At 40.8% G+C, this 576716-nt stretch overlaps 2 protein-coding genes and 1 non-coding gene across 3 annotated transcripts; 1 reads left to right on the top strand and 2 right to left on the bottom strand.

Annotated features, from left to right (window-relative positions):
* Positions 1-102935: 102935 nt before the first annotated feature.
* LOC101286627 (inositol monophosphatase 1-like) lies at positions 102936-104013 on the bottom strand. The gene has a single exon (XM_033436608.2). The coding sequence runs from the start codon at positions 103910-103912 to the stop codon at positions 103079-103081; it is 834 nt and encodes a 277-aa protein (XP_033292499.1). The 5' UTR covers positions 103913-104013; the 3' UTR covers positions 102936-103078.
* Positions 104014-139159: 35146 nt separating this feature from the next.
* ADCY2 (adenylate cyclase 2) lies at positions 139160-572958 on the top strand. Its single transcript, XM_004274498.4, has 25 exons — positions 139160-139502; positions 158605-158802; positions 247740-247901; positions 350319-350468; positions 432489-432637; positions 439941-440052; positions 444520-444647; positions 449932-450090; positions 450899-451031; positions 452564-452740; positions 456195-456238; positions 459953-460033; positions 468826-468895; positions 471483-471580; positions 487323-487407; positions 500779-500916; positions 508022-508141; positions 516321-516490; positions 534026-534110; positions 538584-538742; positions 548471-548617; positions 550340-550447; positions 564269-564383; positions 567590-567714; positions 572130-572958. The coding sequence occupies exons 1-25, from the start codon at positions 139272-139274 to the stop codon at positions 572280-572282; spliced, it is 3297 nt and encodes a 1098-aa protein (XP_004274546.1). The 5' UTR covers positions 139160-139271; the 3' UTR covers positions 572283-572958.
* LOC117203088 (U6 spliceosomal RNA) lies at positions 571756-571861 on the bottom strand. The gene has a single exon (XR_004485688.1). It is a non-coding gene; the product is annotated as a U6 spliceosomal RNA (small nuclear RNA).
* Positions 572959-576716: the final 3758 nt, after the last annotated feature.

The raw sequence follows: 576716 nt of genomic DNA, 5'->3' as shown, positions 1-576716 counted from the left end.
CCTATTATGCACATATCCAAACATTTGATATTTTTTCATAGCGTTGGATGCTCTTTTTATTTTTCAGTCTTTTCCTCTACGTCTTTCAGTTGGATAACTTTCATTGACATGTTGTCAAGTACACTGACTCTTGAGCTGTATCATGAGCCCATGGAAACCATTCTGCATCTCTGTTACTGTGTTTTTCATTTCTAACATTTTTATTTGATTTTTTTCTTACAGTTTCCATCTCTCTGCTAATTTTTCATCTGATCTTTCATGTTATATGCCTTTTCTACTAGACTCTTCAACATAAACGTATTAGTAATAGTTATTTTAAATTCCTAGTCAGATAGTTACAACATCTGCTTCATATCTGAGTTTGGTTTTATGTATTGTTCTGTTTCTTGGGAGTTTGTTGCTTTTTTATGCTTTGAAGTTTTTTTTGTTGAAAGATGCCCATAGTGCTGTAGAAACTGAATAAATAGTTTTATGTTTGGAAATAGGCACATCTTTTCTTACACTCATCCCTTCCCGGGGAGTTTTGTCTTAACTTAGTCAAAAGATCAGCAGAAGCTTTTGGAAAGGGTCAAGTAACAATTACTTTAGGACTTGTGAATCATAAGATCTCTACAAAATAACCTCTGACAATAGGTACACAGGTGGGTGTGGATGTGTCCCAATAAAACTGTGTTCACTAAGCAGGCAGTGGGCCAGATCTGGTTGCGGGCCATGGTTTGCTGACCCTCGATCTACTTAGGAGTGGGGCTGTTGTTATGATTATCTTCAATCACTACAGGCTTCAAATTCTTCTAGCAACACCTTGTTGTTTTATGGATGCTGGCTTTCTAGATGTTTCTCCTCTAAAAAGGAGAAACCTTAAAACTGCCCCACCTCAGCTTTAAGACTCCCCTTCCCCTGATCTTCAGAGAGAGTCTGTCTCTGGTTTATTTCCCAGAAGTATTCCACAATTACTTTTAATCGATGCTTGTTCCCTGGTTTGGGGTGGATGGACTTCTCTGATGTTCAGATTAACCCTCAGTCTTAGACGGGCTTGTGTCCTGGGCCTCAGGGGAAGGGACTCCATGAGTGGCTCCTGTCCATCTTCCAGCTGTAGTTATGGACCCCTTTGGTATTCCTGCCCCTACCCCCCGACCTTAGGATTAAAGGCCTTTCTTCTGTTCCCTTCCTGCAGCTGCAAGACAGTATTTTTTTGCCTAAATTACCCCCACAGATTAGACTTTTATTCCATGGGGAAGCAGGATCCAGGTGGACTTTTGTGCCCCTCCCACAGTAGGTTTCTTGGGATTCCTGTCTCCCCTTTAGCATCTGATGGGATGCATGATAAAAGGCCTTCAAGAATGGGCAACCCCTTCCCACCCCTGTTATCTGCTTCTCCCAGGGGCTGCACACCCTCCTTCCAGCCTGCACTTGGCCTTCACCAGTTCATTGACTGTTGCAGCAGAATTCTACTTACCAGGGGGTCCAGCCGCATGTGACCCAGGTCAATAAGTACTGTGGTCTCATCTTCCTCTAGGCACTGGCCTCTCCCCAGATTTGGAGTTATTTGGCTACTCTGTGACTGCAGCTCTCTGATGGGTACAACTTCATTGTCGTACTAGTGTAAGCCACACTTTTTCCACCTGTTTACATCCCCACGTAGACCCAGAACTCTCATTTTTTTAAGTTTCATATGCACTATTAGATCTTTTATGCCTCTAGAATATTTCTGTTGTTATTTTGTGGGCAGAGAACTGATTTTATTTTTTTCTCCCTATGACTAAATTTTTTAGCACAATACCTATCTTCTTTTTTTAATTGGGTTTTAAAAAAAGGCTTATACAACTTACCTTCATCTTCCTAATGATTTGAAACCTATTCACTGTAAAATTTTTCAGTTTGGTATTTTACAATTTCAGGTTCCTCTGATACACTAGTTGCTGTGTTTTCCTTAGGATTTTCAGAGAGGTCTTCTCCATGTGTTTTTAAACTTTGAAATGGTTCTTATTTTGTATGTCAATCCACAAAGCCTCAATGGGTGAAGTATCCCTCCATTTAATTTTGGCTTTCTACTTAATTCTTCCAGATGGCTCAGCAATATCACTGGCCTAGGACCAATTTTTATATTAATCCCTCTAATTAGATTTTCCTACACCTCATGTGTAGAATAATTTGGACTCCTGACTCAGGCAAAATTCAGGTCTGGAGTTTTAATTTCTCCTGGAAGATATTTTCCTGAGCTCCCCTATCCTGCTGGACAGAATGTCCCAGTCCCTCTTCATCCGCGTTTGCAGCCCTCTGACAGTCGCTGTTTTGGGCATGGACACTTGCTCCTTTCTTACCCAGACACAAACCCAGGAAACACGGCTGAGCCAGCTAGGGACTGCCCCTCTGCCTCTCGGACACTGCCCTCTGCACCTGAGTATCCACAGCTCTTTCTTGAAAACTCAGCTTTGTTAAAAAACAGAAATACGTGCATTACTCTGATAAAACTAAAAGGAAAAGAACATCTTTAACATACATCAGCCCAGATGGGGTGATGCTTGAACCACTCCATTCAAGATGCTGTTCAGCAGGTTTTCTCCTGCTGTGTCCTCAGCTACCTCCTCTCCCTCTGTTGTCTTCCCAGCCTTTTAAGGAGGAAAGAGAGTAGCCCCCAACTCTGCCCCTGGCAGAGTTGCCTTGGATACATATCTTTATATACATGTGGGGTCTTCCAAGTCCTACATTGGTTGGGGGAAGAGATTAGGAAGCAAGGATTGCATAGAGTGTGTACAAGATGTAACTTTCCTCCTCTTTCCTCGTCCCAACCATGTCCTGGCGTGGTTGCACCCCATCTGTCTGAGGTTGGCTGGACTTGGGCTGTGTGCAGGAATTACTGCAAAAAGCCCTTGAAAATGCAGACTAGACAGTTAGGAGATGGGGGTTCCAATCTTGCTTTCTCCGTAACTCACAGTAAAACCTTATGCAGCCCGAGGAAGGACTACATGATACAGAGTTGTATTAATTAGCTTGCAAACTTAAATCTTCTTTTCTTACCTTTTTCACAAATGTCAGCTTATTTTTAAGGCATCGCCATTTTCAATCTGTGTTTCCTAAACCATGGCTCACAGGAGAAAATTGTTTACTTTCTTCCACAGCTAGATATTTCTGTCTATTTTTCCCACTTAGAGATTAAGTGGATGGGGTTAAGGCATTGCTACCATGGTAGTAGCAATCTCCCCACATCTGAATAGGACCAAATTGAGAAGAGATGCTCCACAAACTCACCAGGACACTGTCACACTTCTCAGTGGTGTTGGCACCCACGGGAGAGGGCTGCTGTCACTGCAGAGGGGAGCTGCAGTAGCCACGCCACGACTTCATCCGTATGGTGTCATTCCTGTGCCCAGAAAGAATACGAAAGCTACAGAGGCTCAAGCTGTCCTCAGATGTCTCAAACCTGTCAAAATCCCTCACTCACAAACCCACACCGTTGCCCTTCATTCATGAGCCATCTTTGTACGTTGGAGGGAGAATCAGATGCTGTGTCTGGGTGGTGTCAGCTGAGGAGACAGGGAGTCGGGCAGGTCTCAGCAGGTGCTGACCCACTGGGACCCACGTGCTGCCTGTCAGGCACTCCGCAGCCCTCCGGAAAGCCAGGTCCAGGGAGCCTGAGACTAACAGCTGGATTTCATAGTGGGTGAGAGGCCATCCGTGGGGTGAGCTGTGGGCCTCCCCAGACAGGAGACACGTCCTGGCAGGCCTCGGGCATCAGGAGAAGCCGGAGCAGCCTGCATGGAACAAGAGGAGGAGGGGCGGCACCGGAGATGCGACGCTCAGGAAGGCGGGGTCTCGGTGGGTGGAGCCTCAGTGAGGTTGGCTGCGATCCGGTAGGGGACAACAGGGCAAACAGCACATCCAAAATCTGCCTGTGTCAGAAAGTTTCTAGGGAAGATTCTTAGATTCCAAGAACCCGAGTGGAGAGCTCAAAGAGAATGACAACAAAATATGTCTCCTCTACAAGGTGGGCATCTTTAGGGGGGCCCGGCGGGAATGGCTGTTAAGGGATTTACCTGTACCATTTTTACATCAAAAAAGTCAATGTTTTGTATCTGAACTGTAGAGCTGTTCCTGAGCTGACGTGATGTAGGAACTGAACATCTTACGTGAAGGGGACTTCGAACATTTGAAGGAATTCGAGGCAGCACAGAGTTGCTAGTTCCTGGGGTCTGAAGACTCCGCTTGATGCCAATTAAACATAACACTTAAGATTAGCGCTGTCAAATTTTACACACATCCAGACGGAAGCAGGAGGGGGCCAAGTTTCTGAAGCTGTGGCTTGTGTCTCATGGGTCCAGGAAATTCTCAGGTGTCAGAATTGCCCATCGAGGAGTGGCTGGGATGATGACAGAGGCAGAGGAGGGGCTGGGATGCAGAGGGAGAAAGCCCGCTGAACAGCATGTTGCTAGGGGTGTGGCCCTAGCATCACCCCGTGTACCTGAAACATCTTAGAGATGCTCCTTGTTCCGTGTTATTATTGACGTACTGTGGTATGCGTGCGCTTTTCCTATGCGTATTTTAGGAGGTCAGGGACGGCACCGGAGTCCTCCCTCCTCCTGTTTCTCTACACTGCTCAAAGGCCAACAGCTCACATGTCAGCTGTTTCTCCTGCTATTGACGTCACTGTTTCTAGATCTCATACTTATTGGAGAAACTTGATTTTTCTGTCTTAGGTTTTCTATGGAAAATGAGTTTACCCTTCACACTCTCCCCTTCCTCCCATCAAATTGGTATCACAGTTCTGCTTCAACCAATCTTGTTAGTTCTCCAGGGCTGTGTAACTAACTGCCACAAACTGGAAGGCTTAAACACAGAAATGTATTGTCTCCCAGTTTTGGAGGCTGGAAGTCTGCGATCAAGCTGCCGGCAGAGCGGGTTCCTTCTGAGGATGTGAGGGAGAGTCTGCTGCATGCCTCTCCCCTAGTGTCTGGTATTTGCTGGCCATCCTTGGGGCTCCTTTGCTTTGGAAGCATCACCCCATCTCTGCCTCTCCATCTTCCTGTGGCATTCTCCCTGAGAGTGTGTGTCTGTGTCCAAATCCCGTTTTTATAAGGACGCCTGTTATATTGTATTAGACCCCATCTTAATGACCTCATCTTCTCTTGAGTACCTCTGCAAAGACCCTATCTCCAGAGAACAGTTACATACTAGGGGTTAGGCCTTCGACATATCAATCCGGAGGGGGGGGGCACAAAATTCAACCCACAATACCACTATCAGCTGCTTATTATATAATCTTATAATTCATAGTGTAATCACACACCATAAAAGGGACACAAAAGCTGTCCCTTTTCCCCCCTAGAGTTTATAATTACTTGTCTTGATTCATTTACTTACTTTCCTGCATACTTAAATATGTATTTCCTAATTCTCTGACAGCATTGGCTCTCCATTCAGCCAAGCACATCAGGGAATGGTTCAGAGCCCTTTTTCTTCTTGGAGACTCAGATGTCTTTACTGCTCTCACCGGCACTGTTGAAGCCTACAGTTGCTGCACAATTTCCGCACCTGCCTGCCCTTCTCCAGCCTCCTGGGAATTCTCTCTACCTCTTTCCTATGTTGGATCACCTATTTCCTAGACGCCACATCTTACTGTTTCTTTTTCACTCTCTCTTCAGCGGAGCACATCATTCGCTAATCCACTAAAAGAGTGTTCAAGCATGCTAGCGATTTGGAGACCACAAATGGCCAACAGCTACTTTTCCGGCAACATCCATTTATGCTTTCTCTCTTTAATAACTGTGGCAGGCATCCGGCAGGCTCAGAATAAAGACTGCTTTCCCGGTTTCCCTGACGTGTTAATGTGGCCGCAAGAGCTCCCTGTAGCATGTAAGAGGGAGGAAGGTGCCCTGCTGCCTGCTGTCCCCATCCCCCGACTAGAGTGAAGACATGACTGTGTGTGTTAGAGCATCCATCTTGGACCCTCTGGTGGGAGTCACATGCTGAGGAAGACAGACAGTAGAAGAAGAGGAATTTGGGTTTCCTGATGGTCGCCTCGGCTTCCATACCTGTCCAGGACTACTAGACATCAACGTGAGAAAAGCAGACTGTGAGTTTGGGATGTTTGGTTCAGCAGCTGAGCTATAACAACCGCATTGACAACCAGGAAATAACAACCAAGCATGCCTGGAAATTCTGAAGCCATTTCTTCACTGAAATCTAGTTTCCAGGGTTGCTGTTGAAGTCTGATTCTCAATGCAGGCACCTCTCCCACCTGAAGATCTCAGCATCCCCTGTTTGAGAGATGAAGTGTTTATGAGCACGGTCTCTCGAACCACTCACTAGTCATATGATATGGACAGTTTTCTTAACACCTCTGTGCCTCAGTTTACCTCATCTGTAAAAAAAACAAAAACAAAAAAGAGGTGATTGTAAGGCTCTTAAAGCCTTTATACTGATTTTAAACCATCTTCCTCTTATTTTTTTAACCCCACCATCTCACATTGTGGCTCTACTGACTTTTGCCTGGAGCAAATGGTCCTTCTGGGCTCTCTTGTTTAGTCCGTTTGCTCCCCGCTGTCTTCTTCTTCCAGGCACTGAGGGTGAGCTTGCTCTGCTCTGCTAAGTCAAGGATTTCCATCTTTCAACATCAGGTTGGCCATTCACCCTTTGTTATCTCCTCCCCTGTTGTACTTGACCTTGTGTGTTGATATGACTGTGTACGTATGTGTGTATATATTATTTTACTATATATCATTATAGACAATTTTATATTTTTATTATATTGATTTAATATATTCTTTTATTATATATTATGCATAATATATATTTTTTATTGACAAAAGGAGAGTTTGAGGAAGAAACAGAAATAAATGTCCTCATTCAGCAGATCACATATGACTGGAAAAAAATTATCAAATATTTTAAAATATAATTTAATTCTGTGATGAAATGAAAGAATAATAGAGATTCTTAGGTAGATCTCTGTAAAATCTGTAAATTATGTAGAAAATTCAGTGTAACTGAATCATTCTGGAATGGGGTCTGCAGCTTCTCTCAGTATCTTAAAAGAAGGTCCTAATTTAAAAAAAAAAAAAAAAAGAAACTGCTGGGAACTTTGATTCCTTTGGAATGTAGTTGACTAGAATAGAGTCAAGTCAGATGACATGTCCTGCTTCTTAAATAAAAGAATTTATTTTTTATATTTTAGAAAAGCATTTGTAAGAACACATGTATATTTTACAAATTTTACCTTAAAAGTATACCTATAGTCTTAATATTCATGCAGTTTTACAGTTTTAAACCTCAGTCTGGGTAACATTACATAACAGTTCATGTGCCAGACCACAGGGAATTTGGGGCCATGGAGGTCTGCTGGAAAATAAGGAAAACAAAATAAAACAAAATCACTTAGATATTTTATAAGAATATTGCTTCATTTCTATGTCAAAACTCTATGGTTAAGAGAAGAGATATTTTTGAGAGAATACCCAGAATCCCATACGGTCATATTGTGAGAAATAATAACATTGATATAAGGTTTTTTCATGAGAAATATGTACTTTAGAACATTGTATCAGTTTTGTTTTTAAAATCTCTGAGTTACAAAGGAAACTTATTTTGCCTTCATAAAAATTTAGAACATCAATGAAAAAAAATAACCTAGGGCTTCCCTGGTGGCGCAGTGGTTGAGAATCCACCTGCCAATGCAGGGGACACAGGTTCAATATCTGGTCCGGGAAGATCCCACATGCCATAGAGCAACTAAGCCTGTGCCTCACAACTACTGAGCCTATGCTCTCTATCCCAAGAGACACAACTACTGAAGCCCGCGCACCTACAGCCCATGCTCCACAACAAGAGAAGCCACCGCAATGAGAAGCCACCGCAATGAGAAGCCCCCGCACCGCAACGAAGTGTAGCCCCCACTCACCACAACTAGAGAAAGCCCGTGCGCAGCAGCGAAGACCCAACACAGCCACAAATAAAATAATAAATTAATTAAAAAATAAAAATAACCTAAACTATATCAAAACATTGCGAAAATATCTGGAAAGATATGATGAAGAATCAACATGCTAAATATTTAAAAATTCATTCAGGACCCTTTTGAGGGGTGAGGAAAGGAAGGACTATAAAAGGAGCAGAGCAATGAAACTGTAATTACTAAGGAGAGTTTAAAATGTGTCTCCACACTCCTCAACAGAGACAAACAATTCAAGGTAATTGTATGGTCTACCACAGGACCCAGCAATCCCACTTCTGGGTATTTATCCAAAGGATAATACCCTACATGGGTACATGGAAATACCCTAAGTTTCTGTCAAAGGATGGATGGATAAAGATGTAATCTATCTATGATGTAACGGAATACTATCAGTCATGAGAAAGAAGGAAATTCTGCCATTTGTGACAACTTGGATGGACCTTGAGGGCCTTAGGCTAAGAGTAATAAGCTAGGCATGGAAAGAAAAATACTGCATGTTATCACCTATATGTGGAATCTAAAATTTTTTAAAAAAATCAAGCTCATAGAAACAAAGAGTAGAAAATTGGTTGCCAGGGGCTGAGGGAAATCGGGATAGGTTGGTGAAAGGGTACAAACTCTCAGATGAATAAAGTCTAAGGCTCTAATGTAAAACATGGTGATTACAGTTGATAACAGTGTGTTACTGTGTTGTATAATTGAAATTTGCTAAGAGAGTAGAACCAATGTCCTCTTACACACACATACAAAAGATAAATGTGTGAGGTGATGAATGTGCTAATTACCTAGATGAGAGGGATTCTTTATATATATATACATATATATATATATATATAAAATGTACTATCACGATGGACACTTTAAATATCTTACAATTTTATTTGTCAACTCTGTTTTTAACAAGATAATAGAATAAAAATTAGATAGCGTCTAACATAGATTAATATACTGATAACACTCAGTATCAGTGGGGTTATAGTGAGATGCGCACATTTTGGCAGTGGGAATTGGTACTTACTTTTTGTAAAATTACTTGGAAATGTGTGACAAGAAACTCTAAAATGTTTTTCTTTGAACCAGCAATTATAACTCCTGAAGATATAATATGTAAAATTGCAGTTGAGAAGATATCTCAATATCTTGGTACAGGTGGTCTTAGCAATATAACATATAAAGTTCAATATTACAAATAACCTATTCAGGGTCCACCATAGAATGTAGCGTAAAATAAAGCACATAGAAATTCAAATAACACTTGTAAACACTTAGAATCTAGGCAGTGGAACTGCTGTAGCTTTAAATGATGAAAAGGAACTTCAAAATGTGAGATGCATCCACTTTTTAAAAGAGCTTTTAGAAATTATTGGTTAGAAAAATATCAAAATGTTAGTAATAATTTCTTCTGGGTAATGAGATGACATGGACTTTTAATTTTACCCTTAAATTTTCTGTATCATTCTAACCTCTTCAAATGAAGTAGGATTCCCTTTTATAAACAGGAAAAAAGGAAACTTAAAAATTAGATGTCTGAGTGTTCCATAATAGCAGCTTTTATTTTAATTAGGGTTTTACAACTCCCCTACATTCTTAAAACTCACATGCTTTATTCACAGGCTGTCAAACACGCGTGATGACAGCCGTACTCTCCTGAATCAGTTTTGATTAGTGCTGGACACAGAGGACTTTGCTGCTTCCAGAGGCAGGATGACTCTGGTAGAACTATCTTGTCAAACTCTTAACAGTCCTATATTTTCAATATCAAGATAGTTTCCCCAAAGAAAAACATGAAAATGGAAATTTCCTTTAAAAAACTACTTGTGAGCGCGGAAATCAAACTGGAGTGCACGTACTGGGAAGGCAGAGTTTCTGTAGTGAGATTTCATTAACTGTCCAGACAGCAGGAAGCTTGGCAATTGTGCTGATAAAATAGCAGCTACAGCCCACTTTTTCTTTCTTTTTTTTCTATTTTTTTAACTTTTGATTTTACATTGGAGTATAGTTGACTAACAATGTTGTGTTAGTTTCAGGTGTACAGCAAAGTGATTCAGTTACACATATACATGTATCTACTCTTTTTCAAATTCTTTTCCCAATTAGGTTGTTACAGAATATTGAGCAGAATTCCCTGTGCTCTACAGTAGGTCCTTGTCGGTTATCCATTTTAAATATAGCAGTGAGTACATGTCAATCCCACTTCTAACATTCTTTTTACAAGACCATTTCATGGTTTCCTGTTAGGCTTGCTCACAGGCTTTCTTGTTTGTGCTTGTTTTTAACATCATGTATGTTTACATGATTTCTCCATTTTCTCCTAACATTTTCATTCTAAAAGGAGGCTTGAACAAGGGCAAAGTCAGCCGCTAAGTATTGATTCACCATTGCCTCCCAGGTGTTTAAGCAGAGAGATACCTTGGACATTGATATTTGGAAGTATCTGGCTACATATTTGTAGGAAGAGATGGAAAGAGAAAGTTCCAGGGTGGGTCATTCAGAATCCAGCTAGGAAATAGTTCTTTCAAATATGTCATAATATAGATATTTGGTTACACAAACGATTATGGAAGAAGAAAGTCACCAAAACAGGATGGTGAGAAAGCCCAGAGTCTGGTAATGATGGGTGACAGCTGCCATCCCTAATTTTGAAGAACAAAGATGCAAATAAATAGATACGCCTTGTTAGCAGATCAGAAAACTCAGTATTGCAGAAATGCCAATTCTCCCCTAAATAATTATAGATTCAAGGCAATCATAATCGTAATCGCCAGAGGATTTTCTTTGGAAAGTGACAAGCTGACTCTAATGTTATGGAAACACAACTAAGAACAGCTAAAATACTCTCGCAGGAGAACAAAGGTGGAAGATTTATAATCGCTGACTTTAAAAGCTACAAAAATCTGTAATAACCAAGAGAGTGTGGTGTCAGCAAAAAAAAAAAAAAAAAAAAGGATCAACAAAATGAATAAAAAGTCCAGGGCTTGACTTTCAATTACATGATTAATTGATTTCTCATAAAGGTGTCAAAGCAACTGATTGAGAAAAGCAATATCTTTTGAACACATGGTGCTAGGGTAACTGGGTGTCTGAATAGAGAAAAGAAAGAGAAGCAAGATCAAATACCTGGTGGGATTCAGTGAATGGGGACAGAATTTATGAGGAAGAGGTGGCACTGCCAAGGCTCTCCAGTGGGGCTGCGAGGGCAAAGGTGGGATGCTGAGGGTTGAGGTGGAGGGGAGCGGGGCCGGTGCAGGTGCCGTGAGAAATGAGAACTGCTGTGAGGAAGTGAGGTGCTGAAGCAAACACTAGGGATAGGAAGGAACCCAGGGCGGAGGGATGGGGTCTCTGTTTCCATGTGAGGTTTGAACCCATGTCAGATTCAGGGGGCACCTGGGGGCAGGAGGAAGATTGCTGACAGCTGTAAGTGAGCCCCAGGTGAAAGGAGAAGAAGGTGTCTAAGACAAAGGCTAGAACACTTGGCTGTGGATAAGGCCACACCTGCCTCAGAGTCAGCAGAGACTGAGGACCCTCAGGAGAAGAAAATGCAGACAGGTTTCCATGAGAAAGAGGGAGCGTGTTTGCCTGTCTGTCTTACTCCCTGCTGTGTGGTGTGTGGGGATGGACAGGATGAGGGTCCAGCCAGTGGGTGGAGTCCTGCTGTCATTGGCACCTGGGTTTGTCCTCGGCACGCGTGGATGTGCTCTCGTCCAGCACCGTTTACTGAAAAGGCTATCTTTCCTCCATTGGATTGCTTCGCACCTTTGTTAGAAGTCAAGCGGGCATATTTGTATGAGTCTATGTCTGGGTTCTGTGCAATGGGGTGGAGGTGGACAGGAATGGAAGGGGGCACCCAGGACGCTCGTAGCAACCCGGGCAAGATGGGAGAGAGCAGTGGAGAGGCGGCGTCATGGTGTACTGAAGACATATTTTGGAGACAATTGCAGATCTCAGTAATCCACATGAGAGGCTAGGGGTGGTTTGGGGGTGTGGGTATTAGCAGCTGGGGGTGCCATTTGCTGAGGGGGAGAAGTCTGGAAAAGGTGCCGTTTGAGACAGGACAACACGGGAAATGGCCAGTGTATCAGTTAAGACCTGCTGTCAGGGCTGTTCTAAGCACTGGACACGTGCCATCTTTCTCCAGCCTCACTGCCACCTCCACTTTACAAAAGAGAAACTGAGGCATTATGAGGAGGACAAGCTGTTTGCCTAAGATCACAGCCAAGGAGCAACAGACACCAGAGTTTGTCTTAGGAAATGATGACTTGGAGATGAACTTGGGACATGGAAGTGGGGAGGTTAACTCGACACACATATGAGTCAGGAGCTCAGAAACTGATCTTCATCAGAGACCAGTGACTGGAAATCTCTGAGATGTCAAAGGTATTTGCTAAGGAATGAGTGAAAGCTGTGTACATAGAGGCAGGTGTTGTTGAGTCCCTCAGTAAGAAAAGGAAATGAGAGATGAGATACATCTCCAGGGTTTAACGGAAGGTATTTAAGAACCGGGCAGATTAGAAGCAAGGACCCCCCCCCCCCCCGTCCCGAGAACCAGGTGAGAGAATTGAAGACGCTTGCGTACCAAGGGCTGCAGACAATAAAGGCCAGCCAGGCTCCCTAAGGTGTCAGGAGGGAGGTCTGGCCCTGCTGAGCATCCTTCAGTGCATTTAGAGGATGCAGAAGTGTCCTACCACAGATGCTCTATGGAGCATCTCAAAGATAGTGGCCATTCTGCAAACAGAAGCATAAGCAAGACTAGTAGCAAATACAAATGAGGAACATCTCACTGTAAGTGAGAGACATGAGGGCAGGCATCCTGCATGTTGCCATCACAGCTGTTTCCTATTTTCTGAGGATGGCTCATACACGGCCTTCCTCTCCCATTTCCATCACACATGCTGTCATCACCCACTGAAGCGGGACCTCGGGCTACGAAGTCACAAGCTCAATTTATCGGGTATTTCACTTTATCGAAATACTGATTTCATAATAGTATATTATGCCAAGATTCTTTGGCAGATTGCTTAGAAATGTCTGCCCACAGGTCAGGTAAAAACAAAGAATAAAGTGAGATACTGGAGACTGGCCCATTTCAGGGGTTTTTCTTCTTTATATAGATCCCCTTCAGGAGTCTGATGAAACTCCACGAATGGCCTCCATTGAGATGTGCATGTGCATGTGTACACACACACAACACACACACACACACACACACACACCTGGGCTCACAAACCCATTGGGAATCCACTCATGGATTTCCTAGGGGCCCGTGTACTCAGAGGAGGATCTTGTCTCCCATCAACACATAGATGGAGATGTTAGGCAGGGTTACAAAATTTTCATTATTCATTAAAATGTTATTTAGACAATTCCTACTTGGCATTTGTATTTGGTTACATGAGTATCATTTATAATACATTTAGAAATATACTCAAGAGAGTAATATAGGTTACAGAGGCTCAGTTTTAAAAGAACAGAGTTATTCACCTCCCAAATTGCTGAAGAAACATGAAAACTTGGTCAGTGTTGGAATTCAATGTATTTTAATGAAACAAGGTTTTTAGCTATCATTTTAAATACATCTGATAAAATAATAAAACACATACAGTATTATAACACAAAAGGAAGTCTATTGTTTTGTATAAAAATTGGTGTGGTTCAGTCATCTTAGAATGGAATTTTGTTATAAATTCTTTATTTCAAGTAGAAAATGTTTTCTAACATATTTAAGATTAAACGTATATGATTCTTGTTTGTTTCTGATCCTCATCAAGCAAGATCATATAAATTAAGCCAATCAGTGTGTATTTGTTCTTTTGGTTACAAGTGGTAGCAACCCAACTGACTTTGATCACAGCAAAGACCAAACCAACCCAAAACAAAACAAAACAAGAAGTTGAGTAGCTGGAAAACGGGGAGCCAGTCTGCACGGGGTGGGATCTTACACACCACCATCGGCACCTTGCCTCACTTCTTGATGTCTTAAGTGTAGGTCATCAGGTCTCCCAGGTGGGCACCTAGAAGCTACAAGTTTATACCTTTATGTCATTCTATCTGCTTGCAATCCCAGTGGAAAAAGAGAGTCTGTTTTCCTGTAAGTTCCACATGAGTCTAGAAGGGGTCTCTTTTCCACTACTTAGAGCTTCCTCGTTTGGTACAACTAGCTGAGGGAATCTGCTGCTTGGACTGGCTGACTCAAGTCCCATGTCCTCCTCCTTCCAGATCTGGGAGTAAGCTTGGCTCCATCCTGGCCTCATGGAATGAGCTCAAAGCTGGATACCTGGCAGGCACAAACAGCAGCGGCTGCTGTCTGACTCTAGAGCTAGCCCAAGTCACGGTTACTGCAGCCAGTGCACCCTATCAACAAGCATTTAATGATTGTCTCCCAGCCTCTGGGCTGCTCTCTGCCCTACCCAGGTGTCCAGTCTGCCAGAAGCAACAGATGCGAGCAACCATCCAACAGTTAAGTGCCACGGTAGGGGCACGCCGCTTGGAGATGTGTCCGAGTGGAAAGTCAGGGTGAGCAGGAGATGCTCTGCTCTCCACTGTGGTCCTCTCTCAGCTGCCAGCTTCTCAGCAGTCCGGACCACTGTGCTGTTTTCTGCTGTGAGGTGACCTTGCAGACTATTCAAGTTTTTAATGCATTGTGAGCCTATGTGTCTGATATATTTACACAAACATGTAACGTTTTATATCATCAAACTTAAGAGCATTCAAATTCAATCTGAGGTTCCATTTCAACTGTTTTTAAAAGCTACAATTATTCATGACAGATATTTCTACTGGGTCAAGACACAGATACTGATTTTGTCATGTCTTTACCCCCGCAGAAGTAGAAAAAAATCAATTCCTAATAAACTTAATTATGGCAGAGTGGAGGAGAAGGATGTTATTTGAAATATTGGCAATAAAAACTATCTAATGCAACTTAGGGTTATTAGTTTGTAGAGTTACTGCAGGGGCTTTGCGTAGTGGCCGTTGTGTCCTGGGGTAAGAATGGAATTGGGCTGCTTATTCGGTACCCCTGATACTGAGTTTCCAGGAGGAATAATGGCCTCCCCAATGTGATATGCTGGGAATGGATGCTGCATCAGCACGGGCCCTGGGGCATGCCTTGTGGAATTCCTCTAGGGTCTTGCTCTGTAGCACCCACCAGCATGCATAGGTGCTCTGGTCCGACACAGCAGAGTCTGGTGAAATCCTGTCTCCACTCCCGTTCCCTCCTCCCGGGCTGACAAGTGGAGCACATCCCAACTTCCCTGGCTGCTCCACTGGAGCTACCTGTAATTGTTTTCTGGCTACAGAATCTGGGTGGGACTAATTTAGAAGCCATAGACCATATTTCAGGTGTGACCATAGACCCATGCCTCAGCAATCCTCTTTCCCTTTCACCGTTTGCATGACTGGAAGTCAAGAAATTCACGATGACAAAGTTGCAGAACTAGTTGGATGGCTGAGTTGCTATTAGATGAGGCTGCCAAACCACAGCAGGAGCAAAACTGTGCTACTTTCAGGAGAGCTCTGATTTCATTACTGCAGTGTTGGCTGTCCTATCATAACCAATGCAACCGTACTTTGATCTTGCAGATTTTACCCTCTGCTATTACACTGCAGTATTCAAGGATGTTTCACTGCGATATTAGTTCTTAGTCTCACATGGAGTTATTATACTGAAATGTTCTTTTATGCCATGTACCACATGCAAATTATTGATTACACTGTGGTTTTATAAGCTATTGCAGTAGATATTGTGGAGCAATCTTCAATAGCTCTGCTTTGCTTCTTGGTAGACGATCGTGAAAATACTTGAAGTCCCTTTAACTAACTTTTACCACCAGAAAGTGTTGCAAGAAAGAATTCTGTAATGCTGCTGGCAGGTTCATTGATAATACAATTTCATTCATTCACCAAATATTTACTGACTTTTAATCATGTGTGTATCAAGACTCCAGGTGAAAGTAAGAAAACAATAGGCACATTTCCTGCCCTAAAGGAACCCATGTATCTGGTAGGGATGACAGCCACATCAAATTATCGTTACAGTGAAATAAAATAGCAGTGACAAGTATAAATAATTTAGGGAAATGCTGAGAAGGAGCATTGTAGCCAGCAGAGGCGGATGCTGGGAGAGTAGAAGAAAGATTGCTGGAGGATGTATCTTCTGAGCTGAGAGTCTTAAAGGCTGAGTAAGTTAACCAGGCAAATGAAGGGGTTCAGGAAAACGGGATATAAGTAGATGCACTGAGCTGACACAAACCTGGGACGCGTGGGGAACCATAAGCTGTTTGATGCCGCTGGATTTTAACATTCTTCTCGGGGAGAAATGCAGCTGGGAAGGAAACAGGGGCCTGATCAATAAGCTGATAGGTTAGGAGTTCGGTTCTCTTTATTTTGTAAGCAAAATTAAGTCACCAGAGGAAGCGTTTTATAAGATTTACAGCAACAGTAAGATACTACATTTTTTTTTTTAGTTAAGAAGAGGATTTATTTAGAGAGAAACATGCTCCACAGACAGAGTGTGGGCCATCTCAGAAGGTGAGAGGCCAAGATACTGCATTTTCAGTAAGTTTCTCTGCCAGTGATGAAGGCGAGGATGAAGGAGGTTGACCAGATGCAGGGAGACAGGCATGAGGCTGACCACTTAGAGCGTGGGGACTGGAGAATGGGCAGGTCTGAAAATCCCAGAGGAGGGAAAATTGTCAGGAATTGCAGCTTTCAGGATACAGGAAAGGTTGAGTGCCTCTCAGTATTCTTCCTAGGGAACATCGTTTTCTGGTTATAAAAGTAATACTGGGGCTTCTATGGTGGCGCAGTGGTTAAGAATCTGCCTGCCAATGCAGGGGACACGGGTTTGATCCCTGCTCCGGGAAGATCCCACATGCCGTGGAACAACTAAGCCTGCATGCCACAACTACTGAACCCACATGCCACAACTACTGAAGCCTGTGCGCCTAGAACCCATGCTCCTCAACAAGAAAAGCCACTGCAATGAGAAGTCCACGCACCTCAAAAAAGAGTAGCCCCCGCTAGATGCAACTAGAGAAAGCCCATGCACAGCAACGAAGACCCAACAGATCCAAAAATAATAAATAAAACATTAAAAAAAAGTAATACTAAACCATTGCACAGAATCTGGAAAACAATAAAGGTAAGAAGAAAATTAAAATCATTGATAGGAGTACAGCCAGTACAAGTATTTGGTAGCGTTTGCATCAAACATACATAAGCATGGAGGGTGGGGTCGGGTTCCCAGGGTGGTTTGTAGTAACCCAGGTTACAATCCTAAACAGTTACTGTCCGTTCCTAAGAGTGAGTTTTCTTAGCACGTGGTCCATGAGTCTTGATAACCTCCCAGCAGTTGGTGGGTCATAGCGTGAGTGATTTTAGAAGGACATGCTCTTTGGTAAATGATCTTTAATAATAAGCCAGGTAGAGGGGGTAGAGGGACATTCTACAAAGTATTTTACTTTATTGAGGTACACAGTTCAGACTCCTTGGCTGTGTAACTCTACCAGCTTGAGAATTATTGCTGACTGTTAATTATTCCCTTTATTATATCTAAGACACACAAAATTGTTGAAGTGACTTATTGTTCATAATTAGAAGCTATGACTAAAACTGCACTGACATTACCCTGGGGCTCTCTTTTCAATATGGAATTATTTCTATGAACATGTCAGTGGGTGGCTGTGTTGGCCTCCTCTCTAGAAACTACTTCTCCATTTACAGAACTGCTCAGATTTCATGGGAAGATTCCCTGAAGACCCAGCTCTGTTAATTAAATGAAATGAAACCATCTTACACTACAGCTGTTGGGGATTCACTCACAGAATAGTCAGAGGAGACACGAATGAGCAGAATCAGCAGCCAATTCCATTTTTAGGATCCAAAATTAAAGGAGTTTTTATATTCTGTATTTTTATTAATATAAATCTTGGGAATTTTTCTAAATTTTTATTTATCAAGTATAAAAATGAGTGTATAGTATTACCAACAATGGCTCCCCATATGTTACAAGATTTTGTATTTTTAATTTTAAAAAAAGTGAGCAGAGACCAGTGTTATCGATTGTTCAGTGCTTCAGTGGTTTCCCCAATTTTGTCATTTACAGCAACATGGATGAACCTGGAAGGTATTGTGCTTAGTGAAGTATGTCAGACAGAGACGGGCAAGTAATGTGTGTTTTCACTTATGTGTGGAATCTAAATATACAACAAATGAATGAATATAATGAAACAGAAACAGACTCATAGATACAGAGAACAAACTAGTGGTTACCAGTGGGGAGAGGGAAGGGGGGAGGGGCAAGATACGGGTACGGGATTAACAGGTACAAACTACTAGATATAAAATAAATAAGATACAAGGATATATTGTACAACACAGGGAATATAGTCAATATTTTGTAATAAATTTAAATGGAGCATAATCTATAAAAATATTGAATCACTATGTTATACACCTGAAGCTAATATAATGTTGTAAATCAACTATATTTCAAAAACAAGACACATTAATTTATTGGCTATTAAGGGTATGTTATTATTTGAAAATAAATGTGAGCATGCCATGTAAAAAAGAAAAGAAAAATGGCATCTCCCAAAGTAATGTTGTCTTGTGAAATCCCTCAAATGGGAAAGAAAGAATGGTTCACATGAAGGAATAAAAAGAAATGACAAGAGGCCACAGGCTAAGAGAAAAACCTGGCTAATTAGACTGGTATTGTGTTTGATCTGATACTTTGGTCCTAAGATATTTGACATTTTTATTTGAGAGAATTAAGAAAAACAAAAATCAATCAAAAGAGGGGAATTGTGGGGTCCTTACCTTCTGTGCACATCTAGGTGATTTTTCTTTCTTTCCACAACTAACTAGTCAGCAGTGAAAGACAACCGGCCTGGCAGTAGAATCAATGGTTTGAATCTCCCAGTGAGCTCAAGTGCTCCTATCAGTGGGACACTGGAGACGGAAAGAGATGGAATTGTTGTCGGGAGAATGATTAAAACTGAGATTGTGCTGTTTTTCCTCTTAAAGACCTTAGTCTCCTATTTGGCTTCTTAGTGACCCAGAAGCCTTCTCTCCCCAAAGCTAGGCAGTTTATTCTTCAGTCTGCACAAGAAAAGAGGGACTTATGTCTCAGCGAATTTTCAAATCCATGAAAAATTATTTGTACCAGAAAGAAAGAAACAAACAAAAATCCATCAAGATTGCTTTTAATCTGATGAAGCCACCACCGAGAGAAAATATTTATATGGGTGCTTATATTTTTATTACTTCCCTTTCTACAGCTTGGCAGACCCAAAATTATTTCTGCACCACAGTTTGTCCCTGACTAGAGACTCACCACACAGACAGCAGACTCCTGATGGAGACTGCGAAGCTGCCCTCTGACTGTGCTGAGTGAGCTCTGTGCAGTTTTGTGGGGTTACAGCTCCCGCCCTCCCTCTCTCCTCTCTGTCCCTTAGCCGCAGCCCTCTGAGTGAGGCCCCAATGGACAGAATGAACTTTGTGTGCACATGGTTTTAAACTATGGAATCGACCAGAGTCATTGGATTAGTCTTATCAAAGGGTAAGAGAAGAAAACATGATGGTCTAAGACCCTGAGGTCTAACAGAAAAAAAGTGGATGCTTGATCCACTTTCAGAGTTAAAGATATCAAGTTGAATATTGTTATCCATGGCAACCAATTCCAATAAAAAGCTTTAAGAGATGAAATATTGTAATTCTATGAGAGCTACATTAAAACTTTCTCAAATCCAGATATCCAAAATGGACTTTGACAAACAACCTCATGAAGTAATTATATGCAGAACAGTATTTCTGTGGTTATTAAATACAGAAAAGGATTGTGTTCTTGTAATTTTTTTCTGACTTCAGATTTTAAAATTAAGTCTCCTGAGATGGATTTGCTGCTTAGAATTTGATCTCGTTCTGCATCTGCACCAACAGACCTGCCCTTGCCTGTCTGGGGTTCCTCTCACCAAACAGGCACTATTAATTTTTTTTCCAAGACAGAGGATAGACTTCTAGCATAGGTTAGAACTATATCACAGTGTATGACCTAGTGAACATAGAATTTTAAACAATAATAGTAAAATTAAAGACAGGACTTTAATTGAGCACAGACTGGTCGGTACTTAATTTTTGTTTCACTACCTCTGTGAAGCACGCATGACTTCACTAGATGTCTACTCAGCTCCAATTTTCATAGACTAAATAGCAAAGATTAAAGAAGCTGTATAGATCCAAGAACATGGATAAATGATCATAATCCATCTTCCAGGAGGGTTAACTCTCAACATGATAAAAGGCTTTATGAAATATAGTGAAATAATAAGCCTCTTTTCTCTATATATTTGGGGTAAAATAAGAGGAAAATGAAGATGAAAGCATAGTTTGCGGTAGATGATTTAATTTGAACAGATGACAGAAAAGGAAGTATAACTCCTTAGCAGCTGATTCTACTGCTCCATCTCTTCCATCAAGGAGCACAACAGAACAGAGGAAATGCAGGTAAGAGGTGACATGTCCTGATGAGGGAGGTTGTTGGGTGAAGATCCCTCACTTTGCTACGTGAGTGCAAGATGCAGGCGTAGACTCATAAACTCCAATCCTTCAGAAATCACAGGAAATGTAAAGGGTCCTGGAGTGTTCAAAATGAGTAAATATGCTCCTGTGTTTTTAATGGAAGAAAAAGCAGATTCCTGCCAACTAGAAACCAGAAACTTAAAATTCTCCCCACAATAGATTCTAGAAGGTTTTATTAAATACATAAGTGGTTACCAAAAGTCAGTATGTCACTGAAAAATTGCTCATGGCAAAGAAATCTCATCTTTTCATTCAAGAGTTATCCAACTGATATATAAGAGAAATACAAGAGGCATCACTTATCTGGATTGTTTTTAAGCCTCTCATAGTATGGATAAAATTGAAAAATATATGCAGTTTGAAGCTCGTGGAAGGCTAGCTGAAATCGATAAGAGGAAACTGTTGACTAACGTATTGCAAATATAAAGACAGGCATTTGGATTCTGTGCTTCCCACACCCTCTCACCTCCCACACCCCCATAGCCCTCAAAAAAAAAGGAAAAGCACAAAACTAAGATGGAAACTTCCTTCCTCCTCCTGTCCGAGACTACAGTCACCACCAGCCACTTGAGTCTACTGAGCACTTGAAATGTGGGTGGTCCAGACTGAGAGGTATGGTATGTAAAACTCATACCAGATTTCAAAGTCTTGGTGTGAATAAAAGACAGTATCTTTAATTTTTTTGATTACATGTTAAAATATTTTAGATATATTAAGTTAAATAAAATACATTATTAATACCATTTTTATATGTTTCTTTTACATTTTCTAAGGTGGTTACTAGAAAATTTTGAATTATGTATGAGCCCATGTTTTCTTTCTAATGGCTGCACTGGTTGAAGAGTTTCTGAGAGTTTTAGGGAAGAGAGATCGGCTTCTAACCACTCCCCAGTGGCCTCTCCATTGTGTTAAAAATGTCAGATTGGCTACTGTTATAAACTGTATTTTAATTTAAAGATCTGATTTTCCTCAACAATTTTTTGTTGTTTTTACACAATTCTAGGTTAAAAAATATCCATTCATAAGTATTTTTAAAGTTTCCATGAGATATATATGGCTTATATATAATCCTGTAATTTTAAGTGTAAAGAAATAGATTTCCAACACTGAGTAAGATCTTCTTGTGCATCTTTCAATTTTAGATCCCTAAAAGTAACTTATTCTGACTCTATAAATGTCAGTTTATTCTGATTTTTTGTTTGCTTAGCCTGGATTTTTTTTAACTTCATATACATGGAATCATAGAGTGTGCAATTCTATACATCTGGTCTTTTTCACTCAACAAATATGTTTAAGAGCTTTTCACATTTTTGCATTTACCAATAGTTTAATTTTTATTGTTGCATTATATTCCATTATGTATTGATTATTATCCACTTACCTGTTGGTGAGTATCAGAGTTTTCTTCCTTTTTGACTGTTATGAATAAAGATGAACATTCCAGTAAATATATTTTAGTATCTATTTACATTCACGTATATGTATTTAAGAGTAGAATTCCTGAGTCAATTAATTTTAATATTATTTTTGATGGAAACTGCCACTCATGGTCTTCCAAAGAGCTCATGCGTTTCTTACTTCCAATAGCACTGGGAAAAGCATTGCTCCATATCCTTGCCAACACTTGTCTTTGTAATCATGACCTTCTGGTAGGTGCTGGGTGTGACTCCTTGTGCCCTTAGTCTGCATTTCCCTAATGAGTATTGAAGTAAAACACCTTCTCTTCTTCTTCATTGATTTATTCCATCATTTATTTAGGTCTCCTTTAGATTTCTCCAGTGATATTATGTAGTTTTCAGTAAAGAGATCTGGCACATTCTTGCTAAATTAGTTCCTGAAGATATAAATTTTTTGGATACTATTGAAAATGTTATTTGAAATTTTAAAATTTTTATTATTTTTTCAAATGTCTGTTGCTGAACCTCATAATATACATTATTTTTGTATATTGACCTTGTATCCATGGCCTTGCTAAATTTATTTGTTCATTCTAGTTTTGTCATAGATTATTTTGGATTTTAATGTGCAAAGTTATGTCATCTGAAAATAAAACAAGGCTCTTTCTTTCTAATGGTTATATATTTTATTAATATTTTTTTAATGTTTCAGTATACTGGCTAGGACTTCCCATACAATGGTGAAGAAACTCATTTATAGTGAACACCTTTGTCTTTTCCACAACTTAATGAGTAATTACTGAATATTTCATCATTAACTGTGTTGTTAGCTCTAGTTTTATTGAACATACCCTTTATCAGATTGAGTAATTTCCTTTCTTATTCCTATTTTTTCTGAGAAATTTTAATATGGTTGGATATTAAATTCTATCAACTTCCATTTCTCTATCTATTAAGATGAACAAATGGATCTTCTCTATTATCTGTACATGGGTGAATTACTTTGATTGAATTTCAGATGTGAAACCAACTTTCTGTTCATGGAATAAACCTCACTTGACCATGAAGTATTATCCTTTTAATTTATCCCTAAATTTGATTTGTCATCATGTTATTAAGGATTTTTACACCTGTCCATAGGATATTGATCTGTAATTTTCTTTACTTGTTAGTGTCCTTGTCAGATTTTGGTATTATGCATTATGAAAGAAGTTAAGAAATGGCTCATATTTTTCTATTATCTGAAAATTTTATTTAAAATTAGTATAATTTGTTCCTTAAATGTTTTTAGAATACATAGTGAAGTCACCTGTGCCTAAAGTTTTCTTTCTAAGCATTTTTTAATTATGGAAGCAAATAGATATAGGAATATATACATTTTTATTTTCTTCTTGTAATAATTTTGAACAACACTATGAACCAACTAGACCTAATTAATTTCTATAAAACAATAACATCAGCAGAATACATATTCTTCTCAATTGAACATGAGAATTTACAACGAGAGACCAAATTTTTTACTATAAATCAATAAATTTTAAAAGATCCAGGTCATACAGAATAAGTTCTCTGACCACAATAGAAATAAATTAGTAATTAATAACAGAAAAATGGAAGGAAAATTTTCCAAAATATTTGAAATCTAAATAACATAATTCAAGGTAGTTCAAAAAGTCAGAAGGGAAATTAGAAAGTATTTTAGTCTGAATGAAAAGAAAAACACAGCACACCAAAATTTGTGAGATGCTGCTAAAGCAGCACTACGAGGGAAGTGTAGAGCAATAACTACCTATATTAGAAAAGAAACAGGTGTCAAATCAATGATCTCCAAAAGACAGTTCTTTAATAAGATCAACAAAGATGTTAAGCTTCTAGCCAGACAGATAGGGGTGGGGGGATGCAGAGACGGAGACAGTAGACAGACAAATCAGGAATAACATTCAGGAACGACACTATCAGGAACATCTACAGATGCTAAAATGATAGAATGACCACTTTATGCTTATAAATTCATCAGCTTAGTTAAAATAAAAAAGTTCCCTGGAAGATGAAGGGTAGAAGTTTACTTGAAAAGAAATAAATCACCTAACCCTATATCTTTTGAAGAAATGGAATTTGTCCTTAAAAACATTTCCAAAAAGAAAATTCAAACCCAGATGGTTTTGCTACCTAACATTTAGAAAATGTGGAAAACCTTATGGGATCTACAGATGAAATTACTAGAAATATTATGTGAGTTCAGCAAAGTAGCAGGATGAAAAATACCCGAAAGCAATAGTATCCCTATAGGCTAGTAATAAAAAATATAAATTAAAATTTAAAATACCATTTCTGATAGTGTCAAAAATATGAAATATGTAGGCATAAATCTAACTAAAGTTGTTTAAGACTTGTGCAGTGAAAACTGGAAAATGTTGTTGAGAGAAGTTAAGGAAATCCTAAATAAGAGGAGAGATACTCCAAATGCACGTGTGGACGATTATGTAGATGCTGATCAAGAGAAAAGATACGACTAGGAAAGGCAGTGACACACAACAAGCTTCACAATGCAAGCTTGGAGAGGGTTGCACGAAGGGAAGTCCCTCCCGGCATGAAACCATTCACAAGGTTAAGGCCAGGGATCACCATCCAGAAAGGGGAAGGGCAAGGGAACTCTGGGAGAAGGGAGGGATCAGGCTTTCTTGTCTAGGTGAGGTCACCCAGCAGCAGAGCAGGGATTCTCTGTGTCAGAGAGCTCACAAGGGTACCTGTGGTTTAGAGTTTTATAACTACAGGCTCTATCTTATTAATGGCCAACAGATGTGAGGTGAGGTTTCATTGGATATGCAGAGCAGCCAGGCTCTAAATGGCTTGTTTGCTCTTTGGGGCTATTTTAAAATAATAGGTTGCAATTATACTCCAATAAAGATGTTAAAAAATTAATAATAATAGGTTGTGTAAAAATTTGAGTTTGGTGCTGGAGGGTTTATGAGTTAACAGGTCTCAGCCTGCAGTGAAGAAATAAACAAACTAGGGACTTGTTTGGGCTATTTTAAGAATAATAGGCCATGTAAAAATTTGAGATTGGTGCTGGAGGGTTTTTGAGCTAACAGGTCTCAGCCTGCAGTGAAGAAATAAACAAGCTAGCAGCCAAAACAAAGGAGGTCACTTTGGGCTCGTTTATATAACGACTCAATATGATGATGTCTGTTCTCCCAAATTATGCTATAGATTCATCACAATCCCTATAAAAATTCCAACAGGCTTATTGTAGAAATTGTCAACTTTTCACATGGAAATGCAATAGTCATAACAAATGTGAGCAAGAGAAAACAAAATTAGAGGACTTGAACTTCAAGTCTTATGATAAAGCTAAGGTAATCAGAATAACATGGTATTTTTTTTTAAATTTTATTTATTTTTGGCTGTGTTGGGTCTTCGTTTCTGTGCATGGGCTTTCTCTAGTTGCAGTGAGCGGGGCCACTCTTTATCGCAGTGCGCGGGCCTCTCACTGTCGTGGCCTCTCTTGTTGCAGAGCACAAGATCCAGATGAGCAGGCTCGGTAGTTGTGGCTCACGGGCCTAGTTGCTCCGTGGCATGTGGGATCTTTCCAGACCAGGGCTCGAACCCGTGTCCCCTGCATTGGCAGGCAGATTCTCAACCACTGCACCACAGGGAAACCCAATAACATGGTATTTGTGTAGATATTAAGGAACAGGAACAAATAAATTGTTTTTTATTCAATAAAACATAATAGTACAGAAATAGATCCCTATATATGCTTAATAAATACATAAAATTATAAACATAAAATATATTTTATGATATATATACACTTCATCTTTGAAAATTGTGCAAGAGTAATTGAGTAGGGAAAGAAAAAGGCTTTTTAACAAATGGTGGTGGGATAAATGGATATCTATATGCAAACAATTAACCTCAATCCATCCCTCACCACACACACACAAATTAACTCAACATAAATCATAGACCACCCTAAAGTGTAAAACCTTAAACTCTAAAACTTCTAGAAGAAGAGGTTGGAGAAAATTTCTGTGACTTTGGGTGAAACAAAGGTTTCTTGGATTCAAAAGCATCATCCTGAAAAGGAAAACATTGATAAATTGACAATTTCTGCCTTTGAAAAATGTTCTTAAAAGAAATAAAATACAAGAATCAGACTGGAAGAAAATATTTGTAAATCAAATATCTGAAAAAGATTTATAACCAGAATGTATAAAGAACTCTCAAAATGAAATAATAAAACAAATAACACAAATGGACCAAAGTATTGAAGAAACACTTCAGCAAAGATTACGTACAGATAGAAAATAAGCACATGATGAGATGCTCAACATCATTAGTCATTAGAGAAATGCCAAGTGTCAGGACTTACCATTAAAATTTATTAGAATGGCTACATACTGACCATTCGGAGTATAACTTAGGAGGTGGAGGAACTTGAACTCCCATGAGTTGTTATTTGGGCTGTAAGATAGTATAACCACTTTGGTAAACAGTCTGACAGTTCCTTAAAAAGTCAAACATACGCCTATATTATGGTTCAGAAGATCCACTCCTAGGTGTTTGTCCAAGGAAGGCCCATACCCATAAATGACTTATACATGAGTGCTTATAGCAGTGTTGTTGGTAATAGCCCTGAATTGCAAACAATCAAAATGTTTACCAACATGGGAGTGGATACACAGATTGTGCTATATCCATATAATGGAATACTACTCATCAAATTTTAAAAATCGACTGCTGATGCATGTAACAACATGGATGAATCTCACAATAATTATGTTGAGTGAAAAAAAGTTGGCAAAAGCATTACATGGTACATATATCATTCAACTTGTATAAAATTCTAGAAAATGCAAACCAGTTGCTATGGTCTGAATGTTGTGTGCTCCCCAAATTCATATGTGGTAAACTTAATGCCCAAGGTGTTGGAACTAGGAGGTGGGTCTTTCATAGACGATTGGGTCATGAGTGAGATTAGTGTCCTGTTGAAAGAGCCTGCAGGGAGACAGCCTGTACCCAGAGATACCCGTACCCTGATCTCAGACCTCCAGCTTCCAGAACTGTGAGGCATAAATTTCTGTTGTATAAGCTTCCCAGCCTCGGGTATTTTGTTATCGCAGCCCAAATAGACTGAGACTCCAGTGTATCCTGACAAAAGCAGGTCTGTGGTAGCCTGCAGATGGGGGCTAGAGAGGAAGATATGGGGGAGGAAAATTACAAAGGGGCATGAGGAAGCCTGGAGCAATGCATGTGTCCATTATACTGATTGCAGTGATGGTTTCATGGGTTTTATTGAAAAGATACATTTCAAATACTCGCAGTTTATTTGTATGTCAATTATGCCTCAATAAAGTTGTTTTTCAAAGTCCTCTATCTTTACTGATTTTTGTTTAGCTGTGTTATACACACCCACATATAAATATATCTGGAAGTACTGATAGTGTGTTAAACTCTTCAACTATGACTGCTACTTTCCTGTCCTTTCATTCTTCTACCATTGGCTTATATGTTTTGAAGCCATGCATTAGGTGCATGCATATGTAGGATTGCTATGTCTTCCAGGTGAACTGACTGTTTTCTCACTACAGAATGTTCTTGTTTTATACTCCTTGTCCTAAATATTGTCCTGATATTGATATGGACTCAGTAGTTATCCAACAGTGTGTACTTTTCATTTCTTTAACGTTCAGCCTGACTCTATTCTTACACATAGAGCATATCTCCCATGATCACCACATAGTTTTATATACATTTTTTTAATCCAGTCTAAAAAGTGTCTTATAATTGGACTGTTTAGTCCAGTTACATTAAACTTGATTCCTAATGCAGTTAAGTTTCAGTCTGCTATCTCGTTATTTGTCATCTTATTTTTTTTAACTTTTTATTTTATATTGGAGTATAGTTGAGTAACAATAGGGATAGTTACAGAGTTTGGGATTGACATGTATTCACTGCTATATCTAAAATGGGTAACCAACAAGAACCTACTGTATAGCACAGAGAACTCTGCTCAATATTTGTTTTCATAATGTCTCATTTCTTCTTTGTTCTTGCACGAATTTATGTTATCTCTTCTTTTGCTTTTTAGTTATAATTTTTGTATTGTTATTTTCATGGATAATTTAGAGGTGACAGTATTCACCCTTAACTCATCTTATCTTTCTTAAATTAGTACTTTATCTCTTAATGACAATGTAAAAACCTTACAGCAGTGTAAGTCAATTCACCTCTCCTGCACTTATTTGCAAATGGTGTCATATATTTTATTTCTATGTATATTTTAAACCTCAAATATATATTGTTATTGGTGTACCTGTAATAAATCTCTTTTTCTTTTGTGGAGACACATCTGTACATTTTCCAGTGCTCTTCATTCCTTTCTGAGATCCTGTACCTCCTTCAACTGGTAGGTAGGAGCTCCTTTATTATTTCTTAGAGTTTGGCCTGCTGGGACAATGGCTCTCAGCTTTGATTTATCTGATAATGCCTTTCTTTTGCCCTCATGTATAAGGATATTTTCTCAAAGTACAGAAGTGTAGATGCCTTTTTCTTAAACTTTAAAGATGCTTTCTGTTGGGAATACATCTACCATTCTGATTCTTTTTTCTCTGAGAAAGATATGGCTTTTTCTCTGGCTCCTTTTAAGGTTTTCCCTTTGGTTTGGTTTTGTATCTATGTGTCTAGGATGTGCCTTGGTGGGGTTTACTTTGTATTCATCTTCTCTGGGTTTTTCTGAGGTCTCTGAATATGTGGATTAATGTCTTTCAACGGTTTTGCATAATTCCCATCCTTCTCTCTTTAAATATTGCTTCTGCTTGATTCTGCCTATTCTCTTTTTCTGGGATTCCAATTACATCAATGTCTTTAAGTTACAGTTATATGATATTTGTAATATATATGTTTTCATTTAGTCATGGTGGGCAAAATTGTCAGCAACAATGTTCTACTCCCTAACCCAAAGTGAAAATCCTTTTCCTACAAAACTTAAGTAGGCTCTTATCTTATTTACTTCCTTAATATCACAGCTGAGCAGACCAGATAGGATAATCCCTTTCAAATGCCAGCCTTTAGAGATTTTTATCGTTACTTGAAGAAACTTTCTAAGGTCAGCAGAATGATACCAAGTGCCTCTCTATCTAGTCTAGAATGTACTGAAGGAAACCAAGAATAAACTTTGAACATACTATTAAGTTTGGCACAGTTCAAATCATTCTGAAATGAACTTCAAAATCCTGAGAAGGAAACAAAATTTTGTTAATTATAAATTGCATGGTCACTCAGGTTGGCATGTTAGTAATGTACTGTAATAGCATAGAGTCATTAAAGAATAGCATATATTTTTAATGCAACTCAGATGCTATAAAATGAGAATTGCCTGAAAATATTTCAAATAAACTCTGGTTATATTGATTTTGGAGATATTATTGCTTCTGTATTTTCCATTACTTAAGCAAATAGTCCATTATGTCATTGTTACTGAACTTCCTTAGACAAACCTCTTTTGTAAACAAAACATAAGCAGTACTATCAAAGTAGAAAAATAACATATATTGCAAAGTCTCACTTTCAGGAAATAGTACTGCTAAAACTTGTCCATTTCTCCTTATATTTTAATGTGTTTTTTCCTGTAATTATCTGTTGCTTTTATAGGCAGGCAACAATAGTAGGGTTTTTTCCTAGTTGATTTAGTAACTCTGTTCTTCCCCCTAATCACACACAAAACTGACAGTTCCATGATATGAAAGCTAAGAGTTCAAAAGTTCTCTTTACTTCAAATTATTATTTTTGAATTATTGGTGTGATTAGGTTGCTGCATGTCTTTACCACAATGAAAATCCTTTGAATTGTGTGCAGGTTGGATGTGATTTGTAGGCCTATAATGGTGATTTCAGTCATACGATTTCAAAAGTATTTATTGAATACAAAATACAAGAAGTTCTATAAATGGGACAATTTTAAAGAACAACATTTGTGGTTTGCTTTTTCCTCATTGCCAATGTAATGCATTGCTAATGTAAGAAAGTTGGAAAATAGAGAGGCACAAAGGAAATATAAGTGACAAAAATCATATGTAATGCCACCATCTCTTGATATTATAGTATATATCTTTGCAGAGTATATAAACATAGATACATATATATTTTTGATGTCATACTCTACTTATCACTTTATAGCTGCTCTTTCCTCACTTTGCAATTTATCAGGAGTATTTTCCCATGACAAGTCTTTTTCTTAAATTTGTCATGACTGTTTTGAAATTCATCATATTCACATAGCACATTTGTTTAACCAATTTCTTATTTTGGAACATTACATTTTGACTGTGATGGCATCAGACATTTCTCTATTTAAGTACCCAAACTAAGATTGTTGATTAGAGAGAGTTAATAGTATATTTTTTAATAATGAAACATAAAACTAACAGTCTCCTTTGTCAAAATTATCAACAATAACAAAGGCTAAGAAAAAACAACAAAAAGCTAATTAAAAAATCTAAACCAGTGGATCATCACCAGGGACAATTCTGATTCCCAGAGGCCATTTGGCAATAATTGGAGACATTTCTGATGGTCAGAACTGAAGGGGTGATACTGCATTAGGGAGTAGAAGACAAGGAAGCTGCTAAACATCAACAATACATAGGACAGGCTTTCACAAACAAGAAAGATTTTCTCCAGAATGTCAATAGGTTGTGAAATTAAACCTTGTCCCCATCTAGAGAGAGTTGTTCATGTGCTTCAATGGCATGGAGCATGATACAGGCTGTTCTTAGGCAGTTACAACTGCCAGAAATTCCCCACCAATTTAATTAACCTTGATCCATACCAGTGGGAGTGGAGGTAGTTAATAGTGGTGGTGAAAAGGGGTGGATTTCTACAAAAGACGATAAGCGCATAGAGGCAGCTTATCAAATTGGAGCTGATAGAGAATCACTTCTTGAAGGAATCTTCGCTGAGTAGATGCTTGAGGGTCCTGTGCCCCACCCAACACAACACTGGAAGGGAAGATGAGATAGAAAACCAAAGTTAACATTCTTACAATTTAACACTGATTTAGACTCACCCAGATTTTTTTTTTTTCTTGTGGTACATGGGCCTCTCACTGCTGTGGCCTCTCCCGTTGCGGAGCACAGGCTCTGGACGCGCAGGCTCAGCGGCCATGACTCACGGCCCCAGCCGCTCCGTGGCATGTGGGATCTTCCCGGACCGGGGCACGAACCCATGTCCCCTGCATCGGCAGGCGGACTCCCAACCACTGTGCCACCAGGGAAGCCCATCACCAAGATTTTATTTCTGTGGCTTTGAACTTAAGGTGAAATGTTTACAGTCTCCATGAGATATCACCATCACCATATTTTCTTAAAATAGTCTGGTTCCCGGAAGTGGAGGTGTTTTAACCCAGATTTTTAAAGATTTAAATTTTATACTAAATTTACTGTTTTTTCCCTGGCTTTTTTTCTATGCCACACTTCTCATTTTATTCTCAACGTCCAAAACATTTTCTCCATCTGCATGGGTTTTGTATCCTATAATCGCACAAACCCGGTTTAAACTATTCTTTCCTTGTCTTTTAGAGCAGTTAATAACTTACTATTATTGCTTCCCTTCCAATTTAATTCTCCACACAAAAACCAGAAAAAATCATTGTCAAATGCAAATAAGAAGATGTTATCTCTGTTTGAAACAGACAGATATTCTACCCGTTTCTCCCATGGAATAACCAAAAATCTCAGTGTGTGTCATATTTTAGATTCCACATGCAAGTGATATCATATGGAACTTGTCTTTCACTTTCTGACTTACTTCACTTAATATGATAATCTCTAGATCCATTCATGTTGCTGCAAATGGCATTATTTCAAACAGACACACAGGCATAGAGAACAGACTTGTGGTTGCCAAGGGGGAGGGGGTGGAGGAGGGGTGGACTGGGAGTTTAGGGTCAGCAGATGCAAACTATTATATATAGAATGGATGAACAACAAGGTCCTACTGTGAAGCACAGGGAACTATATTCAACATCCTGTGATAAACCTTAATGGAAAAGAATATTTAAAAGAATGTGTGTATATGTATAACGGAATCACTTTGCTGTACAGCAGAAATTAACACAAATTGTAAAGCCACCACACTTCAATAACAAAAAAAATCTCAATGTGGCCTGCAAGTCCCTGCTGATCTGCTCTCTGCATGCTTCTGCAGTATCATATCCTATTACCTTCCCTCTGGGCTTCTGCCAGACAGGTCCTGGCCCAGCTCCTAACAGAAAGTGTCACTCGTTTCTGCCACCAGACATTCACACACATTATTGGTCCCCATATGCTTAGTTTGTTGCTCACTTAAATCTTATATTTCATTCTTCAGACAAACCATCCCTGACATGCTGTCCCACCCAGTTATGGTACTTTGTTATGTACACTTATATAACAGACTTCATTTCTACACATCAGATAGCTATTTTGTAATATGCACTTATCAGAATGATGAGAAGCGTTTATGTAATTTATAAAGCTAATGCCTTTGACTGGTAACAGTTGACCATAAAGTTTCTAGAGAAAATTATCTCTCCATGCTGCAAAATCCTGGAGTGTCTACCAAAAATTTGTCTGCATTCTTAGTATGCTAAAGTGTTTTGTGTTGAACAAGCATTTTGTAGCTTTTTTTAAAAAATACTTTTCACAAAAGTGTAACTAAGCAACTAGGGACTATATAGGAGAATTCTGAAATATCCATACTCTTTGACTGTTAGTCTATATTGGTTAAGAGAATCAGAAAATAATATACCTGGAATTCATTAAAATACCACCTTAGTAACAACATTTAATGAGTAATACTTTAGTATTGCCCCTCTGCCTTTTTTGAGTTTAACGTCAAAGGGCTTTTGGGCTAACTGTTCCAGTCTGTTATGAAGGCCTAAACCAAAATATAAAGGCCTTCTTTAGCTCATTTATTTAAAAGGAAGCTCTATAAATAAGTCCTTCCCCTTTTTTTCCCTCTACCCTAAAAGACAGAAAATTATATATCAGTAATTATAATAATGTACAGTCAAGTTTATAATACCTATAAAAGTAATATACATATACAATAGTAATAGCACTTAAAATGAGGAAAGAACACTTATGTGTATAGATATATTTAATTCTTTAATGATTTTTTTTTACTATATTGTTTGAGTTAGTTTAGTGATTGCTTGAGTGTTTACTTATCAGAATATACCTCAGATTTTTACAAACTTAATTCCAGAAATATCTATATAGAATTAAGTTTGTAAATATCTGAAGTACATTCTGATAAGTAAACGTTCAAGCAATCACTAAGATAGCCCAAAGAATATAATTAAAATATCATTAAAGGGGGATTCCCTGGTGGCACAGTGGTTGAGAGTCCGCCTGGCGATGCAGGGGACACGGGCTCGTGCCCCGGTCTGGGAAAATCCCACATGCCACAGAGCGGCTGGGCCCGTGAGCCATGGCCGCTGAGCCTGCGTGTCCGAAGCCTGTGCTCCGCAACAGGAGAGCCCCACGTACCGCAAAAAAAAAAAAAAAAAATCATTAAAGGAATTAAATTATTGCCTTAAAAATAATCCACTTGACATATAGAAAACAAAAAGTAAAATGGCAAACATAATTTGAACTATATCAATAATGACATTAAATGTGAATGAATGAAAAAGTCAAATCAAAAAACAGGGATTTTACTATCATACTGGATTAGAATATAAGGTCCAAGTATATGCTATCTATAGGAGGTACACTTTAATTCAAAGATACAAGTAAGCTGAAAGCAAAAGTATAGAGGAAGGATATGCCATGCAAACAGATACCATAAGAAAGCTGAAGTGTCAGAGAAAATAGACATTAAAACAAACAAAAAATGTTGCTAGAGATAAAAGACTTTTTGTAATGATAAAAGAGTCAAATCCATCAGAAAGCTATAACCATGTTAATCGTATGTGCACATAACAGTGAGCTGCCAAAACACATGAAGCAAAAACTGATACAACTGAGGGGAGAAATAGGAAATCCCACAGTAGTAGCTGGAAACTTTACTATCTCACTTTTAATGATGGGTAGAAAAAAGCAGAAGGTCACAAGGAAATAGAAGAACCCTGTAAACCAAATAGATCCAACACACTCGCATAGAACATTCCACCTAAGCACGGCAAAATACACATTTTTTTCAAGATTGTATGGAAAATTCTCCAGGCTAGACCATTTTTAAGCCATAAAACAAGCTAAATAAATGTATAAGATCAAAGTCAGGCAGACTATAATATCCAACCACAATTAAATGATATTACAAATCAGTAACAGAAAAATATTTTGAAAATTCAGTTATGTGAAAATTTAAACAACACACAACTAAATAACCAATGGATCAGAAAAGAAATCACAAGATAAATTAGAAAATACTTTAACCTGAATGAAATTAAATAAAGACACAACATACCAAAATATATGAAGTGCGATAAAAGTGGTGTTTAGGGAGAAATTTCTTGCTGAAACCCCTATATTAAAAAAAAAAAAGAAAAATCTCAAATCAGTAACAAATATTCTACCCTATAACACTAGAAGAAGAGCAGAAACTGTACCTAGAGTCAGGGAGAGGAAGAAAATATTGAAGAGTACAGTGGAGGGACTTCCCTGGTGGCACAGTGGTTAAGAATCTGCCTGTCAATGCAGGGGTCACAGGTTTGAGCCCTGGTCCGGGAAGATCCCACATGCCATGGAGCAACTAAGCCCATGTGCCACCACTACTGAGCCTGCACTCTAGAGCCCGCCAGCCACAACTACTGAGCCCACATGCTGCAACCACAGAAGCCCGCCCGCCTAGAGCCCATGCTCCACAACAAGAGAAGCCACCACAATGAGAAGCCTGCACACCACAACGAAGAGTAGCCCCCGCTTGCCACAACTAGAGAAAGCCTGCGCACAGCAACAAAGACCTAACACAGCCAAAATAAATAAATTAATTAATTTTAAAAAAAGACTACAGTGGAAAGTAGTGAAATAGAGTATAAAAACAAAATTAATGAAAGAAAAATCTGGTTCCTTGAAAAACATCAGCAAATTGACAAGCCTTTAGTTAGCTTGACCAGGAAAAAAATAAGAGAAGATTCAAATACTAAAATCGGGGATGAAAGAGAAATCATTACCAACCTAACAGAAATAAAGGTTTCTAAGGGAAAACTATGATGAACTGAAGGCTAGCAAGTTAGATTAACTAGAAGAAATGAACCAATTACTAGAAAGGCACAAACTACTGAAACTGACTTAAGAAAGATTTTTAAATGTGAATAGACCTACAAAAAGATTTAATTAATAATTGTCTTGTACAGTATTGTCCAAAGCTAGGTCACTCTGGCTATGTCTCTTATTTACTTCACAGTCTTGTTTTTAAATCAACTTTCTGCTTTAATAAATGTATGTTCCAAAGAAATATTGTTGCTACCCCAAACAGGAAGCCAATATTATCTGTTATATCAATACAGTAAATGTAAAGATAAGTAAACCAGTGTGATTGAATTCTCTCCACTCGTTCCATCACAGCACAAAAGCAGCCAGACCAACCCGGTTCCCTGGACAATCCATTCCAGCCCATTGCTGGGGCCCACATGCCAGGGTCTGCAAAGCTCATGTGGCTGCTCCCTTCTTGACCACATGGCTTGAAGAAAAAGAAATCAGATCAGAAGGGGCTCTTCCCTGAAAAGTTAGGCATGATGAGAAGGCAAATCGGCTGACATCCACTGGGAAAACTAAATACTCTGCAGATAAAATCTGGAGCTGTGATAATTCCTCCTATGGCTGCCGCTTGGGTTCCCGGTGGTGCCTCCTCCCATGAACTCTGAACCCAGGGGTGGTTCGGTCCCCACAGCTGATGTTTGACTTGGCAGATTTAGAGACCAAGGCCGCCGTTGCTGGGGTAGCAGAGAAGAGAATTGAAAGGTCATGGCTGAATCAAAAGCTGAAGATCTTGTCTGTCTCCTAGTGATGTAGGAAGTGTAATGAAGGAAGAAGCAAGTTCCTAGGGGAAAAGAGATTGCACTTTGTATGTTCTCCCCATAAAATCACACTTATTGATAATGCAGACTAGTAAGTTAGTGAGACCCTAAAAGAATATTAGGCCAATCTGATGGCAAACTTGGAGATAAAACTAAGACAGCAGGTCCTATCAGACTAATGGGAGCAGAGCTCCTCTGGTGCGGCTTATTTTCCGTTCAGGTAATGGATTCTAAGTCACTAGCTGGTACCCATGCAAGGTGAAAGGTTTCAGGTACATTCCCTGCAGTGTAGCATGGTGAAAGCAGAGTTCCCTTTGTTGGTGCTCTGACACGGGTTAGACTCTATGTCCCCCAAGGATACGCTGAAGTCCTAATCTCCAGTACCTATGTAGATGACCTTATTTGAAAATAGGATCTTTGTAGATATAATCAAGTTAAGACGAGGCCATTAGGGTGGACTCCAAACCAGTATGACGGATGGTCTTATAAGAAGAGGGAAATTTGAACACACACACACACACACACACACACACACACACACACACACACACATACTCTCACAGGAGAATACCACATGGAGACACAGACACATGGGATGACAGCCATGTGAAGATGGCAGGAGAGGTCGTGTGATGCTCCCACAAGCCAAGGAATGCCTCGGCTTCCAGAACCAGAACAAGCAAGGAAGTATCCTCCCCTGGCGGCTCCAGAGCAAATCTTCCCCTTGCTATACCTCGATTTTGGATTTCTTGCTTCCAGAACTGTTGGAGAATACTTTTTTTTAGAGTAGATTTTTTAAATTGTATATTAGAGTATAGTTGATTTACAATGTTGTGTTAGTCTCAAGTGTACAGAAAAGCGATTCAGTTATACATATATCTATTCTTTTTAACATTCTTTTCTCATTTAGGTTTTTACAGAATATTGAGTAGAGTTCCCTGTGCTATACAGTAGGACTTTGTTGGTTATTAGAATAGATTTTTTAAAATGTTTAAGCCACCCAGTTTGTAGCATATTATTATGGCAACAATAGGAAACTAATACAGACTCCCATGTTCAGTTCCTCATTATCTTAGACTTGCCTGAGGTCCCAGTGACTTCAAGGAGAGAATTTCTTTGGCGAAATTGGCATAGCCTTAAAGGTGAGAGCCAACTTTATTTCCTCCTAGGTCCAATCATTTTCTTCTGCATGACACTGTTGTCTAACAAACTTCAGCTCATCCTTGAGGACAAACTTATTACATATTTCAAAGAATCCGTGCTGTTCTCTTTTCTGGAGTTACATCTCCCAGCAGTACCTGCTTTAGACCTCATGTGAGCAACAAATAAACTTATTGCGATTGAGCATTATACATGTTTGAGGCTATTTGTTAGAGCAACTGGCAGCACCCCAGCAAAGCAATAGTTGCTGTCTTGAAGTGGGATCCTGAAACAATGCAAATTTGAACTGTATGGCATCGGTTTAATGACTTGGCTGATGGTGGCAAGGGAACAAATGCAGGAGACGGGGGAGGTGCTAAAGGGCCCTACCATACAGCAAAAGATTTCTAGAACAGTAGAGAATGATAATTCGATAGGCAGACAGAACGGTCATTGGGCTTAATGCTCTGGAAGAAGAGGTTGGAAAAAGCCAGAATGTTAGTGTGTGTTGGTTGCTACTTGCTGTTTTAGCAAGTCATTTCAAGAACAAAGAAACAATCAGCAAAGAATTGGTTGGTTTGGAAGAAGAAACAAAAAGTCTTGGAGTCTAGAAATTTGAACCTTTATAGAGACTAAAGGGCCAATGGCTTCTCGACCCCAACTAATAGAAAATAAGTCTGAAAAAGGTTTTGAAAGACAGAGATGCAAATAATAAATTGAGTGTAATCTTCCCCCCAAGTTTAGTTGTTTCAGATGTTGTCAAAGGAACAGGCGTTGAGTGCAGAGAGACAGAAATTAAACACAATTTAGATTTTTTTTAAAAAATATGTCTTGGAAGGATTTTGGGAGTGTGTTTATTGACATATGACATGAACTGTAAGTTCAAAAATTTATTATTATTTAGAGAATTATGTTTCCTAAAAAATTCTCTAGCGTGTCTCGAAAGAGCCAAAGACTGACACACTGCTCAGGACCCCAAATTTGCACCAACAGGAAGCAGCCTGTGAAAGCTAGCATCTGCCAAGGAGGGATGCTCCCCTCACCCAGGTCAGAGTGTAATATAAAACAAAATCACATCCCAGCCTGGCGGAAAGGAATGAGCATAACCCAGAGTTCCCGTGGTTTGATATGAATTCAGTGACTACATGAAATTTGGGGTGTGCCCCACTAGGGAGATAAGAGAGTTCACATAAGAAGAAGGTACGGAGCGATATTTGGTAGCCTTCAGAGTAAACTCTGGTACAGAGAGCCAGCTGCTCATCACCATCCGGTCCCCCTCTTCATGTGAGCACACAGCTAGACCCTGTCATCTCTCAGCCTCCCTGGCATTCATTTAGATGTGACCGTGTGATTGAGTTCTGGATGATGGAACATGAGAGGTGCTGGGTAACCCATTCATCCCAGACCATTAGGACCCCTCACTCATGCTCCTGCATTATCGTTCCCCCTTCTGAAGGTCTGGGTGGAAATGACCATGACAGCCTTAGAGGCCATGAATTGAAAACTGCAGTGTTTGTCAGCCTACATTCTTGGTTAACAATGTTTAGATAGGTGGTCTCTGTAGCCCAGAAATAAGAGCTTTGGGCTATTATATGTGAAAAGAGAGAGGGAAAAAATTACCCTTCTCATACATTTAAGCCATTACACAGCTCACCCCCTATTTGTTACAGCTGAGTCAGCGTGCTATGCACATTTGGATATCGGGCGAATGTGTGCTGATGGACTGTCAGCTCAGATGTGGGAGGTGGAGCTGTTTTCTTCCTCACCATGTCACTGGTTCTTCTCTGGCAGCTGAAATTGTACTGTCCCTGAATATTCTTCTTGTCCTAAATGTTCTAATTATTTGAGATATCAAACCTTTAATCTTCTTTGGCCAATCTTAGGCTTTTCTTTTCACGTAAATAATATTTATGTCCCCATAGTCAAAATATCTAAATATAAATAAGGTCAAAGCATGCACTCCTCAAATTTCTCTTCTTTGTCCCTTTGCTCTTTTACTTGTTAAAGTTCCTTCCCTTTGAAAGACTCAAAGACAGGGGATTCTCCTCACCGAGGTGGAGATGCTCAGACTCCAAAGTTCTAAAAATTGTTGCAAATTTTTTAAAAATCTGAAACAATGCTGGAAAGCAAGAAAGCATCTATTGTCTCTAAATGCTCTGATAAATCCTTGAAAGGCATAAAAGCAGATATGAATTGTTTTGAAATAGAAAACCTCAACCCCAAACTCATGAAACTGTGAAAGAAAAACACCAGATATACGCTGATAAGAAGAGGTGGCTGTGAGGGCCCATGGAAGCAGGGAGGTGACTGAACACTGGGGGGGCAGGGCAATCCAGGTGGCCCTGCCCCTGCTCAAACAGCCTGACTCGTATCTTGGCCAGACAGCTAAAGGGACCATCTGGATAGTGTTGAAGCTTGGGTCCAAAAACTGGCAAGTGTCTTGCATGGTTAGTGGGACCGAGGATGATGGGGTAAAAGGCAGGCTGCCAAGATGGCACAGCAGGCTGCATCAGAGCCCTCTGTACCCTTACAGAAAATCTGGGATGACAGGAAACAGCAGGATCCTTCTCGTCCCCTCAGGAGCCCACAACTGGGAACAACAGGGCTTTTCAGATACAGAGGTGAGAGTGAAATTCTAAATTGATGGGCAAATGGGGAATTAACAAACCCAACTAAGGGAAAGATGTTTACCCAATGAAATGCCGTTAACTGAGCAGTTTGCGGCTTGTGAGAAGCTGATACGTTGAATCTTTAGAGATAAGAGGCTCTTGCAAGAATTAAGGGCATGAAAACTAAAAACTTGTTCATGCCAATAAAAATTTCAACACATTAGCTGAGTAACGTGATGCACACAATTAAAGAGCACCAGAAGATCAGGGCAAGGAATTCTTCCAGAAAGTAATGCAATAGGATAAAGAAAATTAAAATAAGAAAGAAAAGTTAAGAAATGTAGTGAATAGATACAGATATTCTAATAGATACAGAGATTCCAATCCATTATGACTTTCAGAAGGATAGGATAGAAGGAATATAAAGCAAGCAGAATCAGGAGAATCAGTAGGGAAGGATTGCCCAGCTGTGAAGATAAGAGAATTTTCAAAGGACTCCCAGAGTTTAATGAGAAGTACCTTAAAAGAAATTAACACCTAGACACATGTAATGAAATTTCAGAAAACAAAGTACAGAATCCAGATCCTTTCAACTACTAGACAAAAATGTTAAAATACAATAATATAAAAGGTATCAAATCAGCATTAGAGTTCTGATAGGATAAGAATTTTCCTACAATTAACAAATATCAGAAGATAATGAAAAATGTCCTGAAATCCCTGAGAAGAATAACTAGGATTAGAATTCTATGTCCAAAATGTAATTTAGTGTCAGGACAGAATATAGAATTTTTCAGATATCCGACCATTCAAAGCTTATAGTCACTGATATGATATGGGCATGTTTACTGACCATAATAAATTCCAGAGAAATGATATTGTAGTTGCTGTATTAACTGACCAAAGTACAATGAAATTAGAAATTAAAAACAAATATATATGTATACACATATAAATCTCCCACAAATTACCTAGGGAAAATAGACTTCTAAATAAGTTTTGGCTTAAAAAAGAAAATGGGCAAAATGGATGAAGGTGGTCAAAAGGTACAAATTTCCAGTTATAAAATAAATGTCATAGGGATATAATGGACAACGTGGTGACTATAGTTAATAACACTGTGTTGTATGTTTGAAAGTTGCTAAGAGAGCAGATCTTAAAAGTTCTTATCACAAGAAAAAAAATGGAATTATGTGAGTTGATGGAGGTTAACTAAACTTATTGTGGTGATCATTTCACTATGTATACATACAATATAGTAAATCATTATGTTGTACACCTAAAACTAATACAGTGTTATATGTCAATTATATCTCAAAAAAAAAAAAATAGAATAAAGAAGTGCCCCGACCCAGCTAAACCAAGACTCCTTTGCATCATTAATAACCATTCCCCACTCCCCCAGTGTCCGGTCATAATATTTATATCACTAAAGTATCTAACTTTCCATGGGTCACAGGACTGTTATTGTTTCAAACAGTTGCCAAAGTAATTTTCAAGACATTTTCTAGACTTTAAAGAACACTTCAAAATGCATGCAAGGCCCATTTTTTCACTAAATTTTTTTGTGTATAGAAGCACAAATCTGCTTAAAACATCAAACACATACATACACAGAAATAACAATGAAAACTGAAAACTATTTAGAACTGACAGTAACCTGCTGAAACGAGATGAAATTAAAGTGATATTCACAGGAAAATTCATAGCCGTGAACACATTTATAAAAAAATTAAGTATGAGAATATATTGAATGTTTTCAAACCAAGAAATTGAAAAAAAGCAATAAAATAATCACTAAGAAAGCTAACAGAAGGAATTACTGAAAACAAAAGCAGAAATTAATAAAATGAAAAACAATTAAAATAACAATATATTTCATCAATAAAGGAAAGCTCTTGTTTGAGACTAATAAAATAGAAAAACTCTGTTACATATGATCAAGGGGCAAGATAAAGAAGTAGGAATGTCAAGAAGTCTTAAATTTAATATGACTTTGACAGTTTTAATATTAGATCGGCTTTGTATTTTAAACACCATTATCAAAGAGGCCGTTTGTTAGTGCCTGAAATTTGTGACTCTGACTTGAAAGCTCTGTAAACCTGAAAGGGACCTTCCAGTATGAGAATGGAAAATAAGATGCACTAGAGACAGGTAAGAAAAACACTAGAGAAATAAAATGTGTTTTTTTGTTTGTTTGTTTGTTTACACTGCACTGATTCCACTTCATTCAATGAAATGGTTCTGTAGTTTATGGAGCATTACACACCAGTGAAAATATAATCAGAGTCTCCAATGGTGGAAACAGCTCAATATGCATCAGAATCCCTCAGTCCCTTTTCAATAGTAAATAGAGTTGTAGATTGGCCATGCTGCCCCGCATTCCCAAATTTCCCCTGCAGTGAGAAGTGACCATGGCCCTGAGCTCATTCAAGGGAAGATGATCATAAGGCATGCATGCCCCTCCTAGGACAGTCATGAAGCTCAGGCCATGCCTCCTCCATTCTTACCAGATGGAGGGCTATAACTGCAAAGTTTAAGCAAATTTGGAAAAGTCATGTTGAATGACAAGGTCTTCATCAGTGTGGATCCCTGAAAGACTCTGTGGAGCCAGCCCCCTGAAAACCTGGGGCTCCACCTTCGTGTGGTCTGTGAGACTGAAATAAAGTTCTTTCTCTTCAAGACTCTAGGGGGCCTATTTATTATAGCAACTTATCATATCTTAATTAATTCAAGAGTCATAAAAATATGGCATATTTAGGAACAGAAAAGAAAAGACTTGGTATTGTGATCATGGTGACCAAATAAATTAGAAGGGGTCTTTTGGTGATGTATTTATAGGTGATTATTTATTTTTGTATGATTAATTCTTCTTTGTATTTTTGGGTTTTTTTTCCCCCATAATATCTAAAATTAACATGAGCTACTCTTAATCAGAAAATAATTCCTTTTTTGAAGTATAGATATACAGCATACATAACATTAGGAGAAAACTGGACAGCTACATGTAAAAGAATGAAATTAGAACACTCCCTAACACCATACACAAAAATAAACTCAAAGTGGATTAAAGACCTAAATGTAAGGCCAGACATTATCAAACTCTTAGAGGAAAACATAAGCAGAACACTCTATGGCATACATCACAGCAAGATTCTTTTTGACCCACCTCCTAGAGAAATGGAAATAAAACCAAAAATAAGCAAATGGGACCTAATGAAACTTAAAAGCTTTTGCACAGCAAGGGAAACCATAAACAAGTCGAAAAGACAACCCTCAGAATGGGAGAAAATATTTGCAAATGAAGCAACTGACAAAGGATTAACCTCCAAAATTTACAAGCAGCTCATACAGCTCAACAACAAAAAAACAAACAACCAAATCCACAAATGGGCAGAAGACCTAAATAGACATTTCTCCAGAGAAGATATACAGACTGCCAACAAATGCATGAAAGAATGCTCAACATCATTAATCATTAGAGAAATGCAAATCAAAACTACAATGAGGTATCACCTCACACCAGTCAGAATGGTCATCATCAAAAAATCTAGAAACAATAAATGCTGGAGAGGGTGTGGAGAAAAGGGAGCCCTCTTGCACTGTTGGTGGGAATGTAAATTGCTACAGCCCCTATGGAGAACAGTATGGAGATTGCTTAAAAAACTAAAAATAGAACTACCATACAACACAGCAATCCCACTACTGGGCATATACCCTGAGAAAACCATAATTCAAAAAGAGTCATGTACCACAATGTTCATTGCAGTTCTATTTACAATAGTCAGGACACGGAAGCAACCTAAGTGTCCCTCAACAGATGAATGGATAAAGAAGATGTGGCACATATATATATACAATGGAATATTACTCAGCCATAAAAAGAACTGAAATTGAGTTATTTGTAGTGAGGTGGATGGACCCAGCATCTGTCATACGGAGTGAAGTCAGAAAGAGAAAACCAAATACCGTATGCTAACACATATATATGGAATCTAAAAAAAAAAAAAAAACAAAAAAGGTCATGAAGAACCTAGGGGCAGGATGGGAATAAAGATGCAGACCTAATAGAGAATGGACTTGAGGACACAGGGAGGGGGAAGGGTAAGCTGGGGTGAAGTGAAAGAGTGGCATGGACATATATACACTACCAAATGTAAAATAGATAGCTAGTGGGAAGCAGCCTCATAGCACAGGGAGATCAGTTCAGTGCTTTTAGTCTACCTAGAGGGGTGGGATAGGGAGGGTGGGAGGGAGATGCAAGAGAGAGGGGATATGGGAATATAGGTACACATATAGCTGATTCACTTTGTTATACAGCAGAAACTACCACACCATTGTAAAGCAATTATACTCCAATAAGGATGTTAAAAAAATCATAATAAAATAACATTAAGAATCTTAGCAAGGGAATTCCCTGATGGTTCAACACTTAGGACTCTGGACTTCCACTGCTGGGGACCTGGGTTCAATCCCTGGTCAGGGAACTAAGATCCCATAAGCCGCATGGCACAGCAAAAAAAACAAAAAATTAAAAGCTTTTTTTTTTTAGAATCTTAGCAAGAAGAACTACAGAAGAAATGGACAGTCTGAATGAAGTAGTGTATACAAGATGACCCCCAAATGTTAGCACATAGAGATGATGATATGATAGAACTTCTTAAATAAAAGTACTTCTTCCAAAATGTCATTAATATGATTAATGACTAATATAAGGATGTTTTATAATTTCCAAAGGATATATATATATATAGTATTATATGATAGAATATATGTTGTCGATACTTATACAGTTCCAATATATAAACATATGTGATTCTTCATGTTACTAAAAATTTTGCCAACTATGAATTGAACCATTCACCTTGGTTCTTGCCCAATAAGCTCTAAATTATTAAAATTCTCCTAAGTTATTAAAAGTTCTACATTTCTGAAGTGGAATAAGGTTTTATGGTTTCTGGAGATTATACTAGAATTTCCATTTAAATAAATTAGAAATTACAAACCTTAATTTTATCTATTGCTGGAAAATACACACTCGACGTGAAACACTGTGGTATATGGAGGAAAGTTCCCCAGGCTGAGAGCTTGAAAGGTCTGGGTCTAAATCCTGATTCTGCCTGTCCTGGGAGGTGACCTCAAGTATAAATCATGCTACATCTCAGATGTCTCATCTGTCAAGTGGGAGTAATAACACTCCCCTTCAGAAATGTTGTGAGGATTATCCATAAATAAAGAATGAATGTAAATGGTCTTAGTTGTCATGGGAGAAGAGTTACTGAAACATGATAGATTTTAAGTTATTTTAATAACACTTTCTTCAAACAAAGTCTATATCCTGGTTCTGTAGCCTCTGTTTTGCACTACCCCAGTGTTTTTCTCTTGAATAGAACCAGGACGGTTTGACTCTGCACTAACTGTAGATACTGGAGATTTTTCCTGCACCTTTGCGTCTACTATCTCACCAACACTCTACAGAAAGAAGTACTCAGTGTAACTTTCAACTTTCTCCCCTAAGGTTGGTCAGACGTTTTAAACTCATCCTTCATTGATGTCAACTTTCCTTATCTAAGAAACCAAGTTATTCTCTACATGTTACTGGATTCTGAGGCTGGCCTTTCACCAAGTAGGACGTAGGTGGACAGTACTGCTTTCTCTGTTGGGCACCAGACACAATAAGTCACATTATCTTGTCTCTCACCATCCACTGCTCGGAGACCCAGATGAAGGACAAACAACAGGCTTTAGCACGTTAGCAAACTCTAATGAGCATTCTCACCAGCTCCAGGGCAAAGTCGGCTCTTCCAGACTCTCAAATTTTTCAAAGCAATAAACAGGGTAGAGGAAATGTCTAAAGAGAAAAATTAAAACTCCAACCTTTAATGAAGAGAAAACAAAAATTATCTTCATTGCTTTCTCTGGTATTAATGATTTGGAAAAAAATCCTGTTTTATAGATAAGAATATTTCTTAATTGAACAAGAGTGTCTAATTGCTATTGATTTTATGAAGAGCTAAAACAAACAATTCATCACCTGACGTAAGGGGAAACCACAAAAAATAGAATCTTGGTAAGACCAAAATGCGACAATTAAAAGGTTCTCAGAAAAAAAATGAATTGTTTATATTCCTAACTTTATACTCCTGTAATTACATTTATGGTATACCCATAATTCATTGTTACCACAGAGATTTTTTTCCTCCTAGTGATGTGCATTTTCACTTTTATCTCAAGTGTTGATATACATTCTTTTTTCTTGGTTAGACAATTCTCAAAGAGGTGAAAATTGAAGCTTGAAATCTTCGCATCATTAGTAATTTCACATCCCATAGAATTGTTCTTTCAACCAATATACAGATAAGTGGTTCAACACATTTTAGTTGTAAGAAGGCTGCTAAAAGTTCCCAGTAAAATCAGGGAGTTTTCTGGACAAGATAGGATGGTAGATTTATCTGCGGTGGATAAACAGTTACCTGGCAATAACTTGGTGGGTGAACCAGGCTATAATAATGTACTGCAAAGCCTTAGGTGTCCTGCTTCATATGGAAAAATGGCAAAACAGCTGTCATAGGGCACCAGTGCTTTCCCCAGAGCATGATGTAATCACAGAGTAGTCATCAACCTGCCATATGTTTGTAGAACGCATGTGTAATTAATAGGCAGGGCAGATTTAGGCAGCAGTGGTATACAGAGTGTAAATTTTAGAGGCAGAAACATGTGTATGTCCCTATACACAATCTCATTCATTCTCTGTGCCTTAATCTCTCATGTTCTGATGAGAACACTCTCCTTGCACTGGCACAGGAAATAGACCTGTACATGCTTGATAAAGTCAAGGAACTGACTCCACTAATGAGAGTTTTATTTTCCTTCTCCCTCTGACCCTGGGAAAGTGATACCTGTGTGCCTCCATGTTGGGGGTAATGGGGAAAATGCAATTCTCTGTCACATACCAAACCATCAGGCCTTGAGGATGTTTCCAAATGCTTACATCAGAGAAGCTATTTTTCTCCTACAATTAGTTGAGGTGTTTTGCACTAGTCAAAAGACCATTCTTCTTGATATTGATTTTTTTTTTAATTTTGAAAAAGGAACTAAGAGGAATGTTGGGTTTGCTGTTATATTTCTCAATTTAGCCAAAGTAGGCAGGAGAAAGCTTGCTTTCGTTGATGGACAAATTTATTGACTTGTTTTAAAAAAAGAAATATATAACCAAAGAAGTATATGTTCAGAGAAAGAGAAAGAGTGTTAAAGGGTCATCCTTGCCATTCTGTAGTCTCAGAATATACAGGACAATAAATAAACGTCTGTATCAGACAAACAGGAATTTGTCCTATTTTTAAAGACAGATGGAAAGGAAGAGATTCTACCATTTCTCAGTTTAATGTATTAATATAGTAGCTGGTCATTCTCAAACTAGGAAGTTTTTGTCCCCCCCAACCTTGATATATGTAGATCTGTATATAATATAAATAAAATAAATATATAAATATGTATAGTGTATGATAGACTAATATAGATAGATAATTCATAGATACAGACAGAGACATAATGTACGAAGTGTACCTTACTATCTCCTCAGCCTATTTTTCTTAAGGCTAAATTATTTTCTCCTTCAGGAAATCTGCCCTTTTTTCCCTTGAATACATGACTAATTTTTAGATCTCTCCATCAAAATCTTTGAAGTTCTTCTTGTCATTCTTAAGCTGTGGAACCCTGATTCCTTCCCATATCTCAAAATCTAAGTACAGAGATCTGATCACATTAGCGGACAATAGTAATGCAAGAATAACACCATCATTTGAAATACATTCTCTATTATCACGAGGTTAGCTTCCTGTTACATGAGATACCAGTTTTCATATCCCAAGGCCCTATCAGTGGCTTGCCTGATCTTGACCTCTGTCTTTAAAAGCACTATCTCATTCCTAGGCACTTTTCTTTGCACAAAATCATTTCTTTCTGTGCTTAGGAGAGTCAATGCCTATGAAGTACTTGTGAGAGTGACAGGCTCATGAGAAGTGGATATGAATTCTATCACAGTTGTCACTGTGCTTGTATACAGTGATCCTTCCAAATTTTGACTTGTGGTTTTCATTCTTGTTTTATCCTTCAATTATTTACTCCTTGATCATCAGCCCCCTCTTTCTCCCCAACATACAAAGAAACTCACAAAATAGATAACTTATTTATATTATTTATATTCTATTTCAAGATGAATCCAAGTTAGAACCCTTAAGAATTCAAATTAAAGTCCTTCCACACCTCATCAGCCAACTATACATTTATCCGATTTGCTGCTGTTGTATTAGATTTTAGAAGATTCTGTATGGTGAGAATAGAGACATTGATTCCAAACTACAAATGATTCTTTTTAGATAACAGCATATATTATTCAAAAATATTTTTCTTGAAATTATAGACACCTAAAAGCAGATAAAATTAATATTGAATAATTTAGTTGATTTTCAAATAAACACTGTACATTTGTGACATTTTATTTGACAACTTTTCAAATTTTGGAGGAAGTTTTAGAGCTATTAATTGTAGGGGACTTAACTGCTAATGTTACTCTTGGTTACTCAATCACCTTTACATTATAATTGAGTATTTTTAATATCATTTATGCAAGAATGAGCACTTAATATACCTTTACTCACCAGGCAGCCTTTGAATGTACTATTGATATTTTGGAAGACTTTATTTTTCTTAGGAATAAAATATCCTTTTATAAATACTCAGTTTATAATGTTCCTAGAGTTCCAGACATGATTTTCTGAGGTATTTTTAGCTAATGAGCACCAGGTGTTTTAAGAGTCGTTAATACAATTTTGGTTGTTCCCGAAGACATTTGTCACTTCAATTTACATGTGGCTCATGCACTAACATGTTCAGTTCTACAGGTGGGGGAAACGTCTACCAAGATTAATATCATTCTGCAAGCCTTCTTTGGATTCACATCATAACACTGTACTGATTATAACAAGATCATTATGGCAAGTTGATGAAATTAAGGGTATTTTCCTAGCCACAGTAAGATCAAGGTAAGCCCTACTCTTCACTTATATTATAGCTCCCAAACGTGGGGTCTCCAAGGTCATGTAAGTGCAGCTCCCATGTATATAGCCTGGAAGAATCTGACAGTGCAGCAGCGTTTCTTGTAAATGGCTCAGAACAGTGAGGGACGTTCTTCTTAAAGATACTCAGACTCAGAATTTCTCTATTAGATCAAAATTGGCTAATTACGAAGTGACAATTCGAAACAGAGCGAGCTTGCACAGTTGGCATTAACTGCTTATTCTAAGTCTGAAAAGAGCATACATGTTAGACCTGACAGCTAAGAACGGACTTCAGTTACTATATTAGGCTTATCACAAGGGTATGACCATCCTGGCACAATATAGTATGGAACACTTGTTGGCAGAGAAGCTCAGATGGAGAAATGGTTAACCAGGATCCTGGAACAAGAGGAACACTGAGAACTTCAGGGAAGTCTGCTCTGTGATGGGTGACATATGCATAGCGTTGGCAGAGCACCTCAGCAAAGGCACAGGACCAAGGTCAAGCAAACTCAAAGGTTGGTCAGGGTTATCAGGTGGGAAGTAGCAGTCACAGTCCAAGGTCATCACAGTCCAAAGTATAGACAATGGCATCATAGGTGCTATTTATGAGTCACAACTTGTCAGATAGAAATCGGCCAACTGCCATTCATGGCACCAGGGCCAGCTTTGTGGAAGCTGAAACGCTAGCAGGGACTCCTATGTGGACCATCTGAGAAGCCTCCAGTTAGCAATTTTCCACCAACTGAAAGGCTGCTTCATGGTCCCAGAATGCTGTTGCCTTCTGAAAATCATGCTGAACAGGTTCTGTGGCCCCAACCATAACCCTGGATTAGCAAGAGTGAACATGGTCCCGAGTGGCCCCACGTGCAATATAACACATCTCTTCCTCACAATATATTTGTGAAACAGGAAACAGTATCACCCATAGTTCACAGGTGGAGAAACTGAGGCACCAGGGGCACAAAGAACTTACCTGAATTTATACACACAGCTGAACACAAGAGCCTATGAGTATTCAGAGGTCACCCTCATAACCAGTAAGAGCACTGGTTTTTCCAGCAAGTGAAGTGAGATTCAACAATTTGGCAACAGTTACTCAGCCCCTACTATCCGCCACGCAGAGACTCAGTGATGAGCAAGACCATCTCAGTCCTGCCCTCACTAAGCTTTCATTCTGATAGAACAATCAGGTAAATGCCACTCTGTTGTTATGGCTGGATATTTCTATATGCCCTTAAGGATACAGTCATTCAATTACTATTAGCTATCTATGTTATACATTCAGGTGCTCTAATGTAATTCTTTATGTTGTCCTTATTATGCATGCCCAAGAGCCGCTAAGGAGTTGTTAAGGAGAAGTTCTTGAACAAAACAGCTCAATTAGCTGCAGTTAAGACTGTGGTACTGAGACCTGGCAATGCAGGTAAGTAAGTAACAGTCAGTCCCCACCCAAATGCTGTACACTGTGGGGTAAAAATCAATCCACATGGCATGAGTTACATGTTACCGAAGCTTGCCCAAGGTGGGCGGATGCAAAGGAAGCCAAATATGGTAATACTGAAATCTATGCACGCTCAAGTGTTCAGATGCAAAAAAAAATTAGACACTGTAGATATGATGCAAATTAGAATGGGCTTTGTCAGCATGATACATTATGTAAGCAAGGGAGGGTGAATGATTGATGCGTTGCTAGCGAGACAGCAGCTAATGAGACAGAGAGGTCATCAGAATTTGAAAGGAGACGTTTCTGATGGTGTTCACATTCAGCTCCAAAAAGGTTGTCCCCGAGAAAATGCCATACATGCGCCTGGCACTGATCGAGCATCCTGCACATCAGAAAATATCTCTTTGTCCTAGTAGGTGGAAGCTGAGAGTAAATAATGCACCTGATAAACAAATTAACATTGTGTTTAGATGATTAGTGCTCTGGGGGAAAAATAGCAAATTCATAGCAGGAGACCTGGGAGTACACAGGATGGTCTCAGCTGCCCTTTCAAAGAGGGTGGGAGAGAGAGTATTTTGAGAAGGTGACATTTGAGCAAAGCCCTGAAGGAGGTGAGGGAGGGAGCCAGGTGGATAACTGTGGAAGAGAATTCAGGGCAAGGGGACGATCTGTGCCCAGGCCTTAGACAGGATGTGTGCCTGGTATGGGAGAAGATCAGTAAGGAGGCCAAGGAGGCTGGTGCAGAGGGAGGGGAGGTATAGGGGATGAAATCTGAGAAGTACAGGGTGTTCCATCCTGCGGGGCCCAGGGACCACCCTAGGGACTGTAGCTGTTGCTCCCTCGCATAGGAAAGCACAGCCATTGGAGGATTTGAGGGGGGAATGATGTCCGACTCATCTTTTACAAGGATCACAGGGCACTGTGTTGAAAGTTGAATGGAGTTAGGAAGGCTGGTTAGGAGAGAGTTTCGACTGGAAATTTCCCTATCACTGTAAAGCTTACCATTTTTATTAAATATTCTCATAGAATTTGGTGTTCCAAATGTATGTATTCAAATATGAAGCAAAACCTAATATTGCACTAATTAGAGTTACTTGGTGATGTCAGAACTGTGTGGACACAACCAGAGTCTACCCCCTACACAGAACCTTCCCTGACCTCCCTGGAATTGGTCCTTGAGTCCCAGCACAGGTGGGTTCCAATAGCATATCTCACCCATGGTGACCTCATGCTCTTGCTTTCCTCTTGGGTGTTTCCAGTCTCTCCCTCCCCACACCTTCTGGTTTGATACAAGTTCTTTCCCTTGTCTTTGATCCCTGTCCCCCTGTCAACCTGTTGCTTTGATACTGACCAGGGTTCTTGGCCTTCCCTAAACAACAGAAATTGACTAGAGGCCTGACAAGAAATTCAGGCAAGGCTTTACTGGGGTCCCTGCTGCAGCAGGGGCTAGTGAGAACAAGTAACAGGTTCCCTTGCTCGCTTGCTCCTCGGGGGGATGGGGGCGAGCTTGTTCCTTATATGAGGTGAGGGTAGGGGTGTGTCCAGGGGTCAGGCCGCTGGAGGGGTGGCTTAGGTGTTTTGCCCACCCCTTTGGTGGTGTTGTGTGCAGGGGGCATGCACAGTACCCTGCTTTTGCTCCCAGCACCCTGCTTTTGCTCCCAACACCCTGTTTTTACTCCCAGCTCTTCAGAAGTGGCAGTTCAGGTTTTTTTGGTCTTTTTGTATCTTTTGGTCCAGAATTTGCCCCAACTGTACATGCATGTAGTTATTTTTAGTCCCATATAGTTTCTTTGTATTTTGTTGCCCATGGAGAGACGTTTGTCCAGTTGCAAGAATTGCAGCACTGCAGCAAAGGATCCCAGGTCCCAGGTCCAGGCCTGTCTCAGCTTGTGATTCCACTGAGATCCCACCAAGAATTTGAAGAGGTTTTAGTAGAGGGAGGAAGGCTTCTCTCTAGTGTTTTGACTGTCATAGCATTTAACTCAGATGCTGTACAGGGGTGGATGGGGGCTGCAGTAATATTCCCTGAGAACTACAACAGCCAGTGAACTAGGACTGGTGGAGGTCAATAAAACCCACACTGGTCAATAAAACCCACATTGGTGCAAAGCACCAATTTTGAATGTGACTTTAGAAATCTAATCCATCTCCAAGGACTAAAGACTTAAAAGTAGGTTCTCATTGAAAAATTAATAAGGTATTTAAAAACCTACTAGTCTTGTTCAATCGTGCATTCATCTTTCTTTTCCTTCAAAGGAATTTACATCCTTGTGTTTCCTGTGCTCTATTGAATGTATACTAAAGTGATCTTAACCTCAAATCTCTTACAATCTGACTAAACTCTGATTTCTCTATTATGGATGATTATTCATCATTTTTCCCTACTCTTCTGAGATTGTAGGCATGGCACTTGTACACAATTCTCCTTTTTGCCATTAAGAAACATTTCAAATGCATTCAAATAATTCATCTGGTCAGAGACTTGGAAAGTCAATGGGATGAATAATTAAAACTCTCTAAGTCTTCCCTGGAAGTGAAAATACACTTTGTTTGGCATCAAACCTTCTCAGTGGCTGAGCTACTTCTGGAAAAAAGAACACTAAACTGAATTCAAGTGTTGGTCTGCTAATCTGAGTGATTCTCCATTGGGGGTGGTTCCCTCTCGCTGCAGGACATTTGGAAACATGCCAGGGCAGCGACAGTGATGGAAAACTCAATGAGTGGGTTTGTTGCTGGCTTTTGGTGCTCTGGAGCATAAGATGCTAATCTTCTTGCACCCCAAACCCTCTCCCTCAAAATGCACTGAATGCCTTCGTTATGTTGAGCCCTAGATTCTGCCGCAGGAGTCAGTCTGCTTTAGGGTGGGATATTGCATTTGTCCTATGATTACTAGGGGAAAAATGTCATTACTTGTCCAATTATGGACATTTTTCATGTGATTTTATCCTCATTATTGATTATGAGCAATCATTTAGGAACAAATTCCCAAACTCCAAAGAAAATGGCTATTATTCTATTTCAGTCTGATGTTGCTTTGTACCTTTATTGCTACAACATCTGTGTCCATTCTTATTCTCTCAATCCATCTGGTATATTTTCTAATGTTCTTTGAATTCTGTGATTTTTATAACACTCTCTAGCTCAAAGACCTTAATGGCTCCCTATGTCAGATCCAAATTTCTCTGCCTGGCTTTCAAAATAATCAGTTCTCCCCACCATCCTCACATTCATACTTTTCCCAAAGATGGCTCAGACACTCAGCCAGGGTAGTCTCCTCACTAGCTCATAAATTATCTCCTTCTTCCTGCTAACTTGCCTTGATGATGCCTCTTTCCCTAATATAGAAACATCCTGCATTTCTCTCTGCTTTTTCAAATTCTACCAATCTTTCGAGAACTAATTTTATTCTTCCTCTTCTTTAACACAGTACATGAAACACTTAAGAGCCTGAGCTTTGAAAGTAGACAATCTAAGATCAAATCTAAGCCTTACCTCTCACTGAAAAGTACTTAATCTTTTTCAAGTTCAGTTTTCTCATCTATAAAATGGGGCTAATAATTCTATCTCAAAGTATCATTAAAGTTTTTAAATAAAATACATATAAATTATTTAGTGTAGTACCTGGTACATAGTAAGTTCCTAAATAAGGAACTGAGATAGGTGAGCATCCATCAAGGATAATTAATATTTCACTGAATACACCTGCCCTCCCTGATTTTCTTGTCTGCTGGTCTCATTTAGAATTTAGAGTTTCAATCTAATAAATTAGTACCTAGTGTATACTACTGATAGCATTGTGTAATCTACCAGTGGGGTATCCCAATTAGACTAAAAACCCTTTGAGGGTAAAGAAAGTGCTTATACTCCTTCTGCATCTCCACAGTACCTGGTACAATGGTGAGCACATTTATTAGATGCTAAACAGAGATTCGTCCATTCATCATTCAGCCAGCCCAATGTACCAACCACTCTGCTACTACTGGGAATAGACTGGGGAGTAAATGGATACAGTACTTGCAAGAAGCTTACAGATGAATAGAGGAGACAGACACATAAGTGCACAGGTGTGAGGAGAATGGGAGGGTTTAGTGATAGAGATAGCCACTTCTCCAGTATTGCTCTACATAAGTTTGTCTTATATTTTATCCATATTAGAACCAGAGGAATGATTCCTTATCTAAGCGATGTACTGGTAAATGATTAACAGTTGGCTCTTAGGGGAAACCAGAAAGCCCTGGTTTGTAGTGTTGGCCAATTTCCATGGTGTAAATACTCCCAACATGGCCAGTTTCAAGCAACCAAAATGATATTGCTTAACATGGAGTTGCTTAACATGAAATGTACTACACTACACACCCTTATATAGCATTGCCACCATCCGCACATACAATAGATGTAAATAACCATAAGAGCATAGAAAATGGAAAGTACAGTCAAATAACTGAGTTAATGAGTTTTGAATATTTATTATATTCTAATATATGTAGAATTGATTAAATTGTAACTTTATATAAGTTAATTTTAATAATGGCTGTGTTTAACAACTAAAAAATGTAATAATTATCATAGCTTGTATGAGTTGGCTCCAAACAGCACTCTTTATATTCAATTTCCAACTCTTAAAGCTAGGTGGAATGTTAGCATTTTATTATTGGTTATCAAGTTGAATTTTTAAAAAGTAAGTCTGTTTTAGATTGCACTTAGATGCCAAAAAACTTCAATTTTCAGTTGCTTTTATACATACAGAACAGATTTGTGGATAGAATAATTTTTTCAATTACTGGTATTTATTTATTTTTAAACTATTTTTTGTGAAAAATTCCAAACATTTACACAAGAATAGTGTAATAAACCTCCCTGTTTCTGTTACCTATTATCAACTATTTCACCTTCTGGTCATTTTAGTTTAATTTATCCCCCTCACCCCACCGATTTTATTCCTCTGCCTACACATCAGACCATTTCTGCATCTACTTTACCCCTGTATTATCCTCCACATTATTTTGAATAAAATGTTTCATTTCATCTATAAATACATCAGTGTATCTAAAATATACAGGCTGCTTTTCCTTAACATAACTACAATATCATTACCACATTTTAAAAATATATAATTTCTTAACATCATCAAGTATCTCCAGTCAGTATTCAAAAGTCTAATTGTCTCATTAAAGCCACAAATGCTCTTCTTTGTGTTTTTTACAGCTTGTTCGAATTTGGGTACAATCCACACATTATGATGGATTGATCAATTTCTTCTGTCTCTTTTAATCAGTAGAATTTTCTCTCTGTATCATTTTTTCATTAGAATACATTTGCAGAATGAATAAGATCAATTTTTCTGTAGAGTCATCCACAGATTGGATTTTGCTGTTTGCCTCCACTCGTTGTTATATACGGGTTGCGTGTATAACAACTTATTTCCTTTACATAGATAATTGGATCTAGATGAGCTCGATCAGATTCAGGTTCAGTTTTCATGGCAAGACTGCTTCCTTGGTGGTGGTGTGGTTCTCTGTGGGAAGGCTGACAGGGTCTGACTGTCTCTCTTCTTATGATGTTGGCTTCTGTTAATCCTCAATGACTGTATCCACTAATCGTTGGGGTCCTACAATGGCCATATTCTAATTTCTATCATACTTTCTTCACATATTAGCTGAAACACATCTATAAATTAAAACGTCTCTTCAAAATAGAGCTAACATATGATAATCCCACTCTTGGGCATATATCTAGAGAAAACCATACTTCAAAAACATACATGCACACCAATGTTCATAGCAGCACTATGTACAATAGCCAAGACTTGGAAGCAACATAAATATCCATCAACAGAGGAATGGATAAAGAAGATGTGGTATATATATACAATGGAATATTACTCAGCCATAAAAAGAATGAAGTAATGCCATTTGCAGCAACATGGATGGATCTAGAGATTATCATACTAAGTGAAGTAAGTCAGACAGAGAAAGACAAATATCATATGATATTACTTATATGTGGAATCTGAAAAAATCTGATATAAATCAACTTATTTACAAAACAGAAACAGACTCACAGACTTAGGAAACAAACTTATGGTTACCAAAGAGGAAACGTGGCTGGGGGGAGGGATAAATTAGGAAGTTGGGATTAACATGTACACACTACTATATATAAAATAAATAATCAACAAGGACCTACTATATAGCATAGGGAACTCTACTCAATACTCTGTAATAACCTATATGGTGAAAGAATCTGAAATAGAATAGATATATGTATATGTATAACTAAAAAAAAAATGAATGAGGAAAAAAAACTTCTCTTCATTCACTGTTTGGTTAGCCAGTGGTACAATTCATTTAGGAAAAAGCAAATAAATGTTTGTTTCTTCTCCTTTACTTACCTGTTTTCAAAGTAAGTTGGTCACTAGCATTGTTCCACAGTTACTGATTTCTACTAAAGAAAGACTTTCTATAACTTTTGATTCAGATTTTCAGGGAGTGTCAAAAAACATACCACTCAATACATTTTTATATACCTGCCTCAGCAAATAAACTAGCAATACTTTCTAAATGATATAAAAAGTTATGGGTGTATTTTAGAAAAAAATTTGTTTTTGCTTTCTTGGATGGTTTTCCCCATGACATTAGTGTTTAAAACAAGATGAGTAACATAGAATTTTATCAGATGTGGCCTCAGAAATTACCCCATCCATATGCCTCATTGAATGTAAATTTAGGGAAATGAGGCCAGTCGAAATCAAGCCACCCATCCAGAATGGCTCCAACAATTGGTATGAGGCCTGGTTCCAGAATTCTTGTTTCCTATTCCAGGAATCTTTTCTGCACTCTGACTAAAAGGGTGGTTCTACCAGGAATTCTAGTTAAAGTCATTAGTAAGTATAAGGAAGCAAATCTCACTCTCACAGACTATGCTCAAATTAAAATAAGCTATTAAGCAAAAATAGGGACACAGATGTAGAGAACCAGTGCATGTACACGAATGGGGTAAGGGGAGGTGGGATGAATTGGGAGATTGGGTTTGACATATATACACTAGTATGTATAAAATAGATAACTAAGAACCTACTGTATAGCACAAGAAACACTACTCAGTGCTCTGTGGTGACCTAAATGGGAAGGAAATCCAAAAAGGAGGGGGTATATATAGATGTATAACTGATTCAGTTTGCGGCACAGCAGAAACTAACACAACATTGTAAAGCAACTATACTCCAATTAAAAAAAAAAAAAGAATCATTCAAAAGTTCATTCCAAGTCAGACATTTTGGAACTCAAAATATTTTCCCAAAGTAACTCAAATTTCACTGCTGGTTAAAACCCAGATGGCACTAATAAACTATTCTTAGTCATCATTTAACACAAATACAGAGCCCTACATGTGAAGCACTGTTAACAACTGCCCTCTTATAGAAGTTGATGAGCATATGAAAACTTTCATTGAAAATATTCTACCATGTCCAGGGAACTTTCTATGTGCTTCTTCATTTCATTTCCACAGCAATCCTGAGAGGTAGGTAGTACCAGGCCCACCCTACCAAGAGAAATTTGAGGTCAAAATAAGGAACTCAGAAAGGCACAGTACGAGGTGGAGCTTGGAGTGGAAACGGGAAGGCCAGTGGCAGGATGATTCAGGGGGTTCATTGGAAGAGTTGAGTGTGGGATGCTGATTCAACTGAGAAAAGGGTCCCACGTTATGGAATTGTATCAGGAAAGCAAAAGAGGACTCTGATCCTCACTTCACAAGGAAGCTGTGTTTATATGAAGGAGACTGTGGTAGGTACCCTCTCTGATGGCTCCCAAGGGTCTCTACTCCTGATAATCCCATCCAGTAAGGGAACATCATACTAATCCACTGCAAATCAAGAGAATATGGCAGGAGTGATGGGATATTACTCCTGAAATCAGATCACAAGTAGCACATGGCTTCCTTTGGCTCTCAGATCACCCATGCTGGAGGAAACCAGCTACCATGTTGACAGAGCAGCTTTGTGGAGAAGCCAACATGGTGAAGGGCTGAGGGCTCCGTCCACAGCCCTGGAGGAGTTTGCCCACACCCACGGGAGTGTTTTGGAAGAGAATCCTTGACCCAGTTGATCCTTGAGCTGACTGGATCCCTGGCTGATATCTTGACCTACAATCTCATGACAGACCTAAGGGCCAGAACTACCCATCCAGCTTGAATTCCTGATTCACAGAAACTGGGATAATGTTTGTTGTTTAAGTTGCTAAAAGTTTTAGGGTAATTTGTTAAACAACAGACAGCTAACTCAGCGTCATTCCTAAATCAAGGAATGTCTGTTCTTTATTAATGTACTTTTATATGTAAGTAGTCATTTATTTAGGAATGCTATTTTTTATGTTAAGATAACAGTCTTTTTTTTCCCCAGTTACAATCTTTTATCTCTAAAAAATAACAATAGTCAAATAAAGTATATATATATATATATAAAATATGTATGTATGTATGTATTATATATTAGTGGTTGTCAACTGGGGGAGATTCAATCCCCCAAGAAACATTTGGCAATGGCAATATCTGAGGACATTTTTGGAGCTTGCTACTGGAACCCAGTGGGTGGAAGCAGGGATGCTGTAAAACATCCTACAGTGCACAGGGCAGCCTCCCACAGCAAAGAATTATCCAGTCTAAAATGTCAATAGTTGTTGAGAAATCTTAATAAATAACCACTGAAATATATCTATCTGGAAAATCACTGTATTTACAAAGTTGAAGCTTTAAGATATTACACTGAAACCATAAGAGATAAATATGTATTTCTACACTATTTTTCATTTCTCTTCTTAATCGTAACATTTTTTTGCCAAATTGAAATGAAAATATTTTAATTATATAAAAGCAATTTTGTTTCCATTAATGCAAATAGCATTTGTTTTAATGTGTGAAACGGTGGGTAATACAGTGGTGTGTTCAAGTTGTTGATTGTTCTTGTTGTTATCAAGAACATGTAGATTGATATTTTGGAAAAGTAATTGTTTGACATTAAATGTGGTACATCATGTTTCACAAAATTCAACACTGACTGATGAAAATAACAGTATCCCAGTGTGTGGGTGACTCTAAATAAGTAAATTGAGAACAGATATTTATAGAGCGCCTACAAATGAGACACATTTATTACAGGCAAGTGGCTCCCGTCACCCTTTTCTAAACGATGGATTGCCGTCAAGGTTCAGAATGTAATGAAAATGGAGAAATCAAACATTTTCTCACAACTCTTACAAATATGAAACAGATCAATCACACATTTGGAATGAACGATGTTGTTTGGATGAGCCATGTAAAATCCGTGATATAGAGTTTACCCCCTTAGAAAGGCTTTCAGAGATCTAAGCAAAGAGTATGTAGAGAACAGATTATCTTAGAAAAATAAGTAAATATAGTAGAATTTACTTTATTTATTATCAGAATAAGTAGAGACATCTCAGATTCAGAAGGAGTTGAAAGTACAGTAATTAAAAACAATATTGCTCGCTGAGGTGTGATTACCTAGAAATCAGGCTGAATTTTTCCTTTGAAGTAATAGCCACATCACACAGTCTGTAAGGTTCCAAATTAGGACTTTGAAGAGAACTGTGGTGATTAGCAGTAAAGAAATGGTAGCACAGTGCAGTGGTTAAAACCTTGAGTTGACAAATCACAGATCTGAGCTCAAGTCTTGGCTCTGACACATCTAGCTGGCAAAAGTAGGTTTAAATGAAGATTAAGTTAGATACAGCATAAAAGGTTAGCACTCAAGCATAGAAAAGAGTTCAAAATCTTGTTAGCTATTAGCATTGTGAATAAAAGTCTGATATGTAATGTCACTGCTGTTCCTTATACGATATCTTTTTTCACTGAAACAGACACTACCCACCATGTAGCCCATGGCAACTCCGTGGTTCCCTTTCTGTCTGTGGACTGACGTCAGCCATGAGGCAGGTGGAAGCCATGACAAGCTTCCACCCAGTGATGGAACTTTTCTGAAAGCCCTGGGCCTATTCACTGAATGTAATGTGATAACTCCATCAGCATCCTTACATGCCCACACACAAAGTCATTCTCACTTCTTCCATAACAAGATTTTTACAAGATGAAGCTTTTTGAATTTATAAACTTGTACCTGTGACATCACACCTATACCTTTGGTATTTGTGATTGGATTTAAAAGGCATGTGTTTTACTCTAACGGTCTGGTACAGATCATTTATTTTACATTTCTCCGGATTCCCTACACTTTAATTTCTTAATCTAGTTGCTTTCACACTTACTGTTTAGGTACCAGATGGTCACATCAATGAGCTTGGATTATTTTGCCAAACAATGATAGGACACTTTCTGTAACAAAAAGTGTCTTGAAAATCTGAATTCAAATCTAAGTCATCTTCACATCAGTGCTCTAGATTTTCTCCAGAAATAAGATGGATTTAGCAAAGAAAGAAGAACTCTTAGATTTCAATTCTGCCCTCAGATATTTTACATGGTTTATTGGCGTTCTTTTCTTTTGAGGCATAGTTCTTTCATTTTAAAAACTTGCACAGAGACCAGTATTCTTGTACATGGCTTATTTTGTGTCATAAAACAAATCCGTGTTCTAGATGAATGAGGGACAAAACATTAGGGATGATGTCTCTGTTGCTATTTTCCTCTTTGAAGCTCTATCAGAATACTAGGAGAAATAATTGAATAATAAATCCTAAGGAAAGAGTAGAGATCTGTCCATGATAGGGTTCTAGCATTAGCAGGGTTGAGTGGAACATAACCTCCCACTACAGGAAGGAGTTACTTTTCTATACAAAAGGAAGACTGTTAAAAAAAAAAAAAAAAGGGTTAGGTTGGAAGTTTTTACAATACATCAAGATGCCTTAGAAGAAATTTATCATTCTTTCATGGATTAAGCATAAAATATTGTAGGCATTTAGTCAACCTTTATGGAGTAAATGCATTCCTCTTCTATGTCAAGATTGATAGGGCTGAATTTCGCAGGCATTTAATTTCAGGGACAGATTTAACTTCAACATTCTCTTTACCACACTTGTTGCAGGTAACCCAACGAAAAAAATGTAGTTAGGGTTAATGCATATTTACACAAGGATAGATCATGTAACTACACATAAATGAATCTGACATCATTCAGTTCTGGGACTGGAGAAACTGAGCTGGCTCTGCGGTGGGAACCACGGTGGCTGCGTATCCAAAGCACAAGTCATCATATTATCTCCGTCACTGAGCTGAGGTTGGCTGAGGGTTGTCCCGGACCGTGCCTCCCAAGTTTTCTGTTTTTCTCATTTTTTATTCTCTGTGGAATCCTTACTTTCTTGCCAACTCTGTGATTCACTCTAAAATACTTGTTGTAGACTGCCCAGGCCAATTTGGGAACAGATTGGAGAAGACTCATGTCTCAGCTTCCAGAGCCTGAGGGAGGGAGGGACTTTTGGAGTCCCCTTGATACTCAACATAGTGTTCAAGCTAAAATCATGGGGGACTAGTGCTGAAGAAACCTCAAAACTTCTTGGGTGACACAGTGCTGTGTAGGGATTGTTATATGCATTGGCCACATATGACCCCTCTATACTGGCTCTGCATTACTTCTTCACAGCAGGCTATGACCACTAGCTCAAAGCCTGCTGGCACCAAACTCAAATTTTTTACACATGAATTTCTTTCAATAGAACCCAAAATATGCAGATTTTAGACTTTTAGAGCTTCCTTGCTTTGCATATCAGTGAAATTGCACCCAACATCTACCAGCCATAGATAAGACAAACTCTGTGGCTATAAAAACCCAAACTTCTGCTGCTCTTCAGAGCAATCTGACCCAGAGACTCCCCACCTAGGTGCTGAACAGCATCATCTAGACACATAAACCCCCTCCATGTGTTGCTGCCCTCAGAACTCCTCTTGTCCTCTTTATTTTCTGGCCAGTGGCCTCATGCAGCTGTCTCTGAAAAGTTCTCTTGCTGGAGGGACTTCTCTCATGCAATCCTGTCCAAGTGCCACTCAGTAGAACTTGTTGTTCTCACCATCATCTCATGGTCCTGTCTTTTCCTTGGTCAGCTCTGAAATCCTCAAAGTTGCCACAGGGACCAATAAAACACGTAGCCAACAGAGGAACAGAGATTAATCTGGGAAGGCAGCACATGCAGCAGTACCTTGCCACTGGACCAAGGACTGACAACCAGGGAACAGGCAAGGAAGCAGATCCTTCCAAGGGATGCTGGGGTAGAAGGAGGGCAGTCCTTGAAGTGCATCCAGGGAAAGCTGGTGCTGAGAGTTGATGACTCATGACCAAGTGTCAGCACCTCCACCCAACCTTGGCTCTTTATTAACAGCCCCCCAACCATGCTGGGGTTTAGACAGAATCCTATGGAGAGCTGGAGAGGAAACTGCAATGCCGGCAATTGTGCACAATTAGCTAAGATTAAGTTGTGGCCATTATTGGTAGAGGAGGCTGGAGATAAAAATAAAGTCAGCTATAATAAAATTAAAGTATAGAAAAGTGTTACATTGTTCACTCAGCTGAGTTGGTGACCTGGTAAAATTTTACCTACTAGATCTGTTTTGTATTCTGATCCAACTAAAATTAGAACATTTTTGGCCTTCCCACATGCTGCAGATCAATTCATCAATTTCCAACTGACTTCAATCTGTTGGGTCTGATAGACCACTCCATACTGTTAACATTTTCTTGTTCAGAGAAAAGTGTTAAAAAAAATCAAAGCCATAATAAGAAAAAGTTGACTCTATTGAATTAATCTACTGAAGTTTTCTCAAAATATTTACTGGTGTTGTTCAAAGAAAAATAAGTACAAACAGCACAAGAGATGAATTTATTGTGAAGCTAATGAAACTTTAGTTACATAGCTGTTATTTACAAAGGCCTCTCCCAGGGGCCTTGAATGGGCCCTAGAAATTTCAATTAATAATTGCATGGTCTTTATCTCAAGGAAAAAACCCTTTATCCCCCAAACTTGAATATTCCCCCAAATAGCATATTCCAACCAAAGTTAAGATGTTATCAGGCAGAGTTGTGATTCTGTGTCATGTGAATTTGACTCCAGTGTAGCCACTTCTGTGTCCGGAGTCTGGAAGGCTCAGAAGAGTTGGATCCTGAGACCACGCTTGACTTTCAGGACCCAGAGACCAGATGACGTCCAGGATTCTTTCAAGCTCAGATAAAACAATGACTGGAAATCCATACCCTATTTGGTAAGTTAGTATACCTACATGGGTTCATTTGAGCTAACATATGAGTTGTATATGCTGTAGGATGGTCTTCCAAATCTACTCAAAATTTAAGTGAATGTGGGCAATCACTTAACTGTCCAGCTTCAATTTTTCATCTATGAAATGGAGGTGATAATGTCTACATCATAAGGAAGGAATGAGGACTAAAGGAGAGAACATGTGTATAGCCTAGGTCTGTCTTGAAATAAATGTTTCCAATTCACATGTCCCTGACTCTTAACTGTGCATTGGATGAAGGTCTAGATAGATGACAAAAAGTGAGAGCTTATTCCCTGACATTATATGCAAGTCCCCAGCTGAAGAAACGATGGTAGTTAACCTCTAACTGGCCAAAGATCCATTGCCAAATGCCCATCAAGTGGTGAATGGATAAGCAAACTGTGGTATTTCCATACAGTGGAATGTAACTCAACAATAAAAAGGAATAACCTACTAACACATGCAACCACATGGATGAATCTCAAATGCATTGTCTTAGTTGAAAGAAGCCACATTCAAAAGACTATGTACTATATGATTCCACCTGTACAACGTGCTGGAAAAGGCAAATCTATAGAGGGAGAAAATAGATCAGTTGCTGACCACAGAAGAGTTGGAGGTGTATCACCTTTAGGAGGTGATACAACTCTTCTATATCTTGACCATGGTGGTGGTTATATGATTGTAAGCTTTTATCAAAAATGTATAGAATTTCTTTTTTTTTCTTTTTTTTTTTTTTTAGTTGCAGCATGAAGGATCTTTTAGTTGTGGCATGGGGGATCTTTCTTTTAGTTGCAGCATGTCACAGCCAAATAAATAAATAAATATTTTTTAAATGTATAGAATTGTACACTTAAAAGAGTGAATTTTACTCTATGTTCACAATGGGTATAATGATGCAAACTATACCTCAGTGAACCTGACCCAAACAAAAAACACAAACAAAAAGAAACATTGTGATGAAGTGCAGAGAAGCCCATGCAGGTTGCACAGGGCTCTATTCCCAGTAGCACTCCTGGATCTTCCCACCTCCCTGCCTGGAAGACCCGCTTAGGGACCACAAACACCACTGAACGTGCTTCTGTTGGATGGGGTCTAAGAGAAGTTCATCCATGTATCATCATCTTCCCAATGGAAACATGGGGCTGGAGAGCAAAATCTTGTCTCATGTCCAGTTCATGCTGCCCTCCCGACCAAGAGTTTCAAGACTGCTCCCTACAATGTATACTCTCGAGGTGAGATCCCCTCACTCTACCATAAGCCACACTGGAAGGAGAGCATTTCTTGGGTCCTACTGTGCTATGTCTAGCTGGAGGCACAAAGTCTACATTCAAAAAATTGTTAAAGTAAAAGAGTATATGAGATCCATTGTCCTAAGGATCAACAGTGGTAAGGGGACCACAGGGGAGGGGGACCACTTAGTGTGAATGGGGTATCCCCCAACCAGCTGTTGATTTGGGATAAGTGCTAATGGGGTCTGACTCAGTGCATGAATCTCCAAATCACATTGTAAGGAGAGGGCTTTCAATTCTAAGAGATATTGAAATGAGGTCGTGCCCTTAGGAAAACTGTGAACTTGGGGGCATGACGATGTGTGAATATACGTTCATCCTTGGTAAAAAAAAATGTGCCCATCTGGTGAGTGATGCTGATGCTGAAGGAGGGCACGTGGGGGGTTAGGGGTGTATGGAAAAAAATCTCTGTATCTCCTTCTCAACCTTGTCGTAAACCTAAAATTGCTCTAAACAATTCTTAAGAAAAAGAAAGGAAGTAGTGATCCAAGTCTCTGAAAGAAGTTCGCTCTCATCTACTTCCTGTCCACTCACAGGTCAGATTTTAAGGGAAGGTCTTTCCTCATCCAAAACTAGCTGCAGGAACCCCTGTCTGGTCTGTATTTGTGTCTACAGCCTTGGAGTGTGTAGACCCTTGTAAAGAGCCTCAAACCTTGTATACTTAGGCAGCAATTCTCAAGGACTGATCTTACTGAAATGAAGTCATATGAATGGAGAGAAAATATACTTCAACAAAAGAGAGGGGAAGCCATTGGCAAAACTGAAATTCCCCTGTTTGGCAGAACTGTGGATGTGTCTGAAGCTGTCATGGCCATGGTGGGTGGCAATCATAGTAACATCAAACACCTGATATGGGGTGGGTGCTGTAAAGGCTACATGTGAATTTCCTTCTTTTGGACTCCAGGTGCAAGAATTGGATTAATCATAACTTTCGCCTCGTGACACACTCTCATCATTAGCCCATGCGTGGTTTGCTTTACTTTTTATTTATTTAGTTAGTTGTTTTAACGATGCCATAAGCATCTACAATTCCACCTCCCCCCAAAACCTCAGATCTTAACAATAACCTTTATCTAACATCCACAGGCCCCCAGTTCCCCCATCCAGAACAACCACACCCTGATTCCTATGTTTGATCTTCCCTTGATTATCTTTTAGTAGTTTTATTGCAATTTTATGTATTCTTAATGTTTATATATATATTTTTTTTCATTTTAGCTGTTTTTGCCTTATAAGAAAAGTATGTTTTATGTAAATTTTGGGTACTTACTTTTTTAACTTAGCTAACATCCTTTGATATTGTTGTGTGCAATTGTAGCTCATTCATTTTGACTGCTGTTTCACTGTGGATAGTTGATTTGCCCAGTCTTTGGTGAATGGGGCAGGCGTGAACATTTCTGTACATGCCTCTCTCATCCATGTGCCAGGTGTCCCGTGGACAACGGAATTACATGTGCTGGGATACTGGGTATGTGAATGATTCACTGTAGAGATAATGTCACGCTGTTTTCCAAAACACTTGCACCAGTGTAGACCTTACGCTCTCAGTGGGTAGGAAGTCCTATATTTCTACATTCCCTTCAGCACTTGGTATTTTCAGATTTTTAAAATTATTCCCATCCAAACGGATGCAAAATGATATCCCATCATGGTCTTGAATTGCATTTTCCTGGTCACTCATGATGTTTAACATCTCTCCATCTGTTTCTTCCTCAGTCAGTTGCTCTCTCTCACTCTCTCTGCTTTATATATTTTGGGCATGATTGCTTTGTCAGTTGTATTGTGCACATTTTCTCCCCCAGTGTGTAATTTGTATTTCCCCTTTCTTTAATGTGTTTTCTCACTAGTAAACTTTATTAATGTCAACACTGTCAATTCATGGTATATTTACTCAGCACAATGACTGCAGGAAACAGATAAAAGAATTATTACTTTTAAAAAGAGCCTTGAAGAATTCATTAAGCTGCCTAGGGTCACAAAACCAGGTCATTCATGAGCTAGTTTTACACTCAAGTTTTACTCCAGTGCCAATTCTCTTTTCACTACAAGATTAACTTTTCCATACTCGATGGGGTTATGTTTTTTCCACCCAAGGGATGAAAACTCTTAGAAGCATATTTAAAAAGCAAACACTTTTCAAATGGATACATGTAACAAATCTTAGAGCTTTACAGGTGAAAGGAGCCTTGTCACTTTAGTACATCATAAAGTTTACAAATAGAAAGGCTGAGACTTATAGAGGTGAATGGCTCTCCCAAGACCATATAGCTAATTAGATCATTCAGAACCACAGCTAGAAGTCTGGCGCCCTCACCCACAATGCAACTCCCCCTATTTCACAATGCATGAGGTAATTGGTGCAAGCCCTAGATACTCAACATTTCTGCATGCTTTGAAATTGATCTCCATGCAAGAAAATATATTAAACAATAATTTCTATAATACTGCTTCGTCTAGTTGCAATCACCATCATTAATGAGTCTCATGTGTGGAAAATTGGCCCCTACCATAAATACTCTGACTTTCTAAAAGTTAGAAAGTGCATTTTATCAAAAGAGCTCTCATGATCCCTGATTTGGGCAGCCCTTGAAGTGAGAAGAATTAAATTGACCATGACTTTATTTATGAAGCATATCTTACTAACTCCATATATAATTTCTAGCCAAAGACCCCAGCCTTGTTAAACCAGCCCCTTGTAATGTGCATGAGTCCCAAAGTCATGACATTGACAGGAATATTTCCTGTATGGAGCCCTGCTGGGTCTGCAGCAAACCTTCTGAAGAAAGGTCGGTGGCTTCGTCCCAACCAAGCTATTCATGGAGAAGCCTGGAGACCCCTATCCTCGCTCAGGTGTGACAATAACTACTTATGTCTCACCACGGTTGTATGAATCGATGTGCCCTAGTCCCTTTAAACCAGGTCTGTGCTTCTCATGATCTGCTTTCTTTGTACAAAGGAATATGTGTGTATACCTAGAAGGATGTAACTTTCAGTCTTTTGGAGTTCATTTCTGGCCAGCTCTTCACTTAGGCCCTGGTTAGGGTCTGGTTTCTGGCAACATCATCCACTCTAGTAGGTTTCAGTAAAAAGGAGCTTAATACAAGGAAGCATATGTTCACAAAATGTCAGCAAGGCTGGGGAAGCAGGCTCCAGTGACTTTTCCAGGAGCAATGCCCAGTTGTCAAACTGTTCTCTTCCATAGTAAATCAAGGAATTGTTTGCACTGCTGCTGAGTTCAGAACTGTACCACTTCTGCCAAAATCAGAGAAGTCCCACCACTGCTGCTGAAGCATCAGGCAGCCCTCAGAAGCTACCTACTGAATTCAGAAGCTGCAGCCATGTTTTCAGGTTACAGATTTGTGCCATTTCTGTCACCATCTGACACCAGCAAAGGGGACTGAGCACCTTGCCTTCCCTCAGGTAACTCAGTTCCAATTCAGAGTCTCCCAGGAGGGCATCAAGTGGCAGAACTGGGAACCAAGAAGCCAAGGAAACAGAGTTCTTGGTTGAGATTCCAACCTCTGGACTCTAGAAATGGGTTGAAAACCCATCCTGAGGGTCCACCATAGCTGTGAACCACATGTTTTGAAAACACCCTAATTTTCTACATGTGTATTTTACTTGCATATTGTCCATAAAAATGAAAACTATAAACATGTGACTTGTCTCTCTTCCAGTTTTCCCGAGTGGAAAATGTTTTCTACTCTTACGCTTCTTAAATGCTTTCTTTATTCTTTCTTCAACTGCCTTTCAAAAAACTTGAAAGATCCTTACCAGGCTAATTATTGTGATTCTAGGTCTTACCATACAAAAATTCTTGTTATTTTAATATAGAAAATATTTTTCAAACTTCCATGCTCCTGAAAGTTTAGCATTTAGTTTGAATCTCAGAATTGATAACCTTACATTTTGTCCCCTATAAAGCCAGAATACAGGCTCAGTGTTGACTTTTTTTAGTGAGAGAAACAAGAGGCAATTTGTTAAATACCTGAAGTCATTTTTCTTCATTTCCACAAAAGTCACAGTATAACGTGTCCTCTCTGTCTTTTTTGGGCTGAAGTGTTCCAAGAAGCTTTGCAGCGTTCTCTGTGGGCCCCCGCCTTGAACTCAGGCTGTCCTGGAATGAGTTACTGCTGGTGGAGAAAAAGCATCTTCAGATTACTGTTCTGATGAGTCCTGCTGGCCTTGTTATGAAGCATAATGTGGGCTCATCTTCAAAGTTATTATGCTTGGTTTCATGGGGGCTTTATCACAATGCTTATTCCAAAGATGGAGAGAGGACAGAGCCACGACACATGTATTGTGGGTGCTTATGTCAGAAGATATTCCCCACCTTAGGTGCTTAACCTAAAAGATTGGTTAAAGTAAGGCAACCCAGTGGGAAACAGGCCTGAGAAACTAGAACTTGGAGTTGCATAATTCTTGCTACCACTGATTGTGTAGGACTCAGCGTGAAGGGCTCTCAACTGAGGAAAACAAACAAACTTCTGATGTGTGTTCACAATAAGGCTAAATTTATAAAATATAACGTCCAAGCAAAGTTTTGTGAACCAATTTATATTTTATTAACTCTATGTTATCTCAAGTCTATTCCTTTCTTTCACCCCTGCCCTTCTTTCTCCTAACCGTATTTTGTGAGTCACATCATTTTTTTTTTTTTTTAATTTTCTTGGCCATGTCGTGCAGCATGTAGGATCTTAGTTCCCCTACCAGGGATCAAACCTGTGCCCCTTGCAGTGGAAGTGCAGAGTCTTAACCACTGGACTGCCAGGGAAGTCCCCATGTCATATTTAATCAGATACTGAGTTCATTTCCCTACATGCCTGGAAGAAAAAGGGGACTCATACAAGCATATTCCAAGCAGCCATAACCCTCTGGATTCAGCTTGATAAAATGCATTCTGCTGGACGAGCCATCCTATCTGATACATCTGTCATCGAAAATCTCTCTTGGCAAAGCTGAGTTTGTGTATTTCAACTTGTTTCTTTGGGCCAGTTTTTTTCTTACCTTTCTCGACCTACCTGCAAACATCTTCAAGGAAGTGGCATGTTTCCTTCCTTAATGAGAACTTTAGCAGGACCCAGTGCTTCGTAGACACGAGGCACTTAATGGAACGCTAGTGGGGTGAATCCCTGTGGAACTGGGAAAGGAGGAGTTATAAGTGCCAACCCCGGAGTGTGGTGGGCAGCAGCAGGATGGGGCGGGACATTGCTCGCCCTCATTGTTATATAAAAGGAAATCAGCTCTACCCCCAGGCTGGAGCTTTAGGGTCTCTCTAGAAAAATCATCGGATATGAGTTGCATCAGCTACAGATTCAGATTCCAGCTCCTGACTTAGCTAGCCTATTGCCAAAAAAGTCACTTCTCGCCCCCAACATTGATAAGTTACCCATGGAAGATTCTAACTGGCCCAGCTGGGTTCCTTTGCCCCTCTGGTTGATTCATCCTTGTCAAGGGGCTGTGTTGCAAAGACTGGCCTTCCTGCAGCCCCGGGATCAGAGCATGACAAACCATTCTTCAACTGGCCCCCCAGCAGCTGGGAGACAGGAGGTCCTCCAAAGAAACAGAGTTGGGGGCAAACAAACCTCAGAGACAATCACACTCCTCGTGCCAGAATTCCACTCTCTGTGGTCTGAAATCCCCTCTTCCCCAGAGCCCCTGACCTGAGCTGTCTGTTCCCATCAGAACAGCCTCTTCCAAGGGCTCCTTCCTCATTATAGCCCCTTGCTCACTTCAACACCCCCCAACACCATGCTTTTGCTTATTTGCCCCCCGCTCAGCTGTGATACCCTAGTATCCAACTCTTGCCTAGACCGAAGGCCCGAGTCAAAATTCATCCCTGCCAGGACACCTTGAGAAGAGTAAACTCTGCTTTAAATGATGGGTGTCACCAAATGACCTCTTATGTTACAACTTGCTTGGTCATAGTGGAATATGTGCTCCTGGAGCCTGTGCTATCCCAGTCAACTGAGCAACTGACTGTGTGCTTTGAGTCCACTTCCCAGGCCCCAAGACAATATTCATAACCACTTGTGTTGTCAGAAGTATCCAAATTATTCATTTTAATTTTCCTTCATTTTTTTTAAAGAATTTTTATTTGACAATTCATTCTTTTCTTCATTTACTTTTTTTCACTGCTTAGTAAGTGTCCACTGGGTAAGTAGCACTGAGACAGGGACTCTGGCTACAAATCAGAGAAGAGAAAGTCACTGCTTCAATCCTTGAAGCTTTAAATTAAGGAAGGGCTGATTAAAATAGCCTAAATAATTCTAAAATCATATTTTTTTAAGTTCTACTTTGTACTGAAGCTGAACAAAGCAAGAAACCAGTACCCTGGTATGTAAAATTATAAGTGGAAATAAGGAATGATGTAAGCAGAAAAAACGTCCTGCAAATCGACACTGGTTCAGTGGTCTGACCCCATGCAAAGGAGCCCCCTGCTCACTGAAGGCGGAGTTGTCCCTGGCCGTGAATTCAGGGCAGGGCACAGAAGGACCACCAATGGCCCTGGGCAACTTTGCTGCATCTGCAAAAAGCGAAAACACCTTTTATCTTAGCCTCTCACCTACAGGGCCCTTGTCATATTGAGAGTTCCTCACGATGAGTTACTGCTTTGGAGTAGGGATAATAAGCTTTGGATTCAACGATGCAAGTGTTTTTGGAACATCCCTTGTGTGTGACATACACTTGTCCTGAAGGTAAAATCCAAATGAGCTTCCCTGCCCTCCCTGAGCTCACAGGCCGGTACCGGCAAATGACCATAGGTCTTAAAAGACTGGGGGGTCTTAAAAGAGCTGGGGTGTGTGGCAGGATGCATGATGGCCCCCAAAGAGACCCAACTCCTAATTTCTGGATCCCATGACTGTTACTTTACGTGGCAAAGTGAACACTGCAGGTGTGATTAAGGATGTTGACATAAGAAGATTATCCCGGGCTCTCCAGGTGAGCCTGAAATGCCATCACAAGTGCCTTTGTAAAAGGAAGGTGTAAGGAGAGTTGACTACAGAACAGAAGAAAGTGAGGTGGTGACGTGGGAAGCAGGGGAAGAAAGGCATGTGACGCAGGGCCATAAGCCAAGGAATGAGCATGACCTTCTTAAGTTAGAAAACACCAAGGATGAACTCTCCCTTAGAGCCTCCAGAAGGAATCAGCCAACTGACATGCTCACTTTAGCCCCCATCAGATTCATTTTGGACTTCTGACCTCCAGAACTTTAAGAGGATAAATGTGTGCTGCTTTAAGTCACCAACTTTATGGTAATTTGTTACAGCAGCCGTAGGAAGCTATTATAATACAAGGTAGTTCACCTAAAAGGCAGCCCCTGCCCCCAGGGAGGAGGGGTCAGAAAATATTACTGGGGAATGAATTTCAATTCATAACAAGGTTGTGGTGGGCAGAGAAGTAATTTACATTTAAGAATCTGCCCTCAGAAGACCTAAATCAACATTTCTCCAAAGAAGATATACAGATTGCCATCAAACACATGAAAGGATGCTCAACATCACTAATCATTAGAGAAATGCAAATCAAATATACAGTGAGGGGCTTCCCTGGTGGCGCAGTGGTTGAGAGTCTACCTGCCGATGCAGGGGACACGGGTTCGTGCCCCGGTCCAGGAAGATCCCACATGCCGCGGAGCGGCTGGGCCCGTGAGCCATGGACGCTGAGCCTGCGCGTCCGGAGCCTGTGCTCCGCAACGGGAGAGGCCACAACAGTGAAAGGCCCGCATACCGAAAAAAAAAAAAAAAAAAAAAAAAAACTACAATGAGGTATATCCTCACACCAGTCAGAGTGGCCACCATCAAAAAAATCTACAAACAATAAATGTTGGAGAGGGTGTGGAGAAAAGGGAACCCTCTTGCGCTGTTGGTGGGAATGTAAATTGATACAGCCACTATGGAGAACAGTATGGAGGTTCCTTAAAAAACTACAAATAGAACTACCATATGACCTAGCAATCCCACTACTGGGCGTATACCCTGAAAAAACCATAATTCAAAAAGGGCCATGTACCACAATGTTCATTGCAGCTCCATTTACAATAGCCAGGACGTGGAAGCAACCTAAGTTTCCATCAACAGATGAATGGATAAAGAAGATGTGGCACGGATATACAATGGAATATTACTCAGCCATAAAAAGAAACAAAACTGAGTTATTTGTAGTGAGGTGGATGGACCTAGAGTCTGTCATACAGAGTGATGTGAGTCAGAAAGAGATAAACAAATACCATATGCTAAAACATATATAGGGAATCTAAAAAAAAAAAAAGGGTCTGAGGAACCTAAGGGCAGGACAGGAATAAAGATGCAGACGTAGAGAATGGGCTTGAGGACATGGGCAGGGGGAAGGGTAAGCTGGGACGAAGTGAGAGAGTGGCATGGACGTATATACACTACCAAACGTAAAATAGATAGCTAGTGGGAAGCAGCCGCATAGCACAGGGAGATCAGCTCAGTGCTTTGTGACCACCTAGAGGGGTGGGATAGGGAGGGTGGGAGGGAGATGCAAGAGGGAGGAGATATGGGGATATGTGTATACGTATAGCTGATTCACTTTGTTATACAGCAGAAACTAACACACCATTGTAAAGCAATTATACTCCAATAAAAATGTTAAAAAAAAAAAAAAAAAAAGAACCTGCCCTCATAAGGAGAGAGTTTGTAGGATCTACGCCGGGTTGGAGCCTTCTTTAAACCACGATATCTGCTCTTTCATTTTTCAAAGTCAATATTGAGGAAGAATTCTGTACCTACTGAGCTAAACATTTCATGAGTGTTCTGTCACTTAAGGTCCCCTTTTACCATTCTATGAGGTAAGTGTGTTATAATCATAAGTTGTATGATTCTATAAAGACACCGAGGCCATTAGTGGTCATTGAACTTCCCAATGCCACACGGTTTAGTGGATGCTGTCAAATGCCACCCAGACTCTCTTTGGCAACGAGGAGTCCCCAGGTCCTGGGCTTAGTGCCCAACAGGCAGCTCTCCATTGTCAGTCTTTTTGGGTGACTGCCTGGGCCAAAAATTTGCCTCCTTCCAAATGCAGCCACATCCCATGAGTGATCAACATGGGGGAATAAAGCCATGGCCCCCTCTCCCCAACTTGGGATACCTTGAAGAACCACCCTGTCTTTAGAGCATCCTAGAAGGTCTGCCAAGGACCTTGTCAGGCCTGTGTCCCAGGTCAGCTTCTCTCTCTGTCCAGTCCTTCCTCCTTCCCCTCCCTCCCGTAGGTGTCAATCCCCCAAACAGTCCCTAATAAAGGTCCCAATGCACGAATCTCCATCTCAGAGATTCGCAACACAGAGCCTGCAACACAGAGCCAATAAATGTTCAGCACGTGAATAAGGTATTTGGGATTCCGCTCCAACACTTGTACACTTCCTGTTCCATCTAGTACCCCCTGGTGCCACATACACTTATAAGATAGAATCTTTATCTTTTCCATGGACTGGGGAGAGAGGCGTTAGTGACAGAGCGCCTGTCCTAGAGGAGAAATCTGCAAATCAAAGGCTCTCTAGAAAATGGATAACACATCTTCCAACTCCCTTCTCTGCTGATGAATATTTGTTGCTTGGAGCCTGGCTCTATGGCTATATTAACATTATGCTGAATAGACAGCACATGGTGTCAGGAAAGGAATGCTCCTCTCTCCCAATAACTCCTCTATTTGCCGGCTGGTGAAGGAAGGGGAGAGGCTGCCACGGCTCACTTACTGTGGCAGCAAATTACCCCCAAGAATTATCCATCAGGAGAAAGTGGCTTCTTGGAGCTGACAGCACAGAGCCATTTGCATTTAAAGAAGTGTCATTCCTAATTCTGGGCTTCTTCATCAGTGTGACTCCGGTGCAGTGAAGGATTGGTTTCAAGGATATAAAACCTTCCCCCGGTACTTACCAGGCCTGATGGATGATTAGCAATTCATTACAACATTATTCCCCCAAAAGCTGTAGCGGGTCTTTCTTTTATCCCACTGAGGATGATTAGCTCTCAAAGCACCAGAAGGAACTCATTACAAAACTGTCTCAACGTGGGTGACTGTCCCATTGCATACACGACAGCTGTATGATCAAGGCACCTCCCCTTGGCTTGGCCATAGGAAACAAAATACGTTATACATTTTTCAAAACACTAGAGGGCCTATATCTTATCTTACTAGAATGCCGAGACATGCTTTATATTTTGAAATGGAGTTTGATATGTTTCTGCCTAGCAATCCTCTCTAAACTTTTTTTTCCCAAAACACCTTTAAAGACACCAGAAAACTAATAAGATGAAAAACCTCACAATACTGATAATGTAGATAGACAGTCTAATGGCTAAATCTTTGGGGATATCACATTCACTTGGAGGCCTCATGCCACTGCAGCCCCAGCTCCCGACCCCATGACACAGAGGATGTCTAGAAAATCTTAGAGCCAATTCCTGCCACCACCCCTGCACCCACCCACCTCACAGGACCCACTCTTTGCAAGGGACCAGAGTGGACAACCTGGCAGAGAGTGAGGAAGAATAGCCCAGAGTTAAGGGCGGTGGGCAGATGTGGTGACAAGAACGGCACTGGTGAGATGACCAGACACTCAGCCTAGGAGAGACACTGCCTTGGACACAGAGATCAGGAGGCAGGTGACAGCCCTGAGTTGGGAACTGTAGTGTCTCTCACGTAGACAAAAATCAGGGCCCTGTGTTTCCTGTCTGTTAGCAAATCACTAAATCTTGCCTGCAGAATTAAGTGAGGCCCATGAAAAAGTGCCCCATGGAAAAACCTCCTCCTGAAAATGGTGCAGTGCAGTGTCCAGAAGGAGATCTCAAGTAATATCACCATCCTAAGTACAAGATTGAGGTGCAGATAGCTAGTGGTCCCAAAGACAACAGCAGAACAAGTGAAATACAGGCAGTACTTTTAAAAAGATAATATGGATCACAAAAAAAGATAAATAGCTAAATTTTTAAAACAGGCAATGAACTTGAAGGGATATTTTATACACAAATGACCAATAAGCACACGGAAGGATTCTCAACATGTTTAGTCATTAGGGAAATGGAAATTAAAACCACTATGAGATACCACTACGTACCCATTAGGATGGTTGTACTCAAAAAAAAAACAAAAGATAATAACAAGTGTTGATGAGGATGTGGAAAAATCAGAACCCTCATGTATTTTTGCTGGTGGAAATTTTAAATGGTCCAGTTGCTGTGGAAAACAGTGTGGCAGTTCCTCAAAATGTTAAAAATAGAGTTAATACCTGACCCAGGATTTCACTCCTACCTATATATCCAGGAGAAATGAAAACATATGTCCACATGAAAACTGTACACAAATGTTCATAACAGTATTATTCATAATAGCTAAAACACAGAAACCATCCAATGTCCCTCAACTGATGAATGGATAAACAAAACAGTATATCTGTAAAATAAAATATTATTTGGCAATATAAAGGAATGAAGTGCTGATAAATGCTACAACATGGATGAACCTTGAAAACATTATGGTAATCAAAAGGACCAGACATAGAAGTAAAAAAAAAAACATACATACTATACAATTCCATTTATATGAAATGCAAATCTACAGAGACAGAAAGTAGATGAGTGATTGTCTAGGGCTGGGGGAAAGGGTGAGGTGCAATTGAGGGAAAGAATAGGTGTGATTGCTAATGGGTACAAGGTTTCTTTTGAGGTGATAAAATGTGTTAAAATTAGCTTGTGGTGGTGGTTACACAACTCTCTGAATATAATAAACCATGGAATTGTACACAACAAACAGGTGAATTGTGTAGGATGTGAGTTACATCTCAACATTTTGTTAAATGTGAGTGTGTGTGTGTGTGTGTGTGTGTGTGTGTGTGTGTGTGTGAATAGAGAAGAGATCCTTGAATGAAGAAAGATCTATGTTTGCATAGTTAGAGGGGATCACAGCAGTCCAGCCAAAAAATAAAGATACATGTCTAGACAGAGCTTGTGTTAATTTTTTTTAATTTTAAAGATGAAGGAAACATCTTAAAAGGAATTTTTCAGGGAAATGAACACCAGAATGACTGTAGAACTCAGGCCTTGCTTCTAAAAATTATAATATATAACTGTGTAATGTACAGTATGTAACTAGAGAAAGGGGATTATAAACACATATTTTACAACCTCCCTTTTTTTTTTACTAAAATTACATTTTTGAATGTTTTCAAGTCAAAAAGTATTTATCTATTAAGCATAAATCTTTGTAAATAAAAACAACTTCCTTTCGATTTAAGTTCATCAGAGATCAGAAAGCAAAGGTAAGCCCACAGGAGTGAGGCCATCTCTCAAGGATGGAATCATATCTGACCCTGAGGGACCCCAAGGCCAGCAGAGTACCTGACACCTGACCAGGACCTGCTTCATCATTTGCAAGGCCCAGTGCAGAATGAAAATGAAGGCCCCCTTATTCAAAATTACTAAGAATTTAAGACAGTGACAGTAGAGTATTAAATCAAGCATGGGGCCCTTCAAAGAACAGGGCCCTGTGGGCTGCACAGTTCACCAAGTAAGCACTTAGTAAATATTTGCATAATGAATTAATGATGGCTAAGTTCTAAGAAAGCTTAATTCACTCATTCTTTTTTCCTACTGAAGTTGAAAGTTAACAATCACTAAAATAAAAGTATGTTCTATTTCACCACTTCCTTCCAGTGTCCTCTGTTTAAAAACAAAACAAAACACTCATTTAATTAGAATGAATGATGTTCAAATTCATCTCCATTCAAATGTCTTTCCTAAATACAGTAAGTCCCCTACAGACGAACGAGTTCCATGCCGAGAGCACATTCATTAAGTCCAATTTGTTTGTAAGTCCAACAAAGTTAGCCTAGGTACTCAACTAACACAATCGGCTATATAGTACTGTACTGTAACAGGTTTATAATACTTTTCACACAAATAATACAGAAAAAACAAACAAAAAATAAAGAAAACATGTTTAATCTTACAGTACAGTACCTTGAAAAGTACAGTAGTACAACAGCTGGCATCCAGGGGCTGGCATTGAGTGAACAGGCAAGAAGAGTTACTGACTGGAGAAGGGAGAGGAGGTGGGAGATGGGAGAGCTGAAGTATCCTCAGCAATAAGAGATGGAGGGCAAGCTGCAATTTCACTCACGCCTGACGTTGATGACACAGGTTCTGGTTCCTTGCTGGATTCAATTCTATCTACCCTCTTGAAAATATGATCCAGTGATGTCTGGGTAGCAGCTCTTTTTTTCTCATCATAGATGACACAGTAGCACTGGATTGCATTCTGAACGGCTGCTGCAACCTTCGTGTACCGTTCTTGTTTGGGTCCTGTGCCTCAAAAACTAACAGTGCCTCCTCAAATAAAGAAGACTGCTTTGCCATTTTCTGTGTCGTGAATCTCTTCAGTTCTTCAGTTACTTCTTCCTCTTGTCTCTCTTTGTCCTTTCTCTGGGCCTCCAGTTCCTTCAGGTCTTCATTAGTAAGCTCCTCGTGTTGCACAAAAAGGAGTTCAATGAAGTCGTCCTCTTGCAGATGTAGCTGGAAATAAAGATACTGAACTACTGTACTCTATACAGTCCTGTACAGTAAAGTACACAAAAGCACAACCACTTGTAGAGGATGCGCGCACGTGACGATGTACGCCAGACACGTGAACTAACTTACGTGATTGGACATGCAAACACGTTCGCGTGGTTGAAAGTTCGCAACTTGAAGGTTCGTATGTAGGGGACTTACTGTATCCCTTTATGAGGATTTTGACACACCCAGGATGGCCCGGCAGACCTGAGGTGGGGGAATCACTGGGCTATATTGAACATTATGTGCATCGCATCCCTCCTAGAACTTAAACTACTTGTGGGAACACCCATCTCCATCTCTTACGTCGGGGTGTCTCAGGGACCAGTGGAGAGCCTGGCTTATGAAGAAGCTCAATAAGACTTAGTCAATGAAACAGAATTCATCAGGCAAAACATAAAAATAGTAAAGGTAAACTGTAATGTTTTATATCACCACCTGCCACTTGGAAAACACTAGTTGGGAGATGAGAATACAACATGAAAAGTGGGAATAGCCCTGGTGGAAAAAGGGTCTCAAATAATCATTCATTCATCGTTTATGCCATGTATATGATATATCTATAATCGCCAAATCTGTAGAGACAGAAAGCAATTGACCGGTTGCCTTGGACTGAGGGAAAGTGAGGTTGACGAAGGGTTTGGGGTTTTCAACTCTCAGGACTTGACTTCAGACCTATCTTCACTCAAGCTCTCTGATTGGACTTTAGTTTTCCTATGAGTAAACTGAATATTTGGGGTGATATTTGACCCAGCTGTGCTTCCAGGGGGAAAGAATCCCTCCCCGCCAGCAGCAGTGATCACTCTGATCTCACCCCTTCTTGTGGTTTTGCAGTAAAACCTGGAGGAGATGGCTGCCCACTCAAAACAGAATGGCTTGGAAGATGCAGCCCTGCCAAGAGGTGGCACTGGCCGTCTGTCAAGTATACAGAACTTGGTTCCATTATTTGCCTCCTAGATGTGAATAATAATGTTCCACAATACTGTCAACATAAAAAAGTAAGGGAGGAAAGGCTTTCAGCATTGAATTTTTTAAGCAATTGCTTTGGACTAATTATACAAATTCCAGTAAGGATCAAAATTGTTCAATGACTTAATTTTTCTCTCCTCTGCGGATGTAGATAGATACTGATGTTAATTGCATCCAGGTGTTCTAAACACCACAGTAAAGTGCTGCCTTGTAGGTAGGCAAAGAACAAATAGGAACACATCAAAACGTGAAGGTTGGTCGGGGTAGAATCAATCGAACATTTTCCATTGTTATTGGCTGAGTGTTCTTTAATGTTCATAAATGAACAATATTTTCTTTTCTCAATGTAATCTTGAGATTTCCAAAAATTACTTTGTGATTTTTCAGCTCTTGAGAAAGAACACCTTTGAATCAGAAAAAAAAATAAACTAAGCAAGAACTGGCATACAGTCACCCCAAACTGGTGTTTTCTTTCTACAGAGTTAATAGGAAATGGTTTCCTTTGTAGAGTTATATCCCCACCCTCATCAGTGACAGGTCTGTTAGCCAAATCTTCAGGGCACCTGCTAGGAGTTGAACTGTGTCCCTCAAAAAGATAAGTTCAAGTCTCAATCCCGGTTCCTGTGAATATCATACTATTAGAAGTAGGGACTTTGCAGAGTAATCAAATTAAGAAGAGGTCATTAGCGTGGCTCAAATCCATTCGTTTTAAGTGGTGGGGAAGAGCCACAGACACACACAGGAGGAGGCAGTGGTCCCCAACCTTTTTGGTGCCATGGACCAGGGTCGGGGGATGGTTCAGGCAGTAATGCAAGCAATGGGGAGAGGCAGATGAAGCTTCACTCGCTAGCCCGCTGCTCACCTCCTGCTGTGAGGCCTGGTCCCTAACAGGCCCAGGGGTTAGGGACTCCTGCTTTAGAGGGAGCATGGCCCTGCCAGCACCTTGATTTCAGACCTTCAGCCTCCAGAACTGTGAGATGATAAATTCCTGTTGTTACAAGCCACCCAGCTTGTGGTACTTGTTGGGGAGGCCCTAGGAGATTAATACAGTACCTGTTCCTGGTTTCATCATCAAAAGCTGCTCCGAGAAAAAAATCGGGCTTTAGGTAAAATTTAAATAACTATCTTAGCTGGATCACTTTTTAGAACATTCCAGATAATAACAATGCCTCTCAGGTATTGGCCACCTTGTGCCAGGAACTGTGAGCACAATCCCTGCGTTGTTTCCTGTAACCCACGCACAATCCCAGGGACTGTCAGCACTGCCCTTGGTGGGGGGCAGAAGGGGAAGCTGAGCATCAGAGGCTTGAGCTGGTTTGCCGATGGTCATCCTACTAGTCAATGGTGACATGCAGACCTACACCAAAGCCAAATGGCCACGAAGTGTTCTGCTTTGGGTAAAACGGGGATAACTTAGAACTCTGTACGATTACCAGATAATGATAAGATCGGGGTATGAAACAGGCCTCCTTCCTAGGTCCGCATTGAATGAGTTACTGCATGTAAGGGCAGACAAGAGGCTCCATGCAATGAACACCGTGTGAGGAGTGACTATTGATGTTATTTGTGTCACTTTATTTTTACCATAGCTGTCTTCTTATCGCTTCCCTATGCTCCTGAAATTACAGTTAAGTGGCTCCCAGAGTCTCTGCTTTAGCCCAAAGCCCACCCCTCTGGCTCTGCCTATGGGTGGTACCAGTGGAATGCTCTGTGGTTAGGCTTTTACAACCTAAGAGACAATTAACGAAAGTACTAGACTTTTCTTTGTGGCACAACATGATTAACGTCACTGGGATTTATCTGCCATTGAACAAATTGCTGAAAAATCATCACCACCGATAAAACTACCAGAAAGGTTATTTCACTTGAAACTAAAATCAACAAGGCTTCCTACACCTGAATTTCAAACGAAGTCAGTCATAACTGCTTATTCCAGTTATTTAATACCCTTCACCAACACTGAACAAACAAGCCTAAGGGTTTAAGCTTGGGATTAGGAAAGGGCTTTTCTCTGAGCAAGAAAATTGTACAAATGATCCATGGGATATCAATCAATGAAGCAAATTAACATTCAAGAGCCCAGACGCAGGAGCAGTTCTGCCTTCGATCTTGATCTTTGCCATTGGCTCTGGCATCTTGAATAATCCACTGACTCTCTCTTGGGTCCGAGTTTCCTCATCCCTAAAATGAGGATAATAACAGTACCTCCTTCGCTGAGTTGTCGGGCAGATGGTGTAAGTTAATACATAAAATGAGCCTAGAGAGAGTAGGGCCCGTCACGTAAATGTTGATGCTATTATTATTATGCAGATATTTTTCAAATTGCTAATTTTGTTTTTCAAATGCCTATTCTTATAAACACAATTTTGTCTGTATACTCTTTTTAATTTTTCTTTTTATTGAAGTATAATCGATTTACAAAGTTGTGTCAACTTCTTTTGTGCAGCAAAGTGATTCAGTTATACATATATACGCATTCTTTTTTATACTCTTTTCCAATATGGTTTATCATAGGATATTGAATATAGTTCTCTGTGCTACACAATAGGACCCTGTTGTTTATCCATTCTATATATAATAGCTTACATCTGCTGACCCCAGCCTCCCACTCCAGCCCTCCCCCAACCCCCTCCCCCTTGGCAACCACCAGTCTGTGAGTCTGTTTCTGCTTTGTAGATAGGTTCATTTGTGTCATATTTTAGATCCCACATATAAGGCATATCATATGGTATTTGTCTTTCTCTTTCTCAATGGAATACTACTCAGCCATAAAAAGAATGAAGTAATGCCATTTGCAGCAACAAGGATGCAACTAGAGATTATCATACTAAGTGAAGTAAGTCAGACAGAGAAAGACAAACACCATATGTACACTCCTGAATAGAGAGACTCCAGGTGTGAACTGGGTAAGTCTCCACAGGAAGCCCAGTTACATCATCAACTTTGTTCATGCCCCCCTGCTCATGACCCCAACTCCTGCTGGATGGAAGAGTGGAGAGGACAGGAGACGCATAGCCCTCCCCACTCCTGCTTTCTTAGCGAGCTGGCTCACCCAGGGCTGGAGCCATACGGCTCCTCTGAGCTCTGAGCTGAGTAATTAAACTGAGGGATCCAAGGACAGAAGCCCAGAACTGCACACCCCAAGATGAAAAAGGGGATTGGCTGGTGTGTTCGCTCCAATCAACTATCTAATGCAGAGTCTGTCAGGAAATCTAGGTTTACATATTCTTAAAGAGTGCTTACTCAGTTTACCAAAAAGAATATCAAATGTACACAAAGTTCTTTCTAAAATATGAAGTGTTTCTAGCATATTTGGTGTATGAGTTAACAAAGCATTGCTTTAGATGATGGGGGCTTTGCTAAGGAAACAGGTCTGGGGAAGGGGCTAATATTCATTGAGCATGACCACGTGCTGGGCATGTTATACAGTCCTTCTTATTTAAATTCCTCATCAACTTAGTGTAGTAGGTTCCATACCCATTTTGAGGAAAGGGTACAGATGCTCAGAATAGTCAACTAACTTGGCCCAAATTACACAGCCAAAGCAGGAGTCCTGCTTCCAGTTCTGAGTGTCCTTAGCCCCATCCTGGGCTCTCTGATCCCCGCAGCCCATCCCACTGAGCGGCTGGAGCCCGCCTTCAGGAGCAGCAGGCGCTCAGCGTGGGTCTTGTGTGTCACCTGTATGACCTCTCTTTAGATTGCATCGATGAACAGCCTTTGTGTCTCTCCAGTGCCTACGGGATCCCAAATAGATCCTTCCTCCCAGCAGCTCTGCTGTATTTGGGGCAGCTCCACGGATGTTAAAGCTAAGTTTCAACATCTTTCTCCTACTGTGCAATCAAAATTCTCTGCACACGTTGTAAGCATGTTAGTCTTCTCAGTGGAGCCGATAGAGATGGGAAACTAGTGGATAAAACCATGTGAGTTGAGTTGGCTTTTTTCTAAAGCAGTAGGAGGATTAACTCAACTCTTCCATTTACCCCCCATTTAAATTTTGTTTTGCTTTTTAAAATTTTAGACTACAAGCAGCTAACACCACATGCTTTCTTTTTTGGACCAGGAGTTTTTTACATCCACTCCCTCCCCCACTACAGTAGTCAGATTTCATTGCCCCCTGTGCTGTCTCCTTCTAAAGCTTGGAGGGCAAGGCAGGGCTGCTTTTTGTGGGATGCTGAAATCTGCCCAGCTGTATTGTGTTTGAAAGCTTCATTATTCCTTTTTGGCATAATAAGGGCCTTAGATTGAAACAGAATATTTAATTACATTGGAAGGGGAAATATCGACATTCATTTATAAAATATCTTCCTGGTAGCTTCATATACACACATTCTGTCTAATGAACTCTTAGAGAGTGCCCAGATTCAATCCCACCATTGCGGAAACTGTAAAGATAAGATATTAGGGCCAACAGAGTTAGGAAGCTGGGGCTAGGCAGCCTTTTTGTTCTAGTTTCCTAACATTCTTGGGTTATGTTAGAATGAAAAAGCCTTTGAAGGCTCACCCTGGCTACGGCAGAGGCCAGCTCCAGTGAACGCACGCTGGAAGTTTCATTAGAGAGCCAGTGAGGGCCAGAGCAGAACTTCGCTAAGTAATTGCAAGGCACTAAAGATATTGACAATTTTTTTTCTTTTCCTAAGTTTCAGCATCGAAGCAGAGGCATCAGGACTTCAGGAGAAGAGTCAAAGCAGGGCCCAGTTGAGGGAGAAAGAAGACGATCATCAGAGGCAAGAAAGGTCTGAGCAGTGAATTGTGGAGTTGCCTTAACCCTCTCCACTGGAGTTTGTGATAAATCAGGAGCTGTTGGCACCTCCTTTTGTGTAATCTTCAGCCTGCCCTATTGAGGACAGTTTGCTCAACACTATGTAACAGCAACTCTCAAAGGAAAGCTCTGCCTAGCTGCTGAACTAATAGATAACCTTGAAGCCCTGGAGGGACCTCTGCTCTAAAGGGGAAGGCTAGAACATTACTCAGGAGAATATTACTTTTCATCTTTCTTTATGAGTTAAGAGAAAAGAGAGAAATGTTGAGGGTTGTGGAATGGAAGAAATATGTGTAACTAAGCCCTTTACACAGTGCAGGCTTGATCTGCAGTTGTATTTACTAGTGCATGAAATTTTTTTCTATACATTTCAAAGCCTATATTGATAGGCTCAAAGAGAAGGAATTTTTATTATTATAATCATGAAGGTCTTGATAATATCCATGACCTTCTTGTGGTTATAAAAGTACAAAAGTGGGAATTCCCTGGCAGTCCAGTAGTTAGAACTCTGTGCTTCCACGGCAGGTGGCCTGGGTTCCATCCCTGGTCAGGGTACTATGATCCCACCAGCCTCATGGTGTAGGCAAAAATACGAAAGTACACTCGACCTCTGATTCTGGGTGAAATGAATGGACCTGTGCACTCATTGTGGGCTCTTGAAAAGACACTCAACCTTCCACATACTTAAAAAAAAAATTTGTTGATTCGGAGAATGCACCACTAGAACGCACCACGAGGCAATCAAACCAAAAGCGTGGGTTAGTGAGACACCCAGAGTTTGGGGCACGACCTCAGGTGAGAGAGAGAAGGTTCTTCATAGGATCTATCTTAAGAAAATGTAGCAGAAAAACAACTGTAAAAACATCTGGGGGCTTCCCTGGTGGCGCAGTGGTTGAGAGTCCGCCTGCCAATGCAGGGGACGCGGGTTCGTGCCCCGGTCCGGGAGGATCCCACGTGCCGCGGAGCGGCTGAGCCCGTGAGCCATGGCTGCTGAGCCTGCGCATCCGGAGTCTATGCTCTGCAACGGGAGAGGCCACAACAGTGAAAGGCCCGCGTGCCACACACACACACAAAAATGCTGTAAAACATCTGTATACTTCACATGAATGGTTAGCTTTGAGACTATGATGTCATCAAGGCTGGGTTTTGTTAAGTGGATAGGTTACAGTCCACACAAGGCCCACAGCCCGTGTAAAAACTGACCAAAGAATTAGAATCAGCCTTGACCAAGGGCAACCTTTGTCTTCTACAATGGTACGTCTCCAATAAATCAATGAAAAAAAAGCATTTTTTCCCCTTTAGTTGAAATATTTGTTAAGATAATTATGTATTCAGAGCGTTTGTAAGTAATAAAACAGAGATCCTGTGTACCCTTTACCCAGTTTCCCCTAATGGTAACATCTTAGAAAACTATAGTGCAATATCACAATCAGGATACTGGCACTGATACAATTCACCAGCCTTAGGGCGACTTCCTCAGTTTTACTCATTAGTCCTTGTGTGTGTTTAGTTCTTCACATGTTTATCACATGTGTATAGTTTTGTACCCCTCTTCTTTCTCTTTGGAAACCACTCCCACTTTTTGGCCAACCCCACCCAAACCCTCTCTCCTCCCAGCCCCTCTAACTGCTAATATATTCTGCATTTCTAAATTTTTGTTATTTCAAAAATGTGGTATAAATGGAATCATAAAGTATGTAACTTTGTTTGATTGGCTTTTTTCACTCAGTATAATTCCTTGAAGATTAATCCAAGTTGATGGGTGAATAGCAATAGTTTATTCCTTTCTGTTGCTGAGCGGCATTCCATGGCATGGATATACCAAAGTTTGTTCAACATTCATCTATGGAAGGACATCTGGGCTTTATCCAGCTTGGGCCTACTATGAATGAAGCTATGATGAACATTTGTGTATAGTTTTGGCATAAACATAAGTTTTTATTGTTTTGGAATTAATGCCCACAGACACAATTGCTGGATTGTATTGTATTTGTATGTTTAGCTTTATAAGAAGCTTCTAAAATGTCTTCCAGAATGGCTGTACCACTTACATCCCCACCAGCAACATGTGAGTGATCCAGTTTCTCCCCATCCTTGCCAACGTTTGATGTTGTCTCTAGTTTTACTTTAGCCATTCTAATAGGTGTGTAGGGATAACTCATTGTGGGTTTAATTTGCATTTCTTCAATGGCTAATGATGGTGAGCATCTTTCCAGGTGTCCATTTGCCATCTGTATATCCTCTTTGCCAGCATGCCTGTGAGTGTCTTACCCATTTTTATTTGGATTGTTTTTTTTTGTTGTTGTTTTGTTTTGTTTTACTGTTGAGTTTGAGAGTTCTTCATTATAGACATGAGACTTTGTTGAATATGTGGTTTGTATTTTCCCTGAGTCTGTTGCTTATCTTTCACCATCTTCATATGGTCCTTCCCAGAGAACAAGTTTTAAACTTTGATAAAGTCTAATTTAGCAATTTTTCTTTTTATGGATTGTGTTTTGGCAACAAGTCTATAAATTCTTTGCCTATATCCCAAAGTTTTTCCTCCTAGGATGTTTTTAAAGTTTTATAGATTTAGGGTTCACATTTAAATTTCATTTTGAGGTAATTCTTGCAAGAGGCATAAGGGTTAGTTGAGTTTCCATTTTTGGCCCATGGATGTTCAATTTCTCAAGCAACATTTGCTGAAAAACCTTTCCCTCATCCCCACTCCATTGAATGGTTTTGCATCTTTTATTTTTTTTTTAACATCTTTATTGGAGTGTAATTGCTCTACAATGTTGTGTTAGTTTCTGCTGTATAACAAAGTGAATCAGCTATACTATACTTATATCCCTATATCCCCTCCCTCTTGTATCTCCCTTCCATCCTCTATCCCACCCCTCTAGGTGGTCAAAAAGCACTGAGCTGACCTCCCTGTGCTATGTGACTGCTTCCCACTAGCTATCTATTTTACATTTAGTAATGTATATATGTCCATGCCACACTCTCACTTCATCCCAGCTTCCCCTTCCCCCTCCCCGTGTCCTCAAGTCCATTCTCTGCCTCCACATCTTTATTCTTGTCCTCCCCCTGGGTTCTTCAGAATCATTTCTTTTCATTCCATATATAAGTGTTAGCATACGTTATTTGTTTTTCTCTTTCTGACTCACTTCACTCTGTATGACAGACTCTAAGTCCATCCACCTCATTACAAATAACTCAATTTTGTTTCTTTTTATGGCTGAGTAATATTCCATTGTATATATGTGCCACATCTTTATCCATTAATCTCTCAATGGCCACGTAGGTTGCTTCCACATCCTGGCTATTGTAAAGAGTGTTGCAATGAACATTGTGGTACATGACTCTTTGAATTATGGTTTTCTCAGGGTATATGCCCAGTAGTGGGATTGCTGGGTCATATGGTAGTTCTATTTTAGTTTTTTAAGGAACTTCCATACTGTTCTCCATAGTGGCTGTATAAATTTACATTCCCACCAACAGTGTAAAAGGGTTCCCTTTTCTCCACACCCTCTCCAGCATTTATTGTTTCTACATTTTTTGATGATGGCCATTCTGACTGGTGTGAGGTGATACCTCATTGTAGTTTTGATTTGCATTTCTCTAATGATTAGTGATGATGAGCATCCTTTCATGTGTTTGTTGCCAATCTGTGTATCTTCTTTGGAGAAATGTCTATTTAGGTCTTCTGCCCATTTTTGGATTTGTTGTTTATTTTTTTTGATATTAAGCTGCATGAGCTTCTTGTATATTTTGGAGCTGAATCCTTGGTCAGTTGCTTTGTTTGCAGATATTTTCTGCCATTCTGAGGGTTGTCTCTTCATCTTGTTGATGGTTTCCTTTGCTCTGCAAAAGATTTTGTCTCATTAGGTCCCATTTGTTTATCTTTGTTTTTAGTTCCATTTCTCTAGGAGGTGGGTCAAAAAGGATCTTGCTGTGATTTATGTCATAAAGTGTTCAGCCTATGTTTTCCACTAACAGTTTTATAGTGTCTGGCCTTACATTTAGGTCAGTAGTCCGTTTTGAGTTTATTTTTGTGTATGGTGTTAGGGAGTGTTCTAATTTCATTCTTTTACATGTAGCTATCCAGTTTTCCCAGAACCACTTATTGAAGAGGCTGTCTTTTCTCCGTTGTCTATTCTTGCCTCATTTACCAAAGATAAGGTGAGAACATGTGCGTGGGTTTATCTCTGGGCTTTCTATCCTGTTCCATTGATCTATATTTCTGTTTTTGTGCCAGTACCATACTGTCTTGCTTACTGTAGCTTTGCAGTATAGTCTGAAGTCAGGGAGCCTGATTCCACCAGCATTCTTTTTCTTTCTCAAGATTGCTTACGCTATTTGGGGTCTTCTGTGTTTCCATACAAATTGTGAATTTTTTTTTATAGTTCTGTGAAAAATGCCATTGGTAATTTGATAGGGATTGCATTGAATCTGTAGATTGCTTTGGGTAGTAGAGTCATTTTCACAATATTGATTCTTCCAATCCAAGAACATGGTATATTTCTCCATCTGTTTATGTCATCTTTGATTTCTTTCACCAGTGTTTTATAGTTTTCTGAGTACAGGTCTTTCACTTCCTTAGGCAGGTTTATTCCTAGGTATTTTATTCTTTGTGTTACAATGGTAAATGGGAGTTTTTCCTAATTTCTCTTTCAGATTTTTCATCATTAGTGTATATGAATGCAAGAGATTTCTGTGCATTAATTTTGTATCCTGCTACTTTACCAAATGCATTGATTAGCTCCAGTAGTTTTCTGCTGGCATCTTTAGGATTCTCTGTGTAGATTATCATGTCATCTGCAAACAGTGACAGCTTTACTTCTTCTTTTCCGATTTGGATTCCTTTATATCTTTTTCTTCTCTGATTGCTGTGGCTAAAACTTCCAAAACTATGTTTAATAATAGCGATGAGAGTGGGCAAACTTGTCTTCTTCCTGATCTCGGGGAAATGGTTTCAATTTTTCATCATTGAGAACGATCTTGGCTGTGGGTTTTTCATATATGGCCTTTATTATGTTGAGGTAAATTCGCTCTATGCCTACTTTCTGGAGGGTTTTTATCATAAATGGGTGTTGAATTTTGTCAAAAGCTTTTTCTGCATCTATTGAGATGATCGTATGGTTTTTCTCCTTCAATTTGTTAAAATGGGTTATCATGTTGATTGATTTGCATATATTGAAGAATCCTTGCATTTCTGGGATAAACTCCACTTGATCATGTTGTATGATCCTTTGAGTGTGCTGATGGATTCTGTTTGCTAGTATTTTGTTGAGGATTTTTGTTTCTTTGTTCATCAGTGATATTGGTCTGTAGATTTCTCTTTCTGTGACGTCTTTGTCTGGTTTTGGTATCAGGTTGATGGTGACCTCCTAGAAAGAGTTTGAGAGTGTTCCTCCCTCTGCTATATTTTGGAAGAGTTTGAGAAGGATAGGTGTTAGTTCTCCTCTAAATGTTTGATAGAATTTGCCTGTGAAGCCATCTGGTCCTGGGCTTTTGTTTTGTTGGAAGATTTTTAATAACACTCTCCATTTCAGTGTTTGTGATTGGTCTGTTATAATTTCTATTTCTTCCTGGTTCAGTCTCGGAATGTTGTGCTTTTCTAAGAATTTATCCATTTCTTCCACTTGTCCATGTTATTGGTGTATAGTTGTTTATAGTAATCTCTCATTATCTTTTGTATTTCTGCAGTGTCAGTTGTTACTTCTCCTTTTTCATTTCTAATTCTATTGATTTGAGTCTTCTCCCTTTTTTTCCTGATGAGTGTGGCTAATGGTTTATCAATTTTGTTTATCTTCTCAAGGAACCAGCTTTTAGTTTTACTGATCTTTGTTATTGTGTCCTTCATTTCTTTTTCATTTAATTTTGATCTGATTTTTATGGTTTATTTCCTTCTGCTATCTTTGGCTTTTTTGTTCTTCTTTCTATAATTGCTTTAGGTGTAAGGTTAGGTTGTTTATTTGAGATGTTTCTTGTTTCTTAAGGTAGGATTTTGTTGCTCTAAACATCCCTCTTAGAACTGCTTTTGCTCCATCCCATAGGCTTTGGGTCATTGTGTTTTCATTGTCATTTGCTTCTAGGTATTTTCTGATTTCCTCTTTGATTTCTTCAGTGACCTCTTGGTTATTTAGTAGTGTGTTTTTCAGCCTCCATGTGTTTTTATTTTTTTACCGTTTTTTTCCTGTAATTGATATCTAGTCTCATCGCGTTGTGGTCGGAAAAGATACTTGATACAATTTCAATTTTCTTAAATTTACCAAGGCTTCATTTGTGACCCAGGATGTGATCTATCCTGGAGAGTGTTCCATGAGCACTTGAGAGGAAAGTGTATTCTGTTGCTTTTGGATGGAATGTCCTATAAATATCAGTGAAGTCCATCTTGTTTAATGTGTCATTTAAAGCTTGTGTTTCCTTATGTATTTTCATTTTGGATGATCTGTCCATTGGTGAATGTGGGGTGTTAAAGTCCCCTACTATGATTGTGCTACTGTTGATTTCCCCTTTTATGGCTGTTAGCATTTGCCTTATGTATTGAAGTGCTCCTATGTTGGGTGCATAAACATTTACAATTGTTATATCTTCTTGGTTTGATCCCTTTATCATTATGTAGTGTCCTTCTTTGTCTCTTGTAATAGTCTTTATTTTAAAGTCTATTTTGTCTGATATGAGAATTGCTACTCCAGCTTTCTTTAATTTCCATTTGCATGGACTATCTTTTTCCATCCCCCCACTTTCAGGCTGTGTGTGTCCCTAGGTCTGAAGTTGGTCTCTTATAGACAGCATATATACAGGTCTTCTTTTTGTATCCATTCAGCCAGTCTATGTCTTTTGGTTGGAGCATTGAAACCATTTACATTTAAGGTAATTACCAATATGTATGTTCCTATTCCCATTTTCTTAATTGTTTTGGGTTTGTGATTGTAGGTCTTTTCCTTGTCTTGTGTTTCCTGCCTAAAGAAGTTCCTTTAGCATTTGTTGTAAAGCTAATTTGGTGGTCCTGAATTCTAGCTTTTGCTTGTCTCTAAAGGTTTTAATTTCTCCATCAAATCTGAATGAGATCCCTGCTGGGTAGAATAATCTTGATTGTACGTTTTTCCTTTTCATCACTTTAAATATGTCCTGCAACTCCTTCTGGCTTGCAGAGTTTCTGCTGAAAGATCAGTTGGTAAACTTATGTGGATTCCCTTGTATGTTGTTTGCTGCTTTTCCCTTGCTGCTTTTAATATATTTTCTTTGTATTTAATTTTTGATAGTTTGATGAATATGTGTCTTTGTGTGTTTCTCCTTGGATTTATCCTATTTGGGACTCTCTGCACTTGCTGGATTTGACTGACTATTTCCTTTCCCATGTTAAGGAACTTTTCAACTATAATCTCTGCAAATATTTTCTCAGTCCCTTTCTTTTTCTCTTCTTCTTCTGGGATCCCTGTAATTCGAATGTTTGTGCATTTAATGTTGTCCCAGAGGTCTCTGAGACTGTCCTCAATTCTTTTCATTCTTTTTTCTTTATTCTTCTCTGCAGTAGTTATTTCCACTATTTTATCTTCCAGGTCATTTTCCATTCTTCTGCCTCAGTTATTCTATTGATTCCTTCTAGAGAATTTTTAACTTCATTTATTGTGCTGTTCATTATTGTTTGTTTGCTCATTAGTTCTCTCGGTCCTTGTTAATTATTTCTTGTATTTTCTCCATTCTATTTCCAAGATTTTGGATCATCTTTACTATCATTACTCTGAATTCTTTTTCATGTAGACTACCTATTTCCTCTTTATTTGTTTGGTCTGATGTGTTTTTACTTTCCTCCTTCATCTGCTGCATATTCCTCTGTCTTCTCATTTTACTTAACTTACTGTGTTTGGGGTCTCCTTTTCGCAGGCTGCATGTTTGTGGCTGCCGTTGCTTTGGGTGTCAGCCCATAGTGGGTAAGGTTTGTTTAGTGGGTTGTATAGGCTTCCTGGTGGAGGGGACTGATGCTTGTGTTCTGGGGGGTGGGGCTGGATCTTGTCTTTCTGGTGAGCAGGACCCCATCCGGTGATGTGTTTAGTGGTGTCTGTGAAGTAATTATTATTTTAGGCAGCCTCTCTGCTAATGGGTGGGGTTGTGTCTCTGTCTTGCTAGTTGTTTGGCATAGGGTTTCCAGCACTGGAGCTTGCTGGTCGTTGAGTGGAGCTGGGTCTTAGCATTGAGACAGAGATGTCTGGGAGAGTTCTCATCAACTGATACGTTGTCGGCCTGGCAGGTCTCTGGTGGTCCAATGTCCTGATCTGGCTCTCACACCTCAGACGCTCAGGTCTGACAGCCAGCTGGAGCACCAAGACCCTGTCTGCCACACAGCTTTTGGGAAGTCTGAAGTCTTCTGCCAACATTTAGTAGGTGTTCTGTAGGGGTTGTTCCACATGTAGATGTATTTTTTGTTTGTTTGTTTGTTTGTGGTATGCGGGCCTCTCACTGCCACAGCCTCTCCCGTTGTGGAGCACAGGCTCTGGACATGCAGGCTCAGCGGCCATGGCTCACGGGCCCAGCCACTCCGCGGCATGTGGGATCTTCCCGGACCGGGGCACGAACCCATGTCCCCTGCATCAGCAGGCGGACTCGCAACCACCGCGCCACCAGGGAAGCCCCCAGATGTATTTTTGATGTATTTGTGAGGAAGAAGGTGATCTTCACGTCTTACTCCTCCGCCACCTTGAAGGCCTTCTGGTTTTGCATCTTTATCAAAAGTCAGTTGAACATGTTTGTGTGTGTCTGTCTCTGGGTTCTGTACTCTGTTCCACTGATCTATGAAAGGAAAATTTAAAAAATTATTTTAAGATTCAAAAAGTCCATTCAGTTTTGGTGTCTGTGTAGGGCCTTTGAATAAGCATACTCTGCATTGTTAGTTTCACATATATATTAATTGTTGTATGAGTTTGGAAAATAAAGACACACATGCATACGTCTCTCTATATATAAACACATACATGTAAACACACATATATTCAGGCATGTGGTATATACATATAGACATACATTGTGTGTGTATATATATATTATAATAGAATAAAACTCTGTAGTATAGGTTAATTAGAGTAAAAACTTATTACATCATAAATTATTAATTAAAGGTTTATGATTTTCCATAGTTAGAAATAAATTTTCCTACATTATTTTTAGTGTAACAAAATCTAAGTTAGATATAATTTACACTGTGTGTATACAACCTCAGTGTTATAAATTTTCTCTGTTACTATTTCTTTATTTTTTATCATTCTAATATTAATGGTTAACCATTGGAATATGAGTTTTCTTAACTACATAATTACAATATATATAAAAACTAAAGCTGAGCACCTGTTAATCATATTTTATGTCACAAGAATGGAATTTCCCTTTCTGTTTTCAAAAGCAAGTTGAACTGTACAACATGAAAGCAAGTTGACTAAGAGCAGTGAGAAATAAAATGCATATTTTTTGCTGAAAATCATAATATCAATGTCATAGGACATAAGGGACTAGATACACATACAGATGCACGCATTCCTTTAAGGAAAAAATTTGGTGCATAATACCAACGCTTTTGAACCCTGTGAAGAGCTTGAGAACAATATTATCCTCTGAGAGTTGAATTAGTGAAATCTGTACTTACAGAGATTGTCTCATTGCACAATTCCCTTAAATGACAGAATATCTTTCAAGTCAACGTAGAATGCTTAGTAAATTCTTCACTAAATATGAAAATTGAGAGAGAGATTTAATTGCATCACATCCTTGATTACACTGGTCATTAATGTCATCCAAATAGCATTCTATTTCCTGATGTTCTAATATCACCCTCTTAAAATACCTTCCAATTTCTGTTAATTTCCCCTACAGTAGCTCCATCAGGGAGAACATGCATCCCCCTGCTGACATAAAAGTAGCAGTTTATTGGCCATTTCTGTTCCGACATTAGTTAAACACCTTGCCTTCTGGTCTACACATCAGTCCCTTCTGACTGCTGTCTAGGTGTTGGTTCCCTCCAACCCCAGCTACACTCACAAAAAAAGATTTTTGCACAGTAAAGCTGAGGGTCAGACCCTGGGCACCAACCACCCTCCAAGAGGGCTACCCTGGGAGACCTGCCCTGACTTCAACTCTTTCTGTCCCCTCGTTATCACCTTCTCTCCTGCCCCTCAGTCGCTGCTGCAGGGTGTGTGCTAAGAAGTGGAGAAGAAAAGGAAGGGCTGTTGAAAGTCAGATCCCAAACCATCCACTAGCCATCAAGGGAGTTTTAGAGTTATGCACTCGTACACCTGACTTCCTACCTCCCACTCACTGGTCAGTTACATCTGCTCTATGGATCTGTCCTCCGGCAAAACAACTTTTCCCCGGAAAAGTTGGCTGACTTTCCGGGACTTCCTGACCTGTTTCCTTTTGCATGGGTAACATGGACCAGAGTGAATTGAATCAGCTGCCTAGAACATTTTGCCTTGATTATTGCTAAGTAACTGTCCTTTACAGTGTCCCAACCAGTCCACTTTCAGCTACAAATACTTCTTTACCAAAGCTTTATTTTTACTGGATATAATCTTTTAAAGTATTCCTTTTTTCTACTTGTCAGAAAATATAACAGATCTCTTTCTGGTGTGATTCTTTTGCTCTAGTGAAGTCCATGCCTCTGTTATTCAAAGGGTGGTCCACCAGTTGCTGGCATCCATGAAGCATTTGTTACTCACCCACAAGATAAGTCCAGAAAGTGGAAGTAAGTATTTGGAAAGTTTTATAGCAATTTAACATGACTGTGGCATCCAATAACATGATTTTGTATTTTACAAAGACATCAGTCCATGATCAATGGGAAATAAAAATTTTGGTCTTTGCCCACAGTGAGTTGAGCCATGGCCATAAGATACTATCTTTAATTATTATGAGACTTTCTCAGGAGGTGTGTATTTCCTTTGTGCTAATGCCTAAAAACACAAACTAAATGTTATTTTAACTTTTACAGTTTTTTTTATCCAGTAAAATCCTCTTTGATTTGAACTCTCTACCAATATGTAGATGTTTGGATCAAAATAATAATTAAGATAACAGATGCTTAAAATAAAAAAGTCCTCCTTGTTCCAGTCATAGTTAAACATTTCTATTCAACACATTCTTTTTTTTTCCATCAGTACTGCTGAGTGATTATATTTAGGTAAGGATTTTCCTTTACCTTCTGGATACTGGTTCTCCCTACTGACTAACTGTAAGAGAGGGAAATGTATCTAGTATCTAATACTAGGTAGTTTCCTAGAAACTGTACGTTTTATGTCATCTTTATTATTTTGCTTACTTTCAGATTAGTATAAAAATTCAGTAGAAAGTGATGTTTGGGAGACTCTAAAGGGTTAATAAAACGTCATTCACTGGACAATATTTTTTCATTGTATAATGAAAATCAATTCAATGAGCGTGCAGTGAACTCCTAGTATACCAAGGATTCATACAAGGTGCTGTGAGAGATTCCGAAGAAATGGATGAGATTAACCTCCCCTGGAGAAAGAAGTGCACATGTCAAAGGAGCCAGATACAAATTAAGAAGCCAACTCAACAATGCAGAGGGAACAAACAGGCTACGCAGTGTGTGTATCAATGTTGAAAGAATTCAGAGCAAGGGAAAGGTTCTTCTGAAACAAGGTTAATTTAAGCAGTCTGCTTATATGGTCAGAGCATTCAGCCTGGCTTTGAAAGCACCTGCAGAATGTGAATCAGCAGAAGGAGAGCAGTTGACAGCCATCCAAAGTGAATTTCGGAAGCAGTAGATGAGCTGACACTGGGGTTTGGAGATGTGAAAGGCACCTAATGGAATGAGAGACTGGTTTGATTAGAACTAGAGGTGGGTTGAGGGACATCTACAGAGGAGATGGAATAGTTGTCAGATGTGTTTAATGATAACCTGGATGTCAGGACTGGAGGTTTTCAGCTTTGAACCAAAAAAGCAAATGGGAAACCCTTTTAGCAGGAGAGCTGCATAAGGCAGGTGGGAAGTAATATACATCCTGTGTGTGCTTCTCACTCAGATCTTCAGATGTAGATAGTGGTTACCGCAGACAAACTCTAAAGCTCTTGGGCATGAGTCAAGCATCACTGTCAAAGACCCATTTTTAAATTTAAATTACCCTGGGGCAGAGTATGAGAAAGATTGTCAGAACTCTTGAGAGGTATATTTGTTCGCTAGCAAAAGCAGTCAACTACATAATTATTGCCATGTTGCTTAATTTAGAGCTAGGGGTAGGTATAGTTGCCATTACTACTGAAAAAAAAAAAACTTTAAAAAGATAAAAGAAAGAAAAAAAGAGAAAATAGTAAATAATTTGGAAGTGAAAAGATATCTAATAGAGATGTCCCTGCCCCGTTCCGAACCTGAATGGCTTGCCAAAGAACATAAGCACAGGCCGATTGAAAACTACTCAGAATTCCACTGCTCAGGTAAGATACTGTCCAGTGCATGCATTACATCATTTTTTTAAATAAGAAATGATGGAAAAGCCTTTGCATTGCTCTAGGAAAGATATCTCAGCCATCTCTGTGATATTTTGTTGCATATGTTGCTATCATTAATTTCGTGTATGAAATTTTTCATCATGCTGGCTTTTTCTACCGTATAAATTTTATCATGAATAGAAGACTGGAATTAGTTCAACCTTATAGGAAATAGGAAATAAGTTAATGTGACAAATATGTGCAACTTTTAAAATAGACATTCTTAGACTCAGACATAAGTATTAAGGCATTCCGTCTTGGTTCTTAGCAGTATACTAAAATGTTGCCAGTATACACCCAATTCTCTAAAATTTTAGCAGATTTCCCAACACCCATGGAGAAACAGCAACTGTAGATGACTACGTTAGTTTATAGATGTAGAAGTTATTCTCAAGAGTAAGAGGTTATCCGTGCCATCTATACTGAAGCCAAAAGTTCTCAGGACTGAGATTCTCTGCTCACAAATAACCAGTTCTTTGAACGTTCAGGCTTAGGTATCTGGGGAAGAGTGGGAAATGGCAGAATTACTAGCTGCTGAATGACACAAGAGCTCAAGGTCTATCCACAATGCCAGCCACCCGTGCAGGAAGGGAGGGCTGTGGGTAGAGGGTGGGGCAGTCACCATCATATCTGAAACATTAAGAACCCCTGTTGCAACTGCTGATCCATTACAATGTTGCAATAAATAAATATTTGAGCCACCCCAGGTCAATTATTGCTTCTTAAACCATTTTCATCAGAATCAGCATGTGTCTATATTTTATTGCATCCTAAAATGTATCCTCCCTTAGAGGCAGAATTTTATGTCTCTTGTGCAAACCTTGGTCCTCTGCAGAGCTCCCTGAGTCTGGCCACAAACTTGCCCACATTAGAATACTGCTCTATAAATTCAGCTCCTCTGCAGAAACTCTCTTCTCTGTGCAACTAAAAAGGGGCTTTAATATCTCAAAGCATCTGTTGGGTGTTTTCTCAAAAAAAAAAAATGCAAATCTTTACACTTCCTCCTTAAATCACACAATTTGTCTGTAGAGTGCTACATAATCCTTGCTGACTCTCCTTATACCTGCTTTTAGCTGAAGCTATTTTTAATGCACCACTTTTGTGCTTGTAGATCACATTAACTAAGCAGTTTGGGAGGAATTTATAAAAACAGAGGTGGCAACGGTTACATGTGTTTATTTCTCTTTTAATGTTTTTCCTTCTGGTGCAAAGATGCTGTATGCTTCAGTTAAGGAAAATACTTTAAATAAGATAAATCACTGAAAGACAAACAAGTAGAAAGATAACACCGTAGAGAGTCTTGTAATTTCCAATCATGTTTTAAATATTGTTTACTATAGTTTAAAGCATGATAGCAGATTGCAAGACTTACCTAACTTGCTATACTATAGCAAGACTATATTTTCTATATATTATCTATATTTTACTATATTTTCTCACCAGATAGAGGCTCAAATAAATTATCCATTGATTAATTAAGTTACTGTTGGGCCAATTCTGCTCTTCTGCCTCACGGCAATTGCCATGCAATTCAAGATGACCTAGTTTATCATCTAGGTGTGCATTGGGCACAGTCTTTCTCATCTCTTCCTGAGCTCTTCTGACCTTGGAATCCATGGAAGCTTCAGCATTAGCATTTTCTAAGGCACTTGAAGATTTTCCACATAAAATAAAGAGGAAACAGTCATGTGTGTCTTTCATCTCTATAGAGGTAGGTAGTTTGCTTGGTTTTATTTTATAACACAGACATGTCACTCTTATTTTATTTGTAAATGTTCAAAAGGCATTGTACTAAGTAAGAAATCAAGGCTAAGCATCCAATCCAAACGAATTTCCTGAAAGAGATCCTAAAAAAGCTTCTAGAATCAAAAGCAAAAAAAGCATGAAAAGAAGCATCATTTGATAGATGTGACACATTAGTTATTGGGAAATAAACATGAGGAAACTTCAGCCTATCATTTCAAAGTCCAGGGTAAAATCTGTGTCTAATAAATCATATAAATCCATAACCAAGTTCTTTTTGGCAGCAAAATGTATTGTCAAGTGAGAGGGATAGATTTCAAGATGAAACAAAGGGGAAAGGCCATGGACCAAGGCACACAGGTGGCTTCTAGAAACTAGAATAGACAAGAGAATGGATTTTCCCCCAGAGACTCCAGGAGGAATGCAGGCTGCCCACACCTTGGTTTTAGCCCAGTGAGACCCACGTCAGATTTCTAACCTCTGAACTGTGGGATAATACATCTGTGTTGTTTAAAGCTACTAAGTTTGTGGCCATTTGTTACAGCAGCCATAGGAAAACCAAATTGCTGCTTGACTATCTTCATTGAAGAAATGTGCTTTTCATTGAACAGCTAGAGAAAGGAACTCCTTGAGAAATTCCTACATGCGATTATCTCTTGATCACAAGTCCCAAGCTTCATTTCAGATGGAGGGGAGAATGATGGAGCATCTTGGGATGAGGGCAAGAGAGCCACCATGGTGCCGCTGATAAGAATACACACAGGGCCTCAGTGGTCGTCAGCATCAGCCAGGTCATCAATGTGAAATGAGACAGCAGTGAACCTCAGGGATGTATGTTCTCAGAACTCTTCTGGTGATAGCACCCTGGCCTTCTTGAGACCTACTCAGGCTCCTCTTACTGTCCGTGTGACTCAGACGTGAGACAAGTGGCATGGCCCTAATCACAGTGCATGGTGGACCCAAGCCAGCAGACCGTCATCCAAGCCAGTGAGACATAATTGCCATGCTTTTATTTGTGCCCTCAGGAAGGAGACCTTTTTTGTTGTTGTTGGATAGCTGATAAAATAATACAATGGACTGAATGTTTGTGTCTCCCCAAAATTCAAGTCTTTTTTTTTTGGTTTAATTCTTTAATTGCAGTGTAGTCGATTTACAATATCATGTTAGTTTCAGGTATCCAGCACAGTGATTCAGTTATATATTCAGTCATATATATATATATATATTCCTCTTCAGATTCTTTTCCCTTGAGTTTATTACAAACCAAAATTCAAATCTTGAAACCCTAATTCCAATGTAATGGTATTAAGAGGCGGGGCCTCTGGGAGGTGATTAGGTCATGAGGGTGGAGCCCTATGATTGGGATTTGGCCTGTGTCATAAAAGAGCTCCAGAGAGCCAGCTAGCCCCTTCTGCCATGTGAGGACACAAGGAGACATTTGTGACCAGGAAGAGGGCTCTCACCCAATCATGCTGACACCTTGATCTTGGACTTCCAGCCTCCAGAACTATGAGAAATAAATTTCTGCTGTTTGTAAGTCACCCAGTCTGTGGTACTTTGTTATAGCAGCCTGAACTAAGATAGATGGATGGTAAACCTGGAGCTGGGAGCAGCCATCCTGAGACCGTTAGGGAACAGTCTGAGTTCTTCTGAGAATGAAGCCAATGCCAAAGAAAGCAGAGCTGAAAAAGGTAGAGAGAGAGACTGAGATGAACATGGTTACGTCATTGGAGCCCCGGGGTCGGTCACACAGACCCTTAGACTCTCAGCTTCCTGGACCAAGGCCTCTCCTCTTCAGGTTCACTTGTGACTAAGAGTCCTTGGTGAGAAGGAAATGATATATGTTTTCTCTTTTCCAATTATACCCATACAGATGCACACGCCATGCCTGCCATTCATACATACAAATGGGACATTCCAAAAGATGAAATAGAATAAAACTGCCTAAAAGAGCAAAGGTTCTTTCACTCTCTAAACAAATTCATAATGAGAAGACTCTGGTTTTTAAGACGATGAAAGAAAGCCAAGTGATGAGACCAAAAGAAATTCAGACTTATGACCAACCTCAAAGGAAGGTGCAGAAACAGTGGCAAATAGCCATGGCAACCACAACGTTAGGTGGACATAACTCTTCGAGCTTCAAAAAGTGTTTTCTGTTTATTTTTGAAATATCTGGAAGGTTCCCTGGACTATAGATAGGACAGGATATTATTGTCCACATTTTACAGTTGAGGAAGCTGATGTTTAGAGCTATGGGCCTGGGGCTGCTCAAAATTTCATGACCCCAAACCCTTTCCATGACCCAAATTTGTATTCTAAACTGGTGACAGTTTTTAGCACCACATATTTTTTCTTTTACATCTTTATTGGAGTATAATTGCTTTACAATAGTGTGTTAGTTTCTGCTTTATTACAAAGTGAATCAGTTATACATATACATATGTTCCTATATCTCTTCCCTCTTGCGTCTCCCTCCCTCCCACCCTCCCTATCCCACCCCTCCAGGTGGTCACAAAGCACTGAGCTGATCTCCCTGTAGCACCACATCTTGTACCATCTAAATGACTGCTTTTTTTCCTGGAATGTAGATGGGCACTACAGTCCTCTGAAAATATTTGGATACTAAAGTTACTCTGCATAGGAGACCTCTTTGTAATCATCTCTTAGAATGATGCAGTTCAGAATCAAATAAAATGTCTTCTGTGCAGGGTTTCCTTAACCCAAGAAGTCCTGGATTGCAAATCAATGGAAGAGGTGGCCTTTCTTGAAATGGGAAGAAAGGACATTCGGTTTGCTTTATACCTACCTCACCCTGGCACAGCACGTGGACTAGGCTATAAGCAGGACCCAACACATCATGTCCTGTATTCCCCCTGGGCTCTTCCACCTTGATCTCCCACCTGCCTCCTGCCCAGGATTCCTGTGATAGAAGGAGGATTTCAATTCAGAGAGTCCTCGCTGCCTCAAATACTGAGAATGTGGACTGTGAAAGTTTTGCGAGAAATAAGGAAAGCTCAATTTAGAAAAAGCTTCAGGAAAGAAGACAAATTTTAGTTGTATCTACAACACACCTAAAGAATGACCCACATTCATTAAAATGTAATGATGAATGAGCTTAAATGTCATACACTTCCATTTTTATTTCTCTATAGAATGGGGACAATGATGTCTTTCCTTTATATTCTTCCCAGACGTTCACTTTGAGTGCACAATATTTTATGAACTGATAAGAATTTTATAAAGTTAGTAGCATCAGTGGTGTTGATATTTTTATGAGAGGTTCTAAAGAAACATTGGAGAGAACCAGGTGAGTTTGCACCATCTTCCTTGGCATAGTTGACCCTCTTTGAACAGGAATGTCATCTGTCCTCTGCACTGCGGACATGGTCCTATTGATGGGAGCATTTAGTCAGGAGGACTGCCTCTTCCAGGGAGAGGGTCTGTCAGTTAAGCATGAATGTAAAGGAAACTTTCTAACAAGAAGAATAAAATGTGCAGAAGTTGATTAAACTCTTGGATTCTTTTCCTGGCAGGAGTAAGAATAATTTATGCAGTTTCCATCTGAAGTTTCCCGTCTGATTACACTGAGGAGAACAAAGTCATTAAAGGCAATTACCATGTTAATTGACAAGAGATTGAAAAGTGAAAACACTGAAGGATGGGCAAGTCCATCTTCCTGTCACACATGGTAGTGTTCACTTCTGCCTCTAAGTTTCCAGATGAATATGAATTGGTAATCAGCATGTTTCATATTCATAGTGCAATCAACATGCATCTTTGATTGAATACCTCATTTAATAAACTAAGAAAATATTCATAACAGTTGTGCTGATAATTAGCGTATGCATGTTTTACATTTCTATTGAGGTATAATGACATATAGTAAACTGTGCACATCTTAAGTGCACTTCCTGGCAAGTGTTACAAATATACGTACCCTCAGAACCAACATCCAATCAAGATGCAGGGCTCTGCCTTCACCTTTCATCTCTCTTAAGAGTACGGTTCCCTCCCCATACCCAGAGCAACCACCATATACAGTTATAGTCCCACAAATTAGTTACTGAACTTCATACAAATGGGAACATATAGAACATACCCATGTCTGGCTTTATTCACTCAACATAACACTTTTGATATTCATCCACATATGTGTGTCGATAGTGCATTTCTTTCTACTGCTGAGTAATATTGGATGAAGAGACTAGAATTTGTTTATTCATCCTCCTTTTGGCGGACATTTGAATTGTTTAAATTTCTTGCTATTATGAATAAAGCTGCACTAAACATTATTGAACAAATATTTGTGTGGGCATTTATTTTCATTTCTGCTGGAAATAATACCTTAGAGTAGAATTTCTGGATCATAGGTAGGTGTGAGTTTAATTTTATAAGAAAGTACCAGTTTTCCACACTGGTTGTACCATTTTACATCTTACCAGCATGAGATACCCAGGCACTCTGCATCCTCTCAAGCACTTGGTATTGAAGTCATTTAAATGTAAACCACTCCTTTGGCTGCATAGGTGTATCTCATTCTGGATTTAATTTGCATTTCTCTGCAAATTAGAAGACCCTTTACCTGCATTTTATTAGCAATTCTTACATCTTCCTTTATGAAGTATCTATCCAAGTCTTTTGACAATTTTTAATTGGATTGCTTGTCTTTTGTTTTTTTTTTTTTTTTTTTTATAGAACAAGTTGCAATTTTTAATCTGGACATCAACGACAATTTAAACCAATCATATTATTCAAGTGAAACAGATGTCCTGAACTTTGTAACACCATCAGCAAACCTGGAGAGATGCAACTGTGATTGAATGTGTGAAGCTGTTAGAATTAATCTTCATCATCTCTTTGAAGAGGTATTATCTGAATTTCTTTGGCTATCCTTTCTCCTAATGTCTTATTGTTTGAAGCAATTATTCTTCGTGACATCAAATCAAATGGTCCACCTGCTACATCCAAGAGTACTCCACCAGCTTCAGTCACAATAACACCAGCACCTGCTACATCCCAGCAGTGAATTCCCATTTCATAATATGCATCTGCAACTCCAGCTGCCACAAGGCACATATTAAGAGCTGCTGTTCCAACACCTCGGATCCCATGGATGGGAAGGCAAAGAAGCCTTTCCATATTAGAAAGAATAATTCTCACAGTCTCTGGTGTTCTGGAAGAGCCCAACTCTGTCACCAAGAGTGATTTGGTAACATCTTCTTGGCGTGAAACCTGTAGTTTTTGACCATTACAAAAGGCACCTTTTCCTTTCCGGCCAGTATACATCTTATCCTCCATGCAACTGTATACAATTCCAAATTCCATCTTTTTATTAACAACAAAGCCAACTGAAACAGCTACAAAAGGAAATCCATGTACAAAGTTAGTTGTTCCATCAATAGGGTCAATGATCCACGTAGGGCTGTTAGTTAAAATACTTTTTTCCCCAGCTGCCACAGATTCCTCACCAATGAAACTGTGAGATGGATACTTTTCCTTTATGGAAGAGATAAGCATTTTTTCAACTTTTTGGTCAGTAGCAGTTACCAAATCAACTGGAGAACTTTTGATCATAATATTCATTTCGTTTTTTAGGGCTTCACGAGCCATCTCTCCAGCTTGTCTTGCTAGGGTTACTGCATAATCCATGCATTCCTGCCAAGGATCAGCCATCTTCGGAACAGATTTAACAGGTACAAAGATACAGCAGTTACAAATCTCTCGGGGTGAAGGGCTTGAGGCTCGCTAGGATACCAGCCGCATCCAACGCTGGCCTCTTCCGGAGAGAGAGGAGGGTCCTGTCTTTTGTTTTTGATATGTAGAAATTCTTTATAAAATTTGGATTCAAGTCTTTTTCATATATATAAATAGATAGATTGTGTATATTTGTCCTAGACTGTGATTGGTTTTTTTATAATTTTTTTAAAGTTGTGAAGAATAGAAAATTTTTTTTTTCTGATAAAGTCCAATTTACCTTTTTTTCCTCTCCTGTTAACATTAAGTGCTTTTGCAATCTCTCTAAGAAACATTTGAGTACACAGGCCACAAAGACATTCCCTTATTTTATTTTATTTTTCTGTAGAAACTTTATAATTTTAACTTTTAAATTTTGCCTGGAATCATCAGTGTTTGTCGATTTTCATGTTATGTATTTATCAAGTTTCAATTTGTTTTTTGCATACAGATATCCAGTTGTTCTAGTATCATTTGTTAAAAAGACTTTCCTTTCCCCATTGTGTTGCACTGGCACATCTATCTAAATTAATTTTGCTGTGTGTATGCAGATCTATTTATGGTCTCTATTCAGTTTCCTAGATCTGTCTGTCCTTAGGCCTGAATCACACTGTCTTAATTATAGGGTAGCTTTATAGTAAGTCTTAAAATAAGGAGTGCATGTTTCCAAACTCTCTCCTCCTTTCTCAAGGCTGCCTTGGTGATTTTGAGTCCTTTACCTTTCCATGTCAATCCTGGCGTAAATTTTGGCATTTGTTATGATCTTCAAAAAAAGTCTGCTGGAATTGTTGACCTAGGTATGTTAAAAATTCCTCTTTGTTATACATACTTTTCAAGCAGCTACATCAAAATGGTAGGTTCAAACAACAGTTCTCAAGGGGTGGTATGGGGAAAACTGGTGTTCCCAAAAGCCTTCTGGGAGGTCTGCAAGGTCAAAACTTTTCCTAATCCAAAACTGGAGGGTGATGTCATCTAGATGGCCACATAGGATGTTCTGGGCTTCAGCCCCCTCACAAGAAGACCAACTGGTATCCATCCATAGATAAGAGATCATGAGAAAATTCCAGAACCCCGGGTGAGGTTGAAGCACCCTTGGGCCCCAGAGATGAGGAGGACCACTTGGGAAGGGTAAGAGGAGCACAGGCACTCGGACCACATTGTTCCCCACCCCCAGGCCAGCACAGCAAGGCACTAGGAGGGCCCTTCTAGGCCTATGGTTTCTCCAGAAAAACCAATACTGTATGATCTCATGTATATCTGGAATCTAAAATAACCAAACTCAGGGTCCTTGCATGTGGCTCACTGTGGTCGTAGACCCCGAGCTGCAATTCTCTGCTGATCCTCAATAAAACCATCTTTGCTGGAGAAATACCTGGCAGTCTATTTGTTTCAGGCCAACACATTCTAATTCTTAAAAAAAATATAAATAAATAAATAAACCTAACTCATAGCAAAAGAGAGTAAATTGATGGTTTCAGGAGCAGGGCGCCAGGGGAACAGGATAAGGTGAAGGTGGTCAAAAGTTACAAACTTCCAGACTTCCCTGGTGGCGCGGTGGTTGAGAGTCCGCCTGCCGATGCAGGAGACACGCGTTCGTGCCCCGGTCCGCGAGGATCCCGCGTGCCGTGGAGCGGCTGGGCCTGTGAGCCATGGAAATAAACCATTAACCTATTTTCAATGATAATGGACTCAGAATAGTCCTCTTTCTTTTGGAAGAGTAGAAATTTAATGTGTCCTTCTGAATTAGAGCCTCTGGTTTTCAACAGTGCTAATCGCTCACACCATCCTCACTTAGGTCCCTCTTTGGTTTGGTTGAGGGAGATTTTGGAATAAAATCAACAATTTAATCATGCCTAGATCAGGCATGTTACCAGCTGCCAATAGTTTGGCCTCAAAAGAAGCATTCCTCTGAAAAAGGATGGAGAGGGTGCTTGGGTGTCACTGGATTTCATTCTTGAGTAAAGATGTTCCCACTCATAGCCTTCCGTTCCCCTTACTTACTTATGTAATGTTTAGAGATTGCCAGACACATAAATAAATATATATTGGCCCAAACAGCCTTTAGCAATGTGGTGAAGCAGTAAGAATGAAAGATATACTGGTAGAAAAGCACCCCTAAAAATTCCTCTGGCACTTACCAGAAAGAAGTGCCAAATCCCCACAAGCCTTGTTCCCTCACTTAGACGTATATGTAAGACGGCTTATGTCACAGGTCCTTGCTGTTTATTCAGCTGATAATTGTTGAGATCTAGGGTGTGCTAGACACTATGATAGACACTGAAGATACACTAGTAAATGAAAATACATGACTATAGATAATGACAATGCTGTATAACACACATATATTGCTTCCAAGGACGCCAAGCATTCTTCCAAGAACTTACAAATATTAACTCATTTGATCCTCGCAGTTGCTCTGTAAGGAAGGTAAAGTGGCAGAGAGAGGCAAGGCCCATCCAATGAAATATGAAGTCTACAATGTAGTAGAGTGGCGTTCAAATTCATATGATCTCCACCCAGAGTCAAAAATAACTCTTTGATTTTTTTAACATCTTTATTGGAGTTTAATTGCTTTAGAAGGGTGTGTTAGTTTCAGCTGTATAACAAAGTGAATCAGATATAAATATATATATATCCCCATATTCCCTCCCTCTTATGTCTGCCTCCCACCCTCCCTATTCCACCCCTCTAGGTGGTCACAAAGCACGAATCTGATCTCCCTGTGCTATGCAGCTCCTTCCCAGTAGCTATCTATCTTACATTTGGTAGTGTATATATGTCCATGCCACTCTCTCACTTCATCCCAGCTTACCCTTCCCCCTCTCGTGTCCTCAATTCCATTCTCTACATCTGTGTCTTTACTCCTGTCCTGACCCTAGGTTCATTAAAAAAAATTTTTTTTTAGATTCCATAACTATGTGTTAGCATACGATATTTGTTTTTCTCTTTCTGACTTACTTCACTCTGTATGACAGATTCTAGGTCCATCCACCACACTACAAATAGTTCAATTTCATTTCTTTTTTATGGCTGAGTAATATTCCATTGTATGTACGTGCCACATCTTCCTTATCCATTCATCTGTTGATGGCCGTGTCCTGGCTATTGTAAATAGTGCTGCGATGAACACTGTGGTACATGTCTCTTTTTGAATTATGGTTTTCTCAGGGTATATGCCCAGTAGTTAGATCATTGGGTCATATGGTAGTTCTATCTTTAATTTTTTAGGGAACCTCCAGAGTGTTCTCCATAGTGGCTGTATCAATTTACATTCCAAGCAACAGTACAAGAGGGTTCCCTTTTCTCCACATCCTCTCCAGCATTTATTGTTTCTACATTTTTTGATGATGGCCATTCTGACTGGTGTGAGGTGATACCTCATTGTGGTTTTGATTTGCATTTCTCTAATGATTAGTGATGGTGAGCATCCTTTCAGGTGTTTGTTGGCAATCTGTATATCTTCTTTGGAGAGATGTCTATTTAGGTCTTCTGCCCATTTTTGGATTCATTGTTTGTTTTTTTGATATTGAGCTGCATGAACTGCTTGTATATTTTGGAGATTAATCCTTTGTCAGTTGTTTCATTTGCAAATATTTTCTCCCATTCTGAGGGTTGTCTTTTCATCTTGTGTATGGTTTCCTTTGCTGTGCAAAAGATTTTAAGTCTCATTAGGTCCCATTTGTTTATTTTGGTTTTTATTTCCATATCTCTAGGAGGTGGGTCAAAAAGGATCTTGCTGTGATTTATGTCATAAAGTGTTCAGCCCATGTTTTCCACTAAGAGTATTATAGTGTCTGGCCTTACATTTAGGTCTGTAGTCCATTTTGAGTGTATTTTTGTGTATGGTGTTAAGGAGTGTTCTAATTTCATTATTTTACATGTAGCTGTCTAGTTTTCCCAGCACCACTTATTGAAGAGGCTGTCTTTTTTCCACTGTATATTCTTGCCTCCTTTACCAAAGATGAGGTGAGAACATGTGCGTGGGTTTATCTCTTGGCTTTCTATCCTGTTCCATTGATCTATATTTCTGTTTTTGTGCCAGTACCATACTGTCTTGCTTACTGTAGCTTTGCAGTATAGTCTGAAGTCAGGGAGCCTGATTCCTCCAGCTCTGTTTTACTTTCTCAAGATTGCTTAGGCTATTTGGGGTCTTTTGTGTTTCCATACAAATTGTGAAATATTTTGTTCTCGTTCTGTGAAAAATGCCAGTGGTAGTTTGATAGGGATTGCATTGAATCTGTAGATTGCTTTGGGTAGTATAGTCATTTTCATAATGTTGATTCTTCCAATAAAAGAACATGGTATATCTCTCCATCTATTTGTATCATCTTTCATTTCTTTCATCAGTGTCTTATAATTTTCTGCATACAGGTCTTTTGTCTCCTTAGGTAGGTTTATTCCTAGATATTTTATTCTTTTTGTTGCAATGGTAAATGGGAGGGATTTCTTAATTTCACTTTCAGGTTTTTCATCATTAGTGTATAGGAATGAAAGAGATTTCTGTGCATTAATTTTGTATCCTGCTACTTTACTAAATTCATTGATTAGCTCCAGTAGTTTTCTGTCGGCATCTTTAGGATACTCTGTGTAGAGTATCATGTCATCTGCAAACAGTGACAGCTTTACTTCTTCTTTTCCAATTTGGATTCCTTTATATCTTTTTCTTCTCTGATTGCTGTGGCTAAAACTTCCAATGCTATGTTTAATAATAGTGATGAGAGTGGACAACCTTGTCTTCTTCTTGATCTTCAGGGAAATGGTTTCAGTTTTTCATCATTGAGAGCAATCTTGGCTGTGGGTTTGTCATATATGGCCTTTATTGTGTTGAGAGAAGTCCCACTATGCCTACTTTCTGGAGGGTTTTTATCATAAATGGGTGTTGAATTTTGTCAAAAGCTTTTTCTGCATCTATTGAGATGATCATATGCTTTTTCTCCTGCAATTTATTAATATGGCTTATCAAATTGATTGATTTGCATACATTGAAGAATCCTTGCATTCCTGGGATAAACTCCACTTGATCATGTTGTATGATCCTTTTAATGTGCTGTTGGATTCTGTTTGCTAGTATTTTGCTGAGGTTTTTTGCATCTATGTTCATCAGAGATATTGGCCTGTAGTTTATTTTCTGGTGACATCTTTGCCAGGTTTTCATATCAGGGTGATGGTGGCCTTGTAGAATAAGTTTGAGAGTGTTCCTCTCTCTGCTATAATTTGGAAGACTTTGAGATGGATAAGTGTTAGCTCTTCTCTAAATGTTTGATAGAATTCGCCTGTGAAGCCATCTGGGCCTGGGCTTTTGTTTGTTGGGAATTTTTAATCACAGTCTCCATTTCAGTGCTTGTGATTGATCTGTTTATATTTTCTCTTTCTTCCTGGTTCAGTCATGGAATGCTGTGCTTTTCTAAAAATTTGTCCATTTCTTCCAGGTTGTCCATTTTATTGGCATATACTTGCTTGTAGTGATCTCTCATGATCCTTTGTATTTCTTCAGTGTCAGTTGTTACTTCTCCTTTTTCATTTCTAATTCTATTGATTTGGGTCTTCTCCCTTTTTTTCTTGATGAGTCTGGCTAATGGTTTATCAATTTTGTTTATCTTCTGAAAGAACCAGCTTTTAGTTTTATTGATCTTTGCTGTTGTTTCCTTCATTTCCCTTTCTTTATTTCTGATCTGATCTTTATGATTTCTTTCCTTCTGCTAACTTTGTGGTTTTTTTGTTCTTCTTTCTGTAATAGCTTTAGGTGTAAGGTTAAGTTGTTTATTTGAGATGTTTCTTGTTTCTTGAGGTAGGATTGTATTGCTCTAAACATCCCTCTTAGAACTGCTTTTTCTGCATCCCATATGTTTTGGGTTGTTGTGTTTTCATTGTCATTTGTTTCTAGATAGTTTTTGATCTCCTCTTTGATTTCTTCAGTGATCTCTTGGTTATTAAGTAGTGTACTGTTTAGCCTCCATGTGTTTGTATTTTTTACCATTTTTTTCCTGTAGTTGATATCTAGTCTCAAAGCATTGTAGTTGGAAAAGATACTTCATATGATTTCAATTTTCTTAAATTTACCAAGCCTTGATTTGTGACCCATGATATGATCTATCCTGGAGAATTTTCCATGAGCACTTGAGAAGAAAATGTATTCTCTTGTTTTTGGATGGAATGTCCTATAAATATCAATTAAGTCTATCTTGTTTAATGTATCATTTTAAGTTGTGTTTCCTAATTTATTTCATTTTGAATGATCTGTCCATTGGTGATAGTGGGGAGTAAAAGTCCCCTACTATGATTGTGTTGCTGTTGATTTCTCCTTTTATGGCTGTTAACATTTGCCTTATGTATTGAGGTGCTCCTATGTTGGGTGCATAAATATTTACAATTGTTATATCTTCTTCTTGGACAGTTCCCTTGATCACTATATAGTGTCCTTCTTTGTCTCTTGTAATAGTCTTTATTTAAAATCTATTTTGTCTGATATGAGAATTACTACTGCAGATTTCTTCTGATATCCATTTGCATGGAATATCTTTTTCCATCCCCCCACTTTCAGTCTCTATGTGTCCTTAGGTCTGAAATGGGTCTCTTGTAGACAGCATATATGCAGGTTTTGCTTTTGTATTCATTCAGCCAGTCTATGTCTTTTGGTTGTAGCATTTAATCCATTTACATTTAAGGTAATTATCAATATGTATGTTCTTATTACCATTTTCTTAACTGTTATGCATTTGTTATTTTAGGTCTTTTCCCTCTCATTTGTTTCCTGACTAGAGAAGTTCTTTTAGCATTTGTTGTAGAGCTAGTTTGGTAGTGCTGAATTCTCTTACCTTTTGCTTGTCTGTAAAGGATTTAAAATCTCCTTCGAATCTGAATGAGATCCTTGCTGGATATAGTAATCCTTGTTGTAGGTTTTTCCCTTTCATCACTTTAAATATGTCCTGCCACTCTCTTCTGGCCTGTAGAGTTTCTGCTGAAAGATCACTGTTAACCTTTTTTTTCCCTTGCTGCTTTTAATATTTTTTCTTTGTATTTAATTTTTGGTAGTTTGATTAGTATGTGTCTTGGGGTGTTTCTCCTTGGATTTATCCTGTATGGGACTCTCTGCGCTTCCTGGACTTGATTGACTATGTCGTTTCACATATTAGGGAAATTTTCAACTATAATCTCTTCAAATATTTTTTCAGTCCCCTTCTTTTTTTCTTCTTCTTCTGGGACCCCGATAATTCGGATGTTGGTGAGTTTAATGTTGTCCCAGAGGTCTGAAACTCTCCTCAGTTCTTTTCATTCTTTTTTCTTTTTCTGCTCTGCAGTATTTATTTCCACTATTTTATCTTCCAGGTCACTTATCTATTCTTCTGCCTCAGTTATTCTGCTGTTGATTCCTTCTAGAGAATTTTTAATTTCATTTATTGTGTTGTTCATCATTGTTTATTTGGTCTATAGTGCTTCTAGGTCCTTGTTAAATGTTTCTTGTATTTTCTCCATTCTATTTCCAAGGTTTGGGGTCAGCTTTACTATCATTACTCTGAGTTCTTTTTCAGGTAAACTGCCTATTTCCTCTTCATTCGTTTGGTCTGGTGGGTTTTAACCTTGTTCCTTCATCTGCTGTGTTTCTGTGTTCTCATTTTGCTTAATTTACTGTGTTTGGTGTCTCCTTTTCGTAGGCTGCAGGTTCATGGTTCCTGTTGATTTTGGTGTCTGCACCCAGTGGCTAAGGTTGGTTCAGTGGGTTGTGTAGGCTTCCTGGTGGAGGGGACTGGTGTTTTTGTTCTGGTGGGTGGGGCTGGATCTTGTCTTTCTGCTGGACAGGACTGAGTCCATTGGTGTGTTTTGGGGTGTCTGTGAACTTATTATGTTTTTAGGCAGTCTCTCTGCTAATGGGTGGGTTTGTGTTCCTATCTTGCTAGTTAATTGGCATAGGGCATTCAACAATGGAGCTTACTGGTCGTTGACTAGAGCTGGGTATTAACATTGAGATGGCGATCTCTGGGTGACCTCTCACCTATATATGGGGCTGGGAGTTGTCTGGTGGTCCAATGTCCTGAACTCGGCTCTCCCACCTCAGAAGCTCAGGCCTGATAGCTGGCCACAGCACCAAGATTCTGTCAGCCACATGGCTCAAAAGAAAATGGAGAAAAAAAAGAAAGAAAAAAAATTTAATAAAAAAATAATTCAAATTTTAAAATTAAAAAAAAATAATAATAAAGAGAGAAACCAAATCAATATACAAATCCACCAATGATAACAAGAACTAAAAGCTATACTAAGATAAACATAAAAATCAGAAATAAATCAGTCACAGACAGCAAACCCCAAGTCTGTGGTTGTTCCCTAAGTTTACCACCTCAGTTTTGGGATGATTCATTGTCTATTCAGGTATTCCACAGATGCAGGGTACATCAGGTTGACTTGGGGATTTAATCTACTGCTCCTGAGAGAGTTCCCTTTCTCTTCTTTGCTCGCACAGCTCCTGGGGTTCAGCTTTGGATTTGGCCCCACCTCTGCGTGTAAGTCACCCTCGGGCATCTGTTCCCGCCCAGACAGGACGGGGTTAAAGCAGCGGCTGATTAAGGGGTTCTGGCTCACTCAGGCAGTGGGAGGGAGGGGTACGGTACTTATAATTGGAACATGGGGCAAGCCTGTGGCTGCAGAGGCCAGCATGACATTGCAACAGCCTGAGATGCACCGTGTGTTCTCCAGGGGAACTTGTCCCTGGATCACAGGACCCTGGCAGTGGCATATTGCACAGGCTCCCTGCGGGGTACGGATAGTGACTGGTGCTTGCACACGGGATTCTTGGTGGCTGCAGCAGCAGCATTAGCATTTCATTCCCATCTCTAGGGTCCGAGCTGAAAGCCGTGGCTTGCGCCCATCTCCAGAGCTTGTTTAGGTGGTGCTCTGCCCTCTGTGGGCACGTGGGGTAGGAATCCCCTCTCGTCGTGCACCCTGAAGCAATGGTCTCTTGCTTCTTCGGCAGTTCCAGACTTTTTTCCAGACTCTCTCCCAGCTAGCTGTGGTGCACTAGCCCCCTTCAGGCTGTGTTCATGCCACCAACCCCAGTCCTCTCCCTGGGATCTGACCTCTGAAGCCCTAGTGTCATCTCCCAGCCCCCACCCACCCCAGTGGGTGAGCAGACAAGCCTCTCAAGCTGGTGAGTGCTGGTTGGCACCGATCCTCTGTGCAGGAATCTGTCCACTTTGCCCTCCGCACCCCTGTGGCTGCACTCTCCTCCGTGGCTCTGAAGCTTCCCCTCTCTGCCACCTGCAGTGTCCATCCGTGAAGGGGCTTCTAGTGTGTGGGAACATTTCCTCCTTCACAGCTCCCTCCCACTGGTGCAGGTCCCGTCCCTATCCTTTTGTCTCTGTTTTTTTCTTTTTTCTTTTGCCTTACCCAGGTAGGTGGGGAGTTTCTTGCCTTTTGGGAAGTCTGAGGTCTTCTGCCAGTGTTCAGTAGGTGTTCTGTAGGAGTTGCTCCACATGTAGATGTATTTTTGATGTATTTGTGGGGAAGAAGGTGCTCTCCACATCTTACTCCTCCGCCATCTTCAAGTTCCCCCTAATTGTGTAATTCTCAACAAGGCCGATTTGAATCCTTCTCTGGGATGGATAAGGTTGCTGAAGAAGAGATGTTTGTTTTTATCTCTTTCTGTGAGATCATATTATTTGAGGACCAGCTAATTCTGCAGCCTCCAGGAGCCACTGACACCACACGGACACAGTCTTTTATTTTTTCCCTTTGTGCTTAGTCTAGTTTCACTTGCTCACAGGATGCTGTGTGCAGAAGCCTTGAACCCAGCACTTCAGAGCAGAGTTCCTTGTAGAAATCGGGACACCACAACACATCAACTCAAGATGGTGGCAGTGGACCATACACCCAGAAATACCTTTTACATCACAACTTGGCACATGCTTATGTGTGCACACACACTTACATATATCGAACTGGAATTACAGTTCTACCAAAAAATACCTGTTTTTACTAACTTTACTGCACTCTTATGCTTTCTATTCCCTTCCAGTGTATTATAATTGTGTTAAAAGTGTCCATCACCATTCACTAAACTGATTTAATGAGTCCCTCCTTAATGGGTCATATGCCTACAGTGCAAAAATCACTGGTTTTGTGGCAAGATATTAAAGGAGTTATTGCATAATAACTGTAAGATTTCCAGTGTGATTTGAAAGATCTAAGGGAAGGTGGAAGTAGGCACAGGAGAGACCCCCTTAGTACTGAGGACTACTAGGCAGGAGGTACCAACTTTCTAGGTAGTGAGCATAGCTGGGTCACAGGTTCTGGGGCAGGAAGGCGCTCAGCATAGTGAAGAAATAGAAGGCTTGTGTGACTGGGGAGCACAGAGAGTGGTGGTGGGTGTGGAATGAGGCAGGAGATGTTGGCATCCACTAGATCACAGGAGGTTTTGAGGCTACAGTAAGGATGAGGCTGATATGGAAGACACAGATAAATATGTTGCCATCAGTGCAGAGGTCACTGTAGTTCTGGTTCTGGCATGGCCTGCATGATGAACTGGTGAGATGTCATCTGGGTTGGTAAACACTTGAGAAGTGGGAAGGCAAGGGCATGATGGGCTGATTGGCTGAGGGAGGTATGGAAGGAAGTGGTATCTGAGACACTCCAAGATGTGGCCTGTGTCAAATAGAAGGACCATTTCTGGAGAAGATAAATCTGGAAGACAGCTACTTTTGGAAGAGAGATGAAGAGTTAGGTGGTGTGAGATACACATCTGAGACCACATTTAGGGCCATGAACTTATTGAAATTTCTAGGTAGATGTACCCAAGTGGGAAGAGAAAGGAACTCTGATTTTAGAGCTGGCTGTGAAAAATACATGATAAATATGTTAACAACACACATCCTTGGAGCTCAGTGAATTTCAGTTTTACCTTTTCCTTTTCTTTTGCCTTGGCTTTCTCCTCATCTGTCCTTCCTTCCATCAGAGAACACCACTACAAGGAGAAGCATAGATGGCCATCATTATTATTAAGCATGGGTTGGGTTATTGATTTTAGATAACCATAGTCTAAATATGTTTAGCACCAAGCCTCTTATATGGAAGTACCCATCAACTTTATAATTGCATGAATCAATTCACACAAGTAGCAGATTGTTTTGTCCTAAAGTGATTGCACCAATATATATATACAATCCTTCATGCTTTTCTTAAAATGCAGTGTCAACATGCTTCTATTGAGAATGGAACTCTGAATGCTCCCTTCTTTTGAACCCAGATGGCCCTTTGTAACAGTCTCAACGAATAGAATGTGGCAGAAGTAACACTGTGCAGCTTTCAAGTTCAGGTCATGAGAGGTAATATTGTGGACCAGAAAGAAGACATCTTATTGTCCACTGTCTAAACTCCTGACCCACAGAGACAATGAGAGATAATAAGTGGTCGTTGTTTTAAACCGCTTATGTTGGGGTAATTTGTTACCCATTCACAGTAACTTGAACAACATATTCTCTGGGGATGTACCTCTAATCTTCACCCATGAAGGTAAGAATTTGGATTGGTTCATTGAATTATTAGATTGATACAAAAATTGAGTCTGTGGCTAAAAAGGCATGGATGAGGGGACCAAGCTGAGATCAGTCCTCAGGGGTGATCTACAGAAGCCAATCACCAGATAAAGATGTACAGGAAGGTGAGGATTAGGAAATTGAAATAATCTAACTTGACATTGACTTTCATTTTGCGCTGCCTTAACCAAGTTTGGAAAGTCCTGCAGCCCTGAATGCTGCGGTGGATGCTGTTGGCACCCCTCCCCAGATGCTGAATTTGGCAGCCAACAGCACACAGCTGCCCCCTTCACTGATGTATTGCCTCTGTAGGACAGGAGCTGCCTTGCCCTGAGGTCACATGACCCCCCCCTCCTAGCAGGTAGGGGCTGTCAGCAGACAAGGGCGACTGCCAGGGTGTATCAAAGGCTGGTCTCCTTGCCTAATAGGGAATGTCTCTGTGGTGAAACTGATGAACCCAGTTGAATTGACTCTCCAATCTGGATCACTTCTTTGCCTACTCTTCTTTCCCTGTTTGATCCTGCTGCCCCTCACGCCCTCACGCCCTCACTCCCTCACCCAAGAGCTCTTTCATTAAATCATTCTTCCAAGAATCCTCCTCCTAGACTCTGCTTCTAGTAAACCTGGCTTAAACATGTATAATACCTTAATATGCAGACATGACTAGTAAAGCCAGACAGGAAATTGGCCTAATGTTATGGACAGATACCATTTTGAATTTAATTAGTATGCAATTATTTACCTGAATATAACATTGTGGCCAGTACTGACTTTTGAATTATTACAGACCTAGGAAATTATTACTGTTCTAGAGATACCAGAAATACCCTCCCTGCTTCCAAATGCCTTCTTAATGAACTCATTCCCCAGTCCCCACTCCAATCCCCAAATCAGCAATTCTCCACACCATAAGGTCTTCTCCAACACCAGCATCTCATTGAAATTGGTCTCATTTCAACCTGAGGCATGCTGAATTTCTCTCAAGACCTCACATTAAGAGACTCAGAGCCTGAACCATGACATGATATCATTCCAGGGCTGGGTGTTTAAGTCTGAACTAACTGCAAGTGGGTCAGAGAAGGTCAGGTTCTCGGCAGAAAAAGAAGTGGTCACATAGACACAGGGAGAGAAGCAGAGACTTGTGATGGCAATGACCCCAGCAAGAAGAAGGATGAGGTGGTTCTTGGCTCCTGACATCCTGGGGCTTTAGAGATACGTCTACTTCAAATATGCTTGTGCTATAACTGGCTGAAAGATGAGAGCCTTCTCTTTTCTTAACAAATTCTTGAATAAGAGTGACAATGGAGAATCAAAATAATCATAGCCCTTCATTACTAAATGCATTATAAAAATATATAGTCAAATATCAAATTTATTTACTATCTCAGTTCATGTAGAAACATTTACATGGACGTCAACATTGCTTCCTGTATCCAAACCGGAACATTCATGGAGTTGACAATCAAAATATATCACTTAAATCTCCACATATTCTCTTTGGATGAGGAATTAAGAAAGAATAATCCTATGACGCCCTCTATTAACTCACTCAGAGTATATTGAATGGTCAACACATTTGATTCTTGGGTCAATAAAGAATGAATGAGATCCAGCCATTTTATTAGTTACCCTAATCCTAAAATGAATAGTGTATTTATCATGATTCAGGTTGTTGATATAGTGCAAATACATTCAGTATGTCTTTACTGCGGCCAAAGCTAAATTTACTGGGAAGAAATTGTCAGTGATCACCGGCAAAATATTTCTTCCTGCCTAAAAAGAACAGAGAAAGGAGGAAAACTGTGAAAGCAGCAAGACCATAACCTTGCACTATCAAATCAAATTTCAAAGGCTCAGCCCCTGCTCCTGGGGAGCTCAGAATGAAGAAGTCATTTGCATCTTATTTCTCACTGGTTCTTTTTTCCTATATCAAGTGGAGATGTTTGCCCCAGGAGAGAGTCCAGTCATTCATCTTGATAGGTTTCAGATCACAGAGGGCTTCTCTGAATTTTTATTTAAAAAAGTTTTTGAGAACTAAAAGAGCATTATTCCTGTTTCTTTTATTCCCTCCTCACTGATAGAGAACAAGTTTAATTTCTGCTAGACAGCTGGGTATGGATTACATTTGGATTTTAGTGAGTTAAGCAGTAAAATCCCTTATCTTTCAGACCTAGAGATTTCCCCAACAGAATCTCAAAGATCTGCTTACAAGGCAATGTATATTTTGCAGTTAATTACTGAACTATATCTTGCAAAAGTGCTTATCAGGTGTTTTGTGAGCTATGTCAAAAAATGACCTATTTCTCATTAATTCACATTGAACACTTGAAGCAATACCTTAATGTGTTTAAATGGAATGGCTATCTTTTTGGAAGTAATGAGAATAATTCTTGTTACTGTTTCTAGTCCTTGGCTTAATTTCAGAATGCTGTCGTTATTTTTAGGATTTAAAAAATATATTATAAAAGGAAAACATAGTCTTTTTAGAAAATATGGAAAATAAAGAAATGTAAGAATAAGAGAATTAAAAGTCTATAATTCCACCATCCAGAGTTTATCACTGATAATGTATTTGCTTGTACTTTTACTTTAAAAATTGAAATAATAATGAGTAATATTCTGATTATTTATTCAAACTAATTTCCCAATGTTACATTTTTATTAAAAACATGATCATTAAGAGTAGTATATCTTTTGAGTACTTAATCTCATATTATCCTTATAGATATGGAGTAACCTCTAAATGTGTCTTGCCCTCTCTCATTCTACCTATCTATCTATCTATGTATCTATCTATGTATCTATGTATCTATCTATCTATGTATCTATGTATCTATGTATCTATGTATCTATCTATCTATCTATCTATCTATCTGTCTATCATCTATCTAAAGTGTATTGTCTTAGTCTATTTGGGCTGCTATAATAAAATAGCATAGACTCAGTGGCTTATAAACAACAGAAACCTATTTTTTACAGTTCTGGATGCTGGGACTTCCAAGGTCAAGGTGCCTGCAGATTCAGTGCCTGATGAGGGCCCAATTTCTAGTTCATAAACAGCTGTCTTTTTGCTGCGTCCTCACATGGTGGAGTGGGTGTGGGATCTCTGTGGGGCTTCTTTTATAAGGGCACTAATTCCATTCATGAGGCCTCCACCCTCATGATCTTTTTCCCCTTGTACTCCACTGCCCCAAGCTTCCAATACCCATTCTGCAAAACTAACTCTACTCAACAGTTTTCTCTGTATCCTCCTAAGATTTTCTTTGAATGTACAAACTTTCTAAATCAAATTTTTCATCCACTTTGGTTCAGGATGAGTTCTTTTCAAGCTTGGGACTACATTGATTTGTGTGGCTTATGTATTTGGGCAGGCACATCCAATTCTGTGTCTATATCAGGAAATACACAAAAAGTATACATTCCCCACCTTGTAGACATAGCTTGAATATTTTTCCTTCTGATTTTATTTTGTAGCATGTTTCCATTACCTTTTAGCAGGAAAGGACCATATACTTTTAAAATACCTTTTATGTGTTAAGAGGATTTGGGTTGTGTTATATGGCTAAGAGCATTTAAAATTAGAAAGGAATCAATACATTTTGCAAACATTATGTGCTAAATTCTATCTTTAGATTTTAGCCTAAAAGACCCCAGTCCTTATCATGGGCATTCACTTTTTCAATTCCAAGATGATGCCTTTCCATCTTGCTGGCTTTGGGATGCAGTTTCCATCAACTTTAGAGACAGGGTCCCATGTGGCAGTTGGTTCTAAATATTCATGCCAATGACCATTCAAGACCAGGAAGGACTGGCCTGGGTCCTCCTCACTTTGCAGAGCATGTGGCTGGGTGCATCAGAATGATGACTTCAAAGTTGTCTGCATGCCTCATTCATTCTCTATGTTCCTCTGATATAAAGGGCCAAGAGAGGAAGTCAAATAAACAAACAACCTACTGTTGCCATATTATCCACTTCTGTTGGATGGTTCTGGTGCACGTTCACCTATTTAATCATGGGGACCCTAAGAGATGTTGCTATCAATTACACCATTTACAAATGTGGTCCATTTTAATTAAGAGGTTAAGACACTGCTCAGGCTGCACAAAGAGTCAAGCAGTCACTATTGAGTCTATGTTTGCTTAACTCCAGAGCCCATGAGCTTCCATGACTCCATCCTTCCTCTCCAAGGTAACAGTACCCAACCTCTGCAGGCACACCCTGCTGTGTCCACAGCCTCCTTCAGATCCCCCGGGATACGGCATATAGATTCTTCTTCCCTTGAGCTGTTCGCTTCAGCTCTGCTGCTTGGACCACCTCTTCTTCAGAGGAACACACATTCTCAAAACATCTTCACCTTTACTTTTGTCACCTTCTCTTTCAGTCTTGCTCAGCCCTCTCAGAATATCTCATCTCCCTCTACCTCTTCCTTTCTATGTTCCATTCTTTCTTCACAGCACTACTTTTCTGAAAGAGCAATATCAGCCCCACCAGTGACAAAATGTAAGGATGGTGTTAATGAGAGCACTATTACGTTAAAAATAATTCCTAAGTCAGTTTGACATGTGACTCCCCCTCTAGATGTCCCTGGAGGGCTCTTGACCAGGCTTTGGGGTAGGGCACATGACAAGAATTTGGGGGCGGCAGAGAAACAAGGAAAGGAGGAAGGAGGGGAAAAAAACGCAGCTGTAAACTTCATTTCCCTTGGGCACTTTCTCTGCCACACTTCTGCTTTTTTCCTCACTATCTCCCCATCTTCTGCCATCTTTTGACTATGCTCATCCCCCACGGATACCAAAATCACAGATGCTCAAATCCTTTATGTAAAATGGCCTAATACAGTCAGCTTTCCTTATCCACAGTTTCCGTGTGCACAGATTCAGGAGGTCGACTGTACTGTCATCACCCTGCATTCTTGCAAAATTTCCTGCTTTCCCCAGTTGTCAATGGTTTTATGGAAGTCCTTTTCAGGAAATAATGGTTATATAACCTTCAGACACAAAAATGCTGGTGCAGTTGTAGTTAGACAAGAAGACCAGAGTTTAGCCCTGTTGGGAAGGGACGCTATTCAAATAGCTTGCAGAAAGTCTTGCTCACAAACTTCCCTTGATGGTCATTTTTTTTTTTAACATCTTTATTAGAGTCTGATTGCTTTACAATATTGTGTTAATGTCTGCTGTATAACAAAGTGAATCAGCTATACGTATACTTATATCCCCATATCCCCTCCCTCTTGTGTCTCCCTCCCACCCTCCCTATCCCACCCCTCTAGGTGGTCACAAAGCACTGAGCTGATCTCCCTGTGCTATGCAGCTGCTTCCCACTAGCTATCTATTTTACATTTGGTAGTGTATATATGTCCATGCCACTCTCTCACTTTGTACCAGCTTACCCTTCCCTCCCACTCCCATGTCCTCAAGTCCATTCTCTACCTCTGCATCTTTATTCCTGTCCTGCCACTAGGTTCATCAGAACCTTTTTTTTTTTTTTTTAGATTCCATATGTATGTGTGAGCATATGGTATTTGTTTTTCTCTTTCTGGCTTACTTCACTCTGTATGACAGACTCTAAGTCCATCCACCTCACTACAAGTAGTTCAATTTCATTTCTTTTTATGGCTAAGTAGTATTCCACTGTGTATATGTGCCACATCTTCTTTATCCATTCATCTGTTGATGGCCACTTCAGTTGCTTCCATGTCCTGGCTACTGTAAATAGAGCTGCAATGAACATTGTGGTACATGACTCTTCTTGAATTATGGTTTTCTCAGGGTATATGCCCAGTAGTGGGATTGCTGGGTCATATGGTAGTTCTATTTGTAGTTTTTTAAGGACCCTCCATACTGCTCTCCATAGTGGCTGTATCAATTTACCTTCCCACAAACAGTGCAAGAGGGTTCCCTTTCTCCACGCCCTCTCCAGCATTTATTGTTTGTAGATTTTTTTTTTTAAATTTATTTATTTATTTATTTTTGGCTGTTTTGGGTCTTCGTTTCTGTGCGAGGGCTTTCTCCAGATACGGCAAGCGGGGGCCACTCTTCATCACGGTGCGCGGGCCTCTCACTATCGCGGCCTCTCCAGACGCGCAGGCTCAGTAGTTGTGGCTCACGGGCCCAGTTGCTCCACAGCATGTGGGATCTTCCCAGACCAGGGCTCGAACCCGTGTCCCCCGCACTGGCAGGCAGATTCTCAACCACTGCACCACCATGGAAGCCCTGTTTGTAGATTTTTTGATGATAGATTAGATGTAGATTTCTGACTGGTGTGAGGTGATACTTCATTGTAGTTTTGATTTGCATTTCTCTAATGATTAGTGATGTTGAGCATCCTTTCATGTGTTTGTTAGCTATCTGTATATCTTCTTTGGTGACATGTCTATTTAGGTCTTCTGCCCATTTTTGGATTTGTTGTTTGTTTTTTTGCATTGAGCTGCATGAGCTGCTTGTATATTTTGGAGATTAATCCTTTGTCAGTTGCTTCATTTGCAAATAGATCCTCCCATTCTGAGGGTTGTCTTTTCATCTTCTTTATGGTTTCCTTTGTTGTGCAAAAGCTTTTAAGTTTCATTAGGTCGCATTTGTTTATTTTTGTTTCCATTTCTCTAGGAGGTGGGTCAAAAAGGATCTTGCTGTGATTTATGTCATAGAGTGTTCTGCCTGTTTTCCTCTAAGAGTTTTATAGTGTCTGACCTTACATTTAGGTCTTTAATCCATTTTGAGTTTATTTTTGTGTATGGTGTTATGGACTGGAATGACTGGTGAGCCGAAAGCCATATCTGCCTCGTTCACCTTTGTGTCTCACTCAATTACATGGTGTCTCCCTGTTCCTCATTGGCAACATTCAATAAGCATGTAATGAATCATTTTCTTTTCCATCATTCCAGGGCCGCTGTTAGTCAACAAATAATTAAGTGAAAGCAGAGCTCTACCATTGCAGTACCAACTTCACTAAAGTGGGGAGAGTTCATCATGACCCACAATTTGAATTATACCTGATGGGTGGCCCCTTTATTCAGAGCAAAGTGCTAATAAGGCAAGTCTAGTTTTGATTCATTCCATTTTCATGTCTTCATAGCTTTATAGCAAACTAACTTCACACAACTTTCTCAAATATGTATTATTTTGTCATAACAGGGACATTGAAAAGTGTTATTGAATTTGATATAGAAAGGATAAATTCAAGGAATTGCACAGTCAATGGTGGTTTAACTATAAAGAGAGACACTGTAATTTTCCAATATGCAGTGATTTTTATTGCCTTATTTGGACACTACCTAAGTTCATTGTATTTTTTCCAAGTCCATCCATTCAGGATGATGAATTAGGATCATTTTGCTGGTAGGGGAGTATACACTGAACTTGGAGTTCTCTAAATAACTTGAGGTGAACTGAGTGATTATATACTCAGGTGAGTTAGAATATGATGTTTAAGAACTCATACTACAGCTGTTATAAGATCGATTGCTTGGTTCTTCAGATATCAAACTTCTGTTAAATTAACAAATCATATTCTTTGAAGACAAAAGTCACAAATATTTTTCAGGTATGATTTCAGTTGGCATTATCAAATGCATGAGCACATAGGTCCAAGATATGTGGTGATGAGTACATAAACCCACAGAGTAATTAAACCTCTAGGTTCACACGTGCCTTTCTGGAGCAACCACTGTTTTCTTTTGTGTCATCAAGAGTTTACCTGTTCTTGAATTTTCATGCAAGGTGGACTCTTTTTTTGTGTCTGGTTTCTTTTTGCTTGCAGTTCTTGAGATTCATTCATGCTGTGGTTTGTATCAATAATTCATTTTTTTAATTGGTGAATACTATTCCATTCTATAAATACACCATGACTTTTTAATTATTTCTTCAGTTGATGGACAGTTGGGTCTTTTCCAGCTTTTGCGAGTTACAAGGAAGCTTATTAAAACAAGTATTTTTGGGGAGAGGGTATTACTTTTCTCATTGCTAAACACCTAAGAGTGGGATCTCTGGGCCACAGAGTTGGTATAAGTTTAAATTTATCTGAAACTCCAAACTTTTCCAAAGTAACATTTTACTCATATGAGAGTTTCAATTGCTTCATGACCACTCAATATTTCATGTTAGACACTTTGATTTTAGCCACTGGAGAGATGTGAAATGCTATTTTATTGCAGATATAATTTTGGTTTACCTCACGACTAACGATAATGAACATCTTTTCATGTGCTTATTGGCCATTCATATATCTTATTTGTGAAGCATCTGTTCAAGTCTTTTGCCCATTTTTCGTTGTTTTATTTTATTCTTTTTAATGAACTGTAAGAAGTCTTTATAAATTCTGGATACAAGACATTTTTCAAATATGCATATTCTGTATATTTTCTCCCATCCTGTAGTTTGCTTTATTATTTTTTTACTAGTGACTTTTGGAACAGAATTTGAAAAAATAACATCCAATTATCAATATTTTCCTTTTACACTGAGTACTTTTGTGGCCTAAAAGTTGTTGCCTACACTGAAGATATGCTCCAATATTTTCTTCTACCAGTTCTATAGTTTTAAGTTTTACATTTATGGCTGTAAAATCTTAAATGAATTTTAGTGTGACATTTATTATGTGTTCCTGTTTAATATTAAAAAATATCCTTTACTATCTCTAGTAATTACTCTTAATCTTGAATTGTACTTTGTCTGATATTAATATAAAAACACTGGCTTCCCTATTCTGACTATTGCATGGCATATGTTTTTTCTATCTTTGTATGTTTCTTCATTTGTGCCTATATGTAAAGTGATTTTTTTGTTCAGTGTATATCTGGATCTTGCTTCTTCAACTGACCTTCAAATCTCTAGTTTTTTTATCTGGTCTTCCAATCTCCACTTTTAGCCTATTTATATTTAAGGCAATCATTGATATAGTTAGCTATAATTCTACCACTTGTAATCTATTTTCTTTTTATCTCATCTGGTTTTCATTCCTGTGTTCCTCTCTTCCAGGCTTCTTTGGCTGTTAGAATTAGTCTATTGCTATAGGAATTCCCATTCAATACATCTATTGGCTTTTTAGTTATACCTTGTAATTTTTTTTAGTGGCTACTTTAGGAATCAAAATATGCATTTTTGATTCATCACTGTCTATTTAAACCTAATAGCATTTTTCACATAAAATTTAAAAGCTTGCAAAGTGTACTTTAATCTATCCATCTATCTTTTGCTACAGTCATAATTTAATTTACCCACCTATTTTTTACTATTGTTATACATTTTATAAAATATATGTTATAAACCACACATTGTAATATAATCACTTTTGCTTTAAATATTTAGTTTTCTTTTGGATAAATTAAGATCTGCATTTCCATCTGATATCATTTTTCTCCAGCTTCAAAAACTTCCATTAGCATTCCTCATAGTACAGGCCTGCTGGCATTTAATTTTTTCAGATTTTATCTATCTTAGAAGTCTTTATTTCAAATTAGTATTTTGCTTTATATAGAATTTTCAGTTCGTGTTTGTGTGTGTTCCTTCTGTCTAAAGATATCATCCTATTATCTTCTGATCTCTACTGTTTCTCATGAGAAGTCAGCCATAATTCATGATTCCCTGGGTTTAGCGTGTATGTGAGTGTGTGTGCGCATGTGTGTGTGCATATGTTCAGAGGTGTTCATTATTATCTGCAGAAGTTTGTCCAATATAGACTTTCTTCTTTTGCATAAATCGGAAATTTTAGACCATTATTTTAAAATATAATTCAAGACAGTGTCAAAGAACATTTACCATTTCCCAAATTCATGTACAAAGTATACTAAGTACATAGTAAAAGCAGATTTAAATATAATTTTAAAGTAAAAATACATTTTAAAAAATCATTAAATAGATTCAATTATAATCACAATAATTTCCTAAAAGATTGTGTTAATTACCCCTTACACTAAAATTGATATCCAGGTAATAATAATTTTTGTCAGTAATGATATTGGTTTAAATTATTTTTACCCTGGGAAAATAAAATTATAGAATTCTAAAAGCAATCTTTGCTTGGGTGGATTGGGAAGGCTGCCAATAGAGAAAATCTAATTCATAAATACAAACAGACTATTACTAAGCATCTCATAATATCATTGATTTGGTTAGAATTGAAGCAAATGATTTACCCCAAGTCTTTTGGTGTAAAAGAAAAATTTTAAATTATGATAATACAAAATATATAAGATCACTAATATTTATTCATTTTCTTTAGTACCATTTGTGTCTTGATTCTATTATCTAAACTCTAAGGTTAAAAGAGATGCTTCACACTCTCCCCCCCACAAAAAAATAAAAAAAGAAAAGAAAAAAAATTAAGGTTGAAAAGTACTTACTTTTAAAACAGTTCCATGATGTTATATACATTATGTTTGTATAAGGGAATGATCCCATGAAAATATGTCAAGTTTTGCTGGTAGGCTAAAATATATGGTGAGGTTTAGATTTTTACCAGTTTCTAAGAATAAATGGTAACAAAACTAGATCTGTTGACAGTTGACTGTTCTAGATTCTAAAGGCTAAGAACGCATTAAATTTTATACTATTATAGTCATAACTTTAACACAAATAGCACTTCCATAGAATAGCATGAATACTAATTAGTGCCTATTTGTGGCATTCATGCTTATTAGGGTTTGGTCTAAGTTTATTGATATATTGGAATCAGAGAATTAGAAGTCATCTTGTTCAATTCATAACAATCTGTCACAGATCATGTGCTTCAAAATTACCAACTCACTAGATAATCTGTTATATTTTAAGTAACTTTCATATGAGAAAAGTTCTGCTTTATACTGAGCCAAAATATATCTTAGGTTAATCTAAATTTATTTTTTTTAAATTGTATCTCATCAAAGTTTATCAGACCAGTTGCTTTTACATATTAGCCCAGAGTTCAGGTTCAGTTCCTAATATATATCTGTTATTTGAATAAATCACAAGCCTGAAAATATTTCAAAATAGCTCTTTAGTGTTACAAATAATAAACCAAGAAGTTTTTATTTTCCCCTAAACCATGTGCCATTGCAGCCCTGGATGAATGAGGACATATACTGCTAAGAACAAGAAGGACATTGATTGTGTTTTACTCTTAAGGTTGACTTTCCGGACTTCTTTAGCAAGGCTATGACTGTAAAAAGGCATTGTCAAGAGAGCAAAGAGCCTTGTGAGTTTCGCTACAGCCCCTGGCATGGGCACTGTAGCTTGCCAACCCCAACAATACTTTCCTCTTCTTCCTTGATAACTCAATCAACACTGATTTTTTTGGGGCATCTGGTTGGCACACACTCTGGGAAGGTAGGCTCCCGGCTGAATCACCATGGTCTCACTTCCCTTCCTGTGATTGTTTTTTTTGTTTTGTTTTGTTTTGTTTTGTTTGCGGTACGCGGGCCTCTCACTGTTGTGGCCTCTCCCGTTGTGGAGCACAGGCTCCGGACGCGCAGGCTCAGTGGCCATGGCTCACGGGCCCAGTCACTCGGCGGCATGTGGGATCTTCCCGGACCGGGGCACAAACCCGTGTCCCCTGCATCGGCAGGCGGACTCTCAACCACTGCGCCACCAGGGAAGCCCTGATTGGTTTTAAGATAAGCCTACTAGCCCGTTCTGGCTGAAGGATGTAGGGAGAATTCTACTGTATATGCAGGTGATAGATTTCCCAACTTAATGAAAGAGAAGATATTACAGGAGAAAATCCACTTATGCCCTTTCCCCTCCTACTCAGCATTCTGACCTGTGACAGTATGACATCTATAGCTGCAGTGGCTAACTTGTACCCAAGAGTTAACAAAGCAGGGAAAAATAGGATGCTGAGGATGGTACAGCAAAGAAAGATGGCTCTGGGAAGCCTGAGGGCTTCATGGAGCCACTGTCTGTCTCCGACTTCTTGTAAGGTGAGGTACATACCTTGATGTTTGAGTCATGGATGGTCAGGAATCCTCTTTCTTGCAGCCAAAAGCAATCCTAATTACTACTGCACTTTTTGCACCAAAAGATAGGCCTGGGGTGCTGGGGGTCCAGATCCGAGACTTCCATTTAATACCAAGGACAGAGAAAAGGAGCATATGAATCTAGGAAGTAGAAAAACCCAAACTGAATAGTAAGAAGGAAGAAAGAGAGAAAACCAGAGAGGACAAAGGAGGGAGGTATGTATTCTGACAACCCCTCCACAACAGGAAGCAGATGTTGAAAATGATTAGGACATGTGTGATAGTCAACTATTCAAGAATCAGTATGACATGGGTACCACCCATCAGAGTGTGTGCTCATTACCTTGTGCTCACCAAGGGTTGGCTGTATCAGAGTAATATCAATAGTTCCAGGCAGGTAGGCAAGGGGAGAGTAGATTCAGCTTGTAAACACCTCCCCATCCCCCAGGTGATGTGACATGGGAGTCACTTAGAATTCCATGCATGTGTCTGAATTTCAGGGGACCCAGAGGCAGCTGAGGTGAGAGCTACCCATCGTCAATGGGTCTACCAGGGTCCCAGGCACAGTCACCTAGTCAGGGGACATGGCAAAGACTCAGTGAGAGATGAGGAAAGTTCTGGTCAGTCTGGAGTACCACAGGACCCTGACCAGGCTGACCACAAGTCACACCCTCAATCAGAAAATGCCAGTGGAGTGCCCAGGGTTGGTATACTTCAGAAGTCACTGGTACAGCGATCAGGATAACATAAGCCTTGTCATGGATCCACCAACTTGGAGCTCAGGTTACATAAAGGAACTCTTCAGTTAAAAAATCTGACTAGTCTCTACGTCTGTGTCTGTATTCCTGTCCTGCCCCTAGATGTAGAGAATGGACTTAAGGACACGGGGAGGGGGAAGGGTACACTGGGATAAAGTGAGAGAGTGGCATGGACATATACATTACCAAATGTAAAATAGATAGCTAGTGGAAAGCAGCCGCATAGCACAGGGAGATCAGCTCAGTGCTTTGTGACCACCTAGAGGGGTGGGATAGGGAGGGTGGGAGGGAGACACAGGAGGGAGGGGATATGGGGATATAAGTATACGTATAGCTGATTCACTTTGTTATACAGCAGAAACTAACACAACAATGTAAAGCAATTATACTCCAATAAAGATGTTAAAAGAAAAAAAAAGTCCGACTGGTGACTGCATTGTACTTAGATGACTTTCTCTCCTCTCCGCCCAACAGGGATGAGACTTGTGGAAAAGCTCAAGGCACTTACAGGAAAACAACAAAGCGAGATTCTCTGCACATCTGAGTGTTACAGGAGAAACTGTTGATGATTCTGTGCCCCAGTGAAGCATGTGTTCTCCAGGTTAAGCTCTGCCTAGAAGGTTCTACACACAAACTGCGGCATGGGGACTCTGACTTCCAGGTTCTGCAATGGGTACCATCTTTGATATAATCTTATTTTCTCAATGTTATTTCTAAAATTCAGTTCAAAAACTAAATGTAGACTTTTCATAATCAAGTCTAGATTTCCTGTATGCTCATAAATAATTTAAAGTTAGCTGTATTATCTTGAGTTTCTGTCTCCTACTAACTAATATTTAATTGAATTTATATCCCACCTATTTCCAAAATAGTTGGAATTTTAAATTAAGCATTACTTAAAATAGAAGAATCAGAGGACTGCAACTAATCCAGTAATCCTTCTTGGGGAGGTGGGGCAGGGTTCAATCAATTATCAGTCAGTTAAGAAACAGAAAAGCTTCCAACTGGTTAAGAGAAACAGGGCAACTCAAGGGATTATACGATTACACATGTATTAGGGTAAAAATAATAATGATAAATAAAACAAGATTATGTGACTATGGATCATCCAGCTGTCTGAACAGCTTAAGCAGATGTGGTCCTTTCCCTAAAGGTCTTAGATTATAAAGTGTGATTGTATGAGAGTTTATTTATGAATCCTGAGCCAATGATCTAAAGAAGATAAACAAGCACAAGTAATCGTGCTTTAAATGCTTAATAAAAATCGTTAAACATCCTTACAGTTTATTCCTCCAACAATCAGTAGGTTAAAAGATTGGGTGGAGCCATTACCCACTTCTGTTTTTGGTTGTATCAATGTTTGATAAGAAATACACCCACACAGAGGTTCAGCGTTTCTTCATGCAAATTATGCCTATGTTTATTGTCTTTTTAGTACCCAGAGCCCATTCTTAAACTTGGGGCTCTGAAAGGATTCTAAGTACCAGCCTAAATACAAAACTCATTACATAAATTCCATGTTGCCCTTTTGTTTAGATGTAATTCACTGAAATACTGAATAGCCTGCAAAGAAGAAAAGAGCTGAATATTGTTTGGGTCAAGAATACTTTACTCACAGGAAGGAAAAACCTTCTGGAAGAATCCATTGTCCAGTAGACAATGTGGGAATCATTGGAATAATCTGATTTTGTTACTTGCTCACATTTGTGATTCCGAATACCACGCTTCGCGACTCCTTCAGCTCTTAAATTTTCCTACAATATACCATTGAAAGAATGTGAAGAAGGCTGGTGGATAGTTTTCTATACCACAAATATAGGGTTAGCAAAAAGCATCTATAACTTAGACTTGTAAAATTCTGTCCAGAACAGACTTAATTGCATTCAGTGTTTGCAAATTTAAAGACTAAATATAATTACATATTTTGGTCTCCATATAAGAAAAGCATATGTATCACTGTAACTGGATACCTAATTGCAAACTGTATGTCTTAAGAAGAGTAGATTCTTTGTGCTCTAATGAAATGTGATATAAATTTGAATCAACATTGAGCAAACTCCAAGCTTGATATCTATTCTCTATATTTTAGTACAGATAATTTAATATTAATTAATGCCTTTAAGATTTTTCGGCATTTTTTTAAGAGGAGCCCTCCACTTGTTGGCTCTTGGGAAAAATATGTTTAGAAGTGAAGAGCAACTCTACCACAGCAGGAAAGACAGATTTCTTTTTCATATATTAGTTATTAGACTGTAATGCAATGATGAGGGTCTAGGTTTAAGATTACCTTTATATTCCTGAGCCTGCTGAGCGTGAAAAAGTCTTCAATATTTCCCAGTAACCATGTAAATGCAGCCTGTCTAGATAGAGTAGCACATTCACCACATCTGTCCATTTAGCGGTTATTCAGTCTAAGGCAGTTGGCTCCATGAATCCAGTGACCGTCCCCCACCATTGCTCCAGACACCACCTGGTGCTGAAGTGGGAGCTGAGAAAAGTGCATCTCAGAGGCTCTTGCAAGAGAAAGTAGAATCTGACCACAAGGTCAATTGATTCTTCATTTGAAATATCATTTATTTTTAAATTTAACTCATGTTAAAATTTAGTCACTATTTATCTATGTATTTAACGTTCTGTTTTTTTTTCTTTTTTAAAGCCCAGCGTTTAGAAATCCTTGTCCATATTGTTATAAATTATCACGCTTTTATAATAATGAACTACAAAATAAGCCTGGATGCTAGTCATTCATTACAATGGATTATTAAAAAAAAAAAAAAAAATCTTTGAAAATGTCTTTTATTTAACCTCCTAATACCAAAAGTATTGTTTGATAATAATGCCTTTCTATTTTAGGAAAGTAATCAGGGTTGACCTAACCTTATAGCCATCCCATGGAGAATGGTTGGCCCAGACACATCGAGGAGATTCCCTGGTGAGATGATGAGTATCAGTTTTCCAGATAAGGGAATTGGAGGGTGGGTGGATGGGTGCGTATGTACGTGCTGTAAAAAAGTAAGCTGAGGCACATTAAATTGTTTTTAAACATTTAAACTTTTTATTTTATAGCCGATTAACAATGTTGTGATAGCTTCAGGTGCACAGCAAAGCGACTCAGCCTATATAAACATGTATCCATTCTCCCCCAAACTCGCCTCCCATTCAGGCTGCCACATAACACTGAGAAGAGTTCCCTGTGCTGCAGAGTAGGTCCCTGTTCGTTGTCCATTTTAAACACAGCAGCGAGGCCCATTAAAAATTTTGAGGAGTTCTTTTGAGCACACACGGATTCTAATCAGGCAGCGCCAAACAGGAGCTAGGGCTGAGGATTTTACAGGCAGGACACAGAAGCGAAGCAAAGCAATGATTTGATTGGCTAGAGCTTCAGCGGGTTTCTCATTTGGGAGAGTCTGATTGGCTGCGTGTGATTGGCTGTTCTCAAGTTTCACTCCCTCAGTTTCCAGTGCAACGGCTTAGGTTTTGGTTTGCTTAGGTAGGCAACTCAGGCATTAGAGCCACCTCCGTCCAATGGTCTCCCTGTTTAAATAGTGCATAGAGGAGGGGTGCCCTTCCAGGCAGGAAGAAGCAGGCGGGTAGGTTCAGAAAAGAGGATTGGGGTGGGGACCTCTAGGCTTCGTGCAGCTCACTTTATCTAGAGCCTAAATCAGGAGGTATGAAGGCATTACAGACTGAGCAGGGCTGCTTCAAGAGCCCTGGCCTTTCACAGCAGGATGTAGTTTTCTTGCGTAGGCAATGGGGCAGAGCAGGGCCAGATTTCTGTTTCATGTAGAACACTGAGGGTTGGCTTTGAGCAGTCAGCAAGGCAGGTGAGCAATTCTGAAGACTTGACTAAGGCAAAAGAGTGAGGCTATGGAGAATGGAGAGGCTTGAGAAGAGACGGGTGATAAAGTTGGAGGAACGATGGTTATTTGGATGTGGGCAGGTGATGGCACAAAAGGAGTGGAAGAGAAGTCCTTGTCCCTGGCTCAGTCATGTTATAGATGGTCACAGAGGGACAGGAAGGCTTGGTAGGCATGGTTCTGAGTTCAGTTTTGGACTTGTCACCTGTGATTGGGGGACTATTTAAAAGGAAAGTGCCGCATAACTTAGGTATGAAGATATTTATATCACACACAGCAACACTCAACATGCTATTCAAATATTTCACTTGGGGTTCTTTTGAAATCTTCCGTTTAAAAGCAAAGTTTCCTGAATTTGTAATAAGGAACTCAGTTCATGAGAATCATAGTATTTGGAATTAAATTTAGAAGTGTATTACTTTTGTCAAAAGTGCCAGCAATAACAAACAAAATCCAACAACCCAAACAAGCCTATTCCAAGCTGTTGCCTTCATCTTACATCCCTTAGTTTGGGTATTGATGCTTGGTCATTACAGTGACACCCATGCAGGTGACTCACTTCACTCCATCCTACCTCTGCTTCCTTGCTGTCAAGGTCTCAACCATGGTCAAGCTGCAGAAAGGATGAGATTTTAAGTGTACACTTCATAAACCCTGAGAGTCTTCCTTGCCTGGAATTGTTTTGCCTCTGATATGTTACTGGGAGCTACAGCATCCCATTTCATTTTCTCTTGAGAAAACCAACCCCAGTGGTACTTTCTCCACACATTTTTTTTTCCTGGACATATTTATTTTATGGTTATCTCTTTTGCTCTATTGGGTGAGTAGAACTAGTTCAATATTGTATGAAAATCTTGCCATTTTAGGATTTTAAAACATTGTGAAATTTTTAAAAAATATGAGGGTAGTGCCAATAGCAAACATTTATATACATATAACCTCTTCAGGACCTGGGCAACATTTCTATCAAATCAAGTTCTAAGTAAAGTAATCTAGTAGCATTATTTGCCTTTTTTTTTTAAAGAATAAAATCACTTTATGTCTTCATTCTTTCATTCAGTCATTCATTCATCAAGCACATACTTATTAAGCCCTTACTATGTGTTTTGCAAATGTAAAGTAATAGAGATATAACAGTGAACAAAAGAAACAAAATCTCCTGCCCTTAATTAATTGACCTTCTAGTGAGGGAAGAAAGGCCACATTAAGACAAAAATAAGATTTGCGTGTCTACTAACTGCCATGGCACACCACTGAAACATTCTCTTGCATTTACACCTAAGGAAACAGTACTTGTTGTCAAATGCCTACGTACAACCCAACAAATTTTTTTGTGTACAGTTCCCTTATTTGTATTGAATGTGATTTCCCCCACCCCCGATCTAAAAATGTTGATTAAAATCCATCCCTTTACCCAGCCCAGGGTAGTATAAACATGTTAGAAAAATCCTTAGAATATTTGGCTTATTCTTCTTACTTTACAGATAAACTGAAGCTCAGAGATGTTTATGATTTCTCTGAGGATCTACAGTTGGTATCAGAGTTGAGGCAAAAATCCAGCACTTTAAGAAAGTTATTACGAGAATATTAACTATTATAGCAGTGTGAATACAAGCAGTGAGTTTATTTTCAAATTCAAATATAAAACCATGACTCAAACATGGGAGAGTGGCTTATAATCTTATACTAAGTTACCTGAATTGAATGAATTCAGAATTGGGCAAAAATAGTCATGAACTATGTCACAGTATTGTTTATCATAGAGACCATTTCTTGTCCCTAAAAGTACATTATTGATCAATGTTAGAGTGTAATTAAATTATTCTCTTATTGACTCTTTTAAGGAACACCTAAAAGGATATAAAAATAAAAGTTGAAGGGTAAGCTGTGACAAAGTGAGAGAGCGGCCTGGACATATATACACTACCAAACGTAAAATAGCTAGTGGGAAGCAGCCACATAGCACAGGGAGATCAGCTCCGTGCTTTGTGACCACCTAGAGGGGTGGGATAGGGAGGGTGGGAGGGAGGGAGACGCACAGGGAAGAGATATGGGAACCTATGTATATGTATAACTGATTCACTTTGTTATAAAGCAGAAACTAACACACCATTGTAAAGCAATTAGACTCCAATAAAGATGTAAAAAAACAAAACACCACAATAAAAATGAGAATAAGAGCCTGACTGAATATATGTATACTAATAAGAATATAAACTTTAAAAGTAAAAAATAAGAAAAAAATAAAAGTCAAGGTATCTGAATCATTCACGCTTGGTAAACAAGCCCCCTCTTCCGGTACCTCCCTAGGAAACAAATCCTGAGCACACAGCTCCACTCTATGAGTCATTACTTTTTAGATCGCATTCTCTGAGCAGAAGCCGAGAAATCGATACCTCTCTCAAGGTTGTAGACATGCTGGTGCTGGGCCCGATTAGTCATTAACCTATTCTCACTCCTCCCAGCACTCACAGAAGGAATTCCAGTGTCTCGGTGGATCTTGAAACAAGTCCTAGTAACAAACTTTGGAATGGCGGCGGGATTTTGTGAAAGATCTGTTGCAAAATACTTGTACCATCTTCTCACATATTCAGGACCATAAATCCCAATAAGTCACCCAAAATCAGATATTCAAGATGAGTCTCTGAACTATTTCTTCCAATTTTGTCACTTGAGAAATCATTTATCAAATAAACCAAGCAAGTAAGATTTTTCAAAAGACGTGTCAGGATCATCCCACTCGGAAGGGGAAAGAAAATGAATATATTAATGGTCCATTCAGCAACTTTTTATCTGATGCTCTAAAAACTGAACTGCAGAAGAGTTCGTTAGTGAGCTCAAAGAGTTAATGAGGCTTCCCGGAGCTAGAAGCTGGCTTTGGTTGTGTGGTTTCTGTATCCACAGACTCTGGTTCAATCAAAATGTAAATGTTATCTGGGTACACAAGACATATTTCATGGTGATAATGAATCTGTTGACATATTGTTCATACTTTATTGTATAAATTTTAGTGATGTATTTGCCAGAGAGAAAAACGAATACACAGGGAAACGCTCCGCGCTCAGCTCTACAATATGCTCTGGGTTTGACACGTGTCTGTGTCTGTCCTTGCCTTTAATCAATCAGAGCACTGTGACATTGGGAAGAGCCCAACAGCGTCCTTATTGAGTGAGCTAATCTAACTGTATTTGGAATAGGAACTAGAAGATGGGTTATTTTTAAAGGAAAAGCCACTGATTCCAAAACCTGTCCTGCAGCATAGTTACTTAACAGATGTATAAGCACTCAGGTGTGTTATTGTGTGTGTGAAAGATGATCAGATTAGGAGGGGAGAGGTGGCCTGCAGTCACTGGGTGGACGTGTCTGTCTGCTTGAACTCAAGCTTGCACCCCCTAGGCTCTGCACGCAGGCAGAGATGCCAGGACTCTTTGGTGTCTCTAGCTGGCAGGACCAGCTCTCTAATTTTCAGGGCTCAGGGCAAAATAAAAATGGGTATCAAGAATTTCAACATGGTGACAGCAGGACCTTAAACCAAGCAAGGGGCCCTGTGCAACAGCACTAATCACGCTCCCAGGAGGCCTGCCCTGCCTTCTGGGTTCTGAGGATGGAGGGCTGCCCTCTAGCGTCGCAGGAAAAATGAATTCTCCTTTCTCATGCTTATTCTTCCTTTCCCCCCACCCCCAATCTCTCAGGCCCGTTAGAGCTTCCATAGTAAGTTTCTTTGTGCATTTTGTCGCAAGGACATTGATATGGAGTATATTTGTGGGAAAATCCCTTTGCTCATCGTGGCTTACCCTCGGCATAGCAGCCCTGCTACCCAAAGGCATGGAAATGGACTCCTTGGGATCCCTTTAATTGCATGAGTCTAGAGTTCATGCTCCTGGCTTTGTACTAAAGGGCATTTTTCATTCCACTTCATGCTGCTTGGGGGTTATTATTTCATTGTGGGGTTTTTTGCCTTCAAAATAGAAACTGCTGTGAACTTTTAAAAAGGTATATTTGGTGCAATTGATTATAAAATGCTGATAGTATAACTATAATGATTATATTGGTTCAGATTTTGTATTAAACATAAAGAGGTCCTCATAAAAATAAGCCCCCAAACTGAAACAAACGAGAAGCCCAATATAACCTCGGGAAGCCTGACATATCTTGATTACTCTACTATATTCATTCCACGACCTGTGTACACGATGGTGAAATTTAGATCATAAGGGGGACTTGGGGATGGAGGTTGATTTTTGTTCATGTTTTGTTTTTTGTAGCCCTACTTTTCAAAGTACATTGGAAATTCCTAGAAGGGTCCTAGGCTTGGTCCTTCTTTTCCCCCTTGAACATCTGGCACAGGATAGGCACAAAATAAATATTTATTGAACGAATTAATGAAAGAATGAGTGATAAAAAATGTCATAAGGGTCAAGGACAAAAATCCCTTCATGCAGAGTCTCTTTAAATTATGTCCTGCCATTGTGTTTAACAAAATCTCCTAGAAATCTTACAGCCACACCCCTTTACCATGTGGAGGATATATATAGGGTATAGCTACGGGTTGTTACTTCCCCACCGGAGAGAAGGAGAAAATACTTAAACATGTACTGTTCTCTTACGAGTCTCTCAATACTTTTAACCATAAACCTAAATTACAGATTATTTACTTTATCTTCCTTTTTGAGTGGATAAAGGCAGCCGTTTATCAATACAAAGGGTGAAGAAGCACCAAGAATTGGAGAGGAGAAGTTGCTCCAAAAGGAAAAGGCTGGAAATGCGCAGCTCTGCCCAACCTAGACAGACCATGGGCAGAGCGGGAGGAAGGGGAGAATCCTCACGACAGCAGCTGTGCAACTTCCCACTCACCCGGGCTTCCTTAGGAGACGCTGGTCTCCGGATATTTATAAAGCCGATTCATCAGCGCTGTCTTGCAGCTTGTTCTCAGAACCACAAAAACCCTAAAATCCCCCAGTCCAAAAGAAAGAACTGAGCCCGATGGGTGAGACTGGACCCGCGGGTAAAGCTGAGATTTGAATTACCCCGGGGGGGTGGGGGGCGGTTACGTCTACCGCCAGGGGTGGGCAGGCAAAGCGGGGTGAGGGCGCAGACCAGGAACTCCACAAAGAAGAGTTCCATCTCCTGCGAGGGCAGGAGGCCGTGGGACCCCCAGGACACGTTCGGGGTAGGGGGCTTCTCCCATCCGTTGCCTCCTTCCATTTCTTCTCTTCTGCAGGTCTAGGGCAGGAGGGAAGGCCCAGGACTTGGTGGAGTCTGGTGGGCAGGGTCCCTGGCCAAGGATCCAGTGTCCGGGACACGCTTCCTTTTTACTCCCCCATCCTTACCCACCGGCCAAGGTCTCGGGCAGCCGGTGGCAGAGCTGTGCCCTTCTCTGGTCTACACCCCCTGAGCAGAGCAGGCATTAACTCTGGCTAAAAATAAAGTCACTAGAAGGCTCCGGGCCGCTCTCCCCTCGTGGGCTGGGTCCTGCCGTCCCTGGGCACGCAGCTACCCAGCTCACATGCCTCTGTCCCGCAGGGGGACAGGAGGGCCAAAAGCGGGCAGTGGGACAGTTCGTGAAGGTTTCCCAAGTGTTAGGCAGTGCCAGGGCTCAGAGCCCCCTGCGCTGGTCTGGTTCTGGAACAGACAAGGGCATAGGAACAACCCCCGGCCGTGTGCTGGTGCCCGAGAGGGGAGGATCGCGGTGCCTCGGATTCCTTAGGCTTCGGGTGGAGGTGGGATTTGCGGGTCTTGGGTACAGCCAACTCTCGACTAGGAGGAACCCTCCAAAAGGGTAGGCTCCTTTGGAGAGCACCAAGGAGCTCCCCTACCGCCCAGGGAGAGGGCCAGCGGGCTCGACCCCAGGAGTGTCAGGAGGGGGACACTGCCCCTGCAGACATCGGCCCCCGCGCCCAGTCCCCCGAGGTGACGTGGAGGAAGCGAATCCCAGAACCAACCCTGCCCGCACCAGCGCCCAGCCACTCTCCCCGGTCGCGCCCTCGCTGCCATCCCTGCCGGACAGCAGGGGCTCGGCGGGGGCCGTGGACCGACCAGAGGGCTCCCTCTAAACTCCGATACGGAAAACCTTGCCCTATCGGGTACCTCCAAAGTGTGACTTAAGCTGAAACTGCAGGGCACAAGTAAGGCGGCCTATCCGAGGACGTGGCGGGGTGCAGCGCTCAATCACACGGGCGGGTGTCCGCCTCGCTTCTCCATTGCGCATTTGGAGCTGTTCTCGGCCAGGGGGTCTCCTCGCGTCCCAGCGTCTTCCCGCCCACCGCAGGGAAGCCCCCTGCTCTCTAAGAGAGTGGGGGGGACCGTGAGAGCCCCCAAGCCCGCTGTGCTGAGTTGAAGAAGAGGAGGGTGGGAACCCCCTACTCATTAAGGGATGCGGAGGGGAGGGGAATCCCTCCTGCGAGCGCACAGAGGGTGAAAAAGAGGAAGTTCCCGCGACCCTCCGAGTAGGGGATACCAAAGGATGGGAGGTCTCCTCCCGGCTACGCTCTGTGAAAGTGGGGAGGAGCGTGAAAACACCCTGTCCTACCCACCCCCCGCACACCACTCAGAGCCTGAGGGGACTGGAGGGTGGGAGGGTGGGACGGCCCCTCCCCGCCGCACTTGGAGCCGGTGGAGAGGAGTTAGGAGCCTCCGCAGTCTTCTGAGCGAGATCGGAGGTGAGGGCGGCAGGAAGCGGGAACCCCCAGGCCGCGCTCGGGGACCGCGCAGGGCACGGTGGGAGCCCCCGCCCGACCCCAGGCTGAGAGAGCGGAGGGGAGGTGGACCTTGCCCGCGCTGATCGTGGGTGGGTCTAAGAGAGGGACCCCCGGGGCTGGGGCGCGGCCCCCGCCTCTCCCCTCCCAGCACGCGGCTGGGCGCGCCGGCCCCCCGCCGTGCCCGGCGCGCGACACGGCCGTCGGGGGGCGGCGGTGGGTGGAGGCCTGGCTGCGCCGCGCGGGGTGCGGGCAGAGGCGGGTCGAGCGCCCCCTGTCGCACCCGCCCCTCCCGCGCGGTGGCGGCAGCGGCGCCGCCGGGAGCTGCCCCCGAGGCCGCCGCCCGGCCCCCGCCCGCGCGTCAGCGCGCCCAGCCCGGGGCGCCGAGCTCCGCCCGCGCCGGAGGCCCCTGCGCGCAGCTCGGAGCGCGGGCAGCGCGGCCGGCCGAGGCAGCGCGGGGCTGGGACGCGGGCGGCTGCGGGCTAGCGGGCGGCGCGGCCCCGGCCGGGCGCGCTCGGCGGGCGCCCCGTGAACCGCCCCGATGTGGCAGGAGGCGATGCGGCGGCGCCGCTACCTGCGGGACCGCGCCGAGGCGGCGGCGGCGGCGGCGGCAGGCGGCGGCGGCGACGGCGACAGGCTGCAGCGGTCCCGGGACTGGCTCTACGAGTCGTACTACCGCATGAGCCAGCAGCACCCGCTCATCGTCTTTCTGCTTCTCATCGTCATGGGCGCCTGCCTCGCCCTGCTCGCCGTCTTCTTCGCTCTCCGGCTGGTGAGTGGCCTCCCTGCGGGACCTGCCTGCGCGCCCCGGGGCCCAGAGAGGAGAGGGAGGTACCCGCCGAGCCGCGTCCCGCCCGGGGCTACCCCTCTGCCCGCGGCGCCCTGCCCCTCCTGCCTGCCCGCGGCCGACCTGGCTTGGGCGAGAACTGAGGGCGAGAGAAAAGTTTCCTCGGAAGGTTCTGCCCAAAATAAAGTTGCCGGGGTGTGCACTGGGTGGACGGCCCGGGTGTGCGTTTTCCACCTCTGCGCACCCGCTGGCAAACTCGCCGCGCTTTCCACTCGGCGCCGCTGGCCGCAACAGCCGCTCCACTAGGTCTGTGTCCCTCCGAATCAGCCTCGCGCCTCTTCGCGAGACAGCTGCCCAGCCTCTGAGCTGGCGTTTTAGTTATTTAACTCTCTGAAAAGCCTGCCTCGGGAAAGTGGTGAATGGAGAGGAGAAATGAAAAGAAGTATATTATTATACATATTTGCCTTTAAATCTGTATGGTTTAGTCCCATAGACAGGGCGAGATGGGGTGTTGACCTGTTGTGAGTCTTAAGCCTCCAAGTGTGTAAGTAACAAGCATCCGTGAACCGTTGATTTCCTATTTCTAGAGAGGTAGTTAGTCGTGTTTACTGTTTTGCACAGGTTTTTAAACTGGATTTCATCACTAGGAGCGTAATGCAACTCCACAGCTGATGTCAATTTTGCCAATTTATATTTTTCGAGTAGAAATCCTTGGCTCACTCCCGTGAGCGGTGAGGGGAAATCTGTAGATGGCGGTAAGCTTCCTGTTACTGATCTTTCTGTTGGTGTGGTTCAAACTTTTGCACCGCCTATGATATGTATGTGCAGATCGAGTGCCAGGCATTGATTAATCAGTGAGATATTTTTGGTCAGTGGTTGATCTGGGGATGTCTGCATCGAATGATGTCTTTTTAGCTTAGAATATAAACATACACCTATATTCATGTCCTTGGAGCAAAGGTGTGGGTGTTTGCTTTATTTCAACACGTGTGCAAAATAGCTGTCCTTGGTTTTTGGCAATTTATTCTTCATATCCTGAGCCAGATGGTGCTCAAATATTATGCATGGGAAAACTTATCATCTGGGTTCTTTAAAAAATGAAGTTTTCTTTTTCCCCACACTAGTCAAGAGGTGTTGTCTTCTGCTGGAATTCAATGAGATAAGAATAGAAATTAGAAAGTAAATAGAACATCACGATGCCACCGATCACAACTGGGTCTTTTATTATACAACGTAGAGCAGAGAGCACCTTAATTCTATATTCTGGGTGTGAGTTCACGGCAATCTTCACACCCTTGTTACCAGCCTGGAATGCTCCCTGGAATGGCATCTTTGTCTCTTCTCACCACTTTATAGGGCCAAAGAGGACCTGGTGAGAGACTTCTTCTCAGTCTCATTGGCAAGCAGGGTCTCTAAAAGCATCTCCTTCTCATTTCCATTCTTGCAGGGAAGAAAACACATCCCTTTTCCTCTGGAAAAAGCAGCCAGGACATTGCTACTTGTGATTCTGTTGAATCTGTAATTCAAACCCGTTCTGGCTGGTTCTCTTCCAAATGGAAAAGAAGGAGCAGGTGATGGCCTATTTATAGCACCATTAATATATTTAAAGACAAATGTGAAGTTCATGCTCCCCTACACACACCACTTTGTTTGCTATCATACAGATCTCTAACGTCTTAAACCTTGATCTACGTAGATGTTCTTGAATGGGTCGTCAGGGATTCAGCACAGTCAGCTGAAAGCTCCCTTCTCTAATTTGTCTTTGATCTTTATGTTTCTTTACCCAGTTCCTTTATGTTCCATTTCACGTGGTGCAAATGATGGAATGGTATCTTTTTAAAAAGCTTATTCGGGCATCTTTACTTTGCTTGATAAATCAATCATTCCCACACTCTCCTGGCATTCAGCTAAATCACTTTAAGTACAAAGCAGGCATTTCCCATGGCATGGCTGTAGCCCAGGGTGAGGTCCAGAGATGGTGGAATGGATCCTGTCCTTTGCTCTGCCTAAACCATGCTCTGACTACTTTGTAAATCCTTCTAGGTGATGAGCTGTGCAGAAATGTTCCAGAATCAGGAAGGGTGACGTGGTCTGGTGGAAAGGCTACCTTCAAGTGGGCACTGGGGCTACTTACTGGGCCTGGCATTGGGAAATGCATGGGAGGAATGGGCACTGTCCTCTGCAACTTGACCTTAGGAAGTACTGGCACAGTTCTGAGATCTGGACAGCTCATTTCTATTTTGCTTTTAGTAATAGCATAAACAGCAGTTCCACTTTACAAAAAATGTTCTCCATCCATGTAGTCAAAGATGGCTAGGTTAGGAGCATTGGAAGATGGGACAGAGTTAACATGGAGTCATGTGCACACAGAGTGGGGTGAATTCATTTTTCAGACTGACCAGAGCTTGGCTTCCCAGAAATCTACACTGGGAGACAGAAATAGCTGCCTGGGGCCTGCCCAGGTTTCCACCTTCCTGCGCTTTACTGGAATCACTAGGACAGATTCTTCTTTCCCTTGAATCTGCCTGATTTTGATTTCCACTAGACTTCCATCAGTTCTTGTAGTAGAAAAAGTCTGGTAACTTTCTTAATGCATATCCATAGTTTTCTGGAACATTTGAATCACAAGATGATCCTGATAGTATCCAAGTACATAGTGATTTTTTGGTATATGTAATTGCCTTTGTCTGAAGTGACTTGAAATATCTTTTAAAAAGAAAAAAAGTAAGCTTTGTCTTGACTTAGTATTTCCCTAATTGGCATTATTCACAATCTGCTTTCACTTAATTTCAGTCTATGGTCAATCTATGCGTCTGCATCATTGATCACGAAGATAAGGTATTCTGCAAAGTATTTTTATTATATTTTAAAAAGTAAATTCTGAATTGAAACTTTACTATCTTGCTTAACTATTTTCTACATAAAAAGTGATTAAATAGGTTTAATCCCATATTTGTTAAGAAATATCAAGACGAAACAAATAGCACATATGATAGCATGTCTTGAATTTTAATATCTTGTTTAATAATAGGAAAAATATTTTCTGTTGCTTATGATGGAAGTTTTTGATGATAGTACTGGGCATGGTGAACAAAATTAAATTACCCTCTGGCATGAGAAAACTTGGAACTAATAAGACCAAACTTTAAGTTCTAGGTCTTATGAGGTAGCTTCATTTTCCAGGACTGGTTCTTATTACTAAATGCATGAAAACCTCATCTTAGAATCAAATCCTCTCTCATTTATTATGTCCAAAATCAGCCAACTTTTCTCAAAATTTGCCCATCGTGGTTAGGAAAGGCTGACATAAATTTTTTAGTTTGTCAAATACCAGCTAGCTCCAGCCAGATTTGTTTTGGTTAAAATTTATGATTAGGGATGGTCAATATTTCAACTGGAATGGAAAAATTTCATTCCATAAATTTTAAATAGTCAGATATTGCAATAAAATAGTTATTTTTCTGTTTTTTTTACCGTTTTTTTTTTAGTTTGGTAATATCCAAATGAGTATATACTTTTATCAGTATTACATATGTAATATGTATGATTTTGACAGAATATGATCTACCTTCTTGCTTTTACTGTGATTCAGTGTTCTAGATATTTCAAACAATGACCGTAAGTACTTCATTACAAATCAGTTTTCCAGCATCAGGTGTTTTTTCTAGGGGCAGATATATGAGTGTTTCTTTTCTCTATACATGGAGAAAGAATCCTAATTTTTCCAAAACGAATAAGTGAATCCAATCATTGTAGAGGCAAATTGGCTTTATTATTCCAGACATTATTTCAGCGCCCCTAGCGGGTGGAAGGATCAATGGGGAGAAGTCTTTTCTTGGGGAGTGGAAGGCTGGAGAAGGCAGATAAATACATCTGACATCTCCTCTAAGGAGCAGGCAATTCTCTGCATACTTTCTCTAGTCTCTTAATTCTGGGGGTGGAGGGGTAGTGCATGCTTTTAGGAATTAGAGTGGAGGTAGCTAAAGATCTGTCTTTCTGCAAATTTCTCTGTATGTGCAGGAGAATCTTACTTGGCAGGTGTTTGTGATTTGCAACCAGTAATTCAATAAGTCACTTTAATTATGATTTAACTGTGGTATAAACAAACGACAATGAAAAACTGTAGTTTTCTGCAGAAAAGATGGTTGCAGTTTAGAGGCCTAGCAAGAAAGGATTTGGAAGCATCCTTTGGACATTAAAGTGCATAATTAAATATATGCACGGTACCTTGCCTTCTCCATTTAAAAAAGGCAGAGTGTAATGGTTAAGAGCATCTGTGTGTGTTGGCATTTTGACTTTGTCCCTTTCCATCTCTGTGAACTTGGGCAAATTGTTCAACTCCTCTATGCCCCAGTTTTCTTGTTTGTAAAATGAAATGGTACCTGCCTTCTAAGGTGATGGTCCCAGTCAGTACACGTGAAGCACTTAGAAGAATGCCTGGCACAGAGTATGCCCTCAGGAACTGTTGTCATTACTGGGTCTTCTGTAGTTGCATTTTCATTGTTGCTGTGAAAAACATGTAGTCACATAGTATTAGAGCTGGAAGGGCGCTCATGCTACAGAGGAGGAAACTGAAACCCAAAGGCGGTGGCTCTTGTCTTTAAGGGTGCAGTTGTGGTGCTGGGTGTCTTGACTCTGCCTGCGTGAACTAGGCTGGTGATCACTGCAGATCTAGAATCCCCAGCTCTGGTCCTAGCACAGCAGCAGTTTTCTTGTTTGAAATTTCATGCTGATAGGAAAGTCCTCAAGGTTCATTCTGTGGATGGGGTTACATTTCCATTTTTTTCTCTTTTAATGTTAAAGAACTGTAGGGATGCTTCCCCACGATTAATTCATTGAGGTAGACTTCATTTATTTCCTTTATGCTGAATGTTCCCAGGGTTTTCCCATTAAGCAGCAGGTGCATTTGCAACTTTGCTTTCGTTGGCCAAGTCCCCGGCATGAATACTGTGGCCTGTAAAATCCATTCCTGTGGAGCTCTGTGTGAAACTTACTGGTATTTTTTAACTTAAACTTTCTATTTAAAAAATAATAATGCTGTTAGAGCTGATCTGTTACTTTGGTAAAGGTGTCTTATGATTCTATTAATTACTTTGATCTGTTTGTTCAGGAATTGCTAGTGATGGGACAGTCAGGGCTAGGTGCTTGTGCATAATCCGCTGGTACCCCAGTTCCTTCTATAACTCGATGTTGACATCAGTACGATCCACTGGACTTCACTCATTCTTCCCTCACTGATATTCACGGAGTGCCTGCTGGGGCCCGCACTGGGATGGGCATCCCTCTGGGTGGCACTCCATCCAGAAGCAGCTCACCTTCGACACGCTGCCACTTACCTGTCCATACTAGGGTGGTCTGTTAGCCTGGACGCCGTGAGCTCAGAGTGTCTGCATCTGGTCCTTTTTAGCTTTGCTCTCTCCTCCACTGCTTCCCCTCTCCTCGAAGCCTCCCCCTCCCCGTGCTGCTTATCCAAGTTCAAGCTCTCCTTCCTGAGCTTAAACAGGTCAGCCTGTGCTGTGCATTCCTATCTGTATTGGTTGCTGCCTCTGATGCCTGCAAAGCTCATTTGTTACATGAAATAATTTACCCACTCCATGACTGTCATCTGATGTGCAGAATAGTTTTGTCAGTTCGTCTTGTCTCCTCAACTAATTGTTAGTTTTTTCAGGGAAGAAACTTAGCACCCCCATATTTAATACAGTGCTAACCAGATCGCAGGTGCTTAACTAACATGGATAATTTAGGGGGTAGATGCATTTTTCCTTAGCTGCTGTCATTCCCACTGTGTAGCCTCTTGTTAAGAGCATAAAACTGTCACTAGACCTGGATCTGGTCTCAATGTTGCCACTTAGTGTTCCTGACAAATTAATTTATCTGCTGTGGACTAAAATGAATAACACAACCAGGCTCAGGGAGATATTTTGGGAACTAAGTAAGATGGATCCTGTGGACATTTAGCACAGAGCTGGGCACATGTCGTACCCAAAACAAATGTAGGTCATTTTTATTATTATACTTGGAGCACACAGGGTTTTCCTTGTCAAGGTCCCCTGTAGGTGTATTTCAGGCTGACAACTAAATGAGTACTAGAATTTTTAAACCTGGGTATGAAAGAACAGGGGATGTTTTTCTATTTATGTGATAAGTGTGAATATAGCTTTGAGGTACTTAAAAAAAAAGATGGAGAAGCATAGATAGTTTAATTAAAGTCATATTGTGACACAAGTTACCGTTCTCTAGCACTAAAATTCTGCCAAATTGACACTGCTATTGGCCTTCATATTTTTTTCAATTTTGTTAGCTTTGGATAATGTTATATAATGTAAAATGAACAAGAGTGATAAGATAATATTTACCAGGCAATTCCCTGGTGTCAAACTAGGAAATAGATACACATCTGGCAATGCTGGTTTGCAGCCACCAGGTGCGTTTGGGGGGAGGGAAAAGGATTGTTGAGTCAGCTTGTGTGTTTGATCCATATGGCCAAATTAAGACTTTGCTAATGTTGCTTCAATGCCCTATTTGTATAAAGATACAATAAAGATCACAAAGAAGGGAACCGGGAGAGGTTTGGAGGAAGACTTCATTCGTTCATCTGTTGCTGGCAACGTTACAAATAATCATTTTTGCTCCCTCTTTTCACTTAGGCTTATGCTTCCATCCCCAGGTGCCACCTTCAGGTGAGAGAGAGTGATGGGCAGAGTTATGAGATACTCAGCCTAAAAAACTCCATGAGCAGCTCTGCCAACTAGTTTTCTGACTCTGCCCAGGGCTGTAGAACGACAGTGCCAAGACAGAAAGAACGAGAATACAGACCTGGGTCACCACCATTAGGAATGCATAAGGCCAATTGTATCTCAGAGTCGAACCAAGTCACTTTTTGCTTGAAATGGAAGATTTCAATATTCAATGTTTAATTGAATATTTTATTCAATTAAAATCTATTGAATGAATAATTTATTGCTTTTGAAACATACAAACATAAAGTACAATGGCTTCTTTTTAGAACGTTGAAATTCTTGAGAAGACTTCTCAAGATGATGCTTATTGTCTGAGAGAATCTTATGAATAAATCAAGTGTCTAGGGTAACCACCCTACAGCAGGTTCCTGGTGGAGACGATGGCGGACCAGCACCATGGTGATGGGAGCCCTGACTGCAGGGTTTTGGGATTAGAATTTCTACCCAATTTCCACCAGTGTCCTTTATCATCCCTCAGATGTAGTGATGCTGGGATATTACAGCCAGGACGGGCCAGAGCTCGTAGGTGCTGGCTTCCATTCCGTGCTTACCCCAAATGCTGAATTATTGCGTGTGTTTTAAATGTACTGTATGATTTTTTAAGCTCTATAAAAAAAGGGAAAATAATTAAGATTTCTATCTACTAGTGAGCTGTGCATATGTTGAAGGAAAGGAAGTTTTAGACTGGTGCATTAGTAGAACTAATAAAGATATGTGATGTTACAAATTCAGAGGATAAGGAGATCAGATGAATAAAAATGAAAGAAATAATGAAGAAATGTTAACATAGTTCACACACATGATTGATCTGACACCTAATCCTCTCCCATTATTGGCTTGCAGTTAATTCAAACACATAACATCCATATTCTTCGGAATTGGACTTTAGGTGCACAGAATGGGATTTATCATTTGATTAATTTGATTAATCTTTGATTCTTGAGCTCAATCCTCATTTATATCTATTTGGCTTGCTTGTTTATTTACACTAAAATTAAACATCCACGAACCCAGTCCAAACTAGAATATCCCCAATAATGTATTTCAGTCTACACTGCACCTCTCCCATTCCCCTACCTACCCTCAGAAGTAAACTTCATTTGCACTTTTTGTTTGTCATTCTCTTGCTTTTCTTTTTGTTCATTTTATCATACATACCCTATATATATCATGTGGTATATGTGTGGTATAAAGTGGTGATTGAGGTCCATTTACATATTTTTTTTCTTGTGGAGAATCAATTTTTACTGATTCATTTTAGTTACTTCTTTCCCCAAATCTGTTATAAATCAAAATTGCATATATGAGTCGTTTGTTATGGGCTATCTTTTCTCTTCCATTGGTTAAGTTTTGTTCTTTTTTTTTTTTTTTTTTGCGGTATGCGGGCCTCTCACTGTTGTGGCCTCTCCCATTGCGGAGCACAGGCTCCAGATGCGCAGGCTCAGCGGCCATGGCTCACGGGCCTAGCCGCTCCGCGGCATGTGGGATCTTCCCGGACTGGGGCACGAACCCGTGTCCCCTGCATCGGCAGGCGGACTCTCAACCACTGCGCCACCAGGGAAGCCCTTTGTTCTTTCTTAATACGCACACACACAGAGTATAATTACTAAGCTTTATAATACGTATTTATATTGGGCAAGGGAAGTAACATTCAGCTCTTTGAAAAGTTTCTTGGTTATTATTGAATTTTTGTTCTTCCATATAAATTTTACAATCAACTTATTTTAACCTCAATATGAAAAAACTCAAGTGGGATTTTGTTAGTGTTATATTAATCTATTGATTCATTGCTGATAATTGATATTTTATGATATTAAATTTTTCTATCCATGAACATGGGCTATCTCTCCATTTATGTGCTTCAGTAATGTTTTACAGTTTTCTATAGGCTGTTCTTACTCCTGAGTACCAAAAGATATTTTGTATTTTATTGCTTACTGTAAATGATGTTTTAAAAATTATGAATTTCTACTCTTTTGTTGATGATGTAAAAGAATATAATTTTGGATATTATTTTATAGCTACACAACTTATCATATCCTTTTTATTACTGGTAACTGAAATGCAGATTCTTTCAGGTTCTCTACATAGACAATCATATCATCTACAAATAATTTACAAATAATTTACATATAATTTACATATAATCTACAAATAATTTACATATAATTTACATATAATCTACAAATAATTTCCTTTTGTCCAATCCTAAGGCATTTCATTTCTTTTTCTTGTATTATTGTACTGGCTAGAAACTCTAATGTGTTATTGACAGAACTTGTGATTGAGGGTATCCTTACCCTTTTTCCTAGTTTTAAATAGAATTCCTTCATAGTTTATCCACTTAGGATCATGTTGGTTACAGATTTTTATAGATATCCTTTGAGATTCCCTTTTGTTCTAATTTATAAAAAAAGTTTAAACGTGATTGGGTGTTGAGTTTTACCAAATTGAGATAATTATAGGATTTTTTGTTGTTTTTTAATGTCAAAGTAATGGATAATAATTTTCTATTATTGAACAATTTTTATATTCCTGATACAAACACAGTTTTTATGATATCTCTTATAAAATGTTGGATATGAAGTACTAACATTTTGTTTAAGATTTTTGCAAGCATATTCTTTGGTGAAATGAGTTTGGAATTTTTCTTTATCAAATTGTCATTTTTCTTTTATAAGTTTTTCTGGTCTTATAAAATAAATCACGGAATATGCCTTCATTTTTAGTTTTCTAAAAGTTTTCATTATGTTAGAGTTGATAGAATTTGCTTAGAAAACCACATGGGTTTGTTGCTTTCTTTGTAGAGAGATTTTTAAAATTTCTGCTTCAGTATCTTTGATAGTAATAGGATTATAGTATTTCTAACTTTACTTCTCAAGTCAGTTTCAATAAGACTTTTCTAGGAATCTTTGCATTTTGTCCCAGTTCTCAAGTTTAATGGCATGTATGTGATAATACTGTTCTCATTTTTACACTTTACATATACTATATCTTCAGGTTTTATTTATAGTGTTATTTTTAGGTGCTTTCTTTTTTTACTTAATCTCATCAGATGTATGTTTTGTCTTAACATACATTAAGACAAAACATTTGCATTTTTGCTTTCTATCTTTGTTACCTCTTGTGTCAATCAGAACATATTAGAATATGCTATGGAAACAAACAACTCCAAAATCTTAATAGCTTAACACAGTAAAGGTTTATATTTTGTTCAGGCTGCACAGTAAATTTGAGTCAGCAGAGGAATTCTCTCACACCAGTCACTCAGAGATTTAGAATGAAGGAAGTTGCATCCCACAGTATCCTTCTTTCCTTGATTGCTACACTAGGGAGGAAAAGAGTGCTTCACTCTCTGGCAATTGACATCTTCCACATGGAAGTGACACATCACTTTTATTCATTTTTCATTGACCAAGTAAGTATCCTAGTTATCTTTTGCTGCATAAAACCCCCCAGAAAACTTAGCGGTTGAAAACATCAACATCATTTATTTTCCTCCTGAAGCAGCAACTTGGGCAGGTTTGGCAATGGCAGCTCATCCCTGCTCCATGTGTCAATTGGGATGGCTTAAAGGCTGAGAACTGGAGTCCTTAGAGGCTTACTCACTTACATGTGTAGTGGTCATTGCTGGCTGGTAGCTGAAACTCAACTGGGACTGTTGGCTGGAACACCTTCACATGCCTCTCCACATGGTTACTTGACTTCTTCACAGTATAGTTGCTGGGTTCTAAGAATGACCATCCTCTAAGAATCAAGTAGAAGTGCATGGCATCCTTATAATCCTGTCTCTGAAGTCAGATAACACCACTTCCATCATGGTCACAAAGAACTGCCCAGGTTCAGTTGAGGAGGGCATAGAACCTCACTCGATGAGAGGAGTGCCAGTCACATATGGGTTGGGATATATTATGGCCCCCATTCGTGGGAAATACAGTCTACCACAGTACCTTATATAGCACATCAAATTCCCATATGCCTACAAGGAGTATGCATCAGTTAGCTTGTTCTGCGTAACAAACCGCCTCCAGAATTAACAGATTGGAATAACTATTTTATTTAGCTCACAATTCTTTGGGTCATCTCTTCGTTCTAGCTATTCAATTGATCTCTGCTGGTCTATCTCTTGTTTGTGTGGTCAGCTGGCAGCTGGTGGGTCATTTGGTAGCTGGATCATCTAAGGCGTCCTCATTGACATATGAGGCCAGTTGGCAGGCTGTCAGCCAGGGATGTTGGGTAGGGTGACAGAGTCACTGGGCTCGTTTAGCAAACTAGCCTGAGCTACTTTGCATGTAGGGTTCTAAAGATCAATGAGGAAGAGGGCAAGCCCCAATACCTAAGTATTTTCACGTCTTTGTTTCATGCAACTGTTGTCAAATTGTCCAAAGAGAGTCACATGGCCAGGGCCAGAGTCAGTGTAGGAGAGAATTACATAAGGGCTTGGATATAGGGAAGGGAATTAGTGCAGCCAGTTTTGCTGACAAAACCATAACCATAACAGAGAGGTGAACTAGAATGTTTAACAGTGCTATTACTACCACGGTGCACCTACCTGGTCACCAGACATTTAGTTTACTCCTTCCTTAAGAAAATACGTACATCCCTTTCTCAAGAGAGACCACTCCAAAGTCCCATCCACTAACAGCAAGAAGCTCAGAGTCTAGGATCTGTGAATGAAGGGCACTCGTTTGTTCAAAGGGAATGCTGAGCAGTCATTTCACATGAAGCCTGAATGTGGCTTCTTTTTTTTTAAATTTTAATTTTGTTGGAGTATAGCTGATTTATAATGTTGTGTTAGTTTCAGGTATACAGCAAAGTAATTCAGATATATATATATATATATATATATATTCATTCTTTTTTAGATTCTTTTCTTATATAGGTTATTACAGAATAGTGAGTAGAGTTCCCTGTGCTATGCAGTAGGTCCTTGTTGGTTATCTATCTTATATATAGTGGTGTATGTGTATTCATCCCAAACTCCTGATTTATCCCTCCTGTGGCTTCTTTTGATCTGGAGACCTGTGGACTAAGAAGATGTTATCAACCATCCACTCAGCCACCCAGTGCACAAAGGATAGCCACAAAACTCTCCCATTATCCCAAGGGAAGAATGACACACGTTCATTAATCTCTGGTCATACCAATTATAAATTCCCCTGGGCAGACAGTCTGAGGGTCCCTGGCCCTGGGAATGGGGATTGCTTCTTCATTAGATCCAGACTCTTGTCCTGGAAATAGACCCCTGTCTATTATTTCCTGTGACATCTGAACCCTCCACTGGGGAGGTTCTTCCTTATTGGCCATCATTTTGGCCACAGCTGGATTGATTTTTGGGGAATATTTCCTTCTTGGGGACTGAGCAATTTTCTCCACCTCTTTCTTGCCATAGATAGAGAACCCCAAATTTCCTTTGTTTAGAACAGCAAAAGTTCACATTGGCATTTCTTTTGGAAACACAGATCTTTCAAAACTTCTTTGAATTCTTCTCTGTTTAATTTCACTCATCTCCCGGTGTCAAAGGTCATGTTCTTTTCAAGACATACTTCTGTGATTTGCTATATTTCTCTGCCTTTTTGCTCCATCTATCTCTCAGTCTTTCTCTCGCTCCCTCTCTCTATCAGTCTGTGCATGCTTTGAGCCCGTTTGGGAAACACAATTTCTGGTTCTCTTTTCCCTGTGCCTTTTTGTTCAGTTGAAAGAATTTGCTGGCACCATACTTTTAGTTGGGCTTTAGTCTGAAGCACCTTAATCCATTCCGTCTTCAATAGTAGGTTTTTTTTTTTTTTTTTTTTCCTGCACATGGCTGGGTTTTAATCACTCTAGGACCCAAGTTCTGTCATTTACAGGTTCAGACTGAGAAGCATTTTCCTCTTCCTCTGACAAATCCATAGAATTCTGCCTCCCTTTCATCCCTCCTTACAACCAATCAGTTATTTTCTGAGCTTGTATTTTTCTTGTACCTTAACAAGTGCAGTGAGCAGCAACACACCCACACTTGTAACATTGTGTTTGATGGCCCTTTCTAGAGTAGGGGTCAAACAAACTCTGGCCTGGGACCAAATCTGACCCACTGCCTATTTTTTCAAATAAAGTTTTATTGGAATATAGCCTGACCATTCATTTGCCTATGATCTATGACTGTGTTTAAGGTACAGCAGGCTGTGTTTAGTGTGACAGAGACCTTATAGCCAGTGAAGCCTAAAACATTTATGATCTGGCTCTTACAAAAGAAGCTCGCTGAGCCCTGCTGTAGACTTACAATTCTATTAGAGCATCTTTTGCCTTCCAGGACAGGAATATATTCTGACCAAATGTTGGACCGTTGCGTAGCTTGGGTTGCTACTTTTCAGTCTCTGATAATAGTTTCCTTGCTGCTTCTGCCACCTAGCAGCTATCAATGCTGTATGTTTTAGGTTTGGGGCAGCACTGTATTTCAGGTACCAATTTTTGTATCAGCAAAGATGTTATAGGTTGTGATGGGTTAATAAGCCTCCCACATCACGGGTTAATAAACCTCCCACACCAGAGGGTTACTTCTTGCATACACGTCCTGGCCAGTGTGGGCCAGGAGGGAGCTTCTGCTCATCTGGGCTGGGCTGTAGGTGTCCTCCTCATGACAGACGCTTCTGTAATCATTGTACCATGGAGAGAAAGTGCTGTGAGACCTCTCACTGGCATTTACATGCCTCTGCCCAGGAGAGAAACACTTCGCTTCTGTCCACATTATTTTGGCCAAAGCATGGCTACTTGGAACTTCAAAGGAGGTCAGAAAGTACACCCAGAAGGAACCCAGAAGAAGGAAATAGGGAATATTTTGGAAAGTCCCTGACCACCGCATCTTCTTTCTACTTTCTTTGGGTTTCATTCTTTTCCACATTTCTGAAGTGGGATCTTTAATTCACCAGTTTTCAGCTTCCTTTCTTATTATGGAGCTTGGCAGCAACAGGGAGCATTGAGATTAGCAGAGAGTCACTGGGTCAATCAGGACGTGCAGGGATGTGCACCCACCGAAGGGAGCCCTTTCAGGAAGGAATGTAGTGGGGAGCCTGGGCCGGCTGCTTTGGTCAGAGTGCTGCACGTGGAGCAGGGCAGAGCCGGGCAGGCTGGGCCCCTCCAGGCTTCTCCACACGTGTCTCATCCACATCTGACCCTGCACATCGCCCTTCCTGGGGCTGCTTGGCTTCCACCTCCCAACTCTTGTGCAGGCACCTGCGAGGGCCAGCTCTCACCTGGGAGCATTCCAGGAAGGGGATTCTGGTGGGGACTTGCTCCACTTTCCCCTCCCAATTCTGGCACAAATTCCTCTTCCGTTCAACTCTAACCAAGAGCCATGGAGGGAAAGGGGCTCTAAGAAATGTGACTCCCAGCAAAGCCAAATTGACAGTAGGACAATTCAGCTCAACTTGTAAGATGAACAGTTACCCTCTGAGCACCACTTTTACTGCACAACACAAGTTTGCTCTTGGGAAGACTTTCAAAATTTTTCACAATTATTTTGCGTTTTACGTTTAGATCTATGATCCATTTTGAGTTGATTTTTGTGAAAGGTGTAAAGTATGTATCTAGATTCATATTTTCGTGTGGGTATCTATTTAGTTGTTCTATCCTTTCTCCGTTTAATTGTCTTTGCGCCTTGGTCAACATCAGTTGACTACATTAATGTGGGTCTTTCCAGTCCGTTGATCTGTTTGTCTCTTCTGCATTACCACTCTGTCCTGATTACGGTTGCTTTGTACTAAGTCTTGAAATCAGGCAGTGTGGGTCCTCCAACTTTTTTCTTCTCCTTCAACATCGTGTTGGCTATCCTGGGGCTTTTGCCTCTTCGTTTAAACTTTAGAATTAGTGTGTTGATATCTAAAATTAACTTGCTGTGATTTCGATTGCCATTGCATTGAATCTATAGATTAATTTGGAAAGAACTGACATCTTGACAATACTGTCTTCCTATTTATGTACACGGAATATCTTCCTATTTATTTACATGGAATATTTATTGAGATCATCTTTGATTTATTTTATCATAGTTTTATAGAATATTTTTGTTAGAATTTTTATTTATTCCTTTCACACCTCATGGTAAAATGGAGTATGACTATGTATGTGGGAAAGAATGAAAAAATATATTTTCTATCACGTATCACACACACACAACACACACATATATATTATGTGACACATATACTTAAAAGCAAATGTGTATCATAGCTAAAGGCTGATTTCTTTTTGCCCAGTGACAACCCTTCAGATTAATTTGTGGTAATCAAATATATAATCATTTAGAATGGAAAATTGGCATCATTTCAATAAGGAATAGTCAGACTAGCATTGGTGGAAAGTATTCAGATATTCAGGAAAGAGGGAGTGATGGTCACCATGATAATAATCTCATTTATGGTGCATCAGTGATGTACTCAACCCCGCCAGCCATGCAGTGTCTGTAATTCTGTTCATGTGAGGGAACAGGGACTTAGGGAGGCCCCGTGCTCACTCCGAGTTACAGTTAGTGATGGAAATTGGTTTCTACCTTCAGTCTGTCGGACTTCAAAGCACTTCACTAAAATATCCTTTTTATAGAAAAGTATTTTACATTAGACTGTCCTTTACCATCTAAAAGAAGAACAGTACTGTTTGACAAAAAATGAAAAATACACGTGGAAAAGAATGAACATACAGATAATCTGTTGCTCCATGGAAAAGCCTCCAAGAAGCAAAGCAGTTGTCACATGATAAATAAAAACGATGGGTGTTTAGGAGGCTTGGCAATTAGAAGCGATCCCAAATTACCCCCAAACGCACTGAACAGGAAAGGATGAAATGGTCCAGGAGAGATAGGAGCCCATTATCATGATAGTAGGTAATACCATGCTCAAGGTCTCTTTTAAAGGCATTTTAGCCCATTTTATTTAGTTTGCATTGTATGGTAAATTTAAAAAGTCTTTTTAAAGATATGTCTTAAAGGCATTTTCACACATTTTAGTACTAATAAAAACATTTTAGTACATTTCATTTAGTTTACATAACATGGTAAATTTTTTTTTCCACGAAGGGAGGAGGGGTGAGGATATATAAACATATTTAATTTAGATTGACAATGTTTTCACTGTTTTTGTTCACTTTATTTTGAGCTACTCTATTTGTTTTATACTGAATTTTGAAAACTCAACTAGCTCCTAAGGAAGCAGCCATGGGGGAGCTGTAGTGGCTTCATTCATCTTCCTGTCCACTGGGGCCAGAATAAAGGACGGGGGAGGCCCGTGTAATTCAAGGTCTGAGGGCGTTCCGCTGTTTCATTTATTTATTAGCCTTAAGAAAAATGCATGATTCAGATGCGGGGTTAGGAAAGAATGTGGTTTATAAGCTTATACATTCTTAATGAATACTGTTCTGTTTTCTTTCCTTGACAACCTTATAAAAGATTCTGTTTAGTGGAGAAGTCCGTATTAAGGTGTTTGGAGTTAGACTTCAAAAGGCAAATGCAGAATAAATTGGTGGCTGTTCTCTTTCTGGAAGAGCCCAGATTCTTCAGTGGGCTCAGGTTCTGCAATGGTCAGGGCCACTGGCCTCATGAGCAGTGGCTGACCGTCTTAAGCCGTTGGCCATCTGGGAATCTGGTCCCCCCAACCGAGGCTGGGGACTCTGCTTGAAGCTGAGATTCCTTCTCCGGTGTGTGGGATGGACCAGGGAATGCCACGCATCTGGTGAGCAGGGGTGCCAGCCCCTCAGATCAGATTACGATGGAGAGACTTAGGGCCTTTGTCCGCCCCCTCCTCCCTAAAAGTATATTCACAATCGTAGTTTATGCTGGGTTAGCATGGAGATGTATGTAATCTTTGAGCTTAGAATCTTGGGTTTTTTGGTTGTTATTGTTCTGATTTTGAACGAAATTAAAACATTTCTGTGGGCCCGTAAAAATATTAGGGGACCCAGGCTCTGTGTCCTCTGTGCCCAGTGAAGAGGTCACCTGAGGCCCACACTAGTCACTTCTCAGTGATCAAGACGCTGATAGTTAAAAAAAAAAAAGAAAAAGTATGACATAGAGACTCCAATATTTAAAACCAAAACCCGTGTATCAAGTCTTATTACATAATGTACCCAGCTCAGTAAGGCATGGGGTCTTCAACTGATTACCGTTGGATCTTTTAAAAAGAGAAGCACAGGAAAAGCTCCTACAGGTAGAGTACTTTGTCCCCCTCTTCCTGGAAGGACTCACAATCACAGACTTTCTGTTCCTTTAGCTACTAATTTTCACTAGACAGTCACGCATATTTTCACACCATTTTCAGTCTTTCTGGAGAAATCAGAGCCAATAAAGTCACTGATTGTTTCTCCCTTACTGGGTTAATGAAGTAAGTGAAAAGCCACACCAGGAAAACAGCTGTCCTGGTTGTTTACTGGTTAGCTTTCTGTCCACAGCTCAGTTAACTTCATTTGGGAAGGTTTAAAATAAAATCGGTTTTCATGGCTCCATGTGTGTAGCAGTTGTGGTCTCAAATTTGATGTCTTCAGAAGACAGGCTGTCGGGTCCCTGTGTACCTTGGCCCATGGTGCCTACGTGCTGGGGAGCACTGGTGGTTACCTGACACCTTTTTGCAACGATTGGAACATGTGTGTGAGGGTAAGAGTACAATTAGGCACTTAATTGTGGCCAAAAATAGCAATGGCGGGAGATTATAAGCACATCCCTTTGGATCCTTCTGTTTCCTGGCTGTTGTGGAAACAGATTCCTTTGGCCCCTCAAGGACTGGCCGCACCTGGTCTAGTGGATCATCTCTGCACAAGCAGGGTGTGGAGCTCTGCTGCAGGGGTCTGCAGGAAAAGACTGCCCCCAGCTCCCTGGGCTGGAGCCCTGGCTCTCTCCCCATCAGCTCCACAACCCTGGCACCTTCTTTCCGTTCAGGGCCGTGCATTTCCTCAGCTGTAGAGCAGTGCAGGCACCAGCGCCCACCACCCCCATAGGGCTGTTGTGTTAAAGGGCTTAATGTACCTGAGTGTTTAGCACAAAATTATAGACATGAGTATTTGCTGTGATGGCCTTTTTTCCGGGTATCACTTGACGCAAATATTTGGGAGAGAGAGGAAGGGGAAATGAAGGCATGGAGGGTGGGCCTGGGTCCCTTTTCTTTCTGCTGGGTGTCAGCCTGGGCCCCATATGGTGGTTTCGCTGATCTGCTTTGCTTCCCGCTCTCCCTGTGGTTATGGCCTGATATCTGAAGGGGGCATGGGGGGGCATCTCCAGGGTGAAGTTAGAGATGCTCATGGCACGGAGTGAACCCTGTACCAACCAGAAAAGGTGAAGGCTTCCCCAGGCTCTGGTATTTGAAAGACCCACCCCGTACTTGCCAGATTGTACTGTAACTTTTAATATGCTAAAACCTCAGTGGAAGTTCTTAGGGACGCGGCCATATGGGTTTTTGATTGAAACTCCTTTGAGTATTTCACCAACTAAATATATTGGGTGAGGATTAAATATCTTAAACTGTGTTCCATCCCATAGCATGTGCTGTTCAGAGCAAGGTTCCAGCATAATGTTTGGAGAAGCTAAAGCCTAAATCCAGGCTTGGATAATCAAAGGAAGTATGATGTCTATTACATTGTGTGAAATTGTATAGAATTGTAATGGTGTGCCTTTTAGGGGGTGTGTGACTAGAAAGAGATAAATAGAAAATAAGTATTAGTGTGCAAATGTGGATTTTTAAAAAATGCATTAGTAAGAGGCCAATAATAAATGTCCATTTTCTTTTTGCTACTGGAGCCCAAGAGAGGTGGTGAAGGAAACTAGCAAACTGACACCTTCTTCTAAGTATTTCCCGCTCTCTCATCTTCTAGACCCTTTTCTATTAACCTATGTTCCTGTTAAAACATTAATTGCATAATTAACATAAAAGAAAAACTTCTCCCTTGAGAGCCTGAGATAGTTTTTAGGTTTTATTTAAATAAAACATTTCAAATCCATTTGGAGGCCTTAATTTCCTACAGTTGGGGTATTTCTGATCCTCTGGTGCAGGCAGTGAAGTTGGTTGTCTTATTTTATCCGTACCTTCTGTGTTCTTGCATTCACTTTTGAATGAAATCCATTTCTCCATTTACCAGGGAAAATTTGAATTTGATGGCATGGCTGTTTTGCATTATTTAAATATCCAATACTGGGTTATTTATATAGAAAAAATATGGTTATTTAATAAGAAGCTTAAATTTTCAAAAGTTCCAACTGTTTTACTTCTGAAATCACTTTTAAAACCTGATATATTTCGACACTGATTAACATTGATAACATTTTGATAACCAGTCATGGGTACCACGGGTTTTCTAAATTGTACCTTTGCAATATTTTTTTCTCTCCTTAGGAAGTTGAAGACCACGTGGCATTTTTAATAACAGTTCCAACTGCCCTGGCGATTTTCTTTGCTATCTTCATCCTCGTGTGCATCGAGTCCGTGTTTAAGAAGCTGCTCCGCCTTTTCTCTTTGGTGATATGGATTTGTCTCGTGGCCATGGGCTACTTGTTCATGTGTTTTGGAGGCACCGTCTCTCCCTGGGACCAGGTAAGGTGTTGAAATACTCTTTGTGTTTGTTTTTCTGTGCTTTGATCTGTAACATACCAAGTTCTGTCAACTTGGCCCTAAACTGTAAACAGGAGACCAATAGCTGAGAAGGAAGCCTTCTGAAACAGCTGTCTCAGGCATGTCCCCATAATGAAGTCACTCAGCACCCGTTTGAACTCCTCAGACCTGCTGGCCATTGGGGTGCTGCCTGGGCTCACCTGGTCACGTGTTTCTTCTGATGGCTAAGTCTGCGTTTACACCTCTCACCACTTGGTCTTGGTAGCTCCATTCTCCTCTAACCCCTGAGTTTCCCATTATTCTGGAATCCCTCTGGGACTGGAGCCTCACTTTGTGCCTCTAAGTCTTCAAAGACTGGTCATTGCCCTTGAACTCTTTCTCAGTGACTGGATCTCCCTTCTTACAGACAGATGGCTGTGATACTGACTTTGTATCAACGTGATAATGTCATAGCAATAGGGAGACCCATAGTTCTTCATGTTGAAACTGGGGAGGCTCTTGACTTAGAAAATGGCTATGTCTGGAGGATGTTAGATCTTTAGGAGAATGCAGTCTAATGGGCTTTTCCCCGTGTACTGCTGCCACAAGGCTGTAGCCTGCTGACTGCTTGGTCAAGTGCTGGGTCGTCCACAGATGTGGGCCGCAGATGGGAGTGTGCTAGTTACTAGCTTCAAGTTTGTGATGGAAGTCAAGGGGTTCTGTCACCCTCCAGGGAGAGATGAAACTGAGCACCAAGGGCTGTCCCTGAGTTGGTGGCGACTCAAGAGCCTGGGGTAGGAGAGGAACAGGAACCACAGATGGATAGAGGAGAGGTCATTAGGACATGAGGCCCAGGGAGGGTGAATTGCTGTGGAGGCCAACGGAGAAGAGAGATTCAAGATGGGAACACACAAAAGGGTTGACGTGCCTGAGCTGAGAGAGCGCTGGGTGAGCCCAAGGATGAGGTTTCCAGAGAATTCTGTCCCGTGACCTCAGCCAAACCATCATCCTCTTTGGGCCTCGGTTTCTTCTGCAAAGGAAGAGGCTGGACGAAGTGAACTCAGGTTGGTCCCTCTGGCTCTAAAGGATGCTGTGATGGTGAGCACAGGTGGAAACAGTGCCTTTCCTCTCCTGCAGCTCCCCGAAGAGGCCCCAGCGCTCAGGGAAGCTCCCCTGGCCGTCTCCTCATGCCCCCGTTCAAGCCTCTTGCAGGGCTGGGCACCCCCCCACCCCGTCTCCACGCTCCGGCCAGCTCCTTCCCCGCCTCTGCTCCCCTCTTTGTCCTTCACACGCCCTCACCCAGCTGCCATCGACGGCACGCGTGGCCCGAGGTCCCTCCGCCTTCACACCAGTGCACATGGACAGAAACAGAAAACCGGTTAAGAGCGTCATTTGCTTTCTGTGGCGTGGACCCAGTGGCCTCTCCTAGCACCAGTGCCACCTTGTTTTAACAAAATAGTTTTAGAAGAAGCCTTACTATCTGGAACGGCAGTTTCCTTTTGTTCAGAATTCTCTGAGCTTACTTTTCCATGTGAATTACGGAATCAGTTTGTCATGTTCAGTGAAAGCTCTACGTTACTTTCATTAACCTCATCGGGCCCCTGCCCAGAGCAGCCTCCCCAGATGTCCAGCTGACACCCCACCGGGCCACCCCCCATCTTCCTTGTTTTTCTGTAGCACTCGTGATGATCTACAGCACCTCAGAGCTCGTGACGTACCCCTCTCTTTGTTAATCAACTGTCTCCCCTGCAAGAATATAAACTCCTTCCAGGGTCCGGGGGTGGATTTGACCATCATCGGCTGTTGTGTCTTCGCACCTCTGAGCATCCTCTGCCAGTAGGAGCACCCAGAGCTGCTTGTGCAGTGCTTTCCTTAGTGGATGACTGTAGTTTTTCACTTTCAGATTTGTTGTTGTTGGATTTGTGTGTGCGTGTGTATCCACTTGTTCCGTTTTCACTTATCTGTTGGTTTTATAACGTACACTTTGGTTTTATTGCTGCTCTCTGCCCGCCTGTACGCGATCTCTCTAAGCATCTTAAACATACCTATCTCACAGTCATTTTACTTCCATTTTTCCCAGATTGATTCCCCAGGTGTTGAGTTGGTTGGCTCAGTTTCTTGGCATCAGCTTTGACGTTGTTGTTTCCGACTTTAAGTTGAGCTGGGGGTCTTCACCCCCCAATCCGTGATCCCGCCCTAACCCTGATGCCGCCGAGGCCCTGGGCAGAGAGAGCTCCTGCGTGGAGCCTCAGCCCCGTTGAGGTGGCAGGTGGCCTGGGCAGGCTTGTAGGAGCACAGCTGTGTGTGCCTGGTGCCCAGAAAACGCCACAGCCGGTCTCGGCGGTTGCGGCTATTTCTGGCCACTGTTTCTAAGCCGGGGGCTTGGCCAGGGTGCACGCCTCATGCTGGAGGGCTGCTCACACCTCTTGCCGGAAGAGGGGCACTTTGGGCCCTGTGCCTCCACTGGAACTTGAAATCCTGCCCAGAACTCCCGGCTACCCCTGCCCCTTCAGCAGGGGACTTGAAATGTAGTTATTCTGCCAGATTGACCCCAGGTTTACTCTCTGGCATCTTTTGGTATCAGCACCACAGATGCAGACCCCTCACTGAACACTGACCTCCCAGAAGTGTTAGAATAGGCTCAGTGCGCTTGAGGAAGTGAGCTCAAGGAATGGTTCCCACTAGAAGGTGTTTCCGTGAACAGTATTATTATGAGGGGATGCAGGAGACCACCTGCTGCACTGACGGGGACAGTCCACACAGGGCCCCTCACCGCTGACGCCAAGGGCAAGTTCAGGGGTCCCAAGGCCACCCTGAGGCTTAATCGCTTGCTAGAAGGACTCACAGAACTCACTGAAAGCTGTAATACTCCTGGTTATGGTCTCTTACAAAGAAAGAAGGCAGATTAGTGTCAGCCACGGGAAGTATTCAGGAGAACTGCCAGTTCTAAAGCCTCCATGGTTCCCTCCATGGGGAGTCACACGACAGCCCTGCCCTCCCGGCTACAACATGTAGCGCTGTGCATGGGGAATACCGCCTGCCTGCGAGGGTCAGCAGAGCCTTGTGTGTCCGGGGTTTTGACGGGGACTCCTCACGTGCTGCCTGCGTGGCTGACTGTCGGTCTCAGCTTCTCTGTAGACAGAGCTGACACTGCGTGGCCCTGAGCATCCTTCGTGAATCGCATTTGGACAGTCTGCTGGCCAAAGCCCCCAGGCAAACAGAGTCCTATCAGGTGGGGCATTCCTGGGGCCTGGAGCTCCCCTCCCAGGAGCCCAGGGCAAAGGCAGAGCTGTCTCTGGGTGAGGCTGGTTCTTCCCTGCGCAGGTGGGTCGAGTGTAGATCTCGGCCGTCAACAGCTCCAGTGCAGAACCCAGAATAGAAACAGCCGGTGCGGGCGTCGTCTGGACGGTGCCACCCCTGTTCTGGGTGCTTCCCTCACACAAACCCATCCAATACTCGCGTAGCTCCGTGGGGTGGGCGCCATCGTACCCAGGCTCCCCAAGGGCCCAGGCTTCCACACCACGGGTACCTTGCTCCCGGCCGGGCTGCAGGTGAGCAGGACAGGAGATTTGAACTTGGGGGTCTGATTCCAGAGGCCACTCTGATCCGTGATACCATGGTTCTCAAGAGGGAGCGATTTCACCCCCAGGGGACGTTCGTCCCTGTCTGGAAACGTCTTTGATTGTCACAGCCTGGTTGGGGGTCATCTAGTGAGTAGAAGCCATAGATGCTGCTCAACGTGCTACAGACACCCTACAATGCACAGGTCAGCAGCGTCACCAAGGATTATCCATCCTCAGATGTCTGGAGTGCTGAGTCTGAGAAACTCTGTATTTTAAGATGCTGCCCCTCAATGTTGTCTTTTAAATTTAGACCCAGTTCTCAGAGCCTCAGTAAGTGGAACTGTAGAGTTGCCAGGGCACGACTTAAGAGTGATGGTTCCGTTTTGATCAGGCAAAGATGAGTGATTTCACAGCGTGTATCTTGGAGAAAGTACCCTCAGGTGAAAGGGTGGCAGCTTTGAGATGGGTCACCTGTGTGGTTAGGAAGGGGTCACTGGGGAAATAAGGAAAACACGGAAGACGAAACTTCAGTGCCTTTGCCCTCACAGCCCTGACTGCGTGTGGAGGCCTCTCATCTTAATTCAGCTCAAGACGCCCCCAGCTTGGAGTCCCCTCCTACCCTGTGCTGCCAGCATCCCAACCCAGCTGACATTTGTTCCACACAGCTGCCTCCTGGACAAAAAGTATTTAAAAATGATATTTTGTTGATGGTTCCAAACATTCAGAGGGAAGCCGGGTGATAAATTGCAGAGTCTGGGTCTCCAGCTGTTACGGTGGCAGCGTCTGCATTTTGCAGGGAAATTCTCTGCCTGCTTCTGGCTCCGGCTGACTTGCTGAAATGCCCGCCCTGTGCTGTGACGAGCTCCCCATTGATCAACGGTAGAGGGGCTGTTGATGCACCTTATCTTCTTTTTCTGAATGTTTGAAAATACTTGAACGATTTTGAACTCAGCAGAGGAGGATTCAAGGTGTCTGTTTCCTCTGTTCTGTTAGGTAAAGGAAATGGGATAATTTTTATTTTTTTAAGACACCAGCGGCACTGTGTCTGGGGCCCATAGTCCCCTCTTCTGCACGTGCCCGGGCCACCACACGACATGACAGTGCTTCCTGTCTGAGGGCCTCTGGAACGCAGGGCCTTCCTGATAGGTAAGTCCTGTTGAAAGAGGCTTAATGGAGGTTGACAAATAGTGTCTCCCAGCTCTGGAGCCCGACATCTGAAATCAAGATGTGGGCAGGGCCACGCTCCCCCTGAAGGCTCCAGGGCAGGACCCTTCCCTGCATCTTCCAGCCTCGTGTGGCTGCCGGTAACCTTGTGTTCCGTGGATTGTAGACACACCTCTGCAACGTCCGTCATCACGTGGCACTTTTCTCCCTGTGTCTCTTCGCTTCTTATAAGGACACCCATCAGACTGGACTTAGGGAACCCCAGTGATTTCTTCTTAACTTGACCATGTTTGCAAAGGCCCTGATTTTAAATAAGGTCACATCACAGGTACTGGGAGTTAGGATTTGAACACATCTTTGTGCGGGGGGGACACTATTCACCTCATGACAGATGTTATTTCACGGGAAGACAGTGTTGCCTAAGAGGATGCTGTCCTGTTTCAGGAAGCCAGTCCCATCTCAGGGCCTCTGTGATTCTGATATTTCCTTCCCCCTCTTAGATATCTGACAGCTGCTCTTGATGTCGACCTTCACTTAAACCACAAATCCACTTGGGGATTAAATGTATGCTGTGGAGGTTTTTGACCCATTTTCAAACCAGTGTCTGGGAATTAGAAACATTCTTGTGTGTGAATAGCCTGCTGAAATCAACAGAACAGAAGGAGAAAATAACCTGGTGATTGATCCCATTGCCTTGTGAACAAGCAGAGCATCATAAACGAACGTTTGCACATTAGGTTGGTTTACTCTGCCAGTCCGAATAATGAAGGTGCTTCTTTGGGGTTTCTACCTGAGTGACATGATGACACTTTTCTTGCCTGATACATTTCTGTAATGTCTTTGGTTCACTTAGTGCAGCCTAAACATTTAGGTGATGTTTTAATTTATGACTTTCTATCAAGACAAATCCATTCCGTCTCAGCTGAAAACCCCTGACTTAGGTCCTTCCCTCTGAGATGAGAAGACGTTGAGAAGGTGGCAGGGCAGGAAGGCAGTCGCCTACGATGGCTGATGTTAGCCTGTAGCCACTGGGTTGGCCAAGTGAGGACCAGAGAGTGAGTTGTATTTGCATTTGATTCCAGAGTTCTGCTTCCCTTGTATTAAGAGCCCACCGACTAGAGTTAAATAAAAACTTCCATGTCTGACAACCCCATTTCCGCCTTGGCAGGGAGACCAGGCTGCAGTTACTGTATAGATCTGTTAAATTACCAATGTGAAAGGCTAACATTTTGCTCCAGGAAGAAGAGACTTTCTGTGCCCTATTACCTGAAAGGATGCCAGACATTCACCACGTACCTGTGTGTTTTCCTACAAAAATAGGACGTCAGTGTTCAAACATCTTTTTTTTAATTGAAAATGGGTGAGAATGAAAGAAAAGCAAGGCCTCTCATAGGTTTTGAAATGGCACAGAGTCAGTTTTCAAGTGCAGTCACTTGGAGAGCTGTTAAAGAATGTATTTACCCCTGGAAGAACCTAGTAGCCTATGAATGAGAGGAGAAATCCAGCCTGTTCCTAAGTATCCAAGAAAGCCATCTCTGTGTGCTTTTGTGTGCCAAGGTTGATTTCTTAGGGGACATTTTGGACTTAATATGAAGAAGAACGTATCTGAGAAAAGTTAAAAGTAATATAAAAATTATTTCATTTAACAACAAAGGTGTAGGGGTTTTTTAACCCCCCCCTTTTTTTAATAATGGCAAGGAATGTACTGATGAAATGTGAATTTTAAGGAAGTGAAGCACAGCTGGACACAGCCCCAAGTGAAGTTATTTTGAGATCCCCACATATTTCTGGCTGTTGAGCTCGGAGGTGGCATTGCTGTATTCTCTCTACTGTTCCTTCCCAGCTGGAGTGTTGTGAAAACCACACAGGCTGTGCAGTGGACTGGGGATTTATCACCACCCTCACTGGGGCTTCCCAGCCCTGACCTTGCTTGAAGAGACAAGTCTGCTGTTGTTTCTGGAACAATCTCCATGTTTCCTCTTCTTTTCTCTCCTCCCGTGCTTTTCTTTAGAGGAGCATGAGCCCTGGTACTTAACATTGGCATCTTCATTAAACTGTTATCTGGCAATGGAAGGGATGCTGCTGTTCTCACCTCTGAGCTTTTGCGGTCCTCCCTCCACCCCATGCCCACATCAACATACATTTTAAAGGCTGGGTGGCCGCGGCCATGGCTCACGGGCCCAGCCTCTCCGCGGCATGTGGGATCTTCCCGGACTGGGGCACGAACCCGTGTCCCCTGCATCGGCAGGCGGACCCTCAACCACTGTGCCATCAGGGAAGCCCTTGGAGGCATTTTTGTTTGCTGCTCTGTTCCCAGTGTGCAGCACAGTGTCACATACATGGGGATCACAACGCAAATACTTGAGGAACTAATTGAACGAGTGCACGCATGACATATCTGTCTGCTCGTTCCCTCATCCTGTAAGGAGAGAAGACACTTCCGCGGTCCTGGTTCTTCCCTGCTCCAGGCACCGTTCAATTACTTTACATACATGCCTTCCTGATCTGTACAACCCTGCGACGTCACTACTATTATTATGTGCAATTTGAAGATGAGAAAACTGAAACCCAGAGAGGTTAAGCAACTTTCCCAAAGTCACACAATTAGGAAGAGAGCCGGAATTTGAACATGACATTCTGGCACTCTGCGTGATCATCACACCCCATCTTCCTCTGCGCCTCGTCATTGGTGACTGTGGGGTGTTTCCTGTGGTGCCTCAGCAAATGACAGATTATTATGTGATGAGGACGGGGGCACCCTGGAGAATTCTGTATTGTTCTGTTACATGTTATTTGGAAAAACTTCATGGGGTGGGAGCTGTTGCTTCAGAGATGCCAAAAAATTGATCGCATCACTGTTCTGAATTGCTAGTGATATTCCCAGTTGGAGGTATTTTCATTCATCAGACGAGTCAGTAAGAGAAACGGGACATTTCGGCCCAAGGAAAAAATGTCTGTGTGTCCATATTAGTCAGCATAATTGTTTGGAAGTCAATGACTGCTTTCATACTGAAATGAACATAACTCCCTTATTAACAGATTCCCTGTAATTACACTTCTTTCTGCTGGTTTTCTCATCTGGGTCTGTCTTAGCATCTGTGTGTGCACCAGTAATCAGTCCCTTTCTTCCCTGTAGGAAAAACCCCTCAGGCTCAAAGGACCATTTGCTGGGATACTGGCTCTTCCAGTAAGGCACTCGTGTCCTAGGGGGTGGCCACCATCATAAGGAAGCTGGTCCTGTGTGTGCAGCAGTCAGGGCCTCTGGGGAAGTCAGTGTGTGGTCAGAAGAAGGAATCATGACCGTAGTCTGGAGTTTGTAGTGTTTTCCTGAAAGAGCTGGAACTTTACAAGGGAGGAAAAATGTTCTGTAGGCTTCCAAAACATCTGTTACTGACTCTGTTTAAATGGAGACATTTTTGATGGTGATTATCTTAGGGCTTCCTGCATCATGTCCCTTGTATTTGCCAAATGATTTTATAAAACGCTGCTTGTCATAGAATTCCAGCTACTTTGGCCTTGAATCTTGGATGCTGTTGTTATATCCAAAGAAACATACTTACGAGAACTGGTGAATAATATAACCTGTGATTGTCCTGTTTGGACTGTGTGTGTGAGTGCAGGGGAGCTGCTGACGTGAAGGGGAGTGAATTCTAGACTCCAGGCTGGAGCAGCAAGTTCTCGGGAAAAAAATACATCCCGAGTTTAAATTATTTCCTATTAAGAGTTGCTAAGCAACGCCTCACTTAGCTTCCCCAGTATTTGGTATTTCAGATTTCCTTTTCTCAGCAGCCACTAACATCATCCTCGCCCAGCAATTTCACAGAGTTGAAAACCCAGAAACTAGAGTTTGGAAAGGCAAAGATGCTGAAATTCTCGAGACAGAAAACCTAGGAAGAGAGAGGAGAGAACTAGAGAGAGAGAGGGAGCTCCGGAGGTTTGTAGAAAGTACCTTGAGTTTCCGCCTGAGCACCAATTCACACACACAGGGGAGAAACCTACCACAGGCCCGAGGAAGGACCTCTGGGAAAGAGCAGAATGGATTAGTTCCTGGCACAAGGTCTGGAGAGCAAGGACCAGTGAAAAAGAGTTCCTAATGCAAAGGGAATCAGTTCATCAAGAAGACCTAACAGTTCCAAATCGTTATACGCCTAATAAGAGAGATGCAAAATAGATGATGCAAAAACCCATATCTAACTCAGAGATTGAAACACCCTATCTCAAAAGCAGGTGGGACAATAAGAAAGAAAATCAATAAGGATATAGGAGATTCACAAAGTGTTACTAAACAAATTGATCTAATTGATGTTTATAGAACTCTCCAGCCAGCAATGCAGAATATGTGTTCTTTTAAACACACGTGGAACATTTACCAAGAGGGACCATATTCTTTCATTGTTTTTTTTTTTTTTTAATATCTGTTTTGGAGTATAATTGCTTTACAAAGTTGTGTTAGTTTCTGTTGTACAACAAAGTGAATCAGCCAAATGCATATATATATATCCCTCTCCCCTCCCACCTACCCTATCCCACCCCTCTACGTGGGCACAAAGCATCGAGCTGATCTCCCTGTGCTATGCAGCAGCTTCCCACTAGCCATCCATTTTACATTTGGTAGTGTATATATCAGTGCTACTCTCTCACTTCGTCCCAGCTTCCCCTTCCCCCTCCCCGTGTCCTCAAGTCCATTCTCTACGTCTGCGTCTTTATTCCTGTCCTGCCCCTAGGTTCTTCAGAACCATTTTCTTTTTTTTTTTTTAGATTCCATATATATGTGTTAGCATACGGTATTTGTTTTTCTCTTTCTGACTTACTTCACTCTGCATGACAGACTCTAGGTCCATCCACTTCATTACAAATAACTCACTTTCGTTCCTTTTTATGGCTGAGTAATATTCCATTGTATATATGTGCCACATCTTCTTTATCCATTCATCTGTTGATGGACATTTAGGTTGGGTCCATGTCCTGGCTATTGTAAATAGAACTGCAATGAACATTGTGGTACATGACTCTTTTTGAATTATGGTTTTCTCAAGGAGATTGCTGGGTCATATGGTAGTTCTATTTTTAGTTTTTTAGGGAACCTTCATACTGTTTTCCATAGTGGCTGTATCAATTTACATTTCCACCAACAGTGCAGGAGGGTAGGGACCATATTCTTGATCCTAAAAGTCTCGCTAAGTTTAAAAAGATTACTTCATACAAAGTGCTCTCTCTGGCCATAACGGACTTAAACTTGAAATCAATAATGTAAAGAAGTTTGGAATATCAATCAATATCTGGAAACTAAACAACCCATTTCTAAATAACTCTGAAGGCCAAGAAGAAATTACAAGAGGAATTGGAAAGTATGTTGAACTGAATGAAATGAAAACATGATGGATCACAGTTTGCAGGGTGCACCTAAAATGGCACTTAGAAATTTGTAACCTCAAATGTATATAGTACAAAAGAGGAAAGGGCTCAAATCAACAACATAAGCTTCCAAGTTAAGAAACTAGAAAAAGGAGTACAAATTAGAAGAAAGGAAATAAAAAGGAGCAAAAAACAATGAAATTGTAAACAGAAAAACAATAAAGATAATCAGTGAACCCAAAACTGTTCCTTTGAGAAGATCCATAAAATTGGTAAATCTCTAGCCAGAAATAAAGATAGAAGACAAAATTACCGGTATTAGAAATGTGAGAGGGGTTGTCCCTATAGATCCTACAGACTTTAAAAGGATAAGGAAATATTATGAACAGCTTTATGCCAATAAATTCCACAATCTAGATGAAATGGACAAATTCCTTGGAAAGCAAACTAGCAAAGATCATTCAAGAAGAAATAGATAACTTGAATTGCCCTATATGTATGAAATAATCTGAATACGTTGTTAAATATCTTCCTACAAAGAAAATTCCAGGCCCAAACGCCTTCTCTGGTGAGTTCTACCAAAATTTAAGGAGGAAATAATCCCAGTACTATTCAAGTTTTGCAAAATAGAAGACGGAACATACTTCCCAATTTATGTCATGAGGCCAGGATTGCTCTGATACCAAAGCCAGATACGTTACAAGGAAAGAAAACTACAGATCAATCTCTCTCGAACATAGATGCAAAAATTCTTTAAAAAATTTTAGTAAATTTAATCCAGCAAAACAATGGAATTTATATCGAGAATGCAAAGTTGGTTTAACATTCAAAAATCAATTCATGTGATTTACCACATTAACAGATCATTTCAGGAATTGCGGTGCCTGCCATCGTTTTGGTAGATAAAGGGGAGACGTTTGACAAAATTCAACATCTACTCATGATAGCATCTCTCAGCAATCTGGGAATAGAAAGGAACTTCCTCAAACCAATAAAGGGCAATTGAATAAAAAGTATAGCATTGGGACTTCCCTGGTGGTGCAGTGGTTAAGAATCCGCCTGCCAATGCAGGGGTCACGGGTTCAAGCCCCAGTCCGGGAAGATCCCACATGCCATGGAACAACTAAGCCTGTGCGCCACAACTACTGAGCCTGCACTCTAGAGCCCACGAGCCACAACTACTGAAGCCCGCGTGCCTAGACCCCATGCTTCGCAACAAGAGAAGCCACCGCAATGAGAAGCCCCTGCACCACAACGAAGAGTAGCCCCTGCTCACTGCAGCTAGAGAAAGCACACGTGCAGCAATGCAGCCAAAAATAAATAAATAAATTTATGAAAAAAAAAAGAAACCAGTGTAGCATCATACTTAATTGGGAAGGACTGAATGATGTTACCTGTGATCTGGATAAGGTAAGGAGAAGAATCAAAAGACATAGAGACTAGAACATAAGAAGTTAGGCTGGCTTTATCTGTCTGTGTGTGCACTGTCCATTGTATTAAAAATCCTATGGAACCTAAAAAATGCTGCTAGGACTAGTAAGTGGGTTTAGTGAGGTTGCAGTTTACAAGGTTGAGATAAAATAAACTGTATTCCTATATATTAGAATCTTCCAACCATAAATTGAAAAAAAATCACTTAATATAGCATCAAAATGTAAAATACTTAGGAGTATATTTGAATAAACATGTATAATTCTTCTACACAGAAAACTATAAGACATTGTTGACAGAAATTAATGAAATGAGTAACTGGAGAGATAGACTCTGTTCATGGATCCAAAGACTCAATGTTGTTAAGCTGTCAGTTCTCCCCCAGTTCATTCTGTACAGGCAATGCACTCTCAACAAGCTGTTTACAGAGAGTAGAAAGCAGATTCTAAGGTATGTATGGACATGCAAAATACCTAGAAGAGCTAAAACAAATTTGAAAAACCAGAACATAGAGATTTTACTCTACTGGATTTCAGGATTTATTATAAAACTCCGTAATCAACTTAGTATAGTATTGGTGTAAAAGTAGACATTTAGGCCAATGGAATACAGTAGATTGTCCAGAAATAGTCCCACATATATATGGTCAATTTAGTTTTGACTATGTCCCAAGCCAGTTTAATGGGGGAAAGTATAAGCTTTTCAACAATAGCTGCTGAAAAATTTAGTCTTGTGCAAAAAATAAACTTCCATTCATATATATGTGTATATATATATATATATATAATATATACAAAAATGAACTCAAAATGGATCATAGATTTAAAAGTTAGTCCTCAAACTATTAAACTTCCAGAAGAAAGCATGAGAACCATGGGAAAAGATCTTGGTACCCTTGGCTTAGAAAGCTGTTTCTTAAATAGAGTATGCCACAAATTGTCAACTATTAAAGAAAAAGCCGTGCTCCATAGGATTTAATCAAAATGTAAAAACTCTTCCTACTCAAAAGCACTTTTATGAAAGTGAAAATGTAAGCCACGGACTGGGAACAATAGTTAAAAAATATATATCTGGCAAAGCACTTGTACTTAGGATGTAGAACTGACTCTTACAACTGAATTATACCTCAGTACAGGTGTATAATTAGTGAATGAGGTTTTGTAGTGCACAAAGAATTTTCATGCTCCATTCCAAATTATTGATACAATATCCTCAAATGGGAGGTAGGATTCCCATTTTAAACATGACCCCCCCCCCAAAAAAAAAACCCTGAGATACAAAAAGAGGCTTTGTGACTCTCCAAAAACATGCAGCAGGTGGAAGGCTGGAACCCACTATGTCTTTCTTCTTTCCATTCAGGTGAGCTGACTCACCTACTCTTGGCTGTGTCCCCCTGATGGCTTTATAGTGGCTGAAAGAAAGGAGGGATCTTTAAGGAGAACAAAGATACCGAGATGTTCTAAGAGAAAGGCAAGATTTCCATTTTTATCACGTCTAAAAAGGAAATGATTCCTTGAGCAAAGATTTCTTACCTATTCAATTTTTTTAAAGATTGGGAAATCAGTTGCTGAGTCGTGTGAAATTCAATCTCTTCTCAGCCTGTTTTTTAAAAGAATTTTTTTTCATTGAACATGGTACACACACAAAATGTGTAAGTCACCAATCTGTATTCTCTTTAATGCTCTTAATATGAAAAAAATACTTTTATTACCTCCTGCTGGGGGATGTAACTAAAGAACCAAATATTCTAAGATGTGTAACACAGATGCATTAGGCTAAAAATTGTGAAGCAAAGAAATAACTTTTTTTGGTAGACAGATGAACCAAAGTTCTTAAAGAAGGGAAATAAATAGGGAGTTATTAAAATAAAATAAAAAATTAACTTTATCATATTGGCCCAGATACAGGTAAATACACCAAGGGAAAGGAAGGGAGAACTCAGAAAGAGACCTGTCTTTTATGGCAGAGATGGAATTAAAACTAGTAGGGGTGGGAAGGACTATTCAGTAAGTGAAAAAAGGAATACATGAAATAAATGAACAAAAGAAAGAAATAGATTTTTCTTATGGAAAGAATTAAATTCCTACTTTATTCCATATAAAAATACGAATTCTAGCTGGAGTAAAATCTAAATGAGGAAAGCAAACCATTAAGGTTTTCACAGAAATGTAGCGGGAAATCTCTTTATAACATCAGTATAGGGAAGGGTTTCTTAAATAAGGCATGAAGAGAAAAAACTTTTTTTTAATTATGAAAGAAAATTGATGGAGAAATATAAAAGGAAAGACCCATCCCAATTATTTTTATTTCTTTGTAGATACTCAAGAAACAGCCTTACATGTGTGACCAAGGAGGCATGTAGACGAATTGGTTGGGAACTGGATAAATCAATTACAGTACTTTATTCAATAAAATACTAAATAAGACTCAAATGAATACGTTGATCTACATGTATCAATACTGAGAAATCTTGGAAGCATAGTGCTGAGTAGAAAAGTTGCAGAATGATGCTGATTTTATATATAGTTATACTTTGAATACTTACAGATGCAAGAATGAGAAGAATAATGTACTGATTTCCCCCTCTTGGTTTTTTGTGGGGAAGCAGAGAAGATAATGTGAAGAGGAGACTTTAGCTGTAACTTCCTCTGTGTGTGTGTGTGTGTGTGTGTGTGTTAAATATACATATACATATATATGAAAACATAGGATTGAAGCCTACTATGGCATAATGTTCAGTGTATGAGGTGTGTTTACGGGAGGCTGTCATATGACTTGTATTTTTAAGAATTCTGGTTTTAGTGTTTCACATTTTAGAGTAAAATTAAAAAGACAAAAAGAACATCCGTTGTACTGAATATGACTTTGCCTTTGACCTGCATTTGCCATTCTGGATCGTGGGTCCCAGCCAAGCTTTTAGAATTGACTCCGTTCGTTATCAGCCTGTGAGCCACTGCTGAGGGCGGCTGTCTGTCCTGCTGCCTCCTGTCCCTCAGCCTCTGGGGTGTGATTGTTGTTCACCATGGTGAAAAAAAAATAACCCTCCTTTTTTACCTAAATGTGTGTTATTACTAGTTTTAATAAAGCATGTTCTATTTTTCAAACTTTAAAAATATTGTTTAGCACTCTACCAATGACAGGGAATGTAATACTGAATGGTGGTAAGATATGGTCACTGGGATCTGTATTTAACAATTAATGAAAATCCAATCAAAATGTCCAAAGAACATAACCACTTAAAAGAAATAGCTAAATGGTGATATCATCACATTTTCATGGAATAAATACTTGGGGGATTAATTAATGGCCATAATCCTTAAATCCTATAAAGTAATTGTTTTTACAATTAAATGTTAATTGTTTTCTTTGGTTTCCAACTATTCCAAAAAAAAAAAAAAGAAAGAAAAATCCCCAAACTATTGACAAAATATTTGAGAATGAACGACTGAAATTAAGGCATCTTTGTCTTTGAACTTTACATATGTGTGCTGTTGAGTATGACACGGTTATATTTTTGACACTTTTTTCAGTTGACCCATTATGATAACAATTAACACATTAGCATGGAAGAATCGAATGAAATATTGTACTAGATTGATTCAAATCCTGCCACTCTCTTCCTTCAGTTACCTTCTGCATGTCTTCTTTTTTTTATGATGTGAAACTGTGTATTTAAGGAAAAACACTAATTTTCCAACAAAATGCTAATACTTGTAAGCTATGGCACTTAAATTTATTCATAGTCATCAGAAAACTTTAGAATTTCTAGAGATATAAAACAAAAACCTGGCAGCTTCATTAAATATACTAGGAAAAACATGTACCCAAGTCATCCAATGGACACTTCTTTCTCAAGTTCTGGGGGTCAGTGCATATAGATTTTGGATTCGTGTTTCCTACTACTTTGTAGATGGTACTAGCTTATTTTTAAACATAAACACTGGACAGAACAGAGAAGAGGGGAACATGAAAGAGGTAAGGAACCAGCAGCATTAGCAATCCATAAAGAAAAAGGAATGGACAATTCTTGTAACACATACGGATTAAATAGGTAGTGGCAGGAGGTTAAGGAATGGTGCTGGGGATTGACAGAGCCTTACGATAAAGGGAAGAATACATTCTATAAATTATCAGCACAGTATGCAGTATATTTTATCAAGCTCTGAATTTGAGATATTTTAAAGTTCTGATTTTTCTTTATCAAAGTTCCATTTAGCAGGATACGTTTTCCCCTCTCAAAAACTAGTTTTCTCATTTGCTAAATGCTATAGTCCTTTAGAACTCTGTACAGAGACTTGTTTCATGCAACAAGGGAGGGAGATGCCTCTATTCTTTAGTGGTTGCTGCTTTTCCCAACACTACCTTTTTCTCTATCTTTGACTTTTTTTTTTTTTTTTTTTTTGCATCTCTTCTTTTGAGGTATGTGCTGGGGCTTAACTGCAGACACACTCAGTGTGCTGATCACAAAAACTCGGTCAACGTCTAATTCTTTGCATTCTAAGTCAACTTCTTGCTCCATACGTCTTTGAAGAAGGTGAAACTCAGCATCTAGATACTTCATTTTTATTGGAAATGCAAAGACACCAAGGCTAAGTAGGCGACATATGGATGCTCCGTACTCTTAGGATGTGGGCACAAACCCCAAGAGCTGTCTTAGAAACCGAAAGCAGAAACAGGCCTTTACAGTTTGGAGGGCATCTTTCTGTTGGCCTCTGGTGCGGCCTCTATCTAAGCCGTCGTCTGGGTATTTGTGAGTGTCACAGGGCGGAGGGCACAGAGACTCTAGACCTCGCGGGATGGAGGTTAGGGGTCCTACAAAGCTGTGTCCCACATACTGTGATTATAGACAGCCACCTGTTTCAGCCAAGATTTCTTTGGTGTCTGTCCTGTTCAAGGACTGCTTGGGGCCAGGATCTCTTCTGTAGATCCTTTATAGGGTGCTCCTATAAAGCATGCATCCTATAGCTTCACAGGATGATCTGATTGTGGGGGATTAATCCACACTCACCCAGAATGCCAACTTATGGTTTTATTGCTGTTTAGAGAGTACTCCTGTCTGCTAACCAAAAATACCTTCTTTCTGGTGTTAGGTTACCTGGGAAACCTCTTCAGTTGTGTGTGTGTTGAAGATCAGATCAGAACAAAGTGGGTCATGAGCTTTCCTTGGGTATTTTATTCAGGCTGAGACAGTCTGAGTAGGAGCACGGTTGCACAATGAGGTCATTGTTTTTGGCAGGTGACGTTGGGCAAAAGTCTTGGGCTGTGTTGCATGGAGCTCCTCCAGGATCAGTTTCAACGTCCTGCCAATACTCTCAAGTGAACCAACTTAAGGTCTCCTATAGACAGAAAGTGTGGCCCAGGGAAGAGGATGAATATTTTTGGAATATGAGCATTATTTTCCTCCACTGGAGGAAAACCTAGGTTTGGTTTTGGCTGATGGCTTCTCTTCTGGATTCTGCTTCACTCATCATTTAACTAACATCCTAATGTGTGAACCTGTCCTTTTGCCATCTGACATCATGGGAATCTCCAGCAGGACCTGGAGTCTGTGTCCATCAGGGCATAAGACCAGCCATTTCCAAGATCTGGAAACACTATTATTGCATATAAGCTGTTACTTAACTAAATAAATACACTTCTCCTTAAGAGTTCAGAAAGATTTCTAATTAATTCCAATTGAAAAAAAGGGGCCCTAGGAGTAGCTAGAGGCTGTGTTGACAGCTGAGGGAACAGCTATGGCCTCTGTCTCACTTTGGGTATTGGCTGTTGTGCCTGTGTGGTCAGCAGTGGGGCCCCTGATGGGCCCCAAAATGTGGCTCTGGCCTCACTGATAACCCTGAGATGTTTCTACCCAACAGCACCCAATAGCAGAGACTCCAGTACTTATCACTGTTAGAAATGGATACTCTCCTCAGGTTGGCAGGTATTTTTTCCCCCAGCAATAATGAAGTGGCTTAGTAATGATGGATTTCTATAGATAAAGGCCAATGTTAAAATTTTAGAAGCCCTTGGAAATCTCAACATTCTTACCTTGGTTTCTGAGCAGAGTCAGCGTGGAATAGAAATGCAGATGATCCCCATTATTTGCAGCATCCAGTTTTGCAAATTTGCCTACTTGCTAAAATGTATTTATAACCCCAGAGTCGATAGTTGAGGCCATTTGTGGACATGCGCAGAGCAGCAAACAATCTGAGTTGCCCCATGTGAATGTTCTCAGCTGAGCTGGAACAAGGCATCACTCTGCCTTGTGGTTTCAGCTCACACCGTAGGCAAGCGTCCTTTTCGTGATTTACTTAGTGCCATATGTATATATATATATAGTTTGTATTTTTGTGCTTTGTGTTGATGATTTCACTGCTTAAAATGGTCTCCAAGCGTCTTGCTGAAGTTTTGTCTGGTGTTCCTGAACGCGAGAAGGTTGTGATGTGCCTTCTGGAGAAAATATGTGTTAGATAAGCCAGAGATGCTGGCTGTGAGTTAAGTGTTAACAAATCAACAATGTGTAGAAAATAAGGTGCCTTTAGCAAAAACACAGTAAAACAAGGTTGTGCATTGATTGGTTAAGGAACATGCTGTGACCAGGGGCCCACAGGAGCCTCGCCCCATATTTAATGGTTCAGTACTCACTAATTCAGTGTTCATGGTGATGGTATAGCCATAACTACGGAGATTAAGGAGAATGGACCACCTTACCTTGGGAGGGCGAATCACAACATTGTCAGTGTAATAGCCCACGGAGATGGCAATGGAACTACTGGTTTCAAATTTCTGTCCTTCCCATCACCTTTTCCATTTTCATATGTGATGTATTGAAATCACGTGCCTTGGCGTTGATATTTCTGTGAGTTGTATTTTGGCCTCACTCAGTTTCAGCTCATTGTTGAAATATCGTGAAGTGATGATAGCTTTAGAAAACCAGAAAAACAGGTTCATGTGAAGGGTGGAGGGGTTCCAGGATTAACATGTGGAAACAAAGGTCCTTCGGTCAGAGTGTCCTCGATGAGTGATCCCTGCTATTGGCGGTGACACCTTCAGCAGCTGGAGTGTTTGGCAACCGATTTGACTTCAGGTACTTGATGGGGTGAGGTTCCAGCCCAGAGCTCTCCTGGGCTCCTGAGAGACAGCCGTGTGACGGAGCATAAGGGTGGTGTGCTGGGCATGCTCCTGTGATGGGGAGGGCTCTGCATCCAGATCAAACATTGCCACTTCCTCAGCAAGTGTCCTGGGACATCCTTTGGCGTCAGGCTGTTTGTTATTTCAGAGCCTCTCTGCCCTCGAGAGGGGCTGTTCCTGCCCCTTGAGTGGCATTTAGGCAGGAAAGAGACACTCTAAAGGCCATTAGGATCAGGTACAGCCCCACTTCGTAGGTACCAGCAGTGGGACTGGTGCTCACTTCCACCCCACAGACGGCTGCAAGGACTCAGGCCAAGAGCATCAGAACAATGTGTTAGGACAGGATTTTTAAGGAACGGTGATGTTCCGTAGCAGCCCGTGGCAGGCCCTGCGGGACTGGCTTAGGGGTGCTCAGACGTTCCCAGAATCTCCGTCAACCCCCTCAAGCCACCATGGCACTTAGTAAAGGGATGCAGTTGCTGTGGAAACCCAGCTTCAAGACTCGTCCTCCAGCCTCCCTTCTGCGGAGGACAGATGGGGTTCCACAGACCCAGGTGTTAATGCACGCTGCAGTGAGGGCTGTGGAGTGGTGGGCAGGAGCCTGAGCCTGCCAATCACGTGATAGAGTTACTTTCAGTGTCATTTTGTACAAGTTATGAGCTCTTGATCAAGGGGATTAACTTGTCCAGGCCTCGGTTTCTCCATCTGTAAAATCACAGTCATATTAGCAGCAGCTCAGAGGACTATGGGAAAGGGTAGCAAGGATAATTCTTAGCACGGTGCCTGACATGTAGTGATAGGTGCTCAGTAAATGCTAGTTAGTGTGATAAGCCTTCCCATACTCTGGGGTATCTTTTAAGGACTCTGCATGTGATGTAGCCCCTTTATTCAACTGGCAAGTAATAGAAATGCTGACACCATATGGGAGTTTGGAGCCCAAGAGAAAGGTTAGTTTCAAAGTAGAGGTGAGAACTTAGTTTCTAAAAAAACTAAAAGTAGAACGACCATATAATCCAGCAAAGCCACTCCCGGGTATATATCTGAGAAAAACAAAAACGCTAATTTAAAAAGATACTTGCACCCCGATGTTCATAGCAGCATTATTTACAGTTGCCAGTTATGGAAGCAACCTGTGTGTCCACCAACAGATGAATGGATAAAGAAGACATGGTACCTGTATACAATGGAATACTACTAAACCATAAAAAAGAACAAAAGTTTGCCATTTGTACCAACATGGATGGACGTGGAGGGCATTATGCTAAGTGGAATAAGTCATACAGAGACATACGAATACTGTATGATATCACTTATATGTGGAATCTAAAACATACAATAAACTAGTGAATATAACAAAAAAGAAGCAGACCCACAGATGTAGAGAACAAACTAGTGGTTACCAGTGGGGGGGGAGGGGCAATATAGGGGTTATATTTTATAGCTATAGAATTGTAGTTAAATCTAGGGGTTGGGAGGCATAAACTATTAGGGGTAAGACAGGCTCAAGGATGTATTATACAATACAGGGAATATAGTCAATATTTTGTAGTAACTGTAGATGGACCTTTAAAAATTGTATAGAAGTAAAAAATTAAAAACAAAGTAGAGATGAGAGAGTGAGTGTGGCAGAACTCAGAGCTGTGTGACAGGACAGGTGAGAGGTAAAAAGAGCAGCTCAGAAGGTGACCACATCACAGGACTGACCAGAGAAGTGAGAGAAATCTCAGACCACCATGAGGTTGTAGTGCCCTGCAGGTCACAGATGGAGAGGCTGTGGACAGATATCAACAAGTGTAGGGACTGAAACTTTGCTGAACAATCCCCCAGTAACGCAGGATGGTTAAGTTCCTGACACCCGCTATACAATACGGTGCCTACAAATAACAACACTGTATGATGCACTTCAAAGTGTGTAAAGAGGGTGGATCTGGGGTTAAGTGTTCTGACCACAGAAGGAGGGGTGCAGGAGGAAACGCTTGGAGGTGAGGAAGATGTGTATTACCTTGATCGTGGTGATGGTTTCATGGGTGTATGCATCTCCCCAAACTCATGAAATTGTATACCTTAAATATTTATATCCAGCAGTGTGCTGGCAAACCAGCTCTCAGGAACTGTTTGTTCATAGTTTCACCCATTTCAATATTAGAATGTTCTCTATTTTGAGAAGTCCTTTGCTTATTGGGGATATTAGTGATTTGCCTTTGATATAAGATGCAAATGTTTTCCCCGTTTTGTCCTCTATCTTGAGTTTTCTTGTGATGGTTTGCATGCAGAAGTTTTATTTCAAATTCTGTGTAGTTGGATTAGTCAATCTTTTAGTTTATTCTTCTCAATTCTGAGGCATGTTTAGGAAGTTCCCCCTCAAAACTCCTAGGTTATGAGGGAGCAAGCCTTTTTGAGCTAATCTCTGCATTTAGATTACTGATCAATGAATGGGACATCTATCTCCATGAAGGTGAGACATGCTTTATCTTTTTCTGAGAGACTCTGCAGTTGGCCCAATGCTATTTATTGAAAGGATGCTGCTGTTTTCCTAGGTTAAATCTCCCTTCATGTGGGTCTAGTTTTCCACTCTCTTCTCTTCCATTAGGCTGTTTGTGTGCCGGGACCACTTTTTTAATTTTGGAGGTTTTATAGTAAGTTTTAATATCTGGTGGATCTTTTATAATTCTATGTACTTTATAATTCATTTTTCCAGCTCCAGGGAAAAAAAAACAAACAAACATGTAGATATGGTTATTGGGATTGCATTAAAATTGTGGCTACATCTAGAGATAATTGATGGCTTTGTGATTCAAGAACATGGCATGGTTTCCATTCATCAATGTCTACATTTCTGTGTTTTTTTTTTTCTTCCAGGAGTATATAAAGTTTCTTATATAGGTTTGGCCCCTATGTCATTTCCATACCTCGGTACTATGTATATATTTTTGTCATCCATTTAATTATTTTCCCTTATAAATGGGATATTTTTTCCATTGTGTGTTTTTTTTAGATATTTGTGTTATAAATGAGATTTATTGACTTTTCTCCATTTAATTTATATCTTAAAATTTGACTAAATTCTTTTCTTTATAAAAGTCTTTAATGCACTTTTGAATTTTCAGATAGGCAGTTTTATCTACATAGAAAGATTGTTTTATGTCTTTTTCCCCTGGATTCTTATGCCTCTAATTGCTTTCTCTTGTCTCATTGCATTGTCTACATCCATTACCGTATTTATTAGTGGCGGTGACAGTTGGCCTGTGTCATTTTTCTCACTTTAGTAGAAATATCTCCAGTGTTTCCTCATTAAGTAGGATCCTGGCATTTGGACTAAGATTCTTATGTATATAATCACATTCAATGTTCAGTAAGCACCTAAGAGTTCCATTTTATTGGGTGCTTTGATAAAGAACTGTTGTTGAATTTTGTTAAGTGCCTTTTTAACATCTTTAGAAATGAATTCTATTGATCTTTAATATAATCACTTATATATAAGGATTTTGATTGTTCTTTGTAGTCTCTAGCATTATGAAGTACCTGCTTTTAAATATTTTTTGCCCTGAATTCCACCATGTCTGATACCAAATTGTAACCCCAGATTGCATTCTACTGCTTTGTCTGTCTTTCCGTATATCCTTTCATCCTTTTATTTTTAATATTTCTGGGCTAATTTAAGAGTCTCTTCTTGTTTATAGAAACAGTTATTGTTTTGTAGCATGAAAATATTTTTTGATAGGTTAGGGCCATTTGCATTTATTGACATATTCCATGTTCTTGGTCTCAGCTCTGCCATATGTAATCACACGTGTGGACACATCTCCCAGGGAGAGCCTGGAGAGGGAGACGTGTCAGTAGTAGGACCTCCTGGGACTTCAGATGCTTTTCCAGGGGTGCCTGGGGCTTCCCACAGAAGGGAGGTGGGAGAGCTATACTGAGACTCTGCAGACGTGAAGATCAGAGGGGACCTCTCAGCCCCGCCGTGGGCACAGACACCCTCCGGAAGCCGCCTGCTCACACCGCCCTGTCTCCCGTAAACCCTGAGTCCTGCCTAGGAATATCTGGAACTGTGGTTTCCACTGAGGCCTCGTGACCCTCAGGTAGGGATGAGGGCTTTCTGATCATTGTTTCCAACAGCTGCAGATCTTACTTTCCATAAGATTTAAACTCTGTCCCACCTCCTCAAAGGCATTGTCAGGAGAATAAACTAAAGATGCAGAAGAATGCCACCCACAAGGCCAGGATCAGGTGATGGTGTCTGTCCTCTTCCTCCGTCAGGGTTACTAGTGCAAGAAGACCATCGGCCCAGTGGCTCCTGGGCTGGACTTTCTCCTGCTTTTACCAGATGTCTCCACCTGAGTGTCATCCCAGGCCTCTGACAGTCAAAGGTCTTGGTGTTGAGCAGATTCATTCATTGATTGTCAGCTTCTCAAGGTCAGAAATTCATGGAAACAAATCCACTAATTCACACTTTCTATCCCAAAACAGCTGAACCTGCTTTCATTTTAAAACGTTGACCCTCAAAATAGGCTGAAAAACAAAACCATCTTTCTTTTTAAACACAGTACTTCAAATGTGTTTTCAGTGTATTTGATACCTGTTTTAATACGTGGGTAACAAAAAGAGCCCGCTGTCCTAGCTTTCTACATTCGGGACTTGATCGGTATGTTGTTAAAAAACGAAACAAAACAAGAACAATCAGCAGATGCCAGCTCCACTCTCAGGCTGTGCTGCTGAACACAAATAGCAAAAAAAGCAAATAAAAATAAAATGGGAAATCTTTACTCCCCTGTTGAGATACATAATAACTGACTACAGAAACTGGGAGGAATAGGTAATTGACTTTCCACTTTGAAAATAGCCAACTTGATGTAGAAGATTTAGTTCTCAATTCCTGATAAGGAAAACAATTTTCAGATATTTCAGAATTGCGGTATGAATTTCCCCTCGAGTCCTACTTTGCTGCCTTGTCCCTGAAGGTTTTCATTTACCATTTCCGGACATTGGGCAATGTTTCTGTTCTTACACAATCCGGCAGAAGACTTAGAAAGGAGAGGGACTTGGTCATGCTACCTTGTAAAATAACGTTTTGTTACAAAAATGTTATAAAATAAAAGAAATATGTATAATAAAAGGTCATTCACATGCAAAGAACATGAAATCAACAGATAAATCCAACTTGCAGAGCTGACACTGCCCGTTTTAGAAGGTCTTATGGGTTGTTTTCCTCTGCATTGACATGTCCTTGATGTACATATTCTGTCGTCAGTTTACTAGCTTGCCTTTTCCACAGGTGTTTAAACTTCCTCATAGGCATTCATTTAATTTCCGGCACAATTTACCTAAACTCTTGTTGTCAGATATTTAGCTTATTCTAAATGTTCTCATCATTGTAATCGAGCTGTGACGAGCTCCCCTGACCCATAGAGCATTTTTTGTGCTTTTTATAGTCATTTCTTAGTATAGACTACAGAAAGTGAAATTCCTGGTCCCAAAGAGTATCTGTAAGGTTCCAGAGAATACTTCCAAACAGCTTTGCAAGGAAGTTTTAACATTTTTATACCCCACCGGTGAAAGAGGGTTTCATTCTTTTTTTTTAACCATTAGGAATTTCATCACACTTGCCACCTCTCCTAGGCTCTGCTTGTGCGATGATAATGTAATGAATATTCATTTGAGAGTAATACAGAACATGATTGGTTGTTACAGGTATGTTTACATTGTTGTCAGGTTGATATTCTGCCCCTGAAGAGAGGCTAAACTTACTCTGCGGTGTGTAAGAGATGGATTCAGATCTAAACGTCTGTCTGAAATGAGAGAACCATGATTATATGTTGTCCCACTAAAGTTTGTATCGCAGCTGATGAAAAGGTTCTTAAAACTATGGACATTTTAGTGAAAAGTCTCCAGTAAATGTGATGATAGCACTCATTACATAGGATTGAAATAATATAAATACCTATTCAATTAAAAATATAGTCACAAATTTATATAATACGTATGTTTTATAAATTACTATATGTTATCTGTGATATTATATGCAATATATATAGAACTTATAAAACATATTTATATAGTATATATTTTATATAACATATATATTATATTTAAAACAATATTATTTATAATGTTTATAATAACATTGTAATTAATTATATACTAGTATATAATTATAGAATGTAATAATAATATATAAATATCACACTTATATAATATATATTACATAAGTGATTAGGTAGTAGAAACAAAATTTAAGATAAATAACAATTCTATCTGCTGTTCCCATCTTGAACAAATGAGGGCTTGAGATAAAATACTTTATAGTTTCTCTGAAAGGGAGAGGAATCCCAGTATACAAACATAGCATTTGCTCTGAACTTATTCTTTTTTTTTTTTTTTTTTTTTTGTGGTACGCGGGCCTCTCACTGCTGTGGCCTCTCCCGTTGTGGAGCACAGGCTCCCGACGCACAGGCTCACGGGCCCAGCCGCTCCCTGGCATGTGGGATCTTCCCAGACCGGGGCACGAACCCGTGTCCCCTTGCATCGGCAGGCGGACCCTCAACCACTGTGCCACCAGGGAAGCCCTCTGAACTTATTCTTTAGATACGTTTATAGTGTGTACAATAATGAAGTTTATACTTGCCTTAAATAAAGCAGATGTAGTATAGATATACAATGGAATACTACTCAGCCATAAAAGGAATGAAATTTTGCCATTTAGAGCAACATGGATGGATTTGGAAGACATCATGCTAAGTGAAATTAGTCAGATAGAGGAAGATAAATATTGTATGATATTGCTTATATGTGAAATCTAAAAAATACAACAAACTAGTGAATATAACATAAAAGACACACAGATATAGGGAACAAACTAGAGGTTCCCAGTAGGGACGGGGAGGGGCAGCACAGGGGTTGGGGAGGGCGGGGTACAGACTACTGGGTGTAAGACAGGCTCAAGGATGTATTGTGCAACATGGAGAATCGAGCCAATATTTTGTAATAACTGTAAGTGGAAAGTAACCTTTAAAAACTGTATAAAAATAAAAACATTTTTAAAAATGGAAAAAAAGAGAAATGCAAAAAAAAAAACCCTTCCCTTAAATTGGAGTATTAATCATTAGTTTGAAATGAAAACAGAACTCAAAAAAGGTTTATTTTTAAGTCAGTCCGTTTTCTAAATTATAAATTGTGTTATTGATTGAACAAAATGAATTTTCCTTGAAGAGTTGTTATGTCTTTAGGAATTCAGTATACACTAATGATCTTTAAAATGCAGAGATTAAAGGAGACTGGATGGAAGTAGTTTTATGTGCCCGAAAAAAAAGTCAGAAATTTCTGCTAATAAAGCTCAGAGCTTCAGAGAATGCAAACACATTCAACTTACTGAAGTAAGACATCCAAAATGAAAGTGTGTACACTCCATAAACCATGCGTGGCCTCGGCAACGTGAATAATATCTGAAATATTATTGTGATCACACGCAAAGAAATAAATCCTCTGCTTGCTGTGATTTTCAGGTTTTAAATATTAATAGTATATAGAAACACTGTTTCTTCCTGCTGTAATTTTAAATATGACTCATAGTCTTTACACTATAAAAGGAAAAACCCTTCGTTTTAAGTATAGCCATAAATTGTTGCGTTGGGTGTAATTCATGAAGTACTGGTGACCCTAGGTGATTTTTGTCCAGCAGGTCTGAATAGTAAGTATAATTCCTTTTTCTTTATGTTGGAATCTGATTGGATTCCCTAGTTTAATTGGATTTTTAAAGAGATATTTTCATTCTGTTAATTTAGTAAGATGTGTACTCTGTAAGGGAATCTTTTATTTGCAGTATGCTTGGTCATGTTGAGGAAGGATCTCAGTGTGTGGTACCCATGCCAATAACATTAGTGAAAGCTGGGAACCAGCTGGAAATGCATATTCTCAGGCCCCAGCCCAGAACAACTGAATCAGGAATCCTAAGTGTGGCCCCAGCAATCTGTGTTTAACAGTCTCTCCAGGTGATTCCATTGCTGCTATGGATGTTAATTTTTTTTTTTCAAAGAATATTCCCACTTGAATGTCACCTTCCTTATCTTCTGCACTGATGCTTCAGGATGTTAAGAAATAGACTATGTTTGAGGTTTTGGATGAAGACCTCACATATCAGTAAGCTTTGGTAGACAAACCACTCAGAATTGAGTGGCTTAAAACGACCCTATGGGCTCAACTGGTCAGTTCTTCTGGTCTTGGCTGGGCACCCTTGTGTGTCTGTGGTCAGCTGTGGGTCCACTGGGGGCTGGATGGTTTGGGATGCCCTCAGCTATTGGGCCTTGTCTGTCCCCTTCATGCTCATCCTTCCTCCACAGGCTGCTCCAGGTGCATTCACAGGATTCCTCGAAAACAGGCAGGAGCAATACCTCAGAATCAGCCCAGCTCCCCTTCTGCATTTTCTCTTGACCAACTCAAGACTCAAGGCTAGCCCAGCTTCATGGGCTGGGGGGAAGGACTCCACCCCTTCATGGGAGGGGATGTAAAATCAAACCCTCAGGGAGATATGGTACAGGGAGAAGATAACAATCTGAAAATGGTCTGCCCCCAACCCCGGGGCACAAGATCCAGAAGGGCCACTTCTTGGCTTCGGAATTCTGTCCCTCCTTTCTGTAGTTCATTCACATGAAAAGCTTCCTAGTTTCTCTCTGAAGCTGGGAAGTACGACACAACTGATAAAAGAGAACACTGTTTGTTCATGGTCTCTGAGTCATCACTGTACCAGCGAGAAGACCATGTTTGCAAAAGTCAAATGAACCTGAACATTTGACTAATAAAAACATATAAAACAAGCTAAGTAGAAACAAGTAAAAATATTTTATTCCAAAAGTTGCATCCTCACTTTCAGCCCTGGATTTCCTATGCAGTGTCTAGAATGTGCTCTTCTATGTGATGACCTGCATGAAGGCTCTGGTTTTCACACACAGCTGATTGTGTCCTCAGGGATGCTAGTGTGACAGTAATTGTAGTATGGATAGACTTCATTACTATAGACTACTCTGGTACTGTTTTGCTGCTGCTTACGTTATTAGAGTGTTTGTGATAAATAAGTGTAGAAAAAGAGCAGGAAAAAAGGAGTATGTTCTTGATTAATGAGTTTTGGAACAAAAAAATAATATGGTCCTTAATCTTATTTATAATAAGCATAGTGGTTTTGAATAGTTCATGTTAGACTTTAAATTATTAATGGTGGTAATAAACTGTTTTGTACAGTAATATTATACAAAGAGGAAGAAATACTTGCATTTTCAGATAATTTGCTAATGTGGAAGAGTTGGATCAGATGTGTTCACCTAACACATCTCTATTTTTAGAGATACCCTTTTGGTTTTTTTCCCACATGTTTAGAAAAAATAAGACATATATTCTGTGACATTCAATCTTTTGGAGGCTTTCGCTCTCTGGATCACAAGGTCTTATTTTCCAGCCAGCATGTGTTAAAAGACTTTTCTGTCTCAAATTCTTGCTCTCTAAAGAAATACAGGGAAAATTCTTGATACTCCCTGAAGAGTATAAATAATTCCATTATAAAACAATCATAAAACAATCACAGAAGGCTAGATAATACGGCAAAAACTTTTACCTAAGACTTGCTGGTACACAAAGCAAAGAAAGTATAGGTCACTTGGGAAAGACTTTGGTGGGATTGACTTTGAGGTAGCCTGAAAGCAAGTGTTCAGATTGAAGAAATTAGACTTAATGCCAGAACTGCTGATTGAAGGCAGGGCCACGGTGAAGCTGGTGTGGTTGGACATGGACAGTCACTCCAGAGGCTGACCAAAATGGCTTTGAGCCATGTGTCAGTCAGCCATGGCCACAATGATGCTGAAAAACAAATCACCCCAAACGCAATGGCTTAAATCATAAAGAATATGTTTCTGATGGAACTAGAGATGATCATACTGAGTGGATTAAGTCAGAAAGAGAAAAACAGATATTATATCACTTATATGTGGAATCTAAAATATGACACAGGTGAACTTATCTATGAAACAGAAACAGACTCACAGACATAGAGAACAGACTTGTGGTTGTCAGGGTTGTGGGGAGGGGAGGGATGGAGTGGGAGTTTGGGGTTTAAAAATAACAGAATATGTTTCTCACTGAGCCCTGTGGGTTGGCTAGTGTTGACTTATCTTGGCCGTCCCTAACTCCAGGCTGCAAGTGGGTTGAGACCTGCCTCATATATGTCTGCATTCTTCATTGATCAGGAGCTGCTGGAGACATTTTCTTGTGATGGATGGTCAGAGCACAAGGACCAAGCCGAATGAGCAAGCACACTTAATGCCACTGCTCGCATCATGTTCTTTTGCAGTTCATTGGCCAAAGCAAGTCATAGGGCCAAGTCCAACAGCAATGAGGTGGGAAGTATCTTCTGCCCCCGGGGGTGATGGCGCACAATGAACATTTGCTGAGCCCTACCTAGTCCAAGCTATTCCCAGTAAGACAGGAAAAGTGGGCTGGTATGAGGCTGATGTTTATTTTCGTAGATGTATATATGGTAAAGCAAAATGTTATTTCTCACTCCAGTTGTTCACTTTAATCCCCTCACTTATATTTTGGAGAGACCTTGAGATTTATCTTTTCTAATATAATTAACATCCAAGCAGGTGACCTTTTTATTGGCAGTAATTTTGAAATGGCTACATTTTTTTCTAAGAATAGAATTGGCAACTTCCTAGTTGAGATCAGCATATGTTGTTGATTTGACCTCAAAATAGGATGGGCTGTAGTTATTATTGTGTTATTTTGAGAATATAAATGAAAAATAAATCTAAAACTGTAGACATGACATATAACAATAACAGCATGTAACATTAACAAACTAAATAACTTGAATGCACTGTCCATAGCAATTTAAGAGGTAATTTTTCTTTGCAGAAATGAAGGTATAATTCCAATCCATCTAGAGGGCTATCTTTGAAAATTATAATTAGCACAGTTGATAAGCAAGGACCCTTTACATACAGTACGAAGAACGTTATAAACATTTTCTTGGCTCTTTTGCTCTAAAATACAAAGTATATTAAACATAAAACTATAAATGTTTTGTTCTCCTTTTAGCTTAAAATATAAACACAAATATTCAGCATTTTCAAAATTAGAACTCTTGAGTTGTGATCTTACAAGCTTATACTTAATACTGTCCCAGGAGCATGATGTTTAATTAGTTATAATGATTAACCTGTTTCTTAAGAGCATCTTCAAAATGAAGGTGTCAAGGACAGCAATCTAAATTCAGGTTCACTTGGGGATGTTTTTTTCCTTTATGTACATTAAATGTCTTACTCTTACTCGGGACGTGCACACGTACACATGAGTATGTATTTCTTGTGAGATGATGTAGCGCTTACTATAAGTGCTTTTTCTTTGGAAGAGGGCGGGGAGGAGACACCAGCTTGATAGAAGGAGTGGGGCATGATGAGGGGAGGGGTCTAGAAAGGCAATGGGCATTTTAAGTTCTTTCCTTATGCACTGCCTCAATCATTTAAAATTAGGTTCCACTGCATTTAAGAGAAGAAATGACCTCAAACCACAGGTGCTATACAGGAGGGAAGTTTGTCTCTATTACACTGCAGAGAAGTCCAGAGTTAGGAATCCAGAGTAGGAAAGGATGTTTCATGACACTGCTGAGACCTGACTCATTGCAGCAAAATTCTCCCTATCTCAGGCCACAGCTCCACCTCAGGCCACCACAATACATCCCAGGCTGGGAGGAAGGTCCTCTCCCTCCTTTGCAAAGAGTCTTACTGGGAGATAAGGAGTTTATATTGAAAATATATTTTAAAAAAAACTCATACAACTCAGTAGCAAAAAAAACCCAAAACAGTCCCATTAGAAAATGAGCAGATGGTCTGAATAGACGTGTTACCAAAGAAGACATACAGATGGCCAACAGGTATGTGAAATAGTGCTCAGCATCACTAATTGTCAGAGAAATGCACATCAAAACCACAATGAGATATCACTCCACACCTGTTAGAATGGTTATTATCAGAAAGACAAGAGATACCAAGTCTTGGCAAGGACGTGGACAAAAGGGAACCCTTGTGCACTGTTGGTAGGAATGTAAGTTAGTACAGACACTATGAAAAACAATATGGAGGTTCCTCAAAAAATTAAAAATAGGGCTTCCCTGGTGGCGCAGTGGTTGAGAGTCCGCCTGCCGATGCAGGGGACACGGGTTCGTGCCCCGGTCCGGGAAGATCCCACATGCCGCGGAGCGGCTGGGCCCATGAGCCATGGCTGCTGAGCCTGTGCGTCCGGAGCCTGTGCTCCGCAATGGGAGAGGCCACAACAGTGAGAGGCCCGCGTACCGCCAAAAAAAAAAATTAAAAATAGAACCACCAGACAATCCAGTAATTCCACTTCTGGGTGTTTACTTGAAGAAAACAGGAACACTAATTTGAAAAGATATATGCACTCCTATGTTCATTGCAGCATTATTTGCAATAGCCAAGATAGAAGGCAACCTAAATGTCTACTGATAGATGAATGGATAAATAAGATATGAGTTTTCTATATATGCGTGCACACACACACACACACACACACAATGGAATATTATCAGCCATGAGAAAGAAGGAAATCCTTCCATTTGCAACATGGATGGACCTTGAGGGTATTATGCTGAGTGAGATAAGCCAGACAGAGAAAGACAAATACTGCATGGTAACATATGTGGAGTCTAAAAAAAAAGTCAAACTCATAGAAACAGTAGAAAAGTGGTTGTCAGGGGCTGAGGGGGATACAGAAATAGGGAGAGGTTTGTAAAAGAGTACAGACTTTCAGCTATAAAATAAATAAGGTCTGGGCATCTAATGTAAACATGCTGATAACACTGTATTATATAATTGAAATTTGCTAAAGAATAGACCTTAATTTTTCTCCTAAAAAAGATAAATTTGTGAGGTGATGGAAGTGTTAATTACATGTGGGGAATCCTTTTACAATGTATACGTATATCAAATCACCATGACGTACACTTTCAATATCTTTCAATTTTATGTCAATTATACCTCAATAAACCTGGGGGGGGGAAACAAATCAGTCAAAGACGCTTATTGGGAGAAACCTTAACAGTACTTCCGCCTGCCTCTCATTGGCCAAATGACCACATTTACGTGGAAGGGAAGTGGACTATGTAGTTCTTTTGGTTTAGCAAAGAACTGACGTTCTTCTCCCTTTCCTAGAAATTGAAGGATTTATCCTGGGGGCAATCAGCAAGCTCTGCCTTAATGCACATCGCCCAGTTTGTCTTTGGAGGACATTCTGAATGTTTTTAGGGATATTCATTGTGACATATCAAATACCAACCTTTCGGTTACATTCGTAGCATAATAATTCAGTATACTATTTTGCCTTCCATAGCTTTTATTTATTTTATCAGCTGCCTTGACGCTGTGATTATGTTTCCACATATGTGCCTTTGGCACATCTTAGAATTAGATGTAGCTTCCAAGCTAATCAAACCACGTTTTTAAAAAGAGCTGGGAATTTAACTGAGCTATTCCTTTGTGTGTGGCTCTTGATGGAAAAATTAAACTTGCAGTTTTAGAAAACTATCCTCCCAGTTTTGGAGTGGGGATTTATTAGGTAAATCTTTGAGTGTATCTTTGTAGTGAATTTATTTATATAATGAATGCGGGTCACCCTGCCCAGGCAATTTAAAGAATGTTTCAGTGTTATTTCTAAATTCACATTTGAAACGTTAGTTGATTGCTAATAAGAGAAATGATTTCTATTAAGGTCTCATACTTTAGTATCTGCTTCACGGAGATCCTCATTCTTGAATATTTGGAACGTCGTCAGAATCTCCCAGAGAAGGAAATGCAGTGGACGACAAGGTCGCTTTCTTGTGTATGATTTGAACTATTAATGAGAAGGAAGGATGGATAGTTTCGGTAAAGATGCTTTTCCCAGTCAGTTGGTTTATGGCATGCGCCTATTTTGATGGCAGTTTGTTGACATTAGCTGTTTCTCCTTTCAATAGAGTAAGTTGACTAATAGATAGAGCAGCAGGATTGTCTATACAATGCTGCCCGAGGATTCGATTAGGCCTAGGGTGTTTTAATTAACAGCAGCATAAGGACTTAAACGCTGCCTCTTAGTCTGCCTAACCTTATTATTTTCAAGTAGCAGTTGAATAACACTTAGAAGAGAGTCATAAATCTCTCAGACTAATTAATGAAAATGTTTAAAAAATACTGGCAGATGAAAGTAACAAACATGTCAGCCCCCAAATTCTGTTTTTCAGCTACTGATTGATAATACTAGGTCAGTCGCCAAATTTTAATTTCTTGATTAAATGGCTTTCTCAATATTGCCATTTTATTCACACTTACTGAAGTTAATAACTAATGTATTTGACACTTCCTATCTCTCCTAGGAAATATTTTCCCTCATTATTAAAAAAAATGCAGATTGTCAAACGTAGCTACAAAAAAATCAAATTATTTGATATTTTATTAGCGAGAGTTTAAAACTATAGTAGTAGATGGTGGCAGTTCTTACCGAAAATACCTAAAAATTCTGAAGTGCCTTTTGAATCATTGGTGAAATTATATTCAGCATATTTTGAATATTTGCTTCGCTTCATTCTAGTTCTTTTCAGCATCAGCTGGGCATTCGTGGTGTAAATGGCATTCTCTATTAAGTGGGATTCTCTATGTGATCCTGTGTGGGGGTTGGATTAGAAGATGGACATTAAATATTTTCTTGTACCTGTGGCTCATTTCATTTGCAGAGTGGCTGTCAGCTGAGAGGCTGCTACAGGTGGTCCAGGTGATGGAGGGGATAGTGAACAGGTGGGGACCTGCCCAGCAGTATGCAGTGAATCTGGGAGAAGACGGGATGGATTCCAGAGATAAGTCAGAGGGGAACAGAGCAGAAGGCTCTGTGATACCGGATGCGGCTGGGCTGTCCATGAATTTGAGCTCTAACTCAGTCTTCTTTTGAGTTGGCTTCTATTTCCCTAAGAGTCAATAAAAAGAGGGTTTTTTAACCACAAATTATTTGAATAAACACACTTTTGAAACAAAGTACAGTACTTACATTTATACCTATTCTGTGACATTTTTTGGCTTCCCCCATTGTATGGACTGCCAACATCCTTTTTTAGTCTTGATGCTATCACCACATCCTTTCCAGTACTGCCCCTCAGTTTTGTGAGGATTTGTTCAGTGTCCACAGCATTGTAATGAAGACAGTGAACAGGGTGATCCTCCCGTGATGCATATGCTGGGGTGGGCACCATTCTGTGTGTCTTTGCCCTTTGAAGTGAGTATTACCACACCACCCATTTTACTGTTGAGGGGAGTATGGCCCAAAGAGGTGTGTAACGTTCCCAAGGACACAAAGCTCTTTGTTGGTGGCATCTGTATATAGACCCAGAGCTGTAACTGAGTCCAGTTCCAGGGCTCAGGCATTGCAACTCGGAGCCGTCCTGTCGCACCCCATCCATCACGTGGGTGGCCTTCTGCTGGGAGCACGAGTGGATAGGCACAAAAAGGAGACGTGGCCTGTGAAAGGTATGAGCTGAGTGTGTACGTAGCTCTGTTTTAACACAGTAGAGGAAATTCTTTACCCGACCCGCACCCACCACCAAAAAAATCCAAAGGAGGAAGGAATTGTATTAGGTTGAGGGACTAAGAATGTTTCATGGAGACAGTGCTTCAAAGGCAGGACAGGTTTACAAGGAAGAAGGGCCCATCGTGGAGGAAGGAACAGCAGCAGTGGCAAAGCTATGCATACAGGCAAGCTTAGCGAACACGGGAGGAGTGAACACGGGGGGTGGGGGTGGGTCCTAAATTCTCCATTTTGGCTGCTATATTTTGGTGTGTCTAAGGTAACACCAAAATTAATTTGCGGTTCATGTAGTAGACACAGGAAAGCCACTGGAGATTTGGGGTAGAGAAATGACATGCTTAGTCATTTAGGAAGCTTATTCTATAAACTGTCCCCTGATTCTGTTTTATTTTCCTACCTGCTACTGATTACTTCCTGGAAACACCCTATGTATTTTGTTGTCCTGTTCTGTCTTCCCTCCCATAATGTAAGCTGTTTGAGGGCTGAGGCTGGGTTACAGCAGGCATGCAGCTTCCTTTGCTCTTCAGAACTTTCTCTCTGGGAACCATGAGCTGCTATGTCACTTGTCTGGCTACCCCGAGACCACACTGCTGAAGAGCCACGTGTAGGCGCTGTGGTCCAGGGTTCCAGCTGAGCCCCTCCTTCCTGCCATCCCTGTAAGGTGTCAAATGTGTGCAAAGCTGTCTTGGACCCTGAGTGTTGTTGCCTGACCTCCAGCAATGCCACATGGAGCAGAAGAACCTCCCAGCTGGTCCCTGCCCAAATTCCTCACCCACAAAACTGAGCTAAAATAAGCCACTGCTGTTTGGAATTCAGGGCTGGTTTGTTAAGCAGTGGTAGTAACTGGAACGGATCAGATTGGGTCAGCTCACTTCAGAGGGGTGTGAGGGAGGGAGGTGGAGTGAGGAGCTCTCTGTCACACCTGATATGCTGTAATTGAAGTCCCTAGTTTTACATTTCCCCCCGTGACTGAGTCCCAGTGACCATATCAAATGATGAGAGTGCTTGGTGTGAGGTGTTGGGTGCAAGAAGTGGATGGAATATTGAGTTGACAGCACCAATTAGATCTAGCATCCTGGATCTCCCTTTGGACATCCAAGAAATAACCCCAAATTGAATCTCTACTTTTTCTTCCAAATGACACCTTCCTTTAGACTTTTCATCTCATATAGTGTTGCTCAGGTGAGGCACCTTGGAGTCCTATGTGGCAGGTCTTTGTTCTCATACCCCACATGGATGCTTCTTCAAGTCCAGTGAGCTCCACCTGAAAGCATATTCAGAATCCAACTACTTTCTTGTCCAAAAACAGTCACCTTCTTCCAGCCATCAGCTTCACTTTCTCTAGCCCTAGAGGTCCTCCCTGAGGTCATTCTCTAAGTGTCTATGCTTCCTTGTCTAACGGTCAGTGCACAGGCAGCCCAAGGTAGAGGCACTGCAGACACCACCAAAACTGTATTGAGGACAAAGTCTATGAGACACCTGTGGGTTTTCGTATGGAAGCTACACTGATCCTTTTTTTATTAACATATTTTTCTTTTTATTGAGGTGCATCTTACATGGGCAAAGTGCATGAATGTTAGGATAACAGCTTAATGAAATTTTACAGTTGTGTATATGTAGATAGATGTAGAATACACCAATTCTAAATTATTTTAGGAAAAGTCCTCTTCCTTTTAGCTTGAAACATGTATGATAAGACTGGCTGACTTCTGGCCTCAATTGAGGAGTTTCCTTAAGGAAAGGATGTTATGTCTGCATGGTTTTTATCTCATGTTTATTGAAAGGACTGCCTGATTTTAAGTAAGAAAGTCCTGGATACCTAGACTTTCTTACTGTACCTCATTGGAGAAAATCCTAGCAAATAAAAATCTATCTTCTAGGCTTGCAAATCACCCCAAATATATGAGTCCCTGCCTTTTAAAAAATAGCCTTTCCTCCCCTGAGAACTGAGAACCCCTATTATGTACAATGAATAAAAGTAAAACATTTTCAGATGAAATTCTTTATTATTAATAAATTATTAGAAATATTCAACAACTGAATATCTGTGACTACTTTGAATGTTCATTTGGGTCTGATTATATTTTTTCTGAGTAAAGTCATTAACATATGATTCCAAGTTTTCCTTCAGATGTAACCTCAGGCAGTGGCCAATGTGAGGTCATTTTAATATTTCTTAATATAGTCCTAGACTTGTTTGTACTTAGCAACAATATCTATGGAGCATTTTCTACATGCCCCACTGCCTCCTGAATCCCTTATGAGCATTAACTATTCACTCGATTCCACAGACCTAAAAGAAAGGCTAGGTCATCATCCTCTTTTTACAGGTGAAACTGAGGCACAGAGCATTAAATTACTTGCCAAGGTCACACGGCCAGCACGTGGCAGAGGCTGCATTTCAACCCTGTCCGGCAGGTGCCAGAGCCTATGCCCCTAACCACTGTAATCTACTACCTCTGGATGCCCAGGGAAAACACCAAATTTGGGGAAAGTCACCGACTGGCTGCTAGAGCACATCAATTAAGGAGGGTGATGGAGTTTCTCTTAACCGTGTTTCCTTGGGAAAGATGTACAGAATAGACTTGACATCATTGGAGTTGAATCGGCCACCATGTTTGAGGAATGGAAAGTAATAATAACAGGCCCAGCCGAGCATCTTTATTCCCTCACTCCCTTTAACCACCCCATGGGGCAGGGACTGGTTTGGACGTGAGGACACTCAGGCAGAGAGAGATTAAGTTGACCAAAGGCAGCTAGTTAGTGGTAGAACCAGGTTGCTAACCCAAATAGTGGCTTCGAGCTTGTTCTCTTAACCACTGAGGTATGTGACCTCAGAAGAGAACAAAACACAGCAACACACAGGTTTCTAAGTTTCAGGGAAGCAGAATTCTTGGGTCCAAATAACCCTTGAAATGTCAGCCAACCTATATTTTGTCCTAGCTCCCTTTTCTTCTACATGTCCAGGCAATCACCCTCTCCCTACATCACAAATTTAACCTGAGAACTGTTGAGTGTCCAGGAGACCTTGGTTGTTATACCCGCTATTGATTGCCATGGAGAAGGGTCATCACGTTGCCATGGCCTGGCGAGCCATTTTGTGTGTAAGTGAAACACATGCTAATTTGCCTTCATAAGACTGGTTATGTGGGTTTTTTCAGCCTTGAATCCTCAGATCTGTGCCCTCAGGAAAGAATTCTATGATTTGACAGCGTCTCCTGAAAAATGAGTTTTGTTTCCACTGGAGAAGAAAAAAATCATTTATGGGATCTTTCTAACAAAAATATGCTGAATTTCCAAAAGAACAGTTTTATTTTTATATCCCATTAGATTAAAAACTCCTCAAGACAACTGGTCTCATTCATCTTTCTCTATAATCACTCAGGGAGCTTATGATTAAATAAATCATTACATTTCAGTTTCTTATGCCTTCTTTATAAATTGACTCCATTATCATTATGTAATGTCCTTCTCTATTCTTGGTAATATTCCTTATTCTGAAGTATACTTTGCCTGATAAAATATAGCCACTGTAGTTTATTTTAGTTAGAGTCATATGGTATATCATTTTCCATTTTTTTTTCTCTTTTATTCTATCTGTATCTTTATATTTAAATTGGGTGTCTTGTAGACAAAACAATGTCGGGTATTACCTTTTTATCCAAGATGACCATCTCTGTGTTTCAATTGGTATGCTTATGTGCTTACCTTTGATATAATTATGGATAAGGTTGGATTGTCATTTAAAATCTTTATCTGCCTGCTTTTTGCCATGGTATTCTTTATGCTTCTGTTTTGATCTCTGACATTGGTTTATTATTTATACCTCTTAAAAAATTTTAGTGGATACCTTTAATTGCAGTCTACTTTCAAATAATATACCACTTCACAAGTATTGAAGGTGACTGTAACAGTATACCCCCAAAATCCCTCCCATTTTTTCCTCTCTATTGGTTTCATTTATCTTATTTTTCCATATGCTACAAATACACAGTATATTGCTACTATTTTTCCTTGATAATAAATTGTATTTTAGAGTGATTTTTTTAACAAAGGAAAAATATGTTTGACATTTAGCTTCGTTTTCATCATTCCTGGAGATTTTCATTTGTTTGTGTAGACCCAAGTTTCTATAGTATAGCCCTGCTGGTAATAAATCGTCTAAGTTCTCATTTGTCTGAAGAAAAGATGTCTTTATTTTTTCTTCACTTTGAGAGACATTTTCTCTGGATATAGTTGCTGGTTTGACCGTTTTTCTTTCTTTTTTACTTTTTTCTTTGAACAGTTTGAATATGCCTATCTATTGCTTCCTATCTTGCATAGTGTCTAACGAGGAGTTGGCTGTAATTCTTCACGCTGCCCTTCTATATGTGATGTGTTTTCACTTTCCCTGAAGAGCTTCAGGATTATCTCTGTTTTTAGATTTCAGCAGTTTGAAAGTGATGTGTCTAGATTTTGGTTTTTGCATTCATGTTGAAGTCCTTGGATCTATTGTTTGATATATTTCATTATTTGTGGAAAAATTCTCAGCTATGATTTCTTCTGTCTCAGTCTCTCTTCTCTTTGTAGGATTCTGATCATACATATGTTAGAGGTTGTGTGCTATTATTTCACAATGCTGAGATGCACTATTCTTTTTTTCTCTTCTCTTTTTGTTCACATTTGGTTAATTTCTACCAAACCAGCTTCAATTTCACTGATTCCTGCCTAAGCTTTGTTGAGTCTGCTGATGAATTTGTCAAAGGCTTCCTTCATTTCTACTCCCATATTTTTATTTCTAGCATTTCCATTTTACACCTCCTTATGAAATTCTATATATGATCGTGCATGTTGCTACCTTCTCCACTGGAGTATTTTAATATATTAGTTACAGATATTTTCAGTTCCCTTTCTGGGTCATATATGTATCTGGATTTCTAGCTTGCCTTGTGTATTGTTGGTGCATTTTCCCTTGCATTTTTGTTGTATAACTATAATCTTTTATTAAATGTTGCACTTTATAAGTAGAACAGTAGAGACTGAGATAGATAGAATTTATGCTTAGAAAAGGGCATGCCTCTCCTTCAGCAAGACCAGTAGTGAGGGGGGTTGAGTTGGGCTTGTCAGAAGCTGTGCTGGGCTTGGGTTTTGTCTTGTATTTAGTTTCACGGTACCACTCATTTCTAGTTCTTTAGCTTGTCCTTAGGGTGTGTTCTGATTTTTTGATGTTTTTTCCCCAAAGTTTTTGCTCCACCTTTGGCTTTGGGTCTTTCTTTTGTGCCCTGTCCACCAGAGAGGGTCACTGTTTTCACTCCCACCCCTCCCTGAGTAGTATACTTGTCTTACTTATTACTCATTCTTACAAGCCTGATAATGGGGATATGAAGAGGGGGGTTCTCTGCTGCACCAGAGCTGCCTCAGTACTAGGCAGGCTCTGCATCCATGGCTGTCAGGGATGGGCTTTCTCAGTGGTCCTTCACCTCCCCAGCGTGAGGAGAGTTCTTATGATCTGGACCCAGTTGGTTTCCTGCCCACACTTCCCAGAGATAGAGGACCCTTTTTTTTTTTTTTTTTTTTTTTTTTTTTGCGGTATGTGGACCTCTCACCACTGTGGTCTCCCGTTGCGGAGCACAGGCTCCGGACATGCAGGCTCAGCAGCCATGGCTCATGGGCCCAGCCGCTCCGTGGCATGTGGGATCTTCCTGGACCGGGACACGAACCTGTGTCCCCTGCATTGGCAGGCGGACTCTCAACTGCTGCGCCACCAGGGAAGCCCCGAGGACCCTTTTTAAAAAAGTTATTTACCCTACCCCCAGATGCAGTGGATCTTCACTTGTGCTCTGTGGATGGCCAGGTATGCTGTCTTTTCTCAGAGCCTTGAGACTTTGGATCTCAGTGGGGAAAAGGTTGGGCTGGGCTTTTTGCCCTTTCTGCAGTGGTGGCCACTCTCTCCTTCTAAGCATGGACCATCGAATAAGACTCCTCCCAGTCTTCCGCCTTGCTCCCAATCTTTTAAAAGAGCACTTGGTGGAGGCGTGTGGAGAAGAGCCTGGGGAGGTATAGATAGTCTTTTTGTATCTCAGCCCCCAGCGTCTGTCTTCTCACACTAGCCCACACTCAGCCTTAGCAATTCATTCAAAGTTTCAGCTGACAGCTTCTTACCTGCCCAGGTAGGGGTCCTGTCTTCCATCTGTTCTACCACAGGGGAGTTAGAGCTCACATCCATCCACCCCTCAGGGGCACCCATCTTTCCCGAGATTTCAGGCTAGTTCATTATTCTGTGACATCAGCTCTCTAATGAGTTCAAGAAAAGTTATAAGTTTTAGGTTATCCTGCTTTTTTATAGTGATAGGCTGGAAACAATATCCTTTACAGGTTACTGCATTCTAGGCAGAAGCCAGAAGCTCTTATTTACTTGTGTTTACAGTCTGTGAATTCATTCATTCATTAACCGAAGCTTTATCGAGTGTGCACTGGGCCAGGCACAGAGCTACGTGGTGAAGATAATACAGACGACCAGGATAGACTCAGTTGTGCCACCGTTGTCCTCACAACCTGGTAAGAGGGCAGACCACACATATAAGAAATAGAGAAATAATGAGGTGAAGGAAAACACTGGTGGCACTTGCTGTGGAGGAGATTAGCAGGGTGCTGTAGTAGGGGCCACAGACAAGTGTCTGATATGGCGGGTGGGTGGGGGGGGTGGCCTCCTTGAAGAGGTAAAATGGAAGCTGAAACCCAAAGGCTGAAAATAAGCCAGACTCATTAAGAGCTGTTGTTGGGGCAGTTTGGGGCAGGGATTTGGGGAAAACGTTCTGGGCAGAGATAATGTCCAAGGAACAAGGTGAGGGCTGCTACAGAGACTGACAGAAGGGCGTTAAACCTGGAGAGGGAGACCTCCTGAGTCAGGCGGGAGGCGTGGGCAGTGCCAGGTCCTGCAGGCTGCCAGGGAAAGAAGCTTGGCTTGTCTTCTAAGTGCATTGGGAGGTGGCTGGTGGTGAAAAGTATCAGACAAGGTCCTAGCCGAAAACAGATGGCACGCTCGGAGGGGGTGACTGAGAGGCAATTAAGGAAGCTGGTGTTCACAAGGTCTAGACAAGTTTAAAAGAAACCAAGCTGGGATGGTGAAGGCCCAAGGCCAGACACTGCAGGGAGCTGTTACCACCTGAGCCTGAAGTGGGAAGGAGGGGCCAATGGTCCCTGACTCACGAAAGGTGGGTTCCAGGAGAGTCTCCTAAGGAGCCGTGGCTCTTGCTGGAGGGAGGCTGGCTTGTGGTGCGTCGGTAGGGGAAGCCCTCCCATCTCTTGCCTGAGCATCCAACTGGTACACCTCGCTGGAAGCCCAAATGCAAAGGAGCCTGTTAACCCAGTTCTCAGATGTCAGCCTCTCAGTCACATGGCAGAGTGGAGGATAGACAGGACACGGAAGAGGAAACAAAGTCTGCAGCACTGAGAGGAAGAGGGACTGAATTCCCCTTTGGAGAGGTCATTCCACCTGTGGTATGGGCAGTGGACGGAAGGGATGAACGTGGCGATGGGTACAATGAGAGGCTTCTCCCAGCAGCTGGGAGGAGAGGAGAGATGTTGGGTGGCTGGGCAGTGACCGTGGGAAAAAGTGGTGGACATGGGATGCATTTTTAACCTAGAACAGGCAGAACTTGTTGGGTAGGATTTGAGGGGGGAGGCAAAGTCAAGGATAACTCACAGGCTTTTGTAACTGGATGAAGCCAGCACTCTTTTCTGAAAGAGGAGGATACTTTGGCAGGACCAAGCTGGAGGGAGGCATTGGAGTCGAGAGTGATGTTTGGAGATCTTAAGTCTGAGGCACCTTTGGGGCTGCCAAGAGGAGAGGTCAAGCAGGAAGTCATACATCTTCTTCTAATATATCCATCCTTCTCATTGAAAAAGTCTGCAGATATATAAATAATGTGTCTAATGAGAACATGTTTTTGAAGTTCACTGTCTTTAGTTTTTATAACCAAGTAGTAACATCAGAGAGGAATAGAAAGACTGTGGATCAGCATGCAAATATTTGCAAGTCATATATCTGATAAGGGGTTAACATCCAAGACATACAAGGAACTCATACAACTCAATAGCGAAAGAGAAGTTCAATTTAAAAAATAAGTGAAAGAACTGAATAGACATTTTTCCAAAGACATACAAATAGCCAATAGGTACATTAAAAGATGTTCAACATTACTGATCAGACAAATGCAAATCAAAGCCACAGTGAGATATCTCCTCACACCTGTTAGAATGGCTATTTCCATCTGTTCTACCACAGGGGAGTTAGAGCTCCCCTTTTTTTATCTCTCTGGGCAGTGATAAAAGAGATAAAAAAGCCTTTTGAGAAGGATGTGGAGAGAAGAGAACCCTGGTGCACTGTTGGTGGGAATGTACAATAAGTTGGTATAGCTGCTATGGGAAACAGTATGGTGGTTTCTCAAAATATTAAAAGTAGAACTACCATATGGTCCAGCAATCCTGCTTCTGGGTATTTATCCAAAGGAAATGAATTCAGGATCTCAAAGAGATTTCTGCACTCTCATATTCATTGTAACATTATTCACTATTGCCAAGATGTGGAAACAACCTAAATGTCTGACTACAGATGAATGGATATGGTTTATATAATGGAATATTATCAGCTATGAGAAAGAAGGAAATACCGTCATTTATGACCGCATGAATGGATCTTGAGGGCATTATGCTGAGTGAGATAAGTCAGACCAAAAAAGATGAACACTGTGATATCACTGACATGTGGAATCTGAAAAAGCCAAACTCCTAGAAACAGATGGTAAAATGATGGTTGCCAGGGGTTGGGGGAGGATGGGAAAATGGGGAGAAGTTAGTCAAAGGATATTAACTCCCAGTTATAAGATGAGTGAGTTCTGAGGATCTAATGTACAGCATGGTGACTATGGTTAACAATCCTGGAAAGTTGCTAAAAGAGTAGATCTTAATATTCTTACCCCAAAAAAGAAATGGTAATTTTGTGAGTGATGGGGGTGTTAACTAACACTCTCGTGGTCATCATTCTACAAATTTAAGTGATAAATACATTGTACACCTTACAATTATGCAATGTTATATGTCAGTTATATCTCAATAAAGCTATATTAAAAAAAAACATGTCTTTCTTTTCTCCAATACTTATAGTCTCACTGTCAGACCAGGAAATTTAAAAAAAATACTTCTTGAAAACCATAAAATTTTAGCTCTGCTAATATTTCTCCAGATTCAGTTTATGTGGTAAAGCTTGTTCCACATTTAACAGGAGAGTTCTGGTTGGGGATAAAAATGTATAAATGTTTGGCCAGAAGAACTGGCCCACAGCCAAGCCATATGGATCCCTCACGTCTAGACGTTGGGAAAGGAGCAGGCAGTGACTGGGTGAGAAACGGAGGGACAGTGCGAGGGGAGAGCAGAGTGCCAGGATGCAGGATTCTCAACAGGGTCAGAGGCTCCTCGGGTACCCAGGATAAACAGGACGAAAATGTCATCCTATTTTGTTCCCTAAAAGCCAGAGACTGGCTTTTTCTAGGCCCCCTTTCCTTTGGTGCCAGCAGGAACTTTCTCAGCCTGAAGTTACCAGTGTGCTGGTGGATTGAGTTACTCAGTGACCTACAGATCACGCAGACCCCTGCAGAAGATCCCAGACCCCCTGCAACTCTTTCCCAGCGCCGGTTCTCTGGCTTGTCCGAGTCCAGATAAGGAATGTACCAGATGGACATCCAATGAGCCAGCTCCAGAAATCTCTCATTCCAAAATTTTATTCAAGTAAATCTCTTTATTCCAAAATTTTGGAAATTCCCTTGGCTCACGTTGATCTCTTAATGTCTTGTCTTCTAATATGTAAACTATGTGTCCAGTGAGAACCGATTTTGAAGTTTTTGAAGTTTACTTCTTCCCAAGCCAGCGATAATATCACAGAGGAGGAGACAAACTGCAGAGTAGCATGAAAAGAAACATCACGTCTTTCTTTCTTTTCTTCAACACCTAGAGCGTCACCTGAGTCCAGGAAATTGAAAAGTACTTCTTGAAAACCATAAAATTTCAGCTCTGCAAATCCTTCTGCTGACTTTATCTGCCAAAGCTTGTTTCTCATTGAACATATCCTCTCCCATTCTTATATTTATCCTCCCTTCCTTCTCTGTCCCCTTTAGTAGGGTAATGGGGAGTAAAAACAATAGGGTCTTTTCACGTCAAGACTTGTGTTTCCTCCACAGAAGACCCCATGAAAAGACACAGGTCAAGTCAAGAGGCATTGGATGTTGAATTTTTTTTTTAATACAGAAAAGTGATTTAATCTCTTTAATCCCAGCCTAATTTCTCATATGACTTCACCATATGTGTGAGGATATTTTCTGTGTGATTCTGGAACTTTCAGTTTTAACGACTATATAAATATATGTAATGGTGCATTTGTTTATATTCTACTTGCCGAATTTTTGACATTGAGTCAGGGTAATCTAGATTTAGAGGCTCTTTTGGGTGGTTCTCTGTCAGTTACTCTATGCGGATGGTGGAAAGCTCTGTACCTGATGGCAATCTGTCACCTTTGCGTCACTCTTGTGTCAGAGACAGCGCAGGCTGCTTGTAAAGGCATTGGCAATTTTTTTTATAGAGAGCTTCTAAAGATCTACTCTTATCTGATCTTCAGTTTATATGAATTTCTGTATTTTAGATTGAATACCTTTGCCTAAACCATGGTTTGCAGCCTAATCAGAGCTATGGACACAGTCTGCAAACCTCAAACCTGTCTCTGTGTGAAATTCACTGACCTGTTCAGGGACTAAACTCTTCATCTTCACCATGTTATTGATCTACTCTGAACATCCAGGGATTTAAATAAAGCACCAAAAATATTTATATAGTTACATCAATTATTTGCATCTACTCTAGCAGAGAGCAATTACTTTTTGTGAATAGACACAGCTGTTAATTTTAAGGGCATTTAGTTTGCTTTTTTCAGTCTTTTACTCTACATGGTGCCTGAGAGATTAGAGACAATGAGAAAGAACTTTGTGACTAACTGAATGAATGAATGAATGAATATAAAGTGTTGGCTCGTGTCAATGATGGTGGCGTGGTGTTTCTGTAACTTTATGCATTTGCTTTATCAGTATCACAGGCCCAGGACCTGTTAATCTTCTCCTGGTGCAGTGACAACCTACTAAGTAGTAACCTCTAAACCAGCAGTCCCCAACCTCTTTGGCACCAGAGACAGGTTTCGTGGAAGACAATTTTTCCACAGACCAGGGTGGAGGGAATGGTTTTGGGATGATTCAAGCGCATTACATTTATTGTGCACTTTGTTTCTATTATTATTACATGGTAATATATAATGAAATAATCATACAACTCACCATAATGCTGACGGGAGGCGGAGCTCAGGCAGTTATGTGAGCGATGGGGAACGGCTGTAAATGCAGATGAAGCTTCGCTCGCTCGCCGCTCACCTCCTGCTGTGCGGCCCGGTTCCTAACAGGCCACAGACCGGTACCAGTCCGTGGCCTGGGGGTTGGGGACCCCTGCTCTCAACAGTTATAACCTCTCACTTCCGGGTGAGCAAGATTGTCTGGATGATGGATTCACCATCTGAGCAGTTGGGCTTGGTACAGGGTTAATTTACTGTCAATAAAATGATTAACAAAATTCCTATTTCTACCAAAGTAGAAGGCTTTCAACAAACATATAAGCTAATATTAGCATGGCCATTAACCAGCATATACAATCGGAGTAGATCATGGAAATATGAATCCACATAAAAATATTGCTATTCTTTCCATTAGTTTCTTACATATGTACTTATTTGCACATGTGTTTATGCGTATATGAATGTGTCTATATAATCTTTATTTTTGCCCATTTTTCAAATTACTTATTATTAAATTTTGAGAGTTCTTTATATATTCTGATACAAGTACTTAATAAAATATATGGCAAAGACACACACACACACACACACACAGTATCTTATTCCAGTCTGCTTCTCTTTTTGTTTTCTTAACTTTTTAAAAATACATCTTTATTGGAGTATAATTGCTTCACAATGCTGTGTTAATTTCTGTTGTACAACAAAGTGAATCAGCCATACGCATACACATGTCCCCATATCCCCTCTCTCTTAAGCCTCCCTCCCACCCTCCCTATCCCACCCCTCTAGGTCCTCGCAAAGCACTGAGCTGATCTCCCTGTGCTATGCGGCTGCTTCCCACTAGCTATCTATTTTACATTTGGTAGTGTATGTATGTTGATGCTACTCTCACTACACCCCAGCTTCCCCCTCCCCACTCCGTGTCCTCAAGTCCATTCTGTATGTCTACGTCTTTATTCCTGCCCTGCCACTAGGTTTACCAGTACCATTTTTTTTTTTTAGATTCCATATATATACATTAACATACGATATTTGTTTTTCTCTTTCTGACTTACTTCACTCTATATGACAGACTCTAGGTCCATTCACCTTGCTACAAATAACTCAATTTCCTTTCTTTTTATGGCTGAGTACTATTCCATTGTATATATGTGCCACATCTTCTTTATCCATTCATCTGTTAATGGACATTTGGGTGGCTTCCATGTCCTGGCTATTGTAAGTAGTGCTGCAATAATCATAGAATGTATTTGAACATATTAAATGCTCAAATATATGTGGAATGAATGGTGTGCCTTTGCTGTTCCATGAATGTCTGTTTGAACAGTTTGGAAGAAAATGGGAGCACATTTGATAGGGTGCAATTATCCTGTCATCTAATATTTCACGTAAGGCCAATCTCTGAGGCAAACAAAAGCACCTCTATTTGTACAGGATGATTAGGCACCACACACTCTGATGTTTTTATTAAAGCGAGAGTCCCTGGCCTGAAACAAATTTCACTGCAAAAGTATGTTTATTTTTCACTGATGACACATTAAATGAAAGGGATGACAGATATCATATTATGTATTAGGAGTTGTAGGAAAACACTGAGCCTGCTCTACGACCACAGCTGCACGCGAGGCATTCGGTAACCGTTTGCCATCTACCAAGAGTGCCGATGTTTTACACTGTAACTTGATATTTTAGGGTGTTATTTATACTAGTAAAATGCTTGCCCCGATTTATAATGAAAAAGGTCTTATGGAGTCCAATATTTATCTTTTATTTTGTAAATTTACTTTTTTTGCGTATTACATAATTTTCAGGGTTTGGATGGTTAAACTTCGCAGAAACCGTGATTAAATTTATGAGGTATCATGGGTGACATCCTTGGAATCTCAAATAGGTTAATACATTATACATTTGATTTATGAATGTGTTTCATGCATTGGTGCTCTTAGGGCCCAAATTCAGCATGAGGACATGCAGAACAAAAGTATCACTCTTTAAAAAGGGACACATTTGAGAGGGTGATGAGATTTATCAATAAAGCCTGATGTCTCAGATATATTGTATTGGCCCATTCTTTTTAGTTTATGTGCTGGGGTCAGGAGGTCATTTACTCATGCAATAAGAAAGGTCCAACTTCGACCACAAGAGGTGTCTGATTTTAGCTACAATCTCACAACTTAAGAATCTGCCCGATCAGTAAGATTCGGCTTGTTTATTTCTCAGGTGTTCGCTCATTCTAGGAAGCTAGTTTTAAGTCACGTTTTTAAGAGTCATGATTTAAGGTGAATGGTTATGACTCTCAGCCTGCCGCTATGTGTATTTTTCCCCTTCTGATTCAGAAGTGGTCCAAGACTCGAACTTTCAAAAAGGACTAATGTATTGGAGGGCTGTGATTGAAGAATGTACAGGTTTGTCTAGCTTCTCCGCGATTGAAAACTGCAATACATTTCAATACATCTTAGAAAGACCAGTTGCATTTTGTTTTAAGTTATTATTAACCAGAATGCTGAAAGCATGCAAAATGTAATAGGGTCTCCCACTCCTTAAGGTAATGGGGTTGGTTTGAAAGCGCCTTTACCTGACTACATGGAGCCCAGAGAGGCGACACGGCATGAGGTGCCTTTGTTGGCCGCACCTGCTGCCTTCTGCACCTCCGCCCAGGACCCACCCTCTCCTGGTTCCTTCTCCCCCTCCTCCTGCTTCATCTCTTCCACTCCAAATCCGGATCCACGTGCAAGGTGCATTTCAGTTGATTTTTTTTTTTTTTTTTTGCGGTATGCAGGCCTCTCACTGTTGTGGCCTCTCCCGTTGCAGAGCACAGGCTCCAGACGCGCAGGCTCAGCGGCCATAGCTCACGGACCCAGCCGCTCCGCGGCATGTGGGATCTTCCCAGACTGGGGCACGAACCCGCGTCCCCTGCATCGGCAGGCGGACTCTCAACCACTGCGCCACCAGGGAAGCCCTCAGTTGATTTTTATTCTATGGAGCCTTGCTGATGTGCAGTGTTCTTTCTCTTTTTTTGTAATAACACTTGCCATTTGTATATAACTGGATAGTTTACAAATATTTTTACACAAACTCATATCGTTGACATCAAAACATTGATAGAAGAGATTTTATCCTTTATAGGTGAGGAAACCCAGGTTCTAACAAGTTAAATGATATTCCTGTAGCGCACTGATGTCCACCTTTCACCCATCTGTTCATGAAATATTCTTCCTCTTGACAAATTATCATATTAAATCAATTACAGTTTCCCCAATTTTTATTCCATGCTTATGCTACTGAACTGAAAACATGACAGTTAATGCTTTGAGAAGCCTTCTAAGTGACCAGTTAAAAAAAATAAATAACAGCTTTCAAGGTTTCTTTCTAACCTAATAACACCCAATTAAAAAAGATCCTGGGGAGAAGTAATCCAGTTTATGAGATCTGCAAAATCACAGAGGTTTTACGAATTAACTCTGTAACAGATGGGCACAGGCTTTATGAAGAAAGTGGTGAAGTTGTTTTGGGGAATGGACGGAAGCTGGAATAAATGAGGCGCTGCAGCATCCTGCGCAGGGAGACCCCAGCCTGGCCCACCTCCCTTCAACTTCCTGGAAAGTAACTGCTCTCAGATGCCTACTCCAAGCCTCTCTCCTCTCCCACCCACCCTCACTCTCAGATGATAACCTTGCATCCTCTCCTGTTTCACTGGAAAGTTTTGAGCAATCTGACTCCCCCTCCCACCATGTCACCCCTCTACACATCTAGCCTGAGCCTTTCTGCCTGTCATGGCCTTGGACTGCCTGTGGATCCCCTTATTTTGGGCTGACTCTTCCTCTTGGCCAGTTTTCAGGTATCTCCAGTTACCCAAGGGTATGATCTTCTCCTTTCTCTCTTCATCCTAAAATTCTCCCTCTCCACTAGATCTTCTCCTTCAGTACACTAGCATGCTATTCTTTTTATTTTTTTGGCTTTAAAAAAATTTTATTGAAGTATAGTTGATTTACAATGTTGTGTTAATTTCTGCTGTACAGCAAAGTGACTCAGTTATACATATATATATTCTTTTTCATATTAGTTTCCATTTTGGTTTATCACAGGATATTGAGTATAGTGCCCTGTGCTATGCAGTAGGACCTTGCTTTTTATCCATCCTGTATATAATAGGTTGAGCCTGCTAATCCCAACTCCCAATCTTTCCTTCCCCCACTCCCCTTCTCCTTGGAAACCACAGTCTCTTCTCTGTGTCTGTGAGTCTGTTTCTGTTTCATAGACATGTTCATTTGTGTTGTATCTTAGATTCCACATATAAGTGATATCATATGATATTTGTCTTTCTCTGTCTGACTTACTTTGCTTTGTATGATAATCTCTAGGTCCATCCATGTTGCTGCAAATGGCATTATTTCACTCTTTTTAATGGCTGAGTAATATTCCATTGAATATATGTACCACATCTTCTTTATCCATTCATCTGTTGATGGACATTGAGGTTGTTTCCATCTTTTGGCTATTGTAAATATTGCTGCAGTGAACATTGGGGTACATAGCATGCTATTCTTACCTCTTACAAAACGACACTCTTGACCCATTCCCCATGAACTACCATCCCATTCTTCTCTTTCCATTTGTAACAAAACTCCTTGAAAGAGTTCAGTCTGTGCATTCTGATCACAATTGTCCCTAGATCCCAACACAATTCTGGAGTGGATGAGATCAATAAAGACGGAAGAGATCAGTAAAGCCTATTTGGAGGAAACTGCTCTTACTAAGGTCACCTCATCAAGGTCTCCAGTAATTTCCATGTTGCTAAATCCAGTGGTCAGTTCTCAGCCTGACTTTTACCTGTTCCACACAATGCATTTCTTTCTCCCTCTGGAACTTGGATAGACATGGCTACACACAGATTTAAAACTTTTTTAAGTCTAAAAAGAAAGCACAGACACACAATAAACAATTCTAAAAATAAACTGTCAGTTGGGGAAAATACTCAAATGCTCAAAATATAGAGAGCTTTTCAGATTAATAAAAAAAGATCAAAATCCCCCAAAAGGAGTAGATAAAGATGTGAGAGCATGGTCTTCCCTGGTGGCGCAGTTGTTGAGAGTCTGCCTGCCGATGCAGGAGACATGGGTTCATGCCCCTGTCTGGGAAGATCCCACATGCCGCAGAGCGGCTGGGCCCGTGAGCCATGGCCGCTGAGCCTGTGCGTCTGGAGCCTGTACTCTGCAACGGGAGAGGCCACAACAGTGAGAGGCCCGCATACCGCAAAAAAAAAAAAAAAAAAAAGACATGAGTGCAAAACTTACAGAATGAATATAAATGAAAAAGATGTAAGTTCAGTCTCACCAATAATAAATAAATTTGAACTAACATGTCAAGGATATGACATTTTCAAAACAGTTAGAATAATAATGCAAAACAAAATAAGCATGCTTACATCCTGCCCTGGAGTGTAGATTGCTACACAGCCATGGGAGGGGTTTTGGCAGATTTTCCTTAATTCTTAAAATGTGTCTCTCTTTCAACATATTAGTTCCACATCTGGTAAGCTATCCTAAGAACGTAATTACTCAGATATGCAAAAGAGGTTACTGAATCTTCATAGGAGTGTAGAGAAATGCTATGTTACAGAATATCTATAGGTACACTAGTAAAAATTATAATATGAAGGTTTATTAGTGTTCCAATTGTGATATGTCACTACAAAGTACAGTGTACCATACACTCCCAATTTTGTTTTTGAATTTATCTTAGGAAAAAAGGTAAAAGGATAAATATCCAGATAATAAAATGAGTGATCTTGGGTATTAGAGATATTGATTTACCCTCTCATTTGAATTTTCTGTGTTTTCTTTAATGAATATTGCAATGAATATAAAAGAATAACACTGAAGAAATACAGAATTTTTACTTATGAAAGGAATTATATAATTAAAGTTCTAAATTCAAATCCAAGGTGATTTTATTCATTAAGAACACACAAGACTGAGAGAGACCTAATGAATTCCTAGGGACACGTTGTCTCTAGGGGCAGCTGAGAGCGTTCAAAGTGTACATCACTAGTCTCTATTCCTTCATAATGGTGCTTTTATAAATTTTAAAGGTTATTAAATTTAAAAAATTGGCTATTACAATATATATAGATGCAAATACACACATGCACACATATGGCCACACACACCTTTGCATATCCCCTGGCTCCGCAACCTCAACTTGGAGTGGGACATTTGGGTTTTAAATAACTCAGGATTCTCCCAGGATGGAAAACTTGGGGTATCTTAAATATGGTGCTCTCTTGACTTGCCTTTGCGTTTTCTCTCTGCCCAAGTGTGTGTGGGGAGAACATTCATTCTTTGAGACCCAGGTCAATAGGCATGCGTGGTTGCTGATGACTTAGGGTGAGCAGGTGACCGATGTGGAGATGAGCCGCCTGTGGCTGGAGAGTGAGATTGCGCCTCTCTTAGTCTTGATTTCTGTGGTCTTTGATTGAATACTGGAGGCAAATTTAACACTTTACTTAACGCAAAAGTAAAGACTTTGAGGACTGGAGTGGTAAAATTTATCATTCTGAGTGGGAAGGGATATTACTTCCGAAAGAAGGAAATTCAATATGTGATTGGAGGTTCATTATTACTGTGAGAGTAAGTAGTTATTTTCATAGACTAAAATATATATAATTGATGTTCACCTTTTTTCCTTACAACTGGTAGGAGTCATATAATATAAATAGTTTCCGTAAGAGTTTATTCTGTTAATATCATTGTTTAGACCTTTCAGAAGTTCTTTTCTCCATTATTAAATGGTATTATTTTCAAATGGAAATATTAAACTGTCCACAATTCACTTCAAGCTGACTTCAGTCTGCTCCATTCACACCCCACCTGCAGGGTGAATAGGAACAAGTGCATGTGCAGAGCTCTGCCTCTTGCTCAGAGGTAAAGTGGCCTTGATTAGGGGAATTTAGGATTAGACTACAGAAGCAGTGGGGCATATATATATATATATATATATATATATACACACACACACACACACACACACACACACACAAAAATTCTTCTCTGCTGACTTTATTGCCTTGATCTGAAAAAAAAAATGGAATAGAAATGTACCTTGTAGGGAGTTATCACATACCATTGAAAGGCTCTAGCCAGCCTTTTTAAGTGATGCTTAAAACTAAACAGAAACAGATTCAAGGACTTAGAAAACAAACTTATGGATACCAAAGGGGAAAGGTAGGAGGAGGGGGAGGGATAAATTAGGAGGTTGGAATTAACATATATACACACTACTATATATAAAATAGATAACCAACAAGGGCCTACTGTATAGCACAGGGCACTCTTCTCAGTACTCTACAATAACCTATATGGGAAAAGAATCTGAAAAAGAACAGTTATACATATATGTAAAACTGAATCACTTTGCTGTATACCTGAAACTAACCCAACATTGTAAATCAACTATATTCCAATGTAAAATAATTTATATATGTATATGTGTATGTATATATATATATATATATATATATTTAAGCATTACTTTGAGGATGGAATTGCTTGACAAATGCCTAAGTATCTTAAATCTGTGGGGTCTAAGGTACATCAAGTAACCTTTCTAAAGGCTGACCTGAACAGATATGTCACCTCAGCAGGGGTTTGAGAAGGCACATTAATAATGCTGTAAATCATAATCACCACAAGTCAGATGTCTGTGAGATAATAGGACCATTAAATATGATGCAAGTAAGAACTAGAAACTTTTTAAATGAGATATGTGTAATTGAGGACATGAACTTGAAATGCTATTGCATTTAAAAAATAAATATGCCCTTTACATTTGAAAAGCTAGTAATAAAATCACAAAATGAGATTAAAGATGTTAAGCGGAAGCCCAATTAAATAAAGAGAAATGCCTTAATATGGATTGACAAAGGGCAGCTGGAGGTTTTACTTGATTCATCAACAAATTATAATTCTATCTCTCTAATAAAAAGGACTGTAAAGTAGTCAAGATATAGTCTCACATATCTGTGCTTGGCTACAGAGAATTCAATTTGAAATGATATTTTGTGGCACATTACTTACTTTCTTTCATTTACCATTCTGCTTGTAAGAGGCCCTAGAAACTAATAAAAATGATAATTACATAAAACTGATTTTTGGTGACTCTCATAAGGAAGCAAGTTAACTCAATATTATTTTTATCATTTTGCTTCTTTTGCATTTTGTGCATTAAATGCAGAAGAATGTTTTCCAATAATTTTGGTACACATAGTTTAAAATAGGCCATTGATATCTAGATCCAAAATAGATATGAAAATCAGTACTTTATATAACAAAGTAGCTGTAGCCCCTAACTGTGCTATTGTCATCATACTTTTTTTTTTTTTTTTTTTTGCGGTACGCGGGCCTCTCACTGTAGTGGCCTCTCGCGTTGCGGAGCACAGGCTCCGGACGCGCAGGCTCAGCGGCCATGGCTCACGGGCCCAGCCGCTCCGCGGCATGTGGGACCGGGACCAGGGCACGAAACCACATCCCCTGCATCGGCAGGAGGACTCCCAACCACTGCACCACCAGGGAAGCCCGTCATCATACTTTTAATTAAAACTAACTTTCTATATTATTCATTTATATCTATCTTTAATGGTTACTAATTTCCATTTGGGGTAATTATAATGTGCTTTTTATAAGCACAAGCATAACTGAGTAAGTCTTTCTGTTTTCTTCGTCCATCCATTTAGCACATCCTGTTTCCATGCACCACACTGCATTCATTTATCAAATTTCAGAAAGGACTAATGGGGCTTCTTGAGTGCACCAGGGTTTCTGCTAGACGCAGGGTACACACTCTGAGGAGGAAGCGGGCTCTGCCTTGAAGGAGCATAGGTGTCACGGGGGAGGTGACACATCACACAGAGTGGCAGGTCCTGTGGAGGGGAAGGTGGAAGGTGGGAAAGTCCCCAGTTCAAGGAGCTGTCTGCTCCTCGGCAGCCCTGTTCAAGTTCTGACGCTGGACCTGGGCTTTCGGACCAGTAGGAAATCTTAGACCAGGGTGAAAAGGCATAAATAAGGGACATAGGGAGGGACAGTTCCAAGCCTGGGGATGAGAAAAACACAGAGCAACATGTGTTGTGGGAATTCTATCAAACATTTAATGAAGAAACAATGCTAAACTTCTTAAAACTTTGTTCAGAAAATAGATGAAGATGGAACAACAGCAGACATTTTTTGAGGCTAGCATAACTGACACCGAAACCTGACAATACATTAAAAAAATAGAGAGGGACCAGTACCTCTTCAGGTATGTAGATGCCGATGTAGGGACATAGGTGCAGAAATCTTTAAGAAAAGAAAAGGATGATATGCCAGAGGAGTTTAAAACTTCCTAGTGAGGCTTCCCTGGTGGCGCAGTGATTGAGAGTCCGCCTGCCGATGCAGGGGACACGGATTTGTGCCCCGGTCCGGGAAGATCCCACAAGCCGCGGAGCGGCTGGGCCCATGAGCCATGGCTGCTGAGCCTGCGCGTCCGGAGCCTGTGCTCTGCAATGGGAGAGGCCACAGCAGTGAGAGGCCCGCGTACCGCAAAAACAAAACAAAAACAAAACAAAACAAAACAAAACTTCCTAGTGGTCGTTTGAGTGAGATGTCCCCTGCCAACCTGGCTGATTACGAAGGCAGAGAAGCCTCTGCTGAGTTTCAGCACTGAGCACTGTGTTTCTCTAGGGAGGACTGCCAGAGAGAGACCCCGTTTTTCTATCAGACACAAGGCTGTTTCCCCCTGGTTCTCTGAGACGTTCTCAGATCTCTGTGTGTGGAATTTATTCAAGGGCTCTGTCAATTACACAGTCTCCAAACCAATTCCTCTAATGTCAGGTTCTGCAAATTCGAGAGACAGAAGTTCAGTGCCATCTCCTGGTTCCCCGGTCTTATCCTGATGACAGTCACGACACGTTTCCTTTTTGCTGAGGGGTGGGCTTTGTGGGAGAGTCAGAGAAGCAGGTGGATTGCTCCTTAGCTTATTCTCCACAATAGCATACATTTTGTTGCTTGAAATGGAAGGCTGTGGAGGACAGTCCTAGAGGCCAGCACTGAGGAGGCAGAAAGAATGGGATGGTTTCACCATCTGTTTCTCCCAGCATTGTTCAGACCCCAGTAAGACGTGTCTCAGCATCCTTCTAGAACATGAAGTATCCTATTCCTTTTACTTGTTTAGATGCATCCCATCCTATCAAATGGATGTATACATGTAATCACTCTTTCCTGAATGGCTAAACCTTTCCTTTTGTTTCTGTTTCTTGTATGTTTCTTTTGTTTTTTTTTCCCATAAAATTCCTATTTTTCTAATATGCATTTTGTGCATATCAGTGGAATTGTGCCTTAATTATTGAATGCCACCTTGTCTCTTGATAAAGTTTTCCAATTTGTTTCTCATGCTGTATTAATTATATTACCTATAATATATTTGACATCATATTAATATAACTCCAAAGAGATACTGATTTTTCAGAAGTAAACGTTTGTTTCTGGTTACCTGTCAAGAACTGTTACCGTCCCCTGAAACTGGCTTCCAGGCCATACTGTGATTGTCTAGTGCTCAGAGGTGTCCTTGTACAAGCAGTGTCCTCCGTTTTCACTGATGCTGTGCAGGTTGGCCTCTGGGGGTCAAGGTGAACATGTGGGAAGTTTAGTGGGTGGGATCCTGAGATCGACACCGGTGGGGGAGGGAGGGGAGCAGGCTGGGCTGAGGGAGAAGTGGGACTGTGCTGCGGTCCCAGCATGGACTCAGCGCACCCTGCAGGGAGCTCAGAAGCTTGAGAGTCGCCCTCCGGAGGAGCTGGGGTGGGAGGGCTGGGCCTTCTACCCAGTGACCACTAGTCATTGAGCTGATCCGCTGCACCAGGGCAGGGCAAGCCCTGGGCAGGGAGGTCTGTTCAGGTGACGCAGGTGCAGGAGGGGTGATGTGCCCTCAGTCCTTAAGGGGATTCGGTTTGCCACACAGAAACCCCCAGGATTGGGAATCCGCCCTGTGCTCACAAATCATGGTGTTTTCTGCAATCCTGCCCGCTTGCCCGAGATGGATGCCAAGGGTCAAGTCTGTACTTTCGTCCCTCTCTGTTCTGTGACTGCCTTATAGTGCGGGTCCTTTTTATTTCTCACTCTGAAATATCAGTACTCTCAGACTCCCAGCTGCCTTCCTCTCAGGCGCCCGCAGTTCAGTCTTTCCAGGGCAGGGTGACTTTTCTAAAGTCAACGTGTGACCAAGTCCCCCCACTGCTGGGAACCATCTGCAGCTCCCCGTGCCCCCCCCGATCACGTCTAGACCTCCTGCGCCTTGTGAATCTGTACGTGCTTTGACTTGTCCTTATCTCTCTGCCTCAACTCCACGCTGTCCATCCTCCACACTCGCCTCTGTGACTCGGCTCTTCTTGTAATGTTTTCCCGGCTGTTCAGAACAGAGAGCAGAGCCCCTCACCTGAGCTCAGACTGCACCATCATCACCCCGTCCTGTGGAGCAGGGCTGATCCCGTGTCCAAGGAACCCTCCAGGCCCCCCAGATGGCATGACTCGGAGGACAAAGGGGGTCGGACAGTCTTAATATCGGATCAGTAATAATAAGCATTTGGGAGCCTCTCCTATGTTTCCAGCAAAGTGTGAATTACGTGGAGAGCTAGCAAGGTGTCAGTAACAGGACTCCACGGTGTTAAAAACAACAAGAAAGAAACACTTCATTTCGATTAGTTGTCCTGGTAGCTTTGGCTAAATTTCAGATGGTGAGAAAAGGTAATGGGTGGAAATGTGGACTCTGTCCTTCTAAAGCTGGGTGTTCTGAGAGAACACTGGCCCCAAGGCTGTACTGCTGTGCACAAGGAGCCCGTGCTAAGAACCCACTGTGCCATACTCGCCCCTGGGCCAGCAGTCCCATCTGCCACCCACCGGCACTCCCTTTGGGGAAATGTCCAGCTGTTTCTCATCTCTGCTGTCACTTCTTTTCACTCTTTATCACTCAGCCCTTCCCTACCCCCGAGATAGAGCAAAACTCAGGCAAACCCCTGTTTTATTTCCTGGTGGCCATTTTTAGTTTGGTCTAGTCTGTGAGCCATATTTAGGCACATACACGTATATGATAGTCCCAGTTGCTCCTGGCATCTCACCTGCATCGTGTGAAATGATTATGCTCTAAGTAAAAGGAGTTACCTTGACTTGGTGGGAACTTGTACCTCTCGTTCATTATGTGCCAGGAAGCTCATGTATCTGTGTGTCAAGAATCTCAAATTCATTTGTTTAGAAGAATCTAGTGTATTCCCATGAACTCTTAAGATAGGGTGCATTAATTATTTTTGGAAATTAATACTACAACAGCTTGAAATACTTTCTTGTTCCCAGGAATTTAACTAAATACCGAAAGAGGATAGTTACTTTTAAGTGAAATGACCTAAATTGAATATATTGATATTTATGAATTATTTTCATCTTGAGAGGGATATTGTACTTCATCTGTTGGTAATAAAAAGGTTCTTGAATAGTATTTTGTTTCCAGTGCAGTTAGTTCCATTTTATGTAAACCTGGAAAAGGTCATCCTGTACCCTTTCAGTTTCTCTGGAACTTTACGTGAGTGTTCTAAATCTGAAGATTTTGTCATCCTTTTCTAAAAATACTTCATTAAATAGTTATCATTTATTCAATTTAGGAATAGATTTGGAGGCTGTTTCAATGAATTATTTAGCCAATCAGTGGAAAGTTTTAATTCATTTCAGCAAAAGGAGTTATAATGTAAAAGATGACTGAATTTATCAAAATGATTTTCTCTCATGACCACCGAAATATGTGTCCATTCTCTGTAGAGTAACCCGTGGTAAACGCTGGATGTCCTGTGAAAACAGTACAGGATTGTTATTCTTGTTGCTCAAAGGCAGAGTCCAAGGTTAAAACACGGATGAGATGTTTAAAATTTTTACATGAAAAATTAGAACTACCAGGTTTGTCTCACTAGACGTTTCTGATTTTTCATTAAATTTATGATTTTGAGCACAAAAAATGCAGAAAAACATGCTCTTAAAGGAGAAGAAACAAACTCACTAATACATAGATGATGACTTAACCTAAAAGTTATTTTTTCAGTGCATTCTCACATTGATGCACTGAAACATCAATACATAGATGCGATAGATAGATGATAGATTATAGATAGATAGGTGATAGATAGATAGATAGGTTAGTTAATCTGTTCAGTTGATTGCTATTACAACACTGCAGGTGGCACACAAATATAATTTCCACCCCATATCATCAGAGCACATGAGGAGGCCGAGGAGTGACTATAGAGACCATGTAGTCACACCCTTTTTACTTCATTGGTTTTCTTTCCATATTTGTGTTTCATCCATATAATTTGACTTAAATTGAAATAGTCTGTTTAAAATGGTGTGTGCTATCTGCATACTTCTGATGATTCATTTATATTTACTCAGTTTCAAAATTCGCCTTGGAGAAGATGGGGGAGGAGATAGAAAGGCTCTTTATTTTCCCTACTTGTCCTCTCTATGGCCCTTTTAAATATCTCCTTCACTGCTTAGCAATACGCAAATATTAGGAAATTGCAGAGTAGAACCATGTACCAGTCTGTGCTGGCAAATACTAAAATCTAATGACGTAGATGGATTTTAAATAAAATATATATTACCTAAATAGAATTAAGGCAACTTCAGAAAGAACTTATTTTTTATAAAGGCTCTAGTATCAGAAAGGTTTATTCTAGGAGTTGATGGATCCTGTAATGTTTAACCTGTTGCAAAATAGGAAAAGGAAAGTTTTCCAATTCATTTTTATGACTCTGGCATCATCCTAATATTCTAACCTGATAAAAATAACACTGTTGGAAAATTTTATGGCTGTAGATGCAAATTCTTAAGAAAAGTATTGGCAAATTTAGCCCAATAGTGTATTAAAACTATAATATTAATAGTGGCTAATAGCTACATGTATGATATTGATACTATGTTCCAGGAACTATTCTAAGTTCATATTATTCACTTATTAACTAGAATGTAAGCTCAAAAAGTCTTCTTCTGTTTTTCTCATAGGTATAATAACAGAACCCAGAATTGTGCATGGCACAAAACAGAAAGTCAATAAATTTATCGAATAAATGAATTAATAATTTTCATAACAACATTAGATTGATACTATTAATATTGCCATTCTCTATAAAAATGGTATAACAGATCCGTAGAGATGAAGGAGTTTGCCCAAGGGCACACATACCTTGCTCAACTATGTAGTTTTTTGGGGGGAGTGCAAGGAAGGTTTGACTTTAGAAAATATAATAATATTGCTTAATATTTTAATCTATCAAAAGGAAAAATCACAAGGTCATTTTGATATATACTCAAAAACAGTTAAGATAATTCAATTCCGATTCTTAGGTGGGGAAAAATCTCAGTAAAATAAAAATCAAAAGGAAATTTTCTTGATATTTTATAAAGATAACTCAAGCTCAGCCTCCAAATTCTTACAGATATAACATCAGAGGAATTCCCATTAGATTGAAGACTAAAGAAGGATGTATGCTATCAATTCTGTTGGATAACATTGTACTGAAAAGAATCTTTAGTTCAACAGGGGGAAAAATTAGAGTATACATATAGGAAAGGATAAGGCAACTTATCATTAATGTGGCTATTATACATTGACCTCGATACATAACAGCTGGGTGATTATGGCAAAGGTTATTTAACTTCTCTAAGCTTTAATATTTAATATCACCACTGAAACTATTAAGATGACATACTTCACAAATTTGTTGTTTAAATAAATTGGATAATGCATGTAAGGTGCCTCTCTTATGGTAGTTGGAAGATAGTAAGTACACTCAGTAAATGTTATTCGTTTTTATTATTACCTCCTGAGAAGTCAAAGGTACATAATTGAAAACCATTAGCATTAATGGAGAGATTCCGTAAGTCATTGTGTTATTAAGTTCATGTATAAAGCTTAAGTGCTTTTTAATATATGAGTTTAAAAAGTTAGCAAATATGATGGGACAATAACCCAATTTACCTTAACACTAGTATATCTAGGAATATGTTATCATTTTAACATATTAACAATAATATGTCTAGAGATAAACATAGAGTCAAAAGTCCTGAAATAAAACTTTAAGGAGTGCTATAAGAAAAGATATTAATTAATCCAGAGGTAGCATAGGCTTACATATGAAGATTCAGTGTTCTAAAAACAACAACAACAAAGTTTTTAACCCAGTCTTTAATCTCAGCCAAAATGCACATATAAGTATGGGGAAATTAATCACATGTCACTAATTTTAATATGGAAGAGTAATACACAAACAAGAATAACCAGGGAAGCTGTCTAAAGAAGATCCAAGAGATGGTTACTTGTATTTTTGTGATATTAGAACATGTGAAAGTTATGATAATTAAAAGACTAGGCTACTGAAATAAAAATAGACATATGGAACAGAAATAGTCACAAGTACATATGTGTCATTTCAAATCAGTGGGAAAGGAATTGAGCCTTCAAAAAAAGTGTTAGCTAACCATTTGGGGATAAAAGCAGGAAATTACAATTTCTGGTGTGAGTATTCCTATTTAGATGGCCACATAATCTAAATTTCTCCAAAAACATTCACATCAATCAGGAGAGCAAATGAGGTCATTGATAACCCATCTCAAAAGCATAACTTGGAGGCAAAAATTAGCAAATACTTATGTGATTTGTCTGATGGGAAATACACTTTCCTTTACCAGCTACCAGCAGAGCCACATACGGAGACTGTGCCTGATCAGAGCCAGGAAGAAATTGCGCTGAAAACAAGAGTGGAAGGTGGCAGCCCGGGGGTAGAAAAAATTAAAATTAAAATAAAATAAAATCATTTCCAGAGATAAAAAGACCCTCATACCTGGTCTGAACCTTGGTGGATCAAAACACTGACTAATGCAGAAAGTAAAGAAACAAATTGAGGGCTTCCCTGGTGGCACAGTGGTTGGGAGTCTGCCTGCCGATGCAGGGGACACAGGTTCGTGCCCTGGTCTGGGAAGATCCCACATGCCGCGGAGCTGCTAGGCCCATGAGCCATGGCTACTGAGCCTGTGCGTCCGGAGCCTGTGCTCTGCAACGGGAGAATCCACAACAGTGAGAGGCCTGTGTACCGCAAAAAAAAAAAAAAAAAAAGGAAAAATATTGAAAGTGCACCGGAGCAGGGGTGGCAGTCTTGGAAAGGCACTGCTTTTTTGGGGAGAAGGAATTCCTGGGATGCATAGTGATGGAAAGAAAGAAAATTGAAAGTGGAAATTAAAGTCCAGGTCTGCTCTCTTAGCAACTTTCAAGTATACAATACAGTGTTGTTAGCCATAGTCATCATGCTGTGCATTAGATCCCTACAACTTGTCTTCTGAATGGAAGTTTTTACCCTTTGGCCAACATCTCCCCAGTTACCCTGTCCCCTTCCCTCCCCAGCCCTGGTAACCACCATTCTACTCTCTGTTTCTATGAATTCGGCTTTGGCTTTTTCAGCTTCCACATATAAGTGACATCATGCAGTGTTTGTCTTCTCTGTCTGACTTATTTCACTTAGCCTAATGCCTTATGTCGAAAATTGCAGGATTTTCTTGTTTCTCCTGGCTGAATATATGCACGTCTTTCCATTGTGTGTGTGTGTGTGTGTGTGTGTGTGTGTACACATATATATGGCAACTTCTTTATCCATTCATCTACTGACAGACACTTAGGTTGTTTCCACATTGTGGCTACTGTGAGTAATACTGCAATGAACGTGGGAATGCAGATATCTCTTTGAGATCCTGATTTCATTTCCTTTGGATATATACCCAGAAGTAGAATTGCTGGATGACACGGTAGTTCTGTTTTTAATTTTCTTGATGAACCTTAATTCTGTTTTCCATACTGGCTGCACCAATTTACATTCCTATTCACAGTGCACAAGGGTTGGAAGTGTCAGCTAAAACTATGGTGGTAACATTTTACAATATATAAGTACACCAAATCAATTCCTTGTGCATTTTAACCTTATAAAATATTGTATGTCAATTACATCTCAATAAAGCAAGAAAAAATAAAATATTTTTTGAATTAAGAAAAAATCAGAACATATTCTGATCCCTTCCAAGGAGCCATTGATTGAAGAAAACATATTTCATTATATCGAAATAAGATGGAACCCTTCATTCAAATATATGTATGTGTGTGTGTGTATATAAAACATATATAATATTGTTTGTTCAGGAAAATAACAGACATTTCTAATGAACAGAACATGGAAGACAACATCTATACCAAGTTTCTCTAAGAAAAAATCAGAAAATGAGAATGGAAAACCCCAAAAAACAAACCCCAAAATCAAAAAAGGAAAACGTAACACACAACTCCAAGCTAATTTATATTCTTAAAGTGCTGTCAAATAAGTTTTAAAACTGCACATTAGAAATTCAAAAATTCAGAGCAAAAATGGATAAAAAACGGGAGATACAGAAGAAGAATTGGCCAATCTTAGGAAAAAAATATTAAAGAAAAAGGCACAAAGGACAGAATAGATTTAATGAAAATATAATAAAGGATTTTGAGGAGTGACGTTAGCCAAGAGAACCAAGATGAAATAAAAAAGTAAAAAGGTTAGTGGGAAAGGGATAGGTATAAAAGATAGGCAAAAAAAAAAAAAAGTTTTAACATTCATTTAACTGCAGTCGCTGGAGACAAAAGCAATGTAATGAAACAGACCTAATGTTTGAAAACTAAAATAGAAGAATTTGGGGGGAAATTAATGAAGACCTGAACTTATACATTGGAGAGTCCACTATGTACCTAAGAAAACTGACCTAAAATGGTCAATGCTGCCATGTTTCTGAGAAGTCTGCTAGATTTTACAGAGAAGAACACATCTGCAGGGTGTCCATACAAAAAGATGCATCACTTAGAGAAAAGAAAATCAGAAGTACATCAGCATTCTCTATGTTGACAGAGCAAGCAAGACAGCAATGAAGCAATAATTTAAGAAACCCAAGGATATATTGTGTGTGAGCTAGTAATTTTATATCCAGCCAAACTGCCTTTCAAGAATCAAAAACCCAAGTAATACTGTACTCATGAATCCTTCCTGAGCAATCTAGGAGAGCAGTTCCCCTCAAACTGTTGTTTCACGAGGAAGAGAAAAGGAGCTTGTTCCAGAAAGTTACTCAATGTATCACTTGCTTTTGTGAATTAAACATGCAAAAAAAAAAAAACAAAAAAAACACAAAACAGCTGAACTGAACAATGTCCTTGGTGAAATAATTCATTTAATTCCAGCATGAGTTTCTTAACTTCTGTTGCCAGTTTGTAGACCATACTTTGAGTGGTGCCATAAAAAAGGACAAGGTGTATCCAAGAAAAGATGACTGGAACACTTAGACAATAGGACTGATGATGTGCATTGAATATACTGAACTTTACAAGGTATTTAGGAAGCCTGGAAGCATAGGTGAACATTCACAGTGTCTTCTAGGACATCTGCATTCTGTAAAACAATAATAATAAAGATGACCATTAGGTGTTTCTAAACTTTACGGATACTATGTAGATCTAAGAGTAAAAGGAAAGTGGGGACAAATAGGAGAAAGCAGTACATGTAAATATTATATTTTCTGAAAAGACAGAAGTGACACAATTTTAAAATGGGAGGAGTATTGACAGAAATTGAGCAGGTGAAATTCTTATATGCTGCTTTTGGTGGTGTAAATTGGTTCGACTACTTAGAAAACTTTAAATTAGTGGGTACTACAGTTCAACACATGCATAGCCTACTACGGAGCAACTGCATTCAGTTTAACTTCAACCTAAGTGTATAAACATATTCATCAAAAGATATGTATAAGAACAGTCATAGCAGCACTTGGTAGTAATAGCATAAGTCTAGAAACTACCCACATGTCCATTAGGAGAAAAACAATTAAACAAATTGTGTTATATTCACACAATGGGATGGTAGACAACAAGGAGGAAGAAGGAACCACAATGATTATACTCAGTGACATGGATGAATCCCACAAATATAATGTTGATGAGAAAAATCCAAACATAACAGGCTATATGTGGTAGGATTCCATTCATATAAAAAAACAGACAAAATTAATCTCCAGTATTTGAAGTCAGGATAGTGGTTACCTTTTTGGTGCTCTTGCTGGTGGGTGGGGGCCCCCTAAGGACAGGTTTCTGGAATCCTTGAAATATTCTTTTTTTCTTTTTGGCCACGCTATGCAGCTTGTGGGATCTTAGTTCCCCGACCAGGGATCGAACCCAGGCCCTCGGCAGTGAAAGCACGGAATTCTGTTTTCTTGTTTTGGGTTCTGATTATACAACATTGTTTGCTTTGTGAAATCCATTGTGCTGTGTGCAGTTAAAAATTTTGCACTTTTTTTGTGGATGTCACACTTAAATGAAAGGTTCAGAACAGGGAGTAAAGAGAACAGAGGAAAAATAAAATGAGCTCCTTGATTGTTGCTTAGGTAGTAAATGAGAGTCAAAGGATAGAATTTAAAGCTGACAAAGCAAATAGCACACACCTGGTAGGGAAAAGAAGGCCTAAGGGTACTAACATGTATTGTGTAGTAGTTACCACTAAAACAAAAATGCAAACCTTTCTAAATATTAATACAAAGATACATAATGCAATAAATATTTTATATTTAAATATTTTATATTTATGTTTATATAGACAAAGAACCATAGTAAACATAATGTAATATACACAGTAAAATTAATATAAACTGTTTGACCAAGTTATAATGTTGCAGTCATATCAGTCTATACAAATGGACTTAACCTACTTAAAAGAAGAAAAAAAAATACTCATATTGGCTCACAAAATAAAACCTGACTCTGTGCTTTTTACAAGAGACTTACTTCCAGCAATTCAGAAAGGCTAAAAGTGTGGGAGCCCTTTCACTGTCTCCTGTGCTGTGTCCCTTTACGTACCCCATCACTGTGGCATTTTGTTGTTCGTATGCATTTGTTTGCACTACAAGAGGCTCAAAGCTGATTGTGTATGTTTCCTGCCCCAGTGCTAGAATCAGCCATTTCTCAAGGAACATCAAAGCTGGAACAATTTGAACACCAAAGTAAATAAAACACCAAAGTAGTATTGGATTATAATCCACAGTCTAAAGTGAATATTCATAAATCCACACCAGTATAAATAAATGATTCAATGCATAAATAAATGGGTAGAATAATCAGATCTCCCATGCAGAAGAATTCCACATGATTTATGTAGATATTCTGCCTTCAAGTAAGGAGAGTGTAGCTCCTCACCCTGCAAGTCTGGGCGGCACATAGTAAATTCTTGACAGAGGGCATTATGGATGGGTCAGGGGGTGGTAACTTTAGAGTGGAGAAGCCTGATGAACATGACCTTAGCCACGTGATCAAGATGAACATCAACAGTTATAAGTCGTGTGAATAGTACCTGCCCTTGATATGGTGTGATGAGAAAGGCACTTGATCTCTGTAGTCTTCCTCCCCTAAACACTTATTTCCAGGAAAATCATGAGAAAAACATCAGAAGTTCAGTCAAGGGACAGTCTATAAAATATCTTATTAATACTCCTCAAAATTGTCAAGGTCATCAAAAGCAAGAAAAACTCAGAGAAACTGTCAGTGTATGGGGGCATTAGAATGTAATGAGGTATTCTGGATGGTATCCCAGAACAAACAGAATAAGGGCATTAGGTGAAAACTAAGGAATTCTGAGTAAATGATGGCATACGAATGTAAGATGTTAATAATAATGTAAGATGTTAATAAAGAGAAGCTGCATGCAAAGTATATGGAGATGCTGTATTATCTTTGCAGTTTTTCAGTAAATATAAAACTGCCCTAAGAAAATAGTTGATTAATAATTTTAACAAGGGGAGGATTCAAAGTTACACCAGTTAAATGCAAACAGTGGAAAAAAGAGGAGATATAGTGATATTGGACCAGGTAGAGTAACAGTATAACCACCTTCATGAGTCAGAAGCTAGAGGAAATGCAAGGAGACATAGACAGATAAAGACTTAGAATAAGATCTAAACCAATAACCAGTGAAGTAGCTCTTAGTGTTCTAAATTAAATGTGAGTCCCAAGAATAGAAAACTTATCTTCATCTGAAGTGGGTCATCAATAGAAATTCCCTGGATATTTATCTGTTGTTTGATTATTGTTCCTAAAAGTACATATTCAAAAATAAGACTAATTGGAACTATCAGAAAGAGAAATTAACAAAACAGTCCCATTTACAGTTGCATCATAAAGAATAAAATACCTAGGAATAAATCTAAGGGGGTATAAGGCCTGTATTTGAAGAACTATAAGACACTGATGAAAGAAATTGAAGACAACAAAAACAGAAAGATATATTGTGTTCATGAAGTGGAAGAATTAGTACTGTTAAAATGACCATACTACGCAAGGCAATCTACAGATTCAGTGCAATCTCTATGAAAATATCAATGCATTTTTCATGGAACTAGAACAAATAATTCTAAAATTTGTATGGAAACACAGAAGACCCTGAATAGCCAAAACAATCTTGAGAAAGGACAAAGCTGGAAGTATTGTGTGCCCTGATTTCAAACTATACTACAAAGAGACAGTCATCAAAACAGTATGGTACTGGCACAAAAATAGACACATAGCTCAGTGGAACAGAATAGAGAGCCCAGAAATGAACCCACACTTATATGGGCAATTAATCTATGACAAAGGAGTCAAGAATATACAATGGAGAAAAGACAGCCTCTTTAAAAATGGTGTTGGGAAAACTGGACAGCTACATGCAACAGAATGAAACTAGACTACTCTCTCACACCATAAGCAAATACAAAATCAAAATGGATTAAGGACTTGAATGTAAGACCTGAAACCATAAAACTTCTAGAAGAAAACATAGGCTGTAAGCTGTTTGACATCAGTCTTAGTAGTATTATTTTGGATCTGTCTCCCAAGTCAAAGGAAACAAAAGCAAAAGTAAACAAATAGGACTACATTGAACCAAAAAGATTTGCATAGCAAAGGAAACTATTAACAAAAAATCCACCTACAAAATGGGAGAAGATATCTGCAAATGATATGTCTGATAATGGATTAATACCCAAAACATACAAAGAATTCATACAACTCAACATCAGATCAAACAAACAACCTGATTAAAAAAAATGGGCAGAGGACCTGAATAGACACTTTTCCATAGAAGACATAGAGATGGCCAAAAGACATAAGAAAGATGCTCAGCATCACTAACCATCAGGGAAATGCAAATGAAAATTGCAATGAGATAACACCTCACACCTGTGAGAATGACAAGTATCAAAAAGACACCAAATATCAAGTGTTGGCAAGGATGTGGAGAAAGGAGAAGCTTCGTGCACTGTTGGTGGGAATGTAAATTCATGCAGCCACTATGGCAAATAGTAGGGAGGTTCCTCAAAAATTTAAAAATAGAACTATCATATGATCCAGCAATTCCACTTCTGGGTATTTTTCTGAAACAAAAACACTAATTCAAAAAGATATATGCACCCCTGTGTTCGTTGCAGCATTATATGCGATAGCCAAAACATGAAAGCAACTTAAGTGTCCATTGATAGATGAACGGACAAAGAAGATGTGTGTATATATGTATATATGTGTATATACATATATATATATATATATATATATGAATTCTACTCAGCCATAAAAAAAATGAAATCTTGCCATTTGCAACAACATGGATGGATCTAGAGGGCATTATGCTAAGTGAAATAAGTCAGACAGAGAAAGACAAATACTGTGTGATCTCACTTATATGTGGAAGCTAAAAAAACAAAACAAATGAACAAACATAACAAAATGTAAAGAGTCATAGATACAAAGAACAGAGTTGGTGGCCAGAGAGGAGGAGTGTGGAGGGGATAAGTGAAATAGGTGAGGGAGATTAAAAGATACAAACTTAACAGTTGCAAAATAAATGAGTCATGGGTATGAAAGGTACAGTGAGGAGAATATAGTCAATAACTAGGTCATGTCTTTGTATAGTGACATATTGTAACTAGACTTATCCTGGTGATCATTTTGCAATGTATTAAAGTATCCAATCACTATGCTGTGTAACAGGAGCTGTCATAGTGTGGTAGGTCAGTTATACTTCAAAAGCAAACAAACAAACTCACTCATAGAAAAAGATCAAATTTGTGGTTACCAGAAGTGGAGCAGTTGGAGTGGGGTGCTGAATGAAGGCAGTCTGATAGAATTCGCCTGTGAAGCCATCAGGTCCTGGACTTCAGTTCATTGGGAGTTTTTTGTTTGTTTGTTTTGTTTTGTTTTTTGTTTTGCCGTACACGGGCCTCTCACTGTTTTGGCCTCTCCCACTGCGGAGCACAGGCTCTGGACGTGCAGGCTCAGCAGCCATGTTTCACGGGACCAGCCGCTCCGCGGCATGTGGGATCTTCCTGGACCGGGGCACGAAGCCGCATTCCCTGCATTGGCAGGCGGACCCTCAACCACTGCGCCACCAGGGAAGCCCCATTGGGAGTTTTTAAATCACGGTTTCAATTTTATTACTTGTAATTGGTCTGTTCATGTTTTCTGTTTCTTCCTGGTTCAGTCTTGGAAGGTCGTACCTTCTAAGAATTTGTCCATTTCTTCCAGGTTGTCCATTTTATTGGCATAGAGTTGCTTGTAGTAGTCTCTTACGTTCCTTTGTATTTCTGCGGTGAAAGTTGTAACTTCTCCTTTTTCATTTCTAATTTTACTGAACTAAGTCCTCTTCCTTTTTTTTTTTTTTGATGAGTCGGCTAAAGGTTTATCAATTTTGTTTACCTTCTCAAAGAACCAGCTTTTAGATTCCTTGATCTTTGCTATTGTTTTCTTTTTCTCTATTTCATTTGTTTCTGCTCTGATCTTTATGATTGCTTTCCTTCTACCAACTTTGGGTTTTGTTTGTTCATGTTTCTCTAGTTGATTTTGGTGTAAGGTTAGGTTGTTTATTTGAGATTTTTCTTGTTTCCTGAGGTAGGATTGTATTGCTATAAACTTCCCTCTTAGAACTGCTTTTGCTGCATCCCATAGGTTTTGGATTATTGTGTTTTCATTGTCATTTGTCTCCAGGTATTTTCTGATTTCCTCTTTGATTTCTTCAGTGATCCGTTGGTTGTCTAGTAACATATTGTTTAGCCTCATGTGTTTGTGTTTTTTCCAGTTTTATCCCTGTAATTGATTTCTAATCTCATAGCATTGTGGTTGGAATGAAGGCAGTCAAAAGATACAAACTTCCAGTTATAAGATAAAAAAGTATTGGGGTGTAATGTACAACATGATAAATATAATTAACACTGCTTTATGTTACACGTGAAAGTTAAGAGTAAATTCTAAGAGTTCTCATCACAAGAAAAGCATACTCTTTCTTTAATTTTGTATCTATATGCGATGAGGGATGTTCATTAAACTTATTGTGATAATCATTTCATGATGTATGTAAGTCATATCATTATGCTGTACCCCTTAAACTTATACAGTGCTTCATGTCAATTATGTCTCAATAAAACTGGAAGAAAAAAAGATAGAAATAAATAGGTAAATAGATAACTAACTAAACAAATAAATAAATTGGAAAGGCAGAAAAAAAAATCAAACCCTCAGATTAACCTAAACACATATCATACTGATAACTACACAGAAAGATAAATCGATACAGATAGCTTTTGAATGCAGTAGCCTGGCTGTATAATCTTTGTGGAAAATTTATAAGAACAGAAGGATCTGAAACACATTTTAGACTTTACTTGGCTTTTTTTGGCCATTGTATTGATACAGTAATTCTAAAGATGTCATTAAGAGTGGGTATTGAAAGATAGAATAAATATATTGATGATGTCAGGAACCAGGGTTATCACTGGAGAAGAGAAATATACATATGATTTGAACAAGATGAAGAAGAACAATGTAGTATGTGTTAGGTTTAAATTAGAAGCACTATGTACTCATGACACATATTTATGTATGTATTTCTTAGCTGTGCCCACAGAAAGTGACCAGAAAAAAGTGGTCACAGCTAGTGCCCAATTCCTGGTTTCTAAATAGTCTTCCTCTTAAAGAGATCAGGATCCTTGGAGAAATTCTTGATTCTAGGTCTGAGGTGGAAAAGTATTGTATGAAAATTATTGACGTGTGCTTAATTAATTAGTAGAGGTGTTTTTCTGAAGTGTATAGTCTAAGTTAGTTAAGAGATTTAAAAGTTGAAATGATGGTGCCAGGTTTAAGAAAATTTATGTTTATGTATGTTCTTACAGAAAACTTTCAACATCGTTTTTATGTTTGATTCATGAGTAATAGTTACATTTTAAATAAAATCTTTTTTAAATAAGTGTTTCCATTTTCTTCCCTCCTTGGACATCCTGCCTGGGATCTTGACATGATGTTTCATTTAGTGCTGGTTCTAGTATCTGTTCGCATGTGAAGAAGGAGGAATGTACAAGCTAATGTGAAACTTGGCTGGTTCCTTACAGGTCCTGTCTCTCCTTATAGGAAACAAACTCAACAGAAACACTTAAATGTGCCAAAGAATTTCAAAAAAATTAACAACCCTAAGACCTAAAACGATGTTACTATTCAACAGAAATTATTTTATGAAGATATTGATGCTTTTTGAACAGAATCACTGATCTTTTAAAATGTAAACTCAAGTTATATGCTTTTAAATAATATGATCTGGCTTGAGAAGAAATTAGGTAGCTTTGGGGTACAATAAAATTGAGAAATAACTTTTAGGAAATACCGTAGCTGGTGAGAGACTTAGAGAAACAGTCGTGATATAAGTGTAGATGTTTACACTCCTCCAACCCAGAGAATGTTTTTCTTCTTTCCAATAACAAAACAGCTTGAAATTCTCTTCCAAAGGAAAACCAGATGGTGCAGGGGAAGGCAGAGGTAGACTATTGGAGAGACTGGACCCACTCTGCTTTGAGCCCACTGTCAACCTTGCTTGTCCTGGCAGTACAGAGCCTGCGGGCCCCATGGCCTCTGGAATTGTAGTTCCAGCTCTCAGGTTGGGTCCCCTGGTGGGAATATTCATGGAGCAGGGGAGAGACACACGACCACCCAGTCACAGCACTGAGACACTTGCCTAATGCCACGTGGTATGAAGTCATTTAGACACACAGAGTCCCCTCCTATGCTGGGACTGATTCCGGTGGTGAAAAGAAGGACCTTGCTTCTTGTCTTCTTTGAAGAAAGAACTCAGCAAAGAGACCAAGATTGTGAAAAAGATAAAAGTGTTTATTAGAAGCAAAGTGCATGTGGGAAAAACAAAAGACGTGTGAGAGAGCACACAGGTGAGCTCTGAGTGAGTTGCGCACAATGGGAGCGGCTTAGGTCGCTTATATAAGAGCGGTTTTTTGTTTTTTTTTTCTGGCCAGTCAACTCCATATTTGGTCCTGGTATGGGTACTTATCTCTCAGCCAAGATGGATTCTAGCTGGCATCTTCTCCCTCCTTTTGTCCTTCCCCTAGACTGAGGTCTTCTCTGTGCATGTGTCGGGCCAGGAAATCCACAAGAATGCACCCAGTCAGGGCCCTATGCTCCCAACGGTATCCCACCTCGAAGCACCAGCAGGAGACCACCTGTAGCTGCTCAGCCTGGTGCCTGCCTATCTCCTACCTTAGGGGTACCCTCAAGAGATGGGGTATTGCTTCATTGTGGGGGGTGCACCCAGGGGAGGATGTCGGGGCCAGCCACACCGTGACTGTACCCTGGAGACGGGACCAGGCTGGAGGATGAATAAGGAGCTCCCCCCAGCCCCCTGCTCGCCCGGTTCCTGGTTCTGATGCCTACGTGTCATTGCAGAACAGAGTTTAAATCCACATTTCTGGAAAGCCAGCAACAATGATTAGAAGAAAAAACTGTCAGAAACTGTCATCCAGGGACTTCCCTGGTGGCGCAGTGGTTAAGAATCCGCCTGCTAATGCAGGGGACACGGGTTTGAGCCGTGGTCGGGGAAGATCCCACATGCCGCAGAGCAGCTAAGCCCGTGCGCCACCAACTACTGAACCTGCGCTCTAGAGCTTGCGAGCCACAACTACTGAGCCTGCGTGCCACAACTACTGAAGCCCACGTGGCCTAGAGCCCATGCTCTGCATCAAGAGAAGCCACTGCCATGAGAAGCCCGCGCACAGCAACGAAGAGTAGCCCCCACTCGCCTCAACTAGAGAAAGCCCGCATGCAGCAACGAAGACCCAACGCAGCCAAAAATAGATAAATAAAATAAATTTTAAAAATTATGGAAAAAAAGAAATTGTCATCCATGTTCAAGATCACCCATAGCACCTCGGAGTCGAACCCCTGCCCCCCTCGCAGGGCAGCATTAGAGCCAGTCTCCTGCCAGCGCCCCGAGTGGGAGGCCAGGCAGAAGACCCCGCTTTGAGCATTCTCATCCACTAGGAATGGTCAAGCCTCCCCCAGGACAGAGCAGAGGATGGACCTACTGTTTCAGGCTGCCTTTCCCACCTGGAAGTCACCTCTGTTCCCACAGTTTCCCAGCCAGTGGGGCAGGCTGGGAGCTGCCTGCTTTCCTAGCATCGCTCGCCTTCTGATTCCAGCCTGAGAGTGTGGTCTCCTTGGCCGATGGGTCCAGGAGAAAGAGGTAGGATGGCTAGGGACAGAGGAAACCGCGTCTGGAGACGATTCAGATGCAGACTTGTTAGGGACTGCTGAGCGGAATGCTCATGGTCTATGAAGCAGCTACGCTTCTGGTATGACCCACCCATTCATGTGCCTGGCAGCTTCGCAGAAGCCTTTTAGTACAAGAATAAATGACCCTGGTCTAAACGGGCTTTCACTGATACCAATAATGTATATTACACTTGGCACAATTAAAATGATCCAGTGCAGTGCTTGGAAGCCAGTAGAGCAAAATCATTTCCTGTGGCTAGACTGTGTCACCTCCAGGCTTTGCCCACATGGTCCCTTCACCCTGGAATGTTATTCTCTGAGATAAAGCTGTCCCCTGTCTGGGTTTTTTGTGGCACTCCCTGAGTCTACAAGTGCCTGTCCCCCATGTCAGAGCTGCCTGCTTCTCTGGTCCCTGAGGCGCACCAGTTCCATGAGAGCCAAATTAAGTGCCCTTTGCCCCCTGATGTATCTGTGTGGAGTGTGGAGCTGGGTACACAGTAGGTGCTTAATGAAGGAATAAAGGAAATGACATCTGACCTCATTGGACCCCATCTTTGCCCAGAGTAGTTGTTTCTTGATTTCCCCTGGATTCATGACATTGTCCTAGGTGCCTTCCCTTGCTCTTAAAAATCTCCTCCCGAGATATTAAAAGTGTCTGAGAAGTGTGCCATTAATTATGTAATATAATAAAATAGTAACTAAAGTGCACACAAAAAAGTTGGTAAGTAGGGAGACAGTAAGAAACCAATCGTATGTTTTCTTCTACCTCTAGTACTCTAAGATGGGCTTAGTCCTCAAGTCACATCAGTCAGTAGCCACGTGCTGGTTTGGGGCTGAGGTCAGAGGCAAGCGAGGGCAGTATTGGGGTGTAGACACTGGCACTAGACCCCCAGGGTTTCAACCCACGTGCTGCCTCCTGCTGTTAGAGTGGCCCTGGGCACGGTGCTTCCTGTCTCTGAGTCAGTTTCCTTATCCCATCAGATAACCCTTTCTCCTAGGCTTGTCACAAGGGTGTGTTGGCTGCATGATTGTTAGGAGGAGGGCAGCACCCAGGGAAGTCCAGGGCAGTCCCCACCCAGGGAAGCCTCTTGGAATTGAAGAGAGGGTGCAGTGTGCACATGGGCACCCTGATGGGACACATCAGCCTAACAGTGGAATAAAGACAGATCCTTAAGAACAAGATTTAACCCCCTTTTGTTTTTTAAGGACAGGGATGGTATTTCAAGAAGAGAGAAGAGCATGATGAAGATATGAGTTTATTAAGAGCAGAATGACCTCATATTTGCTTTCCCCAGGTTTGCCCTTCGTGGGTGTTCATGAACCATGAAAAAAAAATCAACAAGAGGCAAGTTTAGCAAAAGTCTTAGCTGTGCCCTTGATGTAGATATGCTTTCATGTGAAGCTCTGTCTCAGTTTCCTTGCCTTCCGGGATTGAGAGAACCACCTAGTAGGCTTCTGGAAACAGTATCAGCCTAGGCCATTATGACTCAGTGCCCTTTATCTGAGTCCATCTACCTGGTGTTCTCCCTCTTAGATCAAGGAACACACTTATTAAAGGACAGAGCCCAAGTCAGCTATGAACCAGAAAAAAAAAAAAACTGAAATAGACCCAAACACAGATCCAAATATCAAATTTTACGGACTCTAGAATGGAGTGTTCTTTTAAATAAAACCTATTGAGTCTATTTTAACGTAAGCATTTTCAAAGTAATAGAATTATGAAAATATCCAGAGTGTAAAACTTTCCCATTTCTGATTAGTTAGCATTGCTCTCAGGAACATAGTGCCTATGTAAACGGGGATTTACATGCAGTTACTAATGTTTAGGTAGTAATAGGGGAGTTATCACTTCAAAAAAATAAATATTGTTCAGCCAGAAATATGTGTGGTGCTTTTTCGTTTTTGCAGTGTCTTTAAAGTGAGGCCATGGGGCTTCCCCGGCGGTCCAGTGGTTAAGATTCCTTACTGCCACTGCAGGCTGTGCAGGTTCGATCCCTGGTTGAGGAACTAAGATCCCACATCCTGCGAGGTGCAGCCAATATTTTTTTTAAAAAGTGAGGCAAAGCCTGTTACAGCATACAGTTTACTACTGGTTTTCACGATACTGGTGATGGAATCACGTTTCTTTAAATACCATGACGCATGTCATAGAAGTGTGACATAAGCCCCAAACTTAATAATCCTGAGACTTTAAAATAATACTTAGAAAGACCAGATCCTGTGCAAACCGTGATGCCCCATGTAAACGTGAGAGGACTGCTGACGGGACAGGTGGTGACGGTTTGGACCCTTCTGTGAAAAAAATAGGTAAATAAAAAAGCCAAATAAAGCAGCTCTGGTGTTCCAGAATGAAATTATTGCTGTAGAACAGACCTGCTCTGAAGACCGTCCGATTTTCACTGACATATAGGAGGGAACATAAGGAATTATTAACAGGCAGCCGCCGTGAGACGGTTGGAGTCGAGAGCTGTTTCAGGAAGTTGTGTAATTCAAGAATTGAAAGCCTCACAGAGCCAACACGGACACAGAAATAATTCATCTTTACAGCTCAGGCATATGCATTCTCCCCTTCAATATTTTCCTCTTTCAGAATGAGAGAAGAAGCAAACAAAGGCATTTAGAGCTTGGTGGGTCTTTTTGTGGTAAGACCCCCCTTGTACAAACACACTGCTTCACCCGGATGCTGATTTATGTAGATGTTGAACACACAAGTAGAAAATGGAGTATTTGTTTTTAGATGAATAATTCACTCATTTTCCCCGCATGAGTTTTTCTCATCTGAAGCACTGGCCTTTCAAATTAAATAAATATAATGTTTCAAAAGAATATGGGCATGAATATTCATAAAGACCAAAACAGTGAATATAAATAAAAGCCCTTTTACATAACATTTTATTTTTTTCATGAGGACCTTACTGTTTTGTTTTTTTTGCTGTTGTTCTTCTAAAATTTTATTATTCAAAGTGATTTTCCAGGACACCATTTCTTCTACGAAACCTACCTGTTATTGAAGTAGTGATACTGCTTTTCCAAATTGTTTCATGCAACAGTATTTTCCTTTACTGAGTAGAATTGAGGTAGTACTTGCTCGTGGCACAGCCCTTTAGCCATAGAATCAGCCTAGCATGGTGCCAACTCCTCAGTAAGGTGCTTGTCTAAACAACTGGAGGAACGTAAAAAAAGAAAACAATTTTTAAAAAGATTATGTACCCTGAAAATGTGGCCAGTTCATACACATAAAGGATGGCAGATCAGGTTTTGGTGTTTCTATAGATAAGCCGATGATTTAAAGCTTCAAAATATGCATACATGCAAAATGTAGGTTATCATAAACTGGGAATACAAATAGTGAGGCTCTTATCCCAGTTCCTTAAAAGCTGGAGGTAAAGGTAGAATGAAACAGCTGACATTTGACTAGAAAGAGAAAGATAAACAAATTAAGACTGCGGTTATTTATACCCAAACAACTCGTTTAAAAGGAGCCAGTATATCATGATATTTGATTGATTAATTCTGTTAATGGAATTGTCTGGATAGTCTTACTATAAGTAATCCCTGAGATTACTTAGAGTAGAAGTGCATTGCTGTCTATTTTATAACATTAGCTACTCAAGGCTGTGAGTGTCTTTGAACACATGACCTTATAATCAATGCTGATTTAATGGCAGCGTACTGTATAATTTAAATCTGGACGTTAATGAAAGTGAAGTTGATATAACTGCAGCAGGAAAGGTTGAATTTGAGATATGTTGTTCTTCACTGTCTGATATCCACTTGCCAGACTGGAAGGATGGGAAATTCTTCACTTGAAGGGTGGGCTCCTGGTCCATTCTGTTACACACAAAAAGGGGGCCACAGAGAGATGAAAATGTTCAGAGTCACTTTTGTAAAAATATAAGCTCAGAAAGTAGAAATCTATTTACTACCTTCTGAAAAAAGAATGATTTAAAAAAATCATCAAAGAGCACATTATTATTTTTTTAACATCTTTATTAGAGTATAATTGCTTTACAATGGTATGATAATTTCTGCTGTATAAGAAAGTGGATCAGCTATACATAAACATATATCCCTATATCTCCTCCCTCTTGTGTCTGCCTCCCACCCTCCCTATCCCACTCCTCTAGGTGGTCACAAAGCACCGAGCTGATCTCCTTGTGCTATGTGGCTGCTACCAACTAGCTATCTATTTTACATTTGGTAGTGTATATATGTCCATGCCACTCTCTCACTTCGTCCCAGCTTACCCTTCCCCCTCCCCGTGTCCTCAAGTCCATCCTCTATGTCTGCATCTTTATTCCTGTCCTGCCCCTAGGTTCTTCAGAACCATTTTCTTTTTTTTTCTTAGATTCCCTATGTATGTGTTAGCATACGGTATTTGTTTTTCTCTTTATGACTTACTTCACTCTGTATGACAGACTCTAGGTCCATCCACCTCACTACAAATAGTTCAATTTTGTTTCTTTTTATGGCTGAGTAATATTCCATTGTATGTATGTGCCACATCTTCTTTATCCATTCATCTGTCGATGGACACTTAGGTTGCTTCCATGTCCTGGCTATTGTAAATAGAGCTGCAATGAACATTTTGGTACATGACTCTTTTTGAATTATGGTTTTCCCAGGGTATATGCCCAGTAGTGGGATTGCTGGGTCATATGGTCATTCTATTTTAGTTTTTTAAGGAACCTCCATACTGTTCTCCATAGTGGCTGTATCATTGTACATTCCCACCAACAGTGCAAGAGTGTTCCCTTTTCTCCACACCCTCTCCAGCATTTGTTGTTTGTAGATTTTTTGAGGATGGACATTCTGACCAGGGTGAGGTTATATCTCATTGTAGTTTTGATTTGCATTTCTCTAATGATTAGTGATGTTGAGCATTCTTTCATGTGTTTGTTGGCAGTCCGTATATCTTCTTTGGAGAAATGTCTATTTAGGTGCCCATTTTTGGATTGGGTTGTTTGTTTTTTGATATTGAGCTGCATGAACTGCTTGTAAATTTTGGGGATTAATCCTTTGTCAATTGCTTCATTTGCAAATATTTTCTCCCATTCTAAGGGTTGTCTTTTCGTCTTGTAGGCAAGAATATACAAGAAAAGACGGCCTCTTCAATAAGTGGTGCTGGGAAAACTGAACAGCTACATGTAAAAGAGTGAAATTAGAACACTCCCTAACACCATACACAAAAATAAACTCAAAATGGATTAAAGACCTAAATGTAAGGCCAGACACTATAAAACTCTTATAGGAAAACATAGGCAGAACACTCTTTGACATAAATCACAGCAAGATCCTTTTTGACCCACCTCCTAGAGATATGGAAATAAAAACAAAAATAAACAAATGGGACCTAATGAAACTTAAAAGCTTTTTCACAAAAAAGGAAAACATAAACAAGAGCACATTATTTTTTCCTAACCATGTACTAGAAAAAATATTAAGTAGACAATTTGTAATAGACATCATTTTACCTGATTGCTTCCAAATGAACTTGCTATTTTCTTTCTTTGCATTTGATGAGGAAAATAATTTTTAAGGAGAAGGACTTCCTGGTGTTGGAGCAAGCTGTTTGGTAGAGCAGATGGATTCTCAAGGTTCTTTTTATTTTGAATAACATGAATACCCTGGACAATGCTCACCTTATGTTGTCCTGTTAACCTTCAGGAATTATGGTGAAATAATGTTTTAGCTTCAGCAGAAGATCATGGCTTGTTTTTATGCTGCCTTATGACTCTGGACAAAATACTTAACCCTTCAGCACCTTGATCTTCCCAATTGTAAAATAAGAAAATACTTGTCAATAGATCCTGTTTGTAATGTATTTTGAGATCGTCACAATATCAGTTTTAGGTTGGATGATGTTCTTTCTACATACTAACAGCTGTTTCTGGGAACGTTCTACCTTTTCTCAGTTCTTTTTTCTGTTGTTTCCAAAGACTTTTTCATGCAATTCCAAGACCGTATGAAGCCTGGACATTTTGGTAAATGGCTTTCTTAGAAGCCATGCTTACCGATTATTTTGCCAATAGGTTAACATAATAATTCTTTGGAAGTTTCAAAGGCAATGACCTATATTTTAGGTTTTCATTAAAGTAGAACATCACTTCTGATACCAACTGCTGTTTTAGTCAGGTCTCTGATAATTCTGAATAATAAGCAACTCCCAAATCCAAGTGGCTTGTAGCAGTAATCATGTATTTTCTCTTTCATACTCACTAGTTTGCAGGTTGGCTAGATTTGTCTGATCTCTGTTGGCCCTACCCAGGCTCAGCAGGTAGGATATATTCCAGACTTTGTTTTGGGTTCGGATCTACTCCATTGTCTTTAATCCAGACCCAGTTTAAAGAGATGTGTCTTTCTGGGCCATGCCCTTCTCATTGTGGAAGACCAGACATCCAAGAGGGCAGGCAGAAACATGAATTGAAGCCCCTGAAAGCCTCAGTTCTGAACTGGTTGCTGTCACTTCAGCCCATATCCCATTACTGAAAGTAAGTCTCATGACCAAGTCCAAAGTCAATGCCGTAGAGATGAATACTGCATCTCCTGATCTCCATGGCAAGGGCAAGGTGAGAAGAAAGAACTGTGACCACATCTTCTACATTAGGAAACTGTGCGTAACTGAGCAAAGTTCAAGAATGCCTTGTGGAGCTTCCCTGGTGGCGCAGTGGTTGAGAGTCTGCCTGCCGATGCAGAGGACACGGGTTCGTTCCCTGGTCTGGGAGGATCCCACATCCCACGGAGCGGCTGGGCCCGTGAGCCATGGCTGCTGGGCCTGCATGTCTGGAGCCTGTGCTCCGCAACGGGAGAGTCCACAACAGTGAGAGGCCCGCGTACCGCAAAAAAAAAAAAAAAAAAAAGAATGCCTTGTGTTCTCATTTTTATCTTGACCAAATGACCACCATCCCAAAAAAATCTTTAAAAAACTGAAGAGGTACTCTGGGAAACAGGAGGATAATGTGGGAACACTATACTACTTTTCCAGACCCAAGAAACAGAGTTTACATGCTTTAACAATGAGGACGGTAGCTCATATTCAGACAAAGTAGTTTGCTAATTACTGGTGGAAAGTTTACATATTTTTAACTCTAAGCAAATCAGACTTGCAGACAGACCCTGCCATCTTTATGTGAGTATGAGGGGGGAAAGAAGGTACAGGAAACAAATGGACAAGTTTGGAAATTGGCCTTCACTCCAAGGAATTTCAAGTGTCTTATGAACAGGGACCCTGTATTATCCATGATAGGTAACAAAATGCTTCATATATTGTAGAGTTAAATACTGGTGAATAAATGAATGCATGAAAGATGAAGAAAGGAATATGAAACATATAAGTAGATGGATACCCAGGTCTAAACAAGGAAACAGGAGGAAGAGAAGTGACCGTGGAAAAGAAATCAGGAAACTGCATTAGTCATCACCGTCTCAAAGTAGGGGCTGAGGGTCTGGACAGACAGAACTGTCCAAATTCGCTGGCGAAGACAGCAGGCTGCCTTTGTGCTAGGATATTAGTTTTTTTTTTACCTCCTACTATTCTCTCTTTTTCAAGCTTTTTAAAATTTATGATATACCTCCCACCTATTTTAAATTAAAAAAAGGCACAGTGAAAGTTATTGTTTTACCTCTGATTCCAACATCAATCTCCCTTAACTCTGAGAAACATCTTCAGGAGAAGAATGAAAGCTACCCAGTGATTCATGGTTTCATCATTACTCTTTTGGAGCCCAGGCTTTCCATCAAAGAACATCATATGTATTCTTTCCCTTAATAATATAACATTTAAAGATATGTTTTCATATTCTGTAAAAATAGAGTCAATATTCAGAAAATATTCTTGTCCAAAAATATCTGCAGAAGAAAAATAGAATCTTTTCTATCATTGAGTCTTCAAGGTGTCCCTGCGTTTTATCCTGAATTACGGTCATTAAAGATGTTTTTGTATAGTATAGAGTTAATTTCCAAGAATTTCTAAGTATATCTTTCATAGTAAGAAAGATGGAGTTCTACTTAACTATTCAGAATCGAATGAGAGATACTATTTGATGACTCAAATGGACAGTTCATTTCCTTCCTCTGAAACGAGTGCTTCCGTCAGGAAAATGGAAGCAACAGGTTGGGGCAGTGGCAACATGGAGGAAGGTGTGTCGAATGACCCAGACATCACATGTCATTAGTAACTGTTGGTCTGGTCCCTTCTACTTATTTAGCAGAAATGAAGCTGGAAATAAATAATTATTTAGATTGGTCTCTATTTTAAAATCAAATTGGCCTGGAGACTTCAAGAAATAAGATCTAATAACAATTTCTTTCATCAGTATCTTATAGTTTTCTGAGCACAAGTCTTTTGCCTCCTTAGGTAGGTTTATTCCTAGGTATTTTATTCTTTTTGATGCAATCATAAATGGGATTGTCTTCTTAACTTCTCTTTCTGATCTTTCGTTGTAAGTGTATAGGAATGCAAGAGATTTCTGTGTATTAATTTCATATCCTGCAACTTTACCAAATTAACTGATAAGCTCTAGTAGTTTTCTGGTAGCATCTTTAGGATACTCTATGTACGGTGTCATGTCATATCGCTTATGTGGAATCTAAAAAAATGGTACAAATGAACTTATTCACAAAACAGAAATAGAGTTACAGATGTAGAAAATAATCTTATGGTTAATGGCTTGGGGGGGAGGGATAAATGGCAGTTGGGATTGACATATACACTCTATTATATATAGAATAGGTGACTAATAAGGACATGCTGTATAGCACAGGAAAATCTACTCAGTACTCTGTAATGGCCTATATGGGAAAAGACTCTAAAAAAGAGTGGATATATGTATGAGTATAACTGATTCACTTTGCTGTACACCTGAAACTAGCACAATATTTTACATCAACTATACTCCAAAATTTTTAAAAAAAAGAAAGAAAAAAAGATCTAATAACAAAGTCAAAGATGAATAATTTCTCATAGTTCACTGATTCATTGATTAACTCAGTGTCTGCTTTGGACCAGATTTTGATTAGAGCAGTGTGGCAGAGGTGAACACATCTCCCTTGTCCTGTGCGTCCATCTGGTTGGCATATTGGAAACTCTCTGCAGTCTTTGCCACAAGCAAGACTAACGCTGACCACTGAACCCACCCAGAGCCCATCAGATCCGTATGGGTCCCAGGCACCACCTGGGAACAGGGTTAGAATACAAAGTCGGATTCAGTAAACTTTGCATGGAGCCCAAGAGCACACATTTCTGACAAGCTCCCAGGTGAGGCTGAGATCGAGTGCAAGGCCCACAGTTGGTGTAACAAGGATCTGAGCTCCACAGAGCAAGAGACAATTCAGGGTTGTTACTGGTACGGAGCATAATGGATGTGCTGAGGAAGCTTGTACCTCCCATACCCTGAAGAACCATCAGCCAAGACCAGTAATGAACTGGGGAGAGGTGGGAAGACCACACATACACCCAGGCAGAAGTCATCAGACACTCATAGGTTAGCAGAGGCACCGAACACACTGCTGACACTAGGAGCTGGCTTAATTTTCATTACCAGGGTCTTTCAATGACGAATGTGTAGCTGTGACGCTCTACTGCTCTTAGTTATATCCTTGTTACTGATGAGAGGTTAAGATGAGCTGGGATAAAAATGAGTGTCATCCATCATGCTGCCTGGACTCGTGGGAATGAATGCAGGTCTGTAGAGCCAGGCTGACACCCCTGAGTTACACACCGTGGAGCACAAGCCTCTAATCAATCAGCTCCCTTTGCTTCCCTGCTCAGAACTTGCGTGTGCAATTACACCTGAAATGTTTCATCCCTTCTTTCCTTCAGCACGTATGTGTTGAGATCTTTATGTGCCAGGTACTATTCTCAGGTCCGTACAGGATCCTTGTCCCCATGGAGCCTACATTTGTATGGATAAAGACAGAAAATAAAAATGAGAAAGATATAAAAATAAGCATTCAGATTCCAATAATGACAGGAAGGCGTTCAGCAGGGTGATTAGCTAGAGGACGAATGGGGGTGATAATTTAGATACAGAGTTAGTGGGATTCTCTCTGGGAGGTGATATTTGAGCTTCTGTCCTGGATGACAGAAGCCAGCCAAGGGAGGATCCAAGGAAGAATATTTGAGACAGAAGAACAGAAAGTGCAAAGGCCCTGAGGTTGTCGGAGGAACATCAATAAGGCCAGTATGGAGGGACTATGAACGTGGGGTGATGGGAGTTGGTGAGATATGAGATTAGAGACATCAGCCAGACCAGATCATGAGGAACCCATATTGGCATACCGAGGACTTTGAACTTTTTCTTAGTGTTGTAGAAAGCCAGTGGTGGGGTATAAACAGAGGAGGAGTGACATGGTCAGTTTTAACATTTTAAACATTGTAACGTGATTACCATCATGTCCCATAATTGACATTCCTTTTTTGTGGTGAGAACTTTAAGATCTAATTTCTTAGCAACTTTGATGTATATAATAATGTTGTTAACTGTAAATGCAATGCTGTGCTTTAGATCCCCAGGACTTACTCGCCCTATAACTGCAAGTGTGTGCCCTTTGACAAGCATCTCCCCATTTCTCCACTCCCAGCCCCTGGTAACCGCCATTGTACTCTGTTTCTACAAGTTGAATTTTTTAGATTTCACATATAAGTGATATCATACATACAAACAAATCATCAGTGTCTTTCTCACTGTGATTTATCTCTCTTAGCATAATGCCTTCAAGGTCCATCCGTGTTGTTAAAAAGGGCAAGATATTCTTCTTTCTCATGGCTGAATAATATGACATTATGTATATACATATATATGTATGTGTGTGTGTGTGTGTGTGTGTGTGTGTGTGTGTGTGTGCGTCTCCTTCCCCTTGGTTAGTCCTCGTGGGTAAGCCTCCGTCTCTCAGCTGAGGAGAGGTGGAGTTAAATTCAAAGTTAAATTTGAAAAGCAGGGTGATCATAAAGAGACACCCAAAGAAGCCTTAACACACACGGATGCTTTAGCACTAAAAATTGGTGTGACAGGATTCCCCAATTAAAGAAAGTACTGTTTTACACAGTTGTGATATTTGCACTTAAAAATGTAAGAGTGACTTAAAGTAATCTTTATGTAAAGTATGATCAAGGAACAAGGTAATAAAATCCTAATCTACATGAAAAGGTAAATCTAGCTTGAGTGTTTTTTTTTTAAAAGTTAAAGCACATTTCTGACTTCATAGCTTTATAGTTATGTTTCCAGAAAGTTTTAAAGATGCCCCTAATTAGTAAATCATATAAATATTCTCAAAATCAACAATCCTTTGGGGTGGAAATAACATTCAAAGAGGAAATTTTTTTTTTGAATTTAGAACTTACCTTCCAGAATGCTCAATTAGATCAATATATTCAAAAATTCTATCTTTTCCTTGGGCAGTTTTTACTAAGACCTCGCATTTCTAGTTGTATGCTAAAACAATAAGATACATATTTTTTCCTAGGGCTCAAGGACTCCTGCAGGGTAAACTAGGAGGTGCCCTGAGAACAGGGGCCATTTCCTGTTCGATCCAGTGTCTGCTGTTTCCTGCCATAGACAGCTGATAGATGTCTGTTCACTTAAGTCTTTTGATCAGTAGAGAAATAATCATTCAAAATTTAATATGGCTGTAGTTAATGGCGAGGCCCATTGGATCAAGGAAGATGGTGAGATATTTTTAGAGATGCATTTAGTGAGAAAATGCTAATAACGTGGATGTAGTTTAGGTCATATTGGGACGTATGACGTATAATAGAGTTTTTCGTGCAGACAGCAAATATTTAAGGAGCACCTACCATGTGTTAACCATTGTGCGCCTTGGCGTTGGGGACTTGGCTATGAGTGAAACAGGTTCCTGCCCTTACAATGTCATTTCATCTTCACTGTGCAGAGGGAGAAGATTAACAAACCCAGAACTATAAATAAATGTTGTGAATAAGGTAAAGGAGGTGACAAGGACTAGGGTGTGGAAGGGAGGTTTGCTGTTTTGTGCAGGGCAGTCCGTTAAGTCTGGTAGGTAAAGTAATACTTGATCAGAGACCTGAGTGGAAAGAGGGAGCCTGGTAGGGGCACCACAGGGATGAGCACCTGGGCAGCAGCACCCCTGGCAGGCCCCAGAAACAGCCAGGAGGCCAAAGATACTGGATCACGGCAAGGGAAGGAGGGACCTGGCAGAGTGGAGGGCAGTGTGGCCACAGGAGACCACATCCTAGGACTGGTGGGATGTTGCCCGGTCTTGAGAGTTTACTCTGAGTGAGATGGGGGAAAGCTGGAGCGTGTTGGAGAAATGATAAGAATTTGTATATGAACTGGGTCTAGAAAGAGGTAAGATTTCAACAGGCCAAGAAAAGGAGGAAGGACATTCTGAGAACGAGCAATGGCAGACCTAGAGGCGAGCACCCCATGCCTACCACATGGGGATGACCAGGGTTGGCTGGAAGACAGGCTGCTTCCAGAGCAGAGTGGGGGTGAGGATGGAAAGGTCAGTTTGGGGACAGTCTGGACCTCCAGGCCATGTGGTTTCTGCTTTACTCTGTGATCACAAGAAGCCTTGGAGAAAAGTGTTCAGAGCACAGGGGTAAGCCAGAGAAAGTAGTCATCTAAGGAAAAACTAACTAGATCTTTGCACTCAAGATCAGAAATCCAGCAGTTGTATGTTGGCTGGATTAAAGGAAGGAGACTGCTGGAGAAAAGGAGATCAGTGAGAGTATTGCTGTATCAGTTGGATAAGGGCTTCCTATCATGCCACAGTGATCATCAGTGAGGAAATTCTGGAGTCATGTGGTGCATCCCTTTCTATGGGATATTTTGCAGCTGGTAAAAAGTAAATAACACCTTCACATCCATAGACTTGGAAAGATGGCTGTGGTGTACATATAGTTCAGTGATAAAAGCACATTGCAGAGTAATGCATAGAAAAGCATCCTCTTTAAGCCATCAATTAAACCTCCCAGGTGTGTGCATGTGTGTGTGTTTGTATGAGCTTGGTAACCCATCAATTAAACCTCCCAGGTGTGTGCATGTGTGTGTGTTTGTATGAGCTTGGTTTGTATGAGCTTGGTATCAGTTTAATGTTTTGGACCTTTTTACTCACACATTCTTTTAGATACGGCAAATCCATTTTGGTTTTACATATGGCCCTATTTGAAGTTGCTTTGGAAAGCAAGCTAAAAAAAATAGAGCCCTCTGGGAGTAATAAAAAGTGCAGACTGTCCCCCCCTGGGCCTTGAAACTGCACTAGACTCTCTTTCCATCCAGCCTGCCGAATGCAGCCCAGGCACCACTCGCTGAGCTCCCGAAGTGTTGCTCCTGGGATGCTGCCACTAAAATCCAAAACTTGATTGAATATGACTTGCTTAACTGACCTTTAACAGTTTCCTTTTGTCATCCAAAAGTGGGTAACAGGAGCCACCGTATTCAGAAAACCTGCCGCCTCTATTCTCCATTTGGTTACTGCAGATAAGCTTTCCACGTGCTTCCATTTCAAAGCTCAGAATGTTTGCAGAGCGTGTGTTAATTGAAATCGTGTTAGCGTTTTAAAGCTGTCCAAAAGTTTTGTTAATTTCAAAGAAATACTAAAGGATTTTGCATTAGAAGAAAAACATGTAGTTGGCAAAGAGGTTTTCTTTTGTAATTGATTGTCAATTCTGATACCTGAAAATATTCGTTTAATGCCTTTGCAGGATATAAGGGTTTGGCATAAATTCTACATGTAGCAATAATAATACCTTAATTGAAAGTGTTTCCTGTAAATTTGCTGGATATTAGGGATTCCAAAGTAAATTTAATTTTCTCAGTGAGCTGTGGCTACATTAACAATTGTTTTTCTCATTCTTAAAAGAGACTTTTCCTATAGCTTAATGGTTCTCCACCAGAGGTGGTATTACTCCCTGGAAGACATTTGACAATGGCTGGAGACATTTTCAGTTGTCACAGCTTTGAAGGGGGGATGCTGTTGGCATCCAGTGGGTGGAGGCCAGGGATGCTGCCACCCATCCTGCAGTGCACAGAAAGCATCCACCACAAAGAATTATCCAGCCTCAGCGGTCAATAGTACTGAGGCTGAGACAACCTGCTTAAGAGAATCTGCACCGTTACTTTTTGATGGTAATATGCGGTACAGATTCCTGTGACTATGCAGGAGGGGAAATGAGCCTGGCGTCCACCCAAGCTTCCCTCTCTTTAAATCCAGAGCAGAGCCTTTTGCCTGCATCCTTCCCGTGAATTTACACCCGGACACACACGAGCAGAACAGCTGGTGCCCTGTCTCTTGTGTCCTTCCTGCTATTCTGGGCTTTAGGATTCCTTAAAGTAACACGGGTCACCCTGTAAAAGTGGGGCAAGCTCTTTCCTTAGCCTCACTTATTTTTTGAGTGAAGAGCTGTGTGATGAATGAAGCTATCAAATCCCCACGTTCCCTATTTTTCTGACCTTGACCTGGTCTTTTTTCCATTTGATTTATCACCTTTTTATCCCTTTTGATGTTCTGTTTCTTTTATAATGACAATGGCCTGTTTTATTACCTACTAAACCATTTTCTTTTCCATTCCGAGCTTTTCTCTAAGCTGTTTCAAATTGATTTTTTTTATTGAGGTGACATTCACATAACATGGATTAGCCACTTTAGAGGGAAGAATTCAGTGGGTTTTAGTATAGTCACAGTGTGTGCCATATCCAGCTTTATCTAGTTCTGGAACATTCTCATCACCCCAAAGGAAACTCTCTCCCTATTGAGCAGTTACTTCACATTCTTCCTTGCCCCAGCCCCTAAAAACCACCAATCTGCTTTCTGTCTCTGTAAATTTACTTATTCTGGATATTTCATATCAATGGGATCATACAATATGGGGTCTTTTGCCCTAGCTGTGTTCACTTAGTATAATGTTTTAGAGGTTCACCCACATGGTAGCCTGGATCAGTATTCCCTTCCTTTTCAGGGCTGAATAGTATTCCATTGTATGGATGGACCACATGCAGTTTATCCATTCATCCATGGATGGACATTTGCGTTGTTTCCACCTTTTTAATATTGTGAATAGTGCTGTCATGAACATGTGTGTACATGTATTTGTTTGAGTACTTGTTTTCAATTCTCTAGGGTATATATTTAGGATCACATGGTAATTGTATGTTTAACCTTTGGGAAACTGTCAAACTGTTTTCACTACAAGGGAATCATCTCTAAGCTGCTTTATTTTGTTAATTCCATGCCCCTCCTCTTGGCATCTGCTTCTACCAACTCCCCGCAGGTGGCAGCCATCCATTCTCCCTGAGTTTCCCGAAACAGTTTGACAGAAAACTTAAAGAATCCAGATGTGCGTTCTAAAGCACAGATACAAAACTCTGAGAGTTTAGGACCAGCTTTGCATCCATACCCATGAAGTGCTCAGATTCACCTAATGTCTGCAATAGTTTGGATACCAAAACTGAAAATCCCCAAATTTTGAAAAAGAACCTTTTTTCCCCTCCATCACAATAGTTAGTCCTTTTGTGTAACGCAGTGGATTTGTTTGAACATGCCCTCTTTTTGTCATAATATTATTTCTTGAATGGCTGTGGTTCCTGGGGATCTGTGCAGCCTTTAATGGGAAGGAGAGGGGGAGCGTTTGGGAACAGGCATTCTCTGTGACTCTCACTGTCCTTCCTCCCCACCTGTAGGTGTCATTCTTCCTCTTCATCATCTTCGTGGTGTACACCATGCTGCCCTTCAACATGCGAGATGCCATCATCGCCAGTGTGCTTACCTCCTCTTCCCACACCGTCGTGCTGAGCATCTGCCTGTCTGCAATGCCGGGGGCCAAGGAGCACCTGGTCTGGCAGGTAGGTGCACCTCCACCTCTGCAGGGTGACCATACCTGTTCAAGGTGTGACTGTTGGCTGGTACCTGGCAGGTGCTCCAGGTCTGCTCTCTGATGTTGACCCTGAGTGTCGCTAATGGGTAGCCAGCCACTCCCCGCTCTCTGCAGTGGAATCAGCAGTCACTTAGCAATTAGCAACAGTGAAAATTGGAAATGGCAGTTCCATTTTGCTGATTGATGGTTAAAAGCTGTTATTATACATTGTAATTTAGTACTCTTAGTTTTAAGAGTTAGAGTGAAACAACTTATATAATTAAATTCATAATTCTCCCCCATCTCTCTCTGAGAGATTTCCAAAACCCCGTCTTTACAGCGGACAGAAGAGCTCTCTATTTCTTAATCCTCTGGCAAGTCCAAGGACATAAAAAATAGTTCTTTAAAATGCTTCAACAGCAAATTTAGCTTTACTGCTAAGTGGCATTCCAGCGAAGCCTTCCTATTTAATTAGTTAAAAGCATTTAAAAAACCATTTAATTTCCTGTTACATACATCCGTAGACATGAGGGGCACTGGTTTGCACTTATTCTTAACAGTCTCTTTTTTACCTGTAAAAAGTGTGCTTTATTTTGCTGGGTTGGAATCAAATGTAACAAATGCAGCCAGTGTGCAGAATGCAGCGGGGCTGAGAGGAGTAGTTATGAACACCACTGTCGTTGAAAAGGGGATTTTAGACGTGGGTCACTTGAGCCCTGAGGGTCTCAGAAACCAGTTTGTCCTTCACTGGAAGGAATGTTTTACTTGGAAACTTGAGATGGAACTGGAGGCTTACTCTTGGGTCTGTAGTAATTGCTCTTAGTTGGAAAGCGTTCTAGGGACCCCTTTTCTCAATACTCGTCTCTGAGCGCTCATAACAAACATTCATTAAGCGTAGCCTGAGCACTTGTGAAATGTCCTCTGTGGGCACTGAGTGAGGGTAAAGCTCCTGATCTGGCACAGTGGTGCCCGTTTCCCATTGACTTATTTGGACGTTACTAAGAAGCATCCCCTCCAGGAAGTGGAGGGAACTATGTCTTTCCTGTGACGGAGCAGAGTAGTCACATCAGTAACCTGCATCGCCAGAGACACACACGGTGGCTGGTCAGTAACTAATCAAATGAAAGAGAAGGTGGGTGTTTTATTAAAAGATGAAACAATCCAGCTGTGCCTGGGATGAGGTGGAAGAAGTGTTCCTTTTTACACGAGTCCTGCCCCAGCTTTTACTTGCTTTTTCTACCTTTCACAGTCTCCCATGAGGATATTCATGGGACATTTCTCCTTTCTCCCATAAATTCCATTCTTCCACCCTCCCTTTAGTGGGGCCATTAGGCTCAACCTTAGGTAGTCACATTCAGGTCAGGGTGATGGGTATGTTTTTCATAGGAATGAGTACATAATAATTTATGTAAGAATATTATGTAACAATAATAATTTGCTCTGCCAGTTTACACTATAGAAATCACTACAGGAAAGTCCTGGTCACACAGGCAACAGGGCACTCATACATATTTCACTGCTCATGGCATCTTGCTGGTCGTGGGTTACCGTGGAACACATACCTTGAACATTTTGTACCTATTTTTTCTGCCCCTTCATGAATAAAGAAAGTATCTGCTGGTGCAGATGCAATAGAAAAAACATCTGGGAAATGAGGATTATGATACCTGCCTGTGAAGATCAAATGGGGTTTAAAAAAAAAAAAAGGAAAAAAAGAAGTGATTTACAAAGAACCAGGCATATTTTAGATATCAAGTACTATACCGAGGTTTTTTTTTTTTTTTTTTTTTTTTTAGCACTGTTATTTTCTTGCATTGGTTAAAAAAAAAAAGTGGAAAGAATGTAATCTTAAATTTTTATTTACTCAAGTTCCAAAACCAACAAAGAAAAATACTTCTTATCAGTGGACAGGCAGAGATAGGATAATGATAGGATAATTCTAGAATAGCAAAAGAATAAACATTCTTTATTCCATAAGAATAATGTTGAAAGGAACAGAAGAATATAAAGTCAGGTTTCCATCACTTCAGAAGTAATTTCACAGTGATTTCAGGAATGAGAATTCATTCTCAGGCTATGACCTATCATCTACTTGAGGAAATTTATTTAATACCTGAAAATTGTGGATGATGTCTCCTAACACATTTAAACACAAAGTATAATTCCTAATACATTTATAGACCTACCAGTACATTGAAAATCCAGTATGGATAATTTTTTCCCCTAAGCCTTTCAAGGATAGGTTGCCCCCAGATGTGTTGCTCCGTTGCCTCCAGCTGCTTTGGTGTGGACTTCCTACAATACCATGCTCCTACATAACCATAATGCAGCTATCAAAACTGGAAATGTGCATTGTTTAATTCCTGACGTTCTGGTTCCTCCAGCTTTCCCAGTAATGTCCTTTACAGAACAAGAGCCCAAGCATTGCACTTTGTTCTTAAGTCTCTTTGGTCTCCTTCTGGATGGAACAGTTCCTTTGGCTTTTATTAACGCTTTTGAAGGTTGCAGGCCAGTTATTTTCTAAGATGTCCTTTAACATGGGGGGTCCAGTGTTTCCTCATGAATAGATTAAAGTTATGCATTTTGGCAGGAATCTCAGAAGGGATGGTGTGTCCTCATCACGTTCTATCAGGGGCGTGTACGTCTACTTTGTCCCATTATTGTCAGTGGTCATTACTATCAGTGTGCTGTCCACCAGCCTTTTCCACTTTGAAATTACTCTTTTCCTCTTTGTCATTTGTACATATTTTGTGGAGAGGTGCTTTGAAACTATGCAAATATTCTGTTTCTCATCAAATTTTTATATATTTATTTGCTTGTTTGTATCTATGTAGTCTGATGTTCAGTAGATTATAAACCACTGCTGTCACTGTTTATTTTGATGCCCATATGGTCTCAGATTTGTCCAGCAGGTGCCTCTCCAAGCTGTACCTTTGACTTGTCCCTGTGATTCTTTGAGCATTTCCTCAATTTCTGGCACAAGCTATTTTGGGTTCCTCTTGTGCCCTCCCTGACCTAACCCTAAAATCAGCCATCCCTCCAAGGAGCCCTAGTTCTTTTTGGTGAAGAATGACATTTAGTGGCAAGATCTGGGCTTTAGGCCTTTCCGTTGCCATTGGGGTGTCAGTACTCCAAGTGCTTTGCATCTCCATTTATTTTTATATCTGCCTACATCTTAAACAGCATGACTTCACACTGATATTTCCATTTCCACTCCAGCATAAGTTTTATGCCAGTTTTCTCTCTTTCCATTGTGGCTCCCTTGACCAACAGTGAAAAATATTTAGCTCTCATGATCCTAAATATATTTATTTATTTGATGAAACCCTGCATGTAACCAGTCTCCTGTTGCAACTGTCAGCCCCTCCCCCCTGCCCTCTCACTTGAGACAGCTTCCTTCCCCCATCCCCATGTCCCGTTCCCCCAGCTGGAGCTCTGAAACCCAGTCCACGAGAGGGTGTCCCCTCCGGCAGCTGGGGCTCTGACACCCAGTCCACGAGAGGGTATCCCCTCCCCCAGCTGGGGCTCTGACACCCAGTCCATGTGAGGGTGTCCCCTCCCCCAGCTCAGGCTCTGCACTTGACTTTGCCCAGTGTAGGAACTCCACACACCCAGCCCAGCTTTGTCATCTTGGGTGAGTTTCGCTTCCCCCGTCCCCTGTTGGTGCAGACGCTTCTCTTCTCTGCCTCACCTGAGGGCTGGGCACTCAGTTATTCAGGAGGGAAGGAAAAGGACAAGAAGAGAAGGGGTAGAGGATGGGCCCGGAAGAGGAAGACAGCAAACACATTTTGTACGGACTTTATTTGTAGAAAAGGAAGAGATTCTTTTCAGTTACTTTATGTGATTCCCTTTGTACTGTACTGGTCTTGGCACCTTTTCTTCTAACCCTTTTCTGTCTTTGTTTCCTAACTGGATTTCAAAGAAAAGCTTTTCTGGAATCTGAGATTATTAAGGGGATCTGGAATCCTTAATAACCAAGGGAATAAATTATTTTGATGTTAGGAAACTGAAAAGCAGTTTTGTACTGTCTATGTAAGAAGGATACTTTGTTTGCCTATCATGAATTTAGCAGAGGTACCAAAGCCCTTAACAATTTATGGTTAACAAGAAAATAAGAATTTTGCCTGTATCAGTAGGATAGCATGCGTTTGACGGAAAGTTCCACAGAAGCAGCAAGGAGTCTTTTTTGCCTATGATTATATCACGTCAGAGGGAGACTGAGGCTAGGAAAGCACGATGAAACTTCCCACCTCATGCCATGGTGCCTGCCTCCTGCTTGGGCCCTGGGAGGAAGGGTGGCAGCTATGCAGCCATTAGACAAGGTTAGGGATCTGGGTAGGTGTCCTGCCTCCCAGACTGGGGCAGCTGGTCCATCAGTCAGGAGCCCAGTCCATCCTGCAGCCTGTGTTTGTGTAGCACTTACTCCATTTTAAATATGCACCTTGTCTTCTTCATTTGTTAAACTTCTGTAGGTCAGGTACACTGTCAGCAGGGTACTGAACCATCATCAAGGGATTTCCAAATATTCCTATTCACATATTACAATTGCATTTTGTATTTGAAATTTACTTACTTTTTTTAATGTATTTATTTCCTTGGTATTCTTAGCATGGTCTGAATTTTCATTTTCTGTATGTTTTATTTTCCCGTGAGAGAGGGAGGAATTTGAATATAGATTTCTTTCACAAGCAGGTTATATGAGAATCCATATTTATTAAAGAAGATAAGCCAGGCAGTGCATATTGATTTTCTAACAGGATTACTCATATTTCAGAGAAATTTTATAGGATTCCTTTATGCGGTGGATACTTTAATATATTTAAGTTGTGATACAATTTGAAAAATTTTCATTTGGACCTAAAATAGAAAATATAGCCTGTCATCTATGGCAAGTGTGCAATCGTAGTAACGCAGATTTGTTACATAACTGATTCTTTTTCAGTATAATTCAGGAACTGTATATTGGAGTCTGGAATTAAATTGCATTTAGGATCTAATCTGAGAAGCTCAAAGGAGAAACAGCACGTTACCAGCTGCCCAGTTTCTGGTTGTGGAAGAGACGAATTGTTAGGAATTTGGATCTCTGTTCTTGCGGTTTTGTCTTTAGAGAAGCTCAGGATATTAATATTTTCCAAAGAGGGGAAAAGAGACTGTATCACTCTTCATTCTGTGTAGCATCCAGCTATTGATTATGATCTGTATCCTATTTGAACAAGGTATCATTTATCTGTTCTAAAGACATTATAATTTGGAAGGAGTGGGGTAAGCATAGAGAAGAGGTTAAAAACAGGAAAGTACCTAATGTGACTGTGTCCTGAAGCAAATCAAAACACACTTCACAGTTCTGTTCTCCTTTTGCCTTCCTTACCCTTCCCCCAGCTGGACAGATAAACCTCATTCTCCTCTAAATGACAGGAACTTCGCACCATCATCGCATCAGAGAGAGTTTTGTAGGGCAAGTGAACAACAAAACGAAAATTAGCACTTCCCTGCAGGATGCCAAATCATTTAAAAATGCTCTGGCAATTTTAAGAATGTTTGAGGGAACCCTCCTACACTCTTAGTGGGAATGTAAATTGGTGCAGTCACTATGGAGAACAGTATGGAGGTTCCTTTAAAAAACTAAAAATAGAACTACCATATGATCCTGCAGTCCCACTCCTGGGCATATATCCAGAGAAAACTATAACTCAAAAAGATACATGCACCCCAATGTTCATAGCAGCACTACTTACAATAGCCAGGACATGGAAGCAACCTAAATGTCCATCGACAGATGAATGGGTAAAGCAGATGTTGTGTATATATAATGGCATATTACTCAGCCATAAAAAAGAATGAAATAATACCATTTGCAGCAACATGGAAGGACCCAGAGATTATCATACTGAATGAAGTAAGTCAGAGAAAGACAAATATCATATGATGTCTCCGTATATGTGGAATCTGAAAAAATAATACAAGTGAACTTATTTACAAAAGAGAAATAGACCCACAGACATAGAAAATAAACTTATGGTTACCAAAGGGGAAAGGAGGAGAGGGAGGGATAAATTAAGAGTTTGGGATTAACAGAAACACACTCCTATATGTAAAATAGATAACTGATAACTGATAAAATACCTACTGTATAGCATAGGGAACCATATTCAATATCTTGCAATAACCCTATAATGAAAAATAATCTGAAAAAGAATAGGTATATGTATATTCATCTACATAAAACTGAATCCCTTTGCTGTATGCCTGAAACTAACCCAACATTGTAAATCAACTATACTTCAATAAAAAAAAAAAGTGTCTGAGACAGAGAAGCTTCACGTTGGTAGTTAACTATTTGACTCTAATGATGGAATGAGACCTAAGTTTATTTTCCAACATTTGTGAACCTGTTTTGGGGAGGAGATAGAAGGAAAAGAGGTAAAGGGAAGCCTTTTCAGACTATGAGTTTTGTCTTGGAGATTTGATCAAAGGAGCATGAAAAAGGATTTCTCTAAAAATGAAAAATGCCATCGATCCCCCAACAGCTGTCTCTATCCTCTTCTTGAACCTGTCATCTGAATTCTGTACTTTCTGTTCATTCAAAGCAATGGATTCATGTCAGATGACTTACATCATTACAGATTGATTAAATGTCAGCTGAATGGCATGTTCCACTGGCTGACATCTTGACAGGTGGTTTTCCTAGTACTTTCACCAATCCATGCATTTTTGTTACAGTATATACAAAGGTCTGAGGCTCTGTCCATTCCAAATGTTTATTTTTGAGGATAGTTTGTGAAAGATACTGATTTCTAGTCATTTATTAAACCATCAATGATGCTTTTTATTTTTTAATTATTATTTGAAGCAAACAGACCACTTTATTATTTTTTTAACATCTTTATTGGAGTATAATTGCTTTACAATGTTGTGCTAGTAATGATTCTTTTTAAAACCCTTAGTGGACAGTAAGAAAGTCAGCAACCCCTATGGGGAGTCACACGAGACAGACTCCTTCTAGGTACTTGCAGGTTAAATGATGAATCTGCTAAGTTGTGTGAACCTGAGAGAGTAATATATCTGCAGCTTGACTTTAGCGAGAACTTTGCTCTGGTCCTAAGGTATCTCTTTAAAGAGTAGAGAGAAACCCAACGAAACTCCATTGGTGCAATGGAGAGAGGATGTACAGATGGTCACTGGGAGACATTCTAAGGACAGACAGGGCTGGGGATGCTCCTAGTTACCTGTAAAGTGGAAATAATAATAATAATGCCTTCTTCCTAGGACAGCAGAGATGATTGGATGAGATGATAAATGAAAAGGACTTAACTGGGCCAGGTGCACAGTTAATGCATCAGTTAGTAAACATCAAGTGTTGATAACAATAACTGCATAGTGATAGAACTACAACATCCTCATTATGTTTGTGGAATGCAATGACCTGGACAGGCTAAGGGAGGGGACGTACTTTGTATCCATTTTTGTAGCAATAATCACAGCGTGCCCTCTTTGAGAATGATGTACATCAAATTTGCTTTCCCCGGGAGATGTGAGTTCCTCCGGCCAGACTCTGGGTTCATCACTTTTGCTGTCCTTCTCAGCAGCTCATGAATGGCATGTCAGAGAGTATGAGATGGTGGACACAGCAAGCACTTTGGTCTCAGATGGAATCTGGGCTTGGATTCAGTTTCTCCCACTTTATAGCTGTGCGTCATGGACATGAAGGTGGACCACCCGGAGCCCCCTCAAAGAAAGACTGATTGTCCAGCTCTTCGGGGTGTTGGTAACAGCTGGCTTTCCATCCTTAGTCCCTTCCAGGCTGCCTCAGCTGCACAGAGCTGCCAGCCCAAGGTCATGACTTTCCAAGGGCGGGCCACATCCATGACTGATCGAGGTGGGGGGCCCAATGCAAGACAATTCTGATTGGCCATTTCAGCGCCACAGCTTCGGTGAGTCTCTGAAGTTGTCAGGCCTGCATCCCAGCCCAACTTCTCCCTCTGCCAAGTCCTGAGTCCTTCCCTCCGCTTGGCCATTGATCCGAAGGGCACTCCGTACTAAACACCCAGCTCTGTTTCATATGTGCTTCCCGGAAAACCAAACTGCAGCATCGCATAAACTTGGCCTGTCTTTAGTTTACTCAGTTTTCTCATCTCTAAAATGGCAGCAGTAACACCAACCTCCCTAGAACGTTGCTGGCCTTGGTGCTGATTAGATGACCTGGTGTATAGGAAGAACCTGTTGTTAGGCTGGCCTCATCCTCAGTCCTCAGTAAACAGTAGACAGCAGCAGCAGCGGTAGTATAGTCCAAATGACTTTTATAGAAGCTGAGATAAATGGAACATGAAAATGCTTTGAGGATATATGTTAATAATCAAAGTCCAAATGACCTATGGAACTGAGTAGGGCAAAAGTTGCATCATACATACGTAAGACCCTCAGAGCCCAGGTCTGGACTGGTTGACCATCCTGTGGAATGTCCTCTGCAGACTCAAGGCAGTGAGATTCATCCTGGTGAGATGCTAGAAGCCCACACTACACTGATGAGTGAAGTTTGGAAGTTCAGCTAATACCTGGGGACCTGTGCTTCTGTAGGTTAGTAAGACACCAGCTTTTGGAGACCCAAGAGATGACTCAACCCTTGTCAGGAGTGAGAAGGAGGTGTTTATAGGATCACTTGCCAGTTGGACATCTTGAGCTCTTTCCCTGGAGTATTTGTTCCCTGGAGAAGCCCACTCCTGTTCCCCAGCCACCTTGGGGATTGCTCATTTGGACCAGCCAATGGTACTGTGATACACTGGATCAGACCATCCTGCATCTCAGCTTTGTGGTCCTGGACACCTGCATGTATACAGCTCCATCTCTTTGCATCACTCCTTCCACCCCTTCAGCTGAGATACTGTATTGGTTTCCTAATGCTGCTGAAAAAATTACCACAAACTTAGGTGCTTTAAACAACAGCAATTGCTAAATTCTGGAGTTTATCATTTCACAAAAATCAAAACCAAGCTGTGGCAGAGTTGGTCCCCTGGAGGCTCTGAGTGAGAAGGTTTTCATACCTCTTTCCTAGCTTCTGGTAGTTGCCAGAAATCCTCGGTGTACCTTGGCTTCTGGGGCTTCAAAACTCCCTTCTTTTCCTCCATCTTTACGTGGCCTTCTCTTCGTGTCTGTGCATCTTGTCCCATTCTTATAGGGACACTGGCCATTGTCTTTAGGGCCCACTCTGATGATCTCAAAGCAACATCCTTAATTTAATTACGTCTGCAAAGACCCTTATGCCAAAAAAAAAAAAAAAAGGTAGTATTCTGAGGTTCCTAGTGGACATAACTTGGGGGCTTGTATTCAACCCGCTCCCGACACCAACCTCCACAGATGGACAGCAGTTCCACTCCTCTCCTTCATGGCTTGCTACAGACCCTCCATGTATTCTCCAAGACCAGAGAGTGCATGGGGCTCCCCTTCACTTGACTACTCAGGTATTACTAAGCTCTATGGTGTGCAACATACGAAGATACCTCCTTGGAAGATATTTATGGTAACACATAGGAAAATAAAGCAAAACTAGAAGGATTTAGAGTGAGGAAACATATGGGAATTCCACTCTTGCTTAAACAAAACTCTCATCCATAAGGCAATCAACAAGGATTCCTGAGGAATGGTTGCAGACAGGTAGGGGAACTAAACATCTGCCATTGGCTTTTTGCCCCATTTTTAAAAATAGGTGATGGGGTCACTTTTTTTAAAAAAAGTTGAGATAAAGGTTTCAAAAGGTTTTCAGTGAATATGCTTCTTCCAACCACTCTAAAGTTTCTCATTGTTTGTAGTAATTTTGCATTTGACCCTTTTAGGATTTCGAGGTATATAATCACATCATTTTCAAGTAAATCTTTACTTTCTGATTTTTATAGCCACCTTTTCTTTCCAGTTGCTTTTCCTAGTACCTCTAGAAAAAGGTTGACAGTAATGTGGTGATAGTAGACACACTTGTCTGTTTTTTTATTTAGTAGAGTTGACGTTTGTCCTTTAAACAACATGCTGGCTTTTGGGTTAAGTTAAATAAATGTTATAATTTGAAGGAAGTAACCATGTATTCCTACTTACAGACATTTTCTTTTTCTTTTCTTTAAAGATTGATCTTGAACTTTATCAAAAGAGTTTCTGAAAAAAATTACCCGTGGGCAAGACTGTATGATTTCTTCCCTTTTATAATATTGAATGATTCTTGAATCTGGAATTAGCTCAGTAGGTCATGTTGTGTTTTTATCTAATTTTCTGCTTGATTCTTTTGACTAATAAATTATGAGGGGTTTGGGATCTGTTTTGACAATAATAAGAGCAAACACAGGCATCACTGGCCATGGGCCAGGGATGATTCTGAGTGCTTCACTCATGGGTGACCATCTTCCATCTCAAATGTTTATTTAGATTAAAGATCATCCCCTTTTTTTCTGTGCAGATTCTTCTGTTTAGATTTACTTTCTTTTCTGGGGTGTTTTTCTCAAAGATATACTCTTATAAATGCAGTCTCTTTCATCTAAGGTTGCAATTATATTTTATAGAGTAGAGTGATCTCTTTTCATAGTTTCAATTACTTCTGTTCTGATGTTTACTTTTCCCTGGTTAGTTTCTTATTCTTGGGATTTGTCCTTTCTCTATTAACTCCTGAGTCATCTAGCAAATTTTTAAATTTATTTTTCTTTATTTCTCCAAGGAATGAGTTTTGGATATATTTATTATTTTTATTGAATTTCTGTTTTTTTTTAATTTCAGATTTTTTCTTTCTTAATTCCTTACATTAATTTTCTTTGGTTTTTATTTTGAACTTCTTGTGTTAGATGCTTAATCAATTTATTTTTTCTCTCATATTTATGTAAATACTGAAGGCTATACATTTTCCTCTGGAGCCTGCTTTAGCTCTGTGCTTTATATGTGCTCATCATCATTATTGTCTAGATATTTTGCTGATTTGGTTTGAATTTCGTTTGTTACACAAGAAAAACGTTTGCTGTTGTTTTGATGATTGTGGATTTTTCTCTTCTGTTTTTGTTATTAATTTTAGCCTTTTTTTGCGTTAAGATTAGATAACTGTCTATGTTATTTCTACTTTTTAGAATTTATTAAGGTCGTTGTTTGGTAATCTAAGGCCAGCCTGAATTTCTTTTTTCCCTTACAAAATTGATCTTTCTACCTGGTTGCCCAATGGACTTCTTTATTTTTGAAGTCCAGCAACTTTACTGCTATTTGATGTTTTATTAATACTTTGCATTTGCTCTACTATTTTTCAGAGTGCCCCCTTTTTTTTTTTTTTTTTTTTTTTGTGGTACACGGGCCTCTCACTGCTGTGGCCTCTCCCATCGCAGAGCACGGGCTCCGGACACGCAGGCTCAGCAGCCACGGCTCACGGACCCAGCCGCTCCGCGGCACGTGGGATCCTCCCGGACCGGGGCATGAACCCGCGTCCCCTGCATCGGCAGGAGGACTCTCAACCACTGTGCCACCAGGGAAGCCCCAGAGTGCCCTTTTAACATGAACTAAATACTACTACTGCTACTGCCAGTCATTCTCATCATTAGCACTAGAACTCTCTGAGCACTTGTGGGGGTGAATCACTGTATTAAATGGCATTCAAGTCACTGTGTTCTTATAGCCACACAAACGCTAACTGACAGAATCTCCTACCTCAGAGTGGGACTGCTTCCTGCCATACTCCTAGTGATGCCATTCCTTCTGGAGCCTATAGCCTCCTGAACATCCTGAATCCAAGAGGGCTCCCCGCAATATTCCTACAATTGCAAAACAGGGACCTGGCTTTTACAGGCCCCTCACCTTAAGGTACATCTCTGCTTCCTTTCTGAATCTACAGCCTCCTTTATGGGGGTTCTCTTAGAGTGTCTTTTCTTGGTTTCCCACCTCTGGGTCCTGCTTACATTTAGTAGCCCTCACACCCACTTTGGAATCTGGAGTTTCTACCGATCTTCTAATTTTGTCAAAAATATAAATTACCTATGCATTTCCTGTGCTCTTTGGTGTTCTGGATAATTTTTAGGAAAAGAAGAAGAATTGTAATCTTTGTGGGTCAAACTGGAAATATTTAGTTTTTAACCTTTTCTTTAGTTTCTTAAAAATTCACCTTCTATGCCATACCTAAGCCTCAAACTCTAGATCAAGGCATTGACCAAAAATGGGAAGGCAAAGCAGAAAATAACAGATGAAGAGTTTAAACAGAGTTTTATTTATAATATAGAATATTTTCCTAAGATTCCTAGCCATGGCTTGGTGTATTAATTAGCTCAGGCTGCTGTAACGAAATGGCATAGACTGGGTGGCTTAAACAACAGAAATTTATTTTCTCACAGTTCTGGATGTTGGCAGTCTGAGATTAGGGTACCAGAATGGGTTCTAGTGATGGCTCTCTTCCTGACTGGCAGATAGCTACCTTCTCACTGTGCTCTTACATAGCAGGGAGAGAGGAAGAGGGAAAGAGAAAGAGGGAGAGGCAGACGGAGAGAGAAAGGGAGAGGAACAGGGAGGGAGCAAGCTCTGTTGTCTTTTCTTATAAGGACACTAAAATTAGACCAGATCAGGGCTCCACTCTTAGGTCTCCATTTAATCCGAATTCCCTCATCACTCTCAGTGCAGTCACACTGGGAGTTAGGGCCTCGACGTGTGAATTCATGTGGGGTGGGGGGACACAGTTCCAATAATTGGTTTGTCTGGTTTACTAAAAGTTTAGCAAGTCTGAGTCTCAGTGTTGTTCAAAGCACTCATGATGCTACCGAGCCTTCTGTTCTAATCCTGGACATTCCTGCTCTCCTTTCGTCCTTTGACCTGTTCTGCTGGGAGAGAGACCCGAGTAGACCAGAAGTAGAGTTGAGGTGGTGAAGGGACCCATGTCCTCGGCTCCTCACGGACCAGTGGGGAATCACTGATCTGGAGATGAAGGCTGAGGTGGTGGGAACCTTCCCCATGGTCCCATCCTCTCCTGCTCTGTGTTATTATTATGACTTTCCACAGGAATCCTCACATCGTATTTCATGATGCTTATTTGTCTGTATGTCCTTCTGTCACATGTTCCCTGGGCCTTGATATGAGCTTTTGAGACCTGTGGCAGGAACCAGAGCTTTTAAATATTTTTATTTGTCCCAGCACCGGGGGTACATAATGTTAAATGGATGCCTGCATGAATAGACACATGAGGGATGGAATGAATAGGCACACACACGCATGACCGGGTGTAGCAGCATTGTAAGCATCCGTGTGCCTTGGACAGCACCCATCGAGAGGGACAGTGGGCAGTCCTTTCTCTTTGCACTGTCTCTGAGCATGACTGCTGGGTCAGGTAGTGGTGCCCTTTAAAGAGAATCAGGAAGAGTGAAAACAGCCCCGACGTCCTCAAACTTTTATTTTATCCTTTTGTTTTCTTCAAGATAAGTCAGATCCTCACATGAATTTTAAATAAGTTTTAAATCAAGCTTACTGTATTATAGAGGAATCAGAGGAAAGATACAAAGATGACTGAAGAATTAGGAAACTGGATATACAAAGGGAAGTTCAAGATTGGGATTACTCATCACTGACAGAAAAATGAGGTGAACCTGAACTGGCTCCAGGGATATTGACATGATCCATAGGAACAGTAGGCTGGATGCTTGAGTCCAGCAGCCCCTGTGCACTTGGTTACTGAACCCATAGAGATCATCATATTTTAGCTAGTTAATGAGGCAGAGAAGGTCACTGATTTGGGTTCCTATTAATTGAGAAATAAAGACATTTTCAAAAATCCTGAAGACACTGAGGACGTTAATCTGAAGTAAACTGCCTTACACATACCTCTGGAAGTTTGGTCAAGGAAGTACTTAGTGCTTCAAGCTACAGGTTATACTGTGATCTAAACCTCTGGTTTAAGGTTTCTTTTGAAGTGGTCTTTTTTAAAAAAATATTTACTTATTTATTATTTATTTTGGCTGCATCGGGTCTTCGTTGCAGCACTCGGGATCTTCATTGCGGCGTGCAGACTCTTTAGTTGTGGCATGCCTGTGGGGATCTAGTTCCCCGACCTGGGATCGAACCCGGGCCCCCTGCATTGAGAGCATGGAGTCTTACCCACTGGACCACCAGGGGAGTCCCTAAGGTTTCTTAACAGGTCGATGACTGCTTCTCTTGACTGAGCACCAAGGAAGTTCTGTAGGCAGAGCTAGGCTTTCATTTGGAAGATCTTCTAGTCTTTCCCTGCCAAAGAGTATCTGGATTCTTAGCAAACTCTTCTTATTATGGGGTGAAAGTCTTGTGTCCCAGACACAGTGGTTCTCGAGTGGACCAGTCACTTGTGGACACATTTGGTGGTTGTGAGATTGGAGGTGACAGTTGTTGAGACAGAGGTGGGTGGATCCCAGCAGAGATTAGGAGGTGGTGAATTGAAGAACCTCACCTGTGCAGGTGGGATGCACTGTCATTACTATTGTCTCCTGGCAAATCCTGCAGAGTTGGTTCATTAGTATTTGGTTCACTTGATTATCATTTTAATTACCTCTCTTAGAGAACCTTCTCAGATGACTCTAGGAATTGGGATCTTCTGACTGTAAACATCAATATTTCATGGCAAATCAATTTCCCCACATTTTTAGTTCTTTTTGTTGCATGATCTTCTGTGTATCAAAACCCATTCTGGATATTTCCCTCTACTGTGGTTTACCTTTACTACTCATCTAACAGCTTTTTGGACTTTTGAGGAGTTTGGGTCTGTTTTTTCTTATAAATAAGTCTTCATGACCTAGAAAGAATGACACAGTTCTTTCCTTTCCTTAACTCTATCTCATATGGAATTTAAATATTTTTTTGGATTTGGATAAAAAGACAAGGAAGGTGTGTAGAAATTTTACCCTGGTGTTGCATTCTTATGGAAAATCTTAAGAACTGTTTTGAGCTTATCTTTTGGATCAGTTTAAGATTCTCATTTCTTATTTAACATGTTTTAAAATCTAATATTTATAACATCCACAAAGTAGAAAAGTATTTCCATTTCTTCCCGGCCTTTTGAGTTGCATATAATGTAAGAATCATTTTGATGATCTCTGGTTCCAGGTCTCAGTAAATGTTTGTCTTCGGTATTAGTCAAAAGTCACTTTCCTAAACTTTTCATCCTACTGCCTCTGCCCTGGATGCATCACTTACTCCTGGGGGTGCTGCAGGAGATGCTGGCTTGGCTCCGGGCCTGACCCACAGCTCTCCAAGGCATCATTCTAAAACTCAAGTCTGCCTTCATAATCCTTCAATGGTTCTCATTCCCTGCAGAACAAATAACCCAGATCTCTTGGGATAGTGCGCTAGGCCCTGTAGCACCCGCAGCCTCGCCCCACCCCTACCCACCAGCCTCAGCTCTGCAGAGGCTGAGCCACTTGCGGGTACCTGATTGTGCTTTGCCTCCTCTCCTGTCAGTGCTGTTACATCTGTTTTGTCTCTGTCTGGAGCATCCTCCTGTTATCACCTGTCCAGTGCCTGAGAACGAGCCAGGTGTCCCCTGCAGAAAGTCCTCCATGGCCCATGAACTTGTCCCAGGAGCCCAAGTTTGGGCTCTTGGAGCCCAGCCATCATGCACCTCTCATCTCAAGTTCACTGGATCTCTTTTCTGACTCCTGTACTTCCTGGATGCTCCTTGTAGAAGGGACTTTTTCTTTGCTCTCTCCAGGCATGCAGGTGTTTCCCAGATACATAGAATGCCTCTGTTCCCCATATCTGATCTTAAGAACCTCAAGCTTACTAGGAAAGCTTACTTGTATGCTGCACTAGCAAAAGCAGTTAAATTCTTTTGCTGAGTCCCCCAGAATGAAAAGATATGTTTCCCCTTTTCAAAGACAGCATGATGCATAATGGAAAAAGCTTTAATTTTGGAGCCAGAAAGACTTGAGCTCAAATCCCAGTTGTACATAAATTGGTTGTACAAATTTTAGCAAGTAACTTAGCTTCTCTGAGCATCTGTTTACTTATCTGTAAGTAAAGAGGGCCAAGGACAGAACTGGACCGAGGATTAGAGACCATGTGTCAATAATTCCTGGCGAGTGCTTGGCCTATGTTAAGTGTTCAATAAATGGCAGCCATCATGGCTATGATTATGGCTTTCTGCGTTTTCTCTCTCTCTCTGGCTTACTTTTTGTTGTTTTTCAGTAACGCACATATAATCAACCTTTAAAGTTAGCAGAGAACTTCTTCCTGAGGTATTTAAATGGGTGAAAACATTCAACATCCAGAAAGATATTCCAGGATGATATTTTAGAACAGTTAATGGAAGAATCATATAAACCTTAAGGGGAACCCATATAACCCTCTACCAATTAGATCAACAGTGAAATGTCCAAAACTGTAGAAAACCATTATGCAGTATGAGAGGTGATTTAAGAGGTAGCTTTCAAAACTAATTTCTTTAATAACAGTAACTTTAATTAACTTGTAGTATTACAATTGTAGTATTACAAATCAATTAAATTGTAGTATTTTTACTAATCAGATTATAATTTTAGTAAATCTGTTTCTTGTAAATTTAGAGAACTTATTAATGTCAATTGCAAGTTCATCAATCTATCCAGAAGATGTATTTTGTGTAACTGCTGCATTCCAGTCCTTTTCTAAGTGCTTCCAGGATAAGCATGATGTAAAACAAGAAAACCTCAGGCACCTTAACATCTACTAGGAGACCTGTAAGTAACATTGAGAAACAGAAATGCAGGTTCATAGCAGTTTACAAAGGGTGGTGATTGTGTCCTCTGTAATAGAATTCTTCACCAACAATTTACCATAGTCAAGACATCTGCAGTCCTGGATTCTGCATTTAGAACTTAGAAGGTGATTTAAAGTGATACCAAGTCTCTCCTGTCACTCAACTGTGAGATGGTCAGTTGGATTTACGAGTACGACCAAGAGCAACAAAGAAAGGCCTGTGTATGTTGTAGAACAGGGGTTCTCAGTCTTTCTATGGGAAGGACCACAGAGTAAATATTTTCGAATTTTCGGGCCATCTGGTCTCAGTGGCAACTGCTCAACTTTGCTCGCTGTAGCCTGCAAACACCTATGAATAACATGCAAGCAAATAGATGTGGCGGTGAGCCAATACAACTTTATTTACAAAATCAGACTCGGCATATTGACTCATTGTAGAATAATAACTAGAAATCTTATTTTCACTCTAACTATAATAATTTATCACCCCACAAAATACTTACATGCCTCTGCTGCTCCATTCACTTAAACATAGTTTGTTATTTTTCAGAAATTTGTAATATGCAACTTCCAAAGCCACCCTTTCTCAGAAATAGACCTCCATCTTGTTGTTCTGTGAACCTTGTAAGAGGCCTCACTTGTGTCACATCCCTGGTGAACATGAGGTTAATTTTTATTTCATTGGTCTCAACACCTCCACTACTGATGTAAGACTCAGGATTTTTCTCCTTTTCCCATCACTTATTTCTGTGGTGCCCTGGATGTGTCTCAACATCTTCTGCTGGATTTTGAGCAGATGCTTCAGAGTTCATGTAACACAGTTAATATTTTTCAACAATGTGTCACTGACTGGGAAATTCAGGCATACATGCCATACATTTTTCAGCTTGCAGGGTCCTGCTAAAAATTTCCCCCAAAGAGTCTTCCAAAAGAGTAAAATAAAAATGTCCCAGGGTATACCGATCAGCACTTCTTACAGCTCGTAGCCTGGCTGGATCTCTGTTTTACAAAGACAGCTGCTGCTGAAACAAGACTGCACATACTGCTGAAGGAATGTTGATTCTTAATGTTTCTGCACATTTCTACCTCTGCTTCTCTCTCTCTCTCTTTTTTTTTTTTTTTTTTTTATTAAGTCAAATTGAGGGAAGGCTCAAGGGAAGATAAGAACCTTCTTAGGAGAAAAGACGCTTAAGGATTTTCATTCCGTCCTTTGGGGTCTTCCCAGCAATCTGCTTATTTAGCTGTCAGGTTTCACTCTCTGGGCTGAGAATTTCCCCTAGTGCTGTGTTTCACTTGTTTATAGTCAAGTCTCCTGACTAGTGTGCAGGATACAGTTACATAAGCATCAGTTATTTGATCCCTTTCCACTTGCAGCTGTTTGCATTTCTCTTTTCTTGAAAGAACCACAAGTGATTCTCAGTGAGTTCGGCTTCTGACCCCATCCATTCTCACGGGGTCTTAAAAGATTGTTGAGACATTTTGTTTAGAACGTCTGAAAATTTAGCCTGCAGGATTTTCATGGTCTGCCCAAAGCTGGCATCTAAAAATAAAATTTAAGCTGACTGGCAGCATGAGAAGTGCCCACATCAGCAGATGGTATGAAATGCAAGGCTTGTAAAATGAAAATATATGCGGGAAAATACAAAACTCCTTCCCATTTATTAAAGGTCTGATGGGAACACAAGCTCTTCATAGACGCAGTGGGCTGTTAGATTGGGAGATATTGGAGACAGAAGAAGCCTGTATTTTAGCAAGGCGCTTAATGAGATCCTGCCTGAGGTCTTTAGGATGAGACAGAGAAACAGGGTCTGGGAACGCAGTGCCACCCAGAGGGTTCGTCCCTGACAGAGCAGGCAGACCCAGTGTGCCCAGCAGTGTGAAAGGAAGTATTCAGGTGTACTCTGCACGGTCATCCCTGCCTCTGCCTGTCCCACATTTTAAATCAAAGGCTTGTTTGGTGACAGAGGTGATGCCGAGAGCAGCCCTAGAGCAATGTTGATGACATGAGTCTGGAGGAGATACTGGATAGAATGCAAGTAGAATAAAGAGTCGAAAGCAATTTTGTCTAATTAGAACATGTGACAAATCACTTAAGATTAGATTGATTTTGAATGCATGAGGGTCAAAAGGTGATCTGCATAAGCAAAAAAGGGAAGAAGCATAAAGTAACAGAATTTCTCATGACGAAGAATGTTAAGGATCTTAGCTGTCTGCAAGTTGTATGTGATTGGTTTAAGCTGGGGCAGAACAGTGACTTCTCCCGAGCAAGAGCAAGTGATGTGTGTCCACATCAAACAAAAGAAAATAATAATATCAACAGAAATAGCTCTGTCTTCATGTCTTTTACTGAGAAATGCATTTCCAGAAAACGGGTTGATAATAACTAATGGATGAACATTTACTGTTTCATTGAGTTGAGTTAACTAACATCTGCTTTCCCAAGCATCTTGACTCAGTCAACCTCTCCCTACTACTGAGAGGAACCTGAGAATGGGAGTGGCAGCAGGGGGCTCAGAGTTGCCCAGCTTGCAAATGGCAAGTGTGGATGGGATTTAGGCCCAGGCCTCTAACCACTACAGAATTCTCTGAACATGTTCTCCCACCCCCATGGTTATGAACCATGAAATAGAAGACTCAGCTTTCCCAGAGATCACATGATGAAAGGAGAATTGTAGGCGATTTTCTTGACTTTCATGGCAGACTGAGGAGGAATTAAAATTTTGACACAGGGTCCATGATCATTTAAATGAAAGACAGTGAAAGCATCACCAAAAGAATGGGTCTTTTCAAAGCCTAAGGTTGAACCATCTCCTCTGTTGATGGTCGATTATATCTGGGAAGCAGGCATATGTGTACATAATCACCTTTTGTGACAGTGACAGTGAGAAGACACAGACAGGGACGGAGGAGAGAACGCTGACCCGGGAACATGGGAACGTGGGCTCCGGGCCCAGCTCCACCACTAAGGAAGCAGCCTTGTGACTCCAGCCCTTGGACCCACCCAAGGGCCCTAATCTGTGAAATGAGGGGCTTGGAGAAAATGATCCCGATTGCTCTTCCAGCTCTATTCTTTTATGATTATGTAAACAAAGTGCAAAGCATCTGTGTAAAATCTGTTCTGTAAAATAATGAAAGGGAAAAGAGCGGGCCTACTGAGAAGTAAAAGGTTTCTGGTGATGGTGTGGTTGTGAAATGGGGCTCAGGTGTTTGTTATGAGGCAGTGCGGAGAAAATTCAGTTAGAAGAAGTATTGACTGTGGGGTTCCGACCAGAAAGACTTCAATACACATTCTTTTTCCAGATGGCAGACACAAGTCACTTGGAGCTCTCTTTCTTCTTGCTTTCTGTATTTGTTTTTTAATGAAAAAGAAACAAAAAAAAAAAACTCAAAAAGAACAATCAGTTCTTGGAACTTGGAATCAGGTCTTGGAACGACCCTTGGAAACTCAGAAACCTGTATGTGAAACGAGTGTGGCTCGATAGATCAGAGAACAGATGTGCAGGCAGCAAAGTGATGCCACACAGGCTCCTAATCTTAAGGACCACTTCCTTGGTCCCTCCATGGAATTCTCCAGAGCTTTTCACCCAGTGGCAATTTCCAAAACTGTAGGCTTTTATCAATTTGTTTGCTATCAATTTGTTTGTTATCACCACGCTGGTTTAGACTCTGATTCAATAATCCAACTGGGAAGTAGAAACAGCATAATTCTTTTAAATGCAAAGATACTGCACCATATAAAACAAATACATTATAAATCCCTCCAGTTATTCTAAATTGTTGGTTAACCAGATAGAAGTCTATCAATTTTATTGATCTTTTCAAACAACCATATTTGATTTTTATGGATTTTCTCTATCATTACCTGATTTTAATTCCATTAATTTCTGCTCTAATTTTATCTCCTTCCTTCTACTTGCTTTGTGTCTAATTTTCTCTTCTTTCTCTAATTTCCCAGATGAAAGCTTATGTCATATATAATAGATCTTCTTTTCTAACATTCAAATTTAATACTATAAATTTCCCTCTAAGCACTGTGCTTGCTGCATCTCACAAATTTTGACAGGTGGAATTTTTGTTTTCATTTTGTTCAGGTTGGTTTTATCACCTGGGTTGTGGTCTATTGTGGTGAATTTTCCACGTGTTTCTGAGAACTTGTTTTCTGCTGTTGTACGATGGTGTGTTCTATAAGTGTCAACAAGGTCAAATCGATTGATCCTGTGGTTCAGGTCCTTTTTACCGTTAACGATTTTTCCGCTGACTTGGTGTATCCATTACTGAGAGAGGGATATGAAGTCACCAACTATGATAGTGGAGTTGTCTCTTCTTTCAGTCCTATCAGTTTTTGCCTCATATGTTTTGACTCTCTGTTGTTGTTGGATATGCATTTAGGATTATTATTTATTCTTGGAGAATTCACTCTTTTCCATTATGTGTGGTTCCTCTTTGTCCTTGATAATCTTCCTTACCCTGAAGTCTGTTTTATCGAAGTTGCTACGACTATGGCAGCTCTCTTTTGACTAGTGTCTGTGTTTCAGACAGTGTTCTCCATGAAAACAGAACCATTAGGAGATACACACACACACACACACACACACACACACACACACACACACACACACACACACACACACACACACACACACACACACACAGAGTTTATACCAAGACAGTTACTGATTCCCCTCACACACATGAAGCTGATTGAGGTTCAGGAGCACATATCATATTAGATTCCCCTTCTTTCAAAACCAGCTGAGAGATGCACTCAGGACTCAGAGAGACGGGGGTCCCTTAGGACCACAGATCAAGTGAGCTTGCTAGCACTTCACCTCATCCTTTTCCACTCCCCACCTGGGTCTGACCACTTCCCCTGGAGGAAGAGCCCACCCACCAGAACCTGTGCTCCCTTTCATAGGAAGATCCCACAGAGCCAGGGAGGATTGCTGAGGTGAGCAGACAGTATTTGTTTCCTAGAGCTGCTGTAAAAAGTAACCACAAATTTGATGGCTTAAAATACTTAATTTTATTCTCCCCCAGTGCCGGAGGTCTTAAAAGGATGCAATCCACTCCACTGGGGATGAAGTCAAGGTTTGGCAGGTCGGCTCCTTCTCAAGGCTCTAGAGGAGAATCGCCCCCTTGCCTTTTCCAGCTTCCGGAAGCTTCCCACATTCCTGCATCATTTCGACTTCTCGCTTCCATCACCACATCTCCTGTTTCCTCTCTGATCCTTCTACCCCTCCTCTTACAAAATTCCCTGTTTTCTTGGACCCACCTGGACAATCCAGGACACTCTCTTCCTCTCAAGACCCTTACCTTAATCGCATCTGCAAAGTCCCTCTTTCCCCGTAAGGTTGCATCCACGGGTTCTGAGGATTGGGACGTGGGCGTCTTGGGGGAAGGCATTGTTCAGCTCACCACACAGGTCGGTCCCGTCTCCAGTCTCACCCATCACAGCGCTCTCATCTGCAAGGAGGGTGAGTAAAACAAGGAAGAGTGATGGGGAGCATTTCCAGGAAACTCCCCCCGTATTGAATCACAAATAAACGAAAACCAGGTTAAATCTGGGAGTCCGAACTGAGACGGATTCCCAAGGAGAGAGCATGAGTAATCCCCGGTGTTTGATGGGGGTGCTCCTGGGGCCAGGCCTGGTCCTGTTTGGCCCAGCCCACCCCTTGTACTTCTCCTCTCTGCTCTGCATCGCAGGCGCTGACCCAGCAGAGGGTGCTTCAGGCTCTGCACCAGCACCAGCAGGAGTCTGGGGGACACAGGAAGGGAAAACCAACAATACTTCTTCCTTTCTTTCCTCAGACTTGCTTCTCCTCTGTGCTGCCAGCTCCTGATGGACTGGACCAGTTTGGTTCTGTCCAATAACTTCTAGGCTCTGCTAACATCATTTCCATCCCTTTCCGTCCAGCCTGGGGTCTGGGTTAGAGGCCTGTGGGCTTCCTCTGTCTCTAACCTTTGGGTTGCCTTACCCCTGCTCCTCTAACTTGGCCTCTCAGTTCCTTCATTTCTGGGTAACTATACTAAGTGTGTGTGTAGTAGTCATCTCGAGCTGCATAACAAATTCCCCCCACCCCAGGTTTAGTGGCTCAAAACAACATTTATTATCTGTCTCACAGTTTCTGTGGGTCAGTGATCCAGGCACAGTCTTGCTGGACCCTCTGACTCTGGGGTGTGTGTCAAGGCTGTTGTCTGGGACAGAGACATCCTAAGATCTGCTGGGGATGGACCCGAGCTCACTTAGTTGTCGGCAGGATTCAGTTTCTCGCGGACTGTTGGTCTGATGGCCTCAGTTTCTCATGAGCTATTGGCTGGTGGCCTTAGCTTCTTGTTCCTGAGCCCTCTCCATAGGGCAGCTCACAACACGGCCGCTAGCTTCTTCAGAGCAAGCAAGGGCTAGGGCAACAGCGTATCAGCAAGAGAGAAGTTAAGAGCAAGACAGAGTCACAGTCTTTGTCACCTCATTTTGGAAGTGACATCTGACCCATCACCTTTGCACGGTCTGGTCATTGGAGCAGGTCACTGGGTCCAGCCCACACCCAAGGGGAGGGGGTAACACAGGTGTGAACAGCAGCAGGAGTGGAATATTGGGGACTGTCTAGGCAGCTGGTGACCGCAGACACACACCTCACCCTTAGGTATCCTTCCTTATCCCATTATACAGTGCTTCTGTGAGCCATCCTGATTTAGCTACCAAGTTCAGTGTCCATGAACAGATGCCTTTCTGCCTTTCTCGTCTTTACATGGAAAAGAAAAGTAGCTTATTAGAGAGCTGGCTCCCTACTGGTGAATTGCGGTGCTGGCTACTTACAAATCAGGGGTAAGTTTCTCCTCCCTGTCAAAGAAAGAACCAGCTGTGGGAGGATGAGTGTGCCTGTGAAGCAGACAAATAAATGCCCGTTACATCCCGGAGGTACTCGCAGAAGTTTCTAGGGTAGGGAATAAACACCTGTCCAGATCCACCCTACCCACCCCTAACGGTCACAGAAGTCCGAGCTTAGAAAAGTGACACATTTCCACTGTATTTATTTTAAATGTGCCAAAGTTTTTGTACTTGGAGAACTTGGCCTGTCTGTTAGAAGGGCAGTTGCTTCTCCTGAAGGTGATTTTGAAGGTGACAGAGCATCATAATCCTTTAGGGCGCCATCAGTGGGTCCCACTCCTGCTGATAAGCAACCCTTTTGCACGTTTGTTCTTCTCTGCAATTGCAATTCCCTGGTAATCCCCACCTGACCCACAGCTCAGCCACAGTCCCTAAAGGCTTGGCAATTGGATGTGTTATCGGAGCCACCACAGCTGTTTCGAGTGAGGTCTGAGCGCCCGGTCTTTGCATAGGGATCATTGCAGAAGCAGGAGGAAATTTCTACCTCCAAATGATCATTTCCAGAACCATTGGCAACAATTCATTTCTTCTGTCTTTGGAAGCTATTCATCAAAGATGAGCTTCCTCCCTGCTCTCACTGTTCCCTTTCATCTGTACAATGCACCATAAAGCCCCCTGCATTAGTACGTGTGAAATGCCTTGAACATACACTAATGAAGCTTTTACATTTTCCTGTACTGATCCTCGTGCTCTCCCCCATACAAGACAGAACAGAAATCCAGTTCATGTAACATTTTCTCACAGTGCCCTGCCCAGAGCAGGCATTGAATGAACGATGATGCATAAGGAATACAACGACAATCATAGAATGATTGCCAACAGCATTTATTTGCGCTGACTGTGTTTAACATATTTCATTTTATTTAATCCCAAGTATTTAACATGTTTCATCTTACTTAACCCAGGTAATAAAATTCCTCCCACCCTTTTCTGGATGTGAAAACAGAGCCTTGGGGAGGCGAAGGGACTTGCCCACGGCTACGCAGCATGTAGGTGACGGAGCTGGGATTCCAATCCAGGCTCCTGTGCCTGCAGCCAGCGCTGCCCTTCCCTCAGCCCCCTGCAATCAGGCACCACTTCCAGATTACTCCAGAAAGTTCTGCCCTTGCTTCCTTCCCTCAGTCCCTTCTTCTTCCTCAGGTCTCAGCTTCAGTTGTCACCTCCTTAGAGAAACTGACTCTTCCAGACCCAAGTAGGACTCCATTCCTTCTCCTAAACCCTTACGCTTTCACCATAAAGGACTTTGCATCCTTTCTAGTGCCTGTTCAGTGTCTATTACTACTCAACCTCAAGTTCCACGAGCTTGTGGGGCTGGGGTCTGCTTTGAGAATGTGCTATTTCTGCACACCCCCAAAGAGTCAACACCCCACATTGCTGCTATCTGGCAAGAAGCTGCTCCTGTGTAGGGTGTCTCCTCAAGGGGAGGGCTGCCTGTGTCACCCCTGGAAGTGGGCGAATCCAGGACCCAGAGCTGGGGCCCCTGGCGTCCTCATCTTATTCATTCTCTCATCCCATGGCCCTTTGGTAGAGACTCAGGTTAGGAACTGTTCTGTGCCCTCCCTGAACTCGTAATCTAGTGGACAAGACAGATACTCAGAGAGTTAGGGTAGTGAGATTTCTGTGCTGCTGGAGTTGAGTATGGGGGCTGGGTGGCATGAGCGGGGAGCCCCTAACTCAGCCCGGGAGGTCCTGGAAGGTTTATTGGAGCAGATCCTGGTTCGGGTCTTGCGTGATGTCTCTTCTGGGTGAGGGCACACATGGGCAGGTGGACGTACCTGGGGAGCCAGAGCCAGCAGGCACCCTGGTTCTACAGCATAAGTACAAAGGGGTGCTTTCTCGGCATTTCTAACAAGCCTCCAAAAGTAGACACCTTCTGAGCTCACCAGCCTTCTTGTTCCTCATTATCAATGGCACACCTGGCGTCCTTCCTCCTGAGCAAGTGGATCTTAGGCTGTCTGCACTGAGAGCTGACACATGGCATTTTGCACTGAGCAGGGCTTTCAGGTGGTGCTGACCTGCTTTCTACTTTCACTTGCTTTAGTTTCTTCAAGTACAGAGGCTCCGCCTCTTCCCTCACCACTTCCAACCTCCCGCTGGGCACCATGGCAGCGGTTCTTCCGTGAAAAGCTTTTCTCGGGGCTCACTGCTTCACTGGTGAAGCTCAAGGGCAATGTCACACAATCTCCTGCTCCCCACAAGCTGCTCCATCTTCCTAAAGTCACACAATCTCCTGCTCCCCACAAGCTGCTCCATCTTCCTAAATTCAAGAAGTTTCTTTTCTTCTTCAATTTTTATTGGAGTACCATTGCTTTACATTGTTGTGTTAGTTTCTGCTGTACAGCAAAGTGAATCAGTTATATGTATACATATATCCACTCTTTTTTGCATTTCCTTCCCACTTAGGTCACCACAGAGCATTGAGTAGAGTTCCCTGTGCTATACAGTAGGTTCTCATTAGTTATCTATTTTATACATATTAGTGTATATACGTCAATCCCAACCTCCCAATTCGTCCCACCCCCTTCCCACCTTGGTGTCCATAAGTTTGTTTTCTACATCTGTGACTCTATTTTTGTTTTGCCAGCAAGTTCTTCTGTACCATTTTTCTAGATTCCACATATAAGCGATATTATATGATATTTGTTTTTCTCTTTCTGACTTACTTTACTCTGTATGACGATCTCTAGGTCTGTCCACGTCTCTGCAAAGGCACTATTTTGTTCCTTTTTTATGGTGAAGCAATATTCCATTGTATATATGTACCACATCTTCTTTATCCATTCCTCTGTTGATGGACATTTAGGTTGCTTCCATGTCCTGGCTATTGTAAATAGTGCTGCTATGAACATAGGGGTGCATGTGTCTTTTCGAATTATGGTTTTCTCTGTATATGTGCCCAGGAGTGGGATTGCTGGGTCATATGGTAGTTCTATTTTTAGTTTTTTAAGGACCCTCCATACTGTTCTCCATAGTGTCTGTACCAGTTTACATTCCCACCAGCAGTGTAGGAGGGTGCCTTTCATAGAAGGAAGTTTCTTAAAGTCTCGGATCCTCCTTCTGGGATCCACGCACAGCTGAAATGAAACCATCACTGGTTAGATTGACACATGCCCATCTCAAGGCTGAACCTGGCAGCAAGAAATAGCATTTGTGAAACTGCTTTTATTTTTTCATAGGGCCAAATTAAACACATTAGACCAAATAATATTTCTAAATTAGATAATTTTGCCCAGAAAATTCAAATATTAGCAACTCAAGTGTGTCTAAATCCATGATTTCTTTATAAAAAGAAATGATTTTTCTCTTCATTATAAAAAGAGAAAAAAATAGCATTACCTACTTAAAGTAATCATAATGAATCTACTACATAAAATATATTTATGTAATATATATACACACATATATATCTCAAAATATAAAAGTCAATAATTAAAAATGGGTGAGAAAATAAAATCCTGCAGAGAAAAAATTGTGCGTAAGAATGAACAGCTAGTAGAGTTTCAACGTCAGGAACCTATATGCCACTTGTGCTCTATGTCTCTTTGCTTAAACTGTTTCTATTTCAGTCCTGCACAGTGGCTCCCAATTATTCTATCCCTTTAGAGCAAGCTATTAGAGCCTCTGCTTTTGCCAGGAGCTTGAATACCTCTTCTTAATAACAGTGGATCTGAAATCTGTCTTCAGGCTCAAACACTTTAATCATTGAAATAAGCTGCAACTGCAGGCAAGTCAAGACTGTATGCCCAGACTTTAGGACCTAAAGAATCTTTCTGGCAACTTGCCTAGAACCCCAAAGCCATCTGTAACCTGCATATAAATGAACTTTATGAAATTAAAAATAAACATGCAGCCATAATATTTACTTGTCCGCCTTCATCGCTTGCCCTGTGAGGAGAGGTAGCAGGCTGAGCGCATTCATTTGAAGTCAGAGCCTATGGCTGAGCAGTTCCTGCTGCATCTGCAGTCAGCAGCACATAATTACAGGTGGTGTTCTGTAGGCGGGGACAACAGTGCTGAAAAAGAAAGTTAGAAAGGCATTCATAAAGTCAGTAGTGTTACATAACAGCTATGGGCTCTGTCCTGCTGGAATTATTTTATAATCCCTACCAAGGACCGTGGACACTATGAACGAGGCAGAGTAGTCAGGATAGGTGATGTTATGCTGCCATAACAAATGAGTCTCAGTGACTGCTCGCAGAGTTCTGTTTCTTGCTCACATTATGTTCTCATCACAGATAATTACTGTAGTCCTCACTACATCTTCTTTCCCCCAGATCCCAGGTGGAGGGACTGTTCCCATCTAGAACATTACTGGGCTCATGACAACAGGAAATGAGAGGGCAGAGTCATGTTTTGGCACTTCTGCTCAGAAGTGGCTCATGTCACTTTCCCTGATAAGTCTTTGTTCAAACCTCATGTTAGTTGAAAAGAGAAATACAGTTCCCTTGACAGGAAGGGCATCACAAGTCACATGACCAAGTTTGAAGATGATGGAACTGAATGAAATGGAGTTTTCCCACAGGATGGTGCAGAGACTGTCTGGACACAACACTAGAGTTTACCAAACTGGGGTCTCTTATACCCATAGGTTTCTGCGGTTTGCTTTCTAAAGACAAAGCATTTCATAAGCAAATGCTCATTTGCTGCTGGATGTTTCCTCCAGTGCTTCTGAAATCTAAATGGCTCTTTCCATGTGATTATGACTCTTTTGGCCAAATTGTGATGGTCTGATTTTTAAGTGACCAACATTCATTTTAGGGCCTTACAGTCACCTGGCTGTCTTGCTTTCAAATTTCTCATGGTGCGTTAGCTGTAGTCCCTGCGCAGGAGACTGGGGAGCATGCAAGCTGTGTTGGGAGCATGTAGGGTGCACGTACACATCTCTCTCCAGCTAATATCTACAGTGTCCTGGACAGACCCAAACTTTCAGTCAGTTCCTGCTTCACAAAATCTACCTGGAGCACCTCTACCTTCTCCTTTAATCCATGGCTTCCCTCTTGGGGAGTCAGAATGCCCTCATTGAGTGGCCGGACCATTGGCTGCTGTTCTCTTCTTTGTTTTCCTGGGACTCTAGAAATTCTTTGCAAATAGAGCTCTTGAAGTCCTGCCTTGACATTCCAGCATTCCAAAAGTGAGGACGCAGATTAAGCCCTACCTACAGTGGTAAATTCTAATTCTAAAATTCTCTCTATTGATCTAAGTGGATCACCTTTTCCTTAAATGACATTTAAGAACTTTCTGACAATTAACACTGTAACCCAAATCTTCTCGGTTTCTGTGAAGTTGACCAAGAAATGATTTTTCAAAGTTCAGAAGCAGTATATCCCAATTTTGTTATAACATATACTTACCATAGAGAAAGTTAACCATTAACAGTGTACTGGATCCAAAAATCTCTGTCCCCAGGAGTATCATTCAATAAGAAATGTGTTGCCAGTATGAGCATGGCTGGGAGAAATTAGGCTTTGACCCTTGTTCTGCAGAGGATCTCGATGGCAGTGATCCAATCCATGTTTGTGACACTGAATTGAAAATTGCATTTATATGAACTACTTGGAATTAACATTATTTCTTTAGACAACCTCTGACAACTCATTGATGACTAAGCCAGTTGATAAGACCCTATGATATGTCTATTTCACTCTTAGCCATGAACTCTGCTTCCTGATCCTCTACTATCCTGGAGGAATGCTCTCACCCCATACCTGGCATCCCTGTGCCTTGTCTCCCTGCATCCAGGCTCAATCCACTCCTCTACATCACACCTTCGTGGCCCCTTATCACCTACCTAAGACAGCACAGGCTCCTGGGTACCATCACAGGCCCACCGTCTTCACCCAGAATTCCATTCACACTCAACATCTCAGCCATACTAATCCTCTTCAAAATTCCCCAGATCTTGGGCTTCCCTGGTGGCACAGTGGTTGAGAGTCTGCCTGCCGATGCAGGGGACACGGGTTCGTGCCCCGGTCCGGGAAGATCCCACATGCCGCGGAGCGGCTGGGCCCATGGCCCAGCAGCCATGGCCGCTGAGCCTGAGCATCCGGAGCCTGTGCTGTGCAATGGGAGAGGTCACAACAGTGAGAGGCCCGCGTACCGAAAAAAAAAAAAATTCCCCAGATCTGCTGCTCCCTGAGGCCCCTGGAACTTTATACTCCATGGTTGATACTCCATGACATCCTCTCTTTTCTCTGCCCCATCTTTTCTCTCTGACCACAGAATTCCTATTCATCTTCTTAAAATCAGGTCTAGAGAAACCTACTTTGAGAAATATTTCCTGACCTCTCACAGACAGAATTAGGTGTTTCTTTATTCATTTCTTAACCTATACGTACTATCATATTCAAAACCTTCTGCAAAGTTTGTCTTCAAGGATAAGTCCTCATTGTATGACATTTCACTCTATCAGTGGCTCTAAAAATATTGTTCGAGAAAGGAGGAAACAAAGGAAGGAAAATTAGTCTGAGTTCATGATGGTTATGATTCAGGGACTTCGTAATGTACATTCACAGTTATTTTAACCCTCCTGAAAGTCATAAAAATAATATTATTATCCCGATTAAAAAAATGGCAATTTGAGACTCAGCGTTAAATGACTTGACCTAGTTTCCACTGACAGGACGTGTCCACGTTTGAGTTCTTATTTTGCTTCATACTTTCTCTCAGTAAGTCCAGGCTTCCATCTAGAGACCCACAAAACACGTGTTTAGAAATAATAGTGTCTGTGGTTTTCTTTTAGGGATACATGGATACTAGAATAGATGATATGTATATGTATAACTGAATCACTTTTCTGTACACCTGAAACTAACACAACCTCGTAAATCAACTATACTCCAATATAAAATAAAAATTTTTTAAAAAGACAACATGGATACTTATTCATCGTTATTCATGTATTCTTTTACTATTCAAAATATTTAAGAAAGCCCACTGTGTGCCAAACACTAGTAAACCCCCAAAGGTTCAGTGATCCATCAGTCGCCAGCACTGACACCTGGACACGAGTAGTGTCAGTCTGCTGGTCAACTCCGGAAAATCCTACTTTTGGAGGGAGCTTATTTCAAGAGTTGGCGACTATGTTTTCCATTGCATACTACTGTGTATCTACCTTTGAGTGTCCAGTATGTAATTATTAAGTAACTAGTTGAAAAAGAGTTGGAGAGTCCTACAGAGGTCCCAGATCCCTTTGAAAGATACTCCATGACTACACTTTGTCTAGAATTATGCCTGTTACCTTTTGTTATTTTTCTAGCTTACGTGTTTGAGAGGTTTGTTATATATGTTTCTGTATATACTTAATTTTATTGCCTAAACAGTATGTTAGCAGAAATAATGAAATCAGTACAAAGTTGTACCATTTAATTAAAATGTTACTATCCATTGCTTAATAAGAATCCTGTAATATGTGGAGGTAGAGTTGAACAGAATTAATGATTGGAAGGAACAATACATTTGTCATAATTTCTCCCATGAATACAGACTCCTGATAAACTTAGAAGAGGCTCTTTCTCATGAAACCAGCTGTAGAACTGGTATAAATCTCTTCAGATAAACTGACTTGTTAAGAAAGGGAAAAAGCAAAAAAACAAAAGAAAGGGAAAAAGCAAACTTTTCTTCTTGATCCACATTTTAACTGCATTGTTTTTAAGTATCCCTCTGGAAATGAGAGTCTGTATTCCAAATCTTTCATCAGTGAAAAGCAGTATTTTGATGGTTGACAGACTCTCATCCAGAGCTTTGGGTGCCAAGACTTAACGAGTGTGAACCTTTATTGCAAAACCTTGCTTTTTTCTTTCTAAGAGAATAAAATCACCCAAAAATCATTTTTAAGAATGTTAGCAGAAGTTGGACCTGCTGTGCCTCACATGCTTGAAGCCTTGGAATATAATATAATTTATTCTCCTAAGAAATATTTCTTGAACATCACACATTTTATAAACGTTCTGTGGTCTCTCCTTCCCACCCTTTTTGGTCTGGTCACTCAAAACAGATGGTAGAAAGATGTGTTCTTATATAAGTTCTCCTTTTTATAATATTTCAGCATTTATCATTTTCAACCATAAATGTGCCGGAATAGATTGTCCTTCTTATTAATTTTCAGGAGAGCTCAGAAGTTAAAAAAAATTTTAAAGGAAGTTATATATTTTTTCCTTTTAGTAGTCTACTCATACTAAAGGTTTAGAACTGTATAGTATTTTTAAATACTTAAAATACATTCTTTATTGCTATTCTTTTTTGATATGATGAAATTTTATGGCCCACCTTCATCTTACTCCTGAAGGAAAGGTCCAGTGCTGTGCTGGTCAGTTGTGAAGGTCGTTAATTGGTCACTCCTGGGGGTGGTTGTTTCTTGGGACCCAGTTAGAAGGCCAAGGAAGAACATTCCAAATGGGTCTTTGGAAATGGAGGCCCAATTCCAAATCATCCCCCATAACTTGTGCTCCCCTAAAGACTTCAGGTGAACTTTACTGAGATAAAACTTACATACAATAAGACGCAACATTTTAAGTATACATTTTCATGAGGTTGAACAAATCTACGATCCTATGTAGATACTAGAACAGTCAAGACATAGGACATTATCCCCTAATGAGTTTCAGAGATCATGGATCACCACTGAAATGCAATAGGGTTCTCTCATCATTTCTTTTAATGGCATGTTCCTTGGGCTTAGGCATCTTGTGTTGAGAAAGTTCTATATCTTACTGTTACACTTTTCAGAAAAGAAAAGGAAGGAAAAAGTGGTCCAACTGTAAAACAGGAGCACATCTTATCTCCATCTGTTCTTAAAGTACAATTTAACTCAGTTGGTCCTGGAGACATCATTTCAAGAAGCATTGTAAGGACAAGCAGTTCATCCCTTCACATAGCGGAGGGGAGTATGGTGAGCAAGACCCCAGCACCAGAGGGTGCAGAGCGGCCACAGACTGTGCGTGGAGCAGGGCTTGTCAGGCAGGACCCTCTACTGCATGAGAACGCGTCTGTTAGGAGGACTGACGGGTGCCCTTGGACTTCAGAGCACTGTTACCATAATATTCACCCTCAGTGCACAGACACAGGGGCACGAGTGTGACCCCCCCCCCTTGCTTTCTCAAAATATAAGAGAAAAATGTGGGGAAATAGTAAGCATGGCAAAGCATGACAAATGATAAGTCCTCGCTAGTGTTACTATGAAAATCCCACTATGGCATGAACTATTTAAGAAACATGGAGGGCTTAGAATTCAGCAAGTAAAAACAAGCCATTCAAGCATCCTTGTAACAGGGAAGAGCCAAATCTGACTCCATGTTGGATCTGTTTCTTTTACTTTAACCTTTGCTTCCGCTGCTTTTGTTCACTGAAAGGATACTGTCTATACAGAATGGCCTGCCTCGGGGAACCCTGCCCCTCTGCCTGAATGTTAAACCAAAGTGCCTTTGTTCAGGGAAGCATCCTGACCCTGTCCACCTGTGGATGGCTACAAGAAAGAAGAAAGTAACACACCCCCTCCGAGGCTGGCCATTCCAGGGGATATTTGCAAATCTTATGGCCTTTTTACTTTATTTCCTCATCTCCTCCCCCTCTCTGTGCTATAAATGAAACTGGCATCCAAACCCCAATGAGATGGCTTTTCCGAGACACTCGTCTGCCATCTTCTCGGTCTGCCGGCTTTCCGAATAGTTGTACTCCTTGCCTCAACTCCTCGTCTCCGATTCATTGGCCTGTCGTGCAGTGAGCAGAGCCAGCTTGGACTAGGTAACAGCCTGAGTCTGTAAAAAGAGCATTACATTAAAAGGTCAGGTTTAAATAAAGAAACAAATAAAGGTGAATTCATTAGTTACTTCAGTGCTGAAGCTAGCTATACCGAGGCCATCTATAGAAAAGAAAATGATGAGTCACATTTCGAATATGCTTAAACTTACATTTATCACCTTTTAAATTAAAAATAAACAAAAAATAAATGAAGGGATTTGCCTTGATTTTTCAGCAACAGCGTTAATTCATCTGAGCACTTTTGTCCTGCGTGAGAGAACTTGAGAGTCCCCATGGCGTTGTGGAGACTGAACATATTTTTGTATTTTGACTGTGATGAAGACAATATGCCATTCTTAATAAAGAAGTGGTTATTTGGGGACAGGAAGTACATACTTGATTATAATTACAGTCACCAAATGTTTACTTGCTGTAAATAAGGATCTGGGTGGGGTTTGATGAACACATGTGCATGTCCATCGTGTAGTTCTTTTGAGACAATATATGTATAAAGCTCTTAGTAAGCCCACAGAGACTTCAAATGTGATTCCTTAAGGCCTAAAAGTATGTCACTGGGTAGCCAGACCAACTTCTTTAATCACTGAGTGTCTACAAGTCCCAGCAAAGAGGGTCCTGGGTCAAACCCACCTTTGTTTTGTCATTCACAGCCTCCATCAGGTATCAGACTCTCGCTGGACATTCGAGCCCAGAGCAGGGGTTTACGACAGATTTCCTGGGTTTTCAGGCATCATCTTGAATTCTATGAAATATTTTTATATATACTGAGATGTTTCAACAGTTTTCACTAGATATTCAAAGGGGTCAGTGACTGTCCCCAAAATGTGAAGAGACGGGGACTATGGCTGAAAACCATCCTGCTGTTTCTTCCCAACCTGGTCCTCCCTCCGCTTCCCATGTGTCGTCCCAGTTACATCCCCCTCCAAGATTCGGTGATGGAAAAAAGTGGTGTTTTTATAATCAGTTCAGCCTCAGATGGCAAGGCAGGCTTCTTGGTAGGTACGTGGGTGTGCATTGTATTCACCTGTGTGACCTTCTGTACTTGACTGTTTGACAGATACCTCTTTGAAGTCATGTGTCCAAATCATTGTTATGTGATGGCCCTGTTGAGTCCTCCTGTAGCCTGGGGGTGTTCTTCCTTGAACATTTGTTGTACAGATGAGGGACCAGGCGAGGGAGTTGCCCTCACTAACAGCCATTCATCAATCAACAAATATTTGTTGAATGCCTGCTACATATTTTTCTTAACATCTTTACTGGAGTATAATTGCTTTACAATGGTGTGTTAGTTTCTGCTATATAACAAAGTGAATCAGCTATATGTATATACATATATCCCCATATCCCCTCCCTCTTGCATCTCCCTCCCACTCTCCCTATCCCACCCCTCTAGGTGGTTACAAAGCACTGAGCTGATCTCCCTGTGCTATGAGGCTGCTTCCCACTAGCTATCTATTTTACATTTGGTAGTGTATGTGTGTCCATGCCACTCTCTCACTTCGTCCCAGCTTACCCTTCCCCCTCCCCGTGTCCTCAAGTCCATTCTCTACGTCTGAGTCTTTATTCTTGTCCTGCCCCTAGGTTCATCAGAACCATTTTTTTTCTTTTTTAGATTCTATATATATATATGTGTTAGCATATGGTATTTGTTTTTCTCTTTCTGACTGACTTCACTCTGTATGACAGACTCTAGGTCCATCCACCTCACTACAAATAACTCAATTTCGTTTCTTTTTATGGCTGAGTAAGATTCCATTGTATATATGTGCCACATCTTCTTTATCCATTCATCTGTCGATGGACACTTAGGTTGCTTCCATGTCCTGGCTATTGTAAATAGTGCTGCAATGAATATTGTGGTACATGATTCTTTTTGAATTATGGTTTTCTCAAGGTATATGCCCAGTAGTGGGATTGCTGTGTTGTATGGTAGTTCTATTTGTAGTTTTTTAAGGAACCTCCATGCTGTTCTCCATAGTGGCTGTATCAATTTAGATTCCCACCAACAGTGCAAGACGGTTCCCTTTTCTCCACATCCTCTCCAGCATTTATTGTTTGTCCTGCTACATATTTGAATGGTTGCCTTCAAGTACCAATTCTATTAAAAGTTATGAAAATTTTGGAAGCACTTGATATTCAGTTTGTTTGAGTTTTGGGGTAGGAGTGCATTTTTGGCAAATTGTTCAGACCTTTTTGATTTAAAATTGGTAATGGTCAGTTATGTAGTTTCAATTGCTTAAATTCAAATAGGAAACATACACTTTATTGGGTACTTGGTTTGTTTGTTGTGGATATTTATTTAAATATAATTTTATATGTGCATGGACAAAAAGAATTACAAATTTAAATATATAGGAAGTTAATTTTAACAATGTTCTTAAAATAAGAGGGTTAGCTACTTTTCAAGCATGTGTAATTTATTTCAGGACTATTGCATTCCTATCATTTTGGCCAGCATTTGCATCATATACATATATATATGAGTGTGTGTGCACGCGTGTGTGGTTGTACAATTTTCATCTATCTTTTTATAGTGGGACTTGGTTTTAAATACTAATTCAATTCAGAAGAATAAAAGATCTCCATACTTTTACACACACGCACACGCACACGCACACACACACACACGTTTTTCGGATAATAAGATTGGCAACAAATTTCAAGTGAATGCACCCAGCCCTTTGGATTCTATTAGTCTCATGGTTTAGATCTGCACTGTCCAGTATTGTAGCCACAAACCATATGTGGCTATTCAAAATTAAATTTAAGTTAAATATGATAAAATTTCAGTTCCCTCGCTGCCACATTTCATGTGCTTACCAGTCATTTGTGGATAGTGGCTACCATCCTGGACATCTCAGATAAAGAACACCATTTACTTAACCAGCTTCCTAAAGCTGTGCATTTAGATAACTTTCAATGTTTCAGTGGTATACATAATGCTGTAGTGAGCAACTTTATCTATAAATTTTGCACACATCTCCCGTATCTCCTTAAAGTGCAGAAATTCATTCATCATTCAGCTAAACACTGTTTAGTAAATTGTTTTTCTTGCCTTCTCAATGACTTGTAACAGGCATATTAAAATATAAGATAAAATGTGAAATTTTAAAATGTGAAGGCAAATATTCAATTCATAGACAAGCTATTATGTTCCTAGAACTGTTCTATAGAAAGAAATAAAATATTTAAAAATTCCTAACATTGTGAAACTTTTGTTCTAGAAAATGAACAATTAACAAAAATAAAAATGAATGAATGAATGATTGAATAATAATATGATGATTGAATAAATTATTGAAAAATAACATTTTTTAAAATTAACTTCCTATATATTTAAATTTGTAATTCCTTTTGTCCATGCACATATAAAATTTTACTTAAATAAATATCCACAACAAACAAACCAATAATGATTGAATAAATAATAAATATGTGAATACATTTGCATCAAAATAGTCTTTAATGGGTGCACATTATCTGAGCCATTATTATGGTCATTACCATTTGTTCCAGTGTATCATAGACTTAATTTTAGCCTGTGATAACTTTTATGGTATAGAAGGTTTTAACATTCTGTGCTTCAGTTTTAAAGCTTTTCCTTTATGGCTCATGCTTTTTTGAGAACTTTAGACCCAAAAAGCACTAACTAAAAAGGGAAGATTGGTAATTTTAGAACATTAAAATTTTAAATTTCATTTGTGCAAAGACACCACTAAAAAAAGTGAAGAAACAGGACTGGGAGAAGATGTTTGCCACCAATACCTCTGATAAAAGTTTTCTCTCCTATAAATCATGATGCCAAAAATGCATATATATGGAAAGTATATGAAATACATTTTTCAGTGATAGTATCTAAATTACAAAAGAACAGAGGAATTGATATTCAACCTCCCTCATAGTCAGAGGAAAGCCAATTAGTAACAGGGAGTTTCAGTCACACAACCGTCAGACTGGTAACATTTGAAGAGCCTGACAATCCCTTGGTAGGATTGCATATGAAGGATTGAGAGCTGGTACATGGCTGTTGATAGTGAAAATTAAAATAATTACTTTAGAAGAATAAAATTAGGCATACCTTTGAACAGAAATGCTACTTGTTTGATATTCTGCGAGAGACTTCAGTGAGTGTCCCCAAGAAGACAGTTTCCAAAATATCCATTTCAGCATCATCTATCATAATACACAATGGAAAGCAAATGATGTGTCCATCAGTAGGAAAATGAAAAAAAATAGCTTATGGTATAGAGACAAGAATATTAATCAAATGTTAATAAAACAAACTGGGTTTATACGTTCTAGGAGAGATGGTCATCCAGAACATCAAAATGAGTGAACAATAGCAAATTGCTCAATACTGGGTATATATAGAATGCCATTTGGTACGATTAGAACATACAGAACAACACTGCGCTTTGTTTCTGGTGCTATTCAGATATGATAAAAGTCTAGGAAAAGACAGGATGCCAGTGGTCCCTGTGAAAAGAAAAAGGAAAGGGTGTTTCTCAGTAATTCTTTACATCGTTTTTATAGATGTGGATGGTAGCTTCACGGGTGTTTGTTATATTATTTTTTTTCTGTACTTTTCTGCCTTTTAAATGTTTTCATTTTTCAAAAGCAGTTACAAATAAGAAACAAAAATTTTCTAGTGTAAGCGGAAAAATGCCACTTTAAAAAATCTTCATGTCTCTTCCACCCCCAAGTCACTGCCTGAGTTTCTTTTTGTGGTGTTCATCCTCTTTGCACAAGTGGGACATCCAGATGTCATCTTGAGCATTATCTTCTGAAATTTATGGCCTTGAAACCTCTGAATGAGCCTGAATTGAAGGTATTCAAGCATGATTCTTATGGAGAACAGTGATGGGAAAAAGTCTGCCTGAATTCCACTAACAATTTTCTAATATTTAACTTTTATCCTTTGTTTCATTCTTTGTTTTAAAAAAATATAGGAGCATTTTGTGCCATTATTGATTTTCTTTTTGTTCCCATTGATTTTTAACAGTGCTTGGGGAAAGGTCAAGATTATGATTAAGTGTGGCCTAAAAACACATATTTGGCCTCCTTCTGCAGCTAGCCACTGTTTAATAAAAAAATTTTTTCTTGCCTTCTCAATGACTTGTAACAAGCAAATTAAAATATAAGATAAAATGTGAATTTTTAAAATGTGAAGGCAGATAATAAATCTCTTTTCGCAGAACTATTAGAATGTATAGACAATTTAATGCCTAGGTTTACACAGTCTTTAAACACAGTTATTGTAACATAATGGGGAATATCCATAGGTCAAAAGGTACATGTGCTCTGTACATTTGGCAGCCGGCAGAGCACCTGGTGCCCCTGGAGTGGGGTGCTTGGTCCCTTCTTGGGAGAAACTACATATTGTTGCCATGATCCCAATAACAGCCACCTTTGTGTCTTGCTAGCTTCCCCTAACCCCACTGAATTATTCAGTTTCTCCAAGGTACTAATTTCGGTTCTCTATAATACCAAGCCTTCACACCCAAGAATACTGTATTGCACATTTAGCAATGTATTTGTGTGGTATTTTCCCTGTACATCAGCAAAATCCTATCCTTTTGTTACATAGCCCTTGTACATTTTTTATTAATTTAGAGTATTTTACATCTTCTTTAACTCTGTGAATGGGTTTTTAATTTTTTTAATGATATCATAACTATTTGATACATAGGAAAAACTATCAATTTGAATATTTGTCGCTTCTAACAGACCAGCTAATTGAACACTCTTAATAATCCTATTTTTTGTTCTATTTTCTTTGCCACATGAATGATTATGTCTGTGAATAATAATTTATAATTATATTATAATTTATAATAATTTCAATATTTATATCTCTTATTTGTTTTCATTCGATCCTGGAAAGTCATTCAGTAAACTGGGGGGGAAATAGACATTCTTGTGTCATCTGATTTTAGTGGAAAGGCTTGTCTGGCTTACCTTCAGTGTGATCCTTGCAGAGTTTCATTTGCTGAGGTAATTCACTGTGCTTGATGCTGAACAGGAAATATGTCAGTCTTTTATATTTTACTTAGATAGTTTATAAAAGTAATTCCTTTGGATCATCCCTGTTCAGAACACACACACACACACACACACACACACACACACACAAGGAAGGAGAGAAGGAGGGGTCTTTAAATAGTAGATAAACCATCTGATGACACTGATGAAAACATGTTTCAAAAAGAAAAGCCTGTTAGTTAAAAATCTAAGAAACTCAAGGCTTTAAATTTTTTGTAAAACAGTTCCCTTTTCTTACAGTCTCAGTGTATTTATGAACTATTTTCTGTACTCATCCTAGGAATCCACTCATAAGTCATTAGGTCTTCTTTTTTGTGTTTTCCAAAACTGCCCTTATAGACCAATGTCAGATTTTCAGTCCAGCTGAGAAAAATGTTGAAGCATCCTCCTGCACGGCGGCATTTACTTGTATTTTTATTTTATCATTTTAAATTCTGGGTCTCAGATTTAATCAGCATATTTTGCTGTCCTGCAGACTGCTTTAAATGCATCGTATCGGTCTTGTTCTCTTTCCTGACATTTTGGGAGGCAGATTTAATCTTTGATCTCACCATATTTGGAATCTATTCACAAAATTTGCAATCTGTGACATTTGCTTTTTAAAAAGTAAAGTTAAAAGGAATTAGCAAATCACACCACTTAAACAGGAACCAATATAAACTAGCTAAATATGTATGAATGTCCTTCCATAAATGTCATCTGCATTTATGACTGACGGAAATCCTCCATTCTCCATAATTTTCCAGGGTCCAGTGACATAGACTTCATAAAAGGTAAATAAAAAATAAAACATTCAGGTGAGACATAGGATGAGTACACTCCATGGAAGAGAGCCCGGCTTTTACCCCGAGCATCCTTGAGCCCAGAGGAGAGGCTGCCTGTGTGCCCTTTAGGCTTGGGACATTTCCCCATGTACGCCTACTCCAAAGTTACAACCCACTTTTTTTATTTTATTTTATTTTTTTGCAGCACGCGGGCCTCTCATTGTTGCGGCCTCTCCCGTTGCGGAGCACAGGCTCTGGACGCGCAGGCCCAGCGGCCATGGCTCACAGGCGCAGCCGCTCTGCGGCATGTGGGATCTTCCCGGACCGGGGCATGAACCCGTGTCCCTTGCATCGGCAGGCGGACTCTCAACCACTGCACCACCAGGGAAGCCCACAACCCACTTTTTTGAAATCTCCTGTTTGATTCTTAAAATCAAAATCTGCAGACTGCCCTCTTGATGGTTGCAGTCCTCTTGATGGTATATTCATAGCTGGCTTAATATATGGAGGCTTTTAAAAGCCATACATATAAAATAGAATGACTCATATAATTTTATATAACCTAGACAAAAATAGGATCTTCCAGAGTTGATAAGAAGACCACACTACTTGTGTCTGGTAAGGATTCATCTCAGGTCAGCATGAAAAGCACAAGGCAAGGATGCTGTAAATGAGAGCCAGGAGCTTTACAGCTTTACAACCCAGTGCTGCCTTGGGTAGTGCCTGGTCTTCAGTTTTACATTATATCTTAAAATTCGTTGCACATGACCATCTCCATGTTCTAAGGTTTTGGGGAGCGAGGACCCTAGTGTTTTCAACTTTGTATCTCCACAGCACCCTCCATGTTGTTTATGGTCAATAAATGTTGGTTGGTTGAGTGAATAATCAGGTAGCCTGGGTGTTACAATTGAGTTAAGCAAAGACTCCTCCTGCTTTTATCCCAAGTACCATCCCAAGCACAGCCCATAGAGAAAGAAGGTTTTTTTTTTTCTAATTGCACATTCAGACATATCTTGAATACGTGTGATGCTTACGTCCATATTCCTATTTGATTTTTAAATGAATTTATTTAAATAGATTATTTTTAAAAGGTTAATTCTATAGAAGACAGTCTTTGTGACCATAGTTAAGATGTTCTTTCTCCCCCTGAACATGGTAGCTTTAATTACTCAACGCATTTTTCCACAAACAGCTTAGTAAGGTTATCTGTTGATCTGGTGCCATTGCTGAGTCAAGAACTATCCTTTCAATTCAGCATAAGGACACATTTACGGACTACGTTCAGAGGATAAAAGATTTAAGATTCACTTCTTATTATAACAAGAGAGGTATTGTAATATGAGTAACATACCTATAGAGAAAGTCAAGGAATTCATTGTACTTTAAGTGGAAAGAGTCGGATAGCACACCCACAGAGTTGCCAGCATGCTGTACATTAACCCATATGCTTCTCATAGCAGCCCTGGAGGCACAGAGAAGGTGGCTAATTTGCCCCAGGCCACCCAGCTGGGTGGTGGTAGAGCTAGGAGTCCACCCCGTGTGGGGTGTTCAGAACCTGTGGTCTTCATGGTGGCATCAGGGGAGCTGCCCTCTGATCTCGGTCACTGTTTCTCTGCAGTGATGGCCTGCTTTCCTGAACCTGAAACGGTCACCGAGTCTTGGTGCCTGCTAAGAGCCCTGGGCTTGGCAGGAAGGCACGTTATAAGTCACTTAGTTAGACTCCACACATTGCTGCCACCCAACAAAACTCAAATAAACCACAGTGAAGATCACCCCAAAGAAAATGAAAGGTTTCATTCTGTTCTTGAAGATGCACAAAAACAAAACCTAAAGCCCGAAATGCAGGACTCTTACCAAGAGACATTCAATAAGCATTAACTGATACTACAAATGATGGAGACTTCAAGAAAGTACAATATTGAATAAAGGTCTCTCTGTTTTCTACAGGGTGAATTTTCTAGTGGGAACATTTATGTGTGAAAATTGTCACTTCATTGATCTTTTTCCAAAGGGAAGTGCTGGAGCAGGTGGAGGTGAACTTGCTCTTAATAAGGCCAAACCCTCAGAGACCAGAATAGCACATGCACACGTGCAAACACACACACACACACGGCTGTATCAACCCACACGCCAGCAGGTGTGCTGACTCCTTGGCTCACTTGCTGGAGTAAGAGGAAAAGTTATGCCTTTCCTCCTGCCTCCTTCCCTTAGGGCTGGTCTATTGACATTCGCAAGTTAATTGTGAATTCACTTGGTATTATTCAAGAGTCTTTCAAAGCATACATAAATGAAATGCTGGGCAACTCATTAAGACATTCATCAGAAGTGCTTTCCATCTCTTTTCAAAGCTAGAGAAATAAATGCAGAATTGAGGAGTTTTCATCAGCTTATCTTTTTTTATGTGCTGAAATAACTTATGGACTGCCTTCGTTACAATCAATGCTTTATGACACCCACTTTAGTTCATATCAATAGGCAGATGAATAATGCCTATGTAAAATCTATTTTAAGCCATTATTTTCTCCAACATCAGTTTGCTTCACAAGTTTTGAAAAGAGAAACATCTTCTCTTCCAAAAATATATCATGCTCATATAGTTGATCGAACTACAAAGTAAATTTGATTTACAGGGGCCACCTGGATACATAACAAATAGGCTAGCATCTCCCAAATGTCTTCACACACCCAAGTCTCCACGATGATCCCCATAGAAGAAGGATCTTGTGTCCAAATGGATGGCTCTGTACTGTCTGCTCTCCTGTGAAATCCCATTACCAATTGAAGATTAACAGCTCTCTGAGCCAGTCTGTCCAGCTTTCCCGGATAATAATTTAACACTTATTAACACCCCCAGTTCTCAGAAAAAAAATGCTTTGAGAAAACCAACTTAGCTTTCTTCAACTAAGGTAAAAAATAAATCTAGAATGTTCTTATGTTTCTAATAATGTGCAAAAAATATTCTGCAAAGAGGATTTTTCTCCTGGAGTAAGGGAAGCACTGGTACAAGCGTACACGAGGGAAGGAGAATTTGGGTTCAGCAAGGATGTCAGCCGAGGTGGGTCAGAGCATCCTGAGGGCAGCTGTAAATAGTCATCTATAATGCAAGTCCCCAGCATCATAAGATACTGTAAGAGGAAAGGATACTGTTCTTAGGAGACACAGAACACCTCCAAATCTATTTTCTTCTTACACTATGATTCTGCAGACATGAACTCCACTTTGCAAACCAATCTGCAGCACCCCGGAGCCTCCGTGAGGCCTGGGAAGGTGCTGGATGGAGGGACCGTTCTCCCTCCTCAGGGGCTAGTGTCACACTGTGGACCTCAGATTCCTCAATGGCAGAATGAGGGAATTGGTCACTGCATGACCTTGTCTAGTATTCTAGGATTTTGCCAGTGAAGTTACAAAGTAACAATATTTGGAAGTTTCCAAGTATATAATATTTTTGGTCTTGGAAATAATAAAGTGGCTAAGTCTACGATAATTTTTCATTATAGTTTATTATTTCGATAATATGTTGATCAGTCTTACTAATTTTTGGTAAAATTTATTTTAAAATAATTTTAAATAGATTACAAGAACAACTCTATCACATAGCCAATATTTAAATTTGGGAGATTCTTTTCAGTCTAGATCCATCTGTTGCCATAGCGCTTTTTTAGGGCTAATCATGGTATACAGATAATTTTTTCTCTACTTTTTAGATGATAAGTTAGATAAAATTTTGCTCATGTGTAAAGGGTTTACACTCATCTTTTTTATTGCTGCAGCCTTTGATTCTTAAAAGTTTTGCTCTTGTACCGTCTTTGGACGGTTAGTCGTTCAGCAGTTAGTTTTGCTATTTGTGTTCCTCTGAATTATTGCCTTAGAACAAGTAGGATTGTCTCACAAAACTCTTTCTAGTGTCTGCTGTTTCAAGTACAACAAATTTGCTTGCAATCGATTTGGGCATTTCTTTAATTTTTTCCTAAGATGATAAGTAATAACTTGTATCTTAAGAATTTGTGTCTTTTTTACTTTAATTACTAATGAAACTGACATTTTTTCAAGGATCATTTACTTCTTTATAGTTCATGTTGTGTAAACCTGGAACTTCTTGCCTTTTAGGGATGTGGTTTTGTTAATGAGTCCAGTTCTTTATGCAGTTTAGATATTCAATCTCACCTGTCATATTTATCTCTGCTGTTTCCTAATTCTTCCTTTAATCTTAGTTTTGTTGGGTTCCATTGTACTGAAGTAGCTAATATTTATATAATTATTTCATCTCTGTATTTAGTCAATCCACATTTTCTTCTTTGGTGAATACCTATCTATATAATTCACTATATCAAACCACGGAAACAAAAATAAAAATCTGACCTGAACCCCCCTTTCAAAAAAGCTCGGATGTGTAAATCTGTCACAGGCAGAACTGCCTTCTCTCCCTTTTTCCACCTTTTCCATTATAATTAATTCTCTTCCTTTAAGAGAACAACATTCTAGATTTTGTTTTTAATATTTTGTGGTCTGATTTTTACAAATATTTCACTTCTTGTCCATTTGGCACTTAATGTAGTATGTGAAGAGAGCTCAAAATCCAAGTAAAGTCTTCCTTTTATTAATACATGTTCTCCCAGCACCGTTGATTTCGTAACTGATTCATCTGCACATCATCACGGCAATCTTACTTTATAAAATATAGCTGTTTTCTATAACTCAGGCTCTGAACTTTGACTCTTCAGCCTCTCCGTTTCATCACAGGCATAACTCTTTATTGAGTCTCTAGTAAGGTAATTTAAAAGAAAGTTAAATGACTGTAAGTGGTGTTATCCTTAGGGCTGTTACTGTAATTAGCATGTTGACAGCCCTTTGCTTTTTTAAGTCATTTTTCCTAGGTCATGGAAATTATGTCATCTGAGAGCCTGGTCTCACTTCCAGAGGTTACTATGGCTTTAAGGTGAATTTCTCATTGGGAATGAAAACAGATTCCAAGGTCGGTGGTGTTGATGCATGACCTTGGTTTTTGCTCCTACCACGGGTGAGAATTCCTCACCAGAAAGGCCTGTGTTTGATGCTGCTGCCAGAGCTGAAATGTCTTCCTCCTTGGAGATGAAATACGGGACTTTAGAGTTTTCTAATTACATCAGAAACTATTCACCAGCTCTCTTTACGGCCCAGTTCATGAGCTAGGTGAACTTTTACTTAATTCTATTCAACTGACAACTGTTCTAGAAAATGTCCTATTTTTTGTAGCTGCGTAGCTTCCTTTTGTGTGTGAGGAATATATTTTTCTTATTTCTTCAGCCATGATTTAATAGACCAGGTGTGACATTAAGTTAACATCTGTAGACTTCTCAATCTTTCAAGTTAAATTGGGGTAATAAAACCTGCAATGTCTATTCATTGGCTGATTGTCAAATAAACAGATGGTTACGATAGAGCTTTGACTGTAATGTGCTACTAAAACATAAGTTATTTTTCATTAAGAGGCTGTCCCCCCTTAATAGTTATAGACCAAAGTGCATTACACTGGGGCCATATGCTCTAGTGGAGGCGTGGACATGGGAACAGGCAATCCCAGTTCAATGTGGTAAGTGCCAGGTAGCAGCAGAGAGAGAGCTCCTCAAAGCCTAGGGTGGGTGGGGAAAGCTCCAGAGAAGAGAGCACCACAGAACTAAGTCTGGAAGGCCGAGGTTACTACACATACAAGCACTGAGATCTAAGAGTACAGATATGTTCCTTGAACCTACACCTGCTGTAAGTGGTTTGACCTGCCTTGGGGGTGTGGGTGAGATCTTACAGATAGATGATGCTTAAAAAAGTCTCAGGCCATATCATTAAAAACATATGTAGTCTATGACAAATAATTTGGCCTTCAAAAGATAGGCACTAAAGACACAATTAATTGAAACAATGCAAGGACATGACCCAAGAGTCCTGGAAAACATACATAAATGCCTACCATCCAAACACTCCACAGCTCCCGCCCAGGTGTGTAGCGAAGTTTCTTCAGTTACCGGTTGACTTTGCTTAGCTGACTCCCCACTATTCCTGCTTTTCTTCATCACCAAGTTACTTGGCATAAACAGTATTTGAAGCTTGGTTTTCATATCCCATTTGTCTATGTGACTTCTGTCCCAGTCGTTATTGAACTGCTGTCTCTAAGGTGGCTGTGGTTCCCCAGGTAACAAGCTCATAGTTGAAATGGTGAACTGTTCGGGTTTAAGAAGAAAAGAAAGATCGGTTGTTTGCCTTTGGAGAAACAAAGACGATTGATGCTAATGACCAAAGCAAGGCTATTGAGAATTAAATCTCAATCTAATTTAGCCTTGCTGATTTAGTCTTCCATTCACAGAAGTTCAGGAACGTTCATTCTGGTTTGAAGATGAAAATTTTTCAGTAGGCGAAGGTTAAAAGTACCATTAATAATCTTGGAAATGTAAGGAGCCCTGGATATCTTATGAAGCAATCTCATTGATTTTATAAAAGAAGAAACTAATTAAGTGACTTGCTTAAGGTCACACAACCTTTTCATTCCTGTAGATATAACCATCTGACTTCTGCTTAAATATTTCATTTAAGCTTTTCCCTAAAGGTCAGATTCCAAACCAGAGTGAATTAGTGATTCATCGAGAATCTGTGACCACAATGTCTGACAGTCATACACTTTTGGAGACAAAATGAAAGCACAGAGAAACATGGATCAAAACTGGTTGGTTCCTTGACTTTTTGACTAGAAGCACTGAACTGTGGGTTACACATCATAAGAAACTTAAATGGCCCAGCTAAAATATTTCAGTGTTCTGTAATATTGTTGTAATAAATATAGTTTAACATAACATGTCTTTGCTGTAGCATTTGATGTAGCCATCACAATAGAGACTTCTGTAAGACTAGGAAACATAGAGTGGACATTCCCTCCTAATTCAGTATGTCACGAGTGGGTGAACCAGTGCTTTGAAACATGAGTAGAAGCCATTAAATGGGGGCCAAAAATAAGGATGAGATGAAAAAGAAATGCAGAAGAAAAAGACAATAGATAATTAATAGCTATGTAAGATAAGGAGGACCCAAGGCATTAAAAAAGAACAAAAACAAAACCAAAAGCTTGTATTTAGGAGTAGAAAATAAAACCACACAGGAATAAATAAATATTTTAAGCCCCCATGCTACAGAATTTTACCCTTTCTCCTAGACTATGGCTTTTTGAAACTTTCTTTTAAATCTCAATATATCGGTAATAATTCAAATATTATATTATTTCAACTTAGTTTCATGGTAATAGGACTGTGGTGTTATTTATTTTGTGTTAAAAAAAATGGTGACACAGGGCAGCAGACATCTGTCTTTGACTGTTGTAAATGTTCTTTCATTATTAGGCCCTAAGCCTTCAGTCTTACAGGGTCCCAGAAACCCTCTTTTTGTTCATTCATTGATTATTGATTCTACCAGAAATATTCTTAGCTGATATGTCACTAGAGATTTATTGCAAAACTCAGAAGCAATAACTTGTACTTTGGAACATATGTACTATGTGAATCATTTTCTTTTATGGAATCTAAAGCTTAGGTTCCATCTATGGAAAGCAATGTTGCTCAGCATTTTCTTCACTACATTTAAAAAGATGACTCTTCTTATTGTTGGCTTTTTAAGCAAAAGACAGCAAGACCCCATTTTTTATTGATTTATAAATTTTCTGTGAAACACTGGTGCTGCAGGAGCTGTGTGAAATGGCCAATTTGACTTATGAACCGTTGGTTCCCAGCTCACTCAACAGCACAAGATCTGAAGTATTTTTCATAATTAGTAAAGGTGAACGTTACAACTTTTTTAGGTTTGTATCACTGCCAGTCTTTCCCTTTAAAAGTCCATCCACAGGGAGGGGATATGGGGATATATATACACATATAGCTGATTCACTTTGCTATACAGCAGAAACTAACACAACATTGTAAAGTAATTATACTCCAATAAAGATGTAAAAAAAAAAAAATGTCCATCCACAAAAGTTGTCCTGGAACTTCTCCTGGAAACTGTGGCCCAGTGCCAGTATCCATGACATCAGTGTCAGAGGTGAGCCCTGGGAGAAGATTCAAAGGAGATACCGCTTTCAGAGAAAAATTTAGGATGGCTCTCTTTTAAACAAGAAAACAAGCAAATTGAGATTACTTAGATGAAAAACAAAGCAAGATTTGGAGCATTTTTGACAGTTAAAAAAATACAAGTATATTAGCAATTAGAAAAATACCATTAACCTGAAATCATAAATGTAATTCTCAAATGAGATATTAGTAGTAGTTTAAACTTCAAATTAAAAAGTCATTGTATTATTCAGTTATAAAAGCTCCATTTCATTCTGCCATGTGTCATCTATTTCTTTCCTAAGACTTTCCATTATTGTATTGATTTCCAAAGTGTTTGCCCTTACTTCTTGGAAGTTGGTTATAATAGCTCTTTTAAAGTCTTTGATAATGTTAACATCTGTAATATATCAGGATTAGTATCTGTTGATTTTCCTTTTACTTGTGAGTTGAGATTTTCTTAGACCTTAGGAATTTGGCATTGATCCTTGGACATTTTGAGTATTATGTTACAGGATTTGGGGTCTTGTTTAATTCCTAAGGAGAATGTTGTTTGCTTGTTTTAACAATTGACCAGGTTAGTTACAGGCTGCAGGGTTTTTTTTTTTTTTTTTTTAAATTTTATTTAACTGATTCTTTTGTATTAAGAATTGTATTAATTAGTGTTATGGGCTGAATTGTGTTGCTCCCCGCCCCCAAATTCATATTTTAAGTCTTAACCCCCAGTGCCTCAGAAGGTGACTCTTTCTGGAGATAGGGTCTTTAAAGGGGTATTTAAGGTTAAGTGAGGTCATTAAGGTGGGCTCTAATCTAATATAACCGGTATCCTTATAAGAGGCTATTAGGGCACAGACACACAGAGGGGAAAAAACACCATGAAGACATCAGAAGAAGAAGTCCATGTACAAGCTAAGGAGAGAGGCCTCAAAAGAAACCAACCCTGCCCACACCTTGATCTCAGACTTCCAGCCTCAAGAACTGTGAGAAAACAAATTTCTGTTTTGTAAATCACCTGGTACATAGTCATTATTATGGAAGCCTGAGCCGAGTAATGTATTTAGATTTGATATTATTTGGTCATTAGTTGAAGAAATTTGAGGTTTGGTTTCTTTAAAATTCACCTTATTAAGCTAGTGACGTGACATTATGAAAACTCATGTTCACATAAGGTACAAGAAATTACTGAATGTATTTTCTGGAGAGGGTAACTGGGGGTGTGTGTGTCATGAGAGTCGTTCTTAGAATGGTGACAAATAATCACCCCTTTTCCATGTTGCAGGGGAAATGGATGTACGGTTCTAAAAAGAGTAACACGTGGGAAAAGACTTTCTTATTTGACTACATGGGTTTTTAATTTATTTGCATGGAAATTATTCTAAACAATAATATAATCATATAAAAAGCTGGGAAAACATTTGCAGCACCTGCAGTACAGAGTTGATTTCCTTAATGGATAAAGGAATGTTTTCAAATGAATTAAAAAAACAGTTACAGGCTGGGGGAGAGAAGACACACTGGATATGGAGCAATTTCTCTCTCTCTCTCTCTCTCTCTCTCTCTCTCTCACACACACACACACACACACACACAAACAGGTGTGAATATAATATTCACAATGTTTAAATTAAAGCATTTGCAAAGTGGCAAGGCTTTCAGATAAATGTAAAACCCAGGGTTGATGAGAATGTATGCAAATGGGCCTGTGACCTTTAAATTGGATCCCATATTTGTAGGGCAATCTGTTACCATATAACGATGACCTTCACAGTAGAATGCCCTTTGACCCACCAGTGACGCTTGTCATCCTGTATCCGAAGGAAATACCAATGAATTTGTGTAAAACTTTAGTTTCCAAGAATGTTTATCACAGTATATTTTATAATGGCAAAAAGTGGAAAGAATGAAATATCTGACTGTAGGGGTTGGGTTAAATAAAGTTTGTTACATTTGAATATAGTATAAAAACTTTGCAGATTAATAATAGGGGGAATATTTATTTACATTATTATGTGAAAAAACAAGATTCTGAATCATGGTACTATTACCATTCTTTTTTTTGAAAGAAAAATAGCTGGATATGAATACCAACTATTGGAGGGATATTCATGAAAATACTGAAATGGATTGTGTTGAATTACAGGTATTTGGATCATAAGTAACTTTTAATATTTTCTTTTGGATTATCTGTTTTCTATGCTTTAAAATAAGCATATAAGATATATAGTGCTATTTTTAAAAACTCATTATGGTTTATTTAATATAAAAATATGTTGCAGAAACAGTCGTGCTGTGGTTGCTTTGATTTCATAAAGGTAATGTAGAATTTCTGAAATGCAAAGTGTCTTTACAGTCACTTTTTGTAGTTCCTGCTCTTATTTTGTTGATTTAACTGAAGCGTAGCTCTTATCTTAAATATTCCTAAACCTTAGGACTTCCAGAGTCAGAATAATAGATATTTTGTTCCTGTGCATACCTTTGATAAAGCCATTCGTTTTATATTGACTCTTTTAGAATGGGACTAAGGTCTACATAGCCAATTGTGGGTCAGTTAAGAAAATTAAATTTCAATTGTATTTTTACAATCAAATATGTATCATGGACTATCTTTACCAAAATGTTCTATTTTCAAATCAAGGCTTAAGAAAAGTCTAATGTACTATAAATAATCAGATCTATTGAAAAACACAATTGATATTTTTAAAATGAATTACCTTTAACATGACATTGTTGTTTTTCAAGAAATAATGACCTGTTCCTGAGAGTGTGTGTGTGTGTGTGTGTGTGTGTGTGTGTCTGTCTGTCTGTCTGTCTGTCTGTTTTTGACAAGTGGGTCTATTCTTTTTCTATTTACTAAAGCAACAAGGAAGTATTATGTCGTGTAGAATATGCTAGAATGGATCCTCTGGGTATGGTGTTCTGGGTTGAGATTTCTGCACCAGAAGTCTGCGAGTCTGAGCACCTTCTGCTTCCCTCCTCCAGTCCCCATTGAAGTGGAGCCAAAAATGCTTTCTTTCTGGCTCATTCTGCTGCACACAGGCCCTCCCAGGAGGCGGGTGGCAGTAACAGAGCTGTCACAGGGCTGCCACAGGTGGTTCTGTGCTAAATCTGCAGCTCAGAGTGTGCCTCCTTGGGGGAGGGGTAAGGTGGCTGGAAACTGTGCTCATGTCACTCCAGAGACACTCCCTGTGGGTCAGTGGGCAGAGGCCACTCGTTAATTACAGCTGGTGGAGGCTCCCCGCGCCTCCTTCTTGCATCTGCATCTCCAGGTTTGCATTTGGAATCCACAGGACAGTGATGTGCTAGAGGGTTTGGGTGAAACAGGGTTACAAAACATCAGGAATCCTCTCATGATAGCTGGCATAAGAGCTTGTAATACCATCCAAGAATTCCAAGGTTTCTTGGGTAAATAAAAATCATAGCTACCATTTTATAATGCTTGCTGTGTGTAGACACTGTACAAAGCCATAGTACTTAACACATAATTTTGTTTTAAATGCACAAAATGGCAGTATTCCTACTATACAGGATATGAAACTGAGACTCAGGTAATTGAAGTAATTTGCTAGTTGTCACACAGCTTGTAAATGAAGACAGAAATTGAACCATTTTATTCACCGCGCCCCCCCCCCATAGACATCATTGTTAAGGGCTCTCTTAACTAGGGGATTTATTCTAAGCACATCCCCAAATATTAAACATATTTTGTCTAACAAGTAGAGCCAGCAAACCTATTTAAAGTTGTCACACTATTTGGGGGAAAAGTTCTGTGTGAGTGTGGTTTACCTGCATAGATTTATCTTTACTGAAGATGTAACTTTTTAACATCACGTCACCTTTCAGTGTGTATCTTCATTAAGAAGTTTCAGTATTTCAGGGTGCTCAATTCCTTTCTAGTTAATTTATATTGAAATTTATTCTTTTTTCCTTGAGTTCATGATAGAGATGCTGTTAATCTCTCAAGTTTTTAGAGTATCTCTTATTCCAAGCATTAGTTGGTCTCTGCTAGGCAGAGAAATGAGACCGTTGAAGTATGTCAGGGTGGCCAAGGAAAGCTAGTCTGAATAGGTCAAGTTTTAGGGCAGACCTGTGGGATGAGAATGATTATATTACATTAAAGTAAATAAGCATTTCAATTTTAATCGAATATCAGATATATGACTGAAGAAAGCAAGATAGTCTTTAAAGCATGTATGTGAAGCTGCTTTGTGTTCTGGAGAAGACATTAAAATAGATTCATCCTATATTTCGAATATTTCAGAAGAATTTTACCTTCCATCAAATTGGCAGTTAACACACATATATGTGATTTTGACATCCAGGTAGCTGGCATAGAGGCTCTTTCTAAAAGGAAAAAGGTGTCTATGATTTGCATTCCAGGAACAAAGTAAGATGCTGATGAATTTATGAATCTGGCACAGTGGGGATGGAGTCAACAGCCGTGAAAAGTATTAATTCTGGCCTCAGTCATGTCACAGAAGATACCTGGAGAAACTTCTCAGAAGACCATCTCCTTGTATTGTGAATACCCTCTAGGCGTGCTGTTTGCCCCTTGATTTATACTTTCTCATAACTACCAGTGTAAGATAATATTAAAGTGATAATAATAAATGAAAACCAAAGTTAGAAAATTTAAGGGACCTAGTTTGCCTCTGGAACAGGAGAAAAAGAGAAGCTTCTGACAATTTGCTACCGGACTCCAGTGGACCAGAGAAAAGAAAAGTTGTTTGAGTTAAAGCACTTAAGTGTTGATTGCTGACAAGAGTGAGAGGAAATTGAAGTTCTGGGGCCCATGCATAGAGGAAAAGGGCAGGAGAGAAGTAGCTGTTATGCCCGGGGCAGAGGGGCCACCAGAACACACTTGAAAGTGTCCTAATTGTTCTCAGAAAAGACATCATGCTCTCAGCAGTGCTCACTCCAGCTTTCTCAAAAACAAACAAACAGACAAACAAAAAACACTCCAGCGAGCTGAAGGCCCCTGGCTGTGTTATCTCCTGGAAAGTTTGTATCAACATAATATGCATTGATCAAAGATCTGTGAAGTGAGAAGGCGTCAACTGTGGATTATTGGTATTTTGCTTCTTGGCACTTAATTACCTGAGAGCACTTTGAGAATTTTCTGGAGAGGCGTCCTTCTGAAGCATTGACTTGTGCACTGAGATGGTGCCAGTGGTCAAATTGAAAGAGAAGTCTTGAAGGAGCTCCCAGTGCTTTTTTATTTAGAAAGTTATGTAAACACAGCACCGAGGTTTCCCCAGCATCAACACTTAGCTCTTTCTACTCGCCTTCCCATATGCTGAAATATCTTTCTCATGTTCCTACTTGCCGCCCAGATATTTTTAAAAGAGAAATCATTCTCTTTAGCAAGTTATTTTTTTTGGTTTTGTTGTTGTTGTTTTGGGGATTTTTGCAATAAATCTTGTTGTGTATTTATCTGATGTCTTTGTAGTAACTAAATGTTTTAGAATTGTGGTTATATTATTTTCAGAACTTGCCTTTTACCTGACTTACAGTGTGAGCTGTTGCAATGCCAGGGGACAGTGCTTCACTTGCAGGTTTTATATTTGAATAGGCAATGTGCCAGCCCTCCCCACCCTTCCCCACGCCTTGTGTTCCTCTCAGGGTGCTGCCAACAGGGTGGACCTCCTTGGAACTTAATGGTGGGAGGTGGGGAGGTACAAAGACACTCTGAGCCCACGTATGATCTTTGCTAGTGGGCTGATTTGCAGTGGTGGGAATAAAGGCAGACAGTTGCAACTAAGGGCTCTTCATAGTGGCCCAGACGTATATCCTGCCAACTGAGGAATTCATTGTCTTTTGCTATAACAATATCCTGCTGAAATGGTAAGCCTCAGGAAAGTTACTTAAACTCTGTGCCTCAGTCTTTCCCATCTTTACAATGGGGTAATAGAGTTTCACTTTCATTGATGGTAGAGTAGCGCCTATCAAACCAAACTGTAGATAAAATATAAAACAAAACTTCCTGCAGGCACTGGGAAGTGACTGAAAAGAAGCAGGATCAGGTAGGATTCAACACTTGGGAGTAAAGGAACAGTCCCTGGAGGGATTTTCTGTTTTTATGGATTTGGGGGGTTAGAGAAGACTCCAGGCAGCCCCAGGAGGAATGGGTAAAATGCAGGAAGAATGCTGCAGTTTCCCTGGATTGTACCATGAGTAAAGGAATTCATTGACAGGACAGTCACTAGAACAGGAGGAGGGGAAACGCTGGGAAGGACTGATCCACAGAGGGAGAGACCCTGGTCCCGAATATAAACTCCATACAAACCTCAGGCTGACTCTCGAAATAACCATGAACACGACAGAACTCTAGGATGCAGCTGAAGCTACAGGAGCTGAACAGAGACTGCACCTGCGGCCCACAGCAGGGGCACTGGGTTCTCATGTTACATTAGGTGGAAAAGTCAGGGCTGTATCTTGTCCTCACTACAGCAGTCTCCCAAATAGCAACACAAAGAGATAGAGCTCAGAAGCCAATAGACTAATTGAAGTGGAATCTAAAAAATTCAATTGACCAAAAGGAAAGAGGAGAGGAGGAAAAGAACATGAAACATATGGGACAAATAAAACCACAAGTAAAATAGTAGACCTATACCCAACTCTGTTAATAATTATGTTAAAATGAATGGACTAAGTACACTTGTAAGAGGTTGATACAATCAGAACAGGTAAAAAGCAAAACCCAGTTATACGCTGTTTACAAGAGAGGCACTTTAAATAGAAAGACATACAGGCTAAAGGATTTGACAGATACACCATAAAAGCAAGCACTGTAAGATTGGAGTAGTTATATTAGCATCATATGCAATACCCAGAGAATTGCCAGACATTTCACAATAAGGTGATTTACTGCCTTTATTAGGAAAACATGACAGTCACAAATATGTACGTGCTACAGATGGTTGAAATTAGAACTGATAGAATTTAAAAGAGCAAGAAACCCTCTTAGAATGAATTGGTGATAAGTAAGAGGGAAATAGCATCAATCTTACACAAACCATTACAAGGAATAGAAACGTAAGGAACATCTCTCAACTCATTTTATGAGGCCAGCATAATCCAGATATCAAAATCTAATAAAAATATTCAAAATAAGGAAAATAACTGACCCGTATTCTTAATGAATTTATATGCAAAATCCTTACTAAAACCTCAGCAGATCAAATCTATCAGTATATACAAAAGATATCTTGACCATGTTAGGTTTGTTCCAAGAATGTGGAGTAGGTTTAATGTGAAAATTCAATCAATTTAGTCCACCACATTTACAGAATAAAAGAGAACAACTATATGAAGATTGCAATAAATGGAAACGGCATTTGGCAAAATTCAGTATCTTCTATGATATAAACTCTCAGTAATTTAGAAAAGAAGGGAACACTTTCAAACTGATAAAGGGCATATGTGAAAAACACATACAGCTAACATCTTAATAGTCAAATATTAAACACTTTTCTTTTAAGATCTGGAACAAGGCACTTGTATTCAATGTTTTATGGCAGGTCATACAAGCGAAACAAGGCAAGAAAAAGAAGAGGAAACATGGAAGGTAACAAGTAAAGCGGTCTCTTTTCATAGGACAAATTAATTGCACAGAAAATCCTAAGGAATCTATTAAACAACCCGTAGAACTAATATATGAATATAGCAAAGTTGAGAGATACTGTACAAAGCCATTATACAAAACTCAATTGTATTTTTATATACTGGCATGAAAAATTGAAAAAGAAACATAAAAATATAATTCCCTTTACAGTTACGTAAAAAAGTATTTAATAGGAAATTTAAAAAAAGACAAGTGAGATCTCTACATTTAAAATTACACAGTTGCTGAAAGACATTTTTATTTATTTTTCTTTCTTTTCTTTAAATTGAAGTATAGTTGATTTACAATGTTGTGTTAGTTTCTGGTGTACAGTGGAGTGATCCAGTTATACCTATTCTTTTTCATATTCTTTTCCATTATGGTTCATTACAGGATATTATGACTATAGTTCCCTGTACTATACAGTAGGACCTTGTTGTTTATCCATTCTATATATAATAGTTTGCATCTGCTAACACCAAACTCCCAATATCTCCCTCACCCACCCTTTGGCAGCCACAAGTCTGTTCTCTATGTCTGTGACCCTGTTTCTGTTTCATAGATAAGTTCATTAGTGTCATATTTTAGATTCCACATATAAGTGATATCATATGGTATTTGTCTTCTTCTGAAAGACATTTTTAAAAGACCAAAGTAAGGGGAGCAATATGCTGTGTTTGTGGCTTGGAAGCCTCAAAATTTTTTAAATGTAAATGATCTGAAGATCATTGTATATAGTCAATCATTCCCAATTGTAAGTCCAACAGGGTTTTTATAGAAATTTATCAACTGATTATAAAATTTATGTTGAAATTTGGGACTTAGGAGAGTCAAAGTAATCTTGTAAAAGTGGAGCAGAGTTAAAGTACTTACCTTGGTTGGCTTTAGCCAACTGATCAACTGATAGGTCAGCACAGGAGTTCGTAAACAGACCAGCTTATACAGTCATCAGATTTTGGGCAGAGATGCTAAAGTCATCTCATGGTAAATGAAAGTCTTTTCAAAATGGTGCTGAATTGGGCTTCCCTGGTGGCGCAGTGGTTGAGAGTCCGCCTGCCGATGCAGGGGACACGGGTTCGTGCCCCAGTCCGGGAAGATCCCACATGCCGTGGAGCAGCTGCACCCGTGAGCCATGGACACTGAGCCTGTGCATCCAGAGCCTGTGCTCTGCAACGGGAGAGGCCACAACAGTGAGAGGCCTGCGTACCGTGAAAAAAAAAATCGTGCTGAATTAACTGGATATAAAAGCAAAAAACAAAAACAAAAAAACCCTCTATCTCTACCTGTCACCATAAAAAGAAATTAGATCAGGTGAATCATCTAATTGTAGCTAAATGTTAAAACTATAAAGCTTCTAAATGAAAACATTAAAGAACATCTTTGTTGGGGGTGAAATCGACACTGAGTTTCTTATGCAGGAAACAGAAAATAATAACCTTTAAAGAATAAAATTTTCTCATCAAAAACACCGTTTAGAACATGACTAGGTAAGCCAAAGATAAGAAAACATAATGAAAAATACAGGTCTGACAAAAAACTTTTTATCCAGAATATATAAAGAACTTCTGCAATTCAATAATATGAAGACAAACAACCTAATTAAAAATCAGACAAAAATCTGAACAGACATTGCACAAAGGATGACATATAAAAAGCCCCATGAGCACAGGAACAAGGCCTCAAACAGGGCTTCAGATTTATTAGTCAATGGGGAAATGCAAATTAAAATCACAATGAAAATAACACTAGCCACAAGCCAAAATGACTTAATGTAAAAGAATGACAACACCAATTACTGGCAAGTTTGTCATAGGTGTCTGGCACCAACTTACTGCTTACTATCATGAGGTCTTCCAACTCCGGTTCTTGTGGAGTGAAAATATACTATCCATCTTATTGTTTTCTAAACACCCACCTTCTATTCTTGTAGCTATAGGACAGAGAAATAAATATAAAGCCAGGCCTCATATGCTAAGTGAGGAAATGCAGACCTCATTATCAAAGAAAAATACTGGACTTGATTCTGTATTAGGCAAGAATGAGCTTGCCCCCAAATTCTCCCACCTTAGTTTTTTTTTTTTCCCTGTCTCAACTCTGATAGGATTATGACTATATTTGGGAGGAAAATAATGCACTGATTTTATTTACCTTATTTTCTTTTTTGTGGCAAAACAGCATTGTAAATTTGGACTAATCCATGACCAGTGGATGGAGGCAGCGTAGTGTTTGAGAAAATAATTCCACTTAATAATTGATGTGGAAATTCAACCTGGAAATGTACTTTAAAAAGCCACCAGTTTAAGGTCTCCAAGGAGTTTACAGGCCTACCCGTTTTATCAGCTTCTGTAACACTCATCCCTACTCACCCTCCCTGTCTTCCTTCCCAGGGTCTCCTCCACGCAGGCAAACGTCTGTACCATGTGATTCTGAGTCAACTCATGAATTCTGACAAATGTGGCAGAAAGGAAATGTACAGTTAATTAAATTTCATTATGTCTGCTACCAGGCTTCCTTTCAGCATAGGAGTCGAGCTAATCTAATAAGCAGCTGACCAGGACCTTGATTGTTGTGCTTCCCAGGGGACGTGTTCAGGTAGCTAACTGGCTGTCTCTGGTTTGCCAAGACATGTCTGTGATAATCTACAGACTGTTGGAGAGAGGCCTGCAGCCAGGTATCCTTGTAAGTCTGCTGACACTATGATAGGAGTAGGTGGTCTGTTATCACACCACACATGAGAATGAAGAGTCATCTTGAAATGATGACAGTGAGCAAGTGAAGACAAGATGAATTGAGCTTGTAATGTGGATGCATACGGAGAATCTACCTATGTCTGTGTCCATATCCATATCTACATCTATCTATCTACAGAGATAATTAGATAGATAGATAGATAGATATGTAGTTAGATAGAAATAGAAACAGAGATAGACAGAGAACACTTAATCTGCAGGTTTACAGGGGAAGAGTTGGAGGCCCAGATGTGAAGGAACTACCCGGAATTATATTATCAATGGCAGGTGGAGTCAGGATCCACACCCTTGCCTGCCAAGGCCTAGAGCCTTTGCTTTCAGTCACAATATGACATCATTCACATGACTAACCATCTCATCCCTTGGGACTCAACTCACCTGCTCCAGGAAGTCCCTGCTCACCCTTCTTCCTGCCCCAGCTTGGGGTGCCTGCTTCCCTGTGATTGTCTAGTAATTTGCTTGTAACTCATCTTTGAGCACTGGGCAGTATCGTGAAAACAGCATGTTATAAAGGAGGTATCACCACCCAGTGAGAAAGACGAAGGTTATTCAGCAAATAGTGTGAGAAACTGGCTACATAACTGAGGGGAAAAAGCTTGTCAAACTTTTACCATCCAGCAACAACCAAAATAAAGTCCAAGTGAAGAGATAGTGTAAACAAATAATTAAGGAAAACATAGTGAATATCTAATCTTGTAGTGAGGGAGTCCTTTCTGAGCCTAAAAGGGACTCCCTCTGGGCCCTAAATTCTGCACTGTTTTCTTTGGTGTTTCTTCTCATTTGTCCGCCGGAAGCTGGAGCACCTGAGAGAGGTTTCCATCTCACTTCTCCAGGGGGATTGTCGTATGATGCAGCACCACCTGCTCCAGGCACTTATTCCTTGCACCTGGAGGAAGCACCTTGGAAGCCTTTCTTCCCTCTAGTATGTTAAAACCATCAGAGGAAGTAAAGCAGGAGCCAAGCAAGGTTAAATGGGTCCTTTCACTACTGATTCCAATGGCCCCTTGGTCATAGAACTCTTCCCTCCTACCTGCATGTATGGGTGTCAGACACAGTTGGCTCATGGACTTTGTGGCTGACATTGATGGGCCTGGCTGCTTGGGATGGTAAAATCCCATGCCCAAGTGAATATTTAGACTCTACTAAAACCAACATCAAAGCTGACAAGAGCTGTTGGAAATGAGATGAAAGGAAATGAGTCATTTTGGGAGTCATTATACTTCAACTAAGTGCAAGGGACAAAAAAGGGTAATGATGTAAAAAGAGGTAGAAGAAAGCTAAATAGGGGGCACTTGCAAAAGGTGCTAGAATAGTAGAGATTATTAACTGATACTGGAAATCTTTTAGTTCCGCCATTTAATTTCCTTGACTCAGAAAATGCCAGAAGCTGTTCTTGACAGATGTACCAGAGAACAGTGTAAACTGAAGACATACTGCAGCAAAATTAGATTGTATTTAAACTTTGGCTATCTTTTAAAAACTCTATTTTTAAAAATAGTTGCATAGTCATTCTAGAATCCCTTATGTTCTGTTTATTCAAAGGCATATTTTAAAAATTGGGGTTTTTGTGTTTGGTTGCATTTGGGAAAAAATAAATTGTCCATTTGGGGCCACAGAGAGGAAGCAAGATTTTTCTCTCTGAAGGTAGTTTAATAGTTTAAGAAAGTGTTGCCTGCCTTTCATCATCAGAAAAGGTGAAATATTGTACAAAACATTTGAAAGGGCCATGGTATAGTTCAGTAATGATACCAAAAGTAATGAACATTATGGTGTGAATGAAATTGGCCCACAGAAACCTGCAGTATAAATGTCGTTATGTTTAACACATATGAAAAAGAGTTCAGTGTGTTTTTGCTTCTGGGCATTTAAAAGGTTGGTTATTTATAGCAACGATTTATGTATTATATAATATATGTATTTATATATTCAGTACTTTTATTAGGTTTATTTATTACTATAAACTGTATTTCAGCTTTTTACTATTTTACCATTGGTAACAAAAATAATATTCAAACTGAAGAAAAAAGTGGTTACCATTTGAATCTGTGGTCCTTTTTTAAAGGGAATTCAGTGTTAATGTAGTTTCATTACCATTTTCAAAATGAATGTAGGAGATAAACTTTGGAATGATCATCTTTTCATCTTTTGAAGATGCTTGTGCTTCCTGGCCATTTGAATTTCCTCGTCTTTGAAGTAGCTTTTTAAATCTTTTTGTCTACAGGGTTATTTGTCTTTTTTCTTTTCAATTTTAAAAGTTATATTTATAACAGCAGTATTAATCCATTTGATTTTTAATATGTGTTGCAAGTATATCCACCCAAGCCTTGTTTATAGTGGCTTTTACTATGCAATTTAAAATTTTAGGTCCTCCCTGGAAGGTATTTTGCTTAGTGAAATAAGTCAGACAGAGAAAGACAAACACTGTATATTATCACTTATATGTGGACTCTAAAAAGTAAAACAAACAAATGAATATAACAAAATAGAAACAGACTCACAGATACAAACTAGTGGTTACCAGCAGAGTGAGGGAAGGGGGACAGGGCAAGATAGGAGCAGGGGGTTAAGAGATACAAACTATTATTGTGTATAAAATAAACAATAAACAAGGACATATTGTACAACACAGGGAATATAGCCAATATTTTATAACTTTAAATGGAATATAATCTATAAAATTACTGAATCATTCTTTGTACACCTAAACTAATATAATATTGTAAATCAGCTATACTTCAATTTAATTTTTTAGTTAAATCCTCAAACATGACCATTTTCATTTATTGCCACTAGGTTTGTCCCCATTCCCAATATTAGGGCATCCTAAATATTTATTAATATATTTTTGTTTTTTCATTCAAATATAATCCATCTGGAAATCATTTTTAAATATTATGAGAAAAGACTCTGGAAATGTTTTCTTCTAAATGGAAGTTGATATCTTTGGATCAATTAAAAATAATATTCTAAAGTAAAAACTCTTTGTTTCTGTTAATTGGTAAAGTCATTGAAGAGTAGGGTCAAACAGAATATTTCAGCACCTGTATGAAAATAAAGCACAATGTTATTGCAAGACAGAAAATGAAACCTGAAGAAATGGCAGAGGATCCTGTGCTACCAATGGGAACACTCTGAGATCCAGCTGCATCCATCCTTCCCCCACTTAAAATGAAATTCCAGCCCCATATTCATCTTGTTCTGGAACTAGAAAAATAATGACAAAATTTAAAGAAAATTTTAAAATCTTAAGAACCTGTATAAAATGTATAAAATAAGTAAAAGAGTAAGGGAGAATTTGCTAACCTGTTTGTATAACTTTCTGTGAATTCAGAGTTGGAATTGCACAGAAACCAACAGATCAATAAACCGAATAGCGATACACACACACACACACACACACACACACACACACACACACAAAACACAAAATAAAGGAAGAGAGAGGAGCTTCAAGATGGTGGAAGAGTAAGATGCAGAGATCACCTTCTTCACTACAAATACATCAGAAATACATCTACATGTGGAACAACTCCTACAGAACACCTACTGAACGCTGGCAGAAGACCTCAGACTGCCCAAAAGAGCCGTGTGGAGGACAGGCTCTTGGTGCTCCAGCCAGGTGTCAGGGCTGTGCCACTGAGGTGGGAGAGCCAAGTTCAGGACACTGGTCCACAAGAGACCTCCCTGCTCCACATAATATCAAACAGTGAAAATCTCCCAGAGATCTCCATCTCAATGCCAAAACCCAGCTCCACTCAATGACCAGCAAGCTACAGTGCAGGACACCCTATGCCAAACAACTAGCTAGACAGGAACACAAACCCATCCATTAGCACACAGGCTGCCTAAACCCATAATAAGGCCACAGACACCCCAAAACACACCACCAGACTTGGACCTACCCACCAAAAAGACAAGATCCAGCCTCATCCACCAGAACACAGGCGCTAGTCCCCTCTACCAGGAAGCCTACACAACCCACTGAACCAACCTTAGCCACTGGGGACAGACACCAAAAACAACAGGAACTACAAACCTGCAGCTTGCGAGAAGGAGACCCCAAACACAGTAAGTTTAGCAAAATGAGAAGACAGAGAAACACACAGCAGATAAAGAAGCAAAGCAAAAACCCACCAGGCCGAACAAATGAAGAAATAGGCAGTCTACCTGAAAAAGAATTCAGAATAATGATAGTAAAGATGATCCAAAATCTTGGAAATAGAATAGACAAAATGCAAGAAACATTTAACAAGGACCTAGAAGAACTAAAGAGCAAACAAACAGTGATGAACAACACAATAAATGAAATTAAAAATTCTCTAGAAGGGATCAATAGCAGAATAACTGAGGCAGAAGAACGGATAAGTGAGCTGGAAGATAGAATAGTGGAAATAACTATTGCAGAGCCGAATAAAGCAAAAAGAATGAAAAGAACTGAGGACAGTCTCAGAGACCTCTGGGACAACATTAAACGCACCAACATTCGAATTATAGGGGTCCCAGATAAAGAAGAGAAAAAGAAAGGGACTGAGAAAATATTTGAAGAGATTATAGTTGAAAACTTCCCTAATATGGGAAAGGAAATAGTTAATCAGGAAGCACAGAGAGTCCCATACAGGATAAATCCAAGGAGAAACACGCCAAGACACATATTAATCAAACGATCAAAAATTAAATACAAAGAACAAAGATTAAAAGCAGCAAGGGAAAAACACCAAATAAAACACAAGGGAATCCCCATAAGGTTAACAGCTGATCTTTCAGCAGGAACTCTGCAAGCTAGAAGGGAGAGGCAGGACATATTTAAAGTGATAAAGGAGAAAAATCTACAACCAAGATTACTCTACACAACAAGAATCTCATTCAGATTTGATAGAGAAATTAAAAGCTTTACAGTCAAGCAAAAACTAAGAGACTTAATCACCAACAAACCAGCTTTACAACAAATGCTAAAGGAACTTCTCTAGGCAGGACACACAAGAGAAGGAAAAGACCTACAATAATAAACCCAAAACAATTGAGAAAATGGTAATAGGAACATACATATCAGTAATTACCTTAAATGTAAGTGGATTAAGTGCTCCCACCAAAAGACATAGACTGGATGAATGGATACAAAAACAAGACCCGTATATATGCTGTCTACAAGAGACCCACTTCAGACCTACGGACACATACAGACTGAAAATGAGGGGATGGAAAAAGATATTCCATGCAAATGGAAATCAAAAGAAAGCTGGAGTAGTAATTCTCATATCAGACAAAATAGACTTTAAAACAAAGACTATTACAAAAGACAAAGAAGAACACTACATAATGATCAAGGGATCAATCCAAGAAGAAGATATAACATATGTAAATATTTATGCACCCAACATAGGAGTACCTCAGTACATAAGGCAAATACTAACAGCCATAAAAGGGGAAATCAACAGTAACACAATCATAGTAGGGGACTTTAACACCCCATTTTCACCAATGGACACATCATCCAAAATGAAAATAAATAAGGAAACACAAGCTTTAAATGATACATTAAACAAGATGGACTTAATTGATATTTATAGGGCATTCCATCCAAAAACAACAGAATACACATTTTTCTCAAGTGATCATAGAACATTCTCCAAGATAGATCATATCTTGGGTCACAAATCAAGCCTTGGTAAATTTAAGAAAACTGAAATCATATCAAGTATCTTTTCAGACCACAACACTATGAGACTAGATGTCAATTACAGGAAAAAAATCTGTAAGAAATACAAACACAGGGAGGCTAAACAACACAGTTATTAATAGCCAAGAGATCACTGAAGAAATCAAACAGGAAATCAAAAAATACCTAGAAACAAATGACAATGAAAACACAACGACCCAAAACCTATGGGATGCAGCAAAAGCAGTTGTAAGAGGGAATTTTAGAGCTATACAAGCCTACCTTAAAAAACAAGAAACAGCTCAAATAAACAACCTAACCTTAAAACTAAAGCAATTAGAGAAAGAAGAACAAGAAAACCCTGAAATTAACAGAAAGAAATCATAAAGATCAGATCAGAAATAAATGAAAAAGAAATGAAGGAAATGATACCAAAGATCAATAAAACTAAAAGCTGGTTCTTTGAGAAGATAAACAAAATTGATAAACCATTAGCCAGATTTATCAAGAAAAAAAGGGAGAAGACTCGGCTTCCCTGGTGGCGCAGTGGTTGAGTCCACCTGCCGATGCAGGGGACACTGGTTCGTGCCCCGGTCTGGGAAGATCCCATGTGCCACGGAGCGGCTGGGCCCATGAGCCATGGCCGCTAAGCCTGTGCGTCCAGAGCCTGTGCTCCACAATGGGAGAGGCCACAACAGTGAGAGGCCTGCGTACCGCAAAAAAAAAAAAAAAAAAAGGGGGAGAAGACAATAGAATTAGAAATGAAAAAGGAGAAGTAACAACTGACACTGCAGAAATGCAAAGAATCATGAGAGATTACTACAAGCAACTCTATGCCAATAAAATGGAAAACCTGGAAGAAATGGACAAATTCTTACAAATGCACAACCTTCTGAGAGTGAACCAGGAGGAAATAGAAAATTTGAACAGACCAATCACAAGCACTGAAACTGAAACTGTGATTAAAAATCTTCCAACAAACAAAAGCCCAGGACAAGATGGCTTCACAGGCAAATTCTATCAGACATTTAGAGAAGATCTAACACCTATCCTTCTCAAACTCTTCCAAAATATAGCAGAGGGTGGAACACTCCCAAGCTCATTCTACAATGACACCATCACTCTGATACCAAAACCAGACAAAGATTTCACAAAGAAAGAAAACTACAGGCCAATATCACTGATGAACATAGATGCAAAAATCCTCAACAAAAATAGTAGCAAACAGAATCCAACAGCACATTAAAAGGATCATACACTATGATCAAGCAGAGTTTATTCCAGGAATGCAAGGATTCTTCAATATACGCAAGTCAATCAATGTGATACACCATATTAACAAATTGAAGGAGAAAAACAATATGATCATCTCAATACATGCAGAGAAAGCTTTTGACAAAATTCAACACCCATTTATGATAAAAACTCTTCAGCAAGTAGGCAAAGAGGGAACTTTCCTCAACATAATAAAGGCCATATATGACAAACCCACAGCCAACATCGTCCTCAATGGTGAAAAACTGAAACCATTTCCACTAAGTTCAGGAACAAGACAAGGTTGCCCACTCTCACCACTATTATTCACATAGTTTTGGAAGTTTTAGCCACAGCAATCAGAGAAGAAAAAGATATAAAAGGAATCCAAATCAGAAAAGAAGAAGTAAAGCTGTCATTGTTTGCAGATGACATGATACTATACATAGAGAATCCTAAAGATGCTACCAGAAAACTACTAGAGCTAATTAATGAATTTGGTAAAGTAGCAGGATACAAAATTAATGTACAGAAATCTCTTGCATTCCTACACACTAATGATGAAAAATCTGAAAGTGAAATTAAGAAAATACTACCATTTACCATTGCAACAAAAAGAATAAAATACCTAGGAATAAACCTATCTAAGGAGACAAAAGACCTGTATGCAGAAAATTATGACACTGATGAAAGAAATTAAAGATGATACAAATAGATGGAGAGATATACCATGTTCTTGGATTGGAAGAATCAACATTGTGAAAATGACTCTACTACCCAAAGCAATCTACAGATTCAATGCAACCCGTATCAAACTACCAATGGCATTTTTCACAGAACTAGAACAAAAAATTTCACAATTTGTATGGAAACACAAAAGATCCCGAATAGCAAAAGCAATCTTGAGAAAGAAAAACGGAGCTGGAGGGATCAGGCTCCCTGACTTCAGACTATACTACAAAGCTGCAGTAATCAAGACAGTATGGTACTGCAATAAAAACAGAAAGATAGATCAATGGAACAGGATAGAAAGCCCAGAGATAAACCCATGCACATATGGTCACGTTATCTTTGATAAAGGAGGCAAGAATATACAGTGGAGAAAAGACAGCCTCTTCAATAAGTGGTGATGGGAAAACTGGATAGCTACATGTAAAAGAAGAAAATTAGAACACTCCCTAACACCATATACAAAAATAAACACAAAATGGATTATAGACCTAAATGTAAGGCTAGACACCTTCAAACTCTTAGAGGAAAACATAGGCAGAACACTCTATGACCTAAATCACAGCAAGATCCTTTTTGACCCACCTCCTGGAGAAATGGAAATAAAAACAAAAATAAACAAATAGGACCTAATGAAACTTAAAAGCTTTTGCACAGCAAAGGAAACCATAAACGAGATGAGAAGACAACCCTCAGAATGGGAGAAAATATTTGCAAATGAAGCAACTGTCAGAGGAGTAATCTCCCAAACATACAAGCAACTCATGCAGCTCAATATCAAAAAAACAACCCAATCCAAAAATGGGCAGTGGACCTAAATAGACATTTCTCCAAAGAAGATATACAGATTGCCAACAAACACATGAAAGAATGCTCAACCTCATTAATCATTATAGCAATGGAAATCAAAACTATAATGAGGGCTTCCCTAGTGGCACAGTGGTTGAGAGTCCGCCTGCCAATGCAGGGGACGTGGGTTCATGCCCCGGTCTGGGAAGATCCCACATGCCACAGAGTGGCTAGGCCCGTGAGCCATGGCCGCTGAGCCTGTGCATCCGGAGCCTGTGCTCCACGACAGGAGAGGCCACAACCGTGTGAGGCCTGCGTACTGCAAGAAAAAACAAAACAAAAACTACAATGAGATATCATCTCACACCAGTCAGAATGGCCATCATCAAAAAATCTACAAAGAATAAATGCTGGAGAGGGTGTGGAGAAAAGGGAACCCTCTCGCACTGTTGGTGGGAATATAAATTGATACAGCCACTATGGAGAACATTATGGAGATTCCTTAAAAAACTAAAAGTAGAACTACCATATGACCCAGCAATCCCACTACTGGGCATATACCCTGAGAAAACCATAATTCAGAAAGAGTCATGTACCAAAATGTTCATTGCAGCTCTATTTACAATAGCCAGGACATGGAAGCAACCTATGTGTCCATCAACAGATGAATGGATAAAGAAGGTGTGGCACATATGTACAATGGAGTATTACTCAGCTGTAAAAAGGAATGAAACTGAGTTATTTGTAGTGAGGTGGATGGACCTAGAGACTGTCATACAGAGTGAAGTAAGTTAGAAAGAGAAAAACAAATACCGTTCTCTAACACATATATATGGAATCTAAACAAAAGAAAAAAAAGTGGTCAGAAGAACATAGGGGCAAGACAGGAATAAAGAGGCAGACCTATTAGAGAATGGGCTTGAGGATACGGTGAGGGGGAAGGGTAAGCTGGGACAAAGTGAGAGAGGGAAGCAGCTGCATAGCACAGGGAGATCAGCTCGGTGCTTTGTGACCACTTAGAGGGGTGGGATAGGGAACATGGGAGGGAGGGAGATGAAAGAGGGGAGAGATATGGGGACATATGTATATGTATAACTGATCCACTTTGTTATAAAGCAGAAACTAACACACCATTGTAAAGCAATTATACTCTAATAAAGATGTTAAAAAAAAAAAGAAAAGTGAGACCTAGAAATATAGATTTAAATGTATTCATTTTTAACTTAAGTAAGGAGAAAGTCAATGTTAAAAACTGTAGTCTGTATGTGGCTGTGTAAGAGAATATTCTTATCTTTACGCATATACAACTTATTCTTAAAAATTCAGAAAAATATGTATATGCATATATATGTATCTCCTTATATACGTATATGTATACATATATGAAAAGAGAGAGAGAGAGGGAAAGAGAGAGAATCTGGGTAAAGAGTATATGTGTGTTCCTTGTACTGTTCATGGAGCTTTTCTGTAATAAAATTATTTCCAAATAAAAAGTTCCAAAAGTAAAAAAAATAAATTAAGAAAAATAAACATCCTGAACCAGGGAAGTTTTGGAATGAAGTAAATTTGAATAAAAATTCTGGGCTTCATCTGGGAACAGGCAATTGCAAGAATATCTTGTTGTAATTATGTAGAATACTAAACACACCTTCACTCAATAAAGTAGTAGCAAAGTATAACTTATTTCCTTTAGAAAGTTGAACTTAATGGAAGGGAGAATTCCTCTTGGTAAGCTGTGATTTATCATGTTATGTGAGATAAAATACATAGCTTGAGGTTTTATCTTACTTATGTTTCATAGTTAGATATTACTAGCACTAAGCCTTTTTTCTATCTGTAAGATGAAGTGCAGGCTGATTAAGATTCGTTTGGGGTAGGTTTGGGGACCCGCAGCAGCTCCGCTTGAGGATAAGCATTCTTGTTCATTTATTACATTTGAGGGCAGCATTCGTCTTGACCCTGACTGTTACTCATAAAATCAAAGACTTGTTATTCATACACAAAAGAGAGTCGGTCTTATCAGCAGTGTCTACCTACTGTTAAAGTAAAGCCTTTCTTTCCATAAAGTGTGGGAATCATCTGACCACATGCTGAGGGTTGTAGGGCTGGGATTGAATTGCATGGACCATGAACCTAATAAATCCAGAAGGAGCACCAAGACCAAGAGGTGGTACTGGGAGCCTCAAGGCAGAGAGATGCTCTGGGACAGAATGGTTAAAAGCTTCCTGGTGTCCAGAAACCTGCCTGCTATCAGAGGAGGACTTCCTGATTTTTATTGCTCTGAAGAAGGTGCAAAATTTGCATTAAAACCCACGAGGTTCATCTGTGAAATATGTGCTTGAATGTCCAAAAGCACTCATTGAGAGGTATTAGGTCCATCCATAAGTTGATGTTTTGGATATAAAAATTCCAGTGTAAGAGTTATTTTCTCCAGTGATATACTGTGACAAATATTCCACAGATAATGCTTTCCCATCAACAGTGTTTTCCAGGCACTTTTGGAATCTTACCAAAAGTTACTTTTCATGTGTAAAATTTTCCAATATTGAACATTTAAGTATTCAACCCAAAGAAGTTCCTTGTCTCATGAGCTCAATGAAAATTATTTTATCATAACATGTGAAACTATCCAATGAATTGGGGCTGCTTCTCAAGAAAGTGAACTTGTCTTGCAGGGGGTTTAATAAAATAAGGTGTTGGGTTGACCTTGGCCAGGGTCACCTGCATACAGAGAAGGCATGCGTTAGCAGAGTGTGGCGTTGTGTCTTTCTCCGCTAACCCTGATGAGTATAGTCACTCCTCTCTTCCTCCCCAGGACTCTGTGTTGCCAAGGAGGAAGGAGTGGAGGAGAAAGAAAGAAGAGATTGGATGAGTAAAGTGAAAAAAAAAAAAAAAAAAGCTGTTAAAACTCACTTCAAAAGAGGAGAGTGGAATTGTTCTACTTTTGGGAAACCGACCCAAACAGATGCACATCTATTCAAGACATCCATTCAACATGGATTAATTAGTCACAGGCACCTTTCCTAGAAGCTGGGGAAAGCAGTGAACACAAATAATAAAAACACTTACTACGTGAAATTTGCATTCTAGTTAGGGGAAGGTGAGACAATAAGCAAACCTGTAAAAATATATACATATAATACGGCAGAGTGTGATAACTGAATGGATAAAAATAAAGCAGAAAAAGGCTTTCCAGTGCTGGGGGAGGGAGGTATTGTTACTTGGAATAAGCTGGTGAGAGAAGGCTTCACTGATGAAATGCCATTTGAGCGAGATCAAAGGATGTGGACGTGTGGGTTAAAAGAGTTCTAGATTCAGGGAAGCCAGCATGTGGAGCAAAGCACGAAAGCAGTGGGATTGGACAGGCAGTATGAGTGGACCACATAGGCTCGGGAGACAATGTCAAGGGCACTGACTTTGTTCTCAGGTGATTTGAGAAGACACAATAGCAACATGAGTAAATGAATGACTGATCTAACTTTCATTCAGAGTTAATGGCTGCTGTGCTGAGAGGCAACAGGTGGAGAGGAGGGCAGAGTCGTGAGATTGGTTTAGAGGCCCGTGCAGAGGTGAGAGGGGTGGAGACGTGGGGACCTGGGCACTAGCCATGGAAGTGGTATGAGGTGGCCAGTGTGGGATACTTGCCAGTGGTTGACCAGTCCAGATAACCCATCAATCAGATGTGGAGAATGAGACGATCTGCGGCAGCATGTTGGACTCCAAGGACTGGAGAATGTTGGGCCAGAGGAATGCCTGGTCAACCTTTGGAAGTGAAGCAAAAGCAAAAACTCAAATAACATAAGAGTGAGCCTTGTGGGGGGAGGAGCATGGTGAGGGAGGAGCCTCATGGGGAGGAGCCTCCTGAGGGTGGAGCCTCCTGGGGGAGGACTCTTGGGTGGAGCCTCTTGAGGGAGGAGCCTCATGGGGGAGGAGCCCCAGACCCTTTCTAGTTTTTAGAATGATAATCATTATTTTCCTCCAATGTCTCTTGCCTTTCTCTGTAAGCAGCCAGGAGCTCTTGTGTGGTCCTGTCACAGCACTTCCCTTCTTTGCACTCTGCAGCTTGTAATTAACTATTGACAATTAATGGCAGCATTAACCACAGGCAGAATGTAAGTGTACAGGAGGGCATTTGTCTGTCTTGTTTTCAGTAAAATGTTTGATGAATAAATGACCCGGTGAACAAAACTGCACCAAGAGGATGGATTTTCTATATTTGTGAAACCTTCACTTCAAAGAAACTACTTAAAGTTATTAAAGAAAACAATCCAAAACTCTTATAAAAAGAGAAGCCCCTTGACCCTCTGTGGTCAACATCACGAGCCTGATTTCACAGCAGGAAGGAAGACTGTCTAAGGAAGAGGGCGCCTCAAGGCCACTTTCTATGGACAGAACCCAGAGCCTGCTAAACGCTATCTGTTGGTGCCCTGACTGCTTCTCTTAACCAATTATTGGAGACATTGGTATATCATTCTAAATTGGTTTGCCTTTTTTCCCCTCCCTTTTAATCTATTTTCTTTGTCCTTCAAGGCAAAGTGGTTTACAAGGGTTAGTGGTTTTGTTCACTATCTAATTATAATCGTCTCCTTATAATGAGCACATTGCAGCAAGCACCCGAACCCCTGCTCATACCCCAGTGCAAGCTCTCAAAAAGAAAGTAGGAGTCAATTAAAAAACCACAGTGCTGTTATTAAAGAGTGGAGAATATTACCTTGACTTTTTTAGTGAGCAGCACATTCCTTATTGACCGTTGTCATTGCTAATTTTCAAGCATTTATTATTTTAATAATTGTATTTTATTATTTTAGAGAACCATTTCCCATAACTCTTTGTTTAAGTTCTTTATGTCAATCTCCTAAACCTCAGAAATATTTAGGAGCATTTAAATTGGCTTTTTCCAAACATGCATGAAATGTTTTCAGTTCCTGGCTTTGTAAATAACAGTGTGAACCCCAAGGAAAGAGCAGTCTGTTACTCTGTCCTCCCACATATCCTCTTGTTGGAGGTGAAGGTACCTGTCTAATGTTCACAAACAAAAGTGTAAGTGTTTGGCATCTCCCGAGGTCTGGGTGTCTCTAAGTTACAAATGACTTCATTTTTGTTTCAGAAATATTCTTTCTTTTAAATTGTTAATGAAGGACATTTGCCATGAGCAGTATCTGTGAAGACTATGCATATCCAAACAGTTAGGTGGGTTTTGTTTTGCTTTTTATTTAAAAATTTGTTTTAATTGAAGTATAGTTGATTTACAGTATTGTGTTAGTTTCAGGTGTCCAGAATCATGATTGAGTATTTTTGCAGATTATATTCATTATAGGCTATGACAAGATAGTGGGCATAATTCCCTGTGCTATACAGTCAATCCTGGTTGCTTATCTATTTTATATATAATAGTTTATATCTGTTAATCCTATACCCCTAATTTGCCCCTTACCCCTTCTCTCTTGTCTTTGGTAACCACAAGTTTATTTTCTATGTCTGAGAGTCTGGCGAATGACTTAATTTTTAAATACTAGCAAATTATGTAGACATACCAGAAATTTTATATGGTGATGTTTTAGAAATAGTCCTTTCTTAGTGTTCTCAGAGTCTGGGGACCACACTCTCTCCAGAGGCCTTCCCAGGAGGATGCCCCTGCGAGTGTCCCAGCCCTGCTTGGGGTGTCCCCTCCTTCTCAGGCTCAGGGAGTGGGGGAGTGAAAGGGTGACCCCTATGTCCACCAGCACTGTCAGACTTGGTAGACCCCCTTTGCTTTCTCCACATGGTGAAAAAAATTACATATATGATATATATCTGGAGATACGTATGTATCCAGAAAATTCTCAGTAGGTGTTATTCTGCAGCCATATATTCCTTTACTTACTTCTCAATATATTTATGTGTAAAATATATTTATATTACATATGTTTATATATTTTACATCACTCCTGTGCTTTCATGTTTGGTAACCTGTATCTCATAGTTCCTTTAGCAGGAAGTGGATTGTAATTTTTTAAATGTCTATTTCTCCGATAACCTGAGGCACACAACAGCAGCCTTGCCAGTGGATACATTTCCATGATAATCAAATGCCCTACCATTTGATTTAGCCCATGTGTGGGGCATAGGAACCCAAGTCAACACGGAGCTCCAAGTTCATGCTAATAAATAGTCCCTCGTTCCCTCACTAACAGCGTGATTGGTATTTATGACAGTGATCCACTTACCTGATGATTAGTTGACTGAAACTGACCAAAGGAACTGTCTTCTGGCTACTTGAGAGCATGTGAGCAACAACAACAAATCTAAAATGTTATCATAAAAATGAATTCTGTTAAATTGGTGCAGCCGCTATGGAGAACAATATGGAAGTTCCTCAAAAAACTAAAAACAGAGTTGCCGTATGATCCAGCAGCCTCACTCCTGGGCATATATCTGGACAAAACTATAATTCAAAAAGATACATGCACCCCAGTGTTCTAGCAGCACTATTCACAAGAGCCAAGACATGGAAACAACCTCAATGTCCATCGACAGATGAATGGGTAAAGGAGATGTGGTACATATACACAATGGAATATTGCTCAGCCGTCAGAAAGAATGAAATCATGCCATTGGTAGCAACATGGATGCACCTAGAGATGCTCATACTAAGCAAAGTAAGTCGGAAAGAGAAAAACAAATACCATATGATATCACTTAAATGTGAAATCTAAAATATGACACACATGAATTTATGTATGAAACAGAAACAGACTCACAGAAATAGAGAACAGACTTGTCGTTGCCAAGGGGGAGGGTTGTGGGAGGGATGGATTGGGAGTTTGGGATTAGCAGATGTAAACTATTATATATAGAATGGATAAACAACAAGGTCCTACTGGATAGCAGAGGGAACTACATTCATTATCCTGTAATAAACCATAATGGAAAAGAATATGAAAAAGAATATATATGTATATATATGTATGTGTGTGTGTATATATATATATATGTGTGTGTGTGTGTGTGTGTGTGTGTGTGTATAAAAAACTGTGTGTGTGTGTGTATATATATATAAAAAACTGAGTCACTTTGCTGTACACCAGAAACGGACACAAGTATAGTTGATTGCAAATCAACTATACTTCAACTAAAAATATAAATAAATAAAAATAAATAAATTCTGTGACTTGTGTATCTGAGGCAAATGAGTGCACTGGCTGGGCTGGCAGGCTCTGTGCTCAGGCCGCTGGGTTTTCAGGGGATCAGGGGTAGGTCTCCTCCCCTCTCTTATCCCTGCATCTCCATCTATTAAATGGGGAGTTAAAGCCATTAAATGAATTCATAACTAGGTTCTGCTTGAAACAGTGCCCAGCCCACAGTAGGTGCTGGGTATACCTCAGCTCATGTTGCAGCCACAGTTGTTGTTGTTATTATTATTATTATCATTAATTAGTACTCACAGAATTCAGTGTCAGAGACAATGTATCACTGATGTTATGGCCTCTACCAAGTCAGTGAATTGGAGTCATGCTTTTTTTTTAAAAAAAAAAAACAGTCCTCATTGTGTTTCAAAGACGCATTAAGATGGGCTACATAGAAATAATACACCAAGTTACACAAATTTCACATAAGCAAGGAAAGTGAAGTCAAGGAAAAACAAGTGAATGGAGAAAGCAGCTCTGTGAGCTAGTTTTTGAGCTCCTCTAAGAGCCAAGCCCAGAAGACATGTCTCAGGTCAGAGCTGTACAGAGAGCGAAATCCAGAATCTCTATTTATCTCGATCTTTTATTTAACTGTCTGAAGGGCAAGGAAACAATGTTAGGCTTTCTCTGGTTCCTCCCTCCCTCCGTCAATTGCTATTTCTGGTGTCTGCCTGAAGGCAAGGAGAAGGAGGCAGGGGCTGTGGGGAGGCTAGGGCTCTGGCTTGGGCCAGATTCAAAGCAAACATTCGGGCAGCTTCTGCGGCTCCTGCACAGAGCCCCCTTTGAGAAGCCCATGCCCTCGGGCTGCACACTGGAGGCCGCTTAGCAATCCAGAGGTTTCAAAGCCATGGTGAGCAGCGCACGAACCACCAGGGGTCCCAGTCCTGGCCTTTCTGCCTCCTGCCCTCAACCTTCCCAAGTCAAAACTTGTTTTCCCTTGGGAGCAATGGAACAGGAATGAAATGTGCAATAGAAACATGGCGCTGGAATAGACCATCCGTCCATCCATCTATTTGTTCTTTATCCTCATTGACACATTCAACCATCATGTGTGGAACACCCTGTCTGCCTTGCATTATACTGGGTGGTGGAATAGTCATTGCTCTTAGTTGCAAAGTCTAATGAAAGAATATCCTCAGAAGTAGGTAATCCTGCCCAAGTTGGTTCAGCACAAGATAAACACCACAGATGGGGTGGTCAAGTACCGGAGATGCCGCCTGACCCGGCTAGGGCTGGGACAGGAGCTGAAAAGCCTTCCTCTTCCAGTGCCAGCAGGACTGGGTCCTGGGGTCGCTGAGGAGTTGACCAGGCCAAACACTAGGAAGGAGAAGGTGAGCATGGAGCAGAGACAGTGAGCAAAGGCTAATGGCCAGAATCTTGGGGTGGGGTGGTCTCACCTCGAAAAGCAAGGTGGCTCCAAGGTGGGGCAGGAGTGTCAGTGGGCTTCCAGAGACAGCCTGAGTCCCAGCATCAAGGACATCCTATGCTATTTTAAGAAGCTTACACTTGATCTTGTAAGCCAGTGTTTAAAGTATTGCACATGGACCACAGCAAAATAATCACCTTGGAAGTCTGTTAAAATGTAGATTCCTGGGCCACATTCCAAACTGATCAGAATTTTCTGGAGGTGGGTCCTGGAATTTCGTATTTTAAATGTGCATACTTGATCTTCTTTATGCATAGTGAAGTTTGCAGACAAAGCTCTAGGTCATGGAGAGGTTTGGGCAGAGGCCTGCCCAGTGCTGGTGGTGGGGATTTGAGCTGTGCACCCCCAGAGGCACATGATAAGCTTGCACTTTCCTTCTCCTTGAGCTCAGGTGACTTGCTGAAGTGCGTAGCAGAGATTTGTGGCATCTCCCAAAGGAGCCTCTGTGCCACTGTCTTCTCTCTGCCGCGGTAATTGTGGATGCCCACGGTGAGATGAAGCCCATATTAGCCTGGGTCCTCACCCGTCTGCTGACCCCTGGTGGCCTTCAAGCTTGAGGCAGAAATGGACATTTAGGGTGTGAGCTGCTGAGACCTGGGAGGTGCCCATAGCCCCAGCATCACCCACCTGCGCTGGCTGGAGCAGGCAACTAGAATTCATCTGTATCACTTTTGAATGGCTTCTGCCAGCTACATTTGAATAGGGACAGCCCAACGGCAGAGAGGCCAACTGAAGTTTGTGGCAAGAGTCCAGACTTGATAGAGGAACAGAACAGAAGGGAGAATGGAAATGGGGAGGACACAGATTCAAGAGATATTTAACACATAATATTGTCAGAGATTCATGAATGTCAGATGTATGGGGAAAGTACACATCAAGGAATGGTGTCCTGTTGCTAGTCTGGGTGATCGGGTTGTGGGCAGTGACACCAAATGGATAGAGAAGGTGGAGGGTGGATGACTTTAGGGATGGAAGATGGGGAATTCCTTTTGGCCAGATCTTGGAATGTCCTTGAGGGTCCATCAGGTGGAGGCGTGTGCCAGGCAACTGGCTGTGACGGGCTGAATCCTGCAAGGGGAGTCGGACTGCAGACCCAGGTCCATCAGGGAGATGCTGCACTGCAGGGGATTGTGTCAACCCTGGGAGCCGACGTGTTCACTTAGTTTGAATCTTGTGAGAGTGAACTGAGACCGTGGAGAGCACCAAGGTGTACAGAATTTGGGGGGCAGAGGAGTCTTGAGGAATGGTCAGGGCCAGAGAGGATCATCAAAAAAGGACAGAATAGAAAGATATTTGCAAAAAGGTTCTTGAGGCATGCTCCTGAAGATTCTGATTCGCTGGTCTGTGTGGGATGGACCCAAGGGATCCATAAAAGCTTCTCAAGGAATCTTCAATGCCCACCCAAGTTTGGGACTCACTTATCTTCCAAGAAGCTTGGTAGAGCTAAAAAGAGAAAGGATGGGCAGGACCTAGAGAAATACAAGTGTTCCCTTTAGTGACAGTCAGTGGGAGGAGATGGAAGGTCTGGTAGCTGCAGTGAGGCCCCAGAGGAGAGTTTGGGGTCAAGATGGAGAGGTTGTCCTTGAACTGAAGGGACATCTCTTACTGGAGAAACCCATGTAAACATGGGTGTGGGTGTAAACTGGGGTCATACGACGGGGGAGTGAAGGAGGACCTCCGTTTTCTTTTGAAATAGAGAGCAGACTGGCTTTTAGAGCATGAAGGCAAGGGCTCAGTGGGAAGGATTCAGAGTGTCAAAGTTTGGAAATAGTCCTGGAGAAAGATGGAAGTAATAGCTAAGTGGTATCGAGGTGACCTTTTGGTAGTGCCCCAAGATTGGAGACCACAACTGTGTAGCTGTCTCAGTCTTACATCCATGGGGAATTCTCTGGATTTGTGTGCTTTGGCATCAGGGTGGGAAAGACAGATGGTGTCAATCCATGCTTCATGACTGGATAGGCACAGCAGATATGGTTACAAGGAGGCCGGCAAGGGGAAAGCTCAGATCATCTGTGGTAAGTTCCCAGCTCTCCAGAGAAGGAAGCAATGCCAGCAAGTAAACCAATGGATGAGCAGAAAAAGCAGGGCCAGGAGTGAGGGCCAACCGATGGTCAAGGTGAGGCTGTAGGAAGCTGGCAGGGAAGAAGGGATGGGCAGTGAGTTTGATATTTCTGGGATGCGATGGTTCATGTGATCAGAAAGTTCAAGGTTATGGGCACGGTGATTGGAGTGAAGGCCACTGGCCCAACGTCAAATGTCTAAGTATTGTCGGATAGGTTCTGTCCATGAGTATTGAAATATCAGAGTCACAAATCAAGTTGGTAGCATGGAATCCTCTAGGCCAGGTTCCAAACGCTTTAGTGAGTAATGAGGGAACTGAGATCCAGGACAGCCGGCACGACCCCACCTTTCCCAAGGTGAAGGACAGAGCCACGTGGTCAAAGCCTTTGCTCAGAACCTAAGATCAGAAGCCCCTTCACTGTCCTCTCTGCTCCTGATCCAGTTTATTTTTCTTTTTGTTTTTTTTCTTTTAATTCTGCTATAGTGTCTTTTTTTATATATACATCTTTATTGGAGTATAATTGCTTCACAATGCTGTTAGTTTCTGTTGTACAACAAATTGAATCACCTATACGTACACATATATCCCCATATTCACTTCCTCTTGAGCCTCCCTCCCACCCTCCCTGTCACACCCCTCTAGGTTGTCGCAAAGCGCCGAGCTGGTCTCCCTGTGCTATGCAGCTGCTTCCCACTAACTATCTATTTTACATTTGGTAGTGTATATATGTCCATGCTACTCTCTTACTTCGTCCCAGCTTCCCCCTCCCCTCCCCATGTTGTCAAGCCCATTCTCTATATCTGCGTCTTTATTCCTGCCCTGCCACTAGGTTCATCAGTACTGTTTTTTATTTTTTTAATTCCATATATATGCATTAGCATATGGTATTTGTTTTTCTCTTTCTGACTTACTTCACTCTGTATGACAGACTCTATGTCCAAACACGTCACTACAAATAACTCAATTTTATTTCTTTTTATATCTGAGTAATATTCCATTGTATATATGTGCCACATCTTCTTTATCCATTCATCTGTTAATGGACACTTAGGTTGCTTCCATGTCCTAGCTATTGTAAATAGTGCTGCAATGAACATTGTGGTACATGTCTCTTTTTGAATTATGGTTTTCTCTGGGTATATGCCCAGTAGTGGGATTCCTGGGTCATATGGTAGTTCTATTTTTAGTTTTTTAAGGAACCTCCATACTGTTTTCTATAGTGGTTGTATCAATTTACATTCGCGCCAGTAGTGCAGGAGGGTTCCCTTTTCACCACACCCTCTCCAGCATTTATTGTTTCTAGATTTTTTGATAGTGGCCATTCTGACTGGTGTGAGGTGATACCTCATTGTAGTTTTGATTTGCATATCTCTAATAACTAGTGATGTTGAGCACCTTTTCATGTGCCTCTTGGCCATCTGTATGTCTTCTTTGGTGAAATGTCTATTTACATCTTCCACCCATTTTTTAATTGGATTGTTTGTTTTTTTGATCTTGAGCTCCATGAGCTGTTTGTATATTTTGAAGATTAATCCTTTGTCCGTTGTTTCATTTGCAAATATTTTCTCCCTTTCTGAGTGTTGCCTTTTCGTTTTGTTTACGTTTCCTTTGCTGTGCAAAAGCTTTTTAAGTTTCATTAGGTCCCATTTGTTTGTTTTTATTTTCATTACTCTAGGAGGTGGGTCAAAAAAGGTCTTTCTGTGGTTTATGTCAAAGAGTGTTTTTCCTATTTTCCTCTGAAAGTTTTATAGTGTTCAGTCTTACATTTATGTCTTTAATCCATTTGGAGTTTATTTTTATGTATGGTGTTAGGGAGTGTTCTGATTTCATTCTTTTACATGCAGCTGTCCAGTTTTTCCAGCAACACTTATTGAAGAGGCTGTCTTCTCCATTGTATGTTCTTGCCTCCTTTGTCGTAAATTAGTTGACCATATGTGTGTGGGTTTATCTCTGGACTTTCTATCCTGTACCAATGATCTATATTTCTGTTTTTGTGCCATTACCATACTGTCTTGATTACTGTAGCTTTGTAGTATATTTTGAAGTCAGGGAGCCTGATTCCTCCAGCTCCATTTTTCTTTCTCGATTGCTTTGACTATTCAGGGTCTTTTGTGTTTCCATACGAATTGTAAATTTTTTTGTTCTAATTCTATGAAGAATGCCATTGGTAGTTTGATAGGGGTTGCATTGAATCTGTAGATTGCTTTGGGTAGTAGAGTCATTTTCACAATATTGATTCTTCCAATCCAAGAACATGATATATTTCTCCATGTGTTTATGTTATCTTTGATTTCTTTCATCAGTGTTTTATAGTTTTCTGAGTACAAGTCTTTCACCTCCTTAGGTAGGTTTATTCCTAAGTATTTTATTATTTTTGTTGGGATGGTAAATGAGATTGTTTCCTTAATTTCTCTTTCAGATTTTCCATCATTAGTGTTTAGGAATGCAAGAGATTTCTGTGCATTAATTTTGTATCCTGCAACCTTACCAAATTCATTGATTAGTTCTAGTAGTTTTCTGGGGACATCTTTAGGATTTTCTATGTGTAGTATCATGTCATCGGCAAACAGTTTTACTTCTTCTTTTCCAATTTGGATTCCTTTTATTTCTTTTTCTTCTCTGATTGCTATGGCTAGAACTTCCAAAACTGTGTTGGATAAGAATGGCAAGAGTGGACATCCTTATCTTGTTCCTGATCTTAGAGGAAATGCTTTCAGTGTTTCACCATTGAGTATGATGTTTGCTGTGGGTTTGTCATATGTGGCCTTTATTATGTTTAGGTAGTTTCCATCTATACCCACTTTCTGGAGACTTTTTATCATAAATGGGATGAATTGAGTGTTGTCAAAAGCTTTTCTGCATCTATTGAGATGATCATATAGTTTTTATTCCTTAATTTGTTAATATTGTGTATCACATTGATTGATTTGCGTATATTGAAGAATCCCTGCATTCCTGGGATAAATCCCACTTGATCATGGTGTATGATCCTTTTAATATGTTCTTGGATTCTGTTTGCTAGTATTTTGTTCAGGATTTTTGCCTCTATGTGCATCAGTGATGTTGGTATATAATTTTCTTTTTTTGTCATATATTTTTCTGTTTTGGTATCATGGTGGTGGTGGCTTCATAGAATGAATTTAGGAGTGTTCCTCCCTCTGCAATTTTTTGGAAGAGTTTGAGAAGGATAGGTGTTAGCTGTTCTCTAAATGTTTGATAGAATTCGCCTGTGAAGTCATCTGGTCCTGGACTTTGTTTGTTGGAAAATTTTTAATTACAGTTTCAATTTCACTGCTTCTGCTAGGTCTGTTTATATTTTCTAATTCTTCCAGGTTCAGTCTTGGAAAATTGTACCTTTCTAAGAATTTGTCCCTTTCTTCGTGGTTGTCCATTTTATTGGCATATACTTGTTTTTATTAGTCTCTTATAATCCTTTTTATTTCTGCAGTGTCAGTTGTGATTTCTTCTGTTTCATTTCTAATTTTATTGATTTGCATCCTCTCCCTTTTTTTCTTGATGAGTCTGGCTAAGCGTTTATCAATTTTGTTTATCTTCTCAAAGAACCAACTTTTAGTTTTATTGATCTTTGCTATTGTTTTCTTCATTTCTATTTCATGTATTTCTGCTCTGAGCTTTATGATTTCTTTCCTTCTACTGACTTTGGGTTTTCTTTGTTCTTCTTTCTCTAATTGCTTTAGGTGTAGGGTTACATTGTTTATTTGAGATTTTTCTTGTATCTTGAGGTGAGATTGCTATAATTGCTATAATTGCTATGAACTTCATTCTTAGAGCTGCTTTTGCTGCGTCCCATAGGTTTTGAGTCATTGTGTTTTCATTGTCATTTGTTTCTATGTATTTTTAAAATTTCTTCTTTGATTTCTTCAGTGATCTGTTGGTCATTTAGTAGCACACTGTTTAGCCTCCATGGTTTTGTGTTTTTTACACTTTTTTTCCTGTAATTGATTTCCAGTCTCCTAGCATTGTGGTCAAAAAACATGCTTGATATGATTTCAGTTTTCTTAATTTTTCAAGGCTTGATTTGTGACCCAAGATGTGATCTATCCTGGAGAATGTTCTGTGTGCACTTGAGAAGAAAGTGTATTCTCCCACTTTTGGGTGGAATCTTCTACAAATATCAATTAAATCTATCTGGTCTATTGTGTCATTTAAAGCTTCTGTTTCCTTATTTATTTTCTGTTTGGATGATCTGTCCATTGGTGTAAGTGGGGTGTTAAAGTCCCCTCCTGTTATTGTGTTACTGTCTATTTCCCCTTTCATGGTTGTTAGCATTTGCCTTATGTATTGAGGTGCTCCTATGTCGGGTGCATAAATATTTATAATTGTTATATCTTCTTCTTGGATTGATCCCTTGATCATTGTATAGCATCCTTCCTTATATCTCATAACAGTCTTTATTTTAAAGTCTATTTTATCTGGTATGCGTATTGCTACTCCAGCTTTCTTTTGATTTCCATTTGCATGGAATATCTTTTTCCATCCCCTCACTTTCAGTCTGTATGTGTCCCTAGGTCTGAAGTGGGTCTCTTGTCGACAGCATATATATGGGTCTTGTTATTTTATCCATTCAGCCAGTCTGTGTTTTTTGGTTGGGGCATTTAATCCATTTACATTCAAGGTTATTATCAATATGTATGTTCGCATTACCATTTTCTTAATTGTTTTGGGCTTGCTTTTGTGGGTCTTTATCTTCTCTTGCATTTCCCATCTAGAGAAGTTTCTTTAGCATTTATTGTAAAGCTGTTTTGGTGGTGCTGAATTCTCTTAGCTTTTACTTGTCTGAAAAGCTTTTGATTACTCCATCGAATCTGAATGAGATCCTTGCTGTGTAGAGTATTCTTGGTTGTAGGTTTTTCTCTTTCATCACTACGTATATCCTGACAATCCCTTCTGGCCTGCAGAGTTTCTGCTTCAAAATCAGCTGATAACCTATGGGGATTCCTTTGTATGTTATTTTTTGCTTTTCTCTTGCTGCTTTTAATATTTTTTTAATTGAATTTAATTTTTGTTAGTTTGATTAATATGTGTCTTGCTGTGTTTCTCCTAGGGTTTATCCTGTATGGGACTCTCTATGCTTCCTGGACTTGAGTGACTATTTCCTTTCCCATATTAGGGAAGTCTTCTATAGTCTCTTCAAAGATTTTTCTCACACCCTTTCTTTTTCTCTTCTTCTTCTGGGACCCCTATAATTCAAATGGTGCTGCACTTAGTGTTGTCCCAGAGGTCTCTGAGGTTGTCTTCAATTCTTTTCATTCTTTTTTCTTTATTCTGCTCCTTGGCAGTTATTTCCAATATTTTGGCTTCAAGCTCACTTATTCGTTCTTCTGCCTCAGTTATTCTGTTATTGATTCCTTCTAGTGTATTTTTTACTTCAGTTCTTGTGTTGTTCACCTCTGTTTGTTTGTTCTTTAGTTCTTCTAGATCTTTGTAAAACATTTCTTGTATTTTCTCAATCCATGCCTCCATTCTATTTCCAAGATTCTGGATCATCTTTACTATCATTACTCTGAATTCTTTTTCAGGTAGGTTGCCTATTTCCTCTTCATTTATTTCATCTTGTAGGTTTTTACCTTGCTCCTTCAACTGTGACATGTTTTTGCTGTCTCATTTCTTAAATTTTTTGATGGGTGGGATTGTGTTCCTGTCTTACTGGTTGTTTCGCCTGAGGCTTCCAACACTGGAGTTTCTAGGCTGTTGGATAGAGCTGGGTCTTAGTGCCAAGATGAGGACCTCTGGGAGACCTCACTCTGATGAATATTCCCTGGGGTCTGAGGTTCTCTGTGAGTCCAGTGGTTGGGACCTGGAGCTCCCACTGCAGGAGCTTCAGCCCGACCCCTGGCTCGTGAACCAAGATCCCGCAAGCAGCGTGGGGTGGCAAAAAAAAAAAGAAAAAGAAAAAAAGGAGAGCAATAACAAAGAGTAAAAAATAAAATTAGACTAGGAAACTACAGACATGTTAGAAAGAATATAAAAATAAGAATATAGATGAAACAACTGGAAGGTAAAACAGTACCATGATATTAAAAAAAAGGAGAAGAAAGAGAGAAAAGGCGGAAAAGGCCTTGGCTCTGGAGTGTGGGGCTTAGGCAGGGGTGGGGCTTAGGCAGTGAGTGAGGCCTATGCTTAGGCCTCACAGGGCTGGAAAAAGCCCTGTGGGAGTGGTGTGGGGTGGGACTTAGGCGCCACGGAATAGAAGGGGCCTAGACGTGCCTCTGCTCTCAGAGGGCGGGGGACCCGGCCTTGGAGCTCAGCAGGCTTCCCAGGCTCCAGTGGGTGGGCAGACGCCCTCTGCTCCTCTCCTGCTCCTCTGGTCCTGGAGAGCCCTTCCTGCCTATTTTTCTTTAGACAGTGTTTTTTAAGACCAGTATAATAGTAAGTTATTAATAGTTTAATTTTAAACTATTACCATGGTGAATTAAGAAATGGAAAAAGAATTGTGGAGGAAATTCACAAAGGCCAAATCCATCACCCTTACCTATATCTTAGGCCTCTGTACTGAGCAAAACTCCGTTAGAGGGACAGTCATAACGTCTGGGCTCTCAACTTTATGTAGGAAGATGACATGAGCACAGACTCTGAAGGCTCACCTGTCCCGAACCCTTACCTTCTGTCCCATAATGTTCAAAACAAAGTCCCATAAGATAGGCTCAGCTTTGGGTTTGAGAATAAAAATAACACAGCTTTCTGCTGAGGGAGAAGGATTCATCTAACAAGTGGACAATCTGCACCAGGACCCAAAGAGAAACCTCAGTTCTCCTCATTCCTCCCTTACCCTGTTCCAAGAATCCTGCTCTCTCTTTCTCTTCCTTCTTTAGGTTCTTTTTGCCTTAAGTGCACTTCCCTCATATTTTCTCGACAGTAAAGTATATAGTGTGCTTCAGAGTATGAGTTTCCTAGGGCTGTTGTAACAAATCACTACAAACTCAGTGACTTAAAACAAATACAATTTATTCTCTCAAAGTCTGGGAGAACAGAAGTCCAAACTCAAGGTGTCAGAAGAGCCACACTCCCTCCAGAAGCTGTGGAGGGGATCCTTCCTTTCCTCCTTCAGCTTCTGGTGGTCCATGTGTTCCTTGACCATGGCTGCATCCCTCCAATCTCTACTCCTGTCTTCACATGGCCATCTTCCCTCATCTTCCCTGTTTCTTCTGTTCTTGTAGGATACATGTCAATGGATTTACAGCTCAGTCGAATCCAGGATGAACTTATCTCTGATCCTAAACTTAGTTACATCTGCAAAGATTTCATTTTTTTCCAGGTAGTCATATTCACAGGTTCTACGTGAACATGGCTTTTTTTTTTTAAGTAGGGGGTTCCATTCAACCCACTGTAATAAAAAAATGGTACCTTAACAAAATCTGCTTTGATGTTTTCTTTTTGTGAGTTTATTCTGCCCTTATAACTCTACAGTCAGCTCCTCGAGGGAAAGGATGTGTCTTCTGTTTCCACTGCTCTTTCTTAGTCCCTCCAGCTGGTATATGCCAGGATGTCTTCCCAGTTTGTCCAGCTTTGCCTCCTTTCAACTTGCAGACCTTCAAAGTGGAGCAAACTCGTCCCTACCTTTTAGTACTTATCTCAAGGCCTACTTTCAAGAAGTCTCCTTTAGATCATCCCATATGTCACCGTGAAGAGGTTAATTTTCTCAGATCCATCTGAATTCCTTCTCTTACTGGTTTGTCATCCTGTTCACAGTACATTCCATACGTGGCTTTTATGTATGGTCTCAACTTACTCATTTGCTTTACACCAAACATACTCAGAAAACTACGTGTGACAGAAGCTTATGCTACAACACAGGAAAGGCTGTGTTTGCTGACTCAGTTGGCTGTCCCCACCAAATGAGTCAGCCTTACATTTGGCTGCAAGAAACAGAAAATCAGACTATAGAGGCTTAAACAAATGGGAATTTATTTGCCTCAAAAAAATAACACATCCAAAGGTAGTGGGCTACCGACCTTAGTCCAGCAGATTAAGGAAATCAGGACTGATGTCTTCAGGAGTGCATTGGCTTTTCTCTCACAATCATATGGAGGCTGCTGCAGATCCAGCCATTTCATCTACCTTCAAAGCAAGTAGATGGGATAGGAAAGTGGAAGTTTCCCATGAATTGCATCTGCTCCTTTTTATTAAGAAATTGAAAGCTGACACGGAGGCCCTTTCTCTTCTGAAGGCTACTTCACTCACATCTGGTTCCTCGGCCACTTCCAGTTACACGAGAACTGGGAGAAATAATTGTGTGGATTTCTAGCTTCTGTATTGGGAGGTACCTGGAGAAAAGGTGGTGGGAAAGGTCTTGACTAGCTGATCAGTAGAGTTTGCTGCTCCCTTAAAGTGCTTGTGTAACCCCGACTGTCTGGGTTCTGACACATCGTCACACACCATCTAATACTGTCATCTTGTCTGACGCCAGGACTGATGAGAACAGCTGTTAAGTCAGTAGGCAATAATTAACTCCAAAGTACATAAATTACCAGGCTGCAGGATTTTTTCCCTTTAAGTATACAGGTGAATGCTCTTTTGAACGTGGGGTTGCGGTCACGTCCACTGACAGAAAGCTCCAACGCAGTCATTGTGAGGCTGCTTTGAAACCTGGGCGAGACTGCTAGTTAGGTGGGGAATATGCCATGTTTATGCATGAACCCATGGATGTTTTATTACTGGTGTTAATAAAGCGTGTAAAAGAGAACTTCATAGGTTCTGGTGCAGCCTCTGCTTTTATTGAGGAAAATTCACTCAGAATCATATCCTCTTAGGCCACAGTGTTCTCCCGGGGGCCTGCATCCAGCCGTGATGTGGGGTTAAAATGAAGGAGAAACCTGGAGAAAAAAGGCTTATGCAGGTAATATGTATCTGTGTTAATTTATCATCCATTAAGGCAAAATTTAGTAAGATTTATTATCATTATTTACGAAGGAGACAATTTTACATTTAAATCTAAATTTGATCAGTGATCACTTAATACAACATTTTTTATTAGCAAAGGCTCCACCTGGGAGCATTTTTGTAGCTCTGAAGTTTGATCCCCTTGTTAAGCCAACTTTATCAGATTTGCTAATGCAAACGCTGTCGGACCTGGGATGCTGACTTGCTCTAAGAAAGGTACAAGAGAATGACATATAACTTTCAAATACTAATTTATTAACTGGTTCTAACTAGATGATTTCTGTTTTCCATTTCTCTTAGAAACTACTGAGTGTTTGCTATTTGCTTTCAGAACAAAACGTATATGCCCACGATAGTAGCAACTCTATAGTCTGGAAAGGGTGCATTTAAAAATATTTCTCTAGAAGTTACTGGGAAGCCTAACCTCGCTAAAATATTTCTTTGATGTCATGTTGTGTACATATTGTCTTCCATCCCTACCCCTGGTCCTCGTTCCCCTGTTACTGCGGGTCCTTTGAAATCCCACTGTCTGTTCAGATGTGAGTGTCTGAGGTTGGCCTGGGCCCATATCTTATTCAGCTGCTTCCTCTTCCCCCGCTCCCATACCCCACCACTCAACCTCAGCTTTATCCAAGTTAATTTTCTAGTCCTCTTACTGCAGTGTTCATCTCCCTCCTCTAATCAGTGTAGGAGCCCTCCTGAATGAGTGGAAGGGTGTCTTCGATTTGGTTTAAATAAGTACACCACACTTCCCATCTTTAGTTTGAATAGCAAAGCCCTCCTTCTTCTGGAGAAGCTCATCCTCATTAGCATTAGCCATTATTCAATCCATTATTAAATTCTCAGCTCTTCCCTCCACTTGAATTGTTTCTTTGTTCTGGCAATATTCAGGTTTAGCTATCTACTTTTTTATTGACATTAGTTTCTCCAGTGGTAGTGTAAAACATATGCACTTGGGGAGATTTATGTTAAAAAAAATAATAACCTACTGAGTCTCCAGGAGTGGGCTCTGGGCACTTAGGCATCGTTTTAAAGCACCAGGTGATTCTAATGCACAGCCTGTTTCAGAAGTTTGGTGCAGTGAGCTCTGGTGAGGTAAGGACCTTACTGAAGTTTATCTCGCTTTTCTGATTGCTAACAACAAAATCAGAAGACGTATTTGTATCGTACTTAGAATCGAAAGCATGCTTTAAAATATAAGTTTCTGGCTCTCTAAATAGAGCACAGTTTGTGCATGAAATTTGCATTTGTATGTTATGGTGATGTTTTTATTAGATTCACTATAGTTGTAAGAGATGGCAAAAGACCTGTACAGAATTGGGTGTAGTTTATGTACATTACCAATGGGAAAGATACAAAGGTTAAGAAGGGTGGATTTTAATCTGTGGCTGATGGGGTCATAAATGAGCTGGTCTTGCTTCAAAGAATGATGTAATCAGACAGATGTGTCTCCTGGGGAAGCCTGTCTACACAGGTAGCATCTGTCTGCCGGGGGCATTGGCTCCTCTACAGGGAGTGACCCGTGGTCTGGAGAGCTCTGAAGTGTTACCTTGTTAGTAATCTACCAAATGTGGGAGGCTGACTTGCTCTAACAAAAGTGGCAAAGAATGATATTTAAACCCAGGATGCCAATGTATTAATTTATCATGCGGAATATGCCTATCGGGTAGACCAGTTAGTTGTTCATATAAAATCATCTCTTATCTTCTCTCTCTATAGCAAGAAGCCACCTTGTCCAAAGGTCACTCATGAGCCTAGTTATAACACAGGTGGAGTGGGGATTTGTATGTTTAAGGCAATGTTTCTCGACCTTTCTCCATTACTACTCTCTTAAGAAGACTTTTTAAATTTTTTTTTTCTAACCAATCCCCCATGATATTTTAATACCACAGGTATATTGCATATCTATTTATATATGCATATCTGTGTATCATGCATTAAAAGATTAATTTTTTGGCTTTCCCCGAGAACCAGTGTTTGCCCTCTTGGAGCCCCTGCTGAGAATGTATGGCCTAAGAAATCCATTTCCTAAAGCCTAAACTATGAGGCTCCACTTAGAGGGATACACCAGCCAGGTGGGCCAGGTACTGGAATCCGCTGACAAGACGACTTCTCTTCCAGACAACATTGTTTTCCTCAGAGACTAGCCTCTTTCTCTGCTTCCAAAATTAAAATCTTTACCACCCACTCACCTCCCTCCTTTTTTGCACATATCTTTCTTCAGATGTTTTTGTTCGCCCAACAGATCAGAATCAAATCTGGCCAGAATTGCATTGTCTTTCAGGTGATGCAACATGTATCTGCATCCTTTTCAGGTTAAATCTGATGGGACAATTTTGGGTCCAAATTCTTCATGTCTGTCCCAGGTGTTATTTGCATGGAATTACTGAAGGGACATCAGGTATATGTCAAAGCATAACCCTTCTCTTAAGGATGACATCTGACAAAGCAATTACGAAGCTTTCTCCCCAAATATGAAAGGCAGAATAATGGAGTGGATTGATCCAAAGCCAAAAATCATAGTTAAATTTAAGCTCCACCAGGACAAGAATTTTTGTCTTTTTTGTTTACTTAAAATTATAGTCCCTGTACCATGAACAGCTTCTGTCACATAGTGGGCCCTCAATAATATTTGTTGAATGAAAAAAAAATATTTTTATTCAGTATATGAATTAGGATCTCTCCAATTGTGGTGTAGTGAATCATGTGGATATGAGCGATTATATTCATTCATTCAAAGAATATTTACCAAGGACTTCCCTGGTGGTGCAGTGGTTAAGAATCCACCTTCCAGGGGACAGGTTCAATCCCTGGTCCGGGAAGATCCCACATGCCACGGAGCAACTAAGCCTGTGCACCACAACTACTGAGCCTGCACTCTAGAGCCTGTGAGCCACAACTACCGAGCCCATGTGCTACAACTACTGAAGCCCGTGTGCCTAGAGCCCCTGCTCCGCAACAAGAGAAGCCACTGCTATGAGAAGCCTGTGCACCGCAACGAAGAGTAGCCTCCGCTTGCTGCAACTAGAGAAAGCCCACGTGCAGCAATGAAGACCCAATGGAGACAAAAATACAAAACAAAACAAACAGAAGCGAAAAAAGAAACAGAGACTATTTACCAAGAACACGTTATGACAGACCCTATACAAATTACCCAATGTATCCATAATGGAATAAAACAGATGGGATCCCTGCCCTCATGGACCATAGAGCAAAACAGGAGAGACAGGCAATAAGCTAATGGGTAAATACAAGCTATCACCTTTTGGGGAGCAAAGTGATATTGGGAGAAATAGCAAGGTGCAGCTGGTGGATTACCAGGAGGCCCTCATGGAGCATGCTCAGGGCAGGACTGTCAGGGAAGCCAGGTGTGAGTAGGCCCCACACAGGAAGAGGGGCAGGAAGGAGCTTCTCAGGCAGAGAGAACTGTGTGTGCAAAGGCCTTGAGCCTGGAGAGATGGGCAAGCTGGATGACCCCCAAGGAGGGCACGGTACCTTGAGTGGAACTGAGGGGTAGGGCATGAATAGAAACTAAAGATGCAGACTGGGGCAAGATGAGTGAAGAGTTCAGTGTAGACATTAAAGTGGGCAGGCCAACTCTTCTTGATCTAGACTTCAGAAGGAAGATCTGGGCTCAAGGTCCACCTTTGGGAGTTGGTGCTATTTAGATGGTGTTGAAGAAGGCGCCAGGTATATGGATGTCCCTGCAAGGGGAAAATGGGGGAATTGAAAGAGAAAGGGACCTAGACTGAGCCCCGGAGAGGGCAGTATTTGAGTCAGAGCATTGGAGTCAGCCGAATGGCCAGACCCCAGGGAGCATGGGGCCAAGGAAGCTGAGAGAGACCAGGATCCTTGGCAGGAGAAAGGGACCAGCTCTGCTGAGGACGCTGCTCGGGAATCACGGTAAGGGGAGCGTGGAAAGGAGTGGATGGGATTGACGAAGTTGTAGGTAACCAGTGAGCTTGACAAGAGTAGTTTTTGTGGCTTCTTGGGGTTGCTACATAGTTTGAAATGGGATATGGAGAATCAGAGACCAAAGAAGTAGGAAGAGCTTCAGTAGACAAGCCATTGAGGTTCGGCTGTTAAGGGAAATGAGAAATAAAGAAGAAGGCAGGGTTGTGTTGTATTTAGGGAAGGCACTGCTCGGTTGGGAGCAGACTTGCTTGCTGCTGGGAATGGTTCAAAGAGGGAGAGATTGATGACAGAAGTAGCGGGCATGAACTGGAGCCTGAAATCCCTGTTGCCTGGAGACAATTGATAATCAAGGTGATGGTCCAGGCTGTGTGGTTTTCTTCTGCATCAAGGTTAAAAGGTATTTTTCTTGCAAGTGGTGGAATTTGGTTGTCAAATTTCATCCCAACAAAGAAATTTCTAAATGCATATTCTAAAATCAAACCGTTTCCTCCATTCCAATTCTACTCCCATGTGGTTTTGATGCTAGGCACGGTTTTTTCTCATCAGCATCTTTCAGTGTGTGATTGCCTATAGAAATCCTTAAGGTGTGAAAACTATTTCCTGTAGCAAGCACAACATTTCCATTTCTCTGATGGGGGGAAAACAACCTTCAGGACCACCTGATCACGGGAAGCTCTGCATGTCCTGCCTCTTTCCAGTATAGAGATAATTTCTCAGTGTAGAGATAATTCCTCTTTGTCTTTTAAACCTATAGCAATAAACTTCTTTGCTGTTTCTATTTAATTTCATATTCCAAATATCCTTGCAAACTCATTCTAAAAAGGCATCAAACTGTTTCTCAAATAGTTAAATTGTGAGATAGTAAACATTACCCTAATTGGTTAATGACTGATTTCATATGATGCAAAATAAAGGGAATTTCATTAGCTGTGGACTAAGAATTCTACTCTTTATTATTGTCCTTAAAAAATTAGTACCCCTGGACTGCTCATCTAATAATTTTACTCTGGAATTTTAGTGGGCAGGTTTATTACGTAATATGTCCACTGGAAAATAGAAATGAGTATTTTTAACTTTTTATACTCATTCTTTGGAATTCTAGTAGCCTTGGATAGATTTCTGTTTCATTCCTGGCTTGAAATGCTTCTTCACACCATCAGGAAGCATGTTAGTTCATCACAGAAATGTATTTAGACTTGGAAAGCACTGGAGATTTTAAAAATATGATCATTATGGTCCCAAATGAGGGTTTGGGCTTTAACTCATTTTCTTGATAGGCTGAGACAGTGTATGTGAAACCCACCATCTGAAAACCTTTGTAAATTGTCATTTCATGAGACTTTGCCTCTTTTGCATACGCCATCTTTTTTGGGTGAGCCCTTGACTGAAACTGGACTCACGGGGTATATTTAATTGCGGCTTCTTGTCCCCAAGGAAGACTAGTTGGCTTGGGGAGGAAGTAGTTGCTATCACTAATGACACAGAGAAGACCTGAACCCAGAAGGTTAAACCCATTGCTACTCCGGGCTGCAGCTTCCGAGAATCTGCACAATAATACTTTCAGTTCGGGTTTACTTGGGAGAAACAGACACCTCTGTGTAAACTGCCAACAAGTCATATACATATATATATATATACACACATACATATACATACTCAATTTTATTGGAGTGTAGATGATTTGCAATGCTGTGTTAGTTTCAGGTGTACAGCAAAGTGACTCAGTTATGCATATACGTGTATTCATTCTTTTTCAGATTCTTTTCTCATATAGGTTATCACAGATTATCGAGTGGAGTTCCCTGTGCTATACAGTAGGTCTTTGCTGATTATCTGTCTCATATATAATAGTGTGTGTCTGTTAATCCCAAGCTCCTGATTTATCCCTTCCCCCCATGTTTCCCCTTTGGTAACCATAAGTTTGTTTTCGATATCTGTAAGTCTGTTTCTGTTTTGTAAATAAGTTCATTAGTATTATTTTTTTAAAAAATTAGATTCCCCATATGAAGTCTCATATATTTTTGGTCGAATCACGTGTGTCTTCTCAGAGTCGATTAAGGAGAAAATAGGTAGCAGACCCATCATGAGTTTAATAACCCTTTTTATTCTACCTAATTAGTTAATATATTTTTGTTATTGATGTTGAAATTGTATGTCATTAGTGATGTGCTTTCCAAACCATGTGTTAAGGCACCACCAGGGCATCCCAGGATATTTTAAAATTTCAAGGGGAACCTAGCAACACTGGACATCTGTCACTGTGGAAATCAACTCAAGGTAGTTGATGGTTTCAATATTAGGTGGCACTGCATTCCTTTTGTTGTCAAGCTGGGTTTTTGGCATATGTGACCGGGAAAAAGAACAGTGGCCTGGGGAAATCAAGACAGGATAGGAAATGTGGGTGGCGGTGTTGAATCCGAGGCTAGTGTTTGTGCAGATGCAATGCTCAACAGACACACTGACTACTGAGGGCCCATAGTAAGTCACATAGTAAGTGGCCACTTAAGAATGAAATAAAATTATAATATTTTATTTCAATATATATGTTGGATTTCTCTTCCAACAGCTCCTAAGCTGTTAGGGCATAATGCTTACGCAGTCCAGACCTTACTACTTAATAAACAAGACTGTTAGACGTCTCCTTTGGCCTAGGAATGCTATGAAAATATTAAGAAGACACCACGGGCATTGTGAAACAAGAACATTTGGGAACCTCTGCATTAGTGGTTTTACTTTTTGCAAGTAAAAGTTTATAGTAATGTTGGAGGACGTATGCGATGCATGCTCAGTTTATCAGCAGTTTTCCTTCAACCGCAGGCATCCGTAAGTCTCATAAAGACGGCCCGCTAATGGGGAACCCTAACGGTAGGACGATCACGGCCATCCCTCTGAAATCTCACCTGTGCAGCGCCTAGAAGCCTGCTTTGCATCACCTGCCTTTGTTTGCTTGCTTTGTTGACATTTATTACTGGTCTGTTTTATTACATTTTTGTCAGCGAGGTTGATTTCTTGGGCGGGGAGAATATAACATTTAGTTGATTATAAATAAATGCTCAATAAATGTTTTTTGAACAAATGAAGTGATGTAATGAATGTCTTAGTTTGTATTAAGCCATCAGCAGTATGTGGCATTTCTGCAAAAGAGCTACCAGCCCCAAATTTCTAAGGAATGCAGGGTTAACCTTTAAGGGAATTTTCTGGTAATTTATAAATAATCTGTCTTTAAAATTCAATAGTTTTAAAGACACAGGGAACTATATCCAATCTCCTGGGATAAACCATAATGGAAAAGAATATAAAAAAAGAATGTATATATGTGTATAACTGAGTCCTTTGTACAGCAGAAATTAGTACAACATCATAAATCTAGAATACTTCAATTAAAAAAATAGAAAAAATAACCTCAGTAGTATGTTGGAGGTGGGAGAATTGAGTGAGGGGCAGTCAAAAGGTACAAACTTCCAGTTATAAAGTAAATAAGTATTGGGGATGCAGTATATAACATGATAAATATAATTAGCACTGCTCTGTGTTCTATATGAAAGTTAAGAGAGTAATGTTGAAGCCCAACCTTGAGTACCACAGAATGTGTTTGTATTTAGAGACAGGGCATTTGGAGAGGTGACTGAGCTAAGATGAGGCCATTAGGGTGGAGTCCTTATAAGAAAAAGAGATTAGGACGCACAGAGAGACCCCAGGGGCACACAGGCTTGCATAGAGAAAAGGCCATGTGAGGAAACAGCTGGAAGGTGGTCATCTACAAGCCAGGTGAGAAGTCTTAGGGGAAAATAACCCTGCTGACACCTTGATCTTGGACGTCCAGCTTCCACAACTGTAAACAAAGAAACAAACAAAAATTTCTATTGTTTAAGCCACTGAGTCTGTGGTATTTTGTCCCTGCAGCCCAAGGAGATTAGCGCACACACGGGTTTAGCAAAACCCATTCCTTTTGATTAGGGTCCTGGAATGGTGCTGACTGGGAAGAGCTGCTTGGTCGTGGCCCTGTGAGAGAGCATGAGATGCCCCTTGGTGATTTGGGTGGAACTAATGTACTGCATTGGCCCAAAAGTTTGTTCTGGTTTTTCTGTAGCAGCGTACAAAAACCCGAACCAACTTTTTGGCCAGCCCAATATATTCTCTGGTTGAAATTGCTCAGAAGTCAGAGTCTGGTGTCAACGGTATAAATCTCTTTGCTTCCTCCAAGACCCACTCCTCAGGAAAACCCTCAGTAGGAGAGGAAAGAAGGTGGCAAGGAAACCCAGGAGCACCCTCCGGGGAGACACTACTTTTAAGTGCATTTCAACCTTTTATCCTGTTAAAAGGAAAGCTGCTGCCAGCCATCCCCTCCCCTAATTAGTATCATTAATGAAACATCTAGTTTAGTTTGTAATAGGAAATTTCTTTGTTTTCCAATTTGCAGAAGGTTTCAGTTATGCAGCCAAGCAGTTATTTATCTTTTTTAATCACAGCATGACTTTATGGAATATCTTTTGGTCTGATTAAAAAGGGCAATTCCAGGGTAGACCTTGAGGATCACAGCATTCATTGTTTTTTCTCCTGTATTTGGAGTCCGTGACTGCACAGGACTTTGCAATCTATCACTTCCGTGTGAATGCACTTGCTAATGTCATGTTTAAGTTCATACCCAGGATTGGCTGTGCTATCCCTGTGGTGTTATTGCCCTCAGCAAACTTGTCCCTCTGTTATCATGTTACATTTGATATCTACATTTAGTTCCATTCAACTTCATAAGGTGTCCTCTTCTTCAGTCATAATTGGCAGGGTATATTGTGCTTGGTTTGCTTAATTCTAATTTATCTCCTATTGTGTAGGTTATAAATGGGGTCACAAGTAGGTCATAATGCAAGTTGCCAATGGGGTAGCCATGCAAATGTACCCCGAGTACCCATAAAAGATGTGTGTCCCTTCTTGCGTGCTGTTGGTTGAAGAGACATATTTATCTCACATGAAGTGGTGTATCATTCCATCTTAAACTAAGCTGCACAGGTTGGAGTGTCTGATAGCCTTGGTCATGTTTGTTGACTGAATCTGAACACCTGTTGCCTCAACTTTTTAAATGTGGATCAAATGTGTCCCCTATAAAGCAGTGATAAGTGAAGATAATTGTGTATAGTGTTTAAACGAAGCTAAATTTCATTGATCCAGATTAATTAGAGAGATTATCTGTCTAAATTAAAGTCTAAAGTGTGCTCAAATATCTTTTTTTTTCACTTGTAAGTCCACTGAAATCACTAGAATTAGGCAAATTTTGTATTGCTTAGTGCAGATCCTTAGGTGAGCTGATTCAAGGTGAATAAAATTTGAGTTTTAATTAGTATATAATTATATGTTTCTAAAGTTTTTGAAACGCACTGAGACACAGCACTTAGAGGTGTTCTCCTATTGCGCATATGTCATTATATATGGGAGAGAAGGTTCAGGAATACCCAGAAACCAGCATTTATTAAGCCCATTGGACAATCCAGCACTGCTTCGTCCTCTGGGTTTCTGAAAGAGTGGAACCTCTTTGGAATAATTAACTTTCATTCAACTATGTGGACTCACAAAGACCAAGGAGACAGTGGCTTCTGTTGGGTACTAGTAAAGATGTAAAGTTCAGTTAATCATCGATTGGTTGACAGAATGTCAGATGTAATCATTCAGACGTCACTGTGCCAGCGGAAGGGCAGGAGACAGTTTGGACCAGATGGAGACTAACTCTAATAAAAGTCCTTTGTAATCACAGGTAAACTCCCAATTGGGCTTGGAGCTCTGTGAAACAAAGAGAGTGGGGAGAAGAGTGTCTGCTGGTGTTGTTTTACAGAAATGGCCTGCAGAGTAAGTTAACAACAAAAAGGAAATGACTGGTCCCATTTTGGCCACAGGAGAAGTGGGCTATGAGTTCTGGAGTTAGCAGCTCCCTCCTTTCCTTACAGCTTATTTGTTTGGTCTTCTCGCTCCTGTGGTGGAGGGGAACTAAACCCTGAAAGCTAAGATTCTTCCACATGCTTGAAATCAGAGAGTCTGGATGAGAGAACAAACGTGTGACGGTGCACTCCTCTGTGGAAAGCAGAGTGACCTATGGATCTCGGTGGAGGGAGGCTTGTGCATTCTTCTACCACTGAGTTCTGAATATTGGAAACTCTATGTTTTGTCTCCTTTTTGTTATTCTAAACTATTAATCAAGCCAGCTTTCTCCCCATCAGTTTCAAATTTGCAATCCCTGAGCTGAGATGTACAAGTCTGGGTTTCTGCAGGGTGAAGCCAGCTTTCCCTTCTAGGGAAGATGTGTTCTCAATGACTTAATTTGTGAGAGGAACTTTCTATCAAGATCTTGAGTATCTTCTAGGCCCATCTCTTTCCACTGGCCTGTAATGAGCTGGTGGAACACTCCTGAGAGAAGCAAATGACTCTCAAACTCCTCCCTGAAATTTTATCTAGCTGTGATACCAAACTTGAACCCTAAGTGTAAGATTCTTTAGCCCTTTAGCCCAAATATAGCTGGAAAAATAGCATAATGTATGCTATTCAAAAAGACCTACTAATAACAGCTCTAATATAAAAGAGAATCATGAAAATAATAATCACAACCAACAGTACTATTTCTAGTGGCCATTTCCATAGGAAATCAAATTGCATTTGACTCCCAATTTTCAATTCCAGTCTAACCAACCAAAACGCTAATAACACCCATTGTTGAGGTGGTTCGTTTTTCAATTTTCTTCATAACTTTCTGTCTTAGCTCACGCTGTCATAACAAAACACCCCAGGCTGGGTGGTGGTGCAAACAGGAGATACTTATTTCTCACATCCCTGGAGGCTGGGAAGGCTGAGATCAAGGTGCTGATGATTCTATTCTGGTGAGGGCCCTCTTCCTGGCAGACACCCCTTCTCACATGGCAGAGAGAGGAAGAGAGACAGACAGACAGATACAGAGAGACAGAGAGAGACAGAGAGAGTCTCTTCCTTTCCTTATAAGGACGCTAATTTCATCATGGGGACCGGACCTTCATGACCTTATCTAAACCTAATTATCTCCCAAGGGTCCCACCTCTAATACCATCATATTGGGAGTTAAGGCTTCAGTATATACATCTGGGAAGGACATGACATTCAGCCCATAATATTTTCTGACTCCACTCCTTATCTGGAGGGATTTTAAATTAGAAGAAGATTCCAGCATGTGACCTGAGGATCATTAGATGTTATAGCCAAAGCACAGTGTTTCTGGTCTATACTAAAAGGCTGATAAAAAATAGAAATCCTGAGGCCAGGGCGTATAGCAAACTTAATTCTTTGGGGGTTGCAGGAAATGCTGAGGAGATGGAATTGTGATTCTCTGTAGCCATGTTTGAGAGCTCAGTTAAGGAAAATTCTACCTTGATCATTTTCTCTCCCAAGCAAGAGCATTGTTTTATTTAAGCCAAATTTGATGCTTATGAGATGCAGTGAGCTTGCTGAATATTCATTTGCAGCTCGGTTCATCAAGTTCTTATAATCCCTTTTATCCTTTGACTTATAATTGGTGTTTTTGCATATTTATGATCTGCTTTGTTTTAAGCTGAGGACCTGTTTTAAATGCTGTACTGTCCTTTCTCCTCCAGCCCTGTGCAGTGAGCTCACAGGGAAATCATGGTATTGAGTGATGGGGCTTCATCTGTTACCAGGAGCCTCACCCCACCCTCAGCTTGCATGTGTGCTGCCTGCTGACCTCTGTAGACATTGTAATCGGCAACCCCTAACCTGAGGTTAAGAATGGGAGTATTGAACAATTTTAAAACTCTTTAAAAGAGTCACAGAGGACCTGAGTGGTCACCTAATCCTCGTGATAATTTCTCAACTGTTTGAAGACAGTGAGCTCACATCCTTAAATGTCCTTTTCCCAGGTGAAAGAACCCTGCTCGGGTCAGTTGCCCTTGGTCACGTGATCCCGTTAGGAACGGCCTCACGTCCTGTTACTTTCCTCTGAATGTACGTCGATGTACCAGCATCATAGTTAAATGCTCCATGGACGTGTGGTCTCCAAACTGCAGCCACTTAAAAGAACTTTAAATGATGAAGGCGCTTTATAGCATCAAATACAAATGCTTTGTAAAGGAAAATGATGTTAGCTGCTTCAAAGCTTATACATGTCTCTTTAGAAATTCTTCAGAAATACTTTCCCCACGCCCAAGTAGAGGGTGGGATTGTGCTAGACCAATGTGCCCTGGCCCATGTGAATCAGGGCCATGTGGGTGGGTATGGGGTAATCCTGAGAGCCTGGTGGAGCCCTGCCCTCCAGTCTCTTAATTTTGTAGACTTTTGTTTCTTTGCCTATAAAATGAAATAACAAAAATGTCCATCTTCCTGGCTGTTTTACTTTCTGGACTCTTGCAAGGATGAAACAAGGTGTGTTTGGAAAGGCAAGGTGATGGCTGTGAAAGAAGTAGACTCAGAGTTTGCTGGTGGGTACCGGCCTTCCCACCAGCACAGGACTGATTATTTATGCATCTCCTGAGAATCACTGACAAGTGTTGACCAATCTTCCCACCCTCACATCAAGTGAAGTTGGGGAAATGGAAAGTGGTGGAGACAACCAGGCTTCTGTGACAACTGGGCAGAGTCCGGTTTGCACAGATTCTGGATCGTGGGTCAAGCTTGATCTTAAGGCCTAATTTGAAACTTTGTGGTGAACCTTGGCTGCTGTTATTACCTTAAACAATTTATTTTCTTCCAAGACATCTCTTGGGAAGCTAAGTTCCTTCTCCTATTTTCTGACAGATGTGAGAGTAGCTAAACGAAGCAACGAGATAAAAGAAGACATCAAGACAGTATGATGTTATAAAATAAATCCAACATTGTGAAAATAGGATTTTTTATTGTGTGTTTTATTGTGTGTTAAACAGTCTTCTAGGAAGTAAAATGCTGTGATATTATTTTTGAAAAGAAAACCTTAACCGCATCACTTCCTTGTGCCCTAGGTTTTATAGAGTCATTATATGAATGCGCCCTTTTGACGGAAAAATGCTTTAGGATATCAATCACATATGTAAATATGTGTAGTTGTTAAAATACCAGGACTAATTCTATTAACCTTAGACTATGGTATTTTAGGATGAAAGCAGGGATCAGAAAAATGCTTGTAATTTGATTAAATTTTCCACCAGAAGAGAAAGACCATAACAACTTGGCATTAAAACTCTTAGCTGTTTATTTCTTAAGCATTTCCTTTACATATCCAAATAAAAACCTATAAATACATTCTTTCTAATTATCTATAGCCAGGGAGGGTTCGAATTACATGTTGTTGGAAGCAATGCAGCATCCATTGACCAAATGGATGAATGGATGAATGAGTAAGCGAAAGAAGGCTTTTCCTTCCATCCCATGACATTGCAGAGTTGCCAGGGCACTGGGTCAGGCAGGCAGTGTTGTAATAGAGATGCCCCTTTCGTACTCCCTGCTGAGGGAGGCCAGGGGACAGGGGATGGCTTGATTCAGTTCCCTTGCTTACATTTGGTTCTTATTTTGGAGGAACTGAGTTCCTAAAATGTTTGCGTCTTTGTTTGAAGGCATTTTTAAGGAGAAAAAGAAGAAGCTCTCATAGATAATCACAGTTATTTTTATTATTATTTCAGCTGCACCTAATAAGGAAAGAGTTGGTGCTTTCTAATTCCGGGCAGTGTGGTTTGTGTTGGCACTTCTGGTTCCTGCATTCTTTGGGTCACTGTTCTTCAAAGCAAACTCAGCAATGTCAAGGTCTGAAGAATCTTTAGCGAAGCAGATGGTCATTTTGCAGAAGCAAAGCATGACAGGACTAAATTAACAGTGTACCCCTGGGCCCGGCTCTGAAATGACCTGTGCTCAGGCAGGAAGCCAGGAAGTTTATGGGCTTTCCCACATCCTCAAAGGACTGACATCCACGGGGGTGATGTGGGAAAGGACGGCAGTGGGAAGGAACAGAGCCTGTGCAACTAGAGATGCTTGGGAGCAACACCGAAGACGAGCACACTGCTCCCCTGTTCTGTGCTGAGGCACACACAGAGCACATTGCATGTGTCACGTGTGCACATGATGTACACACACCACACACACTACCCCAAACCACACGTTTATCCCATATATAAATTACATATGACATGCACACATCCATTACACATATCATTCACATAACACATACCAGGTACACATGTGTACCACATACATACATCATGCATGAATAACTCAGAGAGAGACACGTGTCACATGGATATATCACATATACAAATCACACACACCATACACATCACAGAAATCTTACATGCATATTATGTACACACGTATCATGCATGTATCATGCAAATCACACAGATGCATGTCACACACACACACACACACACACTCACTCAGCAATGCACAGAGCTAATATTTTAATCATCGGGAGTACTACACTGTGCAGAGGGAGGATGGCATGGTTCTCTGTGAAGTCCTGTCATGGGAACCTTGAAGGCTTAGGAATAAAAATTCCCCCAAGAGTGTTTGAGTCCTGGCATGCATGCTGCCCGTGTCAGTTGACTGATGTGTTAAGCTGACCTGTGTCAGTGGGAGACCCTTAGCAAGGAGCACAGAGCTTTTGGACACAGACGCTCTGCCTTTGTTGTTGAAGGGATGAGTGCCCGTTTGGTGAGAGGTAGGGTCATGTGGAGGGGGGTGAGAGCAGAGGGACATTTTCTGCAGGTGTGACCGTGCATGCCCTGCCAGACCTGGGCAGGTCTAGCCCCGAACACATGATCCTCAATTTTATTTAGTTTTTACCACTTGCTCTGTGTTAATAGTGGGCCTTGAAAAGACCATGGTCATACACTGGTGGTGAGAGTATCAGTGGAACATTTTCTCGGAGCGATTTTGCCATAGGTATCAAGAACTTTAAAATATTCAAGGCTTTCAACTCAGTGTCTTTTACTAATTGAGCCTGAGAAATGATTAAATATGAGGCCAAAGCTTTAGACACGAGGTTGACCACTGTAGCTAAAGCAAATGCAGAGAATGTTAATAAATAATATTAATAAAGTAAGTAAAGTATTCTTTATTAATAAAGAATATTAATAAAGATAGCATAGACATAACTAAGTTATGATATAGTCATAGAACTGAATATTATCTAAGCATTCAAAATCCTGTTTCTACAGAATTTTCATGATCTGAAAAAAATCAGATTAAATGTTAACTTAAAAAAGCAAAGCAAAACTCTGCATTCAGAATGAACTTGGTTCCTTTGGAACAAGGTAACAGTCTTGACAGAAGAAAATATGGCACCAAGTTCTTCGTGGGCAGGACAATTATAGGTTCTTTGTAGTTTTTCTTTATATATTTTTCTCTCCCCTCCCACCACAAATTTTTGTGAACATGAACGGTTTTTATCATGAATAGAGCAACAAGTTACATGGTTTGAAAGGTTCCTCTATTCCTATATAAACAGTAAATAATGGGGAATATAACTTCTCCAGGCTCAGTGAATACAGCCTGTATCATCGAGTACCACAGTAATGCTGTATGACAACCATGAAATCCCAGTGTCCTCGATAGTGGACTATGGGTTGGCTGAGTGTCTCTGTTCCATGAGTTTCTCATCTTCCCGGGACCAGCGGGCTAGTCTTTTCCTGATGAGACACAAGAGTGTCACCCAGAACACACCAGGCCTTCTAAACCTGGGCTGGATCTGGCACTCGATTACTCCCACCCACATTGCATTAGCTGTAGCGAGTCACATGGCTGAGCCCAGAGACAAGGGAGGGGCAGCAAAGTGACCTGTCAGAGGGCACGGATCCAAGAAGGGGGTGGAATCCTTTTCTGTTAAGTAAATAAAAATGTGTGTTCGGGAACAGAAATAAAATTAACCTCAGGCAGAGTCATCTCTTTGAAGACTGCTGCTCACGTGCATTGTGGTGTTGTTCTGTTCTCGAATGATAAACGGTCGCCCTATTGAGTGGCTCTTTGTGTCCTCAGATCCTGGCCAACGTGATCATCTTCATCTGCGGGAACCTGGCCGGGGCGTACCATAAGCACCTCATGGAACTGGCTCTGCAGCAGACGTATCAGGACACTTGCAATTGCATCAAGTCCCGGATCAAGTTGGAATTTGAAAAGCGTCAGCAGGTAAAATGCATGTTCAATCTTACGTCCACGTTATTTGAGACACTGTTGAAATGATGTTGTCACTGCTAATGTCGAGTGTGCAGTTCATCTGCTCACGGGCATCAGAAGGAAACCAGAGTACCTATCTGGTTGCCCTGCCTGCCCAGCCTCAGGAGGTGTGCTGGGTAGATTGAATCATGAACCAACAAGCAGAGATGGCATCGTCAGACTCAGACCCAGCAACCCCAGGATGACCCACGTGCTGACAGCCACATCAACCACCATTCAAATAATAATGATAATGATTATTATTACAGTGACACTTTATTAAGACACTCATTTTGGGTGAAAGCATATTTCTCTGTGGCAAGAGTGTGCCCCACCTGAAATCTGCCTGTGTCGTCAATAGCACTTCGTATAGGGCCTGTTTTCCACCTGTGGTGGGATGGGACGAAATGATGAAGTGGGCTGGGGTGATTGAGCTCATCCTTGAGGGAGGTGATTGGAATTGGGAGGGAAGGTCTGGTAGGGAACTAGTTGTTATAGTGTCGAGGGCTGTCCTGCAGTGTTCGATGTGGGTGATGCATGGAAACATACATCAGGGAAACACATAGGCTCTGATGAAGCACTGCAAAAATAGGAAGTGGAGATAGTAGGAGATGTGGGAAGCAAAGCCAGCTAGGATCCATGTGGTCTCATCCAGGATGGTGGCAAGCTGGTGAAGCAGATACGCTTTGGAGGGGAAACCAGGAAGGGGTCCTGACATTGACATGCTTAACTTCAGGTCATGGTGGAATATCCGTATGAATAGTTTTGTTGTTGTTTTTTTTTTTACTTGGGTTTGTGTATTTCCACAGGAACCCAGTTTCCATCTATAAAGGTGATGGTTGGCATGACTCTCTGTGAACCCCTCTCTGAGCACATTCATCAGTATTTGGCACATAGAAGATGTGTTATTATTATTTGTTAAGTTGTATCGAGTTAGTCCATTTTATATAAGTTCATCAAAATGTATTATGGTGGTGAGCAAAAAAAATCCTTTAAATATTGACACTAGACTTTTATTTGTGTATGGACCTATGAATAGTAATTGGATTCCTTTTTGAAAACAGGGAGGTCTGTTTGTCATTCAACAAATATTGACTGAGCATCTAGTTTGTGGCAGGCATGATTCAAGGTACTGCGATGTGGCTGTAAATATTGCTTTCCCACTGGTATTAGCAAATCTCCCAGTTTGTTTTTTAAAAAAAAATTTGTGTTACAACATGTGTAGCAAAAGTATTCAGATATTAATGTTTAATTATTTGGTCCCTATGTATATCAAACTCTGTGTTCCACATTAAGAGAAATAGACAGTTGTTGACGTGGGTCTGTTAACTGGTATATCTTCATATACTGTACATTTATCCATGTTCAGTAATAGTTCAAATCTGGGTTCTAGAAAAGTCCATAGATTCAACACACAGCACTTAGTGTTCATGATTGTTCCCTCTACAGAGTTCAGATGTTTTGGGAGAGATGGTATCCTTTTTCAAACAGCAGTGACTGGATCAGGTTGGTCCTGGCAGTCATATTTAACTTTCTTTTCCATCACTTGCACCAAGGTCAGGAAGACTTGAAATTCCAAGTTGAGGGTTTATATAACCTAATGTTTATAGTACAGATTTGACAGAGTGGTAAGTCAGACTGCTGACCTGGTCTGCACTGCTTCCTGCGCTGAAGAGACCTTGGGAACCAGGACCAGGTGTCATCCAAGTGGTCAGGAAGGGCCATGCTTTGACCGTCCTTGGCTCCAGAACTAGACCAGTGAGGCACACCTCGTGCTACAGACTTTATGGGACCATCGTGGGAGGCATTATAAGGGCGTCCACTTACAAGTTGATGAAAAGGAGCCAATGATCCTTTTTAAAATAAGGAAAGAGAAAAGGGACACTTTGAAGACAAAGAACTTATACTAAAGATATTTAATAAAATATAATTGGACACCACACATGTATTTTGCTACCAAACTTGGGAGTCAGCTCTCAGGGTCTTGGGCCTGTAATGTAGTAGTTTTCTTGTTCGGATTTTGGAAAATATGTTTCTAGAATAGAATAAATGTTTATAGTTTTTTTTTCAGACCAGCGTGTAATTAAATGGGAATGAAAATTTTCCATAGTTAATAAAATCAGTAAGGTGTGATCGTACAGATTTAAGGAAAAAAATAAAAATTGGCCAGTGGCAATCTAGGTGTCCTTCACACAGAGGAGCAGTCTCAGAGACCATAAGGCCTGGTGTGGCCACAAACCAAATTAAGGTGCAAGGATTCCACATGCCACTTCCTCTCCACCCGTTACCACAAACCAGTTTTAAAAAAAAAATTAGTGAAGTATAGTTGATTTACAATGTTGTGTTAGTTTCTGATGTACAGAAAAGTGGTTCAGATATTTATAGCTATATTTATATATATCTATATATATACCTATATATGTTATATGTATGTTATATATTATATATATATTCTATGCATGTTCTCTATATATCCATATCTATATATATCTATATATATAGGTGTTTCAGATGTACAGATGTACAGCAAAGATTCAGATATATATATGTAATACTTTTTCAGATTCTTTTCCGTTGTAGGTTATTACGAGATATTGAATATACCACAAACCATTTTTGCTTTATCCACAGTCACTAGGACAAACAATAGTGTCCTTCAACGGGCTTCATTCAGGGTAGGGGTGTGTGCTGAGCAGCTACAAGATGATTTGTTTCAGCCACCATTTGGTTAAAATCTGTACCATCCATTTTAATGTTATATCTGCAGTTGCCGCAGAGTGAGTTGACACTCCCAGAGACTGAGGGCTGCCGTCTTGCATAGTTACTGGGCCTCTTTCACAGCTTCAGCCCCCTGTTATCCTTAATCCTTGGGGAGGAAGGCAAATGTCCTGTGAGCCCAGGAAGCTTCTGGCCCTTCTGCAACCGCCCTGGGGTCTACAAATAGTTGATATTACTGGGAAGTGGCTAGGGATTCTGAAATCTTTTCAAAATTGCTCAACTCTGTACTTTCTTTTCTTCAAATTTTGTGCTATTTTTCCTAGATGCAAATGAGATGAATTTCTTGAGATTAAAAATCATGTTTGAATAAAGTAGTATTTGTGCTATAAGATTTGGAGAGAGAAGGGAATGAAAAATGTTAGCAGAGATTTTCTCAGAGTTGTATTCTTGCCCTAAAAGTGCCCTCATGGATAAACACTAAAAATCATATATATTTTTTTTACTAACTGGGAAAACTAATGCATCGCATTAGCCTTGAGGCCACCTTTGGGGCCTGAAAATGGTGAGTTTTGACTTTTGTCTTAAGTTTCACATCGTGCAGTAAAAGCCATTTCTTGTGCACCATGTCAGTGCCATAGAGGCTCTTTATCAAGCAGGTGTTTCTCCTTGGAGTGTGTAATAGACTCTCAAGAATTGATGAGAGCTGGATTCAGAGCAAAACAGGAACCCTTTCTCTTAACTGCCTGGGCAGTTGAAATAAATGTTGCCTCTGTAGGACTGCAAACTGGATTTGCTTTTTTTATAGAAAGAAAATAAACACTCTTCAATTTATATGTTGTCTTTGTTTGAAAGTAATGTAATTCAAAGAACCTTTATATGGTCTACCTTCCTCTGGAGCCATCCTGTGGATTGAATATGACACAATATGTGTTTCAGTGGAGGGAGAATACTAGTCAAGTGAGGTGTGGACCCCATGTTATTCCTGGATCTGTAGCCCACCATGGGGACCGTTAGTGAACCAGTAGGCTTCTGGTCTCTCGGGCAAAAGTGCGTTTCTTCTCTTCAGATTTCAATGGAGCAAATAAGTGGTCCTTTTGTGTCCATGGTTGGGTAGATAATAAATGTATGCATGTTTATCCTAATATGATAGCAGGTAATATTAGGGCACTACCGAATGTATTGCATGAATCATTTATGATGCGAGGTAACGTGTAGATGGAGTTGCTGTAGATTTGGGATGCTAAAATTTGGTCCCTTTTCATGAGGGAAAAGGAGAAAGAAGGAACAGATATTTCTCTGAGTCCTCATAACGTGCCAGGTTGTCTATTCAGTTCTTTTACATATACTGTTTTATCAGTTTCCTGTTGCTGTTGTAGCAGATGACCACAAATGCAGTGGCTTAAAACAGAACAGATTCACTATGGTACAGTTCTGGAGACCAGAAGTCCAAAATCAGTCTCGTGAGTTTGGTCAGGGTATTGGCAGGGCGGGCTCCTTCTGTAGGCTTTGAGGGGAGAATCTGTTTAGTTCCCTTTTCAAGCTTCTAGAGCCTGCCTGCATTCCTTGGGTCCTAGCCCCTTCTTCCATCCTCAAATTCAGCAGCATAGTATTTTCCGATCTCTCTCTCTGTCTCTCTAACCCTCCTGTCTAATCTCTGATTCTACCCTTGCATCTTCTTGCTTCTCTCTCACTAACCCTCCTGCCTCCCATAAGGATAATCCAGGAAAATCTCCCCATCTCGAGGTCCTTAATTTAATTACATCTGCAGAGTTCTGGGTTTGCCATGTAAGGTAACATACAGGTTCCAGGGATTAGAACAGGGTCATCTTTGCAGGTTCATTATTCAGCCTACTACCCTGTCTTCTTAACTTATATATCAACTCTATGATTTAAGCCCTTTTTCCCACTTAAAACAAACAAAGTAATTGTCAAGTTACTTGTCCAAGGTCACTCAGCTAATAAGTGTTGTTATTTCTGCCTCTCATGTTGGTTCTGCCTAGGTTGTTTGGAGTGATCTCTGAGGATAGAGATTTTTCCCAGCCATAAAGGACTTTTTTTAGTTAACTGTGTTATTACTATTACTAGATACATGAGAAAGCATAAGACAATAGCAAACATTTGCCTGGCTTATCCTTAGGTAATGCATTGCCCTGATAAGAACATATTGTCCATGAGAATGTTAGGAAGTTACATGAAAGATCATTTCCTCAAGAAGCCGCAGTGTTAAATCTGTCTGTGGCTTGGTTTCCATTCTGTAGTGGACCCTGGAGGCCACCTGAGCTGAATCCTGGTTACGTACGTCATCTTTCAGTGTGACCTTGGTCAAATTTCCTAACTTCTTTTCCTCTGATGGAAGTTCTTCTACTTGATCTCTTGCCACATTTAAGAAACAGTCTTTCCAGCATCCAGAAGGGTATCCTGTTAAGAAAGTAATCAGTAGCTGGTCTTGCATTGAACTCTCATGACTTAACACACTAACTTAAGCAACAGAAATCAGCTGCCACCCTGGCCAAGCCGTGCTGAGGTGGAGCGAGGGGGGCGGGTAGTGATTGATGCCGGATATGCCATCTCCTGAATGCCCTCCATAATAAGTTCCCTTCTTCCTTGAAGCAAACAGATTGAACTGAGAAATGTTCTGCTTTGTCTGCTAGAACACATGGGGAGTCTTGCCAACACTCTTACCAGTCCCATCTCACCACGTTCGGAAGTCTACTTTTCACGAGCAGAATTGCTGCTCACACGGCATGACTCAGCACTTCCCCCAGTTGTCTGTCTGCATCTGAGTTGGTACATGGAGTCCAGAGTGAAGCATCTCACAGCAATGCCTCTTTTTTTTTTTAACATCTTTATTGGAGTATAATTACTTTACAATGGTGTGTTAGTTTCTGCTTTATAACATAGTGAATCAGTTATACATATACATATGTCCACATATCTCTTCCCTCTTGTATCTCCCTCCCTTCCACCCTCCCTATCCCACCACTCTAGGTGGTCACAAAGCACTGAGCTGATCTCCCTGTGTTATGTGGCTGCTTCCCACTAGCTATCTATTTTACGTTTGGTGGTGTATATATGTCCATGCCACTCTCTCACTTCGTCACAGCTTACCCTTCCCACTCCCCGTATCCTCAAGTCCATTCTCTAGTAGGTCTGCATCTTTATTCCTGTCTTGCCCCTAGGTTCTTCTGACCACCTTTTTCTTTTTTTTGATTCCATATATATGTGTTAGCACACGGTATTTGTTTTTCTCTTTCTGACTTACTTCACTCTGTATGACAGTCTCTAGGTCCATCCACCTCACTACAAATAACTCAGTTTCATTCCTTTAAATGGCTGAGTAATATTCCATTGTATATATGTGCCACATCTTCTTTATCCATTCATCTGTCAATGGACACTTAGGCTGCTTCCATGTCCTGGCTATTGTAAATAGAGCTACAATGAACATTTTGGTACATGACTCTTTTTGAATTATGGTTTTCTCAGTGTATATGCCCAGTAGTGGGATTGCTGGGTCATATGGTAGTTCTATTTGTAGTTTTTAAGGAACCTCCATACTGTTCTCCATAGTGGCTGTATCAATTTATATTCCCACCAACAGTGCAAGAGGGCTCCCTTTTCTCCACACCCTCTCCAGCATTTATTGTTTGTAGATTTTTTGATGATGGCCCATCTGACCAGTGTGAGATGATATCTCATTGTAGCTTTGATTTGCATTTCTCTAATGATCAGCACCCATTTATGATAAAAACCCTCCAGAAAGTAGGCATAGAGGGAACTTTCCTCAACATAATAAAGGCCATATATGACAAACCCACAGCCAACATCGTCCTGAATGCTGAAAAACTGAAACCATTTCCACTAAGATCAGGAACAAGACAAGGTTGCCCACTCTCACCACTCTTATTCAACATAGTTTTGGAAGTTTTAGCCACAACAATCAGAGAAGAAAAAGAAATAAAAGGAATCCAAATTGGAAAAGAAGAATTAAAGCTGTCACTGTTTGCAGATGACATGATCCTATACATAGAGAATCCTAAAGATGCTACCAGAAAACTACTAGAGCTAATCAATGAATTTGGTAAAGTAGCAGGATACAAAATTAATTCACAGAAATCTCTTGCATTCCTATACACTAATGATGAAAAATCTGAAATTAAGAAAACACTCCCATTTACCACTGCAACAAAAAGAATAAAATATCTAGGAAAAAACCTACCTAAGGAGACAAAAGACCTGTATGCAGAAAATTATAAGACACTGTTGAAAGAAATTAAAGATGATACAAATAGATGGAGAGATATACCATGTTCTTGGATTGGAAGAATCAACATTGTGAAAATGACTATACTACCCAAAGCAATCTACAGATTCAATGCAATCCTTATCAAACTACCACTGGTATTTTTCACAGAACTAGAAAAAAATTTTTCACAATTTGTTTGGAATCACAAAAGACCCCAAATACCCAAAGATATCTTGAGAAAGGAAAACAGAGATGGAGGAATCGGGCTCCATGACTTCAGACTGTACTACAAAGCTACAGTAGTCAAGACAGTATGGTACTGGCACAAAAACAGAAATATAGATCAATGGAACAGGATAGAAAGCCCAGAGATAAACCCATGCACATGTGGTCACCTTATCTTTGATAAAGGAGGCAAGATTATACAGTGGAGAAAAGACAGCCTCTTCAATAAGTGCTGCTGGGAAAACTGGACAGGTACATGTAAAAGAATGAAATTAGAACACTCCCTAACTCCATACACAAAAATAAACTCAAAACCGATTAAAGACCTAAATGTAAGGCCAGACACCTTCAAACTCTTAGAGGAAAACATAGGCAGAACACTCTATGACATAAATCACAGCAAGATCCTTTTTGACCCACCTCCTAGAGAAATGGAAATAAAAACAAAAATAAACAAATGGGACCTAATGAAACTTAAAATCTTTTGCACAGCGAAGGAAACCATAAACAAGACCCAAAGACAACCCTCAGAATGGGAGAAAATATTTGCAAATGAAGCAACTGACAAAGGATTAATCTCCAAAACATACAAGCAGCTCATGCAGCTCAATATCAAAAAACAAACAACCCAATCCAGAAATGGGCAGAAGACCTAAATAGACATTTCTCCAAAGAAGATATGCAGATTGCCAGCAAGCACATGAAAGAATGCTCAATATCATTAATCATTAGAGAAATGCAAATCAAGTAATGCCTCTTGATAAAAACCTAATTGGGCACTGAGAGCCCAAGAAGAGTTCAAGCGAGTGAGACTTTCGCACTGCAGTTCCTGAAGAATGAAAGCAGCAAGTTTCAGCATAAATGTTATTCCATGATCTTTGGGTAGGATTGTGCAGCCAGCAGAGACAGCAGAAGATGAGAAACACAAAACATCACACGGTACATACAGTTTGGTTCAGATAGGCTGACCCCAACTTGCAACCTCAAAGGTTATGAGTTAAACTTTTCTCCCACCCCATCCACTTTTTTTCTGTTTTATTTTATAATCACTTGTGTCGTTTTTTTTCTTTGGTATCTCTTCCTTGATGGAGTCATAACTTGTATCATTCTTGGTGGCCACTTGTTTCCATTTCATTAAGTGATGAATTACAATTTTTTCTCTTGGTATCAGTCCCTCGATGGAAAGGACATAGTTTATGTAAGTCACCACTTTTTCTCACCACTCACTAGTGAAAGATTGAATGATGTAGAAGATAACACTTACATTTTGCTTGGAAGTTGAAAAAATGAAGAGTTGAGATTTCATGCGAGTTCTCTTCCCAGTGTTTCCCATTCGAATGCATCAGAATGAAGTTAAAGAAGGCATGGACATATATACACTACCAAACGTAAGGTAGATAGCTAGTGGGAAGCAGCTGCATAGCACGGGGATATCAGCGGTGCTTTGTGACCGCCTGGAGGGGTGGGATAGGGAGGGTGGGAGGGAGGGAGACGCAAGAGGGAAGAGATATGGGAACATATGTATATGTATAACTGATTCACTTTGTTATAAAGCAGAAACTAACACACCATTGTAAAGCAATTACACTCCAATAAAGATGTTAAAATAAAAATAAAATAAAATTTTAAAAAAAGAGAATTGCTTTAAGAGTTTGCATGGCATTGTATACTATTGATTGCTTAAATTCTCTCAAAAATCAGATATTATGTATCATTGAGAAATACCAGAGCAAGATATTTTGGGATGTTACAGTTTATGCCATGATGCTTATAGGAGCTTATAAATGGGACATGAAAATCAATTCCAGAAAAAATATATGAGTAACCCTCAAATCATCAAGCCTGCAATATTTTCTGATGATTTCTTTAGTTAGAATGGATGAGAACACTACATATTTTCAAAGACTACAATGAAGGCCATGCTGTGAATGTGTACTCTGGCTTCTTTAAGGAGGAATCAACAGCTGTAGATCAAAGATCAAGGGGAAAAAGGAGGAAGACCATTGGAAACAAGGTCAAATCTTGATGCCTAATGAAGAGCATCACTTCAGGAGATTAGTAATAGGAGCTGAAAATAGCATCAGTGTTTATTCTTTAAAAAGTTAGACATCCTGTTCTAAAGGAAAAAAATAAAGTATGGTTACAATAATTAATCAAGCAAGGTATGCAAATGCCTATTTATATCATGACAGTAGAAAAGCTAAATGGTAAAATAAAACCTCCAGAAGTTTCCTCCCTGTAAGACCCTTGAGCAAAACCCCAATCTAATGTCCATTGTGAGGAAGCCACTCACCTGTCTTATTGGAGAAACACCTGGGGAACATTTATATTGCTGCAGTTTATCCCAAGCTAATGTTTGTTGATAATACTAGAGAAGCACACACACACACACAAAGAACAACAAAAATAAACAAACAAAAAAAAAACAGAAGATGCACCCTCAGGAGAGCATCCGGTTTTGATATTTTTGGCTTCTGAAAGTTTTCAGTTTTTCTTGGAGACAGCTTATTTTTTATAGCCTGTGACGCAGTAGTTTGTTGCTTGCAAGATTGTATAATAGGAAAAGGATAATGTAATGGAAAGACTCAAGTAAGTTCAACATCATTTGATATGAGTAAAACAAACCCAATAAAAAAGAGTTCCAGAATCAGTCCTTCTGGCTGCAGTAACCATTCTTCTGGTATTTGTCACACACAGGAGAAAATGTGTGCCCTACTCCAAAATCAAAGTCAAATGTCAGATCTTCTGTGATTGCAATCATAGTTTTCTTCCTGAAAACGTAGTCAGAGATAGTCCAGCATACCTGTTAATGGGGAAAAAAGGCATTTTGGGCTCACCAGCATGGGGCTGATTTCAAAATGTTAAAGTTATTGAATTTGTGTTTAAGAGTCTATCGCCATAAGCATAGTCACAGATAAAAACACCTCCCATCGCATTAGGGCTGTGCCTGCTGAATCAAGGCACTCCCCAATGTTTATAACAAATTGAAAACTATGAGTTAGGAGCTTTAGAATTTTGTTAATGCATATATATTTTCAGAAGGTGTTATTCTTTGGAGTTTTCCCTTTTTAAGTTGTCTGAGTATCCTCAGCGTTTTAGGAAATTTTGTTCTTGTGCTTCTCAAGAAGAATCCTTTGGTCTGTTATTGGCCATTTAATATATGTATGTTTTTGGATGTGAAAATTCCTCCCCCAAACCTGTGTTTTCCATAAATGTGAAAGAATGTAGGACTTTATGATACACTCAGGAATGAAATATGAGGAATATTAGAGGTAATGATGTGCATATAAACCTGTGCATAAACTACTAAATTAAAATAGGGTTTTTACATATATTCTTCTATTAAATACAGGATTATGAAGACTATGGAAGTCCCTCTTATGTATCTAAACTCCTATTTCACAGTTTTTTTCTTCGATTATCTGTTATGTGCCAGGGGATTAACCCAGGGAATAGAGTAGTATCTTAGTAGAAGACTAAAGGCCCCTGTTGTCTTTGGGCTTACCTTTGAATGGCAGGAGACAGACCATAACTGTCAGAAGGCAGAATTTTCATGAGAAGATACAAAAAGATAATGTGACAAAGCTTAGTGGGGTAGGTAGAGTGGTACATTGGAGAGGCCAGTCAGGGGGGCTTCTCTGGGGATGTGACAGTTGAGTTGCAACATGAATCACAGGAATATGCAGCCCTATGATGACGTGATGAGAAATGCTCTCAGCAGAAGGAGTGGGCCTACAAAGGTCTAGACTTAGGACCCTGATTGGCCTGTTTGAGGAGCATAAAGGTCAGTGGGATCATTGGGAATGAGAAGAGAAGAGGGAAGGAGACAGCAGTCAGATACCAGACCCCACACTGGGCCTCACAAGGTGTGTTAAGGACTTGGGAGTTTATTATACGTGGAGTGGGAAGTCACCGAAGGGTTTTAAATAAGACAGTGATGTGAACTGGCTAACATTCTTTTTATTTTTATTTTTTGAAATATAGTTGATTTACAATGTTGTGTTAATTTCTGCTGTACAGCAAAGTGATTCAGTTATACGTATATATACACTCTTTTTCTATATTCTTTCCCATGATGGTTTATCACAGGATATTGAACATAGTTCCCTGTGCTATACAGTAGGACCTTGTTTATCCATCCTATATATAATAGTTTGCATCTGCTAATCCCAAACTCCCAATCCATCCCTCACCCCCACCGCCTCCCCCTTGGCAACCACAGTCTGTTTGCTATGTCTGTGAGTCTGTTTCTGTTTTGTAAATAAGTTCATTTGTATCATCTTTTAGATTCCACATATAAGTGACAGCATATATTTGTCTTTCTCTGACTTATTTCACTTAGTTTGATAATCGCTAGGTCCATCTGTGTTGCTGAAAATGGCATTATTTCATTCTTTTTTATGGCTGAGTAGTATTCCACTGTATACATGTACCACATCTTCTTTATCTATTCACCTGTCTATGGGCATTTAGGTTGCTTCCATGCCTTAGCCATTGTGAATAGTGCTGCTGTGAACATAAGGGTGCATGTATCTTTTTGATGGATTGGAGGAGGAAGGAGGGTTAGCAGGGTGACCCATTACAAGCTATGGCAGTAGTCCAGACCTGAGCTAAGAGCAGCTTGCGTCAGAGTGGACAGATTCAGAACCTATTTTGAAATGAAACCAGTAGGGATTACTGTTGGATTAAATGTTGGGTGAGAAGAAAAGAAAATAATCAAGAGAGATGCCTAAGTTTGAATTCCAGCAACTGGATCATGGTTGGTGTGCCACTTTTTAGATATCAAAGTCTTTGGGAACAATACTTATCAGGGGGTGGAGTAGAAATCACGAGTTGAGTTTTGAACAGTTAAGTTTGAGATACCTATTGTGTGTCCCAGAGGAGATACCTAGCTGGCAGTTGTAAATGAAATCGGGAGCTGAAAATGTAAATTTGGAAGACATCAGCATATAGTTCGTATTCAAAGGATGAAATGAGAACCCCCAGGGAGAGATTAGGGTTAGAAAAGACAAAAATGACCCAGGCCAAACCCCCAAAGCGTACCAATATTTGAAAAGAGATAGAGGGTAAAGAGTTAGCCATTCACTGAGAAAGATCACCCATTACATGAGAGAAAAGCCAGAAAGTGTGGTTCAGTAGAAGCCAAAAAAGGAAGTTTAGGGGGATAGCAGTCAACTTAGTCAAATGCTGAGTAGCAGAGGGCAGAGCGTGAAGAAGTGACCAATGGTCTTGGCAGCATGGCGGTCGCCGGGCAGAGGGGTTAAATTGAACGGGAGGTGAGGAAGGGCATGCTATGAGTTTTGACGGCTCCTTTGACATGTGTAGCAGGAAAGGGGAGCCAAAAATGCGGAGCAGTTTGTTTGGTCAAGACTTTCTTTACTCAAGATGGAAACCGATGTTGTCTTACATGCTTACTGTGGCATCTCTGGCAGTACATTTTAAGCTATTAATAGTTTCTGCTGTATTATATTACATAGTTTCCCAACATGTCTTTCTTTATTCTGAATCATTGAATCATTCTCAGGAAGGGATGGGCAGAGGGATTGATTGATTTTTCTAGAAAGGCAACTCAGTTCCTGGATTACAGTTACAAATAATCACAGCTGGCTCATGTGTATGCTGGCTCGTGTTCTAATAGCTACTGGAAAGTTTTGAACCCAAATAGAAACAATGAAAAAGAGTTTTTTGTAAATAGGCAAATAGTAACAACATGGAAACCATGAAAGGGAACAAAAACGTTGGGAGGCCTATGGGTAAAGTAAAGAGGATGAATTAAGACAAAAACTCAAGCCTCAACTTGGGTTAACTATGTTTTAGAAACCCATTAAAATGAAACCATAAGCCTCAATGTTAAAGGAAAAATACTTCATCCTCTTTGCAAAAAAAAAAAGATTACATATCAATGAATGTGCCATTATAACCATATTCCTGGGAGGATCGCTACACAGAGCGTAGAAGTTTCAAGGTTTCACAGTTTTACTAAAAGCATTATTCTCGTTATGGAAAAGCAAGGCTAGGCATTTCACCTGAAGATAAAAATCCATCAACAAGCCACAGAATTATTTGAATTGAAAAGCACAAAGAGCAGTAGATGGCAGCTTCAGCCACCTCTTAAGATTCAGCATGAAAAGGCAGCAGCAGATACATTGAGATTTTCTTACTATTGTCCACGGACCCCTGCACATCTTGATTAGCCAGATTCCAAATGACCAGAGTCCAGGGAATAATGTTTGGCCTCAGAATGGAATTTTCTTTGTTGTTGTTTCCAGTCCTGTTTTAGGCTCCTTTCTGGCACCTTGTGTGCCAGATGACTTAATTTTCTAGAGGAGTAGTGTAGAATAAGAACAGGAATATTTTATCATTGACTCAGACCAATCTGATGGAATCTAAGGCCTGCAGGCCACGCAGGCATCTCAGCCCTGAAAGAAATGGCCATTCCTTGGACAAGCTTTGTCGTGTGAAATCTTTGTCGCTCAGGGACAAGATCCAATGGTTGGAGGAAGAAAAGTGCATTAAAACAAAACACAAAACCCACTCACATGATGCAAAAGGTGGCACGTGTGAAGGTGTCCTTGCCCAGGCTCCTGCTAATGGCCTTTCCCATCCACAGGTCACTGGGTCTCAAAATGTGGCCGCCATCTTGGCAGCTGCCCGGGAGTTTACCACCAGACGAAGTGACTCTGGGGTTCATTTCCAGAGGCCTACCTGGGGCCCGCTCCTGCCATCCTGAAACCTGACTGTGAATCCTTTGGTGGCAGGGCTGTCTATTATTTCATTATTTTTCTTTGTATTCTTAGAGCCTGGTACAGTTGCCTGCATGGAGTAGGCAAGGACAAGTACTATGACACTCCAGATGTGTCAAGACACATCTGTGTATCCTGTGCTGTCTCTCTCCCCCCGCCCTTCTCTTTCTACATTCAACCTTTATAATGCAATTTTTTTTTTTGCGGTATTTGCTGTATCTCACAAGATTACCAGCACCCTTCCTTTTTATTTATATTTTAATTAGAATTTTCTTTATTTTTCGCCTTTTATTTTTCTGCATAGACTGGGGGGTATCACTTTTTTCAGGTTCTTAAATATATTCCTATAACTTTCCCATTCGGAAATGTTGGATTTCTCTATTTACAAATTGTATCATTAACTCAGTCAGCAAAGCTTTTAATGTTTTCTCTGCAGAGATCCCACACAGTCTTAATAAGTTCATTCTGAAATTTTTATAGGTTCCTGTGAAGAGGTTATTTTCTTTTCAGCATGACTTTTGTCTGTCTATGAACAGTATGCTGTATATTGTAACAGTATATTGTTGGGATGTGTGTTTATCTTGTAACCAGACCCTCAGGAAATTCTCTATTTACTCTAATAGTGCTTTCTTCCTGATATGATAATCACTTTCAAACTGTTTAATTTTTTTACATTTTCTGGTATCAAGAGCTTCCAATACTACACTGAATGACATTGTTCTGTGGGGCAGTTTTCTTGGTGCCTGTGATTACAGGAAATGTCCATCATTTTGTCTTTCACAATTAAATACACAAATTTTTTAAAGTGTTTTTATTTTTTCTACCTCCTTAAACATTTCTTTTTTAAGCCATGGCATTTTGATTTTGCTTTTAAATCTAAACTTATGTTTGACTTTAGAGAGATAAATATAGACCATTTGCATTTGTCATCATAATGGTTACACCATATCTAGCTTCTCTCATTCTGTCTCCTGATACTGAGTGCTGTTTCCTAATCTTTTTTTATAGTAACGTCATCCTATTTCGTATGTCCTTTCCTTTTTATTATGATTTGTAAGGTGTCTGCTTTATTTCTAACGTATTTTGTGAACATTTTAGAATATGCACCAACATTTTAACATTGTAATTGCTTTTTATCGAAGTGGTCCCAATAACACATATCTATGTGTTTCTTTGCTAATAAATGTTCCGGTTTCTCTTATTTTGAAATTAATGCATAAACTAAGAAAAAGTTATATTTGCTTAGATATCTCACGAGTGACTTCATTCTTGTTCCGTTTCACTCACCACTAAACTTCTTGAGAAAGTAGGGACCGCTCTTTGTTTCTCTTTCCTTTTTACCGACTTCCTAAGTTCACTACCCAACTGCTATCAAAGCTCACTGTTCAGCTGAAAACACTTGCTAAATTTAAAGGTATTTGCATCCTAAGTTTCTGCAGTGTTGACTTTTGTTGCCAATATTTTTTTGGAAAAAAATATTTTTGGAGGGAGAAACAAAAACCTTCTCTCTTGGTTCCCGTTACCTGGTACCACTTGGGATCCCTAACTTTTTTCTCTCTCTCCACATTTTTGGTAGACACTCTTTCCCACCAAGCACACACACATGTTTGTAAGGACTCTGCACAGAGACATCTTTTCTCCATATTTGTCTTGGTCAGTTTTCAGCTCATCACACATTTTCAGTCATTCTGTCTGGATTGATGGCTCTCAATGCACTAATTCTGCCTCCATCTTTTCCTGGGTTCTAGATGCATTTTTCATTAATACCACATACTCAGAATGTCCGAACCCCATTTTAACCCAGACCACACACTTTGTCTGTGCTTTCTCCTTTGAATATCCCCAAACAACAATTGCTCTGCTGTGTCTTTTATATTTGACATCCCCACTGCCACCTCTTTTGGTTTTTCCTGCACCCTGCCCTCATCAGATTCATGTCATATTAATCCTTGAAAGGCACAGTTAGTATCAGGGCAAAGCTGAACATGTAAACACACTGACCTGGTTAAAAATACAGTGTCCTTAACAGCTGTTCTTTGAACTGTTTGCTGAGAGGCAGTATTGTGTAATTGTTGTAAGCATGGTTCTGTTTCCTTATTCTTGATTTTGAATCCTTTGACACCCCTTGATACCTGCATGACTCAGGGAAAGTTGTGTGTAACCTTTCTGGTCTTTGGTTGCCTCATCTGTAAAATGGGTGAGTTAGTTAGTCCAGTCAGGTTGCTGTAACAAAATACCATGAACTGAGTGGCTTGTAAACAGCAGAAATTTATTGCTCGTCGTTCTGGAGGCTGGAAGTCCAAGGTCAGGGAGCCAGCATGATGGGGTTGTGGTGAAGACCCTCTTGCAGTGGTTGCAGACAGCTGACTTCTCCTTGTTTCCTCACATGGAGGAAGGGAGCTTCCTGGAGTCTCTCCTATAAGGACACTCATCCCAACTGTGACGGCTCTGCTTTCATGACCTGATCACCCCCAATGAACCATCACACTGGAGGCTAGGATTTCAATGTGTGAATACCAGGGGGACACAGACATTCAGACCAAAGCAATGAAGTAATGACATTACCTACCTCAGTAGAACTGTGGGTGTCTTATACATTTTTATTATCACTGAGCCAGGGGCATGTTCCCAATACATATGCATGTGTGCACACACATGCTCCCCCCATGTGTACAAGTACACATATATAATATATATATTTACTATATATATTTATATAAATATATTCATATATGTGATCACTAAGTTTGTATATTTATACATATTTATAAATACATGTATTTTAAATGTATATATTTAGAGTATATTTATATGCATTCTGAATTCCAGACGGCCTAAAGAGAGTCCACAGAAGGTAGCTGACACTTTATATCAGGACTGAAGGACAACTGAGGCTCATGTGATAGGGTACTGGCTTCACTGGGGAGTTTTGAAGAGTGATAATAAAAACAGAACCAGCATATGCATCTTCAAAGCCCTGCGGGAAAAAAAAGAGCCAGGAGATATTTTTTCAGCTGACAAACTTATGAAGAAGGAAATGTTGAAAACTGGGGAGATTAAAGGATGTCCCCACCTTGTCACCAGTGAGAGAGTGTCCAGTTTGTACAAGAGCTTTGGGAGGGAAAATGACTCATGTATCAACAGGTTACCAGTGAACAAATTCCCAATCACATACATTACTTTCTTTCTAGTAATATCTTTATCCTCGTCTTCTTTTAAGCCATCATTTAAAGATATTTCTTTATACTGAAAATATATATATATACGGAAACTATAAGATACTTGAGTTTTGAGCCTGATTCTTTGTTTATTCAAGGACAGGCAGTCCAGATATCCATGTTAGACTCATTTCTATGCTGCTAACATGTCAGTACTAAGAAGAAGGAGAGAAATTCTAAAAGCTTCTGGAAAGAAGGAAACAAGGATAATTGCTGTGGGACAAGAGTCAGATTTGCATTTCTCATAAGCAACACCAGATGTTAAAAAATAGTAGAGCAAAATCTTAAAAATACTTAAAAGTATTTTGCACTTCCATTTGTTCACCAAGTCAAACTACCATTCATAAATGGGCAGTGTGATTTTCAGGCACACGTAGGCTCAGAAAATGCAACCCCCTACAGGTATAATGACATGGAAATTTGAGGATTTCCTCCAGTAAAACAAATAAAAATGAATTCAAACAAAAGAGGAGATAAGAGAAACTTCGTGAGCCAAGAAACTGGTAAAACTTGAGAATTCATACTAAGTAATAAAACTAAATAATTATAGCTGCCTAGTGTAAAAATAACACTATTAATTAGAACAGCAAGAGGAACAAAATTCAAACACTTTAGAAATCAGATTTCAGCTTGGGAGTTATTGGATTGAGGCTGTCTTATCTTGTCTAGAAAAACTGATTTCTTCTAGAATGTAACATTTAAAAATAAGAAGTGGTTTACCCCATTGCTTTCAGTCATAGTGATTTTTTTTTTTTTTTTTTTTTTTTGCTGTACGCAGGCCTCTCACTGCTGTGGCCTCTCCCGTTGCGGAGCACAGGCTCCGGACGCGCAGGCTCAGCGGCCATGGCTCACGGGCCCAGCCGCTCCGCGGCATGTGGGATCTTCCCGGACCGGGGCACGAACCCGTGTCCCCTGCATCGGCAGGCGGACACTCAACCACTGTGCCACCAGGAAAGCCCCATAGTGAATATTTTTAATTTCAAACAGCATTAAAGGGGAGAATTAGATTTTTATATTCATCAAAGCAGGTCCTGTGTTAAATTTGAAAAACTCTTTAAGTGGTAATTCAAATTTCATTGAAAAGGAAAAAGGCATTGCTTATGTAAGGAAAAGCCATCCTGAATTATGCAGTTTCAGGCTGAGGCTTTAATATCTTTCTTACATCCATGTGCAATAAAATCTCAGTTTAAGGACCAGGTGAAAAGACCTTATTACATTTAAGCTGTGAATGTCAGAATCTCCTGAAGCATGTTATTCACTTCAGCATTATTGGTACCTGCATTTACATAACATCTTTCATCTGAGGGAACCGAGTTCTTTATAAATATCATAAATATTGCATTACGTAGAATCATCTCGTGCTGTGGTGTTTTTGCCATACATACATATGGCAGGGAATTACTGAGGTTTTAGCAAAAGGTTATGCAGATGAGTGATTTCACCCAAATTCCTGAAGGCAAGACTCAGGCATAGGCTTCATTTGGGAATAATTTGCTCTTGGGAGCGTTTTTCTTTACTTCACGTGTCCCAGCGTCATCCTCCTGACGCGTTCAGCCTGAAGCTTGCCTCCTATAAAAAGCTACTGTAAGCAAGTTCGGTGCTCTCAGGAGAGGTTGAGGACCTCCATTCTAACCAGAATCTCCTCACTGAGCAGACCCTTCTGTCCTTCCTTGGAGTGTATGTGTGCCTTTCAACTTCTAACGTGAAGCCCTGCCTGATTATGTGACCGACCCTGGACACGTGTTTTTTGTTTGACTTGGTTGTTGGTTTTTAACCTCCCTGCGCCTGGATTTCCTGGTCTGTAGAATGCGAATAGTGGTAGTAATCTGCTCCACCCGATGGGGCTGTTCTAGGTATGAAGCATGTATGTCAGGGTTCTGGAGTATCACTGAATGGTAGCCAGCATGCAGTGCACCTGGGCCCTTAGTCACTAGGTGGAGGTTGTGTGGATCTTAAACCTCTCAGGCTTCTGGTCTCTGTGAGCTGTGAATGGACGGTTTTGCACAGGGATTCACCTACTGCATGAACACTGAGAAGTACCCCTGAATATTAGGCGGAAAAGTAGCCTCAATCTAAACTTTTGGAAATCTGCAATGCTTTTGACACTTCTTAAGAATTAAGAAAGTAACAACTATAAGAAGATACAGAGGGACCAAGAATGAAGGCTGTAAACCAGCTAGTATGTTGCTGGACTTTTGGCCTCTTAATTGTGCCTTCTATTCTCTCTCCACCAGCATTTGGCAACATTTTAGAAGTACATAAAGTTCTACAAAGAATCATCACTTCTAACTGCTGCAGATCAAAGTGTCCTTGACTTTTTTTCACATCTTTATTGGAATATAATTGCTTTGCAATGTTGTGTTAGTTTCTGCTGTATAACAAAGTGGATCAGCTATACATATACATGTATCCCCATATCCCCTCCCTCTTGTGCCTCCCTCCCACCCTCCCTATCCCACCCCTCTAGGTGGTCACAAAGCACTGAGCTGATCTCCCTGTGCTATGCGGCTGCTTCCCACTAGCTACCTATTTTACATTTAGAATGGACTTGAGTGGTGGGAAGCGGAAGCTGGGATGAAGTGAGAGAGTAGCATTGTCCTTGACTTTTGATGTTTCCTGATGTTGCTCTCTTTTTCTCTCTGCATCGAAATATTTCAAACTTAAAGTGCAAAGCAAAGGGACAAATAATCAGACCCTCTGCTTTACTCTCGCTTCCCCTTGGAGGGGCCCAGGGGAAAGGCGCACCTCTGAGTGATTTCAGTGCTCACTGGGCTTCATTTTCCTCGTGTGTAAAACGAGGGTTCTGAGCCTCAATAGACTTCCTACCTGCCTAGTGGCCCATGATTTTACACTTTACCAATCTTATTTTCAATATCTCAGAAACCTTCAAAGAAAATTCTATGATTGGTTTCCTTTCTTTCATTTTCACTGCATCTCAAGTTCTGGCTATGATTTTGAGTTGTTGCCACTAAGCTTTTAACTCCTTCCTATCTGTGGACATTCGTTTCTATCCCGTGGGCATGGCGTTCATTTCTCATGGCACATTACTCCTATTTTATTAGCTAATTACTTTCGGGAATTTTAGAAATTCACGTATGCTCATTACAAGAAGCTCTTCAGAGCAAAGCATCCACTTAAAATAGTTTCTTAAGTTCACAGTTATCTTTGCATTTACAAAGGTGAGTACTACTATGACATAATGGAAAAAATACTATTTAGACTAGAAGTATATTCTACCACAAATATCATCAATTGGTGACCCAAGAATGTCAGTATTCTTTATTCTAGTCATTTCAGATAATGGACACCCTCACCAAAGCACATTTCCTGACAATAGAAAAAGGCAGAGTTTCATAATAATTTAAGAAAATCTTTGTCAAGTAAAATGCCTAGGGACAGAAAGACTGGCTTATTGTGAGAACTGAAACATATAAAATAAACTAATCTTGAGTCATAAAACTTAGACATTTTTAAATATAGATAAAATGAATTAAAATCATTTTATGGGGCTTCCCTGGTGGTGCAGTGGTTGAGAGTCCGCCTGCCGATGCAGGGGACATGGGTTCGTGCCCCGGTCCGGGAAGATCCCACATGCCACGGAGCGGCTGGGCCCGTGAGCCATGGCCCTGAGCCTGCGCGTCCAGAGCCTGTGCTCCGCAACGGGAGAGGCCACAACAGTGAGAGGCCCGCGTACCGCAAAAAAAAAAAAAAAATCATTTTGTGTTATTTAATAGAATTTTCATGAGCAAGAAGGTATTATTTTAGATTCGTGAAGCAAGCCATTTCCACCATTGCAGAATAAATATGCTGTCAAGTTCTGATAAACAATAGAATTGGATAAATTATTTTGCTCTTAGCAATGGGTTACACAAACAATAATGGCTCAGAAGTTAAGCTACTAATGCTTACTGGACATAAAACCATCTAATAAATCACTCCTCTGGCTAAGAAAATGCTTATCATCTTTACATTCTCAGAGTCACACAAGTGCAATCTTCTTAATATTGAGAGATACACTCACTGAAGGAATTGCCTTGTTCTTTTCTCAAACAATATGGTAACTTTGAAAGCAGAAGTAATATTATTGTCCTGTTCTGCTCCTCACTTGGAATAACAACTGAGTAAAATGTTATTGAGCTAAAAATATTGTGTTGATTTGGAATGGAGAATTGATATCAAAATTATTTTTGTTTACATTCTGATATCATATAGGATTCAGCACAGAAATTTGAGTTCTCTGGACACTGTTTCTCTCCCGATGCATAGTCAGTTTTTAAGAAACACAGCTGAAATCTCAGTGTTCTTCATCAAGCACCATAAATGTAACAGGTTCTGAGAGTCTGGAATATCTAAATGTAACCTGCCCTAATCTGCATACCATTATATGCATTTGTAGGCAGAGAGTGACGGAAAGAGGAAGGAAACTACAGCTGACCGTTAAACAACTTGCGTTTGAACTGTGTAGGTCCACTTATACATGGATTTTTTCAATAAACACTAAAGTACTACACAGTCTGTGGTTGGTTGAACCCATTGATGTGGAACCATGGATATAGAGGGCCAACTATGGGACTTGAGCATCTGTGGATTTTGGTATCTGTTTTTGGACTGTGCTTTATTTCTCTTTGTCTGGGTGCATTTTGCAAAAGGACTCTTGACACTGTTCCCTTTGCTCTCTGCCTTCCTACCATTAAGTCTCTGCTCCAGTGGCAGCCCCTAGTGGTGACCCTGAGACTATGCTGATAATAGTACCACCATGATCCTTCAGTGACCCAACAGTATTGTTTAGTAGCACTTACCAATGTATTACATCATTTCCCTTTTTTCCTTTTTTATTCTTTTATTTTTCACTTTTATTTTTGCCTCTTGTATATATCAGAAGCTAGTAAACTTTTTCTGTAAAGGGCCAGATAATAAACATTTTAAGTTTTGTGGGCCAAGAGGTAAAATCAAACCACTGGTCTCATCAAAGGCATATTGTTACACATACACACACACACTTTACATTTTAAAATGTAAAAGCCATTCTTAGCTTATAAGCCATCGAGAAATGGGTGGGAAACAAGATTTAGCCAGTGAGCCATAGATTGATGACACCTGGTTTTATCACTCAGTTAAAAAGTAAACATCATTATAGAAGGAACTTTGAATATTTAGTTTATCACTATGTCCCTGGAACATAGAAGACAAAAATTCAAAGCAGCCACAATAAATATGCTCAATTTTTTAAAAAAAAATATGCTAAAAGTAGTAAAGGAAGGTGTGATGACAATGTCTCATCAAATAGAGAATAGTAATAGAGTGATAGAAATTCTAAAAGAGCCAAGTGGTAATTACAGAATTAAAGTACAATAAGTGAAATGAAAAATTCACTAAAAGGGGTCAACAGTAGTAGATTTGAATTGGCAAGAGAAAGAATTGGTAAACTTGAAAATAGATCAATAAATATTATGCAGACTGAACAACAGAGAGAAAAAGAATGGAGAAAGATGAACACAGTTTCAGAGAAATGTAGGAAACCATTAAGTGCACCAACATGAACATAGTGGGGGTTCAGAAGGAGAGCAGAGAGAAAGCAGAAAAAAGTATTCAAAGGAGTAATTGTGAGCATTTCCCCAAAACTGATATATCCAAGAATCTAAAAGTATGATAAATACAAAGAGATCCACACCCAGAGGCATCATACTGAAAATGCTAAAAGCCAACCACAGGGAGAAAATCCTGAAAGCCGCAAGAGAAGAGTGTCTCATCACTTACAAGGGAACTTGAATGAGGATAACAGCCGACTTATGAGAAACCATGGTGACCAGAAGGCAGTAGGATGGCATATTCAAAGCACTGACAGGGAGAAAATTACCCGTCAACCAAAAAATTCATGTTAAAAAGATAAATATAACAAACTCTATGAATATATACTTGTTTTTCTTTCTTCTCTCTCTTCTTTAAAAGACATAAAATTGTGTACAGTAATAATGATAGCAAGGTGTTTTTTGAGGTTGTGACTATATAGATGTAATATGTATACTATACCACACTATAATGGCAATGATCGTGTGCAATAATTATTGTTGTGTGCAACAGCAAGAGCACACAAATGGAGAAGAATAAATAGAAATTGAGAATGTGATCTTAAGTTTCATGTGGAAATGCAAGTGACCCAGAACAACCAGAATGATACTGAAAAAGAAAAACAAATACGAAGGACTCATTCTTGATGATTTCAAAACTCCTACAAAGCTATAGTAATCAACAAAGTATGATATTGGCATAAATACAGACCAGTGTAATAGAATGGAAAGTGCACAAATAAAGCATCACATTTGTAACCGATTATTTTTGACTAGGATGCCAAGATAATTCAATAAAGGAGGAATAATGTTTTCAACAAATGATGCTGTGATAATTGGATACTCACATGCAAAAGAATGCAGTCGGACCCCTTCCTCACACCATCTACAAAAAGTTCACTTAAAATAGTTCAAAGTCCTAAATGTAAGAACTGAAACTATAAAACACTTAGAAGAAAATATAGCCATAAATCTTCATGACGTAGGATTAAGCAAAGTTTCTTAGATGTGATACTAAAAGTACAATAGAAAAAAATCAGTAAATGGACTTCACCAAAATTTAAAACTTGCACTTCAAGGAACACCATCCAGAAAATGAAAAGACGGCTCATAGAATGGGAGAAAATATTTGCAAATCCCGTATCTGAGAAGGGACTTGTATTAAGAATATATATATAGAACTCTTGCAACTCAGTGACAAAAAAATTCCAAAATACTCCAGTTGAAAAGAGCTGAAGGATTTCAATATGCGTTTCTCCAAAGAAGATATACAAATGGCCAATATGCACATAAAAAGATTCTCATCATTAGCAAATCTGGAAAATGCAAATCAAAACCACTGAGATATCACTTTACACTCACTAAAATGACTACAATAAAAAAGACAGAAAGTAACAAGTTTGGGGGAGAATTTGGATAAGTTGGAATCCCTGTACACTGGTGATTGAATTGTAAAATGATGTCACTGCTTTGGAAAACATCCTGGCAGTTCCTCAAAAAGTTAAACATAGAGTTACCATAGGAACCAGCAATTATACTCCTAGGTACATACTCAAGAGAAATGGAAGCATATGTCCACACAAAAACTTGTACGTGAGTGTTTATTGGATCACTACGTATCATTCATAATAGCCCAAAAGTGGTAACAACCCAAATTTCCAAATTCATCCCCGAGGAATCTCCTATCTGCTTATTTCATCTCATTGGCAGTGATTTTCCCATCTGTGACAGGGAAGTTGACAGCACATGGTATCAGAGAAGTGAAACCTTGCTGACCTCACGTAGGAACTCCTCTTTATGGAGACTTATACGTTATTATTTATTGAAAGATGTCAATAAATATTAACATCATCAATAATCATCATCATCGTCATCACCGTCATTATCATCATCATTATCAAACCACTTCCCTCAGAAACCACTCTTCCATTGCAGGACTCTCTGCAGTACTTGGATACTGTATAATTGTCATTTTTCTTCTTTTGTCTCTACCTAAACAATGGCAGTTGCTGCTTTCTGAGAGTGTTGTTTCTGTGGCTGAGCCCCTGCTGTTTCACTGGCATCATTTGCAAGCAGTGTTTTCACTACTCCGTGGATGAGATGCAACCTTCCCCGGTCTGCGTGTGCACGGGCACACACACACTCCTCACAGACCTTCACTTCTCTGTCCCTGAGCGAGCACGCTCAGAAGTGATAAACACATGGCCTCTAGAATACTGGCCACCACACAGAGAGCCCTGTATGACACATGCCTTTTTATTTTCTGTATTTTCTCATGTTTTGATGTCTGGCCTGGCTCCTCCTGGAGACTGCCGCCTCAAGATAATCCATAGAGGGAGAAAAGGACTTGTCTGCTTGGACACCTTTCATATGTAAACCAACCAATCCAGGGCCAATACCCCAACCACCTTCTCTGTCAGGCTCTCACACTCCAGACCGTGGTCCGCCTGCCCTAATCACTCCAAGGCCAAGTACCAGACAACAAGCCACGGCCCCAGAGCCTACTGTGATTATGCAAACTAGCCAGTCTGTTTACCCTCCCTTGCCTCCCCTTTCCCATGGAAACCACAGAAAAACTCACCCACGTTTTCCCCCTCACTCCCTCTCCTCCAGTTGACCCCGTGGCCCTGCATGGCATGCCATGCTTCCTGTTCCAAGGGATCTGTAAGTCTAGAAACTTCTTCCATTACTGTCATTCCTGTGTATCCATGTCTTACCATCCCCGATTAAGACAAATCACAGGTACGTTACAAATCAGGCATCAGGTAAGAAAGAATGAAGTTACACAGAGCACCTCAAGATCAGGGATAGTAGCAATGCTGGAAAAAAAACGTTTCACAGCACTAACTATGTCAGTGAAAAAATAGGTGAGAGGAGCACAAGTGCACCTCCAGAAACGCAAATCCTGAAGATTTCCCTCAATTGTGAGGCCACTGGGTGCGGGCACCTTGTACACATTCCAGTATTGCTGCTGTTGCGCTAAGTGAAATGATGCTTAGGGACTGTGCAGAAGTTCTTTCTCAAAAAAATTCAGTGCTTTAGAGCCTTATGGAATAAGGAGCAATAAAAAAGAAAATAGGGCAGAAGAAAGAGATGTTTTCCCACATTTTAATAAAAAGGAATTGAGTGAGGCGTCTTGGTTCTGGGAACTCCTCCCTGGGAACAGAAATTATTCCTCTCTGTTTGTAGGACAGTTGCCCAGGGAGTACTGTTAGCATATCAAGATGCTGATGGGAAAAATTGCTGACGAGACCTTGCTCAGTGGTTAGTGTACCCTTCCTTGGAGACTTGGCAGAGAGGAGGCCTGCAAAGGTCTGCAGACGGTGCCTGGGGCTCGTCCAGCCGTTTAGCACCTTCCTCTTCATTCTGGGTCATGTAACTGCCGGCGTGAACAGCAGCTGTCTTGAGCCTAGGGTCCAGGGCTCCTGATTTGAAACCCAGCATCAAAGGATTCTTCTTTAAAGCCATTTGTTGGGCAAGACTATAGAGGGACTGATGTAAAAAGTGCAATTTGCTTAATGATTTTCTCTTCTAGTAAATAAATTTCATGTCTATTAATAACAATATCCTCCCACCTCCACCTCTTCAAATTTATTTCACCCTGCTGAGGTTTCCAGCCCTAAGCAGATTTATAAACATTTATCACAGACATAAAAACGGATCAATAGAACTATAAAAGATAAGAGTTTTAAATCATTCTCTGATTATAGCTATGGGCACTTCCATTACCTTTTCCTTTAAGCAGTAACATGTATAAAAATATTGAGCCATTTACATTACAGGAGAGGGGAAAGAACAGAAAGGGAGAGACTGATTAAAATTGCTATTTCTCTTTTTTTTTTTAAATAAATTTATTTATTTATTTTGGTTGTGTTGGGTCTTCGTTTTTCTGTGCGAGGGCTTTCTCTAGTTGCGGTGAGCGGGGGCCACTCTTCATCGTGATGCGCGGGGCTCTCACTATCGCAGCCTCTCTTGTTGCGGAGCACAGGCTCCAGACGTGCAGGATCAGTAGTTGTGGCTCACGGGCCCAGTTGCTCCGCGGCATGTGGGATCTTCCCAGACCAGGGCTCAAACCCATGTCCCCTGCATTGGCAGGTGGATTCTCAACCACTGCACCACCAGGGAAGCCCATAAAATTGCTATTTCTCTTGCTGAAGGAAAACCCAGCTTTCAAGTTTTAACCATAAAAATGTTTTGCCCTTGATCTTTTTTAGTGTGGAAATATTGTAAACATAACAACAACATAGACAAATATTTCTTTTATCTACCCCTGAAGGTAGGATACATTTTGGATATGCTATAAAAAAATTGTCATTACATTTTCTGTGTAATTGTTACCAGTGCTAATGATAAGAGGTGCTAACTGATAAGAGTTACCAGTGCTAATGATAAGTGCTAATGATAAGAGTTGTATACCACTCTGCAAATTTCATCCATCCTTTATAATTCCTTTTATCGGATGGAGCCCATTGTCCCTGTGAGGACCTCAAAGAGGTTGTGTGTCTGGATCTCAGTGTCTGATGTGAAAGTGGCTCTTTTGACACTGATTTTATTTTGTTAAACATGCACATATTAAATCAAGAGGGCAAGGCTTGGATTCTTTATGAATATCTTGGAATTACTGCTTCCCTCCATTTCTAGGAAAAGATCTTCTCTCCCCCTGGGACTTGCCCTAACCATGACACGCTAACTTTCGTCATTACATAAGTTCTGCAGTGCAGTTTGTAGAAAAAGCAATGAAATATTATCCAGAGGGAAAATATAATGTAAAAAAAACAAAAGTGGGGAAAAGGGAATGAGATTTTGGAATAGACCGAAAATGTAACTTCCACAATTCTGGGATTTTTCCATGTACATTCTGTTGGAACTGATAATGTTTCAATTCGCTTGACTCTACTGGGATTGCAGGTGTAGACAGGGAAGGGCTTGGATTTAAATGCAATGTACTAGTAGGTCTGTTTACAGTTTTTTTTTTTAGCACTAGGTACAATTACTAAGAAATTTGGATTTCAGAATATTTCCTTCTGTTCCTTTCCTTTTCCCAGAACAACTCCCATAACCCTCCCCTGGAGTGTGGACAGTGGATCCAGCCAGCCTGGGTTTGGGTTTGGCTCACTTGTGAAATGTCAGGCAAAACCCTCTCTTGAGATGTTCAAACTTCCAAGATGTAATAATGAGGATGGTAATCATCCCTATCCCATGTTGCAGCATTTAGTGAGGATTAAATGAATACAAGATGTAAAGAGTTTACTCTTTTCCTGGCACATATAGCTAAATAAATAGTAGGTAGCTTATTATTCTTTAGATTGTCTATAATTACCTTATTATTTAGAACACTGAACATGCCATCAGGAATATTTACTTATTGATTCAAGCTAAAATTACCTTAGATAATCTTCTGCAATTGAGACCATTTATTTTCATGTGTTTAATGAGGGTGAAATATTATCATGTGCTTTTCCCTCTCACGAGAAACATGAGGTTTCAAAAATTATACATTTTTACCATCACTCGGGATGAATAAATCTTGGCTCCTGGGAAATGAGGCAGTTTGTGGGGCAAATTAGGAGTTCAGTTTAGAAATCCAAGGAGAAGTGTTGAGAAGGCAATTAGAGCTGTAAGTCTGGAGTCCAGGGCCGTGGGCTGGGCTGTGAATGCACACTGAGGGTAGCCAGCAGATTGACTCAAGGCTCTGAGATTGAACTCATACACCAAGGGACCCTGACATCCAAAGACCCAGGAGAAAAGGAGATGTCAGCAAAGGTCACTAAGAAGAGTTGAATCCTGTAGCAGGTGGGGAGCTGGGCCAGGGTGGTGCTCAGAAACCCAAGTAAATAAAGAGTTTCAGAAGGAAGGCAATCCACTGTGTCCTCAAGGAGAGCAGTTCCAGCAGGTTCTAACAGGGCGGTGGGGGAGAAAGCCTCCTGGCTGCAGGTCCAGCAGAGAGAAGAGGAGAAGCATTAAAGAAACCTTTCTTTAATGTCTACTCTTTGCGGGAGTCTGGAAAACGTGATCACCCACATATTGACATCAGTAGTCTGGATAAGTAACCTATGACGTCCTGAAATACCAAAAAGTGAGGCCGAACCTTGAGACAAGGAAATGTTCATTTAGGAAAAAAAATACGTAAATGAGTATTGCTTCCTAGCCATGGTACCTTTCTGAAATATGTGCTTCGGAGATATTAGTGGCCAGAACATAAATGTTTCCATCAAGTTTTCGAATCACTTCTAGATCCCTGTTAGGTTTTAGACGCTAAGGTATCTAGAGACACGCGTCTGGGCTTGGGATTGACACCTCCCACAGAAGCCCTCTTGGTTGTTGTGTCAGTAGGATTCAGGGTGCCTGTTTCCTCTGCCTCAAGGCTGGAGCCAAGTGATCCCATGGTAGCTGCAAATTGATGGCCTCAGGGAGGAATTCTACTTTCTTGGCTTTTTATTGGGTTGTGTTTCTTTGTTGCTTTTATTGTTATTCCTGAATGTTTTCAGGACCCATTACTGGAGCTGTAAGAAAGCCCAAACTTTAGTTCTCTGAAGCATCTACATAATTTTTATAACCTTGTTTATTATGGCTTAGGAATTGTGGGAAAAGCGAGCAAAGCCCCCTCCCACTTGTGTCCGATCGCCACGTGGGAGACGCCCTTGGAGCTACACATTCTGGGTTCAGATGCTTCCTGGCTGCCCAGGAGCTGCGTCTTATAAAAGAAAGATGGAAGACACTTAGCACAGCTCTGACTCGTAGAACGCTCTCCACAGACATGAGCTACTGTTTTCTGAAACACTTCCTTAAATGGTTTGCATTGATTAGACACTGATGCTACACTTTAAAAATTTTCAGGATTCTTTAAAACAAGATGAACCAACGGATCCAGAGTAATCAGCACGCTGAGAGAACTAATTGGGGAATATAGATTCGTTCACTAAATAATGTTCAGCACTGTATGTGGTTACCAATATTTTTAGTATCTCATGGCAAAGTGAACCTGGGACCCTCACTGTCGAGGTAGCCCTGTGGCCAAACATCCTTTCCCACCTCACAGCGCCGGGAGGACTGGATGCTGACCTCCAGATGGCAGTGTCTTGTCACCTCAGGACAAAAGCAAGATGGCAAGACATAAGATGCAGCTCTGCCCGCTCAGGTAGATGTGAGACAGGAATCCTTCGGAAGGAGGAACAACAGAGCTCACCGAGTTCAGATATAGTGGGGAGGAGGAAACCCTGGGCATGCAGTCTTCTATGATGGAGCCGTCATATTCTGAACAGGTGATACTAACGTACACTGCCCAGCGAAGTGACGTGGAAAGCGCTAGCGCACAATGGGACTGGATGGGCGTGAGTGGTGGGTCGTTGAAAATCAGTGAGGCTAATTGAGTATCTGCCCCCCTCATCATGGGTACTTTGCTGTAGATGTGTAGGTGAGGGTGAAGTGTTCCAGGAAGACAGGACGAGAACCGCGTGCTGTGGGGCCGTCTGCCTCCGGCACAGGCAACCAGGAGGATTGAGCAGGGTTCCGTATGTCACAGGAGGCTGCCTGTCGTTCTCCAGCCCCAGGCCATCTATGCCTTCCATCTCTGTCTGTGCTCTGCCTCTACCCCCTCACACACACGTACACACAAGGGTGTCTTTCTGATTTTTAACCCATAAGCAAAGTGCTCAACAGAACTATTCTCTTTTATTCTTTCCTCCTAAGGGTTTAACTATTGTAGAGGGTTAATGACCTAAGTTTTTGAATCGAGGACCAACCAGTGCCCACCCCCATGCCTCTGAAATGACCCCTCACGTCAAAGCCTCTGGCAGGGGCCACAGTATCCCATCAGATGGACACAATCCAGACCTTTGCTTTTCTCTCTGCTGAAAATCAGATGCCGGAATTCCCAGCAAATAATTTTCCTTCAGTCATAAGACCCTGCAAGGGGACAGCTGTGACATGGTGTGACGCAGCTGTCCAGGCCGATAGAAGGAACCACATAATGGACATGAGTGTCCCTGGCCTCAGGGCTCCGACCTACAGGTGCAGTGACAACCCTGCCTTCTTCAGACTTTTCTGAATATGGGGATTTCCGGTCAAATGCACTGAACCGGGGATTGCTTGGCAACCCGGAAGCTGGGCGGAGGGTACCATTGCCTCTCCTGGACACAAGTTCCCATGCCATATGGGCCCTCTCTCTGTTCCCAGAGTTTTCTTGTGAACTGATGGATTCCCGTAACCCCTCTTCTTGAGATTTCTTTCACTCTTGGGCTATGCTGTTCTTTGATATGTTCACTGTATTTTTCGCAGCAAGTTTCTGTTTTCCCTTCTCATTAGTGAGGAAATTTGTATTCACTGCAGCACTTCTGTTGAGAACACGAAGCTAAGGAAACAGAATCATTAGTTTTTAATTAATCCTGAATCTATTAGTCAAGCTTCTCCAGAGAAACAGAACCAAAATGTTGTGTGTTTACATAGAAAGAGATTTGTTTTAAGAGATTGGCTTACAGAGTTATGGAGGCTGGCAAGTCCAAAATCTGCAGGGTGGGTGGCAGCTGGAGACCAGAGAACAACCAGTGCAGCTCAAGTCCAAGGGCCATCTGTGGCAGAATTCCTTCTTGCTTTGGGAGGACAGTCTTTTGTTCTATTCAGGCCTTCAACTGATTGGATGAGGCCCACCATGCTATGAAAAGTACTCTGCTTAACTCAAAGTCCACCAATTTGAATATAAATCTGATCCCAAAACACTCTCACAGAAACACCTAGAATCACGTTTGACCACATATCTGAGCACCGTGGCTCAGCCAACTTGACCCATAAAATTAGCCACCATACTGAGTTTTCTCAGTGCTTGCATTTAAAGCACGAAGATGTATTTCATGCCAAGAATCTTTTGAAAACCAGATATTTCAACAGGCTCATCACTCAGATTCTGAGATGAAAGAAACAAGAAATATCATCGGCTTTAACTTTGCAAGGGTTTGCTTTTCAGTATAGATACAGTTTTTCTTATTCTGCAGCTGTTCACTCTATTCAATGCAATACCAGTCAAACAATGTGTAAGTATGTAGCTCTTTCCAACGCGGTGTACTTTAAGATGAGGTTTGGCATAAACCAACGTGTCTCCTTTGTGTTCAGGAGTGTGTGTGTGCGTGTGTTTGTGTTCTATTCAAGAACTTCATAATACCCAGGTTACTGTACTGTGTAGGCTGTGGCATTGCTTGCCACCAGCTTTGGAATGAAAATGAAAGCAGTCTGGTAAAATCGATACCAAAATCTTTGTTGTTTGTCTGCAAACGTGCTGAAAACCTCTAGCATTTGGTGTTGAAATCCACAGCTCTGTGGTTTCTAAGAGTTACACTTGCCAGTGAGTCCTCAAATATCCATGGCTTGTAACAGGACACTTGTGGGACTGGGACATCCAGTTACTAAGGATAAATAATGCCTCTGCTATGAGCCGTCTCTACCAGAGTGGTACAACTTACAGGCAACAGTTTCATTCGTCTAATCAATTTGCACAGAAGTGGAACTCCCTAGGAGTACTTCGGAAGGTCACCTTTATAATTAGACTTGTGGCCCAGCTACACACAACTGTTCAGGTACCCATGGAAAGCCTTCATTTACAAACTACCAGCTTTCTAAGCTGATGTGTGAAATTAATTGCCTACGACGGGAGGATAAGCCAGGCCTAAGTAAACGCAGTGGTTAAATACGGAACTAGGCGTATAATTGCGGACACTTAACTTTCCTGTCTCTTCACGGTAATTCTTTGCTTTTGTGCTCCTAAATCTAGACTTTTCAACTGGGACTCAAGCAGCTATGGCAACACAGCAGCGGGTTACAGGGAGAATGGGCGTAGAATCAGGCCCTCTTCAGAAGGTCGACCTCAGCCGTTAGGATGCCACTACTGCCCACCGACCTGCAGCCCCCCAGACACGCAAAGCCCTCTCTCCCCTTCTGCCTGTCATCTCTTCCTCCTCCCCTCTACTCTCCCTGACTTCCCATCAGCCTGGCTGATGCCTCAGCTGAGCCCAGGGAGGCAATCCCAAGAGCGGCAGCCGTCAGCAGCTCTGCAGAGCTAGCTGCTTGCACTCTGCACTCACAGCCTTGCCCAGGTATCCCCACGCTGACCTGTAACACCCGACATCAACCGTTGGCTGGTAAGCTGTGCCCCGTGGCCTGTGTGCTCTGTGGGCTATGAGGCGCCCAATACACAGCCCCCTCATTGCCCAGCGTGAGAGCAGAGTGAACTGAAGGATAAACAGAAGTCAGACAGATGGAGACCAGGGGTCCACCTCTATTACTGACGAAGCTGCCTTGGAGAGCTGGGCTTGGATCTGGCCTCAAGTAGCATAGGTAGGTCACTTAGCCCCAGTCCCTGGTGGAGTGAAACAGCTGCAGGAGCCCGCGCTGGACACTTAACCTGGAAAATGGAAGGCGGCAAGGAGTAGATAAGGAAACCAGTGTGCTGCCAGAAAGGAAAAGAGGGCAGGAGCTGCCCTCAATCCTTCTCCTCCGAGGAGCGAGAGGCACGGCCGGGACAAGCTGGTTGACTCTAGCTTGGCTCCCTTCCTTGTGGACCAGTCAGGGTTCCCTTAGGAGATGTGCGGATACACACAGAGAAATCTGTTTAGAGGAATTATCTCATGCGTTGGTGGCTGCTTGAAAACCCGCGATTTGTAGGGCAGGCCCGCAGTCTGGAGGTTCAGGTAAGAGATGATGTTTCGGTCTCGAAGCTGATGGCTGGAAGCTCATCTACTTAAAATCAGCAGACTGTGAATGTTAATAACATCTAAAAAAAAACCTTTCTAGCAACACCTAGACTTGTTTGGCCAAACAACTAGTTACCATAATGACACATAAAGCTAACCATCACGGCACAGAAACAGGAGAGAGCGGCAGTGAGGCAAGGTGGGCTACATCCTTCCACATGCTCTTAGAGGCAGTCTCCCCAACACCAAGCCCCATGGATCCTCAATACGTTTGCCCTGCATGGGTGACTTTGCCCACGTGTTTATTTCTTTCCACTACTTTGGAGCCAGTGAAGGGTGATTTGGGCAGGGAGGCATAGCTCTAAGGCAGAGGGCATTAAACTGGTTTTTATGGTGCAGACAGGGTTAAAAAATATTAACCATGCACCTTGGTATGTATATTTGTTTATTCATAAGACATATATGTTCATATTTTAAGTACATTATAAAACAGGTTAGCATTAGGGGTAGACAACAATGAAAATAATCTTTTAATAATTTTTTATAGTTTGAAAATACACTAGATGCTTTTATTTAGTATTATTTTAATATTGAATACTTTTAGTAAGAGCATTATGATGGAATATGCTTCACTGCTTAAGAATTATTTCATTAACACTTTGCAGTAGAATGCTTTTCTGTACTTAAGTTCAGTTATTTCTGACACTCTGTTTAATGATCAAATGATCCAACCGAGGAAAGGCTTGGACACTGGGTCTTTAAATCATGATACTCATTTTCCAATCATGTCCGCACTTAGGCAGAGATTTTTTGATGAAATTCAGCTCTAAATGCTCCATTGTTTCCTGATGTCAGTCAGTCCTTGCAAATCAACCAGAAGGTATTGCATTTTTATTTTTTAGCAAATGTACTGAATTTGCTCAAGATGTCCTGAATGTTCATTTGGGAGATTTTTAACTGAATTTAAAAATTCTATTTGTAAGGAATATAAATGTACAACTATGAGAGTTTTTATATTGTTTTTGTCAAGAAAATCACATAAAGAAGTAGTATTTCTAAGTGCCTGCCTTTCACATGGTTTCTCCATAGCATGTGTTCTTATAGAAAGAGCAATTTGTCCCTCATGGTTAAAATGACAATCTTACTTTGAAAGAACAGGTTAATTGTACGTGTGTGTATGTGTGTGTGTGTCTAAAACTACTTCTGAGATAGTATAATATTAGAAGTTTTGTCATGACAGGAGAGATCAACAAATTTGGACTGCTGTAATTTTGGCCAAAAAAAAAAACAACCCACACACAAAAAAATAAGAGAAGTTAACACAACATTGTAAATCAACTATACGTCAATAAAAAAAATAAATTAAAAAAAACACATAATACCTATTTCAGTTTAATGTCTACGCACAAGGTAACCAGGAAGGTACTGTGTAGTATGAAAGTCCATCATATTAGGAGGTTTTATACAGATTTTACTTTCTATAGAATTAACCACACAGAACGTTCTAGAGCAGGTGCATCACCACACACTATGAGCTGATCCATCGGAGAGACGCCAGCTCCAGCACTCTGCCCGGGAAGTCCTGTCTTCCTGCTGGTGCCCCCTCTGTTGTACGTGACACCTGTATGTCTGGCCATCACCTAGAGAGGGTGCCACTGTCAATCAAGGTATTAAGTACCTGTATGTCTCTCACTTTTAATTTTAAAAGCTATGCATAAGTAGAAGTTCCAGTGTTTGCTTCACACACTCCATTAATCCCTGTTCTAGAGAAAGCCTTCTTTTCACACCAACCCATAAATCACCAGAGTACCCTCATCATGGGGAGCATAGTGCGTCCTTCTTTTATCTATTTTGGTCAATTTTATTAATTGATCATATTAAATAAGTGTTAGTGAAGGCAACAAGACTAGAAGATGTCAAGCTCAGAATATCCCTCGGAAACTTTCCCTGGGCCTCAAGTCCATGTCTGTAACACGAGTCATGTCTCAGTGCTGCAGCCCCGTGACAAAGCACTGCAGGCTGGACAAACCCACCCACGTGCTCACAGCTGCATGGTAAGCTGTGACCCAACTCTTCCCTCCAGCCCTGCCACCCAAACCCACCACAGTGCACAGTTCACATCTGCACCCACCCACCGGTTTCCTTTCCAGGACACCCTGGTCCACTGGTCTGGTAGCCACATCCTTATATGTAGGTAGTACTTTTTCCTATTTCTGCTGTGACAAATCACTACAAATCATGGCTCAAAATAACACAAATGTATTCTCTTCCCCTTTTGAGGGTCAGAAGTCTAAGATGGGTTGGTAGGGCTTGTTCCTTCTGGAAACTCTAAGGGAGAATTTGTTTCCTTGCCTTTCCTAGTGTTAAAAAACGATAGGGCTTCCCTGGTGGCTCAGTGGTTGAGAATCTGCCTGCCAATGCAGGGGACATGGGTTCGAGCCCTGGTCTGGGAAGATCCCACATGCCGCGGAGCAACTGGGCCCGTGAGCCACAACTACTGAGCCTGCACGTCTGGAGCCTGTGCTCCACCACAAGAGAGGCCGCGATAGTGAGAGGCCTGCGCACCGCGATGAAGAGTGTCCCCCACTCGCCGCAACTGGAGAAAGCCCTCGCACAGAAACGAAGACCCAACACAGCCAAAAATAAATTAATTAATTAATTTAAAAAATACACAAAAAGCAAAACAAAACAAAAAGATAAAAGAAGACAATTCAGGTGATACAAACAAACTTCATTTAATGCTTCATGAAGCAGTCTCCATTCGGAGAACTGCAAAATGGGGCAGAAGGCAGGAGACTTTTGCAGGATAAAGAATAAGAAAGAGAAAACCTAGAAAACATCTGATTGGCTGAGGTCACATAGTCAGCCTTTTTTGGGGTGAGAAGGAACAGAGAAGTACAGTAAGTCCCCTACCTACGAACCTTCAAGTTGCTAACTTTCACAGATGCGAATGTGCATTTGCCTGTCCAATCACTTAAGTTAGTTCACGTGTCTGGTGTACATCGTCACGTGCGTGCATCCTCTACAAGTTGTTGTGCTTTTGTGTACTTCACTGTACAGGACTGTATAGAGTACAGTGGTACGGTATCTTTATTTCAAGCCCAAGATGTCCGGAAGCAAGCGTAAAAGCAGTGGACTGTGTTAGCTGGGTACCTAGACTAACTTTGTTGGACTTATGAACACATTGGACTTACGAACAAATTGGACTTACGAACACTCTCTCAGAATGGAACTCGTTCATATGTAGGGGACACATTTCAAAACTAGCTTCCACAGCCTGCCCCCAACCTTGGCTCACGGCCCCTCCCCCGTCTTCAAAGCCACAGGGAACCATGTGCCATCTTCTGGTCTCTCCCTCTGCTTCTGTTCTTACATCACCTTTTCTCTGTCTACGACCTTCTGTCCCCCTCTTATAAGAGTCCTTGTGACTATACTGGGCCCGACTGGATAATCAAGAATAATCTCCTCATCCCAAATCTCTATCTGAATCACATCTGCTAAGTCCCTTTTGCCTTCTAAGGTAACCTGTCCACAGCTTCTGGGATTAGCATATGGATGTCTTAGGGAGGCCATTATTCAGTTGAATACACATAGCCTCGTCACTTTTATGAATAACCATCTCTCAAGTGGTAGTATAAAAGTTGCTGGTCCAGCACACACATACACCAAAAAAAAAAAAAAACACAAAGATTTCAGATTTTAGGGAGACGATGGGGTCAAAAGAATAATAGAACTCCTTAGGTTGGCATATAATCATTTTGCAATCAAGCAAATGTTCAAAATTTAGCATCAATTAGTATTCTGGAAGCAAGAGGCAAATATGTTTCTCCCATTCCAAGGGCAGAGGCAGAAACACAGCTGAGACTCCTTCCTCCAGCTGCTGCAAGTGCAGAAACAGCTGCCGCCCCCCCGCCCCCCAGGGCTGAGCTGCTGCCAGAAGAAGCAGCCCGGTTTCCCCTCCCCAGCCATCCCAGTCGATAGACGCCCTCCTGCCTCTTGGTGCCCAGAGACCGGCTGGCAGCACCACACCACAGCTATAGTGATTTCTGTTCTATTTTTAATTTACAGTGCTGGGACCATGGTTGTTTTACTAGCATTTCACATGGTCTGGAGCACATTTTGTGTTCGATCTAGAAGAGCTTTGCCCAGAAAGCTATTCCCTTCTCTCCCGAAGTCACTCGGGTTGGAACTTCTTCTGCGGCCCCCACTTGCCTGGATGGCATCACTCATGGATACCCTCATGGACGCTGTTTCCTGGGTGTCAGCTCTGAGTAAAGAGCCTCCAGGGAGAGAAGAGTTTTATTTCAGGGTTTCTTAGAAGACAACAAGAGCTCAGAAAAGTTCTGAGTACTCTTGCCGTACTCAGAAGCATGCGCAGAAAGTCAGGAAGAACCAGGACATCGGGAGAGCGAACAGAGTTTGCCCAAACCTGCCTCTGTTTGAAGAATAGTGTGAGGTCTTTATCTCTCTTGCTTCTTTAGGTCAGCAGTGGACTTCAGGGCAGCATCTTATCACATCCCCGCATTCAGTTTGAATGAGCAAAAGATAAGCAAACGTTCTTTAGTGTATTAATATATTAAACTGGGTTAGGTAGGTGTTAGAGCCCTAACCAGTAGTCCAGAAGAGTTAGAGTCTATGCATATGTCCATCGGTTAATCTCTTGTTTTTTTTTAATGTTGTTTTTTATTGTGGTAAAAGTCACATAATATAAAACATACTCTTGTAACCGTATTTAACTGTACGGTTCAGTGGCACTAAGTACATTCACACTGTTGTGCAGCTCTCACCGTCATCCATCTCCCCAATCTTTCACCTTCCTAAACTGAAACTCTGTCCCCATTAACCACTAACTCCCCATTCCCCCGTCCTCCACCCCCCATGCCCCAGCCCCTGGCATCGACCAATGTACTCTCTGACGCTATGAATTCGACTCTTCTAGGTACCTCGTATAAGTGGAATCAAACAGTATTTGCACCCCATGTATATTGGAATGGATTTTTAAGGTTAACTTAATATATGTCCCGCAAGCAGATTAAAAACAGAGAGAAAGTATAACGTCTTTTTTTTTTTTACATCACTGGCAGAATTATTAATCCTACTACTAATAGGCATGTATTAAATGGCTCCAGTGGACCGAGTTATGTACCTAACTTCTAGATTGATACATATTTAACCACACACAAAAAGACAGTAAATCCTAGACCAGCATCAGCTCATTGCCCGGGCATTTCACATGGTGGAAAACATAACCGGGCCTATGAAAAATGCATTCCCCAGAGGCCCCCGGCACTGTCACCATTCACTCTGATGTGAGCGTTAGCTCGTGTCCTTGGATGCTCCCCCTGTATTTGATATCCTGCCCTTGTAACACCTCACTTTTGGAGCCTCCGGCTTGGTACGCGGAACCCCAGGGCTCAGAACTGTGGCTTTTAACTGGGAGACCCTGAAGACATCATGCCTTCTTCATTGGTGAGCCAATGGAATCCCGTGTCAGGCGAACAAATTAAGGGTGTTTCTGCGGGATCCTTAAGAAAGGGCTGGGGCGGGGCTCATTGAGGTCTGGCCCTTTTAGGGATCCTGATCCTTGAACACTGCTTCTTCTAGAAGACCATTGGGAGCCCTCCACTACCTGAGGCTGGTGGAGGGAACACATTTGGGGCAGGCCAAATGCTCTGGGTGAAAATTCTGGCGCTAGGGACCCAGGAACACCCTCCATGGAGTTTTGCATGTCCCAGAACTCTCTGGGAAGGAGCTAGGTGGTCTGCGCTATCCAGGAATTCTTTCCTGAACTGGGAATTGCAGGGGTGGGAGAGACATCTGAAGAACTCAGCAACTTGGGCTGGAAGGTGGTTTCCAAAGAATGACTCTTTGGAGAGGTCTCTGTGTGGATCTCCAATGCCTAAAACAGCCCGTCCTTTCCATTAAGTGCAAGCTGGAAGCATCCAGGTTTAGTGCCCCAAAGCCTTGTCAAGTAGAAATGTTTTTTCAAGGTAACACTGACAGTTTCTGTTTATGGAAAACATCAAAACTGAGGTTATGTGAACATTTCAAAAGAATCTCTCCATAAAGCATCTAATAAAAAACATTTACTGGCAAAAGATGGGGCAAAACAGACTAAGGGACAGAACCACAAGTTGTTCAATCTGAAAAACATGTGAGTTTTTTTTTTTTTTCTCTCCCACTGCTGAATGGAAAACTCATTTTAAAAATTGGACTTTGGGCTTCCCTGGTGGCGCAGTGGTTGAGAATCTGCCTGCTAATGCAGGGGACATGGGTTCGAGCCCCAGTCTGGGAAGATCCCACATGCCGCAGAGCAACTAGGCCCGTGAGCCACAACTGCTGAGCCTGCGCATCTGGAGCCTGTGCTCCGCAACAAGAGAGGACGCGATAGTGGGAGGCCCGCACACTGCAATGAAGAGTGGCCCCCGCTCGCCACAACTAGAGAAAGCCCTCACACAGAAACGAAGACCCAACACAGCAAAAATAAATAAGTTAATTAATAAACTCCTACCCCTAACATCTTCTTAAAAAAAAAAAAAAAACAGAAAACATTAAAAATTGGACTTCAATTGTGAAGAACTGTTTCTGCTCTCCAGTAAGACTTCCAGTTTAAAGAGGGATGATAAGAAAGGCTCTCATTTTAGGCAATTGAAATGAGAAGATGGTGCTCAGGCTACCACTTGGCCATCTGTCCTGCTCTCTTCTTTTGTTGCATTGAAAGGTACTGTGTGATCACAGGTGTCCCCTACCTGTGCTGGGTATCCACCTAGGGGCTAGTGTTTCACTTTGGAAGCTCAGCACCCCAATCTGTCGGCATCCCAAGCACGTGCTGCCCTCTTGGGAGCAGTCTCACACACACCAGCATCACAAGGGGAAGGCAGACCATTTATGCATTGACACTGAGAAATCCCACTGCTGCCTAAACAAGATGCTCATGTTTGCAGGTCAGTCTATGCCGTGTGTATTGGAGGTGCAGTTATATTTGTAATTATGTCCCAGGAGCAGGAATCAGAATGAGTGGGCCTAGAGGGATTGTTGTAATGGCTGGACCACCGGTGTCCCCAGAATACCTCCATCTCCCCATAGAGGCCCACACAGGTCACACCCTGGACAGTGTGGTCCTGAGCCTGTCCGGCCTCTCCCTGGACCACATCATCCCTTGCCTCTCCTACAGCCTTTTTCTTGTGTGTCATCACTGCCCATTTCTATTGCTCTCTGTTGGGTTCTGACATGCCATTCTGCAGCGTATTACTCTTTAAGATGCCTGTTCTGGGTTTATTTATGTTTGGTTTTTGGTGTAATTCTTTTTTTTTTCCTTTTAATTAATTAATTTATTTATTTATTTATTTATGGCTGCATTGGGTCTTCGTTGCTGCATGCAGGCTTTCTCTAGTAGAGGAGAGCGGGAGCTACTCTTCGTTGTGGTGCGTGGGCTTCTCATTGCAGTGGCTTCTCTTGTTGTGGAGCATGGGCTCTAGGCGCACGGGCCTCAGTAGTTGTGGCTCGCAGGCTCAGTAGTTGTGTCTTGCGGGCTCTAGAGCACAGGCTCAGTAGTTGTGGTGCACGGGCTTAGTTGCTCCGCAGCTTGTGAGATCTTCCTGGACCAGGGCTCGAACCCGTTTCCCCTGCACTGGCAGGCAGATTCTTAAGCACAGCGCCACCAGGGATGCCCTTGGTATAATTCTTAGAGGAAAATTTTGTATGACTTTTTCCAAGTTCCAGGAAGGAGAGGAACCACCTCCCCGTGTGCCCACGTTCCGCCCACACGTTAAAGGTGTCTTTCGGCTTCCTGGGAGGTAGGGAACTAGAGTTTACTAGGTGCCCACATCACGCCGGAGACGTTCCATGTTATTATTAGGAACTTCGATGAAAACATGCAGGGTAGGTGGAACTTTCTTATACTGTCGACGACAAAGCTAAGATTCCAGTCTCCGAAGTCCAGAATCACACAGCAGTGGATAATGTCTGGACGGGGACCTTTGCCCTGGTGGTCTAGGTCTATATGCCCTGCCCTTTGCCCCACACCACGGACCTGAGAGCTGGGGCTCAGATGTGCCCTTCTGGCTTCCTGCTCCAACCACTCCCACTGTGGGTCCTGCTTACTGATTCCTTTCCCTGGACTGGTCTTCCATCCTGTCTCATCCATACCTCGAAATGTAGCTCTAGTAAAACAGCCAACAAAGTCCATTGCTGGGATCTGTTTCATAGCCGAGGTCCTCTATGCAGACTAAGAACTCCTGAGGGCAGGGTTTGTGTCATGGGTGTCCTAGCACAGTCCTGGCATTTGATGGGATAATGAGGTATCTATCAAGAGATATATGGAAGAAGGAGGAAAAGACTAAGGCTAGGATAAATAAAAGAACTGTTCAACACACATGGGCAAATAAACTGTCTCGTAAATTGTCAAAAGGGGAGGAGTTTACTTCTCTGACTCCTAGGTTTTTGTATTTCCCTAATGAGGAAAAGTGTAAATGTAAACAAAATACGGTATATTGGCAGGGATGATTGACATGGCTGGAAAGGAAGAACATTGTTCCTCTCCCTGAGGAACAGGTGTCCCACCTTCAGGTCCCTATATCTAGAAGATGTTTTGGCAAGGACTGTGTGATCCACTGTCATTGGGAAATATAAGTCCTAAGGAGATATCGGGGCAGGAGAACCAGTGTTTTTGATAACTGTTCATCTGCTTCCAAATTCCAAAAGATTCTTCTTTTTCTGAGTAACTCTTTCTCAATATTCACTATGGGCTTCACTCATTTTTCTTAACACTGTCAACATAATATTTTTTCTTCTAAAATAATAAAATAACATGCCAAAGTCTTGTTCAGGAGGGAAGAAACCATTCCCTTGATTGGAATGAATACATTCTGTACTGATGTGGGTAGAGCAATGAAATCACCATCTTAGATGTAGAATAATTTTGTGTATTATTACTTTCACTAAAGTTAACTAAAATTTTATTGCCTTTAACTAACCAAACTAATTAAAACTAAAGCATTTCATGAATGTAAAGGACATTAAAAGTGAAACCATTGCTTACCTAACCTCCCGCCCTCCACTGAAAATAAGATGTTCTAAAGTGTTGAACAGGTAGATGTGAGGTGAGTCAACTACAGATGGTACCAGGGATGCAGGATGACGCGCTGGTGATGGGTTTGAGCTCTCCAGATTGATGCTTATCTTACCTCTTCGCTGTTGCCCACCTGTGCCATTTCTCAGTGACTCTGCTACTCCTTTGGAGAAAAAGAGAGGAAAAATTAACATATAATCCTCCTAGATTTCTACACAAACAGCTCTCGTGAAAATCTCATGAGGATGAGATGAAATACTTTTCCTATCACATATGTATTTCATTACTGAAGCTATGGAAAACCACGGTGTGATAGTTAACTTTCTATGTAAACTTGACTAGGCCGTGGTACTCAGATGTTTGGTTAACCACCAGTCTAGATATTGCTGTGAAGGTATTTTTTAGATGAGATCAACATGTAAATCAGTAGGCTCTGAGTAAAGCAGATGACCCTCCATAATGTGGGTGAGTTTCATGCATCAGTTGAAGGTCTTAAGAAAAAACACTGAGGTTCCCTGAGAAAGAGGGTCTTTTGTCAGCAGGTTGCTTTTGGACTCAAGTCAGAAGAACATCAATTCCAGCCTGCTCGCCTGCCCTGCACAATTCAGACTTATCAGCCCCCAGAATCACGTGATCCAATTCTTTAAATTAAAGACGATAGATAGATACATACATACATAGATGATAGATAGATAGATAGATAGATGACAGATAGATAGATAATAGGTAGATAGATATACACACATTCTATGGGTTCTGTTTTCTCTGGACAAACTTGACTAAGATATGTGAGAAATCACTAGAAATCAAGAGAACACCATAGATAAATCAAAAACAATAAGCATACATTGGAAAATGATGATCTAGAAAACAAAGGTATTTTTTAATTGTAGAAAGAAAAGAATATGACATTGTGTTATCAATGGGAATTTCATCAATCAGAGCCTTTCTTGTCATTTTATTTCTTAGGCATCTGAGATCAGCTTGGCGCTGGATGAAGCCAAGTGCTCTGAGATTCTGACCCAAAGATGTGAACTGTGATGAGAGATGTGATGTTTATTCATGACTTGCTGAGTCTTTACTAATTTGGGAATAGCCCAGAATCTATCACGGCTCTACTCCTTTCCTAAAACATATGTTGAACTGTATCTGGATCTAACTGCAGCCTGGTTTAAGAGGCAGAGTAAGTAGACTTCGTGGGTCTGATGGTAGGAAATAGTGTGACTCATGATTTTTGTGAGAGTCACCCAAACTACTGGTATTTCTTAAAAGGAGGCAATGCAAAACAATCAGAGGGAATAAACACAGAAAGAGCCAAAGGAGTAAACGGTGTAGATGAGTGAAGCCCGAGCAGGATGAAAGCACTGCCACCTCCAGGCAGCGTGAGCGTGGGTCATTTTCCATAGTAACATTCCTAATGCACTGGCTTCCCGTCAGAGTTAATGGTTCGTGTATAGTGCCTGGCACAGAGCAACACCCAAGACAGATGAGCTGTTATTAATAATGTATTGTGTTTTTCATTAACTGAATGTTTGTTTTTAATGTATTTATTTTAATTCAGAGTCTAGTATGTGAAAAACACTGCACAGTTAACCTAAAGATAGACGGTGTAAACTGTGAGACGTGTAGTAAAGGAAGGTCCCACAGCACTGGGCTAGCCGTTGGCCTCCATCCCAGGGTTGCGAACATCTGAGTGATGGAAGGTCTGCCGGTTGTGAAGGATGTGGTCCTCTGTCCCACCCTCCCTGTGCATGCTGCTTCTTCCTAACTAATTTGTTCTATGTTTATCCAATTTAAGAGGCTGCTGTAACCCAATGGAACTCAGATGGTATCTCAAAATAGTGGTCGTTCAGCATTTACTGAGTGCATATTATATGCAAAACATTTGATAATATTTTAAAAGAATAATTGTTATATTAATTTCTGTGACAAAATGTTCACAGACTGAAAGGCTTTATTGAAGACCTATACTATTATACTGTTATGTAACTCCCAAATAGAAAACGCAAACCTGTTTTATATACCAAGAGTATATTTCTCTTCTAGGAGTTTTATGGTGTCATGTCTTATGTTTAAGTCTTTAAGCCATTTTGAGTTTATTTTTGTGCGTGGTGTGAGGGTGTGTTCTAACTTCATTGATTTACTTTCCAACTTTCCCAGCACCACTTGCTGAAGAGACTGTCTTTTCTCAATTTTATATTCTTGCCTCCTTTGTCGAAGATTAAGTGACCGTAGGTGTGTGGGCTCATTTCTGGGCTCTCTATTCTGTTGCATTAATATGGCACAAATAAATCTATCTACAAAACAGAAACAGACTCATACACATAGAGAACAGACTTGCAGTTGCCAAGGGAGGCAGGGAGGGAGGAAGATGGACTGGGAGTTTGGGGTTGGTAGATGCAAACTATTACATTTAGAATAGATATACAACAAAGTCCTACTGTATAGCACAGGGGACTATATTCAATATCCTGTGATAAACTATAATGGAAAAGACTATAAAAAAGGAATGTATACAGCACTATTTACAATAGCCAGGACATGGAACCAACCTCAATATCCATTGACAGATGAATGGATAAAGAAGATGTGGCACATACATACAATGGAATATTACTCAGCCATAAAAAGAAACGAAACTGAGTTATTTGCAGTGAGGTGGATGGACCTAGAGTCTGTCATACAGAGTGACGTGAGTCAGAAAGAGAAAAACAAATACCGTATGCTAACATACATATATGGAATCTAAAAGAAAAAAAAATGGTACTGATGAACCTAGTGGCAGGGCAGGAATAAAGACGTAGACATAGAGAATGGGCTTGAGGCCACAGGGAAGGAGGCAGAAGCTGGGGCGAAGTGAGAGTAGCATCTACATATATACACTACCAAATGTAAAATAGATAGCTAGTGGGAAGCAGCCGCATTGCACAGGGAGATCAGCTCTGTGCTTTGCAATGACCTAGGGGTTAACACTTTGATTCTTCAATTATCAACGTCATACCCATTCCTTATTTTAAACCCAGTCTTATATCTCCTTGGTTTCTAAATCAAACATGGGAAAACACTTTGAGTCATATGGTTTTTGATAGAATGAAATTAATTAAAAATTTGCTACATGTTAAGATATAGGTGAAAATGGGAGAAAAGTTGAGACATTTTTTGTTGGTGGTGGTTATTTTGCAAGTTTCACTGATATGTACTTATTCTGGCAATTTCCCAAAGGTTGAATGCTTGGAGCAAAACTCACTAAAAGTGAGCCTATCCTGTGGTTTTTCTCCTTAGTGTTCCACTCATAGGAGATGATGCTTCGGTGGGCACGGGATGTTCAAGAGGAAAATGGAGGAGGATTTATGTTTAGTATTAATTACACAACTGAGAAATAGTTCTCTCTGTCAAAGAGCTGCCTGAAAAACTTTGTATTGTTCACTGTGCGTGTGGTGGAGACATCCATGACAGCATATGAATCAAACTAATTGTAACTCATTTGGTTATGAGAAAAAATGACATTTGCATTCTTCTGAATTAAGTCTTTCTCACACAAATTACTGGTTGCCACTGTAAATCAAGCAACATGTGTTCTGAATTCTGACTGCTGGAGAATTAGCTATTGAGTGGGGAAATGAGATACTTTTGTTTGCAGCTAAACTCAAGTTGACTTTTTTCTTTTGCTTTATCTAAAAATAAGTGTTATAGAACTATTGCTTCACCAACTTCTATAGCAAGAAGGATTTGGGAATTGTTTCGTCCAGACTCTCCATTTTAGGGTGAGGAAAACGAGGCCCAGGGAGGTAAGAGGGTGGCCTGAAGTCTAACCCAAAGGAACGGTCAGCTCAGACACGAACTTGCATCGTCTGATTTTATGCAATGAACGACTCGCTGCCCCACCATCATCCCGGTGACGTGGTGAGATGGCCACCTCTAGGGCAACCAGCCACTTAAATCCAGGATGTGGATTTAAATCCAGATCCCTGCAGAAGTCAATACCATCAGAACACGAGGACATGGGGTAGCTGGGATTTGCTTCCAGACCTGAAAACACCCAAGCACGTGCTTGGAATCCCTGCCCTCTCCTTCTCAGCTGAGAGCTCAATGAGAACTTGGGCATTAAGAGTTTCCAAGATCTATTTTATGGATTTTACTGTTAAGTTGAGCAACATATGGGAGAGAGATTATGGAAATAATAGTGATAATGCCCTTTGGTTGAAGGATATACCCTTTATTCTCACTCGTCGGTGACAGTTCTGATGTGTTTGCCCTGCCATTAAGTGTGATTTTCAAGAGAACTTTCTCTACCTCAGGAGACATCAAGCCACAGCTCGAGGGTCAGATCTGGCCGCCACCTGCTTCTGTAATGGCCTCATGAGCTAAGAAAGTATTTTACATTGTTAGATGATTTTTTAAAAAATCAGGAAAAAGAAACATCAGAAGAACAATAAAGCTCCATGACACATGAAAATGACATGCAGTTAAGGTTTCCATTTCTATAAATAAAGTATTGGCTCACAGCACATTCATTCATTTTCTCCCTGTCTGTGGCTGCTTTCCTGCTACAGTGGCAGAACTGAGAAGTTGTGACAGAAGTGACTTGGCACATAAAGCCTGAACTATTCATTTCCTGGCCCTTTACAGAAAGTTCTCCAATCCCTGCTCTAGGCTGTATGGGTGGAAGCTCTGTGCCAGGCGCTGTTTCCTCCCAGTGTTAGAATTCCGCTTCTCTCCCGAGAGGCTATGAGACTCTAGTATCCCACCCCTCCAGAGAGGAAATGGCTCCTTGCCAAATGGCGAGCCTCGGAAGCTACCCAGCGGCCCGTCCTGCTGCTTAGGAGTGTAGGTGCAGCTGGGTGACAGGGGTCAAGAGAAGGCAGCGGTGTGAGGGCCAGGACAGGTAGAGAAGAGATTGGAGAACGTTTAAGGACACTTGAGAATATTTAAACAAGTAGCAGGTGAGGCATTGGAGATGAAAAGGCAGCGGGTAGCAAGACCGAGCAGGGAGTGTCTGTCTGCCCATGGATCCCAGCAGCCACTTGGGAACCCTGTGTCCTGACAACCTCCTTCTCTGTGCTGCTGATGAAGGACTCTGTTAGGGGCTGAATTGTGTCCTCCCCCAGATTCATACTTTGAAGCCATAAATCCTGGGACCTCAGAATGTGACTGTATATAGTCACAGGGTCTTTAAAGAGGGAATTACATTAAAATGAGGTCATTAGAGTGACCCTAATCCAATCTCACTGGTGTCTTTATAAGAAGAGGAGATCGGGACACAGGCACACACAGAGAAAAGACCGTGTGAACAAACAAGTGGAAGGCAGCCATCTGCAAAGCCAAGGAGAAAGGCCTTGGGAGAAACCAGCAAAAGTGCCGACACTTTGATCCTGGACTTCCAGCCCCCAGAACTGTCAGGAAGTACATCTCTGTGGTTTAAGCCCCCGGACTGTGGCACCGTCTTACGACAGCCCTAGAAAACTAATACAGTGGCGTGTAGCCACCTTGACACCCTCAACATGGAAGTAGGCACAGCCCTGTCTTGCTCAGCATAAAATAGCCCACATATGCTTGTAACAATAACATGGGGTGATTCTCCAGGGTCTGTGAGTTCCACTGCTTCTCAGAGGACAAGAATTATGATATGATTTTATTGACCCAATTATTTCATCACATTCTTAAGCAAAGCCAAATTTCAAGCACATGCAATGAACCCGACAGGCGATGAAACGGATGCCTAGAGCAGATATTCTCAACCTCAGCACTGTTGACACATGGAGCTGGATCCTGCTCTGTTGTGAGGCTGCCCTGTGCACTGTAGGATGTTAAGCAACGTCCCTTCCCTCTAGCCACTCTGTGCCAGTAGCATCCTCCAGGTGTGACAACGAACATCGTCTCCAGGAACTGCCTGATGCTCCCTAGGGAGGTACGGAATTGTCCCCAGTTGCAACCACTGGTGTAGACTGAGACCCCTACCACTCTTCTCTTCCTCCCCCCTTGTCAGTTGCGGTAGTGATGTTTTTTTTCCTAATTTATTTGGGGTCCAGCAGGAACACTTTTAAAGTAGCTGGGGCTCCAGAGTGTTTCCGCCGTGCAGTGGTCTCCATTCTCCCTCAGTCAGAAATGGAGAATGCCTTGTGGTTTGCCTCTCTCTGGGTTTGTAGGGATTAGTAAGAATTCTCTGGCCTTTGTTTGCTCAGGGAGACTGCTTGAGAGGGTGGGCGGTGTTAAGAGCCACGTATAGCCATAGCCCACCTCGTGCTCAGCTCTGGAATCTTCTCTTTCTCTTCTTGGCCCTTGGTTCCTGGAGTTTATGTTACTGGGTCGTGCCCTTTTGTGTTCTGTTGCTGCAGTTGGTGAATTTTCCTTGTTGCTTTTTATAAGCGTTGGCCTGTTCTCTTCGGTATCGTGAGCAGGATGTTCTGCCCTATAGTTTTAATATGACACCTACATTTGGCTGCCAATTTTATTTATATACTTATAGTCATCAACAAACACAACCATAATTACTGATCACTTAATAAGTGTAGAAAACATCTAGAATTGCAAAGGATGTGTAAATAAAATGCATTATCTCTGCACGCTTCTCCCTCCCCCCAATGTAATTTTGACTGTACCTGGGGAACCAATGTAAGTGAAAGAGTTAGAGAATAATTAAATGACAAGTGGGCATTCGGAGAACAGCACCATACATGTGGGCTTGAACTAGTCTAAGGAGATTTCTGATCATCCAGGCTAATGTACAGGACTTCCTGTGTGCCAGGCATGTTCTAAGCCCTTTCTGAACATTAATCCTTTTAACCCCACAGCAATCTCATTGCAGAGGGCTCTTCTCATCCCCTTTAAGATGAGGGGCAAGGAAAAGGAAGAATGAAACAAAATGCAAAATACAACAGGAGAGAGCGTTCAAGGAGAAATTAGCAGATGCAGCTCTGGATTGTTATGAATGAAATGGTGGAAAGTTGCATAGGTGAGACTGGGTCAGATGGTGACCGCTGTGGAAACGTTTAGACCAGAAGTTTTTATTCACTGTGGTGGAAGGGATTGGTGAGTTCACTAGACCAGTGATGTCACTGATATTGTTGTTGATAATGTATTGCTGTTGTAAGCAGATTACAGGCAGCAAGTGCATCGTTGTACTGACAAAAGCATTCAGCTACGGTAGAAGATTTGTAAATATAAGTATCTAAGGTCTTGCTTATTTTTGAAATAATTATTTTGGAAATTAATAGGTAATTGTATTTCACTTTTGAAATGTATGGTACTTTAAAACGTGATTTTTTATTCTGTAGCTTTGCAGTATTGAGTAAAGGATGACTGAGTCAGACATCTCATTTTATGTGAGTTTCATGATTTTGAATGCAAGTTGAGTAAGAAGTTTGAGGTCCGTCAATTGAATTAAAAGTTTTGGGTGCTTCTGCTCTATTAAGTTGCCTATTCCATATGCAAAGAGCATCTTGCTTTGGGTAGTACGGTATGGTATGCTTTTATCAGCTACCAGAAAAGCAGTTTAGTAAAACCACTCAACAAATAACAGAACATTCCCAGATCTTTCAATGGATCACATAAGTGAAACATATTAAGATATGTTTCACTTATGAAACATATCTTAATGCCATTACATTAATTTTCCCCTTCCCTTTCAAGATGGTTTATTTTAAGAAATCTCTTCAATCCTATCTAATTTTTATTAGGTTTATTTTCTTGACAAAAAAGTCAACATTAGTTTTTTAAAAAAAACATTTTTACTGAGCTAACTCATATGAATTTATGTCTAAAACAATCTTAAAATAAATTGAAAGTGACTCATAGCATTTGTAGACAGCTGCTTAATTTCCATTGTCGATCTTGTTTGCTTTAAGCCATTTCTAAGAATTAGTTGCCAAGTTTTAAGTTGAGGTAGAAGCCAAAATGTGAACATCATAGAGAGAATAAAGTAGCATTCTCCTCAGTTCCTCACCAAGAGCCTGTCCTCCTGCATCTCATCCTACGTAGTGTCAGCCCAGCCTGGAGCAAGTGTTTGGATGAGAAGGAGAAGAGAGAGAAGTTGTGTGCAGAGCTGGAGGCAAGGTAGATTCACAGAAAGTCAAGGCGAGACTTGACTTGAACTGGGCTCCTGGGGTCCCGCATGGAGAGGCCCTGGGCTTCCAGGGCCTGTAGAAATTATTTAACCCTTGGATCCACCATGCCTTTGGAACCAGGAATGTTGGAAACGTCTGTCATCCAGTCCGTGTCTGATGGAAAACACCGCCATTTTTCCCCATCCTTTGAATCTGGGTGTGCATGATTCTCGGTTTGCCTAATAGAATACGGGAAACTAATGCCATAGGAAGTCTGTGCCAAGGCCTTACGAGGCCCCGAGATCCCTTCTTGCTTTCTGGAATCACCACCAGGAAACCAGTCCAGCCTGATGGAGGATGAGTGGCCACACAGGGAGAAGAACCAAGGCCCAGCTGCCGGCCAGCAGCAACCGCCAAACCAACAAAAGGCCTGTGCTGGGCCTTCCAGCCAGGCCAGCCCTCCCCAGTTGAAAGCAGTCACGTGACTGGCCTGCAGCAAAACCAGCAAAGGAAGCACCCAGCTGATCCACAGAATCAGGAGGGGGAAAAAAAAGAAGCATCATTGTTCTAAGCCACTAGTCTCGGGGCAGTTTGTTTTGCAGCAGCGGATAACTGAAATACATCCCTAATCCAAAGCAGGCCTGAGCTCAGGTCAGTAGGGGCCCAGGAGCTGCTTAGAATAAGATGCTATTTTCCTTAGAAATCATTGCATAGGGTTCAGTCTTGTATCAGGCACCAGCCTTTCACACTTTCAAATAAGTGCTCCTAAAAATATGTTTACTGTTTGACAAATATTTTTATGGGCATGACAAAGTTGAGAATTCCCAAGTTTACATATGCTGATGTAGTTAATTTAAATTAATTGATAAATTAATTGATAAGTGTGTATATATATATATATATATATTTTTTTTTTTTTTTAAGTGTAACATAGTGTCTTCTCATGAGCCATAGCTTTCATTCCCATGCTGATCTCAGTTTTTGTTTCCTGGCAGAAAACTTGCCCCCTTTGCACTGTGGCAGGGCTGCAGTTCATAAGTTATTCATTCCTCTTCACCTCCTCCACACTGTGCTCTGGGTTGTGCGTCTTTCATCACTGAGTCAGAGACAGGAGGAGCCTTCCCAATGTAATATACATGAGCACTTGAATTTGTACCTGCAGAATAACAAAAAGGAGAGTGCCCGCTTCATCAGCTCTAGAAAGATGAAATATTAGAACAACTTTAAGAAAAATGCATGAAAGAATGTAAAGGCACACATGCCAACTAATATGTATGGTGACAAGATTAAAAGACATCTATAGATCTATAGGTATATAGATATGGATATATATGCACATGTATTACATACTTATATAATATATATACATATATTTGTTATATACATGCTCCCGTCATTTCTTCTAATGGAGAAAATCACAGGTTTTTCAAAATTACCCCCAAATTTTCAAAATATATTTCTTTTTTGCTGCTGCACTCGAGGATGTCTTCCCATTTCTTCCTGACACCTTACAGAGTGGGAGAAAGCTCAAAGTGGAAGAGACAGCAGAACCATACTCAAACACCTCTCAGGCTACTAGGAGGACACTGGTAACCAAAGAAGTCACACATCATCCACATTTGTTACACACCATCCACTTAATGAGAGCTGAGGCCAGAATGTTCTCCTGACTTCCATCATTGAAAAAGCAGACTATTTAATGAGCTGCCCACTTATACAAAGTGCGATGAGGCCTTAGTCACACACCCATGCCTTCCTTCCTGTGTCCATCTGACAAATGGAGTCTACTGTGTTCCCAGCTCTGTGTTCCATGCCAGGGACATAATATTGAAGAAGGCACAGTGCCATCTACGGCGTCGGGCAGGAAAGTAAACAGATGATTAGAGCTTGAGGGTAAACATTGGATGCCAAAACAGCACACAACACCTAACCAGACAGCTCTCAGAGAGGAGGTGATGGAAGAGGTGGCGGGTGTGGGATTAGAAGCTTGACTGAAGAGTTAGCCGGGCTGACCTTAGTGAATGCCGGTGGTGTGGATGGGAACGGAGTGATGGAGCCTGGGGTCCAGGTCCCAGGTCCCAGGGAAGAGGTGAGTGCAGCGCCAGGCTGGGGCTGCACGTGACTCAGAAGAGCTGGACCACAGGCTCGAGGCTGAGGAAGAAGAAATGAAGGAGGTGGGGTTCACCTCTGGTGAACACAAGATACAAGATACACTACACCAGAGGTGACATCCTGGAGGGCTTAGGATTTGTCAGTAGACATTTGGAGCTGGGACCGACCTGATTTGCCTGCTTCACATTTTAGAAAGACCTCTGCTGCAGGAGAGAAAGGGGGAGGGGAAGACAGGCGGTGGGAAGCCCAGTTAGGAGATGACCCACTCATCAGATGGGTGGCAGGGGTGACGGTGAACTGGGGAGTGGCTGTAGGGCAAGGGGAAGGGGCAAGTTCCACAGTGTGAAGGACAGGAATCGCTGCTCCACTGCATGCGGGGTGGTAAGAGGGAAGAGTAATCGAGGATGAGAGTGGTTTCTGCTTGGGCAGCTGAGCAGATGATCAACCTTTAACTTAACTAAAGTTACAAGGGGAGGAACAGCTCTGGAAAGGAAGGTGATAGTTTCCATCTTGGAAGTGCAGCATTGGAGTTCTCTGCATGTGACAGAGACCGCTGTTTTTTCTCTCAATATCCATTCTCTCCTTCTTCTATACTAAGAGGATCTTTTTACCTGGGCACATGCCATCCTGAACAAAGACATGTCCCATCATCCGTTAGAGGTGATTATAGCCTTATGATTACCTCTGGCCAATGGTGTGTGTGCAGAAGCCACGATATCTTCCAAGGGATGCCCTAGGGAGGTGTCCTCTTCCATTCTGGAAGGATGGAGGCAAGAAAGCGATTGGAGTGATGGACCTCGTAGTCCAGGGAGGAAAGGAATGAAGTGGGGAAATGGAAGGAGCAATAGGGGACAAGTAGTCGGGCTAGAGGTCCAAAGGAGGAGCCTCACGTTTAGAGCAATGGTTCTCAACCAGGGGAGACTTTGACTGCCACCACCCCACCAAGGAGCAGTTGGCAATGCTTGGAGGTGATTCCAGTTATCACGGCTGGGGATGGGATTTCTACTGGTGTCCAGTGGGTAGGAACTCTTGAAGTCAAGTTTAGGTTTAGGTCTGTGGGGTAGAAGCTGCTAAGCGTCCTGCAATGCACAGGACAGTCTCCCAGAACAAAAGACTCTCCAGCCCCAGATGCCCGTAGTGCTGAAGGCGAGAAGTCAGATGCAGAGGACTGGCCGACAAGGTGAATGTGCACAATGAAATTGCATGTCCTACGTAATAGCGTTCAGATTCTTTCCACACACAAACATGCATGTGTCCCTGCAAGCCAGTCAGAGCTCATCTGCCTGGCAAGGCTCAGCCCACGGGCTGCCAGTTTGCTTCCTCCAGGCTTAAAATTTTGATGAATTCTTAAGAATGTATATGTTTAGGAAAAACAAATGAGTTAGCAAACACACCAAGTCAAGGTTTCCTGCTACATTACCTGTATGATTTAAACTTGAGTTATCATCATATGTAACTAACAATTAACTCTCTTACGAGATGTTTTTCTTAAATTATAGAAGCTTCAAGCCACAATTTCTTTTTCTTTGTCAGGTAGCCAGGTGTTGGGGAGGAGGAAATTTCCCCCCTACCCTTCTTTAGTTCTTTTGGCTGGTCCCATAATGAAATTGACACAAGACAGATGAACAGGAGAAAAAATACAAATTTAGTTCATACCTTTGGAGATCTCATAGAAACAGAACATTAGAAGGGGCCAAAGCAGGCAGTTTTTATACTTTTAGACAAAGAAACAATACATTTGTGAGAAATTGACAAGACAAAGGAATTTAAGCTTGGGTGCTTAATTAGTGAATAATCAAAACTGAATTTGGGCTTGGGTAGTAAGTTAAAGGGGTAACGAGTTTTGTTTATAGGAGCTTCTTGGCCCTGAATTCCCTATCTCTGGCCATAAGGGTGTGTCTCCCTCCTGGCACTGGGAGCATACCTTTCACAGGGGAGATTTATGTGCTGCTTTCGGGGGGCAGAGAGGGTGGGTCAGAGTATCCCTTGAGCACTGGCTGTTTCTCAAGTAACTGTAATTCAGAATAACCAGGATGTCACTGTGGTTGTGTGTGGGGTAGGGGGCTGCCCTGAGGCCCAGCAGTTGCATCTGAGATCCTGAACCAGAGTCACTGTTTTTAGCTAATATTTGATGTCATTCTCTCCAAAGATAGAACTCTTAGTGAAATCTAGGTGGGAGAATCCTTGAAAGAAAATCTGCAGTCTGATTACAGAGAACGTATTTTTTAAAGACAAAGGTAAAGCTTAAAAATCATGTGCCAACAGTATTCATTCAGAGATCGGGTGTGTACCAAGTTAACAGTCCAGCAAACTGCAGCAGAAAGAGCACCTTCATTCCTGCGTTCGAACAACCGTCCTTTCATTTGAGTTACTTTAGTATAGTTCAGGAATGGGACTGCCCTTCTACTTTTTGCCATGGTGATTTTGCAGTCCAATTTGCTGATTGCATCTTTCATTTGTACCTGAGGAAGCTTAGGACATTGCTTAATGAGCAGAATGAGAATTAGTGCAATTCTGCTCTCTCTTTTTTCTTATTTATCGGTATCAACAGTATCAGTGCCCAAGGGGACCATTAGTGTTTAAGGGTAGGCACCATATTTAAAGGGTAGTATCTGCAAGGTTTTGCCTTTAGAGGCTTTCCTCTGGAGGCTTTAGTTTTCAGGACAAATAAGCAGAAATGTGAACATCTACCTCCCTGCTGGAGAGTCCTTGGATCACCCCTCCAAGCCAGCTCCTCAGCTTTGCATTCACAGTAGCGAAAAAGCAAATGCCCACTTCAGGATTCAGTCCTGTGTTCATGAGAGAAATGGCAAGCAGTTTCTTCCAGAAATCTCCTCATTTCCCTCCCTGCTCAAAGAAAGCCTTCTGATATTTGCTGGCATTTGCTCTGTGCCCCAGTGTGGCTGGGGGCACACCTCTGGCAGGGTCTGGATTGAGGGGTGGGAAGAGGTTGAGAGCTGTCAACACCATAGGAGACTGTGAGACTTACCCCAAGACCAAGTTTGCACTGGGGTTCAAGTCTCCAAGTTCAGCACAATTAGGAAAAAGGATTATTCTCCCCACCAAAAAAAAAGGGGGTGGGGAGGGGAATCAACCACACCCGGAGACATTACCATGTAGAACAATATCCATCCCCATCACTGGCTGAAGCCGTTATTTCTTCTTGTGCCTCTTTGTATGTTGCTTCTTTTTCTGGATGGTAAGAAGAGCTCTACCCACTGACTGCCTCCACCACCTGCTTGATGTGGGATACTTGGCAAGTCTCCAAACCTCTTTTCCTTCAGTTACCTCTTTGTAAAAATGAGGAAAGTAATAATACCTACTTTATTGGGTTGGGGAAGAATTAAGCAAGATAATGATTACAAATCACTTAGAACTGGAATTGGTACATGGAAAGTAGTCAACTAATATCTGTTGAATGGAAAAAAAATATATTGAATTAAGAGCATAGCAACTGCATGGAAACAACCTAAATGTCCATCGACAGATGAATGGATAAAGACAATGTGGTACATATATACAGTAGAATATTACTCAGCCATAAAAAAGAATGAAATAATGCCATTTGCAGCAGCATGGGTGGACCTAGAGATTATCATGCTAAGTGAAGTGAGTCAGACAGAGAAGACAAATATCATATATATGGAATCTAAAATATAACACAAATGAACTTATGTATGAAACAGAAATAGACTCACAGACATAGAGAACAGACTTGTGGTTTCCAAGGGGGAGGGGGTGGAGGAGGGAAGGATTGGGGGTTTGGGGTGAGCAGATGTAAACTGGTATATTTAATATATAGAATGCATAAACAATAAGGTCCTACTGTAGAGCACAGGGAACTATATTCAATATCCTGTGAGAAAGCATAATGAAAAAGAATATGAAAAAGAATGTACATACATGTATTGATATAACTGAGTCACTTTGCTGTACACCAAGAAACACATTATATATCAACTATACTTCAATAAAATAATTTTTTAAAACAGAGCACAGAAACTGCATTCAAGTAGAGTAGTTCTATAATTTCCCAGGAAGAATAGGAGAAAGTTCATTTCCATGTAAGATAGAGGTCTGTTCTTTGAGCAACAATTCTGAATGTTCCAAACATGAATTTATAGACCTTTTTTGAGGCCAAACTTAGTAGCAACATTGAAGGAACTGGTCTCCCCTCCAAAGCTGCATAGCCTCTGGCACCCACCCTCACCCCTCCCCACACCTCTTATACTCATCATGGTTTCATAACATGAAACACCCAAACATCCAGCCTTAGACTGAGCAGCCCAGTCCAGACTAGAATCCCAAGCCGCTGAGGGATCAAACAGTGAACCCGCAGTCTCCCCACCATAAAGGATCTGCCTGTGCAGACACACTCCCGGGCTCTTTCTCAGTACTTTTCATGGTTGATGGTACAAACATCACTGTGCGACACGGCACTGCCAACATTCTTAAGTATGAGAGCACTTGGCTAGCTGATGAAAGCCCGTTGCTTGGCAACCAATGAGAACAAACACTTTGATTGGAGAACAGAGACAACAGGAATTTGTACATAGGATGACAGCTACAGCCAAGCAGAATGGGTAAATTCTCAAGACTTCAGCCTTTCCTTAGAACAAATCTTTTAGAGAAGTGATCCCTGTTTTTTTATAGCACCCTGGGTGGGGAAATTCCTGCCCTGTATAATTCCTACACCCCTCAAAGTAACCCCAAGTGCCTGAGTGAGTAAGTGAAATTTCACCAAGTCAGAACGGCTGTGAAGATCACATGCACACAAGGATTGAGCACATGGGGTGGTGTACACACCCTTCACGGTGTTGCATCTGTCCGAATAGCTAAGGTGTGCAATGGCAAAAAGTACCCCCAAACTGAAGGGGCTGGCAACGATAATGGAAGGGAGAACTTGTATTTGTCCAGTATAGATGGGCTGCCACGTTGCATCCTACACTGGACTCAGGCTCAGAGTAGCTTCTACCTGGGACATTACTGGTCCCCAAAGCAGAGGGAAACGAAAGCTTGGTGAGCCTCACACTGCTCTTAAGGCTTCTGCTCAGAAGAAGCACACATCGTGCCCCTCACATTTCATTGGTCAGACCAGACCACGAGGCCAAGCTTATGATCAGTGGGGCAAGGAAAGGAAGGGCCAACACAGATTTCAGAACAACTATTCAGTTACAGTGTGGTGTGTATAACTACATTGTTATCTGCTCGTCTATGGCACACCGTTTCATTGAGGGATTGCGTTTGAATGTTAGAATATTCCATTTTACTCCTTGCAATATTTAGTACAACTGATCCCACATATTACGTCTATACCTTATCATTTCCTTCTGTCGACGGTACTGTCAGCATCTCCACCGTCTTCTCAGAAGAAATTACCTGGCCACCTGTACGTCATGAGTTTTTCTTTTCTCTGAAATCCAGCAGTGTGGTCAGTTTTCACACATTCTCTCTTTCATCTTCTTCAACTGGCTTTACCTATTGCAGGTTGGAGGGTGTTCCTTACATATAGGCAGATGACCTTTGAGAGGCAAATCAGACCAGAATCAGTGTTACTCTGGATTATTTTACTTTTATACTTTATAGCATGTGAGTGTGGAGGTCTGTTTGCATGGTGAGATCCCCTTTGGGTGATATAACAGAACTGGTGTTGAGCTGTGTTGTCTCAGAACACGTGGGAGCAGTGGCCAGGGAGATGCGTGTGATGCCCATGGACCCTCCCACCATCTTGCTCTGGGCACCTGTACAGCCATGTGCCCTGCTGCCCGGTCCAGGGAACAGAGCTGTGCCTCTTATCCTAGGACATCCATAGTCTCCCACCCAAGGATTGAATGCTTTTTACCTTATGAGTGATGTTTTTTCCACTAGAGGCTCTATTTTAAAGAAAGAGTTGGATTGATGGTAAACAGTTCAAGTTTAGAAGTATCAATTTTCTGTCACCTGTGACTAGAGACATAATTTATAATTTGACTTGCTTAGCTTTCTGTTCTCTAACTTCTCCGAACTGGAGAGTAATCACATGTAAATGACTGTTTCTTTTTTCCCACCTTCTGTTAATGATGTGCTCTCTAAAAGTGTCTCAGCCATCTCAATCCTCTCATTGAGCTTGCAAATCAGAGCAAGTGGGACGAGCAGTCAGTGGCTATAAAGTTGGAAGACACAAGTTTCCTCTGATCTTGACTCCCTAGTGAATACCACCTCCTTATACCCTCTCTGAGCCACACCTATACCTATTTTTCCCTTTTTTTGGTCAAAAATGTTTAAATTTAAATAAAATTGAATGTGACTCAGGTTTATAAAATGAGACAACAATACATGAATGCAACCAAAGGACTTACTGTTTTGTAAAAGGGAAAAATGATTTGTTGATATGCATATTGATTTTAATTTGCACAAAGCATTTCAGTTTTCCTAGAATGTGAAATAAACAACCTGACTTTCCCTCCACAAACAGTGGCCATTAACATGGCACACCTGAACTGTTGTTTGGGGTTTTTTTCCCCTGATTCTATTATTTGAGTCCTCTCTGTCTTTTTCTTGATGAGTCTGGCTAATAAAGGTTTATGAATTTTGTTTATCTTCTCAAAGAACCAACTTTTAGTTTTATTGATCTTTGCTTTTGTTTTCTTTGTTTCTATTTCATTTATTTCTGCTCTAATCTTTATGATTTCTTTCCTAATACTAACTTTGGATTTTGTTTGTTCTTCTTTCTCTAGTTCCTCTGGGTGTAAGGTTAGATTGTTTATTTGAGCTTTTTCTTGTTTCTTGAGGTGTGATTGTATTGCTATAAACTTCCTTCTTAGAACTGCTTTTGCTGCATCCCATAGGTTTTGGATCATCATGTTTTCATTGTCATTTGTCTCTAGGTATTTTTTTTTATTTCCTCTTTGATTTCCTCCGTGATCTCTTGGTTATTTAGTAAGGTTTTGGTTAGCCTCCATGTGTTTGTGTTTTTTACATTTTTTCCCTGTAATTTATTTCTAATCTCATAGCATTGTGGTCAGAAAAGACCACAATTGAAGTTGTGATGATATCAACTTTCTTAAATTTACTGAGGCTTGATTTGGGACACAAGATGGGATCTATCCTGGAGAATGTTCCGCATGCACTTGAGAAGAAAGTGTAATCTGCTGTTTTTGGATGGAATGTCCTATAAATATCAATTAAATCTATCTGGTCTATTGTGTCATTTAAAGCTTGTGTTTCCTTATTAATTTTCTGTCTGGATGATCTGTCCATTGGTGTAAGTGAGGTGTTAAAGTCCCCTACTATTATTGTGTTACTGTCAATTTCCTCTTTTATAGCTGTTAGAATTTGCCTTATGCATTGAGGTGCTCCTATGTTGGGTGCATATATATTTACAATTGTTATATCTTCTTCTTGGTTTGGTCCCTTGATCATTATGTAGTGACCTTCCTTGTCTCTTGTAACATTCTTTATTTTAAGGTCTATATTATCTGATATGAGTATTGCTACTCCAGCTTTCTTTTGATTTCCATTTTCATGGAATATCTTTTTCCATCCCCTCACTTTCAGTCTGTATGTTTCCCTAGATCTGAAGTGGGTCTCTTGTAGACAGCATATATATGGGTCTTGTTTTTGTATCCATTCAGCGAGCCTGTCTGTCATCACTTTCAATCTGTATGTGTCCCTAGATCTGGAGTGGGTCTCTTGTAGACAGCATATATATGGGTCTTGTTTTTGTATCCATTCAGTGAGCCTGTCTGTGTCTTTTGGTTGGAGCATTTAATCCATTTACATTTAAGGTAATTATCGATATGTACATTCCTGTTACCATTTTCTTAATTGTTTTGGGTTTGTTTTTTGTAGGTCTTTTTCTTCTCTTGTGTTTCCCACTTAGAGAAGTTCCTTTAGCATTTGTTGTAGAGCTGGTTTGGTGGTGCTGAATTCTCTTAGCTTTTGCTTGTCTGTAAAGCTTTTGATTTCTCTGTCAAATCTGAATGAGATCCTTGCCAGGTAGAGTAATCTTGGTGGTAGGTTCTTCCCTTTCATCACTTTAAATATATTGCTCCCTTTTGGCTTGTAGAGTTTCTGCTGAGAAATCAGCTGTTAACCTTATGGGAGTTCCCTTGTATGTTATTTCTCATTTTTCCCTTGTTGCTTTTAATAATTTTCCTTTGTCTTTAATTGTTGTCAGTCTGATTACTATGTGTCTTGGTGTGTTCCTCCTTGGGTTTATCCTGCCTGGGACTCTCTGTGCTTCCTGGACTTGGGTGGCTATTTCCTTTCCTGTGTTAGGGGAGTTTTCGACTATAATCTCTTCAAATATTTTTTTGGATCCATTCTCTCTCTCTTTTCCTTCTGGGAACCCTATAAGGAGAATGTTGGTGCATTTACCATTGTCCCAGAGGTCTCTTCGGCTGTCTTCCTTTCTTTTCATTCATTTTTCTTTATTCTGTTCTGCCACAGTGAATTCCACCATTCTGTCTTCCAGGTCACTTATCCATTCTTCTGCCTCAGTTATTCTGCTATTCATTCTTTCTAGTGTAGTTTTCATTTCAGTTATTGTATTGTTCATCTCTGTTTGTTCTTTAATTCTTCTGGGTGTTTGTTAAGCATTTCTTGCATCTTCTCGATTTTTGCCTCCATTCTTTTTCCAAGGTCCTGGATCATCTTCACTATCATTATTCTGAATTCTTTTTCTGGAAGGTTGCCTATCTCCGCTTCATTTTAGTTGTTTTTCTGGGGTTTTATCTTATTCCTTTATGTAGTACATAGTCCTCTGCCTTTTCATTTTGTCTGTCTTTCTGTGAATGTGGTTTTCGGTCCACGGGCTGCAGGATTGTAGTTCTTCTTGATTCTGCTTTCTGCCCTCTGGTGGATGAGGCTAACCCACACCCGAGCTCTTGACCCTTCTTCATCCTCCTCCAATTCATTGAAGTCTCTCTTCAAGAACCAGCACAGACCCAACTTCCTCCTTGTCTTCTTGGTCAAGATCTCAAGTGGCCTCTCCTTTCCCACAGTCCTTCTTATAGTCTTCGTCATGGTCTTGGGTTGTGAGCACTTGGGTCCTTTCCTCTGTGTCACTAATTGTTCAACTTTGAAACGATGAGAGGTAAATTCCAGAAAGAACCTCTTGTAGTTCCATAAAATTCTAGGAACTTACAGGGGCATGGAGACCTTCAACTCACTGAGTCCAACAGACATATTTTTTAGACAACCAAACTAGGCCTCAAAGGCTGGAGTGATTTTTTGTTGTTGTTATTGTTGTTGTTTTATGTCTTTATTGGAGTATAATTGCTTTACAATGGTGTGTTAGTTTCTGCTTTATAACAAAATGAATCAGTTATACATATACATATGTTCCCATATCTCTTCCCTCTTGCATCTCCCTCCCTCCCACCCTCCCTATCCCACCCCTCTAGGTGGTCACAAAAAAACGAGCTGATCTCCCTGTGCTATGTGGCTGCTTCCCACTAGCTATCTATTTTACGTTTGGTAGTGTATATATGTCCACGCCACTCTCTCGCTTTGTCACAGCTTACCCTTCCCCCTCCCCATATCCTCAAGTCCATTCTCTAGTAGGTCTGTGTCTTTATTCCTGTCTTACCCCTAGGTTCTTCATGACATTTATTTTCTTAAATTCCATATATATGTGTTAGCATACGGTATTTGTCTTTCTCTTTCTGACTTACTTCACTCTGTATGACAGACTCTAGGTCTATCCACCTCATTACAAATAGCTCTATTTCGTTTCTTTTTATGGCTGAGTAATATTTCATTGTATACATGTGCCACATCTTCTTTATCCATTCATCCGATGATGGACACTTAGGTTGTTTCCATCTCCGGGCTATTGTAAATGAACATTTTGCTACATGACTCTTTTTGAACTATGGTTTTCTCAGGGTATATGCCCAATAGTGGGATTGCTGGGTCATATGGTTGTTCTATTTGTAGTTTTGTAAGGAACCTCCATACTGTTCTCCATAGTGGCTGTACCAATTCACATTCCCACCAGCAGTGCAAGAGTGTTCCCTCTTCTCCACACCCTCTCCAGCATTTATTTTTTTTAGATTTTTTGATGATGGCCATTCTGACTGGTATGAGATGATATCTCATTGCAGTTTTGATTTGCATTTCTCTAATGATTAATGATGTTGAGCATTCTTTCATATGTTTGTTGGCAGTCTGTATATCTTCTTTGGAGAAATGTCTATTTAGGTCTTCTGCCCATTTTTGGATTGGGTTGTTTGTTTTTTTGTTATTGAGCTTCATGAGCTGCTTATAAATTTTGGAGATTAATCCTTTGTCTGTTGCTTCATTTGCAAATATTTTCTCACATTCTGAGGGTTGTCTTTTGGTCTTGTTTATGGTTTCCTTTGCTGTGCAAAACTATCAAGTTTCCTTAAGTCCCATTTGTTTATTTTTGCTTTTATTTCCATTTCTCTAGGAGGTGCATCAAAAAGGATCTTGCTGTGATTTATGTCATAGAGTGTTCTGCCTATGTTTTCCTCTAAGAGTTTGATAGTTTCTGGCCTTACATTTAGGTCTTTAATCCATTTTGAGCTTATGTTTGTGTATGGTGTTAGGGAGTGATCTAATCTCAGACTTTTACATGTACCTGTCCAGTTTTCCCAGCACCACTTATTGAAGAGCCTATCCTTTCTCCACTGTACATTCCTGCCCCCTTTATCAAAGATAAGGTGACCATATGTGTGTGGGTTTATCTCTGGGCTTTCTGTTCCTGTTCCATTGATCTATCTTTCTATTTCTGTGCCTGTACCATACTGTCTTGATTACTGTAGCTTTGTAGTACAGTCTGAGGTCAGGGAGCCTGATTCCTCCAGCTGTGTTTTTCATTCTGAAGATTACTTTGGCTATTCAGGGTCTTTTATGTTTCCATACAAATTGTGAAATTTTTTGTTCTAGTTCTGTGAAAAATGCCAGTGGTAGCTTTATAGGGATTGCATTGAATCTGTAGATTGCTTTGGGTAATATAGTCATTTTCACAATGTTGATTCTTCCAGTCCAAGAACATGGTGTATCTCTCCATCTATTTGTATCATCTTTAATTTCTTTCATCAGTGTCTTATAATTTTCTGCATACAGGTCTTTTGTCTCCTTAGGTAGGTTTATTCCTAGATATTTTATTCTTTTTTTTGCAATGGTAAATGGGAGTGTTTTCTTGATTTCACTTTCAGATTTTTCATCATTAGTGTATAGGAATGTCAGAGATTTCTGTGCATTAATTTTGTATCCTGCTACTTTACCAAATTCATTGATTAGCTCTAGTAGTTTTCTGGTAGCATCTTTAGGATTATCTATGTATAGTATCATCTCATCTGCAAACAGTGACAGCTTTACTTCTTTTCTGATTTGGATTCCTTTTATTTCCTTTTCTTCTCTCATTGCTGTGGCTAAAACTTCCAAAACTATGTTGAATAAGAGTGGTGAGAGTGGGCAACCTTGTCTTGTTCCTGATTTTAGTGGAAATGGTTTCAGTTTTTCACCATTGAGGACGATGTTGGCTGTGGGTTTGTCATATATGGCCTTTATTATGTTGAGGAAAGTTCCCTCTATGCTTACTTTCTGCAGGGTTTTTATCATAACTGGGTGTTGAATTTTGTCAAAAGCTTTCTCTGCATCTATTGAGATGATCATATGTTTTTTCTCCTTCAATTTGTTAATATGGTGTATCACGTTGATTGATTTGCGTATATTGAAGAATCCTTGCATTCCTGGAATAAACCCCACTTGATCATGGTGTATGATCCTTTTAACATGCTCTTGGATTCTGTTTGCTAGCATTTTGTTGAGGATTTTTGCATCTATGTTCATCAGTGATATTGGCCTCTAGTTTTCTTTCTTTGTGACATCCTTGTCTGGTTTTGGTATCAAGATGATGGTGGCCTCATAGAATGAGTTTGGGAGTGTTCCTCCCTCTGATATATTTTGTAAGAGTTTGAGGATAGGTGTTAGTTCTTCTCTAAATGTTTGATAGAATTCGGCTGTGAAGCCATATGGTCCTGGGCTTCTGTTTGTTGGAAGATTTTTAATTACAGTTTCAATTTCAGTGCTTATGATTGGTCTGTTCATATTTTCTATTTCTTCCTGATTCAGTCTTGGCAGATTGTGCATTTCTAAGAAAATGTCCATTTCTTCCAGGTTGTCCATTTTATTGGCATAGAGTTGCTTGTAGTAATCTCTCATGGTCTTTTGTATTTCTGCAGTGTCAGTTGCTGCTTCTCCTTTTTCATTTCTAATTCTATTGATTTGATTCTTCTCCCTTTTTTTCCTGATGAGTCTGGCTAATGGTTTATCAATTTTGTTTATCTTCTCAAAGAACCAGCTTTTAGTTTTATTGATCTTTGCTATTGTTTCCTTCATTTCTTTTTCATTTATTTCTGATCTGATTTTTGTGATTTCTTTCCTTCTGCTAACCTTGGGTTTTTTTTGTTCTTCTTTCTCTAATTGATTTTGGTGCAAGGTTAGGTTGTTTATTCGAGTTGTTTCCTGTTTCTTAAGGTAGGATTGTATTGCTATAAACTTCCCTCTTAGAACTGCTTTTGCTGCATCCCATAGGTTTTGGGTCATCGTGTCTCCATTGTCATTTGTTTCTAGGTATTTTATGTTTCCTCTTTGATTTCTTCACTGATCACGTCGTTATTAAGTAGTGTATTGTTTAGCCTCCCTGTGTTTGTATTTATTACAGATCTTTTCCTGCAATTGATATCTAGTCTCATAGCAATGTGTTCGGAAGAGATACTTGATACAATTTTAGTTTTCTTAATTTTACCAAGGCTTTATTTGTGACCCAAGATATGATCTATCCTGGAGAATGTTTCACGAGCACTTGAGAAAAATGTGTATTCTGTTGTTTGTGGATGGAATGTCCTATAAATATCAATTAAGTCCATCTCGTTTAATGTATCATTTAAAGCTTGTGTTTCCTTATTTATTTTCATTTTGGATGATCTGTCCATTGGTGAAAGTGGGGTGTTAAAGTCCCCTACTATGAATGTGTTACTGTCGATGTCCCCTTTTATGGCCGTTAGTACTTGCCTTATGTATTGAGGTGCTCCTGTGTTGGGTGTATAAATATTTACAATTGTTATATCTTTTTCATGGATCGATCCCTTGATCTTTATGTAGTGTCCTTCTTTTCTCTTGAATAGTCTTTATTTTAAAGTCTATTTTGTCTAATATGAGAATTGCTACTCCAGCTTTCTTTTGGTTTGCATTTGCATGGAATATGTTTTTCCATCCACTTACTTTCAGTTTGTATGTGTCTCTAGGTCTGAAGTGGGTCTCTTGTAGACAGCATATATATGGGTCTTGTTTTTTTTTTTTTTCTTTAGCGGTATGCGGGCCTCTCACTCTTGTGGTCTCTCCCATTGCGGAGCACAGGCTCCAGACGCACAGGCTCAGCGGCCATGGCTCACGGGCCCAGCTGTTCCACGGCACGTGGGATCTTCCCAGACTAGGGCACAAACCCGCGTCCCCTGCATCAGCAGGCGGACTCTCAACCACTGCACCACCAGGGAAGCCCTGGGTCTTGTTTTTGTATCCATTCAGCCAATCTGTGTCTTTTGGTGGGAGCATTTAGTCCATTTACATTCAAGGTAATTATGTATGTTCCTATTACCATTTTCTTAATTGTTTTGGGTTCGTTATTGTAGGTCTTTTCCTTCTCTTGTGTTTCTACCTAGAGAAGTTCCTTTAGCATTTGTTGTAAAGCTGGTTTGGTGGTGCTGAACTCTCTCAGCTTTTGCTTGTCTGTAAAGGTTTTAATTTCTCCATCAAATCTGAATGAGGTCTTTACTGGGTAGAGTGATCTTGGTTGCAGGTTTTTCTCCTTCATCACTTTCAATATGTCCTGCCAGTCCTTTCTGGCTTGCAGAGTTTCCGCTGAAAGATCAGCTGTTAAGCTTATGGGGATTCCCTTGTGTGTTATTTGTTGTTTTTCCCTTGCTGCTTTTAATATGTTTTCTCTGTATTTAATTTTTGACAGTTTGATTAATATGTGTCTTGGCATATTTCTCCTTGGATTTATCCTGTATTGGACTCTCTGTGCTTCCTGGACTTAATTAACTATTTTGTTTCCCATATTAGGGAAGTTTTCAACTATAATAATTTCTTCAAATATTTTCTCAGTCCCTTTCTTTTTCTCTTCTTTATCTGGAATCCCTATAATTCAAATGTTTGTGCGTTTAATGTTGTCCCAGAGGTCTCTGAGACTGTCCTCAGTTCTTTTCATTCTTTTTTCTTTATTCAGCTCTGCAGTAGTTATTTCCACTATTTTATCTTCCTGGTCACTTATCCATTCTTCTGCCTCAGTTATTCTGCTATTGATCCCATCTAGAGTATTTTTAATTTCATTTATTGTGTTGTTCATCGTTGTTTGTTTCATCTTTAGTTCTTCTAGGTCCTTGTTAAATGTTTCTTGCATTTTTTCCACTCTATTTCCAAGATTTTGGATCATCTTTACTATCATTATTCTGAATTCTTTTTCAGGTAGACTGCCTATTTCCTCTTCATTTGTTAGGTCTGGTGGGTTTTTATCTTGCTCCTTCATCTGCTGTGTGTTTGTCTGTCTCCTGATTTTGCTTATCTTACTGTGTTTGGGGTCTCCTTTTTGCTGGCTGCAGGTTCATAGTTCCCGTTGCTTTTGGTGTCTGTCCCCAGTGGCTAAGGTTGGTTCAGTGGGTTGTGTAGGCTTCCTGGTGGAGGGGACTAGTGCCTGTGTTCTGGTGGATGAGGCTGGATCTTGTCTTTCTGGTGGGCAGGTCCACATCTGGTGGTGTGTTTTGGGGTGTCTGTAGACTTATTATGATTTTAGGCAGCCTCTCTGCTAATGGGTGGCGTTGTGTTCCTGTCTTGCTAGTTGTTTGGCATAGGGTGTCCAGCACTGTAGCTTGCTGGTCTTTGAGTGAAGCTGGGTGCTGGTGTTGAGATGGAGATCTCTGGGAGATTTTCGCCATCTGTTATCTATAGAAATGATCCCTGAAAGTATAGTCTTAGGCTGGATTGATTTAATTGAGGTCTTCTATGTAGTGACAGAGAAAGGGAAGGACTCGCATATACTCTTACCTAGGTGCTGTTTCTACTCTAAAGTACTGCTACTTTCTATCATACATAAATATGACTACTGACTTTTTTGTAAAAGTCAAAGAAAGATAAAGCAAGGCCTCTCAAATAGTAAGAGTATTAAATGTGTTCTGATTTGATTGATGTAAAGCAAAGTTTCTAAAGATGGACCTAAGAGAAAGAAACTAAATTTTATAACAAGAAACAGTGGCAATAACAGTTGTTACTAGACCTTATCTTCAGAGATGTGCAAGTGATAGAGGTTGGTGCCAGTGGAGGATGCTTCTTCTCAGAGACCTGCAAGCATGAAGCTTGCTTCAAGAGAAGATACAGCTGAGGGAAGATACTGATATATATGCACATCCCTGACAGGTATTTTCCAAGTACAGAGTTTTCAGCATTTGACTTTTAGTGGATACCTGGTCCTTTTATACTGCAGGAAAATATTGAATAACATCATCTGTCTCCTCAGCACCACGTGTAACACAGTGGCTGCTTAGGGATCTGGTGTCTGTTTCTTCTGGTAGCTACTTTCTATTGGGAGAAGAAAAATACATAACAATATCCCTTCTGTTTATTGAATTTTTTTGGCATCCTGATGTAATTGAATTGCACTTAAAATAAGAACTAAATAGAAATAAGAATTTGGAAAGAGAAAAAAATTTTAATTCTTATAAAAAAAAAAACATGGCCCTGTCATCCTCCCTTTTGAAAAATACAGCAGGTTTAAATATTTATTACATGCATGGTTTAATGCAGGAACAAGATATAATGTACATCTCTATATCTTAGCTCATAATTTAAGTACAAATTATCTTTGCTTAAATTGGATTTTCCTATCAACCAAAATAATCTCAAAAGTAGCATAAATATAAAGTTAAATATCTGCTTTGTTTCATTATATGAGAAATGCTTTGGAGTGCAGAGTGTCCTGAATTTTGAGCAGTAGTACGTTGAAATTTACGAGCTCTGTAGCTTTTCTCAGAGGCACAATTTAAAAGAACAAGTTCTAGGAAACAAAGGGTTGTGTTAAAATGGAACTCTCAAACCAAGGTCAAGCTGTTCACTGGATAACCTTTGAATAGTCTGGAATTATCCAGATTCTCTGTATGTAGACAATCTTTTGTAGCAAGAGAAAGAAATAGCAATGGTGTATATCAATCAGTTTTGTGACAGCTTGATTTTCCAAAAGTCCCCTTAAGAAATTCCTCCAATGTATTTGGAGGTAATGTAGCTAAATCATATCCAGTATATTAAACACTGAAGTTTGTGTGTTGCTTTCAGATAATTTGGCAGGGTACACAGCTATATTAGCAAAAAGCTGAAATATTAATGGAAATATTAACCTTGTCAGATTATGAACTGAGTTGAAATTTATCATGTGTCCCATAATATTGGGCTTTTCTTTCAGAGCAAAGCATTTTATAATGGAAGAAAGACATATTTTAAAGTGACTTGATTTACCACATTTGAGTACAGGCTTTTATTTAAGGCTTACCCCAATACCCAATTCTGTGATCACCAAGAGGAGATGTGCAGACCCCAGAGCATGGATCCTGTCCATGGACTCTGATCACAGGTCTTGCCATCCACCAATGGTACCAGAATCACATGATAGTGGAGAAGCCATGGGTCCTTTCCTTAGGCTGGTTGGCTGTTACCAAAATCTTTATTCCATTCAACCTTCACACAAATTCTTAACACACACACAAAAAGAAAAATTTGGTTTGCACAGCATATGGAGTTGATTTCCTGTACTTTTCAAACTACCTATAAAAAACCAGTCATCTGTCTACATGTGGGGCTAAAATGAAGATCATGGTTTACATTTGGTTATTAAATGAAGTTATGGGCATGAAAGAGAATTACTATATTTGATTCATCTTTTTTGTTCATAAAATCTGTCTTTCAGGAAAAGCTGGCTCTGTGTGCTTTGGGGTTTAATGTATTCTTATTACAGAATGTAAGCAGAAGAGAGAAGATGTTTAGAAATGTCTCAGTTAGGTTTGCCCCAAGCAGCCCTAAGGCAAGTATGTGGGTGTGGACATTTAGTTGGGAAGTGGTCCCAGGTGGCAGCGTGAGTGGACCAGGGAGGGTCCTTCTCCAGCTCCTGAAAGGAGCAACTGGAAACAGGGGCTCAGTGCATCTGGAGACTCTCCAAGGGAAGTGTGGAAGATGCTCAGACCTGCCCACTGAGGGGTGTGGGTGCAGAAACTGGGGTATTTATCCATCATTTTATAAATGATTTTTTTTTTAATATCCACCAATTACTTTCTCATTGGTTGAGGCACAGGAAACTGTAGATTTAGAAAGGAACAGGCTTCAGATGACCTCCAAGGAAGGCAGAAGGAATATGGTTAGGACACCGACAACATCGGCTCCAGAAAGCATAACTAGAAATGAATATAAACATTGGGAGAGTCGACTGACTGCACCGAATCCACGTGGACACTCAGGTTATCATCACATGGTAATAATGCAGAACGATGTCAACTAAGCATTGTGACCTTATGCGTTTTGTTTTTTCTTAGCCCTTGACTCTTCCATCACCCATCAGAAGGTACAAAATTGGTTTTAATCTACTTAAGCTAATCATCAGACATCGCTGTAGACACAGATTCCATTGAGATTTCTAAACAGATAGCCTAGACCAGATTCATAATCTGTTATTCCTACGTGCCAACACTTCTTGTCACTCTTTTCGAAGTTAACAAATTTGTATTCAGTATCTACTTGCTTTATGACAGAGATTTGATGGCACTCCCAGTAACATGCCTCCTTTTGCTCCCATCTGCGACTGCTTTGATCATGTCTGAGAGGGTGACCAGACAGGTCTTCTGATTTTGTTGACAGCAGCTCATACTTTCCTCAACAGGTTTCCTCTCTTTGTTTAAATAGATTTTGAACATTATGAGCCCTTTATAATATTTTGACCTCACATCCAGTGATGCAATACACTGATCAATAAACAGAAAGAGAAACAGAGATCATCCCATACAGGGTTACTCAGTACGTACAGTGTGTTCAATAGCTACCAGAATAGAGTTAAGTGAATGCAACATTAGCATAATTCAGTTCCAAACTTTAAGGGACAAAGTCTGTTGTCTTGTTGTCTAAGTAGTTCCTTGGATGTATCACATGTTTTATGACCTTCAGACTTCCCAAATGTCTAACCATCTGGTTGGTCATGGAAGCCAAAACACAGAAAAATGACAATAAGTGGCAAATAGATGTATTTGTCAGGTGGGTAGCGAAAGATGAGTAGATGATGGAACAGCTCTTTGTATTAAGATTTACAAAAGGTAGTAAAGTGCCATTGATTTTAAAAATAAATTCCACTGTCTTTCCATGGGGGTTCTGAGATCAGAGAGGGAGCAGAATTGTATAGACACTAGATCATCAACCAAATGTATTGAATTCTCAATTTGTGTGTAACAAGGACACAGCCTGTCTTCTAAGTTTTAAGATATGGACGTCTATTTTTCACGTCATTAGTAATTTCTTGGTAATCTGAGTTCTAAGTGGCTCCATATTTCTGGGGTCACTTGTTCTGTTGACAAACCAAAACATTACTTGATTTCTTACTCTATTTTTGACTCAGTTATTTTCCATCCTCCTGCTTTTGCTTATCTTGGCCCCGTCCGCATGCAGAGAAGTCTCACACATTTTGCTCTAGTCCAAAATTTGAACTCACCTTGTCACCTTTGAGCTAACATGATGCTGCTATATTGTTAGATCATTAATGAAATTTGGAGAATAACAGAAGGGAATTCGAGCTCAGAATACAAATCAAATCAAATTTCTATTTCAAGTGGTTGCCAATGTTTACCAACCATTTTCCAACCAGGAGACACTTCGAATGTTCTCTTTTTCCTTGGATGCAGCCTGCTGATGTGAAGCTGGGGTCTCCCCTTCCCCTGAATGAGTCTTTCACACCTCTCCCATACCAACAGTATCATTGTCTGCCAGAGAGAAAAACCCAAAGTAATCACTGCGTTATTTTGCAGAGTAGTTAAATTTCCCTTTGTATGAAAATCACTGATCCAGATTTTGCCCAGGCCTGGTATTTATGACCAAGAAGGTCATTAGGGTGGAGCTTCTGATCTCAATTACAGAAGAGTAAGATGTGGTGATCACGTTCCTCCCCAGAAATGCACCTGCACGTGGAACAACTCCTACAGAACACCTACTGAACACTGGCAGAAGACCTCAGACCTCCCAAAAGGCAACAAACTCCCCACGTACCTGGGCATGGCAAAAGAAAAAAGAATAAACAGAGACAAAAGAATAGGGACGGGACCTGCACCAGTAGGAGGGAGCTTTGAAGGAGGAAAGGTTTCCACGCACTAGGAAGCCCCTTCGCGGGCAGAGACTGCGGGTGGCGGAGGGGGGAAGCTTCAGAGCCACAGAGGAGATCACAGCCACAGGGGTGCGGAGGGCAAAGCAGAGAGATTCCCTCACAGAGGATCGGTGCCGACTGGCACTCACCAGCCCGAGAGGCTTGTCTGCTCACCTGCCGGGACGGGCGGGTCTGGGAGCTGAGGCTCGGGCTTCGGTTGGATCCCAGGGTGAGGACTGGGGTTGGCGGCGTGAACACAGCCTGCAGGGGGCTAATGCACCACGGCTAGCCGGGAGGGAGTCCGGGGAAAAGTCTGGACCTGCCGAAGAGGCAAGAGACTTTTTCTTCCCTCTTTGTTTCCTGGTGCGCGAGGAGAGGGGATTAAGAGCGCTGCTTAAAGGAGCTCCAGAGACGGGCGCGAGCCGCGGCTAACAGCACAGACCTCAGAGACGGGCATGAGAAGCTAAGGCTGCTGCTGCCATCACCAAGAAGCCTGTGTGCGAGCACAGGTCACTCTCCACACCTCCCTTCCAGGGAGCCTGTGCAGCCTGCTACTGCCAGGGTCCCGGGATCCAGGGACAGCTTCCCCGGGAGAACGCATGCCGCGCCTCAGGCTGGTGCAATGTCATGCGGGCCTCTGCCACTGCAGGCTCACCCCGCACTCCGTACCCCTCCATCCCCCCGGCCTGAGTGAGGCAGAGCCCCCGAAGCAGCTGTTCCTTTAACCCTGTCCTGTCTGAGCAAAGAACAGACGCCCTTTGGGGACCTACACGCAGAGGCGGGTCCAAATCCAAATCTGAGCCCCAGAAGCTGTACGAACAAAGAAGAGAAAGGGAAATCCCTCCCCGCAGCCTCAGGAGCAGCAGATTAAAGCTCCACAATCAACTTGATGTACCCTGCATCTGTGGAAAACCTGAATAGACAACGAATCATCCCAAACTGAGGAGGTGGACTTTGAGAACAACGATATATATATATTTTCCCCTTTTCCTCTTTTTGTGTGTATGTGGATGCTTCTGTGTGTGATTCTATCTCTATAGCATTGCTTTTGTCATTTGCCCTAGGATTCTGTCTGTCCGTTTTTGGGGTATTTTTTTAGTACAGTTTTTCACACTTGTTATCATTGGTGGATTTGGTTTTCGGTTTGGCAGCTCTCTTCGTTCCTTCTTTCCTTTTTATAAAAGTTTTTTATTACTTAAATTTAAAAAAAATATTTTTTTATTTTAATAACTTTATTTTATTTTATTTTATCTTCTTCTTTCTTTCTTTCTTTCTTTTTCTCACTTTTATTCTGAGCCGTGTGAATGACAGGCTCTTGGTGCTCCAGTCAGGCATCAGGGCTGTGACTCTGAGGTGGGAGAGTCAAGTTCAGGACACTGGTCCACAAGAGACCTCCCAGCTCCACGTAATATCAAACAACGAAAATCTCCCAGAGAGCTTGATCTCAACGCCAAGACCCAGCTCCACTCAATGACCAGCAAGCTACAGTGCAGGATACCCTATGCCAAACAACTAGCAAGACAGGAACACAAACCCATACATAAGCACACAGGCTGCCTAAACCCATAATAAGGCCACAGACATGCCAAAACACACCACCAGACTTGGACCTACCCACCAAAAAGACAAGATCCAGCCTCATCCACCAGAACACAGGCACTAGACCCCTCCACCCGGAAGCCTACACAACCCATTGAACAAACCTTAGCCACTGGGGACAGACACCAAAAACAACAGGAACTACGAACCTGCAGCCTGCGAAAAGGAGACCCCAAACACAGTAAGTTAAGCAAAATGAGAAGACAGAGAAACACACAGCAGATGAAGGAGCAAGGCAAAAACCCACCAGACCTAACAAATGAAGAAGTAGGCAGTCTACCTGAAAAAGAATTCAGAATAATGATAGTAAAGATGATCCAAAATCTTGGAAACAGGATGGAGAAAATACAAGAAACATTTAACATGGACCTAGAAGAACTAAAGAGCAAACAAACAGCGATGAACAACACAATAAATGAAATTAAAAATTCTCTAGAAGGGATCAATAGCAGAAAAACTGAGGCAGAAGGACAGATAAGTGACCAGGAAGATAAAATAGTGGAAATAACTACTGCAGAGCCAAATAAAGAGAAAAGAATGAAAAGACTTGAGGACAATCTCAGAGACTTCTGGGACAACATTAAACGCACCAACATTCGAATTATAGGGGTCACAGTTAAAGAAGAGAAAAAGAAAGGGACTGAGAAAAATATTTGAAGAGATTATAGTTGAAAACTTCCGTAATATGGGAAAGGAAATAGTTAATCAAGTCGAGGAAGCACAGAGAGTCCAATACAGGATAAATCCAAGGAGAAGCACACCAAGACACATATTAATCAAACTTTCAAAAATTCAATACAAAGAAAACATATTAAAAGCAGCAAGGGAAAAACAACAAATAACACACAAGGGAATCCCGATAAGGTTAACAGCTATCGTTCGGCAGAAACTCTGCAAGCCAGAAGGGAGTGGCAGGACATATTTAAAGGGATGAAGGAGAAAAAGCTACACCCAAGATTACTCTACCCAGCAAGGATCTTATTCAGATTTGATGGAGAAGTTGAAACCTTTACAGGCAAGCAAAAGCTAAGAGAGTTCAGCACCACCAAACCAGCTTTACAACAAATGCTAAAGGAACTTCTCTAGGCAGGAAACACAAGAAAAGGAAAAGACCTACAATAACAAACCCAAGACAATTAAGAAAATGGTAATAGAAACATACATATCGATAATTACCTTAAATGTAAATGGATTACATGCTACAACCAAAAGACATAGACTGTCTGAATGGATACAAAAACAAGGCCTGTATATATGCTGTCTCCAAGAGACCCACTTCAGACCTAGGGACATATAAAGACTAAAAGTGAGAGTAGGGTAAAAGATATTCCATGAAAATAGAAATCAAAAGAAAGCTGAAGTAGCAATTCTCATATCAGACAAAATAGACTTTAAAACAAAGACTGTTCAAGACACAAAGAAGGACAGTACATAATGATCAAGGGATCAAGAAGAAGATATAACAACTGTAAATATCTATGCACCCAACATAGGAACACCTCAATACATAAGGCAAATACTAAGAGCCATAAAAGGGGAAATCGACAGTAACACCATCAAAGTAGGGGACTTTAACATTCCAGTTTCACCAATGGACAGTTCATCCAAAATGAAAATAAATAAGGAAAAACAAGCTTTAAATGGTACATTAAACAAGATGGACTTAATTGATATTTATAGGACATTCCATCCTAAAACAACAGAATACACATTCTTCTCAAATGCTCATGGAATATTTTCCAGGGTAGATCATATCTTGGGTCACAAATCAAGCCTTGGTAAATTTATGAAAATTGAAATCGTATCTAATATCTTTTCCGACCACAATGCTATGATACTAGATCTCAATTACAGGAATAAATCTGTAAAAAATAAAAACACATACAGCCTAAACAATACACTAATTAATAACCAACAGATCACTGAGAAATCAAGGGGGAAATCAAAAAATACCTAGAAACAAATGATAATAAAAACACGATGACCAAAAACCTATGGGATGCAGCAAAAGCAGTTCTAAGAGGGAAGTTTATAGCAATACAATCCTACCTTAAGAAACAAGAAACATCTCAAATAAACAATGTAAACTTACACCTAAAGCAATTAGAGAAAGAAGAACAAAAACCCCCAAAGTTAGCAGAAAGAAATCATAAAGATCAGATCAGAAATGAACGAAAAAGAAATGAAGGAAACAATAGCAAAGATCAGTAAAAATAAAAGTGGTTCTTTGAGAAGATAAACAAAACTGATAAACCATTAGCCAGACTCATCAAGAAAAAAAGGGAGAAGACTCAAATCAATAGAATTAGAAATGAAAAAGGAGAAGTAACAACTGACACTTCAGAAATACAGAAGACCATGAGAGATTACTACAAGCAACTCTATGCCAATAAAATGGACAACCTGGAAGAAATGGACAAATTCTTACAAATGCACAACCTTCTGGGAATGAACCAGGAAGATATAGAAAATATGAACAGACCAGTCACAAGCACTGAAATTGAAACTGTGATTAAAAATCTTCGAACAAACAAAAGCCCAGGACCAGATGGCTTCACAGGCGAATTCTATCAAACATTTTGAGAAGAGCTAACAACTAATCCTTCTCAAACTCTTCCATGCTATAGCAGAGGGAGGAACATTCCCAAACCCATTCTACGGGCCACCATACCCTGATACCAAAACCAGACAAAGATGTCACAAAGAAAGAAAACTAGAGGCCAATATCACTGATGAACATAGATGCAAAAATCCTCAGCAAAATACGAGCAAACAGAATCCAACAGCACATGAAAAAGGATCATACACCATGATCAAGTTGGATTTATCCCAGGAATGCAAGGGTTCTTCAATATATGCAAAGAAATCAATGTGATACACCATATTAACAAATTGAAGGAGAAAAACCACATGATCATCTCAATAGATGCAGAGAAAGCTTTTGACAAAATTCAACACCCATTTATGATAAAAACCCTGTAGAAAGTAGGCATAGAGGGAACTTTCCTCAACATAATAAAGGCCATATATGACAAACCCACAGCCAACATCATCCTCAGTGGTGAAAAACTGAAACCACTTCCACTAAGATCAGGAACAGGACAAGGTTGCCCAATCTCACCACTCTTATTCAACATAGTTTTGGAAGTTTTAGCCACAGAAATCAGAGAAGAAAAAGAAATAAAAGGAATCCAAATTGGAAAAGAAGAAGTAAAGCTGTCACTTTTTACAGATGACATGATACTATACATGGAGAATCCTAAAGATGCTACCAGAAAACTACTAGAGCTAATCAATGAATTTGGTAAATTAGCAGGATACAAAATTAATGCACAGAAATCTTTACATTCCTATACACTAATGATGAAAAATCTGAAAGTGAAATCAAGGAAACACTCCCATTTACCATTGCAAAAAAAAGAATAAAATATCTAGGAATAAACCTACCTAAGGAGACAAAAGACCTGTATGCAGAAAATTATAAGACACTGATGAAAGAAATTAAAGATGATACAAATAGATGGAGAGATATACCATGTTCTTGGATTGGAAGAATCAACATTGTGAAAATGACTATATTACCCAAAGCAATCTACAGATTCAATGCAATCCCTATCAAACTACCACTGGCATTTTTCACAGAACTAGAACAAAAAATTTCACAATTCGTTTGGAAACACAAAAGACCCCGAATAGCCAAAGCAATCTTCAGAATGAAAAACGGAGCTGGAGGAATCAGGCTCCCTGACTTCAGACTATACTACAAAGCTACAGTAATCAAGACAGTATGGTACTGGAACAAAAACAGAAAGACAGATCAATGGAACAGGATAGAAAACCCAGAGGTAAACCTACGCACATATGGTCACCTTATCTTTGATAAAGGAGTCAGGAATGTACACTGGAGAAAGGACAGCCTCTTCAATAAGTGGTGCTGGGAAACTGGACAGGTATATATAAAAGTCTGAGATTGGATCACTCCCTAACACCATACACAAAAATAAGCTCAAAATGGATTAAAGACCTAAATGTAAGGCCAGAAACTATCAAACTCTGAGAGGAAAAACATAGGCAGAATACTCTATGACATAAATCAGGCAAGTTCCTTTTTGATGCACCTCCTAGAGAAATGGAAATAAAAACAAAAATAAACAAATGGGACCTAAGGAAACTTAAAAGCTTTTGCACAGCAAAGGAAACCATGAAAGAGACCAAAAGACAACCCTCAGATGGGAGAAAATATTTGCAAATGAAGCAACTGACAAAGGATTAATCTCCAAAATTTACAAGCAGCTCATGCAGCTCAATATCAAAAAAACAAACAACCCAATCCAAAAATGGGCAGAAGACCTAAATAGACATTTCTCCAAAGAATGTATACAGATTGCTAACAAACACATGAAAGAATGGTCAACATCATTAATTATTAGAGAAATGCAAATCAAAACTACAATGAGATATCATCTCATACCAGTCAGAATGGCCATCATCAAAAAATCTACAAACGATAAATGCTGGAGAGAGTGTGGAGAATAGGGAACCCTCTTGCACTGTTGGTGGTAATGTACAGTGATACAGCCACTGTGGAGTACAGTATGGGGGTTCCTTAAAAAACTAAAATAGAACTACCATATGACCTAGCAATCCTACTACTGGGCATATACCCTGAGAAAACCATAGTTCAAAAAGAGTCATGTACCACAATGTTCCTTGCAGCACTATATACAATAGCCAGGACATGGAAGCAACCTAAGTGTCCATTGACAGATGAATGGATAAAGAAGTTGTGTCACATATATACAATGGAATATTACTCAGCCCTGAAAAGAAACGAAATTGAGTTATTTGTAGTGAGGTGGATGGACATAGAGTCTGTCATGCAGTGTGAAGTCAGAAAGAGAAAAACAAATACCGTATGCTAACACATATATATGGAATGTAAAAAACAGTCATGAAGAACCTAGGGGCAAGATGGGAATAAAGACACAGACCTACTAGAGAATGGACTTGAGCATACGGGGAGGGGGAAGGGTAAGCTGGGACAAAGTAAGAGAGTGGTGTGGACATATATACACTAGTAAACGTAAAATAGATAGCTAGGGGGAAGCAGCCACATAGCACAGGGAGAGGAGCTCGGTGCTTTGCGACCACCTAGAGGGATGAGATAGGGAGGGTGGGAGGGAGGGAGAAGCAAGAGGGAAGAGATATGGGAACATATGTATATGTATACCTGATTCAATTTGTTATAAAGCAGAAACTAACACATCATTTTAAAGAAATTATACTCCAATAAAGATGTTTAAAAAAAAAATAAGAAGGTCATTAATCTGATTTTAAATCAGGGTTTCCCTGGTGGCACTGTGGTTGAGAGTCCGCCTGCCGATGCAGAGGACACGGATTCGTGCCCCGGTCCGGGAAGGTCCCACATGCCGCGGAGTGGCTGGGCCCATAAGCCATGGCCGCTGAGCCTGCACGTCCGGAGCCTGTGCTCCGCATTGGAGAGGCCACAACAGTGAGAGGCCCGCGTACCGCAACGAAAAAGAAAAAAAAAAACCATAAGCACTGTCTACCCAGGTCTCCACTTTGAAATTAGATTTTTCTTTATTGTGCCCCAGATGAAATGCACAGCAGATCTTTCATTCATTGAACAAATAACTGCAGGGAAAATGCTACTTTCCAAGAACTCCTGCAGTAATTGAGAAATAAAGCAATAGACAAGCCCCCCACTTCACTGCCCTTCATACCACCAGTCTCTTTGAGTGGAAGGAACCACATAAGGGTTATATTGCCAATGTCCACAATAAAATCTAGTGGTATTTCCCCCACCAAAAAAAAAGTTCTAAAAAATTTGTGGACTTGTCAATATTTTCCCTTAAGGCTGGAATATCTACAGTACTTTTCTGATATTGGTATAGGTATACTGCTTTTTCTTTTATTATTAAGGTTTTTATAATTCATCTCTTTTTGGTGTATCTTTTTTAATTTCTGATAGTTCTGTATTCTTATATTTAAGATGTGTTTATTATGAGTAGTTTAGAGTTACATTTTGTCTTTTTTCAGTCCAATCTGACAGTATTAGTCAATTAATTGGAATATTTAGTCCATTAATTTCAATATAATTTCTGGCACAACAGGCTGATAACTGTCACTTTATGGTTTAGTTTCTATTTGCCCCACCTGTTTTTAGTTTTCTTTGACTCTTCTTTATTGACTTATTTTGGATTAATCAAGGATTTCTTTCCCATTTTCTCTGTTAGCCTGTTAGTCATACATTTTTTCAAACTTTTTGTTGCTGATGTGGAAATTGCATCCATTCTTGACTTACTACAGTCTAACATAAATTGCTTTATTTTGCCACTTCTCACACAATTCTAGGACCTCAGAACATTTTTATTCCATTGACTCCCATTTCATCTTTTGTGTTATTGTCATTGTGCATTTCATTCTGTTATATTTTAGACCACACCAGACATTAGCCTCATTATTTTGTACAGTTCATATTAATTTATATTTCCCCAGATGTATATATGGACATTTACCTTATTAAAAATTTTTGATTTCTGCATTTCATTTCTTAATTTAAATGGAAACATCAAGGGGAATTTAACAAAAAAGTGAAAAGATGATTATTAAATAAAAAGTGTTCTCTTACTTTCTTAAGTACCAGTAAAATTCCCTTTGGTGTGTGACAAGTGTTATGACAAGTGTCAGCTCCCTGCCCTTTATCTAACTGCTTCTTTTTGCCTCTGTTGCAAGGAGGTTGGTAACAATACCAGTCAGATGATGCTGTTGTTTTGATTCAATTGGTTCACGTGAAGATGGCTCCTGGGAGCATGTGGTGCATAGCAGGTCCTCCTCATCTATTAGCTCCCCCTCTTTTCCCAGATCCCAGGCACGTGGCTTCCTCCAAACACCAGCCTGTCTTTCTAGCCTCATCTAACAGCTATGCACTGTGGGTGGGCCCCTTCCTGGATCATGAACAACATGATATTAGGGACACTGTCCCCTTCGTCTTTGCATTTACCATTAGTGCTTATCAAGGGGTCTGGCATTTAATGGGCAGTGATGGATGTTTTCTGATTGGGTTAATGAAGGACGGAAGGAATGAACAAACAGTCGTCACTCAGTTATGCCAGTTCATAGAGAAATGCTCCCTACCATGCACTGAGACCTTACACAGGCACACGCTGAGTCTCCTGTTGACTTTGCACCCGTCTTCCTGGGTCAGGCTGGGGATGGGCTGTGGTGAGGGTCATTTCATCTTCATCAAGATGCACTCCTGGCCTACCCTCTGCTCCCTTGGTGGAAGTTCCCAACAGCCCCAAAGTGATGTGCACTGTGGGTGGGCCCAGGGGACAGACACCTGGACCAGTGAATCTGTGAGCAAAGCTCAGCTTCCCCACCCCTTCCTCTACTCTCTCACCACTTTGTCCACCAAAAAGAAATTTTTTTAAAGAAAAAAAGAGACAATGTGGAAGAAGGAGAAAACTTGGCATTCAACAAATGTTTGTTTATACACACTGAATACCACTAGCTAAATCCACAATGCCTGAAGAATATGGTGTTTTCTGTAATAGATTAATGTTTAAAACACTCAAGGATGAATATCAACTTGCAAAGATTGCCATCTATGATACTTTTTCTCAAAAAATTGCATAGTTTCCTTGAAGAGAATGGAAAAGTTGCCACTCTAACTATAATAAATACAGATTAAAGTATGTGTAATATTGCATGCTATTGTGTACAAGATATACTGAATTTAAAGACTAAAAATACAAGAAAATCTCATATGTTATCATTTCTTTGTGTCCCACCTATAGTTTCTCATAGGTGATGTCTTTTTCAGAAGCTAATATTCCTGACTCTGTCTTTATAAAAGTTTAGAAGCACTAAAGAGGATTGGATGGTCACCACAGAGGAAATGAAATATTTGAAAATATGTGACTCTTGCTTAGGAAATGTGGAATATGGGCTGACTTTCAAAAGTGCAATAAAGCTTGTACTTTATCTCTCAAATGAACAAGCAGGTGAAAATGAGTGTTTTGTATCTTAGATTGACCACTGGTTTCTGGCATTTTAATATTATTTCTGCTTCACTACTTTAAAATCAAAATAGATAAATAATACCCTCAGGGAAATAACTATGCCTTCCTTTATTCTCCATAGAAAAAGACATGCTTAGAACTCAATAAATAATATAACAACACACTCTGACCTTAGACAATTTAATATTTTTTTCAATATGTATTTCTAGAATCTGTATTTTAACTTGTAAAGAGTCCTCAAATTAGCCCCACTACAAATCAGAATTGATATCAGATGATACTTGGCTGTGACCTTGGTTGTGTAACATCTCTTGGTCTTCCTTCCACACCTGGTTTCAGGAGCGGCTTCTGCTGTCCCTGCTGCCAGCGCACATAGCCATGGAGATGAAAGCCGAGATCATCCAGAGGCTGCAGGGCCCCAAAGCCGGCCAAATGGAAAACACCAACAACTTTCACAACCTGTACGTCAAGCGGCACACCAACGTCAGGTACGCTGCTGCTCTGTTCTCCTTCCGCAGCAAGTCTGGGGAGCCTGTATGCCAGGTGGGGGACATATTTAACTGGGAGCCCATAATCTTACAGTTTCATGTGTCCTTTGGAACTGTTTATCTTTGCGTGTAGAGTAATTATCACTCCACCTACCCATGTGCTACCTCTTGGGCCTTCACATTAAGATAAGAAAACGGGTTCCTCTACTTATTGCATTTTGTGACCATCAATTACAAAAGGGAGAGAAGTGGACAATGGGGCCCTTATTCTGGGAACTCCTTGGTCAGAGCTCACTGTGTCCCTGAAACCCAGGACTCAGTATCAGTAAGATTAAAGAGTCATGGGCTCTAGGCACAAGGACTGGTTCCTCAAGGTGGACTTGGCAAGGGCAGAGCCTTGGGAAGCCAGCACTTTCCAGGGAAGCTGGATGTTCTGCTGTCAATCAGGAATGATGGGTTTCTAGGGTATGGCTGGTACCCAGCATCATAGGGGACCAACATGCACCTTAATTAAATTATAATGAAAGTTACTTCTTTTCCAAGAGTGGCACAGCCATCCATGCTTCCCAGGGAGCCATTCCTGGATTCCCAGTAACTGGAAAACTAACATGGGATTGTGGTCAGGAAGGAGGACGGTATAGGACCTCTTCTCCCCTGAGCTCTAGAGAGGAGCTGTGCAGGTCCTCACTTCAGTCTGGAGAGGGTGCTCCCTCCTGTGCTCCCCTCCATCTCTGGCTACAGTGGTGTGGGACCTCTCCACATGTGGGTGCCCTGGTCCTCACTGTTCTGCATGCCCACCCATTCCTGATACCACTTTTCTGGGGGCTGTCCTTTCATCCATTCGATTACATTGCAGTGGTGATTGCTATTCTGGCTGGGTTATCTCAATAAGTAACCTGTGCATGCCTCACTCATTATGTTATTCCTTTAGTCACCCCCCCCACCCCATTCAATAGTTTAATAACAACAACCACAAACACAAACTAAAGTGTGTTTAGAATAGTCTAGAATTGTAATAGGGCTTCAAGTCCAGACCTTTTCCATTGCGTGATGCAGCCTTCTGTCTGGTTACTTCAGGTCAAGGATTTTTGAAGTTTATTAAGAAACAAATTTAACTGTAGCTTAATTTATGCATTGCTAAGACAAATTGCATTTTAACACATGATTTTAGAAAAAGGTATGGCCCAAGCATGCAAAGAGCTAATATACAATAAGAAATGCACATTGAAAGGGAGACAAGAGAAAAAAAGTTGCATATCAAGTAAGAACTAAGGAAAAAACATTGAATAAATGAGGAATCAGGAGTAAACTTTTTTATAGTCCCCGCCTTTTTTTTCTTGGAATAATAGGAAAGAACTATGTGTGTATATATACATATATATGTATGTATGTATATATGCATATATTTATGTGTTTGTATATACATATACATATATATATGTATATATATACACACACAGAGACAGAGAACATTCATACATGTTAAAGAGTAAAGCTGGACTTCCTTGGTGGTGCAGTGGTTAAGAATCCTCCTGCCAATGCAGGGGACACAGGTTCGAGCCCTGGTCCGGGAAGATCCCACTTGCTCTGGAGCAACTAAGCCCGTGCACCACAACTACTGAGCCTGTGCTCTAGAGCCTGCAAGCCACAACTACTGAGCCCACACACCACAACTACTGAAGCCCATGCATCCTAGAGCCCGCATGCCACAATTACTGAGCCCATGTGCCGCAACTATTGAAGCCCATGCACTCTAGGGCCCACATGTGGCAACTACTGAGCCCACGTGCTGCAACTACCAAAGCCCGCATGCCTAGAGCCCATGCTCTACAACAAGAGAAGCCACCACAATGAGAAGCCCGCACACCACAGCAAAGAGTAGCCCCCACTCACTACAACTAGAGAAAGCCTGCACACAACAATGGAGACCCAGTGCAGCCAAAAAAAAGGCATAAAATTATTTAAAACACTAGACTGCATTTAGGTTTTTAAGCATTTTACCTACATAATTAAAGAAAAAACATTTATGATGTCTGACAAGATATACTGTAGTAGAAATTGCTCTTTCCAACCTTAACTATATGAAAATCAGCAATGCCCCTTTCATCTCCAGAAATATTTTTATGTCACTTATTGGTATTCAAACTGTGTAAGGATAAATGTGTCTATCTAAATAGGATCACAGACTATCTTTAAATAGCTGTGATATAATCTGGGAACAATAGACCTGTAAAAATGACTGAAGACACAACCAATCTCAAGCAGTTGATAATGGTCTGCATAATATCTGTATTAGTTATCAGTTTCTGTGTAACAAATTACCCCAAAACTCAGTGGGTAATTTAAAGAACAATAAACAATATTGTTCTTTAAAGAACAACAAACACACCAATCAGAATGGTCATCATCAAAAAGTCTATAAATAACAAATATTGGAGAGGATGTGGAGAAAAGGGAACCCTCTTACATTGTTGGTAGGAATGTAAATTGTTGAAGCCACTATGGAAAACAGTATGGAGGTTCCTCAAAAAACTAAAAATAGAGCTACCATATAATCCAGCAATCCAACTCCTGGGCATATATCTGGAAAAAAACACAATTCAAAAAGATACATGCACCCCAATGTTCACTGCAGCACCATTTACAATAGCCAAGACATGGAAGCAATCTAAATGTCCATTGACAGATGAATGGATAAAGAAGATGTGGTACATATATACAATGGAATATTACTTAGCCATAAAAAAATGAAATAATGCCATTTGCAGCAACATGGATGGACCTAGAGATTATCACTAAGTGAAGTAAGTCAGAAAAAGACAACTGTCATATGATGTCACTTACATGTAGAATCTAAAATACAATACAAATCAACATATCTATGAAACAAAAACAGACTCACAGACATAGAGAACAGACTTGTGATTGTTAAGGGGAAGGGGGTTGGAAGAGGGAAGGACTGGGAGTTTGAGATTAGCAGAGGCAAGCTATTATACATAGAATGGATAAACAACAAGGTCCTACAGTATAGCACAGGGAACTATATTCAATATCCTATGACAAACCATATGGAAAGAAATATGAAAAAGAATATATATATATAACTGAATCATTTTGCTTTATAGAAGAAATTAACATTGTAAATCAGCTATACTTCAAAAAAAAAAAAAAAAGAACCATTAAAAAAAAAAAAACAACCCATAGAATGGGAGAAAATATTTGCAATAATATATCTGATAAGGGACTTGAATCCAGAATATATAAAGAACTTTTACAGCTCAACAATAAAAATACAAATAACCTAATTTTTTAAAAAAAAGAACAATAAACATCTCACAACATCTGTGGGTTGGAGTTTGGGAGCAGCTTACCCAGGTGGTTTTGGCATAGACTTTCCCATGAGGCTGCAGGCTGCTGGGCAATCTGTTCCCAATGTGACTTCCCACCTGGTGGACAGGTTAACTTCCTGTTGGCTGGAGGCCTCAGTTCCTCATCATTGGGCCTCTTCACAGGTTGCTTGAGTATCCTCACAACATGGCCGCTTGCTTCCCCAGAGGGAGGGATCCAGGTGGAAGCTTCAATATCTTTTATGATCTAACCTTGGAAGGTCATTTCTGGTCATTTCTGCAGTATCCTATTGGTTACACAAGTCAGCCCTACCTGTTATGGGAAGGGACAGTACAAGAGTGTGAGTACTGGGAGGTGAGGATCACTGGGGCCATCTTGGAAGCTGATTAACACACTTATCTAAGGCAAAGGATTGGTGAAGCACCTTCAACTGTCTTCAGAGATTGTGTAGAATATGTTTGCAGTATTAAATTTAAATTCATAACACATATTTGGGATCCTAAAGTAACTTAAATTCTTAAAACTTAAAAATGGAAAAGCTTCAATGGCATGGAGTACCAATTAATTTTAAATGAAATATGAAAACATATGGCCTTTTCCTCCTGAAACGGGACAGGTATAATAAAAAAAGAAGCAGATAAAATACCTGGCTAATGCAGGTAGTTCAGTCAATAACTGAGGGTGTTTTTTAATGAGAATTATTAGGTTGATAGACCAAAAAGATCTGTTGATAACTTTTAGTTTTGCTTTGATGATTCATTCAATGAAATATTTATTCTCTGTTAATAACATTGACTAGCTCTTTACTAACTGATATAATAATAATAATAGTAATAAGTAGGATGAGGAGGAAGTGGAGAAGAAAAAGAATTTATAGATGTGAAGGTAGCAACTACCAGTTGCCTTCTGAATCATTGTCTTCCTCTGAATCCCTCCCACTAGTGCTGAAACATTCACAAACCCATCATGTCTTTGAAAACAAACATAAATCCCTGAATCCAGTGCCACCCTCCAACTCTGAAATTACGTCCATGAATTTCATAGCCCAAATTCTAGAACAATTTTCCACTCTCTAACTAGACTTCCTTATTTTCTCTCCCTCCTCAAATCACCACCCTCTGACATTAACCTCCCCCATGTCACAGAACTCATTCTTCCTACGTTCACCACCAGTTGTCTTGTTCCCAAATCTGAATATGACTTCCTCTGCAACCTATCTCATTGACCACATGGTTATGCTTGGTCCCATTCACCTTGTCTTTGCACTTAAATAATTCTACATCCTTGGGTTTCCATGCCATTGTTTCCCCTTTGTTTTCTCCCTGCAGTCTTCTTTATTGTTTTCTCGTCCCTACATCTAGGCTGTTCTGTAAATGAAAGCATTTCCAGGTCTCTCCTAACTCCTCTGTTCTCTCCAGCTCTCGCCCAGGACTTAATGACCATCTATATGATGCTAAGACACAGAACTCAACCGTAGTTTTCCATAAGCATCTACCTAATGGTCTTCTTCTTGGGTCTCCCACTGACACCACCCTCAGACTCAACCCAACCATAGTGGAGCTAGTCAACTTCTCCTGCAAGCTTGATTTGATTTGTACACTAGGTACAGCCCCAGTACTCAGCCAGAAACCGGTCTTTATCTCAGCACTTTCTTTTCCTAGACACTTCCCACAACATCTAATCCCTAACAAAGCCTGATTCATTCTCCTTCCTACAAGTCTCCCCTCTCTGTCCAGTTCTCCCCATTTCCCCCACTTATAGACCTTCCACAGGGCTCTCCGGGATGTACCGGATATGATTCTAACTGACCTGCCCACCTCCAGGTTGCTGCCGCCAGAGTGGTCTTTCTCAAGTGGTGATGTGATCCAAGTCTAGGTCGGGTTTCCTTCCTGTGTGACCCCCAAAGTGCTCTGCGTCTCCTCTTCCATAACCCTTTGTACATTGTGTCCCAGTTACTCATATACAGTCTGCATCTTCCTGCCCAGTAACCACAGGGCCAGCTTCAGACCTGTATATTCAGCCCATCTTGGGCTCCTTCACCCACTACATGTCTTGATACAGGAAACACTGTGGAGGTTGTCAACAAGAAGTAGAGTCAACCACTCGTTCTCACGTTCTCCCTCCCATGCTGCCTGGATCGGGCATCTTCCTCTGAGTGAGTAATGCCTCCTCTTGGACCATGGCTCAGCATCTGTGGGTCCCTGCCTCTGCAGGAGAGCACAGGAGAAGTAGGGATGGTTTTATGGCACCATCTGAATGGAGAGCACAAAAGCCCCAGCAGCCCTGATTTCCCTGGACCAGAGGTCTCCCCCTGCTTCTGTCCATCATCAGAGGAGCAAGTCTTTCCTCCAAGGTGAAGCCACAAGCCTTGTACTTTGCCTGAGGAGCAGAGTGTTGCCAGCAGCAGAGATCAAGCCATGTTCTGCCTGGGACCAGGCTGACGGCTGCCGCACATTTTTTTTTTAAATTGTGGTAAAATATACATAGCAGTTACAATTTTAACCATTTTAAATTGTACAGTGCAGTGTCACTAAATACATTCATGCTGTTCTGCAACCATCACCAACATCCATGTCCAGAACGTTTTCTTCATCCCAAACCGAAGCTCCATACCCACTAAACAACAACGCCCCATCCCCAGACTCTGGCAGTCACCATACTACTCTCTGTCTCTATGGTTGGGCTAGTCTAAGTACTTCATATAAGTGAAATCATATAATATTTGTCCTTTTGAGTCTGGCTTATTTCACTCAATTTAATGTCTTCAAGGTTCATCCAGGTTGTGTTATTTGTCAGAATTTCATTTCTTTTAAAGACTGAATAATATTCCACTGTATTATACACCACAGTTTCATCCATCCATTTCTTTAAATGTCAATAGACATTTGTTTCACTTTATGAATAATACTGCTGTGAACATGGGTATACGAATATCTGTTTGAGTTCCTGCTTCCAGCTCTTTTGGGTATATACCTAAGAGTGGAATTGCTGGATCCTATATATGGTAATTTTATATTTCATAAAATTTTGTGAATTGGCAGTTATTTTTGTTTCATGGCCCATCTTAAACCGTACCATATTCACTACCTGAACCCAGAATTTTAGGCTTCATTAGTCCTTTACACAAAACATAAACACGTTATTGTGTAGGTAAATTTGTAATGTACACAGTGGTGCTGTAGTTTCTCTATCCTGACCCATCAAGGTTAGCTAAACACATACACAACTCTAAGGAATCTCACATTTGCCCTCCCAGCCTGTACATCCCATGAAGGGAAGCTGTACTGTCATTTCCTAAGTGACTTTCTCTGACTCTTCACCACCTCCACTGTTCTGTCTTACAGCACTCTGCTGTTTTCTTTTATAGCACTTATTATCACTGTAATTGGACATTGGTTGGTGTCCTTATTTGTTTAATGCATCCCCAAACCAAACTCTGAGCTTTAGAAAGATGTTCTGTATCTGCTCTCCTGGCAGGTAGTAAGGAAGCCAGAATTTTTTTCTTTGAATCAATAAAAACAGGATTTGACTTTTATTATTTTGCTTCTTCTACATAGGAATCCTTATAATATAAAATCATGTAACGATGCAAATAGATGCATACTCCTTTGATATCAGAATTATGACACTGTAATGTACTGTCAGGATGAAGACCACATAAATGAGAGAGGCGGGGAGGGGCTGGCCCTGAGAGAAGAAAGGTGAGCAGTAAAAATGGACTAGAATAGAGAACGTACATCACATGACTTTTTCGTCAACGATTTTATTATAAAAATTTAACATCAAAAAAAAATTTAATGGGAAAGTTTAGCAAAATGTTTACATATTACATACCCAGGGAAATGACATTTTGCAAAAATGTAAAAACGTATACTCTTTCAATGGGAAAAACTACCATTACTTTCTTAACGGACATCAACTTGCCAATATGGCACCCACTGGTTTGTTCCCACAGTATCCTCTATGCGGACATTGTTGGGTTCACCCGTCTGGCCAGTGACTGCTCCCCAGGAGAACTGGTCCACATGCTGAATGAACTCTTTGGAAAATTTGATCAAATTGCAAAGGTGAGTATTAGTGATTGCCTTCTATTTTGAGGATATATAAAATTTGGGCTTACTTTTTCTCTGGTCCCTTATCAATTTTTTACCTCCTCATAAAAGCATCCTTTAGGAATGTTGTTTGTAGATTTGTTGGATTTATTTGCCATCGAGCCCTGATAAATCTCTAACCTACACTGGGAATGAGAGATGTCATAGCATATAATTAGCATATTTTTCATCTACTTTTAAAACTTCTGCATATATATAACTCAGCACACATATAATAAATACATTCAAGATGATGAGATTTGATTTGCACATCTCTCTCTCCTGTGCCGTTCTAAGATTCTCTTTTTAGGCATTTCGATGTCAAGGAGTTGGAAACATGATTTCCTCTCCAGTTGTAACTATTACATATTCACAGTGTTAAGCGGCATCCTGGGAAAATCCCTAAAATAGGATGCATCCCTTCTTCCTAAGCCCTTTATTGACTGTTGTCCCCTTTTTATCCACTGACCCTTGTGCCACTTGCAGAGATGTAAGTTCAGTATTTGTCATTCATATGCTCATTTGTGGGAAGTTTCACAGAGAAGAAATGATGACAACTGATCTAAAACCATACTAGACCTTATTCTAGACTTATTTATTGGAACTATTAAGGTTTCTGGTGGGAATATTGATAATTTTTTTTCTTTCCTGCTAGCCCTGTACTTCTGTCTCATAAAATGTTTCTGGTCAGCTTAATTTTGTCTCTGAATTGTTCCCAACAAAAATACATTATTATGCTTATTAAAATGCATTCTTTACATAAGGAAGAGTTGGTTCTAAGTTTAGTTCATGGTGAGATTTTGCTAACAATAGGTGAGATTTTGCTCACTTTTAAACAATAAAGAAAATTCCAGCCAGGCCTCCTAGGCATAAATCTGGCTTGCAGATGTTCACAGAGTCACTCTTGCGTCAAGCTTTCCATGAGGTGTCTTATGTTGCCCAACTGACCATGACAGATCTCATTGGGAATTCTAAAAAATCACTAAGAGTATAGCCCTGTTTCCTTCCTTTACCAAACCAAAGGAAGAGGTTGAGTTTGGGGTAGAGGGGGCCTCATCTTTAGAAAACGTCTTGAAAGTTTGAGTCAGTAAAAGGTCCTTTTTGTTGCACTACCTGGTCACAGTAGGAAGAAACATCCTAATCTTGGCTGACAACAACAAAGCTCCAGTGTTTACATGGCATTTTCCCCACACGCAAGGCTCTGTGTCCAAATTACTTCTCTCTCTATGGACACCAGTCAAACTGATTAGGGGCCCACCCTACTCCTGTATGACCTCATCTTAACTAATTACATCTACAGTGACCCTTTGGCCAAATAATGTCACGTTCACAGGTACCAGGTGTTAGGATTTCACATGTGAATCTGAGGAAGACACAATTTATAACTCATAAGGGAGGTACTCGGTGTGACTTCCTGCTCCTCTCTGATCATTGTAACAAAGGAACATCCAGGCAATATCAGAGACTGGCCTAGGATAGCTTGGGCCATCCATTGCTGGTCACAGGGGCAGCATGCTTTGGATATCAGTTCATGGCTCTTAGTTCAAAACATGGAGTTGGTGAGCATTATAAGCAAACAGATAGTTCAGTCCATTGAGGGAATACTACATAAAGCACATTAAGTTAAGGAACTCAACGTCACTGCTCATTCACTGTTAGTTTTTATCCACTTTAATGAGGTATAATTGGCATACAGAAAGCTATACATATTTCACATACATACAACTTACTGAGCTTAGGGATACACCCTTGAAACCATCACTACAATCTATGCCATAACCATCTCTCACCTACAAAAGTTTCCTCTTGCCCTTTTAATTTATCATTATCATCATCATTATTATTTTGTGATTAAAACACTTAACATAAGATCTACCTTCTTAGCCAATGTTTAGGTATACAATATAATATTATTAACTATAGACACTATGCTGTACAGTAGCTCTCACTATGCTGTACAGAGTTCTCTCTAGCTCTCATCATGCATTACTGAAACTTTGTGTCCTTTGACCAACATTTCCCCATTTTCCCCTCTCCCAGGCCTGGAAACCACCATTCTATACTCTGCTTCTGTGTTTGACCAATTTAGATTCCTCTTATAAGTGGTATCATGTAGTATTTGTCATTCTGTATCTGGCTTATTTCACTTAACAAGTCAAATTCAACAGCACTTTAAAATGATCATATACCATGACCAACTGGGATTTATCCCTGGGATGCAAGTTGGATAGCATCACAAATCAATTGATGGGATATACCACATTAACAGAATGAAGGGTAAAAATCATATGATCATCTCAATCAATTGATGCAGAAAAAGCATTTGACAAAATTAAACATGCTTTTATGATTAAAAACTCTCAACTAATAAGAAGGAACTTACCTCAACACAATAAACCCGTATATGAAAAACCCACAGTGAACATCATACTCAACAGTGACAAACTGAAAGCTTTTCTTCTAAGATTGGGCATAAGACAAGGATACCTACTCTCACCAGTTCTGTTCAACATAGTGCTGGAACTTCCTGACGCAGCAGTTAGGCAAGAAAAAGAAATAAAAGACATCCAACTCAAAAGAGAAGTAAAATTATCTCTGTTTGCAGATGATATGACCTTATATGTAGAAAACCCTAAAGAGTCCACAAAAATCTGTTAGAACTAATAAATAAACTCAGTAAAGTTGCAGGATAAAAAGTCAATGTACAATAATCACTTGTATACAATGAAGTATCTCAAAAGGAAATCAAGAAAACACATTTACATTATCATCAAAAATAATAAAATACTTAGGAAATAGACTTAACTAAGTAGGTGAATGACTTATACACCAAAACTATAAAATATTGATGAAAGAAATATAAAGAGACATGAATAAGTAGAAAGACATTCCATGTTCATGGGTTGAAAGAATTAATATTAAAATAGTACCCCAAACCATCTACAGATTCAATGCAATCCCTATCAAAATCCCAATGGTAGTTTTTACAGAAATAGAAAAAAAATCCTAAAATTCATATAGAACCACAAGAGACACCAAATATCCAAAGCGATTTTGAACAAGAAAAACAAAGCTGGAGGCATCGTGCTTCCTGCTTTCAAAATATATTGCAAAACTACAGCAATCAAAACAGTCTGATACTGGTATTAAAGACAGACATACAGACCAATGGAGCAGAATAGAGACTAGAAATAAACCCATGCATATACAGTCAGCTGATCATTGATAAGAGTGCCAAGAATTCACTGTTCTTAATCTTACTGTTTTCTAGACTCAGGATACATATTTAGGAAGTACAGGAGAGAAGCCTTATTAATAAACAATGTTTTGCCTTTTTATTATTTAAAATATTGTTATCAGGAATTACTAACACGTCATCTATAATGCTATAGATAAGCATGAAAGTACACAGCTCTCTATGAGACAGGGAAAGAAATCTGCAAAATCTTCAGTAAACCTAACACATACTTAAGAACAAAAAGATCTTATGTTCGTTTTATTATTTCAAATTTGTTCGTTTTATACATAAGCCTATGTGAGTGTTAAGAAGAAAAAAAGTCTGGGATTTCCCTGGTGGTCCAGTGGTTAAGACTCCAGGCTCCCAATGCACAGGTTTGATCCCTGATTGGGGAGCTAGCATCCCACATGCCATGCAGCATGGCCAAAAAAAAAAAAAATCTGTGTTTGGTACATCTTTGTTTATTTATGTATTTATTATAAATTTGAGTGAAGAGTCTATAAACTAGTTGAAAAGGTTAGAAATGGATGTAGGATTAATGCATATGAATGAAGTTAATCTCAATGTTATTATATAAATACAACCCAGCCAATAAAAATAATGAGTTTGTCTAACTTTATATTAAAACAGCTTAACCTCAGATCAGAATTAAGTTTCAAATTACTTGGCAATGTTGAATGGTGGCTTATTATGTTGTAGAGATGTTTATCGGAAGCTACATGTCTGCAGGTAAGAATCTGCTTCAGCTTTAAAAGAAATGAGGAAAATCGTGAGCACAGTAGGAAATGACAAAAATTCTAATTCTAGCTGAGTTCTGCTTACCATTTTCTATCCTGAAAGATTCTGTTTTGCATAGAATGTTTCATTTCACTGTCAATGTTTGGATTTGTTCAGACTAAAGAGAATGGTCCTATCTTTACCCTCCTCTGCTGTGTTAAGTGTAAATCATTCCAGAACTTTCTCTCAGCTTTCCCCTTCTACCCCTTACCCTGATTCTTCCTGCTTTGGTAAAGGAGCATGCAGGTGAGGGTGCCTCAATCTTGATGGGTAATTAAGGGAAACTCAACTAGTTCTCATTTCTTTCTTCCCACAAACCGTATTCACTGTGGCAATGCCAGTAGAACTAGCACTTGGTGATATTTGGTAGATCAAAATCATTATATATGTGCTTAACTCAACTGAAATTCTGTGATTTCTTCTTTCAGGAGAATGAATGCATGAGAATAAAAATTCTAGGAGACTGCTACTACTGTGTTTCCGGACTCCCTATCTCTCTCCCTAACCATGCCAAGAATTGTGTGAAAATGGGACTGGATATGTGTGAAGCCATAAAGTAAGTGTAATGCTTAGTAAGAGCTTTTTTAACTGTTTGGTAAGTTTTAGTTGTAGTTCTTACAACTATTCCTATTTTTCTGTCTACTGAAACTAAATACATGATTGTACATTTAAATATAAATGGGCAGAGACTCATTTATTGGCATGTGAGAACTAAGTCCAAAGTAAGCCTTCTGTGTTTTGTATTGCTATTATTAGTCTTAGATTACAGCAACACTGAGTTAGAATCTATGGGAAGGGACCTTTGTGTTTGTTTCAAAAGTGCTTTTTTTAAAAATGTAAAGGTCTCCTCCAATCTTCAGGAAAAAGGCTGTACTCTCAGCATCTCTTGATTTCTGACAAGTACATGTAAATTGTAAGAGGGAAAGTAGTTTTTACCACCAGACTGCAATGAATATAAAAATCCAGCCCAGAATTACTCCATCTAAGTCACGCTCAGCTCTGTGAATGTAGTTTCAGTTTATATCCATAATAGTTTTCTGCCTTTTATCTATAGGTTCTTTCATTGTAATTCTAGAGAAGATTTGCTTACATAGAATAATGTTATCGTTACAGTTGACAAGTACAGGGTAAAAATGTGAGGTAAAAAATGAATTTTCACTGCCCGCACCATAATGCATACTTCTTTATAAGTACCTTCATAGAAGCCACGGTATTCTTATAAATGATAAAAGCTCTTGTTTTCTGATTGTGTGATTGAAGGATTTCAGTTTGGGTTTTTTTTGGTGGGGGGTGGATTGCCTATTTTTGGTCAAGTGATTTTCCCCTATCCTCCACATATTTTTCGGCTAAACAGCATGGGAACTATGTGCTTGATGGTCTAATTCCTTGTCTCAGGGTCAGAGTAAATAGGACCTTAAGTGAGAAAGCAACAAGTCAAGTTATCACTGTGTTTAGCCCACCGTGGTGTTAGTTGTGGGCCGAAATGGACTGAGAGGTTTGTCGGTGGGTTTCCAGTGCTGGCCAGGGAAGAACAGTGAAGCCCTAGCCGCAGCAGAGTCTGCAGACCTAGGTGTCCAGATCCACTAGTTCAGCCTTTGTCAGGGGCCACTGTGGGGCAGTCAGGGATTGAGAGGCAAAGGAATCGAGAGGAATCGAAGGAAGATTCAAGATGGGAGGGGTGGGCAGTGTTGCCTCAGCTTCCCACTGAAATACATTGTGTGGGAAATAACTGTCCCCCTTCTTCTCCCCATAAGTATATCATTTGTCTTCTCGGAGACTTAAAAAAAAAAAAGTTTTTCAGCTTTATTTCAAGAGTCATTAACTATTCACGCCACTATGGGTCTAGATGGAAGTGAATTTAATCAATGTAGACCTAACAGATTTTCTCAAATGTATAACCCACCCCTGGAGGCCACATCAGTGTTGGTTTCAAACATGAGGGGAAATGGATTCTGTAAATGGGTTTTGTGAAGGATGATATTATGTGAATCAATAGCACATTGGATTCAACAATCCACCCTTTTACTAAAGCTTAATTTCTGCTTTGGAATCAACTGTTTTCCAGTTCTGTTAAGTTTATGTAATTCCAATATGTTGAAGAGCCTTTAGAAAAAAGATCCCCCCCCCCCAAAAAAAAAAAAGAAAAAAGATTCCCTACATTCTGTCCACTGGCATGTCATCAGGTCATCAGTAATACCTTCTTTTGTTGTTACATTTATTTATTGGGGTTAAATATACATACATAAATATTGCCCTTTGAACCATTTTTACATGTACAATTCAGTGGCATTAAATACATTCAAAATGTCATACAACCATCACCACTATCTACTTCCAGAACCTTTTCATTGTCCCAAACAGAAACTCTGTACCCACTAAGCAATAACTCCCCATTCCCTTCCTCCCAGCCCCCAGTAACCTCTGTTCTACTTTCTGCCTCCATATATTTGCCTGTTCTAGATATTTCATGCAACTGGAATTGTACAATACTTGTTCTTTTGTGTGTGACTTATTTCACTTTATATAATGTTTTCAAGGTTTATTCATATTGTGGTATGTATCAGTACTTCATTCCTTTTAATGATGGAATAACATTCCATTGCATGTATGTATTGCATTTTATCCATTCATCATAGATGCCTCAGTGATATCTTATGTGTCCAGCATCTCAGTAATGTCAACAGATTTGAGTGAACTTCCAGAGCTCTTCCTTATACCTAAAGTTAAGTTTCATATCTTAATGGCCATGTGTCCCCATGATCTGCTACTCCTTGACCAAGGGCTTCTGAATTCTTCCCCTGCTATGTATCAACAGTTCGGCTCATGTGCAGTTGACAGAGTGATCAGTAATAGGTTGTTTTAGCCCAATCGAAAAATGGGCAGAAGACCTAAACAGACATTTCTCCAAAGAAGACATACAGATGGCCAACAGGCACATGAAAAGATGCTCAACATCGCTAATTATTAGAGAAATGCAAACCAAAACTACCATGATGTATCACCTCACACCGGTCAGAATGACCACCATTAAAAAGTCAACAAATAACAAATGCTGGATAGTGTGTGGAGAAAAGGCAACCCTCCTACATTGTTGGTGGGAATGTAAATTGGTGCGGCCACTGTGTGAAACAGTATGGAATTTCCTCAAAAAACTAAAAATAGAATTGTCAGAAGATCCAGCAATCCCACTCCTGGGCATATATCCAGACAAAACAACAATTCAAAAAGATACATACACCCGTGTGTTTGTAGCAGCACTATTCACAATAGCCAAGACATGGAAACAACCTAAATGTTCTCTGACAAATGAACGGATAAAGAAGATGTGGTACATACATAAAATGGAATATTAGCGATAAAAATAAATGAAATAATGCCATTTGCAGCAAAATAGACAGACTTAGAGATTACCATACTAAGTGAAGTAAGCCAGAAAGAGAAATACAAATATCACATGATATCACTTACATGTGGAATCTAAAATGTGACACAAATGAACCTATCTATGAAACAGAAACAGACTCACAGACATAGAGAACAGACTTGTGGTTGCCAAGGGGGAGGGAGAGTGGGGGAGGGATGGATTGGGAGTTTGGGATTAGCAGATGCAAACTATTATATATAGGATGGATAAACAAGGTTCTACTGTATAGCACAGGGAACTATATTCAATATCCTGTGATAAACCATAAAGAAAAGAATATAAAAAAGAATATATATATATATATATATATATATGAATCATTTTGCTGTACAGCAGAAATTAACACTACATTGTAAATCAACCATACTGCAATAAAAAATAATAATAGTAGGTTGTCTTGCTACACCCCCAATATAAGCCAGGAAAAGAGCGAACACCTCAGCACATTTCAGAAATTCTTTGTTCTCTCTCACACACAAAGACAAGCATTTTCATTCCCATTTCTTAAGCCAAAAGTTGAGCGTGAATACAGGAATTTCAGTTTTTCAAGCTGCTGAGGAGAAAGCACACGCTTGGCACTTGGAATTTTGCCAGATTATCTCCAGTTTTGGTGGGAACCAGCAACATGGGTCCAGAAATGTTTGCCTGTGTTTTTCCTTCCAAGTTTGGACCTCCACATTTATCCTTGTTCCCCATTAGCTAAGTTCACCACTGCAGAAGCACTTCAGCTGCAGTTTGGGAATATTCCCAACGCTTAAAGAGGCTTTTTTTTTTCCTATCATGAAAATGTAAACTGTTCTTAATCAAGGCAGTGATATTCAGGACCCTGATTGTGTAAGTGATTAAGGCTCCTCTTAAATTAGAAAGATTGTCTATTATTGCAAGCTCTAAGGGATCATTTCAACATTTTTCTATAGATCACACAGATTTCATCTACATGCATTAAAACGTTAGGTCAATCAGGCCATCTGAACCCTTGATCAACTCATTTCTCTAAAAAAGACATGAAGCATGTGGAGATTGTTAAAGAGTCGAATCATTAACCAGTCACTTCTATCACGGACTGGCCTTGTGGCTCCCGGGCCCTGTCAGGAAGGGGACACTCAGGGGAGTGGGGAGCAGAGAGGAACCATAGTGAGAAGAGGCCTGGAGAGACGGGGACCAGATAGGGCCCGGGCAGCTGTCCACACTCAGTGCTGATGGGGACAGAGTGGTAGGACAAGGCTCCTATGTCATGTAGATGCTCCTCGTGGGAGCAGGAATGAAGGGTTTGGATGACTTGTAAAGTACCCCAAATAGGTTGTCTTTTTTATAAAAAAAAAAAAATGAGAACCGGTAAGGAAGGTAGAGAGGAAGGGAGGGGAAAGAGACAGCCTTCTATATTCTTTTTTCAGGACGTCATTTATTTTTACATCATGGACCCATTTCTTTTTATCGGTAGTATGCTCAGATGATGTCACTGCATCATTCAAGCATGCTTGTGTCATTTTGAGATGTTTCAGGTTCATTTTACTGCATCCCACACCTGGTAACCCTTCCGACTTGCTGTGTTGAAATCAGTGCCATTGCTTCCCTCCACGTTTCCCCTTGGGGTGATTCTTTCCATGTAACTAGGGATACCTTCCTGCATTCTTCTTTTACAATAAAATTTTAATTGGTAAATGTATCTAACTGGCAGAAACAAATAAGCATCGCCAAGCATTGCTATTTTTGCTTAAAGGAGGTTCTTCATTTGTCTCTTTCAATGAGTTGGCAACAGAGTCCTAAAGTATTTTTTAAATGATTTTTTTAAAATGATTTTCTTTTTAATGATACCTTATGCATTATTAAAGCTTCTTAAAGAGTATTCTTTTCTCTTTTCTGTTAAAGAATGTGCACAATTGAAAAGCTTTCATTTCGTGGTTATTTTTTTTTAATTCCTATTCAGGCTAAAGTCATTATTAAGCTCACAAATAAGCCGTATTGTCTCATCAGCAGAAAATATTCCTTGGGGACATACGTTATGCTAAGCACTAGAATTGCAAATGGCATCTAAGATTGTTTCTGACGGTACAAGGCAATGTCACACGAGTCTAGTATGAAAATTCTGAGGAGGTGTCTGCACATGTTATGTGCATGATACACATTGGTTGAAAAAGTAGAAACTACAACCAAAATGCTGCCTCACGACCCCTGCCATCCTGATGCTTTACCGGCCAGAGCATTGGCTTGGCGCTGGTGGTTTAGTCTGGTAGTAACCGAAGAAAAATCCCTTTCTCTTGCCTCAGAGCAGCAATCTTCTGCCACAGTAAGAATTCATGACAATATTTCCAACAATCTGACACATTCTGAATGATAAAATGCCCAGAAAATTGGCCCGCAATTAAAGGAAGAAGAGGCTGGTCCTGGAAGGTGATGTGACTTTCCTTCCCTTTAGGAAAGTGAGGGACGCCACTGGAGTGGACATCAACATGCGTGTGGGAGTGCATTCTGGGAACGTCCTCTGCGGCGTGATCGGGCTGCAGAAGTGGCAGTATGACGTATGGTCCCATGACGTTACCCTGGCCAACCACATGGAAGCTGGAGGGGTCCCCGGGTAAGGCGGCACATTGGCTTTCTCTCGTCCAGCAGGTTACAGGGCTGGGAATAATAGGTCGACAGGTTAATAACCGACTGCTCAGTGATTTCTGTTGCCTTGGTTAGTATCACGTTACTCACGCCCAGTGGCCTTTTCCATTAACCAGATGGACATGAACTCTCAAGCCCCAGTGCAACCACCCCTGGGACCCGTGGTCAAAGACTGTGGATGTCAGATTCTAAATTACAGACTTCTACTTATTTTCATATTTATGAATAGAAACCTAAGTTAAAGATGGTTTATAAGTCAGTGGAGATATATGACGTTTCTCTATTATTGGTAACTTCTGAAATCAGTACTATTGAAATAAGCAAACGGTACCATCTGGATAGATGACACGAGAATCTCGATGCAAGTGCTGTAATTTGGAGAAGCATGAGAACAAGCATTGAGAAAGAAAGCCCATACTTTTATACAGATCAGCACACTTCCTAAAATGACTTTGGCATGCATTTCAAAAAAAAAAAAATATCTTCATACCCCAAAATTCGATAAGATCGAGTTTTAATTGCTGTAATTCACCATGCAGGTTTCTGTGAGTGCAGAGAAGCTCCAAATATTAGTAGCTCATGACATCTGGGAGCATCTTTCCAAAGCAGTGGTTAACAGACTATGAACCTTAATTACAGTCAATTTTACTAAGAACATATAGCCTTTCCTTCACTTGGGGCAGAAGAAATTCTCTCTGAAATCCCAAATAAATAGAAAGTCTTCTTGCACGTTCCTCCTTATATATCCTGATTGTGGTTTTAAAATGGAATTTCAGACGTGTTCACATCTCTTCCGTCACACTGGAACACTTGAATGGGGCTTATAAAGTGGAGGAAGGAGACGGTGACATCAGAGACCCATATTTAAAGCAGCACTTGGTGAAGACCTACTTTGTAATCAACCCCAAGGTCAGTATTGTAAAGAGTCTATGATTAGCCTATGACTTCTATGATTAAAAGTGAAAAGGGCAAAGTACTCATATGGAAAGTGTTTTTAGTCAAGAACTAGTGTAATTCTTCGCTCATCTTTGCCTCTAAAACTACTTTAACTGCGTATGTGTTTTTAACAATGGATTCAAATATTTATTAAAGAAACACTTGAAATGAATCACTTGTTTATATGACAAGGGTATTATCTGCATCACGAGGTTGTATAGGTTAGTCAATGTTGATCAATGTGTGTGTTAGTCCACGATGGACCCCGCCTGGCAGTTAGAAAATTAAATAAAGATAAGGATTTTGCTCAAGGCTTTGGATGATAAAAATCTAATGAGACAAAGTAGGATGAAGATATAAGAAAAAGGGAAAGAAGAAACTTCTGGAATATTGGCAAGTAAATGTCATGTATACACTTGTGTGAGTACATTATGTGCAGATATGGTAACTTTGATACAGTGAACACCATTCATCGCATGCAGACAGCTGCTGGCTCTAACTCTTCACACCACGTGTCAGGCCAGAGCAGGGGCTTAGAGTTCTCATCTCTTTAAACCCTTCCCAAATTCCTGCCAAATGGGTACTACTGCTATTTACAGATTAAGAAACTGAAGCTCTGAGGGTTTCTGTAAACTCCCTCCAAATTGCAGGCTGGTAAATAGTGCAGAGAGCAGCAAGACACACCTCTGAATTGTCAAAACCAATATCATAGCATCAAGGAGATCAAGTTTATTAATGTTTACTCACAATAACCTCCCTAAAACCCCAGTTTCACCTTCAGAGACAAACTTCCAACTGACTAGAGGGTTGATCTGGAGACAAATGTATGACAAGCGGGACGAACTGTGCGGTGATGGGACAGGGACGGCACAGGGAAGAGGTTAAAAAAAATGTGTACAAAGAACACTGAGTTCAGCTCGGTGCTCTGTGGTGACCTAGATGGGCAGGATGGGGGTGGGTGGGAGGGAGGCCCGAGAGAGAGGGGATGGATGTATACTTATAGCTGATTCATTTTGTTGTACAGCAGAAACTAACACCAGGTTGTAAAGCAACTATACCCCCAATTAAAAAAGAAAAAAAAAAAAGAAAGAACATTGCGTTCAGGCAAAGAACACCAAAACACCGATATTCGGGGCCATTTAGCATCAGAAAACCCCCAATCGCTTTAGGAAAAAACACAACCATCAAGAACACATTGAAACAGATCAGCATATTCTGTCTAAGAATCAACTTTATAAAAACATCCCTTAAAATAGCTATTATTTTTCTCTAAGTTTCAAATACAGGTAAGTTTTGTTGTATGAAAAACAAATCGTTGGTCTCCAACAGCTCATGGCGCTGAATACAAGTCACTGAAGGAATGAGAGTAGGAACCAGGAAAGTGAAGGGCATGATGTTAGAGGAATCTGCTTACTCAAGGGAGGCTTCTTGGTGGGCAGAGCAGGAAGGCGGGAGGCTGTGCACCTGTGCCCCGCCAGGTGTCATGCTTTGTTTCTAACCCCAAGGGAGAACGACGGAGCCCCCAGCACCTCTTCAGACCTCGAGCCACCCTCGATGGAGCCAAGATGAGGGCTTCCGTCCGCATGACCCGGTACCTGGAGTCCTGGGGAGCGGCCAAGCCCTTTGCACACCTGCATCACAGAGACAGCATGACCACGGAGAACGGCAAGATCAGCACCACGGTACGCCCTCCCCATGCCCTAGCGCTGGGCGAAAGCTAGTTCCCCAAAAGGCATCTCCTGCCAAAGTAACTTTTGTCTGTAATGAGGCAAGCTCACTATCTCCGACTTCTCAGATTGGCATTCTCAGATATTCCTTACAGATATCAGGTTATCAATGAGCACCAACCCCGCATTGCTAAGGGTTTTAACCTAGAGTGATTTTGCATTATAACCTTATTACCCAAGACTCTAATTTACAACTGACAGTAGCAACTGAATACAGCTGAACTCTTTTTTTAAATCCAGGTTTGTGTTTTGCTTCTGCTATTATGAAGTACAATAGAAAGCCCGAGCATCTTAGTAAGAGAACAAATGAAGGCATGATGTCCTTGGAATTTGAGTGGCATCAATAAAACTGTCTCTTCATCACCCAGAGGTTCAGGCTGTGTCAGAAGCAATGTACCTTCTATTGTTGGATATCCTTATTTACATCATCCTTACTTCCAACAGAGAATAAAGTCCCAATGCTTCTTGCAGCAGGGACATTCTCAATAAGATAGCTGAAGTGCAGATAGACAATAGAAAAACTCATAAGAGGAGAGAAAAGTAAACACAGTTGAGCACTTAGAATAATCCCAATGGTATAGTTAGATTTTAAAACAGTCTCTGAGTAAAATTTCATGCAGAATGGCATTAATTGTATTAGGGATGCATTTGAGGTAAAGAAAGAAAATGGGATGTTACATAATTCTTATTAGCTGATGAGAAAAAGAAACATACCAGGCTGTCAGGTGAAAGTGGACATTTCACAATCACACACCCAAGCCCAAAAGGCAGGGGCTCAGCATTCTTGTTTTGTCTCAGTTATATCTCTTCTCTCAACTTCCTTTGTTCTTTTTCAACTGAAAAATAAATGATCTGACAGATCATGATCCCTCAGTCAGTCAACAAGGGAGACCACCTGGGCAAGTCCTAGAAGAGTTTGCATTCTGTTGGAAAGAGAGAGACCCTAAGTCGGACGCAAATGAACAAACAAGATCACTCCAGGTGCCTGCTCAGGGCCATGATGAAGAGAAAATGGAGTATCGTCTTTGGGAGTGAATGGTGTGGCTACTCTGGATGGGGCGGCTGGGGACATCTCGGAGAAGGGGGGAAGTCGGTGGCAAATCAAATTCTGTGGCCCTGAGATGGAAATGAATTGGCATCTTTGAGGGCAGAGAGAAGGCTGGTGTGGCTGCAGCGTCATCAGCAATAAAGCAAAGGGAGGTCATCAGGGCGAGAGGCTCTAAGTAATCATGTATAATTTATTCTGATTGTGATGGGAAGTCGTTAGAGGGTCTTACCCAAGGGGAGGGCATAGTATAATTAATGCTCTGGGTAATGGAGCAAGAATGCAGTGTTCCAAGGGAGGAGGATGGTGCCCTCTTATGCTAAGATTTTAGTAGTGGAAACAGTGAGAAGCAAACTCAAGTTATAATTTGAAAGTGGAACATATAAGCCTTGGTGATGGAGTGGGTATGTGTGAAAAGGAGGATCAAGGAAGAATACACACTTTTTTGGCTGCACCCCTAGAAGAATGATGATGTCATGAACTGAGATGACAAATACTCAGGGAAAGTCAGGGGATTTCAGATGAAAAAATCCAGGTTTTGCTAATGGACACCTTCAAATCAGTATGCCTTTTAGACACCGAAGTGCAGCTAGGAAGTTGGCAGTTGGGTGTGTGAGTCTGGAACTCAGGGAAGAGGTCCCAGATGGAGATGTGGATGTGAGAAGCATCCGGCTTTAGATGATATTTGAAGCCATGGAGCTGGGTGAGATCATAAGAAGAGAAAAGATCCAAGGAGGCAGGATTGGGGCAACTGGAACCTTCCAGCCACTAGACCCTGTTAGAGGAAAGGTATCCTAAGACCCTAGGATCTAGTAGTCAGGGAAAGTCGATGCTTCTATCACTCTTATGAAAAAAGTTGGATAATTTCATCTCAACACTGCATTTATTATTAGTACTAATGGCTAATATCTCTCATCGAGATTTGTTATAAACCAAGAGTTGGTCGGTCGGTCGGTTGGTTGGCTGGTCGGTTGGTTTTCAAGAAATAAGAATCAGATCTAAATATTAAAACATGATTTTCTGTGCAGTTTCATATGTGTACCTGTGAAAATAAGGCCTTGCTTTTCTGGGTGTGTGATTGATGTTGCCGTGGTTGCTACTTTCTTATCAGTCTTTATTGTCTCAGGACCTAAGAGCAACTGTCTGCCTTACTATCTCAGCAAAACACTAAAGGAGAGATTTCAGCCTGACTTTAATCTGCTATTATGTGTTAGTGAAGATGCCTCTTTCAAGAGAGTTGTTACTGGCTAGAGATTTGAACTTCAGGAAATTGTGTATAAAAATCAGAGGGCCTCTGGGACAAACTCAGTTTTCTTGACCAGCTGGCCTCCAGTCACAGAGATGGAGCCTAGGGACTGCCTTAGTAGAGACAGAGGACATCTGAGGCTTTGGTTATTAGCACATGAAGCCCATAGGACTGTGTCTCTTACTCAGTTCCAGAAAGATCCCACTGCCATTCTTATTAATACATCCCAGGGTTGAACAATTGTCATTGCCCAAAGTTATTTCTTTTATCTAATCCCCTATGCAGAACTTCATTGACTCTTGATTTAACGTTGATAGAGCTGGTAAATAAGGCATTGTTTTACTTTATATAGTAAAACTTGGAGTTCAGTTATTTTTTAAGACTCACCTTTCCCTAGGCTGAATACATTTCCTGATCTAACCTTGGAGATCAAACAACAAAGAACAGTTTATTTGGAGCCACTTTGTTACAAGTTTTATTTTAATTATTTTATTTTATTTAAACGTATGAAAGTGAATCTTGTGGTTTTTTAAGTCTATTATTGAACATTTGGCAGTGGAGACCCCCGCTGATTAACTCTGACCAATGTCTGTCTCTGTCATTGACCTTTTTCAGGGACTACCAGCACTCATATGTACATTTCTTCTTTTCGATCAATGATTCTCGCTTTCACACACTTAACCAACAGTCCCATTTCTTAACAGCCCAGTCAGTGATAAGGATTGACTATAGATTTTATGATCATGTTTGTGTCTTAAAGCATTTTTTAAATTTCAGTCTGATGCCAAACTACATTTTCCCATCATTTGTCTACAGTAACTTTAATAACAGTCCTCTGCAGGCGTTGTTTGAAATCATATCTGCAAATATCAGGATGGAAATTTAAAAAATTCAAACCACAATCCTGACACCAGAGTTTACAGATTACAAAAAAATTCTAAATATAAACTGAATTTTTAATCATGTTTCACACTTATAATTAAGCTCTTTTTCTCCTCATGGGTAGTTATTTGGTACCTAAATGATATTTTCCATGATAGAAGAAGAAATATACATCCTTATCACTGAAAGATTCTTAAAGTATGTTTTTGGCAACTAATACTCTTTTTTTTTACTAGGATGTACCAATGGGTCAGCATAATTTTCAAAGTCGCACCTTAAGGTATAGTATATGTGTATACGTTCCACTTTCTAATTTTTTAAAGGCTTAATTGTTTTTTATTTATTCCTGAAAGTAATTATCATCAATTATAGTAATTTTGAAGTCTACTTCTTCTGAAAAAAGTGCAACTACTTGTGAAAGCCCCTACTAAATTGCTTTCAGCTTCTAAAAATAGGATTATTGGTGTCATTTTATTAGAGTTAAAAGAGGGAAAAGGAAAACACTGCCTAGTAAACACTTTAGAACTTTAAATTGTTTTCTTAAAATGATTCTTCTTCATATTAATCTGTAGTAAAAAATTGAACTTTCTTAAAATGAGTAACTTACTTAAAATGATGTTTGTGAGGTTGAATCCTAGAAATAAAAGCAAGGTTAAGTCCAGCCTTTCTATAGTGAAAAGAAGTGCAGCCCACCCTGCTCAAAAAAAGAAAAATTGGTGCTTCCCTGGTGGCGCAGTGGTTGAGAGTCCGCCTGCCAATGCAGGGGACACGGGTTCGTGCCCCGGTCCGGGAGGATCCCACATGCCGCAGAGCGGCTGGGCCCGTGAGCCATGGCCGCTGAGCCTGCGCGTCCGGAGCCTGTGCTCCGCAACGGGAAAGGCCACAACAGTGAGAGACCTGCGTACCGCAAAAAAAAAAAAGAAAAATTGCTTCCACAAAGGCCTGTAGGTCCCTGTTGCCATCTTCACAAGATCACAGACAGACACTAACCCTTTTCCTTGTCTGAGCTTTGGGGCTCAGAGTCTTACTTTTGCATTGGTCTGGGAGCTAAGTACTTCTTATTGAAGATGTTAGGATAATTAATGAAAGGCCCCAAACTTGAGTCAGCTTTTCTTTCCCCACAGAGACGTGAGTTTATCCCTGTAGAAAACGCATTGCCTGAAAGTAGTTAGATCATTCCCTGCCAGATCTTTAGGGAACACTGTTTCAGACCCCTCTATGTTACTTTATTTTTGTTGTAATGAGCTCTAATTTGTATTTTGTGTAAAATTTGAAATTTTAACATTGACATATAACACTTAGAGCCCTATGTTATAAGGAAAATTGGGTTCTTGGGCTTTTGAAATGTTATTTTTTAAGTGGCAAATACCAAATTAAAGAGAGCTTAAGGTAATTTAAGAAATATTTGGGACCTGTGACATATCTTGAGAAGGCTTGACTCTTCAGGCCAATAAGAGACTAGCACATCTGCAAACAACTGTCTACAGAATTTCATGGACGTCCTTTCGCCTTATATGTGCTATGTCCTCTCATCTGTCTAGTGGGAAATACCTCGTGCAGTGCCAGTATGATGTGGGCAGTGTATTTGGGGATGAGTGCTGTCTGAAAGACAGTGATCAGAAGCTGTCAGTTTTATCTGTACCAGGCATCTGGGAAACCTAATTTCATCCCTACAGGGTTACTCCAAGGTAGATGAAATTGCCATTATCATTTTAGGAGGGAAGAAACCAAGATGCTGGGTTAGGAGGTGACCAGAGTCACATGACTGTGGAGGCGAGGCCATGGTTATGCCCAGGGTCTGTGACACCAAAACCTGTGTTCGTAGCTGCTCTCCTGTCCTGCCTGCCCTCCAAAGAGCTTCCTCCACATCTACTCCACTTCCCTCCATGGTGGTTGATCTTTGGTGGCCCCAAGCCTCACAGAGAGAGCTCGGCTTTCAAATCAGCCTCACCTGGGACTTCCTGTGTACGTCCTGCCTATGTAACACGGCCAAGGTCCTAAAACCTCTCTGAGCCCACAGCCTGGCAGTGAGTGGGCATCACAGGGCAGTGAAGCATCATCTGAGATAAAGCAGGACCTCTTCCATGCCTCTTTAGATATAGTGGCCCAGGCCTGGGGGTGGGACAGGTCGGGGAAGGAGCTCAGGAGAAAGAAGGGAGAGGAATTGGAAAGAGGGGTTGGGGACACTCAGTACTGGAGAAGCCAACGGTAGGGCAAGAATGAGGACAGGAAGGTCAAAAATGCTGAAACGTTGAAAGTCTGAGGAATAAAGCCCTGCTTGGTGAATTAAGAACTCCTCGTGGGGAGATGATCAGCCCCAAGGGTCTCCTATCACTTCTGTAGCGGAGGTCACAAAACTGTGGAGACAAGGAAACTGTCTACATGTTAAGAGCTGTTAGCCAGAAAATTAGTGAATACAAAGGGTGCATAATATTGGCATTTATTGGCTACTTCATGTGCCACATTTACTGCATTGAGCACCGCACAGGCATTATCTAAGCTAATCCTAAAACAGACTCACAACGGCAATGCCATTGTTAGCACCCTGGATATATGATTGCAGGGTTAAATTTTCTTGTGAGCTCAAGGCACCGACACTGTTCCTTCTCACACTTGGAGACACTTTTTGAAAGAGAAAGCCACCAAACTGAAGTCAGGAATCTCAACACTTGGCATAGGGCTGATTAAAAGAAAAAGAAGAGTCTAAAATGAAGGTAGCACCTCAACCATAAATGAGAATGAGCCATCTTAGATAATTGCTAAGATGCCATGCTTTTTTTAAAAGAAGGATCAAAATTAGTTTGCCTTCCAATTTAGCTTGGAATTTGGCATGCTAAAACCTCTTAATTCCATTGGCTTAGTGTCTACAGGTGGATCACTTAATATCGTTCTGTTTTTGAACCAAAACTGCCCTTAGCCTGTTTAAAGAAAGCAGGACCTGAAAGTGTGACTCCACAAACAATGATATAATGTAGGTAGATTACCCATCCATCTCATTAATGATAATTCCATGAGATTTAATTACAGATAAATATGACATTGCACACTTAATACTGTTCTTATCTATATATAGAGGCAGTTCTAAACTCAGAAAAGTATTATTTTTATTCCAGAGTAGGAGGTCTATTCAGTGAGTAATTTAACCAACCACAAGACAAAGAAGCCTCGTGATCACTCCCATGGGACTAGGTGACTCGGACACCCAGACTCAGGTGCAGGCTCGGTCAGGCCAGTTCGGGAAGGGCCAGATGTGATTATACTCTTTGCAGTAGATGTTTAACTTTTAAAAACAAGTATTACTTTGATTTTCTCCTTTACATCATTCTCATGCTAATTGTCAAATTAACCTTGGAGAACTCATTCTTATCTTGGCACAATTTATTTGCAAAACATTTTATATTATGACTGAAGATTATTTACTTCCAAGATCAAGTGAGCGGTCTGCACATGTAAGTGGGGTTTTCTGTGAATAGCGCTTTCCAAAACTGAGGAGCATTTAAATACATGCAATGAAGCTTTGACGTGTCTTAAGTGAGACTTTAGTTCTGAAAATTCTTGAAAATTGACCAAGGAAAGCATAAAATAGGAATGATTATTTTGTCAACCACACCAAATTTTTACAAGGGAATTTCCAAAGCCAGTATGTTCTGTCATAATATAAAGTTTATAAAGGCAAAAATTCAAGGGCTAGTGCATCTCTTGGGACAGAAATTTCTTTTATCTCAGACACCAAGGACATATCTTTCAGTGTTGCTTTTTAATTTCACTCTGAGTAGTAAGGCAACATTTTACTGCACCAAAAACTCTAGCCAATTCATTCAATCCACAGAGTGGCTATATGTTAATAGAGAAAAGGCTGCACATAGACTGTTTCCTTTTTAAAAAAAAATTCAGTTAACAGAATCAGACAGAGATTTTGGCATCATAGACACACAGGCTTACTGTTTAGTTTAGTAATAATATTCTTACCCAAAATATTTCCTCCTTCATATAGAACCAAGTCACAAAAGAAGAGATTTGAAGAGGAATTAAATGAAAGGATGATTCAAGCAATTGATGGAATCAATGCACAAAAGTGAGTACTTTTAAATTATCATTCCTCTCTTATTTCAATCCTATTATTTGAAAATAATGACATGTTTTCCAAAAGAATTTCCCCCCAAACTCTGTCATACTTATCATGACAAAGCCAAGTTTTCTGAGACAGTTCATTCATTTCACCGCAAGCATCCTTAATAATAGCTTTTGTTAGTAGTATTTCATCTTTAAAAAAATTTTTAACTCTGCCTAATCCTCCCCAAGTAAATTACTGATAAACAACATGATACATAATTATAGAGAGAAAATGAGAGCATAGTGTGTTCAGTAGCATATTTTTTAAAGATCAGTAGATTCCACATGGGAAAATCATTAAGTTGTAATGTGCGACACTATTCAAAATGCATTCATCCCCCCACCCCGAAAAATCAGAGAATGTGGAGGTACCTGTGTTCTAAATCCTGGAAGAGGGTCTTGAGCATTAGAATCTGAATTCATGGAGGCAGCAGGAGGAAGACCAATTCTTTGGAGGCCAAAATATCACTCAGTCTATAAAGCCAAGAATTGCTATTGTAGTTTTAAATGGTCCAAAAAGGCAGGAGACAAGATTTAAAGAAGGTGGTGGCTTTCATGGCTTGCACAGAATGATTACATTCACCGGCCTTGGAATTCTCCTTAGGTGTGTGTGCCATGGCTGACCTCATGAAGGGCGGGAGGTAAACAACTCAGTGTGGTTCCTGGTACTCATTAGATGCTCCATAAATGTTTATTGAATTAAACTGCAGTGAAAACCTTAGTAGATCCAAATGAAAAGGTTTTATGCGGGGCTTCCCTGGTGGCGCAGTGGTTGAGAGTCCGCCTGCCGACGTAGGGGACACGGGCTCGTGCCCCGGTCCGGGAGGATCCCACGTGCCGCGGAGCGGCTGGGCCCGTGAGCCATGGCCGCTGAGCCTGTGCGTCCGGAGCCTATGCTCCGCAACGGGAGAGGCCACAACAGCGAGAGGCCCGCATACCGCAGAAAAAAAAAAAAAAAAAAAGATTTTAGGTGAAAGTTTTCATCTTTATGGAAACCTATTTAATTTTTATCAAGAAAGTTGACTCATGGAAAGTGTAAATGATTTTCACCTTGAACTGTGCCTCCAAAATTAAGTTACACAGCTTTGCAAAATGCATACCTCTTCTAGACTGTGCTTTGCAAGTGTGCATTTCAGAATATTTACAGTACTTATGGAGGAATCGTATGAGTGTATGTATGTATGTATGTGGTGTGTGTATGTGTGGCGTTCCATACATATACAATAAAGTCTCTAGGGCTGGCTAGAGCTGCAATTCAGATATGCCAGCACATTGAATGCACACCTCCCTAATCCCTGCTGTATACCCCAAATAGATAAAGCCTTCCACCTGCCACAGAGCACTCAGGGCACACCAGCAGTGCCGAGATAGGTGCTCTGCTTTGCCTGATACCAGGATCGAAGTAAAAAACAGTCTCAACTCTGCCCTGATTGAAACCTCAACACCTCACAACTGAGAAAAAATGATTACCTGTAATATACTGGCAGCTAAAACCCAGGCAAGTCTGATTTCACACAATGTAGATTCATTCGACCAGAGGAAATAGCAGTTACTACTCTGTAACCCACTGGAATAAAATGCAGCAGAAGAGAGAAGAAATCTTGTTCCTTGACAAAGGTTAGCCGATTACAATGATAATAGTAATAATAAAAAACAAATGTATAAAATCAGCCTCAGCATGTCTTCATGCAGGACGCCTACCTTGTTAAACTACTTTTATGCCCACTTTTTAGAACTCTCCTACTAAAGGAATCATTAGAAAGTACAATCATTGGCTTTGCTTTATTTTTGTCAAGGTTGTTTGTGAATTGCCTGTCAGTATGGTATCGTTTTGTACTGAAATACATGTTTAGTTACCACCTTTGTGTTTTAACGTAGTTTTATGCTAAAGTCGTGGTTAACGTTGGTGTAACTGCTTATGCTGTAATTTTCCCAACACATTTCAGAAATCAAGTGGAGGAAAATGTCATGCTGTACTCAAAAATCAAAAGGGGAATTTTTTAAATGGAAGCTATTATGCACCTATTTTTTTAATTAGCTTCACTCCCATTCTGTTATGCCCTGCTCATTAAACTCTCTTCTTCTTCGATAAGAGGTTCTTCTGATCTTATTTGATTTTCCCCTTGAGGATTCAGTAGGGACTCCAGGCTTGATGTACCATTCAGTCGTTTTCTGCTATTGACATAAAACAGTGATTTATATGCAGATTTTCATGTATTCATTCATTTACTCATTTAGCAAGCATTTGTTAAAGGGTGAGCAATGTCGTCATTTGCTCAGTATCAGACATGCATACCAAGACCCCAGGCCTCGTGTTACCCCTCAAAGCCCTGAGTGAGGGGAAGAAAGATCACTGCACAGATGCCCTACAGTCGTGACAGGTAAAGAGGAGCAGGACAGCACAGATGAAAAGTCTCAAGTTTTCCGGAGGAGGTGACACCTGGGCCAAACCTTGAAGGAAACTAAGAGGGAGAGAGGGAAACCTTCATGGTGTGATAACAGGATGCGCCAGGGTCAGAGGTGTGCTCCCCAGTCTTTAGCACAATCAGGACACAGGACGCCCCTGCAGGAGTCTCTCAGGGTAAAGAGGCTTGAGTGGGAAGTTGGATGCCCTGAGAAGCAACTTGGAGTCCGCCTGAGGGGGTGGGGCGTGAGCACTTTGAATGGTTCTAATCAATGACTGTGTGATCACCTCCATCCTGCTGGTATGCAGAGGATTCCTTAAGACAGGAAGACCCTAAAGTGAATGCTGCAGAGCCAAACCAGAGATGGCCAGGCCCCCGTGAGGACGGAGCTCAGAACAGGGGTTTTGACTTAGTCTGGGTGGGTGATGTCAGCTGAAAAACAATGCACAACCTGAGAGTTGTGAGTCACGTTTTACTGGGGGCAAAATGAGGACTGTAGGCCAGGAGACAGCCTCTCAGGTAGCTCTGAGGAACTGTCCAAAGAGGTGGGGAGGAGGTCAGTATATACGTGATCTTGGTGAAGGGGGGCACGTGCAACCCAGCACACGTTTAGGCAGAAGGTGGCTCCTTCTCGAGGAGCAGATGTGCCCATGAATAATTTTAGTGTGTTTCTAGATGTGAGAAGAGGCAAGAAATTGGGCTCATAAAATCTCCTGAAAATATCTGAACTATCTGAAGGCCTTTTCTGCCAGTTTTCCCAGAGCACAGATGCCTCATTCATGATCTCCACCCTGAACCCCTTTGAAGGTGTGTTAAAGGTCAGCGACAGCAGTGGCCAGTGACAAAATCCTTGTAGAGGCAGGTGGCAAGTGGCAATTTTTAGTTGGCAGCTAGGTGAGAGGGAAGAAAATGTGTACCAGAGGTCTGCCCCAAAGAGGATTACCAGAAGCTTCTCCTCTCTGGAGGTGCAGAGCGGGAAAGAGGAAGCCCTGTGGGTGGACGAACCAGACCATCCCCTCCACGGCAGTATTTTTCTCTTGAGGAGCTGGGCAGTCCTGTAAGATTCATCTCAATAGAGGAGTGTGCTGTACAGTTAATATTCAGAATGAGATTGCCATGTCAGGTTCTTCCAGATTGGTTTAAAAAAAAGAAAGAAAGAAAAACAGTAGGAAAGAGGTAATGTGAAAAGTTCAAAAGGGGAGAAACAGGGCCCTCTGGGGTGCAGGAAAGGAGCTGGTGAGTTAATGAAGGACACGGGACCCAGGTTTAATTATGTCTGAGTGGAGTGGAGTGCATGTATGGGTGGATGACCGGCCAACCCCAGGACTGGGGAAGGATTGGGCTTCCACACCGAGAGACCACCTATCCAGCATCATTTATTTCAGCTGCAGGTCCATGGACCACCTTTCCCAAATGCCACAGGTCACCCACGGCCTTAGTGCGCAACTGAGGCCACTTGGACCTTTGGATTCAAGGCTGCATAGATAGGTGGTATGTTAGTCAGCTGGGACTGCCGTACAAAATGCCATGGGCTGAGTGACTTAAGCAACAAAAATTTATTTTCTCACAGCTCTGAAGGCTAGAAGTCTTGAGTCAGGGTGCCAGCGTGGTTGGTTTCTGGTGAGAACTCTCTCCTTGACTTGCAAAAGGCAGTCCCCTTGCTGTGTGCTCCCATGGCCTTTCCTCTGGGCTACGCAGAAAAAGAGAAAGAGCGAGCTCTCTGGTGTCACTTCTCATAAGTACACTCATTCTCTTGAGTCAGGTCCCCACCGTTAGGACTGCATTCAACTCTAATTACTTCCTTGGAGGCCCCATCTCCAGATACGCCAACTGCAGGTTAGGCCTTCAGCGTATGAAGTGGGAGATATGAACAGTCAGTCTGTAACGAAAGGAAAGTGGTCTTCTCTGTATTTTAGCATCCCCTTTGTGATAACATTCCAGAATAATTCTGCATGAGGATGTGGAAGTACTTTGTCTCTCAGCTCAAGTCAAGATCTTGTTTAGAATTTCCTTTACTGGCCTCAGCCTAGCACAAAAGCAACTTAGTATAAATTAATAATCATTTTTTTGTGTAGCGCAGGGGCGGGGTTGACTTTCTTTGTGCCAGAGACCACTTGGGTCAGGAACAGTGTCAGGAGACCGGGGATATTGCACACATTCTCCATTCTCTTCTCTTTCTGTAGTTCCAATTCCCCAAAATATTTGACCTTATTTTCCCACACAAATCTTTCTGACTCCAGATATCCATATGACATTTATAAATCTCTGAGTTTCCTGTGAATCAATATTGGGAACTGAGGCCACCTCAGAGAACCAACAGAGACGTGAGGCCTGTGGGGAGGATGTGCTCTCCTTAACTCTGAGGACAAAAGAGGAAGAATTGGGCCCATCACTTACGGCTTCAAGGAAGAAGCCTTTGGCCAAACCTGACCTGCTGTGGGAAAAGGAAGGCACAGGGTAGCTGTGGGTCTGGTAGTCTCACCATAGATATCTTTGCTGCAAGGGGATTCACCTCAGGACTAATTGGCCTAAGACAGTTTTGCCATAAAAGATAAAATAAAGAAAATAGAAGAGAAACATTGAGATGGACATCATGAAACATTAGCAACAAAATTTTGAAAGATTCGATTGCAAAAATAAAAATGCAAAAAATACTTAGATGCACTTAAAATGTGTGTAGATACATGGTTCTAGTTGTATTTGGGTGTATCTTAGAGAAAGCAATGGTACTTTCTTTCTCAAGGTCGATCACTAAGGGTTCAGTATCTAATATCAGACATACATTCTTTACGATACAAAAAAATCTGCTCTAAGCCTCTGCAGATTCCCCTGGGAGTAAAATGAACAGAGGAGGGACTCTGCTATTTCTTATCAATGTGTGTAACGTATATCACTGGTGATACATACCCAGACGGTACTGAAATGTCCCATCACGTGCCCAGTCCTTATATTTCACCAAATCATCTAAGCCAAGTTCTGTGCCAAATACCACAATTCTGTCTAGTTCATGATCTTCACTGTCAAATGGCAAAAAAATTCACCATGTTCCTTGATAGATGAATGGATAAAGAAGGTGTGGCACATATATACAATGGAATATTACTCAGCCATAAAAAGAAACGAAATTGAGTTATTTGTAGTGAGGTGGATGGACCTAGAGTCTGTCATACAGAGTGAAGTAAGTCAGAAAGGGAAAAACAAATACCGTATGCTAACACATATATATGGAATGTAAAAAAAAAAAAAAAAGGTTCTGAAGAACCTAGGGGCAGGACAGGAATAAAGATGCAGACGTAGAGAATGGACTTGGGGACACGGGGAGGGGGAAGGGTAAGCTGGGACGAAGTGAGAGAGTGGCATGGACATATATACATTACCAAATGTAAAATAGATAGCTAGTGGGAAGCAGCCGCATAGCACAGGGAGATCAGCTCAGTGCTTTGTGACCACCTAGATGGATGAGATAGGGAGGGTGGGAGGGAGATGCAAGCGGGAGGAGATATGGGGATATATGTATATGTATAGCTGATTTACTTTGTTATAAAGCAGAAACTAACACACCATTGTAAAGCAATTATATTCCAATAAAGATGTTAAGAAAAATAAAATAAATTTAAAACTTTTTAAAAAGAAATGTGTACTCATCAAGAATTATACAACCATTTCTTTTTGGGGAGGATAGGACCTGGATTCTTCTTTTGCCTCCAGCTTCTACTATTGCATGATAAATTTGGTAGAGACGGCAGGAGAGAACAAGCTGTCGTATCTAGATCAGCCAAAGAGCCAATGATTAATGCTCTCGAAGACTGTTGTCAATTACTAGCTGCCTTTTATATATTTGCCATAGCTTGGTAAACTGTTGGTTTCGGTGGGTGGGAGAGATGACTGCTCACTGAAAGATGTGCAAAGATTGATATATTATCATTTTCTAGTGTAATGAATCCAAAATTGTGAATCAACAGTTATTTTATCTATTATGGCAAAACGGCCTTATGGCTAATTAGTTGTACAGCAACTCTGCTTGCAGCCAAGATTCTTATGAGCAAATACCTTGAACCAACAATTGGAATTCCGTCCTTTCCCCAAACATCCATCCAGGGATCAAGTCTTATGAACCTGTGTTAGGTGTTGGGGACACAAAGAAAGGCAGACTTTGTCTTGAGGGCTTCCTGTCCACCTGCAGGACAGACAGGTAACTAAAGCCTAGAAAGATGGGGGCCCCACTAACCAATGAGGAGCTGGTTTTATCTCCACTTTATAAATTTTGCTCGCATTTTATTTCCAAGCATATATTATCCAGGAGCATTTTTTAAATAGAAATTTCATCCGTAATAAAGAAAAAAAACTTTTTAATAAGTTACTGGCATACATTATTCATAGGATATCCATAATGAATACACAGTTCTAAAAAATAAGTATAGTTAAAATTTTTCTTAAATTTTATTTTCTGCTTCTTCTAATATTAACCAACCTTGGATTCCTCCAACTAGTGCCATGAAACAGAACAATAACCTATCTCTGCCGCTGGGGCAGTCATAATATCAAAAAAAATTTATTTTCCTGATACCTAAAGCTTATAACCTTGAATCCAAAAGTATTTTTAAATTTCTCACTCTTAATGGCAATCATTCTAGGATACATGACTGACTTCTGGGCCACAGTTGAAATTGCACTGTCTGTGGTTTAGTCTCCTGGGAGACTCAAGTTCATCGTGGTGCGTGTGCTGTGAGCGTCTTCAGAACTGTCCCGATGTTCCAGGCACACGGCTGTCCAGGTAGCCCTGGAGATGTTCCTCTTCAAATGGGGCAGTGTCCTGGGTTAACTGGGTCAACCCTAATGTGAAACCTCAGTGTACATTTCGACCTGAGTCTGAAATCAGGAGGTGACTGTCCCTGTTGATTATGTGATAATGTGTGACAGTTCACTTGGTCTTTATTCCTGGATCGTCAAAGGCCTTCCCCATTTGTCTTTATCTCCCAGATACGTTGCAGTTAGTCAAAATCCATAGAGATATGACCAATGGGTTCGAAAAGTGCTATATTTAGGAATTCTTGGGAATTGATCATTGTTTTCACAGGTATAACATTTTATCTCTAGAAGTATATATATATATATATTCTCTCTGCCTATATATAGATATATAAGTATAGATATAAATGTAGATGTAGCTATATAGTTATATACACTTGGAAATATATACATAAATATGCAGGTATTCGTGCATAAATACTACACGCATATACATATGCAATTCAGGTAATTATATATTTTAATTATAAAAGTCTTTTTTTTAAAAAAAAATCAGAAAGTAGAAATAAAAATTCCTCAGTGTAGTGACTTAGCCTAGATGGTAATTTATTTTGTTTGTATTTATTTCTAGGTATTTTTCTTGATGCATAGATTTCAATTTTTTCTTACATCTCTGTACTCATGGCTATAAGAATGTGAAATCTCTCTGTTTTCTTACCTTTATTTCATAAACTGTGTGTTTATTTTACTGCAAAATGTGTGACTGTACCAGGCATCATATGCCCAGCTTGCTGGGTCATATACCCAGGGTGGCCGTTTAACCTGCGATTATACACAATGTTCTAGTGAAGAAGAGTTTTGTCTTTAAGGTCTTTCTCTATCTCAACTGCTTTCCCAAAACAGATTTCTGAAAGTCAATCAATGTATAAGAATGTTACTTCCATATGCCTTTTATTTTTCAACATCTGAGAGATATATATGTATTATGTATGTGTGTGTTTATGTTGGCATCAATGTACTATGTTAGTGGTCTGACCTGATTGCTTCTTATATTAGTATTTGTACCCATTTTTTGAAATCTGTATTCAAGCATGACTTTTTTTTTACTTTATAGAAATGAAAAACATGACAATGAAAGTATTTTTAGTAAGTGTGAAAGGAGTAAAATCTTCTTGCCTACATCTGGAAGCCACTCTAAATATTTCTGATGCTCTGTGATGTGTTGCTTGCTATAAGCTAAGAAAAATGGTGCTTCTCTCTGAACCAGATCCTTTAGGAGATGAAAGTAACATGTGGTTTCAGTAAGACATCAGGGAATAAATTTATTGACGTACTTGAGTCCTTTTGATGACTTATCTCCCTGATTATTTAAGTTGGATAACTTGAGTTTCAATTTGGTTTGACAGTTGGTTTGTAATATAGAATTTTCAAGGAGAGCAATATGTGAATAAGCATATTATATTTGCATATCCTGTTAACAAACCTAGATTCCATATTTGGCACTATGAAGAAAGAAAAATGCAAGTCATTTTTAAAAAATAGTTCCAGATGTTTGGTTGGAGGTTTGGTTTTATAATGTGTCTGTCCTTTATATTTCCAGGCAATGGCTCAAGTCTGAAGACATTCAGAGAATCTCATTGCTTTTCTACAATAAAATACTAGAAAAAGAAGTAAGCTATATTTTTCTTCAAAATCAATCATTTTTCCAAAATATTAGTTTTTTAAAAATTCCATCATGAAATTGTATTCATAGCATTTTACATGAAACGTTTAAACTGCCTCTAACCATATCCGATTTCTTTCTAGCTTTTCCTGTGGTTCTTCCAGGCATATATTGTTTTACCACATTTCTGGTTACCAGGTTTCTGTCTTTGGCTAGTCACCTCTTTCAACACTCCTGTTAGTAAATGATGTCTGTGTGATGTGGAGCTAAGGGAAAGGGAAGAAGTTAATATCTTGCTTTCTCAGTGAGAAATTTTCTTAGAAAAGATTTTAAAAGAAAGCAAAATCCTTTCTGACAAATTTACAGTGTCTTTACACAAATTATTTTAACTTTTTGATAAAAATATGAGATTTACATTCAACCCCTGTTTGGGAGAATTAGAAACTTTTAAGTTTTGTTGCATCTAAATACTTTCACATTTTAACTCCTAAAGTAGAGCTATTTCAGGCACAAATAAATAACCAGACATTTAATTTATGCATGTCAAGCTTAACCAGGATTTGCCAAAATGAATTAAGTAATGATTGCAGAAAGGACAACTGTTCTAGGTTGGCCTTATTTATTTTCCTTTTTTTGTGTGTTGATCTAGAAAAAGAGCAGGTTAGAGGTAATTTGCACCATCTAACCATATAATTATAGTTTTAGTTTGAACAGAAGCTACTATGTTAATGGCAACAGTCACAGCACAGGTATTAAAACTCTGTTGAGAAAATTCAGTTCATTGTTTTATGGATATTGAATGGACATAGAAAATATCAAAATTCTTTCCAAAACTCATCAAGGTTGGATTTTACAATTACACCAAAGCTTTCTTTTGTACTAGTTAGTGATCAAGAAGATCAATTTTCTGCTTCTAAGTCAGGGACTTTGACTGCAGAGAGTTTACCAAATTTATGTTTGATACAATTTATTATTATTATTATTAAGCAACTTAGACACTAATGACTACTTACTGTTTAAATGTTAAATTATTTCCTTCCTGATAGAAGTCCTTTTCTTTGATTAATACCACAAGGAAATTCCAAGTCATGTCTCTGCACAAAGCACATAAAATAAGGACATAACTGAGTGCATAAAATATAATCACATTTCAGCAATTATTGTAGCAGAGCTTCTTCATCAGCTTTGTAAATTATCCTGGCTATGAAGTCACAAAAGTCACCAAAGAAATATTCTAGTAAACAGAAAATGATCATTATTAAAACATGCAGCTTTTGCTGACATTCCCCATGTGTACATATTTGCAGAGGCAGACTTTAGACAGCATTGAGATTTAAGCTCACTTTTTGTCCTCCTATTCCCAACCTGCTCTTCAGGCCAGCAGGAGGGGTAAAAGGCAGCAAGACATAGAGGAAGAGAAGCCAGACCACCCAGAGGTCCATCATCTGCACCAAAATCCCAGAGGCTAAACCCGAGAAATACACACCTAACTTCCCATAACTTGGGACACAGTTTGTGCAGATACGCTAATGCAACCTGCCAGCATTGTCAGGAGGCTTCAATAGCATTGCCACAAAAACTTGATTTCCTTTAATTTTATCATAGAACCCTTGTTTGAGAGGCAATAGTGCCTCATGGTTGGAAGCCTGGGTTCGGGAGCCAGTCCAGCGGGATGAAGATTCTGGTTGCACCATGTGCTGTGTGTTTCTAAGAATGTTAATCAGTTGTTCTGGTCCAAAGTTTTTTCATACAAAACTAGAGACAGCAATAGTTCCTGCCTCACGCAGTTGTTGTGAGGATTAAATGAGTTAGTCCACAGAAAGCCTTGAGAGTGCCCGGCACACCATCACCAGAGTCAAGAGGACATGTGGCAGACTGAGTGCAGCGTTGGCTGGCTTTTCCTGCATAAGCCAAGAAGGGCAGCCCCAGGCGGGCAGCTACACTGGTCAGTTTATGATCCTGGATGTTATGGAAAGCCATGTGAAACTGCTGATTATGCTGGGCAAGTAGAAAGAGTCCAACAGCCAGGCCCAGACAGGCAAACAGATGTTTTGTAGTGGACAGAGCCTGTTGGTCTTCTGTCTTATAATTTCATTCACCACCTCTCGATAATAAAATAAAAAGCTAAAACAAATAAATAAAATGAGAATATTGCATTTCCTCAGTACTCTTCAAAAGCAAAATATGGCTATGTGAAAAGTCAGTTGCTTTCCACAAGCAATCTTGGACCTTAGACCCACAAGGGAAGCAGGACACCTGCACAGTTCATTGGTCCATTCAGTTCACTCACTCGTCTTTCTGGCCAGGTGCTCTGTCTCCTTGCTGGAGGGATTCGATTGCCTCTACATGGGTTTCTGAACAGGTCGACTCACGAAAGTCATGGTCTTTGAAGTCACCCTTTCACAGCTCGTTTGGAGAGAGGAAGCTCTCGTTGCCAGAGGTGAACAGCCATTGTCCTTAGGTTGTCTTTCTCCACAGTCTGCAGGTGACGAGTGTGACAGATGAACCAGGTACAGTTAGATGTACCTGCTGGATGACTGTTTCAGCCCTTCTCTCAGACAACCTGTCATTCCTGGTTTCTTTTCCCCCCTTAGTACCGAGCCACTGCACTGCCAGCCTTCAAGTATTACGTGACCTGCGCCTGCCTCATATTCTTCTGCATCTTCATCGTGCAGATCCTGGTCTTACCCAAGTAAGTACATACGGTTCTACGTTGTCATTCTCACTGGGTGTGTATTTCTGCTGGACTCAGTTATACTAAGGGTTACGAGAGGATGCACAGTTTCCAACGGAGCGCTTATGTAACGTGGGCGGGCGGCAGGCAGGGTGGGGAGAAGACGGCGGGCAGGGGAGGTGATTTCAGGCTCTGTGAAGCTAAGTGGCCCCCGTGTCTTACTCAGTTTTAGTAATTTTGAATTTTCAAAGTGGACATGTTGATTGACCTTCCAGGGATTTTTTAAAAAATAAATTTAACCATTTTACTTTGATTTCCATATTATTCTGATGCTCATGTCTAAGAAATGTAACCCAGTAAGTTTACCCAGAAAGAGCAAAATCACCAGATGTTGTTTCTAATAAACAAACAACACTATTATGTATTAAAAGGACAAAACCTGCTCTGGGCTTACTTTGCCCACCCCTCCATTCTGATTTCATGTTCTCCCTGAAGCCCACCCTCTCCGCCATCTCTGAGTGTTATGAGTCACTGTCTAGCTTGCCCCTCCCAGGAGAGACCTGGGTACAGAGAACTGGGTAACCAGATTTCACATTTTTCCTCCTACTGGTGAAAACCCAATCACTCCATGATTCCTAGGTAGACGTTCTCTTATACCTTATTAAGGAGTGGAATGTAAGTCAACTGACTTTCTTTAAAGAAACTGATTTTTTCTCATCCTACAATCTAAAAGAAAATGCTTGTCCTTTCAATAATTGGGGATAAGAAAGAAATTTAAGAAAAATTTTCTTTCCACTCATCATTACCTCTTTTGTAAAGGCCACAGCGACCATTTTCAATCTAGTTGGAGTTAGTTGTATTATTGCATTTAACTTCAGTGGTGCAGCCAGCATTTGTGGGCAACCTGAATTGCTGAGTCTGGGTTACAGTTTGTCTCATAAAGATGCTGAGCAAACTAGAAAGAAATGGTCTGCCTTTCCCTTCATACCCCAAAGGATGTTCTTCTGGACAACTAGCCAATACCAAGGCATTTAAAGATTAATAACAAGTGATCGTATTATTCGTACATGTACAATCCCAAAGCTATCTGCCCCCTTTTAGAAGAGGTTCCCACTGGCCACCCCCTTCCTCCTCTTTCCCCCCATAAATGAGCATTGAAATACATTTGCCAAATGAGTTCTTCCTCTAGACTTACACAGTCTTCAGTGAAATTTGCCAAGGTCAACCTGTCAGTTTTCCAATGAAAAAAAAAAAAAATGCTAACAATTAAGCTTCTTCTAAGTTCCAGGCCTCTGCCACATGGTACAGGAGAGAAACAGCTGTTCCTGCACAGACAGGGCTTATTGAATAGTAAAGCCGAAGGGCATGTAAAAAGTGATGTAGTTGAAACAAGTGTTACCAAGGGGAATGAGCCCTTATTTATACTCTAAAGTAGAGACATTCATTCGTTTTTCTACATCTTCCTATTGTATGAGTATTTTCATATTTTCTACATCACAATTAAGACAGAGTTTATCACCTACTATTTGGGAGGGGAGAAAGTGACCAGAGCGTTATAAAATACAATGCCAAAGAAGACAAAAGGACTTCTGGGGACCAGGAAAAACATTCCATGGAATTACACTTTAAAAAAAAATCAAGTTGGTGTCTTTTCTGTCTTCGCTTTTATTTTTTTGTCTCTTTTCTGTTGTGTTGTTTTATGAGAACCCATCGAAGTTCATTCCCTCAGGCATCATTACCAATTATTGTGTTTCTCTTGAGCAACAAGTTGGATTTTGAGCATGAGTGTTGTGAAATAGGTACGGTCACATTTCCCTCTCTGTGTTGGCAGTTAGAAGGCGCAGAGTAAGGTCTGCGGATGCCTTTCTTGGAGACTTTAGACCTGCACTTTCTATACCGGCCTCACAGTATAGTATAGTATATAGTATAGTATAGTATACTACAGTCTTTTTCCTTCATTTTTCTTTCACGTTAATGTCCTAATTTTTCTTTTTTTAAAAATTCTTACTCTGAAATATTTCAAAGATACAGAAAAGTACAGAACATAATATAATAAATATGCATTTGCACACAATCCAGATTTCACAAATGTTGAGCCTGTGTCATACTGACTATATATAAGTTTCTGTGCTCTTGGGGACGTTATTGGTTGGGTATGCTTCCTGTAAACAGTACCTATTGTTATGGGGTTTTTTTGTTTATTCAATCTGATATCTTTTTGTATATTAATGTGACTTTATTCCATTTGTATTTTGATGCTTTTATTGATGCATGTGGACCCACTTCTACTCTCTTATTTTATATTTCATTTACTTTGCTTTTCTTTGGTTTTCCCCATGCCCCAAATCTCCCACCTTCTTAACCTCTAAAGGATTGATCAAGTTTTCTTTATTCTTATTTTTCCTTTACTATATATAGAGAGCAGGGGGGAGAGAAGGGGGATCCTATATATTTTCTTTCAATGATTACCATTGAAATTTTAACACATATTCTTAGTTTAATAAATTATCAAGTTAATCATTATGTCTCTTCTAGGTAATTATTTCTTAGGATTTTAGTTCCAGATGGTAATTACAGTCAATATTGATTTAGACTTACTCACATTCTTTATCACTTTGTTTGTTCATCAGTGCTTTGTAAACATTATTTCTTCCTACAAGTTTATACTCCTTCTTGCTGATGTGTATCATTTATTAGTTCCTTTAGTTAGTATCTGTGAGTCGCAATAGCTCCTTTTTTTGTTTGTATTAAAATATCTTTAGCTGCTTTATTTCAATTTACCCTTGAATAATAGTTTGGGTGTAAAATTCTTATTTTCCCTTACTATTTTGATGATATCATTACATTGAATTTCAGCTTCTGTTGTTGCCAAGGAAATGTCTTCTGTCAATCCCATTACATTCCTTTGTAAGGAATCAGTCTTTCCTATTTGTATGCTTTTCAGCTTTTTTGGGGGGGGCGTGGCCAGGATTTTTACTGTATTGTTTCTAGATATGCACTTGTTCTTATTTCCCTACGTGACTAGTTGTGATTTTTGTTCAGTCTGAGGATTCTTGTCTTTGCTTAATTCTTAGCAATTGACTGCCTGTTTCACCTCACATATTGCTTCTCTCTTTTCCTCTGTCCTTTCCTCCTACAACTCTTATTAATTGTACATTGTGCTGTTCATTCTGTGCTCCAGGTCCTGTAATTTTTCCTCAAAGTTTCCACCTCTTAATTCTTTGTGCTGCATTCTGGTGAATTCCTCATCCACAATGAGTTTATAATTTCAAAGATCACTTTTTCATATCTAAGAAGTCTACTTTTTATCTGAGTTTTTCTTATAATTCTCTATTTTGCCTATGTTTTATATATTTTTTTCCATTCATTTTCAGATTTTAAACATGTTGTATGAAAATATCACTTGTTTCCTTCTGTTATTTATGGTTCATAAGTGCATGAATTCTGTTATTTACTCTCACTATTGTCTCTTTTGTGGTCATGTGTCTCCTTCTGTTATCTGTAATTTCAACTGTGAGTTCATCAAAGCAAGGGTTTAGGTCCATGGTGATCTCATGTGTTCTGAGTTCTGAAGGTATCACTATGATATAGTTTTCACTGTATTTCTGCCAGGACCTCTGGGGTTCACCAGTTCAAGCCACAGTATTTTTTAAAAATACTTAGCTCATGTGAGTTTGATTAGCCCCTTAATGTGGATCAGGATTGGGGATCTCAGTTGTCAAAGATTATTCCTTTTCCATTTATGACCCTACATAGGTACTTGGCATCCCTGAAAATTACCAGGCTGTTGGGCATAGTTGTTATGTTTCCTGATAGGACAGGCCTTTATGCCTTCTGACTTTATTCACGAGCTCAGTTCTAGTTTTCCATTGAGAAAGTCCTGTGAGCATCACCAACCTTGTACTGACATTAAATCTCACATTCACTCCATGGCATGTATCAGCCCCTGGTCCCTCCCGGGCCATTTAGTGTCAGTGCCTCTTGGCATTCTACTTTGAATACCCTCTGTGTGTCTAGTGTGTTCTCTTCCTTGCTCTGAGTGCATCCATTTAAAAATAATAATTCTGTTATATTTTATGAAGCATGTTTATTGAGATAATGGCGTGTCTCACTTTTTCTAATATGCCCTAGCTTGTTTTTAAATATGCTGAATTACATTTTTATTTTGTTTGTTCTTTTGGTAAACTGCTTCATGTTTGGGGGGGGGCGGGGAAGGAGAGAAATGATTAAATGAGTGAGTAAATGAATAAATAGTGAGTGAATGAATAACTAAGGAGGAACTTACGACCTTGAAAGGACCAGAAAGGGGAAGTGTTTCCCTGAAAGGGGGCCTTACATCATCCCTTTTGGGCCCATAATTTTCAAATCAGGCTCTAGTCTCAGGATTTGAGCAGATGTAATTAAATTATTAGTTGGCCCCTCTTTTTGGAGTTGTTCTCTCACTTCTGTCAGCTTTGTACTATAACTTTATCAGAAATGTTTGCTACCTTCAAAGACCAGAAATGAGCGAGCATGAGTTTTTACATTTTTTAGTAGTTTCATTCATATTGTCTGCCAAACTAAATAGATTATGTTAAACCATTCATGGCAATTATTAAAATAAGAATTTTTTTCTAATAAGGTTCAGTGAGATATCATATGTTTCATTACCCAAGCAAAACTAAGAATAATGACATTTTCCTTAAGGAAAATTAATAGCAAATTATGATATAAAATGTCTCTATTATTTCCACTGAGATTCTTTAATACGCATTCTATTACTCATGTTAATAATCAATGCTCATTAATGATTTAATAATCATTTCAAAAGAGTTGCTTTTATTTTGTTATCTTCAAAAAGGGGAAAAAAATAGGAGAAAGTTTAATGGTAGAATCGTTCATGTCCATTGAAAGAAGGCTTGGTTTTCTAAACAGAAATGGTGGAGAACAACTTTTGTGAAGGCAGTTTTCTTTGGTGGGCAACCAAATTGGTTGGCCCCCATATTGGATACCATGAAGGTAATTTGCTCCCTGCGTACCTTGATGCAGTGGATGTGAATCTTTGGGCAAAGCAAAAAATAAAGAAGGAAGAGAAGGGAAGGGAAGGGAAGCAAAAAATGAAGCAAGATAATTCTCACTGTCCAAGATAAATGAACCAGGTACCTTTTACTGAGATGAACAATATTCAACTCTGGATTCAGGTCACCTGAAAGTAAGGAAATGCCTCACAGTTAGTAGCTTGAATATAAGTTAGAAGTTTTATTCCTTCTCCATAATCAAAGGCCCGAGGTCCCTCAGATTCCTTGGGAGTCCTGGTTCCCTCCAGCACACAGCTCTGCTTTCCCTAGAGTTTGGTCCTCATCTTCATTTCTAAGATGGCAGCACCCGCATTCTGAGCAACAAGATGGAGGAACAGACCCAGAAGCAGAAGGCAAAAGCATTTATAACTGAGTCTCTGCAATGCCTCCAAGAAACTACCTCATGACACTTTGGTCTATAACTCAAGACTGAGATCTTAGTCACATGTGCAAACCTAGCTGCAAGGGAGGCTGGAATGTGTAGCCTTTAGTCTGTGTAACAGGGTGCCCATCTGAAAATTCTATTATCAGGAAAAAATGGATTTCATGAAAACCAGTAATCTCTCCAGGAATGAAAGGTGATTTTAGTTGTGGTTACCTATATGTCACTGATACAGTAAGATTTGAAGGACAATAACAATAAAAAGGGAGCTGAATGCGTTTTTACTCAATGAAACAGGCCATTATACTTTTACTTTGTATCTGGGCAATATTCTGAGCATTTGTAATAAAAATAGAAATCCATAAGAGAAATTCATACATACATTCTGTCCATCATTTGTGGAATCACTCTACAGCTGTTTATCAAGCTATCGTATACCAGGCATAGTTCGAGATTCTGGGGAAGCAGCAGTAAGTAACCCCCCAAAAGTCCTTTCTCTCATACAGCTTACATTCTATTAGGATGCACAACACTAATGTAATAAACAAATACATATTAATTCAGTTGTAATAAGCTTTAAGAAAAATTAAAAGAGTAGGCTACTATAGAGTGAGGGAGGGTGGTAATTCAGATGAGGGCTGTCAGAGAAGGCATCACTGATTGAGTGATATTGAAGAGAAGTCTGAATGAATTGAAATGAGAATTACGTGGATATCTGGCAGAAGAACATTCTAGATGATGGAAGTCACAGGTGTGTTCAAGGACCAGCAAGGAGGCAGGATGGCAGGAGCAGAGTAAGCCCTGAGAGAGTATGGAGATGGGATCACAGGAGCAGTGAGATGGGCAGGTCGTGGTGACCTTCACAGGCTACTGGAGAACTTCGGATTGAATGCTGAGTGTGATGAGAAGCCCTGGAAGGTTCTCAGCTGAGGACATGCTGTGGCTGTGCTTGGGGTATTGTTCTTGCTGTTCCGGAAGAGGGAGAGGATGGGAATAGGAAGACCAAGGAAGATGATGGTTTGCACTTGAGTAGCAGTGGAGGTGTAAAAAGTGATCAAATTCTGAGATGTGTTATGAAGAGCGATGAGGAAAGTCTTGCTATTAGATTGGAGATGAAGAATAAGAGAAAGCTAAGTTCTGTGGATTTTTTTGTTTTCGGCCTGAGCAAATGGAAAAATTGGGCAGCCATTTACAGAGAGGGAGACTCCAGGGGAAGGAACAAGTCAGAGAGGAGTATGGAATGAAAGGCTCAGCTCTGAGCATCAAAGGCATGTGTGTGCATATTAAGTGTCCAGGTGGTGGGGCTTCACGGTGGGGAGGGGAGGGGAGGGTGTATGTGAGCCAGTGGCTCATGGAAGGAGTTAGAGCTGGAGTCATAATTTGGAAGAATCAGCACGTAGGTAGTATTTATATCCCTGGGAGGTGATGAGCTCACCTAAGGAGTGAGTGTAGAAAGAGAACACCGCAGACCTTCGGAAAATTCAGGTCTTCAGGCCTTATTGTTGGCATGAAGTGGAAGCTCTTATCTCTGCCAAATGTAACTCCTTTTCCCTTTCCAGCCTCACAGGACTTTCAAGTGGGCGGAACATCTCAAAGCTGCTAAGTCCTATTATCGGAGAAAGGCTGCAATAATCTGTAATGGTGCTGAATATTTAAATGCCTTTTCTCCTTTTCATTCTTCGATTCTTTCTTTTAACAAAGAACCTTTCATTTTGAGGTTCTATCACCTATCACTTAAAGAGGGGGGGATTTTTATTATTTCATGCTAATGTATAGTTAAAGTTTTTTTTTTCCTTCGGTTCTTATTATCCTTGCTAAATACCATGTAACAGACGTGAACAGAGCTTTGATGAGAGAATCTGCATCATTCTCAGGGGGAGGAAGCTGAGGGCACAGAGGGAGAAGGGATACGAAAGTCATCACATTAAACAGAATTCCAGAGAAAGACACCGTTATGTACCCATAGAAGTGGTTTATAATTAATATAACTCTTAGATTTTGGGGGAAGGATGTATCTCTCTGCTGCATTTTTCCTGTCATCAAAAGTGCATCCGCATCTCCATCAGGACCACCTGTAAGCGAGAAACTAACTGGCAAAAAACCAGAAGGAGCAAAGACCTTGTCTCAAATCAGCCTTTTCCATATACTGTAACAATACATTGTATTAAAGTGTCCAAGTCAAAAATTATCACCAAGAAGTGTAATTTTTCTTGCCTCCTGACAGGGGAGAGTCAAGTTTGCTTTACAGTGAGTATATAAATCAATTATGCCTGTTTGTTTTAAAAAAAAAAGTTTTGCAACCAGAATGTTAATTAAAATTGATTGCATTACACAAACAACCAGATACTGTTCACTGTATCCATGCTTAATGAGCCTGAACACGCTTTTGATAGAACAGACAGGATAAATGGTTATATTTAAGAGCTTTTGACCAACCATGAATTTGCCTTAGGGTAGTTCTTGTTCTCTGGGATGAAAGTTACATTCAACCAGACAAGAATGTCAATGTCTGGACTGGAGCACTGGACAGCCCACCACGGTGGAGCGGGTCACCCCGAATGTGAGCCACTCTAGGTCTGTATCTCAGGTTGTGACATCATGTTCTGCATACAAGATCATATCAACTACACAGAGAGATAGTTGTACTTCTTCCTCTCCAATCTAATGCCTTTTATTTCATTTTCCTGCCTAATTTCCCTGGCTAGAACCTCCAGTATAACATTCCATAGAAGTAGCCATGGCACACGTAACGATCTTGGGAGGAAAGCATCCAGTCTTTCATTGTTAAGTATGATGTTACCTGTGTGTTTTTCAAAGATGCCTTTTATCAGGATAAAGGAAATCCCTTTGATTATAGTCTGTTGAGTGTTTTTATAATAAAAGGGTGTTGGACTTTGTTATACTGAGCTATTGAGATGATCATGTAGGTTATCTTTCCTTTATTCTATTAATACAGTGTATCACATTAATTGATTTTCAGATATGAAACCAACCTTGCCTTTCTCAGATAAATTCCACTTGGTCATGGTATATAATCCTTTTTATATGTGACTAGATTCAGTTTGCTAATATTTTGACAAGGATTTTTGTATCTATGTTCATAAGAGATATTGGTCTCTAGTTTCGTTTTCTTGTGCTGTCCTCATCTGGTATTAGTATCAAAGTGACACTGGCCTCATAGAACCACTTAGTAACTGTTCTGTCCCCTTTATTTTCTGGAAGAGTTTGTGAAAAAGTGGTATTAATCCTTCCTTAAGTGTTTTGTTGAACTCACCAGTGAAGCCATCTGTGCATGAGCTTTTCTTTGTGAGTAGTTTTTATTTTTGTTTTATGTTTTAATTACTAATTCAGTTTCTTTACTTTTATAGGCCTATTCAGATTTTCTGTTTCTTATTGAGTCACGTTTGATAGTTTGTGTCATAACATACTTTTAAGAATACTCATTCCTGCTTTAATGAGCATTTGTCATCCATTCCACCAAAACACAGATAGTTCATCATATCAGGACCACTGTTTTCCCTTATCTACCTCTCGTCCCCCTTTAATGGATTCTGATGTTTGAGAAGAAGCAAAATAGGGGTCATCAGATACATTAAGGAAAATATATCACCAGATACTGTTCACTGTATCCAGTGGATTATTATAAAATGTGGGAGTCAAATTTTAACACCCTTATTGTTTTCTTGGGCTCTAATATAGCTGTTTGACCCAATTCCAGAATGTCCAGGATTTCTATCAAGCATCTTCATGGTGGAATAATTATTCCTAACAACGAACATTGAAATGCACTTTAGAAAACAAGAGCCTATGAAACTCACTATAGTGCATGAATCTTTTATTTAAATTCTGATTCACAAAATAAGTCATATGATTTGAATATAGATTAAACCATGATAATTGTCATTAAATCTGTTGAGATTTGTGTAATTAAAGGCCAGTATAATCCATTATCACTTATCCATTCGTAAGGAAATTCAGCTATGGCATATCCTATGGAATATGTAGATATTGTCTCCATACTTCTAATTAAAACTGAATGGTTGGCTCTTTTTCAAAGGGAAAAGGAAGAAAGTTGAAGTAACTGATTTTAATTTTCCATCTAACCACTAATGCTATCATAATACCTAGAAAAAAAACTTGAGTTAATGGATTAGAGTCCTGTAAAGAGAACAGAAATGGCCTCAGGTATTTCACCATGGGAATTTAATAAAGTGAAGTGCTTACAGAATGAGGGGAAAGCTGAGAAACGAAACAGGAAAGCAACCAAATGGTGAGCAAGGGAGGAATCTGCTACCACCCTAGGTTTGAAAGGACACAGGAGGGACGTGGTATCACCAGAAATGCAGGATCCTGGACTTGCCTGCAGAGGCTAGAACCATGACCATGCAGGATTTTTTCCCGACAGGGATCTGGAACCTCAGAGACAGCAGGAGTTGCAGCCCGTTCAGAGAATGGCTGCTACATAGAGAGTAAGGAGAGATACCCATGCTTCCTCCTTCCCCCTTCCAGTCATTCCCTGCTACTTCCCATTGGCCAAACCTTGTTAGAACCAGTTGGCAAAGAGTCTGGAAAATGGAGTTTGTAGGAGATGGAATGGAAAAGTGTTTGAAAACAAACAGGAAATTACCAGCACACTTAGTGATGAATTTTCCCAAATTTGTTGAAATGCATTAGCCTCCAAAGGCAAGAACCTCTGTGAACAGCAAGGGGAATAAATATAAATAACACTACATGTGGTGTGTTATACTCAAACTGTTGAAGCCAAAGAAAAAAAGAAAGAAAAAAAAAACTGTAAATGAAGCCAGAGGAAAAAAGACATTTCATACAAGGCATCAGTGATGGAAATATTGGCTGACTTCTTATCAGAACCACTGATATAAGCATAGTCAATCCTGAATTAAATATTCAGTAAAAATATTCCTTTTCTTAAAAATGAGATGAAAGACATTTTGCAAAGAAAGAAGGCTAGAGGAATTCATTACCAGCAAACCTATAGTATAAGAAATGCTAATGGAAGTTCTTCAAGCTGAACTGAGATGATACCAGAGGCAAACTTGAATCTACAGGAGGGAATGAAGAGCAGAACATGCTTAATATGTAAGAGTATAAAAGACTCGACCCTTATATTGTATTATTTTTTCTAAAAGACTGCTGATCATTTAATGCAAAATTAAGAACTACACTAAGAATTAAGATGCAGAGAAGAGCGGGATTGTATTGTTGTCAGGACCTTATGTATTTTCAAAGTGATGCAATATTAATGCTAAGTAACTTCTGATAAATTAATCATGTATATTTTATTTCTTGAGCAATCACTAAAAAGTACAAAAAGGTATAGCTAAAAAATCAATAGAAGAAATTAAAAGTCCTATGAAAATATTAGATTAATGAAAAACGGCAATAAGGGAGAAACAGAACCAAAAAGACACGAGACAAATAGAGAACAAATAGTAAAATGGCAGATTTAAAATAAAGAATATCGACAAATATAATGGACCACACCATACAAGCCAAGCAGTAGGACAATAGACAAGAGATGGTAATATGGTAGGTTTATTATTAAATGTATAAGGACTAAACACTCCAAATAAAAGCACGACAAATCCACATACTGTCTACAAGAGATGCTCTTTAAATACAGAAGGAAGTTAGGTTAGAGTTAAAAAGATGGAAAATAGAGATCATATAAACAGTAAGCATAAGAAAGTTACTGTACCTATGTTGATATCAGACAAAGTAGACATGAAGGCAAGAAGTGTTAACAGAGATAAAGAGCAACAATTGAAAATTGAGGAAAAGTTCAGTTTGTCAGAAAACATAAAATCATTAAATGGCGTATACTTAAAACACAGCTATAAAATACTTGAAAGGAAAAAAACCTGAAAAAAAAGAGAGAATTAGACAAGTCAATAATCAGATTTAGATATTTAGTATCCCTTTTATATCTTACTATATATAAGGATATTGAAAAGCTGAGCAAGATTGTCAACCTATGAATTGGCATTCATAGAACACTAAGTCCAACAGTAAAATACATGTTATTTTAAACTGTACATGGAACATTGACCAAGATATAAAATAAAATCATCTCAACAACTTTGAAAAGATTGAAATAAATATGAAAAGATGAAAAACTTACAGACATACCTAACTATACCAACGCCAACTTAGAAATTGAAAACAATAGAATATCTAAAAATAATCACAACTATTTCAATGTTAAACTATATACTTCTGAATAACCTATGAGTCAAATTAAAAAATCAAGGCAAAGTAGAAAATGTTTGGCATATCAAAGTAAAATGTGTGGGCTGCATCTATAACACTAATTTAGAGAGAATTTAGAGAGCTTTAAAACACTTATGTGTGAAACAAAAGAAAGTTAAAGTCAGTTGTTTCCATTTCCAACATAGGAAACCAGAAAAAGACGAACAAATCCAGTGACTAGAAGGGAATATATACTAAAGAAGAAATCAGTAAAACAGAAAACAACCAACAGAAAAAACAACCAACTTTTGGCTAAAAGTTGGTTCTTTAAAATTTATTTGAAATGCCTAACCACTAGCAAGACTGATCAAGAAGAAAAGAAAAGTAATCACAAACCACCCAAGCTAATAATATAAGGAATAAAGTGGGATTTACTACAGATCCTACAGATTTTAACAAGATAAATATGGAATGTTATGAACTACTCAAGGCCAAAAATATCTACAATTTAGATAAAATAGGAAAATTCATTCAATATACAACTTATCAAAACTGATGTGCATGTAATCAAAATTTAAATGGGTATTTATCTATTAACTGTATTAATTTCTTTTTTTTACTCAGGTGATTTCTGTGTGAATTTTACCAAACATGTTAAGAAAATAAGATAGAAAGAACTGGTCAAATACTAACAAATTTCATAATTGTGAATGGATGAAAGTGTCCTGTTCTTGGAAAGACACTCAAAGATTGAGGCTACAAGCCAAAGGCCACTTCTGTGCCACCTTTAAAAGATCTAGCTAAAATTAAAAGATAGAGAAATGTTGGAAATAAAGGATGGAAAAGAGTTATTTCAGGAACCAGCTTACAGAAATAGGAAAGCTGCAATAATATAAATATCTGACAATATAGAGTTCAAGTGAAAGGCATTTAGCATGAAAAAAGAGACATATTACAGTACAGTCACCAAGAAAAGTTAAGAATCATAAATCTTTATGTACTCCAGCATCTCTCTGAAATAAACAGACACTATTAAAATGTTCAGATGTATTTACAAACCCACAATCTTAGTTGGAAATATTAATACATTCTAAAATTGACAGACCAAATTGAGACAGTAAGTCAGCCCACTGGGGATCTAACTAACTCATCAGGCTCTGACAATAGATATATTGAAAGAACATTCTTTGTTTCCAGCAAAAAGAGAATATAAATATATATCATTTTTAGACATTCATAAGACATAATAGAAATAGAACGTATTTATCACATCACAGAAGAAAAAGAAATTGTCAAAGTAGAAATAACAGAGACCACAGTCTCTGATCAAACCTAATGAAATTAGAAATAACAAGGACAGACCAAAAATAAGCTCCTTGTGGAATTACTCTTGTATTAAAAGGAAATGGAAATTGAAATAATAAGCTTTTTAGAAAATAATGGCAATGAGTAGCTATAAATTAAAAACTGTGGGATTTGGCTAAAGCAGTAATTACAGGAATATTTATGTCCTTAAATGCATTTATTAGAAAATACAAAATATTGGCAGTAAATGACAATCAAGAAAAAAGAACAATGAAAGTTTAAATAAAGAAGGGGGAAGGGTTTTTTTATGTTAAATCAGAAACCAATAACATAGAAAATGATCAGAAAGCATAGACCTTAATTATAAACCAAAAGTTCATTCTTTGAGAAGTTCAACAAACATGCAAAGCTTCAAAAGTTTGATCTAGACAGAATAAGAAAAATAACCTTAAGGACAAGAAGAAATCACTTCAAATATGGCTACTTCTAAAATTATAAGAGAATATTAAGGAGATTATTTCAGATTCAAAAATCTAATGAAATGGATACTTTTCCGGGAAAGTTGAACCAGTAAACATGACAGAAATGTGACATGTCTACTCCTAAAAACAGAGAGGGGGTCAGGAATACAACTATGTGGATTAGAAAACTAATCAACTGTGTGCACCCTGACTGTACCACTTGGTAGGGGTGTAACTTTAGGCAAGCTTCTCAACTTCTCTGGGCATCTGTTTCTCTTTGGTAAAATGAGGTAATAACAATAACTGCTGTCCAGGATTACACATACATATAAAGCCTTTAAAACAGTGCTTGACACATACATAGTCAATATCTTGTCATCATATTATCATGTCATCACCCCATCACCATCACCCTCACTATCACCAGATGGTTTTATAGCTGAGACTTACCAAACCTTCAAGAAGAGATCAGTCGTATTTAAGCAGTTTCAGACCTGAATTCCCTGGCGGTCCAGTGGTTAGGACTCCGCACTTTCACTGCAGGGGGCACAGTTTCGAACTAAGATCCTGCAAGCCGCAAGGTGTGTCCAAAAAATAAAAAATAAACAGTTTCAGACCTAAGAGAAAGCTATAATGTTTCTGAAGTCAACCTTATGCAGCTGGCATCACCTTGACACCAACAAGGAACCAAGAGAGCACAGAGTCAAAGAAAACCCATCAGAGCTCTCTTATAAAGATGCATGAGAAAGACGGCAAATGGAAGTTTAGCAGATGAGTTCCTGTGTCTCTCCTGGGTCACAGGAGTAACGAGAGCCCTCCGTACACTCCCTCCCTCCACACTGCCTGGCTAATAGGAAGCTCTGAGAGTCTGTGATGGGGAGATGCTGAGATTTTGGCTTCTAAGGAGTGATGTCTGAAAAAAAGGGATGTTTGGGATAGGGAAATAGGGAGGCATACGGTGCTTCCCTTTCCTAGGCTGTGAACCACTCAAAACAGGGATGACATTGTACTCGTCTTTGCACCATTCCAGCCCAGCATGGGCCTGGCCATGAGACTAGTCAACAAACAGGTGTATTTGGTATATATACACCTTCCTAGCAGACACTTATTGTTACTCATAAGATGTGAACAAATGTCATTATCAGGCCAGGTATTTGAAAGCATTGTGCACCACGTCTAGGAGCTAACTCAGTACCTCATAAATATATCATTAGGTCAGGTTCAAGTGCATAGTGGTTTGAAGTCCAGGTTTTGTAGATCTTGCTTGATGTGTAATCATCTCTCAAGATAGAGTAGGTGTCTGAGTGTGAGCTGAGTGGACCCTTCCCATCCTGATGGCTTGAGGGGATTACTCAGTTCACTGATTACTTGCTTCTTTTCCCTCCCCGAGGGGCTCACAGCTGTGCACTCACTGGGCATTTCAGCTTGTTCCTGGTTTGCATCTGAGTCTTCCTTTCAGTGGATTTACTTTCAGAGTGCCCGTACTCTTCTCAGTGCCAGTTTTTCTGTCTCTCCGGTATCTCTAGCCAACCTCATTAGCAGGAGCTTCCATTGTGGCTTCAGGTATCACTGACCTCTCTTTGGATGCTGCATCTGAATTTCATCCAATTATTCATTATGGCTCATCTTTTTTAATACCCCAAACACTGCTTCCTTTGGATTACATGACGTTTTAAGAGGCCTTGAATTTTTTAATTATTTAAAGGACCTCTAGGAAATGCATACAATTCTTATGGCCACATTTATCTACCTGTAACCTGTCGGTGGCAGAACCTGTAACTCAGTGGGCACATTTTTCACATGATGACAGGAAGCTTGTGTGTTCATTGGCTCATGCAAGATTGTAAAGGTCACGGCCTGTGAAATCTTTGGGCAACCTCAGTAAACATTTAGCTGCATCAGTCTTGAAGGAAATTGTATCTGGTTGGATTGTCCTGGGGAGGGTGAGGACTCAGTGTTTCCAAGCAAACCAGATAAGGCTCTCCTGGAGGTAGCAGCTGCCATCAACAGAAGGGAAAAGGGCACCTAGATGGACGTGATCAGGTGTGGGCATGAGAGGGCTGGTCGCAGAGGCAAGTCATAAAAAGATGGTTTTTCCTTAATGAAGAACTGATGATTGTAGGGCAGTTTTAATGGGTCATAGCAAGTTGATCAGACACAACCATAGATGTTTTTCTATGGACGTATCTTTGGTTTGTTTTTAGCTCCATTTTCATTTCTCAAGAAATTAGGGAGGTTTGAAGTCCTCATTTAATGAAACCCTAATTAATCCAAAAGTATTCATGATGGCTTTCCAGAAAAATCGAAGCTATCCCCACACTAACCTGTTCCTTTTTGTTTCCTGGTAGAACGTCCATTCTCGGGATTTCCTTTGGAGCTGCATTTCTCTCGCTTGCCTTTATCCTTTTCGTCTGCTTTGCTGGACAGCTTTTGGTAGGTACTTCAAATATGGAACTTCTTTGAAAAGTGTGCTCATTGAATGAAAACAGATTTCTTCCTCAAGACAGGGAGCTTGTTGATTTACTGTTTCAGGAGATATACATCCAAGTAGAGAAATATGGGCTCTTCATGTCAACAGCCCTGAGTATAAACTGAGGCAGCCCATGCACAGCCAAGACACTAATCTGAAGGCTACTTGAAATGTTGGCTATCATGCTATAAAATTGTATTTATGTTTATTTGTTTCTGTCAACATTTTTTTTATCTCCTCTAAGTTTTCAGAGTATTTATAGCAGCAAATACTAGTGTAATAGGAGGCTTTTAATGACCGGGAGAATTAAAATGTAAACCAAATGTGTCTTTAATGTCAACTTTTAAGGTATAAAGTTTTGGAAAATATGAAAATAGCAAATGTAAAAATATCTCTTAGTGTTTTAATTTAAAACTAGTCATTGTCAGCACTTATGGTTTAAATGCTAGTTCAGGATATAAGAATTAAATCTCACTGTATTCTTGAGTCTAAAGCAAGTGTTGCTGGGTGGCCCTAGCTTTATGAGAGCACCCTAAGAAAGCCAACAATGAGGGCTTCCCTGGTGGCGCAGTGGTTGAGAGTCCGCCTGCCGATGCGGGGGACGCGGGTTCGTGCCCCGGTCCGGGAGGATCCCACGTGCCGCGGAGCAGCTGGGCCCGTGAGCCATGGCCGCTGAGCCTGCGCGTCCGGAGCCTGTGCTCCGCAACGGGAGAGGCCACAACGGTGAGAGGCCCGTGTACAGCAAAAAAAAAAAAAAAAAGCCAACAATGAGATAGGAGTGCCAAAAGACAGTCAAGGTTTCATTTTGTTCATCCGAGGTGAGTTGAAACAGGAGAGGCCACTATGAACCAGACTCCAAGCATTGGGTGCATTCTAGTTGGTTATGTGAAATCACTTGGCCAAAAAGGGTTAAGATTCCAAAGCATGTCCCTACCTCTGGACAGTAGACACTGCCTCCTCTGCCTTGTACCTTTGCAAACTTTTGTGGGTTTTGTTTGCTATATCATAGTTTAGATGTTTCCAAATGGATTGGAAACTCTTCCAAAAGTGAAACTGTTGTTTCTGATTTCCTCGAATGCACACATGGTATCTTGAGTCTCTTAAAAATCCCCTGAGGACCTTGTAGGTTGTAGTGAAGATTGAGTAACTGTTGACCACGGGAATCCTTGTCAAGTTCTAAGATACAAGGAATTCTTAACATACAAGGGAGCCTGACTTTCTATGTTCAGATTTTCCTTGGGTGGAAAAGCACACAGACTCCACCCTTTCTCTTCCTGTCTCCCAAAAGACTTCTGCAGCCGTTTCTCAGGTTTTCAGAAGAGGAACGGTCATTTGTGGTTCCATTGGAAATCCAAACCCTGTTCTAATTAAAGCATATTCTACCACTGTGTCTAAGTAGCCATCCTTCTCTTTTTCTGTTCCAAGGAATCCAGTCTTGGGGGTGGCGGGAATATAGTGTATATTTAGGGTTTCAAACTGACATTTCTTTCCACTCTCTAAGTTGCTATAGGAAAGAAACAGAGCCAGAGGAGGGAGAAAGAATCTCCTGAGCAACTTTGCTGCCTTGGTGGGAATGCTTTGCTCTTATATAACGTCTCCCCTCTCAGCCTTGGTATAATCTGACCTCACTGTTGAACCTTTCGTGGCTTTTGGTCCCTCCTGTACCTGCCAGTGGTGCCTCAGGGTGTTCAAGGTCCAACATTCCTGGCTCCTGTTTCCTCCCACTCCCCGAGGGCTTCCCAAGACTCTGACACCCACACACCAGATGCTAGGAAGCTCTTAACTCTGTGTTGTCTCAAAGAGAAAAGTTCAAGACTGCAAATGAACTAGTGTTTCATCTCCTCCTCACAGGAAGCCTGTACTTTGCCAAAGTGGTCAGGAAGACCAAACTTGAAGACATCTGGTCTTTCTAAACTTGAATCAATAGGATCTGTGAATGAGTCTGCCCCCAGAGGCCAGCTGTGATGCTTGGTCCAGATGTAATCCTGGTAAAATTCAAAGAGGAATTCTTCTCATTCCAGTAATAGGTTCTTTTCACTCTTTAAAACATTCTGAAAGGACTTTTTTTTTAATCTTTCAACATCAAACATAGTCATGCAGAAGGCTTTAAGTGTGCTTTCTAGTCTACCCTCCAAATTCGGTCAAAAACTACATATATCACCTTTGAGACTTTGGTTAAGTCTTTTCCAAGCCACAGTTTCCTCACATGGAAATTGGACATCAACCATCCTCACAGCTTCTCGGGATGATTGGAGATGTTAAATGGTAAGGACCTAGCAGGATACCAACAGATTTTCAACAAACAGCTAGCATTATTTTCCATCACTGCATATTTTAGAGTGCCTATTCTTAGAGCACTTAAGACAAACCATTTTTAGGCAACAAACAACAGCATTAACTTTTTAAAAATTAATATGAGTTCTCATAGTGTTTTGAACAAAGATCAAAATGATAAATGCTTGCTTCTGTCTCTTTAAAAAAATAATTACAGTTCTTACATGTGACATTTAATGTAATACTTGTGTCACTCTACAAACAGCAAATTTAAATTGAAGAAGAAAAGAAACCTATGTATATCACAAATATTCCACAGTGGTCATAGAGAAGTATGAGGTTTTATTTTGATTTGCACTTACTTATGGATTAAATACTGAGTTTATGAAAGAATGCTGAATATCCCAGACTCATCTTCTATTAACTGATGTTCACCTTCTGAAAACTTAAATGCCAAAGGCAGTATCAATGCTAATATCGGTATTAAATTCTCCGTATGAAGAAAGAAATTAAAATACATCCATGAAGGAGGTTGAGAAAAGGTAGGCCTGACAGATATTTTTCCTCCAAGACCTTTACCTTTATTATCCTCTGTTGCACAAAAAGTGCAACACAGTAGATACAATCGATGGGTCATTGTTCTGCTGGGTGTGATAAAAAGGTAGAGAAACATCAAAGTGGGCAGAAAATAAGAGTGATAAGGAAATGCAATATTTTTCCCATTGATTAAAAAGATATGTGTTCAGTGACACATTCAGAGAAAACTGCCAGGGAATCTGTTTGTTATAATCATGATTGCTGTGGGAAGCCCGGCCTCCCCTCTCCCTCCGGTCACCCTAGCCCACACCTTCCCCGAGGCTCTCCCAGCAGTGCTGGCCCTCCCCTCCCCCCCATTGCCCACTTCTTAGTTCTTGCCCATGGGGGTGGGCTCTGCACCTGCTCGCCTTCCTAGAAACTTTCTCAGGAGCATCACCAGCCCTTGTGATGTGTCCTTCTTTGAGCACCATGGGACTCAGGATCTGCACCATGTAATTTAACACTCAATCATATAACATCTCTCTGACCCCCAATTTTTACTTTTTGGTGAGTGTGACTGCTGTTTCTCCTTGTATATAGTAGGTTCCTTAAGGCCAGGGTTGTTTCCTACACTTGCTTTCTATCTCCCAGGGAATCCAGCAGAATGCCAACTTCATAAACGAGTTTGTAATGAGCATATGCTAAGTAAGCACTACTGGACTTCTCTGATTTCCATGAGGTTCTTTTTCCTTTCTCCACTCATCGGGCTCCATGTAGCACCTCCCTTGTCTCCCCAACCCTCCCCCATTCATCCTCAGGCAGAGTTATGTGCCCTGAGAGCCCGTGTTCATCCTTCTTTCTCCAGATGCCCTGGCGTGGGGATGGGCTCTGTGTGTAAATGAATGTATGAAGGACTGAATGGTGGTCCCTGGCCCTCATCTCACTGCACTGAAATTCCTTCTCACGCACCGTGATTCCTTGACTCTGACGTGCTTCTGACTTCTCCTTTGCAAATAATCTCCTAACCTTCATAAACTAATTCTGAAGAGCCCTCCTTTTCCACCACTGGCTTCCCTAGTGCCAGCTGTTTGGGTTTCCTATTTTCTATTCTGATTTGTATTCTTTCAGGTGAAAAAAATCATCAGTGAGTTCACCTCAGCCCCAAGATAAATATTTAATGTCGGTTACCTTAAAGGCAACGTCCTGGCACCACTGCTCAGAGAACATGCCACACCCACCCTCGCCCAGACTTGACTTCCCCCAAGCTCGCGGCTCTGAATTCAGCTCGCAGTCACCGCATCCCTGCTCCCAGTTCTGGCAAGCTCCTGGCTTGCCTGCATCCTGGACCATCATCCCGTGTTCTCACTTGTCAGACCTCCTTCACCGCCTGTGCATCGGTCCCCTTATGAGGTGCTTAGCTTTCTACAACAGACACTGGTTAGCATTTCACAATTGTAAACTTGAGAGCTGAAAGGGCCCCAAGAGATAACCTTGGTCAGCCCCGCACTTTGTGGATGAGGAATCCAGGACTCGAGATGCCGTTCACTTCAATGAGTTCCCGTTTCTACATACTTAAAAGTTTCCCTCCGTGAAAAATAATGCAGGAGTTGTAAGCAGATCTCTTGAGGTTGGAGACGGAGGCTTTGGATCAGGATCAGGAATGTGATCACTATAAGATCTGCAAAGGTTTCCTGTCCTTGGATGAGAACCTTCAGAACCAATGTAAACTGCTTATGACGGGCAAGATCCCATGAACAGTTCTGTATCTGACCTCACTGCAGTTTAGAAATAATAAATGTTATATTATATTAAAATTACTCTGCTAAGCATGTTATATGGGCTGGCTCATTTAACCACACAAGAGTCCTTGGAGGGAATGCTTATTCTCAATTAATGAAACAAACAGAAGCCCACAGAGGCTACAGAATTTGCCCTGTAGTGTAGAGCAAGTAGGTTTTGGAGCCATCGGAAACAAGCCTTAGAACCCTTGGAGGCAGGTTCCAGAGGGTGCTAGGCTGTGTGCGGAGAGTCACTGGCAGACAGATGCTCAGAACTAAGCAGGGATGACCACATTGTTGGTCATGGGCCATCATGGCCCTGAGGTTGTCTCTGGTGACTGCTAAGCATCAGTTGGTCAGAGTCACATAAGTCAGTCAAGATAACCTCACATAGAACCTAATTCATAGTCTAGTTTTCCAATATATGCAGCTGTTGACCCAGTTTCCATAAAACTGGATTCTGGGCAAGGTATAACTCCATCTTAAGAGTCATTCAGTAAAATGGAGGAAAAATGTTAATTTATAAGCGGATTTAAACTCAAAAATATTCTAGTAAGAAAGCATCCTTAATAATAATACTTTGCAAAAATGTTTTTACATATGTGAGAGCCCTTTAAAGTGCATTCAATGTATATTATTTTATTTGATAATCCAAAGAATCCATTTTATCTAAGTAGAAACTAAGATGTAGAATAAGAGATTGTATTTTCATGACACTCAGCAATAAAAAATAATAATAGCCATCATCATCATAGTAGTAATAATAATAAGTGCATACTTACTGCCAAGTTTAACTTTCTAAACTACCTGAAGTAGACTTACATCTCTGGAAGAAATACAAGAGATATAACTATAAATAACACACACACCAAAAAAAAAAGAAAAAAAAAACCTCCTTGATGAAATGTATTTTAGAAGGAGTATGCCAGATTCAGCAAATGAAAATGTTAGAAAATGTCAGGAGAATTTTTTTCTCTCAATGTGGTTTTCTTGTGCTTTGTATAGCAGAGATAATATGATATCAGCCCACCAACGTTGTTCCAGGCAGAGATGAAAGCACAAACACAGAGATTGTCTTGGGGAAGGAAAGTAGGTCACACACCAGCTGATAAAAAAGCTTTCTACCCACAGGAGTGTTTTTTCCTTGAAGTCTATTTTCTCTAATGTCAACATAATCAGCTTTCTCATGGTTAGTATTTTCCCAGTGTCCCTTTTCCCATCTCCTTATTCAGCTTTTCCTTGCTATATAGGTGTGTCTCTTGTAAACAACATCTAAGTGTATGGTACATTCTCTGATCCAAGAGTCTCTTTCTTTTACCTGACAAGTGTAATACATTTATGTGTATTATAATTACTGCTAGTCTTATTTTGCTTTTTTTATCCATCATGTATGTTCTTTGCTTCTGCTTATTTTTCCTCCTCTCCTGCCTTCTCTTGGACGAATGGAGTTTATTCTCCTTTATTCCCTCTAGTGACTTGGCAGTTGCTTTATCCAAGTCTTTTCTTTTAGCAATTAACGTAAAATATGTAACATGCACATGATTAACAGGGTCCATTATTGTCTCCATCTTCTTGTGAAGAATACAAGGACCATGATCTAAATCTCTAAATCTGATCATCCTTTTCCATCATCCATGCTAGTGCTGTTTAGATTTTTTAAATTTAAACTATTTTTATTGTTCATTGTTATCACTATTCTTGTTTAACAATCTCTTTGTTCACCGTTCTTCTGAATGCCATTCCTTCCTCCAGATGCAGTGTCCATATTTCCATAGGATTATTCCTTTTGTAATCCCTTCCATGAAAGCCTGTGCATAATATACTCAATCAGCTTTTATATTAAAAAAATAGCCTTTTTTTCCTCACTGACTAATAATTTAGTCAATAATTTTTCTAAGATTTTGAAGACATGAGTCCATATTTTCCTGGATTTTAATGTACTGAGGAGAAATTGACTCTAATTGTTCTTCCTTGGTAGATGTCTTTTCTCTAATTGTTTCTGTAGGATTTCTTCTTTGTCTGTCTTGGTCAACTGACTCCTTGTGTTAAGGAATAGGTTTCCTTTCATTTTTCCTGGTTGCGACTCAGTGCATTAACTCAGCCACAGAGTTCATATTGTGTTCCAGGTCCACAAAGCTGTCATCCCATATTTCCTTGTATTTTGCCTCTTTCCCTGTCTTTCTGTTCTATTTTTCTCAAACTTTCATTCCAAGTATGTTGAACCTTTTTATTGTACCTTCTGTGCCTCAACATCATACTTTTTATCTCTTTATATTTCTATGCTGTTTTACAGGTTGTTTCCTTAAAGCTATCTTACCCTCTTCAGCATAACTATTGAGTATTTAATCTCAATATCTACATGTTTGTCTCTAGAGAGTCTATGGAGCTCATTTTTAAAATATGCCTGTTGCTTTCTCTTAACTGATTATTCATTATGAACTCTAATCCATCTTTTATTAATTTAATCTTATTATTTTACAGGCTATTTCAGATTGATATAATAATTGCAGATCTTGTGATACTAATTCTACTATATGTTATTTCTGTTTATTCTTCCTTGTAAGGTCTTCTTATGTAGTTCATAATTTTTGTTTATTATGAGATCATTCAGTAGGGACTGTCCCCTTCCCAACTGGGACGTGCCCTGCACCCTGCGATGTGAAGTATTTTTCATAAGCAGTGTTGTTCTTGCTGCAGCTGGAGCCCCAAGGACTTTCTCTGGGTTTTGGTCTGATTGATAACCACTCACCTTGGAATTCTCATTATGAAGCAGATAATGTGATTTCAAAACCAACACCCATATTTACAGTTTGAATTATCATTGGAAGTTTATTGGTACTTCCTTGATCTAGTGTATGGAGTTCTTCTAGACTTCACATGGAGAGAATAGCCTTCTGAGGCTTCTGGTTTTATTCAGAGGTCTTGGTCCCAGCTGCCCACCTTTGGCAGACCCAAGGCAACATCTTTTCCCTGTGGGCATTAAAAGCCCAGCCCTAGATAATGTCCAGTTTCAGGACACTCCTAGGCTAGTCCCACAGCCTCAGTCCCGCTAGCAGTGATCTCCTTCTTTGTTCCCAGCCCATAGGAATTTCTCTTTGGGTCCATCGTTAGGACAGGGAGCTTATTGAGCGAGCATCTATTACGTGCTGACTGTTTGCCAAACACCATGCTGCCTCTGGGAATACAAAGATGGGTTATGGGAGTTCCCTAGAGGTCCAGTGGTAAGGACTCGTCACTTTCACTGCCGTGGGCCCAGGTTTGATCCCTGGTCAGGGAACTAAGGTCCCTCAAACTGCAAAGAGTGGCCAAAAAGAACACAGATGGGCGTGAGGAGGCCATTGTCCCCCACCAGGTCTCCACATGGCCAGAGACAAGCATGTCGGCAAAGATGACACAATGTGGGCAGTGCTATGAGGAGCACACAGTGGATGAATGACAGAGGAATATGGCTCGGCCAAGGCATACCAAAGAAACAGGTTGATTTGGTAAAATATGATTGGGTGAAATAAAAGTCTGTGGGAAATCCAAGGACAATTAAATAATTAAAGTAGACACATCAGTCTCTGTGACATTAAATGTTTTAAGTACTTATTGCTGCAACTTGTTGCTGCCATTCAAAAAGATAGTCCCTGCCCAACTAAAATGCCAAAGTAGGAAAGGCAAAGTGTTCCTTTAGACAACCACACAAAAGTGCATTTTTATATGATAAACTTCACCATAGCTTTTAGGCAAGATTTTAGGATGAGTTCTAATAATAAAAATTTGTTACTCAGCCACTGTGATATATTTATAACCTTCTGAAATGTTTCTCATTGTATTAAACTTCACCTATATAAGGACCTACTTCTTTTCAGGTACATCGTTTTATTTTAAAAAGGAACACTAATGAGACTGCAAACACAATCTGCTTTAATAATTATAACATTAAATTATGAGGAATTTTAGAAAGAGAGACTACCAGTCGTTTCCAGTGCAAAAGTTTCAAAAAGAAGAAAAGGAACGGAGGAAGGAAGAAATGGAAAATATTTTTGGTGGAGATAGTTTTTTCTTTTTTTTAAATCCAAAACACAGATTAAAAGCATTTTATTTTTACATGGAGAATCTCTGCCTCTTCTGGATGAAGAACATTAACATTCATCCACACCCTTTCTAGCAACCCACACTGCTCACCATCCCAAGCACTAACTCCACCATAGGTTGTTTTTGTTTTTTTTTTTTTCCTGGCTGCGTTGAGTCTTCGTTGCAGTGTGTGGGCTTCTCATTGCAGGGGCTTCTCTTTGTTGCGGAGCACGGGCTCTAGACGCTCAGGCTTCACTAGTTGTGGCACATGGGCTCAGTAGCTGCGGCTCGCAGGCTCTAGAGCACGGGCTCAGTAGTTGTGACTCATGGGCTTAGGTGCTCCACAGCATGTGGGATCTTACCAGACCAGGGATGGAACCCATGTCCCCTGCATTAGCAGGCAGATTATTAACCTCTGCGCAATCAGCAAAGTCCCCACCATAGGGTTTTCATATAAATTTATATTCTTTCTCCTTGTACATCTCCCACTACAGTTAGTACCAATTCCATATTTATCAGTGGATGCATGTGACATTACCAGCCAAGAGTATTTCTAGAAGGATTTCTAACATTTCTTACTTACAGTGAGCTCGCTGTAAGTAAGAAGAGGCAATCATAGGATACAGTGAGCCTCACTGATGATCACGGCAGGGAGGAAACAGATTTGGCTGAAACGATGCCAGTGATTAAAGCAAAGATCAAATAGAACGACTACCCTGAGTACAGAGCAGGCATGCTCTCATTTTCATATGCATAGCATCTTCTGAATAAACACCACAATATTCTTTGAGATGTTATCATTTATAATGTCTCATTAGGATGGTGTAAATTTTGATAAACTTTATCTTTCCATCAGGGACTCTGTTTGAATACTTAACCCAAAACAGAATAAACTGAACTAAATTATCATGTTAAGATCCAAGTTGTAATTTTTATTCAGAGCTACAAATGGAATCAATGTTCCCATTTTTCCTTAATCGGATTCTTTCTATCTTAATTTCTTAGTCTTTTTTCTCCTTTCCTCCCATCGTTGGTTTCTTCTCTTCCCCCTAAGGTCTGTATCTTCCTCCTCTTCTTCCCGCACTGTCTTTGTAGTTCAGGGTCCCCATCTCCATCATCATCTTCTATTTCCTCATCCTTGCCACCAGCAGTGTTACCAGTTTTCATATTTCAGAACAGTTGTATTTATTTTGCCTCTACTTGGTGACAGGATGCAAAGACAGGGGAGGCTGCCTGTCTCCATGAGCTGGAGAACAATGAGTATTTGGCTTGATAAGTTTAAAAACAATTTCACGGGTGGGACTTGGAGTCACATAGGAAGACTAAGCGGAGAAGGAATTGAACCTACCGCATCCTGAATCCGGTGTCCTGAGCCCAACACACGCCAGCCCCACGCATCCTTAGTGAGCAGTTCCAAGAAGGGTGCTCTTCACTGGGCTGAGTAGGAACAGGACAGATTTCCAGGACATTCTGCCACATGTACAGTAGACACACAGAGGCAGTAGTTTCTAGGGCCACCAGTTTGTAATTTTGCCCAGCGTGTCACGGGAGCAGAAAAAACTCACATGTGTCTGCCCACATCTGCTTCAGCAAATGGCTAGTCTGTAAGCAGAATATAACATATTCCTATTAGATGGCCTATTTGGCAATATTATCACCATGCATTATTCTAAAAATTCAAACAGTAATTTTTTTAATTTCATAATTTCAATAGTATGTCTGTGTAATAACCAGATCATATTTTACCTAATTGACTGTGACATGGAATCTGTAATGTAATATTTAGATTTAAATATTCTCCTAAAATAGCAGTTTTGTGTTTTCTGCTCTTAAAATGTTTATCATATCTATTGACAATTTCTGTGTACAGACACAAAAGCATCCATTTTAATAATTTTCTTTTAAATAAAAACACTAATCCTAGTCACTTAGGATGAAATACATAAATATTGCCTTAATTTGCCAGAATCCAGCCAAATGTCATCACCTCCTACTGGAATGTGAGCCAGATGACTATGATATTCTATTTGAATCTCTGCTCTTTACTCTATTATAGCTTCTCCTCCAGAATGCAGATCTGACTGTGGTCTGTGGTGTTAATATTATTCCAAGTAGCATGCATTGAACAATAGTGGTACACTTTCAGGTGGGTGTCCTCCAGCCGCGTGACCCTGAAAGATACTGCACGTTCACAGCATTAAAGGGCATCTCACTTGAAAACAGACTTAACGCCACCACCAACCCCCGTCCACACCCTGCTTTGGGGAAGAAGCTTACAGCATAAATCTGGCTCCCCCTGAGTTGCTGGTGGGAAGGTGCTCTGCAGAGCCTGGCTGCCAGCCAGTGATTCAGCTCCTGGCAGCCCCTGGAATCCAGGGCAGCACTGCCCCATTCTCCCAGACAGGCTGTAGGAGAAACCAGAGAAAGACCCAGGAGAATCTGCCCAAGGAGTGAGCCCTAAACGCTGTCCTGGGATTCTACATCAGTGGGGGATGTATGCTGTAGACAAATGTTCTGCATCTCTTTATATCAGGATCTGTAGGGCAAAAAAAAGACTATAGTGGAATGGAAGGGAAAAAATGTTTTTTGTTCATCTAGATGTAGAGCAAATAGATTTTTAGTCACTAAAATATTTCTGAGAAATATTATGTTTTCTTCACAAATATAAGAAGAGCTAACACATATGTCCTGTTCTGGGCACCTTACGTAGCTCATTTAAACTTCGAGGCAGGCACTATTATTCTCATTTTAGAGATGAAGAAACTGAGGCCAGAGAGGGTAATTGACTTGCGGAAAGTTTAACAGCTATAGGGACTTGATGCCGAGACACAGGGCCGGTTACCTTTCTCACTACCTCTCATCCAGCATCACACAGTCTCATTTACTTGTTGTATCAACAGTTAACAAATTGCAGTGCTTACATCAACAATACTTTAAAGAATAAAGCAGAAAGAAAATGTGAAAAAGGTGAGAAATAAAAGCACTGTTTATTAGTGCTATTGAGGAATATTCTCTATTTGAATTTTATTGATGTCGCAACAGTTTTATCATTTATATTAACTCACTAGTGCAAGTCAAACGTGTATAAGTGTATATTTATCCCTCCTTCTGAATTTTTTCAAAATTATACTTTTTTTTAAATGGTTCCAGGACACGTGGCCTCGGATCCACAGTCCCTTTTGGGTGAAGTTAAAATTTAGATCCCTAGAGAACTCTTAAGAATGCCTGTCAGATCAGATAACATATGTAAATACCCACTCCGGTGGGTACCGGGATACCTGGCACTGGCCAGGTTTGTGTTACCCACAGGTTAGGATTCTCCCTACTCTGCTCTCTCACCACTGGGCCGAAGGTGAACATCACAGTGCTGCTTCCCCAGGAAGGTGGCCTCGAGGCCTCAGTGAGCTTAGCCCATCACTGAGTTCCCACAGCGCAGAGTCTGGCCCACAGAAGATGGCCAGGGAAAGCTGGCTGTCATTCTATAAAGACCTCAGTTCCTTCCACACAAAAAGAGCTTCTTAGAAACTGTAATGCCACTCAGTGCAGCATTATTCACTGTAGCCAACGCCAGTGTCCAACCAGAGATGAATGGATAAACAAAATGTGGCCTATACGTAGAAGGTTATTCAGCCTTATAAGAAGAAAGAAGTCCTGTCACAGGCTACAGCGTGGATGAACCCAGAGGACATTATGCCAACGGAAGTAAGCCAGGCACAGAAAGACAAATACTGCATGATTCCACTTACATGAGTACTTAGACTGGTCAGAGGCTTAGAGACAGAAAGTAGCATAGTGTTGCCGGGGGAAAGGGGAGCTGTTTCATGGGTGTGGAGTCTCAGTTGTGCAAGATAACAGCTCTAGAGATCTGTAACACAGCAGTGCAGTGCAGTAACACTACTGAACTGTGCACTTAAAAATAGTTTAGAGGGTCCGTTTTACATTTTTTAACACAATCAAAAATAAAATTTTTTATAATTAAAAGTAGAGCTTCTCCACGTGGAGGAAGCTCTAGCAGGATGGGATGAGGTCGAGCCATCACCACAAGCCTCAGCTGAGAACCCTGGGTGCTGTCTTCACAGGTACAGGCACCAAACTATTTTATGGTCCGGTTGTATTCTTAGGATTAGCTGTGTGTTGATCGCTTTCTGTGTCAATCACCTGAACTTATGAAACCTGCCTCCTCACAGCTGTGATCTGAGACCCAACACATCCCCCAGAGTGGTTTAATTACGTGGCATATTTTTCCTTTACCAGAAGAATTTTTAAACATAAGTTCAGGTCTCCTTTTTTTTTTTTTTTTTTTTTTTGCGGTACGCGGGCCTCTCACTGTTGTGACCTCTCCCGTTGCGGAGCACAGGCTCCGGACGCGCAGGCTCAGCGGCCATGGCTCACGGGCCCAGCCGCTCCACGGCATGCGGGATCCTCCCGGACCGGGGCACGAACCCGTGTCCCGTGCATCGGCAGGCGGACTCTCAACCACCGCGCCACCAGGGAAGCCCTCAGGTCTCTTTTAAAGGACGTACAAGCACATCCTAATTTGTCATAGAAACGTAATTAATTTGTTCCTAATTTGTAACAATGATGCCAACATAGTCTACTTCTTCAATCTGTGAAGAGTATCGAGGCATCCTGTGGTTTTAAACATCCTTGAGAAACTTGAGAAAATACATAAAAGAGCAACGCCTTTCTTTTTCTTTCTCCTCCCAGCAATGCAGCAAAAAAGCGTCTGCCTCTCTCCTGTGGCTTTTGAAGTCGTCGGGCATCATCGCCAAGCGCCCCTGGCCTCGGATCTCCCTGACGGCCATCACCACGGCCATCATACTAACCATGGCCGTGTTCAACATGGTGAGTCAGGGCCCCGCCAGGCGGTGCCTGTCTCACGGGATCTGGAAACCTTTCCCACAGCTCCTTCAGTGACACCAATTGCCGCCTGTTAAATTCAGCCCTCAACCGCTGCAGCAGCGGCTTCGCTAAGGGGAAGGCTGCAGACTGGGGAAACCACCGCGAGGGAGGGAGGCTCCTTCCAGCAGTTTCCTACCTCCTAGCTCATCTTGGCTCCGGCTACAGAAATGCCAACCATGGAAGTGTGTAGGGGGCAAGGACAGGGGAGCCAGGCTGCGGGTCAGGATTCTGAAGGATGGGCAGAAGGAGTTCCACCAGATGGTGGATGGAAGATGAGAAGGAAGGGAGGCATTTGGAATCTAGGACAAAGAAGAGAGAGAAATTTGTACCAAGTAGCAGCAAAAAAATAAGGCTGAAGGAGTAGGTAAGGACCTTGAATATTTGCTTGGGGTTTGTCCTCAATGTTGTACTATGGGTCGTACAGTTTCTCCAGACACACCTGGAGATTCAGGTGAGGGTCAGGTCTGCTGGAAGGCAGATGGGCTGAGGTGCTAGCTGCAGAGGTGGGAGGGCCCCTTCCTCCACTTCACTTTGCCTCGAAGTCCATCTTAAGGGAACCTGGAAAGGAGGTGGCAGAGAAGCCTTAGCTTGCCCTCCTTCCTCCCACTTCCTGCCCATCAGGAGGTTGGGTATGGATTCCTGAGTGTCCTCCCGTGTGCTTAACTGGAGGACAAGTGAGCTGGCTTCTCCCACCTCACTTAACTACATGCCCCAGCTCCCTGTAGGAGCTCCCCTGAGAAAGGACATGAGGTCGGGCCCTACTGTAGGTCTTCCCAGGCACAGGCCAGTGAGAGGTGTCACCATGGCTTTGCCTTCCTCTACCCACCTGCTCAGCCTCAGAGGTCAGCTCAGGAAGGGGCTGCTCCCACTTGCCCCTGTGCAGTTAGAACTAATGGTGTCTGTTGCGGGGAGAGGGCTCAGCAGTCAAGCCCACGCAGCCAGCGGGCTTCCCCAGGGCCAGCCTGTGTTCCTATGTGGAGCTGTCTTGCTGTGTCAAGTTCACCATGACAACTCCACCATCCTGGCCCCTCCTCCCGGACTTCTCCCCAGGCTCATCAGCCTCCTCCTGGACATTCACAGCATCTGAGGCTGTCTTTCTGCTCCAGGGATGATGAGACCTTCCCTCCAGGGATGGAGGCCTCCTCTTCTAGGTCTCAGGCATACCTAGACCGTGACATCATTTATTTCCAACAAGGGCTTCGTCAGGACTGACTGGGGAAGAGCTGGGAAATGGTGCCCTGTCTGGACAGGTAATTCCCTCAAGAATACCCTGCTCAGGAGGGACTTCAGATCGCAAGGGCTCCAGGGGAGGTTGGCAGCAGTCAACCTGAGGCACGTGCTCACGAGGGCCCCAGACCGTGGGCCAAGGGCTCTCTGCGTGACGACCCAAGGATATTGTGACTGTGGCCCCAGAGCTGTCACCAGAGCAGGGGAGCCCTCAGGGTGAGGAATGTGACATGAGGGACTGGAGACTAGACAAGAGGGCCTTTCCTGGAAGAGCCCTTCAGCAAGTATCTCACTAGCCATTAGGACCCCTAGGTTTCCTGCACAGGCAGTATCGTGGCTATTGCATGAGCGTATGAATCTATCACCACAGAGGAAGATGGACAGAGACACAAAGGGCAGTGGTGAGAGACTGGAGAAACATGAGCATTTCCTGAAATGGGTTCCGCGTGCTGGACTTTGTAACAGGCATGCGTGTATTAGTCCTGCTGCCCTGAGACCCAGCTGTCCAGGAGAAAGTGCCAGCAAGCTCTGAGAAGAGCTCAGTAAATCAAGCTGTGGGAGACATCTGGGACAGAAGTGAGCTCCACCGTGAAGGAGGAGGGGATGGGGCTGGGAGAAACAGAACGACTTGAAGGACAGCAGTAGCTAGAGTTCTGAGCGGTTCCAAAAAACACCGAGTGTATTCCGTTGCCCTGACGAGTGTTGACCCCCTGTGCCCTTATAATCGTCTCCTCATCCCTCAAGAGTGTGTTCACTCACCTGTGTGCTCATTTACCTGTGCACTCACCTGTGCACCCATTTACCTGTGCACTCACCTGTGCGCTCATTTACCGGTGCACTCACCTGTGCGCTCATTTACCGGTGCACTCACCTGTGCACCCATTTACCTGTGCACTCACCTGTGCACTCATTTACCTGTGCACTCACCTGTGCACACATCCTGAGCGGTGACACATGTAACACAACATCCACACACCTAAGAGCAAGGGGTGTTTTACTTATTTATTTTTTCACGTGTCCTGGGAAAGCACCCTCTATATAAGGAGGGGCCGTTCCGTAGTTACTAAGTGAGAGAATGAATGAATGAATGTGTAAGCAGGCAACCCTTTAAAAAAGAAAAACTATTTCATGAAATCCAATTTGACCTTATAAAGCCAGGATTTATCACCTAGTTTTTAAAAGACAGACTCGAAATGGGAAACAAATCTTATTCGAAGCTGGTTGTATTTCTCCTAGGATAATTAGTGATTGACGGGCAGTTCAATCACTGTCTATAAATGTTGCATGAGCTCAGCATTTAGGAGTAGATATTTTTACAGTAACTGCAATCCCTTTGGAGAGAAGAAATATATCTTCTGTACCGGAAACACATCTTCCAATGTCATTTTCCTTCCTCAGAGAGAAGGAAGTGCATTGCCCAGTGAGGTCGAGAAGTCTATGGAAGACACATTAAAAGTACGATGGATGAGCTTTGAGAAAGAATGAAATAAGGCTCCACGCACTGAGCTGCCCCTTGGTATCAGAGGCTGCGGGACAAGGAACAAGCTAAATTAATTTGTTTCTGTCCATTATTTTTCTTGATACCTGGTGAAATTAGTGGTTCCCTCCCATGCAGATGTTCTCCTTGTATTTATTTCAAAGAAACATCACAAAACAGTATGAAATGCAGCATTAGGTAGACAAAGGAAATCACTTTCCCTAGATCTTGAGCTTTCTTGTCATTTCTTATTCATCACAGAAGGGGAAGGACTGGTCCATCAGGGTGCCACCTTTGAACGCATCTGATGATTTACAGAGAAATGCTCTCCAGCTATTCGGATCCCCGACCTCCTGCATTTTGACTGCATAAGGCAGACACAGGGTCCTGTGTCCCCAGCCACACTGCACGGTGCTGTGAAGTCCCTTGGGTCACTCACATCACCAGGGGGTGCCAATGCAGCACTCAGACCTGGGCTGGTAGAATTGAGCATCTTTGGGGTGCCACGCCAGGGAAGTGGGCTCCAGGTCCCTCACTCACATTCTGGGAAGATGGCCCCCCCTGCTGGGGATGCGGGTACAGTCTTTACCTGCACGCGGTCAAATGCTCCTAGCGGTGTTTCTGTGCCTTTTCTCCTAGCCCCACTTCAAACTTCCATCCAGGAGAGGTTTCTATTTAATGTAGTACCTGTATAGCTTTTGAACTTATCTTGGTACTTCTTCTAAGAATACAGTTCCTAGACTAACTGAGCCCTATCCCCACGTTGTAGTTTTGCTCTTTCTTAGCAGTGATTAACCCATGAGGCTAATCCAGGTGCTGGACTCACATTCCAGGGAAGAGCAGCTCTTTTGTGTGGGAGTTAGGCGAGGGGCTGCCTTCATGAGCAAGCTGTGCTTAAGTCACTGGGAGGATAATTCTGTCAGGAAACTTCATCTTTCTAAAGTCACAGCACATTCACATCCCCTTCTGTAGCCCCTGTGATTTTGAAGCATCCTTTTAGAGACAAGGCAAAACTGCTTTCTTCCTTCTTTTTTTTTTTTTTTTTTCTGTTTTCAATGTTTGTTATTTTTCCTTTGGGGAAAATATATATAACATAAAGTTTATCGTTTTAACCATTTTTAAGTGTACAATTCAGGGGCATTCAGTACCTTTGCAGTATTATGCAAACCATCACCACTATCTATTTCCAGAACTTGTTCATTATCTCAGACTCTGTACCCATGAACAATAACTCCCCACTTCCCTGGCCTCTGGTAACCTCTACTCTGCTTTCTGTTACGATAAACTTACCTATTCTAGAATACCTCGTCTATGTGAGATTACATGATATTTGTCTTTTTTGTGTGTGGTTTATTTCACTTCCAATAATGTTTTTAAGGTTCTCATTTTCCCTTTGATGCCCAGTCCCTGCACAGCGGGGGAACCTCTCAGTTTGCCGTGGATTTTTCCAGCCAGTGGCAAACAGCCCTTATTAACTACTTTTCTATCATCACCACCATCACTCTCTTTACCTCAGAGAGGAGAGAAGCCTTAGGGATGATGTGAGGGCTGAGGCCACCCACGAGCTCCCTCTGCCACTGACCGTGTGGATGGACCCTTCCACACTGACCCTCCGCATGGATTTTTAGTCCCTAATGTTTATCCCGAGGCTGAATTTTCACAGCCCTTACAAGAGCTGGGGTCAACAGGGATGGTGTTCCTTTAACTCTCATTACACACTAATATAAATGACGAAATGTCCAGGTCAGGTTTATTTAAAATGAATTGTGAGACTTTACCAGGACATTTAAAATACCTGGTGTTCACCAAACACCCCAATAAAAAGTGGAAAAAAACAGCCAGTTATCCAGACATTTTTTTTCAGATAGAGGGTTTCGGGTAGCAAATTGCAAAAAGCCTGCGTGTTTTGTTCCATTTTAGTTTCCAGCTGACTGTTTAGAACCATGTCTGAGAAGCTCAAATCCTCTGCCTTTTTTTTTCTGACATTTTGACAGTGTCGTCGTGTGATGCCTCACACCATTTTGCAACTTTTCCGAGAAACTTCCCAGAGAGTATTATAAATAGCCCAGCCTTGTGAGCCACATAGACAAGGAGTCAGCCGTGGTTAACTAGTAGTTAATTGGTAATCTAATTCTAATCAGTTAATTTCTTCTGTTTCCAACCAAATGACAAGCAATGATGTTGTCAGGCTATTAACACGGTATTAAATCACATGTTCACAATTTAATATTATTTGAAAAACATAACTCTGAGATGTTTCACATTGCCTGGGAAATGTAAAATTTGGAAGGAGGGCTAAAAATAGGCACTTAGTTAGGATATCTTGTCCAGGATGAGGGTACCGTTTTCCCAATTCTGACAAAGGTTGTAGAATATTAAAATAGATCGAGAGGCGTTCCCCCAAATAATTATGTTACTAGAAATTCATTCTGTGCAGAAGATTGTGGCACTCTAACACGGAAGGGAGAGGGATGTGGATTGATAACCCTCGAGCTTGGACTGGCTATCATTAGGAGTTTGTTATTTTAAAGTGACCAAGGGGACAGAAGAGGAAAATTGATTCCAAACTGCAGTGTGATGACACATAGACAGAATGAAGAGGTTCTTGATTTTAGGGGTAGTTAATTAAACACTAGAAAAAAGTAGCAGAAGGGGGTTAATGAAGCATTCCTGATGTATTGCTTCAAGTTCTCCACTGTTTTTCAAGTTCAAGCCATCTTATCATTGCAGCGCGTCCTTGCAAGACAAAACTTTCACAGGATATATTTCTACTCATTGTACAGCAAGAATTTAGTTTCTTCTTTATATGCTGATATAATCAAGAAGGATTTTTAAAATTATTTTAAGATCTCAGGTGCCTGAGGCTAGTAACCGATCAAGCTAAACAGTCTCCTTCTATTTGTTGTATCTTGATTCTTTAATATTTAAATCAGTTGTATGTTGGGTCTGTCAAATCTAAATTTTTAACATTTTGGAACCTTATGTTTGCCAAGCAATTCCTTCATTTCTTTTCCTGATATACTTTTTTCCAAATAATTAGCACATTTATCTTTCAGCCAGGGGTTGTGACATTTTTGATAAATTCTTTAGTAGTAAATAAAGAAATCTACTACATTTATTTGACTTTTCAATCAGCGTTTTGCAGCATTTTATCAAATGGGCAAAAACACTGTACCTAGTATCATTCTTGGAATCTCAGAGGAAATGTTCTCAAGAATATACTATTTAGTATATTTAAATATATCCATATATTTATTTAAATGCCTTCTTATTTACCTCAGTAAATTACTGTAGGTATTTGACAGAAACTCTGCCATCAAAGGAAACAAACCAAAGAAAGGAAGGAAACAAAAGCAACCATTGAAACGCTACAGGGAAGTTTTACTTTTTAGACCTGGAATATGAATGGTTAGCCCTGTGCCGAAGACCTAGCCTAGTTTCATGGATGGGATGAATCTCTTTCATAAGGGAACCTGGCCTGAGTGATGCTCTAGTTTACCTTCACTGAACACTTCTCTGACCCGCAGCCGTGGTATGGAAAGTAACTGATCCTTGGTTGCCTAACAGTTTGTGCTGCAGCTCGTCTAGGAAAGAGACAGAAAGGGAGAGAAACAGAGATAGAGACAGAGAAGGAGAGCGAGAGAGTGACACTTTTCTTCTGGGTGCTGGTATTGGTGACCATTACATAAGAGCTAATCATTTTTATTTTCTCAGGATTACTTCTTTCCTTTTGAAATCAGGACCCCCTTTCCAATAGTCCTGAGAGTATCCTTCCTTTCCAAATTCAATCCCTCGTGATCCTGAGATGCCAAGCACTCACAAATAATAGAGACAATGCCAGTTACTGCATTTTTCCCATAAAATTGTTTTCTTAATATAAAAAAAAAAACTCATATAACTGCATTGACTCATTTAACGTTTGAGCCATGATGGTGAAGATCCTGCAAAAACACATTGTGAAGACTCCGATCTCCTGCTGCAGAATTGAAAGTGTGAGGGTTGTGATGTCAGGTCATAATTCTAACCAAACCCTCTGCCCTGTCCTTGGTTCATTTTAAAATTTATATTTAACAAGGTGCTTCTGTTGTCTTTAACGTCAACTCGGGAGTTCTGGAATTCACTATGAAGTGCAGAGCACAACAAGAGTTATTTACTTATTCAATAGAAATTCTGAAAGCCTCAAAGAGAAGATGAAGGGATTAGCCCCGGAAGTAAAGATGCTGAGTTGCCCACACAATCCTGCTCACGGAGGTGACAAAACACGTCATTAATAAACTTGGCACCCACCTGCTAACTCTTTACTCTCCTTTGCGCTAATTCATTGTAAAAACACTTTCCTTGCAGTTTTTCCTGAGCGAGTCAGAGGAGACAATTCTTCCAACTGCCAATGCGTCAAACACAAGTCTTCCTGCCTTATACAGTCAGGTAGCAATGCTGCGTGCGCAAAATTTGTTTTTCCTGCCGGTAAGAACATCTCCCTCGTTATTATTGCTTTTGTTGTTTTCCTGTATGCTGTTACATATTGAATGGCATGGTCTGCACCTCATCTGTTGTAGACTTGACTTTTCTTCTTCAGATTCCATATCTGAGTATGTCCTGACCGAGTAAAAATTGCCAGGCTTCAGCAGAAAGTCGCAGCCAACGGGCACCGATTAGACCACATGTGGAAACTTCCAATGGCATTTTGAGGCTCTCACGGATGACTCGTGCCTTTATTCTCTTAATGCTACATTTTAATTTTTTTTATTGAAGTATAGCTGATTTACAATGTTGTGTTAATTTCTGCTTTATAGCAAAGTGATTCAGTTATACATATATATATATTCTTTTTCATATTCTTTTCCATTATGATTTATCACAGGATATTGAATATAGTTCCCTGCGCTATGCCCTAGGACCTTGTTGTTTATCCCTTCTGTATATACTAGTTTGCATCTGCTGACCCCAAACTCCCACTCCATCCCTCCCCCCACCTTGGCAACCACAAGTCTGTTCTCTATGTCTGTGTCTGTTTCTTTTTCATAGATAAGTTCATTTGTGTCATAGTTTAGATTCCACATATAAGTGATATCATATGATATTTGTCTTTCTCTGTCTGACTTACTTCACTTAGTATGATAATCTCTAGTTGCATCCATGTTGCTGCAAATGGCATTATTTCATTTTTCTTTACGGCTAAATAATATTCCATTGTGTATCTGTACCACATCTTCTTTATCCATTCATCTGTCGATGGACATTTAGGTTGCTTCCATGTCTTGGCTGTTGAGCATAGTGCTGTGATAGGGGTGCATGTATCTTTTTGAATTATAGTTTTCTCTGGGTGTATGCCCAGGAGTGGGATTGCTGGATCATATAGTAACTCTATTTTTAGTTTTCTGAGGAGCCTCCATACTGTTTTCCATAGTGGCTGCACCAATTTATCTTAATGCTACATTTTATAGAATGTATCCCAGCATGTAGCATTCGATTGTATGTCACTGAATTGTTGCTTACAGATTTTGCTAATTGTTCCAGTGAATTAGCGTTAGCTTCCTGACTCTGTGATGACAGGGACCACAGTTCATATTTCTCCCTCTCCTTTGGCTGCAAATGCTGTCCAGTAATTGTATCTTCAAATTCTCCTTACTAACTGACCCTTACTAAGGGCCTAGATTGAAATTTCAAAACTTACTAACACATCAGTCATTTAAATGAAAGGAGTTAAATCAATTATTTACTGCTTAATAATTTCTTTCTTCCATGAATTGTTTGTGCAAAAAAAAATGATTTTGATACTCTCCTTTCCATTTTCTGAATAATTGTCTAAAGGTAGCATAGACTCTTCCCATTTTGTTTGTGTCACATATTCCAGGCCCTGAAATTGGTCATTTAATATGTATATTTTAAAATTTTTCTACCAATTTTTAAAAACTCCATTAGCTCTGGTGATAAAGGAAACTTCCTTTCTTTCTCCCTTTGATATTAGGCTTTGATCCTTTTTCCCATCTCATCATTTCAATTTCCTGGGACGCTCACAGCTCTGTGTACAGAGAGTAGGGTCATCTGGTGTTCCTTTAAGCCATGACAGCTAACCGGAGTCCATAGCAATGTCCCCACAGACTCAGGAAGAGAGGATGGCATAAGCTTCGTCCCATATCCACGGGGTCCTGGCCTTCATGTTAGGCATTATTGTGAACCCCCGGGAGGACTGGACACCATCTTTTCTATTTCAGTTATGTGAAAAATGAGGGATGGGATTCATGATGAGCGTTCATTGGCTGTGACCTCACTGTGGGCAGTTTGGAACCCCGTTCTTTAGAGAATGATTCAAACTACCTGTGTGGTCTGGCTCTTCCTCCTTGGATGGATGGTATTAGCACACACATGGTCCATCTGCCCCTGGAGGGAGGACGAGCCTCCAAACCATCCCCATGCTACATTCATAAGGCACTTTAACAACTTACAGGAAACATGCATCTTCATAGGAAAGGAAAGTATAGCCGGCAAATCATCTTGTTAAGAAAATCTCTCTATCCAATATTTCTGGGTTGAACAGCTCACCGTCCTTGGCCCCCCTAACAGCAATAAGGTCATCAACCTGAATTTCATTTAAGTAAGTCTGCACATGATATCTTATTTTCAGAAGAAGCAAATCATTAGAAACCCAAAATGGCAAAAAAGAACATTTCCTCAACCTTCAACGATTCTGAAAAAGCACACGGTAGACTTTTCAAAATCTAGGTCAGACTTAGTCAGTAGGCTACTATTGTTCCAATAATAAGTCCTCAGAAAGAGGATTATGATGGGCTTTGCCAAGGAAGCCCCTCATGCTCATGTACTGTCTGTACAGAAACGACATTATTAACTCATGAGTTTAGGGGTCCCAGAGGAGCCTGCAGACATCCTGGCTTCCCTCTTAATAGATTGGAAGGAACATTGGGAAAGCCGTTTGTGGATGTGCATGATGTCTGCATCATTACTCTCAAACCTCATCATAGATGACGCCTGAGGTTGACAGTGGATGTGAAGGAGCATCCACAGGCACTGATGCAGGAGGTAAAAAGTGATATAGCTCTTCCTAATGGCCATTTATAACAGTCATCCAAAAGCATAGAAGTAGACATAGTTTGCACCCTGCAATACTGACTTTAATGGCCGTTTATAACAGTCATCAAGAAGCACAGAAACAGACATAGTTTTCACCCTGCAATACTAACTTTAATGGCCATTTATAGTAGTCATCAAAAAGCATAGAGGGCTTCCCTGGTGGCAGAGTGGTTGAGAATCTGCCTGCTAATGCAGGGGACACGGGTTCGAGCCCTGGTCTGGGAGGATCCCACATGCCGCGGAGCAACTAGGCCCGTGAGCCACAACTACTGAGCCTGAGCGTCTGGAGCCTGTGCTCCACAACACGAGAGGCCGCGATAGTGAGAGGCCTGCACACCGCGATGAAGAGTGGCCCCCTCTTGCCACAACTAGAGAAAGCCCTCGCACAGAAATGAAGACACAACACAGCAAAAATAAATTAATTAATTTATAAACTCCTACCCCCAACATCTTAAAAAAAAGCCTAGAAACAGACATAGTTTTCACCCTGCAATGCTAACTTTAGAAAGTAATTTTAAAGGTGCAAAGATTTAGCTACCAGGGTGTTCGTCGAAAGGTTTATGTAACAATAACAACAAAGAAAGGAAAAGAAAGCAAACAACCTAAAAGTTAGAATAAATTTAACTGTTTAAACAAATTTTGTTATGAACATACAATAAGATTTATCCAGCCGCTACAAAAGATGTTGTAGAAAACTATTTAATGACATAGAAATATATACTTATAAGCTATTAAGTGAGAAGTATCATTTAAAAACATTCCAAACAATCCATTCCCAATTTTCTAAAATAATAATAGCAATAACAAGTAGCACACACACCAAAAATAAAAGCTGGAAAGATATGCAAAACAAGTAATCATGGGTCAAGTTGGATGTTGGATTATAGGAGATGCTTACTTTTTATACGTGTCCTTTGTATATTTCCTAATTTTTAACATCAGGTGTATTATTTCTGTAGCAGAAGAGAAAGTCATTTAAAAATGTCCAACAGAATCAACCAGAAAGAATCTTTGCCATGTAGGCAGTTCACACTATATCAGGCATGTATATCATTTCATCCACAAAACTATCCTGTGAGTTAGATATTGGAATAACTGTTTTCCAGGTGAGGAAACTGAAACCAAAAGATACTTAAGTAAGTTGCCAAAGAGGACAGTGGCTGCTCCCTTGGTGTCAAAATGCAGGTTGATTTCATTGATTAATATATGAAAAGTATTAATAACTATATGAACCAGTTTTAACTTAGTTACCTAATATTAAGTAATAGTAATATATTATATTTAAATAATATGAACAAATAATACTTAATAAAAATATTAACTAATAATTATATTAACTATTAAAACTATATAAAAATAAGGTTCTTAGTAATAGTGTCCTAATAGAACTCAGCTCAGGAGCCTACAGCCAGAGCTCTTGACATCCAGCGACCTCCCTGTAGGGCTACCTTATGTAGGAGAGGCAGCTGATCTTCAGAGCTCCCAGCCTGGCCTTCTTCCGTTATTCTTCCTTATTCACACATTCCCTCTGTCGCTACCTTCAGGGTCCCAACCTACCTTTAATGAATTCCCACATCACCTTACACATGGCCTCCAAGCCTTCTAGAAAGGCTTATTTAATAGAAAATGGACTAAAAGGCTACTTCCCATAACATATGTATTTTAGTAACCCTAACCCTAACCCTAACCCTGAAATGTGAAAACGTTTTAAAAGCCTAAGAATGAATTTTAAAATGTGAAATCATAGACATATTTTATAGGCATTGGCACATATTTCAAACTAGGGGTGTTTCAGAAAACTTTTAGAATCCTACTGCCCCCAGTCCCCTGAAATGCACATGCACACATTGACACACACACACACACACACACACACACACTCACTCACTCACTCACTCATGTAAAGAGCTCATTATTCTGCTTCTCATTCACTTAGGCTGAACTGTTGATAACATTCATTCTAATAATGATTTTCAGCAGAATTTTAGCAGCAGAATCCTTTTTAAAATCAAATTTTAGGGTGGGGTGGAGGGATAGATTGGGAGTTTGGGACTGACGTGTACACACTGCTGTATTTAAAATAGATGACCAACAAGGACCTACTGTACTGCACAGGGAACGCTGCTCAATATTCTGTAATAACCTAAATGGGAAAAGAATTTGAAAAAGAATAGATATATGTATATGTATAAGTGAATCACTTTGCTGCACACCTGAAACTAACACAACATTGTTAATCAACTATACTCCAATATAAAATAAAATTTTTTTAAAAAAGAAGAAAAATAAAATAAAAAGTCTTACAAAGAGCTCCAGTTTATAACAAGAATAGCAGAATTTATATGGCTTCCCATGGGCCAGGCACTGCTCTGTGCACTTGACTTTTATTATCTTCTTTAATCTTCACAAGAATGCGTCAAGGTGGGCTTTATCGTCCTCCTTACCTTGGGTCACCTGTGCAGGGGACAGGCATGCCTTTATTTGTACCAGCGAGCTGCTTTATGAGTCGAAGGGCGAGACGCTGAGTGGGGACCTCGCCCGCTGCGCATTCCCAAGGCGATTTCGTGGCTTTTACGGAGCAGTTGTGTAAGACAGTGACTGCTGACTAAAGAGCTGGTTAAAAACCAGGGATTCTCAGACTCTTGGTGGGATTGGATACTTGTGAAAAATCTAACAGTGGATGAGCCCCAAAATGAACTAAAGAAAGAAGACATACAAAGTGCAAGCCCGTGTTTTATTCGATTCACCAGAAAGAAGCCTGTCCTGTCAGGTTGCTGTGCACATGCCCACAGGAATGCAGGGACCCCCAGACAGTTTGCGGGGCTCCCTGGGCTGCTTCCAGAAGCTGTCCCAGCACCGATGCCCGCTGAATCACTGAGCCTCACACCTGCCCTCTGAGGGCAATACTTAGTCATTAAGTATTTAAGTAATTAATTTAAGTCATTAAGGTAATAATGCAAAGTCCCCTATACGTGAGGGCTGGTTTCAAAGCACAGGCTATCTCTCCCTCACCCTCCACTTTAGGGAGACTGAGTCGGTGGTGCCCATCCACTCTCTCCCAGACGTCTTGATTCTGTCCTTCCTCTCCGCCAGCAAGATGGTCCCATCAGGACACATTTCCTCTCCTCTTTTCCTCTTCCTATTCTCTGTCGTGGGGTTATCAGTGGTCAGAATAGTAGAGAACTGACCTCAGGAAATTGTGGCCAAAGAAGTTGCACTTACAAACTCTCAGCATTCCCTAAGCCGCCACCACCCATCATGCTCCTTGCCTAGGGATGCTTTACTTCCCGAGGACTGACCCAATGCTTGTCGGACCCAAGGGAGTTAATTGCTGGTCTTCCTCTGAAGCTGAGATGCCAGGTCGCAGTCCTCACTGGTGAGGATCTGCATTGATCCCTGTGTGGGTGCCTCTCACAGGGAAGAAGGTGCCTGCTAGGACCACCGCAGCTCATCTTCCGACTTTCCTTTCTCCCCCAAGAACAGGACTGATGCACTAATATTAGTAGCCCTCCCCATGGCTGACTGTAGATGACCTTAGCTGGGGAAATAAAAGGAAGGGTTAGAGGGCTTCCCTGGTGGCGCAGTGGTTGAGAGTCCGCCTGCCGATGCAGGGGACACGGGTTCGTGCCCCGGTCCGGGAAGATCCCACGTGCCGCGGAGTGGCTGGGCCCGTGAGCCATGGCCGCTGGGCCTGCACGTCCGGAGCCTGTGTTCCACAGCGGGAGAGGCTGCAACAGTGAGAGGCCCGCGTACCGCAAAAAAAAAAAAAAAAAAAAAAAAAAAAAAAAGGAAGAGCTAGAATGACAAAAATAAGTAGTTTATACATGGCTTATCCCATATAATGTAACTAAAATGGAATAGCTTACACACTGAGCTATTTTTTAAAGGCAGGATTTATCAAACATCAGTGGGATCTATGTTTTATTAAAATGATTAAACTTTACCGACTGCTGCTTCTGCTGCAGACACGCTGAGATAGTAGCTAACCCTTGTTATTAAAACCCCATTATCCAGCAAACAAATGCTTTGTGAGAATGATAACTGTTTCCACTTAGCGGGCACCTCCTGGCCTGCAGGGCCGTGGACTCCAAGCTTTACGTGCTCTTCTCAGTGACCTAGAAGGAGGACATTATTACCCTCATTTTACAGATGAGGACACTGTGACACATGCATGTTAGGGCACTGGCCTAAAGTAAATCCACTAACGAGTGATTGGAGCAAAACTGAATCCAGGGCTATCCTGTCTTGACGATGTCCATTGTGGTAAATGGAAAAGTGCTAACACAGGGCAGGCCTGCCAGCTGCTTCCCATGGACCACAAAAGATGGACCGTGCTGGCCTGCTTCCTCACACTGGGGTCTTTGATGTCTTTGGTGCCTGTCCACTTCCAGGGCAGTCATGACTCACCCAGGTCAAAGCTTTTAGGGTTTTTTGTTGTTTTTGTTTTGTTTTGATTTTCAGTTTCAAAATTTACTATCAAACGGCAGTACCCAAGACAATGTGGAACTAGCATAAGTAAAAACATATAGACCAATGGAACAGGATTAATAGTTCAGAAGTAAACCTTCACATTTATGGCCACTTGATTTTCAACCAATGTTAAATCTTGCTGTTTCTCCTTTTCTTTTTTTTTTTAACTTTATACGGTGCTACAGTTTATTTTCAATCATATTCTTGTTGCTGATGTTGAAGACTCACCACTGGATTCCTCTCATGTCCTCCAGTTTTCTTAATTGATTTTTTATCTGGGATAAAGACCCATTAGTAGTCTGGTGAAGCCTGTGAACCCTTAGGATGTTGTGGGTTTTTTAAGTTTATTGGAGTATAGCTGATTTACAGTGTTGTGTTAGTTTCAGGAGTACAGCAAAGGGATTCAGTTATACATATACATATATTCATTCTTTTTTAGATTCTTTTTTCATATAGGTTATCACAGAATATTGGGTAGAGTTCCCTGTGCTCTACAGTAGGTCCTTGTTGGTTATCTATCTTATATAGAGTTCAAAGCTTTTAGTTTTTTTAAATCCTTTCTGTTCTAGGTAATCCCTCTGACACACAACTGCTTTTTAAATAAAACGTCTAGGCTTTCTTATACCTTTAATAGAACTACCTGTAATGATTTGTATCCTCTTAATGAATTCAATCATTGAAAGCCCACAAAAGATTCTGTGTACTGTCATTTTGTTTTAATCTGTAAATGGGTAGGGAGCCATATTGTTTTCATTTTCAAGAAGCAAAGGACATTGGCTAATAATGACATAGCTTCAATATAGATTTCTAAAAATTATTTCTGAAGAGTATTTGGCCATATGCACGATTATTTTTTTAAACATGCTACGCTGGGTGAGCAAGCCATGTCATGAGTAATTCTTTTCTAAATGCAGTGTGTTTAGTCATGTATCACCGAATCAAAGAGCAGACAAATGCATCTGCTTTCACAGGCAGTCTGGGAGTTGACCAAGTGAGCTTGATGGGGATCCCCAATTTTAATTCTCATGTTGGCATTCCTCAGAAGAGATCCCAGGTATTCACCTGACGTATTTCCCTGTTCCAGTACTTTATATACAGCTGCATCCTGGGATTGATATCCTGTTCGGTTTTCCTGCGCGTGAATTATGAGCTAAAGATGCTGATCATGATGGTGGCATTGGTGGGCTACAACACCATCTTTCTCCACACTCACGCCCACCTCCTGGATGACTACAGCCAGGTCTTATTTGAGAGGTAACCTGCTTCCTCTTCCTTCTCTTTAGTTCTTTCATGGGATGTTGGTAACATAAGTATGCGTGGAGTAAATGCAAATTAGCAATAGCACTGTCATTGGGAATCACTGTGTGAGTGTTTCTTTGAAATGATGATTCAGGAAGAGAATGTGTGTTTTTTATTACAGATTACACAGAATAGGTATTATCACATATGATCAGCAGATATGAAATGGTTTAGAGAGAGGATTTGTGTTATAATCTGTACTATATCGATAAGAATATCTTTTCTTTCACGTTCAGCTTTATTGATATTTTGGACTGAAGGATTTTCAGGGCGTTGTCCTGTGCATTAAAGGTTATTGAGCAGCATCCCTGGCCTCTACCCACTAGATGCCACAAAATCCACCCCCCCCACAAGTCATGACAATTGAAAATGCCTCCGGACACTGAGGAATGTGCCCTGCAGGGCAGTGCGGCCCCCAGGTCACAACAACTGAATCCGTATACACAAAAGTACAGGGACAGTGAGTGGTTCCATTCACAAGTTATAGTGACTGGAAGTATAACTTGTTGGAGATAAGATCAAATTTCTTATTGGAGATTTCCTAAAACATCCTGGTGTGGACGGAATCCTACTGGTTGTGTTTACTCTGCCAGCCTTAGGACTAGATGCTTCAAGAATGATTCTCCCAGGTCCACTCCCTTGGACTTATGAAACGTTTCCTGTTATCAAATTACTTCTATAAGCTAATCATAAATATGTATTCCCTGCTTGAAAAAGAAGTTTTCATCATGATATTCTCCATCTCACATCTTAACAGCAAAAACACATTTTGTATCAAGTGTCAGGTTTATTTCTGGACACTCCAGACTTCAAGTTTTTCTATGAATGCTTTGCATAATCCCCCATAATATTTCTATACTTCTTTTAACATAAAATAAATGCCTTAAATACTTGCATAGATTTTTTTTCCAATCTTTATTGGAGTATAATTGCTTTACGATGGTGTGTTAGTTTCTGCTTTATAACAAAGTGAATCAGTTATACATATACATATGTCCCCATATCTCTTCCCTCTTGCGTCTCCCTCCCTCCCACCCTCCCTATCCCACCCCTCTAGGTGGTCACAAAGCACCGAGCTGATCTCCCTGTGCTATGTGGCTGCTTCCCACTAGCTATCTATTTTACGTTTGGTAGTGTATATATGTCCATGCCACTCTCTCACTTTGTCCCAGCTTACCTTTCCCCCTCCCCATATCCTCAAGTCCATTCTCTAGTAGGTCTGTGTCTTTATTCCTGTCTTACCCCTAGGTTCTTCATGACATTTTTTTTTCTTAAATTCCATATATATGTGTTAGCATACGGTATTTGTCTTCCTCTTTCTGACTTACTTCACTCTGTATGACAGACTCTAGGTCCATCCACCTCACTACAAATAGCTCAATTTCGTTTCTTTTTATGGCTGAGTAATATTCCATTGTATGTATGTGCTACATCTTCTTTATCCATTCATCTGATGATGGACACTTAGGTTGTTTCCATCTCCGGGCTCTTGTAAATAGAGCTGCAATGAACATTTTGGTACATGACTCTTGTTGAATTATGGTTTTCTCAGGGTATATGCCCAGTAGTGGGATTGCTGGGTCATATGGTAGTTCTATTTGTAGTTTTTTTAAGGAACCTCCATACTGTTCTCCATAGTGGCTGTACCAATTCACATTCCCACCAGCAGTGCAAGAGCGTTCCCTTTTCTCCACACCCTCTCCAGCATTTATTGTTTCTAGATTTTTTGATGATGGCCATTCTGACTGGTGTGAGATGATATCTCATTGTAGTTTTGATTTGCATTTCTCTAATGATTAATGATGTTGATCATTCTTTCATGCTCAGACACATCAAACACTTGCATAGATTTGTTGCTCCGGAAAGATGGTTTGTGTTGGCCGCTTCACCAATAGAGGCCCAGTGTCAGGAACGTGGGCATCTCACTGTGTAAACGTTTCTTCCCAATAAGAATGCTTTTAGAAACACAACTGCACCACATTCTCCTCACCAAATTTAATTTTCGTCATCCTCCACGCCATGAAACCCTAACAATCTGTAGTCAGGATGAGGATAGTGGAGTTGCAAAAATACAGAATTGTATTAAGGAAATAATATGATTCCTTAGCCAGGATAAAAATGAAATTGAAGTTAATTTTCCAATAACTTCTCAAAATTGCCAACCAAACACACTTTAACGTTTCCCTACCATATCCAGAGAGCCCGTATTGAATCCCTAAGGAAATGTAGCATCGCTGATCTTGACACACAGCTAAGAACACTACTCAGTTTCCCTTTATTAAATTTAAAGCTCTTGCATACGCTGCACATCCGAAGCAAACGTAGAAATTAGATTAGCAAGTTTCTGATGGGGAGGGAAATACTTTGGGGATCTGAGGGAAACAGGCCACCTCTTATTAGAACCCCAGCAGCAGGGAAGTAGCTATTTGGTTAAAGAAAAGGAGTTTTACTTTCAGAGCCCTTTTGTTTCATTCAAGGTCTTCTGTGTGTGTTCTCTTGGCTTTGTCTTTATAATCACCTTAAAGCTAGGTAGGGCTCATGGAACAAGCCTCAGGCACCTGCCTTCACTGCCAACGGTAAGCCAGCATCCTCTCTAGGATGGGTGCAACTGCCGTACCATGTTTAAGCCCTGCAAACTTCCGCAGAAATATTAACAGGAATTAATTTCCTTTTGTATTGAAATGTAAATTCAGTGAACTTTACTCTTAAGTGGGAAGTCTTAACTCTCTCCTAATTAAGGAACTTCTGCATATATTGATCTGCTATACATACTTATAGTTTTTTGTTCTTAAAGAGATAGCATTATGTCCTTCAAATATTATTAATGACTCCTTGACTAATCACAGAAAGAATAAGCAACGCTTTTGGTTACCTTCCTTATCATTCTATCTATTTCCCATTTCATTATTAATAGGACAGTTCCCAGAATGTGAGCAGAAAAAAAGGAAAGGAAATTAAACATAATTATAGGAATTTTACGAAGGAGTTTGACTAAGGTTTCTGCGTGAGCTGCCACAATACTCCCGGAAGCATTCCTCTGCCAGAAGATGACTATTACTGACAAAATAGCATAATACCTCAAAATTAACAAGTGTTCTCTAATAGCAGTTTAAAACGAACACCAAAGGAGAGACCTTTGAGTGGCAGCTTGGAATCCCCTCTGATTTCCCCAACCTCGGTGTGTGTGTGATTTAACCATGTGACTTGTGTCAGTGCTAAAACCCATTGAGGTCAATGTTTCCTTTCCCTTTTCTGAGATTCAAGATATTCCACCATGAAAGAACTGAAAAAAGGTTTTTTCCTCCTATATCTGGTTTGTTATTGCTGACACAACCCTTTCAGATATGAAACTAGGATCCTTAAAAAAAAAAAAAAGCTAGTCTGAGATGTTGCTTTGAGAATGTACGTCCCTCCGTCCCAAAGCCATAGATGCCCTTCAAGGAAAATGCTGGCGTAACACAAGGCCAGGCAGCACCTCCTTTCCTGATCGAGTTGGTCTGTGCCGTTGAAGTCACACGCTTGGTGCCATCCCTTTTCCGACCTGTTTTTGGTAACTGTGGATGCCGAAAACTCGGCCTCTGTGCACTGGTGTCAAATCAAATCTCGGAGACAGTTTTAAGTGAAGTAGGAAAGAATAGCTTTATCGCTTTGCCAGGCAGAGGGGGACACACCGGGCTCCTGTGTGTCCCAACCGGGGATGATTTAGGGAGGAGCTTTACAGCAATAGTTCAAGGGCTGGGTTGCTAATAAGGATCAGGGGTGTGCAGGGTCTGCAGTCCTTTAATCTGGCCTCAGGTGGTCTCCTGATGAGGTTCTCTGGTTCCTGTGATCTGCCCTCAGGTGGTCTCCTCCCTTGTCTCTGCATCCCCTCCCTTCCTGGATTAGCAACTGTTCGAATCTGCCCTTTGGAGCTCAGGGAAGTTCATAGAGGCTGGCGTCTATTCCCTACAAACAAGAAATGGGGGACAAAGAAAGGCTTCCGTGCCCAGGAGCCCCACAGGGTCCTGCTTGGTTTCAGCATCTCTGTTTACAGGGGACTGCTGGGCCATCTTCTGAATACACAGTTTGGACTGTGTTGTTGTCCTATATGTGAGTTCACCATGTTTCAGGGGCCTTTTCCAAGCCAAATTTGACATTGATCACAGACAAGCCAACAGGGAGTTTTTTGCCAGCAGAGTCAGCAAAGAAAACAAAAGTATGCACTAGAAAGACTCCAGATCAATGAATAATTCAGAAAAGGATACCAATCTGTAAGATTCATGAGTGCGGAAAGCCAACTTTACAGGAGAAAAAAATAGTCCACTTGAGAGGGTGTGCCATTAAAAATCCATACGAATGGAGGCCAGCAAGGTCCCAGTACTTCACCTGCCATCATGTGACTGTGATCTATCACCTCTTGGTGGAGAAAGCTCAGAAGTGTCTGATATTTAGGAGGTCCAGGAAAATCCATGTCCTAATTCTCTGGCATTTACAACAGTCTTCCATATCATCTGTGAGTACAAGATGCTTTGCTGAATCAATCAATCACCGATCCCGATTCCGGTCCATGACACCAACTCCCAAAGCCCTCAGCCAGCGCCACTGAGGATGCTTTACAGGTGATGGTGGTGGTGATCGTGATAAACCATTGATATTGCTGGAAGCTGTTTTTGTTTCAAGGACACATTCCCTTCCCTTGACAAAGGCTCCTTACAGAGTCTGAAAGACGTTATCAGATCTTTCCTGCATGTTTTTTCCTTGCAGAACTGAAGAGTATCAAAGGGTGAATATTATCATTTCACATGGACCCAGCCATTATGTTAATTCACCTGAAAGCTAGAAATATGCTTTCTATTCTGAAGATGTGTGGAGGATGGAGAGCTTGAACAGAGGGGTTAACCAGGAGTCCAGCACATTAACCAGCTCTGTGTGGGCACTTAGCCTAATAAAATAAATACTGTGTGGGCTTCCCTGGTGGCTCAGTGGTTGAGAGTCCGCCTGCTGATGCAGGGGACCTGGGTTCCTGCCCCGGTCCGGGAAGATCCCACATGCCGTGGAGCGGCTGGGCCCGTGAGCCATGGCCGCTGAGCCTGCGCGTCCGGAGCCTGTGCTCCACAACCGGAGAGGCTGCAAGAGTGAGAGGCCCGCATACCGCAAAATAAATAAATAAATAAATACTTTCTGGGCAGCATATAAAGTGTATAATTAAGCAACAATTATATTGAGTACCCAGCATCATTCAGAAGCTCTGGATTATTGCTGGTAGAAATGTCTGCATAATTTTAACTTCCTGACCTTAGCAACAGCTCCATACCAAGGATAGCCATGGAGATGCTCCATAGCGATGGAGCCATGAGTCAAGCACCTTCAACATGGTTCTGCATTCTCTGTTTTTTCTGTGTCTCATGGAAAACCCAATGGCTAGAATTCAGCATATTGTAACATTTTGACAGTGTCCCAGCTAGGGATCCGCTGATGATGAGCTCACTGAAAGCCTGGAGGTAGAACTGCAGCATTAATCATGCTCAGGAAGAAGGCAGGAGCAGTGTGCATGCACCTCTGGGAGAGATGGTCCAGAGGTGTTCCTAGGGAGGGTGGAACCACTGCATCTTTCAAACCAGAAAGCGATTAGTGACTAAAGCAAGGTGAGCAGTAGGTGCCCTGAAGTACGTACTGCCACAGGTCAGGGCAACACACACAGGGGTGCCAGGAACAGTTCTCTGGACTGGAGGAATTCTTTGAAAGCATAAAAGCCACAACTACCAGAAACTGCCCTCTGAACGGCTCAAAGGAGTCAGGTGGACATGCCGAGACAGGTTGGAGACGGGCCTGGGTTCAGGAGCTGGGAGGAAGAACACCTGACATTTCTTTAAAGTCTCCTCTTTTAAATGAAAACCGTATTCCAAATCTGTAGTCAAACCCATAATATATCCAAGTTCATACTGAAAAGATTTTAAATTACTTTCAAATTTAATATCTCAGTTTCTCTTCCCCTTCCTAATTCCCCTCCTCCCCTGCAGTGCCATCTCCAGAAAGTATGGAATACACACGTTTGTTTCTCTGTAGCTGACACCACTAGTAGCAGAGCTGGGAGGTAGAGTAAGGAGGTCAGTAATCTGAATTGCCTAAGTTAACAAGAACAACAAAAAAAGGTGTCCTAGGGCTGCTCGAATTCTACCAATCTTTCTTTTCTTCTATAAAAAGCAACCATTAGTGAGCTCCTTTGTTATCTAACCTAAAAAGGAAAATGCCCTGTGATTTTGACCCACTTGTAGGAAGATACTCAGTTTTTAGGCTGTTTTTTGTTTTGTTTGATTTTCGAATGAGCTGAAGAAGGAGACTTCAGAGGGCCTGGGCCCCCAGACTAGATAGGGTACGTACTTCTTATCATCAGCTCTCCAATGTATGAGGCTAAAGCCCAGTGCACAGACCCACGATATCAGATGCACCAACTGCTTCCCACTTAAAATCACTCTTCTCCAAAGGCTGAAACCATGACTGCATTAATCAGGGTGCATCTTTTCTCCATAGCAAAAGGCCAGCACTACCTCTCCAGCCCCACTTTTATCATTTCTCCTGACCTGCAGCTGCCTCCAGGGCTCTTTCTTAAACATGAGCTTATCCCTTATTATGTTAGTCGTTTGCAGTCCCAGAATTTGTTTGCAGTCCTTAGCATTTGTGAATAACTCGGAAACAGCATGAGACTTTGATCCATCTGTCCTTGGATGACACTGGGTCACCTTCTTTGGAAGATTGCATAGGATTTCAGTGCATCTGTGTCCAGCCACAGGAGGAAAAGTGTCTATAAATGAAACCCCTTAGATTTCAAACCAACACAGTTATTTGTCCACTCATTCCTTTGTCTTCACAGCACAGTTTCATTGAATACCCTGTATATTACAGGCCTGACTGCTGGAGTCCAAGCACAAAGAGATGAATAAAATAGTCTGTGCTCTCAAGAATTTACAAAATCTCCTATTAGAAAATTGCGTCTCACAAGAAGTCCAAAAGGAGACTTGCAGGTTAAGTTCCTATAGCCTACCTAGGGAATGAGTGAACCTGTTGGCTGGAAGCTGGTTAAGTGACCCAGAGTTGACTGTGATATTGGAAAGGTCTTGAAGAAGTGTGGAGATCCAAAAAGATAGGGAAGGAGTGTTGTCAACATCATGGCAGAATAAGACATCCCTTATGTTTGTCCCCAACAATAATTTGTAATCTATCCTTGGAGAAAAGTGCCTTTGTAGGAGCTGTGGGACCCAGCACCATATAGGATCCAGAAGGAGTCTCGTCCACCCATGTGTTGGACAGTAGGCATACAGACCTTGATCCTGGCTGTGGACCCTGCAGTGACATGTAATCCAGCTTCAGCAGCTCTTGGCCACGGAGCCCCCTGGAAAACAGTCTTAGCCAGTGACCCATGGAAGAGAGAGACTTTGCAGAAGTCCAGGTTTTCAGAGGAGAAGTTCTAGCACACCACTGGAGAAAAAAACATGAGTTTGGACAAGCTGAAGTGGGTAAGAGAAACAGTCTGACTCTGTCCACACCACCCTTCCCCCAAGATGGCACAGCTTAAGTCCAAGAGAGATGTTCTCACTCTCTGACTTCTCCTGTGAGCACCCAGCTTCCCAGCTGTGCAGGATGCTACCAAGCTGGGAGAGGAGCAGATAGGACTCTCAGAGGGCTTTAAGAGAACACAGATGCTACTAACTGCATGACTGCCTTTGTCAAGAAGCCCACCCACAAGCCGCTGGGAACACTTCACCCACAGATCTCCCCAGCTGGCTCACGGGCACCCTCATTGTTCCACATGCCTCATGCACACCCCTACCCTGTGGCCAGCTCCCTGTGCATATTCCCTCCCGGTGGCAGCATCGAGAGGGAGCTTGGACCAACGGCTAGTGGGCATGCACAGAAAGCTGACTGAAATCTGAGGGCCAGAGAGAGACCACAAACTTGAGCTTTAGCGAGTTTTGTTTGGGAAAACAAAAGGAAGACTGTCAGCAGTCGGCCTGGTGCATTGTAGGATGGAGAGGAGGCATACAAGCTTAGAATTCTGTCATAAGAGGGAGCAAGAAAGGTGGAGAGATGTATCCACAGAAGATCCCGAAAGCCCCAGAAGCACTAGCAGGGCTGGAGGAAGATATTTATGCCCTGAAGACAGTTAGTAAAGGGTGCAGGAAGTGAGTGCTACTTCACATACGAAGACAGCAATGCAAAACTTTACGGAACATGAAATCAAGGAAGAAAGGAACAAAGGAACCAAAAAACAGCTAGAAAACAATTCATTATTGAGCCCTTACCTATCAATTTTACTCTAAGTGTAAATGGATTGAATTGTCCATTTAAAAGGCATAGAGTGGCTATACAGATAAAAAAACAAGATCCAACTATATGCTGCCTACAAGGAACTCACCTCAGCTTTAAGGACACACATAGGATCAAAGTAAAGGAATAGAAAAAGATATTCCATGCAAGTGGAAACAAAAAGAGAGTAAGGGTAGCTATACTTATATCCGATAAATACACTTTCATCCAAAAACAGTAACAGAAAACAAAGAAAGTCATTATGTATTGACAAAGGGGTCAATTCATCTAGAAGATATAAAAATCATAAATATATATGCATCCAACATCAGAACACCTAAATAAATTAAGCAAATGCTAGTAGATATGATAGGAGAAATAGATGACGATGGAATAATAGTAGAGAACATCAATACATCACATTCAACAATAGATCATCCAGACAGAAAGTCAGATAGGAAACATTGGACTTGAACTAAACTGTTAGGTCAAATGGACCTAACAGACATATTTGGAACACTCCATCTAACAGCAACAGAATACATTCTTCACAAGCACACATGGAACATTCCAGAATAGATCATATGTTAGGTCATAAAACATGTCTTAGCAAAATTAAGGTTGAAATTATACCATGTATCTTTTCCAATCACAATGGTATGAAACTAGAAATCAGTAACAGTAGGAAAACTGGGAATTTCACTAATATATAGAAATTAAACCACATACTCCTAACCAATCAATGGTCAAAGAAGAATACAAAAGGAAAAACAAAATATAACTTGAAACAAATGAAAATGGAAACACAAGGTACCAGAACCTATAGTATGCTGCAAAAGCAGTTTTTAAAGGGAAGTTTATAATTAAAAATGCCTACATTAAGAAAAAGAAAGATCTCAAATAAAAACCCTAACATTACACCTCAAAGAACTAGAAAAAGAAGAACAAACTAAGCCCAAAGTTAGAAGAAGGAAGGAAATAACAAAGATCAGAGCAGAAATTAATGAAATACAAACTAAGAAGACAATAGAAAAGATCAGTGAAACTAAGAGCTGCTTTTTGAAAAGATAAACAAAATAAACAAACCTTTAGGTAGACTAACCATAGGGAAAAAAGAGAGAGGACTGGAATAAATAAAATTAGAAATGAAATAGAAGACATTGCAGTTGATACTACCCAAATTCAAAGGACCATAAGAGACTACCATGAAAATTATACACCAACAAATTGGACAACAGAGAAGAAATGGATAACTTCTTGGAAACATACAACCTACCAAGACTGAATGATGAAGAAATAGAAAGTCCTAACAGACCAATAATGAGGAAGGAGATTGAATCAGTAATCAAAATCTCCAACAAAGAGAAGCTCAGGACCATATGATTTCACTAGTGAATTCTACCAAACATTTAAAGAAAAATTAATCCCAATATTTCTCAAACTTTTCCCAAAATTGAAGAGGAGGAAACACTTCCAAACTCACTTTATGAGGCCAGCATTACCCTGATATCAAAGCCTGATAGGGACACTAAAAAAAAAAAAAAACCAAATAACAACAACAAAAAAAAAAACCACAGACTAATATTCCTGATAAATATAGATGCAAAAATTCTGAACAAAATATTAGCAAACCAAATTGAACAGCATATTAAAATGATCATGCACAATGATCAAACGGGATCTATCCCTGAGATACAAGGATGGTTCAACACATGCGAACTAATAAGTGTGATACACCACATTAATAGAATGAAAGATAAAAATCATATGATCTCTCATCTCAATAAATGCAGGAAAAGCATTTGATGAAATACATCTTCTCATGATAAAAACTTTCAACAAATTGGGTATAGAAGGAACACACCTCAGCATGATAAAGTTGCCATATAACAAGTGCATAGCTAATATCATACTCAATAATAAAAGGCTGAAAGCTTTCCCTCTAAAATCAAGACAAGAAAAGGGTGCCTCCCTTGCCACTTTTATTCAACATAGTACTGGAAGTCTTAACCCAGAGAAATCAGGCAAGCAAAAGAAATGAAAGGCATACAATTAGAAGGAAGATGAAAACTTGTCTTTGTTTGCAGATGATATGATCTTATACATAGAGAACCCTAAAGGCTCCACCAAAAAAAAATTGCTAGAACTAATCAAAAAATTCAATTAAGTCACAGCATACAGAATCAACATACAGAAATCAGTTGTGTTTCTATACACTAACAATGAATTATCTGATAAAGAAATAAAGAAAACAATCCCATTCACAATGGTATCAAAAACAAGAAAATATTTAGGAATAAATTACACCAAGGAGGTGAAAGATCTGTACACTGAAAACCATAAGACTTTGATGAAAGCAACTGAAGAAGACACAAGAAAATGGAAAGAAATCCCATGTTCATGGATCAGAAGAATATTGTTAAAATGTTCATACTACCTAAAGCCATCTATAGATTCAGTGCAATTCCCATCAAAATTCCATTAGCAGTTTTCACAGAAATAGAACAAACAATTCTAAAATTTGTATAGAACCACAAAAGACCCTGAAAACCAAAGTAATCCTGAGAAAGAAGCATAAAGCTGGAGGCATCACACTCCTGATTTCAAACTACACTGCAAAGCTACAGTAATTAAAACCATATGGTACTGGCAAAAAAAAATTGACACATAGACAAGTGGAACAGGATACAGAGCCCAGATAACCCCTTGCATATGTGGTAAACTAATATTTGACAAGGGAGCCAATGATACTCAATAAGTAAAGGATAGTCTCTTCAATAAATGGTATTGGGAAAATTAAATACCACATGCAGAAGAAAGAGATTGGACCCCTGTCTTACACCACTAACAAACATTAATTTGAAATGGATAAGAAACCTGAAACCTTCAAACTCCTAGAAAAAAAGCATAGGGGAAAAAACTCCTTGACATTGATCTTAGCAATGATTTTTTTGGATATGTCACCAAAAGCACAAACAACAAAAGCAAAAATAAGTGAGCGGAACTACATCAAGCTAAAAAACTTCTGAATGGCAAGAGAAACCATCAACGAAATGAAAAAGCAACCTACAGAATGGGAGAAACTACTTGCCAATAATATATCTGATAATGGGCTAATATCCAAAATACATAAAGAACTCATACAACTCAACATAAAAAAATAATCAATTTAAAAGTAGGCAGAGGAAAAAAAAAAAAAAAAGGAGGCAGAGGAACTGAATAGACATTTTCCAAAGAAGACATACAAATGGTCAACAGGACATGAAAAAATGTTCAATATTATTAATAATTGGGGAAGTGTGTATCAAGACCACAGTAAAATGTTGCACACTCCGTAGAATGGCTATTATCAAAAAGACAAGAGATGACAAGTTTTGGCAAGGTTGTGGAGAAAAAGGAATAACGGGATATTATTTTCTCAACCATGAGGAAATCCTGCCACTTGCAACAACATGAATGGACCCTGAGGGCATCATGCTGAGTGAAATAAGCCAGCCAGAGGCAGACAAATACTATATGATGTCGCTTATATGTGAAATCTAAGAAAGCGGACCTCACAGAAACAGAGAGTAGAACGGTGGTTACCCAGGGCTGGGGAAAGGTGGGAGAAGTGGGGAGATGTTGGTCAAAAGGCACAAGCTTCCTGTTGTAAGATGAATACGTTCTGGTGATCTAAGGTACAGCGTGGTGACTAGAGCTAACAATACGGTATTACATACTTGAAAGTTGCTAAAAGAGTAGATCTCAAATGTTCTCACCACAAAAAGGAGATGGTAATTATGTGAGGTGATGGGAATGTTAGCTAATGCTATAGTGATAATCATTTCCCAACATATAAGTGTATCCAATCAGCACATTGTACACCTTAAACTTATACAGTTTATATGTCAATTATGTCTTAATAGAACTGGAAAGAAAATAACTGAAAGATATGTCAAAAGACACAAACTGTCTGCAGAGGTCATTCCCACCCCGGACTCAGTTGGTCAAGAAAACTTATTAATGATGCATCTCCAATCATCGGAAAGGAATGGTGTATTTTTTAAATGACTGAGCTGTTTTAGAGCTCTCCTGTCTGACAACAGCTCTGGTGGCCATTGCAAACAACCGGATCAGCCGTCAGAAAATAGGTTTGTTTGGATGGCTGCTGAGTCTGAGCAGTGGAATACAGGGATTTTGGCTGAGCTGTCATCCTCACGCTTCATCACCAGCCAGCATCACCTGGCCAGGACCCAGCCACTGCACTGGTGACCTGGAGGAGAGGAGAGCTTGGAAGCAGAGGTCAGCAGGATGCTGTATGCCACTCAACTGAAAGGCCAGGAGGAAATATCAGGAAAGTGGTACTAACACGTGCATCTCAGCAATCCCTTGCCCTTTCTCCAGCCAGACTTAGAGAAAGATTTCCTGACAGGACAGTTGGCTGTCTTTATTTTTCCCTTTGCATTTTAACCCCAGCGTTTCCTTTCTGGGGTATTTTTGTTTTATTCGGACTGAGTCGTCTTCTGACATTGTAGTTGAGGTCTTGGTCCTGTGCCGAGCAAGGTACAGCAGATTCATCTTGCAGCAGCATCAAGTTGGCCAAAACTTGAGCTTTTTGCATCGCTTGACATTGAAGATGCCTGAGGATTCAGAGGTTCCTTGTCGGCAAAGCCAGGCGTTTCCTAACTTACTCACAGGGACAGCCAGAAGTAAACAGATTTCATCAGCGGCAGAGCAACAGGGTCTCACGTTAAGAGGGAGGGAAGTAGCCATTGTCTCTTTGTGGGACTTTTCTTTATGAAACGTGGGCCTCAGGGGGTCAGGGTCCCAGAGGTCAGACTACTTTTGATCCCAGTGAATGACCTGGGAAGATCTGATTTTACTCAGTTCGTATATTGTTACCAACACAACGGAAACTAGGTTTCTTGAGGTACTTTTCTTCTTAGTAAATAGAGGCTTATGTCACCTAGAAAATAGAATGTTTTGAAATGTAATTATGTTTGTGTATACATGCCTGGACTGCATCCTCTCCTGAAAGCAATGAAAATGTCATTTTTATGTCACGGAGCTGTTAGCCTTTAGGTTAGAGACTGGTTCACCAAGCAATTCCATATCCTTTGCCCAATTTGTTAGGTTTCTTTGTTCTCTTGGACTCTGGAAACTTGAGGGCCAGAGTGATTGCTCCATTAACAGCCTCAGGGTGAGGGTCAGCTGTAAATTAGTGTGTGGCTACAGGCACATTTGGGTGTCTGTGCCTCCAGAACCCATTTTTAAGTATAAAAAATAGCCTATCTGGTCACATTTTGGCTAAAACTGTCAAGTTAAAAATCATAGAGTTAGAAACCTTCTCAGTTATATTAGCTCTGTCTTCTGTACTTCATAACAGAGTGATAGCACAGCCCTAACATGTGAAAGTCCAAAGTGGATTTCATCCCTAAAACTTAAAGGGAAGGGACAGAGAGAGAGAGACCTCAGACTAAGTTGCTGTCAGTTTTATATAATGGCTGATACAATTGTTAATGTGTCAATTGTGTCACTTAAAAGAAGACATGCTGAGGTCCTAAGCCCCAGTAGCTGAGAATGTGACCTTATTTGGAAATAGGGTCATTGCACATGTAATTAGTTCAGATCAAGTCCTGCTGGAGTGGGGTGGGCCCTGATCCAATATGACTGGTGTCCTTGTAAGAAGATGGCCATGTGGAGACAGAGACACGTGGGGGGGAGGGGAGCGGGCACCACGTGATGATGAAGACAGACATTGGAGTGATACAGTGGCCAGCCGACCACCAAAGCCAGGACGGGGCAAGAAAGGATTTCTCTGCAGATTTCAGAGGGAGCACAGCCCTGCTGGCACCTTGATTTCAGACTTCTGGCCTCCAGAACTATGAGCTGATAAATTTCTGTTGTTTTAAGCCACCCAGTATGTGGCACTTTGTTTCAGCAGTCCTGGGAGTTAGGAGTTTGGAATTAGCAGATACAAACTACTGTATATAAAATAAACAACAAGGTCCTACTATATAGCAAAGTATCTTGTGTAACATATAATGGAAAAGATTGAGAAAGAATATATATATATATATATGTGTATAACTGAATCATTTTACTGTGCACCTGAAACCAACACAGCATTGCAAATGAACTACACTTCAAAAAAAAAGAAAAAGAAAAGCCCTGGGAAACTGATATGATCAACACAACTGACTAGACTCTGCCAGAAGACATCTTGGAATTTTATTCTCTCTGTCCCGATGTCCCCCCCATACTACCCACTCCTTTTCCTCGCAGCCTCTCTTGCATACACACAAAGAGCAAGGAACCCAGGAATGGATCTGTGGATGGAGAAATTCATCCTTCAAGCTTCAGGAGCCCACCAGCCATGGCCTGTGAGGGGCCCACGTGGGAGAGATGGACTCCAATTGGAATCAGCAGTTCTTTGGGGCTGGATGAATAAAAGAAGTTTTTGAGAAATCTAAATGAAAGTGAAGACAGCAGGTTACAGTTCTCCCTAGTTGACAGAGAACGTCAGAAGGACAAAAGGCATCTGTGGACTGGTACCCAAGTCTATCCTACAGGCTGTGCTGTGCGTCATTATTTCTGAGGTCTGTTTAGTTCTGTACTTTGCAGTGCACTGCCCGGTCCAGCAATGAGAGCCGTTCCTAGTCTTGCTTCCCCCAAGTCCCCACCTCCACCCACCACTATTCCTCACTAAGGCTCAAGAACTGGCAGATAGGTAGAGGTCATTTCCACCCCTAAACCTATGTTTAAATGCATTAGCGTGAGGAGTCCCAGAAAAGGATTTTTCCCTCTACGTTGCTTGCATGTATTTTCTGTGTGATTATCTGAAAACTCAGCCAGCCCCTGAACTGCATAAAGAGGGTCTTACCTCCCACTCTCCATCAGTGAAAGGGACGGGAGATGGCTTTGTATATTTGGGGCATCTGGTCCCTTACCTGGGGATGCACGTGGGACCTGAGTTCTGATTGGTTGCATTGATGAAGCTACTGTAAGATCCTGACCTTGGAGTTGACATTTTACTCTCAGTTTACTTTTATAGGGTGATGGGTAAAAGGGAGGGATGTCATAGCAGTTTTCTAGGATTCCTGGAATGGTAAAGTAATAGGATGTTAACGAAACAACATGAAAATTAAAAACAGCCTGCACCAGCTTCTCACGCGCTGTTGTCTATGTTGTACCACTTTTTTTTTTTTTTTTTTTTTTTTTTTTTTTTTAGCTATGCCGTGCAGCTTGTGAGATCTTAGTTCCCCAACCAAGGATCGAACCCGGGCCCTGGCAGGGAAGGCTCGGAGTCTTAACCACTGGACTGCCAGAGAATTCCCTGTACCAGTTTTATTAACTGGTCAATATCCTGTCAGTGTAGTCAGTATGGGGGGAAATGAGTTTAAAAGTCACTGGGGACTCCCCCCGGAGGTCCAGTGGTTAAGACTCCGTGCTTCCACTGCAGGGGGCATGGGTTCGATCCCTAGTCGGGGAACTAAGATCCTACATGCCGCACATGGTGTGGCCAAAAAAAGTCCCTAAAAGTCACTGGAGTTTGCACTGCTTATAAACATCTGCTCCCTGCAGTGACTTCAACTGTGCTATTAGACACAGCTGCCACGGGCTCAAAAAGGAACTTCATTTCTTAAAATCACTACTACTGAGACAGGAAAGTGACACTTGTCAGCTCACTTCATTCCCAGAGAGAAACTGGTGACCTCCTTATGGCTGTTGAGCTCAGATTTGTTCCAGCCACAGTTGGCTTGGTAGGAGGAAAGAGCCCTGAGTACAAGCATAGCCTTTCTGGAGAGTTCTCTGAGGTCCTAAGCCCTTCAGCCACTGGGACTGGAGATTCTCTCTCCTCATTTCCGCAGGAATCTGCCTTTCTTTTGCACATGGATCTGTCATTCTGTTAATGAAATCCACCAGCCTGCATTTTCTTATCTTTTTCTCTACCTTCCTCGCTCCATCCTCTTGTTTATCACTGTGTAGTTAATACGAAAAATCATGAGTACCATTTATGAAGTGCTTCCTGTATGTCAGGCTCTATGCCAGGTACATAAGTATTTGACCTAGTGACCAAGACAGCCAGTAAGATGGGCACTGGTACCCACTTTGGCTGATGGGGACAGTGAGGTTTGGAGGGGCTTATCCTAGGCCCCAAGCTCACTAGAGCAGGGGAGTCACGATTCCAACCAGGGTTACTTACTCCAAAGCCCACCTGCGCTCTTTAGTTCTTTATCCATTTCTCTCATCTCCTCAGTCCTCGAACCTTCTATGGAGAAACAGGAAAATCTCAAAGCATATTCAACTCCCAAGCAGAAACTGATGACTTGATATTTATACTTGATTATACACAAGCTATGCTGCTTATGTGACATGGCAGCCAAGCATAATCGACTTCTCAAGTCTCATTTACAGTTATAGGTGTGAAATAATCATTTGTCAGCTCTGCAGGATTACCCTGGGGAATCAAAGCGATTTCTCCTTGTATGCCGTACAAGAACCAAAATCAGAACCTTTCAGTTGACACGTAAAATTGACCACCACACCTGCCGACTAGGATGTGTGGGTGGTCATTGCCTAGAAGGTCATGGTGAGGAGGCAGGGCCCAGCCAGCACAGCGAGAGCTTGGTGGGGCAGTGGGCCAAGGGTTTCCATCTGTCTTATGTCTTTGTGATACAAAACCCCATGAAAGGAGGAATAAGGAGGGCCTGCCAGAAAGTTATATGAAAGTATATTATTCATATGTCAGAGTAGCTTATAGAAATAAAGTTCCCTACTTCATTTTTATATCTCCCGTGATTATTAATTTCTAGCATACTGTCTCATTCTGCAAATAATTACTAAAAAATACAAGTCATATATCCAATTATCCATATTGATCCCAGAAATATAAAGAAAATATTATTAATATTCTGCTATTCATTTTATATTCGCTAGAGTTTGGTATAAAGTAAGAAATCTATATTCATTTGGAAGATTTTTTTCTTTTACAGAGCTCTTGAAATAAGGATTATTTTGCTTTCTTTTGATGCAATCTGGGCTTGCAAATATATTTGAAGTGTGTGTGTGTGTGTGTGTGTGTGTGTGTGTGTGTGTGTGTGTTTGGTTGGTGTAGAATGTAGACAAGCACTAGAGATTCTGAAATTTGTTCATGCACGAATTCTACGTCCTGTATGTATGTTGTTTTGTTATATTGTTTTCATCTGTTTGTTTGTTTTTTAATAGACCAGGCATTTGGAAAGACCTAAAGACCATGGGCTCAGTGTCTCTCTTTATATTTTTCATCACACTGCTTGTTCTGGGCAGACAGGTAAGAAGTCTGTTACTTCTGTAACTTCTCTAAAGTGCTGTATTAATAATACTTTGCTGACGTGCATTGCCATTGCTTTCATGCAAACAAATGTTGAAGCATCAGAATCATCTTATCACTTAAGAGAAAAGTAGGTAGCACAGGTGTGTATGCTTGGCTATAGACACAAGAAAAAGGCCTCTCATTTTTTTCTTTTTTCCCTAAGAGGCAAATTTTGTGAACAGTAGAAGTGTGAATCAATGAATTTCCTGTTAAGTCTCAAAATAAATGTGTAGGTTTCTGTAAGCCTACAATGTATTCCCTCAATAGCTGACACTAATTGGAAAAAAAAGTCCCCTTGCCTGGGGTTTTCATCTGCATTTCAAAACATATAGCTTCTTTTTCTTTTAAGTGGGCATTAAATATCCCTGCTGTCACTTGCAATTATCCCTAGAAATATGGTCCCTTGTTCAAAAATTTTATTTTGTGATGCAAATGAAACATCCTCCTCGGGCTCTGTGCCCGCTTCTGGCCTCCCCGTGGAGCCTGTAGGTGCAGGACTTTTAAGGGCAATATTCTTTCTCTGCCTGCAAACAAGGACAATCACCCAAAGACTAAAGACTCATCCCACACCAGGTAGCTCTGCCTCAACCAAAGTTTGTTTTAAGTTCTTTGATGGATAGCATGAAACAAAGAAGTGATTTATGTGGAGATAACCAGGGAAGAGACAATGCCAATTAAATTATATACACATCTCTAAACAGTTATCTGAGAGGCAAACTATCAGCTGGGGAGTTTGGGTCTGCCTTCCCTTTCTCACCAGGAGGAAGCTGCTAATAATTGCACAGTCAGAGCAGAGACCAGATCTGTGACAGTCAGTCCAGCACCCGGGAATGCCATCCATCCTCTTCCATCTTCCTGGGGAAGTGCAAGGGGCATCCTTCCCTGGAGCTCACAGTGCAGCTCTCACCAATCTCCCTAGAGCTACGCTGTGGTCCTGATGCAGAGCTCAGAGCACCCCGGTCCCCCCATCACCCTCCCCACCTCTGTCCCCGGCACATGCTAGGTTCTGCATTCTTAGGCAGTTTCTCCTACTAGAATGATCACTCAGATTGCTTCACAGCAATATATTTTAATTACCTAGAATCAAATTGAATTCTCCCAACTTTTTTTATTGATCACTGAGATAATATACAGGCAATACCACTACACAAATGTTGTCGAATCCCTGCTCACTGATCAGTTACTCCCTAAATGATTTAAATAAATTATCAAAAGTATGCAGTATTATGGCCAGGCATTCATTTAACATGATAGGGCTGGTACCGGTTTCCTTTTGTGTCACTAGTGTAATGATAAGTAATATGTGCATCTAGAGGCCTAAAGAGTAGTAATCCCTGCAGGATTAATTGTGTTCACAGTTACTCTTTAACTAGAACCAAGGATATACAGAGGTGAGCCGGAAGGCTGACCTTCAGTCCAAAATCATTCAGTGAATGATTTACTGAGGTCCCAAGTCTTCTGGGATAACAAGAACTGAGAAGTCTGTGATATAGGGCCTCTGCACACCCTTCCGGAAATACAGCTGTATTATAAACAAATGTCTGATATTTGAAATAAGGTTGTCAAGTGTTGTAAGAATCCATGGCCTCAGAGTTACCTCTTTTCTGAATATGTTTTAAATAATAGCACAGACTTTTTGCAACTTATTTTTGTTATCATTTGTCCTAATGGCTCCCCTGACCCATGACCATCATTTGTGAAACGATGGCAATGTACTTGCTTTCTAAGAAAATGACTATACTAAATATTGCTCTAGGCATCTCAGAAACCTTAGTGAAAACATAACACATCCTAGACAAGAGCGACAGTACAGTACCACTCTCTGTACTGAAATCTAGTTTGTGACAGAAACGCAAGCCAACTCAAGGGCCTCTTTTGACAGAGAAAGGTCCCCTGTATTTCACCCAGGTTTAAAGGGCAGCCCCCTGCCATCAAGGGTCTGCATCCTAGGTGGGCTCATTCAGAGTATGGAACCGGGCAGCGGCAACCTAGTGCCTGAGAGTGAGGCCGAGGTCCTTGTGCGCGACAGTTGAGGATCCCAGAGAAAGTGGAATCACATGCTGCCTGCACCCCTGCCCAGAGACCACTTCTGTCCACACAGAAAGGTGTAAGCCCAGTTCCTCAGGTACTTTTCAGAAGTAGACAAAGCACGAGACGCCCTCGAGGCTGTGGTAGGACGTGAAACACAGCAGTCAGGGTTGCTGGGGTCCCAGACGCAGCCTGGACACCCTCTCAAGACTCTTCCTGTTCTCTCTCCCATCACGCCAGAGCTCATGATTCCACATCTGAGTGGAATCTGGGCCCCTAAGCATTTGGGGAGTAGCCCCAGATGGAATCTGAGAGATGGGAGGTGATGTGAGGACTGGAGGTCATGGAGCAGGGCTGCTGTTTTAGTTGAAGTGTCACAAAGTCCTTAGAGCGCTTTCCCGCCCTGAGTCAGGGTCCCGGAGGAAGCAGCTCTCCCCACCCCTGGCTGGATCTCCTCACGCAGCCTCCCTGGGTCTCTGTGTCAAATCTCCCTCTCTTTTCTCCTGTAAGGACATCAGTCATTGGATTTACAGCCCACCCTAAATCCAGGATGATCCTTAAGTTCATTACATCTGCCGAGACCCTATTTCCAGAGATGTCACAGACACAGATACCGGGGTTCGGACTTGGAACGATCTTTTTGGCGACATGATTAAGTCCATTACAACTGGTTTGGGATAAAAACATTTGTCTTCCTTTGGGGGACTGCACATGAGTTTTTAAGGTCCTTGCGCCTCAAGGCAAGGGTTCTGCAGCAGACTGCACTGGTTGGGGAGGTGAGGGGGAAAGATTTGTCAGAAGGTCACTCTCAGTCCAGTGTAGCTGGTCCCAAAGGGCTCCGATTCCTTTAGTGGGAGACTTAAAGGATGCTTGCACGTGGTGCAGTAGCAGTCCCTCAGAAAACCTGAGCGACTCTTCACGAGCCTTACGAAAACCTTTCAAACTTCCACGGATTGGGCTTGCTGCCTGCCTCAGCTGGCTCCACGGCTTCATCTCATGTTTCACTTTTATCTGGTCTTCGGTGTATACCTGTGTCTTCTCGAGGCCACCACCGTAGATTGCTTCTGTTATTTTAGTTTAATCCCGGCCACACCACTAGTTTATCCCCCCACAAAATATCTAAATAAATAATCTGTTCTCCAAGGGAGAGGCCTTTTCCAGTACGTGCATAGCATGATTTCTATAAACACAGAATGTGGAAAATGTGTCCGTAATGTAAAACTTTAATATAAGCAAACTTTTAAACGATCTCTTTTGTAATCTTTTAAAAAAAAATGTCTTGTTACATGAGCTAAAAATAAGTGCCTCCCCAGAGGAGGTGGAGTAGTTTTTGAATATATCATACCTAGTTTGAAGCAAACCTAATTTCAGTGAATGAGCATTGTGCTTTCAGGTTTCAAACGGTGAATTATTTTTTGAAATTGCAGTCTGTGCATGAGAGGCCATTTGCGTGTGTTTTGTTTTGCTTCGTGCTGTCATGGGTATAGCTAAGCAAACCAATAAAACATACTCCCTCCATTTAGTTCTTCTTTGCATGTATTTGTCAATAATTACTATCTGTGCTGAAATACACTCTCTCTATTAGGCCCTTCCGTTACAGGAAGATTCATTCCAGGCTATTTCATTATATTAAATTATATACATCAGAGCAGATACAAAATGATGACAAACCAAAGAGACCCTGTGACAGTAAACGGGCCTATTTCTCCAATGTTAATAACAGCTGATTTTTAAAAACATTGAATTTTAATACATTATAAAGCATGAACACATATGTTTTTTACTAGCAGGCACCATCTTAATTAAATTATATCAAAATGAACTTTTGTCTAAATATAATGTCATTCTCTCAGTACAGTGCAATCCCAAATGAAAAAAACACATGCTTTTCACTGTATACTTAATTACATAATTTGTGGTAGAGGAAAACTGATTTTCAGCTGTTAAAGGCAAACTGCCACAAATGAACACTATTATTTTTTAAATGCAAATCATGAAACAATGCACTCTCTCTACTAAAATATTTTCCATTTTTCTTTTATTCATTATTTATATTCTATCACAGCTCTTTTCAAAAAATAATTCAAGCCACCATTTATTAACATGACTATGTAAGAAGCTTTCATGTCATTTTTGTCTTTCAAGGCTTCAGTATAGCTATTTTCTCTGTTTCTGAGGCTGGTTCTTTCCCAAATTTGCATTTTGGAAATCCATGTTGGAGGGTGAAATGAGAGACATTTGGGGGCAACTGAGGGCTTGGTAGGGAGGGTGACAATTCCGTTTGTGGGGGGGGGGGTTCTTTTTTAGGTTTGTTTCATTCTTTTTATTTTCTCTTTAAAACCTCCACTCTCTGGCAGGACAAGATGCCTATTGTTTCTTTACCTCTGTGTCCTCTTGTAACAGAATGAATATTACTGTAGGTTAGACTTCTTATGGAAGAACAAGTTCAAAAAAGAGCGAGAGGAGATAGAAACCATGGAGAACTTGAACCGCGTGCTGCTGGAGAACGTGCTCCCTGCACACGTGGCTGAGCACTTCCTGGCCAGGAGCCTGAAGAATGAGGTCAGAGAGACTGGGCTGAAGGGCAGAGGCTGGGCTGGTGGAGAGAGGCGGGCCGATGGGGAGAGGCTGGGCTGGTGGAGAGAGGTGGGGCCGATGGGGAGAGGCTGGGCTGATGGGGAGAGGTGGGGCTGATGGGGAGGGGCGGGGCTGGTGAAGAGAGGCGGGGTTGATGGGGAGAGGCGGGGCTGCTGGCCAGGGAAGGGCGTGCGCTGGTGAGGACCAAAAGCTCTTGGCAGTGACCTAGAGGCCTGTGGCACTTCAAACATGTCAGTGTTCAAAATACTCGACATTGGCCTGAACGTGTCCATTTTCAAGAGTATATTGACTGGCCGTATAGAGATCAACTGAGAATAGTGAGTTAGACTCGCCTATGAACATCTTAGCATGAAGTTGATTCATTCTTCCTAGTTTTTCTTCCCCAATCATGTAAAGTTCTGAACGTACAATATGAGGCACTGGGGTTCCAAATATGTCACAAAGGGGGTCACCACCCTCTGCCTAGTGTGGGAGGACGCTTCCTTACCAGCATGCCATCAAGGCCAAATCAAGAAGCAAAAATCACACCATGCATCCCACACTCCACTGTTCCATGGTTCATGACTTCCCTGAGAGCCTTTTAAGGGTCTTAGAATTTCAAAGGTATGAGATAGAATTTAGGAGTTAGCCACACAAGGACAGATCAAAGACTTGAGACCACCCATTTGAATGGATAGAAAAGGGAATTTCGTGGAGCATCTAAAGGAATGGATATTTAACTAGAGTTGGAGAGATTGGCATGTTGTTTCAATGCTGAATTGGCTTATGAAATGAAATGTCATGAATTTTCTTTAATGTAACTAAATTACAAGAGTCAGCAGATGTATCTACAGTGGGACTCTGTTAATTTAAGAAACATGCATTTGAGCACCCGCTGAGTGAATGACCTGTGTTTGGTGCTGTGGAGTTTCAGAGATGTATGAGGTGCAATCCCCGTTCTCAGGAAATGTTCAGTGAGGATTGGGAATGGATGAGGGATCCGGAAACCTGTAGATGGATGAACTCGTTAGTAGATAAGCTGAACTTTGATGACACTGTTGCACAGAGCAGCCAAGTGAGAAGGCTTGGAACGGTATTTATCTGTAACATAGTTAAAGTTGACATTGAGAAGAAAGTGCCAGGTGGTGGGCAGGGACTGGACCTTATCACTCTGGTCTTTCTGGAAGCATGCTAGGCATGGTGAGCCAGTCCAGGGGCCCCAGCAGGTCCCACCATTCACTTCTCTATTTCTTCTCCTGGTGTTTTCTGCTTTCAGTAGGTTATTCAGCAACTTATTTACCTCTTGGTCACAGACAGTGAAATCATTACATCTATTAAAAAGGAACCATCTGTTTTCATTAGCAGTTTAAGAGCTTGTTTGTGTCTATATGTCTAGGTGCTAATTCAGGTTATAAATTCATCTGTTGCCCCTGCCCTGGGTCAGGCTGGTGCTGGGCCTAGTTACAGAGATGAACCGGCCCAGGAGGGGACAGAATCCTATTGTCTCCAAAGGTGCTAACTGCGTAAATGCAGGAGTCCAGAAAGTCCACCACTGTGAGCAAGTGACTTCTGAACCAGAAAAGAAAGTGCTAGAAACTGGCAGACAGATGAAGGCTGTAGAGGGGGAGAAAAAGACCATTCCAGGCTTCAAGGGGCTACTTCTGTCCAGATGACAGGACAGTGCTTCGTTCAAGACCTTAAGAGGCCCCGGGTTCAGCCCTACAGCACTTGGTGACCTCTTCTGCCCCCTCCTGACGTCTCCCTAGGCCAGACCAGGGGAATCGTCTGTTCTCTCTGTTCATTCCTGTTTGCTTGACTCATTCTAAGCAGGCCTCTGAACACAGTTGCCCCTTTGGAAATCATAAGGAAAAGCAGATGGGGATGTAGAGTGAAACCCACAGGTGGACAGCATGGGCTTGAACCTTTGTCCCAGCATTTTCTGTCATGGTAATGTGAGCTACTTCCCCAGCCTGAGCCCCGTCTCCCCTTGAGTCAAAGGGGAATTGTGCTTTACTTTGCACAATTCTTAGGTAGAGTGTGGGATGTTACATGTCACACTGAGCATCCGTCCCTCCAGCTGAGGTGGGCATTTGATAGAGCAGGACCCGGAGTCCCACATCCATGCAGGTGGGACATACCTGGTGGGCAGGCAGCACCAAAGCACCAATGGACTCATCCACTTACCGAGTGGCCCTACTGTGTGCCAGGCCAGTGACCCTTCTGCGACTAGCACGTCATGGGTGCTCCCAAGATAGGAGTGACAGTTCCCTCCAAGTTTCCTCATCAGTGCTGCGAGTTTAAGAACACACACAGCGTCTTCTACAGCCTTCACCGCCCACGTGGGGTCCGTGAGGAAGGCTGCAGCGTCAGGGCAGCACCACCCGGTGGGCTTGAACCCTGGAACAGGCACCACCTCACTGCGCCGGCAGTTTGGGAACTTTTCGGAGACAAAGTAGGAATCAGCGCGTTTCGTTGAAATCAGCTCTGGATTCTGTTGCCTCATCTGTCAGATCAAGAAGGTGAATTCCTTGGGGGCTTCGTCCATGGCCACATCACGCCTGTGTGTGCACGTGAACCTGACTTAGGCGCTAAAATGATTTCCCCCGCAGACAGTCAGCACCCATTCCCCAAGCTCCCAGCTTATTCCTTCATTCAGGAAACACACCCCTGACCCAGGCAGCCTCATTTTCCCATAGGAAAATGAACAGGAGCTCAGTTCCAAAGCTTTTCAAACGCTTACTGCCACAAACAGCTGCAAGTTCCCTTATTGCATATTAGAGGTCTCCGGTTTTCGCTTAGGAACCCCGATACCCTGGACGTCATTAGAGTTGCACTTTCTAGCTGCTGACCTCACATGGCTCAGGAGGGTAGAGCGACACACACTGAATCTTACATCGGGGGCATCAGACCGATGAGACCGTCCTTGAAACGATCTCTTCATTCTGCACAACTGTGGGCTGCAAAAGTCTTTGTATTTCATCAGACAACACAGAACTCCCCTGGGCTGTGACTTTCCAGATTTTACTGCCAGTTTTTGCTGGTTAGGTTAAATATTTGGGGAGGGGAGGGAGCTACTCAAGCAGCCACTGTAACTGTTGGAGATTAAAAAATTACAGCGGGCCCCATCGGGCAGCCTGCGGTCAGGGCAGCCTGACGTCTGCTCAGCGGGACAGAGATGCCGCCCAGTCGCTGCTCAAGATCAGACCGGTGGTGAAGGAGAGTCTGTTGCTCTGGTCCTCATAGGGAATCCTGAGTGCAGACGAGAAGCCCCATAAAGGGTCTGAAGGAGAAGGACAGCCCCTAGCCCCCTGCATAAAGGTTCTGAGGGCTCCCACCATGAGTCTCAGAAAGGACGGTTTTGTTTTGGGTTTTTTTTTCCAAAATGCTTATAACCAGGTTATTACCAAGAGGCTCCTTTGAGTGCATGGCAGACTTCTGCCCCATCCCTCAGACTTCCTGACAGGCTGGATGCCTACCTTCTGTCACAGTTAGCCCTTCCTGTCCCCTGGGCAAAAGAACCCACTTCCCTGACCTGGGGATGTGTCATCCTAAGCTTGTGATCCCAGGCCAGGCAGGCTGAGGTGTTTGACCTCCTCTGTTTAATAGCGTGGACATGGTCCAGGCTGCTGGCCCCCCTCACTGTCAGGGCCGTATAGATGCGCCCTGCATGCACGCGCGCGTGCTCTCTCTCTCTCTCCCTCCCTCCCTCCCCCTGTCTCCTTCCCTAATGCTTCTGCGAGGGAAAGTTCTGCCCATCGTCAAACACGCGGATCCTGGAAGAGAATTATTTCTGGAGGATTCCAGACCCAAACTGGGCGTGACAGAGCACAGCCAATGCTGGGATGAGAGGGGTTCCTGGGCCCCGGCCAGCTTTCCTTACCCGCTGGGCCCTGCTTGGCCATTGAGAGCAAAGCGCTTGTCCCGGGCCTAGCACTTCTTAGCTGTGGGACCTCGGGCTCCACCCTCACAGAGGCTATAACTAATTTCAAAAACGATAACGCATGCAAAACTTTTAGAGCAGTGCCTGGCATTCAGGAAACACTCAATTTTAGGCATCTTTGAAGCAAATATCGCAAACTTATGCAAAACTTGAGAACACTGCCTCCTGGAACTTATCAATATCTGTCACGGGAGGCGCCTTCCCACAGCTTTTCAGGGCCTGACTAGCGTGGACAGCAAAACTCACGTAATCGCTTTGCGCTGTACCCTCATCTGATGGCCTCACCTCCTTCGCTCCTTCTCTGTGGTGTGGGCTGAGCACTCATGGCTTCTGAATGCAGAGGCTGGACCGGGGTTATTTTTAGAGCATGCGGTAGACAGGAGTGTGGCTTTCAGTCCCACAGTAATGGTTAATGTTCCATGGTTTTCTGGAACATTCCTTGGAAACATGACCTATGACCTTGGCCAGGACCCATGTTCACAAAGAGCCTTTTGATTCTCCTACCCGCCGCATGCACATACAGAGGAAACTCGTTTTCCTTCAGAAATACAGAGTAAAGAATGATTTAATCACAATAATTCTGGAAAGATCTTTTATTTCGATTTAAAACTGTTCCCTGCACCTGTGTCCCGGGCCTGTGGGCAGAGAGCTGCTGTGTCCACCTTTGTGAGCCCCTCTTCTTCCTCCCCCAGGGCACTGGTTTTACTCAAAACATCCTCAAGCTTCTCCACCAGCTGCTGACTGTCCTGACCAGGTCCAGGCCCTCAAGCCATTCAGACCCTGGTACAGAGCTCTGTGGCCCAGACAGAGCCCGCTGGTTGACAAAGCCTACTCTCCAGATGGCTGTGTTTTGGCAGGAACATGTCAGAAAGGTCCCTTGAACAGATGTCCCAGGCAGCTTTGGTCACTTGTTGAAAAGACTGCATTTTGTCGACCCTTTGCCGAGTCCCCGGTGGTCGGGGTTATGTGTGATTCTGAGCCGCGCAGCCTCGCTACGGGAGAGCTGAGGCTTGATCAAAACAAGACACAGATGTCAGTGCGGGTACAGGGGAGTTTGCCAGGCACACAAACGCTCCCCCTTCTCAGCTAACCTCCCAACACCCAGGCAGCTCCCTCAACGCATTCCTTACAGAGTCAGGCTAGAAAGCCACAGGTCTTCAGAGATGCTTTTGTGCTTTCTAATGATCTGACTCCCCTGAATAAATTAGGCGTTAGCTGACAACTGGGGACTGAGGGGGGATGTGAAAGGTGGGAGGATCACTATGGCCTCCTCAGTATGGCCTGAGTCAGCAGGAGAACGCGCTGGTCCCGGAGTTTGGAGCCCCAGCGAGTGGCAAGTTCCGGCAACTTCCTCGGGCACACCAAGCAGACGTCTCCACACCTGCGTGCAAGCAGCACCAATCACACTTTGTCTTCCTGTCCTTGTGTTTGCGCTCTCCCTCCAACTAGACTCTAAGCTCCTTAGAGCAGGGCTTGCATTGTCCGTCTCTGTGACCCCATTACCTGCTATGAAGCCTGGTACCTGGCAGGCCCTCATGGGGGGCTGTGCGTGCCTGTGTGTCTATGTAACAGCACGCTAAAGTGAATGTCAGCCCATGACACCAAGAGACAGTAGGTGTCATATTCCAAAGGGGGTGCTAAACAGTGTGCAGAATTTACAAATGCAAGAGCTACACAACTCGCGATCCTTCACTCTCAGGGACACGAGGGCTGGGAGAGTAGAGGTTGGAAGAGGGATTTGGGACAGAATATAGTGAGAAGCGAGCCCTCTTCTAGAGGGACATGGGGAATCCTCCCTTTACCTCTTGCCTCATAAATAGACCATAACCACTCAGCTTGGGATGTGTACCTATGACTTGGGCCCCTACGTGGTCCTGGGGCAGCAACTCCATCTGGGGGACACAGATGACATGTAGTTTCCTGAATGCAGAGGGCAGGGGCTTATTGGAGTGTCTGGCCCAAGAGAGTTGGGGGCTGCAGGTGGGGATGTAATAGGACTATGAGGGTTTGGGAGGGCAAAGCCTGCTGAATGTTTCCAGGGACCAAGCCAGAGAAAAACAGTTGGCATGGGGTCATTTTAGATCCTGTTTTGAAAAGCTGCTTAGAGTGGGGAATGGGCCCCAGCAGAGAAGCTAGAAGACTAACCAGAAAGCCCGGGGCAGAGAGAGTAGTCACAAGTAGGAGCGGAGTGCGTGGTCCACATCAAGAGAACCTTGGCAGGATGTCCCGTGTTGGGGGGAAGTGACAGAGAGTCTTCAGATAACCCATGAAACTGTCCACCAGGTTTAAGTTCCCTGGGAGCATGATGTAGTTAATGGAACGCGTCCCTCCTCCAACAGACCCTTCTTTCTTCCCCTGTTCTCCACCCCTGGGTGCTTTGGAAAACTGGGCTAGGCAGCTGGGGAGGGTCAGACCAGAAGCATGAGGAGGAGAGAGAGAGTAGAAGCCAACCGTGCCCCCTTCCCACCCTGCAGACACTCCTCCACCACCCAGCAGGCCCACACTGGGGAAGGAGAAAAGCCACGCATTCCACTGGGGTCTGAGTTCTGACTTCTCGTTAGATTGGACCCTTAAATTATTGATGAGAGGACTCCTGTTACCTGAGAATGACAAGAAGAGTCATGGGGTTGTCCCAAGTTTTCATCCAGAGTTGGGAAAGAACTGAAGTCCCGCTCAATAAACTGCAAAAGACAGTGCGCACAGAAATGCAGCTGCTTTGTGATGATTTTGCCATAACTTGAGCTTGTTTTGCAGAATGGCTACATGTGAGTGAATGTTGAAATGGCATCTAAGCTTCCACTTCTAAAGCTCAGCGAGATTCTTGTTGGCAGCTATGTTCTGGACAAGGGTCACCCGTGCTAGACCCTGAATTCCAAAATCTCCTCCAAGGCTTCCTACCTGCCCTACCCTCACCCCAGATCCTCTGGAAGTATAAGATAAGCTCGGGTCGTCAGCCAATGAGCTTGTGGTTCTCTCTGGCCCCAAGCGCAACCCAAAGACCTGAGGGAACCTCTCATGAGTTTAGGGTATGGCTCTAAGCCCTGCATGTTTCATTAGCTCTAGTGAATTTGTAAAGCTTCCCATTTGTCAAGTTTCCCTGATTCTCAAGCGTAGCCCTGTGGAAGCCCTGAGCCAGGAGCTAGGGAGTCAGAAATCCCCACTCACCCTTGGTGTTTCCTCAAAGCTCCAAGTGACCCATTTGTCAAAGAGGGTGGGTAAGCATTTTGCAGTCCAAGGCCCCAGTAGCACTCATGGCCTGTGGAGTGCCAGACCAGGACTCCAGAGATTAGTCCTGGTCCCTAAGTCCGTGGGAGCCTTGGTGTGTCACCAAACTCCCCTGACTTAACGATTCCTCATTTGTCCCGTGATTCTTAATCAAGGCTGCACAGCAGGAAAACTCATAGAGCTTTACAAAAAGATGCACATGCTTGGAGCCCACTCCAGGGGCAAGGTTCAGTTGGTCATTGGGTGGCCCAGGTGTCACCTTCTTGAAAGCCCCATTGGTGACTCTCCTAGGCATTCCTATTAGAAGACCATGGAATTAAATGACCCATCAGACCTCTTCCAGCTCCAACAACCTAGGTGTTCTGGGGCAAGAGTTCAGAGGACAATTTTGAGTGTCAACCTGAAGATGTTTTATTAGACTCCAAACCAGTGTGGTTAAAATCAGCCCTCATATCCAAACTTTCAGTCAGTTCAGTCTTGCATTTCCTTATCTCCCATCCCCAGATACCCTTAAAGACCCTAGGGGAAAGGAAAAAGGCAAAGTGACATGACCTACAAGTGGTACGGGACCCCATGCTGCCCCAAGTCCAGGCAGCACACTCTGTGGTCATCCAGGAAATGCAGGGTAAAGCATAAAGTGTAGCATTTATAAGAGTGACCTCTGCATCAGACTTGGTAACTGTGACCTTGGGAAAGTAATGTAACTGTTCTGTGCCTCAGTTTCCTCATCTGTAGATTGAGAATAAAAATACCAGCCTCCTAGGATTGTAGTCAGGGGCAAGTTAATGCTGGTGGAGAGTTCAGAGGGGTGGGCATCCTGGCATGCAGTGGGCACTCAGTCAGTGCTGGTGATTATTGTGTGTATTCTTGTCATCATCATCATTCCCCAGATGGTCACTCTGGCTGATGTCAGCAGACAGTGGAGAAATGCAGGGTACAGAAAATATACCCTTGCCTTGCTAGATGTACCCCTTTTCCTTAAGAGTAGAGAAGTCAGTGGAGTTTATACTACTTTTATGAAACTGCCCTTTTTAACTAGAAGAGGCGTCTAGGGGCTTTTCTCTCCCCTGTTACCCTGACACCCTGGCTGGGTCAGCATTACTGGAACCTAAGCTTGGCAATCATACATTCCACAGGTCGTCTTCTGAGGATATGAGTGTTCACAAAAACAACTTTTCAGAGAGAGGAAGCACAGGTCTGCACCAAGAACCAAATCAACCATATGGGGAGCAGAATACAAAAGAAAAACCTTGATTCTATTGTTCATGTATTTTATAGAGATTGTAAGGCAGTAGCAGAAGGCACTACCAGGTGGTTGGCCCTGAGAACAGGAAGATGACACAAGTCTGTCTTTCCCAGGAAGTGGTTGTGACCTGCCGTGGGTTGCCATTGCCCCGATGTGTGTGTCATGAGACGTCAGCGGAGGAAGAATGGTTTTTCTGAGAGGCCACCAAACCTTGGAGTTATGGTGCTGTTGAAGTGCTCACTCCCTGCTAAGGGATTCATCTGAGTGCCACAGAGAGCAGAGCACACTGGTAACATCCATGCAGGGTAGATTCTCTCCCTCTGCCAGGCACACAGGAAACATCAGCCGCTAGCTTTCTTTCCTCCACTCAGAGGTCGCCATCTTGTGTGACAGAACTCTCCTCACGTTTTCTGGTGGAGGGAGTGTTTCCCATGATGCAGTGTGCCCACATTGGCGCCTGGCCATTCTGCCCGGGACAGGCCATCCAAGGGCCCTGATGTACCAGCACCAGTGAGAGAGCAGATCTTCCCTCCCAGGACCAGCCCCCATGCCCACATAATAACGCTTCCTATAAGAAATCTCCACTGAACTTGAAGGTTTCACTATATGCTGGGGAAAATTATGTGTGGAAACACCTTGAAATTGTATTTACAAGACATTGTAATTTTCCTCACTAAAAGTTTAGACTTTTAGTTTAGACTCTAGTCTATTTAAAAACAAAAGGAAATCCCGAGCAAATATTTCTGGTGTCTAATACAATAGAATAAGTAGTCTGAGGAATTTCACTAGTTCTCTCTGGTGTAATTCAGAAGTAACATGATGAGTTTCATCTGCTCCTTTCAGGACAGGCTGAAGAGGAAAATTCATGATGCCTCCAATCCAAAGAATGTAGCCATAATGAGTCACTTTAGGACAATATAGTAGCTTAGGAAATCGTTTTGTTTCCCTTTAGTTGTTAAAAGAATGTTGTTGTTGTTTTTTCCTAAGTGAGAAGTCTATGGTCTCTTGTCATTGTCTACGATAGAGATGGCAGAGAGGGGTAACCGGAAGGGCACCTCATACTAACTGGTAGTGACAGTGGGAGTGCGGTGTTGACGATTCTGAGCCTGCATCCAGCTCCCTAGAAGCCTTCATCTGTGATCAATGGCCAGTGCCTAAAATGGGCCTGGGACCAGGGTGGAGCAGGTGGAGTGGACCCTGGGTGATTTCTTTACCAGTCTTAACGTAAAGAAACACTTCCATTAGGAGCATGTTTGCTTAAAAGTTTTCCTAGTGCTCAGCTCTTCCTTTTCTCCTGGGCAGGATTTATACCACCAGTCCTATGACTGTGTCTGCGTCATGTTTGCCTCCATCCCGGATTTCAAAGAATTCTATACAGAATCGGATGTGAACAAGGAGGGCTTGGAATGCCTTCGGCTCCTAAACGAGATCATTGCCGACTTTGACGATGTACGTACTTACCCTTGATGGGCAGGGCTGGCCCCAGTCCCATCCTTTGGCGTTCCTCTGGACTGGCACATTTGAAGTTAGTCCAACATCATGGCAGCATAGCTTAAAACTTGTCCTTTGACAAAATTTCTGGTGGTTGGCATTAAGCTTTTCTGCTCTATTTAGGTCACTGACTAATTTTGGTGAGGCAAACACATATTATTTTTAAAGCTAATATGATTTCTATCAACAACTACCAAAATCTGTTCCATAAAATCTCTCTCCAGCATGCCCATGAATTTTCTTGAAAGGCTTGAACTCCAAGGAAAATACTTGCCCATCTCTTTATACATAAAAAAGATAGTAGCTTATTTGCATGTGTGTCTGTGCAAACTCCAAGGTCTATGTCAGATATCAATTTGAATTGTACATGGCTGGCATGCTTTATTATTGAAAAAGCAATATGAATGTGGTAGAATATATTTTAGAAGGGACAAAGTGTACATCTTAGGTATTGGAATAGGTGTCAATTTTCAATTTTCTGCCTACAAAGGAAACAATGCACTTTGTTTTCTAGTAAGAACAAACAGACCTCTGGTTTGAAAGATATTGTTGTTTTACCATTTTTAACAATATTTCGCAAATATAGGAAAATTGACATCAGTGAACATACGTTCATCATGATTGATGGAATTTTGAAACACAGTGATGAAATTATATAATATGATGGTTTCAGGCCAACCTTCTAAATGTCTTGTGGGACCTGTGCATTTCTCTGCTACCACCACTGTCACCATGAGGTTGACTCAAGACTCATGGTGAAGTAATGACAAGTAGAGATTTTCACTGTTGTGCAGGGTTCACAGTGAAAAATGTTGGCACATTTCCTCCAGCTGCCCCTCGGTAAAATAAATGCTCTCTAGCACTAGTGACCATTCTTTCAGGTTGGATTGCTCATGGAGATGTGATCATGGGATTTGCTCACTTATCTCAGATTCTCTGACATGTGATCTTGAGCGAATCTCCTCTGAAAGCAGGAGTACCAAGGAAGGGTCTAGAAGATGTTCCCAGTCTTCTGTTCGTACCTTTGTCCTGCTGAGCAGATACAGAACCTTCCAGCGTTTCCTTCATTTGCTCTCTCCATCCAGTCTTTCCCTTTCCTACAGCTTCTTATTTTTACCTTTCCTCCATCCCACCCCACGGTCTAATGTAGTAGATGAGGAGGACCCCAGTAGGAAACTGATTACTGGTGCCAGAAACTGGGGCAAGAAATATTAGGGTCAGGGCTGATGAGAGGGGCCATTTATTCCCTCCACTCCAGGTTTTCAGAGGGCAAAAGTTAATCCTCAGCACTACAGTTGGTCATAATTCACCCTCACCATGCAGGGAAGACCTCACTCTCTGAATCATGATTTTATATTTAGACCTTTCAAACACAGAGTGGGGAAGTTTATTTGAGGCCATTATCACTCGCATCATAATTTATCCTGTTTCCTTCACTAGCAAATTCTAAAAGGTAATTCATGTTAACTGGAAGTAAATCGTTATACTGCATATCTTTCCAAGTACATGCCCTTTGTGAGACGCATGAAGTGTTCTTTCCCCACGATGCCCAAGGTCGAAGGGTGAATAATCAGTATCATGTTCCTGTGACTGAACTAGGATTTGAGAATGTCTCTAGAAAATGCTTGGCCTTGGGTCAGCAGCCGACTGAGTAACTGTGTGACTGTCATTGCCCCCCAGCTGCTGTCCAAGCCAAAGTTCAGTGGAGTTGAAAAGATCAAGACCATCGGCAGCACGTACATGGCGGCGACGGGTCTGAGTGCCGTACCCAGCCAGGAGCACGCCCAGGTACACACGTGTCAGCCACACCCAGCACACGTGAGCCTGAGCTCTGCCCACAGGTCATCCTGGGACCAAAACAGTGACCCATACACTGAATTGCAGGCACAACCCTGACCTCAGTGATTAAGGTCTCATGAGAAAAGATGAGAATTCTGGAGGCTTCTGAGGGTCTGTTCACAAAACTTCTTTCTCTGGCAGACAAGGTAGAAAAAAAACAAGCAGTCTGGTAGCTGCTTGATACCAGATAAATATACAAGAAAGTTGATTAGAGCTGTTTATTTAAAGGTGACTCATTATGGGAGGACTCCTGGTCTTTTGATTTAAAACAACGTGGTCAAAAACATGCTGACCACCCAGAAATTTGGTTGAAATGTGATTTGGTCAAAATTGAGTATCTTCAATCAACCAGGGTTTTTGAGGGGGGTTTTCTGTTATGTTGTGTTTTGTTTCTCTCTCTCTCTCTCTCTGTGTGTGTGTGTGTGTGTGTGTGTGTGTGTGTAGATATACTTTGTTTTTGTTTCTCTTTTGGCCATGCCATGTGGCACGTGGGATCTTAGTTCCCCGACCAGGGATCAAACCCGTGCCCCCTGAATTGGGAGCACAAAGTCTTAACCACTGGACCACCAGGGAAGTCCCTAGATATGGTTTGTTAACTTGTGGGTCAATAACAAGACCCCTTTCCCCTCGGGACAGTGGGCTCCCTGACGGGCACTGGCTTGTTTGACACAGGGCAGAGGTGGTGGGTGCAGCACAGAGGGATGAAACTTACCAGAGCACAGCTTGCTGGAGGTGGTTGGATTCCCCCAAGGAGAGGAAGAGCTCAGCCATTCCCCGACCCCCGTGTGTCTAGCTTCCCCCCAACCCCACCACCTCCCACAGGCAACCAAGAGAGGGACAGAGGGGCAGCAGCTTGCTCAGACAGAGTCCAACCCCCGGAGCATCAGGAGAGGGTTCTCTTCTCTCTTAACATTCGTGGGCAGAGACGAGAACATGAAACGTCAGACTCAAGATTAACCCTAGCATTTTTCTGAGTGAGTGGGGTAATATATGTCCCTTCTACTCAGGTGTTGCTTCCAGATTATTATTTTTTTCATGGGTATGAATTACTTTAGTAATAAGGAAAAGTAAAACAAACAAGCAGTAAAAGAAAACTTAGAAGAATCGTAAGTTTTGAGCAGTACCATTCCAAGCAATCTTGACGCCTGACACAAAAGGAAAAATGGACACCCCTGTTTACGTGGTGTTGTGTATCTTTCGGGGTTGGGTTTTTATTGCCAGAACATTCAAGTGTTGAAAAACTATTGGAAAATTGGACAATAAAGGTATTAAAATGTACAACCTTGTTTTAATTCTAAATATCTTATTTTTACCCAAGACAGAACTAATTAGATTTTTACTGTCCTGGCTTTAATGGAAGAAAACTTAATCCTTTTCAGCATCTTTAATGTTCTGAAAAAAATTAACCATTAAAAATAACATAAAATTATGTACACAGGGACAGACATTTTTCCTGTTGCCTCGGGCTCTAAGACGCCCAGCACAGCACTGTCAGAAACTGATTAGTGAGCTCAGCTGCCATAATGAAGGCTGGGCAGCTTCAACAACAGAGAATTATTTTCTCACAGCTCTGGAGGCTGGAAGTCCCAGATCAAGGTCCTGCGGGATGCGGTTCATGTGAGGGCTGTCTTCCTGGCTTGTTGCTGGCTGCCCTTTTGCTATGTCCTCACAAAGCAGAGAGAGAGAGAGATCCCATGGGTATGGCTTCAAGATATGAATTTGAGGGGGATCTGTGCAGTCCACAGCCCCTATCTTTCTTTAAATTTCAGTGTTTTACTTCTTTCTGGATTTTTCTGCATTAATTTTGATTTTCTAAACATTGCACTAGGATATTATTTCTCATGATGGTTGAGTTTTTCAGTGCCCCCTTAAGTTTTGCAGCTGAGGTGAGTGCCTCACTCTTCTCACCCTAATCCCAGCCCCAATTCTGAGGCCTCTCAGCTGACCTCCTCTTGTGGCCCATTTAGGACACTTGACAAAATCACACCTGCTCCAGAACTTAGCTAGCAACAGCCACTTACGGAACCCTTGGCAGGGATGCTCAGAGGCACATGAAGACCCACTCGGCATTCAGCGTCTGTGCTGGGCCCATCCTCCATCACCCCTCCATCATCATTCCTCCATCATACCTCGATCATCCCTCCTTCATCCCTCCATCACCCCTCCATGATCCCTCCTCCATCCCACAATCACCCTCCATCATCCCTCCATCACCCCTTCATCACTCCTTCATGACTCCTCCATCATCCTACCATCATCCCTCCATCACCACTCCATTCTTCCATCATTCATCCATCACCCCTCCTTCATCCCTCCATCATCTCTTCATCATCCCTCCTTCATCCCTCCATCACCCAACATCACTCCTCCATCATTCCTACATCATTCCTCCATCATCCCTCCTTCATCCTTCTATCATCCTTCCATCATCCCTTCTTCATCCCTCCTTCATCCCTCCATCATCCCTCTTTCATCCCTCCTTCATCCCTCCTTCATCCCTCCATCACCCCTCCATCACTCCTCCATCATTCCTCCAATATCCCTTCTTCATCCCTCCATCAACCCTCCATCGCTCCTCTATCATTCCTCCATCATCCCTCCTTCATCCTTCCATCATCCCTCCATCATCCCTCCATCACCCCTCCATGATCCCTCCTCCATCCCACAATCACCTTCCATCATCCCTCCATCATCCCTACAGCCAGGCTCCCTGGTCTCGACTCTGTCACCACCAGGTCTCCTGGATCTTCAACAAATGTCTCCAGACCTCTCCTCCCCCTTCCCATAGGCACAATTTTTGGATGGCTTGTCCTTATCCACTACCTTTATTTTTCACCTTCTCCTTCTGTGCTAACCCTCACCAATGCGGATGTCAGAAATTCCACTCCTAAAGATCAGGAAGTACTTCCAAATTCCAAAATCCAAGTCGGATTTGCATTCCCCAAGCGATCATTCTCTGTGTCCTGTCTGTGGCCTCTGATATAGCCAGCCATCACCTTCGCCCAGAAGTCCTCTTCTCCCTCAGCTTCTGGTTTCTTCTCTTTAGTGAATCCTGCCTGAGGTCTTCCTCTGTGGACATTTCCATGTTCTTTCCCCAACCCCTCCCCTCCATCAGGGATCTCAGCTAAGACTTGCTCCACCAGCCTCTGTATCCGACCGCTGACAAAACCATCGTCCACCTTCCTGACCATTAGGCCAAGCTTGGAGCTCATGTTTCCAGCTTTCCACAGACACCCAGCTTGCTCACAGCACCCTCACCTTCCTCTTGTCCTCCCTACTCCCAGAACAGGGCCTCCACCATCTGCCTTCACGCCCCTGCTCTGACCCATCCCCTACCTCTCCCTACAGCTCCCTCATCAGCCCTCAGACGTGCACTGTGCGTCTGTGCAGACAAGCACCAAGTGCTACTCATACACCCTTCAGGAAGGGTGCACCCACCAGCTGTATCAGAGGCCCTGTGGTGGGTGCTACACATGGTCTCCAGACACCTGAGTGAGGGGCTGGAAATCTCCATTTCCACAGGTGATTCTGATGCACAGGAAGACACCCTGTGTTCAGATCTCACCCATCAGCCATGCCAAGGCTCCCGCTTTCATAGGAGCCTCTCCTGCACCCTGACCTGCTTTGGCCTCACCTGACCTTCTGTGTCTAGATTCTATTTCCTTTCCTCCCACGTGCTTCATATCATTTCCTGCTTTTGTTTAGACGTGTGTTTCTTGTCCAGCATCCAAATTATAGCAGGGGCCATGTCTTATGTGGTGTTCCCCAAAGTCCCAGAAGGGGGGCGCTGAACAGAGTGATTGCCCATGTCTGTTCAATGAGTGATGGATCAGCGCGTGGCCACCCTGCTTCCCAGCCCAGCCTCTCGCTTCCTTCCCGCCATTTTACAATCCTGCTCCTCCCCGTGCAAACGCGCTCTTTTTTTTCTCCTACCATTTTCGAAAACTTAATAAATGCCTCCTGAGTCTTTACTTTTAACAAGCCTAGGAGGCACCCCAACCCAAGCCCATTTTACAGATGAAGCAACTGAGGCACAGCAGTGCAGTAACTTACCCAAGGTCATAGAACAAGCAGCCATAGAACAGGGCTATAGAGCAGGACTGCGGACCCGAGCACTCTGGGTGCAGGGCTCACCTCCCTCTGCCCACAGCTCTCGTGCTGCTTCACCCCCTCCCCTTCTTCCCCAGCCCCCCACCATGTTGGCTTCTGCACCCACACATTTGTACGCACACCATTCACCCAAGCACTCCTTACACAGGTGCCCCATCCCTCCTGCCCTCATCACTGGCAGCCACAAAATCTGCCTTCTCAGCTACCCTTGAGCTGCATCCTGACAGCCACCACTGTTAATACATGAGTATTTACCTTCGTGGTAGAGTGGAAGGAGCGTGGCTTTCACGTGAGACTGCTCATTCCTTACCATGGTAGCTAAGCTTTCCGCACATTAGTGTCCTTTTGTATACAGTGGGGATCCCACTCATTTCCTGAGGCTGTGGGGAAGACATTAATATGCAAAATGCTCCACGGGCAGAGTGGGTGATAAAAATGATAATAGCGGTAATAATACACTTATGGTCTGTACACTGTTTCACGTATGGATACCATTGCTTCCTCCCGCAGAACAGGTAAAAGGGTTTGGGGACATAAATGAAATACGGCATCAGGTCCATGTAGGGAGCTTTTACTTAATACGAGCTATTTTTATTTAGAACATTTAATTAGAATCTTGGTAAGATCATCCTAGAGATATTTTGAAATTCAGTGAAAATCTGAAAGGAAAGTTCATTATGTTTGATTGGGGGCAGAGCATGCTTGAGAAATAATAACATGGATATAGTCTTTATGAAAAAATGAATGTCCCTTTTGCCTTTTGTAGCCTACCTACTTATCTCTCTAGTTAAAACCAAAAAAACTTTCCATTTATTGTTTACAAACAAAAAATTTTCTATTTATTATTTAGCCAAATATTTAGTTTGGCAACAAACATATTCAACACAGCCAGATATTTAGTTTGGCAAAATATATTGGGTTTCTCAAGGATTCATGTGTTTTTCTTAAATCCAAAAAGAGGCAGAGCTGTCTAGATAGAAGCAGCCTTTTGAAAGTCAGCTTTAATTTGTAATTACCTCCACATTTTCTACATGCCGGCACAGGCTACTTACCCCCTGGGAAAATGAATGCACAGGGGTCTATCAGCCCCTAGTCAGAGCAGGGCTTTCTATCTGCCTTTGTTTTGCTTCATTTGTGTTAACTTAAGTGAAACAACACATTCTGATTTTAAGCTTAAAGACAACATGACTAGATGGTTGGTTGTATTATGTGTAACAACTGATTGTTGTTGTTGAAAGAAGCAGGCATTTGTCAAAAAATGAAACATTACATGGAGAACAGGCTTGCATTCTGAACCCGCTCTCGTAATCCCCGGAGCATGCACCTGAAAAGTACACGTTCCGTGATGGAATTCAGGGTTGATAGAAATGGGGAGCTTATGCACCCCAGAGGCACTTCATTTTAACGTCAGGACTTCACCACTTCCCAGACCCATAGCAGCCCCCTGCTCCTTCCCAACCATGGCCTTTAGACCTCAAGCCATGATAGCACACTTGTAGTTACAGGTATGTTTTTCTTGACTTACGTAGACTTCTTATAAAAGGACATCTCACTAAAAAATAATCATCTCCAGTTTCTCCTGAAAATTGGTAGATCTCCTGATCTTCATTCCTGATGACAACAATCACCAGCTGAGAAGCAGCTGCCCCATCTTGGCACATTCTCCCCAGTTTGCCACACTCCTCACCCCTCCCTATTGCCTCATTCCCTCTGCTGCACTCTGGAGCCTCCCCTACTTGATCTCTGAAGGGACTTTGCCTGCCCTATCATTAAGGAAGTCCATCCTTCATGCCAGAATCAATGATTAGGGTCATCTCTGGTCTTAGTATGTAAATTGGTTTTGATCTTTTTAATACAAATTTTACTGAGAACTTAAATATGTCAAAACCAAAGTACAGAGATGAAAACTTTCATGTAAACCCATTCTTTGATTACACTATTGCTGTGATGAGCCTTACCTCTAGCTTTTACTCACAATTTCAAATAGAGTGATGCCCATTGCCAGCGGCACTTTGGAAGAAGTGACTTGTGCTGCCAGAAGAATGGGGGGAGGGGAGAGGCAGAGAAGCAAGAGATAACAGGGAACTGTATTCCTATCAAGGTACGAGTGCTGGTGCTCATTAAAAATTTTTAAGCTTTGTATTATTGCTCTCTTTTTAATTATTTTTATTTTAAAAAGTTAAATTATTTATTTTATTTTATTTTATTTTATTTTTTGCGTTACGCGGGCCTCTCACTGTTGTGGCCTCTCCCGTTGCGGAGCACAGGCTCAGCGGCCATGGCTCATGGGCCCAGCTGCTCCGCGACATGTGGGATCTTCCTGGACCGGGGCACGAACCCACATCCCCTGCATCAGCAGGCGGACTCTCAACCACTGCGCCACCAGGGAAGCCCTAAATTATTTTAAATGAGTTTTTTATTTTATTTATTTATTCTATCAGAACAAATTTGACAGCAGGTTGTGGGCTAAGGGTAGTTACTAGTTTGTAAGCACTACCTCTCACTCTGTTTCTTGCTGAGTTGGCCCCATAGACATAACCGCTGTGGCTAGCACTAGGATTTCTCCATCATTCTTCTCCCTCCATCCCCCAAATAAGATCCCAGGCTCCAAGTGACCCATCTATGAGATTCCTACACTTACTCAGTTTATTAGCAAAACCGAGCTGACCGACAAAACAATGAGCAATAAACATTGCCCATCCACATTCACTGAGTCAGGCTAACGGTTCTGTCTCTGCCTGAGTTAGGAGCTGCCTGATTTGACTGTTTGGGATTTTATTTAGCTAGTAGGTCAACCAGCATAGATTTTCTTTACCCATTGGGGCAAGTGCCAGTTACTTGTTAATGACTGCCCCTCTGTAACTGCCCTCCAGAGTTTATAGTCTGGAAAAAGTCATGTATGCAAACAGCAATTCCAATGCTAGGTAAGCCTGGGGATATTAGAGGTGTCTCAGCTGGGCTGCTATAAGAAGTTACCATAGACTGGGTCACAAGTAACATTTATTTCTCACCGTTCTGGAAGCTAGGGAGTCTGAGATCAGGTCTGCAGATTTGGCATCTGGTGAGGGCCCTCTTTCTGGTTTGCAGACAGCCATCTTCTCTCTGTGTCCTCATTTGGTGCAGATGGAGAGCAGAGAGAGAGGAAGCAGCTCTCTCCTGTCTCTTCTTATAAGGGCACGAATCCCATTCATGAGGGCTCCACCCATGTGACCTAATTACTTCCCCAAAGCTCCACCTCCTAATACCATCACACTGGGGATTAGGCTTCCTCATATGAATTTTGGTGAAACTTTAGGACACTCCACCAAGTTGATCAGGGAAGAAGTAAGGAATCATTCTCAGATCTTCTGCTGCCAGTTTCTTAGTAACTAAAGCATATGTTGAAACTCAAAACCATAGTTTCCTTTACTGGCAAAAGTAGAAAATAGTTTTGGTCTCTGCTGAAATGAAAAGCAATATCTCAGTGCTGTGTATTTTTGCACAAACACCAAAGCGATCGTGATGTAGGGTAAATGGAGAGAGAAATGCCCTCCTACTTTAATGCTACTAATAGGAAACAAACACTGAAGGAAGAACCATCACTCTTCGCTATACACACTGAGAACCTCAAAGATACTTAACATTTCAGACACTTAGATTGTTGTTGAAGCCATTCATCAATGTAGGTTGCTCAGTGTGTGGAAAGCGGGGGGAAGTACTAAACTAGGGCATAAAGCAATTCTTGCTAACATTTTCCTCCTAGAAGCTTTTCATGTCAAGCAGAGTGATGTGCTTCTCTACCCTATCATGAAGGAAACTAAATAAAACCTGAGCCTCAGGGATGCAGGCAGAATGTGTTGCCCATATGAATTCATTTCATCTTAAGCACAACCCTATGAGACTGGTAGTTATTGTTTCAATTCACAGATGAGGAAACTGAGCCCCGGAGAAGTTAAGTGACTCAGCCAAGGCCATGCAGCTGATGATTGTGGAACCTGGAGCTGGACCCAACTTTGTCTGACTCAAAAGTGCTGGCAATTATTTAGTGAACTTCCTGCTTTCAGACAAGTAGTGGTCACCATATAAACAATGAAAATAAAGAAACAAAGGAAATAAAGAAAGAGGTGAATGGGAGAAGCATGTCCGTGGGAGAAGGACTTGGGAGCTGAGGAAGCAAGATGGAGGGGACTGTCTGAATCTCAGGTTTCCAGTTTAGGGATCTGAAATTGATGACACCATTAGCAAAAGTAGAAGAGTCAAGAATAAGAGCTGTTAATGGGAGATTAAATAGAAATAATAGTTTTAGACTTACAAGTTTGAGTTTTCAATAAGGCACCCAAGTAGAATTCCAGTCATCCACATGGGTGGTGGCCAGTTCCAGAGCCATTAATGAGCAATGCTTGGATATAGTTTTCCATCAGCTGAATATCTCTTAGACACATCATCCAACACAGCTGTCACCATTTTAGCAGCAAGACTATCAAGGAAAAATGCTTACCTACCTGTCTACATGTATGTGTCTATTTTATTTAAATCTCTCCCTTAAGAAGCTTACAAAAATGGACACAATGCAAAAATATTTTTAAATTAATAAACTAACATGCAAGGAATATGAAAGATAAGATAGAAACAAAAATGAGGATGATGCAATAAAATGAAAATCAAATAGCAAAAGTTGTGACCACATTCAAGATGCACACGGGGAAGGAGGCAAGAGGGTGAAGTTTATTTGTCTGATGCTAAGTATTGATACCTCAGCTTTCTTTTTGTTTCCATTTGCATGGAATACCTTTTTCCATGCCCTCACTTTCAGTCTGAGTGTGTCTTTAGATTTGAAGTGAGTCTCTTGTAGGCAGCATATAAATGGATTTTTTTTTGTAACCTATCAGCCACTCTGTGTCTTTTGATTGGAGTATTTAATCCATTTACATTTAGAGTAAATGAAGGTTGAGGACCCTGGAGTCAGATTGCCCACCTGCAAAGCCTGGTTATTCCACTTACATAAGTTATTAACCTCTCTGGGTTTCCCTTTCCCATCTGCATAATGGGGATAAAGACAGGCATTCTTTCATGGGAATCGTTGTGAGGATTAAGTACGTGCATACATACACTATTGCTATTAATTGTTCTGAAATTTCCAGCAGCCAACACTAGTGCAGTGCTTTAGTGTTCATAAGGTGAGGTCAAATCACTCATTCATTAATATATTTGAAACCAAGCCACATCAGGCTGCAGCTGGACGCTCCACTGGGTCCCTGACCCAAGCTCTAACAAACGGGCCCTCATAATCATTAGTCTGTAGTGAACAGTGAGCTCAGTAACTTCCTTATGGAAAATGGTTTAACACATTGAGGGGGGAGGTTGTTAGCTAGAACATCTCTCTTTTCTTTTTTTTTTTTTTTGCTGTACGCGGGCCTCTCACTGTTGTGGCCTCTCCCATTGCAGAGAACAGGCTCCAGACGCGCAAGCTCAGCAGCCATGGCTCACGGGCCCAGCCACTCCGCGGCATGTGGGATCTTCCCAGATCGGGGCACGAACCCGTGTGCCCCACATCGGCAGGTGGACTCTCAACCACCGCGCCACCAGGGAAGCCCTAGAACATCTCTTAATGCATATTTTAATCAAATACATTCTTTGGTAGAGTGAGATCAGGTGGAGAACATTGCGTCCAGTTTAATCCAAGTTCACTGGATACAGAGGAATCCACAGATGGCCCAGGAATCAGGCCATTTTCCATAAATATTATTTCATGCCTCTGAGTTTTGATGATAAACACTGGGAAGCTGTGGGTTCCAGTCCTGCTCTCCAAAAGGTGCCTGAAACTCAGATGCCCTGAGCTCCCAGGTGAGGGCCGATCTCCATGCTGGGACATGCAGCTCACCTGGTTGGGGTGACTCTCCTTCAGAGAACTGTGAGGTCTGATCCGTTCTCCCAGGAGCCCCAGGCAGCAGAACTAAGTGCTCCTTAGACAGCAGTTCCGAATCTTCAGAATCAGATGAGCACCAACACAGCAGGAACGCAGTGGACGTTTGATGGATAGAGGAAGGCGAGGAGGAAAGGGAGGAGAAGCCAGGAGCAGAGGCTTGTGTTAATTTCACCTCCGTCAATACCAGTCACCTGGGTTATAAAATAATCTCAATAAACATGCATTTACTTTATGCCACATTCCCTGCAGGTGAAACTTGCAAAACAAACAGCTTTCCAAGTGTGTTCCAGGAAACTGAATGAGTGGTCTCTCTGTGTAGCTAGAAGTCAGTTAAATATTTGGAGATGGGAGAAATTATTTGGATCATGGAAGAAAGAGCTGTTTCAGGCTGTCATCAAACATTTATCAAAAGTTCAGTTATAAGGACTTCTTGAAGTGACCTGAGCTCTTCTAGAGACTGAGCATAATTTTCTCTAGGCTTTACTAAGCCCAAATGAGTCCTTGACGCTGGATTTCAACCCCACTCCCAGAGCTCAGTCTCTTCATTTATCACTGAGGTCACATCAAACCCACAGTGGAAGCCTGCTGCCTGGAAACAGATTGGGCAGTCATTTATCAGGGAGAGAAGCTCGTTTGCTGCACCTTGATTCCATGAAAAGCAAACCATTTCTCCCACGGCCAGTCTGTTCTCTTTGCCAGGACTGTTGTAATTTTTACGGCACAGGATCCTGTCTGTTGATTTAACAGCTCATGCCTCCCGTCAAGGAGCAAGATGTTTTCCAACTGCCTGCATATACCTCCAAATCATGTCTTCCCCCTAAGTCATGAGACAAGAGATATTAGCAAGCTCTGATGGAAAAGTGTAACTGTTCTTAAGAAATGACTCTCTGCATTTCCACCAAAGTTAGCTGACAGTCTGCTTCGTGGTTCTAATATTTTAAATGGTTTGGTTTTGCTCCCACACTTTTAAGTTGCGGATTTATGGCAACAGTAGTATTTCATCCATCTTTTTCTAGAATGATAAAATTCACTCGAGGAAAGGAAGGAAGAAATCTTTCTCTTAATTCCTCTTCCCCCTTCATATATATATATATATGTATGTATGTGTGTATGTGTGTGTATATATGTATATATATGTGTGTGTGTGTATAAATAGGTATATATATGTGTGTGTATATGTATATGTGTGTGTATATATGTATATATATGTGTGTATATGTATATATGTGTGTGTATATGTATATATGTGTGTATATATATGTGTGTGTATGTATATATGTGTGTGTGTATATGTATATATATACGTGTGTATATGTATATGTGTGTATATGTATATATGTGTGTGTATATATATGTATATATATGTGTGTGTGTATAAATAGGTATATATATGTGTGTGTATATATGTATATATGTGTGTGTATATATGTATATATATGTGTGTATGTATATATATATGTGTGTGTATATGTATATATGTGTGTGTGTATATGTATATGTGTGTATATGTATATATGTGTGTGTATATATGTATATATGTGTGTGTGTGTAAATAGGTATATATATGTGTGTGTATATATGTATATATATGTGTGTGTATATATGTATATATGTGTGTGTGTATATATATATGTGTGTGTATATGTATATGTGTATATGTGTGTGTATGTGTATATGTGTGTATGTATGTGTGTATATATGTATATATATATGTGTGTGTGTGTATGAATATATATGTGTGTGGGTGTGTGTATATGTATATGTGTGTGTGTGTGTGTATAAAGTTTAGTGCAGCGGTCTCAGTTGGGAGCAGTTTTGTTCCCCAGGGGACATTTGGCAACGTCTGGAGACCGTTTTGGTTGTCACACTTGGCATCTAGTGGGCAGAGGCAGGGATGCTTCTCAACACCCCTGCTGTGTGCAGGACACCCCCCAACAAAGATTGATCCCACCCAAATGTCAGCAGTGCCCAGGTTGGGAGACTTGCTTTAGTGCTACCCCCTTCACTGGCATTATTAGAAGGCCATGTGGGTCATTGGACTGCCCTCTTGCCATGTTCCTGTTTCCCTTAGCTGTTACCGTGGTTTTCTCCATCTTCCTGGCATCTTGAATGGGTGGGTTCTGTCCGTTTTCCTTCTCAGTCATCCCCACTGAAACCCTCAGAGTTGGTTTTTATCTTTACCCTCCGTGGAGTATGCCCCCCACTGGTCACCAGGTGCCTCCTCTTCAAATGCCCCCGAGAGCTTTCTCCACCTCTGATTGAACTCCTCTGGGGCCCAGGGGGATGAACACCCGTCCCAGAAATCACAGCGCAAGACCCGCGATGACCCCGTGTTCTGTCCTCTCAAGTATTTCCAGGGTCCTTTACTGACCCCCGCCCCGTCCCAGCTGAGGGCCTCCCCCAGGTCACCCCTCTGATATTTTGTTTCCATTTCTTCCCCTGGAGCCCTCGCCCACTGCAGCGGACACGTGAGTGATTCCTTTGGGCGTGTGCTTCCCACGGGCGCATCCCTCGGCTTTGACCTTCCACCACAGCTGAGGACTCTCTCTCTGTTCCTCCCAGACATCATGCCCCGCCCGGCTACCCGACGGTCAACCGAAGTGTAGTCTCTCAATAGACATTTATTAAGTGCTTCTTCTGCACCAGGCGCTTTGCTGTTGTGTGTGTCTACAGGTTAACAGAACATAGTCTCTGCCCTTGTGGAGCTCACAGACCAGGCAGGGAGACCAAAGAAAGACGGAGAGGACGTCCATACCAAGAGCCTGATGGCAGCTCCAGGGCTGCATTTCAGTTCAGCCTTCCGAAGCTGTGTTCCAAACTATCCCGTGCACCTAGCCACTCCAATAAAAATTAATTTAAAACATAAATAAATAAGCAAGCAAGCAAATAAATAAATAATAAAATAAAATTATGCCCCAAAAAACTGGGGGACCTTCAGGACGTGTAAATGAATACATTTTTATAGGTTATATACAAATACTAATAAAGAATCTATTTTTTAAAATATAACCAAAAATAGAATTTTCAAAAGGATGAACTTCAAAAGTAAACACAAACAGAATAGGTGTTACAAATTAATGGTAAATGTGAATTAGTAACAGGAATCATAAATACAAATTAATAGTAAAAAGAAGTAGAAATTTCCACTTATCTTCATTGGAAATCTTGGACTTTTCCTTCAGCTCCATGTGGGTGATAACTCTCTATTCCTCAAGGGACGATAAACCACCCAGGGACCAGTAAAGGCAGAAAATGGTTAGCCCCTGTATAAGTCTGCCCAGGCTGCCATAACAAAGTGACACAGACTGGGCAGCTAAAACAACAGACATTTATGTTCTCACAGTTCTGGAGGCCAGAAGTCTGAGATCAAGGTGCCGACAGGGAAGGTTTCTTCTGAGGCTTGTCTCCTGGGCCTGTAGAATGCCACCTTCTCACTGTGTCTTCACATGGTCTCTCTGGGTGTGTCTGTGTCCCAATCTCCTCTTCCTATAAGGACACCAGTCATACCAGATTGGTCATACTAATGACCTAATTTAATCTTAATTCCTTCTTTAGAGACCCTGTCTTCAAATACAGTCACATTCTGAGGTCCTGGGGGTTAGGACTTCAATATATGAATTTGGGGGTACACAATTCAGCCACGACACCCCCTCCCCCAAGGAGGCCAGAGGAAAGAGTGTGCATCCTGTAACTGAAGGAGCCTTTCCCCGCCTGCTGAGTCCTCACCCCCACCTGCTGTGTCTCTTTCCTTTCAGGAGCCCGAGAGGCAGTACATGCACATCGGCACCATGGTGGAGTTTGCATTCGCCCTGGTGGGGAAACTGGACGCCATCAACAAGCACTCCTTCAACGACTTCAAGTTACGAGTAGGTACGTTGTGCAGATCTGGGGTGGGCTGTGGAGGAGGCCTGGCGTCAGGAACAGATTCACAGAAAGATCGCAATCCTTGCGATGTTGGAGCAGTACAATGACAAATGCGTCATTAGAGCAGCAGAACTGGACGGCAGGTGGAAGGGCCCAGGGCAGCTATGAGCTCCTGAGGCACTTTTGTGCAAATTAGAAAAAAAAAAAAAAAAAACACCTGCTTTGGTTGCACCCAGGCTGCAAGCACTTGGTTTCAGAAGTGGACCCTGAGCTGGGTCTCAGTCTCTCCAGCCACGGTCATTTCTGCAGGTCATGGTAGGCTCAGCCTTCAGCCATGCCAGGAGCTGATGCAAGCCTGACTGTAAAACCCTCCATCATTTTATGATAGTAGGACCCACTATGGGCTATAAGATGCATCCAGACTTCAAAGATGTAAGACTGTGTTTTTAAAAATGCATCTTGGAATTGTTGGAATAGTCCCCATACTCCTGGGGTCACAACCTATAAGAACCCCAACTGTGTCCTAAATTCTAACAGAGCTGGAGCTTTTCAGATTGAACGTTCCAATCCCAGAGAAAAAGCCAACTTTCTTCCAAAAAAAAAAAAATTCAAGTAAGTTCTTCCCTTGCTTTAAGTTGATTCTTGAGCATGTTCCATGCTCCCTTGCCCTTTACAAATGTCTATCCAAAAAAAGTGTGTTTTAAACCCTCAGGTCTGCACACACCGCCTTGCGACGTTTGCATGGTCACTTGCAGCCATTTGTGATTTGTAAGAGCTTCTTTGACCATTTTATGCTGTTCTTGGCAACATAGTTTGCTGCTTCTGAAAGCAAATCCATGTAAGAGTCGTCCTTTTAACAAATTCTATCTGAGTGGCTTTTCACCTCTCTTGCATACAGATTTCAACTTTAAAAAAATCCCAATATTTGGGGCTATTTTCTTCCTTTGGTGTTCATATGTTTTGAATTGTAAAACCCAGAAATATTACACATTTCTGGAGCAAATGGGATTCTCTTCAGTGCATGTATGTCTTATTGTAAGCATCTGAACACATTTTTATTTAGACCTTCTCATCTGTGTGCCCAGTGGACCTTTCTCTGGCTCCACCCGTACAAAGATGAGAAGGGCCAGGTGGGCAGGAAGCTGAACGTGGAGGCGGCCCTTTCGCCTGGAGCTTTTTATTGCTTTAACAGCTTGGAAAATGGGATCCTCAAACTTTCATAGTGTGCTCCTTAAAAAAGAAACCAATTGCATGGCAGAATGACCCCTATCAAATAGTCTTTTTTTTTTTAAATTGAAGTACAGTTGATTTACAATGTGGTGTTAATTTCTGCTGTACAGCAAAGTGATGCAGTTATACGCATATATACATTTTTTTTAATATTCTTTTCCACTATGGTTTATCATAGGATATTGAATATGGTGCTCTGTGCTGTACAGTAGGACCTTGTGGTTTATCCATTCTACACAGAAAAGCTGCTGACCCCAACCTCCCACTCCATCTGTTGTCAAATATGTATGGACCAAAACGATATTGCCCTTCACTGCGAGGGGGAACGGGACAATTCTTTGCTAGTCATATCTGTCACATCAAAAGCCCAGGGTTCTTTGTCTGGACCATAACAATATTTTCCAAATTAATGTGAGCAAGTTAATGGACTTCCTTAAGTAGGTACTTATTGAGTGCTTACTTTGCACTGATTATTGAATAACTATTAATATCTATACACTCACCCCACACACCAGCTCTTTTCGATGTCTGTGGAAGCCCTGCTCAGTGTGTCCGTGGCCTCCGAGCTTGCCTTTCCCCAAACCCTCCGTCTCTCCCGAGGGCAGCTTCCCAGCCCCATCTTTGGACACAGTGCCATCCAGTGGCAGTTCACAGTAGGAACTCAGAAAGGTAACATTAGCCCCTACAAAATCATGATGCATATAGTAAGAGCCAAACTTGCTCCTAATGTCCTTTTCCGCACGTCAAGCTGTAGAGTCAGTCAGTGAGTGGGAAGCACCCCTGCGCTTCAGCAGAGATCGCTCCGCTGCCAGCAATATCGGCCCCAGGCTCTCTGCCCTGGCCCAGAGCCACTGACCAAGCAGGGGCTCAGAGCAGCCAGAAGGACAGCTGAGGGCAGTGGCGTCTGAGATCACCGGCCAGCAGCAGGAATAAATTATTCGGGATGTCTGAAACAGAGATTTGAGTTTTACTGAATACTCCACAAAAGCAAAGGAGAACTTCTTTCTCAGTCTTGCGTACCTTCAGGGATTTTGTGGAACAACGTTTGTGCTGTGTTGCCTGCCCCACTTTCCATTGCAAAGGGGAGGCTTTGCCTCCGATCTATAACTGGGCTTGTACACGAAGCAGTTCAGTGGTGGGGAAATCTCTGAAATCTCTCAGAAACACCCTCATTAATCCATACGATTTGATTACTGCAGTAAGCCTGGGGAGGAGGGGGTCTTAGATCCAGGAGAAAATATAGGGGGGAAAAAAATCAACCTGTGTCAATACCTCTGTTTCTATTTCTGTGGCCTACCTCTTGGACGCCCATAACAACTGTGGGTCCGTGTGTTTGAACTGAGTTCTTGGGACAAGGAATCGGCCTACTTGCTACACTGGGGGTGGGGGAAGACCCCAGGCAGGGGTCTGTGAGAATTAGAAGCTTGTACATGTCAAGCTCACAGAATAGTACATGGCAGGTAGAAAATGCAGCACACACGTCAAGGGGCTGGTGGTGGTTTAAGCAAAACATTAGAGGGAACCCAGAAGTCCACCAGCGGCAGGACGGCCAATAAATAGAGTTCACAGACTCGCTGTGGCCGGTTAAAATTAAAATAGGTGCATTTCAGAAGTAATTAACCACAAAACTATCGGAGCACAAGATAATCATCTCTTGCCTAAGATTATGTGGCATCATAGAAAAGCAATTATAATGTTGAGTTTTATAAAGTGTACCAACTTTACGCTATTACAGAATAATTGTAAATAGACATACGAGCGCGAATCAAGAAGAGGAAGAAAGACAAACGTTTTACTGTTTTTGAGATGATGACGTTAGACGAATTATGGTTCTTTGTTTTAGAGTTCCATGAGTTGCGCGAATGTTTGCTGCGTAATCATGGTTCAGGAATGGTCTTGTAAAACTTTCCTGTTTGAGACAGTTGCTTACACTGTCAAGTTCATGATTCAGATCGTGCTCAGCTGGTTCTGGTGTGTCACAGGTATTAACCATGGCCCTGTAATAGCCGGTGTGATCGGAGCTCAGAAGCCACAGTACGATATCTGGGGCAACACCGTAAACGTGGCCAGTAGGATGGACAGCACCGGCGTCCTGGACAAAATCCAGGTAATTTAGTCTGTTCTGTTGTTATCCACCATGTCTGTCGTCTTGGGAATCATGCATAAGTATATAATAAGGATAATATATTAAAACAGAGGGAAGAAAGTAAACTTTGTAAATTTAGTTAAACTTTTTATTGGGGAAATACTAATTCGTTTCTGCATTAACTGTGAACCATAAAAATTGTGAAATAGTATGAAGGTTATTGCATTTGGGAAAATAGGTGATCACAGCGACCAACAGGGCAGTGCGGCCACCTGATGGGAGGGGCAGCAGGGGTGCCCTTCTCCTTGGTATAACCCAGACCAGATGTGACCCCCTGCCTTCCGCTCCCCAGGGGCTGAACTTGGAGGATGAGTGAAGGGGCCAACTGCGGAGAGGAAGAGATGAAATGGAGTGAGGTGAAATGACAGTACTAGATCAGACTAGCATGGGATTCAGATATCTGGAAATGACTGGAAGGCTCTGGAATCCACCCAAGGGGGAGAATTCCAAGATCTGACAAGTTAAAAGCAGTGGTGACTGCGCACACCTGCTTGGGTCACAGCACCAGCACCTAGAATGAGAGACTCACTCCCCAAAGGAGAAGGATATGTGTGTGTGTATGTGTGTGTGCGTGCGTGCCTGTGTGTCTATGTGGAACTTTCTGTTTTCCTCGCCCTCAAAAAGCAATGGTTCCACATTTCACCCCAGCTTTGTTGTCTTCTGGAAGATAAATTCCTGCCAAATGGCAAGTTTGTATGAAAATCACTGGACACAGCTAACAGGCTTTATCGGTTTTTTGTCCTCTTCAGAGAATTCCCTGAGCCCCTGTTCTGCGCCTCAGCTTGGCGGAAATCCTCAAATAACCCTGCCTCCCAAAAGTACGATGGACACTGGAGTCCATTGTTAACCTCTGCAGGGAGCTGTCAGCTCCAGCATCACCTAGAAGGGGCTTTTCGTGAAACCCCTGCAGAGCTCGCTTGCTTTCAGTGTGACTCTCCCTCATTCCTCCTAGAGGATCCTGTCTCCGTGGCCTTTCTCAGGCAGAGCTTGACCTTTAGATGGAAGGTGACACACATGACTTCTACGTGTTCGCCTTGCAGTCAGAATGAGTCAGCAATTGCTGAAAAGTTAGCAACCATCCAACAAAGAGAAGAGAGAGAGAAGAAAAGAGGAGTGTGGAGGAAAAGAGGAAGTATCCCAGGCCTTCCCGGCCAAATTGGCCACAGCCAAGGAAAAATAGAGCCGGCTGTTCTCACAGGATCCGCCCCAGACCAAGCTTTCAGCAAAAATGGGGCTCCTCTGACTAGGGCTTTCTGTCGGTATATGGCTGGCCGCTCCCCGTGCCCAGGGATGCTCCAGCGACCCTGGGCAGCCCGGGTCTTCTGCTTGGTGGGGAGAAAGGCAGGCTCCTACCAGGAACACATTCGCCCACCCGTGGGCCAACCTAGGCCTCCACCGCACACCAGGAACGTTCGGAAGATGGACTGTAGTTCCTCATGCTTCACGACTCTCCAGGCACTTTTCGAGCACTTAGGATAAGTATCAAAAGCAATCTGAGAGAGGCCGGTCAGGGGAACATGCCCTCCCAGAGACCGTAAATCCCCTACAGGTCAATGTTGACAATGATCACGTGTGTCTCTAAGAGGAAACTGGGCCTCATAAAAGTCCGGTGACTTAGTGCCGTGCAGCCACCTGGACCGTCTCTGTGCGTTTTCTCTGAGCCCGGGGAGGGAACAAGACAGGTTTCAGCCCGTCCAGAGTGAGGGATGTCTTCCACAGGCCTGCGTGTTCACTCAGTTCAGCGGCTGGAGGGTCCGCATCTGGGTAGGTTTTTTTCTCCGGAGGGCAGAGCTCACCCCAGCTCCACTAGCCTCTCATTTCCATTTATGTGCGAAAAAACCAGTAGTGAGATGCCAGGAAAAATTGAAAATGATGCTGAGAATATTTAAAGCTTCCCCTGGGCCTGAAGAACAAATTCTTTTTATTGAAGAGGATTACACTCCCACCATGCTTCCTGTGCCCCAAGAACAGCATAGGAAGCCCCTCGTCCCCCAGCCAGGCTTGCCCTGGACTTCGAGGAATCGTAGCTGGAGTTCATTAGGTTGATGGCTCTCTGAATGTCATGATAACTGTGTGGTTGGCGATACAAATTCCGATGGCCAGCTCAAAAATGCCAAGGGCGTGCTGCCCAGCGCCAGCCTCAACTGCAAAATTACCCTGCAAGGCTTCAAACGATGTGTTTGCTCCCTGCGTGGAAGACCGGAAGCCAAGTGCCTGTAGCAATCTCTAATTCTGATTGCCCCTAAGAACTCTAATCAGGAGAATATATTTGTCATCTGATTTTCTTGACTATGTCCATAGTTTTTCAGTTCTTATCTAATGTTCCCGAGCTACAGCCTATCCTCCTTCTCCGGAACTTGGGCCCAGCCAGGGGAGGGCAGGACGTGAGCATCTGGACTTTGCATCCCCCTTTTCCTTCCTGCTCTGCTCAGAAAGACCCATACTTTGGCCCCTTTGCTAGGGGCCAGCCACTGGCTCACACTGCAGAAGACAGATTGATTTTTCTAGCTCTTTCCCACAGCCTGCCCTTGAGATCGTCACAACACACACTTCAGCCTTACTTCTGGGGCCCCCTGGATGCTGTCCTGGGTTCTAGAAGCCCAGCCCTCCTGTGGTTTTGATGTGCTGCCACCTCTGCCCCATGGCAGTGTCCATCCTCCAGGCCTCCCTCAGCCTCCAAGGGGCTGGCTCATTGCCACTGCTGCTGCCCCAACACCACACGGCCCCCTGACGGTGTCCACACCAGAACCAAAATTGTGGTGTGGCATGCCCAACACACGTGTGTCACGCCCAGCACGTGCGTCACCCACATACCCAAGGTGGCTGGGCCCTACAGGTGGCATGGCTGTTTCCTCTGATGAAGTGGGATGAAATCCCTCCTCCTCGCCTGCTGTTTCACATGGTTCCAGAGGAGTGTTACCAGGGATTTCTGGGAAAATAGCTCCCTCCCTCTCTGCTCAGGTCCCAGATACCTCCTGGGGCGCCTGGCTGGGGGACCACGTTCCTGATGGGTGGTCCCTCACCTCAGAAGCTGAGGTCTTGTTTGTAGCCCAGTCGGTGCACCTCACACGTTCTCTGCTTGAGAGGATGCCTTTTGCAGGAGGTTCCTCTGACACGCAAGCATCAGACCCCTGCCCTCGGTCCTAGGCGTGGTCTCTCTCGAGCGCACGGCGCATGCTCAAGCTGAAGACAATACGACTCCCCTCCCCTCCCCTCGGAGAGAGGATCCGTCCTACCCAGCAGGTTTCCCTGCCCACTGACCCAGCAGGACCAGGACGTAGTGCAGAGATGGGGTCCTCACCTCGTGGTGCAGTGGCAGGAAATCAGGAGTCTGTCACATTGACAGACTGCCCCGGAGGGGTCACTCCTTTCAGCATCCCGAGTCAATCCAATGAGGTGGGGAAACTTTCCAGACCTGACGCAGAGCGTCCTGTCCGCCCTTAGGCTGGTGCGAATTCCTAATGTTCTTTCAGTTTTAGGTCATTTTATTCATGTGTATTAAACCTGAAACACGTGGCCATTTGCAGAGTCGACTGTGCTGCTTCTTGTGTGTTTTCTCTTATCTATATTGAAATCTATCATTAACATTTATTATTTTAGAAAATGACATTAATAACAATTTATAAACATCATCCAAAATCCCACCATTTCAACATAGGTTTACTTCCTTTTTTCCAGGTCTCTTACATGTGAAAACATAATCTTCATGTGGTTAAAATCATGGCACGGATCCAGGCTTAATTCTTTTTTGGGGGGTGAAATAGTTCGACATGATTTCATCGTCTGATCCGTGACATTGATCATGATAGCGTCGTAGTTTTCTTTTTGTTTTGTTTTCTTCAGGACACCATAAATTTGAATTTTATTTTAAAATCATTACAATTAAACATGTCATTATTTTTCAGTTCTATAAATTGTAACTGATGTCTGTAACTAATAACAGTAGTCAACAGTCATTTTTAAATAAATGTTTACTGCATGTTTGGCCCAAGTTTAACTCTCAAAAATATGGAACGCTTCAGAATTTGTGTGTCATACTTGCGCGGGGGCCATGCTAATCTTCTCTGTATCGTTCCAATTTTGGTATATGTGCTGCTGAAGCAAGCACAATGGCATCGTAGTTTACTTAACCCTGGAGATTACTTGAATCTTAGGTGGTTTCCAGTTTCTCACTTTCACAGCACTGAATTAAACATTGTCCTTAGAAAGCTCTTCCTCTCATGGATTATTCTCTCATCTAATTTCTCAGGAGTAGGAAGAATGGGTCAAAGAGCATGAACATTTGGGGGCTCTTTATTCTTGTAGTCAAATGCCCTTTGAAAGGGTTGTGTCCGCATCGGCACTAAGCACTTCTTCATCTGTCCCTGTGCTTCCAGGTTACTGAGGAGACGAGCCTCATTCTGCAGACCCTGGGATACACGTGCACATGTCGAGGAATAATCAACGTGAAAGGAAAGGGGGACCTGAAGACATACTTTGTGAACACAGAGATGTCACGGTCCCTTTCCCAGAGCAACCTGGCATCCTGAAGCGTCGCCTCGGTTTTGGCAAGAAGACTGTATTTTCAGGAAGATAACAATGCACTTTCTGACTGCCACTTTTGTCCCTCGTTTGTGATGTGTGTGCTCTGTTCTGTCCTCTGGAGCCTCTGTAGACTCATTCCTGTGACCCGGTGGCCTGCCATTTGGTGTCTGATGTGTGCCAAGATCGCCCTGCCATTTGCACCGTGCTTACTTCTGAGCAGAAGGGAAAGGAGTGCGCATTACAGCGGAAAAGCCTTCAGAGAAACTGACAGAGATGAGAGAGGCGAAACAGACAAAAATTCTTAAGGCAATAAAACTAGGGGGTGTATATTATCTTCCGGTGCATGTTCTTTTTTGGAAAAATATGGTAGCTCGCCAACCGCATCTGCTAGTCTGATACTAAAACACACAGTATGTGTGACTAAGTTGATTTTGTCACCCCCCCCCCCATGGAATCCGACTGTGTTCACCCACGTGTCTCATTGCAGTGACTGTCCACAGGCCCAGCTGGGATCCGTGGCACCGTCACCTTGCTCTGTCGTGTCTCGTGCCAGCAGCACGTCACCATCCATCACCAGAATTAGTTCTTACAACCTAGGACTAGTTTTGTACCAAACACGTCTGATGTTTTGATGCCATTGTCTTTTGTAAGGTTAATTCATTAAAAGTTTTCTGTACTTTGGTTGAGAGTCTGTCTCTTTCCCGCCCCTGCCCCCTCTTATTCTTTCTCCTGCAGTTTTCTCCAGAACTGAGTTGGTTTTCCACTGATTCTCCCATGGGCAGTTGTTTCAGAAGCAGAGATTGAACTCTCCTTGGGTAAATCAGATCGGGACAAAGTTTGTGATGTCGATCATTGATTACGCAACTCCCTGGAAAGAAAGACAGTATGCGTCACTGTGTCACGTGGTCTGTTTTCACTTTGGCATCTCTAGGGAATATTTGCAGGGAAAAATAGTTTACTAGTAAAAAGATTCTCTACTAGCAGCGGCACGCACTCCGTCCACATACTCTGATCTACTGTAATACGTCGGTAGAGCTATGAGGCCCCGAATAATTGGGAACTAGGTACATCAGCTTCACAATAGTCTGAACTAACGAGAGAAGCCACCAAAGCCCCACGAGCTGCCTGTTATGTCTGAGGAGACTTAAGAAGGCACAGGGACTTCCCTGGTGGTCCGGGGGTTAGGACTTCGCCTTCCAATGCAGGGGGTGCGGGTTCGATCCCTGGTCGGAGAACTAAGACCTCGCAGCCAAAAAACCAAAACATAAAACAGAAGCAATATTGTAGCAAATTCAATAAAGACTTTAAAAATGGTCCACATCAAAAAAAAAAAATCTTAAAAAAAAATAAGGGCCCAAAGCCAACCTCGATGCATTTTTGAAGAGAGAAGACCTGGAAAACTGTGTTCTTGTAAATCCAACTCAAGAGTTTTGGTTTCTTTCTTCCCCTAAAGAAATCATACTTTGCCAAAGGGTGAAAAATAGGTCATGCATAATCAAATGTTTAAAAGCAAAGCCGCAAATGCCAGCCTGGTTGGGCACACCATAGCTCAGGGCAGGCATCTGTAAGAAGTCGAGGACCCCAGGGATGCATTAGGAAGCGGCTGGGAACTCGGACTTGAAGCAGGAGCTCTCCGTTTAATCCCTGTTTTTTTTTTTTACTAGCTGTGAGACTTTGAACACATTTTTCAGTTTCTCTTAGGACTTTTTTCCTCATTGGTAGCTCATGGGATCAGATCCGATTAAAAGAGCTAATGACCGTGAGAGAGGCTGGCAGGTACCCAGGCCTTGCTCCAGCTTGTTGGACCCAGTGCATTGCAGGATCAACATGGCCACCCTGCCAGGGCTTTGGCTCATACTGGGTAAAAAGAGTTTATCGAAATTAATAACCGGCCTTCATCATCAAAGTGGGAATACAGCATGACTTGTCCAACTGTCTGCCCCAGTCAGAAAGTTTTTGATCCTATAATTGCCACTCAGCATTGACATTTATACATCTAATTCTCCAAAAAGGTGACTGAGAGAAGAAAAATAGTATAAGGGCATTTCTCTTCACTGTAACCGAAATCTGGACTAGGATGCCCTAGGTTTCAGGGACTTAGAACTGCCCCTGTGGGTTCTTCCTCCCTTGGAGCCTACAGCATCCATCCTGGGGCTCTTTTTGTCACCTGCCCTTAAAGGTAGACACCTGCAGATGGGTGATTCACCCAGTGCCCTTAACTGTGCCCCTCAGCCCCTGCCCCGGATGCAGAAGGAGAACTGTTTTTCCCCAAAGCTGTATCTCCAGCCTTATCAAACAATAGATTTTTTTAAAGCAAGCAGAGTCATTATCAAAGTCCACCTCGCAAAGGCCTGTGCACACGTGTCTCTCAAAGTGAGGTTCCCAACCAGCAGTATCAGCATCACCTGGGAACCTGTCAGAAATGCACGTTTTTCAGGCCCCAATGCAGACCTGCCAACTCAGAAATCCTGGTGGGGGGCCCAGCACGCCCCCTGTACTTTGCAGAGCAAGTCCTCCACGTGATTCTGATCCCCAATCAAGCCTGAGGCCCCCAGCATTTTACAACAGAGGAACCAGCTGCAGAGAGGTTCAGGGGCTTGTCCGAAGTTTCCCAGTTGATCAGTGACTAAGACGAGACTAGAAGGGAAAACTGCCTGTTTCCTGAATTTGAACGTGTGACTTGTGGTCAAGGCTCCCTAAGTTCAGGCAACTACGGACATTGCTGTGAGCAAATCATGCAAATGAGAGGACTCGCCAGCCATGTGCATCATGGCTGCAGCATTGATATCACGTAAGAATCTTGCCTCAAAACCCTCCTTAACCTCTCAGTCTTGTAGGAAGCCCCCCTCTCATGAAAAACACTGTGAGTCCAGTCCCCTTAACACTGCAGTATTTTTAATACATCTGTTTAGAAAAGTCTACGTTGTCATGATTCTTCCATGTTATTCTTTTTCCCAGCTCAGTGTGCTTTCCTAAAGACAGCAACACTCTGCTTTTGAAAAAAATACTGACAAATGGAAATTTAATAAATCAAAACAAATTATTTTAATGTATGTTTTTCTTTGATAAGATGACTAATGGGCATTCACTGATTGGCTTTAAGGTGTAAAAGTCAAGATGCTGAAAGAAATATAATTTTCCTTTGCTTCCTAATAAACAAGAGTGCTTTTGAAAGCTTGCCCAATTAAAGCCCTGCTTTTTAAAAGTAGTAGAAGGTTAAGGGAGTAGAATCTGACTTAAAGTAACTGAAAATAATCTGACATTGATTTATCGCAACTACTTTCAGATGAAGGCATTTCTTTTTTATTTATTTATTTTTGGCTGTGTTGGGTCTTCATTGCTGCACATGGGCTTTCTCTAGTTGTGGTGAGCAGGGGCTTCTCATTGCGGTGGCTTCTCTTATTGCGGAGCACGGGCCTAGATGCATGGACTTCAGTAGTTGCGTCACACAGGCTCAGTAGTTGTGGCTTGCGGGCTCTAGAGTGCAGGCTCAGTAGTTGCGGTGCACGGGCTTAGTTGCTCCGTGGCATGTGGGATCTTCCCGAACCAGGGCTCAAACCCGTGTCCCCTGCACTGGCAGGCAGATTCTTAACCACTGGGCCACCAGGGAAGCCCCAAAGGCATTTCTTAGAGATGGCTTGTCTTTCTTGGTAATCAAGACTGAAGAAAGAATAATTTATAAAAATTTCCATCACCCAAACTTTATATATTTTCTATCATGTTACTATAAACATGCTTAATGCACCCAAAGGCATTCCAAATAAACTGCTATTTGTTTGAAAAAACATAGGAGACACCGACAGTGAAAAAACATTTTCAAAAGTATAAGGAAATAGTTAAGAATCATTCAGCCTTGAAATTGCCAGGAACGCAGTGTCATAAGTCCTTAGAGAATCAAGACAATAAAACCTGCAATGGAGGAATCAGCATTGAAATTAATTAGATCACCTGCCCATTAACTGCTAAGCTGTGGAAAATTTAATCATGATAGGTGAGGGATGATTTCTTGCAAGAAATCCATTCATTAAAAACACAGCCAATATCTTAATGCTTGAATAAGTTTCAAATCACCTCCAAACTAAACATTTCTAACTTTGGTTAAAGGCAGCAGCTGCTTCCTAAAAGAAAACTGTTCAAAGTGACAGTCACAGCCCCTATCGTGCAGGTTAAGACCACACTCCAGTGGCTTATGGATTCCCACACAAACTCCTCGAGGTTTAGAACTCCCACTTTAAAGCTGAGGAGATGTGGGCTCAAGTAGGTGAGTCCATTTGCCCTACCCCATGCAGCTAGAAGAGGCAGGAGCCACAGTGTTACCCAAGTCTGTCGAGCGCCAAAGCCCGATCTCTTCCTGTGACCTCTGGCTGCTTCTCCACCGAGGGATGACAGCAGCATTGCTGGCCACCGAGGCCACCCATCCTACTAGGGACTTTTGTCCT

Source organism: Orcinus orca, chromosome 3 (genome assembly GCF_937001465.1).
Source record: "Orcinus orca chromosome 3, mOrcOrc1.1, whole genome shotgun sequence".
Classification (NCBI taxonomy): Eukaryota; Metazoa; Chordata; class Mammalia; order Artiodactyla; family Delphinidae; genus Orcinus; species Orcinus orca.
Note: the sequence above shows the minus strand (reverse complement) of the source record. Positions and strands in the feature narration are given on the sequence as shown.

What these genes read in the sequence shown, in the direction of transcription:
- LOC101286627 (XM_033436608.2), bottom strand. Translation starts at nt 103,912, where the DNA reads ATGGCTGATCCTTGGCAGGAATGCATGGATTATGCAGTAACCCTAGCA.
- ADCY2 (XM_004274498.4), top strand. Translation starts at nt 139,272, where the DNA reads ATGTGGCAGGAGGCGATGCGGCGGCGCCGCTACCTGCGGGACCGCGCC. An exon ending in AGGAGCACCTGGTCTGGCAG is followed by an intron (nt 247,902 to 350,318) that starts GTAGGTGCACCT and finishes TTGTGTCCTCAG; the next exon opens with ATCCTGGCCAACGTGATCAT. An exon ending in CCAGGAGCCTGAAGAATGAG is followed by an intron (nt 538,743 to 548,470) that starts GTCAGAGAGACT and finishes TCTCCTGGGCAG; the next exon opens with GATTTATACCACCAGTCCTA.